Source organism: Dasypus novemcinctus, chromosome 21 (assembly GCF_030445035.2).
Source record: "Dasypus novemcinctus isolate mDasNov1 chromosome 21, mDasNov1.1.hap2, whole genome shotgun sequence".
Classification (NCBI taxonomy): domain Eukaryota; kingdom Metazoa; phylum Chordata; class Mammalia; order Cingulata; family Dasypodidae; genus Dasypus; species Dasypus novemcinctus.
Window position 1 is genome coordinate 58,462,565 of NC_080693.1, and position 563,362 is coordinate 59,025,926.

At 48.5% G+C, this 563,362-nt stretch overlaps 18 protein-coding genes, 2 long non-coding RNA genes, 2 other non-coding genes and 1 pseudogene across 57 annotated transcripts; 10 read left to right on the forward strand and 13 right to left on the reverse strand.

Annotated features, from left to right (window-relative positions):
* Positions 1–16,959: 16,959 nt before the first annotated feature.
* On the reverse strand, positions 16,960–17,869 carry LOC105745809 (low molecular weight phosphotyrosine protein phosphatase-like; annotated as a pseudogene).
* Positions 17,870–34,476: 16,607 nt separating this feature from the next.
* PLXDC1 (plexin domain containing 1) lies at positions 34,477–120,873 on the reverse strand. Of its 4 annotated transcripts, none has more exons than XM_012523867.3 (15): positions 120,604–120,862; positions 111,837–112,015; positions 81,004–81,147; positions 80,651–80,720; positions 79,914–80,036; positions 79,189–79,307; positions 77,272–77,371; positions 59,163–59,258; positions 55,529–55,610; positions 52,082–52,142; positions 50,828–50,963; positions 43,881–43,949; positions 43,127–43,162; positions 40,955–41,115; positions 34,477–35,806 (listed from the first exon to the last, which is right to left on the reverse strand). In XM_012523867.3, exons 1-15 carry the CDS (start codon positions 120,677–120,679, stop codon positions 35,687–35,689), a joined length of 1,572 nt encoding a protein of 523 aa, XP_012379321.1. In that variant the 5' UTR covers positions 120,680–120,862; the 3' UTR covers positions 34,477–35,686. The 4 variants fall into 4 exon arrangements, with proteins under 4 accessions (XP_012379321.1, XP_058140130.1, XP_004454998.1 ...); XM_058284147.2 differs by having other exon boundaries at positions 43,866–43,949; XM_004454941.2 differs by lacking the exon at positions 43,881–43,949 and having other exon boundaries at positions 120,604–120,873.
* Positions 42,908–53,157, forward strand: LOC131275043 (uncharacterized). The gene is made up of 2 exons (XR_009182452.1): positions 42,908–43,188; positions 52,834–53,157. It is a non-coding gene; the product is annotated as an uncharacterized lncRNA (long non-coding RNA).
* A 2,043-nt stretch (positions 120,874–122,916) lies between the features above and the next one.
* Positions 122,917–122,988, reverse strand: TRNAC-GCA (transfer RNA cysteine (anticodon GCA)). Its single transcript has one exon. It is a non-coding gene; the product is annotated as a tRNA-Cys (tRNA).
* A 630-nt stretch (positions 122,989–123,618) lies between these two features.
* Positions 123,619–123,690, reverse strand: TRNAC-GCA (transfer RNA cysteine (anticodon GCA)). The gene has a single exon. It is a non-coding gene; the product is annotated as a tRNA-Cys (tRNA).
* A 677-nt stretch (positions 123,691–124,367) lies between these two features.
* Positions 124,368–130,216, reverse strand: ARL5C (ARF like GTPase 5C). 2 transcript variants are annotated; one of them, XR_188060.3, is made up of 6 exons: positions 130,121–130,216; positions 129,464–129,524; positions 128,183–128,330; positions 127,388–127,471; positions 125,269–126,853; positions 124,368–125,133 (listed from the first exon to the last, which is right to left on the reverse strand). XR_188060.3 is itself a non-coding variant. In XM_004454943.3 (6 exons), exons 1-6 carry the CDS (start codon positions 130,164–130,166, stop codon positions 125,085–125,087), a joined length of 540 nt encoding a protein of 179 aa, XP_004455000.1. In that variant the 5' UTR covers positions 130,167–130,216; the 3' UTR covers positions 124,368–125,084. The 2 variants fall into 2 exon arrangements, 1 of the variants encoding a protein (XP_004455000.1); XM_004454943.3 differs by having other exon boundaries at positions 126,702–126,853.
* Positions 130,217–134,949: 4,733 nt separating this feature from the next.
* CACNB1 (calcium voltage-gated channel auxiliary subunit beta 1) lies at positions 134,950–155,216 on the reverse strand. 6 transcript variants are annotated; one of them, XM_058284149.2, is made up of 14 exons: positions 153,376–155,216; positions 150,299–150,385; positions 147,295–147,414; positions 146,400–146,522; positions 145,805–145,941; positions 145,534–145,610; positions 144,132–144,151; positions 143,793–143,873; positions 143,336–143,394; positions 143,031–143,140; positions 142,720–142,871; positions 139,174–139,269; positions 138,607–138,792; positions 134,950–136,858 (listed from the first exon to the last, which is right to left on the reverse strand). In XM_058284149.2, exons 1-14 carry the CDS (start codon positions 153,472–153,474, stop codon positions 136,394–136,396), a joined length of 1,812 nt encoding a protein of 603 aa, XP_058140132.1. In that variant the 5' UTR covers positions 153,475–155,216; the 3' UTR covers positions 134,950–136,393. The 6 variants fall into 6 exon arrangements, with proteins under 6 accessions (XP_058140132.1, XP_012379322.1, XP_058140133.1 ...); XM_012523868.4 differs by lacking the exon at positions 144,132–144,151 and adding an exon at positions 144,974–145,128 and having other exon boundaries at positions 153,376–153,494; XM_058284150.2 differs by lacking the exon at positions 153,376–155,216 and adding an exon at positions 152,795–153,130.
* A 253-nt stretch (positions 155,217–155,469) lies between these two features.
* On the forward strand, positions 155,470–159,322 carry RPL19 (ribosomal protein L19). Of its 2 annotated transcripts, none has more exons than XM_004454945.5 (6): positions 155,470–155,583; positions 156,523–156,629; positions 157,211–157,333; positions 158,065–158,185; positions 158,531–158,641; positions 159,101–159,322. In XM_004454945.5, exons 1-6 carry the CDS (start codon positions 155,579–155,581, stop codon positions 159,222–159,224), a joined length of 591 nt encoding a protein of 196 aa, XP_004455002.1. In that variant the 5' UTR covers positions 155,470–155,578; the 3' UTR covers positions 159,225–159,322. The 2 variants fall into 2 exon arrangements, with proteins under 2 accessions (XP_004455002.1, XP_071066736.1); XM_071210635.1 differs by lacking the exon at positions 155,470–155,583 and adding an exon at positions 155,624–155,708.
* Positions 159,323–163,491: 4,169 nt separating this feature from the next.
* STAC2 (SH3 and cysteine rich domain 2) lies at positions 163,492–176,073 on the reverse strand. Of its 2 annotated transcripts, none has more exons than XM_058284152.2 (11): positions 175,583–176,073; positions 169,131–169,434; positions 168,662–168,759; positions 168,395–168,485; positions 167,281–167,393; positions 167,120–167,192; positions 166,966–167,027; positions 166,424–166,521; positions 166,043–166,094; positions 165,564–165,701; positions 163,492–165,069 (listed from the first exon to the last, which is right to left on the reverse strand). In XM_058284152.2, exons 1-11 carry the CDS (start codon positions 175,670–175,672, stop codon positions 164,965–164,967), a joined length of 1,224 nt encoding a protein of 407 aa, XP_058140135.1. In that variant the 5' UTR covers positions 175,673–176,073; the 3' UTR covers positions 163,492–164,964. The 2 variants fall into 2 exon arrangements, with proteins under 2 accessions (XP_058140135.1, XP_058140134.1); XM_058284151.2 differs by having other exon boundaries at positions 164,861–165,069; positions 166,016–166,094; positions 175,583–175,760.
* A 393-nt stretch (positions 176,074–176,466) lies between these two features.
* LOC101433694 (transcription factor CP2-like protein 1) lies at positions 176,467–196,572 on the forward strand. Its single transcript, XM_012523866.2, is given in 15 exon segments — positions 176,467–176,571; positions 185,757–185,877; positions 185,880–185,906; positions 186,049–186,112; positions 187,208–187,329; positions 187,441–187,547; positions 192,145–192,184; positions 192,226–192,336; positions 192,562–192,710; positions 193,694–193,787; positions 194,177–194,247; positions 195,723–195,785; positions 195,942–195,993; positions 196,383–196,436; positions 196,535–196,572. Coding segments are annotated over 15 exon segments (1,218 nt in total).
* Positions 196,573–198,373: 1,801 nt separating this feature from the next.
* Positions 198,374–308,750, reverse strand: FBXL20 (F-box and leucine rich repeat protein 20). Of its 2 annotated transcripts, none has more exons than XM_004454956.5 (15): positions 308,314–308,750; positions 282,466–282,527; positions 254,652–254,706; positions 250,242–250,316; positions 248,880–248,974; positions 247,589–247,657; positions 221,818–221,913; positions 220,167–220,293; positions 218,858–218,932; positions 213,088–213,218; positions 210,489–210,549; positions 209,565–209,609; positions 207,762–207,818; positions 206,733–206,945; positions 198,374–205,131 (listed from the first exon to the last, which is right to left on the reverse strand). In XM_004454956.5, the coding sequence occupies exons 1-15, from the start codon at positions 308,359–308,361 to the stop codon at positions 205,024–205,026; spliced, it is 1,317 nt and encodes a 438-aa protein (XP_004455013.1). In that variant the 5' UTR covers positions 308,362–308,750; the 3' UTR covers positions 198,374–205,023. The 2 variants fall into 2 exon arrangements, with proteins under 2 accessions (XP_004455013.1, XP_004455014.1); XM_004454957.4 differs by lacking the exon at positions 308,314–308,750 and adding an exon at positions 307,487–307,824.
* A 938-nt stretch (positions 308,751–309,688) lies between these two features.
* On the reverse strand, positions 309,689–337,113 carry MED1 (mediator complex subunit 1). 3 transcript variants are annotated; one of them, XM_004454952.5, is made up of 17 exons: positions 336,795–337,113; positions 334,302–334,408; positions 331,613–331,691; positions 330,740–330,794; positions 330,503–330,635; positions 329,749–329,777; positions 327,670–327,741; positions 326,659–326,733; positions 326,223–326,296; positions 325,760–325,849; positions 324,449–324,560; positions 323,811–323,935; positions 323,432–323,550; positions 321,839–322,040; positions 319,710–319,805; positions 319,490–319,595; positions 309,689–316,042 (listed from the first exon to the last, which is right to left on the reverse strand). In XM_004454952.5, the coding sequence occupies exons 1-17, from the start codon at positions 336,817–336,819 to the stop codon at positions 312,808–312,810; spliced, it is 4,734 nt and encodes a 1,577-aa protein (XP_004455009.1). In that variant the 5' UTR covers positions 336,820–337,113; the 3' UTR covers positions 309,689–312,807. The 3 variants fall into 3 exon arrangements, with proteins under 3 accessions (XP_004455009.1, XP_058140136.1, XP_071066738.1); XM_058284153.2 differs by having other exon boundaries at positions 336,672–337,031; XM_071210637.1 differs by lacking the exon at positions 330,503–330,635 and having other exon boundaries at positions 336,795–337,031.
* A 43-nt stretch (positions 337,114–337,156) lies between these two features.
* CDK12 (cyclin dependent kinase 12) lies at positions 337,157–403,148 on the forward strand. Of its 12 annotated transcripts, XM_058284158.2 has the most exons (19): positions 343,771–345,451; positions 349,472–350,359; positions 356,169–356,345; positions 357,529–357,668; positions 358,197–358,367; positions 362,424–362,613; positions 366,474–366,530; positions 366,993–367,094; positions 371,944–372,021; positions 372,997–373,113; positions 373,542–373,673; positions 376,104–376,315; positions 377,293–377,745; positions 381,590–381,980; positions 393,548–393,675; positions 394,154–394,295; positions 397,850–397,954; positions 401,011–401,459; positions 402,581–403,148. In XM_058284158.2, exons 1-15 carry the CDS (start codon positions 344,403–344,405, stop codon positions 393,549–393,551), a joined length of 4,161 nt encoding a protein of 1,386 aa, XP_058140141.1. In that variant the 5' UTR covers positions 343,771–344,402; the 3' UTR covers positions 393,552–393,675; positions 394,154–394,295; positions 397,850–397,954; positions 401,011–401,459; positions 402,581–403,148. The 12 variants fall into 12 exon arrangements, with proteins under 12 accessions (XP_058140144.1, XP_071066740.1, XP_058140141.1 ...); XM_058284157.2 differs by having other exon boundaries at positions 401,011–403,148; XM_058284160.2 differs by lacking the exon at positions 381,590–381,980 and having other exon boundaries at positions 343,782–345,451; positions 349,475–350,359.
* A 39,946-nt stretch (positions 403,149–443,094) lies between these two features.
* On the reverse strand, positions 443,095–446,248 carry NEUROD2 (neuronal differentiation 2). The gene is made up of 2 exons (XM_004454965.4): positions 446,030–446,248; positions 443,095–444,937 (listed from the first exon to the last, which is right to left on the reverse strand). Exon 2 carries the CDS (start codon positions 444,930–444,932, stop codon positions 443,784–443,786), a length of 1,149 nt encoding a protein of 382 aa, XP_004455022.1. The 5' UTR covers positions 444,933–444,937; positions 446,030–446,248; the 3' UTR covers positions 443,095–443,783.
* A 12,178-nt stretch (positions 446,249–458,426) lies between these two features.
* Positions 458,427–461,328, reverse strand: LOC139437163 (uncharacterized). The gene is made up of 2 exons (XR_011646870.1): positions 461,139–461,328; positions 458,427–460,308 (listed from the first exon to the last, which is right to left on the reverse strand). It is a non-coding gene; the product is annotated as an uncharacterized lncRNA (long non-coding RNA).
* A 1,537-nt stretch (positions 461,329–462,865) lies between these two features.
* Positions 462,866–471,634, forward strand: PPP1R1B (protein phosphatase 1 regulatory inhibitor subunit 1B). Of its 5 annotated transcripts, none has more exons than XM_004454966.5 (7): positions 462,867–463,463; positions 465,021–465,081; positions 465,377–465,399; positions 465,814–465,889; positions 468,692–468,892; positions 470,605–470,724; positions 470,814–471,634. In XM_004454966.5, the coding sequence occupies exons 1-7, from the start codon at positions 463,383–463,385 to the stop codon at positions 470,861–470,863; spliced, it is 612 nt and encodes a 203-aa protein (XP_004455023.2). In that variant the 5' UTR covers positions 462,867–463,382; the 3' UTR covers positions 470,864–471,634. The 5 variants fall into 5 exon arrangements, with proteins under 5 accessions (XP_004455025.2, XP_004455023.2, XP_071066742.1 ...); XM_071210641.1 differs by lacking the exon at positions 462,867–463,463 and adding an exon at positions 463,971–463,989; XM_071210642.1 differs by lacking the exon at positions 462,867–463,463 and adding an exon at positions 464,100–464,118.
* Positions 471,635–472,149: 515 nt separating this feature from the next.
* On the forward strand, positions 472,150–491,576 carry STARD3 (StAR related lipid transfer domain containing 3). Of its 7 annotated transcripts, XM_071210643.1 has the most exons (16): positions 477,220–478,975; positions 480,170–480,247; positions 482,400–482,654; positions 485,497–485,574; positions 486,046–486,123; positions 486,235–486,288; positions 486,699–486,816; positions 487,025–487,123; positions 487,326–487,381; positions 487,710–487,802; positions 488,401–488,463; positions 488,564–488,725; positions 488,934–489,013; positions 489,107–489,211; positions 490,332–490,425; positions 490,875–491,576. In XM_071210643.1, the coding sequence occupies exons 3-16, from the start codon at positions 482,433–482,435 to the stop codon at positions 490,977–490,979; spliced, it is 1,407 nt and encodes a 468-aa protein (XP_071066744.1). In that variant the 5' UTR covers positions 477,220–478,975; positions 480,170–480,247; positions 482,400–482,432; the 3' UTR covers positions 490,980–491,576. The 7 variants fall into 7 exon arrangements, with proteins under 7 accessions (XP_058140145.1, XP_058140148.1, XP_071066744.1 ...); XM_058284162.1 differs by lacking the exons at positions 477,220–478,975; positions 480,170–480,247 and adding an exon at positions 472,150–472,275; XM_058284165.1 differs by lacking the exons at positions 477,220–478,975; positions 480,170–480,247 and adding an exon at positions 472,150–472,275 and having other exon boundaries at positions 488,630–488,725.
* A 1,715-nt stretch (positions 491,577–493,291) lies between these two features.
* TCAP (titin-cap) lies at positions 493,292–494,547 on the forward strand. The gene is made up of 2 exons (XM_004463030.4): positions 493,292–493,449; positions 493,694–494,547. The coding sequence occupies exons 1-2, from the start codon at positions 493,340–493,342 to the stop codon at positions 494,085–494,087; spliced, it is 504 nt and encodes a 167-aa protein (XP_004463087.1). The 5' UTR covers positions 493,292–493,339; the 3' UTR covers positions 494,088–494,547.
* Positions 494,548–495,060: 513 nt separating this feature from the next.
* On the forward strand, positions 495,061–497,845 carry PNMT (phenylethanolamine N-methyltransferase). Its single transcript, XM_004463028.5, has 3 exons — positions 495,061–496,534; positions 497,015–497,222; positions 497,339–497,845. Exons 1-3 carry the CDS (start codon positions 496,333–496,335, stop codon positions 497,778–497,780), a joined length of 852 nt encoding a protein of 283 aa, XP_004463085.1. The 5' UTR covers positions 495,061–496,332; the 3' UTR covers positions 497,781–497,845.
* Positions 497,846–498,509: 664 nt separating this feature from the next.
* PGAP3 (post-GPI attachment to proteins phospholipase 3) lies at positions 498,510–513,398 on the reverse strand. Its single transcript, XM_004463024.5, has 8 exons — positions 513,102–513,398; positions 511,329–511,426; positions 508,805–508,957; positions 501,977–502,039; positions 501,137–501,198; positions 500,634–500,770; positions 500,192–500,396; positions 498,510–500,014 (listed from the first exon to the last, which is right to left on the reverse strand). The coding sequence occupies exons 1-8, from the start codon at positions 513,280–513,282 to the stop codon at positions 499,957–499,959; spliced, it is 957 nt and encodes a 318-aa protein (XP_004463081.1). The 5' UTR covers positions 513,283–513,398; the 3' UTR covers positions 498,510–499,956.
* Positions 513,399–521,733: 8,335 nt separating this feature from the next.
* Positions 521,734–547,195, forward strand: ERBB2 (erb-b2 receptor tyrosine kinase 2). The gene is made up of 27 exons (XM_058284166.1): positions 521,734–522,156; positions 528,386–528,537; positions 529,406–529,619; positions 530,375–530,509; positions 530,761–530,829; positions 530,965–531,080; positions 531,209–531,350; positions 531,740–531,859; positions 532,147–532,273; positions 538,120–538,193; positions 538,298–538,388; positions 538,614–538,813; positions 539,148–539,280; positions 539,363–539,453; positions 540,203–540,363; positions 541,654–541,701; positions 542,676–542,814; positions 542,894–543,016; positions 543,260–543,358; positions 543,568–543,753; positions 543,898–544,053; positions 544,160–544,235; positions 544,561–544,707; positions 545,017–545,114; positions 545,304–545,492; positions 545,792–546,044; positions 546,205–547,195. Exons 1-27 carry the CDS (start codon positions 522,084–522,086, stop codon positions 546,573–546,575), a joined length of 3,783 nt encoding a protein of 1,260 aa, XP_058140149.1. The 5' UTR covers positions 521,734–522,083; the 3' UTR covers positions 546,576–547,195.
* Positions 547,196–547,640: 445 nt separating this feature from the next.
* On the reverse strand, positions 547,641–549,054 carry MIEN1 (migration and invasion enhancer 1). The gene is made up of 4 exons (XM_004450052.4): positions 548,906–549,054; positions 548,706–548,803; positions 548,180–548,256; positions 547,641–548,098 (listed from the first exon to the last, which is right to left on the reverse strand). The coding sequence occupies exons 1-4, from the start codon at positions 548,992–548,994 to the stop codon at positions 548,015–548,017; spliced, it is 348 nt and encodes a 115-aa protein (XP_004450109.1). The 5' UTR covers positions 548,995–549,054; the 3' UTR covers positions 547,641–548,014.
* A 4,777-nt stretch (positions 549,055–553,831) lies between these two features.
* GRB7 (growth factor receptor bound protein 7) lies at positions 553,832–561,964 on the forward strand. The gene is made up of 13 exons (XM_058284168.2): positions 553,832–554,028; positions 558,171–558,327; positions 558,417–558,567; positions 558,728–558,884; positions 558,982–559,103; positions 559,201–559,278; positions 559,581–559,718; positions 560,057–560,167; positions 560,358–560,456; positions 560,713–560,793; positions 560,899–561,015; positions 561,197–561,619; positions 561,826–561,964. The coding sequence occupies exons 2-12, from the start codon at positions 558,176–558,178 to the stop codon at positions 561,461–561,463; spliced, it is 1,473 nt and encodes a 490-aa protein (XP_058140151.1). The 5' UTR covers positions 553,832–554,028; positions 558,171–558,175; the 3' UTR covers positions 561,464–561,619; positions 561,826–561,964.
* Positions 561,965–563,362: the final 1,398 nt, after the last annotated feature.

The following is a 563,362-nucleotide window of genomic DNA, read 5'->3' on the forward strand; positions in this document are numbered from 1 at the left end:
GTGTCTACTCCAAACCACTTCCTTTCCCTTCACCTAGTTTTGAACCAATTTCTGATCCCCACCCCGCCTCAGCTCAGTCGGATAGGTTACGCGAGCTTTCATCGAACCTTCTGTTAGAAAAATCTCCAAACATTTTTAAAAAAACTGTCTGATTGCCTAGAATTAAAGGAGACTGAGCGCTTTTCCGCCTCTCAAGATGGAGTTAAAGGCGAAGCCCTCTAGTTCGCCCCTCTTCCCTCGAAAGTTTAAATTCTCATTCATTTATTCATTTATCCAGTAACTGTTTATTGAAGCTTGTTCTGGGCCAGGCACTGGAGTAGGCCTTAAGGATACAACAAAAGGACAAGGCACATATTTCCTGCCTTAATGGAGCTTATTAGTCTAATCGGGGAAGAGAAAATAAACAGTAAATAAAATAGCTACAAATAGTGAGCAGGGTTACGGAAGAAATAGGTGACAGAATAACGGAGTGCTAGTAGGGGACCTATTTAGGAATGTCTCTTTGAGGCAGTGACATTTAATCTGAGAATCAATGAGAAGGAACCTGACAGGAGAAGGACTGAGGGAAAAAGGCACGGCAAGGACAAAGGCCCTGAAGATGGGAGAGATTTTGGCAAGACTAGGCAGGGCTAGTTGATTGAGTTAGTGAGCCCGTGGGAGAGTGGCACAATAGCATGGAAAGGTAGGCACCAGTGGGTGTAACCTGTATTCTGATCCTTCCCAAGGACATTCACCTGCTACTATGGCAGGGGTGGGTTGGGAGGAGGTCTTTCCTAATTAGCATATTTACCCTCCACCTCTTGTGCTGAAAATTCCATGAAAAATGACTTCCCTTCTTTCATAGCTTCCTCCAGGACCCACTTTAAGATCCACACCCTACATAAAGCTTGTTTCTTTAATAAGTATATTTTCTCTCCTAAGTAGCACTGTAAACCTTAATTCTCTTTTGTATTCTCCAAAGACAGAGAAGCAACAGTTTCAGGTACAAAGAAAGATCTACCATAAGGCTGAGGTGGGTCAGAATAGGGAAAGAGGGAAAACAGCTGGGACAGGGCAGAGAACATGGCCATGAGACCCCACCTGGAAACCCCCTGAGGGAAGGCTGCTACTAAGAATAAAACCCTAGAACTGGAGGTGGCTCAAGTGATTAGACACCTCCCTCACACATGGAAGGCCCCAGGGTCAGTTCCCAGTGCCCTCTAAATAGAAGATGAGGATACAACAAGCAGACAATGAGTGCAAACGATGGAGGAGGGGGGGAGAAACAAATAAATGAATTTTTTTTTTTAAAGAACAAGAATGTAAAGACCCTGTGGTGACCCTGGCCACAAGGTCCCATTTGGAACTTTTTCTGGGGTCAAGGGAAAGCCCCGGATGATTCCAAGCAGACCTCCCCATTGGCCCCCGGAGAGCTAAAAAGTGGGGCAACCAGTCAAAACAGCTAACAGCTGGGGCCCCTCCCCAGCATTAGGAAAGGGGAGGAGGAAAGGCTTTAAAAAGGCCTAACCTGGAGCCTTATACACAAGTTTCACCCTGTAGCATACTGCACTCATGTCTTGGGTTGTGTACTTATCTCATTTCTAGTTTTCTTGTTTCTTAATAAAATCTTTACTCCTGTGCCTACCCTGTGGCGTGTCCTTAAATTCTTTTATGCAACACAGCCAAAAACCTAGAAACCCAGAGCGTTTTGCTAACAAGGCTACCAAAACTTAAACGACCAAGGCCCCTTACCTAATTTTGTATTAATAAATGACAGGTAAAAATTGAAGAAATACTTGCTGATGGTCTCAGAATTATCTAACTTCAAGTATTTATTGATTTGTTAGATTTGTTTTATTTATAAGGGTTTTTATATGGAAAATTTTAGTTGTTGATTATATCATTCCCTTGCCCAAAAGCCTTCATTGGCTCTCCATTGCCTGAAATTAAATACAAACTTCCCTACCTGGCCTTCAATGCCTGCTTTGTAGCCTGATTTTATGGCTCTAGCCTTATCTCCCCAAACTCTCCTTATTTCCCCAAAACTGTCCATGCTTTAGTCAAACTGAACCACTTCCTGTCATACCTAAAATCTGCCTTTTAATAAAATCTATTGTAAAGTTTGAGACATACGTACTGAGGGCATTTCATAGGCCACCTCCTCTGAATGTCTTAACACTTTTTGATCCCTATAATTATATGTGCTTTTCCTCTTCAACTTTCATTCTTTGCTGGTATTTTTCAGTGGCACTTCATTGTACAAATCTTAGCCTGTTTAGTTGTGGCTCCTTGAAGGCAGAAGCAGTGGTTTTCAGTTTAGAGAGGAATTAGTTGATTTGGAGTTTCTTCCAAAGCTCCTACAATGTCCCCATGCACACACATACACCCCCCCTCCCCAAATCTAGGTAGCACTAATATTGTTTTAGTTGATACTCAGGATTTTGCAAGGATTCAAATATAAATTGAATCTCAAATGTGCATGAGTGGGCAGGAAGACCTGCTGCCATTATTTTTACTTAATAAAGCAAGCATCTAACTATTATTTTGTACTGTGAAAGTCTTGAATAAAATTCTCTTTACCTTTGACACCTGTTGAGTGATAAAATTACATTTTTATCTCTGAATTCAGAGTTGGAAGAGAGCTGGAGATTTCTTACTGTAAATTATTAAAAAACAGCTGATATGTATAACATGTAACAATTTCAGGGAAGGAGATTTCACAAATTCCTTTAATTAAAACATATACAACTCTTTTTTTCTTAAAAATATTAATGAAAAATTCCTATAAGATCAACAAAGAAAAGCCTAGGACCAAATGGCTTCACGGAGAATTTTATCAAACATTCCAAGAAGAATTAACTCCAATCCTGCTCAAACTCTTCCAAAAAATTGAAGAGGATGGAACGCTTGCTAATTCATTCAATGAGGCCAGCATCACCCTAATACCAAAGCCTGAAAAAGATACCACAGGAAAAAAAATTACAGATCAATATCCCTTATATTGACACAGAACTCCTTGACAAAGGGCTAGCAGACTGAATCCAATAGCACGTTAAAAGATACAACATGATCATGAGCAAGTGAGACTTATCCGAGGTGTGCAAGGGTGCTTTAATCAATTAATATAATATACCACATTAATAGAAGGAAAAAACTACATGATCATCTCAAGTTATACAGAAAAGTCGTTTGAGAAAATCCAGCAGTGAGGACTTTGTATATGCATTTTTAAATTTTTAAAAGTTAAATTTCTGGTTTTAAAAGTATATCACTTTGAATTAGGATAGGCTGCAACCTTTATATGAGAAAAATAAACTTCTCTCTTTTTTAAGCTTGATAGTTTATTTTTTGGTGTAATGATGAATGCCCTACATTGTGATTATACTAAAAGTCATTGATTATACACTTTGGATAGGTTGTATGGTAAGTGAATATATCTCAATAAAACTGCTTAATAAAGAAATAAATAATTGTGCAAGAAGAGCCATAAATAGCAGCTATGTACAGCAGGGGAAACAGAGAGAGTAAGAGCTGAAGAATTTTCTTGTTTGTTTGTTTATTATTGTTATGAAATAATGAAATAATGAAAATGCCCTAATAATGATTGAAGTGATGAATGCACAACTATGTGATTATACCAAATATCATTTCGATTATTTTATTTATTCGAGGTACCCAGGGGCTGGGGATTGAACCTAGGACATCATATGTGGGAAGTTAGTGCTCAGCCACGAGACACATCGGCTTCCCTGAGTTGGTTTTATCATTTGTTTTGCTTGTTGTTTGTTTTTGTATTTTCAGGAGGTACCAGGAACTGAACCTCAGAAATCCCATGTGGGAGGCGGTCACTCAATTGTGCGAGCCATGTCCACTCCCTGTATGCTTTTTTTAAAGATTTATTTTTTATTTATTTCTCTCCCCTTCCCGCTCCCCAGTTGTCGGCTCTCCGCGTCCTTTCGCTGCATGTTCTTCTGTGTCCGCTTGTATTCTTTTCAGTGGCACGTGGAATCCGTGTTTCTTTTTGTTGTGTCATCTTGCTGCGTCAACTCTCCGTGTGTACAGTGCCATTCCTGGGCAGGCTGCACTTTTTTCGTGCTGGGTGGCTCTCCTTATGGGGTGCACTCCTTGAGCGTGGGGCTCCCCTACGCAGGAGACACCCCTGCGTGGCACGACACTCCTTGCGTGTGGGCCAGCTCCACAGGGGTCAAGGAAGCCCTGGGTTTGAACCACGGGCTTCTCATGTGATAGGCGGATGCCCTAAACACTGGGCCAAATCCGCTTCCCTCCCTGTATGCTTAATATGTATCAATAAAATAGATTTTTTTTAAAAATTGATATTTTTGAAAGCTCCTCCTTTGTCCTTGTTTTTATTGAAATGATGGTTATTTTCTTCTTACTTTTTTTTAAAGACCAGTCATCTGAATCACAAAAATTGCTTGAAATATAATAAGGCAGGTTCAAGTGAAAAAAATATACTAACAAAAAATAAAAATACATGTGAACTAAGGCTACATAGAACTAGGGACCTTGACAGAGTCCTTAGAATGTAACATGGTAATGAGATTTCATCCAAAGAGAGGCTTTGGCAGAAGAATATTGTCTTTTATGGTTGGAAAGAAATTCATTTTTCATACAAGGACATCAAGACCCAGGGAGGTTAAATGTCTTTCCCATGGCTCTCAACTCTATTATCCTGGCATGAACTCGGTTTGAGTAATTACATTTGAATCATATCAGGTTTTCCTGGAAAAGTGCTATGTTGAAAAGTCATCTATAACATAATATGCACAGTATCAAACTTTTTAAAATAAAAATGCATAGATAGGTATATAAAATACCAGAAGAACTGACAATGTGCTAGCTGTTGTTATTTTTTTTATAGCAAGATTAAGGTAGATTTAAGTTCTTTTTCCTTTGCGCGTTTCTGGGTTCTCTATGCTTTTTGTATTAAGCTCATATTATCTTGTATAATTAGGAAAAGCAATATTAAAATATTCATTGTTTATATTACTGTAATACAAATGGAAGAGATGGAAGAGGTTTGGAATGTGATTTGGGATGTTTTTTAATGGATATCATCATAAAGTGAAAGATGTCAATAAATAAATGTATTCAAATATCTAATATTAGCTCTGTCTGGGAAATCACGGGACTGAAAAAACAAGTAGCACAGTGATAAGTGGACATTACCTCCTTTTCCCGATTTTTTTTTCCTGATCTCCTTTCACAAGAAGTCTTCCCCTAATTTTTAGAAAAGTATAGGATTCTGATTTTCTTTATTACTCCTTAGATTGCATCAAGTTCCAGGCAATTATACAACAAAATCCTAAGATTAGATGTGTTCAGATATGAGGAACCGGCTATTGGCTCCTACCTTCTGAAGTAGGCTCAACCCCAACTGGCAATACATTCAATCTCATATCTCATATTTTGTGATGGCGTTATTTGAATTGCACTTCTCATGCTGTGATGTGAATTCTGGAAAGTGGTTTTTAGTTATTTTAAAAATGAAGTTCAAACTTTAGCCAAAATTTAGGAAACATTTTCCAATTAAAAAAAAATTAGACTTTCCAGGTTAAAGCAGCCAGATTTTTAATAAATATATACATGTATTCCAGGTTGTGTGTATATTTATGTGAAAGTAGACAAATATATCCTTGTCTTCTCAAAGCACAAAAAATTATGTTTCAGAAATCTTTTAAAAATAATTGAAGTAAAATATTTTTCTGTTATATTAAATACTTCTTACCATACTCATACATGTAGCGCTTAAGACAATTATTGAAACAAATTCTTTCTGAGTGGATTCATTCATTGCAAAACACTAGACATTTATTGCAAAACACTAGACAATTATGAAAAATTCTCTACTGCTAAAAATTAATTTTCAGATGGTCAAAAATGTACTAAAGTTCAGTCTTGATTCATTTGAAGTATTTTACAAATTGAAAATATCAAAACCTGGAAAACTCAGAAAGCAATAATTCTCTTTATTGAAACGAGAATTTCAATTCTACGTAAACAAGCCACAGTATTAAGAGGACTTATGTTACTGAATTTCAAGCAGAAATGTGTTGTAATTTTACCAGCAGGTGGCAGCAGAAAGCCATATTAGATATACTATTTCTCAGCAGGTAGAGAACTGAAAGGCACTGTAAACTACCACAGACAGTCTCAGTTTACAGAGCTCTATAAAGAGAATACCCGGCTTTCCTAAGGCAAAATTCTTCATTAAAATAAATTCTTTGAAATATGCTGGGACTATGCAAATTTCATTTATAATTACAAGTTCTCCTTTATAATTACATGCAAGCACATTTAATTAGATGAGAAAATACATAATATTTTACAAAATATATTAAACTAGGATAGAAAAGTCTTTGGAGAATTTCAATTTTTTTATTAAAATCTTTTTAGAAAGGCCAGCTCAAAACTTTCTTATGGGAAGCACACTGATGGAAAAGAGTACAGATTTGTGATGCAAACCTGGATTGGATTCCTCATCCATCTCATGCCTGCTGCCTTGCCTTGAATAAATGATTCAAGCTCTGTGTTCATTTGTAAATTGGAGTGCGGCGGCTTGCTCGGTCGGTAGAGGTGGGGTCTGGCTGCGGACGAGGGGTCGGTCCCACTTGGGACGAGGGGTTGGTCTCACAAGGGGTTGCGTGGTTTGGCTGACGGGGTCGCCCGGCGAAGCCGGCGACGAAGGGGTCGCCCGGCAAAGCCGGCGACGAACTGGGGACAAGGGAGGCCAGGCCCTTGTCGGGGGCTCTCAGGACTGGAGGGCGCACGGCAGAAGAACTACCGCGGAGACAAGGTAAACACACAAGTCCACTTTATTGAGGGAGAGGCAACAGTTTTATAGGGGCTGGGGAAGGCTGATTGGTCGAAGCCACGCCCTGTTCTGATTGGTTGCCAGCGAAAGGTCAGTGGGCGGTACTGGACGGGGGAGGGGTGGTGGTTAGGGATTGGCTGTCGCTGTTGCTGGGGGAAGGGGCAGGGTTTAGGGATTGGTGGCTGCTGTTGCTGGGGTGGAGGGCAGACTTGAGTTTCCCGCCCACGCCTGGCTGTTGCTGCTGTCGGGGGAGGGGAAAAGGGCAGACTGGAATTTTCCGCCCTGCGCCTGCGCAGGGAGAAAGAAGAAGGGTGCCGCCCCACAAGGCATCGTGTGGCGCCATCCGGGAGGAGGGGCGGCCACGGAAGCATGGCTGCCGAGAAGGGGAGACCCGAGGGCACTCTGCGCCCATGCCGAGCTCCCTTCGGGGGTGGCGGTGAGTCCGACCAGCCACCCTATTATGGGGGCAGCGGCTTGGCCTGCCGGGGCTGCTCCCCCGCCAGGCCAGCAAACCACACTTCAGCCCGAGGGGTGACCGCATTGGAGTAATGATATGAATCCCATAGGGTTGTTGTGAGGTTTAAATGAGGTCATATTTGTGATGTACTTGCTCATACATAACAGACACTCAATAAATTTTAGTTTCTCTCTCCATCTCCTCCAGGATGTGGAGAAGAGGGGAGACTGTGTTCTATTTTTTTTTCCTGGTTTCTTTCACTTAGCATAATGTTGTGTTTTTTTGGTCTGATATTAACATCTTGTAACATTAACATACATTTGGGCAGTTTCAAAGAAAAAACAGTCTCCTATATGCAATATTACACATTCATATTTCACATGAAATTTTATTATGCTATACAGTTTCATGTTCCATTTTTCAGCTTTTCTTTTAGTAATATGCATGACCTTAGACTTTCCCTTTCAACCACTGTCATACCCATATAATAGACTGCTAGTGACAAACATTGTCGTGCTTTCACCTTTTCTATTCATTTCCAAAGATCAACATACATCCTTTTTAAAAAGATTTATTTATTTATTATTTATTTCTCTCCCTATCCGCCCCCCCCCCTCGCCCTGCCCCAGTTATCTGTTCTCTGTGTCTATTTGCTGCGTGTTCTTCTTTGTCTGCTTCTGTTGTTGTCAGTGGCACGGGAATCTGTGTTTCTTTTTGTTGCATCATCTTGTTGTGTCAGCTCTCCGTGTGTGCGGCACCATTCTTGGGCAGGCTGCACTTTCTTTCCCGCTGGGTGGCTCTCTCCACAGGGTGCACTCCTTGCACGTAGGGCTCCCCTACACGGGGGACATCCCTGCATGGCACTGCACTCCCTGCACGCATAGCACTGTGCATGGGCCAGCTCCACACGGGTCAAGGAGGTCAAGGTTTGAACTGCGGACCTCCCATGTGGTAGGCAGATGCCCTATCCATTGGATCAAGTCCACTTCCTGTGTTGTCATCTTTTTTAGTGGGTCGCTTCACCGTGGCCCGCACCGCGCAGGTCTGGGATGCCTTTTTTCTTTCTTTTTTTTACCAGGAGGTCCCGAAGATCGAGCCTGGGTCCTCCGCTGTAAATGGGAGCTCAATTGCTTGAGCCACAGCTGCTTCTCTACTTATTTTAAAATAATACTCTTAAAGTTTCTCTGGAAAGTTCTCAGACCTTTATATGCATTTCATTCCCAACCTTTTTGCTCTGTGTAAGTTATCTTCTCAACACCCTGTTCTTTATATACGACACATAAGCACTGAATTTTAGTATCTGAAACTGATATCTTTGGCTGACCAAGAATTATGTTAGGCAGAGAAAAAGATTTAAAGAGCCACTGAAGTCTGCAATGTTCATGCAGTTTTGGATGTATATGTATATATATTGTTTCGTTTTCTTTTATGGTTTAAACTTCAATTTTGAAATACTGCTAAACAGCCCTGTTGTTTATTTTCCTTATTAACATTTATGGCAAACAGAACAGTTTGATGTTTATCGTAGGAACATTTTTAAGGACAGCATGAGGGAAACGGACTTTGGCTCGGTGGTTAGGGCGTCCGTCTACCATATGGGAGGTCCGCGGTTCAAACCCCGGGCCTCCTTGACCCGTGTGGAGCTGGCCATGCGCAGTGCTGATGCGCGCAAGGAGTGCCGTGCCACGCAAGGGTGTCCCCCGCGTGGGGGAGCCCCACACGCAAGGAGTGCGCCCGTGAGGAAAGCCGCCCAGCGTGAAAAGAAAGAGCAGCCTGCCGAGGAATGGCGCCGCCCACACTTCCCGTGCCTGACGACAACAGAAGCGGACAAAGAAACAAGACGCAGCAAATAGACACCAAGAACAGACAACCAGGGGAGGGGGGAAATTAAATAAATAAATAAATCTTTAAAAAAAAAAAAAAAAGGACAGCATGATCACATTGGATGATCTCCATTTTCAGCATGTCTGGTTTTGAAGCCCATTATGGAAACATTTGAACATCTGATTCTCCACGTTTCATCAAGTACCATGTTTTATTTATTTTTTCTGAATACACTATTATTGCAGCAAGAGTCAAGAAAACACAGGAGAGGTGAGGAACTCCACTTTCTCTCCTTTCATTTCTTAGCTTAAAAACGCCTTTCTTTTTACCACTTCCTCCTTCCAAAAGCCTTCTCTGAGCAGGCTGGAAAAAGCCGTCTCCCCTCCCCCTGAGAGCTACCGAAGACAATTCTCTTTTGTTCTTGCTCTCAGCAGCATCCTTGCAAGCGACCACCTCCACTGTCTTCTGGAAGGCATTGTCTCTTTTTTAGTTTTCACTGACCTCTCCTTTCACCTGTTTTACAGGTCTCCTGCTCCTCGAGACAGTATGCAAGACCCTTTGTCTTCTCCCACCAGCCACTCTCCCCTCCTGGCGGCTCCACGCACTTCCTTATGTTGGTCACTCCCACAGGTGTATCTCCAGCTCAGCCTCCCTCCGAGGGCCTGACCCTCCGATCCAAGTACCTGGTGGGCATCTCCACCTGGACACTGCCCAGACTCCTCTACCCAGCACGTCCTGAGCTCATTTTTCTAACCAGCTCCCCACGCTCACCAGTATTTGCTTCTCTTTCTGCTTCTGTTCGAACCAGAAACCTGGGAATCATCTTGGGCCCTTCCTTCCATCTCCTTATTTCCTTTTTCCTCCAAGACTGGCTAATTCTTTCTACTTTTATGCATGTGTGTGTATTCATTCTCTATTCCATTACAGATGCCACTGCCCTGGTCCCAGCTCTCATCCTTTCTTGCCTGGGCTATTACATTTGGATCTCAGTGACCTCCCTGCTTCCCATAACATACTACCTAATCCATCCTCCACATTGCCTCCAGGAGGTCTCCAAGTGAATGTTCTAGAATGCAAATCTGATTTCTTTCCCTTGCTTAAAACTCTTCATTGGTACTTTCCAATTATGCTTCCGCTTAATTAGAATTCCTCAGGGTAGCATACCAGGCTCCCCCACTCCTTGCCTTCCTTAGAGCCTTCGTATACCCTGCCATACCGACTTCTCCAGCGGTGAACTGCCTACAGTTCCCAAAGGCCCCAGGCTCTTGCACACCAATCTTCTTTGCTGGGAATTCCTTTCCTTTTGCCACCTACTTCTCAGCCAGTTCATTCCTGTTTGTCTTTCCAGACTCAGCTCAAACGCCACCTCCTTTTCAAAGCCTTCCTTGAATCCTACTCCTCTCTCTTCCTGGGTCTGAATTAGGTGCCCTCCTCTGAGCACACTGATGTCTTGGAGCATATTTGTCAATGGATTGGCACTCCATCCACTGGATAGGGAGCTCCTTGATGGTAGGGGCCATCTCCGATTCTCTTTGGGATCCTTGGAACCTAATACAGAGCTGGCATAGCAGGCACTTAATAAATGTCTGTTGATTGACTCTTTGATCCCAACTTCCTCTGTTTACTGGCCATATGATCTTGGATAGGTCATTTAATTTTCTGAGAAATAATAATCATCTCATCACAAGTTTGGTATAGGATTAAATGAAATAAGGCATATAAAAATGCTTTGTAGGGAAGTGGGTGTACCTCAGTGGTTTCAGTACCTAATTCCTGTGCTCAAGGTCCCAGGTTCAATCCCTGGTAGATCCTTTGAAAAAAAAAAAAGGCTTTATAGATTGCTTTCCAATATAAGGATTTATTATTATCACCACATATATGCTGTGGTTTTTTTTAAGATTTATTTATTTATTTCTCGCCCCTCCACTCCCCTACCCCAGTTGTCTATTCTCTGGGTCTATTTGCTGCATCTTCTTCTTTGTCTGCTTCTGTTGTTGTCAGCGGCACGGGAATCTGTGTTTCTTTGTGTTGCGTCATCTTGTTGTGTCAGCTCTCTGTGTGTGCAGCACCATTCCTGGGCAGGCTGCACTTTCTTTTGCGCTGGGTGGCTTTCCTTACGGGGCGCACTCCTTGCACGTGGGGCTCCCCTACGCAGGGGACACCCCTGTGTGGCACAGCACTCCTTGTGCGCATCAGCACTGCGCATGGGCCAGCTCCACACGGGTCAAGGAGACCCCAGGGTTTGAACTGTGGACCTCCCATGTGGTAGACGGACGCCCTAACCACTGGGCCAAGTCGTTTCCCTATATGCTGTTTTTGATTTCTAGACTTTTTGCTTTTGAGGTACTCTCTTGATTTTTCCTCCTTCTCTAGAAACTTGCATTTCTCCACCAAATGCCCTGTCTCCTCCTTCTGTTTCCTTCTTCACTGCTCCCTTTCCTTCTGCCTACAGATCTGTTCCCATCCCACCCATTCAAAACCACTCTTCCTCTAACCCGCCTTCCCCTCAAGCCATGGTCACTCATTTCCTCTTCTGGTCACTGCCAAAGCCCTTCCCAGGGCTTCAGCTGGCTGCCCCCAGGCTCTCACCACACTCCTTGTGGATTCTAGAATCTAGAATCTCCTTGCGAATGCCTCCCCAGTTTGTAAGTCCAGCTTCCAGTTCTCTCCTGAGCTTTACTTGCACATGTCAAATTAGTGGCTGGACAACTACTTTTATTTGCCCTGCTGGTACCTTAAACTCAAAATGTCCAAAATGAAAATCATTCTCTTACTGCCTTTTCTCCCCAAGCTGCGTCTCCTCCTGTTAGTCTTATTTCTATTAATGGCCCCATCATTCTCTCAACCATTCTAGATTCCTCGCTTTTGCTTTCCTCCCACATCCAATCATTTGCCAAATCCTATAGATGCTGTTACTGAAATATCTGTGGCTCCCCCACCTCGCCGTTTCTACTGCCTCCACCACTTGGGAAGGCCTTCATCACCTCTCCCTTAACCATCTCCATAGCCCTCCGTGGGTTTGGCTGGCTTCCTTCCATCCATCTTCCCTTCTTCTTCCTCCCTCCCTCCCTCCCTCCCTCCCTCCCTCCCTCCCTTCCTTCCTTCCTTCCTTCCTTCCTTCCTTCCTTCCTTCCTTCCTTCCTTCCACCAAATATTTATTGAGCACCTACTATGTGCCAGGCACTGGGGAGTAAAAAAATTAATGCAGTGCAAACCCATTCCCCAAGAAGTTTAGAGCCAGAGGGGGCTTATTTCAAGAGTCCCACATTCTAGGGAAGGCCACAGATGAGTAAGCAGACAATTACAATAGAGCATGCACTTGGGACTTCTGGTTGGTCTCCTGGCCTCCATTTCCCTCCTCCATTCCAATCTGTTTATGGACTCTTGGGCTGTACGCTTTGGCTATGGTGACTAGTGCTGCTACAAACATTGGTATACAAGTGTCTGTTTGAGGTCCTTCTTTGGGGTATATACCTAGGAGTGAAATTGCTGGGTTTTTTGTTGTTGTTGTTTTTGTTTTGTTTTGTTTTGTTTTAGAAGGTACTGGGGATCCAACCTGTGACCTTGTACATGGGAAGCAGGCACTAGCCACATGAGCTGCGTCTGCACCCCTTGTTATTTTTGATGTTGAATGTGGCCGTAAGAGCTGGGAAGGGGCAGTGGTGGGGTTTGGTGATGCCGCTTCCCTTGCTCATGGCTCTGTTGTCACTGTGAGGGAGCAGTGAGGGGTGGGAGCAGACCAGGAAAGCAGACCCCTGAAATACAATGTGAAGGGGGGGTGTCCCCGTTTGAGGATGTCTCCTCTTCTTTTCTTCCCTGGAAATTCATCCATTAGCAGGCAGCCAGCATTTCACAGGCTGTCCTGGGACTCACATTCTGTCTACCTGGACACATTTTTAGATTCCAGCTGGCATGGAAGTCCCACCCATTTTTGCACAGGAACAGAATAAGAGAGAAGAAGAGACAGTGAGATCACAAGGAATTCATTAGCATACCAGATTCTTCCTCTTCTTTTTATGCCTCCTACCACTCCCCTCCCCTGCCCCAGCAATTTTTTTTTCCCCTTAGAGCGAATCTGTCAAAGCTGGGCCAGGAGCTTGCCTTTTCCGGTGTTTTTTCTAAAGACAGCGTGCAGCCCTTACCAGATGGGAACCTGTCAGTAGAGCAGGCAGATAATTATCTTCTCAGGCAGTGGGAGGCCTTACCATGAATGGAAATTCAGGCATTTGCTGCAGCTGTGGCCCCAAAGCTACCTGATGGAACCGGTGCGCAGGAAGTGCTGGGTGAGGGAGGTGGGAGGAGTGGGGTTTAGGGTGGATTGGGCCTGCCTTCCCCACAAAGCCGTGAGGAGCCCCTGCCAGGCTGGAGCCATACCTGCAACCTCTCCTTTGAGGCCAGTGCCAGCCAGCCCCTCCTTCTGGCAGGATCAAGTGGGCCCCCTCCTCTGTGAGGGCCCAGAACTCACAGTCAGAGCTGAGGGTGGGCAGATTCCCTCTCATCTGATGAAGGAACTTTCTAATAACCAGGCAGCCAACAATGGGGCATGCTGTCTGGTACGCTCACGATCTCCCCACTGCTGGAGTTGTTCAAGCAGATGCCTGCTGGTTGCCTGCCAAGGATATTGCAAAGGGAAGACCTGACATGGGCAGGGGTCTGGCTCAAACACCCTCCAAAACTTCTTCACTTCTGTGGGTTCTCATGGGGGTAAGAGCACATACTTGGAGTCATCACAGGCCTGAGTTCAAGTTCTAGCTCCACATCTAGCGAGGTGGCCTTGGGCAAGCCACTTAATGTCTTTGTTTAAAACAAATTACAGGGAAGTGGCTGTGGCTCAATCAACCCGGCTCCCGTCTACCATATGGGAGGCCCTGGGTTCGCGTCCCAGGGCCTCTTTGTGAAGGTAGGCTTGCCCGTGCCCGCGGAAAGCTGACAGCCTGCGCCTGCAGAGAGCTGGCGCAACAAAGGGAGACAAGCAGACAAGAAGAAGAACGTGCAGTGAATGGACACAGAGAGCAGAAAGCAAGCAAGCCACAAAGGGGGCGGGAGGTGAAAAATAAAATAAAAATAAATCTTAAAAAAAAACAAAGAGGGAAACGGACTTTGGCCCAGTGGTTAGGGCGTCCGTCTACCATATGGGAGGTCCGCGGTTCAAACCCCGGGCCTCCTTGACCCGTGTGGAGCTGGCCATGTGCACCGCTGATGCGCGCAAGGAGTGCCGTGCCACGCAAGGGTGTCCCCCGCGTGGGGGAGCCCCACGCGCAAGGAGTGCGCCCATGAGGAGAGCCGCCCAGCGCGAAAGAAAGTGCAGCCTGCCCAGGAATGGCGCCGCCCACACTTCCCATGCCGCTGACGACAACAGAAGCGGACAAAGAAACAAGACGCAGCAAATAGACACCAAGAACAGACAACCAGGGGAGGGGGGGAAATTAAATAAATAAATAAATCTTAAAAAAACCAACAACAACAACAAAGAAAAACAAATTCCAGGGGAGTGGATATAGCACAAGTGGTTGAGCACCTGCTTCCCATGTATAAAGTCCTGGGTTCAATCCCTGGTACCTCCTAAAAACAACAACAATAACAAAACAGAAAAAGACATTACAATAACTTAGATAGGCACATTTTATTTTTCTGATAATGCGTGATCATTGTAAAAACAATTGATTGTTGGGAAGTGGATGTGGCTCTGGCGACTGAGCTCCTGCCTACCACATGGAAGGTTTGTAGTTCGGTTCGCAATGCCTCCTAAAGAAGACAGCAAGCTGGTGTGATGGGCAGCTGTGGCAAGCTGACACAACAAGATGATGCAACAAGAGACACAAGAAGGAAAACATAATAAGAGTCACAACAAAACAGGGAACACAGATGGCTCAAGCAATTAGGCATCTCTCTCCCATACTGGAGTTCCCAGGTCCAGTTCCCAGGGCCTCCTAAAGACACAAGACACAGTCAGTGCAAACAATGAGGGAGAAATAATATAAATCTTTGGAAAAAAAACAAAACCAAAAACAATTGTTTGTGGACACTTTCCATGCCAATACATACAGATTTAACTTACCCTTTTTATTTTTTCTAAGTTGTATTTGTAAATATCCCCGTTTATTTTGATGTCTATCCAAATGAATGAGATTACCGTTATCTCAAAGTACACAGAAATTAGATTTTCCCATAAATGAAACACTGATAAAATATCTAACATCATTTAAGGACTTCAACATAATCTAAGGCAATATATATTTGATATTTGGGTTATATGTACATATAAAACCAAATCCATTTGTCAAGGTGAGCAAAAGATAAGACAGCATTCAGTATCATTTCTGGATATAATTAAATTTTCAGAGGCAAAGTGGTCCAGATGGGAGCAAAAGGTAACTTCCTTATGAAATAGACTAGATAAACACAAAAATTAAGAATAATCAAAGATACCAGCGAAGTGGTTGTGGCTCAACTGATAGAGCATCCCCTACCATATGGAAGGTCCAGGGCTCAAACCCAGGGCCTCCTTGACCTGTGTGGAGCTGGCCCATGCACAGTGCTGATGTGCGCAAGGAGTGCCGTGCCACGCAGGAATGTTCCCTATGTAGGGGAGCTCCACGCGCAAGGAGTGTGCCCCATAAGGAAAGCCGCTCCATGTGAGAAAAGCACAGCCCGCCCAGGAGTGGCACCGCACACATGGAGGAGAGCTCATGCAGCAAGATGATGTAACAAAAAAGTGACACAGTTTCCTGGTGCCGCTGACAAGAAAGAATGCAAGCAGACACAGAAGAACACACAGCAAATGGACACAGAGCAGACAACGGGGGGAGGGGGGAGGGAAGGGGAGAGAAATAAATAAAATAAATGATTTTAAAAAAAGATGCTAGAGATTAATTCCATAAATCATTCTTCCCCATCCTTTTAACATACAAATGTGCACTAAAGTTGTGTGTGAATTAGAATACTTCCAATCAAGACTGTGAACTCCTATGATCAGGGATATGTAATCCAATAAAATGCCCTGGGGTAAAAGGAGGTGGTATAGGTGAACAGAGGACATCTGTCTATCAGGTTATTCATATCAACTTATCAAAGAGGTAGATTATTAAAAATTTCAGTGGGCTCAGATACTGACTTGGGCCTTATACTGATGTTTTATTTCATTATTTATTAACATCATAACTAAGCATATTAGAATGCTAGCTGTCACTAGATGAGTATCTTAAGGTTAAACACTGGCAAGAAATTACTGTGTTACAAGACACACAAAACATTATATTTTGTGGTTCTATTTGTTTTTTCCATTATTTTTGTAATTGGGGTAAGAGGTCCAATTGATTTAAAAACATTTAATGTAGACAGCGGACTTGGCCCAGTGGTTAGGGCGTCCGTCTACCACATGGGAGGTCCGTGGTTCAAACCCTGGGCCTCCTTGACCCATGTGGAGCTGGCCCACGTGCAGCACTGATGCGCGCAAGGAGTGCCCTGCCACGCAGGGATGTCCCCTGCGTAGGGGAGCCCCAAGCGCAAGGAGTGCGCCCCGTAAGGAGAGCCGCCCAGTGCAAAAGAAAGTGCAGCCTGCCCAGGAATGGTGCCTCACACAGGGAGAGCTGACACAACAAGATGACACAACAACAACAACAACAACAAAAAACAAAAACATTTAATGTACCCATACTGTCTGAATCAAAGATTTTTATTAATTATTCTGCCAAACACAGCATTGATTTCCATCGCAATTATTTAAGATGAGAAATAGTAAGTCAATTAAAAAAAAACAGTTGTGGTCTTAAGGTATGAAACATTACCATGCTGATTGAAAAATCTAGAACATTGCTGTAAAGATGTTAATCATGCTGGCCTTCATCAATGGATGGATGCAGCTTTACTGTGACTTCTCCAAAAATGCTTTGCAGCACCTAAAACACTGCTGGTATGTAGCATCAAAGTATTCCCATATTAGGGATCTTCAGTAGTAAGTTGTTTTTGTGGATCATAGCTTCCAAGGAGTTCCATTTTAGCTTTACAGTTTTTAATTTGATTACCACTGCTACTCAAATCTCTCAGATTTTTTTTTCTTCTTATTTCTTTCCTCTCCCCTGCTCCATTGTCTGCTCTCTGTGTTCATTTGCTGTGAGTTCTTCTTTGTCTGTTGTGTTCTCATTAGGTGGCTCCAGGAACCTATCCTGGGACCTTCTGGAGTGGGAGAGAGGTGATTATTCTCTTGCTCCACTTCAGCTCCCTAGTTCTCAGCGTCTCATATTGTCTCTTCTCTGTGTCTCTTTTTTGTTGCATCGTCAGTTCTCTGTGTGGGCGGTACCACTCCTGGGCAGTCTGCTCTCCTGTGCTGGGCTGTACTCCTTACATGGGGTGACACTCCTGGCACGTGGCAGTGCTCCACATGGGCCAGCTCACCAAATGGGCCAGGAGGCCCTGGGTATTGAACCCTGGACCTCCTATGTAGTAGGCAGAAGTTCTATCTGTTGAGCCATATCTGCTTCCCTCAGATTGTTTTCATCCATACATAGTATATAATCAAATGTGGCAAAGTTTTCTGTGGTAACCTACCAGGCAACATGACTCATAGGAATACCAAGCTTCTTCATGCAATTTTGCCCTTGATAATCAGAAGGGTTTCCTTTCTCATATGTAGATGCTGCAGTACTGCCTATCCTCCAATTATCTGAAATATTTTGATCAGTTACAAGTGTTCTGAAAACTGCTTCTGTGATAGGTGATCGGCAAATGTTACCCAGACATACAAACAGCGTGGACTTGGACGCCTGCTCTGCCATCTTCTATGGTTCAAGGAATGGCACAGAGTGCTAATTTAACCTTCTTAAAAGCGATATGCTTAGCTTCTTCATGCTATGGTTTCCTCATCTATAAAATGAGATTATAATGGAATTATGGAAATGATGCAAAGATTAAGAGAATGCACATAAAGTGTTCAGCATTTAGTTAGGCATCTAAAACACACTGATGACTGATTGCTATTCTAAACCTGCACTGACAAATAGAACATGCAAGCCTCATGTGTAATTTTAAAAAAATTTACTGAAGTATATGACTCACACATAAACATACATAAACAATAAGTGTATAGTAATAGTTGTGAATTTATAAAACAAACATATGTAGCATCATACAGGACTCTCATAACTCACCCTACCACCAATAACTTTCATTGTTGTTAAACATTTTAAACTAATGATTAAAGAGCATTGTCAAAATATTACTACTAACCAAAGTATTTTTCCTCAACTCACCCTATTATTATTATTATCATCTTTATATCATTTATACATGAACATACATAAACAATAAGTGTATAGTAAAAGTTGTGAACTTACAAAGCAAACATGCAACATCATACAGGGGTCCCATACATCAATCCTCCACCAACACCTTGCATTGTCGTGAGACATTTGTTACAGATTATGAAAGAATATTGTCAAAATCTTATTACCAATTACATCTCCCATTTGGTATATTTTCCCCTCAACCCACCCTATTATTATTTTTTAAATATATTTTTTATTACAGAAGTTGTAAACTTATAAAACAATCATGCACATGTGCAGAACTCCCATACAACATCCATCTACCAACACACCACACTGTGGTGGAACATTTGTTACAGATAAAATAATATCATCTGATTGTTACCACATCCATAGTGTATATTTGGCACACATTCTCCATACTGCCCCATTATCAACATAGTACATCTTTGGCATAGATGCAAGCATATTACATTATTACTGTTAACCACAGTCCATAGGTCACCCCAGTTGTATTTTTCCCATGCTTTTCTACATTCCCGCCACCATGCAGTAGTGATGTACATTTGCTCTAGCTCACAAAGGACACTCTTGCATCCATACCATCAACCACAATTCTCATCCACCTCTTGGTTAACTGTGCTATTCAGTTCCTAGATTATTCTCTAGCATTCTGTCAATTGGCATTCACATCCCTAGACTACCATTTTCAGCCACATCCCCATTTATAAACTAGCTGTTGGGAAGCAGACGTGGCTCAACTGATAGAGCATCTGCCTACCATATAGGAGGTCCAGGGTTTGATACCTAGGGCCTCCTGACCCATGTGGTGAGCTGGCCCACACGCAGTGCTGCCACATGCAAGGAGTGCTGTGTCATGCAGGGGTGTCCCCTGCATAGGGGAGCCCCACATGCAAGTAGTGCGCCCCACAAGGAGAGCTGCCCAGTGTGAAAAAACTGCAGCCTGCCCAGGAGTGGCACCACACACAGGGAGAGCTGACGCAGCAAGATGACACAACAAAAAAGAGAGACAGTTTCTCAGTGTCTCCTGATAATACAAGCGGATGCAGAAGAACACACAGAGAATGGACAATGGGGGGAAGGGGAGAGAAATAAATAAAATAAATCTTTAAAAATAAATAATAAATAAACTAGCTGTTCCTCACCTTGTGTTACCATCCACTCTATACATTTCCACGCTTTTACAGTAAAGCTAATTAAGACTTCTACATACATTAAACATCAGTAGTAAGATCCATCTCAGTCCTCTTACCTTCTTTAAGAATCCACCACCTACCACCAAGGCTTGAAGATATTTTCCTACAATTTCTTCTAGGAGCATTATTGTTCTTGCTTTTATATTTAGGGTGTTTCTTTTTTGTTGTTTTTTAAGAATTTTTTAAAAATTTATTTCTCTCCCCACCCCCCCCCCCCAGTTGTCTGCTCTCTGTGTCTATTCGCTGTGTGTTTTTCTGTGTCCGCTTCTATTCTTGTCAGTGGCCTGGGAATCTGTGTCTCTTTTTTTGTTGTGTCATCTTGCTGCATCAGCTCTCTCTGTGTGCAGTGCCACACCTGGGCAGGCTGTCTTCCTTTCGCGCTGGGCGGCTCTTTTTACAGGGTGGACTCCTTGCACGTGGGGCTCCCCTAAGTGGGGACACCCCTGCGTGGCAGGGCACTCCTTGCGTGCATCAGCACTGCACGTGGGCCAGCTCCACATGGGTCAAGGAGGTCCTGGATTTGAACCGCGGACCTCCCATGTGGTAGGCTGAGTCAAATCTCTTTCCTATATTTAGGTTTTTGACCCATTTTGAGTTAATTTTTGGATAAGGTGTGAGATAGGGGTCCTCTTTCCTTCTTTTGGCCTTGGATATCCAGTTCTTTCAGCACCATTTGTTGAATGGACTGTTCTGCCTGAACTGTGGGTTTGACAGGCTAGTCAAAAATCACTTGACCATACACGTGAGGATCTGTTTCTGAAGCATCAATTTGGTTCTGTTGGTCTATGGGTCTGTCTTTATGCCAGTACCATGCTGTTTTTACCTCCATAGCTAGGTAATATAATTTAAAGCCTGGAGATGAGAGTTTACTTTCCCTTTTTAAGATGTTTCTGGCTATTCAGGACCTCTTACCCTTTCAAATAAATTTGATAATTGTGTTTTCAATTTTTTAAGAAAATGCTGGTGGAATTTTTATAGGTTTTTCATTGAATCTGTATATCAATTTGAGTAGAATTGACAATGATATTTAGTCTCCCAATCCATGGGCATGGAATGTTCTTCCAGTTATTTAGACTTTTTAAAATTTCTTTTAACATTGAGTTGCAGTTTTCTGAATACAAGTGCTTTACATCATTGGTTAAGCTTATTCCTATTTGAGTTTCATCTGTCATATTTTATTTTCTCTGCTCTTTTGACACTTTCGTTTACTTTTATTAATATATTCTTCATTTCTAGACTCTCTTCTAGGCCTTTCTCTACCATCTCTTCTTTTCAGGCTCTAGCACACCCTTTAGCATTTCCTGAAAACCTGGTCTCTTGGTTAGAAATTCTCAGTTTCAGGAAATGGACTTGGCCCAGTGGTTAGGGCATCCATCTACCATATGGGAGGTCTGTGGTTCAAACCCCAGGCCTCCTTGACCCATGTGGAGCTGGCCCATGAGCAGTGCTGATGCGCGCAAGGAGTGCTGTGTCATGCAGGGGTGTCCCCCATGTAGGGGAGCCCCACGCGCAAGGAGTGCACCCTGTAAGGAGAGCCACCCAGTGCGAAGGAAAGTGCAGCCTGCCTAAGAATGGCGCCACCCACACGGAGAGTTGACGCTAAGATGATGCAACAAAAAGAGACAGATTTCCCGTGCCGCTGACAACAGAAGTGGACAAAGATACAAGATGCAACAAATAGACACAGAGAACAGACAATTGGGGGAGGGAGGGGAGAGAAAAAAAATCTGCTAAAAATGAAAAAAGAAATTCTCAGTTTCTGTTTATCTGTGAGTATTCTAATCTTGCCCTCATTTTTTTTTAAGATTTCTTTTTTATTTATTTCTCTCTCCTCCACCCCCAGTTGTCTGTTCTCTGTGTCCATTCGCTGTGTGTTCTTCTGTGACTGCTTATATTCTTATTGTCAGCGGCACTGGGAATGTGTTTCTTTTTGTTGTGTCATCTTGCTGTGTCAGCTCTCTGTGTGTGCGGTGCCACTCCTGAGCAGGCTGCACTTTTTTCGCGCTGGATGGCTCTCCTTATGGGGCGCACTCCTTGCACGTGGGGCTCCCCTATGCGGGGGACACCCCTGCATGGCACGGTACTCCTTGCACACATCAGCACTGTGCATGGGCCAGCTCATCACATGGGTCAGGAGGCCCTGGGTTTGAACCCTGGACTTCCCATGTGGTAGGCAGATGCTCTATCCGTTGAGCCAAATCTGCTTCCCCCAGTCACATTTTAAGTGCTCAATAGTCACATGTACCTGGTGTCTACTAAATTTGCCAGCACTGCTCTTAATCTTCCATCTTAGCTGTCCTTTGAGTTACCATATCTCTTAGAGTTCAGTTTGCTTACCGAAGTAGGCCATAAATATGAATTAGATTGTATTGTTTTCTGTTTCATGCAATTTCATCTTCTTACTCTACCTTAAGCATTGTAAGAGCAAGTACCACTTATATTCTGTATTTCCAAAACTCCTACTTTGCTGGGTGGGTGGGTCAGTGGCCATGAAGTTTGCTCTGATTGACATCCTTGGGAATCCAACACTGGGTGGGGATAATCGGCTTGCTTTCTGCCCTCTGGTGTGAAACACAAATGGGATGCTTAGCACCTCCTGGGATGGACCATAAAAGGCCCCTGGTAAAAGTTAGCTCTCCTTGTTTATTATTCATGGTGGGTAGAGCTGAAGTTCTGATGGCATCTTGGGAGGAGCTACAGGTCAGAGGCAGAGGGAAAATCTTGCAGTGCTCTGAGCTTCCTTTATCCTTAATTCCTTCCCTGCCAAACTCAAAGGGATGATCAGGTGAGATACTATGTTGAGAAAGTGTTTTGAAAATTAAGAAGCTCTATCAATATAAAGTATGATTATACTTGTAATGAACTCAGCGTCAGGCTTGGGATTAGGTGGGGGGCGAGGGGTAGCAAGGGGGCATCTCAATGGCTCTACATCTGCTTAAGCTCTGTTTGCCCAGCGCTTAAGACTTGAGCACGTGAAAGAGTTTTGAAAGCTATGAGGCCTGCTACAAGGGATTCTTTTATTATTGGTGAGATGGAGGTGGGGTTGGGAGTGCTTCACATGCCAAATTGATGCAGAGCTTTTTTTCTGCTAGAGAATAGGAAATTTAACTGGTGCAGACCTGTGCTCATTTCCATTCTTGTAATTGCTAGTTGTCAAATCCACACAGTTGTGTGAAAAAAAGAAACTAAGATGGAAGCAACAGAAACCACCACGGCAGAGATGTTGACCATCAGCCTCAAGTGGAGGACCTGGGGAAGCCTTAGAGGGGCTCTCTGAGAGCTTTCCTACTTCTCCGAGGTCTCACTCAAAGCCTGAGGCTGTCTTCAAAGGGCCTTTTGGGTAAATCTTCACAAACGAAGGAATAGAGAAATTCCTCTGTAGCCTTTCTGTACTTGATTCTAACCCACCCAGGCCGTGATCCCCACCGCCCACTTTCCAGCTGGGTGGTTATGTCGCAGAAAGTGGTTTACCCCAGAAACTGAGAATCTAGACTATGAAGACTTGTTGGGGAAGGAATTCGTTCCAGAAATGCGCACAGCGCCTCTGGCAGTTTGCTCTGCATTTCCTCTTTGAGGCTCCTTTCTTTGTGCAGCTTGGCTGCCTGTGAGTCACACTTGGGTTGCTGAGGACTGAGGGCTTATTTGCGTTTTTTTGCCAAACAGCCAGAAGGGGGCAGACGCTGCCCTGGGCCGCTGTGAGTGGTCCCTCTTCTGTGAGCAGCAGGGGACAGCAGCCTTCTTCTCCACTGACGAAGGGGAGAAAGCAGAAACAGGGGTTCTAAATCTGAGATTTAGGCCGAGGGATTAGAGATTTCCTCTTGAGCCAGGCGCAGAGGCCTTATCCGCCCTCCTGGGGCCTGTTGGCCGGAAGCCGGCCGGATGCCCGCAGGAAAGCCGCATCGGGGCTTGTGGCGCCCTTACTTACACGCCTTTGAAAGAACACGAAGGCTTTTCACCTTTTCTCTTTCCATCAAAATATCATGAGAGGTTGTTCTCAAACTAGGAAAGGAAGTTCGTTTCTGGTTGGGTTAAGCTGCACACCTCCTGTTCTACGTTTATCTTTGTGGCAAATATGCTCCGAGGACCTATTAGGTGCCAGACCTCACAGTAGGTGCTCTCTTGGTTCAACCTGTTTTTAAAAAGGATTTGCAAGAGTTAATGTAATTTAGGCTTAAAAGGGAATAGAAAAGTAAACCCATTGCCTTATCTAGTCTATTTATAACACAGGCAGCCTTGAGTAGTGAAATCCTCCTTTAAAATTAATCACTTAAAAAAATAAATCACTTAGCAAAGTTCCAGGGTTTGATTTCTACAGGAAGGATTCTACACTATCCCTTTCTCATCTACTCCGCCCCCCCTGCCCGCCCCCAAGAACATAAGAATGAGTTAGTGTTTTGGGGATAAATACAGAAAGCTAAGAATGAATAGTGACTAGACATTTAAGTGCCTGCCTCCAGCAGAGTAGTGGAAGCTGCCCAGTCAGAGGGACATAGGTGGGTGTCTGTCCTTACCCTGTGGTTAGTGGGGGAGTTTCCAGAAAGGGAGATACCAACTGCCCGCTGAGCAGCCGAGCAGAGTGCCTTCTTCTGGCAGACACGACTGCCTGGGCATAGAGGCAGCAGAAAGTGCCAGAAAACCCATTCCCTGCCCTGGACTGGAGGTCATGCTACATTCAGTCATTAACAATAAAAAAGTAGCTTATGAGTGCTATGCTCTGTTTATGCTCACAAAAGCCCGATGAGGCAGATTCTCTTCTTTTCATTACCTCTATTTTACTGATGCTGAAGGTGAGACAGCTTATTAAGTAACGTGTGGGGAAACGGACTTTGGCCCAGTGGTTAGGGCGTCCGTCTACCACATGGGAGGTCCACGGTTCAAACCCCGGGCCTCCTTGACCCGTGTGGAGCTGGCCATGCGCAGTGCTGATGCGCGCAAGGAGTGCAGTGCCACACAGGGGTGTCCCCCACGTGGGGCAGCCCCACGCGCAAGGAGTGCGCCCGTGAGGAAAGCCGCCCAGCGTGAAAAGAAAGAGCAGCCTGCCCAGGAATGGCGCCGCCCACACTTCCCGTGCCGCTGACGACAACAGAAGCGGACAAAGAAACAAGACACAGCAAATAGACACCAAGAACAGACAACCAGGGGAGGGGGGGAAATTAAATAAATAAATAAATCTTAAAAAAAAAAAAATTAAGTAACGTGTGTAAGGTCACAGGGTAGTGTGTGTTATCGTAGGATTCAGCTCAGGCCTCTGGCATCACACAGACCAGCTGTGAGAACCAGCGGCCTGGCTCTCCTCCTTTCTGCATAGCCTCGAGCAAGTCATTCTTGGGCTTTGGGGGGCCTCAGTTCCCCCCTGTAAGAGTAAAGGGCAGGGCCGGGGGATGAACAAATTAGCCATCCTTCTAGACTGAAAAACAGCAGGTGAGGGACTTCTGGGATCTGTGGCTCAAAGGCAAGAGCGACGCCCTGAGAACCCTTGAGAGGGCTCCTTCCTAGTGGGGCTAAAGCCTAATGAACTGGGGGGCACCCCATCGGTGGGGCCTCCGAGATATGAAACGGCCCCTTGGAACTGAGGCAGTGGTGCCCCCTCCCACCAGATTCCTCCCCCTGACTGGGAAGCCGGTGGAAGAGGGGGTCCTCAGGGCCTTCAGTGGAGGGAAGTTCAAAGGTGTGGGGTGGAGAGTGGACGAGCCCCAGCCTCAGGAACCAAAGGAACCAAAACGGAGGACAAATTGCCTGGGTGACCTGGCTGTTGATCTTGAGCAAACGCTAATGCTCAGTGCCCCAGTGCCTCCTCTGTAAGGCAGAGTTAACAACAGCACCTAGCCCATGGGTGATGAGACAGAACTCTCACAGAACAGGGCCTGGAGCCCAGTAAACACTCAGTAAATGAGAGCCACCACCACCATCATCACCATTGTCATCATCCTTGCAGAGGGCAAAAGCAAATAGGCCAGGGCCCGTGGCTGTCAACTGCACACGAGAGGGATGGGTGCTCGTCTCTGGAGACCAAAGGAAGAGCCAATGGAGAAGATTTTGCCTCAATCTATAGTAGGCTGGGAGAAGAACCCCAAATAACAGAGAGGGGGTGTCAGCAGCTCAGGAGAGGGGAGGGGAAGAGAAGGGAGAAGGAGGGCCCTGGGGCAGATGCCCTTTTGGCCTGGAGGAGGGCTGTTAGAATTACCCAATGGAAAGCCCAAGGATGGCTGTTCCTTGGGATGAAGGAGTCAGGCAAAGGAACTACGCTTGGGAAGGTGACCCATTGCATCCAAGGTTTGTTGGCAGCAGTATATCTGTCCATAAATTCAATTTGGGGGCTACACAGAGGGAACTTTAGGGCAGGCCAATGGAGGAGAAACCATATCTGTTATTTTTTGAGAATTTTCCAACTTTTCTCACCTTAAAATGGACATAGTGAGTCATATATTATTCCTTTTGGATACTCCATCAGATTCCATTATGGTGACAGTCAATTTCTGAATAAAATACTTTGAAAAGGATAGACAGAAGCTGAAGGAAAGGTTCTAACCCAATACTCTGGGAATTTATGGTTAAATTTTATTAGCCTATATTCAGTTGTTTCTCAATATTGTGAATGTGATTAATTCCATCGAATGGCATGCTTGAGAGTGGTTAAGATGGGAAAATTTATGTTGTATGTTTGTTCCCACAGTTTAAAATTTTTTTTTCATTTTATTTTCCTATAATGTAAAAGAAAAAAAAGAAAGAAAGAGCAACTAAAGAGACAGTGACTATTAGATGCAATACATAATCCTTGATGGGATCTAGCAAGGATGGAGGAAAGGTTCAAAGTGACATTGGGAACCATGGGAAAATTGGAATATAGACTAAGCTTTACATCAATGTTAAATTTCTTAAACTTGATAACCATGCTTTCAGTGGTTACGCAAGTGAATATCCTTGTTCTTAGGAATGTACATGGCAGTACTAAGTGCTCAAGGAGCATGATGTACATAACCTACACTCAAGTGTTTAGAAAATCGATTAATAGACAGGCAAGCAGACAGATAGATGGATAGATAGAATCATATGGAAAATGTAGCAAATTATTAAAATTGGTGGATCGGGGTCCTATCAGCCCAACTCCCTGACCTGTGGGAGGGGAGGGGGGTTGCAGATTGTGCTCAACCATATTGTTGCCAGATTTTCTCTAGGTTCCTGGCTAAACTACAGAAAATGAATTTTAAGTGCAAGCCAGTGTAGTTGGGCCAGTAATTTATTAAGGAACTGAGAGAAAAGGAATGGGAGAAAATAACAGATTATGGGCCCCAGGTAGAGAGGAAAAGGGCTGAAAAGATTGAAAGGGCTGGTTTACAGACTTCAGGTCCCCATTACAGATGACAAATCCCCAGGTTTACCGGCATGCTGATCCAGGCAGGGGGAAAAGGCAAAACAGGGCTGATTTGGATTTCTCACTTGCTTTTTAAACTGTTAATTATTCTGCCCCTTTGCTAATGACAGGGAAGAGTCCTAGCTGTTTGCTGTTTTGATTGATTACCCCACCTCTCAGTCCCCTTAGGGGGCCCAATGCTAAAGCCCCTGGAGAACATCCGGGGCTTCTCCTTGGTCCTGGAGGAGCTCCTGTTCCGAATGGGGGTCCTCCAGGTTCTTCCAGCAGCCATCTTGTGGGGTATCCATGGCCACGTGGGCTTTCTCCCAGGTTCCAGATCCATCTATTGATTCCCTAATCTACTAGCCTGCCTCAGTATGACTGATTCTATCAGCCTTGCCTCTGTAATGAGACCCTGTACAAACTCGGGACCCTCGAAGCCCTGGATGAGCTTCCATGATGGAGAAAATATGTGGCTGCTGTGCCGGGAGGGGGACATGTTCTAACTCCACGAGGAGAGGGCACAGACCTCTCCCAGCCCTCGCCCTCAGAGTCACCTTCTTTGAATCCTTTTACTTTAAGAAAGCAACAATCACTCCCTCATCACCCACTGTGGCAGAGCTGTACAGTCTGGTGATCCGGAGCAGCCTGCTGCTGCCCATCATTCACGACTGGGCCTGGAGATGCTCCATGGCTCGGGCATATCTATCGTTGCGGGTCGAATGATCCCGGAGGCACGGATTGCCACCAGCTTCTTCCTGCAGTCCAAGATGGGCCCAGCTGACAAACAGCAGCCCCTGGCTTTGAACAGCAGGCAACAGAGAACCACATGATCAGATGGCAATTTGGGAAGTTCCCTCTGGAGGGCAGATGGAACAGTCCCAGCTGGAGGACAGTGTTCCACAACTTTAGCTCCTTTCTGTTCCTCTACATCGCGCTGCTGGGCCTGGGTGCTGCCTCTCTGGGGGCTCATCACTTGGCTGGTTGGCACTGCCACAGGGCCGTCCTGCAGCATGGCTCTTGGTGAGCAGAGATGGATGAGTGACTAGCCCCCGCCTGGCTCTGCCTCTGGGGAGGGCTGGACTTGCCCAATGTGTGGAAGCCACCTGAGAAGCCCTGTGTTCACTGCTTAGCTTACACTCGGAGCTCGCCGTAGAGAGAGGTGATAGAGCTGTATAAGGGAAGTACGTTCTGCCTGAAGGTCAGATGGGAGCTCTAGGTTATCAAAACCCTGCACATTTGACAAACCTTTGAAGTGTAAGAGAGGGGCAGCAAGAGGTAGCTGAATGCTATCTGAATTGCTAGGAATTTATTTAGGTTAATATTGATCCTCTTTCTCTAGTTTCCTAAAGCAGGAGATTAGATTATTGATTTTGGATCCTTCTCCTTTCCTAATGTATGCATTTAAAGCACTGCTTTCACTGTATCCCACAAATTTTGGTTATTTGTATGTTCATTTTCACTTAGTTCAAAATATTTTTTAAATTCTCTTGAGATCTCTGCTATGAGCCTTGTGTCTTTAATCCCCAAATGTTTTGGGATTTTCCAGCCATCTTTCTGTTATTGATTTCTGTTTTAATTCCATTTTGACCTGAGAGGATAGTTTTTAGGATTTCTGTTCTTTTGAATTTGTTAAGGGTGTTTTATGGCCCAGAATGTGGTCTATCTCAGGGAGTGCTTTATGTGAATTTGCAAAGAATGTGTTTGCTACTGTGGATGGATGTCAATTAAATGATTGATGGTACAAATTTAAAATTTGGTGGATCTGGGTATCTGGGGGTAGGGGTATGTTGGTGTTCTCTGTATGGAGTTTGTATTATTTTTGTAACTGTTCTGTAAGTTTGAAAGCATTTCAAAATAAAAGGTAAGAAAAAAAATCATTCCCTCCAGCCCCCTCCATCCCCTCCAAAACAAAATAAAACAAAACACACCAAAACAACAAAGAACAGGTGAGTCTGGTTATTAGGAGAGGCACATCTTCCCACCTTGGACCAATTAGTCTCCCTCCCTTATTTTACAGAAGCAGAAACAGGCCCAGAGAAGCAGTTATGGCGGCTTGCCTCACGTAGCGGCTCAGGAGCAGGGCTGGAGCCACCACTCTTGCCTTCCGACTCTGCAAAGCTCAGTGCTCTCTCTACCACTCCACGTTGCCTTTTCCAACCGTCTTCTTTATCTGCCAAACACAGCATATTTATTTAGAAATTGCCTTGTTTGGAGCTTGAAATTTGGCATAGCTGATTTTGGCTGTGAGGAGTTCATATTTTTCCTCTGTTTTGGTTTGCTTAACCAGGTTTTGTGAGCAAAACATACAAAGTAATAAAAACACAATGAGGCTGCTAAAGTTGTTGGAAGGCAAAGCACCCAGAAATGTGACAGCTTCAACCTAGATTTATTTTGTGTCTCTATGTAGTAGATTAAAAATCCATGAGGTTTACTTCCAAGGATTTACAAACCCAAATAAGCAAAGAGCTGCAGTCTCTTTCCAGGTGTTTCTCTTGGAGGTGGAGTAGGTGGCTGGGAAAAGCACTCCTGATGGGCGCAGGCTGGAGCTCTTTCTAGCCTCCTAAGGACAGGTACTTAGTGAACATATGCGAGACAAGCAGTCATCAGGACTGAGGTATGTGCATGATTGGCAGAAGGGCAACCCAAATCCTTTGCACTTTATTTGCACGCAGCACTAGTTGGGAAAAAAAGTTTCCTTTTATTATAAACACTGAGAATTCATAGTAAATTCCTGAATATATTGCATTTAGGACAGGTACGTTTCCTCTGTGTCCAGATCCTTTTTTTCCCTACCCGGTTGCGTCATCGTCTTCTTGGTGTGTTGCTTTGCCGTATGGAGGGCCTGCGCCTCATTGAGCAGGTCTGGAATGCCTTTTTTCTTTTTTTACCAGGAGGAACCAGGTCCTCCATATGGTCAACGGGAGAGCTATTTCTTGAGCCACAGCGGCTTCCCCCAGATCCTTCTAATTTTGTTGCCAGTTCAGGTAGTTTTTGTTTAGTGCTGGAGGAGAGGTTGGCTGCATTTTATCTGTGACTTTGACCTCTGGTGTTGGTTCTTGAGGCCATGGAGCTTGGTGTCTGGGCACAGCCCTGATCAATGCTCTGTGCATTGATCAGAAGAGAGAGTAGTAGCCCTGCCCACAACCAGATTATTGGTCAGATCAAGTAAGTGGCAAACACTCTGCTTCACCAGTAGTGTGGTTGGTTGGCTGGCAGCTTTCGCCACTTAGTTTAACAAACCAAGTTAAGTCTGAGCACAGTTACAGCCTCATCCAAAATTCTTAGCTATAAGATGCACAGGGATGTGTTATGCCTACACACACACACACACACACACAGGGAATTCCTGGTAAAACACACATATTTTAAACATTGTTTTAATAGGGAAGCAGATGTGGCTCAAGAGACTGAGCTCCCACCTACCACATGGGAGATCTTCGTTCAGTTCCCGGTGCCTCCTAAAGAAGATGAAGACGTTAGCAAGCTGATATGATGAGCCGGCACAGCGCACTGATGCAACAAGATGACACAACAAGAGAGACAAGAAAAACACAATGAGACACACAACAAAGCAGGGAGCAGAGGTGGCTCAAGGGATTAGGCACCTCCTTCCCACATGGGAGGTCCCAGTTTTGGTTGCTGGTGCCTCCAAAAAAAAAAAAAAGACCAGCACACAACAGATACAGCAAATGTAAATGAAGGTGTGGGGAGAAGTAAATATAGGCTAAAATATAAACCATAATATAAAACATAAGATAACAAAAATTAAGAAAATTGTACAGTCTAAAATATAAACCAGGGAAGTGGATTTGGCTCAATGGATAGAGCATCCGCCTACCACGTGGGAGGTCCAAGGTTCAAACCCAGGGCCTCCTGACCCGTGTGATGAGCTGGCCCACGCGCAGTGCTGATGAGTGCAAGGAGTGCCATACCACACAGGGGTGTCCCCTGCGTAGGGGAGCCCCATGCACAAGGAGTGTGCCCCATAAGGAGAGCCGCCCTGCGTGACAAAAGTGCAGCATGCCCAGGAGTGGGGCCGCACACACGAAGAGCTGATGCAGCAAGATGATGCAACAAAAAAAGAAACACAGACTCCCGGTGCTGCTGACAAGAATACAAGTGGACATAGAAGAACACACAGTGAATGGACACAGAGAGCAAACAACAGGGGGGTAGGGGAAGGGGAGAGAAATTTTTAAAAAATCTTTAAAAAATAAAATAAAATATAAACCATAATGTAAACCATAATGTAAACTATGGGTCAATGTCTGTACATCAACTGTAGCAAATATAACATGAACACGTAAAAAGATCATTGCTGGGGAAAAGGGAAAAGGGTTTGATGCTGGATATATGGGAGTCCCCTATATTGTATGTGACTTTACTGTGGTCTAAAACTTTTTTGAAAACAAAACTAAAAATTGGAAAAAAAAAAAAGGATGTAGATACCGAGGAAGAAATGAAAGAAATTGCCTTGCCACTGTACATACAGGACAATACCTGTTACCGTGATGAAAGGCAAAACGTTAAAAACAAAGTTTTATGATATTTTTCATTTTTTAATACCCCAATTTATTTTTACTTTAGTTTTTCTAAATTAGCATGTATTCTATTTCTAATCTTTAAACCTACCACTATGATTTCATTTTCTTATTAATTGAATTTGACAATATATTAGGCTTCATTTTTGAAAAAGTTTTAGACCACAGAGGGGTTCAACTATGGCAGGGGAGGAATGCTGGTGTGGGTGTTATTGATGGGGGACACATGGTTGGGAGGGAGTTCTCCAGGGCATGTATACGGGGTACGTAAAAATGTTCAGATATATGTTGGGTGTTTTCATAGTAGTTACAGTTACAAACGACAACAGAGGGAGTGCTGAGTTCCTAGCCAGGGGAGCTCTGTCACATTCTCCAATGGAACAGCAACAATCCCCCAAGGGCAAGGGCAAAGACCAGTGAAGAAGATGCTCCCATGATGAGCCCTTGATATTGATGACTATTCTTATGAGCCTGTGTGCCTGAAATTTGAACTAGGCCTAGAGCTGCAGGGTGCCTAAGAGTTACTTCCTGAGAGTCTCCAAGTTGATGAAATGTGGCCACTCTTTAAGCCAAACTCAGCATATAAATGCATTACCTTCCCCCCACCATGGGACATGACTCCTGGGGATAAGCCCCTCTGGCACCAAGGGATTACTACCAATAACTAACGGTGATGCAACTAGAAAAAGATCTTGAATAAAAGGGGAAAATGGTAAAGACAAATGAGTATACATGGCTAAGAGTCTTCAAAAAAAAGTCAGGAGGTCATCAGAGGGATTGCGCTTATGCATGCCTCGGAAGGATCCCAGAGACAGCCAAAGTAGATACAACCCCAAGTAACGGTTCTCCTGAGGGCTATAGAGACACACAAGCCTGATGAAGTGGCCTCTGCAGGGGCCTGCTGCAGTGAGCAGGAGAGGCTTGATGGCCAAAGGGAGGTGGCCAGTCAGTCCAGCTTGGAATGCCCTGCTCTGCCCAGAGTGTTCCTGAGGGCTGAGCTCATGTGCATGCATGTTCTAGAATCAGAAACCCCGGGGACCTTAATGAACAGGCCACAAAATGTAGGAGTGGCCAAATGAAGAATGGGTCAATGGCCTGGTCCAGGCAGGTCCCTCCTGAACTCAGCCTCTGCATGCCTCTTCCTTCCCATCTTTCTGTCAGTGCTCTTAAGAATTCTGCCACATTCCTGGGACCTTCTTTTTTTTCTTTTTTTTTAAAGATTTTATTTTTAATTTATTTCTCTCCCCCCGCCAGTTGTCTGTTCTCTGTGTCCATTTTGCTGTGTGTTCCTCTTTGTCCGCTTCTGTTGTTGTCAGCAGCACGGGAATCTGTTTCTTTTTGTTGCATCATCTTGCTGTGTCAGCTCTCCGTGTGTGCGGTGCCATTCTTGGGCAGGCTGCACTTTCTTTCATACTGGGCAGCTCTCCTTGCGGGGTGCACTCTTTGCGCATGGGGCTCCCCTACGTGGGAGACACCCCTGAGTGGCATGGCACTCCTTGCACGCATCAGCGCTGCACATGGGCCAGCTCCACATGGGTCAAGGAGGCCTGGGGTTTGAACTGCGGACCTTCCATGTGGTAGATGGACACCCTATCCACTGGGCCAAGTCTGCTTCCCCTTGGGACCTTCTGATCTCTGTGTACAACACGGGGAACTCCCCACAGCCCAATTTCACAGGTTGAAGCTTCTTGTCACAGTGATGAACCTTCATGGACTCCCCACCTCCCACCCAGTGGGATCACCATGAGGGTGCCATGGAAACGATGTGGGGAAGATACCTGCCATCACCTGCTTTCCTTGGGGATTGTATATACCTGTGGGATGGGGAGACCTGGAAGTCTGGAAATGCTCTGCAGCTGACCGTCCATGCTGTGTGAAGTGCCACCCTGCCTTTCTGAACTGTCAGCCAAACTCGGGGGCTTGACCATGAGTCCCCCACTCTCCCCACCCTGTGTCTCTCCGTCTTACTCTCAGGACAAGTCATTCTCCACAGCCACCCAGCTAACCTGCTTGAAACCTTGGAGTAAGATTCCTGGGTCTGTGTAAAAAAGAATTCTCTGCTTAGAGACCTTAAGGACAGGCAGGGACAACATTAACTCTGTGAGGCTCTCAACTCTATTTCCTGGGAACATTAAGTGTTTTGGCTGGAGAAATGCCTAGGCTCTCATGTCCAGAGGCCTTAGTGATCCCTCTTGAGTTCTTTTTGTTGTCAACAAAGCAGGTCTCCTGCTGCCAAACGGCTCCATGTCTCTAGCCACATGTACCCCAGGGCTCAGCCCTGCTCCTCTGACCGGGGCAGGGGCACCCAGCACTCTCTTTCTCCACCTGTCATGGTGACTGGCCTTTGGCAGAGCCTCTCCACATCATTGGCCCTTCCACACCTGTGGTGGTCTTTCCCTCCTGGAATCCAGAATGTTTGGCTGAGCTCCCGTTAGGAAGAGGTGTGTGGACTGTGGGAGTGGGGCAAAGGGTGCTGCACACTGCATTTGGCCCCAACAGGAACGGCCCCACTGGCCATTTGGGACACAGAAAGGTCACAGATGCTGTGCTCGTTGGGCAAGAGCAAAAACCACCCATCTGGCCAGGAGTACTGGAAGCCCAGGTCGCTAATAGCAACTGGCTGTGCTGCTCTCTTGAAGAGAGCTCCGTCACAGACCCTACTGACTTTCATAAGCTTGAAAAGAACCCTCTTCTCTTTGTTGCACATTATTTTTTCTTCCACAAATCCTGGCCCTCCCCTTTCTGTAGGTCCCCTCTCCAGCTCTTCCTGGCCTGGTTCATGAAGTCTATATATCAGAGGTCTGGCAGGTTTCCTTCTGACGGCCATTAGTATGCTCACTGAGGATAAACCCAGGAGTGATGGAAGATCATGGGTCACGTTTTGGGATGTGTTGGGTTATTTGTGGACCCCCTCCCCCTACCGCCGCAATGCCTCCTACTTAAATTAACTTTTTTTTTGCTGTGTCCCTTGTGATATGCATAAACAGGGCATGACTAAATGGAGGCTGTGATTTAACATTTATTTGCTGATATTTTTTACTTTGAGTGACAGTGAGCTATAGATTTTAATTTTAAATGTTCTTCAAAAGCAGCCTCTACTTCTCACTGGAGCAGAACTCCTTTAAAAGCAGGTTTAATTTGGGAGCCTAAGCTCCCTGCCCCCCAAACGTCTTGCCAAGAGGGGAGATGGAAGCAACTTTCCAGGTCAAAGTCTTGCGTAGGAAGTCCTTGCAGAAGAGGCAGAGAATTCCTGCGAAATGACACTCCTGCGCCAGCTTCCTCCGTCCCAGCCGTTCTGGCGGCTTTGCTGCTTCACAGGATCCAACTGAAGTTCCCTGGTGCGTGTGTTTCAAGGAGCCATCTAGCCACTCGATTTATCTTTAATGGTTACAAAAACCCAGCTCAGAGGAGAAAAATAACTGGCAAGTCCTGCCTTTGGAGGTCCTTACTGGCACTGGTGGCCGACCAGGCCAGGGAATGAATGGGTCACACCATGAAGACGCCGCCTCAGACCTCAGCGGCTGATCTCCAGGGCCGCGCACAGCACGGCTGGCCAGGCCCAGGTGGGGCCGCAGGACGGGGCTGTATCTGTGTGATGCAGACATACCAGTTCTCAGCAGAAAGGGCAGGGGACGGGGGAGCAAAGCCTGAAGACACCATTGTCCCCACAAGTCCCCTCTGAGGAGCTTGCCACCAGGGCTGACAGCAGCTTAGCCGTGCTGAGCAGGAGAGAAGCCCTTCTTCAGGCTTCCAGAGGCACAGAAGCTGGGGCTGATACACCGCGTCCATAGCTGTGAGGACCAGCTCAGGAGTCTATGGACCCTGGAGTGCCACACCTGATGCGGATAGTAATGATCTCGTATCATCTACAGCGACTTTAGGTGACCAGGAGCAGGGCAGCCCACCATCTCCAGGTGGGAAGGGGCCTCTGGGACAGCTGCAGAATAGATCACCGAGAGGTCCATAAAGGGAGACCTTCTGCACCAAAAAAGGACGAGACTGGGTTATTGTTCCTTAAAATAATCATTGTGGTTGCTTTTCACCCCCTTGCTTCATTATATGGGGTGTGATGACCAAACTGTCCTGTCCCATCTTCCCCACCCAGGGTAGTCCAAAGAGGCCAAGAAAAGTCACTTCTCTGCTTTGCTTTGGTTGGTCCTTGTTGGGGGTCCCTGGGTCTTCTTTCCTACCCTCCCAGGGGGAGGCCTGGCGGCTCTCAGCACTGCTCAGCCTCCACGAAGCCCTCCTTCTCGTGGCCCGAGGGCTCCACCTCAGTGTAGGTGGAGTGGTTGGGATGGTTGCGGAACTTCATGGCCGGCCAGTGGTGAGGTCTCCGCTGCAGAGAGCACAGACGCAAGGTCAGTGGGTGTGATTCCACCCACCCGGGGCCCCCCAACCCTGAAGCACAGCACAGAACTCCAAGACTCTCTCACAAGGGCTCCAGGTGGCTGGGGGCTACTGGTGCCCAGGTGAAGGTCAGGGCCCCTTCCCCCAGAAGACCCTCTGCTGTGATCCTTCCACCGCTGGGAAACCTACTGGAAGCTGAAGGACTTTGAGAGGAGGACAAATCTCTCGCTACGTGATTTGAAAAACACACAACTAAAAGCCTCAGCAACATGCCGAAAAGTGAGACTCAGAATCAGCGGGGCAGCTAATTAAACAGCAGATTCCTGGGCCTACCCCACACCTGCCCCATTAGAATCCCTGCAGCCTGGGGAGCTACAGCTCCCAGGTGATACCCGTGGACGCTAAGACTCAAGAATGACTGGTTAGGCTCACAAGAAACTGGGATCTAAACACAGGGAGGGGTAAAGAGGCGGTGGCCGGTGGCTCATATGAGGAGACTGGTCACAGAGACACGCCTGCTGTGCCAGGTAAGAGCTGTAAGAAGCTGAGCAAGCAGGCCTGGGAGGAGCTGCCGAGCTCTGTGGCCTGGAGGGAAGGGGGCTGGATCTTACTTCCCAAGTTGCACCTCAGGCTGGTTCTTCAGAATTTGGAGACATTTAAAGTGGTAGCATCCTCAACTCAAGTTCCAGAGAGAGCAAACCTTATTACTATTATAGCTTGTCAATTCTAGTCTAAAAAACCCACATAGGCCTGGAACAAGATGGCAGAGTGAGATGCTTCTGGGCTTTAGCCCCACCATAGACACTTTGAAAAAAAACAAGATGTGGCAGAAATATCTTTCTCAAAGCTCCAGAAAATAGTTAAGGGGCTGCAGTAGCAGGTGCATTGCCAAATCAAGAGAAAGGCTACTTAAAAGCAGTAGGATCTCCTGGTGCTCTGGCTGTCCCCTCCCCTCCTGCTCAGCACAGATCCTGCCTGCACTTACAGTGTGAGTTCCTGGCCCCAGTTCCACTGAGAGCAGAGTAACCCTTGTGCACATACAGGGAGTTCATATGTCTAGCCCAGTCTGTACAGTGGTAGCCTGAGGGACTTGCCATCCCAAGCCTGTCCTGCTTTTAGAAGGTGGCTCACAAAGCAGTGCCTGGGACTGCGAGCAAACTATTTCTTAGGGAGAGGGGACAATTGTACTATGTCAGCAGAGAAATTCTTAAAGCCACACACGTATGCCCAAGACAAGACATAGGTGCAGAAAGGATCAGAGAGGCCCCTATGCTTTGGCCTGGAGCTATTCTCTAAACTCATTGTATGGATAAACCCTGAAGGAAAGCACTTTCACAGGTCAATCTGCAAAGACTGGGAAAGGTATTTTCTTTTTTGGTCTTTTTTGTTCACTCCTGTCATACAAGTAAAACTATGTCCTAACACTAGCTGGATACAAGCTTAAGGAAAATACTTAAGAGTCTAAATTCCAGTGATAATACATTAAAATATCAAAATGTGCAGGTTTCAAAAAAAGGTTGCAATACATACAAATAAACAGGAAGTAATGGCCCAGGGAAAGGAAAAGATGAAAGCATTAGAAACCATCAACAAAGAGAACCAGATCTGGGACATACCAAGAAAACCTTTCTTTTAAAAAGGTCCTAAATATGCTCAAAGAGTTAAGGAAAACATGGATAAGGAACTAAAGGAGGGAAGCGGACTTGGTCCAGTGGTTAGGGTGTCCGTCTACCACATGGAAGACCTCCTTAACCCATGTGGAGCTGGCCCATGTGCAGTGCTGATGCATGCAAGGAGTGCCAGGCCACGCAGGGGTGTCCCCCGCATAGGGGAGCCCCACGTGCAAGGAGTGCACCCCATAAGGAGAGCTGCCCAGCGCAAAAGAAAGTGCAGCCTGCCCAAGAATGATGCTGCACACACGGAGCTGACACAACAAGATGACGCAACAAAAAGAAACACAGATTCCCATGCCACTGACAACAACAGAAGGGGACAAAGAAGATGCGGCAAATAGACACAGAGAACAGACAACCAGGGCAGGGGGAAGGGGAGAGAAATAAATAAATAACTCTTAAAAAAAAAAAAAAAAACTAAAGGAAAATGATAGATGAACACAAAGAGAATATCAATTGAGAGACAGAAATTAAAAATTTCCTGAAGGAGCAACAGCAAATTGGAGCTGACAGAAGAATGAATCAGTGAACTTGAAGATAAAATAATTGATTCAATTCAGTCCGAGGACCAGAAAGAAGAAAGAATGAAGGAAAATGGACAGAGCCTGAGGAACCTGTGGGACACCATCAAGTGTGCCAATATACATATTGTGGGAGTTCCAGGAAAAGAAAGAGAGAAAGGGACAGAGAGAACAGCCAAAGAAATAATGGCTCACAACCTCCCAAACTTAAAGAAAGACATGAATATATACACCCAAGACATTCAATAAGCTCTAAACAGGAAAATCCAAATAGATCAATGCTGTGGCAAATTAAAATCAAACTATTGAGTGCCAATGATAGAGAATTCTGAAAGCCAGAGGAGAGAAGCAATGTGTCACATACAAGGGAGTCTCAATAAGATGAAGTTCCAATTTCTCACTAGAAACCATGGAGGCAAGAAGGCAGTGGGATAACATATTTAAAGTGCTGGCAGCAAAAAACTGTCAACAGAGAATTCTATAACTGGAAAAACTGTCATTCAAAAATGAGGGTGAGATTAAGACATTCCCAGATAAACAAAAGATGAGGGAGTTTGCACCATTAGACTAGCCCTATGAGATATGTTAATGGGAGTTCTGCAAGTTGAAAGGAAATGACAATATACAATAGTTTGTAGCCCCATGAAGGAATAAAGATCTGCAGCAAGGATAACAACATGGGTAAATATAAATGCCAGTACTACTGTATTTTTGGTCTGTAACTCCACTTTTTAGTTCCTACAGGATCTAAAAGGCCAATGCATAAAATGTAATGACGGGAAGCAGACTTGGCCCAATGGATAGGGCGTCTGCCGACCACATGGGAGGTCTGTGGTTCAAACCCCAGGCCTCCTTGACCCGTGTGGAGCTGGCCCATGCGCAGTGCTGATGCGCGCAAGGAGTGAAGTGCCACAGAGTGGTATTCCCCACGTAGGGGAGCCCCACGTGCAAGTAGTGCGCCCCGTAAGGAGAGCCACCCAGCGCGAAAGAAAGTGCAGCCTACCCAGGATTGGTGCCGCACGCACCAGAGAACTGACACAAGATGACACAACAAAAAGAAACACAGATTCCCATGCTGCTGACAACAACAGAAGGGGACAAAGAAGACGCAGCAAATAGACACACAGAACAGACAACCAGGGTGAGGGGGGGGAAGGGAGAGAAATAAATAAATAAATAAATCTTTTAAAAAATTTCTTAAAAAAGGTACCTCAATATTGTGAATGTGATTGGTCCCATTGAATGGTGTGCTTGGGAGTGGTTGAGGTGGGAAAGTTTATGTTGTATGTTTGTTCCTATAATTTAAAAGAAAAAAAGAAAGAAAGAGCAACTAAGGAGACAATGAACATTAGATGCAATACATGGGAAGCGGATTTGGCTCAATGGATAGAGCATCCCCCTACCAACATGGGAGGCTCAAGGTTCAAACCCAGGGCCTCCTGGCCCATGTGGTAAGCTGGCCCATGCCAGTGCTGATGTGCGCAAGGAGTGCTGTGCCATACAGGGGTGTCCCCTGTGTAGGGGAGCCCCACGCACAAGGAGTGCACCCCATAAGGAGAGCCACCCTGCATGAAAAAGGTGCAGCCTGCCTAGGAGTAGGGCCGCAGACACGGAGACTGATGCAGCAAGATGATGCAACAAAAAGAGACATAGATTCCTGGTGCTGCTGACAAGAATCCAAATGAATACTGAAGAACACACAGCAAATGGACACAGAGAGTAGACAACTGGGGAGTGGGGGGAAGGGGAGAGAAATTTAAAAAAAAATAGGGTGGCGGACTTGGCCCAGTGGTTAGGGCATCTGTCTGCCACATGGGAGGTCCGCGGTTCAAACCCTGGGCCTCCTTGACCCATGTGGAGCTGGCCCATGCGCAGTGCTGATGTGTGCAAGGAGTGCCATGCCACACAGGCGAGCCCCACGCACAAGGAGTGCTCCCTGTAAGGAGAACCACCCAGCGCGAAACAAAGTGCAGCCTGCCCAGGAATGGCACCGCACACACGGAGAGCTGACACAACAAGATGGTGCAACAAAAAGAAACACAGATTCCCATGCCGTTGACAACAACAGAAGCGGACAAAGAAGAAGACGCAGCAAATAGACACAGAGAACAGACAACTGGGGTGGGGGGAGAAATAAATAAATAAATCTTAAAAAAAATAGATGCAATACATGATCCTGGACTGGATCTAGCAAGGGTGGATGAAAGGTTAAAAGGGACATTATTGGGACATATGAAAAAAATTAGAATATAGACTGTAAGGTTTGCATCAATTCTAAATTTCTTGAACTGGATAACTGCACTTAAGGTGGTTCTTAGGAAATGTACTTGGCAGTATTAAGTGTTCAAGGAGTATGATATTTACAACCTACACTCAAGTGTTCAGAAAATGAAAGGATGGATGGAAGGATGGATAGATAGATGATAGATAGGTAGATAGATATGGGAAATGTTACAAAATGTTAAAACTGATGGATCTTGGTATCTGGGGTGTATGGGGTATATTAGAGCTCTACGTGTGGGTTTATATGATTTTTGTAACTGTCTTTTAAATTTAAAAGTATTTCAAAATTTAAAGATATCCACACAACAGGCATAAAAAGACCAAGACCTTGCATTATAACTGAACAAGCACGGGTCCTGGTCTTGGGGCATCGTGAAGAATTGGCTGCACAGCCACGAACGGGCACTGGGTGGCACTTGTGGCCTTCTCTCTCTCTCGTCTGTGGACCTCTCAGGCTCCCCGGCCGGGGCGGCAAGGGCAGCGGGGCTGCCACCCGCAGGCGCGCGGAGGGAGCGCGGAGGGCCAGGCGGGCAGCCGCCAGCGCCAGGGGCCCCTGGCCCGGGTCGGTGCAGGTTTCTCGGGCGGGAGCCGGGAGCGGCGCGCGCTGGGAGGGAGGAGAAGGGGAGGAGCAGGGGTGGGCCGCGGGACGCACAGACTGACCTCGATGAAGAAGAGCGCGGCGTTGGAGGTGGGGTGGCCGTTGAGGTAAATGCCGGCCAGGATGACGGCCGCCACGAGCACGACGGCCAGCACGATGCCCACGATGGTGCCGAGGTGCAGCGGCGGGCCCGCCGCCGTGGGCGCCAGGTGGGTCTGGAGGCCTGCGGGGAGACGCGGGAGCAGGGCGGTGGGCGCAGGGCGGCTGCGGACCCGGGCTCCGGGAGGACCGCCGGCCGACCTCCGGAGCCCGTTTTCAAAGGCTTGCAAAAGGGAGGGGGAGCTGGGGGGACGCTGGCGAGTAGGACACGTGGTTTTCCAAACCTCCTTCAAAGCTGCCCAAGTGTCTGACAGGCTTGTGGTCGGGTGACCCCGGCCGCGTACGCACTTTTAAGGAATTGGCAGAGGGCGTGTGACGGCTGAGAGGTGGGCCCTGGAGCCCGCCTGCCTGGGTTCAGATCTGGGCTCTGCCGCTTAAATGCTGCGTGACCTGGGACAAACTCTGTAACCCCTGTGCGTCTCACGTGCCTCACTGTCATGAAGGAAAATAAGAGCAACCACTTCATGAGCTGTGCGGGTTAAAGTGGGATAATTCCTGTCAAGTGCTCAGAACTTAGCCTGGCGTTTTGGAAGACCTCAAGAGTGTGAGTTCTTATGATACCAAAATCTTCACTTGTCATTGTTCACCACCAGACTGTTACCCCTTGGAAGGCAGGGACAGTGTCTTATTTACCTCTATCTCCTTAGCACCTAGAAAAAGAACAGTGAACCCACTGCAGGAGCTCAGTAAAAGTCGCTGGAGTGAGTTAGGGCTTCCGGAAGCAAATGTATTAGCAGGCACCTTCTGAGAACACCCCAGTGTGTGAAAGACATCCCAAGAAAGAGGCTGAGTAGTTTCCACAGACTGTAGAGCTGGAAGCTCATCCAGTCCGACTCCTTCCTTGTATGGCTGAGGTAACAGAAACGCAGAGAGGTGAGTGACTTGCCCAAGGACACACACATTTAGTGCCAGCCACTAAGAAGCCTAGTTTCCTGCTATTATTTGGGGTGGCTATTTTCCTCTTTACCCTCTCCTAAAGGAATGTGGAGGTAACCAGGTAGAGAAGATGGGTGAGCATGAATGTAACAGAATATTGAATCCTTAAATAGGAGGGGTAGCTAATGGGTGGGATGGAGATTTATAAGAGGATATTGCATACATTCAAAATCATTGTCCTTCCCACCCCCTTTGCATGGCTTAGCACTCTGTAAGCAGCGGAAACCCAGAAGAGGACTATCCTGGGGCCTGGTTAGCACGTCTTTGGGCCAGCAGGTGGGAAGGATGAGATGCCATGCCCCAAGCTAGCCTTCCCTGACTCTGATGATCTGATGAGCGCATGGGGCAGAGCAAGGGACCATGGCCCAGAACCCCCACTCACGCCTGCCGCCTACAGAGGAGTAATGACCCCGCCTCTGGGGGGAGACTCCAGGTGGAATCTCACACTGGGCTGCCTTCACAGTCTCTCCTCTCCTGCTGGAACCCCAGCCTGCAACCTCCCAGCACCTGGAGCTGGAAGGCAATTCCACTTCCACTCACAGTGGTTGCAGTAAGAGCCTGAGCAGGCTCTGGGCGAAGGGCAAGGGAGGTGAGGCCACCCCAATCATCAGATGGGAGATTAACCTGCCATTCAGGGGAGGAGAGAATCCCACCCTGGCCCCCTGCAAACATCCTGGTGGTGGACGTCTGCGTGCTTTCTGCCAACCTGGGCGGGAATCTAAGGAAACTGTGTGAGAGAAGCTGCTCTCCACTCCTCACTGAGGAGGGGATCCGGCCGCCAGCTCACTGCCAAGCCGGCCCGGGCCAGTCCTGCCCTCCTCCTCCCACTCGCTGGAGGGTGGAGAATGTTCTAGGGCTGAGCTGGAGGGTGGAGAATGTTCTAGGGCTGAGAGGCCGGGAGAAGCTGCCTAGGAGGTTCCTGAGTGAGATGGGGAATGCCTGGCTGTAGACACAGCCCTTCAGTCTGGGGCCTGTGCCCAGAAAGCCCCTGCCTTCCCATCCAGCACCAGGGCTGGGGAGCCAGGCTGCTGCTGCCCCCTCCCTCCCCGCCTCATAATAAAGCGGAGAGGCCCAGGGACTGCCCCACCCTCCTCTAGAGTGGGCCCAGGAGGCAGCTGGTCTGGGGGTTCTGTACTCACCATCTCCTCCTGCACTGGGATTCAACTTGGTGTCATCTTCAAAGAGAGGGAGAAGGTGCAAGGTGAGTGCAAATCATCGTGGCTTTTGTCACTTTGATTTCGAATGGGACTTTGGGATGTTCTGTCTAATCTTTCATTTTAGAGTCAGGGACACTAAAGCAGGGGAGGTGACTACTCAAAGTCACACAGCAGGTAATGGGAGAAGACCACTAACAAGCCAACTTTCCCATTCTCCTGTTCATTCATTCAACACCAATTTATTGAGTGTTGACGAGGAAGTAAAGGTATTGGGGTTGCTACAGGTAATGGAGATTCCCTGCCCTTAGGGAATCAATAGGTGGTGGATAGAGAAGTAATTAAAACCCAGTGTATTGTGGTTCTAACTGGGGCGTCTCACCAAGACTGAGGGTTCAAGGAAGGCTTCTCGGGGGAAGCGACTCTCAAGCTGAGAAGTGGGGAGTGGGGGCTAAGAGAAAGCTTGCCAGTTAGAGGAAAGAACGGGGCCTGAGGCCCGTTGAGGAAATGTAAGAAGCAGTTAAGTGTAGCTGCAGGGCAGAGTGTGGTGGGGGCTGGGGAGAGCTGGCGCAGGGGTTGAAGGTCAAGCAGGACCGGGCATTTTCTCCTAAAGGGACACCGGATGGGGAAGCCCTAGAAGGGTCTGAGGAGGGGGGTGTGTGTCACGAGATCAGATTTGCTTGGCGGTCCCCTCACCCGCACCTCACCCGCATCCCCTGCCTACACGCTCTCTCCTCACCACGAGGTGTACTCCTGCGGCTTTCTAAATAAGTTCCAACCGTTGACCCTTCCTGTGGGATTTTCCTCCCTGCAGATTCATATAGAGAAAGGAAGACTTCCATGTCAGAGAATGCTCTAGATGACCTAAGATCACTTTGTGCTTTCAGCACCAACACTGTAAACAAATTTACCCATTCAGCAGTTTTATGCCCCGAAACATACGTTTTGTTCCTCTCCAGCATCTCCAAGCAACCCTGATACTTTACAGGCGTTTACTGGCTCCCTTTTGTTCATGAACTTCACACGTGTTCCAGGCCCTGCACGATTTGTTTCCAATCTTTTTGACCACAACAAGCTCCTCGAGGCTCTCCAGACCCCTGCACTTTCCTCTCTCTCACCTGCCGCTTATGCTGTTCCTCTGGCATGAGATGAGGTGAGGACGTGAGGCATGGTCATGCAAGTGAAGGGTCTGACATTTTGATATTTTAATAACTTTATATTTTGTTTGTTGTGGAATTTTGAGCATTAATTTTGATTTTTAAAAATACTGGATTAAAATACTTCTTGGGGAGCGGATGTAGCTCAATGGTTGAGTGCCTGCCTCCCATGTACGAGGTCCCAGGTTCAGTCTCTGGTACCTCCTAAAAAAAAATCTTGATTTTTTTTTTTTTGGGGTCCCTTTAAATTTTGCACCTGAGGCAAGTACCTCACCTGCCTCACCCTAGTCCTGGCCCTGGCCCTGTAACTTCTCAGAGGAGAGTTTGTGTCCTCTGGCACTGGCTTCCTGTGTTTCCGACAGCATTTTAGTTACCGTTGTTTCCCTAGAAACCACACAGGACAGCCTGCTCTGCTACACATTTCCAGTAAACCTGGCAATATGAAAAAAAATCATATTAGATAATGGGAGAATAAACTATAAATAATGTAAAACTGGTCCCCTATAGGGGAAGGAAGGAAGAGGGCAGAGGGATGTGGGGTCTAACTTTAGGAGTCAGCTCCGCTGGGGTTAAGATGTCCAGTTGTTTGTAACAACTGCCTACTTGTTGCTATGGAAGCATTTTGTAGATGTCACTAGCATCTGTCATCAGCTGACCTTACGGAAAGGAGATGGCCCCCATTAATGGGGGGGGGCCTCTTGTAATCGGATGGAGATTTTAAGTGGGGCAGCTGAGGAGTCCAGGGGTCAGAAAGAGTCCTGCCTCCACACCACATCCTCCACGCCTTCCTGAGTTTCCAGCCTAAGGCATTTGGACTCCAGACTTGAACTTCACTCTTACTGGAATGTCCAGCCTCTGGCCTGTCCTGTGAAATTTGGACTTGTCAGTCCCCCACAATCACTGAGCCAATTCCTTCTGCTAAGTTTCTTAATATATATATATCCTGTTGGCTCTGTTTCTCTGGAGAACCTTGATAAAAAGAGAGAAAACTAGTAACTAGACTCCTTTGAATATACCTGGTATTGTAGATTTGAATTTGGAACCATGTAAATCATTACTTAATAATTACATAATTATAAAATTAAATTAAATTTAAGAAGCAACCCCTAAAAATTGAAAGTGAAACAAAACAAAGTTAGGGGAGCAGATATAGGTTGGTGGTTGAGTGCCTGCTTCCCACACGCAATGTCCTGGGTTCAATCCCTGGCCCCAGTACCTTAAAAAAAAAAAAAAGAAAACAGAATTGTAGACTTACAATAGAAAGAGATAGATTCCCCTCAGGAATTTCAATAAACAAGATATTTAAACAAAGCTCTGAGTCTGTTTTCTTACCATAAATTGAGAATAATTGGTTAATCAAAACTGACCAAAGTAATCCTAAATATCATTGGGCAAATTAGCTTGATTTGAATCAACTTGTTTTGAATCTAGACCACTGAAAATCAGTCACAGCCCAGGCCACCCATGCTGTTGGTAAACAAAAGGACACAGTGCCACCAATAGCCAACCCCTCCACAAAGCCACTGACGGGGGCCACGCTGTGCCCACGGAAGCTTTTCTCCTCCTCACAAGTGCTGGTTCCCAGCCGCCACCTCATTGAGAGTCCGTGTAGGGCAAACTGGGTTCCCAAAGGAACAGCCTGTGGCACAGCCGCCTGAAAAGGCACGGCGGGAAGAAGCGCAGGCCGTGCTTACTGAGCGGGCGGTCGTTCTTCTAAGTCACTTGTCGCATCTAGCTGCTCTCCCGGTTCCGTCCAGCTGCTTGTAGATGAGCCCTTACATTGCACACAGGTGTTCTGGGTGCAGCCCGTCTCCCCCGGAGGTCAGTCTGGTTCTCTTGTGTGGGTAGCGTTTGATTGCAAGTGAACCCCTCCTAAAACCCAGCCCCTCTCCTCCTGCTGCCGCCCTGTCTGCTGCTCTGCCTGGCTGGGCCCGCAGGGTCTGTGCTCCCTCAGCCACCTGCTCCCAATGGCCCCTCTGCTCTCTGAATCTCTCCCGGCTGGAGTGCTGCACCCCTTCATTCACAGCGTACCCCAGGATAGACCGTACCCTGTGGCTGCCTCACGTAACCCCGTGTGAGCTGCATTGGCAAAAGGAGGATGACAAAATGTAGTTCTGCCAAGACACGTTGAAAGGGTGTGCATGGCAATATCATTATCTTTTCTCATAGATGTAGACTACTTGATAATTTTGCCACCTCCTCCTTTTCAGTAGGCGACTATTACATAGCAAAACAGAAGTAACACACATTCCTGGGTTAGCAGGATATGCAGACAGATGACAAAACTGGCAACGGAAGGCGGTGCCTGTGGAGGGACAGCCCGCCTTGGCACTAATGCCCAAGGAATGGACTCTCAGGAAGGTTGAGCAATTGGCCAAGGTCACATGCTTACAGGTGGCAAGCAGGATTTGAACCCCGTCCCCAGGTGCCTGCTGGGCACTCTGCCCATGACAGCAGCCCTTTCTGGCCTCTGAGGCTCAACCAGATGGCATCTCCCTGCAGGAAGGCCACTTGGCCTGGGGCAGACGTGCCCTCAATAGGGCTGCTCCTCCAGGGCTTTCTTCCTTCTAGGTGGGGTTTCCCTTATCAATCTCCTCCCGCTGCCCCCAGGGCAATGCCTCTTCCAGTTCCTTTTTCCCTTACCGCTCTCAGCACCCGCACAGGCTCTGCATCTCAACCAGCTCCTTCTTATTATTGGGAAACTTGTGAATAACCGGATCCACCCTAATCGGCCTGACGTGCTCACCCTTCTCTCTATTTTCCCACTGCCAATCTGCCACAGACCCCTGTCCATCTCTGTCAGCACTGAGAAAGGCAGTGGGCCGAGAGGAGAGACTATGGCTTTCAGAGCCTGTGTGTCTCCAGGCCAGTCATCCACCTCTCTGAGCCTGAGTGTCTCCTCTATAACATGGGATAAAAGAGGCTCAACATACAGGATTGTTAGGAGGGCCAAACGAGTGTTAACACATGCACAACTTTGGCAGCATGCCTGGCACATAAGTGCCCCCAAATGTTAGCTTTTTCTGTCGTTTGTTCACCCTCCTCCACCGGCTCCTGCTCTAGTTCTCCGGTTCCCTCAGCTGCTTAGAAAGGCCGGGGCTGGATGGAAAGAACATTCCACTACCTGCTCTTCATCCCTGCGAGCCTCCTTTGTCTCCAGGAGCCTGTTTCCTTATCTATAACAATAATGTTTTGAAATATTAACTTTGATATTAATATTATGACTTAATTAATATTATAAGTTAATTAATATTAACTTTTTAATACTACTCAAAATATTAACTTCCTTCTTCTTTCCTTTGCTGCTTTCCCCTTTCAAGCAGGTATTTGGCTCAGGGGTGGCCTAAGAGTCCACAAGTCTTTCAGGTCTTAGCCTAAGGAAAATGGGTTTCCACCCTACATGCGGGACACTGAAAGAGCATAAGGAGTTTCCCAGAGACAGCCAAAGAGTCCCCTGGAGGAGGGAAGAGGGCAGAGATTTGAGGGTCCTAGGGCTGCAGGGGCAGGTACCGGGCTTTGGTGCCTCCAGGTGGGGGGGCCTGAGCCTCAGCCATGACCCCCAGGCCGTAAGGTGACAGAGACGCCTCCAGGCCAACTCAAGATGGAGGACACAGTGGCCCCAGACTGACCTCTGACCTTATAAGGTCACAGGAGCAGGGAGCCAAGCTCCAAAACGGTTGGAACGGAATTCCCCACCACTCCAGCTGACTCAGAAATGAAGTTATAAAAAAAACAGGCAATCTTTCACGTCTGAGTGCATGGCCTGAGTTTACAGCTGCTGTAGGGATGGGAGGACCGCACATGGTTCTGTAAGGATTGCTATTACAAGTAAAGGAGGTACTTCCCGGAAGATGGTGGACTGGAAAGACATGGACTCTCTTCTCTCCCAGAAAAGTAGCTAGAGGACAGGCAGAAACGGCCTGGAAAAAAATCTTCTAGGGTTTAGGACACAAGGGGAAGGCTGGATTGCCCAGAAGAGAAAGGGACAAAGGGAAAGAATTATGAAGGCAAAACTGTGATTTAAAAAGCGCAGCTACCACTGCCGGCACCCTCATCCGCACTAAAGACACCTCTGGATACTTGGGCCTCTGGGCCCGCAGCTACAGACAAAGGGGGCCCCAGGGATCCACCTCCCCAGGAAAGGGGAGAGGGACACAGCCTAAGGCTGACTCAGCTTCAGACACACAAGTTTGGTCTGCTGTGTCCCAGGACACCTGACAGGTCAGGTGGGTGGTGCCATTGTTTGCCCTGGGAGAGGGCACTGGACCTTACACCCAAAGCATGAGCAACAAAAGAAAAAATAGATAAATGGGACCTCCTCAAAATTAAATATTTTTGCACCTCACAGGACTTTGTCAAAAGGGTGAAAAGGCAGCCAACTCGATGGGAGAAAATATTTGGAAACCACATGTCTGATAAGGGCTTAATATCCAGGATATATAAAGAGATGTTACAGCTCAACAATAAAACGACAACCCAATTAAAAAATGGACAAAAGACTTGAATAGACATTTGTCTAAAGAAGAAATTTGAATGGCAAAAAAACACATCACTAATGTTTAGGGAAATGCAAATCAAAACTACAATGAGGGAAATGGACTTGGCCCAGTGGTTAGGGCGTCCGTCTACCACATGCGAGGTCCGCGGTTCAAACCCCGGGCCTCCTTGACCCGTGTGGCGCTGGCCCATGAGCAGTGCTGATGCGCGCAAGGAGTGCCGTGCCACGCAGGGGTGTCCCCCGCGTAGGGGAGCCCCACGCGCAAGGAGTGTGCCCCATAAGGAGAGCCGCCCGGCGCGAAAGAAAGTGCAGCCTGCCCAGGAATGGCGCCGCCCACACTTCCCATGCCGCTGACGACAACAGAAGCGGACAAAGAAACAAGACGCAGCAAATAGACACACAGAACAGACAACCGGGGGAGAGGGGAGGAATTAAAAATAAATAAATAAATCTTTAAAAAAAAAAAAAACTACAATGAAATATCATTTCACACCTATCAGAATGGCCACTATTAAAAAGACAGAGAACTACAAGTGTTGGAGAGGATGTGGAGAGACAGGAACACTTTTTCACTGCGGGTGGGAATGCAGAATGGTACAGCCACCGTGGAGGACTGTTTGGCAGTTCCTAAAGAAGGTGATTATAGACTTGCCACATGACCCTGCAATACCACTCCTGGGTATATACCCATAAGAACTGAGAGCAGTGACACAAATAGACATCTGCATACCAAAGCTCAAAGCAGCATTATTTGCAATTGCTAAACGCTGGAAACAACCCAGGTGTCCGCCAACAGACGAATGGATAAACAAACTGTGGCGTATTTACCCAATGGAATAGTATGCATTTATAAGAAGAAATGAAGTCATAAAGCATATGATAACATGGATGAACCTGAAGGACATTATGTTGAGTGAAGCAAGCCAGACACAAAAGGACAAATATTGTATGATTGTGTTACTATGAACCAAATATATTGTGTAACATATTGTATGATTAAAAAAAATTTTTTTGGCGGCAGACTTGGCCCAGTGCTTAGGGAGTCTGTCTACCACATGGGAGGTCCGCAGTTCAAACCCTGGGCCTCCTTGACCCGTGTGCAGCTGGCCCATGCACAGTGCTGATGCGTGCAAGGAGTGCCCTGCCACGCAGGGGTGTCCCCCATGTAGGGGATCCCCACACTCAAGGAGTGCGCCCCATAAGGAGAGCCGCCCAGTGCAAAAGAAAGTGCAGTCTGCCCAGGAATGGCGCCGCACACATGGAGAGCTGACACAACAAAAAGAAACACAGATTCTTGGTGCCGCTGATAAGGATAGAAGCAGTCACAGAAGAGCACACAGCAAATGGACACAGAGAGCAGACAACTGGTGGGGAGGGAAGGGGAGAAAAATAAAAAATAAATCTTTGAAAAAAAAGCACAATAGGAAAAAAACACACATTAGAGACATACAACAGCAGACTCAAAGTGACAGAAGGAAGAATAAGTGATACTGAAGACAGAAAAACTGAAATTGAAGAGAGAGAGAAAAAAAAACAACAGAGAGAGAAAAGAATAGAAAAAAATGAGCAGGGACTCAGGGAGTTGAATGACAACATGAAATGCAACAACGTACGTGTCACAGGAGTTCCAGAGGAAAAAGAGAAGGGAAAAGCTACAGAAAGAGTATTTGAGGAAATAATAGCTGAAAATTTCCCAACTTTCATGAAAGAAATGAACTTACATGTCCAAGAAGCACAGCATACCCCAATCAGAATAAATCCAAATAGACCTACTCTAAGATACATGCTACTCAATGTCAAATGTCAAAGATAAAGAGAAAATTCCTTCCCATGGCCCTGAGGCAGGAAGTCCAGTGGCTGGAGCCTGGGTGGACGTCCTCTCACCTATAAAATAGGGGCCAGTTCCTATCCCCTGAAATAGTTCCGCGAGGTAGTTCTTACTCCATGAGATGGTCCCCGGCAGCGATGGTGAGCGCTCTCCCCGCAGGCTTCTCTCCCCTCCTTCTCCCCACCCAGCCGCTAAGGTCTTACCTTCCGTGGTGAGGCTGTCGATGAAAAGGGAGGAGGAGGTGGTGGCGAGGTCTCCTTCAGAAGGGCTGAGGGAGCTCTCGGGGGAAGACGAGTAGTGCTCCTCGTCCTGGAAGTCCTCACACGTCCGGCCCTCTGCCTGCGAGAGAGATCCTGCCTGTGCCGCACGCAGCGGAGACCCTCAAGCCAGGGGCAGCCGGGCACTTGCGTTCCTCAGCGGCCGAAGATTTAAGATTCCAGGGGCAAGCCAGCATAAGCCAAGCACTGAATGCATTGAAGCCTTCCACCCCGTCCTGCAAGTGTCTTATCTAACAGGCAATTTATCTGTCGCTGCGTCAAGTTCTTCCTCAAGGAGGGAGCTGAGAGGCTAATCTTAAACAAACAGAGTGAATCTGAACATTCGCCAGTGCCCAGCATCCAAAGTGGACAGAGACAGCTCACCCAGCCTGACATGTAAGACAGACTGTGGCGTGTGCACAGCAGAGGGTTCCAGGGGGTTAAGTTCAAATGTTGGCTCAGGCACCTTCTAGTGGGATGCAGGCCAAGTCACTAAGCCTCAGTTTCCTCCTCTGATTGGGGAGGGGGCCTGGCTCCCAGCTTTTGGGGCCATGTTAGGATTAAATAAGAGCAAGTGTAGCAGCGAAGTGCTTGGCACATGCAATGTGCCTGACAAATACATGTCAAAATAAGAACAGTAGGGATGGAGGGAGGAAGGGAAGAAGAAAGGACATGTGGATGAATAGGTCTGCTGTGTTGGTGTAAGGAGTGAGCCTAGGAAGGATGCTCCCTGCCTAGGATCAGTGCGTGTTCTGGAAAATTTCCAGCAGTGAAAAGGACCCTGTGTGGGATTCTAAATGGGACGTGCCTGGAACAACCCTCCTCACTCCCAGAGCAACTGTCTGTCTCTCAAGAGCCAGAGGGCTGGAGCCGTGGCAGGTGCTTCACTAACATCACCCAGTTGCCCAGCCTCCCCAGAGAATCCAGCTGTGGCAGAAGGCACGCCAATGCACCCTGTGCACAGACGGAAGTCACCAGGAGAAGTGTTTGTCTCATCCACCCACAGAGCCCTCCCGGCCCCCCAAGGCTGGTCCAGCTGGCTTCAGAGCAGTCTGGGAAACAAGTACCAAGTGGAGGGAGAATTCCACCAAAAGTCAAAGACACCTTAAAAAGAGCTACCTGCGGGGGAAAGGGGCTGCTGGCAGCCCTACCCCCCATAACCTGGCCCAGGGGTCACAGCAGGCCACTTCTGCCTCTCACCTCGTGGGCACAGCCATAGGACAGCCACTCCTGGCGATAGCGGTCAAAGCCACTGGAACATCTGCAGGGGGAACAAAAGGTCAGAGATGGGACGGCACATGGCACAGAAGCCCTCCCTGTTCGTTTCACCTGACTCAGACACATGCCGTCTGATGGGGGGGGGCGCGGGTAGGGCCTGTGTTGCTAACCTCCCAGGGCTGGGATGGTCAAGCTCCCCAAGACCACTGGCCACGTAGCCTCAGTGCCAGGTAGCTGTGGGACCGGGAGCCAGACCCTCCTGCTCCCTCTACTCCTTCCCCAGATATGGCACCCCTGCCCTCCTTCCGTCCTGCTCCCCAGGGCCAGGGCCACATCTGCCCAGATGTATGGAAGGGACAGGGGGTGGTGGATGGGCCGCAGAACCTGGAAGGACCTCTTGATTCTGCTGCGAATCCCAGGGCACCCGTGTACACGTTCTCACCTGGAGAAAGACTTGCTCATTCACAGAGCACCGCCCCCAGTGCTGAGAGGCTGGGCCTCGGGTGGGCATCAGCAGGGTTAGCCCCCACCTTGCTGGGTGATCGCCAAAGGGCAGAGGCTGGGACGGATTAAAAACTGGCTGACAAGGGTCCCCAGCGAGGAGCCTGCACAGCTCAGCTGGGCTGGAAGACACCAAGCACTATGCTGGGGAAAGGGTGGGGCCCGAGGAGGATCCCGAGAAGGTTCTCCACGGCATCATGTTCAAATTTCTGTTCTTTACTCTCCTGCACCAGGGGAATCCGCAAAGCCCTACTTGAGCCCAGTGACATCTGCAAGGGAAGAACATGCTGAGCCACCACTGCTGAGAAGAAATTGGCAGCATTAGCCCCGCGGCACCAGCGACCGCCCGCAAGGCTGAGGGCTGGGCTCTCCAAGGACTGTCCGTCTTTCCTTCTGAATATGCCCCCACGGGCTCCGAGCTGCTCCTGCTGTGGCAGAGTTGGCTGAACCGAGTTCCACCCTCTCCCTCTCTCCAAGGTCCCATGGCTTAGAAGGGTGGGGGCTGGGAGCTAAAGTTTCTGTTCCGCTAAGCACAGTCTTTCAAGGATTGAACCTTTGATCTGGGTCTAATAGCATCAAATTCTAAGCTCTGAACCAACCAACCCAGGTTAGAAGAGGGAGGCCTGAGCATCTATTGAGTGCCTCCTGCATACCAGGTGCTGCCCCATTACACAGGACCCTCACAATGACACTGTGAGGCAGGGATGATGACCCTCATTTCCTGAGGCCAAACCCCAGCATCAAGGACACCTTTACACCGTGGGCCATTGGGAGGGAAATTCAGGATGGAAGGAAGACACCTGCCACTTAAGTGAAGCTGTTGAAATGAGATCCTGCCCGAGCAGGGGAAGGGAAGTCCAGGGTGCGGTGGAGGGCAGGGCTGTGGAGGGAGCGGGGAGGGCAGAGAGCCCGCGAGGTGATTGAGAGCAGCTGGCGGTGGGAGAGACCACGTTGGCTGGCCCCACGGCACCAACCCTGCCCTCTGGCTTTGGAAGGGAACTGGGTTCCGTTCTCGACTGGAGCTGAGGCTCTGCAGAGCTGGCGAGGAGGGGCACAGGCTGGAGTGAGCCCAGGCCAATGGGGCGAGGGGGGCCGGGCTGGGTGCCAGCACATCAGCCGTCCATCCTCTCTGCGGCTGACATAACCACGGCCAAGGCAGAATCCACAGCCAGAGGCCCTGCCCTGCCTGCAGCCTGACCAACCCTCCCTCATTAAACTGTCGCAGTCTCTGGTTCCACTTTCCTCCTAGCTGTCCCCGGGGTTTGGGCGTGTGCATTGACTGGGGGTTGGATCAGTGCGAGGGTTCTGCTTCATCTGAGCCATTTCACGAGTCTCCTGGCTCAGCTCATGCTGGAAGCTGAGTCAGGCGATGGCAGGGAGCCCCGGGGACCCCAAGCTCGGGCAAGGTCTCTCCATCTTGAGACTCGAAAGTACAGAGATGGGTCAGTTTAACAATCCAATTTCTAGGATCCTGGTCCCAGAGGTTTATAGTCATTGGGTCTGGGGTGGGTCCCAGGAACCTGCATTTCTACCGCACTCCAGGTGGTTCTGGGATGCCCGCAGCCTGTGGACCGCTGTTTGAAAAGCTCCCCTCCAGGACCAACCAACATGGGCCTGACCTATGTGTTCCCTCCCAGGCTCTGTGCCTTCATCCAAAGGGTCCCGAATCCTTTAAAAGAGCCATGTGGCGTTTGAAGAGTTAAACTAGCAGTGTGCTCCTCACCCACGTCTCTCTGAGCCACATAATCCAGCCTATTTTATAGGGAAAACAAACGGAGGCCCCAAGAGAGTAAAGGAAAGCACAGCTGGTGGGAAGAACACCAGGGGTCTGTCGGGAGCCCTCCTCTCCCGCAGCCCAGAGCTCTGTCTGTGTGCTGGGCAGGCCGCCTGGAGGGCGACAGCTTCTATTTCTGCACCAGGATGTTGGAAAGGAGCAAAGGAAACACTGACAGATGGATGACAGCTGCATGGGAACTCGGAGACGCTGTAATTTTATCATTTTCAAGATGGCCCAAAAGGCTCTTGGAGTTCATAGGGCTTCCCACTCTCATGAGAGCCTAGTCCCCAAAGAAAAAAAATTTTTTTCCTTTTCCCTCCTGCCATTTATTTATCTTGGGCAGGAGAACAGAGCTGGAAGTCTCATCTGTAAGGAAATGATTTCATAACAAGGAGCGGAAGATGAGTTGAATTGAAGAACTTTATCGTTGAACCCGAATGCCACCCAGAATTCACTCTGCTTCCAAAACCAAGCGAACACAGCTTTGGAGCTTCCCTCGACTTTCCATGGATGCTTGCAGCATCCACACCCCGGGTTTTCAGGAAATCCTGCTGCAGCCTGAGGAAGATCTGGAGGTGCTGTTTTGGGTCATGGGGCTCCAAGGGGTCTCTGGACCATATCTTGTTGAGCCAGTGGTTCTCACACTTGTTTGCAGCCGCGGCACCAGGCTAGACTGCAGGTTCCCGGAGGCCTCCCCAGGGATGCCAGTGCAGAGGGCGTGGGTGGTCCCTGGGACTCTGCGTGTTTAACTGTGCCCAGGGCGGTCTGGGATGCCCACAGCTGTGGACCACTCCTTGCAAAGCCCTGCTCTAGGGAGAACCAACCCTTCCCGAGAAAGGACATCTGTCCCCTTTCCTGGGCTTGAGAAGGGAGCTGGAGTCCCTGAACGGTCTCCCAGGAGCCTGCTTCTCCACAGGCCTCTTCCTGCCACACAGACACCTCGCTCAGCTGCAAGCCTCAGGGAGAAACTCTCTGCCATGACACTCTTGTCCTAAGGGCCAGGGTGACACTGGCCAGAGACACTCTCATGTTTGTCATCGGCTGGCCATGAGCACCGACCTAAAGGCCTGAGGCAGGAGCTGGGCCGCGACATCCTCCTCCCTCCTCTACGGTCTGCCCACGGGAACCCGAGGGCAGGCCTGGGCACACACCTCTGGAGGACATGGCACCAGCTGCAGTTGAAGGTCAGGTCCGAGGACACGCAGGTGTCACAGCTCCGATGCTGCAGGCATGCTGCGGGAGAGAAGGCAGCAGGCTCAGCGCCAGGCCCTCCTCCATGGCTGACGGCGCAGCGGGAGTGGCGATCCTGAAGCTGGGACCCCCGGCACCCTCCAGGTCATTAGTGACACCCTTTCTTGAGACTAGCCTTGATTCCTGGTTTACTCACTCCTCCCTCCCTCTCTCCTTCTTTCCTCCCTTTCTCCATTCATTCCATCACCAGGGCCAGGCCCGAGCTGGTGCTGGGGATTCAGCAGTAAGACCTGGTCCCTACCCGCTTGGAGCTCTTCCAGTGGGGAGACAGATGCTAAATAGGTGAAAATGAATAAAAGCAACTACATAATTACAGTTGTGGCGCAGTCTCTAAAGCATGTACAAATGGATCTTACCCAGTCTGGGCAGTTCTACCTTCACCACAGGGTGGAGAGGGATTTTTAAAGGTGTTCCAGCTTGACCCCCACCCTGGACTTGATCCCTGCTGGCTGCAGCACTCGGTCCAAGTGGAGGGTCCACACGGGAGTCCTGCCCCCGGCCGCCCTCCTCCCCTGCACCCCCCTCCTGGGCGTCTGAGCTCTGCACTGGTGAGGGGAAGGAGGCCACGGTGTGGGCCCCGCGGCGGGCACCCACTGAGTGTTACCTGGTATAACCTCAGAGCTTTATTCAAGCTCAGTATGGCCTGTGAGGTATCACTTACCCTTCCACTCGACAAATGTTTGTTGAGGGCCTACTGTGGGCCAGGCACTGTGCCACGTGCAGGGGAAACAGCAGTGGCCAGGAGAGACAGAGGCGCTGCCCAGTGCGGCCCGCAGCCTAGGGGAGGAGGCAGCCAGCAAGCACAGAGGAATCCACAGCAGGTGAGAAGAGGAGAATAGAGGGGAGGCTGCTGTTTCACTCCAGGGGTTGGGGAAGGCCTCCCTGAGCGGTGACATCTGGGCGGAGGCAGGTGGAAGGGAGGCAGCGAGCCCAGCAGCTCTCCTGGGGAGAAGGGACCGTGTGTGCAGAGCGCAGGCAGAGCGTGTCTCAGGAGTGTGCGGGGACAGCAGGCAGCCAGTGGTAGAGTGGTAGGAGTGAGGAAGGCGCGGCAGGCGGGGCGTCGGGGCAGAGGGGCAGCGGGCGCAGGTGGCTGAGGGAGTGCGGACCCTGCGGGCCCAGCCAGGCAGAGCAGCAGACAGGGCGGCAGCAGGAGGAGAGGGGCTGGGTTTTAGGAGGGGTTCACCTGCAATCAAACGCTACCCACATAAGAGAACAGACTGACCTCCGGGGGAGACGGGCTGCACCCAGAACACCTGTGTGCAATGTAAGGGCTCATCTACAAGCAGCTCGACCGAACCCGGGAGAGCAGCTAGATGCGACAAGTGACTTAGAAGAACGACCGCCCGCTCAGTAAGCACGGCCTGCATTTCTTCCCCGCCGTGCCTTTTCAGGCGGCTGTGCCACAGGCCGTTCCTTTGGGAACCCAGTTTGCCCTACACGGACTCTCAATGAGGTGGCGGCTGGGAACCAGCACTTGTGAGGAGGAGAAAAGCTTCCGTGGGCACAGCGTGGCCACCGTCTGTGGCTTTGTGGGAGACACTGTGTCCTTTTGTTTACCAGGGCTTTGCAGGTCCTGGGAGGGCTGATGGAAAGCCAGCGGCAGGACTTACGCAGGGAGGGACCTAATCACGATGATAGCCCTCTGGCTGTTTTGTACCCTGAAGTTTCCTGAGGGTCTAGAAAGTGCCAAGCATAGACCGGCAGTTACGGAATGCTCGTGGAGTCGCTATGTCCATGCTCTTGGTAGTGCACAGGGGAGGCAACTGAGGCTCGGGGAGAGGCGTGGCGTTAAGCGCGGCTCTCTGGGTTTGGACCCAGGTCTGTCTGAGCCTAGAGCCTGAGCTCTCCCTACCCCTGCTGCCACCCTCATCCTGGGCCACCTTCTCTGGGGTCTCTTCCTTAGGAGAGGGACCAGGAAGGACCAGCCGAGGAGTGTGATGGCTTAGAGATAAACCATCCACACTGGAGAGGAAATAATTCTAAGCATCGTGGCTGAACACTGCCCTGCCCCACCCCCAGATGGGAAGGGGGAAAGCCCGACAGGTGGGTGCAGAGTTTTCTCAGGACAAATGTAACTGGCCCTCCAGGGCCTTAAGTCATAGCCTTGATAGCACCGATGCCCCTACCCAACCAGCTGCACCCAGACCCAAGGACCCACGGCCTGGTCACTCCCAGGGCCTCTGGAGGCCACTTAAAGGCTCTGGCCAAACTGGCCATGAGGAAAAATGGGAGCCTTGTAGGGTCGTTCACAAAACCCGATGGCCTTTATTTCTCCTCTGCATTTCAGACACCCTGAAACGCTACGCTACGCCCACTGTGAAATGCTCACAAAACCCGCTGGAGGGGTGGGAAGTAGCTCAAATGCAGAGTGTCCCAGAAATGCATTCCCAGGCTGTGTCGCTGCTTCTTTGGCATTTCTGCCCAGGCAGCAGCCCTGTCCTTGGACGTCCTTCCTCCTAAATACGGCTTCATCCAAGCCCTAGGACTTGAGGTTTGCTCCCACCCTGAGGTGTTCTCGAGGAACGCCTGGCTGTCAGGCCCCAGCTTTCTGCCCAGATGGAGGGTGACTGGCTGGCGGCCGTGACCTGGAGAGGAGCTCCAGCACGGTGACGCCATGGTGTCTGCGTCTTCTCCAGGGGATGGTACCAAGGGCTGGGTCCGCAGGCCTGCTGAGCCCTGGCTGGGACATGGCCTAGCATTCCAGAAGAACCTTTCTCCTCCTCTTCTTTCTCTACCCACCCCACTCCCAGCACCTCCAGGGAAGAGGAAGGGGGCAAAAGTGAGGCAAGCCATGCCAGAAAAGCGAGAGAAGGCCCGGCTTCCAAGGGAAGCCAGGAGGTGCCAGAGCCAGGAAAGGAAATGAAAACCTCCTTAAAAAAATACAAGAATGGGAGTGCTGTCCTCCTTTCCCGCTCTCGCCCCAGCTGCTCTGACCACATCCCAAAGAACATTCAAGCCTGTTCCTAGAGCTACACCATGGGGAGGTGCCTCACCCATGCGGGTGAGTCAGGCATGGAGGGAGGAGTGGACCAGAGTCCTTGGAGGGCTGCTAAAATCCTTCTAATGCCTGCTGCCCCAAAGACTCCTGCAGCCCCTTCCTTTAAGGAAAATGCAAGGACAAGCTTGTGGACCCCTTCAGTTCCCAACTACCTTTCCTGGGGGTTCTGTCCAAAGTTGACATTTGCTCAGGGGTACATCTTTCCTGAGTTCCAGTTATGTGTCAAGAGAAATAATCGCTCTCCTGAGTCAAGCACGAAGCACACCCAGGCCTGGGACGGGTCACTTAGCATCTGAGCTGCCGTTTTCATCCTCTGCTCTACTGCCCATGGTCCTAGCCCTTACCACAGCTCTGGGAGGGAGGTGTGGGTAGGGCCAGGTGGCTCGGGAGAAATGGAGGCCCAGAGAAGACTGGGCGGCCTTACCACCCAGGGGTCAGGGGTGGGCCTGGAAACTGAGCCCATTCTGCTTGACTCCAAAGCCGGACTCTCCTGGAGAGCAGAATGCTCCCTGTTGGTGGGAACGCCCTCTACTCACTTGGCAATGGGGTGAACTCCACGGCTGATGTGCTGGCGACCTTGCTCAGGTCCAGCTCCACACGGTGGTATTCGAAGATGGTCCTGCGCCCGGATTCTGAAACAGAGGCACGAGCTGGCATCAGAAGCAGCTTACCCCAGGGGCTCTCAGGCCTCTCTCTGAGGCTGGCAGGTGGGCCAAGGAAAGCGATGAGTGGAACCTGAGGTCAGTATGCAGCCACGGAGGGCAGGAAGTAACCCATTCACCTGGGATAATGGCGTCAAATGTGCAGGAAGAAGGGGACAGGCAAGTTGACCTTGAGAGGAGAGTGTTGTGTGATAAGCAGGGGAAACTCCTTTACACAGAGACCTGACAGCCCTTGGGGTCAGCACACAGGGGACCCCAGGCTTCTGCATGCCTCTGGGCCTTGACAGCTGCTCTTTCCTTGGCCCGTGATGTTCTTCCACACCTTTTCTCCTTGTCAAATTCATCCTTCCAAATTTGACTCAAGGGCCACTTCCTCTGAGCAGCCCTCCTTGACCAGCTCCCTCCTTGTCCCTGCTCAGGTTAGGCTCCCTCCTCCCACAGCACTCACCCCATTGTGGGGAGAGAAGGGTCTGTTGGAGGGTAGAGGCATTAGACTATGAGCATCAGATCATGAACTTGGCCCATAGTGCGCGCTCTGCAAATGTAGGTAGATGGGCAGGCTGACTTTGGGGCACCCTACCCTCCTGGACAGAGGCCCAAGCAAGGTTCAGGGTCTGGAGTGAGGTTTGAGATCTGCCTCTGTCTCTGCAAGAACTTTCTACAGGGTCTCAGAGTCAGGGGACCTGGGAGTTCTGATTCAATTTCTGTGCCTGACTTGCTGGGTAACCTCAGGCAAGCCATTTGGGCCTCAAGGTTCTTGTCTGTGACATGGAGAGACAGAAACTCCCACATTGGGAGGAAAAAAACTGGAATTGTAGATGAAAAGGCCTTTGCTCAAATAGCAATCTGAGATGCCCTGACATTTCCCACCAACCACTCAGGCCCACCCAAGAAACCACAGCTAGGGCTAGATTGCCTTCAGCTGTGAAAGGCAGGCAGCCAGCTGCTGAGCTTGGTGAATGGGTTTCCCCAAATGGCCACTTGGTATTTGGTCTGCCCAGCACCTCTTCCTCCTTCTGGAAACAGCATCCCTTTTGGGGGAACCAGCCCCAACCAATCCCACATGTGGTCTGCCTGGGAATTGCTATCTGTGATCCTGCCTTCCTGGCCACACAGTGATTGGTCCAGGGCTGGCCATCTCACACAAACTGGGCCAATCAGAGACCTTCCCTGGGACTTCTCGACTATAACCGAGGCCTTTTGCTCTCTGCTAGTGGAGCCTTTTGCTCTCTGCTAGTGAGCCTAGGGGTCATGCAAGGCCATGGTTCCATTCCAGAGAATGAAGCCATCTGGCGGGGAGAAGCAGAAATCCCAATGGCATTCCAGGTCCTGTGACCTTGGTTGCTGCCTTCCCAGTGGCTCAGTTCTTCCTTTGGTTCTGTGGGCTACTCCACTATCTCCCAATATGCTCCCATATCTGCTAGAACTAGTTCGAATTGGGTTTTTATCACTAGAAGCCTCTGCACTCAGAGGAAGGTGGTTTGGAGGAAGATTTCCCAAGGTGGCAGCAGAGCACAGTAGGGGCCCCCAGCAGAGGGTGGGCATCCTGTGAAATTGCTGAGAGCCCCTTCCCTGTTGAAAGAAGCTGGGGGAGGGTCCACTGCTTCAAGAACATCTCAAAGTACTGATACGTGCTACAATATGAATAAAACCTGAAAATATTACGCTACATGAAAGAAGCTAGACTAAAAAGGCCACACATCATATGATCCCATCTATATGAAATGTCTGGAATACGCAAATTCATAGAGACAGAAAGTAGACAAGGAATAGGGGAAGAGGGGAATGGGAAGTGACTGCTAACAGGTACAAGGTTTCTTTTGGGGGCAATGGAAATTATCTGAAATTAGATAATGGTGATGGTTACACAACAAAGTGAACATACTAAAATCCTATGAATTGTATACTTATAATGGTTAATTTTATCTAGAAAAATTTATTCCCACTCCCCAAAAAATATCTGAACACCAGATCAACCAATTTTCCTGCAGTGCCTAAGCTCCCTCCTCCTCCTGGAAGCCTCCCTGTATTAAGAGGCCAGAGGTGGCGACCCCTCCTTCTGCCCCATCTGCACAGAGAACTGAATATTCTCAGGAATGGTTCTCTATGATTATATCTTGTCTGCATTACAAGGAGCATTTGGGTATGTTTCTTGGGCAGGGAAGTTCTAGAAGATTCTAGAAGGTCCTAAACACTGTTCTATGGGGAAACTGCTACAGAATCCCCTGGAAACCCTATTTAAAAAAAAAAAAGTTCTCCCCTTAGAGATCTGGATTCAGTAGACTTGGAGTAGCACCCAGGAAACTTGTATTTTAAATTCCCCAAGTATTAATAATTCCATATATAGTCTTCTTTGAGAACCCCTGTTTACTCTCTGGAGCCTAAAGAGTTAGGGGTCTAGGACCAGAGAGATCTCTGAAACACAGTGGTCTTTAACTCTATGCAGCCTCTGGCCAGCGGATTGGCTTTGCTACTCCCAGGGTATACTCTCCGAGAGCGTCTCTCTGCCTGTTTTCAGGCCCATCCCACAAACTCAGGTGGCCAATAAGTCTTTGCCTACTTGTCAACTCCCAAAACACTGATCAATCACCTTGGAACAACTACGGCAATGCATCAGCGGTGCTCCCTCTTTCCAGCTGTAATTATGCATTTACCCCTAGAATGTTGCCACCTCAAGGGCAAGGACTTTTTTTTTTTTAATAACAGCTTTATTGAGATATAATTTGCATAGTATACAACTCAACTATTTAAAATGTACAATTCAATGATTTTTAGTTATATTCACGGAATTGTGCAACCATCACCACAGTAACTTTAGAACATTTTCATCATCCCCCAAAGAAACCCAGTACCCATTAGCCGTCACCACCACCCTCTCCCAGCCCTAGGCAGCCACTTTCCTACTTTATGTGTCTATAGATTGGGCAGGGACTTGCATATATGTCTTTATCACTTGGGAAAGCTCTTGGCACATGACAGATGCGCAATAAAAATCAGATGAACGAACATCTTCTGTTTCCTGCTCCATTACTCCTACATGTGAAATAAAATTCCTGAAACGATAAAAAAGGTGACAAATTCCCAGTCACTGATCTATTTGCTGGAATGATTCTCATTACGGCAAATTCTCTGCACAACGCAAGAAGAGATCTGGGACAGTCCCTGGAAATACACGGGAGCAGGAGTGACCTGTCCATCCTGTGTGGAGGCCCTGGAGTTCCCCGGCCGGTTACGGCACAGTGGTCTTTAACTCTGTGCAGCGGCCGTGGTCTCCTAACCAGCCTCCCTGCCTCCAGTCTCAACCGCTAAATCCTTCCATTCAACTCCTTCTCAGACACACATCTGACTGCTCCTGCTTAAAATCCTTCTCAGACACACATCTGACTGCCCAATGTCTCCTGATAATAGTCTCACCAAAACTTACCAGGCCCTCTTCTCAATCCCGACTTCCCCTCGCCTTGAAATGAGCTCTCCAGCAACACCAAAGGGTTCACGTCCCCACAAACAGGACACACTCCTCGCCCCTGCCCTCCGCTGGGAAGGCCCCAGTGCCTTCAGAGTGCGCGCAGGCGCTGCCCTGCCACCCTTCTGGTTTTCTCTCCCAGAGACTGGACGCCCCTGTGTTACGATGAAGGTGCCAAGAGCCGCAGAGCCTGTCCTGCTGGGGTTGGAGCCTGTCCTGCTGGGGTTGGCCCTTCCTGCACAGGCCTGGAACGGTGACATCCCAACAGGCAGGCTGCGTGTTGGCGTCAACATGGGCCTACCCTGAGGACCACGTCGGCGGTATTCCTAGTGTTTATTTATCTCCAGTCTTGGAAAGTTTCCCTCCTACCCAACCCAGGCCTGGTGTCCATGTCGGCTACATTTCTTCACTCATTTATCCTCCCTCTTGGACCTTAGCCCTGCCCTCCTACCTAAGCCAGGCTCGAGGCCCAGTGGGTCTGGCGCCAAAGCACACGCTCTTCCCGCAAACGCTGGGCTGGTGCGGCGTAAGGGCGGACACCCCGGCCCGAGACGCACTAGAGACCGCTGACTGTCCCGGAAGGGCATGCCAGGCAGTGGAAAGGGGCCTTGGCACCGAGGTTGGGGCTGGCAAAGCTCCCCTGAAGGCAACAGGAATCTGCACCCCCACCTGGGAGCCTGTTCCTGAAACGCGGCCCTGCCCACTGGCACATCACTAGGAAGGTCCTCCCACAGGTCCAGGCCCGCTCCAGGCCGAGGGGGAAGGAGAGGAAGGCGGCGAGCTGACAGGAACGTGGAGAAGCTCTGCGTCAGGCAGGAACCACGCGGGAACGGGGCTTAGTGTCCCTGCCCCCTTAGACAGGTTCTGCCCTTAGCACCTGTGTGGCCTTGAACCAGAGGCTCTGTGAGCGCCACCCAAATGGGACTTAGAGAAGACCACCATGGACACAAAGCACCTTGGCCACAGGAGCTGAGAGCCTGGGGGTCCCACTTTCCTCTACTCCCAACTCCTTACTGTTTTTGCTTTGCTTGCAGCTGCTCTAGGGCATTTTCAGCCTCCCGTCACCCTCAGCAGCCCCAGTCAAGGCCTATAAACTTGAACGTGAGGCAGGAGGCATCTTCCTTCCCACCTCCCTAGCCTCCTCCCTCCTTCCTGTCTTTCTCTCTTTACCTCTTTCTTTTAGGACGGCCTATTTCTTGCCAGTGACTCTCTAGTGGGTCTCTCAGCTCCCTCAGTAGCTCCCGAGGGTGCTGTGCATGGAGCAGAGACCCCCAGAGAGGCAACGGGACCACCTGGCTGGGTCAGCAGCCTGGCCATCCTGGTCCCCACTTTCATCTACCCATCCTCAAGCATCAGCCCCTCACCGCCCATTGCCCTGTGGGCCCCTCTTTCCCTCTGCTGGCCCCCCAAATCCAGGCTGCCTGCTTTTCTTCCTGCAGGTGCCACCCCCCACCCAGACGTCCCTTTTCAGACTGGTGCAGGCTGGATGCTGTTCTTGCTTTTGTCCCCGTTGGAGAATGAGCTAACAGGCGACGTAGAGAAGGGCAGTGCTCGGGTGGCAAGTGGGTCTGGGGGCCTAAGGCAGCAGGGACTCCTGCAGAGCTCCTCCCACCAACCTTGCGGCTCCTGTGAGGAGGGGCCGGTGGGAGGGCTTCGGCCTTGGCCTTCCTTCCCTGCCTGACAGGATGACTACCCCAGGCCCAGGGCACCCTCCCCCACCTCCACTCCCAAATTGGAGCTGGGCGGCTGGCAATGAGATCCAGGCCTCCTGGTTTTCTTTCCCTTCCTTCCATCCCATGCAGATCAGGGAACTTGCTGCCTCAAAAGAAAGCAGCAGGAAAGTGGGTGGGCTGAGCAGCCCAGATGGTCCCGGTGGGTACCCACCAGGTAAGCACATAGGTGTGTGTTTTATGAGATGTGAGATGGGCCACCACGTCAGAGATTCAGACTTGTCAGGGTGAGAGATGCAGGGAAGCGAAGAAGTCAAGGGATCTCACCATTCATTTCACAAGTGGGAAAACTGAGGCCCAGGCAGGTTAGCCCCATGGCCTGATAAAACTTTGTGTGACACTTTATCATTTACCAAGCCTAACCATACCTTAAAAGCTAAACATCTATTTAAATGAGAAAACTCATACAAAAACACAGCATTCCAGGAAGCAGACGTGGCTCAGCTGATAGAGCGTCCACCTACCATATGGGAGGCCCAGGGTTCGATCCCCAGGGCCTCCTGACCCATGTGGTGAGCTGGCCCACGCGCAGCGCTGATGCGCGCAAGGAGTGCCGTGCCACGCAGGGCGCCCCCGTGTGGGGGTGCCCCACACGCCAGGAGTGCGCCCCATAAGGAGAACCGCCCCGCGTGAAAAAAGCGCAGCCTGCCCAGGAGTGGTGCTGCACACAGAGAGCTGATGCAGCAAGGTGATGCGACAAAAAAGAGACGCAGTTTCCCAGTGCCACCGAGGGTGCAAGTGGACACAGAGAGCAGACAACGGGAGGGGGGAAGGGGAGAGAAATAAATAAAATAAATCTTTAAAACAAAACAAAACAAAAACTCACAGCATTTCCACACGCTCTTTTTGTTCGCTCATCCAATACCCAAGTGTCCAGCCCCTGCTGAGCTAAGTCTGGAGCACTCGGCGACATGCAGGACTCACACTGGGGTCGCCTGGATCTGAATCATCTCATTGTCCCTCGTAACTCTCTGAGGCACAGACATCACCGTTCTCCCCACTTTACGAATGAAGTAAGCAAGACCAAAGAGAGGCAGGTTATCTGCCCAAAGCCATGCAGCTCTTTCTCTGCAGAAGCCAGACTTGAGACTTGGGTCTTAGTCCAGGGGCAGCTCCTGGAAGTCACGGAAGACGTGGTCAGCAGCAGGCAGATACCTGTTCAAGGCTGCTCTCAGGGAGGCAGAGCCCTGAGTCGTAGCATTTGCAATTTCTCTGGTGGAAAAGCTCCCACCGGCTGATTTCAAGCGACCGCCAGGAGGTCACTGAGCAGGGAGCTGGGAAGAGACGCGCTCAGCTGGAGCTTGTGAATCCGCACAGGTGGGCTCCAGCCACCATGCCTGTGGTTTCCTTGTCTTCCTAAAGAGTCAAAGGGGAATATGTTCATCCTTTTCTTTAAAAATATGTGTTTAGGATGTTTAACAAACAGCCTGAAGATTAAAAAATTGTGCATCTTTTTTCTCCTAAACAACCCTAAGTCTGAGAGAGATGAAACCAATAATCCCATCCATGAGTCCCAGGCAGTAACGGCCAGATGTCTACAGGGTTGCCTTGGTCCTAAGGAGATAATCCTCCTTCAAAAGCTAGGACGGGGGGTGGAGGGGGGGCTGAGGGAAAGGTAGAAGCAAGCCAGGTGTCCATCAACAGAGGAATGCATAAACAAAATGTGGTACATACAGACAATGGACTATTATTCAGTGTAAAAAAGGAAAGGAGTTCTTATACATCCTACGACATAGATGAACCTTGAAATTATTATATTGAAGGAAATAAGCCAGACACAAAAGGACAATTCCTGTATGATTTCACTTACAGGAAAAAAACTAGAATGTGCAAATTCATAGAAATAAAATGCAGATTAGAGGCAGCAGACTTGGCCCAGTGGTTAGGGCGTCCGCCTACCACATGGGAGGTCCGTGGTTCAAACCCCGGGCCTCCTTGACCCGTGTGCAGCTGGCCACGCGCAGTGCTGATGCGCGCAAGGAGTGCCCTGCCACGCAGGGGTGTCCCCCACGTGGGAGAGCCCCACATGCAAGGAGTGCGCCCCATAAGGAGAGCCGCCCAATGCGAAAGAAAGTGCAGCCTGCCCAGGAATGGCGCCGCCCACACAGAGAGATGACACAAGATGACACAATAAAAAGAAACACAGATTCCCCATGCTGCGGACAAAGAAGAACACACAGCAAATAGACACAGAGAACAGGCAACTGGGGCGGGCGGTGGGGGGAATAAATAAATAAATAAATATTTTTTTAAAAAGCAGATTACAGGTTACTGGGGCTAGGGCGGGGGTGGGGAATGGGGAGTTATTGCTTAAGGGGTACAGACTTTCTGCTTGGGGTGATGAGAAAGTCTGGGTAATAGATGGTGGTGATAGCACAATACTGTGAATATAATTAATATCATTGAATTTACATACAAAAATGGTTAAAATGGGAAATTTTGTGTGGTGTATATTTCCAGAATAAAATAAAAAATAAAAAAAGGCTGAGGGCACAGGTTCACGTAGCCCTCCCCCCCCAGGCACACACAGAGATGCACATATCTACGTTTCTGATACTAGAGGCCCCCTGTCAAGAGGAGAGTGGAGTTGAAAAGAGATTGGGATGAGGGAGGGGGCTTTTGTATAATTCATCTGCTCCGCCCGGAGAGGGGGTCAGTTTCACCTCGCCCAGTGACCCACATGTGGCGGCCAGGACCTCCCAGTGTGCCGGCCACTCTGAGAGGCCAGCCTGGGCGGGACCGAGCTGGGCGCTCGCAGGAGGTGTAGGTGGAGGAAGGGGAAGGTCCAGACTGCCCCTCACCCTCCAGCCCCACCCTAGAACTAAAAAAAAAAAGTGAAACTCCAAGGCTCAGCTACAGGGACCTCTCCTTAAGCCTCCCCCCACCCTCCGCAGAGTTAGCGGCTCCGCCCCGCACTCCCCAGGCCCCTGCACAACATCCAGGGACACCATGTCACCCCACTACACAGCACAATCAGTATTTGCTTTCCTGGCCGCCCCCCCCTCACCTGACTGTGAGTTCGCCGCAGGGCGGGGTCCCCATGCTGTCTCCCCAGCACAGGGCCCCAAGAAATGACCATCAGTGAATGAATGGATTGATTACAGAATCATGAAAACCTCAGCAACTTATCATCACGTCAGCCCCGGCCCAAAGAAAGAGCACTCTTCCTCTCCTCTCACCCCAGACTGCAGCCTTCCTCAAAAGGGCAGCCCCCAAAAGGCCAGAGAACGCCAGACCCACCCCTTCCTAAGTTAGACAGAGCCAGCTTTCAGGATTTCTCCCCCTGCATTCAGGGGCGAGCTCGCCCTTGGCCCGAAGGGGGGAGCAATGGGAGGGACAAAGGGGACTTGAGGTTGAGGCATGAATGGTGACCCAGACTTGGCAAGAAAGCCGATTTCAGGGGCACAGGCAGGAGCTGGGAAAGGACGGATTCCAGAAAACCTCGCGCCAGGACCTAAGGATGATTGCCCACAATCTGGGCTGGGGAAGCAGAGTAGGGGATGTGACCCAAGTATGGGTGCGGCCAGAGGTCATGGGATGTTCTCCAAAGTCAAAAACAGCCTCACTGGCGGGGAGGTGGTTGGGGGAGTAAGTGGTGGCAGGGAGGGTGTGCGAATGGGTGTGCAGAAAAACATCTCTAATTTAAAATGTGTGCTCACTTCCTCCGCCAACTTATACTTGTTTCATTGTGTGGCTTTCACGATATTTTAATTTTTTGTAAACAGAATCCTTAATACCCCCGCCTGAGTTATTCGCTTTCGGATGACTTCACCAATGTCTGGGGTTCACCCAGGGACAATGACGTGCCCATCTGCGTGGCCAGCAGATCCTCCTGGAGCTGAGATGGGGCTGCCCACGGCCACTTTCCCGAAGCCAGACATGTTCTCTCTCTGCCTCCAGTCATCAATGATTCAGAAATACCGAGGTCCAGACAAGAACACCCTGCCACCCAGGCAAGAATGTCAGTGGTTCAGAAAGAGAGGTTCACATGCCAGGTTTTGTTTCAATACCAGGTACCAGTGGGAGAGAGTTGGACTGGCTAGAAAAAGAAATCAGGAGACTGACAGGCCCAGCCACAAACTTCCCCCAGCATGGGTTTACCGTATAAAAGATATGAGGGTGAGGGAGCAGAGGTGGCTCAGGTGATCCGACATCTCCCTCCCACATGGGAGGTCCCAGGTACCGTTTCTGGTACCTCCCAAAAAGAGAAGACAAGCACACAACAAACAGACAAAGCAAACGCAAACGAGGGGGTGGGGAGAAATAAATAAATAAAATACACCTTTAAAAAAAAGATATGAGGATGCATGATTCAGAAAAAAAGTTTTCATTCATTCATTCACTCATTCATTCATGTGCTCATTTCATTATTTAAACAATAATCATGATTCGAGCCCCTGCAGAGGACCCAGAGGTAAACACGTGAGAGTCCTGCTCCTCAAAGAGCTTTCAGCCTAGGAGGAGAGAAAGGGGGAGTCCTTCTCAGCAGTGAGGCAAAGTAGAAAGGGAGAGAAAGATGAAGAGGCAAGGAAAGATGAGATTCGGGGGGCAGAGAGGAGGGAAAACAGGAGAGAAAAGGAAAAGAAGGAAGGAAGGGCCCCAGATGAATAAAAACCTCCACTGAAGAACACGACCAAGGATATTTTATCAGGACAAGCAGCAAGACTGAATCAGCGGATCCGGTGACCACATCCCACCCTCTACCCCCTCAGGTGGCTGATCCTTCACGCCCTTCTGCAGCCTGTCCCTGTCACCTGCCCTGTGCATGTCATTCTGGCCTCAGATTCTTAGCCCACTCCCTATCTAATGTTGACTAATCTTGCTAATCTTTCCATAACGACTCAGCTTCGAAAGGGCCTGTGTCACAGCCCCTGACTATTACACGACATTTTTTAATACTCTTATGGGGGTTTGGAGGGTGAGAGTGGGGTATTTTTGTTGTTGTTGTTATTTGTTTTGTTTTGTTTTTTAGGAAGTACTGGGGATTAAACTCAGGACCTCATACATGCAAAGCAGCTGCTCAACCACGAGCTAACCCACCCTGCGGGGTGTTTGTTTTTTAAAGTCCTATACAGTAATAATTCCAGCTCCTGTGGAAGGGAGAGGACTGGAGAGTGGTGCTCCAGCAGAGACCAGCACCCTTCATCCAGGATCTGTCTCTTCTGCTGCCAGTTGGCTCCCTGGGAGTGTGACTGGGCAGTCTCATAGGGCCCCCACCTTTGGTTTAATGCTCTGCTGTTGCCATCTTGAAATTCTTAATACTTTTTTAACAGGGGGCTCCACATTTTCATTTTGCACTGGGCCCTGCAAACCATGGACCTGCTCCTGCTCCATCTGACTGTGACCTACCAGGAAAGCTCGGCGTTGATGCATTTCAGACTTCCCATCAAATCAACAGGCTTTCTCCAATCATGCAAAATGGTGGGGGAGGAGGGTGGGAGCCCTGCAGAGGACCAGAAATGTCAAATCCACCTACTGAGGCAGAGATATTACTTGTTCCCCAATATAAATATTCTCCTCTTCTTCCAAAGTAATAAAACTCCCACTTTTTAGCTGAGCACATGGCAACCCAGAAGACTACATTTCCCAGTCTCCCATGCAGCTAGTCACATGGTCTCGTGACCAAATCCTGGTCAATGGAATAAAAGCAAACATGTCATGTGAGTCTCCCAGAGTGTGTCACTAAAGGAAAGCGTTGGGGAAGCAGATGTGGCTCAATTGATAGATCGTCTGCCTAATACACAGGAGGTCCAAGGTTCAAACCCAGGGCCTCCTGACCCGTGTGGTGAGCTGGCCCATACGCAGCGCTGATGCACACAAGGAGTGCTGTGCCATGCAGGGGTATCCCCTGCCTAGGGGAGCCCCACGCACCAGGAGTGCATCCCGTAAGGAGAGTCATCTGCATGAAAAAAGCGCAGCCCACCCAGGAGTGGCGCCGCACACACAGAGAGCTGACGCAGCAAGATGACGCGACAAAAAAAAGAGACACAGATTCCCAGTGTCGCCAAGAATACAAGCGGACACTGAAGAACACACAGCGAATGGACACAGAGCAGACAATGGTGGTGGTGGTGAAGGGGAGAGAAATAAATAAAAATAAATCTTTAAAATAAATACAGGAAAGGAAAGGTTGAGTGTAGTTCAGTGGCTGAGTGCCTGCTCCCCATGTACGAGGTCCCAGGTTCAATCCCTGGTACCTCCTAGAAAGAAAAAATAATAATAATAATAAAGGAAAGGGTATACTGATCTTCATCCCTACTTACTTCCTGCTGAGTGGAATTTTGGACATGAAAGCCAAGGCTCTAGTAGCCGTCTTAGACTTCTAGATGGATGTCCAACTTGCTGAAACCCCGTGCTGAGGATGGAGAAGAAGCAAAATAGAAGAAACCTGGGTCTTTGATGATCATGTGGTCGCCCTGCCAGCCTAGACTACTGACCTCCTGACTTTTACACAAAGGAGAAAGAAACTTCTGTCTGGCTTCAGCCATGGTTATTTGGGGTCTAACGTTATTTGCAGCTCAACCTAATCCAAACTAAGTCCCTACTTCCTGGATTGACTATTGGACCCAGAGGAAACTGATGTTTAAGCCATAAAAAAGCTATCACCCTGAAAACAGAGGTCATGGCTCATTTTAGGACCATTGTTTGAGGACTCACTGATGGTTGCTCATGTTTAATTTTCTCTGTACGTGGCCCATTGCAAAACCCCACGAAGGTCATGGATCCTGTCCCAGCAGCGTGCACGAATGTGAACGTGCTCCGCTCCTACCACCGTGCCCTGCAGATGATCTTAGGGACTTACAGACCTTTAAAGTCCATGCCTGCGCCCTCAAGTTAAAAATCTCTGACAAACGGGGATGTGATTACCCGAGGACCGACCCCTAAGCTTACGTGGTGTCAGGCCTCTGTCCTCACTTAGGGTCATCAAAGAAAGGAGGGCAGGGTCTCTGCTGCACCCCTTCCTTCGGCGGTGCCCTCGCTCCAGCCACTGCATCCTCACCTCGTTCTTGCTGTTACCACTCCGTGAGTGCCTGCCCCGCCCATGTACAGGGCTCAGTGTCGGGGGCACAACGTGCCCCAAGGAGCTCATGGCCTAGCAGGGAGAAGGCGGACGAGCGGGGCAGGGTGAGGAGCTCTATATTAAAGGTATTAGCAAAATGCTAAGGGAACGGGAAGGAACCCATGAACTCTACTGCGTGGAGGAGGCAACCTCTGAGCTTCACCAGGGGATGGGTGGAACTGCCAAGCGGTCAAAGAGGCTGGGGTGGAGGACACGTTATGCAAGGGAACCGTGTCACAGGCACGCGGGCAGTGGGCGAGGGGGGTGGGGTTTGGAGATGAGCCTCTGAAGACAGGCCGTGCCCAGCTGCGCAGGGCCTTGAATGCCACACCAAGGATTTTCACTTGATCCTGTGGACGAAGAGGAGCCAGAGAATGACCCAATCAGATCTGGGTGTTAGAAAGATCACGGCCAGAGCAATGACAGAAGGTTTGGGGGCAGGGTACGGTGGAGGGAAGGGAGACCTAGCATGAAGCCCGGGGTCAGGTCCTGGCCCCCCGGGCAGTGACCCAGTACCACAGCAAACAGCACCCGGAGTGACAGGAGGCGGCAGCACGCGCCACGGAGCCCGTGCTCTCCTCCTGGCCTCGGGGCAGGTGCAGCCCCCTCGTGTTATTTCAGGTGGGCTGGGCTTCCTCCCCTGCCCCTTTACCCCACCTCCCCACGGCTTCCTGGCTTGCTCGAAAGTAGCCTTTCATTCCAGAATCACAGAGGAGCCTCAGATCCAGATACTCCCAGGGGATCTGACTTCCTGTAATTCACCCTCATTCAACAGCTTGAGCTGACACTCGTTTCCTGAGGCCGCCACACACAAAGCGTCTGTGTGCGGGAGACTCAGATGAAACGGACCAGGCTGGGCTCCGAGGTGATCTGCAACGTGTACCGTATACCGTGGGCAGGGACGTGAGCACCGTCCCACAGAACAGCCTGCAGGTAATCGAGGAGGACAGGATTCAGCCGTCTGGATGGAGTGGGGTGGGTCAGTTTAAGAAAAGCTTGATGGCAGACCCTGGGATTAAGCTGGGAAGATCTGGATTCAGCTTCTCTGTTTCATAGCTGTGTGATCACAGGAAAGTCATTCCACCTCTCTGAGCCTCTGTGAACTCATTCAGAAAGAAAACAAACATAGCCAACACTCACGACGTTGGAGGGGAGAATCCAGTCAAGATACCGTGTGGAGAAAAGCCCAGTGCCTCTTGAGGGCTGTGGGCAGCCTGCAGGGAGCCCCAGAGCTCCACTCCTGGTAGCCACGCCCCGGCATGACCCTGCCCCCAGAGGATGGTCTGGATCTAGGGACTTGATTCCAAATGTGATGGGACATCACTCTGAAGGTTGGGTTACCAAAAGCCTCTGGCTTCCACCTTGCTTGCCCTTTGCCGTCTCGCTTGCTAGCTCTGATGGAAGCTCCCAGCCCTGCTGTGAGCTGCTCTACTGAGACGTCCACGCGCCAAGGAACCGAGGAAGGGAATTCTGCCAACAACCCCGTGCACGCCTGGAAGTGTCCCCTCCCCACCTCCAGGCCTTGAGATGACGGTAGCCAGGGCCAGCTCCTTAGCGCAGCCTCGAGAGCGCGAGGCCTACAGAGGACCCAGCCAGATGGTGCCCGGCTCCCCCATGCACAGACACTCCACGATGTGCTGGTTTCAGCCACTGAGTTTGGGGAACTCTGCCATGCGGCGATAAGTAACCGCTAGTCGGGTGGCCTGAAGCTGTTCAACAACCCGCTTGGCCGCCTCAGCCCTGTGCAGGCTTTGCCTGGGGGAGGTGATGGAAGATGAAGTGCCGACGGGAAGCGCCTGCTTGTGCGCAGCCGGGGAGAAAGGGAGACTGCAGGGAGGTGGGGGCGCAAAGGGCTGGTGAATTTCCGAAAGAAATTCCTCGGGAAGGAACCAGGCCCCATGCCCCAGCCTCAACCCCTGGGTGCTGCTCCCAACCCCTCCTCCGGGGATCTGGCAGGATGAAGGTGTGGGATGGGGTGGGAGGGACTCGGTGGGAGGAAACCTGCCTTTTCTGGGCCTTCTGGTCGGGGCCAGGCGCTGGGCTCAGCGCTTTATGCCCTTTACGTCCCAGTTCATCCCCGCAGCTCCCCTTGAAGGGCTCTGGGGGACCCCCGTGAAGATGAGGGCGGCCCGCCTTGCCTTGGGATATGCAGCGAGTGAGGAGCGGGGAGAACGGCATGCTGGCCCAGGGGAACGGTGCTAGGATCTGCAAGGGGCTCACTTTGACCATAGCTCTCCAAATAGTAAACGTCTCTGTCCTTTGACTCAATAATGCCACCACAGGGAATTTTTCTGACAGAAATCCTCACACAGGGGCACAGAAGTGCCTACTTAGAAGAATATTTGCTGCAGCATTACTTATTTATTATGGCAAAAGATTGGGAACAACTGCAAAGTCCATCCACAGGGGACTGGCTAAGTAAATTAAGGTACTTTCATGCAATGGACTATTATGCAGCCATGAAAAAGAATGAGGCAGTTCTATGTTACAGAAGGATGGCCCTGATATACTTTGTTCAAGTGCAGAATGGCGGACTTTGTATGCCACCATTTGTGTTACATAAGTGCTAAATACACACACACACACACGAATGTGTTTGATATATACACCTACACTTAGACGAAGGCTTGTAGCCCTAGAAATAACCTGGCAGCACTGGGTGCCTATGGGAAGGGGAACTGGGGAGTGGCAGTTATAAGCAGTGTTGCATCATAACCTGAAATCTGCCCACTTCCCTAGCAACAGCTAACAGCACAAAACCACAAGTCCGCCCACAAGTTTCTGCCAATCCCCAGCCGCCCCGTAGCCCTCACTCCTCCTGCTCTACCCCGCCCTCCTCATTCTCTATATAACCCACTGCACTTCCTTAATAAACCGGACTTGCGTACCAGACCTGGTCTCCGCGGCATTCTTTCTCCCCTCGCCGTGCGTCCTCCACGCCTGAGAGCCCCTCTGAGGCTGTCTGCCGCAGCCTCAGACGCCTTTGCAGCCAGCTGACCCCTCCAAACCCCCCCCGTCAGCGTCGGGGTGCAAGCCGCCCCAGCCGCAAAGCAGGAGAGAAACCTAATTTTTTCTGTATATTCTTTTGAATCTTTTGAATTTTAGACCAGATACATTTATTCATAGAAATTCCAACCTTTTTTAAAGCTTTATTTATTTCTCCCCCCTCCTTCCTTGTCTGCTCTCTGTGTCCATTTGCTGTGTTCTTCTGTGTCTGCTTGTATTCTCTTTAGGCAGCTCTGGGAACTGATTCTGGGACCTTCCGAAGTGGGAGAGAGACAACTACTCTTGTGCCACCTCAGCAACCTGATCTGCTGTGTCTCTTATTATCTCTCCTCTGTGTCTCTTTTTGTTGCATCATCTTGCTGCGCCAGCTCTCCACGTGGACCAGCACTCCTGCGCGGGGCAGCACTCCTACACAGGCCAGCACTCCTTGTGGTCAGCTCGCCACACGGCCAGCTTGCCCTCACCAGGAAGCCCTGGGCATAGAACCCTGGACCTCCTATATGGAAGACGGGAGCCCAATTTCTTGAGCCACATCTGCTTCCCAGAAATTCTAATTTGAAAAATTAGTCTAAAGGAAAGCCTTAAACAACAAAACAGTGCTCACGGAGATGGCAAAAATCTCAAAGGCAATGCACAAATGACTAAAGTTCAGGAAACTCTGCCACTTAGTATGTGACTTGTCACTAGCCACAAAAGCCACGTGAAAATGGTGTGGTCAGCCTCCAACCTGGGCACACCAGCATCAGGATGTCACCCGCTCCTACCCCTACACCATTTGCTACAGTGCCGGGCATCTTGCTGGATTATAAAATCCTGAGTTATGTGCCAAAGGCTGGCATAATAAGATAGGCTAAAGCAGGGCTCACAGGTTTGCTGTGCCAGACAGTCAGCCACACACTCCATGTGCATTATTGCCTTCCCCTTCACAGAAGCTGTAGGAGGCAAAGCGCCACTGGCCCCTATTTTACAGATAAAGAAAGAATCCCAGAGAGGTTTGGCGACTTGCCCAAGCTTGGACAGCTTATGGAGAGTCAGACCCCAACCAGGCTTCTGCCTCCAGAGCTGAACTGCTAATGCTAGGCCCATTGCCCTGCACCTGAAGGCGCTGCATAAAGGTTTGTAATTCGAACCCTGGTCCTTTCCATCAGATGTCTATTTTTATGTTTTGTTTTGTTTTTATAAGCATTTTCTTTTTTTTTTTAATAAATCTTTATATTCACTTTTTTTTCACCCTAGCCATGCTGCTTTTACTGTCTATGTCCATTCACTGTGTGATCTTCTGTATCTATTTCTCTTTTTGTCTTCTCCTCTTGTCTTTCTCCTCTAGGATTCACTGGGATTCGATCCTGGGGACCTCTGATGTGCAGAGAGGTTCCCTGTCATTTGTTTCACCTCAGTTCCTGGTCTCTACTGTGCTTTACCTTGACTCTCCGCTTCGTCTCTCTTTCGTTGCATCATCATCTTGCTGTGTGACTCACTTGTACGGGCACTGGCTCACCACGCAGGCTCTTGGCTCGCCACATGGGCACTCGGCTCGCCATGCAGGCAATGGCTCACCGCACAGGCACATTTTCTCTTCTTTTTCACCAGGAGGCCCCAGGGATCAAACCCAGGTCCTCCCATATGGTAGGTGGAGGTCTTATCACTTGAGCCACATCCACTTCCCCAGATCTCTATTAAGGACAGGGGGTCTGCTCATGATGAATCCCTAAGGGCAGGATATATCTTGTTCTTCATTGTATCTCAACCAGCACAGAGGAGCTCAGGACAAGGGTATTGACTTCAACCCATAAATGTTAGCAGGGGCTTCCCTGAGGCCCCAGATTTCCCAGAATGGAGACCTCTCATCCCTACAGGAAGGCACCAGGGACAGTGGCTCTCAAGCAAGTCTCTAATCCAGCCTTACACAGCCAGCGTGGAGTTCAGAAAGTCCCCAGGTAGGGTTGGAGAAGAGCAGAGAGAGGTCTCCTTCCCCAGACCTGCCTGGCATCCTGCAGGACCTGCCCAGGTTACAAGGTGGAACTTCTGCACACACAGCTCAGGAGGAGAGGCCAGATTTTAAAATCTCTGAACCAGGGCTCGAGATGCAGCAGAGAATGTTCTTGATGCATGCCCTCCACCCAGGAGTGTGAATCCACAGCCCTCACAGGGGGTGGGCTGGGGGGTGGAAGTGGGACAGTGAAGCAGGTCCTGAGGAGAGAAAGAGTTTGTGGTCCCCCCAACATGTCACAGCTGGAGAGGGAGTAGGAGGCAGAAGCACCCCTTGAGCTACTTCACCATTTTATAGATGAGGCAACTGAGGCTAGAGAGATGGTGTAGTTTGCCAGAGAACAGGGAGTTAACGACACTGGATTCTTGCCTCCTAATACCTAATACCCTAATACCCCGGGACCCTAATACCCCTAATACTCCTAATACTCCTCACCTGCGGTGGGGAGGAGATTATGATCATGTTCTGGGAGGACTCAAGACCCGTCTTTGGAGATTTTCTAAGTAGAGAGAGTGCTGTTTGCTCACCTTTTCCCTAAAACCCATGGAAGACTTGATTGCAAAAATTGGTTTCTCTGCTTTAACAAAGAAATGTTGGAAACCCATTCCACCCCCTGGCCCCCCACCCCAACTTTGCTGCATCCATCCACTCACCTTCACCCCCCAACCCCAGCCTGGGTTCAGCCTGAGCTGAGTCCAGCCCAGCCGAGGGCCGCTCCGGATCCAGGGACTCACCTCGCGTGTCTGGGGACGGATTGAACATCATGAAGGCATCAGACAGGCCGGCTTTGACGGGGTGCTGCGAGGCACTGATTTCCAGGATGGACATAGGGATCTGCAGGCGGAGGAGAAGCAGCTCCATCTTCCCCCCAAACACTCTCAGGCCAGCCAGGCCTCCACTCTCAGCTCCAGCCCCTTCTGCTTGCTTGGTGTCAGCTCTTGGAAGACTCTAACGCATTTCAAACCCCATGGGTCCCAATCCAAATTCCAAGTCCACCCCCCACCATCTCTGAAGGCCCTTCCTTCCTCTCTCCCCCATCTCGGTGAACAGCACATGCAACGCAGGCCGGAAACGTGGGAGTTGCCCTCAGCCCCTAGCATTCCGTCACTGCCATCTCATCTAATACTTCTCTAAACCTGTTAATTAACCTGCTAAGAGGCTCGCAAAATGTGTCCAGTTCTCTCCACCTCCCTACGCCTTACTATAAGCTGCCATCACCTCTCTCCAGACCTTGACAAAGACCCCCTATATCCTCTCTGGGCATTCCCTCTAAGCCTTCTCCAATCTACTCTGCATAAGAAGCCAGAGTGACCTTTTTCAAAAGAAATCTGGTTCCACCCCATGCCCTACCCCTGTTTAAACGCATTCGTGGCTTCCTGCTGCTCTTAGAACAAGAGCCATGCACAGCCAGCCCCACAGACCTCCCTCTCCAGCCCCAGCCCACATCCTCCATCCCTCCCTCTCCCCCTTCCAGCCTTGCTGCCTTGTTTCAATGCTTTGCACCAGTCAGGATATATCCTGTCACAGGGCCTTTGCAAATGCTCTTCTCTCCTTCCTGGAATACACTTCTCTCTCCTCTTTGCTTCCTTAACTCCTACTTGTTCTACAGATCTCAACTCCTTTCCTCAGAGAAGCCCTCCCTGACCCTGCTAAGGCAAAAGGCCCTATGAAAGGCTCTCATGGTACCAGGCACCTCTACTTAGGTGTCTTGTTTCTCTGCATGTCTTCCTAAACCGGATTATAATCTCCACAAAGGCAGGGCCTATAGCCCTTTTTTTAACTACCATATCCCCCGCACCAAACCCTGTGCCGGGCACGTTGTAGGTCCTCTACTAATAGTTGCTGAATGGGAAACGGACTTGGCCCAGTGGTTAGGACGTCCGTCTACCACATGGGAGGTCCGTGGTTCAAACCCCGGGCCTCCTTGACCCGTGTGGAGCTGGCCCATGCGCAGTGCTGATACGCGCAAGGAGTGTGCCCTGTAAGGAGAGCCGCCCAGCACGAAAGAAAGTGCAGCCTGCCCAGGAATGGCACTGCACACACGGAGAGCTGACACAACAAGATGATGCAAAAAAAGAAACACAGGGGAAACGGACTTTGGCCCAGTGGTTAGGGCGTCCGTCTACCACATTGGAGGTCCGCGGTTCAAACCCCGGGCCTCCTTGACCCGTGTGGAGCTGGCCCACGTGCAGTGCTGATGCGCGCAAGGAGTGCCCTGCCACACAGGGGTGTCCCCTGTGAAGGGGAGCCCCACGTGCAAGGAGTGTACCCGTAAGGAGAGCCACCCAGCACGAAAGAAAGTGCAGCCTGCCGAGGAATGGTGCCGCCCACACTTCCTAAACAGAAGCGGACAAAGAAACAAGACGCAGCAAAAAGACACAGAAAACAGACAACCGGGGGAGGGCTGGGGAATTAAATAAATAAAATAAATAAATAAATCTTTAAAAAAAAGAAACACAGATTCCCATGCCGCGGACAAAGAAGAAAGACGCAGCAAATAGACACAGGAAAAAAAAAAACAGACAACCGGAGGGGGGAGGGTTGGGGGGGAAGAGAGAAATAAATAAAAATAAATCTTAAAAAAAAAAAATATTTGCTGAATGACAGAAAGGCTCCAAGACGCCACCGTCTCTGCAGTCGGGCCCGCTCACCTCTTTGTAGCCAAAGACAATGCGGCCGTCACGGTGTAGAGCTGCCTGGAAGGTGAAGCTGCCCCTGTCCTCCCGGCCTTGGAGGTAGACATGGTCCCACTGAACAACAAAGACTGTCCCTGGGAAGAAGGGCAGAGACCTGGCTAGACTGGAGGCAATGCAGGGAGCGGGGCCTGCAGATGGGGGCCAGCATGGATGGGCCACAGTTGGGTCCCTTAGAAGTGGTGGGAAAGTTTGCAAATTTGGCTGGAGGCCAGGGCAGGGCAGGCCACAAACAACAGCCTGGCTCCTAAGCTGGAAAGGGCCAAAAGATCTGCTTCAGCACCCCGGAACTGGGCTTGGTTATATCTTACCCCAGGCATGTCCCTTCCTTCTTGCCTATCCCTGCCCCTTGGCATGACAAGGGGGAGAAATGGGAGGAATGTCTCTTCTTGGAGATGGGGTGGGAGGAATGCTCATGGGACAGGGTGAGCGTGGAAGACAATAAAGAACCCTAACATTTATTTCATCTCTACTAAATTAGTTGTCTCATCAGATCCAGCTGGGTAGCAGATGTTTTTGTCCCCATCTCATTGATGAGGAAACTGAGAACAAAAAGGTGGGGTGGCTGTCTTGCTATGTGACTATGGGCAAGTCCCTTGCTCTCTCTGGGCTTGGGATCCTTCAAAGGGGCTGGGTCAAGGGAGTCCTGGAGCTGTGACTCCAACTCTGAGCTCTGTTCTCACCATTGTCAAAGTAAGCGACGGTGGAATTGTCGGAGTAGCCAGGGTTGAAGTTGGCCATCAGGGGGGCCACGTACTGTGTCGCTGTGAGCATCCGGTGGACCACGTCGCCCATGAAGATGAAGCCTGGTGTGGGGAGGAGAGTCACCAGACGGCCCGGGGGGGCTGCTGCCGGGGTCTCCCCCACACCGGTTACCAAGGAGCCCCGAGGAGGTAAGAACAGAGCAGCCAGGGCTGGACGTGAGCCTTGGACCTCTGTTCCCATTCCTGCCCTGGTCCTAGTGGGCACTGTGCCTGGTGTATATGGCGCAAAACGGTCCCCCTGCCCCTCCAGGTGAGCACAGATCAAAGGGTGAAGAGGGTAGGAAGAGGAGGTGACCCCCACCTTTCCCAGGATCTCAATCCCGGGGAAATGTGCAGGAATCAAAGACAGGCTCCAGGTATCAGCAGGGAGCTGCTGTGCAGGGCCCCTGCTCGCAGGGAGCAGGCTCTCGATGCTGTCTCCCTGTCCTCCCAGTCACTGACTCAGAAACCCAGGGACCACAGGGAACACCCATGCTGGCCCACGCTGGCCCAGAGGGAGCGAGTCAGCTGATGCGAGGGACCCATGAGAGCCAAGTGCGGGTCACTTCCCTGGGCCACCTACATAACCCCGTCTCCCCTGAACCTCCCCAGGGAACCTCCCAGGTTCTGGCTGAGATCTCCAGACCATCTCCCAGGCACCATTGACACAGCCTTACCTCCGGTTGCTATGGTGATCTGCCGCAGAGGATGCCCATAGAAAGGAAAATCAAAGGACAAGACCACTCTCTGCAGGGGACAGGAGAGAGTCAGCATGGGCCAAGCCGCAGGCCAAGGGACAGGCACCCACACTGCCCCCTGCTTGTCTAGACAGGGTGGGGGGCAGGCATCCCCAGGACAGGGTCCCAGGACGGCAGGTGGGCAACCCAACGCTGGCCAAGCGCCCTGGGATCCCCGGAAGGCACCTTCCAGAGCCCAGATCTCAGGCCGCAGCTGTGCCCCAGGGACAGGCAGGGCGGGCTGGGCCCAGGCTCCAGCGCAGGGCAGCACTGCCGGGGCCCGAGGCACTCACCGAAGCCTGCCGGTGGGTGCTGGAGAGGATCCTGTGGACCGTCACTTGGCTCCGGTTGGCCTCAGCCACATCCAGCCACAGCTCCCGACCGCGGGACTCGCTGGGGCCGTACAGGCGGGACACATAGTAGCTGTGGTTGTCCTCCTGCCACCACCCAAGATAGAGCCCAAGGAGGCGTGAGGAGGCCAGCAGGCCAGGGTCCCCCTTCTGCCCCCCTCGTTCAGACTCCTGGAAAAGAGAAGTCACTGCCCCCCTGGGGTGTGGGCCTAAGGCCCGAGGGCTGGTTTAGGCCTGGAAACTCCTGGGCTCCCCTTGGCCCCCCAAAAGCTCACCACTCAGCCATGGCCCAAGAGCTCTGGCCCCAGGCATGTCCACATGTGCTCTATCTGTGCTCAGCCCCACTGTTCCCAGAGGCCAGGAGGCCCAGCCTGCAGCCCCCAGGCCCTTCGGCTCAGAGACACACACAGGGCAGCCCGAAAGCCGGCCCTCGTCTTTGGGGTGCTTCCAGACTGAGGGGGAGACACGGTCCCTGCCCTTGGAGAGTGCCCTCCAAGGGAAAAGAAAAACCTGTGCCTGAGAAGTCGCAGGTCTAAAGGAAGAGACCGAACCTTAATTCTGGGGAGTTGCTAGTCTGATGGAGGAGGGGGCTAAGCAAACAGATTGCGCAGACCCAGACCCTCAAGCAAAGAGCTAATAAGGAGCCACACTGCGATCACCAGAGGTTGAGAGAGGGAGGCCTTCAAGACTAGTTTTGAGCCCCTACTGTGTGCCTGGCTCTCAGCCCCGGGAATAAAATAAAGAATAAGCCAGAACGCAGTGAGCTGGGAGTTAATTCCACAAAGCCCCTCCTGCCGAGGGAGGAGCATCTGGAGCGAGGATTTAGAGGACAGGGAAATGGTTGGCACAAGAGCGAGGAGCCAGGGGAGGTGCTGACCCCACCCACAGGGTGTCTGCTGCCAGAGCCAGAGGAGGCGGGTGGGCAGGTTCCCTCGGCCCCGGCTGCGGAGACGGGGCCGCCGACCCGTGAGGAGCCCTGGGCGCCGCGGGTCATTAATCAGCCTGTCGAGCGGCACAGGCAATGTTCTCCCTGCCAATCTGCCAGCTGCCCGGCCCGCCCTTGCCCGCAGCCCAGCAGGAGCGGAGACGAGGGACTCCTGTTCTCACTGCTGGCCGGGAGGCAGGCTCTGTTATTCTGACAAATGACCCAGACCGGGGACCTGGGGCTGGGGCAGGGCTGGCCAGAAGCGAAGATAAATATTCCCCCTGCCTCCTTCCTCATCTTCCTGCCTCCAGGCTGTCCCCACCCCCTCTAGCCCATCCTTGGCACGGCAGCCAGATGAATCTAAAACACGTGTGTGGCCACATCACCGTGTTTGCAAACCATCTGTGGCTCCCCGCTGCCCTGGAGACAAAACCCCAACTTCCTAGGCGGCCATGCAAGATCCCATTGGGAGCCAGCCCCCACTTTCTCTCCTCCCTTGTGCACCCACCCCCAGACCACACTTCCCTGCCAGTCTCAGGCCACCAGTGGTCATGCCTTGGCACCTGCCTGGAATGACCTTCCTTGCCTTCTCCTCCTGGCAGATTGCTACTCCTTCAAGGCTCAGCTTAAACATCACCTGCTTTTGGGCCTTCTGCCCCTACTTGCCCAAGGGGACCCCCATGCCCTGCAAATGGCCTGCACTACCCAAGCTTTGGGGGAATCCTCAGGGGATGACTCACGCGTGCTCAGGTGCAGACTGCTCATGAGAGTCACATGCCCCACCCCCCACCCCAACCCCGGCTGGCTTTGCTTCTGATCATGAAGCCACCTTAGGGGGCTGCCCCTGGGGTGAGGGCAAGTGCTCAAGCCAAGGGTGCTTCCTGCCATTGCTGCCACAGCCACCAACCTGGGGTGCCAGGTGGGGGGCCAGAGGACGACACACTGCTCCCCAGCTCTGCCCCGGGCACCAGAGCAGCAGTGCTTGTGCCCAGAGCTCACAGCCTTCCTCAAGAAAGCAGCTCCTGCAGCTCCTGCTCTCACCCCTTCCCCAGGAGTCCAGTTGCCACATCGTTTCCTCCTTGGTTTCAATCTCTCCCCTCTCTACCCACCTCTGCTGAGGACCCCCCACCAAAACAGACAGACAGAAAACACCTGCCAAGAGACAGCGGTCCACACACCCAATTCATGCAAATGTGCACACAAAGGGCCCCCGAAGACCCTGAGGTCCCCCAGCCCGCTTCATGGGAATCACATGGGGGTAAGATTTTTATTCGGCCTTGAAGGAAAAAAAAAAAATAGAGGGAGCTCTGAACAAACACTGTAGAGCTACTGTCTGCAGGACCCCAGCTCAGAAGCCACGGCAGGCTCAGCCGGGACTACCTGCCACAGCCACGGCTCCCCACCGCCTCTGCCAGTTCAAACCAAAAAAGTGGTTTCTTAAAGGGCATCAGTTGGCTTAAAATTGTTGTCTGAAGAAAGGAAACCAAGTTCAGTAGCTGTCAGACCATCGTGCAGATGTCTGCCTGCCCTGAGCCATGGGCCCCTGACACGCAGGGAGGGACCGAGGTCGCCTTTCCCTCCCAGGGTCAAGGGCATCGCACTCTCTGAGCTCAAGGTGCCTCGAGCCCAGAACCCCTCCTTCTGCCCCTTTATGAGAGGACGTGGGACAGGGGGTGAGAAGTGCCTTGCACAGGAACTAAATTTTGGACATCTGCCTCTGTAAAGCCAAGCGGCCCAACAGTTCAAAGCTGGTCTAGGGAGCCCTTTAGTTCTTCTGCACGTGGTAGGGTGCTGTGTCCCCCAAAAGATATGTGCAAGCACCTGTGAATGCGGCCTTATTTGGAAATAGAGTCTTCGCAGACATAATAAGATCAGCCTTGATTAGAGTGGACCTAAACCCAATGACAGGTCTTTATAAGAGAAAGAGGAGGGAGACTTAGATGCAGTCACAGAGGAGACACATGGGGAAGAAGGACATGTGAGGATGGATGCAAAGACCCCAAAAATGCAGAGAGGCAGCTTCAAGCCAAAGAATGCCAAAGATGCCCGGCAGCCACCAGAGGCAGGCACGGGACAGCTGCTCCCTCGGCGCCTCCGGAGGAGCCAACCCTGCTGACACACCGAGTTTACCCACGTGTGATGATTTTCTTGGCTTTTATCTTATCTTCATGCCTGTCTTTCCTGTAAGACCCTATGTTCCCCCAAGGGTAAGTCAGTCTTTATCCGTGGTCCTCACAGCAAAGAGGATGTGCTCACTTTGGCGAATGTGTTGAACACATGACCACAGCACATTGTTTGCTGAAGGCCTGCTCGGCCTCGGCCTGTCTTATTACTACCAACCCTCTTCTGTGCTCAGGATGGGATCGTGTTGCCTCACAAAGCAGGACAGCAGTGGACAGTGCACAGGTGCTCTCTGGCGTGAACACAGCTCCCAGCTGGGAAGCTGAGCAGGCCCATGTTTAAAATGGCTACTCCAGGAAGCGGACATGGCTCAAGTGACTGAGCTCCTGCCCACCACACGGGAGGTCTGTGGTTCGAGTACCGATGCCTCCTAAAGAAGAGAGCAAGCTGACACAAGATGACGCAACAAGAGACACTAGAAGAAAAACATAATGAGCGATACAACAAAGCAGGAAGCAGCAGTTCCCAGTGCCTCCTAAAGAATACAAGCAGGACAGCGAACTTATGTGATGGGCAGTTGTGGTAAGCTGACGCAACAAGATGATGCAACAAAGAGGCATGAGGAAAAACGTAACGAGACACGACAAAGCAGGGAATGGAGGTGGCTTAAGCAATTAGTCGCCTCCTTCCCACATCAGAGGTCCTGGGTTCGGTTCCCGGTGCCTCCTAAAGAAACAAAAGACAAACAGACACGGTCAATGTAAACAATGAGAATGGGGGGAGAAATAAATAAATAAAATAAATCTTAACAAAACACAGCAAAAAAAAAATCGGCTACTCTGAGGCTCAGGGAAGGATCTGGTTTCAAGCAGCCCGAGGCTTGGAACTCGCACAGGGAGAACTTTCACCAAGCCACCCAGCGTCTGAAAGGAGAGCCCCGAGCAGAAGCCACGCTACGCAGCTGTGGGGCTCAGGCAGTTGCCAACGTGCCTCTCGCCGCCCCACCTGAGACACAAGGGGCAGGGCCGAGGGAGCAGGGGGCGCCCCAGCCCAGCGCTCCGAGGCCCCTGCTTCGCTGGTGGCCGCAGCCCCAGCCAGCGCCGCTCTGTGCCCCAGCCCAGGCTTTTGGGAATCTCCTTGTTCTGGGAGTCCCTGAGGAGCCCTCCAATGGCGCCTTTAAACTGCGTCAAGGAGAAGTGAAAACAAAAGCGACTGGGGCTTCTAATGCCTGGGCAGAGAATCGCTCCAAGAGTCAGAAGGGCCCAGGGAGAGCAGTGTCTTGTCACCTGGGGACCTGCTGCTCCGCCTGAAGGTCTCAGAAGGGCGGAGTTCAGCCACCTGCCCAAAAGGGGAGTGCAGATGGGGCGGTGCTGGCAGAATCGGCTACCAGGCCCCGAGAGGCCCCCCTAGACCACTCCTCCTGGCATCAAGAGATGAGCCGGGAGCCGCAGCTGTCCAGGCACTGCGGCGTTGGTGCGCGTGGAGGGAGGAGGGGGCTGGCCCCCGCAGAGCTGACTGTGGGTGCTGGCTGTCACTCGTCACGGCAGCACGGGCCTGGACGCTGAGTCCTAGCATGAGTCCCATTTCATAAGTGGGGAAACTGAGGCCCAAGATCACATAACCATTGGGAGCCAGGTCAGTCCCACGTGAAGACAGTGACCTTTCCTTCCTGTCTCCAGGTCCCACTGGAAGGCGGCTCTGGCCCCTCGGCCGTCGGTGGTTAAAATCCCTTGCCCACATCCGCTCACAGCAGAAGGGCTGCCACACACTCTTCACGGATTACGGGGCTCAGGGGCTGTCAGGTTCATCTCCTTGCCCTTGGCACCTACCTAGCACTGGGGTGTGTATGTGTGTGTGTGTGGGGGGGGGGATCTGCTGGCTGAATGAGCTGAATTACAAGGATTCTGCAGCTTTTGGTGCAGGAAGCTGTGCTGAGAATGTGCGGAGAGTGGCTCCAACACAGAGAGCATCCTCCCCCATCGCTGAGGGCAGCTGACACAAAAGCCACTGTGAAGGAACCAGCTGCCTCCTCTGAGAATCCAAGTTCATGGAGAACATTCCAACAGCTGGGACAGCCTGGACGCAGGAAGGTGTCTCCAGATTTCCCTGCCCTTTTTGAAGAAGTGACGCTAACAAGGGAGATGCTTTCAGGGTTACAAACCCTGGCTCGATTTGGCTTACACGTGGAGAAAGCAGATTATATCAAGTAACAGAGTCCTAAGCTTACCTGCCCCATGGCCCTCACGGTTGCCCATAGCGACTGAGACGACACGCGTCCTTGTTTGAATTCAAAGACAGACACTTCTCACCCGGCATGGAACATGAGGCCATCCCTTCAGTCTGACTGGGCCATCCAAGGTTGCCCCTGAATGATCTCAGGGGCCAGGTCATGCCTGGTTGGCTTAACCCAGCCTGGTTCCCCAACTGAAACTGGCGGTGGTGGTTCAGTTTGGACGGGGGAATGGAACGTGGGTGGGCAAAAGTCAGTGTGAATGACATCAGGGTTGGTCAGGAATGTACTTCAATGGTCATTGCATCAGTCTGCCAAAGGGGTGCTGATGCAAAGTACCAGAGATCTGTTGGCTTTTATAAAGAGTATTTATTTGGGGTAAAAAGCTTCCAAGGCCGTGGAAAGTCCAACTCAAGGTACCATAATAGGTACCTTCTCACCACAGTCAGCCATCACGAGTTGAAGTAAGACAGCAGGCAATCTCTGCGTGGGTTCAGCCTTCCACTCTGGGCTTCCTCTCTCTCAGCTGCAGGGTGGCATAGGGCTTGTTTCTTTCCAGGGTTCTATATCAGTCTCAGCTGTTCTGTTCTGGTCTCCTCCCAAGGTCAGCTGCAAACTATCAGGTAAATGGCTCTTCTCTTCCTGGGGCCCCAGGATCAAAACCGACAGAGCTCTCTCTCTTCCCACGTGTCTTCTTGAGTGAGTGTCCGTTTTATATCAGACCCAGCAACAGGGAAGGGACTCAACCTTTTAGTGAAAGCTTAAAGCCTAATCTTAACAGGTAATCTAATTAAAGGCATCAGCTGCATCAAAGGGTATCACACAGAGGAATAGATTAGTTTACAAACATAATCTTTCTTTTTTGGGAATTCATAAAATAATCTCAAACTGTCACAGTCATCAAGATCAAGTTCTTTCAGGCTTTCTTTGCTGCTTTCCCAGCATGGGCTTCATTCCAAGCCTGGACCAGTTTGTGGTCACGAGATGGCTGGCAGTGGCAACTGGCCCTGTGCATCCCGCTTCACAGACAGCACAGCGCACACATCTCCCCACCCCTGGAGACAGTACTTCTCCAGGCACTGCACCAACCTGGTCACGTGCCCACCTACAACTAGTAGTTATTGCAGGGAAGCAACAGATGCTGACGAGCTTAAGCCTAAACCAAACACTGGTTGGGAGAGAGTATAGTCAACCTCCAAAATCCCATGCCTGTGGTCCACGGGCCCTGGGAATTACAGTTCTGCCAACTACTCAGGCTTTGTGAAAAGATGCTGAGGAGGAGCCCCCATCTGGGGTCGGGGGTCCTCTATTGTCTGTATCAACCTCTCCATCTCTAGCTCTCTGTGAAACTGAGACCTTACCCAAGTCTCTCAGAGCTGAGTATCAGTGATGCAATTAAAGCTGTCCCACCCACCCAGGCCTTTCTGGAACCAGTCCTCTCAGTCTAGAATTTTGGATGCTTCTGGAACATCAGCACTACATGGAGCCCTGCTGACTAAAATTCTAGACATGGCATCCTATGGGCATGGCATCCTTGTACTACAATGTTTTAGAGTGCCCCTCCCCAGGCCCTGCTGATCACACCCATCCACCTCCCTCATGGCCCTGTGCTTCCTCAGCCAGGCTGACTGGACATAAGCGGTCACCTGATTCAAAGGCAGCCCATGGCCTATGGCTGTGCAGCCCGAACAAATCAGGTCACTCTCCCAGGAAGGTAGACTTGGGAAACTGAGAACCTGGTAGCAGGAGATCTGTGAGGGGCTGAGCTGAAAAGTCATAGAGGCTCAGGGGCTCAAAACATCATCCTGAGCTGACTTCAGAGGATGCTGGTTCACTGGGAGAAGAAAGACCTTACATGCATCTAGAGTCAAGAACTAAGAGGGGAAGCAGTTGTGGCTCAACTGATAGAGCGTCCATCTACCACATGGGAGGTCCAGCATTCAATACACAGGACCTCCTGACTGGTGTGGTGAGCTGGCCCATGCTCAGTGCTGCCGCATGCAAGGAGAGCTGCGCCATGCAGGGGTGTCCCCTGCGTAGGGGTGCCCCACGCACAAGGAGTGCGCCCTGCAAGGAGAGCTGCCCCATGCAAAAAAAAATGCAGCCCACCAGAAGTGGTGCCGCACACAAAGAGAACTGACGCAGCAAGATGATGCAATAAAATAAAGTGACACAGTTTCCCTGTGTGGCATGACAAGAATGCAAGCAGACACAGAAGAACACACAGCAAATGCACACACACAGCAGACAATGGGGGAAAGGGGAGATAAATAAATAAAATAAATCTTAAAAAAAACTGAGGGGGGCTGGAGAGACAGAAAAAGCAGCGTGGGTTCCTGCTAGCTTTCCAGGTCCCCAAAGCCTGGCTGTCCTTCCTCTCCAGCCCTTGGGTCTCTGACAGCTCTCTATACTCTCACTATGAATCCTCTTGGTTCCTTGGAACCAAAGGGCCCTGGCTAGAACAGTCTTGTTCATGGGATGATCAGAGGAAGGACTTCCAGGGACACTCTGGACAGTCCTTCACCAGCACAGACTGCAAGGATCAGTGTAAGAAGAGAAAAGCGAGAAACCAAATTCCAAGGCAAACCCTTCCTTGGCAACATGCTGGCCACCGTGCTTTTCCCTCCACACAGTTAATCATTTCTGGTTTCGTGACTGACCACTGGAAACGATGACGTCGTATGGGATTTGCCAACCTTGGGGACCCTTCTGTTCTGCCACTGCAGGCCCCAGATCATGCTACCACCTGCACCAGCGGGTTTAATAAAGGAAGCCCACCTATGGCAGAGACCAATACTGGTCCCCAATAACCACTCTCCCCTTCTTTCTTAAGTATTAGAACCTCCCAGCTTTAGCGAGGCACACGGCCACCCAGCTGGATTCCATTTCCCAGCCTTCCTTACGGCTAGGTGTGGTCACATGACTCTGTTCTGACCAATAGGAGATGAACAGAAGTTATTGCCCTTAACAGGAATGGGGTGCTTCCCCTTGCCATGTTCCCACTGGCTGGGAGGCCGATGTGATGGTGGGCATGGAAACAGCCATTAGACCACAAAATGGAAGGCACGTGTTGCCGAGAGCGATAAGAAAGAGGGAGCATGGGTCCCCAGCACCGTGGAGACACTGTATCAGCCCCTGCTTACTTACACTCACACCGGGAATGTGTGAGAGAGCAGACTTCTCTTGTGCCTTGGAAGGAGGGCATTTGTTATAACTGCTGAACCTGTATCCTAATTAATAAGTGGCTCCAAGTGGCCTCTTCAGGCCAATCGATCCCAGGGCTTGTTTCACTGGAATCCATATTGGCATGTCTCTTAAAAAGGATTTAGAGGTAGTGCCTGGCAGTAAACCTGCCCAAGGAATTCACACAATCCACAACCCATCACCACACACGACCTGCCATCTGTGGAGGAGTCACATCTCCCCGGCCAGTGGCTAGGAGCCTTGGCTAGAAGCTACAGCTGGGGAGACCTGACATTACCAAGACTCTCTGGGAACACAGCATGAACCTGGCCACCTGGCAAGTCCACCAAAGGGAACCACCTTTCCCTGAGACGCTTGCGATAGCTTGGTCAATGACCTACATTCGTTTTGGGAGGCAGCATGATGTGGAGCAGTAGTTACCAAAAATTTTGGCCTTGAAATCCTTTCTTCCAACTAATCTTCCATGGAAGCTCAATACATAAACCACATCAAAGTCAAACTGCTCTGGGAGAAGGAGCCCTGACTGCTGGGCTGCTTCCTGTCCACCACCCTCTACCCACTTCAGCCCTCTGGGAAGCACCTCTGGGAAGCCTTAGGGTTCCCGGGAGCACAATGTGGAAATCACTGCTGTGGGATCAAAGGCATGGACTGTGGAATCAGACAGACCCAAGTTCAAAAACTGGCTCCATGACATAATAATAGCATAAACCATCTTCCTCCCTGAGCTTCACTTCCGTCATCGTTACCTTTCTCTCAGAGTCCTGAGGATTAAAGAAAATATATGAGTGTAAAGCTCTTAGCCCAGCACCAGGCCCACAGGAGGTGCTTGATCGGTGGGAGCTATTACGAGGAGCTTGTTGTACTTTGCCAGGAAAGGTCTTGATTGTGGAAACCACCTCCTCAAAAGGGTCTGCGCTCCACTCTAAACATCTGCTGCGACAAAGCCTCTCCCTCAATTATTCATGCCCGGAGGCCCACCAGGCTCTTCATTTACAGGAGGGTGGAATTTACCTTGGCTGAGCTCAAGATATTTCTGGACAGGAACTCTGGCTTTGCTGTCACCATCAGCCTGTCATCTGCCAGCCAACTGGCACGTGAGATTCTGGGGCAAGCAACCAAGGGTGCCCACAGGGCCTGCTGGAGGGGCCTGGCCGGTGAGGCTTGTCAGGAGGGCACTCCAGGCCAGCGCCGGGGGGCAGGGGCCACCCACCCTTACAAGACAACAGGGATTGTTCTAGTCCCTGCTGCTCCGAGTGTGCTCCAGGGACCAGCACCCTCAGCGTCACCCGGAAAGTTGCTACAAGGACAGAGTCCCGGGCCCAACCCCAAACCTGCTGAGTCAGTACTGCATCTGAACAAGCTTCTCAGGGGAGTCTGAGTGGCACTGGTCTGGAAGGACCCCGTGTCTGGACCAACACATGACTCATTTTCATCCCCAAGGAGATGGTGGCTCGGAGCTTCGGCTTTGAAGGCAGAAAGACCTGGAAGTCTCTAGCTCTGCCACTCACTTGCTCCGTGACTTTGGGTTAGTGACCTCACCTCTCTGTTCCCTCATAATTAAGGAGGGGATAAAACATTAGAAATACCTACCTCATGGGATAGGCAGTGTTTATTAAAACCATAAAGAATGTGAGAATGACTCCCTTACTGTCAGTTCTTGCTATTATTTGCCTCTACCTTGTGTGTCCACATAATAACCTCTGCTCTTTGGAAGTATTCAAGCCCTGGGTTGAAATAAGTCAACATGGAACACTTGTCATCACAGAAATCCAGGAAGAAGGACCCTGGAATCATCTGGAGAGGGTGGTCTCCAGAGTAGACCAAGGAGCTCTTGTATCAGGGCTGAGGGCCAGGGTGGGTGAAGCTGACCTAAGAAGGCCCTAGAAATGGGGTGGAGTGGGTTGGGGGTAGGCAGGCTTTCTTTTCTAGCCAGAGCATTTCTTAACACTCCTCCACCACTTCATGGAAACAGAAGAATCACCTTCTTCCAGCACTGATCGAACACATGGACTTTTTAAAGGATACCAGTCAACCAGAGATTTTGAGAGCATAAATATACATCATATACGTCACGTAACCACAGAGAATTAGGACAACAGGAAAGGGAAAAAAGAAAACGAAAACCGACAAAACCAGGGAGCATCCCTCATCTGGTCCCAGGTGGGCACATTTCCTTCCAGTGTTTCTTCACAGGTATACATTTCACATGGTTACAATCGTGCTGCTCAACAGCTTTGTGGACTGCCTTTGCCACTTTCCTGGTCTTTCTAACCATCACTGAATGGCTCCATGGCAGGTGCTGAGTTGGCCCAGCTGCTCTCTCAAGTGCTACAGACTGCTTGGCTTAAACAGGAACTTATTGCCTCACAATTCTGGAGGCTGAAGTTCAAAATCAAGGTGTCGTCGGCAGGATGTCTGCAGCCTTCTGGCGGTCGCTTGCCAGCAACCTGTAACGCAATCTCTGCTTCTATCACGGGGCCATCCGCCTCCTTCCGCCGTCTACCCTGCGTCCGCATTTGCTCTACTTGTTAGGACAACAGTCGTATTGATTAAGGCCCACCCTGACTCGTTCTTCAAAGATCCTATTTACAAATGGACTCACATCCATAGGACTGGGGCTTAGGACTTGAACTTGTCTCTGTTGGGGACATGATTCAATCCATAACAACAGTCCACTGAGAAGAACAGCGGCCACTTTCTTACCTACTTCTCTATCGCTGGGCAGTCAGGTAGCTACCCATGTTATGCTCTTATGCCTGTGATGATCTCCTTGTTGCCTTTTCCAGAGCCGGGCTGGTTTCCCTTGCTTTGAAGCCTTTAGCATAAAGCTGTGCTTCTCAAACGGGATCACCTGTGAACCGGAGTCTGCCGTTGCAGGTCTGAGGCCTCAGATTCTTGTAGCTAACAAGCCTCCCGGCACTGCCGGTGCTGCTGGTCCCCCACCACGCTTGAGGAGTGAATGGCGAAGGCACAAAGTGTAGCACCGAAGCATCAAGGCCAGGAAATCCTCTTGTTCCTGTGATCCTGTTTCTGTGCTTCCAAGTAAGGCCTGGGGGACAGTGTTCCCTTTTATTTTTTTTTAATTTATTTTTTATTTATTTCTCTCCCCTCCCCTCCATTGTCTGCTCTCTATGTCCATTCACTGCATGTTCTTCTGTGTCTGCTTGTATTCTTGTCAGTGCCACTGGGAATCTGTGTCTCTTTTTGCTGTGTCTCTTGCTGCACCAGCTCTCCGTGTGTGCAGCGTCACTCATGGGTAGGCGGCGCTTTTCTTGTGCTGGGCGGCTCTCCTTATGGGGCGCACTCCTTACATGTGGGGCTCCCCTACAGGGGGGACACTCCTGCATGGCAGGGCACTCCTTGCGCACATCAGCACTGCGCATCGGCCAGCTCACCCCACGGGTCAGGAGGCTCTGGGTTTGAACCCTGGACCTCCCATGTGGTAGGCGGACCCTCTATCCATTGAGCCAAATCCTCTTCCCCAGGATTCCCTTTTGTCTAGTCCTTTCTGGTTAACTTTCAACCAATTAGCTGACCCAATTTGCATAAGCCCGCCGTACAGATGTGGGAACTGAGACTTGGAGCAGGGACTTGGCAAGGACACACACTTCATCTTCACAGGGACAGAGTAGGGTCGCCCACTCTTCCATTTGCCTGGGACTGAGAGGTTTCCCAGGACCAGGGCTGTCCCAGGAAAACCAGGAGGGCTGGCCACCCTAGACCTGAGCCTGATTCCAAGTCAGCTCACGTTTGCCTGCCTGACCTGCCCCGGGCCCTTTATGTGCATTTCTGCACGACGCCTTCACAATCACACCTAGACAACAGCATCTCCGGTTGACAGTGATGAAATGGGCTCAGAGAGGTTAAGAGACTTGCCCAGGGGAAAGAGAAAAGGGTTGGCAAGAGACACCTGGGGTATAGAATACAAAGCTCCTGGTCTGAGCAGCCAGGAGAGGTACCCAGGCAGAAGGGGGAGTGGAGTGTGCCCTTGAGTCTCAGTCCCATGAGCTCAGAATTTACCACCCCACCTGGGAAGACAGGCTAGCAGGGCCTGGCAGTGTCAAGTGCAGTGAACTGAGGAGTTAAGTGTCCTGCCCAAGGCTGCACAGCTGGTATGTCAGGGCCTGGAGCGGGGAGGACCAGGATGGCCAGACACTTTCCACAACACTGGAAGCTGGACGTCTGGATCCTGCTTCTCCCTCCCTGGCCACCTTTTCCTCTCATAAAATCTCTTATCTTCCCTTTTCTCAAAACCCAGCTCCCAGTTCCCTTCCCTCAGAAGTCTCCCAGCATCAGGCTCCTCACCTCCATCCCTCCCGCCGGAATGGCAGGGTTCTTCACGGAGCGCTGCCTGCATGCCATGCGTCTGTGCTGAGGTTGTCTGTCCTTCCTGTCTCCTGTAGGTCCTCAGTTGGGGCTGGGGTGGGGCGTCGCAGTTTGATATTATTTATGAACTCACCACGTCATGAGGGCATGCAAGGCCCTAAAGAGTCCAACTCAAGGTACTATAGGAGATACCTTCTCACCCAGGGTCTGTTCCCATGTGCTGACACAAGACAGGAGGTGATGTCTGCGAGGGTTCAGCCTTCCTCTTTCGTCTTAAGGCTCCGTGGTCCCAGCTTCTTCCAATCTCAGCTGTAGGCTGGCAGAAGGCTCATCTCTCTTCCTGGGGCTTGTTTCTTTCCGGGCTCCATTGCTCTGGTCTCTCCACGAGGTCAGTTGTAGGCTATGAAGCTCATCTCTCTTCCCGGGGCTGCAGGATCCTCTGCGCATCTTCTCTGTGTATCTATTTCTGTGTCCTTGATTGAGCATGGGTTTACATTGTCTATGGGGGTGCGGGGGGGGGGGCTCAACTGCATGCCCTAATGACAACGTGGTAAAATCAAAGCCCTAATCTTAACATATTGAATCAAAGGCTGAACCTAACACAATCAAAGGGTATCACACCCAGAGGAACAGACCAGTTTACAAACACAGTCATACATCTTTTTTGGAGTCTGGAACGTCCCGTGTGGACTCGTAATGTGTAGCTGCCGAGGGTGTCATGGAGGTCCCTCATCCCTCCTGGGCCCGGCCATGGTTGTGGGTGGGTGAGCTGGGAGGAAAGAGGAATTCAGGGAAGCTGGGGCAGGGGGAAGATGGGGGTGGGAGGGAATCTTTTCTACAATGGATGGCAAGGAAGAGTCCTCCAAATTGGAATGTTCTTAAGCTTGATTCCTTCCAAACTCTGGCTCCAGACCTGAACCATGAAACCAAGAGGACTTTGGAGTAGGATTTGGAAATCCCCAGACTGGAAGAGAACCTTTGTCAAAGGCTTCTCCTTTGTAGCCTCTCAGAGAATAAGCCATGGCACATTTCAGGGTCTCTGCCTGAGCATTACAGCCCCCCTGCCCCAGTGCCACCCCCCACCCTCCAATATCCCAGTGTCTCTAGGACCTCAGGGTTAGCCTTGGTGGAAATCTCTGGGAAGCCTGAGTGCAGACAAGAATCCTATTTCTATCTGGATGTAGTGGTGGAGTGGGTGTGGGAATAAAATCTAAGAAGGGTGTTTCTGCCCAGGGCCTGAGGGCTGCCAGCTCACCCGGGGCCAGGAATGCAGGGCTGGAGGCCTCAGAGGCCTCCAAAGGAAGAGGCCTGGAGATAGAAACAAGCGCTGTGGTGAGGGAACTGGGTGGAGGGCCTGGGGAGGGCTCAGTCGGAAGGACAGGTATACGAGGAACAATGGAAGGAAGGAAGGGGGCCCAGGTGGGTGGGCTAGAGGCAAAGGGACTGGCAGCCCACCTGTTCAGGCCCTGAGCAGAGGCCTCCAGGGCCCACTGGCACAAACCAGGCTGTGATATGGGCAAAGGGTGGCAGTGTTTTCCTGTCGAGACCGGTCAAATCAAACCTGCTGAATTAGCCTCTTCCTGCCACTCTCTTCCCCTCTTGCCCAGCCCTTTGCCACCAAGCCATTGTCTAGATCAGGTTTCCATAACTCAAAGAAACGCCCAGCTCTCACAGACAACCAGAGCCGCTCCCAGAGACACAGCAGCAGGCGGCTCAGGGCCCCTTCCTGGGCGCCTGCCAAGGCCCTGGCTGCACTGGCTCCGGAGGGGTGGGAGGGGTGGGCAGGCAGCCGGGAGGAGGCCGCGGGGTGGAGGGCTGGCGAGGCTGATGGGCTGATCACCAGCCTTCCTGGGTTGAACACGAAAGGCCTAATGAGTTCAAGGTGGTAGGAAATGGAACGCAGGTCCCTCTGCGGACTCGGTCGGGACCACCCAGGCCGCGGGCGTGTGCACACACGTGTGTGGGAATCCGAGAGTCAGGAGAGCGGGCTCCTGAGAGCCCCCGTCCGTCAGCCCAGCCACAACCTCTTCTCTTCTCCACCCCTGGGTGTAGAAGGCGCCTTGGTGGCCCCTGGGGATGGGACCCCTACTTCCTTCATTCACTCCATGGAGGAGCACAGACCCTGTGGTGACAGTGAGAAACTCTTACATTCCAGGGGGGAGTAGAAGGAGAAACAAGGAGACTCCAATGCAGGAAGTGACAAGTGTTATGGAGAAAAAGTCTATTCCCTCTGCCCAGCCACAGCGCTGCAGCAATTAGAAAACAGCCAGGTCGAGAGTCTTCTCTAAGGCAAGCTAAACTGGTAACCCCCAAACTCCACCAGCCATTCCTCCTGGGACGAGGGTCCAGGTCTCTTCACCACCCAGCTGCCCTCCCCTGGACTCCTCTGGTTTCTAGTTAACACCTGAAAACCCCCAGCTGTGGTCAGGCCAGGAGATGCCCTCAGAATCCCGCAGCCCCAGCTCTGAGCTTCCATGGGTTTCCATGGACACCGGCAGCTCTCCCACCTCGACTCCTGGCAGCCGCTTCTACTCCTGATTCATCCCCAGCCCACAGGCAGTGAAGATCCCCAAATCTTTTCCTCCAGATCGGCTGCTAGACCACGTCTCTCCCAACTTATTTTAAACAGAGGCGATGGCGTTTGTGTTTATTTCACAGGGCGTGAACCCGACTCTCCTCCCGTCCCAATAATGAGGTCTGCTGGGGTCTTTCAGGTCCCGATGGGACGTCTGAACTCTCTCCCCGCTGCGGTACCTCTCAAAGTCTGATCCTTCTATCTTCTCAGGCTTCAGCCACATTTTACCAGTAAAAGTGGCGGAAGGGCAAAGCCGGTCCACCCTAAGGCAGTCAGCGGGCCTCCTTCCAGTTTGAGGTACTGGGGTCAGGAATTGAACCCGGGACCTGGTAAGTGTGAAGCCAGTGCTCAACCACTAAGCTACACTGGCTCCCCGAGTGGACTTTTAGATGTTTGCTTGTTTGTTTTTTTGTTTTTAGGAGGCACCAGGAACGAAACCCAGCACCTCCCATGTGGACTTTTGACGTGTGGCTGCCGAGGGGGTCACGGAGGCCCCCAACCACATTCTCCATCTTGTGAAAAGGGAAATGGTGGGAGCCTCAGGCTCAAGTACAGCCACACACTGCCTGAGCAACCCTCACACACTGGCCGTCAGGCTAGTAACCAACCTTTCAACTGGCTTGAAATGCTCCAGATCAGAAATTCTCCAACCTAGTTGGCCATCAGAATCATCCGGGGAACTTTCAAGGAAACAAATCCCCAGACTCCATCTCCAGTGTTTCTGAACCAGTTGCTCCGGGGTGGGACCCAAGATTTGGTGCCACTATCTTTTCAGCTCTGGCATTACTGAGTCCACCCTGGCTCTCGGCGAGCCCCGCTCCCCTTTCTGAACACCCATAGACAATTGTTTCCAGAACAGCACGTCTCTGTGGCTCTTCCGCATGCTGCGCTCTGTGCAGACCGGGCCATAGCCTTCAGACCGTGGACCACGGCCCAGAGTGAGGCTCAGTTAGGGATGGCGTCCACCAGGTGCCCCTTACCCAGGGACCCCGCCTGCCCTGGCCTTCCTCTCCATCGCCCACCACCGCCACCCTGCTCTCTGCTTCCGCAGGCCCAAGACAGGGCAAAATGGAAAGTGAGTGGCTCCACCTCAGGGCTGGGGTACTCAGACCTCCTTTCCTTCATCTTCCACCTCCTCCAGCTGGTCATGGCTCTCGGCATTTCTCAGCAGCCTCTGGGTCTGCTCAGGGTTACAGGGCTCCGCGGCCCTCTATCCTGTCCCCCCTTGCTTCTCTCACTTATACCTCCTGCTGAACTAGAGAACTCCCGGTGGAGCCATGAAAGCTTTCCACGCACCTCTAGTTCTTTTAGGCAGTATCTTATTTTTGAGAATCTCTTTCCTTCTCCTTGTGAGCCAGTTTTCCCTTTTTAAACTTTCTGGCTTTCTTCCCCTACCTGCCACCCTGAGATGGCTCCCTCATCTATTTGCTTGTTTTTTGCTCATTGTTTTGCTCACTGTCTGTTTTTTCTTTAGGAGTCACCGGGAACCGAAGCCCAGGATCTCTCATATGGGAGGAGGGTGCTCAACTGCTTGAGCCACAGCCGATTCCTGCTCATTTGTTTTTGCTCTCTGTCTGCTCATTTTTTGCTTGTCCTCTGCTTGTTGTTTTTGCTCAAAGTCTGCTCATTGTTTGTCTGTCTTCTTTAGAAGGCACTGGGAACCAAACCCAGACACTCCCATGTGGGAGGCGGGTGCTCAACTGCTTGAGCCACATCTGCTCCCAACTTTCTGGCTTTCTGACTTCCCTCTAAGTTTTTTGAAATTTGCTTTCCCAAGGTCCAGTGCTCACAGCTGTAGGCTGGCACCTGCAGGCTGCACGGTCATGGAGGCCCCCATCCCGCCATCACTCCTTCCAACAAATATTCCTTCTTTCTCATCACGATTACATTCCATTGCAACAACCAAAGACTGTAGCCAGCTTCCATCCACAGGAAAAAAGCTAAGGAAACTATAGTGTACCTGTGTTATAGAATACCACGCATTTTCTTTTTAATCCCCCCCAGCAGCTTTTTTTTGCTTGCTACCTGCTCTCTGTGTCCATTTGCTGTGCATTCTTCTGTGTCTGTATTTATTTTTTTACTTTATTCCCCCCTTTGTGGCTTGCTTGTTGCCTGCTCTCTGTGTCCATTTGCTGCACACTCTTCTGTGTTTTTTGCTGGTCTCCCTTTTTGTTGTTGCTGCATCACCTTGCTAAGTCAGCACTTCACAGCACATGTGGGCCAGTGGCTCTCCACAATGCGAGGGCAAGCCTGACCTTCACAAGGAGGCCCCGGGACGTGAACCCAGGGCCTCCCATATGGCAGACGGGAGCCCACCTGATTGAGCCAGCCACTTCCCAGAATACCACACATTTTACAAAATTTCATTTTGAAATAATTTCAAGTTTATAAGAAAGTTGCAAAAATAGTACAAGGAATTCTCATATACCCTTTACTCAGATTCACCAAATGTTAACATTTACATGACTGTGTAGTTTTTCAAAAGAATGGGAAGAGCCACCTGTACAGACCAGAAAGAACACTCCAAGATATTTTTAAGTTAAAAAAAGTACATTGTAAAAAAGGATATGTACAGCATGCTCTAATTTATATCAATACAAAACAAAACAAAACATACACAAAACAAAACTATGTATTTCCAGGCGGGCAAATATGCATATGTAAAGGCAAAGAAAAAGTATGGAAGCATCCACACTAAATTGGTAACAGTGATTATTTCTAAAGAGGGGAGTGGAATGGGGTCAAGAACAACTTTCATTTTATCTCTTTTATAGTATTAGTTTTTGTATTGATCACGGATACAAGTATTACTTGTAAAAAAAAAAAAAAAGCTAAAGAAGTCTCACAGACTTCTTGCTGGTTTTAAGACGTCAAAGTAAAGTCCTTTCTGCCCCCTTCTCCTCTGGCACAAAATAAAAAGGAGAATAAAAAGTGGAAATAGAAATTGCATCTAAATCTGAGCTGAAAGGAGAAGACATCTGTAGCCTTGACCTGCACGACGAGAAGGCAGAAAGCAGACGTGAAGCGGGAACCGCAGAGCACGAGGCAGAAGGGGTGCCAGGGGCTGCAGTGGAACCCCAGCAAGCAGGAAGCTGGCCCTCACCACTGAACCTCAGAAAGGCTCAGGGTTGGAGGCATCAGGTGCCAATAGGCTGAGCAAGGAAGAGGTGAAGTAGAGGAAGTGGCTACGTCTGTACCCGAAGCAGGTTGATCCCCGCTTCTAGCAGCAAAGAAAATGTCACCAGAGGGTCTGGTCACTGGGATACCTCACTGGGTGGAATGTGGGGGTGAGCTCCCACATGAGAAGAGGGATTAAGTGATAGCATACAAAGAGGGGCACCCCAGCCCCTTCCCTGCCCTGCTCCCAGAATGCCAGGAGCCAGGCTTCTAACCTCCCCACCTCAAGGTGGGAGCAGAGGGATTATCTGTCTGTAGAAAAATCTGTAGATGCTGACATCTTGGGGTCACCTGCTCTCCTTGCAATGAAGCACCTCCCCGCAACAGGCCCCCACCCCAGCTACTCCATGGGCATCCAATCACTGAGATGGATGGTCCTGCTGTTACATATGGAAAGACAACCCAGGATCACCAGAAAGCTAAGGAAAGCCTCTAGCAGGACAGGCAGAGACCAAAACAAATAGTGTGTGGGGGCGGGGACGCAGAAAAAACAGGAACGATACAGAGAAAAACCTTGAAAACTTTTTTTGGGTCTTCTCATTTTCTCCTCTAGGAGTCAATCCTGGGGACCTCTGATGTGGAGAGAGTTTCCCCGTCACTTGTACCACCTCAGTTCCTGGTTTCTGTTGCATCTCACCTTGACTCTCCCCTTCGTCTCTTTTTTGTTGCTGCATGGCTTGCCTGGCTCACAGGTAATGGCTCACTACGGAGGTACTGGCTCACCGCGTGGGCACAGGCTCGCTACGTGGGCACGGGCTCACCATGTGGGCACACCTTTAGCAGGAGGCCCCAGGGATCGAACCTGGGTCCTCCCATATGGTAGAAGAAAGCCCAGTCACTTAAGCCACATCCACTTCCATTAAAAACTTTTTAATATCCTCAGAGAGAGAAGGTATTACATCTATGGCACAAGAGCAAGAAACTTTTTAAAGAAAAAAATATAAAATAATAAAGAACTCTTGGAAATTAAAAATATAATGGCAGAAAAAATCAGTAACCTTAAGAAAATAAAGTTGAAAAAATCTCCCAGAAAGAATAATAGCAAGCAAATTAACAAAAACACAACAAAAAAACGCAAAAGAGACAGAGAGTAGAAAAGGAACATTTGAGAGTTAAACCTGGAAATGAATATCTGACCAAGACGAATTATAGAAAGTAGAAAGTAAGGTGGGGAGAAAATTATGAACGAAATAAAACAAGACTTATAGGAAGATGGCAGACAAGAAAGAAACAGGATTCTCTCCTATCCCAGAAAAATAGCTAGAGGACATGCAGAAACGACAAGGGGAAAAAAATGCTCCAGGGTTTAGGACACCAGGGAAAGAGAGAGGGGCAAAGGAAAAGAATTTGGATGGCTAAACTCTAAGTCACAGCTGCAGCTGCAGCTGCCAGAGCCCTCCCCCACTCTAAAGACAATTTTAAATTCTCAGGCCTTGGGGCAGCAGCTACAGACAAAGGGGGCCCCAGGGATCCACCTCCACAGGAAATGGGAGAGGGGGGACACAGCCTAAGACCGACTCTGCTTGTGGCCCACGCATTTGGTCTGCTGTGTCCCATGAGCCTTCCAGGCCAGGAAGGGCCGCACGCTTGTCTGCCCTGGGAGCTGGCAAGGGGCTAAAGAGATCCGACCCTCTCAATCCCCCTCCCTACTGACCAGGACTGATGTTGAGCATGCAGAGGGGAGTGGAAGTATTTCCATCCTGGGGAAAGAGAGGGAGCTGCTGACCAAAGCTGGAGAACAACCTCTGAGAAAGTTTGAATTACGACAGTAGCGTCCAGGCAGGATCCTCTATCCCATTGATCCAGCCCAAGTTGCAGCCAACACTCTCAGACCAGGCTTTGAACTGAGATGGCCATTGATGAGCGCCATCTGCTGGCTGGCCAAGAAAGTGCATGTGAGGAAATTAAAAGTAAATGAGTAAGGGAAGCAGATGCGGCTCCATTGATTGGGCTCCTTCTACCATATGGGAGGCCCAGGGTTCACATCCCAGGGCCTCCTTGTGAAGGCAGGCTCGCCTGCATGCTGTGAGAGCTGACAGCAAGCAAACAGCAAGGGGGGGAAATAGATAGGTAGGTAGGTAGGTAGGTAGGTAGATGATAGATTGATAGACAGATAGATAGATAGATGATAGATAGATAGATAGATAGATAGATAGATAGATAGATAGATAGATAGACAGACAAATAAATAGAACTAGACAGAAGATCAACAAGAAAACAGAGAACTTGAACAATATGATAAATGAGTTAGACCTAATAGACATACACAGAACACTGCATCCAAATTCAGTGGGTTATGCATTCTTCTCAAGTGCTCATGGATCTTTCTCCAGGATAGAGCACATGGCGTCACCAGGCAGGTCTCAATAAATATAAAAAGTCTGAAATTACACAAAGCATCTACTCAGATCATAATGGAATGAAACTGAAATCAATAATAGACAGGAAAGGGAGAAATTTGCAAACATGTGGAGGCTAATCAATACGCTCCTCCTAAACAATGAGTGGGTCAAGAAGAAATTGCAAGTGAAATCAGTAAATATACTAAGATGAAAGAAACAAGAGCACAACTTATCAAAACTTATGGTATACAACAAAGGCAGTACTGAGAGGGAAATTTATAGCCCTAAACTCCTATATTAAAAAGAAGAAAGTGCTAAAATCAAAGATCTAACTGAACACTGGAGAAACTTGAAAAATAAACCATTTCTAAAGCAAGCAGAAGGAAAGAAATAATAAATTCAAAGCAGAAGTAAATGAAATTGAGAACAAATAGCAATAAAGAAAATCAAAAAAACCAAAAGCTGGTTCTTTGAGAAGACCAATAAAATTGATAATCCTTAGCTAGACTAACAAAGGAAAAAAGAGGGGGAGTGGATGTGGCTCACGCAGTTGAGCACCTGCCTCTCACATGGGCAATCCCAGGTTTGGTTTCTGGTGCCTCCTAAAAGGAAAAAACAAACAGACAAAAACAAACAGACAATGAGCAGACAATAAGCAAAATCAAGGCGCTAACAGACAAGGGAACCATGGGACTGGGGGGTGGAGACGGAAATGAATAAAAACAGAAATGAAAGGGGGAAAGTTACAACCACTGACTCCATAGAAATAAAAAGGATCGTAAGAGGGTACTATAAGAGGAAGCGGGGAAACGGACTTTGGCCCAGTGGTTAGGGCGTCCGTCTACCATATGGGAGGTCCGCGGTTCAAGCCCCGGGCCTCCTTGACCCGTGTGGAGCTGGCCCAAGCGCAGTGCTGATGCGCGCAAGGAGTGCTGTGCTACACAGGGGTGTCCCCCGCGTAGGGGAGCCCCACGCTCAAGGAGTGCACCCATAAGGAGAGCCGCCCAGCGCGAAGGAGGGAGCAGCCTGCCCAGGAATGGCGCCACCCACACTTCCCGTGCCGCTGACGACAACAGAAGCGGACAAAGAAACAAGACGCACCAAAAAGACACAGAAAACAGACAACCGGGGGAGGGGAGGGGAATTAAATAAAATAAAAAATAAATCTTTAAAAAAAAAAAAAAAAGAGGAAGCGGACTTGGCCCAATGGATAGGGCGTTTGCCTACCAAATGGGATGTCCTCAGTTCAAAGCCCAGGCCTCCTTGACCCATGCGGAGCTGGCCCATGCGCAGTGCTGATGTGCACAAGGAGTGCCGTGCCACACAGGAGTGTTCCCCTCGTAGGGGAGCCCCACGTGCAAGGAGTGCGCCCCGTAAGGATAGCCACCCAGCGCGAAAGAAAATGCAGCCTGCCCAAGAATGGCGCTGCACACAGAGAGCTGACACAACAAGATGATGCAACAAAAAGAAACACAGATTCCCAGTGCTGCTGATAAGGATAGAAGTGGTCACAGCACACACAGCAAATGGGGGGTAAGAGGAGAGAAATAAATAAAAAATCTTAAAAAAAAAAAAGAGGGTATTATGAGAAACTGTATGCCAACAAACTAGACAACCTAGATGAAATGGACAAATTCCTAGAAACACACAATCAACCCAAACTAATGTTACAAGAACTTAACAAACCAATCATATCTGAAGAGACTGAATCCAATAATAAAAATTTCCCAACAAAGAAAAACCCAGGACAGGACCAGATGGCTGCACAGGTGAATTCCACAAAGCATTTCAAGAAGAATTAACACCAACCCTGTTCAAATTCTTCCAAGAGAAGAATTAATACCACTCCTGTCTAAACTCTTCCAAAAAAATGGAGAGGAGGGAAAATTACCCAACACATTTTATGAAGCCAACATCACCTTAATACCAAAGCCAGATAAAAATACTATAAGAAAATAAAATTACAGACCAATTTCTCTAATGAACATAGATGCAAAAATTCTCAACAAAATACTTGCAAACAGAATCCAACAGCATATCCAAAGAATTATATACCAATACCAAATTGGATTCATTCCTGGTATGCAAAGGCAGTTCAACATAAGAAAATCAATTAACATAATACAACAACACATTAACAAATTGAAGGGAAAAAGCCACAAGATCATCTCCATCAATGCAGAAAAGGCATTTGACAAAATCCAGCATCCTTTCTTGATAAAAACACTTCAAAAAAGAGGAATAGGGTAACAGACTTGGCCCAGTAGTTAGGGCGTCCGTCTACCACATGGGAGGTCCGCGGTTCAAACCCCGGGCCTCCTTGACCCGTGTGGAGCTGGCCCATGCGCAGTGCTGATGCGCGCAAGGAGTGCCGTGCCACGCAGGGGTGTCCCCCGCGTAGGGGAGCCCCACGTGCAAGGAGTACGACCGTAAGGAGAGCCGCCCAGCGCGAAAGAAAGTGCAGCCTGCCCAGGAATGGCGCCGCCCACACTTCCCGTGCCGCTGACGACAACAGAAGTGGACAAAGAAACAAGACGCAGCAAATAGACACAGAGAACAGACAACTGGGGGAGGAGGAGGGGATTAAAAATAAATAAATCTTAAAAAAAAAAGAAGAATAGAAGGAAAGATCCTCGAGAAACCGACATGGCTTAACTGGCAGAGCGTCCGCCTACCACAGGGGAGTGTCCAGCGTTTGAGACCCAGGGCCTCCTATCCCGTGTGATAAGCAAGACCATGCACAGAGCTGCTGCGTACGAGGAGTGCTGTGTCACACAGGGGCGCCGCCGCGTGGGGGTGTCCCACACGTAAGGAGTGTGCCCTGCAAGAGAGCTGACCTGTGTGAAAAAAAATGCAGCCCACCCAGGAATGGCGCCGCACACACAGAGAGCTGACGCAGTAAGATGATGCAACAAAAAAGAGATGCGGTTTCCCAGTGCCACTGAGGGTGCAAGCAGACACAGAACACACAGCGAAAGGACACAGAGAGCAGACAACAGGGGGAAGGGGAGAAAAATAAATAAAAATAAATCTTTAAAAAAAAAAAGGGAAGTTCCTCAAAATGATAAAAGGCATATATGAAAAACCCACAGCCACTATCGTACTCAATGGGGAAAGGTTGAAAGCTTTCCTGATCTCCAAGACCAGGAACAAGACGGATGCCCACTGTCACTATTGTTATTCAACATTCTGTAGAAGTTCTAGCTGGAGCAACTAGACAAGGAAAAAAAAGTCATCCAAATAGGAAAAAGAGGAAGTAAAACTCTCACTGTTTGCAGATGACATGATCCTATATTTAGAAAATTCTGAAATGTCTACAACAAAGCTTCTTTTGTTGTTGTTGTTGTTTTAAGATTTATTTATTTATTTATTTCCCCTTCTCTCCCCCCACCTCAGTTGTCTGTTTTCTGTGTCTATTTGCTGTGTGTTCTTTGTCCACTTCTGTTGTTGTCAGCAGCACGGGAATCTGTGTTTCTTTTTGTTGCATCATCTTGTTGTGTCAGTTCTCTGTGTGTGCGGCACCATTCCTGGGCAGGCTGCACTTTCTTTCGGGCTGGGTGGCTCTCCTTACGGGGCGCACTTCTTGTGCGTGGTGCTTCCCTGCGCTGCACGGCACTCCTTGCGCGCATCAGCACTGCGCATGGGCCAGCTCCACACGGGTCAAGGAGGCCCAGGGTTTGAACCGCGGACCTCCCATGTGGTAGACGGACGCCCTAACTACTGGGCCAAGTCTGCTTCCCAACAAAGCTTCCTGAACCAACAAAGTGGCAGGATATGAGATCAACATACAAAAATCAGTAATGTTTCCGCACACTATTGAACAATCAGAGGAGGAAATCAGGGGGATAAATTCCAATTACAATAGCAACAAAAAAGACTCAAATACCTAGGAATTAATTTAACCAAAGAAGCATAGGACATATAGACGAAAACTACAAAACAATGCCAAAATATGTCAGTGAATACCTGAACAAATGGAAAGAGAGTCCATGTTCCTGGACTGCAACAATGTCAATCCTACCCTGATTCACAGACTGAATGCAATACCAATCAAAATTCTAACAGCCTACTTAATAGAAATAGAAAAAGCAACACCAAATTTATTTGGAAGGAAAAGTGCACCCGAAAAGTCAAAAGTATTCTAAAAAAGAAGTTTGATGTATTAGTCAGCCAAAGGGATACTGATGCAAAATACCAGAAATCAGTTGGTTTTATAAAGGTTGTTTATTTAGGGTAGAAGCTTACAGTTATCAGGCCATAAAGCATGTTACTTCCATCACCAAAGTCTGTTGCCATGTGTTGGAGCAAGATGGCTGCCAACGTCTGTCAGGATTCAGGCTTCCTGGGTTCCTCTCTTCCTAGAGCTCATTTCTCTTTTGGGCTCAGCTGCTCTACTCACTCCACAATGACTCGTCTCTCTTCCAGGGGCCTCTGCCATGCCCAATGGAGACTTCTCTCCTTCCTCATGTATCTGCTTCTCTGTGTTTACTTTCTGGGCTCCAGGATGAAAACTCCAACCAACACCTCTGCCTTGTTATATTCTCGTTGAGCCCCCACCCACCAAGGGGGTCAGGACTCAATGTTCTACTGACATAGCCCAATCAAAACCTTAATCATAATTTAATCAAGTAAGAGTGAAACCTTTGAATCCAATAAAATCTAACGTACCCAGAGGAACAGACCAATTTATAAACAATCCAATATCTATTTTTAGAATTCATAAATAATACCAAACTGCTACAAATGACATAGGAGGAATTTCACTGCCTAACCTTGAAACATATTACAAAGCTACAATGGTCAAAACAGCATGGTATTGGCATAAAGATAGACACACTGATCAGTGGAACAGAGTTGAGAGTTCAGAAACAAACCCAGGGAAATGGACGTGGCTCAACTGATAGAGCATCTGCTTACCATATAGGAGGTCCAGGGTTCAAACCCAGGGCTTCCTGGCCCATGTGGTGAGCAGGGTGTCCCCTGCATAGGGGAGCCCCACATACAAGGAGTGCGCCCCACAAAGAGAGCCGCCCCGCATGAAAAAAAGCACAGCCCGTCCAGGACTGGCGCTGCACACACGGAGAGCTGACACAGCAAGATGACACAACAAAGAGACACAGATTCCCAGTGCTGCAGAGAATGCAAGTGGACACAAGAACACACAGCAAATGGACACAAGAGAGCAGACCACTGGCGGGCGGGGGGGAGGGGGGGTGAGGGGAAGAGAAATAAAATAAAATAATAAATCTTAAAAAAAAAAAGAAATAAACCCACACCTCTATGGACAACTCATTTTCAACAAACCCACATGTCCATGTGTAATTGTTTTTTTGTTTTTTTTAAAGATTTATTTATTTCTCCCCACCTCCTCATTTGTTTTGCACTTGCTGTATCTGTTTGTCTTCTTTGTTTCCTTAGGAGGCACCAGGAACTGAACCCAGGACTTCAGATGTGAGAGAGAGATGTCTAATCACTTAAGCTACCTCTGCTCCCTGCTTTGTTGTGTCTCTTATGTTTTTCTTCTTGTATCTCTTGTTGTGTCAGCTTGCTGGGCCTGCATGTTGTGCCAGCTCACTATCTTCTTTATGAGGCACTGGGAACCAAACCATGGACCTCCCATGTAGTAGGCAGGAGTTCAATTGCTTGAGACACATCTGCTTCCCCCAAATCCATGTTAACAAAATAAAACAGACTCTTTAACAAATGGTGCTGGGAGAACTGGATATTCATAATCAAAAGAATGAAAAATGATCCTTATCTCACTCCTTATAGAAGAATCAACTCAAAATGGATCAAAGATCTAAATATAAAAGCTACAACCATAAAACTACTAGAAGAAAATGTAGGAAAACATCATTAAGATCTTGTAGTAGGTGATGGTTTCTTGGACCTTACACCCAAAGCATGAGCAACAAAAGAAAAAAGATATAAATGGGGCCTTCTCAAAATTAAACACTTTTGCACCTCAAAGGACTTTGTCAAAAGGGTGAAAAGGCAGCCAACTCAATGGGTGAAGATATTTGGAAATTGCATATCCGATAAGAGCTTAATATCCATGATATATAAAGAAATGCTACAATTCAACAACAAAAAGACAAATGACCCAATTGAAAAATGGGCAAAAGACTTGAACAGACATTTGTCCAAAGAGAAATACAAATACACACACAAAAAAAAAACACGTGAAAAAATGTTCAACATCACTAGTAATTAGAGAAATGCCAAAGTTACAATGAGGTATCATTTCACAACCAGAATGGCCACCATTAAAAAGACAAAAAACTACAAGTGTTGGAGAAGATGTAGAGAGATAGGAACAGTTATTCACTATTGATGGGAAGGTGGAACGGTTTAACCACTGGGGAGGACTCTTTGGCAGTTCCTAAAGAAGTTGAATACAGACTTGCCACATGACCCTGCAATACCACTAGTGGGTATAAACCCAGAAGAACTGAGAGCAGTGACACAAACTGACATCTGCCCACCGATGTTCAAAGCAGTGTTATCCCATGATTGCCAAAAGATGGAAACAGTCCAGATATCCATCAACCATTGAATGGATAAACAAACTGTGGTGTATTCACATGATGGAATATTATGCAGGTGTAATAAGAAATGAAGTTGTAAAGCACATGACAACATGGATGAACCTGGAGGACATTATGTTGAATGAGGCAAGCCAGAGACAAGGGGACAAATACTGTATGATTATGCTATTATGAACTAAATATATTGTGTAATCTCATGGAGTTAATAACTTAAAAATCGGTCACCAGAAAATAGAATGAGTTTAGAGAACAGAAAGCTGAGGGTGGATGGCGGACTTGGCCCAGTGGTTAGGGCGTCCATCTACCACATGGGAGGTCCGCGGTTCAAACCCTGGGCCTCTTTGACCCGTGTGGAGCTGGCCCATGCGCAGCGCTGATGCGTGCAAGGAGTGCCGTACCAGCCCCACGCGCAAGGAGTGCGCCCCGTAAGGAGAGCCACCCAGCATGAAAGAAAGTGCAGCCTGCCCAGGAATGGCACCGCCCACACGGAGAGCAGAGAGCTCACGCAACAAGATGACACAACAAAAAGAGACACAGATTCCCAGTGCCACTGACAACAACAGAAGCGGACAAAGAAGACGCAGCAAATAGACACAGAGAACAGACAACTGGGGTGGGGGGGAGGGAGAGAAATAAATAAATCTTTAAAAAAAGAAAGCTGAGGGTTAACTTGTACAGAATTGGTAAAAAGGATGTGCATTAATTTTTGGAAATGAATAGAAAAGGTGAAAGTACAATATAGTATTTGTAACTAGCAGTGCTATTATATGGGTATAATACAACAAGAGTGGTTGAAAGGGAAAGTCTAAGGTCTTGTATATTACTAAAAGGAAAGCTAAAAAAATGTATTAATAACATGGGACTGTATAGCATAGTAAAACCTTGTGAAATATGAATGTGAGTAATATTGCATATATAATACTGGGTTTATTTTTAAACTAAACAAATGTATGTTAATGTTACAAGATGTTAGCATCAGGCTAAAAAACTCCACAGTATGCTAAATGAAAGAAATCTGATACAAAGTACTACATACTGTATGGTTCCATTTATATAAAATATAAATATAAATCAGGTTACAAAGATGGAATTAGATTAGTGGTTATGTCAGGCTGGGGAGGGATAGAGAGATTGAGAGGCGACTGCTAAAGGGAGTGGAGCTTTTCTTTCTGGAGTGATGAAATGGTTCTAAAGTTTTTTGTGGTGATGAATGCACACTATGATTATGCTAAAAGCCATTGATCATACACTTTGTATAGATCGTTTGATATGTGACTATATCTCAATTAAACTACTTTAAGAAAAATGAAAGAAAGAAAAAACTTTCCAGAACTGACAAATATGTCTCTAGAAGGAGTCCTCCCACTGTCCAGCATGGTGAAAGAAGAAAGGCCCCGAGCGGGCACGTCACTGCAATTTCAGAGCTCTGGGGTTTCAGGGCCCATCCTGAAAGCTTCCAGAGATGGGGAGGAAACAGGTAATATACAAAGATCAGAAGAGTGACAGCAGACCTCTCAGCCAGGAGGTGGGAGCCAGAAGACAACGGCGAGAGGCTTTCAAACTGCTGAAGGAAAATTATTTTTAATCTAGAATTCTACATTCAGCCAAGCCATCAAACCAGTGTAAGGAAATAACAAAGACGTTTTCAGACATGCAAGAGCTCAAACACAGTTTTCCCTCCTCTGAATCCTTTCTCAGGAAGCTAAACAAACAAGAGGTAAAGCACAACAGAGAAGATCCAGGATTCAGGCACAGGACACAACAGGAGAGAGACAAGGGGAGCCAAGGAGCTCCCAGGAAGAAGGCCGCGGGCAGGCCAGGCGAGCGGCGGTCCCGTTGGAGCAGCTAGAGGAGAGAGATGTCGGGGGAAAGAACTCACCGGTTTGACCAAACTGGAAATTATATTTGAGGCCAATTGATGTGTAAGAAAATTTAGCCATAGTAAGCTCAGGAAACTAAGAAAGTGTGTGTAGGGGTGTGGGGGTGGAGGTGTGGGGGGGTTCGTCCAGGAAATACAAAAAATGATACAAGAAAGGAAACATGGTATTAGCCTGCTTGGATTGCAGTGAGCAATATTTACACAACCGTACTGATATAAAACAAAGCACATGGATGCAACGAAAAATATGAGCGCGTGAAACAATGCTCAGAAGGAGTGTAGAAAAGCCAAATCTCCGTCTACCACGACAGGCAGCCAGCAGATGATGTAGAAATGTGATTAATCAAGAGAGAGCAGTGTAAGCAAACCCCTGAGAAACACGGAAGTGGACGCCGGAGTGACGCCTTCTGAGGAGGGGCAGTGGTCAGCAGGGGAGGGACTGCCATTTCTCTTTTACACTTTCAGCTCTATTTGACCTTTTTGACTATTTTTGTTAGCTTTTTTATTTAATAAGAGTTATTAAAACATAAAATTTTAAAAAGACATAAAATAAAGAACTCTTGCCTCTTCTCCTTTCATAGTTCTCCGGCATCTTGAGGAGCCACCTCTTCGCTCCCTGCCTGCACCCACGGCCGCCGGCAAACTCACACCCACATGGTCACACGCAGGCACATGCTCCCCACACTCAGACAGCCCATGGAGCCAGACGCACACAGGCCACTGTGCATCAACACAAAGACTCTCAGGCACACGTGCAAAAACTCCTAACACACACACACACGCATGACCGTGGGTTGGTCACCCACAGACACCCGGAGGCCCCCATCAGCCTCCCAGAAAGCTGCTGGAGAGCAGGGCCAGACACCGCCAGGAGGCCCCTTCCCAGGGTTACGTCCTCCCTGCACTGCTCCCCCCCTCCCAAGAACAGCCTGGAGGCAGAGGAGGTTCTTTCCTGGAGCTTCACCCCAAAGGCTTTTCCTCTCGGCCCCAGCCAGGGTGCCCTCCCCTTAGGCTGAGCAGCTCCTGCCTCAGCAGCCATTAACCTCTTTAGGCCTTGAAGTTTGTTGGGTGGGGCAGAAATGGGGTGGGGAGCTGCCAGAGCCAGCAGCTGCCAAAGTGACTAATAAAGCCACTTTCAGCTTTTAGCTGAAGCCCTAGGAAATAGAAGAGTCCAGTGTTGGGAGGCCGGGGCCAATTTTACTCTACCATGAACATGCTGTGCATCCTTGAGCAAGTCATTTCACCTCTCTGGGTCAGGAGGTAGGCGGCCTATGAAGCTCTAAGGTGCTATGATTTTATGGCCCAGGCTGGACACTGCTTCCATCCCGTCTCCACTCTGACCGCCTGGGCCAACCTCAAAGGATTTGCGCGTCTGACAAGCACACACATCCCACCCCGTGAGCCCCGCGAGTCCACCTCCCTCCCCCTCCACATTCCCCCGTCACTCACCACCACCCTCGTCCCATTGTCCGGCAGCCTGTCGATGGCCAGGGGGCTCCCTCCCAGGTCCTGGCTCAGCCGGGTCCTGTTCGCCTCCAACACCTGCCCGGGGCTCTCCCGGGCTCTCCGCCTCCAGCCCGGCTTGGTCCCCTTGGCGACCCATCCAAAGCCTTGGCCCGCATCCTGACCTGGAAGAAGGGGACAGAAAACTGAGTCCAGGCTGAAGGTCTGGGACGGGAAGCAGCCCAGCTGTTCTGCAGAAGCCCAAGAGCATCCTGTTTTTTTTGGACACCTGACACCAGGCCAGGAGATCCCCAACATGTACCGAGGACCAGGCACTTTGCAGGGCTGACCCTTTTCAGCCCCGCGCCGGCCTCCACAGTAGATACGCTTCTCTGCGTTGTGCAGGCGAGGAAAGGAGGCTCACGGGGTTAGAGAGGGTCACACAGCAGCTTAGGGATGGAGAGCAGTCCAAACCCACGTTGACCTGCCCCTAAAGGGGTGACTATTCTCAGCTTCAGCTGCACACTGGAATCACCTGGAGAGCACTCAAAGTTCCTGATGTCTGGTTTCCACCCAGAGATGCTGAAGTCATCGTCTGTAGTTTGGCCTGGGCATTAGGATTCTTAGAAGCACCCAGGGGAGCTTTTGAGAAGCCCTGACCTTAAAGAACTCTGCAGGCAAGAGTGAAAATTACTGCCCCGGAACCTTCCAAACCCATTCCTTATTACTCTACCAGAAATGGCAAATAATCCCATCTTCCAAGAGACTCGGGGTACCAGAAGCCAGACAGCAGAGACCTTCTGATATTTGGGGCTTGGTAATTCCTTGTTGTGGGAACTGTCGGGTGCACTGTGATGTGTTTAGCAGCATCTCTAGCCTCTACACACTAGCTGCCAATAACACTCACCTCCCAGACGGTGACAATGTAAGATGTCTCTAGACCCTGCCAGGCTGCCCCGGGGGGGGGGGGGCCGGACAGAGGCAAAATAGCCACTCCCCTGCCCCTTCTAGAACCTCTGTTTTAGTCCTATCACTACTTTCAAAACCTTGGGCAAATTACTTCTTCTTCAAAACAAAGAGCTTAGAAACCATGGAGGATAGCAGACAGGTTTCAGCTCAGATGCCGTCATCAATCAATTAGTGACAGCCAGGAACTCTTTAGTTGAGAAGACTTCAGAGGCTCCATTCGTGTTGAGTAGGAAAGATTGTCATGATTGATTAGCAATGTCTGCCAGGGCCACAGGATTGGAAAGTGGCTGCACAGACCACTGGGTAGCCTTTCCCAGACTCGATGCTCACTCCAGTTCCCTCCGGTTGTAAATTTATTCTGAATAATACAAAAACTATCCTTCTCCATTTCAGAAAGATTTCTGCTCCCAGAGATATGCCTTATATCATCGTTCCAATTGGTCCCAGCTACTAGGGAGATGTGTATGGGGCAGAGACCACCAGAGTTAGATCAGATATTCTCATCTGTGGCCTTTGTCAATTTCAGGTCCACTCCTCTGTCAGATGCCCTTCTCATCTTCTGCCTGCTCCCACCCCATGCCTCAGAGCTCCAGGCTATAGACATCTCTCCTAGGGCACCCACAGATATTTTGACTGTGTGCCTGTCTCCCTGGTAATCTTGAGTTTCCACAAGATTCTCCCCACCTCCTTCAAATGTCTATCCTCAGTCCCTAGTAAACAGAAGGCACTCAATCATTGCATGACCGAAGGCACAATACTGGAGTAACTCTCTTGGGAGCCAGCAATGACAAAGGTTGAGACAAGGCTTGGCCAGGCCCAGGCCTGGGGCTGAGGCCAGGACTCTGCTGTGGGGCCTGGTTTGTCACTAGACATTTTATCCAATTAAGTCATTCTTGGCTGCTGGTGCCTGCTGGACCCTTGCCGGCCCCCCTCACTTCTCTGCCCCTAATTACAACCAGATGCTCCTGGAGAATATAGGGATAGAGGCGGTCTCCAGACCCCCTCCCCAAAATGCCCACTGGCTGCCTACAGACGGGCCTGCGCCCGGTGCTAGGAAGGCAGCCTGCCCGCTGCCCAGACCCCCAGCCAGGGGCCACAGCCACCTCTGGAGGCAGAACTGTGCCGGTCTGCCCGGCTCCCCGTGTCCTCCTGCAAGCAGCCCTTGGGCCTGGGCAGGAGCCAGTGGGGAGGGAATGTGTGCAGAACAAGTGGAGGAACTCAGCCTGCCCAGAGGGGGCTGCCAGGGACCTGCAGGCACCAGCAAACCTGGAACTGAGGCAAGAGCGGGGTGGGATGGTGCAGGCCTAGGTCTGGGAAGAGAGCCAAGAGGGAGAGCCCAGCCAGAGGTGGGGTCAGGGGAGCCACCTGGGCTTACCTCTCATCCTGCCACCCACAAGCTGTGCAACCTCGGGCCCACCGGTTTACTTCTCTGAGCCTCAGTTTCCTCATCACTGAAATGGGGAGGACAGTCATGCTATGGCTCAGGCAGCCATGAGCATCAGTGCAACATGAATGAGAAGGTTCTAGAACTAGAAGGGGGTTCAGGGCCAGGAGCTGAGAGGCCATGAAGCGGGGAGGGCAAAGGGGGTGAGAAAAATGCTGGAAGAACTTTGCCCTGGCCTGGCCTGACCCTGAATCTTACCCTCCCACCCATACCACATCTGTCTCCCTGCTCCTTCCCCTTTCCAGTTGCTGGGACAGGACATCACCCCCACAAGATGTGAAAGGAGCCAACCCAGCTGGCTGCTCACGTGTGCATGTGTAAGGGCCCACATGCTTATGCACGCTCCCACAAAGACTTGTCTACAGGCCCCGGGCCTCCTCCCTCCGTGCTCACACACGAGCCACACACCTAGCCAACCCGCAGCCAGTCCTTGCTGTACCTTCTGCCTTCCATCTTCCCAGCACCTACATCTAAGCACATGAGAGCGTGTGATGGCAAGAAGCTTCCAGAACACAAGCTGTTCATTCATTCGTTCACTCATGGTCCCAAATCGCGTATAGTCTAGTAGAATATCATAATAACATTGAGAGCTAATTTTTAGAGACTGCTTACTCTGCGCCAGACACTCTTCCACATGCTTTAAAGGCATTAACTCATTTAGTCCCACAAAAACCCCAAGAGGTAAGCGCTAGTAGTAAATCCACCTTACAGATGGGGAAACTGAGGCACAAAGAAGTTAAGTAACCTCCCAAGGTCACACAAATAGTCAGCGGCAGAATCTGAAGTCAAGCAGACCAGCTCCAGAGTCTGCTCGTAACCACAGAAAGTGCCATTAGAAGTGACCAGCACCCCAGGCTGTGTCCTTGGGGGCAGGGCCAGCCCCAGGCAGGGCCAGGCGTGGCTGGGTTCCTGGAGGGCCCTGATCTGGGGGCATTGGGTCTGAACCTGGGAACTCCCCCAGGAGACTGTGCCCCCGACACGTGGTAGGGACCCCGGCAGCAGTGTCCCCATCGTGTGGCACTGCTCTGCTCCAGGGCAAGGGGCAGCGGGACTGATGTCCAGAAGGCCAGGCCAAGCCACCCTCACCCCACCCCTCACCAAGGCCATTCCAGCCTCCTGAATGTCCCCAGCCCCGTGGCCGCCACCCGGACCAGGCCACCATCCCCTCCCTCCTGGTAGCTACTTCAGCTCCCAGCTGGTCTCCCAGCTCCCACCCTCAGACAAACTTGACTCCATCTCATCTCTCTCAGGCTTCGGGCTCTCCCGCCCAAGTCTCAGCTCCTCATCCGGCATTCCAGGCCCTTCCCCACACCCCTGCCCCGCCCCCAGCCTCCCGTCTCCCTCGGCCTCTCCAGGACCCAGCCCTGCCTTCTCTGCCCGGGGGGCTTTCACATGCGCAGTTTTCTCAGCCAGACCTCTCCGCTCCAGAAATCTTCCTCCTGATGAGTTCTTGCTTATCTTTCAAGTGCACAAGATGTCACCTCTTCCCAGAGCCTCCCCAGCACCTCTCCTCACCTTGCCCCAAATGCCATCCCCGCTGTGTGCGTCCCAAAGTACCATCCCAGGCTCTGCGTCCAGGGCTCCCGGAGAGCAGCACTCCCAGGGCCTAACGGAGAGAAGGGCTCTGGGAGCACAGGAACAACCGATTGCAGGAGAGAGGGAAGGAAGGCGTGCTCACAAGCCCCGACACCTGAGATACGCAGGCCTGAGGAGACCCTTCTCTTTGGGGCACAGCCCCCTCCCCGGAAACCTGCCCTGTAATATCGAAGCAAGAAGAGAGCACACGTTCAGAATCAGTCAAGCTCAGGGTGAACCTGGGATCTACCACTTACGATGGGGTGGCATTGGTTAGACTGTTTTAACTCTTTAAACTTCAGTTTCTTTGTCTGTAAAAGGGGATGATAAAACCTATGCCTGGTGGGTCATGTTGAGTCTTTAGCAAAATAAGGTACACAAGGCACCCAGTACAGCCTTCCCGCCTTGCCTGGGATTCACACAGAGAGCAAGCTCTAGACTCCCAGCTACAAATCCCCTGGCTGCACCCTGTCCCCTCCCCTGGCAGGTAGGGACCCGCTGAGAAGCCTCGCATGGGGAGAGAGGCGGAGGCACACGGAGAGCCCAGGACACCCCCGGAGTATTGAAGGGAGTCGCTACGCATCGACAGGGACTCAGCTGTGGGCCAGGTTCTGGGCTGGGGGCTGGGACAAACCAGTGAAAGGGCAGGAACAGTCTCTGTGCCCAGGAGGATTCTAGCTGAGAAAGACCTGTCACGAGCTGTATATAACATGGCCAATAAGACAGTGAGCGTGGTAAGGGCTGTGAAGAAAATAAAAGGACAAACGGATGGCAGTTGTTGCTGCTCTGGACAGAGCTATCACGATGGCCCTCTCGGAGGAGGTGACCCTTGAGTTGAGACCCGCATGAAGAGAAGCCAGTTACTTGAAGATCCAAGGGAGGACAGCCTGGTGCCATGTTGAGGGTTGGGGAGGCTGGGGTGGGTGTGGAGTATACTGAATGAGCTGGGAGAGAACAGGAGATGGGGCGGAGGGGCTGTCCAGTAGCCACTGTAAGAAGTTTAGATTTTAGGGAAGCGGATTTGGTTCAACTGATAGAGCGCCTGCCTACCACATGGGAGGTCCAGGGTTCAAACCCCGGGCCTCCTGACCCATGTGGTGAGCGCAGTGCTGCTGCGCGCAAGGAATACCCTGCCATGCAGGGCTGTCCCCCACTTAGGGGAGTCCCACGTGCAAGGAGTGCACCCAGCAAGGAGAACTGCCCTGTGCGGAAGAAGCGCAGCCAGCCCAAGAGTGGCGCTGCACAGAGAGCTGATGCAGCAAGGTGACGCAACAAAAAGAGACACAGATTCCGGGTGTGGCTGACAAGAATGCAAGCAGACACAGAGGAGCACACAGCAAATGGACACAGAGAGCAGACAATGGGGGGGAGAGAAATTTTTTAAAATCTTAAAAAAAAAAGCAGTTTAGATTTTAGTCTCAGTTCCTTGGGAAGTTCCTGGTGGGCAAGGAGGAGACTAGAGGATCATGGCTGGAAGGCCCAAGAGACGATCTTGTCCAGCCCCCCCAAGCCCGCCCCATTTTACAGAAGGGGACCCCAAGGCTCAGAGAAAGGAAGGCACCGAGGCCACTAGGGCTTGGTGCGGCCCTGGCCTCTCCAGATGCCTCGGCGCCTGCTTCTGGCTCCCGCCCCTGCTGTGCACTCCAAGGCCTCCTTCCTGCTATCTGTCTGCCCGTCTGTCAGCCTCTCCTGGTCTGCCCCGCCGCCTGACTCTAGCTCTGAGTCACTCACCTCTCTCCTGTGCTCTAGTGATGGATGAAATTTCAAGCCTCTCCCAAACAAGCCCATCCATCCAGGGGGCGGGAGAGCTCAGCTTCCTACCTGGCCCAGAGGACGCGCAGCCTTGAGGCTGGACGCCAGCACCCCTTCAGGTCCCGCTCGCAGCTGCCCCCTCACGCCACTAACAGAGCGGCCTGTCCCTCCTTGGCGGACCTCTCCCAAAACGCCCCACCCCTGGTCTCCATACAGGCCCTCCTTCAGACCCAGCCTGGCCTCATGGAAAGAGCATGAGATCTTGACTTTTGCCTTAGTGCAGCCACAGACTCCCCACGACCTCAGTTTCCTCATCTGCAAGATGAGGGTCTTGAACTGAGTGCTGTGTAAGTCCTTTACAAACTCAACATTCTGAGACTGAGTCCTTTCTGTCCTTTCTGTTTATAAATAGCCTCCACTCCCCTACCCCAAGGAGGTTCTGGAGTTCCTCCAGCTTCCTGCAGCATCCTCACTTCTTTTTTTTTTTTTAAGATTTATTTTTCATTTATTTCTTTCCCCTTCTCCCTCCCAACCCCCCCTCCCCCCGTTGTCTGCTCTCTGTGTCCATTTGCTGAGTGTTCTTTTTTGTCCGCTTCTGTTGTTGTCAGCGGCATGGGAATCTGTGTTTCTTTTTGTTGCATCATCTTGTGTCATTTCTCCATGTGTGCGGTGCCATTCCTGGGCAGGCTGCACTTTTCTTTCGCACTGGGCGGCTCTCCTTACGGGGCGCAATCCTTGCGCGTGGGGCTCCCCTACGTGGGGGACACCCCTGTGGGGCAGGGCACTCCTTGAGCACATCAGCACTGCACATGGGCCAGATGCACACGGGTCAAGGAGGCCCGGGGTTTGAACCGCAGACCTCCCATGTGGTAGACAGACGCCCTAACCACTGGGCCAAGTCTGCTTCCCCATCCTCACTTCTAACGTCAGTCTTTCCTGCTTCTCCTGGCTGAACCTCTGTAAAGCCAAGAATAAGGGTCTCCTTTGTTTAGGAATGTGGCTCACATCCCCGCCAGTCCCTCTCTTCCCATCCCCACTGGACCCTGAAAGGGCAGCCCTCTGCCACCACCATCCCTCAGCCCATCCTTGTCACCTCCCAATTCCCCTCTCCCAACCCACCTATGCTTCATACAACCCAGTCAGCGTTCATCAACCCAGTCTTGCTCTGTATTCAAAGATCACACCAGATCAGGTCAGGGCTGCAAAGGATCTCAGAAATTAACATGTCAAACCCTTTCCTGTTTATGTTGATTTTTAAGAAACTATCAGTTACCTAGAAACATTACGAAAAATCTGAAAAATAAAGACTGTTATAATAGAGAAAAAAAGATCCCCCATAATCCCACACAAAGAGTCAAAGATTTTGTCAACGGCCTTCATTTTATAAGTGAGGTAATAGGCCCAGAGAGGGACGGTAACTTGTCCAAGGTCACACAGTGAGCAAGGTGGTAGGACTAGAACGGGCACCTCTGGCCACCCTCTGTGTGATCTCTCTGGAAACCAGTGATTCTGCACCCTCAATGGTCTCTCCACATCAGCTGCCACTGTACTCTGGCCACACCTCCACCATCAGCACCTCCCTCCACCCCCCACAAACCCATGCCCCTTCTCAACACCTTGGAGGCTGGGACCCAGGTCTGTCCAGGACTGGTAAAGACAAGACTGCTGTTATGGATTCTGTGCTTAAGGCCAGCACACCCCTGAGTCACAGCGACCCAAACACAGCACCCCCCTTGCCATCCCCCCACTCACTCTGTTCCCAGGGCACCTATGCTAGTGAGGCACAGACAGAACTCTACCTTCCCAATTCTCTCTGTTAAGAGGCTTGGCTACAAATACCCACCAACCCACTCCAAAAAAAAGTCTGGATGCATAAGGACAAGAGAGGAGCAGAACAGAAAATTACGTGTTGAAAAAATGACCCCCTTTTTTATAGCATGAGGTATACCAAGGTAGATTTCAGAAGGGATCTTCAAGTGGGAGATGGGATTTGGAAAACTGGTGTGGAGGGAAGGAGACTGTGCAGGATGGGAACTCCTCACCTCCCAGCCCAGAGTCAGAGCAACTCAAGGCAAAAAGACATGGGGGCTTCCACTGATTATACACTTTGAATAGACTGCTACGGTATGCGAATATAGCTCAATGAAACTGCTTTAAAAAAACAAAATAAAAGAATTAACCACATACATATGGCTGTAACTCCAAACAGTATGTTGTTTAGCTTTGCCTGTTTGGGGAATTTATATATTTAAGAATACATATTCCGTGTATTCTCCAACTTGTTTTTCAATGCTATTTATTCGGTAACATTCTTTGTGAGAGTCCCACATTTTGATGCATGTAGTTGGGGCTTTTTAAATTTTAAAAACAAAGCAACAACAGCAAAAAAGACAGGAGGGCTTTGGCAGCAGGAGTGACAAGAAGACCCTCCAGCCTGGGGGATGGGGAGGCAGCAAGTCGCCTCTTCCTGGGCCCCTGGGCCTCTCTTCTGGTAACCAAAAGAAGGCGAAGGTGAGTTAAGCCACCACTGCCTTTGCCCAGGGAGAAGTGCAGGGTCTCTACCTTCACCCCTGAACTCCCACCCGGCCCCCAAAGTCCACGCAGACTGAGCCTGGGTCAAGTTAGGGATGGGGGCAAGGAAAAGAAAAGGGATTTGTAGCTGAGCTCACAGCGGGGGCAGGAACCTTAGCCGGGCTCCCCAGCTCCCCATCAGAACCCAGCCTCACCGGGGGTGACCAGGGATCCCCATAACTCTCTCCCCCTCTCCTGGGCTTCCTCCAATCTCCTTCCAGGAGGTAAGGAGAAGCCAGGGTATCCGTGCCTCATGCCTCCACCCTCACCTGCACACTATGTGTTTGGGGAAGTGGGGTCCCTGCCCACCTGCTTAATTAAGCCCGCAGAGCTCCTGGCGCCCCGCGGACAATAATCCTCCCCACGCGGACATCGCCAGCCGCCCGCACGTGCCCATGCCCGCACCTGCCTCCCCTCCGCCCGCCCCCGTGGCCCACCCCGGCCAACTCCGGCCAGTCCTACCTGCTCCGGGCTGGGGGCTCAGCGCCCGGGCAGCCTCCCTGAGCACCAGCACAAGGAGCCAGAGCTGGCCCCGCATGGTGGGTGCCAGGACGGGTCTCGGACCCTGCACCCGCCCCCTGCCGGCTCGCTGCTCGGACCCTGGCGTTGGAGGGGGCCCGGCGCTGGCGGCGGCGCGGTCCCCCGGGCTGCAGGCGGAGGGGTGGGCGCGAGGAGGCGGCGGGGCGCGGGGCCGGGAGAGCCCGCGGGAGCAGCCAGGGCGCGAGCCCGCGAGGAGCCAGCTGAGCCGCGGCGGCGGCGGCCGGGAGCGGGAGGGGGCGGGGCGGGGGTGCGGCGCCTGGGAGCCCTCCCCGAGCCTCCCCGAGCCTCCCCGAGCCCTCCCCGAAGCCCTCCTGACCCTCGCCTTGGGGGTGTTCCCAAGGCGCGCGGCAAGGGTGGGGGCCGCAGGGGACGTGGCTGGGGGCTCTCGGGGTGGGTGGGGAGCCGTGGGGCACACCAGCCCTCCCCGCTGCCCCCGGCACCTTAGCTCCTGCCCGCCTTCGCCTTCTCCGCTCCCCCAGGGCAAGTTGCGGAGGGCAGGCCGCAGAGGCTGGGCTGCAGGAAGAGACAGGCGACCCCCGCGGGCTCTGGGTCCTGCCCCCCTCCCTGGCTCATCCAGGCTTCCCGACTTTCTGGGCTGTTCCTCAGAGTTCTGTGGGTTTCTAGTTCTTTGTCGCCCCCCAGGAATCTCCCCTTGCCGCAGAGACCCCCAGCTTCTCCTCCAGCAGAGGCCCGAATCCCACCCGCTCCCATGGTTCCTTCCACTGTGTCTCCCCCACCCCCACCACTTCCAGCTTTGCCTTGTGCTGCGTCCCCCAGCCCAGCAGAGTCAGGAGTGGAGGGGACCCACTGTTTTACCCGCTACCCGGAAATAACCTGGGACGCCCCTGAAGGGAACCGAGGCGACCATGCCCCCCACCCCGCGCCGGGCTCCAGGCCTTCTCAGGGCCCGGCCCAGGCAGTCAGCGAGAGCCAGCCCCAGAACTGGGAGACGCCTCACGCCACCTGCCACCACCTTATCAGGCTCTGGGGAGAGACAGACTTTTTTCTTTTCTTCTAGGGCAGAATAAAAATACCCGCAATTTAGGAGATTTAATAGACGGCAGGGAATCAGGTCAGGACAAGGAGGTGCGTCTTCCCTCCCCTGACCTACTTCCTGAGGTGGAGAAGAAGCCAGGGGAGCTGGAGGGTGGGAGAGTGAGGGGAGGGGGACATCCTGGCTTCTACGGGGCTGGGCCCCGGGGACTGGAAAAGCCAAGAGAGGAAGGGTGTGGATGCCGAGCGCCAGTGGCAGAACTCCCCAGGAGGGACATGGGTGGGGACAAAAGGGTACAGTGTGAGTTGGAACTGGAGGGGCGGGGGTCCCTAGCACTGAAGCCAAAGAGGAGTCTTAAAAAGGAAACAATAACTGAAGACTCTCTGTAATCTCTGGGAATCCCAATTCCGGCTCCTTCAGGCCCGGAGTCCCCGAGACGACCTTCTTCAGCCCTAAACCCTCTACCATCTCATTCTGGGACTAGGCAAGGCTTGCCTGTAAATCCTTGAAGTCTAATCTAAATCCGCGTTTGGCTGACCACAGACAGGATCTTCGGCGACGGCCGCTTCCAACCACGGCTGCTTGCTGCCTTCTAGCGGCCACAGGACGAGCCGCCGTGCCCGTGCCTGGCGGTTTCGCCACACTTTCAGGGATCATTTCTGTAGTTCGCTCACTTCTTAGAACCTGCGCAGCGCGCGGTTCCCGACAGTGCGCTCTGCCTGTGTCGGCCCGCGCCTGCCTTCCTGGAGGGCCTAAGAGCTTTGCAGGTCCCGCCCGGGTCTGCTTCGCACGCTCCCGCGCCGGGAGTGCCCCGCGGTCTACCTAGTAAGATGGGCGCAGGCTAAGACAGCGACTTAGAAACATTAGCGCAAACGTACCTTAAAACGTAATTTTTTAAATGTAAATTTTAAAAATCGGAGTCTTTAGAACTTGAAGGTACCTTACAATCACCTGGAGGGACTATTAAAGCACAGATATCTGGGCCCCCCGCCCAAGATTCTAATTCGGTCCTTTTGGGATGAGGCCCAAGAATCTGCGTTTCTCATAAGGTCTCAGGTAATGCTCTGGGAACCACATTTTGAAAACCCCTGATCTAGAATTGCCCAGTTTCTTGCACTCCCTAACACCTCAACCTCGTCCAAACAAAAAAGGTGGTGAAGGAGATGTCAACATAAAACAGTGGGAAAAAAGAAAACAGATTTAAAGAAAAGAACTTGCTTGTTGAACTTGAAAAGGTAGGAAGGGGGCACCCGGATTTGAACCGGGGACCTCTTGATCTGCAGTCAAATGCTCTACCACTGAGCTATACCCCCTCTGCCGGCGTTTGGTCGCGAAGGTGCCTTACTGTTACTACTGCGCAGGCGCTGTGGCAAGTTTATCTGGGGAAATGGGCACTGGAATAGGACGTTTCAAATAGTTGAAGCGTGTTAAAAGTTATTCAGTTGGAGCAAGGGTTGCTTCCGGGAAACTCTGAGCTAAAAATTCTTACTGCTGGTGTAAGAAAAATGAGACTCAGACATGTGAGAAGGACATCGAGACCCACCACTTCAGCGTCCTTCCTCTGGGCGGGGGTTCCCCTCGCCTGCCCTAGTGGAGCTCGCGGGCTGCTTCTCGGCTCCTCTCTCTTACGCCGGCACACTCACGCGAGCTTTTCCGGTATCTCCTTCCCCAGCCGAAACCGGTCCTTGAAAACTCGGCCTCCCTCCCATAGGAAGAGCCTGTATGATCCCTGGCCTGGGGTTGCACCGGCCTCCCCTAGGCCCCACCATCAGACACACGCACGAAGAGCGCGCACCGTGGCAGCCCTGGGTTCCAGCCTCAGTCTTCCGCAAAGAAAACTATCTTGCGCCGGAGGACACCCCCGTCTGTCCCCTCCCCCGGTCCGTCCATCTTTCCTAAGGGGTGGTTTGGAGGTACAAAAGGCGGAGAAACCAGAGCTAAAGAGGGGGCACCCGGATTTGAACCGGGGACCTCTTGATCTGCAGTCAAATGCTCTACCACTGAGCTATACCCCCCACGCCTAGAGGGTGTCTTGATAGAATAAATTTCATGGGAACACGAGAATGTTTTTAAAGTTTTTATCTGACAATTGGGTCACAATTACTCAATTGAAAAAATTCCAAACCTGGACGTAAACGGCTAGAATTCCTGACTTCTTTCTCCATAATCACACCTCAGGAAAACCACAGTTAAGTAATCCTGAGCCCTCTATATATGAGTGCTCAGACTGTCCCCCAGAAGTCCACTGCCTGGCCAGGGAAGGGAGAGACCCTCCGCGCCAGAAACATCCTGGGTCTTCTGGTAGGATCCCCCTGCTCCCTGTATACAGATGGGTAGCCGGGGTCTCTATGCTGCCCCCAGCTCTACCTACACCAGATTCCTGGGCTTTTCCAACATCCAGGACTCCTAACCTCCTCATGCAACAGTAAACTCAAACCGTTCCTTGCCCTAGGCCCAAGTAGGGCAGAGTGCTCCCAGTCCTGGCACACCAGATACCAGCACCCTCCAACCTGGCAGAGGGTGGTGGAGCCCAGAGCCAAAAAGCCAGTCCTTAGCCAGATGGACCCCTAAGATTGCTCCCTCCCATTTCCAAGGCAGATTTTTTCCTGCCAGAGTTCCTTGCACAGAAACAAAAGCCCATATGAAGAACGGGTAGAGGCGGCAGGCAAAGATAAGAGGTGACCAGTTTTCAATGGCATTTGTTACATTTTTATAAAAATCCTAATACAACTTAAAAAATAATAATTTTTTTAAAAAAGACAGACAAAATAGGTAGGCCTTGTGGGAATCTGGGGTATTTGGGAGGAGTGGGATTCACATTGGAAGGACATTGAGTTAAGGAGATACTAGGGGCTTAGAGCTCAAAAGCTGTGGCCAGAGCTAACATCTCAAAGGGAAGGGGAAACTCCCAGCTTTTGGCTCTGCGTTCTTCCCCCTGAGCCACCCCTTTCACCTTTCTGGAATCTTCTTTGCACAAAGTATGGGAAGAAGATAGCTGAAGGGACACAAAGCTTAAGGGAGGGGGGCTAGAAAATAGAAATTCCAGGGGTCTCTTACTCCACCCATTCCCACATGTCCTGCACACTTTTCTTATAGAGAGGTTGAGAGCAGAGGGTAGGGGGCTCCGTTTCATAATCCCTCAGCATATCCACCAGCTTTCCTGGTGCCTCCAAGAAGGACCTGCAGCCACGGAGCAAGGGGGCAACTTTTTCTGCTGTCCTGTCTACAGTGATTCAGCGTGTGCAGTCCAGCTCCTCAGTGGTGGGTTGGGAAGATGGTGGCAATCTTACTGTCCACAGCTGCCTTGGCTCCCACCAGACATCACAGGAAACTAATAGTCTCTTGGGTTTTCCACCCACACTGTGGATGCAACACCCCCTTAGTATCTGGTTTGCCTGGGGTTGGGGCATCAGCTGGCAGTGGCCCGAGTCTGCATCCACTGGAGGCCGGCAGGCAGCCTGCAGGGAGAAACAGGGCAGGGATCAGCATGCCCCATGATCTTCAGTCCCCCAGCCCCTGCTCAGAACAGTCTGAGGCAGACAGCATAAATTACATCCAATCATTCAATCAATCAATATAAACTGCCTGAGTACCTGCTGGTCATCAGGTACTGTAAAAGGGACCGGGATTCCTGGTGGAAAAACAGACATGCCCTCTGGGACTTACATTCTAGAAGAGATGGATATTAAAGAAATGGTCAAACAACTAATTCTGTAAGTACATACTGTGATAAAGGGTAGGAAGGAGGTATACAGAGGTCTGGGAATCAGAAAGATCAACTCTGAGGAAGGGGCCTTCCTGGGCCCCTTAGCAAAATCTCTGGGCAAGACTCCAATGCCTGCTCCCCACCCACGCCATCGCTGAAGGCAGTGCCAGGGTGACTTTAAAGTCCTGGGAAGAGGCTCCATAAGCAAGCTCCCCACTAGCCTGTGAGCGCCCAGAGATGGAGTCTTAGTCTTCTCTGCATCATCCCCATCCCTTGCCTGGCACATGGCATGGCTCATGGGAGTGCCTGAGAAATGTTGGTTGGATTTAACTGACTGTGGGTCAGGGGACTTTTTCTTGACCCCCGAATGGCAAGGCCCCTGCCTGAAATGTGTGGTTCCTTGCAGTGACTGTGCCTGAAGTCTCCCCTGCTTCATCCCAGGCATCCCCAGCCTCCTACAAGCCCCCAGCCTGTTACAATGCCACTTGAGAGGAAAGAGGAAGGAGAATGCAGCAGGCCCGACAGTGGCTCTTTCTATGTGGCCGAGCTCTTTCGTGTCTTTCCGGCACTTACTCAGTAGCTAACTTCTTGGTTGGCCCCTCCGTGGCCCCCAGAATGGCAAGATACCTCCCCCCTCACATACTTCCAATCTTCCTTTCTCTTTCTCCTTAGCACTTACTACTATTTAACTTACTATATCTTTTCCATATTTGTCTTGTTTATTGTCTGCCTGTCCCACTAGAAAGTATGCTCCATGAGGGCAGGGATTTTTATCTGTTCTCTGGAGCCTCAAACAGTGCCTGGCCCAGAGTAGGTGCTCAGTCCATGCTGAACAAATGGTTCTTTTTCTTTCTACAGAAACCCCGGGGGAAGTAGGGAAAGCCACCCTCCTCTTTACAGATGAGGAAACTAAAGGTCAGAAGGCTTGGGCCCCAGGTGTTCGCATGGCTGTCTCCTTCTCTTCATTCAGGTCTTGGCTCAAAAGCAGCCTCCTTGGAGAGGCCTTCGCCAAGCACCAGAGTTCAGCCAGATCTCTCCTGATGCCTGGGACCCTCCATGCCTGTTGTTGTCCTGTGTCACGTTCTTCAGAGCACTCGCCGGGCCCTGGAATCGGGTCTAGGTGGAATGCTGCCTCTCTCCCCAGTAGAAGAGCCCCCTAAGAGCCGGCACTCAGCGGAGCTCGGGTAGGTGCTCAACTGACTTGGCCCAGGGGCCAAGCATCCACCCAACTTGGAAGGAGAGAAACAGGAGAAGGGATCTGATGGCCAGCTGTCCAGAGGTGGGGCCAAGCCCTGATGATCCGGGGGGGCAGTCACTAACCCTTCCCCGGTGAGGGCACAGCAACCCTGTATGTGCCACGGGTGGTCTTTGATGGCGCTAAGGGTGAGGAATCCGGAGATCTCCATGGTGGTCATGGAGTCCTTCATGTCCTGCTTGTTGGCAAAGATGAGGACTGATGCATCTCTCAGAGCCTAGGGGAAGAGAAGCCCACCCGGTCAGCCTGTGGACACAGCCTCCCCTCCCACCGCCCCCACAAGCCCTCCCTGGCTCCCCAGCTGTCCTGGCTAGGACACGGCCCCATGAGAGTCCTCATCTCCACCCTCCACCAGGTGGGTGGGTGGAGCCCCAACTGTAACAACTACACTGAGTGGCACTGGCAATTAACAGGCCCCCTCCCAGCCATAAGGATATAATCCTTCTAACACCCCCGTAAGGTTGGAATCTGATGATCCTCTCCATTTTATAACTGAGGAACTGAGGATGAGAGAGTAGAGTGACCTGCCCAGGGTCCCACAGTGAGTGAGAGGTGGAGTCAAGACTTGAACCAGGACTCGGACTTCTCTGGTTCACTGCTGTGAGGAAGTTGTTGCCCCTCATCTGGAATAAACTAGCTCTACCTGAGCTGCTAAGATAGGGGCTGGGGCATCAAGAATGAAGTTCAGAGAGGCTGAGTGGGTAGTCTGGGGCTGAAACCACTGGGCCGTCTCCAACCCCGGGGGACTCACCTCATGGGCCAGCATCTTATACAGCTCCTCCCGCGTGGTCAGCAGCCGATCGCGGTCTGTGCTGTCAATCACAAGGATGATGAACTGGACGGCAGAGGGGAGCCGTGAATGGGGGGCTTTCCTTTGGTGGACTTGTTTGCCACCTGCCATGCTCCACCACTGGTCTCTGTGCTACCTTGATGCCAGCCCTACAGAAACTGTCCAGTCTCAAGACCTCACCAGCCTAGCCCCATTGTTACTCCTTTTCTATCCAGATGTGGGAAGGACCCCACACGTGTCTGACTGCACCAGAGGCTGTGCGAAGCACCGGATGTTCATTACTCCATGTAGGCCTCTCCGTGACCCAGTAGAATTGGCACTATTATTATCCTCCATTTTACAAAGGAGGAGACTGAAGCTCAGAGAGGTTAAGTCTCTTGCCCTCGGCCACAGTCCATGAGAGGCAGTGGTGGAATTCAAACCCAGGTCTCCCTTACTCCAGGAGTCAAACCACTGAGTTCTACTGCTGCCAGAGTAAGAAAGAAGGGTCCTCAGAGACAAGCTCTCCCTCCCCATCCAATGCATCTGCCAGCATGCAGACAAAGCTGCCATGAGTATTCAAAAAATTTAACAGGCCTTGACACAAATGCATTAGCTACCGTTTTATTATTACTTAATTCTCACCACAGCTCCAGGAAGTCATTATTGTGATGCCCATTTCACAGCTGGGGGAACTGAGGCTCTGAGACGTTAAGCGATTGGCCTCAAAACCACTCAGCTGCCTCAGAAGCATCTCCAGCCTCACGCCCTCCTCACCTCAGTGTTGGAGTAGTACGAGTTCCAGGTGGAGCGCAGGGCCTCCTGCCCCCCTATGTCCCACATGAGGAAGTGGGTCTTCCTCAGAACGATCTCCTCCACGTTGCTACCAACAGTGGGACACGTATGGACCACCTCATTCGTCAGGCTGGGGAGGGCGGAGAGGGTAACAAGAGCTCAGCACAGCCCCCACCAAGCCCCCTGCTCCTAGGGCAGGCTGGAACAGACCAAACACTGCCAGGGGCCAGGCCCTGCTGAGCACAAGAATGTGGACAGGAGGGGGACCAAGCCCTGCCCCGGCTTGGACTGCAGAGGCGAGACTTATTAAAGCAGTCGGCTCAAACTTGAACTTGCAGTCGAATGACCTGGGACTCTTGTTCTTAAAGTGCGGATTCTGTTTCCTGGGCCAGGGCCCAAGATTCTGATTTCTAACAAGCTTCCAGATGATGTGGATGCTGCTGACCTGTGGACCACACTTTGAGTAGCAAAGGCTTAGGAAAAATGACACAGACACAGGGGAGGGCCTTCAGAGAGGCACTTTGTCTGAAGTGACATAGAAACACACACACACGTTTTCATATGTAAGGAATGCCTCTAGAAAGTTACCCGGAAGTTACAACAGTGCTTGCCTCCAAGGGAGGTAAACTGGGATTAAGGGGTGAGAGGGAAGTTTGTGTTTCATTTTACCATTTACATATATTGCTTTTGCAGGGGAAATTTTGTTCCAAGTAAATAAAGTATTTTGGACGCTTCAAAACGAGAATGGTTCCAGCTACAGAGATGCCACCAACAGAAGGAATTGGGCAAAGATCTGATGGGCATTTACTCAGCACAAGCACGTGCGCTGGGCTTTGCTAGGCCCAGGAGCTTCAGAACCCAAGCAGACCCAAATCTGGCTTTCCCGATCAGACAGTGTGCCTTTGGGTTTGAAGAAGAGGAGCATTTTAAGGAGCACAGGTAGGGGGCGGGGGTTAGAGAGGAGGGGCGCGCAGCGAAGCGGGCGAGATCAGCAAGGCTGCAGAGAAGAAGAAACAGGTTGCGACTCCCTTCAGGCCCATCCGTGATGGCTTCTGGCAAGGGTCTGGGGTAGATAGGTGGGAGCAGTGGGGACTGAGGTTGCCCAGACCATGCAAGACCCCGAATTCCAGACCTAGGGACACTGAATGGAAGGCCCACTCTACCAAGAGGGTCACACCCCATCCCTCCTCCTGGCTACAGGGGGAGCCCGGGAACCCAGGAAAGGGCTCCCAGCCCCCACACACACCCCCCGGAGTCTCTTACAATTGGTAGAGAATGGTGGTCTTTCCTGCGTTGTCCAAGCCCACGATGATAACCTTGTGCTCTGGAAGCAGCCGGGAAAGGCAGGGTCAGGCCCAAACCCCATGACCAAGGGATCGTGTGCGCAGGAGCCTCCCGAGGAGACTCGTGTTCCCCGGCTGGGGAACGTCTGTCACACCACTTCTGCTCTCCATGCAAAACACAACGGGCAGGCGCCCTCCCCACCGGGTGGGCAGTGCCACTCCCGACAGTGGAAAGCAGAGCTGAGAGCCCCACCCCCAAATCCTCTCCACGTTTCCCGGAAAAGTGATGGTCGGAAAGGTCCGGGGCCCCCTGGGCTTGCCAAAGCACCCACCGCCAAGGCAAAATCGCGGGAAACCGGCAGCGGCCCCCTCCCGCCAGCGGTGGCGTGTAGCCCGGAGCGGGGGGCGGCTCTCTCAGCCCTGCGCCCTGGGGCGCGCCAAAACTCGGGACCCCGAAGGAGCGGGCGGGGAGAGGGGAGAGGGGAGCCAGCGGAGTGGGCGGAGAGCGCCCACACAGCACCCTCGGAACCCTCGGAACCCGAGGTCGCCCGCGCGTCCGCCCCGGCGACTCCAGATCAGGGAGCCCCAGGAGGAGCGGGATCAGAGCGGTCGCTCGGATGCCCTGTGCGCCCCTTACCCTGATTCCCGAAGATGCCCGTCAACTTGGAGATCAGCTGTCCCATGGCGGTCCCCGGCGACGCACCTGCAGGGCTAGGCTGCCTGTGGGCACGCGCGTCGGGCCCGGGCGCTCCGAGCCCAGCCTCCCGGGGAGCACGGGGCGGGGCTTCGCCTGTGAGGCCACGGAAGCCCCGCGGGTCACCGGCGGGACGCGGGAATCCCCTGGGACGCTGACCCCTTGCGGGCGGGCGGGTAAGGACGTCATGATGACCCCCAACCGCCTGTCCGCGGCCCTGGAGGGCAAGGAGAATGAGGTGCCAGACTCTGCACCCCGCCCTTCACCCTGAAAAGAGTTCTGTGGATGCACTGCTACACACACACACACACACACACACACACACACACACACACACACCATTCCAGGCTCCCCCCCCCCCCACTCCCCGTCTACGGAGACTCAGCGCAATCACCCCTCAATGGGACCCCAGCTTTCCCTCCATTGAGCACCAAGTCTGAGCCCTAGACTGAAGCAAAGCCCTAGGCGGTGCCTCTTTTGCACTTAGATGCGTGGGACATTTAGCTTACTGAGCCTCTCTGAGCTGGTAGACTATTCTTATCCTTGCCAGTTCTCCAGCTGTTTCATTACTGTGGGTCTTCTGGGCCCACTCAGAGTGAGTTCCCCAGGGGAGCGGCCCCACGGTGCTGGGGATAAACCAGTGCTGCTTCTAGGATTCATTGACAAACCTACTGCAAGAGCAGCTCCCTTGATCCCTGAGGCCAGACACCCTACAGAGGGGCCCCCAGATGCTAAGGCCCAACACAGAAGAACCTGGGTCAAAAGAAAACCAGGAAGCCAGACTGGAGGAAGGGAGAGGAAGGGGGAGCTTCTTTATTGTGAAATCCTTCTTTGCTTAAACTGGGAAAACCCAGAAAAAAAAAAAAAAAAGAGAGAGAGAGAAGTGGGGAAGGCAAACCAACCTCAGACCAGCAGTGTGGTTAGGAGACTCCCAGCATCACTGGGAGAGCTGGCTCCTTGCCACAGCCCCCCTACAGCCCCGTTATTGCTCGCCTCTACTTAGACAGCAACCATTTAACTGGTCTCCCTGCCTCCTATGCAGGGCAACCTCCTCGCAGCCCTATTAACCTTCCTGAAGCACAGCTCAGGGTCTGTAACTCACCAGCTCATAAACCTTCGATGGTTCCCCATTGCCTACTAGATTCTGATCAGTATCCTAACTTGACATTCAAAAGCTTCCATGAACAACCTCACCTGCCTTTGCAGGTTTATCTCCTATGTTACCCACCCAATGCTCTCCCTCCTGTGAAACACCTGCCTGGTTCTTGCCCACGCATGCTCAGCTCTTTCAATGCCCTTGCTTTTACATTCTCTCCTCCTGGCAGCCTTTCACCCCCTTCTTAGCTGGGAGGATTCCTGAGACCTGCCCGCTGCCTTTCCATGAGGCCACCCAGGTTCCAAGTCCTGGCTTGGCTCTCCAGTCAAATGGGGCTTCTCTCCACACGGGGATTGTGGGTTGGCATTTCTTGTTCTTGTTCATCTGTGGCTGTGGACACCCCCACCCCCATGCCTAGTCCAGTGTCTGGCACACAGTAGGGCTTTGTTGCTGTTGGGTTGAATTAAAATCAGTTCAGCTACAGTCTGAAAAATGGTGCTTGGAGTATTGAAAAAGGAGTGTGAACAGAAATTAAAGAGGACTGGGGAAGCTTGTGCAGAGAAAAGGGAAAATTATCTCACTAAACACAGAATTTTCATCCCACCTAGATCAGTGCCCAGAGCTAAAGCCTGGAGAATTGACTAGGAGAGCCATCTGGGCTGGTTCAGCTCAGCCCTAGGAAAGGAGGAGATAGAGTTGCAGCTGGGGTGGGATGGGGATACAGAAGTGTGCTGGGAGAAGCAGCAGGGCTTGAAGCATTTTTACCATCTGTTTCCTGGGGGAAGGAACCTCTTATGCATTCTGCCTGCTTGCCCACAAGCCCCACAACTGTAAAATTGAAAGTGACGCCCTGCTAGCTGGGAGCACATTCAGTAAACAAACAAGAGAAGGCACCTCCCAGCAAGTCCCAGAGTCTGGATTGATGGGGAGCATTCATCCACTCATTCACTAATTTGACAAATATGAGTCAGAAGTCAGGAAAAATGCCAAGTCGACAAGATGGACCCAGTTGGGGCCTTCACAGAGCTTACAGTCTATAGGGAAAGGCAAATAAATAAGTATGTTATTACAAAATTTGGTGTGCACTAAAAAGGAAAATCCCTGAGTTACAGTAAGTGGGTAGAACTAATTTAGGAGGGCACCAAGGTACACTTTTCTGAGGACTTTTCTCTCAGGGTCTCTGACTGGGACACTCCCTGTCCCATCCCCCTTCTCCCCTCCCCCAGAGCGAGCACCAGCTCAGCTCGCTTTTAGAAGGGTGGAAACCATCTGCCACACCTTGGGCCTAAGACCTCACATCCCTCATCTCTCTCTGGGGCAGAACCTACAGCAAAGCCTGTCAGAGGAGGAAACAGTTAGGCAGGGCCCGGGGGGAGGGGTCCCCAGCCACTGTGCCCACCCTGGCAGGTATCCCTGAGGCATCTGGGGTAACCTGGCTCCATCCGACTTCAAGAGTGTTGAAATTGTCCCTTGTTGACAACTACCAAAGTGCTGACTGCGCGATCAGTGTAGGTTGCGGGCCTGTGGTTACCAAGAGACAAGAACATTTCTCTCCCCAGCTTCCAACATCTCCAAGCCAGCTAGAAACGCCCTACCTGCAAGTTCTGGGTACATGCAATTTCAGGCCAAAGGCATATGGAGAGGAGAGAGAAACATGTTCGGATGCTTGCTTCTTTCCTCCAATCCCTCTCCCCTCCTTTCCCCCTACAGAAGCTGGGACATCCTGGGATTGGATTTGGGGGTCGTGGACACCAAAGAACTTGAAATCACAAGATCTGAGTTCAAGTCCTTGCTCTGCAGCTGGGTAATTGTGGTTAAATAGTTTAACCAGTGAGTTTTATCTGTAAACGGGCATTAATAATCCCTGGCCCTGATTAAAAATAGCAGGCTCCCATCCATGCACCTAGCTGTCTTCTGCTTATTGACTTTCCAATGTCCCAATGGCACATTAAACCTACCTTGTCCAAACCTGAACTCATCATTTCTGCCCCTAACCTGGTTTTTTCACCTGTTTACACTGTATCTGGAAAGACCACTAAACAGGCACCCCAGCTCCCCCCTCTCATTCACTGGCCACTCCGATCACTCCCCAAGACCTCTTGATTCCAACTGCTAGTTGTCTCTGGTAGCCATTGCCTCCTTTCCCATCCCACCTCTACAGCCTAAATGCAAGCCTGCTCACTTCTCACCTGTAGTATGTGCAACCATCTCCAGGTTTAGCCCATCCAACAGCAGGCAATCTTCCTATTGCTGTTTAAAATCCTTCAATGTCTGTACACCAGCTTCAGGACAAAGTCTAGACTCCTTAATGTGATTCAAGGTTGACTGCAACCTTCTACCAATCCCACTACCCACCTCTGGCCACTGCCTTGAGAGCACACTTTGCTATGAAGTGCCCAAAATACACACCTGCTCTTCTGCCTTGAACACTTCCCCAACTTATCCACCCAAGTAAATCCTAACCATCCCTCCATATTCCACTCAAGCTTTACTTCCTCCAGGAAGGCTCCCTTGACAACACCTAGGGGAGTGGTCCCTTGCTGGGTTCCTACAATACCCCTTGCTTCTCACATCTGAGAGCTCACTGTGGTGTAATGAAATGGTCTGTGGTTCTCATGTAACTTGTGCCTGGTATGTAGTAGAAGCTCAATAAATGTTTGCTCAACAAATACAGAAGGGAATGAATTATTCCACTGAATGGCAGTGAGAACACGGGGAGGCAGAGACCAGGGTCTAGCCCCAGCAGGGCTGACTTTGCCATCAACTCCCAGGGGACGTGGAGCCAGCCGCTCGGCCTCTGGGCAAGGCCAGTTCACCTCTTCTGATCTGCTGATCTATCATCTGGAGGATCTTGGGATGCTTGTTGCCCTACACACACACAGTCACACTCACTCTGGGCAGGAGCATTCAGATAAAAGACCAGCGGAGCTCTCGTTCCCCAGGGCCACCACCCCAGAAACGAGAACCAGGAGGAGGGAGAAGTGGTCTGCAGGTGCTGTGAAGCAGCAGGATGCAGGTGACTGCAGTAACAGCCATAGAAGCCACATCCTGCCAGGGGGGAAGGGCAAACACCTGCTGGATTTTTTCCTTGCTCTTTCTCTCAGGCTGGGACAGGGGGAGCCCCCCATTCTCTCTCCCTCCCCGACAAGCATCCTTCTTCCAAAGATGGCTGGCAAGAGTGTGACCTTGTGGGGGAGTTGTGGAGGCATCATTGCACGCAGTCATCGCGGGCATCAGTGGGGCAGGAAGCCCAGAGGAGCTTGCCCCCTCCCTCCCAGGGTGGGAGTCAGAGGCAGCTGAGGTCACAGGAGCAGAAATATAAATGTGTTTTTAAGACTCAGTGCCAGTGGGTCTGAATCATACCCCCTGATTGACCCCCACTCCACCCCGTTTCCTCGCCTCAGCTGCCCAGCTCCCCTGGCCACACTTGTCAGGAGATGGGGGGAGGCGCGGGGCTTGGGGCTGAGAGGGAAGCTGTGGCTGGCAGCACAGCTATCGTGTTTGAATGTAATGCATCAGAGGGCTGCAAGACAAAAGACCATATCTCCTTTTGAGTCCACACCTCGGGGCACCACTTCTTCCCACTCCCACCTCTTCACTCCCTGCCAGCATGTCCGTGGCTCCTAAATGTCCAGCAGTGTGGTGGCCACAAAGAAGCAGGCTTGGGAGGCGGCCGCGAAGGACAGGATGGCGGTTTTATATGTGGCAAAATATTTCTCCTAGGGGGGAGTACAGACGGACAGACAGACAGATGGGAGCACAGGACACAAGACAGGGAAGGGGAAAGGTTGGGCAGTGGTATCTTCTATCCAGTGAGTGGAAGCTGCAGCCCACCTCCCAGGCGGGGGCGGGGCAGCGTTGGCACAGGAGGTGGAGACAGGCGTGAGGTGCCCATCCCTGAGGCGGGCAGCCGGGCAGGGCCCAGTCCTCGTTGGCACAATCGGCTCTCTCTGGCCCAGCTGGAATGCTGGGGAGGGGCAGGGCTGCTGGGCTATAGAGATGGAGGCAGAGGGGTACCCCAGGGGATAGGGGGTACCAGGGCCTCTCCAGGGGCAAGTGAACATGGGTAAGGGACAGGGTCACAAGAGGCAAATACAGAGTAGCAGCAGCAGCAGCAGCAGCAGCCAAGCCTCCCAGGGGGGCTCTGAGGTCCTGAGGCAACCGCGGGGGTGGTGGTCACCCCTTGGGCACCAGCCCACAGGACCTCTCCCCCGGGGCCTCGGGGTGAGGGTGGAGGAGCAGTTTTTTTGGTTTCGAAAAGGGGTGGGCCCAAGTGCTCCTGGGCTCCACACCCAGGCGGCATGGGGATGGGGAGCTTGAATGCAGACGGTCCCCTTCTTTTGATGACAGCAGGCAGGGGGTGTTGTAGGCAAAGCTCATTCCTGGGAGGAGGTGAAGGCAGCGGAGGCAGGGAGGTGGTGGGTGGGTAGCAACGTCTCAGGTTGCCCGCTCCTCAGGGCTCTCGGCACGGCCATGGCCATGGCCACGGCGGGGGGCGGGGGAGGACAGGCAGAGGGCCCTGCATCTGATGCCTGCCAGTTTCCACCCAGACCCTCCCCAAGCTAGGGCCTCTATGCTGTAGCTTTCACCTACCAGACAATGTCTTGGGATACGGGGGGGGGAGGAGGGGTGCGGGGGAGATGGGCAGTGAGGGGCCCTGGGTCCGGGGTACAGGAAAAGCCTCACAGAAAAGACGCTGTGGCCTCTGTCTCCAGAAAAGCCCCCAACCCTTCCCAAATGCTCTGGGTTGGGAAAAGAAAGGACAACCCCATCTAGGACCCTCACTTAGAGCCCCAAGGAGAAAGAATTAATGAAGTGCACCTTTTCTCTGGGTGGGTGAGGGAAGAAAGCCCCCCGGGGTAGGGGGAAGGGGACACTGCAGAAAGGTGGGTATCCCCCCATCGTTGACAGCAGATAGGCAAAAATCTAGAGCTGGGGCTAAAGGGCCTCCCAGGACCTGGGATAATTCCACCAAAGAAACCCCACTTAGAACAAAGGCAACTGAAAGAGGGGACACTGAGCTCTCTGGAGGCGAGAGAACATCCCAGGGGGTAAGTTGCTCTGTCCCTGCCCTCCCCTGGGCTCAGAGCCCTTCCTCCCACTGGTGTCACCCCTGCCTCTCAGCGGATATAGACCCCTCGCCCCCAGCCTTCCAGCTCATTCTGGTTGCGCCCCAGAACTGGCCCCCCGCCCTCAGCGCAGTAGCGGGCCTTATTCCGGCCCCGGTTCCGGTTGTCGGTCAGCTCCTCCTCATAGTCTTCCTCCTCATCTTCCCAGGAGCCCTGGCGGGCTGGCGGGGTGCTGCCCCCTGTGGGGTCTCCAAGCCCTGGCCCCTCTGAGGGGTCAGTCTCCATGTCCACACACGAGTCTCCCAGCTCCGTGTAGGCAGAGTTTCGGCTGCCAGGGGTGTCGGCATCAAATGTGTCCTGGTGGGACAGTGCCCGCAGGGTGCCTGCCCGGCCTGGTGGGTGGCTGCTGGGGTAAAGGCCTGGGGGCTGGCCCAGCTCCCCCGGGTACTCGTGCACGCTGGCGTGCTCCCCGGTGGCCCGTTCCAGTGGCTGGTCCCCGGAAGCAAGGTAGGGTCCCTGGTTAGCAGGCAGATGGCACACACCATGCAGATGAGGCAGGGATGAGAGAAACACAACAAAGCAAGGAAGGTTAGTGACGGCACCAAGACCCCCACCCTGGCTGAGGGTTACCCAGCTGGGCAAAAGGCTCTAGAGGCCAGCCAGAGGATGGACCTCAGGGCGTTTGCTCCTCTACTGAGACAGGGGCCACCCAACCTTGACACAAGCCATGAGGCAGCATGAACTCTCAAAGGAACCATGGTACAGAGCCCGTGAGCAGTTAGTCACGGGGGCTTCAATGCACGTCATCAGTGCTGTCTTGTGGTTCATCATCATTAACAGCGCATTAGTAGTGCCACTTGTTAGTGGTTGATTGGATTAGTCATTGCCCCCAGTTTACCAAATACGTTAAGGGGAGATTTCAGCCCAAACTCACTGGCCACAGCCCCTTCAGCCCACACCAGATCCCAGGCACAGGCTTGCAGAGAGAGCCCCACGCTTCTCCCCCTTTCCTTAGTTAGGTGGCAGAGTCTCCAGAGTTGATGGGCTCCTCCCTGCCCCCAACCAGCAGCAGGCTGGGGGAGGCTTTTGCGTCTCTATCCCCCACTGGAGACAGAGGGACAGGTGGCCTGATGTCATCATCACCAAACACCACGGGAAGGTGACCTGATGACCACTGCTACCACTTAGGCTGCTGAGAGGCCTGCAAAGGGTCCTGGGTGGGGAGCTGAGAGGCTGGAGTTCTTGTCCTGCCCCTGCCACTCACAAGCTGTGTGACCCTGAGGAATGGCTCCGTTTCTCTGGTGTGGTGTGATGGGGCATTAGACTAGAGCAGTAGTTTCCAGACTATTCCCTAGAGATCAAGGGATAGTGAGGCACAGAAGTGTTTCACGGGTGTTTCATGGAGATGTCAGGGAAGTCAAGCTGCTAGGTCCCTCTGAGCAGAGCAAGGATGCCTCATCTACATTCTGAACTTCCATACATGGTTCAGTGGACAGATGGGCTTTGTTGCTGAAAACAAATCTGAAAAGCATGGGCTTTTCCTGAGTCTCTCCTGGCTCTAACCTAGAACCACGCACGTCATAGTGTGGTCTCAGAGATGGGCTTGTGGATCCCGTGGGAGAAGGGCAAGGCAGGGCGGGGCACCCACACCAGGGCCTTTCCTGGAATCTGTTTGACTGGGAGAAGGGTGGAAGGTACAGCAACAACTCACAGAAGAGGCTACATTCAAGATCCTCTCTCAGGGACCTCTGGGGCTAGGGTTCTGGAGGAGGAGGCCCTCTTCCTGGATTTAAGGGGCCCTGCTCTGTGGGGTCCCCGGGGCCTGTGGGCCCCTGGTTGGGGGTCCGTTAGTGATAGGCCTCCTCTGACGGGCCTAAGGGGTGTGGATCCCAGCAACTGAGTATGTCAAGTCTCCCTTACTCTTCCTCCCTAGGCACCTGTCTTACTAAAGTCTCCAGGGCCGTGGACACTCATGGCCTCTGGAATCACCAGGCAGCCCCAGTCCCATCAAACACCAGACATCAGAAGCTGCCGCTCACCAGGTGTGTTTTTTTTCTTTTTGTTTTTTACAAAATAAAGCTTTTGCCTTCCTTCCCCATGTCCCCTGCACCGGGTTCAGAGCCCTGGGCGGGAGGGAAGACGCAGCCAGGCACCTGCTACATGGCGTGTTCCTGCTGCTGGGGCGCCGCGCTGCCGCCCCGCTGCGAGGCCTCCAGCCCGCCCCAGAAGCTGAGGTTTCTCCTCAGCGAGGTGAGGACTTGTACCTGGAGGTTGGAGACAGGGGCAGGGCTGGCAGCCAGGGCGGCCGTGGCCACCGTGCGGTTCAGCAGCGGGTTGGGTGGGGTGCTGCTGGGCGGGTGTGTGGCCTTCCAATAGGCTTCCAAGTACTCGGCCAGGTGCTCGCAGGCGTCCTCCAATTGGTTCTCGTCCAGGATGATGTCAAACATTTCCTGTGGAGGCGGGGTTGGGATGAGCCAGGCAGGGCCAGGGTTGGGGGTGTGGCCCGAGGTAGCGGGTAGAGCCAAGGGATTGACAGACAAAATTAAAGAGAAGTCCCGAGATGTGCAGGAGGGCTCTCAGATCTATAGATTGGCAGACGTGCAAGAGATCTTGGCCCCTGGTCCGACTCTTTCATTCTAAAGACAAAGCAACCGAGGCTTGGAGAGGCAGCTTGACTCACCACAGAGAACCCAACCCAGTCTCTGACTCCCTGTCACGGCTCTTTCCCACAGGTTCCTGGTCACTCTGTCTCACATGCAGGCCAGAGGGAACCAGGAGACTCCAAATGCCCCTTCCCCCTCCCCCTTCTCCCCCGGGGTCTCAGCACTCACAGGCGGACACTGTGCGAGCTTCTCTGAGGCTGCTATTTGGACATTGAGATGTTTGGACTGCGATTTCCCTCGGGATTTGATGAGCCTCTGGAGTACCTGGTGTGGGGAGGAGAAGAAGAGCCAGATGGACCCAGGCAATGTGCCAAGTCAGAGAGGCAGGTCCTGGCTGGGGTCAGCACAGAGAGCCAGCGACAGGGCTGAGGGATGCTCGGTGACTCTCAGCACTGGCCACCTCTGCAGACTGACCTCAGCCTGTGTCCTCCCTACATAATGCTCAGGCTCTCTCCTGGGAAGTTCTCCTTGAGGTCCAGCAGTAAATTTCATGCTGTGGCTCTATGAATGGCAGTGATTCTCCTTCCCAACCCTCTAACCTTGTCCATAGGCTTCATTCCCATCCCATCCCACCCCACCCCACCCCCATGTTAACGAGAACGGCAAGGGGCCATTTGCCATCTATGCTTTTTATATGATCAATTTATTTAATCCTGACCATGACCCTATTAGGTAGGTGCTTTTATTATCCTTATTTCAATAATAATAATAATAATAATAACTGCTAAAACATGAAGTTACAACCTTAACTAAGAGACCAAAGTCAACATCCCCAATGATTCAACAAACAGATACCATGTACCTCCTGATATGATACACTAAAAAGGACACAACATCACTTTGGTGATACTGCTACTAAAAATGCCAAACCATTTTGTATGAGAAAACATACAAAGTGAGGTCGAGTCTACAAAATAAATGGCTCACACTCTTCAAAAATGTCAGTGTCATGAAAACCCAAGACAGGCTGAGGAACTGTTACGTATTAAAAGACTTAGAGCTAATACAGGGAAGCGGATGTGGCTCAAATGATAGAGTGTCCGTCTACCATATGGAGGGTCCAGAGTTTGATCCCCAGGGCCTCCTGACCCATGTGGTAAGCTGGCCCACGTGCCATGCTGCCACGTGCAAGGAGTGCCCTGCCATGCAAGGGTGCCCCCGTGTAGGGGTGCCCCACGCACAAGAAGTGCACCCCATAAGGAGAGCTGCCCTGTGTGAAAAAAGTGCAGCCTGCCCAGGAATGGCACCGTACACACGAAGAGCTGGCACAGCAAGATGATGCAATAAAAAGAGATGCAGTTTCCCAGTACTGCCAGATAATGCAAGTGGACACAGAAGAACACACAGCAAATGCACGCAGAGAGCAGACAATGCGGGGCGGGGGGAATGGGAGAGAAATAAATAAAATAAATCTTAAAAAAAAAAAAGAGAGAGAGAGACAATACAACTAAATGCAACATGAGATCTTGGATTAGTTCCTAGCCTGGGGTGGGGTATAGGGGAACTGCCATGAAGGCACTAATGGACAACTGGTGAAAACTGAATATGGACTCTATTTTAGATAACATTTCTTGAATTTGATAACTGTACAATGGTTTTGTAAGATAATGTCCTGGTTCTTAGGAGCTACATGCTTAAGGATTTAGGTATAAAGGACAAAATATCTACAACTTACTCTCAAATGGTTTAAAAAATATATATGGGGAAGTGGATTTGGCTCAATTGATAGAACATCCGCCTACCATACGGGAGGTTCCTGGGTGCAAGTCCAGGGCCTCCTGACCCATGTAGTGCTGGCCCACGTGCAGTGTTGATGCATGCAAGGAGTGCCGTGCCACGCAGAGGTGTCCCCTGCATAGGGGAGCTCCACGTGCAAGGAGCCCTGCAAGGAGAGCCACCTTGTGCGAAAAAAAAAAGCACAGCCTGCCCAGGAGTGGTGCCGCAGCAAGATGACGCAACAAAAAGAAACACAGATTCCTGGTGCCGCTGACAAGATGCAAGCGGACACAGAAGAACATACAGCAAATGGACACAGAGAGCAGACAATGGGGGGTGTGGGGAAGGGGAGAGAAATAAATAAAACAAATCTTAAATATATATATATATATATGACTACACATACACTAAGAAAGATAAAGTGGCAAAATGTTCAAAATTAGTGAATCCAAAAATATTGACTTGTACAATTTAAAGGACTGAATCATGCACTGTATGAATTATATCTCAATAAAGCTGTTAAAAAACTTAGTGAATCTGAGTGAAGGTTAGTCAAAGAATGGGGATTCTTTGTACTATTCTTGCAACTCTTCTATAAATTTGAAATGATTTCAAAATAAAAAATAAACAAGTAGAGCAGAGACAGTGCTTACTAGGTACCAGGCAGTTTGCATGGTTAATTCATTTAACCTTCACAACAACCTTTTAAGGATTTTTATCCCTATTTTGCAGAAAAGGAAACTGAGGTATATAGAGACGAGGTGACTTGCCAAGGAACACAGAGCTACTAAGTGGCAGGACTAGGACATAAACACAGGCAGTCCAAGTTCCCACTCTTAACCTCGGTGCTCTATGCATGGGGGAAATGGAAGCATCTGCTACTTTCTAGTTCACAAAGTGTTTTTCCATCCATTATTTCATTAGATCATTTCAATCATGATCTTCCATTAGAACTGGGACTCAGAAAGGCTAAGTAACTTTCCCAGGGAGCTCAGTTCAGGGTGGCGCTGGGCTGGTAACAGTGACCACCACTGGTTGCCATCAAGAATCAAACAAAGAGTGACCCCTAATGTAAACTATGGCCTTTGTTAATAATATGATTATATTGGTTCATCAATTGCTACAAATGGACCACACTAATTGAAAATGTTAATAATAGGGAAAACTGTGGGGGGAAGGTAGGTGGGAACTCTGTATTTTCTGCATGATTTTTCTATAAACCTGCAACTGCTCTAAAAAAGTTAATAAAATTGAAATATAAAAAAATCTGTAATAAATTTTTTTAAAAAATCAGATGGTATACTAGGGCCTTTGCATCAATTACCTCCACCCAATATCCTCCACAATAACATGGGAAGGATTATAATGCCCATTTTATAGGTGAGGAAACTGTGAGGCTCATGGAGCCTAAATAATTCCCCTCAAGATTCCAAGCTCATTAAGAAACAGCGAAACAACAAGGACAATGACAACAACAAAACAGAACTAGGATTTGAACCCCATTCTGTCTTCTGACTTCAAATCCTTCATTTAAACTCTCCCTCCATGTTTCCCTATCCTCTAGTAGGGAAAATTAACAGAGCTGCAATATGACAGAGAAGTAAGTCAGCCTTCCTCCTGACTTCCTCTCTCTCTCAAGGTCCAAATGAGGACAGTGCAGCAAAAAGGCTGAAATCAGAAGACAGGAAAGACCTCCTAACTGCCAAGTAGCTGGGTGACACAGGGATGAAAAGTACAAAATTCTGTTTTCTGGATGAAGGATGGAAGGTCAACCAGAGAGGAGCAAGGGGACTGAACTGCACGACCCAAATAATAATAGCAACAGTAGCTAATATGTGATGAGGTACATTGGGTTGTACCTTCACACTAACCCTAGGATGGAGTTTTACAGAACCACTATAGTCAGCAGTGGAGCTGAGACTTAACCCCAGGCAGCCTGACTCCTGAGCACGCCTTTGAAACCATGCTGTCCCTGGTGGGTTAGGCGCCTGCACCCACCTTGGGAGAGGTGATCTTGATGTAAACAATGATGGGGGCCAGTGAGGTCTTGGAGAGCTGGGCTGGGTGGTTGATGGTGTCAGCGTCCAGAGCAACCAGCTGAAGGGTCCGCGCCAGCTCGAAGATCCGCTCGATCTCACTCTGCACCTCAGCTGGGGGGCATGGAGTCATGGGGAGGGGGGAAGATAAGGGGGCCTCCCCCAAGGGGCTGTACTGGACAAGGCCCCGCCTGCCACCTCCCACCGCTCCCAAATCCAACCCTGAAAAAGGGGGCAGTGGGGGGGTGTGGGGGATGTGGGGGGCCTCCTCACCCAGGCTGGAGCGCGTGTTGGAGCGCTCGATGATGATGTGCTTGCTGGGGTTGTTGAGGACGGAGCGCTTGGCCAGAGAAATGTCTGCTGTCACGCGAGTGATGGAGATCCTGGAGGACGACCCCAGAGGAGTCAGGGGTCAGGGGTCAGGGTGGGCAGGGATACCCAGTCCACCCCCCGAGGCTCCAGGCTTGCCTCCTATCCTTCAGTCCAAAAGTTCCTGATTGTCATTCGAGCCACCCTGCCAGCCCCTGCAGCAGAGAGCCGCAGTCGGGTGGGGAGCCAGCTCCCAGGGAGGGTCTTACCTGCCATCAAACCGATGCTTCAAGAAGTCAAATAAAGCTTTCTGCATCATGTCTGTCACCTGGGGGTGGGAGTGGGCAGGGAGAGGGAGAAGTTAGGCATTTAAAGCCACTCAAGAAGGGTGGCTGCTGGCTGTGTGCACCCTCACGTTCTATGTTCTCCTTAGAGTCTTGGGTTGAATGGGTCTTTAGGGAGGGTGGTTCCTTTGGGTCTGAGAAGCCTCTACGGGATCTCTGATTCCCGAGGTCCTTCTAGGTGGTATCTCTGGGAGTCTGGGCTCTTCGGAAGGATTTCTTTGGTGGAATGGGCCCCTCTGAGTGGGCCTCTGAAAGTCAGTAGCCCTCTGGGAAGGACAGCCTGGGGATCTGGGCCCTTCTGGGGGATCCCTTGGGATCTGACAGTCTTCCTGTGGAGACTCTGGAGGCCCTGCTGAGCCCACTCCCCTCGCAGAGCTCCTACCTCATAGCCCTTGAGCGACGGTCCCACCAAGATGATGGGCCTCATGGATGGCACCACGTCATAGGGGGGCACATGTTCTGTCTGGGGGGGAAAGCAGGTAGGGAAACCCCAGAGTGGAGACAACATTAGCCCCTCCCCCCGGCCTCCAGGCGCCCCCATGCATCCTTTCCTCCCCTCATCCCAAAGCCCAGAGGTGAGGATGGCTGTGAGGGTGGGGAGGGGCAGCCAGGAAGAACCAGGAAGGTGGGGGAAGTGGGGTAGAGATGGGAATGGGTTAGAAGCTCCCCCCCACTCATCCCGGGAGGTGGAGAGCGGAACATGGAAAGCTGTGATACTCACCGACTTCTGTTTCTGTTTGGCTGGGTCCAGAGATTGCCAAGAGGGGGAGGGAGAAGGGAGAGGGGAGGGTCCCAGGCAGGGGCAGAGGGCAAGGAAGGAGCCAGGGCAAGAGAGGGCGGGAGAGCGGGCAGACCGAGAGAGATAACAAGGCATGCGTGTTAGTGACAGACAGAGCCAGAGAGAGGGGACAGGACCCCATGCCAAGGGGAGCCAGAGATGGCCCTGGGCCAGGGCTGGGAGTGGGACTGACAGTCCAGTGGACTTGGGAAGATTCACACATACCCTCCTAACCCCCTCCCTTCTGGGTCTTGCAAAATTGCTGAGGAGGGTGACAACCCTAATCTGGTGCCCATTTTCTGCCCCCAGGGTGTGCCAACCTGCCCATTTTAAGGGTTCCTTTGACTGTCTGGCCTTAGAACCAGTAGACCCCCAAGTGCCCACCCCAGCCCCACGGAGTCCAAAAAGGGCAAAGAAGGAGCACCGTTTCCCGCTCCCCTTCACATGAGGATGAGCGGGGGTCGGGGGTAACCCTGGAAAATGTTCTTGGTAGTGAGGGAGAATGATCAGACCCGCCTCCGCAGGGTAACACAACCCTCCCAGGGCATGGATTCTGGGATTGCAAGAAGCAGCCTGTCCTGGGGAGTGGCCCGGGGGGCCCGGGGCGTGTGTGGAGAGGGATGTGTCCTTTCTCCATGCCATTCGACCCCTGCCTCCTCCTTGGCAGGAAGCTCTGACCCCCCAGAATCAGGCTGGTTCCACATCTGAAGCCATTCCAGCCCCTCAACCCCCACTCCCACCCCAGACCCAAGTCCTCCCCTTTGCCAGAACCCAGCAGGAATTACCTTCTTAAAGAAGGGGATGCGTTTGCCGTGGGGTGGTGGGGTGGTGACACTGCTAACACTAGTCTTGGCAGAGCTGCTCTGCTCCCCGAGCTCTGCCTCCTCATCCTCTAACTCTAGGGGGTCTAGTTCAAATGCTAAGTTAGTCATTTCATTACCTGGACCGGAGAGAGATCAGGAGAGAGGGAGGAGGAAGGCAAGGTGGGAAGGAGGGGTGAGATGACATGGAGACACAGGTACAGAACGTAGGGATGGGGTGGGGAAAAAAGAAAGAAGAGATGAATGGAGCAGGGCTGGGGGAAATGAATGGGGGGTGGGCAGGGAGTCAGGCAGAGAGATGGCGCTACCAAAGAAACGGGAGAGGAGACACATGAGGGGATGGGCACGGATGGGCCCAGCTTGTGGCAGTTCTTCCTAACGTTCATGGAAGGGGTACCACTGAATGTGTTTGGGGGACTCAGGATTGGGGTACCCCTGACTGTGGGGAAAGGAGGGGACAGGCAGCGGGGTGATAGTCCCACCCAGGAGCTCCCCCCACTCCCTGGGGTGGCGGCAGCTCTTACCACTGGCAGGGGGTGTGGGGCGGCGGGTGCCAGTCACCACATCTCCCAGACTGGAGCTGGAGTTGTCGCCTGACTTGCTGTGTGGGCAGAGAGGCAAAGGGAGCTCGTGAGCAAAGGGGTGGCAGGGGGAGGGGGAGCTCGTTCTCTCACATGGTGATGCCACAGGCCGCTCTGGGCCCTTGGGGCCATGGTCCCCTTGGGGCACAGTCCTGGCTTGGTGGCCTCCCCTCGGGGTGGGTTGGCTTCCCCCTGCCCCGGCCCCGCCAGGCACCTGGAGCTGAGGCGGTTCTGGCGCAGCTTCTGTTCCTGCAGCAGGCGCAGGCTGTCCAGTTTGACGGGGCTGGGGATGAAGCCAACCTCACAGCCCTCCTTCACCAGCCGCCCGATCCACCAGTCGTTGTTGTATTTCTGCAAACGACACGGAGGGTGGCGTGGGGGAGAACAGGCCTCCCCCAGGCTTACCCACCCAGGGGTGGCACCCTCGGAGAACACCCCTGTGGCCCCGGGCTTCAGAGTCTGAGTATACCCCCTACTCTCAGGACAACTCCAGGACCAGCATCCTCCCTGGCCATGGACCCGTCCTGCACCTCTATCCCTGCCCCTGGAAAGGCAGGAGAGGAGCAAATGCTGGCAGCCCCCTGTGCCCGGCTGCTACAGGCCTCGTCACCAATCCTCCCAGCAACCTTGTGACCTCGGTGTTACCACCCCATTTCACCAAGGAGAACCCAGAGGCCCAGGGGTGGAGAGATTTGCCCAAGGTCACACAGCAGATTCAGCCCGGCTCTGCCTTCTCCCCACCAGCTCTCTGGTGGCCCCTCTCCTGACACCCACTCCACACACCCCCAGATGCCAAGCACTCTGCCCACCTCCTTGATGTGCAGGAAGTCCTTGGGCTCGAAGGTGATGGCCACCCCCTGCACAGGCACCTCATCCCCCGGAGACGGGTTGTAGCCGACGTTCGTACGCACAGCAAATGCCACCGGCTTGGTCTGGAGGAGGTGCACGGGGGAGGATGACAGCCAGAGGGTTAAGCCAGCAAGAAATGCACAAGTTCCCAACTGGGGTGGGGATCACGCAGGCCTTTACAGATTGTTCATTAATAAAATGGACATGAATGGCTTATGTAGCTTACTGTATGTACATTAAATTTCCCAGTAAAAATGGAACATGACCAACAGAGATCAGCCCCTTCCGGGTAGAAGGGAGCATTGGGGAATGGCAAGTATGGGGTCAGGGACCTAGACTGACACCAAGAAGGAATAATAATAATAATAACAACAACAACAATAGCAGGTACTTTTTTAGAGTGCCAAATAGTAAATTTAAAAAAAAGAAAACCAATACTGTTACATGTTTTATATGTAGTATCTCATTTCTTCATCACAAAACCCTTGAAGCTAAGTACTATTGTTGTCTTCATTTTAATGAATGAGGAGGCTAAAGTTCAGAAAGGTTAAGTTATTTGCTTAGGATCACACAGCTAGTAAGAGTCAGGGCTGGGATTCTAGCCCAGGAAGTTTGACTCTAGGAGGAAATGGAAATGAGCATTTATTGAGTTCCTACTGTGTGCTGGTATCAGTATTAGGCACTTAGCACACTGCATAAAGAGGCAGGTAGTAGGACCCACGTTTCACAGCAGTGAAGACACAGCGGTGCTGAGCTAGGAAGTGACGGGGTCAAGGCTTGGCCCTAGCCGTTAGGGCTCTCTGAGGCCGGGGGTGAAGGAAATGGTGCAGCACAGCCCCCCCACCTCTTTCTCACCTTGGCTTTCTCAAGCTGCGCTAGCGCCTGGCGTTCTGCCTCTTTCCTTAAGGCCTCCCTGTCCTCCTCCAGTGAGACATCAGAGTCCGACGGACGGCTGGTGTAGGACTCGGCTGAGCCCTGAAGAAAGAGTGGGCCAGCTCAGGGCCAGCACTGCCTCCCCCAGCTCCCGGGCCTCGAAGGCAGGCAGGGGCCACCCGGCCTGGGTGCCTCAAGTCCCAGCCAGACAGCATGATGCCCCAGGGTGGCATCAGAGGCATGGGGCCAGGGACGGAGACCCACGGGTCCTGGAGAAGAGTGTGGCCCTGGGAAGGGTGACGGGCAGCAAGCAGAGGGTTAAGGCAGGTCCAAGGACAGCTGCTTGGGGCCCAGGGCGGGGTGGCAACCTGATAGGGGCACAGTGCAGGGGAGGAATGCCAGGGACAAGTCTCCACTCCCTGTTCCTCCTTCCCTCTCCTGACCCCAGCGCCAGCTGAGATAGACTCAGCACAGGCCCAGTGGCGTCCCCTTCAAGGGCCGCTGCCACCAGCTTAGGCCTGAGTTCCCCGCACTGTTGGCAGTGGGGAGCCCGCTCGGCATGCAGTGGGCACCCAAATTTTTGCTATCTTCTGCTTGAAGGTGGGGGGAGACAGAATCCTACTTCCCCAACCCCTCTAATGGGTGCTGCCAGAATCAGGCCACCCTACTTGAAGCCCCAACTCTCAGGCCCCTCATAAGACACAAAAGAAAACCCAAGATTCCCATGGTGGTACACACAGAAAAGGCCAGTAAAGAGCAGAAGATGGAGCAGGCCTTTCCCCAACACTGGGGCTGCCATGAACCAGCAGTCTGGGAGTGCCAGAGAGCTGGCTTTGAGCACACTGGCCAATCCGAAGCACAAGGAGCTGTGTTAGGGATGCGGGCATGTGTGTAAGACATGTGAGCACGGCCAGACCTGGGAGTGCTGACTCAGGTGTGTGCTTGGAACGGGCCGCTGCAGGTATATTCAGGAGGGTGTTTGCTCTGGAATGTACACAGGCGCACGAGAGGGGACCCCAGGCATCTGTGTCCCCGAGGCGTGAGGAGGGGAGGATCAGTGCAGGGGTGGTGCTGCAATGAGGGGCAGGAGGCAAGGGGGGGAGAAAGCAGGACGTGGGGGTTCCCTCCTGGGGGCAGGAAATGAAGGGACCACTTGCCCAGGAAAGTCCATTGGCTTGGCATGCTGGGGCCCTAGGAAGAGAGAAGACAAGGTCCCACCTCCCCCAAGCTGCCTGTCATTAGCTAGTGCAGTTGCCCATCCCTTTCCCAGACAAGTCACGAAAATGGGAGACCCGTGGGGGCAGGGCTGGGCGGAGGGTCACTAACAGAGGTGGGAAAAGAGAATGAAGGAAGGAGAGCGAAACCCGGCTCATCTTCCGCCCCCTGCCCCTCCTAAAGGAGCACTCAGCGTCAAGGAAACAAGGAGACGGGTGCCCAGAGAGCCAGAGGATCAGACCCAGAGAGCCGCTTCCTGACCCTAAGACACAGACACACACCCCAGGACACCTCAGAAAAGGCAGGCGCAGGGAAAAGGTGAGGAGGCAGGCAGGGAGACAGGCTGTGTCGAAGGCTCCCCCACCCCAGCTGTCCTGACGGGCCGCCCCCCCAGCTCACCACCACGAGGGTCCGGCTGGGTGTCTCCATCGTGGCACCCTCGGTGCCTGGCCCTGCCGGCTAGGGGGTGGCCCTAACTGCCCGTTCCCCCAGGGGCTCAGGTTACAGGCAGAGTTGCTACATGTGCAGACTGCTGGGGTATATTTAGCTCAGAGATGTGGCAAGGGCTGCCCCCCCCCCAACTCCCGGCCAGCTTCTGGGGGTCAGAGCTGAGGAGCTGAGAGAAGGCAGGGTTGGGGGCTGAGGTAAGGGGACAGGTCTGACCCTCTGGGTTGGCAAACCCTGAAGGAACCAAGGCCCTGTTCTGCCAAGAGGGGCAACATTGAGCACAGTGTCAATCGTCCGTGCCGTGGCCCTGGCCCAGCTCTGCAACAGGAGAGATGAAGGATGGACTTCCTGTCTGTCTGTGTCCTGAGGAGATGCTGGGAGGAAGATCCCCTCCTGACTCTCTCGAGCCAGGCCTGGGCTCCCACGTGACACGTGTTGTGGAGGCAGAAGAATCACACAGGGCCCCCTGCCATCTGTGGTGGATGTGCCCAGCTCCGCTCTCTCCCTCCTGACCAAGGGAGCGCCTCCTCCTCTCCCGTCCTCTGCCCTCATATGCCCTGCCCATTTCCTCTTCACCTTACAACTTTTCCTCATCTGGTCCCAAGCCCCGCTCTCCTTTTTTGGGTACCAGGCTTTGTTGAGATGCTCAGTAGTCATAGCAACCACATGCCTCTCACACTGCTCTCCCTGAGCCTAAGATGGCCCGGGTTGACAGTTAGAAGAGAGACGAGGGTGGCAGCTTCCTGGCTGAGCAGATCCTAGAAAGCTATTCTCAGTTATCCCTCTTTTGTCCGGGGTGCAGGACTAAAGTCTTCTCTACAATCAGCTCCCTCCTGCCGCTCCCCCTTCCTCTCTACATGTTAAAGAGCGGCTGTAACTGGGTGGGAGGCCATTTCTCTGACCCCTACCTACCCAGGGCTCCAGTCGCTCCCAAGTCCTAGCTCTTCTTTCCCTAGGACCTACCTCTACCCCACCCTGTCACAGATTCTGGGGGAGGACATGGAAGCAGACAGCCGGCAGGGGGAGTGGGTGACAGCCCGAAGCAAGCTAGGAGGCAGGCCAGGCTGTCCCTGAATGAGATGACGCAGGCAGGCAGCAGGGGCTGGCGCTTGGTGCGGGGGGGAGGGGCGGGGCGGGGGCTGAGGGAGTGGGAGCAGCTGACAGCACATCCAGGAGAGGTCAGGGGGTGTCAGGGTGATGGGGTAGTGCCAGCAGGTGACAAATGACACGGGGGAGGGTGCGTGCAGAAAGCCTCCACCCAGCTCACCGGTGCTGGTCTCCAGCCTCCAGCCACCTCCCTCCTCCCAGCCCAGCCCCCCTTTACCTGGCGGACAAAGCTGTTGGATGTTGTATCCGAGGAAGTACTCCCATCCGACCGTTTGAACCTCCCTTTCCTCTTGCTGTATTTGCCCTGGAGAAGCCAGGAAGGGAAGACAGTGGAATCAGGGGGCACCTTTCCCAACCCTCACCCCAACAGGCCCATCGCTGTGGCCAAGTCCTGGGAACAGCATTCCCTGACCAGGAGAGCACCCTTCCTCCACCCACCACCCTGCACCCTCATCCTGAAGTGGTACAGCCTGAGGGAAGGGAGAGGCTCCCATTTTCCAGAGAGGACAGGACCCCAGCCTGGGGTGGGGGCAGTGCACAGGCAGAAACCCCCAAACCAAGCCGGAGAGGCTAGGAAGGGGGAGGCGCTGAGACGCTGGAGGATCATTAGGCAGCAAAAGCTAATTAAGATTCTGGGCAGGCTGCGGAGGCCTTGGGGGGTGGGGGCGGGAGCAGAGGCTGCCTGCAGTGCTGGGGGGCGGGTGGGGAGAGCCAGGGAAGGTCCCCTCCTCCTCAGCGGGAGCCAGAGTAGGACTGAGGGTGCCAGTGGCGCCCAGAGGGAGGAGGAATCACCAAACCAGGGCCCAGCTTGGCCTCCCCCTGCAACCCAGCCCTTCCCTTTGCTGTTCCGCAGAGTGGGGAGGGGAGTGGCAGCTCTGGACCTTGGAAACCCAAAACTAGATTTCAGGGGAGGGGAAGGGGTGTGTAAAACTCCAGCCCAGTGCCGTGGGGGCAGATCCCCCCAGCCCGCCCCCTCCTTAGGCCTTTCTCAGCCCCAGGCCCTCCACGCAATCACAGTAGCCACACCTCTCCCCAAGAAGGTCCAGAGGATTCAAACCTCCACCCCAGGGGCCACTGTTCATCCGTCCTGTTGGTTCCCACCAGGCGACGTCAATCTAGATGGCCCTCCGCCCTGCCCCACAGGCCTCCCGGGGCAACTGGCTCAGTCTCACTGGCCAGGGCTCCAGGCTAGGCAGACACCTCTCTGGCAGCCCACATTCAGGTTAAGGGCTTTAGGTATTTCCAGGCGTCCTATACAAGGGGCTTCTTTGTTTCCCCCAAATCAATGTACACACTTGGCCCCAGGCCAGTCCAAAAGCAGAGGGGGGAAGAGGGGATGATTGAGGGTTCGGGCCCTCCCCACCAGTGCCCACCCTAGAGTTTCTTTTGGCCAAAGGATCTAGATGAGCCACGACCAGACTGGGAGCCTCTGGCTCCTGGCACCTGAGAACAGGATGCGAGGAGAGATAGATGGGAGAAGCAGTGAGCACCTGGGGACCTTTCGAGGATCCTCCCTCCCCGCCCCTTACCTCACACATACACCCATACTCTTTTTGAGGATCCCTACAAACCTATGAGGATCCCCAGTGAGCCCCAGACTCACTCACACCACCATCACCACCACCCAGGAGCAGAAAAGGGAGTGGCACCCAGAGGGACAGGGGACAGCTGAAAGGAAGGCCCCAGTCAGCTGCCTACCAGACTCCCAGGGGCCTGGGGGGGAGGAGGGAGGTATTTTTAGGTCTGACCTGACCCCCCTACATACCCACCAACCACATTATCATGGTGGTTACAGTTGCTCCCAGCTGGCCATAGCAAGGGAAGGGTTAATGCCACCCTAGTCTTGGGGTGTTGCTGGATAGGAGAAGGACCAGTCCCAGAGAAATCCCCTGGCACGACCACTTCAGGCCCTACTGTTCACCCCATGGGCACTCACCACACCCAGGAATGCCCCTTCCAGGGGATAACCCAGGGACACAGGACAATTTTGTGAGTGGGGGTGCAGTGGCAGACCCTTCCCCCCAGGGCTTCTGCCCCTCCAGAATAGTGAGTTGGCACCCATCCAACTTTCCAAACTTTGGAGGTGTTTTCTGCAGCTCGAGGAAAGCCAGCGTGGGTGTAGGGGGCAGGGGAGCTTGTCCAAGCTAGGGGTGGGCAGAGATGCCTGGGATGGGGGCCTGGTCCAGGGTTGGCCCCTTCCCCCAGCCTCAAGGGCCACAGCTTGCAGCTCGGAAGCCTGCTGGCACACCCTGACCATCGCCTTGGCCATCTCCCAGGGCCACCCCCGCCCCACCCACCCCTGCCCCGCGCCCCGGAGCGTTCTCTGCGTCGCTCCCCACTCCCTCCCTTTGCATGAGCTCGCTCTCCAGCCACCCTCGACCTCTCTTTCTCAAGGCCCGGGTCCCCCTGCCGGCATGCCCACTGCCAACCCAATAGAAACGGTACCCGAAGCAGCAGGGACCCTGACGCGGGGGAGGAGTGGAGGCGAGCGTGACAGGCGGCCCGACCGCCCCCTCCCCGCTCCTCAGCACCGCAGCCCAACTCCGGGCCAACCGCCCATCAATCATTAACCCGCGGAGATGGGGGGCGCACGAGCGCCCCTCTCCCCTCTTGCCCGGCATACAGCCCCTTCCTCTCCGGCGCCCCTCGAATCGGCCCCACAAAGGTCCCCGGGAATGGCTCCCGTCCCTTGGGATGGGCCACTGCGTCTCACCTGTGGGCTGGGGTCGAAGACCTCCATGGGGATCTCCTGGGAGGGTGGGTAAGGGCCCCGGGACATGCTGGTCTTCTGGACCATGGAGAGTAGCCTCCCCTCCGGCCGCCCGCCCGGCCCAGCCCGGCGCCCTCAGCGCATGGGAGAGGCCGTCGGAGCCGAGAGCAGCGCAGCGCAGCCAGCACCCAGTCCAGCCACCCAGTCGGGCCTCCGGCTACCCCCTTCCAGCCTTCCCTCCTCCTCCCTCGCTCTGCTCAGCCGCCGCCGCCGCCTCCTCCTCCGCCCCTGAAAGCTCAGCATCTCCCCCCGCCCGCTCCGCTCCCACCCGCCCCTCCCTCGCTCCCTCCCTCTGCCCGCCCCGTCCCCGCCCCTCGCAGCCCCTCCGCGGGCTCCGCACAGACAATGGGAGGGCGGGGGGGAGGCAGGCACGCCCCTCCCGGCCGCCGGCCCTGCAGACCACCGGTTCGGAATGGGCCTGGGATGAGGGTCGCCCGCCCTGGGTGGTAGGGGGGAAGATGAAGAAACCCGCTTTGGGGTCGAAGGGTAGGGAGCGGGGGCAGAGTGGGGGGCGGGGCGTTTACCAGTGGATGTCGAGCGTCGATGGGGGGAAGGCGCGGATTGGCGTGGATGGCACCCGCCACCCCCACCCCGTCCCAAACCGCTCTTCCAGCGGGTCTCATCCAACTCCTGCATCCGGAACTTCCCGGTCCCGATGATCCTGGGACTCGGCTTTAACTCCTTTCTCCCCAGCGTGAGGCCGAAGCCGCTTTGAACCTAAGAGAAAGGTCCCTCCTCCTCCAACTTGGCCCTGGGGCTGCCCTAGAAGGGCTGAAGCGGGAGTGGGCTGGGGTGATGGAGAGTGTCCAAAGGGAGATTGCAGCAAGAGGCAAGCTCCCAGAGATTCGGGAGTCCGACTGCTTTAATCAATCACTAGGATCCCCCAGGCCCTTCCAAAAGGCCAGGAGTGCCACTGGTTCCTGTTCCACGGAAGAGGGAGGAAAGAGAAGGAAGATAGGTGGAGCTAAGGGAGAAGAGATTGGCTAAAATCAGATTTTATGACCTTTGACCTGGAATTGTTCCTCCTTTATCCTTGATTTAGGGACAAACGTCCAAGGTCTTGACCTTATCCATGAGGAGATACATGCAGAGAAGAAGAATGGATTCTGGCAAGAGATCTTGGTGTTAATCCAGCTCAGGCTCTTTATGGTTATGTGGCCCTGTTACTATACCTCTCTTGTTTTCCTCTCCTGTAAAATGGGATTGCTGGTATTGTGGTGCCTCTGTCAACTGGGTTTATTGAAAGGATGAGGAACAATTAAATTAAATAATGAATTGCTGAGGTGTTTGGAGATGCTGTAATGTGCTATTCAGGGATCAGTCATGACATCTGGACCCATTCATTCCCTATTCTATCCCTTACCTTTCCCCACTCAGGCTGAGAGATGAGAAGCTGAGTGGAGACTAGTGACCCCGAAATGAGCCCAGCCAACTATGTTCTGGAGGGGAGATTGTAGGATACATTGACACACCTCAAACAGGATTCTGATAACACAGTGAATGGCTAGCCTAGATCACATCTTTTAGGGGAAAAGTGAATGAGGATGAAGGAATAAATAAAACCCCAAATTCAAGAATGCACCCATTAGCATTGTTCCAGGGTTTGTTCATTAACTACTTCAACACTGAGCAGGGTTCCTGCCTGTCCCTTGGGCACAACGGAGCCTTACATGACAGGGAAGGCATGGGTGTTACAGTAAGGTAAGACCTGGGTTCTGAATCTGTTGCATCATTCAGGTGTAAAATGAAGATAACACTAATTACACTGTAAGGAAGTGGTGTTAAATACTGCCTCCCTTCCTTTTCTAACCTTCTCAGCTCCATTTAGCAGTCGGGAAAGTTCAAATAAGAGACAGGGCGACTAACTAGCACTAAGCAAGTTATCTGGAGCCAGAACTCGGATCCAGGATGCTCTCCCTAAACTCTTACATTGAGTGCTCCAGAGCAGGAAGAAAGAACTATAGGTGAGCCTCCATTCGAATAGCTTTTGTGTTTAACTTTTGCCAAAAGGTGGTTCCCACCCTCGTAGAGCTTGCCGTCTCAATGCCCTCCTTTGCAAAGTGCAAACCCAAGTTCACGTGGTCTTTACAACTGGAACACAGAAATATTAGGATTAGGTCCATTTACAGAGGAGAAATGGAGACATCAAGAAATTAAGAAACCGCAGTGGCGCAAAGATCTTTTGGTGATCTACCCTGTGCTCCGAGGGCTGTAATCTACATGAGAATAAATCAGATTGTCTTGAAAGATATTGCCTTCATTCGTTTACGCGCCAGTCACGAATTCGCCCCCCGCCCCCCCCCCCCCCCCAGGCTAATACAGCACTCCTCCAGCTACTCCAGTACGCCAAGCAAGAAAAAGAAAGGACGCTCTCGCCAAATCCCTCTCACCCCGCCAGCACATTCCACCTGACTTCCGGCCATCCAATACCCACGTGATCAGAGACCCTTGATGCGCATGCCTAGGAGGAAATTGGACTATACCACTTTGCTCTGCAGGAGGTTATAGTTTCTATATTTTTAAGTTAAAAACCAATTCCCAATATTGGGCATTTATTATTTCGGGGTCTGAACAGAGACTACAAGTGAGTTTAGGGTGGCGGAAGAAGAAAGAGATGGAAGGAAATACGGTCGAAAAGCCGAGCAGGGGATGGGCTCTACCCTTCGCAGATAATGGGAGGGGCCTGGCCTTACCGAGTTCTTTCCTTTCGGCGCTGCTGCCGCAGCCATGAGGTGAGGGCTTGCCGGTCTCCTGTCTGGCCTGGCCCGGTTGGGGGACGGTGGGCTCGATGCCGTGATCCCGGGGGAAGGGAGATGGGATGGAGGCAACTTTGAAGAGGCGGGTCTCAGAGCTCGGGGTAGGCCGCAGTGCGCTGGATCCCGGGCTCGAGAGAACGGAGACGAGGGAGTGTCCTGGGAACTCGGGACTGGCTAAAGGGTTGCGGCGGTCAGGCCCGGCGCCCGAGGCGTGTCGGGGGCAACCCACGTGGGCTGAGGAAGGGCAGCTGGGGGGACTAGGCTGCGGTCCTCTTAACCGCCTGGAGCCGAGCTGATCTCTGCTTTCGTGTGACGTGGGACCAGCCTTGGCGCAGGCCCAAGGCTTCCGACTATGGGGCCTATGGGAGGCTGTTTGACGCCTTCCACCCGATTCACTGAGATAAGGCCGTCCATTTTTGTTCTTCGTTTATTCTTACTGTGATAAGACGAGAAAAAGACAACCAGAAATCAAACTTGCCTGTATCCCCAGATTAGAAAGAAGGTCCACAGGCCTCGGATATTTTACTCTGAACACTGTTTTTAGCGCTGGGCACCAGAAAGGGCATAAGCCCCCCTCTCCATCCCAATTTTATCGTTTGCCTCAGTTTCTAGAGGAGGAAGCTGAGGCATAGAGCGTTTAAAGCATAGCTGGGACTGGACTAAAACTTCATCCCAGGGTGACCAGCTCAAAGGTGGTGATTTTGTAAAGGTCCTTGCTCTGGGTCTGCTGTGGTGTGGGTGGCAAAAGAAGGGAGGTGTGTTTGCCCTATAATGCAAGTACTTATACATAATTTATCTACTTCCATGTGTATGTGATACAACATTAAAAGACTTTGGAGAGTGGGTCTTGCTGGGGGTGCACATTATTGCCAGAAGTGGCTTCCAGGACCTGATAGAGTTTTCTGTATGCCACAGTATGCTCAGGCTTCAGAAGAGGCTTGCCTCCAGTGTCCTCCGCTGTGGAAAGAAGAAGGTTTGGTTGGACCCCAATGAGACCAATGAAATCGCCAATGCCAACTCCCGTGAGTAGTTGTAATCAGTGTTCATTCTACACTCTTCCTCCCCACGCATAACCTGTGTTAGGGAAATAACAGGATTCTGTTGACTCTTTTCAGACCTGGAAAAGTACTTGGTCTGTGGATCCTATAAAATGGAGGATTTGCAAAAGTAGGGTGATGCCAGAGGTTCCTTTTTCTTGACATTTTCCAGAGGAACAGGATAGAAATGTTACATTAGTGGCTGTTTCCAGAGGGGTGTTATGTTTTATATCTACGTGCAAGATTTGTACATGTGTTAAACTAGGATTGGGAGGGGAAGAGATTCCAAGGAAGTGATGAATTGGGAAGACTCGGGCTCAGATCTTTAAGAGAGGTCTGTTGGCATATTAATATTCAAGGCAGATAGCCCAAATATATTTTTTGCATATGCTCTGAAATAACTTAAAAGGAAGAAATGTAAAAAGAGAGAAAGCAAGAAATATCCAGAAGTAGTTCTTCCATTGTAGACTGCTGTGCCAGGGATCTGAAAACTTGGATTGTGGGTTGTAGCTGGTGCTCTAGGGGCTGAGCCCAGTTCAGTGACTAGGTGCATTGTGTTTTTCCAGGTCAGCAGATACGGAAGCTGATCAAAGATGGGCTGATCATCCGCAAGCCTGTGACTGTTCATTCCCGGGCTCGATGCCGAAAAAACACCTTGGCCCGCCGGAAGGGTAGGCATATGGGCATAGGTAAGTGTGGTTTTCTGTTTTTATCATTGACTTAAGAAATACTGGGTGCTTGAGTCTGCAGTGAGGATACGTCAGATATTTGTACTTGGGATCTTCCTGTTCCTTTTCTCATTCCATGATGTTTGGTGTTTTCTGCCTGTGTGCAAATCAGAACGTTGGTACTCGTGTTAGAGTTGAAGACGGTCTTGGTAGAAAGAATTCACATTTATTGAGCCCCTGCTCTATGCCAAGGATTAAGTATTGTCCTATTTGATTTTAAAACCACTTTTTGGGATAAGAGTGATTTAAGGAGCTCAAGGTCATGCCACATTCAAAGCCCCTCCCAGCATACCACATACAGGCATGGTGTGTGCCCTACCATGTCCATATTCTGCATGGAGTAAAGGGGGGGATACCTGCCTTGTTTCCACTTCACCAAAAATTGAGTGAATGAAAGAAGAGGTTTTAAATATTAGCAGTTCTCTCTGTGGGTATGCCAAGACCATTGAATGAACACTTAGGTGGATTGTATGTTGGGTGACTGTTTGAAATTTTAAAATACTTGCAATCCTCATCGGTAAAATGGCAACAATGTTGTGAGATTTAAATGAAATGTTTGGCACGGGACACAGTGAATTATAAAACATTTCAGAAGTTGGTAGCTGTCCTTTTTTGGCTCTAGTAACTGACTTGAGATGGACACACTCCATGAGCCTGGGCAATGATTGATTCCTAACCCATCTTCTCGGCAGGTAAGCGAAAGGGTACTGCCAATGCTCGCATGCCTGAGAAGGTAACCTGGATGAGGAGGATGAGAATTCTGCGCCGTCTGCTCAGAAGATACCGTGAGTCTAAGAAGATTGACCGCCACATGTAAGCATATCCTTCTAGGTCCACCAAGACCCGTTTGCTGCTCTGAAGGCTTATCCTTTGCACAGACATGAGCTTTGTCTCATTGGCCTTGGGGAAGGAGCCATGTACCTTAGGCTTTTCCAGAGAAGTTACTCCATTCTGGTCAGTTTTTCTTTTTTTCCCCCCAAATACACCAGGATAGCCCAAGAATTGACTCTAGAAACTGTACAAATCTAGGTTTGGGGAAAAAGTGGTCCTTACAGCAATAGAAAGGGAAGGAATCCAAGGTGCTTAGTGTCCTTGAGGTAAAGAAGCAACTCAAAGGGGCTTGATCTCTAACCAGACTCTCTGCTCCTTTACCTGCAGGTACCACAGCCTGTACCTGAAGGTGAAAGGGAATGTATTCAAGAACAAGCGGATTCTCATGGAACACATCCACAAGCTGAAGGCAGACAAGGCCCGCAAGAAGCTCCTGGCGTAAGTTTTTTTAGGAATTGGTCTCAGCCTTGTGGGGGACAGATTCTTTACAGTTGTAAGGGTCAGGGGGCTCTTAGAAGGTGGCCCTGGGTTCAGTCTTAGGCACAGAACCTGCCTTGATTTAAATCAAAAGTCCCAAAGGACCTATGGGTGTTGGTTTTAGAAGGCTTTAAGGAGTTCTCCTGAGACAGTTAAAATGTGCTCAAGCCTAAATCTTGACTGGTATGTAGTCAGAAGTACAGATGTTGTGTTAGGGACATATGCCCAAACTTCCACTTAGTTAGGGACATATGCCCAAACTTCCACTTAGTTAGGGACATATGCCCAAACTTCCACTTTGTTGAAGCAGGAACTTTTCAACTCCCATTCCTCCTGCTGACTAGGATCGAAGGGAGAAGTCTGGGAACATGGCTCCCATCTTCCCAGCCCACTGACCCTCATTTCTCTTACCTTACCCAGTGACCAGGCTGAAGCCCGCAGGTCCAAAACCAAGGAGGCACGCAAGCGCCGTGAGGAGCGACTACAGGCCAAGAAGGAGGAGATTATCAAGACTCTGTCGAAGGAGGAAGAGACCAAGAAATAAAGCTCCCCTTCTCTTGTCTGTATATAGTTGCCTCAGCAGTTATATTGATCAGTCATTCAATAATAAATCAAGCCCTTATCTGCTTATCTCTCTGCTTCTCCCTGAAGTTTCTGGTATTTTGTGGGTATTTGCTATTTAGAGGGCCAGAGCTGGCCTCACCTTGGGAGAGAAAGATGCATTTTGCCTTGTTTTGGTGGGATATGGGGCGGAATATGAAGTGTGGGGAGGAGTGGTGCTTTCCACCTAAGCCTCCAGAATGCTCTGCTTCAAAACTGCCCTTCACAGCAGAGCATGAGTGGCAACCTCAGAAGTGGTTTTTCAGAATATTGGTTGGTTACAAATAGGAAATATGTTAAGTTAAATAAATTCAAGATGTTTAGGAAGTAAATTAGGACTTGGTAAACACTGATTGTGGAGCCTAAGAAAGAAGTCCCACTTGATCCCCAGGTCTCAAGCTTTGGAGGAATGGGGTGGAAAGGCCTTTGGTGATAATAAGGAACTGATGAGAGTAGTGGGGACAGGCTAAATGAGTTGGATATGTTGAGTGGTGTTTTGGGGGACAGATGCCCCAGGTGGGAGGGATTAGCAGCCAGATTATGGCAGCTCAGGTGAGGGCTCTGGGTTGGGGAGGGAAATTGGGTAAAGAGGGTTCCTCCCCTCAGTACTGGACACATCTGGAACTGGGGTATCCTTTCTTGGTGTCCTCCCTGCTCTCTACCCCTCTCCTGAGGAACTTGAGTTGACCAATGAGAAGGCTAGTCAGGAGCCCTTCAGGGATATACTGGGCAGATGGGAAAAGGCTGCACCCTAGTGGGAAAGGAAGGGCTCGGGCAGTGCATTCCCCCTCCAGGTCTGGTGTCCTTGTCCTCATCCACTCCTGAGTCTGAGAGGTGGGGAAAGAGCAGCAGAAGGGAGCAAATCCTAGGCTTGGTGAGAACTGTCCAGAGGAGCTCCACCATTGTCCATGCATTGGTGCCTGCGTTGAGAAGACACCACTTTCTGGCGTCCCCTATTGCCATTGCAGCAGCAGCCTGTGGAGGCTTTGTCCTTAGCTCTTGTTCCAAGCCTTTGCCTTTTAAAGTGGGGAAGTTGGAGCCAAGAAGAAAAAGAGCCTCGATCAAGTACCAAGTTTGATGCCTAGGGCATCTCCTTGACCAGATCTGGCCTGAAAAGGTGGAAGTGTTGGCGGTCTCCTGGACATCAGAGGGAAGGCAGGAAAGGGGAATGAGGCAATCCTATGGGTGGGGCTCCTGAGCCTGCAGCACAGATTCAGGTTCCACCCTGGACCAGGAGATGGTGCTGTTCTCACAGGTCACTGCAAGTCTAGAAAGCTAGTCCAGGAATGTTTGTGCTGGGTGGTGGGCGTGGGCAAGATTTATGGACCTGTGGGAAACCTTGGGTTCAGTAACTTCTTTCCAAACCTCACCCCAGGCCTGAAGGCAGTCTCGGGGTGGGGGTGGAGGGCTCCATTCCCACCTGACTCACACAGGAAGAACCCCTAAAATGATCACTGGATCTCTTCCAGGTCCTGGAGCATATGAAAATCTGATTAAAAGATGCGTCCTCTCTGTATGTTGTACATGATCTTTCTGTAAATCTACAACTTCTCTAATTTAAGAAAACAAGCCGTGTCTATTCTGTTAAGAGCATACAACTGTCCACATCAAATAATTTTACTTACCCTTTAAAGGGGTTTTTGACCCTCAGGTAGACTCCCTGAGCAAGCCCAACTCTTCTCTGGATGAGGAAACGGGCCCAGAGGGGCACTGACTCACCCAGGACGTCACCATTACATAGCCACCAGCACCTGCCTCTGATTCTGAGACTGCAGAGGGTGTGATTCAGAGTGGAGCGGAGTGCTGCAGAGGTACTGAGCATGCTGCTGCTGTAGCAGGGGTTACAGGGTTCTCTGGCCTCCCCGGTAGCCTCTCTGAGTAGGAGAGGGACCACCTAGGCTGGCTGCCCTCAAAGCCCTGGCAGGTCTGAGGCTGAAAGTATACTATCACCTTCCTTGCCTGCCTTGGCAGGTACCCCCAGCCTGTTCCAAGAACTGGGGAAGGAGAAGGGCTGAAGGAGGTTGCAGATGGTGGTGTTGCACAGAGGGGCTCATTCTGTCCTTGTTTCCTCCCCCCCGCTCCCCCCCGGGAATCCATCTCTCTGCCTTTTTAGGCCTCCCTATCCCCAGCTCCTTTTGTGTCTTCCCTAAGCCCAGGATACCTGTATACTCTGCAATACATGCCTGGTGAAGCTAGGGCTGAGCTAGGGGATGGAGGGCATGTGTGGGTCAGAGACAATAGTCAAATGCACGGGTGGCACCACCAGCAGGCCCCTGGGCATCCTCTGCCCCAGCCAATAGTGTTGCTGGTCCATCTACTCCCAGAATGGGCACAGAGGAAGATGGAGGCTACAATGGGGGCACCAGCTGTTCCCAGCCCCCAGGCTGTAAACATGTTGTCAGTGGGTTCAGCCACCCGAAAAAGCTGCTGTGTTCAGCAGAGCAGCAAACAGGCTGGAGAGGAGGCGGGGGTCCAGGCCATCTGCTGACTGGTGGCAGACCCCCAAGTGGGGGGGGGCATGCAGGAGGCCTGCTTGCTGGCTCTTGCCCTCTCCTATGGGGTAGGAATTTAATCCCTGGAGCCACTGGCCCAACATCACAGAGTGTCTCTGTCTCCATCTTGTTGGTGTAAGGCACTGAGGGACCCAAGATGGGGTAGAGAAAGACCTGAACTGAGAGGCAAGAGACACCATTTCTGGGACTGGCTTGACCAGTAATTTCCCCAGGGGACTTAGTCAAGCTATGAACCCTCTCTGGGCCTTGGACACCCCACCTACAAAAGGACAGGGTTATGCAAAATCATAGAGACAAAGAAAATTACAGGTGACCAGGTGGGAGGTGGCGGTGGGGAATGGGGAGTTAATGCTTGATAGGCACAGCGGTTCTGTTTGGGGTGATGGAAAGCTCTTGGTAATGGATGGTGGCGGTGGTAGCACAGCACTGTGAGTGTAATTGATACCTTTGAATTGAATACTTGTAAGTGGTTAAATGGGAAATGTTAAAAGCTTTAACCGGGTCAGGGCTGGATTGGATAATCTGTATGAGGGTGGATAAACCATCTTCCATTGGTATCTCGGTTTGCTCATCTGTGTAAGTGGGATACTGCCACCTTCACCAGGTCATTGAGAGGATTAAAGGAAATTAAATACCTGGTATGGTCCCCAGGGCACAGTAGTCGGGGATTTATGTGAGTTTTCTCTTTAAGCTGCAACCTGGTTTTGTGACCCCCTTTCCATCCCCACTGTCAGGGATCCTAGGAAGGGGGTGGGACCCCCTTGTTCTCCTGCTTCACCTCAACCTCTGCAGCCTTCCCTGGGTGAAGGGGCCCAGTGAAGGCTCAGGCAGAAGGAGCCAGGGTCTGGGCCCCCCCGACCTACCTTGTTGGCCTGGGAAGGCCGGAAGCCAGACCCGGGCCCCCACCCCCTCTTCATTCCGGCAGCTCCGGCTTTGCCCTGACACCCCCGCAGCCTGCCTCTCGCTCCCTCCCCTCTCCCCTCTGCCTATAAATAGCCGGGACGTGGCGATGACGTGCCCGGGAAGGCGGAGGGGAAGGAGGCAGCTCTGCCGGAGCAGGTGGGCGGCAGCATGGCCGCGGGAGGGGCGCACTGCCGCCGCCCCCTCCGTGCCGGGCTCCCGATGACGGGAGCGACTGAGTCATCTCAGGGCGCCGGGTCCGCGACTGTCCCCGCCGCCAGCGTTTCGGTCTCGGGCTTGGAGGGCTGCGGGACGAGGTTGAGCGCGGTTGACCTCGCGTGGACATTGAGGTCCCCCAGGCCCCTGGCACGGCGGGGCTCGGAGGGCACAGCTGGGCGGACGGGAACGGTCCCGACGCGCAGAGGTGTGCGCGCCCCGTGCCGCGCAGGTGCTCGTCCAACCCGAACGTGCCCGGCAGCGCCCACGCTGACCTCCAGCGTCCCCTAAACCTCCTCCTCCGTCCTTCCTGGGGTTCTTTCAGCCTCACGCTCCCCTTTTGTCTTTCCCAGCCCTTTCTCTCAGAAACGCTGCCAGATCCCGCCTTTCTCAGGCTGCTGAGTGGAAGGAGGTGAGAAGGCACGGCGACCCTGGCCCCGCCAGCGGGGGCCCCCAAACCCCGCCTCTCGGCGATCAGCAAATCTTCCACCTTCAGTCTTGTCCCCTCCCAGTTTCCCCAGCCTCGCTCGCTAACTCCCCGCCCCCTTCCTCCCTCTTCCCTGAGCAGATTCACAGAGCACATTGTCTGGGACAAGAAACATTTAATTAGGGTTCTGGGGGCTCAGCAGTGCCCCAGCAGACCCATCATGCAGCCTCATGTACAGAGGGCATTGGGCCCGCCCCTGGGATATTGCTAGGCGGTGGCCTCATGGCAGCAAACAGGGCAGTGTGGCTTGAGCCCCCCTCTGTAGGTTAGAAGGGGGCTGGGCTGAGGGGTTGTTGGGTAGGAGAGCCTGTGTCCCTCCCACTGCATGGGTGTGTGTGTGTGCGTGCATGTGTGTGACTGTGCCCAGGATGGGGGTGGCATTGGCTGGCATGATCAAGGGCATGAGAGGAGGCTCTGAGTTTGGGGTGGGTGGCATCAAAGTAAAGCAGCCTGCAAGGGAGGGTCCTCTTTGTGAATGCCCACGCCCCCCCTGCCCCCCGGGGTGCCTTGTGGCCATACAGAACAGTCCACCTTCCTCCCTGTCTCCTTGCTCTGTGTCCAGGATGTGGAAGCAGATTCAGCCAGAAAAGGGGCTCCTGAAACAGCAGCCCTTCCCCTGCAGCGCCCAGGGAGAGGGTGAGGAAGGGCCACGGGTGGTCAGCCCTGAGCCCCGGGGACAGGCCTGGTGTGGCAGGCAGGGAGCTGTCCTTCACCTGCTCCTCTGAGGGCTGCGTTCCTGCAGGACCACGGGCCTCTGGAGTCCTGACAGGGAAGCAGAGCTGTTCCTGACCAAGCACGTTTTTGTTCTTAGTTTGGTTTCTGCGTGCAGGCTCTTCACGGGGTCCTTTTCCGGTGGACAAGAGTAGGTGAGCTGCTCTGGGGCAGTCGTTTTACTTGAGGGACAGTCAGTGATTTGCCACATGCTCCCTGAACCCCAGCCCTCCCCTCCTCTGCTGGCCCAGGTTTCAAGTAATGGGAGAGATTCCTGCAGAACTTTCCTGAGAACTGAGGGAATGACAAAGGTGGAGAGAGCAGGGGCTGGACTCAGGAGACTCCCACGGCCCTGGATCCCCTCCCGACCCAGGGTGGAGGGCTGAGGGGCCCCAGGAAGGCCCCCTCTGCAGGCCCCATTTCAGAGGGGCAGACACAGAGCCACACACACACAGACCCAAGCAGAAGCTCCAGGGGCAGAAGGGCGGTGTCGGGCATGCAAGGTGGTGGGAGGCCAGGAAGACGTTCTGCAAGAAGCAGCAGGGGAGCTGCCCAGAAACGCCCCCCAGGGCTGCGCTCTGTGCTGCACCAGACTGGAGCCTGGGAGTACCGGGTGGACCTATCTGGAGCTTCCCCATTACCTCCTACTTTCTCCTCCCCGTTTTCCCAGTTCCAGATGAGGAACTCACTCAGGGCACCCCCACCCAGGAAATAAAAACTTCCTCGTGTAGGTGGCTCCTAAACCATGTCGAGTGGCACCTAGGAAGGGTGTGGACAAGGACTCCTGCTCCCCTCCCAGGGCCAGAAGCAAGGGCCAGGCATGGGCAGGGGTGGCATCTGGGTTTTCTTGGCTCCTCTCAGATCTCGGTCAGGGCGTCGGCTGGCACCAAGCCCCGCTTCTTGCCACTGCTGACGCGGATGAAGCCGTCAGCATCCTTGCTTCTGCCCACGCCCACACAGATCTGAGCAGGAGAGACCCGGAGCTGAGGCCAGGCACTGAGGCCCGCTGCTGGGCCTGCAGCTGGGGTGAGGGGCGCAGCACCCAGGAGGCGCTGGGCGCAGCAGGAAGGCCAGGACTTCAGAGCTGACCCTGGAGATTAGCTGGTCTAATGCCCACCTCCACTCCCATTTCACAGAGGAGGTCACAGAGCCAAAAGGACTTGCCCCAGGTTACTCAGTGAGTAGAGGCCGAGTCAAGATTCAACCCAAGCCTCTGGATTCCTAACCCAGTGTGCGCCCCTCTCCCAAGCTGCCTCGAATATAATTCAGCCTCTGTCAACCACCAGTGCCAACTCGCCAACAGTGGGCGACAGGAAGGCTCTGCAGTTCCATCACTTCTAACCCTCCTGCCCTCCTCCTGCAGGGGCAAGCAATCTCCGGGGCAAGGGCCTATGTCCGCTCTTGCCTCTTTCACTGCCCCCACCCTTCAGCCACTGGGGGGCCCCCAGGCACGCACCTGGTTCTCCTTGAGGCTCATGTAGCCCTGTTCCTTGTTCCCGGAGAAGGGCTGGCAGCAGCGCCAAACATTCTCACCTGGCCTCACCCGCTGCACGAAATTGGCTGGGAAGAAGCCAACGCGGTCACCGATCTTGCCCTGGGGGTGAGGCTGGCATTGAGCACCCATGCCACACCCCCTGCTCCAAATCCTACTCCATTCCAGCGCAACCATCTTCCGGATGCCTGGGCGCTCTATATCCCAGCCCCCAGCTGGATACCTTCTGGGCTGGGGAAGGCACGAGGCGGGCAGACAGGCAAGGCTGAGGCCGTTGAGGGGCAAAATGGAAAGCAAGGGCCCAGGGTTGCCCCTAAGCTTGACTAGGGCCGGTGGTTGGAGAAGGGGAGGTGTTTGGGTCCTAGAGAGAAGGTAGGGGCAGTGCCCATTGAAGAAGGGGGTCCCTTGGCAACCACCCTGCGAGGCCACGCCTGCCCAGGCACCTTCCACCAGTCCTCATTTGAGTCGTCCACCAGCATGATCCGATCTCCAGGCCTGAGGGAGGAGAGAGCTGGGGTAGCCTGGGGGGCAGGGGGACCCTGCTCCCCTTCCCCTCCCCAGGGTCCCTGGGCACCCAGATGTCCTGTGTGCCCCTCTTGGCCCAAGGGTATGTCAGATACCCCCCAGGAGAGGGCCCTGGGCAGCCAGCAGGAGCTGTGACATCAACACAAATCGCTCCCAGACCTGGGCAGCTCCGGCTCCTGTCTGGGCTCAGCAGCCTCAAGCGTGTAAGGAGATGTTTCCTGAAGGCCCCTCCACACTCACTTTCCACGGGCTGGGAGGGCAGAGCCCGGGCTGGGAGCCAGGCCACAAAGAGGACTTACTGCAGGGCCAGGTCATTGTGCTCCTGGGGCAGAAACTTGTAGAGTGCGACGTAGGAGTACATGGGCCCTACCTCCTTCCGCAGGGGAGGTTTGGGCGGCTGTGGGGAGAACTCTGCATCAGCTCCGGGGAGGCCGACACCCTCACTCCACCCTCCACTTGACCAGGTCTTCCCTAGGGGCTAGGAGTGGGACACTGCCGGTCCTGGGTTGGTGACAGGGACAGGTAAGATTATCCTACCTCTATACTTGAGCACCCAAGGGGACTAGGCCAGGCCTGGAGAGGGGAGAGGTTCTCTGCCTGCTGTACCCTGGAAGGGCCCACCCATAGGCCCCGGGCCAGTGGTGGGGGAGGGGTAGCACCGCCTGGCTCCCCACCCTGGCACTGCCCATCCCTGCGCACTGAGGCTAAAGGATAGAGCAGGGATGGCCCCCTCACTGTGCCCGCTCACCATGTTGCCTGCCTCTGGACCAACGGCCAGGAGAAGCGCCAGCCCCTTCCCCTCCATCTGGCCTGACCCCCTGGAGGCTGCTAGTAAACTCACCTGCTGTCCAGGGCTCTTCTGCTCCGGTCCTGACCCTTCGTTCTCGCCTGGGGCTGTGAATACTGGAGATGCCAGGGTGGGGCTAGGGTGTGAGGCAGCAGGGAGTGGCCCCCCACTGCACCCCATTCCTGCTCGAGCCCCACCTCCCACTCACCACTGTCACCCGGAGCCTCCTCCGAGCTGCGGATGCTGCCTTCCCCATCCTCGGTCAGCTCATCCCGCTCGCTCTGGGAGCAGAGAAGGGAAGGCTCAGCCACGTGGGCTCCGTGCCCAGAGGCCCGCCCCCCAGAGGCCACCCTGTGGTGCCCACCATACCAGGCTCCGCGTGGGGGACTCAGAGGTGCTGCTGAAGCTGGAGCGGTTCATCAGTGCCAAGGAAGTGCCATAGCGCAGCGTCTCGTAGACAGGATCCACCTTCCCGCCGGCCCCTGCCGAGGAGCCCCCTCAAGGCTGGCACCCCAGCAGCTAGCTGTGCTTGGCCCCAAAGCCCTGGACACCCGTGGGGCCCCCTGGCTCAGACCCTGCCTGCACCACAGGATGGCCCAGATCAGCAGCCCAAGGCTGACCTCGCCGCCTTCCCGTCCCTCGCCCTCCCAGGCCTGCCCCGTCCCAAGGACAGCACCGCCATCCTCCCATGGTACCCTGCATCTAACCATCGCCTAACCTTACCGCCCAAACAGCTCCTGAATCTGCCCACTTCTCTCCATCCCCACTGCTGCCAGCCTTGTCCAAGCTACCAAACTCTCTCTCCTGGCAACTGCCACAGCCTCCCAGCTGCTCTCCCTGCTCCCCCTCCAGCCCCTCCCATTCACGCAGCAGCCAGAATGCTCTTGTAAAAACACAAACACTGTCCTCAGAATAAAGTCCAAAGAATAATCCTAAAATGGACTCCAAGACCTTGCACCAATGGTCCCTTTACACCCTCTCCCTCTCACTGCCTTGGCTCCAGTCACCTTGTCCTTCTTTCTTTAACTCCCTGCCCCTGCTTGCCTTGAGCCTTCCTCTGCAGCCACCAATGTCCCCCCGATCTGACTCTGCAGACAAGGCCAGTGCCCTTTTATATTCTCTCTTCATTCCCTATCCTTCTAGTTCAAGGCACTTATCTTAATGGTATGTAGCTGGCTGTGGGATTATCCACTTAATGCCTATCTCTCTTTGGAGACTACAGTCTCCACCTTCTTCAGAGCTGTGTCCCAGGGTCTGCTATGGGGCCTGGCCCTTAGTAGGTGCTTGATAAAGTGTTTGTTAGGTGACAAGTATGAATGAAGCCCTACATTTGGGACAGGGGCATCCAAAGGAGGGAAATGGAGCCCGTGGCAAGTTCTGAGGCTCCAGCATGACCCAAGTGCCCGCCTGAGAAATACATGGGTTTCTTGTTGCCCTCCAGTGGCAGTGGAAGCAGGGACAACGGGGGCTAGGCAGCACTCACCAGTGGGTGGAGACTCTTTGCTGATGGCAGAGGCTGGTGGCGGCTCATGCACCAGGAGGGGGGAGCTGAAGTTGCGGCGGAAGGAGGTGGACTGTGGCAAGAGGGGGCAGAGAGAGGGCATGGGGAAGTCTAGGCCCAGTGAGAGTTTGGCTGCGCCCAAACCCAGAGACCACCCCACTGGAAGAGCCAGCCTTGAGGGGCACTCCTTCCACAGTGCCGGTCCCAGGGGCTCCTCACACCTAGCCGTCTCTGCAGGGCCCCACTCACCGTCTTGCCTGGGCATTGCTGGTGGGAGATCTCCTCAGAGCACCAGAGATGGACGCTGACTTTGCATGTCTTACATCGCAGGCCTTGCTTGGAGTTTCCTGGAAGGAATTTGGTTTTGGCAAATGGGGTTGGTCAGGAGAGGGTACTCGTTGCAAGGAGCAAAGGAGGCGGGTTAGGGCATGGGGGGAGAGCAGGAGCTTGTGCATCTTCACACCAGCCCCGGGGCCTAGCACCCACCCCTCATACGGTCAGGGTGTGGACTGGCACTGAAGCCAGAGTCCATAGAAAGCACAGACAGCAGCCCCCGGTACCCCCCAACCAAGGTGCTCCTTTGACTGCCCAGGGTGAGAGGCACAGTGAAGATCGGGGATCCAAATAGCAAGAGCCCAATATCAGATAGTTCCATGGACCCCCTCTTCAGGACCCGCCTGAGCCCCTCCCCTCGCAGGTCCCAGCACCCAGCACCTACCCACAATGAGCTGGTGGCACAGCTCACAGGGGCTGGCTCTCTTGAAGATGTGTTCCTGGAAGCTGTGCAGCCTCACTTGTTTGAGTGGTGCCAGGGGGCGTGGGATTGGGCAGGGGGAGGGGGCTGGGGTGGGCAAACCCCTGTCTATGGATGCCGGTGGGGGGGAGGGAGGAGGCAGCGGGGTTGGGGGCGTCAGCAGCACCTCGGTCGGGCACTTGAGCTCAGAGCCCGAGCGAAGGAAGTTCTCCACACTCTTACTTCGGAGGATGGTCTTGAGGGAGAGTGAGCGCTTGAACCGCTGCAGCTGACAGAGGAAGAAGGGGCTGTGTGAGCCCAGAGGGGCTGACCCATGGCGGGTTCCCCTCCTTCAGGAGGGGCAACATGGGGCCTGAGGACCAGAGCTGAGATGAAGTACTAAGAGAGAGGCTCCCAAGTCCCAGACAGTGGGTCACAATCCCAGATGCCTGCCGGAGTAGGCAGGTAATCTCCATGAGGAAAGGCAGTCTGGTTGGGCAGGCATACATTTAGGAATGGCGGGGACTGTGGCAAACTGGACAACTATGACCTCTTTGAAGGGAGCAGCTGCTCCTCTAGCCATTTGAGGCTAGTTCATTGGCCCAATGTTGCTAGGTTTCCAATTTTTCAAAAGTTATTTAGACAGGGGAGCAGGTGTGGCTCAGGCTATTGGGCATATACCTCCCATGTGGGAAGTCTCAGGTTCAGTTCCTGGTGCCTTAGGGGGGGATAAATTTAAAATAAAATAAATAAAGTAAAAAATAATAAAACTTTTTTTAAGAAGCTATCTAGACATTCATGTGAAATTGGAGAGAAATAAATTCAAGAGGAGTTATTTCTTTTTTTTTCTTTGCACATATGTTAGTATACCATTTCTTATGCCTTGCTTTTTTCACTTAGTGGTAAATCTTGGTAATCATTCCATATCAAAACATAAAGAGTTTCATCATTCTTTTTTATGGCTGCATAGTATTTTATTGTATGGGTGTACCATGTTCTCAAGTTAAATAAAAATAACACTTTGGAAACCAAACAAAATATACGTACTGCCCAGTTTACCACCTGTGTTTGTGGATACCTGTGGGTGGGGCTGTGGTCCTGCTGGACCCTCACCCTCTGGGAGTTTGGCTGATTCTCCCTCCAAAGCATTTCTCCAGCCCATCCCTCATCACCTCCCTAGCCCCACCTTCGTCAGGCCCTAAAACCCCTAGGCTGGTTCGGGGCTCTAGCCCCCTGCCTCTGTCTTGACTATCGCTACTTTCCCTTCATATAGTCAAGGCCTTGCTAAAACCCTTCAGTGGCTCTGGGAGGTTCAGTCCAAGCCCCTCTTCCCCCGCCATGAGACTCTTCACTCAGCTTGGCCAAAGCTGCCTTCCCAAGCCCACTCTGACGATTAGCAAACCTGTGCTTTGAGGCCTCTGAGCTTTGGCACACATTTGTCCTTTTTTCCACTTTGTCTAATTTATCCTCCAAGGTTGTTTCAATGGGTCCTCCACTGGGAAGCCATCTCTCCTGCAGGAATTCTGTTTCCTGGAACCACTCTCAGCCCCCCCAGCCCCCAGCACAGATGTCCATCACAGGTTTATGTGGTTATTTGCTTCTCATCTCCTAGGAGACTGTGAGCCCCTTGAGGTTAGGGGCAGATTCAAATCCCCATGCAGGATCTCAACACATCTAGGCACTCAGTCATTGTTTGTTGAATAAACGATGAGCAAGTAGTGGGAATCCTAGAGGGAAGCCAAGTTCTGCAGTGCCAGGTTTATTCCGCAGTGAGGCCAGAGTTGATTTCCATCGCTCACTGGAACACACCCTACTGAGCCTGTCCAGAGCAATGGCCAGAAACCTCCCTAGCTCAGAGCTTTGCTCCCTTTTCCTTCTTGAGAGGCCCTTCTCCTCCGCCCACTCCTTTCCAGAGTAGAGAAAGAGGGCAGAGGCCTGGCTCCCGGCAGGGAGTCAGGCCCAGGGCTCCCAGCTGGCACGCCAGGTAGCCTATGTGTCAAGGCTGCCAGTGCGGCCACCGTGCCAAGGGCATGGAAGTGGTGGCCTCTCGGGAAGGCCAGCAGGCATGGAGACAGAGTGGAAGCAGAGAGGGTTGTCCATGTGGGCACAAGGCAGGCCCTGGGGAGCCAGCTGAGAGGCCAGAGCCCCAGGGAATGCTGCGTTGCCCAGCTCCTTCCAAAACCAGCTTCCTGGACAGTACTGTGGGCTTCTTTGTGCATCTGTGAGAAGTAGGTCCCCAGATGCCTGGGCGTTGGGACAGAGCTGGATGGCTGGAGAGAAAGACACCAGCCTGAGTCAGGCCAGCGGCCATCCAGGGCTAAATATGCCAATGGAGATTCTAATGGGCCCCAAGACGTAGGTGAACAGTCGGCTCTTCAGCCCGTGGGGTGGGAAGAGAGCACATGTACTCTCTAGGAGCACGTGCTGGAAGTGGGGGCAAAACCAAAGCAGCTGACTGAGGGCAAGTCACTTTATTTCCTCTCTCTGAGCCTCAGTTTCCCCAAATCCAAGTGGGAGAAAGTGGGACTAGATGCTCTCTAATCTATACAAGGCTTGGGCTCAAAAACCAGAAACTTAAATTCATGAAAGGTTGGCATCATCAGAGTGGTGGAACTGAGCTAGCACCCTGCACACAGCATCTCACTTAGTTCTGGCACTACCCTCTGAGGGGTAACTATCATTGTCCTACTTTTCAGATGAGGATGAAGGCTCTGAAGGGCTAAAGCACTTGCCCATGAACCCTTGGCCAGAATTTGAACCAGTGGCTTTGGCTCCTGAGCCAATGACCAGGAGTGGCCTGAGGCTCTGGGCTCCACCTTGGTCCCCACCTTTGCCTCTCAGCTGTTGCCAAGGGCCTTTCCACCAGATCAACCATGGAATTCGGGGTCAGAAGGGACCTAAAGAACAGCCACCTAGCGCAGTCCCTAACCTCATCCCTCTGCTGTGTCCTGGGCCACGTCCCCTCTGAATGGTTGTCTGGCTCTGTTGGTTGCCTCTTGTGATGGGAATCACACTCTCTCATTATTCCATCTTTGGGCAGCTGCAGTTGCTGGAAAGCGCTTCCCTATATAGAGCTGAAACCTGCCTCCCTGTGGTTTTTGTCTGTCGGCCCTTGTTCCTCCCTTGGCTCCAGAAAGGGCTACTCCCTTTGTACACATCAGCCCTTCACACATTTGAAGACATCAATCATGTTGCCTACTCCCAAGGCTGTGATTTCAACAGTCATCCCCATGGGATGAGATCTGCAGCCTCCCCACTCTCCAGCCTGTGCCCTTTCCTGGCACCCCCTGGCTTCAGTGCCAACAGCCACCTATGCAGGATACCATGGGCCCCTGGAACAGAATGTTCTCCAGACCAGCATGAAGGGCAGCTCCGATTCTGCCCGCCGACTCCATGGCTCAGGAGTGGGTCTCAGATCCTAGGATGGAGAGAAGCCCCCTGAAGCAGCACGCCACTCCAGTGGGCCAGCAGATGCCAAGGGCTGTGGCTGGAGAGGAGGATGGGGCACTTCTGCCAAATGGCTCGATGCCTACCCACTCCAGGACATCCGGTGTGACTACTCGGACCTCATCTTGGCTCATCCTGGCCAGGTACTCCTAGTTTCTGGAGTTTCTGGGACTCCTAGTTTCTGGAGAGGACCTTTCTGCGCGCGCACACACACACACACACACACACACACACACACTGCTCCCAGCTATCTTCTTGGCACCCCCACTGCCCCAGGACCCATTCTCAAAACAGGAAGTTGTCATGTGTCCTCGCCCATGAACCCTTTTCCTTCCACAAGTTCCTTCCACCAGGAACTTGTCTGGCTTGGAGCGTGGGCCACCCAGCGTGTTCTTCGGAATTCCTCCCCACCTCCCTACCCCCAGCCTGGCCCCTTCTTTCCTCAATTCCCAACATCGTCTCCTCACTTCCCGCCAGCTCCTGAAAGGGCACTAGGCAGCTGGTGGTGGGTGGTGGCGGACGTGGTGTGAGCTGACTCAGATGGCAGAGCTGGCATGGTGGGGTCTTCCCAGGGATGGCATCAAAAGGGGTGATGGGCAGGCCCCATGTGGCAGACTCTGGGATGGGGACCCAGAGAGGACTATGCCAACACTAGGAGGGTCACCGAGTAGTCTGGGTGCAGGGGTGAGACCCAACCTTAGGGTGGGCAGAAACCTGGACTCCTGAGCGGGTCAGAAATGCCCAGGGGGCATTTAAGCACTGAAGTATAAACGCTATGGGCACCATCTCCTTCTGCTGTACCTGCCTCACAATGAGCTGAGTGCGCAGCAACCAACTCTCACCCCTCCCCTGTAGTGTGGAAACAGAAGCTTCTTTGGGCCAGGTTTCGGTGGAGGGATGGAAGGAAGCTGGCAAGGGCCCTGAGTTCTCTCTCTGCCCTGCTGAGCACACACACCTACACACACACACAGCCTCACGTCCTAGCCTGTGTTGGCATTACTGAGTCCTTCCCAAGGGGAGGCATATAGGGAAGGGGTCAGAGGGACAGAGCCACTATTAGCCTGGTACAGAGGGACCAGGTCAGTGGGCAATCCCCCTCTTTCCCTGTTGTTTGGATCTTCATGATGGCATTGGAAGCTCCTTGAGCTGGGAGGAGGGTTCGCGGAGATCTCCAGGCCCTGACGTCCCCCTCCCCACACAGCTGAGCTTGCAGCCTGCGGGTTTGCTGAGGCAGCACTGCCCAGCTCTCCTGCCTGACTGGGGAGAGCTCCTAAGGAGGGGGAACTGGCAGACTGACCTTGGTGTAGGAAGCAGGGCAGGACCTGGGAGACCCAAGCCTCTGGGAAGCAAGCGGGGGACTGTGTAGGTTTGCCCAGGGCCAGTCGAGGGCAACAGATAAAGAGAGGGGCATTGGAACCCAGGGTGGGGCTCAGGGCCTGGGACCCTCTGCCTGAAAGAAGCTGTCACAAATATTCCAAACACTATCCCCGCCACCCTGAGACCTCATTCCTTTCCCAGGAGAGAGGTGGTTTTCTAAGAAGGAATGAATGCTGTGATCTGACATGCCAGAGCCTCATTCTCAGAAGGGGGCGCAGAAGACTGAGGAGTGAGGATCTGAAGGCTAGGGCATGGAGAACAGCTGGGTACTCCTGGTTTAGGAATGGGGAGCTACCTGGGAGGTCTTGGCCCTGCTCTTTACTCCCTGGACATCCTTTTGATGACCTTGACCTTGAGTTAACCTCATATCCTGAGGGGTGGTCTGGACAGATTGAGTCAGAGGAGGGACACTGGGAAGAGCTATAGATGAACTAATGATACCAGGCAGTAAGGGGGAGCCAAAGACCCCACCCATATCTGGTCTTCACTGCCCTGCTTCTCCTCTGGATGACAAGGAGCAGGGTGGGAACAGAGCACCAGGGTGAGTCAAGGGGAGGAAGTCCTGGCCTGAGGTCTGGAGAGCTGGCAAGAAGACCCTCGGCACAGCGCCTTCTCTCTCCAGATCCGCTCAGGATGCTTCCGCAGAACTTCTTGCGGGAGCGTTGCGAGCACCCAGAACTTGGAGAAGGAGTGGACGGATGGGGGGGTGGGGAGTGGAACGCCAGCGCGGCCTCCCCCCAGCCCTCTCCGCGCCCGGAGTCTGGGCTCCACCAGCCTGCACTGAGAAATAATTTATTCATTGTGACTCCCGCAGGAACCACAATCACACATAATTAGGGTTAATTATGACATTCATTAATTACGATGGCTTCTCTTTTTGCTTCTCCCGGCTCCCGGCGCCGTCCCGCTCCCGGGCTAGGGGTGGGGCTCCCGTTTTTCTGCTCTGGAGCCGCAACATCAGTCCCCCCCATCCCCGACCGCGACGGCCCGCGCTGCCGCAGCCCCCGGAGCGGACTTGGGCGCTGCGCACCCCCGGCCGCGGCCGCAGGTCCCCGGGCCTAAACGGGTGGGGGGGGGGACGCAGGATGCGGCGGGCCAGAGAGAGGGGCTCGGAGACCCTCAGAGATAAACAGAGACGCCAAGAGAAATGGAGAGAGACGCACATAGACAGACACCAAGGCAGAGACAAACAGGTTGTGGAGACCAATTCAGAGACACACGCAAAGAGGGGCAGAGTAGGAGCCAGCGACCTGGCGGCCGCGGAAGGGGGTGCGCCTCGCACGCACACGCGCGCGCACACCGGCCCACACCCGTACACACGCATCCACGCTCCCTCGGCCTTCGCCGCGCCCCTTCCCTCCCGCACAGCCGAGGTGCACCCGCCGTGGCAGGTGGCGACGGCGGGGGGCTCCGCACGCGCGCCCCGGCGTCTTGCTCGCGGGGGGCGCTCCTCTTGCCCCCTCCTCGCCGACCCACTCCCCTCCCCGGGGTCGAGCGCGGAGCCTCAGGGGTCACGCGGGACCTGCTCCCCTGAGCCCGAGCCCACAGTGGCGACCACGCTTGGGACCCCGGACGCCCCGGGCAGGGGCCGGGCTTCGCGTCCCCCGAGTTACCTTGGTTTCCTGGGGGGCGGAGACGGTCCCCGGGGGGGTGTGGGCGGCCGCGTCATCCGGCTCGTTCTCCTTCTCGCTCATTTCGGTCATGGTGGCGGGACAGCGACGGGCAGGGGGTCGAGACCCGACGGCGGGCCCGCTGGGGACAGGCCGAGTGAGTGGCGGCCGTCTCTCTGGGACTCCGAGGCCCTTCGGAGACGGCCCCCCCGTGAACCCCAGCAGGAGCCCTCTCAGGCAAGGCAGCCCCCCACTCCCAGGCGCGGGCGGAGAAAGTTCCGGGGCTGGTCGGGGAAGGGGAGGAAATGACACTGCGCGGCGGGAGCCTGCCGACCCCGGGCGCGAGGGCCGAGGGGCTGCAGAGGATGCTGCTCGGAGCGAGCGGAGGAGGGAAGTGGGGCCTCGGGGCTGAGCCGCGGGCGGGAGCGACGGCGCTGTCAGTGTCCGGCCGGCTCCGCCGTCCTCTGCGCCCGCCCCCCATTCCCTCCCACCCGCCCCCCGCGGTCCCCAGCCCGGCGCCCGGCGGCCCCTCCGCCCAGTCCTCGCCTTCCAACTTTGATTTAGGAGGTCGCCTGGTCCCTCCCCCTGCCCTCCCCGGCTCCGCGGCGCCCTATGCAAATCAGGCTCTCAGCCATTGGCAGCCGCGCCGGCCGGAGGGCGTGCTGGGCGGGGCCTGGGGGGGCTCGACACGACGGGGAGGGGCTTGGAGGGTAGAGGCAGCGAGAGGGCAGTTTTACCCTAAAAAACCCGGGCGCGGAACGTGACAAGGTTGAGGGAAAGCTCGGGAGATCATATCAGAATCCGAAGGGGGCTGGGGAAGAGAGGTGATTGGGACTACAGCAGGAGAGCGGACAGGAGATTCAAGCTAGGACTTCCAGATAGAGGAGATGACGTTAGAGCAGGAAGAGTTGGTGTCCTTCTGTCCCGTTAAACAGATGTCCGACTGTGCTGGAGAGGCCATCCTCACAAATATACACACCATGGACTACGGGGTAGGGCTTTCCTGAAGCAGGGAAGGGACGACTTGGTATCCAGGTCAAAGGCCAGGTCAGATAAGTCCTCCTTTGTGGTTGGAAAGCAGGACAATTTTATTCTTTCCAGGCTTGGTGCCTGGACCTAAGCGGAGAAGAGGCCTCAGTCCCACACCTAAAGTCCCCACAACTTTCTGAGACACCACCCCCCTTCCCAAGATCCTACCCCAACTGGAGTTAGACGAGAAGGTAGGGGGAGGTGGGTGATGTCTTGCCCTCCAAGGTGGCCCCTCTCCACCTGGCCTGAAGGTGACTCTTCTAATGCAATTCCCCAAGGCCCCTCCCTCACCTCCAGCCCCGTTTCCTACTGTTCTTTCTAGCCCTAAGATGTCCAGTGTCATCTCTTGACCTTTCCAAGGAAAGAGAAGTAGGTTGGGGGCTGAGAGAACACTTCACTGGATCTAAGTTTCCCCCCTCCAGGGTCTCCTCCACTCTGGGTAAAGAAGTAGCAGGGGCAGCCAGGGAGGGAAAAGGTGGTGACGGGGGTCCTGCCTTATGCCAGCCCTAGAAGAGAGGGGCTGCCACCTCCTCTCCCATGACATACTTACCCATTCATGCTATCTCGGTCCTCCCAAGGATGAGCTCACCATTGGGGGGCTGCTCAGGTTACTGTGTCCAGGAGTAGAGATTTATCTACCAGTGACAGAAGGAGGGCAAGGGCAGGCATGAGGGCTGGGGGGAGGGGCTTGGTCCCCTGGGTTTGATCAAGAAGGGGCTTCTGTGTTTAGACACCTCTTGGAGATGTGGTACCCCAGTTCCCTGACTCCCCCCACACACATAGCAGGAGCTCTGGGTTCCTTAGGGTTCGATACCTAATACAGTCACCAAGTCACTGTGTGACCTTGGGCAGATCATGAATCTTTTTAGAGCCTTGATTCCTTGTCTGCAAAATGGAGAATGTACCTACCTCACTGAGGTGTTAGGAGAAAAAAGGAGATAATGCAGTGTGGCTCTTAGCCCAGGGGAGATAGGCAGGGAAAGTTATTATTTTTTCTTTCCCTTTTTCCTTCTGGGAGATTTGTTGTTTCCCAGTGCTTTCGCTAAAGTAGAGAGAAGAAAACATCTTCCTTCCTCACTTTCCTTAGCAATTTGGAGCCTGGTATTCCATAGGGAATCCAACCCAGAAGAAGTGGCTACGCATGGACAAAGATTCTCTCTAGACACGGAAAGGACTTCCCATAGGAGCAGCAGTGCCGCCCACCCAGGAAAGCCAGGGAGTCGGAGGACTGGCCCTGGGGCCCCCCGGTCTGAGCATCAGAAGCCTGAGGAGGGAGGCACACAGCGGGAAGGGGGCTGAATCCCATGACCTCTGGGTGTCCTTTCTGGCCTGCAGCCTTTGTGTTTCCCAGTGGTTCTTCACGAACTAGCTAGGTCTGAGTCATTTCTCTCAGTGCTGACAACCCCCACTGCAGTGGCTCGGGGACACGGCAGGGGCAGCTGGTCTAGCTTCTCCCAGGGAAGAAGGGACATGGTCCCATCTCAGACTCAGAGGCCAGAAGGGAGGGGTGGGCAGAGTAAGGTGCTGAAAACCCGAGTGGCTGGCTTTTCCCAGAGCCCAGCTCTAGCGAGGGGGCTCCTGGGGTGGGGCGGGCCATCGTGGCTGGGAGCCGAGTCTCAGAAGAGGACCAGGGTCATGAGGGCTGGGGACACAGAGGTCTCACCTACCTCCCCCCACCAGTCCACCGTGGAGCCCCACAGGCAGATATCTCTCTAATGAGCTAAGGCCCATGACAGGCAACGGTAATTATGATTTCATGGAAATATAGAAGACACTTATGCAAGTGCCTGACATACTTCCTGGCTGTGGCATCTGGGACAGCCAGGTCCCCAGGGGAAGGGGGAGGGCCCCCAGCCCCTGCTGCCACCAGCCCCTGGACTGCGGGACCCTGGCATAGAGCCACCCTCCCTCAGCGGGTGGCACTGTCCCTAATGCTCCCTGCAGGAGCTCCTCCCTCCCTCCATGCCCCAGGCTCCCTAGAAGGGAAAACACAGGCTCCCGTGTATGCCCCCCCAAGCCGAGGCCCCCTGGGAGACCTGTTCCTACGTGAGGCGGTGCTAGAGTGGGACGTTTCCCTCTCCTCAGTTCAGAACACCCATCTCTCCAGGAAGACGCGCATTCCTTCTGTTTCTTTTTCACTTGAGTCTGGGGACGCAGGGCTGACAGCAGCCATGGGGTGGGGGGTTGTCATAGCCTCTGGCTGCTCCTCCTGCTCCATGCCTCCAATAGTGCCCTGAAGCCACTGCTTTCTTTCTCTTGTCCATTCCCTCTACCCACCCACTGGAGCATCCGTTACCAAGGTAACAGCCATGTCATCACTTTGGGGTGGGCAAGGGGGTGGAGCCTCGTCGTTTGGTGGGGGAGCGTTAAGGGCTAGAATTTTGGAGAGAGAAGCACTGGGGGCCCCAAATTCCCAAAGGAAGATCTTTTGCCTGAGAGGAGCCAAGTGCAGATTGGGGTGGGGGTGGGGTTGCTGCTGAGAGTTGGGAACGAGGGAGACCGACATCTGGAATGCAACCGGGTCCTGGTGTTGGAGGTGAAGATGCCCCTGGCCTGCTGGGTCCATTGTGAAGTGCTGATGTCCAAGGGACTTGGAGGGAGAGGACGGAACCAGCTCCCTGGGGTCGTTTGTTTGCCCCTCCTAGGTAGAGGTTTTCTGGTGGGGAGAGCCTAGACTCAGCAGAAGCAGCCCCCCCTCTGCTCCCTGCAGACTGCACAGAAAGCAGCGCTGGACGTCCGGTGCCCAGGCCTGCCCAGGGGGAGTCTTGGTGGGGCTACATTTGTTTTTTCCATTTTTATTGTGGTAACAAATATCCAGGCTACGATTTCCCATTTTAACCACGTTCAAGTATGCAATTCAGTGGTGTTAATGACAGACACAGTGTGCTCCCGTCACAGCCGCCTTGTGCCTGCACTTGAGACATCGAAACCATGAGCTCTTGCTAAGTGCCTGGCTCTGGCACCAGGGGTGCCTGCGCTCTGGGTCCTCCTACAAGTCCTAACCCAGAGAGTGCGGTCGAGCAGAGGGCCTGTCAGAGCTGCCTGAGGGCGGGGAGCGGTGGGGAGCAGAGGGGACAGTGCAGTTGCACCTGGAGCTGAGTTTTGGCAGAGGTCATCAAGGGGACTGGAGGGGAGAGGGGCCAGAGTGTCCAGGCAGAGGAGGGGGCCGGACAGAGGCTCAGAGATGGGAGACAGAGAAGCCTGTTCTGGAAGCTGTTGGTAAGTTGGGTGACTGTAGCAGGTGTGTGCGGGGAGGGGTAGTAGTAGTGAAAGAGGAAAAAGTGGACTGACGGCCTTAAAGGCTGCGCTGGGGAACTGGGTTTTTCCTGCCCACCGGAGCTCAGCTGAGTAGACCCCGGTACCCTGAGGGGCGGCGTGGAGGAGGCCAAGGGGTTCACCCTGGAAAGGAAGTTAAAGGCATGACTCTAGATTAAATGTTTCTGCAAACCTTGCTTTCGACTCCAAGATGATCTGTGTTAGTTTTTCGAATGAAAGAATGATTTTGACCATTAACTGTTGTGTGCCACTGATGCCCTGGAAGGCGGGCCGGGGTTCCCTAGGGGCTCCCGCAGCCCGCTTGAGAATGGCGCTTGGGCTGATGGAAGGCCACGGAGGGTTCTCTGCCAAGGAGTGCTTCCTGTGTCTCGAAAGGCCCTTGGCTCGCTGCACTGGAGGGTTCTTCAGTCCTTCTGCCCAAACGCTGTGCTGTGTCTTGGCCTGGGTGACGGCCTGCATGGCAGATGTGCAGAGCAGAGAGGTGACTCAGAGGCTGGTCCACTCCTTACCAGCTTGTGACCTTTGACAAGCTGTACACTTCGGTTTCCTAGTCTGTAAAATGGGGACGGTCCTAAGGGGTGTTGTGAATGTGCCCTGGGTCTGGGGCTCCACCCTTACCTCCCTCCTCCCTCTTCTGAGGTCCAGCTGCTGCCCATGCCTGCAATGCCTTTCCCGGCCCTGCTGCATATCCTGAGGGCATTCCCAAGCCACGGAGGACCCCTAGCCCTATGCGGGAGGAGGCCACCAATCCCCGGCCCCTCCCCGCCCGGTCATCAAAGCCCCCATCTCCCCAACCCCAGCCGTCCAGCCACCCTAAGTGGTATATCCCCGTTTTGCAGCAGGGAAGGCTGAGGCTCAGGTTCCTGGCTCTGACACTTCTTTGGGTGCCGTGGAATGAGTGTCTGAATGAGGATGGCTGCCCCTCTCGGTCCCTCTTTCTTTGGGGCAGGAGTAGGCATCTCTGTTCAACTCTTCAGATGGAGTGTTGCCTGGGGTTTCATTTTAAAATTCCACACGTGTTCAGGCAGGGTGCTTTTCAGTGCAGTGATTAAGAGTGGGATGGCCACCCAGACGGCCTGGGTTCCAATCTTGACTTCTCCTAGTTATGTGACCTTGGGCTAGCTACTTAACTTCTCTGAGCTTGGGAAGGGTAGCAGGGGAAAGGCAACTACCTCATAAGGTATAGAGTTTGAAAGGCAGCCTGAAGTCATACTGAGCACCAAAGAGCCACTTATTAATTAAATAGACCTTCTACACACTGACACTTAAAAGTGTAAATAAACTTAGGGAAGGGGTTGTGGCTCAACTGATAGAGCATCTGCCTACCATATAGAGGGTCCAGGGTTCGATACCCAGGGCCTCCTGACCCATGTGGTGAGCTGGCCCGCATCAGTGCTGCCTGCGTACAAGGAGTGCACCCCGCAAGGAGAGCCACCCTGTGCGAAAAAAGCCCAGCCCAGGCAGGAGTGGTGATGCACACATGGAGAGCTGTCGCAGCAAGATGACGCAACAAAAAAAAAGTGACACAATTTCCCTGTGCCACATGACAAGAATGCAAGCAGACATAGAAGAACACATAGGGAATGGACACAGAGAGCAGACAGTGGGGGGAAGAGGAGAGAAATAAATAAAATAAACCTTTAAAAAAATAAATAAAATAAACCTATAACGTCCCAGGCACTGGGGATACAATGGAGAAAAAGACACCCGCTTTCACTGAAGGCTCGATTATCAGCCCATTCAGTTTTCACAAGAACCCTATGAAGTGGAGGCTTTCATCACTCCCTTTTCTGAGTCGAGGCACAGAGGCAGGAGGCGCAGGAGGGTTAAGTCACTTGCTCTAGCCCTAACCGTCGTGGAGCTTCCACTCTGCTGGGAAACAGACATTAGACAAAATACACAGTGACAAATTGCACACGGGGGCGGCTGCTGTGCAGGGATTTGAGGACGCTGTGCAGCGCAGAGGCAGGCAGGGGCAACAAAAGTGCCCTGGTCCAAAGGCCCCGACCCGCTGCAGGAAGGGTTAAGGAGCAGGCAGCAAGTTGGAAAGTGAACGAGCCTTTCCAGCAGAAACTCCCCTGCCCGCCGGAGAGCCTTCGCGTGGGCATGCACACTCGCAGGCGCAGGCGCACACCCTCCTGCAAGAGGGGTGGTGGCGAGACTACAGGAAACGTTTCCTGGGATGCAGAGCGAGACGCCAAAATCAAGGAGAGAGCCTCGGAGGGCGCCGAAGGCCCACCCATGGTCTAGCTCATCTCCTTGCCGGGAGATGGCACCACCTGTCTGGGGCGGGGGCCTTTGTGCACACAGACACGCAGAACACACAGGCATTGCCTCCCGTGTGTGTATGTGTCTGTGGACATGAGCTCTCATCCACTCCTTTCCTCTTCATTTTACCTGGAACTCCGTTCCCAGGCCCTTTGGCCATCAGTGTGAGGGGGAACCCGGGAGGCCTGAGCCCCCAGTAGGGCGGATTGGACCGCTGGAGTCTCACACACTAGCGTGAAGGAGACGGCCCAGGCCCCCCCCCACAGCGTTCTGTTGAACGAATGAATCAATGAGTGAATGCAGAATGCTTCACCTCTCAGCCCCTCTCTCTCCCACTCTCAAGATTGGGATGTTGCCTGGGGATATAAAACAAAACAGTTTGGACAAAGGTGAAGAACGACACTGAACTGTTGTTTCTCAGCAGTTTTTGCAGCTCGTAAGTTATTTTGTTGGCTTAGGGAACCCCAAAGCACGTTATTAAGATCAGGTTAGGCAATGCCCTAGAAAATGTTAAGAGCATTTTGGGTGGGGAAAAGTGCATTAAAAAAAAAAAAATCACCACAGTGAAGCAGATGTGGCTCAAGCAATTGGCTTCCTGCCTGCCACAGGGGAGGTCTCCGGTTCGGTTCCCAGAGAAGACAAGCTGGAGGGGTGAGCTGACGCAACAAGAGAGACACAAAGAGGAAAGACAATGAGAGACACAATAAACCAGGGAGCTGAGGTGGCTCAGGTGATTGAGCGCCTCTCTTCCACATGGGAGGTCCTGGTTTTGGTTCCTGGTGCCTTCTAAAGAGAAGAGAGCAGACAGTGAGCACAAGCAATGATGGGGGTGGGGGTAAATAAATAAAATAAATCTTTGAAAAAAAATCACCACAGACTGGTAGTTGTCAAGGGCTGGGCAGGGAGGGGAAAGGGAAGCAACTGCTTAGTGGGTCCTGGGATTCTTTTGGGGCAATGAACATGTTTTGGAACTTGATAGAGGTAGCAATTGCACAAGACTGTAAATGTGCTAAATGTCACTGAATTGTTCACTTTAAAATGGTTACTTTTATGCTCACCTCAAAAAAAAGATGGCACCCTAAAAATCGTCCCTGAAATGTCCCACGTTGGAGGAAGTTTCTGAGATGGTGATGACTGGCTGCTGTGGGGGAGGGCCCAGGAAAACCAGGAGTGCGTTCAGCCGCACATGGACGGGTGAGGCGCCCAGAGACCGAGATGGGCAGGTGGAGGGAGGGCAGAGAGCGAGAGGCCAGAGGTGGTCCTCAGAGTGAGAAGGGGGACACCCAGAGATGGGGGGGCGGGTCTGGAATTGGCGTTTGTATTAGGGAAGCAGAACTGACAAGAGGTATAGATTTATATAATGTGTATTATATATTACATTCTATACATACGTAAAAACGAGATTTTTAATAGGAATTTTCTCACATGACTGTGGGGATGGGCAGGTCCAAATTCTGTAGGGGAGGCTACAAGCCAGGAACCCTGATGAAGATTTTCAATGAATTCCCCAGGAGATGTTGGCTGGCTGAAGAAGATACAGAAATTCTCCCTTCTGACTGCTGAAATCATCCCTTTTCTTAAGACCTTCAGCCTCCTGGATGAGAATTCTTTCTGTGTTGAAGGCAGTCTTCTCAGTTGATGGTAGACATAATCGGCCATAGATGCAATCAACTTACTGATGACTTAAGTTCACGAAATATCCTCACAGTAACAATAAAGCTAGTGCTTGCTTGACCAAACAGCTGAAAACTGTAACATGGCCAAGGTGACACACGAAAACCATCACAGTGCCCCGTGCCAACTTCAACCGTCTGCCTCCACACCTCCCACAAGCTTCCATCCCACCTGCTCATCTCCCTGCCCCACAGCCAGGAGCCTTGCCCCACCCCCACTCCAGATCACCTACTCTCCCCAGGCCAGGACCAGCCCTCCTCCATCCCTCCCTTTCCCCCTTCCCTTCTGTTGCTGGGATCCGGCTCTGACCTCTCTTGGAGGCTTTGATGAGCGCCCAGTGACTTCAACTCCAACTTTGGGCAATGGATCATTCTTGTAGTGGAGATAGCTCATGACGGGGCATCTCGGGTTTGTTCGGCCCCTGGTGGGAATATTCCCATTCCCTCCCTTTTCTCCCTGCTCCCATTTTACCTGGCCACATGGGAGGAAGACGCATGCACAGGACCAAGGGCACAAGTACCTAGAGATGAGGTACCCCTTTGGCTTTCCCCTTTCCCCAGACAGGCCACTCTGTGTCACCAAGCTGGAACAGCCAGGGTCACACCAGGTCAGGCCACACGTTCAGAGTCCCCTCTCTGATTTTTGCAAGCTCCTAGGGCTGTTTTTGCCAAACCCACTAGTTTTGGGGTGGGCGCAGGGGGCCCCACAGTGACAACGGTTGCTGGGAGTGGGCCAGGAAGCACCATAAACACCGTCCACTCATGCCCAGGGGCGGGGAGTGGGGTAGAGGGACCAGCCCCTCTGCTGCTCCCCCCACCTCCACTGCCTGGGGGGGGGGAAGCACCACCCCTGGGTGTTTCCACAACAAGCCTGCTGTGTTCTGTAAACTCAGTCCCGCTAGCCAGGCGGCCTCCGGTGAAAGGACAGGTGTTCTGCCGTCACTGCACCTGCATGTGGTGGTGCGAGGGGAGAGGCCAAGAGGAGCGAAGGCCCTTTGTGGATCCACGTGATGCTGAGCGTCTGCTTGTCCTGTCCCCTGGAGTGGACAGACTCCTTCCGGTGGTTTCATGTGTCTTCAGGACTCAGTGTGGCCCATGGCTCTGGGGTCAGTCTTGAAGCTGAGGTTGCCCCTCAGTGTCCCTGGGCCCCTTGGGGACAGAGGCAGAGTGGATGTTCATCTCTGTCCCCCCATCTCCCTTTCGAGTTAATGACTGTTGGAGAGCCCTGGGGCCGCCAGTTCTTGACGTCCCCCATTTTGGTCTGCTCCCACAAGTCGCTAGCTTCCTAGAGCCCCTGCGTGCTCAGCGGGCCAGAGGCCGGGCGCCACCCTCCCGCGGAAGGCGGCTGCGCGTAAAGGCCGAGGCCGGCCCGCAGCAAGGGGTCCCGCCCTGCCCAGCCTGAGCCTCTGGCGCGCTCCGGGCCCTGCCTCCTCTCCAAGATGCTGTTTTGGCACAACCAGCAGGAGCACCTGTGGCCCAGTCCTGGGGACCTGTACCCCGGGTCCCCTGTCAGCCTGCTCAGGTAAGGCCTGGGTCCCTTCCCACCCCCCAGGAAGGGACCTGTCTGAAGGTGGGGTGGCCTGGGTTTCAAATCCGGGGAGTGGGCTTCCTGTGCCTGGGCTCCTTTGGGGGTGGGGAAGTGGTCAGATGACTCTGGAGTTGGGTGGGTCCTGGGACATCTCAAAAGACCCTGAGCACCCACCCACTCAAGACATTTTGGGAGGGGCCTTTTCTGGGTATCAGGCAAACTGAGGTTGAAACGGCAGGCACGAATCTGAGACTGACCCCTGGAGGGTCTCCTGGAGCCCTCAGGCCCTGGCTGCCACCGGGCGCCTGGCACAGGACCCTGCAGGCTCCCCGGAGGGAAGGTCTGGCATAGAGAATCCAGGCTCCCAAGGGCCGCAGCAGCAGTGCCCCCCTCTCCCTGGCAGGGAGCCCCTGCCCTTACCCTACCTGAAGCAGGAGGAGCTGCCGAACGTCCCCGGCACGGAGCCCCCTGCCCCGTGTTCCAGCACGTGCTCTGTGCGGCCACCTCGCCAGCCACGAAGGAGCAGGAGAGACCCTCAGCTTCCTGAACCAGGGTACACCAGCCCTGGGGCTGGGAAGGGTTTGGGGGGCAGCCAGTGCTGGCGGCTGGGCCCAGGGTGGGCTGAGCTGGATGTACCACCTCTGACCTCGGAGTGGTGTTCATACCCCGCCGTCCCCCGCCCCGATTGTTCCCAGGCCAGTCCTGTGAGCTGCAGGTGCTCTGCAACCACAAGGTGGATGATGTCGCCCAGGGCCCCCGGCTGCTGAAGGGAGGTAAACCCCTTCCCCAGAACTGTCATTGCTGTGATGCCATTGTCAGGTAGGACCCCCTCAAGCCTATCATTTAATTTGACCTTCACAACAGCTCAGAGGGGAGCAGGAATTGTGGGAACTGAGACACAGAGAGGTTAAGTATTTTCTCAAGGACACACAGCTGCTAAGTAACAGAATGGAGATTTAGAAATATATTTGGTTTTATTCACATACAAGATTCCTTCTCTCAAAAAATATTTATTTAGTCTCCATTCTTTGCCAGAATTTGTTCTGTGACCTAGGGATTCAGCAGCAAAGAGACAGGTGTAGTCCCCTGTGCCCCCCACCAAGGGCTTGCATTCTCCTGGGTTAGTGGAACATAAAGTTACACAAGTCGGAAAGTGGACTTGGCCCAACAGATAGGGCGTCCGTCTACCACATGGGAGGTCCAGGGTTCAAACCCAGGGCCTCCTGACCCGTGTGGTGAGCTGGCCCACGTGCAGTGCTGATGCACGCAAGGAGTGCCCTGCCACGCAGGGGTGTCCCCCGTGTAAGGAAGTCCCATGCGCAAAGAGTGCGCCCCGCAAGGAGAGCCGTGTGGCGCAAAAAAAAAGTGTTGCCTGCCCAGGAGTGGCACTGCACACACACAGAGCTGATTCAGCAAGATGGCACAACAAAAAGAGACACAGATTCCTGGTGCCACTGACAAGAATGCAAGTGGACACAGAAGAACACACAGCAAATGGTGGGGGAGGAGGGGAGAGAAATAAATAAAAAATAAATCTTAAAAAAAAAACCCACCATGTATTCATTAAAAAAAAAGTTACGCAGTCATTCTCTTACAAATGACTCTAAGTGCTGCGAGGAAAGGAAAAGAAAAGAAACAGGTAGAGTGCCTACAGGTGGCCTACAGGTGGGACATGATGAACAGCTCAGGAAGCTGGCACTGGGGCCTCTAGGTTACTTTCCCCTGTTTCTCAGCTTGTGAGTGGCAGGTGGGCATCTGAGCAGCCTGGGGGTGGGAAGCAAAGTGGGGGTGCAGGTGGGATGGTTGGTCCAACCCAGATGTGGGGACTGGAACCCTCTGACCTGCGAGGCACAGCCTCCTGGGCTTGCGGAGCGTGGCACGCGTGGAGTTTCGTGAGCGGCGCCTGCAGCACGCGGAGCAGCAGCAGCTGGAGGGGTGGAGGTGGAGCCGGCCTGGGGACCGCATCCTGGACATCGGTGGGTGAGCCGAGAGGGCCCGGGACCTTTCCAGGGCTGCTTTCTGGCTCAGAAGCCCTTGGGGTGGAGAGGGCTGAGCCTTACTCCCAGCTTGCCACCCCACGCCTGCAGATGTGCCACTGTCCGTGGAGGTGATAGAACCCCAAGTGCCGCCCTCACAACTCAACACCGTGGAGTTTCACTGGGACCCGGCCAAGAGGACCTCCCTCTTCCTGCAGGCGGGCCTGAGGCGGGGAAGAAGGCGAATGTGGGGGGGAGCGAGGGGACAATAAGAATGAATCATGAAGAACAGACAACCGGGGGGTGGGGGAGAAGGGGAGAGAAATAAATAAATACATAAATCTTAAAAAAAAAAAAAGAATCATGAATGTACAGCTCTGTGATTACACCAAATGCCATTGATTGTACACTTTAGATAAACTGCCTGGTTTGTGAACAACAACAAAAATAATAAGGTGGGTTGGGGAAAAAATACACCAAAAGCAAGATATGGACTATCATTAGCAATAATACCTTAACAATGCTTTTTCATAATTTGTTACAAATGTTTGACAATGGAAGCTATTGGTGGCGGGGTGATGTACGGGAGGCCTGCATGATGTTATGCATGCTTGTTTTATAAGTTCACAACTTTTACTATACATTTACTGTTTATATATGGTCAATAACTAAAAAAAAAAAACCACCAGAAAGCAACTAGAAGAAAAAAATGTGATAAATGTTTATCAAGTCTCAGTGTAAGGAAGGATTTGTTAAACATTAAAGCAATGGAAGAAATAAAGAGTAGTATTTAGCTTTATGGAAAGTAATGATCTGCAATACATAGGCAAAATTTAAAGGGGTCATCAGATAGGAAAAAATTCCCATAAATGACATACAATGTGTTATATCATTTTATATATAAAGAGTTCTTATACATCAATAAGAAAAAAATAGATGAAAGCTCAATAGAAAAATGGGCAAATGAGCAATTTATATAAGGATACAAATAGCCAGTAGATATAGATAGTTCAACCTCATAAAATCCAGCCTGAGAAATGCTAATTAAAATTATATATATATTACAAAATAGTGCAGGAGAGAGTATAATCTACAATGTAAACAATAATCTATGCTCAGTGGCAGTGCTCCAAAATGTCTGTATCAATTGCAACAAATGTACCACACACACAAAAATTATATATTTAAACTGCCAAAGACTTTTAAGAAAACTATTATTGGTAAGTGTATTAGTCAGCCAAAAGCGGTGCTGATGCAAAATACCAGAAACTGGTTGGTTTTTATAAAGGGTATTTATTTGGGGGAGGAGCTTACAGATACCAGGCCATAAAGCATAAGTTACTTCTCTCACCAAAGTCTATTTTCACAGTTTGGAGCCAGATGGCTGCCGACGTCTGCCAGGGTTCAGACTTCCTGGGTTCCTCCCTTCCAGGGTCTTGCTTCTCTCTGGGTTCAAGGTTCCTTTCTTCCCAGGGCTTGCTTCTTCCTGGGCTCAGGGTCCTCTCTTTCTGGGGCTGGCTTCTCTTTCCCTTGTGAGCTTACTTTCCAGGGCTCCAGCTTAAGGCTTCAGCATCAAACTCCAACATCAAAAACCCTCAACTCTGTCTTTTGCCATGCCTTTCATCTGCAAGTCCCCACCCACCAATGCCCTACTGACACAAGAGGTTTATTTGATTACTTAATCAAGTAATTACTTAATCAAGGAATTACTTAATCAAGTAAACCTCTGAAGCCAAAATAATCTAATATGCCCAGAGGAAAAGATCAGTTTATAAACATCCAATATTTCTTTTTGGAATTCATCAATAGTGTCAAACTGCTACAGTAAGGTTTGAGGAAAAAGGGATCCTCAGGTCCTAGGAGTACAAATTGAGGTACCCATTTTGTAGGGTGACACTCAGGCAAAATTGTTTAAATGTAATGTGTTGTATTCTTTTACCTAGTAGTTTCCCCTTCAAGAATTTATCCTGTAGTAGCGTTCAAGTAAAACACAAAGATATGTTTACCAGCTGTTCATGGCAGTGTTACTCTTCATTTTAAAAGATGTGAAACAATTAAAAGGCCCATTGGAAAAGGATTAGCTTTTTAAATAAGTTAGAGTACAGTCATACAATGGAAATTATGTATCCACCAAAAATTATGTCTCTGAGGCCGGGGCAGCCCAGGGGTCCTTTAGAGGGCAGGAGCGACGCTATGACGTTAGAGCGTGGAGGAACCTTGGGAGCGTTACCCTTGGCAGAGGGGCAGGCCACCTAGGGACAAGGATGGTGTGATATCGTTCCAGACAGAATCCTGCTGGATTCCCGGGGATAGTGGGCAGATTGGAACTTGCTCAGGGAATGAGAGGAGGGGGAAAGGGGAAGTGTTTGGGTGTTAAAACCTAGCAGTGTTATTAAAAAGCAAGGCAGTGTTATTTAAAAAATATGTATCTCTGAAAAAATAAAGGGAAACTGCTTCCCTGTAAGTGAAAAAGGGCAGAACAGAAACTTGTATTTAAAATTTGATTCTTGTTTTGTAAAAGAAAATGTGTGTAGATATATATGTGTGTGTATGTGTAGAGAAAAGATGGGAAGAAACAAACATGGTTATCTCAGATGGGATAGTAGGACATGCCCATATTTTTCTTTTTTTTTAAGATTTTATTTTATTTATTTCTCTCCCCTCCCCCCCCCACCCCCCCCCCCCCACCCCAGGTTGTCTGCTTGCTGTGTCCATTCACTGCGTGCTCTTCTGCATCTGCTTGCATTATCTGGCAGCACTGGGAAATTGTGTCTCTTTTTTGTTGCATCATCTTGCTGCGTCAACTCTCCGTGTGTGGGGCACCACTTGGCTGTGCTTTTTTCATGTGGGGTGGCTCTCCTTACGGGGAGCACTCCTTGTGCACATCGAACCCTGGACCCTCCACATGGTAGATGGACACTCCATCAGTTGAGCCATGTCGGCTTGCCTGTATTTTTCTTTATATCTTTTCAGTGTTCTCCACACTTTCTACATTGTATGCATTTCCCTTTATAACCACACAATATTTTTTAAAGCCATTTTTTCTGGGTGTCCACCATAGGCTAAGTATTTTCACGAAGAATCAGGTGAGCCTCCTCTGTGAGCCTTCATTTCTTCACCTGCAAAGTTAGACTCTGTTCATCATAGGATGGAAGGAGGGCAGCAGCGGGCCCTGGAATCCTAGTGTTAAGCAGGACGCAGAGGCTTTCGGCCATGTGAGATGGCAGGCCAGGAAGGCTTCCCTGGAGAAGATTGCTAGATTTAGCAAATAAAATACAGGATGCCCACTTAAAGTTGAAGTTCAGATAAATACTTTTTTAGTATAAGTATGTCCCATGCAATATTTGGGGCATATTTGTGCTAAATTTTTTTTGTTTTTTATCTGAACTTCAACTTTAACTGGACATGATATATTTTGCCTGACTTCCCTACCCCAGAAGGGTATGTCTTGGTTGGATTTGAGTGGGGAGACAACGCGTAGGGAGAGCTATGCAGGTGTGTGGGGTTATGATTAGACTGGCCAGGTGGGTCAGTGGGTCAATAGGTTTATTGGTGGGTGAGGGACAGCAGTGTGCCAGAGGCTTGCCTTGACTCTTTAGGGTTCTGGAATGGCAGTGTCAGGGACTGTCTTAGTTTCCAGTTGCTCTGAGAAAGACCACACAATGGGTTGACTTAAACAATGGGAATTTTTTGCCTTAGGATTTGAGAGGCTGGAAGGCTTGCTTCCTGCCAGGGTCAGTCAGTGTTTGGTGTTCCGGCAGGCTGGCAATCTTCGAGTTCCCTGGTTTTCCTGCCACAGAGCGATGTATTCTCCTTTGTCTTCTGAGGTTTTTGCTGGCTTCTGGCTTCTGGCTCCTCTCTGTGGCTTTCTCCCTATCAGGCCTCCAGTAATCTAAGCCCCATCCTGATTCAGTTTGGCCACACCTTTACTAAAAATAACATCTTCAAAGGGTCCTATTTACAATGCATTCACACCCACAGGGACTAAGAACAGGTCTAAATTGGGGTACCTAATTCAACCCATAACCATGGGGAGCCATTGAAGGTTTTGAACAAGAGAAAAGAACCTAATAAAGAGATGTTTTAAGAATAGACACTGGTTGGGCTTGGAGGACTGTGGGGCAACTGACTGACAGATGTCAGGCAGGTAACTAACAAGTGTTGGCTGGAATCCCTTGCATATGGGTGGGGCCTGGAGCCACCTGTGGGTTAAAAAATTTTTTTTTAATTGCCTTTAAAAAAAAAGATACATAGATCACAAAAAATATTACGTTAAAAAATATAAGAGGTGCCCATATACCCCACACCCCACCCCACCCCACTCCTCCCACATCAGCAACCTCTTTCATCACCGTGGGACATTCACTGCATTTGGTGAATACATTTTGGAGCACTGCCACACGGCATGCATTATAGTTTACATTGTAGTTTACACTCTCCCCCAGTCCATTCAGTGGGTTATAGCAGGATATATAGTGTCCAGCATCTGTCCCTGCAACGTCGTTTAGGACAACCTCAGGTCCCCAAAATGCCCCCACATCATATCGCTTCTTCCCTCTCCCTGCCCTCAGCCACTACCGTGGCCACTGTCTCCACATCAATGATACAATTTCTTCCATTGCTAGAGTCACAGCACTTCTATAGTAGAATACCAGTAAGTCCTCTCTAATCCATATTTTATTCCTCCATCCTGTGGCCCCTGGGATGGTGATATCCACTCCACCTCTAAATCGAGAGGGGGCTTAGATCCCACATGGCTGATGGATGCGATTCTCTTGCTCTGTTGGTCAGTTCGTTGCGTCATCTCCGCCTCAGGTTCACTGCATCAGCACTGAGTTCACACCTCGAAAGAAAGGTGGAGGGGTGGGTGGGTGGAAAAAAAAAAAAAAAAGAAAGGTGGAGAGAAAGGCGTCCCCTCCCGCCTCCGGATCAATGCCTTCGAGCCCAGTGACAAGGGGCTCCCGCTGGAACACCTGCACTCGGCTGGCTGCCTCACCAAGGTGCTCAAGGTGCAGGCAGCGCCGGGCTTGCCCTCCCCTCCCCACCACGCTGCCCCTGCCTCGCTGGCTGCGCGGGCCCTGGCCCTGCTGCCTGGCGGGCCCCTCTCTGGGACTGTCTCCTCAGTACAGAGTGAAGGGCTCAATCTTTTTCAGCGCCTGTCTGGTGGAGCCTCTTAAAGAGCAGTAGGCAGGTAAACAGGGGGCCTCTGATGCCTCCTTGTCACCCTCTTGTAACCCAGAGGAGCTGACCGGAAACTGAAGACTGACCGGGAGAAGACTGAGAAACAGCCCCTGCACCAGAGAGGCAAATACCAGACTGCTCGTGAGAGCCCAGTCTTCATGGAGGTGTGTGGAGGGGGCAGCGGAGGAAAGGTCCTGGTGGTACAGAGGGGGAAACTGAGGCCTCGAGGGCTGCGGCTGCTCCAGGGGAACCCCCTCCCCCCACCCCACCCCGCACCTCAGGGGTGCCACCCATTTCCTACTGTTCAAGGCCTCCAGGGGCCTTGCAGACCACGCCTCCAGGCTGCTGCTCCTGCACCGAGGCCTCCACTTACCTCTACACTCTGCTCCCTCTACCCGGAGCACCCCTCCCTCCCAGCACACACCAGCTAGCTCCTCCAGCTGGTTTACTCTCTTCCTTTGTGTTGGAACTTCCCTGGGTCTCCCTTTGGGGGCAGATACCCTTGTCAGTGCCTGACAGGTGAGTGAACAGCCTGCTGTTTTTTTGTCCACAGTGCTCTCCGTGGCCAGAGCCCAGGGCAGCACTCCCCCCGCCACTCAGCCCTCTGGCTCTGACCTCCCCTCCCACCTGCAAGCTCCTGACCCCCCCGAGAGGTGAGGCAGGATGGGCGCTCTCCTGCCAGCCCTTTGGCCTTGGGATGGCTGCGGTGAAGCGTCTCAGCCCTGCACCTCCGGGGGAATGTGTCAGGGGAGACATGGGCAGGCCCTGCATCCCCTGGCAGCCCTCGGGGTAGGGGGGTAGGGAAGGAGAGTGGCTGCTCTGCTCCGTGAAGCCCGAGTCTCTGCTTATCTTTGCAGCCTCTGCTCACTGCCACTCGCTTTGGACACCGCGAGCAGCCCAGTTGAGGTAAAGTCTTCCCTTCCCAACCTAAAGCCTCTGGGGCTTCCTCTCACTTTCCATAACTGCTTGGCCCTGCCCCCTGGTGGGCAGATGTGGTATGGCCGCAGGCTGCAAGTCAGTTCCCTGTTAGGGATAGCGGCTCCTCCAAAACAGGTTAAGCCTCCCCTCTCAGTCTTGGGGCTCCCAAAGGCAGGGACTGTGTTTCTCCTCCCCCTTCCCCATCTGTGGGCTTCCTAATGGATGAGTCTATGGTGTTACTTGGACTGTCCTCTTTATACCGCAGGATCTGAACCCTGGAGCATCCATCCCAGAGACACAGCAGTGGTTGCTTTGGCACCGGTTCTCCAGCTACTGCCGGATGCTGGCCAACTTCACTGGTGAGGTTGAGGTCTGGTGGGTGCACCAGACCTGTAGGGGACAAGGCAGGACACTGAGGCAGGAAGCCTGTCCGTCCTGCCTTGCTGTGTGCCCTTCACCTAACCTTTACCGAGGACCTGGAGTTGCCCTGCACTTGCTAGGCGTTCTTCTCATGGATGAGCTCATATGATTTGTATACTACCCCTTGAGGACAGGGCCCACAGAAGTTAAATAACTTGCCCAATGACACACAGCTGGCCAGCCGCAATGCTAAGGTGGGAATCCAAGTTTGACTCCTTGTGTCCAAGCATACTTTGACTTTTTGTGGACTAATACTGAACCGTGTCTCTTGCCTTTCACCCTTGGTCCCAGGCCTCTTCCCCCAGTCTGGCCCTGTCTGACTCTGCAGGCGCTGATCTGCTGAAGCTTACCCGCCAGGACCTTATCCAGATCTGCGGCGCTGCTGACAGGATCCGTCTTGTCTTTTCTTTTTTTTTTTTTTAAAGATTTATTTATTTATTTAATTTCCCCCCCTCCCCTGGTTGTCTGTTCTTGGTGTCTTTTTGCTGCGTCTTGTTTCTTTGTCCGCTTCTGTTGTCGTCAGCGGCACGGGAAGTGTGGGCGGCGCCATTCCTGGGCAGGCTGCTCTTTCTTTTCACGCTGGGTGGCTCTCCTCACGGGCGCACTCCTTGCGCGTGGGGCTCCCCTACGCGGGGGACACCCTTGCGTGGCACGGCACTCCTTGCGCGCATCAGCACTGCGCATGGCCAGCTCCACACGGGTCAAGGAGGCCCGGGGTTTGAACCGCGGACCTCCCATATGGTAGATGGACGCCCTAACCACTGGGCCAAAGTCCGTTTCCCCAGGAAACGTCTTTTCAACACCCTTAGAGCCAGGTGCTGAGCACCGGCAGCCGGGGCCCCTCCGCACCGCAGTGGCTCTCACCAACCCAGTCAGCAGGGATAGTCTGAGTGTTAGAGCCAGAAGGCACCTGAAGGACCACTTTAATCCCACTGTTTTTTAGTGGAAGAAATTTAGGCCCAAGGATAGTAATCTGCCTAGGAGTAAGGCTGGCAGGGCTGGGCTGAAAGGTCAGTCAGCCTCCTGCGACTTCCTTCGTCACTCAGTTTCTGGGGGCACAGAATGGATTTTTCTCACCCACCCCAAGAGTCCAGCATGTTAAATGCCTAAGAAATATTTGTTGCCTGCCCCCACCCCGAGACTGGGGAGGCAGCTGGGGTCTCTCACAGGGATGGAGGCCAGAAATGGGAGCCAAGTTCAGATACGAAGGCCTGATACGTGAACTGTTTTCCTGGCCTAGGTCCATCCGTCATCAGCTGAATTTACATGTGGCTCAGGAGCTCTCAAGGCAAGAGAATGAGGCTCCTAAGGACCCCAGCTCAGGTGAAGTTCAGAACTCTTCCCCAGAAGACAAGAAACTCAGGTGTGCCTGCCTGAAACCTCTTCTGACCTGGGAAGAAGGCAATCCCACCATACCTGGGACCTAGGATGCCCTTCTTGGCATTCTCTCCTTGCCGTGACAGATTCTCTCCTTCCACAATGTCTACTTGGGTAGACATGATCTACTCCCCCACCTCCCATTTGTATGTGGGGTTAATCCATCATAACCATGTTATTGTACTTGGGTTTCAGTTGCTCATAGGTAGGTGTCTTTTAGTCTCTTCAGCCTGAGGGCTTCCTGTGGGCAGGGAATCTCTCTCCCCTCAGCCTGAGGCCCCTTCAAAGGTGAGAAATAGGGGAAGACTCAGTGGATCCACAAGACTTTTTCTTTTTTTAATCCTCCCCCCCCTCCTTCATCTGGACCCCCTTTCCCCACCTACCCCTGCCTCGGTGCTGTCAACCCTCCCCTTCAGGCTTTTACCAAGAGATCTCTTTGGATGAGCTCAGTGCTGTAAAGCTGATGGGGAAACTGGCGCAGCTCCTGGCTTTCCCAGCTGCTCAGATCCACCATCTTTCACCAGGGCCCCGGGGGCATCCTCATCCTCCTCAGTGACCAGGTAAAAGGGTGTTTCCTGCCATGTGACTCTGCAGAGGCCTTGCTCACAACTCCACCCCAGAATTACAGCAGGCCTCCTCAGGCCCGGCTTCCTTTCCCCAGCCCTAGTGTATTTTGCTTGGCTCAGGATTGTCCTAAAGGTCCCTTCTCCTTGCAGGTGGTCAAGAATCTTAAGGATGAATCATATTTTGTGGCCATGGTGAAGAAAGGTAGGGGTTTTAGGAGTGGGATGTATCTGGTGGCCGTAGAAGGGTAAAAAGGCTGCTCAGAGTGTTTCGTTCCCTAAAAGACATCAGGTTCCTTGAAGGTGTAAAGGTGGGGCTGTGTCCCAATCAACTGGCAAATGTCTGCTGAATGTCAACTGTGGGTCAGATAGACAAGACTGTTAAAAGGTAGTTACAGTTTAGGAAAAATGTGACTGAATACATGCACTCTGCTGAGGGTGAATTGCCCCCCACTGCTCTTGTCAGGGAGTTTATTATCTACAGGGGAAGGTGAGCTCCCCCCGCCAACATCATAGAGTACAGAGCACCTCTGGCCAGTCTGCTGGGGTTCTGGTTAGTCAGATTGCTTGGCTGACCACCCCCTGCTGTGCCAGGGCCTGGCATCCAGGCACAGGAAGGCTACACGAACAAGGTTTTGAAGAACCCTGGTGTGGCAGCATTCCAGGCTGCTGGAGCCCTGGGAGTAGAGTGGTAGTGGCCGCCGGGGGGCCGGTCTCATCCCAATTGTCCCTTTTACTGATTCCAGTGCAGAATCCAGATGGCTACTACTTGGTTCTGACCTAGGCCCAATGCCATGAAGGCTTGTTAAAAATCCTCAGCTGATTCAACAGGCTCCAGGTGAAGAACGAAACCATCTTGTGTCCTATCCCCTTTAGGCTCACTTTTCTTAAAACCCTGGTCACAGACTACCCTGCTCAGCCTTCTGAGCTGGCCAAATCTATGAGGCAAAAAAAAACCCAAAACACCCTGGCAATAGATAAGGAGCTTTTGCCATGAGCAATATTAGCTGCTAAACACTGTGTGTTAATTCATGTTTACTTAAACTTTATTCACCCTCCCTTTTTTAAAGTTAAAGGTTAATTTTTAAAAGGTATGTATTTTCAATGTGTTGCACTGATCAAACTATGTTCAGCTTTCTTTACTTTATGGCCCCCAAAGAGAGGTGTCCTCTGCTTACCTATAAGCTCAGCAAGGGATCGAATCTGGGACAAGAGAACAATTCTAGGTAGATTTTTCTTTTAATTAGTTTGGGCAAAAACTATTACTAAAGTCTCTGAAAGACTATTCAACATTCAAATCACTGTGCCTATTTACAACTTCAGTTACGGATATTTGGGAAATACTGTAGCTGTAGTATTTGAGGTTATAGGGCTGTCTTTTATTTTAAATTTTAAAAATTTAGGTGAATTTATTAATGCTTTACTTTTAAGTCTAAAGAAATCCTTCCCTGCACCAAGGTCATGAACATAATTTCCTATGGATACTTTAAGTTTAAATGTTAGTTTTGCCTTTCTCCTTTAGGTCTGTAATCCATATCTTATTTACTCTTTTTCTTCCCCTCCCCTAAAATTTTATTATGAAAATTTTCAGACATACAGAAGAGCTGAAAGAACTATATGTATAGTGAAAACTCATATGGAATGGAAGTAGGACCAAGGTATCCTGAATGATTATTTGACCATCATTTACCTCTGTTATTACTGAGCATCTTTTGTTATTACTGAGCCAGATGACCTTCGGCTATGGGAAGATAGGAATAAGGAAGTCTGCTAATCTTTTAAAGTTCAAACACCTAGGAGATGCCTTCCACTACAATCCAAAGCTGACTCAGTTAACATGAACAAAACAGATTAACTGTTTGCATCCCGGAAGGGACTGTATTGGCCCCAGATGGCTAATCCAGACTAAACATTTACTCTTATGCAGAATAATGAGTGGATGTCATGTGCAGTCTAGGATTCCACAGGGCTCCCCTAAGGGTGTTCAGCACAGTGTAGATACACTGAGACTTAAGTTCAGGTTGTTGCCTGGCTCTCGTGCTCACAAACTGCACATTGAAGTATCTGTTCAAATGAAGGGACTACAAGCATCTAACACAAGTGTTTACTTTATGCAATATTAGCTCTTTGAATCCTCACAGTTCGACAGAGTAGGTACCATTATCCCCATTTTACCAGTGAAGATCTAAGACAAAGGGGCTAAACAGCCAAGGTCATCTAGGCATACTGAGGTTTGAATCCAGGCAATCTAATTTGGGAGCTTTTGTGTTTAACCATCACACTAACCCATCTTTACTGTTCATAGTCAAGGCAAGGACAATCAAAGTCTCAGATTGGACTTTTACCATCAAATTAATTAAGGCAACCAAAGGTTTTTAGGAACTGTGGTTTATAATATAATTATGTCTTTTCTTATTTTTAGGGACAAATAAGAGTTCAGGGTAACAAATAAAGGCTAGGATGTGATGATGCTAAAAAGAAGCCCCTTCATTCAGCCTTAGGAGCTTGCTTTGCAATGCTAGGGTTCAAGGAAGTTAAGAATCACAGCTCCAAGTCAGGCTATTTTCGCAGCAAAATGAAAAGTCTTCACAGCTTATTTCCTTTAATTACATCATAAAACAAAATTAGAACATACAGGAAACGATAGTTACATAACAATTTACTTTATATATACTTATATATAAATTTTTTTTTTTTTTTTTTTTTTAGTCCAAAGATTTTAAAGCAAAAGTAATCCTCTACTGCCACCTTGGATTTATTTTTTAAATACCCCCCTCCCCCATCCTCAAGTGCCAAATAATTGGGTGGAAACATAGTTACTTGGACAGCTAATGAAACTGGTGGTAAATCACCATGTAGGGACTGCATCAACCCCAGGGACTGGCTGAGCTCTGGAGCAGGCCTGGAGGAGAAACAAGCAAGCAGCAGCTCCTACCACTGAAGTACTTCGGGTTGACTGGGACGGCTGGAGCAGGCTTAGACCACAGTCAGGGATGTTAACCACCTCTGCATTTACCCCCTTGGGGTGTGGTGGAGTCTAAGGAGGTAAAGGGATGAAAAAGAGCCTGGTTTGAAGATAGAAAATTTCTTCAATGGCACCATTCCCCATCCATCTCTGTCCATGAGTAGAGTCTGACAGGGAGGGGTAGTCCTCACAGTTCTCTGAGCTCTGCACAGGCTGTGTTTCTCAGGTCTGGGCTCTCAAAAAGTCACTGGTAGTGTGGGCAAAGGTGAGCAGAGCAGCTGGGAAATGCACTTGGCAGGTAAATTGGAAATAATTCCTGGGAGGAAAAGGGAAGAGGCAAGAATGGGAAGCATCTGAAGACTGAATAATAAAACAGGAATGGAGAAAGGCAAAATTAAGAAGGCCTCTTTCCTGCTATAATAACCCTTTAGAGTGGGTAGTCACAGATCCTCAGGGGTCAACTCAAAGAGCTTTAGCACGATGAGAAAGTAGACAGTAGTGTCTGATCAGCCATGACCCATGGATCTTGCACATGTGCCAATGGGTTTTAGAAGCTAGAGATTAGTGTGTAATTTGGGGTTGCACTGAAGAGGAGAGTAAGAGATCTCAGGCTCACCTCTTGGTGCACATATTAGAAATTAACAGTCACCAGAGAAGCACAGATATGAAATTACTCTTAAGGGAAAGAAAAAGCTGATGTAAACCCAGAAAAGTAGCAGCAAAGGTTCTGCTTATTACAGATCTATTATATAGCACTAGGGAAAAAAAAATCATTCGAGTCATTAGGAAGAAAAAGGTAAAGTAATTAATCATTCCATGCCAGTTAGAGACACTTTTCAAGTTAGAGTTTTCTAAGACTTTAGGTTCTCATTCTCTAGTGCCCTTAAAAAAAGAAAAAAAAAAAAAGAGTAGAACAATGACTTCCAGGTCTGAGGAAAGGTTAGGCTAGGGTAAAAACCACATACACATGTGTGAGCAGCAGTGTAATACAGTTTCGAATAGGAGTAAGTTAAGTAAGACACAATAACAAGAGAAATTTAGTGGGACAAAGTTTTCTTCCACTTAACAAAACAAAACAAAACACCTCTAGGGGCAGCTGGGAAGCAATTGTGTGGTTCTTTCAGTGGTGCCAATCCCCATAGGGTTGACTCTGGTGTGCTGAAAAGTAAGATTCCTCTCTGGAACCTATATTATAAATCCTTGCCAGTAAGAAGGGCATGGAGTTCATCAGATGGGGAGGGAAGTAAATCTATCCGTATGTGAGGAGCTGCCTCAAATAGATGTTTGTGCTTGAGGCAAAGCGTCTTAGTTCCATACCCAATTCTCTCCTTTACTTTGAACCTCATCTGCCATTTCTCTACCCTAATTCTTCAAAACAAGACCCTGGAAAACATACAAAATAGAAAGGGCAAGATGATAAGAGTTCTAGGGGCTCATGGTTCTTCTTCATCAAAGGGCACTAAACCACCTTGGCCAAAGAAATACTGAGACTCAGCACCTATGACCTGAATTCTACCAAGGGCTCACCCAAAACACACAAGGCAGAGATGGAAGGAAGCGCACATGGAATGTCTCTTATCAACATCCCATATGGGAGACTGTCCAACACATTTTTTGTGTGTGTCCTGAAAATTAAGTATAACTCTCTTGGGCTCCAAAGATTCACTCAAACACAGCTGAGATGTTATTTAAGTGACTTTCCAAAGGATTAAAGGCTTCAGAGTAGAATGATGTCCAATAGAATAAAAACAGACAAAATTGATAGGCTTGTCTTGAGAGGAGAGCTGCAGAAGCTCTTCATGCTGAACACTCACTTGCCTCATATGATAGTTTCTGGTAGGTAGAAAGTCTGGCCTAAGTGAGAGGGCAAGGTTAGAGCAGCTGGTGTTTAAATTGCCCATGTTCTTTGTTGGAGAATCAAGATGTTAAGCTAGGGCAATTACAAGTCACACTTTCTTCCCAAAGTTATCTGGGTTAATTATACCTTGTCAACATGGACTTGACCAGTTTTCTATACCTTCCACTCTTAAAATTGAAATTTATAATAGAAATAAAGAGAATAAAGATGAGAAAAGGTGGGGACTCCATATTTCCCCTCATCCTCCTACTGTTTTGGAGTTCTATAGTCCAAGATCATTGTAAAGGGGTGGCTCATTGTAAGATCTCCAGCCAAACACTATACACCTCAAACAAAGATCTCTTCTCTGGGTTTGAGGTGGTTAAAGATCCTAGAACTGGCAAGGCAGTTCTTTTGATATAAAGTTCTAGAAACTGAGAGCATACCACTGAAAGAGACTGTCAGCCCAGATGCACAACAGGGAAAGATAATTGGCCTTTATATCATACACACAAGGAGGGAAAAGGCATAACAGATCAATTTTCTTAAAATCTCTCCTCTTACTGGTAGCAACTGGATGAGCAGCTGGTCACTTTCAGCAAAACAAACACTAAATGGCTAAGGGTCAACTGTGATCAGTACTTAAGTGTTCCTATTCTCCAAATGGCAGTCACCTAAGGACCCACAACCCACACAGGTAGTAACACACATCTCCTAACAACTTCAAAGCAAAAAAGTTTCCATTACATATTTTGTTTAACCACCCATGGCATAAATAGGTTATGAAACAAGTAAATAATGCATTTTTCAAGACAATTAGAAGAAATAAAAGAACTTGGCTGCTGTAGCATATTATAGCTATAATGAACTATTCAAACAGGAAAAGACCAAAAGAAAACATCACAAAAATATTTACTAGGCTTCTCTCTAAAATGTGTGAATCAAGAAATATGTAAAGTTTCTAACTTGTATATCTACTAAATCAACTTAATGGGTATGGAAATTAGACTGGAAATTCATAAGAATCACTTAAGGAATCGTTTACATACACTGAAGAGCATAACAGGAGAAAACATTTTTCTTTTAATTCAAAGGGGGGAGGGAAGTATGATGTGCTTTCACATTCCATATTGGAAAAAAGGCTGAAAGCAGATCCCCTTACTCCTCATATCCAACAATTTGATTCTAACTCAATTCAAATTCAATAATCAAACACCAAAGACCTCAGTGAAAAATGGCACAAGCCACTTGACAGTTAACTGAATTCAGGCCTGCCTAGAATGATTTGCCCGGATCAGGACAAAGAGCCAAAAATAGAGTATACTGGAGACATTTAAGAAGGTGGCTTTAAATGGAGGGCAAGAATGAGTGTGAGGAGGAAATGGGGGGGGAAGTCAGTGAAAAGAAAAAAAAACAAAACTGGAATCACCTCAATTGGGATGATGTAAAAAGAGATCAATGCAGCAAACAATGCTTCATCCAGATGTAACGAACAAAATCAGGGGGAAAGGCTGCTTAGAAGAGAGATGATCTAGATGTTCCAAGAACTTTCTCCACAGACACTGCAATAATTCCTTCTGATCATTTGCAGGTTTATGGTGATAACTTTGGGGGTACCTTCTTATTTATCTCAAAATCTCTTCTTTCTGTTCACTCTGTACTTTTTCATTACAGAAGGCATATTCCAGAGGAGGTATGGAGTCAGAAAAATACACCAAAATACTGTTCCTGAGGAGAACTTTTCCTATACCTGTTAAGCTTTAGTGAATTTTCAGAGGTGCTCCAGAAGTTCAGATAGGAAACATTATGCTCAGGACCCTTTCCATCTGACCTAAACTTACCATTTTCTGTCTCCTCAAATTCAACACATTCATCAGCTGGTGAAAGTTGCAGTTTGGCACAAAAATCATTATTTCTTTCCAAGTTTGATGGGCCTGAAGTTCTCTCGAGAAAGGAATGAGTTTCCTGCCTGAGCACACAAGAGCCACTGTTGCACACCCCAGGACCTTTGTTTTCTCTCTTGCTTGGCTCTGACAAGATGGACTATGCCTTAACAGCTGGGATCACCTGGACAAGGCCACATGGAACTGCATGTGGGTAAACCCTTCAGAAAGATGCAGAACAGGTTTTTTTTTAAAGCTTTTTTCCCTTCTTTTAAATAATGAAGTACCTTAATAGTTTCAACTATTGGACAACTCAAGTCCACTCAGGGTTTTAAGGCCAATTTGTTCAGGTACACATACACAATTATAGAGCAGATGGCCCCTATGTATTTCTCTCTTTTAGTTTTGTTTGGATGAGTAACTTGGGGATCTGAATATTATCAACCACACCTGGAAATGCCTGTGTGTGTGTAAGAATCTGTATGTACAGTCAGAAGGAGAGTAAGTCTCATTTTAAAAACCATAGTTCTTATAAGACAATTTGAGAAGAGAATAAGGAAAGGGGGATGAAAAAAAGAAAACAAGTAATTTGAACTTTGAAACAGGCATAATAAAATAGAATTTAAAATAAAATTAACATACTAAATAATGGTGGGTAGTACAGACTATAGCACCACCCTTTCATCTGTTTTTAAAATCAATGGAGAAATAAATCAGACTTTATTCTTACACATGCTGGCAGAACCAGAACCTGCAGCATTAAAACAAGCCCTTTAATGGCCTGGATCATGCAGATAATGATCCAAGACCACGGTGGATTGCACATTAATGTCCCAAAAGACAAAAAAAAAAAAAAAAAAATCACTTTAAAAATCACACAAGGTTTCTGACCTTGGGGTTTAGAAATCTGCTTCTTGTGCTTTAGAAAACCATTTCATTTCACTCATTGTCTGCTTTTTTGTGGGTGGCTTCTTATTGGACTCTGAGTCATAGGCCCTGAGTACCCTGCCCACAGCTGTGGTGCCATATAACTGGGATGGTGCCATATAACCTACTTCCTCTCAACACTCCCTCACCGGGCTACTCTTGTGTTTCATTAAGGAGAATTATGGAGCAGAAGGCTTTGGTTGACAGATTCTGAAAAGGTTCTGGTCTTTTGTGGTTCCAACATTAGATATGATGCCATCAACACTGAAATACAGTGGACCAGCTATTATAAGGGCTATTCTTGTATCCCTGATGGGTTAAAATTGGGGTGGTGGTGGTTGAAATCAACAGGTTGGGATGCACAGCTCCTCCAGCAGCACTCTTGCTAAAGCAAAATTACCTCACAGACACAGAACTGATATGCCACTGATCACATGAGATTGCAGTGTGATATGATAAGGCATGAGCTTGGAGGTTTTTAGGCTGAATTTTGGGATTAACCATTCTACTCTTTACTGATAATACATTTCTCTCTTTCCTTATTAAATCAGTGGAGTCTAATAGAAGGAAAGTGTGCAAGGGAAGAATACTGGGCATATCATGCATATATTATATATCACAAGATATTAAAAGAAATCAAAAGGCATTTTCATCAAAATAGTATTAGCTCAATTTCTTCTCATAACCTTTCTAGCTTTTGTTATAGTCTCCCTTCAGACTGGCAAAGATTCAGGCAGGTCCCCTAATAATAAAATTTAGAATTAAAAAAATATTTATTGATAACGTCTCTTTTAAAAATGTCTGGTAAACCCAAATAATCATCCAAAATGCAAACTGTAAACACAACAAAGCAGAAGAGTAACAAGTGAGTGTGAATTAGGAGACTATGAACGGGTGACAGACTGTGTAAGAGTGCAGAAGAGGGCAGCAAAATAGAAGACAGGTGCACAATGTGCTACAGAGAGTGACAATTTGAGTGAGTAAGTAATCACATTTGGACCACAGTGACTTCAATGCAACTATTTAAGGAACCTCTGGGCCAAATACTAAAACAGGAGGAATGGACAAGCCTTCTTTGTGAGCATGCTCAGTTACGTTGGCATGGAAACAAGAAAGCACAGAAGCTCTGTAGTCATCTCACAATGGATGGCTGCCACTTCTAGGATGCAAAGAAATTTTCCTTCTGGTCCCTGGACACATTATGTATTGTTTATCCATGCTTTTCCTAACCATGAAGGATTGCAGTTGCTGATCCAAAATCCCCAAAGAAACCCCTTAACAAAATAAACTGCCATAGCAGTAACACTGGGTTTGCTGGAATGCTCCCTACCCTCTACCTTGGCCTATGATTTTATTCTGGGCATGTCTAAAAGGAATGGTTAAGTTTTACCAATCCACTTGATTAACAGGCCAGCACAGACTTCAGTCCCCTGGTCACAGGGCTAGAGTGGATGGGGGTGAGGGTACATATGCATATGTATATGTGGCTCTGGGGATCTGGATACCGCCCTCACTTTGTGACCCTTTCCCAGAACACTGGGGTTGCTTCCACTGGAGAGACTCCATGGTAACTCTAGAAGTGTCATTAAATACTCAGTTCACCAAGGTTGACCACCTCCATTGTCATAGGATGATGCAGCATCTGCAGAAGCGCTGTCTGCTGCCCCCTACTGATGGGGGTGGAGTGACAGGTGCGAAGTAGGCGTGGACTTTAATATTGGGTAAATGGGTCTGAAACAAGACAGAAACATTACTAAGAGAGAGGACTTCAACAGAAATAACAATGCTGCTTTTCAGAAAAACCACTAAAGAGGCTGAATAGACATGAAAGCAGGGTAGACTGAGCACCAGTCAGAGAGGTGAGAGGCCTGGGTTCTACTTTGTATGATGCCAGGTTGTTTTAAATGACCAAATCAAGCTCATTTAACTTTGGTACCTGCTTTCATCATTATAAAACTGGAGAAAAACATCATACTAACCTCTAAACCTGTCCCACAGGGCTTCTTAGAAGTTAGAGAAACTATGTAAGCTTAAAATAAAATTTTTCCATTGTGGATGTTTTACTCAGATACTAAACACACATACACACGTACACACACACACAAAACTCTTCTTTTAACAACATGTATCTTCTAGTCTTTACTATATAAATAGTATCTGAATATCTACCATGTTCAAGGCACTGTGCTAGCTGTTAAGTTAGGGGGGTAAAAAGATGGTCAAAATAGGGATCCTGCTCTTGTGAGCTTGTAGGGTAGACATTCACATAAACAGCTAAATCAAAGTGGAAAAGTACAAAGTGACTTGAACAGTTAAAGATTCCTTGGAATTTTTGGATAGGCAGGTCCAGGAACCATGGCGTAAGCTGGTTGTATAAGAGGCTCTGGTTGACCTGACCCTCTCCTCTCTTGGTGTGGAAGAAATATGGCCGCAAAGCCTCTCCCAATTCACTTATGCTCTCTTTCCTCTACATCTAAAGGGAGAGGAGGGACTGAGGAACTTTAGATGAGGCTTGATGCTCTTTTATGCACTCAGAGGCCATAGGGTCAACATGGACTTTTCAGAGGTTGGTGGTAAAGGCCTAACTAAGCGCAGTGCCACAGCAGGTGTGAAACAAATGCTTCAGTACATGGTAAACTGAATAATCTAGCATATAGATTCATCTAGCCTTTTACGACCCCTTTGCTGGTAACTAGTCTTCCAGTCTTTTGGTTGTACATGGGGATCCTATTATGGAGGATGGGGCAAAAAGAAAAGGTAAAAATCTAATTAATTCAGGTGATGGCTTAAAAAATAAGAACCTCAGGAAAATAGAATATACAAGTTAAATTCTTAAATCCCATTCAACTAAATATTTTATGTTATTTCTTGCTTTCTGGCATGTGCTTTTGTTTTCTTTTCTGGCTCTGGGGTTGTTATTAAACCCTGGACAATACTGAGAGAGTCTGTTGGGAGGAGACCTACTTTTCTTCTCTTGAGTATTTATTTTCCTACTAAATTTCCATCAGGAACCACAGCTAAAGAACAATCGACCCTTAAGTTTGCTCTCCATTTTTTTTTTTCTCCTTCCTATATGCCCCAATAAGATGAAAATCCCAAGAATCTAAATCTGAAAAAGAAAAGAGAAAAAGAAAAGAAAAGAAAGAAAAGAAAGGAAAGGAAAGGGAAAGGGAAAAGGAAAGGGAAAGGGAAAGGGAAAGGGAAGGGGAGAGGGAGAGAGAGAGGGGAAGGGGAAGGGGAAGGGGAAGGGGAAGGAGAAGGGGAAGAGGAAGGGAAGGAGAGAAGAGTGTGCTGGGAACACCAGAGCTGTAGAGTCATGCAATCGTCTTTACCCTGAGTCTCTTGATTCCAGCCCGCGAGATTTGCTGGCAGTCATAGAGTTCTATCCGCTCAAGGCTATGACAGCTCTTCAAGTGCTCCAAGGATGCATCTGTGATTAGTGGGCAGTTGTCCAGCTCAATCACCTCCAGCTGGTCATGGGCACAGGCCCCATTCCCCAGGTGACGAATTCCATCGTCTGTGATCAGCTCACAATGAGATAGACTCTGAAGCCAAACAGAACATGGAAGGACGCTGAAATATGTATGGCATTCCTCTAGAAAAAGGCCTAACCTTTTCGGTTTGATTGTGATGATTATGCAGCCATCACTAGATCCACGTAGTAGAAAGAAGAAAGCAAATCAGAGTTGCTGGGTTTCTGCTTTTGGCAATCAGTGAATGACTCCTTGTGTATGATTCTGAATATATATTGTGAATTTATATAATGATTGCAGGATTGTTCATACACAAAATAAGACAGGCTTAAAAATTACCAAATAATAATAATAATAATACTTCTCTACAGGGAAGAAAGATTGGCTCAATCTTTTCCTGCACAAAATAATTAATTAACTGGAGATGATTCTTACAGCTATCAGGTACGGTTATCTCTGCACATAACCCTTTATCAATTTTCCTTAAATCCCTGGTTTCTCAACATGAAACTCAGAAACCTCAACCCCATTTTGGATAGTACTATGCCACCAAACACACCAAAAATGAGCCTGGGTACAGAACAGCCAACCAAAATGCCTTCCTATAGTGTCACTGGAAACAGTAGCAAGAATTCCCCACCATACCTGAGAGGGAACTCATATACTCCATGTCAGTTTTCAGCTTCTAAGCATTAATAGAGAAAACACTTAACTTTTTCAGTTCCTATCTCAGTTCTTCCTTTACTCAGTCTACTCTAAGTTGGTAATTTGGAGAAATACCCTTTCCTAGAATGGTAGCCAGATCCTAAGAGAAAAGTAAGAGCTAACTATAGCAGTGGATTTTGATTAAATCCAATAAACACATAAAACATTGAAAATCAAACTCACCAATACTTGAAGACGAGGACAATGTATAGAAAGCTGGATTAATGTGCTGTCTGTTATCTGAAAGAAACACAAAAGTTTATTTTAGGTACATTCGTAAACCAAATAAAACCATGGGTCCTACCCTCATTTTTTTTTACTACATTTCTATTCTGTCACTGCCAAATAACAAATAACAGAATTTTAAGGTTGAAAATCCACTGGCTACTTGAACCTGTTCTGTAAGAGCATACCCAGGCTAGACACACATCTAACCATATCTAGTATCATCTTTGGACAGACCCATGCAAAGTTCTGCCTGGTTTTTGAAATGAGTGAAAATCAGTCCCCTTGTAACTTCTACCCTCTGGACTTTGTTCTACCTCCTTTGAACCACAATCAGAAGATACTGCTCCATGAAAAAAATTAATGTAGGAACCTTCTTAAGTTTTTATATTTTGGCCTTCTATTCTATAAGGCATGCCACAACTCAGAATTGAGAACTTGGGCAGTTATTTTACCAAGGAAGGGGCTGCTGGAATCTTGGTTAACTAGGAAAATTAGGCAATGTGGACAGTCTTTCATAGGAGTGAAAGCAAATCAGTGCTTCTTTTAAAAAACTTTTCCAACTCTAAGATTATTATATTTCCCTACTCCATAGTTTCATAGGCACTAAGAAATGGGGGCGAACATGTGCACATCACTCAGAAGAATTGACACTGGAAAGGACAGAGGATGCTCAGGTACATACAAGAGATACATGGATGTGAAAGAGTTTTAATTTTAATTTAGTAAGAACTAAAAGCTGGTAAGTAGTGTGTAGCTAGCAAATAATTAAAAAACAAAAAGTGGCCTCTACAGTGACAGAAATATCTTCCTTTTTTCATTTCTACTATGAAAAAATTCTGTTGCTCTATCTTCTTTTTTGGAGACCATCCCTCTAAAAGTTTCTCTCCAATCAATTAATAATCTCAAAGGCTTTAATGGTAATAAAAGAAAATGTTAATGAGAAGGTTTCCAGTCTGTCCTAGGGGCAGAGTTCCATACAGAATCAGGTCTATAGGGCTGATGATCTAAGGGGTCAAGTAAAGCTTAAAAAAGGGCAGTGCTATATATCAATGTGATGGGGACTTTAAAAGTTACTAGTATCATACATCTCCAGTTCTAAGGAAACATTTTAAATATTTATGGCCTGAACAATTGGGCCTCCTTTCTTTAAGCAACCTCACTGATGGTATGTATCTGGACACATGCCCATGGTTCTTTAACCCACAGACCACGAGCACGTCAGCCTGGTGCCTCAATGAGTGGAGTCAGCAGTACTGCCAGGCACTACAGTGTCCTACGCTAGGGCAGAAACTTGGACATTCCAATGTGTAGGCATTATGTGGGTTTCTTTTTTTTTTTTTTTTTTTAAAGATTTATTTATTTATTTAATTTCCCCCCCTTCCCTGGTTGTCTGTTCTTGGTGTCTATTTGCTGCGTCTTGTTTCTTTGTCCGCTTCTGTTGTCGTCAGCGGCATGGGAAGTGTGGGCGGCGCCATTCCTGGGCAGGCTGCTCTTTCTTTTCACGCTGGGCGGCTCTCCTCACGGGCGCACTCCTTGCGCGTGGGGCTCCCCCACGCGGGGGACACCCTTGCGTGGCACGGCACTCCTTGCGCGCATCAGCGCTGCACATGGCCAGCTCCACACGGGTCAAGGAGGCCCGGGGTTTGAACCGCGGACCTCCCATATGGTAGACGGACGCCCTAACCACTGGGCCAAAGTCCGTTTCCCATATGTGGGTTTCTTTCCCACTAAATTTCTGGTAAAAATCCACAATCTTACCTGAACACATTCTTCCAGGTCCATCTTTTCAAGCTCATGGCAATTCTACAAAGCACAAAAACCAAACATTGCAATGCAAACATTTAAAATGTGGGAAAAACTAAAAGAGAATTTTCAAAACTGATGACATCTTAGAGAGTTTTAGGGGTGGTGTCATTCTAATGTCATTTTCTGTCTTATTCCATTAATTACACACTTTTAAAGGCCTTGATCACAATACAAATTTTACATTATTCCACATTTAAAGTACCTAACATATCCAGTGGAATAAATTTGCTGAATGTTAATGCTGGGTTATACAGAGATCCTTTCACCCATAAATAATTTAATGAAAATGATTTCTTTAGGAAGGTGGAAGACAAACTTTATGCTCATTTAGTTATCCCATATACTGGCCCCCATCCAACTGATATTCCATTAATGTGCCTTCCCCATTTTCCATTACACTAGTAAAAGATAGCATAATTTTAATACAGTGACTCCTAGCATTAAAATCTTCTAGAGAATACAGAAAATCCCTTTAAAACTCTTCCTTCAAAACCAGGCTTTTATGTTTCTTTTAACATCACTCTCATCCATCAGTCACATACCAAATAAATAAGTTGTTTGACCATTTCTTTCACAAAACATCAGGAAGTCCCTGCTTAGTTTAATTTATCATCTTGTGATATTATGGAGAATCAACTCTCATGAAGGAATGTCATGTTCTCCAATGCAGGTCTGCATTTCCAGAGCAGTATGTATTCTTACTGGCATCAAGAGACCTGCAGCTATGGCACAACAATACTCAGGAACGCTAGCCACAGAGCAGTTCTCCCACATCCCTCACCCCCAATTCTGCGACCATTTCACATCTTCCTCACTGCTCATTTTTCTGGAATAAAATCCCCAAATGAACCTAAGAAACCTAGAGAAAATACATACCCTGGCTAGAGTTGTAAAGCCCACATCTGTTAATTGAGAACACCTTGCCACTTCTAATATTCTGTTAAAAAAACAAAGTGAAAGTCAAGCCTTTGGACAATGAAAACTGGGTTTATTAAAACAGCAAGAATTTAAAAAAACAATCTATTCTCTAACGACTACATAATATAGAATGACATTAACAACTAAGTGAGTCTGTACACAGATCTCTCCAATCATTTTCATAGAGTCATTATAAAGTGGTCCTGTAAATATCACCATATTTCAGGGTGATGCAATCAAAGAACACAGAAGAAATAATGGAAACTTGGAGTTAATGTCAAAATGCATGAGAAATGCATCTAAAAGCCTTCTTGATGGCATACTGCTCACCCCCAGAGGGCAGCCTGTTCCTAGAAAACAAAGGAAATGGAGATATTTCAGTTAATATGTTGCTGAAGGAAGTTATTCTCTTTCCCTATTTTACATGCAGGTTCACTCAGATTTATAAAGCTTTTAAAAATGCTATGAAGGGATTACTTAATTACAGATCTGTCCTAAATGTGAAATTCCATACATAATAAAAAATACCCTCAAGCTTCCTGTTTTCTCCCACAGACTCCGGGGAGGCCCAGTAGAGGGAAGCTGAGGGAGCAGCCATTCTCCTGTTCAGCAACTGCTACACATCAACCTAAATACCAACCAAGAGAAGACTGAGGAATAAAAAGCAGCTCTTTTCAATGAAAAGTTAGGTAACTTCTAACACCTCAGTACCAGAGAAGATTTACATATGGCTTGCTTACTTACTATAGAAGTTGGAAATATTAAAGCTAACATGTAAGAAAGCATCATCAACTGAAAATCAATTAGAAATGAATGTTTTTTTCCTAATGGGAAAGCACAGTATGAGTGGAACACATTTGGGTATCAAATTTGCGAGCCTGCAATTTAACAATACAATTAACTATATATAAAGATTGGACCTGAAGACCCCTGCCTTTAAAATGAAAAAATGTGGTGTGTAATACTTTGAGAGAGGAGTGAGTTTGGTTACCTCCCTAGCTCCTATTACTAATTTTGATATACAAGTCTATGATCTATATTAAGGGACTTTAATACCGTAGGCAAATCTTTTTTTTTTTTTTTTTAAGATTTATTTTATTTATTTTCTCTCCCACACCCCTGGGGTTTTGCATTCATTCTCTGCTTTGTGTGTCTGTGTGTTGTGTGCTCCTTTTCTTTTCTTTTTTCTAAGGAGACACCAGGAACTGAACCCAGGACCTCCCATGTGGGAGGGAGGCGCCAAATGGCTTGAGCCACCTCCACTCCCCAAATCTTCTTTTAACCATTAGGTTTAGGCCTATGAACAGGGTGATCACAACAATCCTTTTCTTCCCTTTAGTTATTATATTTATTAATAAATGCTTAAGATACATGAGGGTTGCTAACATATATGTGATAATAAAATAACACAAAACTTAAAATTAAATTACATTTTACATTTTTTTTTCTTTCTTTCTTACATTTTAACTTTTATAGTGGACAAATTGTCTTAAACTTGAACAGAGCCACAGAATGTGCTAAATGATACAGGGACAAATGATTGCTGTTTATTCACCAAACATGACAATTTTTTTTTTTTAAACCACTGATTCTCTTTATTTTTTTTATTAGCACATTTTTTGTCTTTTTTTTAAAGATACATAGATCACAGAAAATGTAACTTTAAAAAATATGAGGTTTCCATATACTCCACTTCCCATTCCCCAAAAAAATTTTTTTAGAAGAAAGTTGTATTGGTTTAAAATGCTTATTGTATGTAAGACAAGTGGTTTCATAGTCTCTGGAGCCAGACTGTTTGGGATCAAATCCTTACTCTCTTCAATTACTAGCTGTGAGACCTTGAACAGGTTAATTGACCTCTCTGTACTGCAGTTTCCAATCTCTAAGATGGACATGTTAATAGTGATTATACCATGTTATAAAGACTTAATGAATTAATATTTGTAAAGTACTCAAAACAATATCTGACACATAATAAGTATTGCATAAGTCTTGTTTTAAAAAACAAAAAGGGCACATGAGGATCATCCCAACTCACTACAAATAGTGCATTGTGTGCTTTTACAGAACCAATATGGTATCAATACCAACCCATATTCAAACAGAGACAAGGAGCAGTAGAGAAATAAGGCTTGTTCTAAGAAAGACCAGCAGCACAAAAGAGGTCCTCCTGTAGGATATTTTCTTTTTAAACACTCCCTGCTATGTACCTAGCATGATTACTACAATATAAGTGACTACAAAGTGGGCCTTTCAAACCTTCCTCAGAAAAGAATTATATGAAAGCATTAACTTATTACTTTTTTAAGTAATGAAACGAAATGTTGATTTTTCTCTAGTATGGATAGCAAGGAGTAGAATGTAGGGGCTGCTACCCCGTGGTACATTCCAATTATTTATAATCAAATGAGGTACATAGCAAGGAGGTGGACATTTAAAAAGGTAATGGTCATTTTGTAGCATCTATCTTAAAATGTCAAGGTTCCAAGAAATAGATATGGGTGAAAGAGGCTTCTGTTCCTTTCCCGACTGTTGGAGCTAAATAAGGAATATTTACCTAAGCCGTGGGCAGTTCTGACCTAGAGCATTCAGGATGGCATCTGTGATGTTGGAGCAGCCGGAGGCACAGAGGGACTGTAACTTATGACAACCTCTGCATATAGTAATGAGACCTTCATCTGTGATTTGCTAAAAATAAGAGCAAAAAAACTCAGTAGAAGAAAAAGAAGGAAAAAAACCCAAAATGTTATACCTGTGAAAATAAACACCAAAAAGACATCAGGGCAACTTTAATATTAACCAGGTAACAGACCTCAAAGAACATGAATATACTTTGTTTCTTCCTTCCAGGTTTTACATTTAATTTTGCAAGAGAATCTGTGCTTATTTGTGGTGTAAAGGGAAGAAGCTATAATGGGATTCTTTTAACTTAATAGGTTTGGGGATGGCATGGAACACATCATCGTATAGGCTCATTTAACTGATTTTCAACTGTTTTTTTTTCCCCCCTTTTAAATAGAACCCTTATCTAGAAAGTAGATGAGAACATCAGTATCTTAATAGTATAAACAGTTATAACTTCAAACTGAACTGATAAGTTAGTGGGAAAAAAGAAATTGTGGATGACAGTTGCAATCTTGTATCAGCCATAGCATCCACTTTATTTCTGTATTTCAGTTTTATAATATACAGAACGTCCTTATTATGGGATAAACAGCTGTGTCCAACTCAAATATAATTATTTTAAACTTTTTATTTTGAAAAAAATTCAAACTAACAGGAAAGTTGCAAAAACATACAAATTCATATAGAGAACCCCAATATATCCCTAAGAAAACCCGATCCACCATTTTCTTTTTTTTTTTAACAGCGAAAACAGCCTTTAATCAGGATGGGAGAAGTTGCAGAGAAGCATTTTAACTTGGATTTTTTTTTTCCCCCAGACAGAAAAGAAGGTAAGAAGTTTTAAACCAAGAAAAAATTAGCCAGGATTCATGAATTGACCTGTTCCTTTACCAAATATGCTCATGATTATTTGGTAACTGTGGTTTACAGCTAGAACATCTCTTTGAAATGCTGAGACAGAGCCCAACATTCCCATAATCCAAAAGGAATGATAGGGCTGACAGTTTTTCTTGGCTCTTTAAGTAATCTTTTTGCCTTTTATGCTGGTCCCATTACAAATGAGAATAGTACTGGCCCAATATAGAATCAAAGGAAGGATTTGCATGTATGAAATTCTTGGGTATGGATCAGAATAAAGGCAAATTGGAAGCAATAGGGCAGTGATGTGGTTACAACTCTTGATATGGGTTCAAAGTAATCCAGATAAATTCACTTATCAGAGAGCTATAACCTTGAACACCCCAGACTTACATTTTCTATAGCCAAGAGATCTTTATCTTTGCATAATTTCTTTCCGTCTGTAGCAGATACTATAAATTGGCTTCCTCAACATCTTTTCTAAATATCTTTTTTTTCTGCCTTTTTCTAATACAATGTTGGAAGATAAAATACTGAGATGCCCAGACTCCCTTGCAATCCACCAACTTTTAACATTTTGCCACACTTGCTATATCATTATATCTATCCATCTATTTATCCATCCATCCATCTGTCCATCAGTCTAGCTATTTCTTTTCTAAACATTTGAAAGGTTGTATACATCATACTCCTTGAACACTTAATACTTCAATATACAATTCCCCAGATTGAGGATATTCCTTATGTAGTCGGTTTAAGTACAGTTATCAAGTTAAAGAAATTTAAAAATTGATATAAAAAGCTTACAGTCTGTAGCAGTTTGATATGGTTATGAATTCCAAAAATAGATACTGGATTATGTTTGTAATCTGACCTGTACCTGGGCATGATTGAGTTATGATTAGGGCGTTGAGTCCCACCCCTTGGTGGGTGAGGACTCACAGATAAAAGTCATGGCAAAAAACAGAGTTGAGGGTTTCTGATGTTGGAGTTCTGATGTTGGAGTTTGATGGCTGAAGACTTAAGCTGGAGCCCCAGGAAGTCAGCATGCAGAGAAAAGAGAAGCCAGCCCCAGGAAGAAAGGAAACTTGAATCCAGAGAAAAGCAAGCCCAAGGAATGCAGGAATCCAGGAAGCCTGAACCCTCACAGATGTCGGGAGCCATCTTGCTCCAAACAGACTTTGGTGAGGGAAGTAACTTATGCTTTATGACCTGGTACCTGTAAACTCCTACCCCAAATAAATGCCTTTTATAAAAACCAACCAATTTCTGGTATTTTGCATCAGCACCCCTTTGGCTGACTAATACACAGCCTATATTCCAATTTTCTTATATGTTCCAATAATGTCCATTTGGGCCTTTTCTCCTCCATTATTAGATCTAGTCCAATATCATCTCTTTAGTAGCTCTTAAAAAAAAAAAAGAGTCATAGAAGCATATACAACATGAACTCTCCCATTTCAAGCACTCCCAAGCATACAGTGTGGTGGGATTAACCACACCTACAATGTGCTACTGTCCGCACCATCTGTTACCAGAACTTCCTTATCACCCCAAAGAGAAATCCTGTACCCATTATGCATTAACTCCCTCTACTATTCCTTCCTCCCCAATCCTGGTAATCTATACTTTCTGTTTCTATGAATTTGCATAGTTAACTGTTGCATATAAGTGTAATCATGTAATATCTATTCTTTTACGTCTGATTTATTTCATTCCACATGTTGCCTTCAAGTTTCATCTATGCAATGGCAAGTTATCTGGCAGCTACTGGAATTCTGGTTGGAATTGTATTAGATCAGTAAATCACTTTGGGTTGTACTGACATCCTAATGATATTAAATGTTCCAATCCACAAACATGGACTATCTTTCCATTTACTTAGGTTGTCTTTAATTTTTTTTCAGTAATGATTCATATTTTTCCATTTATAAGTCATTTACATCCTTGGTTAAATTTATTATTCCTAGATATTTTATTCTTTTAGTTGCTATTGTAAATGGAATTGTTTTCTTGTTTTCCTTTTCAGATTATTCATTGCTGGTGTATAGAAACACAACTGATGTTTCTGTGTTGATCTTGTACTCTATCACTTTGCTGAATTCACTTATTAGCTTTAATACTTTCTTACAAATTCTTCTGGATTCCCTATAGATACAGGATCATGTCAACTACAAATAGGGATAGTTTTACCTCTTCCTTTCCAATTTGGATGCCTTTTATTTCTATTTCTTGCCTAATTGCTCTAGCTAGCACTTCTAGGACCATGTTGAATAGCAATGGTGATAGGCGGCATCCCTGCATTGTTCCTGATCTTTAGCGGGGAAGCTTTCAGTTTTCATTATTGAGTATAATGTTAGCTGTACAATTCAAATATAATTTTGTATGTGTTTTTAGTTATTTTATAATGAAAAAAGAACCCACATCATTATGTTGCATAAAATCATCTTAACATGTTGAATACATTTGGCACTTTAATTTGTCCTGCCAGATTCACTAATTTTGCAATAACAAATGAAAAACAAACAAAAAACTCCCAACAAAACACCACAAACTTTTAACACTCACTGCTTATATCAGCATGTTTTCAATACTGCAAAATTGAAACTGAAACAAAATACAGATAAAAAAATGGATGCTAAGGCAGATACATTTGTTTTGAAGATAAAATAACGAGATGTACACATATAAAGTATCTGAAAAACTAACATGATAAATGCAACATATTATGATTAGTAGGTAAGATAGCTGAGATGTTAGAAAAATATAGGGCTGTGCTGCCTTTTCCTTCTTGTATTTTAAAGTCTAAAGGGATTAATGAGAATGAAAGATGAGGAAAGACATAGTGGCAATATTTTAATCTAAATGATAAAAATATTAAAATTTACTAAAATTTTACTTTTAAAAATTAGTCAAGGAAATGAGACTGAATCAAGAATGTGCTTAATTCACTTCAATAGTTTGGGTAAGAACATTAAGTCTCATGAATACTGAAAATTTTTTCATCATTTGTAGAGAAAGAATGATATATACTAAGACTTGGGGAAGGCAAACAATAAAATACCAACTATGATTTCTATCTGCTAGAAAGGTAAAGGAAACCAAATGAAACCTGCAAGTAGTATGCATGTATTTATATGTATGTACATGTGTAACATACACACACATATACACACATTTGATTCTCATTATTTGTGGTAGTTATGTTCTATAAAGTTCCTGCTAACACTAAATAAGTGAATACTGAACCATTGCTCCTAGGGAAAATACAGGGTTAGGTTCATATGAGCTTTTGTCATAATATGTTTGCTAAGTGATCAATACATAGTTTGTTTTAAGTATGTTTCTGTTTAAAGACACCTTATTTAATAAATATTGCTGATTCATTAACATCAAACTTATACCCAACAGCACTATAAGTCATGTCTGAATGAAGCTTGTTTAACAAATGTGTTTTTTTCTGTAAAGCAAATCACTGTCTTCTTGTACTTAGAACATGAGACAGTACTTCAACTCTACACCTAGGAGCCATTTTAAAGAGCGAAATCACCAAAAAAAAAAAAAAAAGGTACAAATGTGAAAAATGGGGCATGAAATATATTGTGAAAAGGACACTTATTTTGGTGCTGAAACAAGAAGGTAAAACATTCCCTTGTTTTATCTCAGCTGGGAATGTGTACTTTTCCCCACTCTGCATGTGTCTGCAAATGACCACAAAAGTGCAAAAGTACTGATTATGGGATTACAAATAAATTTTAACAAGTAGGCAAAATAGGAAACAGGAATCTTGTATAATGATGATCAACTGCATATGGTGTGTTTATGTATAAAACAAAGACTATTCATATCATCTGCAGATGCCCCAAAAACAATTTTTTTAAAGCACTATAAAATGGTGGTTTTATGCTTATATACAAGTTGTGCTTGCTCTCTAGGAGCAAACATTTCCCATATTTGCCTATAAATGAAACAAGACAAATTCTGGTAGTCAGAAACTATGGTGATAATAAGAATTAAAAGGAAGGAATGTCATCACTTTAACTCAATCTCCAGGTGCCTATTAAGGAGATCACTATCAGCACCACTCCTCAAAAGCAGGAACTGCATAAGATGTGGCCCTTTCCATATCACCCTTAAACTAAACAAACTTTGTGTTCTCAAGTTCCAAGTAGTCAAACAAGAAGCGGAAGGTAAAATAAGCAAGCTTAGCACAAAGAAGGAAAACTCTAATCAACCTTTGTCATTGCTATGAGGGACTTTTCCTCACCGGCAATACCCATATGTAATTTTTAAGGCAACAGAGAAAAGTTAAGGGAATATATTGTCAATGTTCTAGGCCCGAGGAGTTTAGGCAGTTATCTGAGTGAAATTTGGGTATTTGGGAGTAGATGAGTTTATAGCTTAAACAAGCCAAATGCTAACTGGAAACACTACTTGAAAATAACTTAAAGGGTACATTTTACTTCTCATCTATGTAGATCAGTTGTTTCTAATAGAGTTGTGACACACTGGCACATCTTAATTGGTTATGTGATTGTGAATTGTTACCACAAATATCTTATGTACTTAAGTGTGTGATTTTCTTTTAAAAATTGGCAGTTTTCTTAAGTAGAAAAGAAAGAGGTGGAGTTACAGTCAGCCCATCTAGAATTCTGCATAATCTATGCTTTATCTTATCTATGTCCAAGCCCCTGGGAGTAAGTATACCCTAGCAAACTGTATGTTCACTATATTTCCAGGGTTTTGGTAGCAGAAAAACCACTGGTCTTGATGATGGAAATTCTTGCAATAATACTACTGAAATTAACTCCTAACACACAAGAGTCATGGGAAGGGCTGCTTACTGAGCAAGTCTGCAAGTTCAAAGTCACCAGTTCAGGACAGTGTGCACCTATGTACTTGAGAGCTTCATCTTCTAGCTAGAAAGATTAAAAAAGAGAGAAAAAATAATCACTGATGTGGTTTTAGAGGAGAAATGTTTACGAATTAACACATTCACCAATACATTCTAAATACAGCCAGTAAAGCTCCAACAGAACAGTGAACCAGCAACAATGACCTGTGATCACATAATAGTATAAGTTATAGTATTAGTATAGTTGTTATGATTTTCTAAATCAGTTTTGACCACACTGTGTTAGTATTATTATCACCAAATCAAGGAAAAGATAAAATAAACATTGCCTAGTGTTTATAGATCTTGCTTTTGACAAATTAAATATGCCTCACAGCATTTTGCTGAGAAATTATAAGGTTAAAATAATTTATTTCTATACTCCCTATAAAATTAAAAAAAAAAAGTTTTGGGAGAAGGCACTGAGAAAGGAATCCACTGTGTTTATCTGGTGCTAGAAAATCATTGCCATGCTTACAGTGCTGAGAACAGATGGCAAGCAATTGATGATAATGATTCATTTCAATCAATATTTTTCAGGATTCCATAAATAACCAGAAGCTCAAGCTGTTGCTTTAAGGCAATCATGCTTGTAAAGCTTTGCTTCAAACAGTGGAACCCCTTCTTCAAGAGTGAAAGAATGAGGGCATTTTTAAATGCAATCCATGGTATGGTTTTAGTAACCATTAATAAATAAATAATAAAAACCTAGCCCTACTTTGTCAGTCACTTCTAAATCCACTCTTGATTATTTCCTTCCAGACGCTCTTTTTCACTGCAAAACACTGAGATGGTAAACTTATAAATGACAAAATATGTTGGATTTCTAACATGACTGGCAGGAAATAAACATCAACACTGTAAAATGTAGGTAGCTCTGTACTTGGCACATGTAAGAAAAATTCCTGGTGGTTAAACAGCTAGTGAAAATCGCCAACACTACCTCCTTTGCCTATAAATACCCGTTCTGAGTCTCAGGCAGTGACGTGATTAACTAACTGCATGAAACCCTTCTTGCCTATGGTGCATCCTCAGTACCATCTTATCTCCCCTTCTTGCCTCCCCCATAAAAATCAATTCAGCAAGGAGATAGTTATCTCTAGTCAGGTACTTTTATTCTAAGGAAAACAATTCAATTTTCAGGAAGCATGTGTTTGTGGTCAATAACATACAACAACTAACATTTATTAATACCTTGTGGCTGCCTACCATGAGGACACAGTCCCTCTGAATTTCAGAGTCACTACATGGAGTATTACCTGCGTGCAGCCTTTTAAAAATAAGGCTTTGAGAGCCCCACAGCCTTTCACTAGTGCTTGGATACCATCCTTGGTTACTTGGTCACACCAGGAAATGTTCAGTTGCTCCAAGAGTGGACATCCCTCACTTAAGATAAAACAAAATTATACAAACATATGACTATATCCACATCCAAAGGCACCAAAGTCTCATTTTATTGGCTATTTAGTCAGGGAATGGATACAATCTCATTCTCTCACACAAGAATATATATAGGTAATCCCATAGCAACAGTTTGTGGTGTCCATATGGGATTATCACTAGCGCAGCCATCTCAAATCCAGTTTAATCCACAAGCACACTGCACAATACTGTTTTCAGATATACCTGACTTACATGGAGTTTTATACATATCAAAGTCTTTTTATATATATTTTTTGCACTTATCATATACCTCAAAAGGTCTCTAGATAGAAAATAGAAATTAAGTGACTTGTTCAAGTTCAGAGTAAATAATAAGAGTTCAGAATCAAACCCACATTCCCAATCACTTAATTTTATTACTTATAAAATTATGTTATTAAAAGGAGTTTTCAATTTTTGCTAAAAAAAATTACAAAGGATTTTATATTTCCTTATCTGTTTCTGTGGGAGTGAATTAGGATATCTTGTGTTCAATTTCTGCCTTCTATCAAATACCAGCTTCATTTTCTTCCCTTCTACTCTTATCAGTTTAGATTCACACATGGACTATGGAAGAATCCCAAGCTTTCTATGACATCCTTTGGAAAACACTGCAGCAATTGTTGTTTTTTTTTAAGCAATTGTTTTAAATATTCCTGCCTTCTGAAAAAATCTAGAAAAATAAAGCAAGGAGATCTAGGTTCAGGTTCATTCCTCAGCATTAATGGTGTGATGTCAGGTAAGTCACTTTAGGAAGCCTGTGTAGACAGACCTTCCTTAGTCTAAGTTTAGCCAAAGTACATGTTCTTTCTGTATTCTTTGAAAATCACTTACTCAACTCCTATTATAGCACTCATCACACACTGTAATATAATATTAATGTTCAGGGATTTTTTTCTCCCACTAGGGCAGCAACAGTATCTTATTCAGTTACTGCCCATGGTTGCACAGCATCTGGCACTGGAAAACTTAAATCTAGATTTTCTTATCTGTAAAAAGTCTGTCCTAGCTACCCAAGACTTTCACATAATGAGATAATTTATGTGAAAATATTTATAAACTATATAACGTTATTATATGATTGTATGTTTAATCCTAATGACAACTAGGAGATAATGAGGAAATGCTTAGAAGGACTATATTTACACAAGGTACCCGGTTAATAATAATAACCTGCCTCCAGAATCCTGTTTTTAAGCACTGTGCGACAATGATATGTGCCATTTTCTTAGAGGGGGGAAAACAAGACTTCAGAAAAATCTAGTCAGTCGTGTGTAACTGGACTACTCCGCTCAGAAATCCAGATTATCTCTAATCATTTCACCTTGAGTCTTATAACTGGGGCAAGTGGTAAGACAAAATATCTATTCTGAACTATAGTATATATCCAAAAAACATAGATACTTTCGATTCCAATGTCATTTCTGTTATTTAAAAAATAATAAAATATTTTCTGATGATTGAACATGCTAATTATAAGAAATTTACCTCAGAGCTTTTAGAGACATGTTTGTAATTGACGTGCAGGAAGCCAAGTCAAGGTGCCTGAGTTTGGAACAGAACTTGCTAAGGCTAGTACATGTACTAAAAAATGGAAAAAGGAGAAAAATAATGAATAAAATAAGAATACAAACTCAGTATGCTATATAACATTCTCATTAAACATGTGTATATATATATAAGAATTCTAAAAATTTTTTAACCCCAATAAAAGCAGTTATAAATCCTGGGACTTTCACATTTAGGAAGAGGCAAGTTCCAGTCACAAATAAGATAGGCTGGGCTGTGTATGAGAATCTACATAAGGGGAAGGTTGTACTTGACTCACATTTGGAATGTTAATAGCTATTAAGAGCATACTACATATGTTTGCTTTAAGAGATCTACATTTTACAAATCCAGAACAACAGAAAGCTAGCTACTATCTGCTACCACGTGGAAACAGCCGAACTTTTCCAAAACCATAAAGTTTGAAAGTTCTGCCTGCTCTGTTCAAAATAACCTTTTGTGTGGTAGAAATGAAAGGATTGGATTTTTTTTTGCAAGGTATACAAACTGGTGGTGGACTGGTATTAGACTGAAACAACCAAAGTTATAAAATACTGCTACTCACTTTCCTTAATTAATTTCTTAAAGGTTCTCTTTCCACAGTGGTCAAGTTCTAACTTTCTGTTTTAACTTACTATGGAAAATTTCAAATATACACAAAAGAAGGGTTGCTAGAACCCACATGTACAATTAAATATCATGTAAGTTATGATTAATGTACCATGTAAATATCTCAGTACATATTTCTAATAGATAAGGACTTAAAGAAAAACACAATTCACTATACCATAATCACAGCCAACAAAATTAACAATTTTCAATATCCCCTGAAACACAGTCTGTGTTCAATTTTCCACAACTTTCTCATAAATGCCTTTGCCCAAGCGGTTTGTTCAAATTAGGATCCCAAAAGGATCTGTATTATTTCATTTGTCAGGTATAACTCTTAGGTCTTTATGTGAACATATGTTTTCATTTTTTTTGGGGTAGATTCCTAAGCAGGGGAATTGCTAGATCCTATAGCAAGTTTAACTTTTTAAGAAACAGCCAAACTTTTCCAAAATGGCTGTAACGTTTTATATTCCCACCAGCAACATGAGGGTTTGTTTCTCCACACCTCTACCAATTCTTTTTTACTTTTTTAATATTTTAAAATTTATATTTATTTTTTAACCCCTCCCCTAATGGCTCCCTTGTCTGTCTGCTCGTCTTCTCTAGGAGGCACCGGGGACTGAACCCCCAGGACCTCCCACATGGGAGGCAAGTGCCCAACCGCCTGAGCCATATCTACTCCTTACTGGCTGTAGCATCTGCTGGTTGTGGCGGCAGTTGGTTAAGGCATCTGCTGGTTGTAGCCTCTGCTGGTTGTGGCGTCTGTCTGTCTTCTTTAGGAAGCACCAGAAACCAAACCTGGAACCTCCCATGTGGGAGGTAAGCACCCAACTGCTTGAGCCACATCCGTTCCATCTACCAACTCATTTTTTTTTAAGATGTATTTATTTATCCCCACCCCTTGTTGTGTTGCATTCGCTGTCTGCTCTCTGTGTCCATTCGCTGTGTGTTCTTCTGTGTTTGCTTTTCTTCTCTTTGGGCGGCACCAGGAACCAATTCTGGGGACTTTCAGAGTGGGAGAGAGCCACTCAATCTCTTGCACCACATCAGCTCCCTGATCTGCTGTGTCTCTCTTTTTTTTTTAAAGATTTATTTATTTATTCATTTCTCTCTTCTTCCTCCCCGACCCCAGTTGTCTGTTCTCTGTGTCTATTTGCTGTGTCTTCTTTGTCCGCTTCTGTTGTTGTCAGCAGTAGCGGCACAGGAAACTGTGTTTCTTTTTGTTGTGTCATCTTGTTGTGTCAGCTCTCCGTGTGTGCGGCACCATTCCTGGGCAGGCTGCAGTTTCTTTCGCGCTGGGCAGCTCTCCTTACGGGGCACAAAGAACAGGGCGCATTCCTTGCACGTGGGGCTCCCCTACGCGGGGGACACCCCTGCGTGGCAGGGCACTCCTTGCGCGCATCAGCACTGCACCTGGGCCAGCTCCACATGGGTCAAGGAGGCCCGGGGTTTGAACCGCGGACCTCCCATGTGGTAGACAGATGCTCTAACCACTGGGCCAAGTCTGCCTCCCCCTGCGTCTCTTATTGTCTCTCCTCTGTGTTTCTTTTTGTTGCATTATCTTGCTGTACCAGCTCTCTGCGTGGGCTAGCACTCTTGTGCAGGGCAGTACTTCTGCGCGGGCCAGCATGCCATGTGGGTCCGCACTCTGTGTGGGCCAGCTCTCCATTCGGGCCAGTTTGCCTTCACCAGGAAGCCCTGGAAATTGAACCCTGGCCCTCCCATATGGTAGATGGGTCCAATCCCTTGAGCCACATCAGCTTCCCTCTTCTAAACATTTTTAGTACGTTGTATATATTGCACTCCCTGAACACTTGATATTTCCATGTATATTCCCTAATAAGAAGGAAATGAGTTGTACTTATGTAACTGGCTTAAGTATATTTACCAAATTCAAGAAATTTAATATCGATATAAAGCACAGAGTCTATATTTCAAGTTCTTCAACTGTCCCAGTCATGACTTTTCAGGCATTTTCTCCTCCATAATTAGATCCAATCTAGGACCATTATTATCATTATCTCTTTAGTAGCTCTTTTTCACCCCCTACATCTAAAGTGTGTTCATCCATTTGTTTCCATCCTTGCTATGTACATGTTACAACATGAATAAATAGTTAAGAAACTTAATTTTGTGTTCTAAATATTTCAGTTTATATTCAAAGTTATTTTTTTATTAATTGAACTTTGTTTTTAGAACTACATAATAAATTGGAACTTTTTTTTTTTGTTTCATCAGTTTTATTGGTCATGTATCCTGAATTCAGTATACAAATCCTTCAAAATAACTAAATATTACAAGAATAGTTTACAATTCAGCTCTGATTGCACAAATACTTGACACAGGAAACCATTTTTACAAATACATAGGTTTTCTTATAAGAATACTTTAATAAAGAAATTAAGTCTCTATATATCTTACAGCAAATTTTATGTACTTTCTTTATCCCAACCATTATCACGTTTTCTATTACAGTGTGTCCATTACAGCCAATATAAATCAAATTACAATCTGCTGTTTCTAATTTTCAACTACTGAGATTTACAATGACAAGAGTTTTTAAGCTTCCTTTTTTAATTTTACTGGTCTGGAAGAATTTACGTATCAGGCTAGGAAAGATCATTTCAACAACATTCCTTCGGAAATATAACTTGGATTAATCCTTACGTTTGGTGAATGATTTTTTCTTTACTTCTCACCTGAGCTAGACCAGCTAGTAGTTTTACCCCTACTGTATCAAGCAAAAAGAGTAAAGTCTTTACATTCTTCTTCTTCCTTTTTTTTTTTTTTTTTTTTTAAGATTTATTTATTTATTTAATTTCCCCCCCTCTCCTGGTTGTCTGTTCTTGGTGTCTATTTGTTGTGTCTTGTTTCTTTGTCCGCTTCTGTTGTCGTCAGCGGCACGGGAAGTGTGGGTGGCGCCATTCCTGGGCAGGCTGCTCTTTCTTTTCACGCTGGGCTGCTCTCCTTACGGGGCGCACTCCTTGTGCGTGGGGCTCCCCCACGCGGGGGACACCCTTGCGTAGCACGGCACTCCTTGCGCGCATCAGCACTGCGCGTGGGCCAGCTCCACACGGGTCAAGGAGGCCCGGGGTTTGAACCGCGGACCTCCCATATGGTAGACGGACGCCCTAACCACTGGGCCAAAGTCCGTTTCCCTTCCTTTTTTTTAAAGATTTATTCCCCCCCCCCCATTGTCTGTTCTCTGTGTCTATTTGCTGTGTCTTCTTTGTCTGCTTCTGTTGTTGTCAGTGGCACGGGAATCTGTGTTTCTTTTTGTTGCATCATCTTGTTGTGTGAGCGCCATTCCTGGGCAGGCTGCACTTTCTTTCACACTGGGCGGCTCTCCTTATGGGGCACACTCCTTGCGCGTGGGGCTCCTCCACGTGGGGGACACCCCTGTGTGGCATGGCACTCCTTGCGCACATCAGTACTGCGCATGGCCAGCTCCACACGAGTCAAGGAGGCCTGGGGTTTGAACCGCAGACCTCCCATGTGGTAGACGGATTCCCGAACCACTGGGCCAAGTCCGCCACCAGTCTTTACATTCTTAATATCTAAACTGCAAAACTGAAATGCTAGAAACAAGAGGTAAATAGGAATATTAAGAAAACCAGAACATTTCTATTGATTACAGAACACTTTTATTCCAAGTCTCTCCCAGGCAGAAGAGACATAAAAGAAATAAAGTATAAGGATGTGGCAGTAGTTTTATAAAATACTGAAAAACTGAAAAATGTTAATCACTTAGGTCAGTGGTCTATCAAATTTTCAAAATGCCAGAGGATCCAGAATCTTGGGACTCTGAGGGCAACTACACTCAACATTTGACATTCTTATGCTGTGGCTTTGAAACAGCCTTATAAATATTCCCTTACCCAGAGCAAATAATCCTTTAGGTCAGGGACCTTAGAGAATACTGACCACATCTACCAAAGAAAGGTAACAATGGGAGATTTGGCTTCATTACATTCCTTCTCTGTTAGTGAAAAGTAGGTCCACTTGGTAAAGCTTGTTGTCTTACTTTTCAGGTAGCATGAATTAAAAACAAGAGATTAACAGTATTCTGCAGTCAAATTCAAATTCCTGAGTACTCAGCTCCAATTCTCCAATATTCTTAAAAGGTTTCTTTAATCAGACTCTTGTCCAATATGAGGTTTAACAGAACCTAGGGATTATAATGTGTCCCGTTCCTCTTCTCTTTTATTTCTCTTGATTTGTTTCTCACCCCAGTGTAACAAGTTGCTACAGGTTTTTACCAAAATATTGTAGCAATAGTTGGAAATAAATTATTTTGTATTTCCAAAGGTGTTCACATTATAATGTATCGCATTTGCATATAACTACAAAAAAGCCAAATAAACTCTACTGCAGTGATTTTGCAAATTCAGCATAGTCAATATATCCATCATTGTTCTTGTCATCATCTCTCAAAATGCCATCTATTAAATTAATCAGTTCATCTTCATTCACTGGTGGTGCCTGTTCACTCCCTTCCTCCTTATGGACGTGAGTGATGGCTGTGGAGAGTTCTAAGCTGTCAAGCAAATTATTGCCATCATAATCATGCATTTTGAAATAATGCAGCTGCAGGTCTTGAGGGGACATCTCCGCCTCTGGTTTGTTGATGACACCTTCTAGATGCTCCATGATATGCTCTTGGTCGTGAACGGTGTTCTTATCCAGGCTCACACTGCCAGGATGTGAGAAGCTGGCCCTGGGCTCCTCAGCCCTGGCACCTGGGGCACAAAAAGCCCAGAGCAGGCCACACAGGAAAGGGGTTCTCAACAATCGCAGGGATCTCATGGCAATCAGCATGCACCTTGCCGTCCTCACCGCCAAACCACTTTTCCAGACGCGAAGCCCTCCAAGATGAGCCTCACGAGCTCCCGTCCTCAAACGCTCGCTCTCCCCGCACGACCCCCAGGCCTCCCACCCCCTACACCTCCCTGGCCAGCCCTCAATAAACTAGAACTTGGTTAACATATTACCTTTTTTCAGCAACAAATTTTGTTGCTTACATATATGCAAGTACTACTCTATTGAGGTACCAGGGGTTGAAGCCAGGACCTTGTACATGGTAAGCAGATGCTCAACCACTGAGGTAGCTCCTAAAAGTAATTCTTTGCTTGTTTTTTTTTTGTTTTGTTTTTAGGAGGCACCAGAAACCAAACCCAGGACCTCCCGTGTGGGAAACAGGTGCTCAGCCGTTTGAGCCACATCTGCTCCCAGTTTCGTTTTTTTTGTTTGTTTGTTTTTAGGAGGCACCAGAAACCAAACCCACTAAAAGTAATTCTTATAAAATTTTTCATTCAGTATTCTCATGTCACTTCACAATCCTATACTGTTACCTTACATATTTTCAATAGTAAATCTTATTCAAAATTCTGGATTCTTTGCTGAATTGTGTACTCAAATGTCCTTGTGAAATCCAGCTGAAGGTTTTCCCACTTCAACTTTAGGATTGTTGTCTCCTCAGTGCAAGAACCTTTTGTAACTATGAGGCTCACTGGCCTTGGCTCCTCCTGCTTTTTTTTTTTTTTTTTTTGTCTTTATTTTTTAAATGTTACATTAAAAATATGAGGTCCCCATATACTCCCCACCTCCCTCACCCCACTCCTCCCCCCATAACAACGACCTCCTCCATCATCATGAGATATTCATTGCATTTGGTGAATACATCTCTGAGCACCACTGCACCTCATGGTCAATGGTCCACATCATAGTCCACACTCGCCCACAGTCCACCCAGTGGGCCATGGGAGGACATACAATGTCTGGTAACTGTCCCTGCAGCACCACCCAGGACAACTCCAAGTCCCGAAAATGCCCCCACATCACATCTCTTCCTCACACTCCCTACCCCGAGCAGCCACCATGGCCATTTTCTCCACATCAATGCCACATTTTCCTCAGTTACTAATCACAATAGTTGATGAATAGAATATCAGTAAGTCCACTCTAATCCATATTCTATTCCTCCATCCCGTGGACCTTAGAATGGTTGTGTCCACTCCACATCTATATCAAGAGGGGGCTTAGATTCCACATGGATGCTGGATGCAATTCTCCTGCTTTCAGTTGTAGGCACTCTTGGCTCCCTGGTGTGGTGGTTGACCTTCTTCCCCTCCATGTTAGATGAGTGGGGTAAGTCCAATAAACCAGAGTATAGGAGATGCAAGTCTGTTGAGGCTCAGGGCCTGGCTATCACATGGTCAGTCCAGAGATTCAGGTCCCCTGGGTATACATTAAACCCCAGCACCAACTACAGATCCGGTAAAAGTAACAGGAGAGACTTGTGGACAAAGATCACATCTGAGTCCAGCTCCATCACACAGAAACACAAACTCCAAAGTAGGGCCAAGTGACATAGCACTGAACTCCATCTGCCATGACCACAGAACCTGTGGGTCTCTGTAGCCCTCAGAAGAACCAGTACCTGGGGTTGTATCTACTTTATCTGTCTCTGGGACTCTGCTGAGGTGTGCATAAGAGTGACCCCTCTGATAACCTCCCAGCTCTTTTTGGAGACTCATAGCCATATAAACTCATTTGTCCTTTCCATTTCCCCCTTTTATTCAGGTCAAAAAGCATTTTTAACTCCTGGTATTATATGTAGACTGAGATATTCTGCTGGTGGTCAGTGCAAGAATCTTAATGCTGACTAAGGAATGAGTGGTCACTGAAGACTTTTCTTCATTCATGAGAGAATGAATGCAAATACATGCCCTATAGGAGTTGCTGTTATGAATAAATGACTCATAATTTGTTATTAACTTCTATAGCATGAATTATCTGGCACTTTCCCAAGGGATTTGTCCACCTTGTAAAGACTTTTCTTATTTTCGGCTTTAGTGGTTATTCCTACATTGAGTTTTCTTTCGCACACCAAGGCTGGTGCCTGCCTAAATGACAGTGTGCACTGAATATACATCTAGGATTCCTCTCCTGTGGAAGACACTCATTTTATTTAAAGAATAATTTATATCCTTCCCACACTGAATACAGGTAATTTTTCTCTCACAGATTTCTCTGATTTGTCAGAGTGGTAGATAAAGACTTTTACACTTTCATTAAATTTACATTGTGAATTCTCTCATGCTGGATGTTATCAGAACATTTTACCGAAGGTTTTCTCATGTAGATGGCATTCATACAGTTTACCTCTAGAATGAGTTCCAATGTACTGTCAGAGGCCAGAGCTTTGAATAAAAGCATTACCACTTAGATGATAGTCATATGATTTACTTCTAGTGTGAATTTAGTTATGTTGACTAAAAGATGACTGGTCACCAAGGACTCTTCCAAATAGTTTGCTGAAAAAATTTTTTTTCTATGACTTAACACATATTGAGTCACTGTGGATCTGTGGATGAAATCTTGCAAATCATTACATTTAAATAAATTCTTTTGAGTGTGCAATGTCTGCTTTCGGGAAGGAGATGAGAGACAAGACCTGATGGTAGTTTGTCTTTCCTGCAGGAATGTTGCATGGATATAATTTTCCTGTTTTTAAAGGTGCACTTTCCTGTCTGGATTATCCTATTCCTTCTCTCCTCTTGCTCAAACTGGGAGAGCGCACCTGATTTACAGACCTGATGTCCCACTTAGACTAGATGACCGATATTCTGCAGTATCACATCTCTGAGTGTCTTTCTCTGCAATGTGTCCAACAGGGCTCACTCTTCCAGGGGGAAATATTGAGCTATATCTGTGAGGATCACTGACTCTAATGACTACATTGTCAATATGACACTTCTCCGATGACAAGGGTTGCCCTCTGAGTTTGTACACACAACAAGGCAAGCACTAGATAAGCAAAGCAGACCCCAAATAAATGGAAAAGTAAGGAAGCCATGTCTTATTAAGGATGCTTTTACCACACTCCAGTGATCATAACTTCTATCTGTCTCTAGAAAAAGCACCATTTGAATGGTGGTGCTCACTTGTTTTTTAGGTTGTGGAAACTTGTATATAACATGAACTTTTCCATTTCAACTACTACCAAGCATATCATTCAGTGGGATTAATTACATTTGCAATGTTGTGCTACCCTCACCACCATTCATTACCAAAATTTTTCTATCACCTCAAACAGAAACCCTGGACACATTATGCATTAACTCCCCATTTTACCTCTCCAGCTGCCAGACCTGACAACCATGTTCTACTTTCTGTTTCTATGAATTTGCATACTCTAGTTATTTCATGTAAGTGGAATTGTATCACATCTATACCTTTGTGTCTGACATATTTCACTCAACACGGAACAACGTCTTAAAGGTTCAAGAATATAGCATGCCATATATTAGAACTTTATTCCTTTTTATGGCTGAATAATATCGCATTACACACACACTCATACCACATTGTGTTTATGCATTCATCTACTGATGGACACTTTGGTTGTCTCCACCTTTTTGCTTTTGTGAATAATGCTGTTATCAACATTGATATACAGTATCTGTTTTGAGTCCCTGCTTTCAATTTTTTTCAGTATATATACCCAGAAGTGGGATTGCTAGGTCACACAGTAGTTCTATAATTTAGTCTTTGAGGAACCGCCAAACAGTTCTCCACGGTGGCTGTATCATTTTACATTCCCATCAAAAATGTCCTAGGGTTCCTATTTTTGCAAATCCCTTCCCAGAACTTGTTTTCTCCTTTTTTTTTTTTTTTAAGAAATAGCTATTTTAGTGGACATGAAGTGATAGCTCATTGGCCATTTGTATCTCTTAGGAGAAACGTCTATTTAAGTCCTTTGCCCCTTATTTAAATTGGGGTGTCTTTTTGTAGTTGAGTTGTAGGGTTTTTAAAATATATTCTTGATATATATATGTATACAATTTCCAAATACTTTCTCCCATTCCGTTGGTTATCTTTTCACTTTCTTGAAAATGTCCTTTGACTCATAAGCTTAAAATTTTGACAAAGTCCAATTTATCTATTTTTTTTCTTTTGTTGTTCATTGTTTCAATGTAGTCTAAGAGTCCACTGCCTAATACAAAGTCCGAAAGACATTTAATTGTTTTCTTCTAAGGAATTTACAGTTTTAACTCTTATATTTAGGGCACTGATCCATTTTGAGTTAATTTTGAATAGGGTGTGGGGTAGGGTTCTACTTTCATTTTTTGCATGTGGATATCCAGTTTTTCTCACACCATTTGTTGAAAAGACTCTTCTTTCCCCGTTCAGGGTACTTGGCCATAGATGTGAGGTTTATTTCTGAACTCACAACTATTGTATTGTGTAGGAGGAATAAAAGCGCCCAAGAGCACCCTGTGCACAGCCGACAAGGCATAGCTCATCAGTTGCTGACACGCTGTCTCTAAGGCAACCACACAGCTAAACAAAATGGCCGCTGACCACGAAGTCAGACAGAATGGCAACCAAGCCCTGTCCAGCTACACCAGGTCTTCTTCCTCCTCTCTGAGCCCCTCTCCCTTTGTTTGATCCCCACCAATCAGGCAGTATGGCGCGAAAAAGCTCAGCCTACGTGATCAACCTAACCGTCCCCCATAGCCTACCCCTCTCCTTGTTTGGGCATATATTCGCCCCCCGCCAATCTAATGCCGCCTAGCCCCACTTCCCTATTGCCCTGAACTATAAATTGCTGTTCCTACGTAATAAAGTTAGACTTGGTCCAGAACCCTGTCTCCGGAGTGTGCATAGTCTCCGTATCCATCCTCACTTCCCCGGGGCCAACTAATTTGAGCCCACCAGCCTGGGGGATGCCTCAGTTGGGTGGAAAACGGTAGCAGTCGACTTGCGACAGTATTGGTCTGTATATCTGTTGTTGTGCCAGTACCACACTAATTTGATTACTGTAGCTTTGTAGTAAGTTGTGAAATCAGGAAGTGTGAACCCTCTGACTTGATTCATTTTCAAGAGAGTTTTGGTTATTAGGGGTCCCTCGCCCTTCCATCTTTTTTTTTTTAATTTTTCTGAGGTACCAGGGCCAGGGATTAAACCTGCAACTTTGTACATGGGAAGTGAGCACTCAACAACTGGGCCACATTGGTTCCCCTGAGTTGTTTTTTTTGTTTGTTTGCTTGTCTTTTTTGTTTTTTTAGAAGGCACTGGGAACCAAACCCAGGACCTCCCATGTGGGAAGCCGGCACTCACCACTTGAGCCACATCCATTTCCCCCTTCCATATGACTTTGATGATTATCTTTGCCATTTCTGCAAAGAAGCCTCTTGGAATTTTGATTGGGATTGCAATGAATCTGTAAATCACTTTGGGTAATATTGATATCTGAATAATAAGTGTTCCAACCATGAGCACAGAATATCTTTCCATTTATTTAGGTTGTCTTTAATTTCTTTCAGTGATGATTTGTAGTTTTTTGTTTACAAGATCATTACATCCTTGGTTGTACTTATTTCTAGATATTTTATTCTTTTAGTTGCTACTGTAAATGGAATTGCTTCTCTATGTGTTATTTTTTTTAAAAAGATTTATTTATTTATTTCTCCCCACCCCCTTGTTGTTTACACTTGCTGTGTCTGTTCGTCTTCCTTGTTTCTTCAGGAGTACTGGGAACCAAACCCAGGATCTCTGATATGGGAGGAAGGTGCCTAACCGCTTGAGCCACCTCTGTTCCCTGCTTTCTTGAGTCTCTCATTATGTTTTTCTTCTTGTGTCTCTTGTTGTGTTAGCTTGCCACACCTGCCCATTGCACCAGCTTGCTGTCTTTTTAGGAGATACCAGGAACTGAACCAGGAACCTCCCATGTGGTAGGTAGAAGCTCAATAGTTTGAGCCACTTCCTCTTCCCTCTCTATATATTCTTGATACAAACTTCTAAAAAAAAAAGATTTATTTATTTACCCCTCTTTCTCTCCTCCTGCCCTGCTGTTTTTGCTGTCTGTGTTATTTTCTCTTCTCATTTTTTCCCTCTAGGATTCACCAGAATTTGATCCTGGAGACCTCTGATGGGGAGGGAGGTTCCCTGTCAACTGCGCCACCTCAGTTCCTGGTCTCTGCTGTGCTTCACCTTGACTCTCCCCTTGTCTCTCTTTTGATGTGTCATCAACTTGCTGCATGACTCACTAGTCAACTTATTTTTTCTTTTATAGTTTGACCTCTTGGTATATCAAAGAATTCTTAGATTAACTCAAAATCACAAAAGATTTTTTCCAGTGTTCTTCTAAGGTTTTTTTTTCCCGAGGTACCGGAGCTGGGGATTGAACCTGAGACCTTGTATGTGCGCCAGCACTACTCAACCACAGAGCCACACTGGTTCTGCTGAGTTGGTTTTTTCATTTGTTTGCTTGTTTTTGTTTTTAGGAGGCACTGGGGACTGAACTCAGGACATCCTATACGGGAACTAGGTGCTCAACTGCTTGAGCCACATCTGCTCCCTCTAAGGCAGGGGTTCTTCTTTTTATTTTTTTAAAGATTTATTATTTATTTCTCTCCCCCCCCCCCCCAGTTGTCTGTCCTCTGTGTCCATTCACTGCGTGTTCTTCTGTGTCGGCCTGTATTCTTGTCAGCAGCACCCGGAATCTGTGTCTCTTTTTGTTTTGTCATCTTGCCATGTCAGCTCTTCGTGTGTGCAGCGCCACTTCTGGGTGGGCTGCACTTTTTTCGCGCTGGATGGCTCTCCTTACGGGGTGCACTTCTTGCGCATGGGGCTCCCTTACATGGGGGACACCCTGCGTGGCACGGCACTCCTTGAACATCAGCACTGCACGTGGCCAGCTCATCACATGAGTCAGGAGGCCCTGGGTTTGAACCTTGGACCTCCCATGTGTCAGGTGGATGCCCTATCCTTTGGGCCATATCTGCTTCCCAAGGCAGGGGTTCTTAACCTTCTTTGTTCTATGACCCTTTGCCAGTCAGGTGAAAACCAGAGACCCCTTACTAAGTCCACACTATATTGTGTATTATTTAATACATGTATCACCCAGCACCAACACGTCCCTGCAAGAGTATTTTTTTGAATTTCAATTCAAGGTATGGGCCCCTTGTTAAGAACCCCTGCTCTAAGGGTTTTACAGCTTTAATTCTTTTATAATTAGGTCCATAACTTTTTTTTTTAAGATATATTTCTCTCCCCTTCCCTCCACCCCAGTTGTCTGCTCTCTGTGTTCATTTGTTGTGTGTTCTTCTGCATCTGCTTGTATTCTTGTCAGCAGCACCGGGAATCTGTGTCTCTTTTTGTTGCATCATCTTGCTGCATCAGCTCTCTGTGTGGGCGACCCCATTCCTGGGCAGGCTGTGCTTTTTTCACACGGGGCAGTTCTTACGGGCTGCACTCCTCGTGTGTGGGGCTCCCCTATGTGGGGGACACTCTGTATGACACGGGATTCCTTGTGTGCATCAGCACTGCAATGTGGGCCAGCTTCACTACACAGGTTAGGAGGCCCTGGGTTTGAACCTTGGACCTCCCATGTGGTAGGCAGATGCTCAATCCATTGAGTCAAAACCGCTTCCCCCATGACTCATTTTGAGCTAAGTTTTTTGTATGGTATAGCAGTTTGATATGGTTATGAATTCCAAAAATAGATATTGGATTATGTTTGTAATCTGGTCTGTACCTGGAGATGATTAAGTTATAATTAGAGCTTTGATTGGGCCATGTCATTAGGGCATTGAGTCCCCACCCACCAAGGGTGGGGCATGGCAAGGGACAGAGTAGAAGGCTTTTTGATGTTGGTGTTTGATGCTGAAGCCTTAAGCTGGGGCCCGGGAAGTAAGCTCACAGAGGAAAGAGAAGCCAGTCCCAGGAGGAGAGGAACCCTTAGCCCAGGAAGAAGCAAGCCCTGGGAAGGAAGGAACCTTGAACCCAGAAAGAGGCAAGATCCTGGAAGGGAGGAACCCAGGAAGCCTGAACCCTTGCAGCCATCGGCAGCCATCTTGCTCCAACACATGAAAATAGACTGTGGTGAGGGAAGTAACTTATGCCTTATGGCCTGGTAACTGTAAGCTCCTACCCCAAACAAATACCCTTTATAAAACACTAACCAAGTTCTGGTATTTTACATCAGCACCCCTTTGGCTGACTAATATATATGGTATGAATTAACGTTTTTGTTTTTGCATTTGGACATCTGATTGTGCCAATATAATTTGTTGAAAAGACTACCCTGTCTCTATTGAATTATGTTGGCTATTTGTCAAAAACGAATTGACTGGGAAGTGGACTTGGCCCAGTCGTTAGGGTGTCCATCTACCACATGGGAGGTCCGCAGTTCAAACTCCAGACCTCCTTGACCCGTGTGGAGCTGGCCCATGCGCAGTGCTGATGTGCGTAAGGAGTGCCCTGCCATGCAGGGGTGTCCTCCGTGTAGGGGAGACCCATGCGCAAGGAGTGCATCCATAAGGAGAGCCACCCAGTGTAAAAGAAAGTGCAGCCTGCCCAGGAATGGTGCCGACCACACGGAGAGCTGACACAAGATGATGCAACAAAAAGAAACACAGATTCCCGTGCCACTGACAACAACAGAAGTGGACAAAGACGAACACGCAACAAAAGAGACAGAGAGAACAGAAAACTGGGGCGGGGGGGGGAGGGGAGAGAGATTAAAAATAAAAATAGTTAAAAAAAAATGAATTGACCATGAGTGTAAGAGTTTATTATGGGACTCTCAATTCTATTAAAACCCATTCTTTACATGAGTATCACACTATCTTGATTACTGAAATTTTATGGTAAATTTTGAAACTGGACAGTTTTTTAAAAAGATTTAATTAATTAATTAATTTATTTATTTCTCTCCCCTCTCCCCACCGCCCCAGTTGTCTGTTCGCTGTGTCTTCTTCTTTGTTTGCTTCTGTTGTCGTCAGTGGAACAGGAATCTGTGTTTCTTTTTGTTGCATCATCTTGTTGTCTCAGCTCTCCGTGTGGGTGGCACCATTCCTGGGCAGGCTGCACTTTCTTTTGCACTGGGCGGCTCTCCTTACAGGGAACACTCCTTGCGCGTGGGTCTCCCCTATACAGGGGACACTCTAGCGTGGCACGGCACTCCTTGCACACATCAGCACTGTGCATGGGCCAGCTCCACACGGGTCAAGGAGGCCCGGGGTTTGAACCACGGACCTCCCATGTGGTAGAAGGATGCCCTAACCACTGGGCCAAGTCCACTTCCCCTGGACAGTTTTTAACTCCAACATTTTTCAAAATTTTTTCATTTTTCAAACTTGCTATGGCTATTCCATTTCCATATAAGTTTTAGGATCAGCTTATCAATTTCTAAAACAAAAACAAAAGCAAGCCTGCTAAGATTTTGTAAGGGCAACATTGTGTCTATAAATTAATTTGGAGAACTGCCACTTTAACATCAAGTGTTCCAATCCATGAATAATGTCTCCATTTTTAGATCTTCTAATTTCTTTCAGTAATATTTTGTGGGTTTGTTTATAAATATTGCACTTCTTTTATTAGTTTATTCCTATTTTATTCTTTCTGATGCTGTGAATGGAATTGCTTTTTTTTCTTAAAAATTTTATTCATTTTTCCCTACCCCCTCATTGTTTGCACTTGTTGTGTCTGTTCACTTTCCTTGTTTCTTTAGGAGGTACTGGAAACTGAACCCAGGACCTCTGATAAGGGAGGGAGGCATCTAATTGTTTGAGTCACCTCTATTACCTGCTTTGCTGTGTCTCTCATTGTGTTTTTCCTCTGTGTCTCCTGTTGCATCATTCTGTTGTGTCAGTTCGCTGTCCTGTTTGTCCCCTTTAGACTGGGAACCTCTGCTCCCTGCTTTGTTGTCTCTCTCATTATGTTTTTCTTCTTGAGTCTCTTATTGTGTCAGCTTGCCACGCCTGCCCATTGAGACAGCTTGCTGTCTTCTTTAGCAGGCACTGGAAATGGAACCAGGAACCTCCTGTGTGGTAGGCAGGAGCTCAATCGCTTGAGTAACATCTGCTTCCCTGGAATTGCTTTTTAATTTTATGTTTGGATTGTTTGTTGCTAATATACAATTCATTTTTGTATATGTGCTGCTGAAGCGAGCACTACAATTCATTTTTGTATACTGGTCTTGTGTCCAGTGAGCTTGTGAAAGTTGTTTATGAGTTCTAGTATTTTTTCCTGTGAGTTCTTTAGGATTTGCTACATAAAGAATTATGTTATCTCCAACTATCTCCAAACAAAGACTATTTCTTCCTTTCCAATCTGTATGCCTTGTTTGCTTTTTTTTTCCTTTTTAGCTTATTGCACTGGCTAGAACCTCCAACACAATGTGAAGAGATGTGGCGAGAGTAAACATCCTTCCCTTGTTCCTAATCTTAAGAGGAAAGTATTCAGTTTTTCACAATTAAGTATGATGTTGCAGTAGGTTTTTCATAGATGCCTTTGACCCAGTTGAGGAAATTCCATTCTATTCCTAGTTTAATTTTTATTACTAATAATTATAGAATGTTGTCAAGTGCTTTTTCAGCATCTAACATATTAGTTTACTACAGCCTAACAAATTACCTGCAAATTGAATAAATATTATCTCACAGTTTTTGTGGGTCAAAAGTACAGGTACAGCTTAGCAAGGTGGCTCTGACTCAAGGACCAGCACAAGACTGCAACCAAAGTATAAGCCACGGCTGCAATCATCTCAAGGCTTAACTAGTTGTGGAGCTGCTTCCAAGGTCACTCATGTGGCTGTTGGCAGGGTTTAGGTCTCTACTTGCTGCTGGCCAGAGATAACAGTTATTGCATCCTGGGCCTCGCCCCCCCCCCCCCCCCCAAGAAACAACTTCTGCATTTACAGATTTTATCTACTGTTTTTCTTTCTTATTTCATTGATTTCCACTCCAATCTTTATTTTTCTAAACTAGTTTGCCATGGGCTTTGTTTACTCTTCTTTCTCTAATTTTTTTTGAAGCTTAATTGATTTGAGACATTTCTTCTATCTTTTCTAATATAGGCATTAGAGCTATACATTTTCCTCTACTCACTGTCTTAGTTGCATCCATAAATCTTGACATCATTTCATTTTTATTTAGTTCAAAATATTTTAAAAATTTCCCTTGTGTTTTTCTTCTTCTTTAACCCATAGACTATGTAGAAGTGGGATGCTTAATTACCCAATACTTTGGGTTTTCACAGGTTTAGTTCTATTGTGGATATCTAATCTAATTCATTTATATCCACTAAAAATACTTGTATGATGACAATCTTCTTAAATTTACGAAGGCTTGTTTTTTCGGCCCAACCTATTATCTATCCTGGAAAATGTCCCAAATCTATGCTATATCCTGGAGAATGCTCCAAGTGTGCTTGAAAAATATGGGTATTCTGTAATCATCAGGTGAGTATTTTGTTTGTATAGTGTGATGGTTAGGCTATTGCATCAACTCAGCCAGGTAATTGTGACCAGTTGTTTGGTCAAGCAAGCACTGGACTAAATGTAATACAAGGGTAGGGACTTAAATAAATGCAAGCTTATTACCTGCACTTAATGGGGAATAATTTTAATCCTCAATCCCCATCACAAATGGGGCTTAATGGGTTACCTGCACCTGCTGGCATAGGGTAGGCACATGCTGAGCCAGTCAGTGTAATGCGCGTGCAGCCCCGGACATCTAAGGGCATCACAGACCTGTTATTGCTCAATGCCAGAGTCTTGTTCATTATTGGCATTAAACAGACAAATCACTCCACCAACTAAGAACGGCCATGTACCACCATTCACTATTACCCCTAGTGACCCACTAGGAAAATTTTTGCTTCCTGTCCCTGCAACCTCAAACTCTGCTGGTCTATAGGTTTTAGTCCCAAAAGGAGGAGTGCTGTCACCAGGGAACACAACAATGATTCAATTGAACTGGAAGTTAAAATTACTACCTGGCCACTTTGGGCTTCTCTTACCTCTCAATCAACAGTCAAAGAAGGGAATTACTGTACTGGCTGGGGTGATTGATCCTGACTACAAAGGGGAAATAGGACTACATCTACATAATGAGGGTAAAGAAGAGTTTGCCTGGAATACAGGAGATCCTTTAGGGCATCTCCTATTACTGCCATGTCCTATGATTGAAGTCGATGGAAAATTGCAACAACCCAATTCAAGCAGGACTAACAACGGCCCAGAATCTTCAGGAATGAAAGTTTGGGTTACCCTACAAGGCAAAGAAACACAACCAACTGAAGTGCTTGCTAAGGGTAATGGAAACATGGAACGGGGTAGTGGAAGAAGATAATGATGAACAGGAACTTTGAACACATGACCAGTTACAGAAATGAAGACTATAATGGTCATGAATCTTTCTTCCTTGTTTCATTATGATGATGACTGTATATGTACACAAAACGAATTTGTCTTCTTCCCCAAACTTTACCCTTATCATATATAACAAGGTGCATCAGTTTCACGTCATAATATTTGAGGATGTCAAGTTTGAGAGTGAATATTACCCAAGAATTTGTACCCTATTCTGTGTGGATTAATGCGTTTCTGGTTGTACACAGGAGAGTTGAACATTGTTAGGTGGAAATATATATAAATATATATATATATATATATGCATGTCTGTTATTGTTTTTACTTACAGACTAAGTATGGTTTAAGGTAATGTGTATGGTTGCCGAGTTGACAAGGGGGGGACTGTGATGGTTAGGCTATTGTGTCAATTTGGCCAGGTAATTGTTCCCAGGTGTTTGGTCAAGTAAGCACTGGGCTAACTGTAATACACAGTATGTTTTTTCCCATCCTTTTACTTTCAATCTTTGAATTTAAGGTTTGTTTTTTGTAGGAAGACAACATAGAGTTGGGTCTTGCTCTGTCTTCTGGCTGAAATGTTTATTACGTCTATGTTTATTGCAATTGTTGATATGGGATGGATTTCTGTCTTTCATTTTGCCAATTTTGACTTGTTTCATGTCTTGCTTTTTTCCTCCTATTTCTCCTTTACTGCTTTCTTGTGTTAGATGAACCCTTTCTATACCATTTACTATATATACTTTTTAGTTATTTTCTTACAAATTGCTCTAAGGATTACAATATGCATCTTTTTTTTCCTTTTGATATACTGGGCCAGGGATTGAACTTGAAACCTCATATGTGGGAAGTCAGAGCTCAACCACTGAGCCACATTGGCTCCCTTGAGTTGGTTTTTTTGTTTTGCTTGTTGTTTGATTTTTTTGTTTTTTAGGAGGCACTGGGAACTGAACCTAGAACCTCCCATGTGGGAAGTGGATGCTCAACTGCTTTAGCCACATCCACTCCCAATATGCATTTTATTTTATCACAAACTATTACAGAATAACAACTCCATTACTGTAAAAATAGGACATTTGCTCCAGTATATCTTTCCTATTCCTTCTTTTGCACTATTTTCATATATATTACTTTCTATATGTTATAAACTTTACAGTACAGTGTTATAATTACTTTATATAATTTTATTTCTTTAACAGAAAATATGAGAAAATTGTATATACAGTCTTTCAGATATACTCACATTTACCATTTCTGGTGCTTTTCATTTACAAATTCTTGTGGCTTATAGTTACAATTTGGGTTAAATTTCCTTTCAGCCTGAAGGACTTCCCATATTTCTTTTAAGAAATATATGCTAGCAACAAATTTCTCACAGCTTTTGCTCATCTGAGAATTTTATTTATTTTTTAAAAAGATTTACTCACACTCCCCCGCTCCCTCCAGTTGTCTGCTGTGTCCATTCGCTGTGCCTTCTTGTCTTCTCTTTAGATGGCACTAGGAGCTGATCCTGGGACTTCCTAGAGTGGGAGAGAGGTACTCTCTTGTGCCACCTCAGTTCCCTGATCCACGTGTTTACTGTCTGTCCTCTGTGTCTCTTCTTGTTGTGTCATCTTGCTGCACCAGCTCTCCGCTCAGGCCAGCACTCCTGTGTACACCAGCTTGCCTTCACCAGGAGGCCCCGGTAATCAAACCCTGGACATTCCATATGGTAGACGGGAGTCCAACCACTTGAGCCACATCTGCTTCCCAGAATGTCTTTATTTTGCCTTCATTTTTTAAGGATATTTTTTGCTAGACATAGAATTCTAGTTTTTTCTTCAATACATTGAAAATGTCATACCACTGCCTCTGGTCTCTATTGTTTCTGACGAAAAGTTTACCCATTATTTCTAAGTGCCTCTCTTGTACATAATGAGTGGTTTTTCTCATGGGGCATTCAAAATTTTCTTTTTGTTTGGGACTTTCAACAGTTTGGCTCTGATATGTCCACGTATGGATTTCTTTGTATTTATCCTACTTGGGGTTCAGTAACCTTCTATCTGTAGATTAATGTTTTTCAACAAATTTGGGAAATTTTCAACTATTATTATTATTTAAAGATTTATTCTCCCCCTCGCAGCTCTGTGTCTGCTCATCTTCTCTTCAAGAGGCACCAGGAACTGAACCCAGGACCTCCCATGTGAGAGACACTCAATAACTTGAGCCATCTTAGCTCCCTGCTTTGTTGCTCTCTCTCACTGTCTTTCCTCATGTCACCTTCCTGTGTCAGCTTGCTGTCTTCCTCATCTTCTCCAGGAGGCACTAGGAACTGAATCTGGGACCTCCCCTCTGGTAGGCAGGAGCTCATTCCTTTGAGCCACATCTGTTTCCCTCAGCTATTATTTTCTTAAATATTTTTTCTACCCCTTCTTCGCTCTTCTCTGGGATTACTATTGCAAGTATGTTGGTACTCTTGATGTTGTACACTGGTCTCGAGACTCTGTGCATTTGTCTTTAACCTTTTATCTCTCTGTTTTTCAGACTGGAATAATTTCTCTTGCTCTAGTTTTGAATTCATTGATGATCTGTTATTTCTAATTTGTTATTGTGATGTTCTAGCAAAATTTTCAGTTACTATATATTCAACTCCAGAATTTTTTTTTTTTTTTACAATTGTTATTTCTTCTATTGGCATTATTTTGTCTCTCAGTAATTTTTTTCTGTTGTTATTTCAAAGCATGGCTTCCTAGGAGTCAACCCTGAATCTTTATAGTTTCATATTTAGGGAAAGTAAGGCTTCCACTCTATCATCATAGATAGATGTCTGTGTGGGCTGGGGAAGACAGGCAAAGCTCAGGCTTTCTCAGTCTGGCCCACGTTTTACTTTTTGCTGGGATCTTTTGTGTCTCCTCTGTGCATACACTCAAGTCCTTCTGGTGAGGGAAATGCTATTGTCCCGGGCCCACTCTGGTCTCTGTTGTGTATGGGCACAGCCACTGATCATCCTGGGTTACATGATAAGCATATAAGCCTGCTATGGCTGTCTCTCCTCGTGGTACCCGCTGTTAAATCCTGGGTTCCACTGGTCTACAACTTTAGGCTAGCAGAGGCACTGGTCTTTCTTACTCTCACTTTAACTGACAATGCTCCAAATCAAGCAAGCATGTGCTGAGAGCAGCACATGAGCTGAGGCTAACCCTCTAAGTTTTGGGGTGGCCAAACTAACTGAAATACAATGTGTGTTCTTTTAAAAATCCTCCAGATCCCTCTGGAGACGATCCCTTTTCCCCTTGCCCCAGGCCACCACTGACCTGATTTCTATTACTATAGATTAGTTTTACTGTCTTAGAATTTCAAATAAATAGAATTACGCAGAATGTACTCTTGTAACCCGATTTTTTTCACACACCATGTTTTTTAGACTTAGCCATGTAATAACATGTTCTATTGTTCTTTTTTTTTTTTTTAAATCTGAGTAGCATTATATAGTATGAATATACCACGATTAGTTTAGTTCTTCCCTTGCTATTGGTTATCTGGCTATTTCCAGGTTGAGATTTTATTCATTACAAATTATGTGATTCTTTTCTCTCGGTCTGTAGTTTGTCTTTTCATTTCTTTAATAATGTCTACCAAGGAAAAGAATATTAGAATTTCAATTAAGTCCAATTTATCAAAGTAAAATTTTGACCTAGAAAGAAAATGATAAAACAAAGAAGAAAAACAAAAACCAACAAAAATTTACGGCCAATGCTTACTTTTTTGTCCTAAGAAAATCTTTGTACACTCAAAGTAAAAGAGATTTTATCCAATGTTTTCTTCTGGAAGTTTTATAGTTTTAACTTTTATGTTTAGGTTTATGATCCATTTAAAAAAATATTTTATTTAATAAATTCTAACAATTTATTTCCTTCCCCGATTCATAATTATTGGTATATAGAAACCCAACTCACTTCTGATTGTTTATCTTGTGTCTGGCAACTTTACTGAATTTCTTTATCAGTTCTGGTAGCTTTCTTGCAGATTCTATGGGATTTTCTATGTATAGGATCATGTCATTGACAAATAGGGATAATTGGACTTCTTTTCCAAATCATACACTATTTGTCCTTTTTTTTTTTAAAGAGGTACTGGGGATTAAACCCGGAACCTTGTACATGGGCAGCTCAAGTGCTCAACCACTGAGCTATACCCACTTTCAATATTTGTCCTTTTGTATCTGGCATTATTTTACTCGATGTGGTATCTTCGAGAGTCATCCATTTTTAGCATGTACGAGCACTTCACTTCTTCTTATGGTCAAATGATGTCCATTGTATGTATGTGCCACATTTTGTTTATCCACTCACCTGTTAATGGATATTTGGGTTGCTTCTTCCTTTTGACTATTGTGAATAAGGTCACAGTGAACACTGGTGTACAAATATCTGAATCCCTGCTTTCTTTTGGGTATTTGCTAGAAGTGGAATTGGTAATTGTATGTTTAGCTTTCTGAGGAACTGATAAACTTTTCCATGGTGGTGGCACCATTTTATATTTCCACCAACAATGCATAAGAATTAATATTTCGCCATATCCTAGCCAATACTTGTTATTTTCAATTATAATAGCCATCCTACTGGGTGTGAAGCAGTATTCCATAGCAGGTTTTTTTTGTCTATGTGTGCTTTCAAGGTTTATTTTTTTCCTTTCTAGTTTTCCTTATTTCATTGTAGTTTTAAATTGCATTTCTCTAATGGCTAAGTGGAAAGATTTTTATTTATCAATTCAAATTTTTCCCAAGATATAGGCTAATTAGATTTTCTATCTCTTTTTGTCAGTTTCAATAATGTGTGCCTTTCAAGGAATTTATCCATTTCACCTAAGTTGTCAAATTTATTGGCATAAAGTTGTTCACAGTATTTGCTGATTATCCTTTTTTTATTACAGAAATTATAGGTTTACAGAAAAATCATGCATAAAATACAGAGTTCCTATATACCACCATACTGCAACACCTTGCATTAGTGTGGTACATTTGTTGTGATTTGTGAAAGAACATTTTCTCTTTATTATTCTCTTAATGTTTGTAGTATCTGCAGTGATATTTCTCTTTTTTAAGATTTGTTTTTATTTATTTATTTTTCTCCCCTTCCTGCTCACTGTCTGCTCTCCGTGCCCATTTGCTGTGTGTTCTTCTGCATCCGCTTGTATTATTGGGCAGCACTGGGAAACTGCACCTCTTTTTTGTTGCATCATCCTACCGCGTCAGCTCTCCATGTGCGCAGTGCCACTCCCTGGTGGGCTGTGCTTTCTTCACGCAGGGCAGCTCTCCTTGCAGGGCGCACTCCTTGTGCGTGGGGCTCCCCTACGTGGGGGCACCCCTGCATGGTATTGCACTCCTTGTGCACAGCAGCACTGCACATGGGCCAGCTCACCCACATGGGTCAGGAGGCCCTGGGTATAGAGCCCTGGACCCTCCATATGGTAGACGGACGCTCTACCAGTTGAGCCATGTCCACTTCCCTGATATTTCTTTCTCATTCCTGATATTGGCAAGGAGGTGGGGGTATAAATGAAACAATACTGGTCACAAGTTGACTATATTAAAGCTGAATAATAGGTTCATTATACTCTTCTGTCTAGTTATAAATATGTTTAAAATTTTCCATAGAGAACAAAAGTAAATAGAAAAAAATTCTCTTTTGTGTTGTGATAGCTTCATTTTGATGTGTTTGGGTTTACATGTTTTGTTTTCGATTTTAAGGGATTTTTTCCTTTTTGACCTAATTTGTGTTTTAATTATGTAAAACATTTATATGTCTATTAAAGTAAAACTATAAAACACAATAAATATTTCAGAGCTCATGCTTTGCTACCTGTCAATTCATGTTTTCTAATTCCCTGAAAAGTAATAATTTATATCAGTTTTTGATTAATCTTTCCATTGTTGCTTTTTGAAAATACGAATATATGCACAAACACATATATATGTATTTTTTATTAAGTCCCTGCCCGTACAAAAAGTATCATTATACAAACTTCTCTGCAGTTTGCTTTTTTCACTTAATAATACTTTCTGGAGATCACTTAAGAGTACTATTTACAGAGAGATATTCCTTACTCCTTTTATTTAATCAGTCCTCTACTGGACTAACTAGTCCAGTCATTTCCAGTCTTTTGCTATTACAAATAATGTAGTATTTGTTATTACAAACAGTACAAATCAATAGCCTTACATATGTATTTTATTTTTGCCAGCATATCTTTGGGATAGGATAGATTCCTTTAAAAAGTGTTTATTACTTGCTACTTTTCTAGAGACCAAGTGGTCAAATCCTTGACTCTACAAATACTAAATATATTCAAAGGAAACAAAAAAATGAAAAAGTAATTTCTCTAAAGTAAATGTAGGGTGTACTGGTATGAAGTAACAGAGAGAAGGGGACTTAATATACCTGTCTCTCATATTAAACATTTCCAAATCGATCCATATATACATAGTACTTTTTAGCAGAATTAATGGCCATAGTCCCTGTCTTTCAGATGCTTTTTCACATTAAAAACAGGGTATCTTAACCAGGGTCCGTGGAAAGATTTCAGGAGTTCTATGAACTAGAATTGAAAAAAAAACCCAACTTATTATCTTTATTTTTCTGACCTCTGAAATCGAGCATGTCCTTCACTTACGAATGTATGCAATAAATTACAGTAGTATTCATTTCATATCACATTACAGTTGCTGCATATATTGAAAAATCGCTTACACTCATACATACTTCGAGGTTACGATAGTTGTTAGATCCAACGCTAGTTGATTGTCATAAAACTATCTGCCGCTATATTCTGAGAAAGGGTCTGTGGTTTTTTTGTTTTTTTTTTAAAAAGATTTATTTATTTAATTTTTTAATTCCCCCCCTCCCCCGGTTGTCTGTTCTCTGTGTCTGTTTGCTGCGTCTTGTTTCTTTGTCCGCTTCTGTTGTCATCAGCGGCACGGGAAGTGTGGGCGGCACCATTCCTGGGCAGGCTGCACTTTCTTTCGCGCTAGGCGGCTCTCCTTACAGATGCACTCCTTGCGCGTGGGGCTCCCCCACGCGGGGGACACCCCTGCGTGGCAGGGCACTCCTTGCGCGCATCAGCACTGCGCATGGGCCAGCTGCACACGGGTCAAGGAGGCCTGGGGGTCGAACCGTGGACCTCCCATGTGGTAGACGGACGCCCTAACCACTGGGCCAAGTCTGTTTCCCTGTCTGTGGTTTTCATCTGACTGTCAAAGGGGTCCGTGGAACAAAAAAGGTTAAGAACCCCTGCATTAAAAGTTGACATTGTGTGTGACCTCAAAGAAAGGAGACTAAACATTGTATACTAGACGCTTGGAGTGTCTTCTACTTTACTTCATTCAAGCAATTCCAAAGATTCCATCTCTTTCATAAGAAAGGTAGGTTGAACAACCTTGGCCCTACCTGTGTAATATACATAATATTACTAATGTATATTCTTGGGCAGACTTTTTGGCTACATTTTATCAACTGTGCAGTATAAGCTTCTCATGGATGGAAGATTATATCTAATAACTTTTATATTGTGTCTTACCAGACAGGCACATTTAAAAAATTCATTTAATAAATGCTTTCTAGTATGAGTATCATAAGCTGTTTAGTCCTGTGTTTAAGATTTTACATCTTTTTATAAAATTGTTACTACTATCTTCTAATAAGCTATAATTTCTACTGCACATACATTGACTACAATTGTTTTAAAGTTTCACTTTAAGTATCAAGATAAGATTTGGGCTAGATTCCAAAAAAAGTTTCTTATTCCATTTCTACTTTCATCTCACTTTCTCCTTTTATTTAAAATAACTTTCCACTGTAAATCCAAAATGAAATTTGCTAATATAATTAGTTGTTTGCATTTAAAAAGCTACTGCAGGCACACACAAGGGACATGACTTACCCTTCTACATGCAATACTTACGCGTCTGTTGTCTTTGTACACCCATTTAGATTCAGTACTTCAATGTTCCTACAGTTTTGTGCAAAGGTCCTTTATAAGAAAGAAACAAAATAAAAGCTTTCAGGGAAGCAGATGTGGCTCAAGGAGTTGAGCACCCACTTCCCACATGGGAGGTCCCGGGACTGGTTCCCGGTGCTGCATGAAGAAGATAATGAGCAAAAACAATGAGCAGACGTCAAGCAAAAACAACAAGCAGACAAGTGCAAACAAGTACAAACAACAAGCAAAAACAATGAGCAAACAGATGAAAGAGCCATCTCAGGGAGGGAAAAACATTATAAAATAAATAAATAAATAAAAGCTTTCAAATGAATGCGTATGATCCAGGCATAAAAAAATAATAAGAGCTCCTATATAACCCGTATTATTAACACTTGATATTAATGAGGTACCTCTATAATTGAAGAAACAACACTATTATAAATATGCTATTAACTATACATTAGGGTTCACTATTTGTGTCAAACAATCCTATGGTTTTGTTTTTAAAATTTTTATCCTACTAACATATAAATACAACCTAAAATTTCCCCTTTTAACCACATTCAAATATGTAATTTGGCTGTGTTAATTACATTTATAATGTTGCGCTACCATCACCACCACCATTCATTACTAAAACTTTTCTATCATCCCAAACAGAAGCTCTATACCAGTTAAGCATTAATTTCCTATTCTGTACCCCACCCCAGCCCCTGCTAACTTGTATTCTAGATTCCGACTCTATGAATTTGATTATTCTAATTATTTTGTATTAGAGAGATCATAAAATATTTGTCCTTTTGTGTCTGGCTTATTTCACTCAACATGACATCTACAAAGTTTAACCATGTTGTTGCATGTATCAGAACTCCACTGCTTTTTATGGCCAAATAACATTCCACTGTATGTATATATATATACCACATTTTATTTATCCATTCATCTGTTGTTAGCTACTTGGGTTGCTTCCATCTTTTAGAACTGTGAATAAAGCCACTGTGAACATTGGAGTGCAAATATCTGCTGAAGTCCCTGCTTTTAATTCTTCTGGGTATATACATAGTAGTGGGATTGCCAGATAGTATGGTAATTCTGTATTTAACTTTCTGAAGAATCACCAAATTGCTACATATTGGATATTTTTATGTTATAAGTAATGTATGTATGTTTGGGTTCTAAATAGCTTAGGAATTCAAAAAGCATTTTTTGGGTGGGATGGTGCGATTCTTTACTTCAATAACGACTAAGTAATCAACAGTTAGGTTCTAACCTTAAAGCATTGTCTCCTACTCCAAGACACCCACGAAGGCTTAACTTTCGTAAAAAGCCCCCACATCTTTTTGAAATATTCTCCACTACCCGGCCCTGTAAAAAAAAAAGACAGGGAAACAAAAATATAAGCCTCTTCATGGCTTTTGAAAATAACACATCCCAATTTTAAACAATTTATAAACAAAGAGAAAAGGTTTCCACTCATTTTAAAGACCTAATTAATTAGTAAAGTTTCAACTCAGTTATTCTAAGAAAGCTTTCCTGACTAACTCATCTCCTTGAAGCATGCCTAAACTATCTTTATTTGTTTTGTTCAATTTGTAAGATATTCCGTATTTGAGGAAATGGTGCTATGTACTACTCTTATACTCCTATATGCATATATCCTACCTTCTTGGTTAAACCACAGGTACTAAAAAACAACAACTGTCTTTATTATTTTTATATCCTTTCCAAAGTATGTAACTATAATACTCTGCATGTTACAGGGACTCAATGGACACCTAATGAAGGCTTGCTGAATAGTTCTGCAGGTAGTTTTGGTTTAAACATTTATATCCATGCAGATTAGAGAATAGTGAAAAACAAAGATCCGGTAAATGTCAGTGGGTATTATTTTAAAAGCACTCTTTGAAGATAATGGAAAGTTCATGTGAGGTTTTTCTTAAACTTCTTAAATGGATCCTTAAGAGAATTACTTCAACTTAATTCTTAAAACAAAACAAAAGACTTCTTTAACCCTTGTAACACTATGAGGAAGCTATAATTTCCACTCTCATGATGAAAAAGTAAAGGCCAGAGAACTCATACTCAGATTAAGAAATTTAAGCTTAAGCCTGACCTTAAACTTAAATTTATTTGACTCCGAAATATAGGAGAAAAATGGGAGGAGAAGAAATCCAATTTCTTCTCAGCAAAATAAATTCAATAAGTGACTTTGGGTTTTGTTTTATTTTTTCACTCCCAAAAAGCCATGTGCAGCCTTCCCTAGAACTAAAATTTCATTTCAAGAAGAATATATGAAAATATCATCCTCTAACAAGTTTTAACTTTATTTGTTCTTTAATAAGCAAATATGAAATGATTTCTTAAAATGAACAGGTTCATACTTTTGTTGCAAAAGGAAATCCAAAAAAATTTTGGTCCTATTTCAGTAAAATAATTCTGCTCATTTTCAAAAACTGAATGAGCTTTTGAGGAGTTTCGAAGGCTCCTTTGAGGCTCCTGTGAAGCTCAGATGCACTAAAATTAATAGTTTCTCTCTTCAGGGAAAAAAAGGTTTATATGGCTGGAGTTAATCTGTTTCATGCTGTAATTATATTCTAACAAGAGAAAAGGGCCACACACCACATAATTATACCTCAATATCCCTCTGGAAATCAAACAGGTCAATTCGTTGCCAGTTACTGCCATCCAGAGCCAGAACATTCCAGGCCTATTTTGAAGAAAAAGGGACAGAATGAGCAGGAGCTGAAATGAAGGAGAAAAGCCAGTGATATTTAAGTTGACAATTCAACTTAATAACAAACAACTAATGACTGAAATGGGCCAAAATATTTCTAAATTCCCACCATTAACTCCCAAAAGACCTGCCTTACTTCTGACCCATACTTTATTCTCCAATTAGATCATCTCTTAAATGAGAGGGTACAGAAACTAGCACCTACAAAAGATTTCAGATTAAGGAATTTGGGGAAAAGGCAAGGTTTTGATAAGTATCATAGCCAGAAGCTCTTCTTTCACTGCAATATCTTAGTTCTTAATCCCAAAATGAGATAGAAGTTCAGGTGATGGAAAACAAGTCTCTTGCTCTTTCTTAAACTGGGAATAGGACAAGGGAGAAAGCAAAGAAAGGAGACAATACTCTAAATTTGGCTTGTTCAATATATATTTGATATCCATAACTTCACTTGGCTGACTTAAAATTGTGATATGGCGATTTGGGACTAAGACAAGACACTGTCAGCTCTCTGTATACATGAAAAGGCCTTAACGCTTTTCTTCCTCATCAACTTGCCCACTCAGGTCTGTTTCTCAATCGATATCTTTCTCTTTAACTTGATTGAACGGTAATTTGAAAACAGTGGAAGTTTAACACTTTTTATACATTTCTTCAAATAAGCTAAAGGAGCAAGAAAGTTTCTAAGTTTTTCTCTTTCAGGATTAGGTAAGAAATGACTCCAGCAGATCATTTGTTAAGGATCATTCTATAGTTTAATCAGAAAGCCTTTAAAAGTTTGCCCAATTAAATTTAAAATGTAAAAGAAGTCTTAATACTATTTAGAGTTATAAATGTAGAGTCTTATCTCTTACTACAACAAATTAAAAAAACCAGATTCAATATTAGTTATACTTGTAGCCGTTTCTTTGAAATTCTACAATTTCTACAAAAGAAATTCTGGCTACACTTTCAAATCCAGGATAATTATCATACAATCAGCAAGAAAGATAGGTATCAGAGGTACAAGGGTAAGTAAGCAGTTATTCTAGAAATGCCTGGATTTTGTCAGGAGTTCAGTGTTATTTTTCTTTTTGTGGCTTCATATTTTTTCAATATTTTAAAAAATGCCTAGCCATGGGAGGCAACAGATAAAACTTGCTAAGATCATGTCTTTAATAGATTCTTTGGCTAAATATACCCATGATTTGGTATGATATTTCTTATTTCCTTACACTGTTTTCTAACTGCAAACATGTATGTAACTCAGGCTAAAAATAAGAATGACAGGTTCATCTCTAAAGTCTGCTAACAACAACAAAAAAAAAAACAACAAAACATTTCAAGTACACAGAATACTAGGATAACTACTGATTGTACCAAATATCCAGCTTTAATGAAAACTAGCATTGTGCGTTCCTTTCTTTTAAGTCAACACATATTAAGTGGGAAGGTGATCCTGCAATAAAAACAATTAAAACTCACTAAAAAAATAAACATTCCTGGGGTGATACTCTGCAACTAAACAGGTTTACACAGTGGTCTGGGGGGTGGGTGTAGCTCAGTGGTTGAGCACCTACTTTGCATATCTGAGGTCCCAGGTTCAATTCCCAGTACCTCCTAAAAAAACAAACAAAAAACACTGGTCTGGATGTTGTTGTTTCTCAGTGATGATCTCAGCGTCATATGATGACAGAAAGGAAAACCAACTTATCTGTAAGAGCAATAAAATGGCCATGTTTAGAGAGACCAGATGAGCATTAGGGACAGAAGTGTCTTTTGAAAAAAATCATCAACAAAAAACTACCAGGTGTTTTCAAAATAGCTGATACAGAGATTTAGCTTTTTTTTTTTTTTAAAGATTTATTTATTTATTTATTCAATTCCCCTCCCCTCCCCTGGTTGTCTATTTTCTGTGTCTTTTTGCTGCGTCTTGTTTCTTTGTCCGCTTCTGTTGTCGTCAGATGCATGGGAAGTGTGGTTCTTTGTCCACTTCTGTTGTCGTCAGCGGCACGGGAAGTGTGGGCGGCGCCATTCCTCGGCAGAGGCTGCTCCCTCCTTCGCGCTTGGCGGCTCTCCTTATGGGTGCACTCCTTGCACGTGGGGTTCCCCTACGCGGGGGACACCCCTGTGTGGCAGGGCACTCCTTGCGCGCATCAGCACTGTGCATGGGCCAGCTCCACACGGGTCAAGGAGGCCCCGGGCTTGAACCGCAGGCCTCCCATGTGGTAGACGGACGCCCTAACCACTGGGCCAAAGTCTGTTTTCCCCAGAGATTTAGCTTTTGAGATGCAGAAATCAAGGTGAATTTTCTACAATGAGATTTTTATTCTGTTTTGTTTTGTTTTTTTTTGGAGGGGGATGGTGGTGGTGATGACAGTGATTTGAAAGGAAACCTGGGTCCAGTTAACATTGCGATAACACAATATGATCTAACCATATCACACATCTAGCACCTATGATTAACTCCTGCATGTGGCACATAATAGGTTTTTTCCTTATTTGAGAAATTGTGGATTTACAGAAAAATCATGCATACAACACAGGATATTCATATATATCATCCTATTATTAACATCTTGCATTAGTGTGGAACATTTGTTACAAACAATGATAGCATATTTTAAAAATCATACTGTTAACTATAGACCACCGTTTAACTTAAGAGTTCAATGTTTGTGTAGCATAGTTCCATAGATTTAAAAAAAAATTGTATTGTTACCGTATATAGAATCTAACATTTCTTCTTTTAATCACATTCAGATATATATTTCTTTCAATGTTTTTAATTATGTTTACAATATTGTGCTTCCATACCCACCAACCACCACACTGTAGGTTTTCAATAAATATTTGTTAAAATGAAAGAGCAAACAAAAAGCCATTGTTTATTTTTTAAAAAGGCAATTATAAGTCTTAATTTCACTTTGCTAATTACTATATATCTGTATTACAAGAGAGTCTAGAAATTGTTCATAAAGTAATTTTTCCATAACAATGATTCTATACTTTGTATCAGTGGCAGTCAAAAAGATGATTGATATTTCACTGTTTTGCCACAGCAGTTTCAACTGACCAAGATAGATAAATGTAATGCAGAAACTGACTTTAGGAATGAAATTTGGTTTGTTCTATAACTCTTTTCTTTTTTTAAATTCTAGCTATTATCATTATTTTTTAAAATATTTACTGTGGTAACACAGATATAGTATAAAATTTGCCATTTTAACCAGTTTTGAGTAGACAGTTCAGTGGCATTAATTACATGTAAAATGTTGTGCTACAATCATCGCATTACCAAAACTTTTTCATCTCAAATGGTCTAGCTCTTATTTTTTGAGGAAAGAATAAGAGGAGATAACATGAGAGTTAGACCCTGTTACACAGCCACCAACAAGAGCCTTCATTAATGGCACACAGCCGTTTATTAAAGAAATGATTACTGATAGTCAAAAATCAAAATATTAATAAAAGTTAATTGGATTTTAGACCATCTAAAATCTCACTTAGGTTGGTTTGAAGTCAGAGACTACTTTAACTAGTCTTGTGCTATTTCTCATGGAAAATAGTAAAACAACAGATATAACAGGAAAAAAGGGAAGGATAATGCCTCTTCATTCTAGGCACTCTTTCAATTAAATCCTGCATCTGTTATGATTAAGGTAAAAATGAGTTTCTACTTAGGGAAACATCAGTTGGTAGCATATTTCATGTTTCAAATGTATAAAGAGAAATATAACATTGGACATTTAACTTGTACCCTGTATTTTCAAACAGAAATGAGTTTTAATGATACTTTTTAACTATTTGATAATGACCATGAAAGCATTCAAATAAAAACAAAGCTTCTTATGTCTCCCTACTTCTCTCCTATCCTACCCTCAAAATGTTCTGATTATACCAGAAGAAAATAATAGTTGATTAGGGGGATTGAATTTCTCTTATATACCAAGAAATCCTTGTAGCTCCTAGGATTGTGTCATATGCACAAAAGGTTCTTATCCAGGAAAATGTAATGAAACACTATTTTATAATAATTCCGAGTTGAGCCTAGACATCTTTTAATTTGCATGTTTAATGCTTTTGTTCATTGAAAATGTTTCCTCTGTTTATATTATACAAACCGTCAAGAGTTAAAAAAATTAAAATTAGAGACAGTCAATATAGTAGAATGTCATTGTAGAAGTACAGGGGTTTGGGTATACCATGAGTTAAATAATATCCTTTGAAACATCACATCATACAACTACACTGACTGGTTAGCCTACTACCCAGGCTTTCATCATCAGTATCAGGAAAGGGTCCCCCTGTGATCAGATCCTCCATTCTTACCCTGGAGACCTGAGCACAGCGACATAAGGTAACCACGTCCAGGAAAGAGAATATTCTGAAAAGAAAAGAGAGGGACACAAGCTTTATTATATGAGAAAGTAGTTTCTCTTGATTTTTGCCTATAAATAATTGATTACACTAACACAACTCCCCCCTACCCCCACAAAAGCAGAAGTTCTTTCAAACACACACAAAACTTTAGCAATTTACAAAGATAATATGGCCATAAAAACATAAGGGGAATAAGTAATCTTTTACTTAATAATGTAAATATAAATACTACACAAGTTCAATTACTTACATCAAGGGATGATAAAAGATTTCTGATACAATACTTTAAAAGGAAAAAAAATTCCCCCCCCCCCATTCTGTGGTTATCAAAAGGAATAGGTTAGATGAGGGATACCTTACCAAAAGAAAATACAGGATAAAATAATACTGTAATAAGTATAAAACAGCACCTATATAATGTTGTCATTATATAAATTAAATTTAGGAAATTACAAAACTGATTTAACTTAAAACATTAATGTTAGGAAACATTACTGCCTAGAACTTTTCTCTTTTATAAAATAAATAACTGTTTTGAAGGAGACCAAGAATTTATTTGCTTAAAGCCAATAAACATTCCCTGTAAGTGACCTGTATAAATAGGTCAGGGCATCCCAGGAAAAAAGGGAATGAGTAACTTCTGCTTGAAGCCTACTTGGCTCATGAACACACCCTTAAAGGTCATCTTGATATGAATAACAAGCTAGGCTCTTCTGCAAGTGGCAAAAAGTACAATACAGCATATGCTTTAAAGATTAGGGAATAAAAGTTAATTTTTGCTATAAGAAATTTTTTTTTAAAGATTTATTTTATTTATTTCTGCCCCCCATTGTCTGTTCTCTTGTGTCCATTCACTGTGTGTTCTTCTGTGTCCACTTGCATTCTTGGCAGCACTGGGAATCTGTGTCTCTTTTTCTGTTGTGTCATCTTGCTGCATCAGTTCTCCGTGTGGGGTGCCACTCCTGGGTGGGTTGCACTTTTTTCATGAGGGGCAGCTCTCCTTGCAGGGCACACTCCTTGTGTGTGGAGCTACCCTATGCGGGGGACACCCCTGTGTGGCATGGTACTCCATGCGTGCTGCAGCACTGTGCATAGGCCAGCTCACCACATGGGCCAGGAGGCCCTGGGTTCAAACTCTGGACCTCCTATATGGTAGGTGGATGCTCTATCAGTTGAGCCACATCTGTTTCCCTGCTTTAAGAATTTTAAGATATCCTTTGAGACAACTGAGATAACTGGAGATAATGGTAGTGTTACAAAATGTACATCAGGAAGTATTAGTTTGGAGAACTTACTATCTCATAGCTACTTTAAGTGTAAGAAGCTTGTGAGTCTGCTTAAAAGAACAAGATTTTGTTGCTTCGTGATTAGAGTTTATCAGTCACATTTTGGAACTTGGAATAAGCTGTGTTAATAATTACATCAGAAGAGAAAGTCATGTGCATTGGGTAAGTTTCGAAGCAGAAAGGTCCTTTTGTGATTGAAGCAGCTGCATAAAATCTGAAAACTAGTAATAGCAGCTATTACAAAAAACATCCCTAATGCTCTTTTACACATTTACTTCTTGATTTGCTCCAACTCTAGAGAGGCTGATGTAAGGGACTGATCAAAACTGATGGTAAATTAAATGAGTTAGAACAAATAAGCTAGGGGCAACACGGTGAGTAAATGTAACTGATTTATATCCCGCAATCTCAGCAAGACATCAGCAAGGAGCACAGAAGTCTCTGAACAAAAGCTCAGAGAACAATTATGGTGCAAATAATAAAATTAAAATAGGTGGTTGTAGGCAATCTATGTGTAGAGTTTGCATCCTCTACGGAGGATCAGATCGGGAAGCGGACTTGGCCCAGTGGTTAGGGCGTCCGTCTACCACATGGGAGGTCCGTGGTTCAAACCCCGGGCCTCCTTGACCCGTGTGGAGCTGGCCCATGCGCAGCGCTGATGCGTGCAAGGAGTGCCATGCCACGCAGCGGGGAGCCCCACGTGCAAGGAGTACGCCACACGCACAAGGAGTGCGCCCCATAAGGAGAGCCGCCCAGCGTGAAAAAAAGTGCAGCCTGCCCAGGAATGGCACCACACGGAGAGCTGAGACAACAAGATGATGCAACAAAAAGAAACACAGATTCCCATGCCGCTGACAATAACAGAAGCAGAAAAAGAAACAAGATGCAGCAAATAGACACAGAGAACAGAAAACGGGGCGGGGGGGTGGAGGGTAGGGGGAAGGGAAGAGAAATAAATAAATAAATCTTAAAAAAAAAAAAAAAGTAAGGAGGATCAGATGGGTGAACAGGAAGGGGGCAAGTCTAGTTACAATGATGAGCAAGCTCTCTGAAACCTATAGTCATAAGTTTTCTTCAGCTTTCCAGAAAGGAAAGAAAAGCATTCCTATTCAGAGGGAATGAGTTTCATGTATTAATTTTTTTTTAAATTTATTTATTTTCCTTCTTCCCCTCCCGTTCCCACACCCTGTTTTTGCTGTCTGTGTCTATTTGCTGCGCTATTTTCTGTATCTATTTCTCTTTTTTTTGGTCTTCTCATTTTTTTTTCCTCCTCTAGGATTCATCGGGATTTGATCTTGGGGATCTCTGATATGGACAGAGGTTCCCTGTCAGTTGCTCCACCTGTTTCTGGTTTCTGCTGTGCTTCACCTTGACTCATTCCTTCATCTTTTTTGTTGCATCATTATTGTGCTGCGTGACTCACTTGCATGGGCACTGGCTCACCGTGTGGGCACTCGCATGGGCACTTGGCTCATCATGTGACTTGCCACACAGGCACGCTTTCTCTTCTTTTTCACCAGGAGGCCCCAGGGTTTGAACCTGGGTCCTCCCATATGGTAGGCGGACGCCCTATCACTTGAGTCACATCTGCTTCCCTCATGTATTAATTTAAAATATATTTTTACCACCTTCTATTTACAGGCATTGTTAGGTTCCTACTGTTGTTCAGCTTATGGTCTTGAGGCAGGAGGGAGACACAAAATAGGTAAAATGGGGAAAATTTCAGGTAGTGATGAATGCTATAAAGAACACAAAGCAGAGTAATGCTATGGAAGAGTGGTCAAGGAAAGCCTCCCCTAGGAGTAGACATTTGCTCTGGGACCTGAATGATCAAACGAACCAGGGTGGCCAAAAGAGGAGCAAGGGGGAGGGTAGACATTCCAGGTAGCCAAAACAGTGGGCACAGGACAAAGGCTTATTTGAGGTACAGAAAGCTCACCAAAGCTTATTTGGTGAGGTTGGAGTATAGCAGCAGTAGCACAACCCTGTATTGAGTTCTTATGTCAGGCATTGTTTTAAGTGTTCCACGTGTATTAATCCAATGACTCCTCACAACATTCCTTTGAGCTAAGTAATATTATCATTCCCATTTTACAGTTAAAGATATTGAGTGAGGTTTGGAGAGTTTAGAAGCCAGATAACGGAAGGTTTTATGGCCACAGTAAATGTCTGGAGGGGAATGAATATAGCTCAGTGTTTGGGTACCAGCTTCCCATGTACAAGGTCATGGGTTCAATCCTCAGTACCTAAAAAAAAAAAAAAAAAAAAAAAAAAAGATTGTATTCTAAGTCTAGGGGATACCAAAGGAAGATTTTAGGCCAATGAGTGATATGATCTAATATATTCTAGAAGAAAAATAGCTGCTGTGTGGAGAAAAGACTGTCTAGAGACAAGAGTGGCAGCAAGCAGACCAGTTAGGAGAGCATTGCAATGGTCTAGGGGAGAGAGGCTTTGACCAGGACAGTTGCACAGGAGATGTAGAGAAGTGGCTAGATCTCATAGGACTTGCTGATGGACTGGATGAGAGGGCAAGGGAAAGAGGAAAAAGATTCCTGGTATGAACAATAGAGTGGTTAATGGTACCATTAACTAAAATGGGAACACTGAAGTTGATAAATAGGTTGGCAGCTTTATCCTGAGTTTTGTTTTAGGTATGTTATATTTGAGTGGAGATATCAGGAAGACAGTTTGATACAGAAGACAGTACTCAAGATGTAAAATCTTTACTGTTTTATATAGCTACTGTATTATATTATTTTATCTTTTCCTTGCCAGTCTTTTTTTTACACTTTTTAAATTAAAGTTAATAGATCACAAAGAATGTTACCTTAAAAAAGGTAAGGGGTTCCCATATAAAACCCACTCCCCAGCTCCCACCCCCATCATTTTTGTAAATTATATATTTTTGAGGATATATACATCTCAAAAAATATTACACTAAAAAATGTAAGAGGTTCCTGTATACCCCCCCACCTCCCCACCCTACCCCTCCCACACCAACAACCTCCCCCATCATTGTGGCATACTCACTGCACTAGGTGAATACATTTTGGAACACCGCTGCACCACATGGATAACAGTTTACCCTGTGTTATTAGTCAGCCAAAGGGGTGCTGATGCAAAATACCAGAAATTGGTTGGTTTTTATAAAGGGTATTTATTTGGGATACAGATATCAGGGGATAAAGCATAAATTACTTCCCTCAGCAAAGTCTATTTGGAGCAAGATGGCTGCCAATGTCTGTGAGGGTGCAGGCTTCCTGGGTTCCTACATTCCTGGGGCTTGCTTTACTCTGGCTTTAAAGTTCCTTTCTTCCCAAGGCTTGCTTCTTCCTGGGCTCACAGTTCCTCTCTTCCCGGCCCTGACTTCTCTTTCCTCTGTAGGCTTACTTTGCCGGGCTCCAGCTTAAGGCTTCAGCATCAAACTCCAACATCAGAAACCCTCGCATCAAAAGCTCCAACTCTGTCCTTTGCCACACCTTTATTTGTGAGTCTCCACCCACCAAGGGGTGGGGACTGGGTGGAGACTCTACACCCTAATGATAACTCAATCATGCCCAAGTACAGATCAGATTACAAACATAATCCAATATTTCGTTTTAGAATTCATCAATTATATCAAACTGCTACACCTGTAGTTCACACTCTCCCCCAGTACATTCAGTGGGTTATGGCAGGATATATAAAGTCCAGCATCTGACCGTGCAATATCATTTAGGAAATTCAAAGTCCCAAAAATGCCCCCATATCACATCTCTTCTTCCTCTCTCTGCCTTCAGCAACTACTGTGGCCCCTTTCTCCACCTCAATGCTACAATTTCTTCTATTACTAGTCACAATAGTTTTATAGTAGGATATCAGTAAGTCCTCTCTAATCCATATTTTATTCCTCCATTCTGTGGACCCTGGGATGGTGATGTCCACTCCACGTCTAGATCAAGAGGGCCCTGCCAGTCTTATATTGTTTATTTTCCCTTCTTTTATTACACTTTACTACCCTTTTAACTGTTCAACTCATTTGTTTTTTATCTGTCCACTTTCAAGTATTAGCTGGCTTATGTGTTATCTCTTTTTCGCCTTTTCAGTTTTTAAATACAAGCAAGGGAGAGAATATAAACCTAAACAGGATAGGTTAGATATCTTTCTTGTTCCCTTGAGGCAGCTTTTCCACCATCCTAATGGCTCCTCTTAATAGAATATATTTCCCATCTTCAATATTGATTACCACCTCCAACCCCAATCAAGATATTCCAATTCCTAAAACAATAAATGTATCTAATGCAACAAATATTCTTGCATTGCTAAAACACTGCTTTTCCCTGTCATCCACTCTGCAGTACTTCTTTGTAGAATTTCATATATATCTGCCAAATCATCATTAGCCCCTGAGCAACTTACATGTTACATATGGTTGGGGGGGCACAGGTGAGGGGTTTCACGGGTAATGATCCTGCCTAGACTTTAGTAATCTTTCAATAGAAAGATTCTTCACAAAAGAATCTGTGAAATATGAAATATGGGGCTGGAGGGCAAATGTTTGCAGACTGAGGAGACACTCTGAAACACCCTAACAGTGATAATTCCTTCCTTAGAATATAGCTGCATGGGGATCTAAATGTCAATATCCTAGTGAGTTCGTTTTTCACCTGGATGTTGAAATTATGTTACATAAAAAAAAGAGAGAAGGAAAATACAGTCGCTGAGCTTCTCTATTTAAGTAATAAGAGCTTGGTCTTTCCAGTACTGATTTAGCTTCCTAATAAGATGGATGTGATAAATTTCAAGGCTTAAATCCCTTCTACTACTCCACAAGTAATCTGTCTAAATATCTGGCTATTAATCAGTAACCTCTGTCTATGTATTTTACAAATCAAACAATGGAGATAAGTATCTTTAGAAACCCAAATATAAGAATTACTGGTAGGGGACTTCCAGGAAGATGGCAGACTAAAAAGACATGGGACTTTCTTCACTCCCAGGAAAACACCTAGAGGACAGGCAGAAATGTCATGGAATAAAATGTTGTAGGGTTTAGGACACTAGGAGAAAGGTGGACACCACCCAGAGGAGAGAGAGGCAAAGGAAAAGAAATGCGAGCACAAAACTGTGAGTTAAAAGCTGCAGCTGCAAATGCCGCACTCTCTCCTACACTATAGATACTTCTGAATTCTCAGGCCTTGGGGCCTGTGGCTACAGAAGAAGGGGGCCCCAGGACTCCACCCCCAAGGAAAGGGGAGAGAGAGGGACACAGTCTAAGGCTGACTCCTTTTGGACCCACACATTGGGTCTGCTGTGTCCCAAGAACCCTTCCAGGCTAGGAGGGGCCAGGCCATTGTTTGCCTTGGGAGCCAGCAAGGGACTAAAGAGATCCAACCCTTTCAAACACCCTCCCTACTGACCAGGACTGGTTTTTAAGGACGCAGAGGGGAGTGGAAGTATTTCCAAGCTGGAAAAAGAGAGGGGGCTCCCAGCAAAGATTGGAGAACTGCCTCTGAGAATCTGAATTATAAGGTTCAGACAGGGTCCTCTATCACACTGATCCCGCCATATTGCAGCAAACAGACATTGAACTGAGTGCTGCCAAACTGCGCCATCTGCTGGCAGACCAAAAGAGGTGCACATGAGGAACTTAAAAGTAAATAGAGGCTTTTTCATTTACAGCCTCCATCCCCAAGGTCCTACATAGGAAGGAAGCAGGTCTGTAATGCATTACTGGGCCCAGGGCCCAGATTTGAGCAACTGACAAGGACAATCCTAAAGACTCAGAACAGGTTGAACCAAGAATCAAAGAAGAGCAGTAACACACAGCTTTCCATCACTAAAACTCTATGAGAAAGAAAGGAATCAAACATTTGAGTAAACTCACCACCCTAATCAGATGCCTAGACATCAGCAAAAATTTACAAGCCATACTAATAAAATGGAAGAAATGGTTCAAGAAAAGGAATATAGCAAAGCCCAAGATGAGACAAAGAATTTGAGATAACTAATCAATGAGAAGCACACAAATTTCCAAAACCAAATTAATGAGTTGAAAGACAATATGGCTGAAGAGATAAAGGACATTAAGAAGGCACTGAGCAGTGGCGGACTTGGCCCAGTGGTTAGGGCGTCCATCTACCACATGGGAGGTCTGCAGTTCAAACCCTGGGCCTCCTTGACCCATGTGGAGCTGGCCCATGCACAGTGCTGATGTGCGCAAGGAGTGCGCCCCGTAAGGAGAGCTGCCCAGCAGGAAAGAAAGTGCAGCCTGCCCAGGAATGGTGCTGCATTCGGAGAGCTGACACAACAAGATGATGCAACAAAAAGAAACACAGATTCCCGTGCCGCTCACAACAACAGAAGCGGACAAAGAAGACGCAGCAAATAGACACTGAGAACAGACAACCAGGGTGGGGGTGGGAGGGGAGATAAATAATACGTAAATAAATCTTAAAAAAAAAAAAGAAGACACTGAGGGAACACAAAGAAGAATTTGAAAATCTGAATAAAAAGTAACAGAGCTCATGGGAATGAAAGACACAATAGATGAGATTAAAAAACACATTAGAGGCATACAACAGTGGGCTCAAAATGATAGAAGAATGAATAAGTGATACAGAAGACAGAACAGATGAAATTGAAGAAAGAAAAGAATGGAAAAAGTAAAGCAGGAGTTCAGGGGTTGAATGATAATATGAAATACAACAACAGGCATTTCATGGGTGTCCCAAAAGGAGAACAGAAGGGAAAAGGGGCAGAAAGAGTATTTGAGGAAATAATAGTTGAAAATTTCCTAACTCTCATGAAAGAAATGAACTTACATGTCCAAGAAGTGCAGTGTATCCCAAGTAGAATAAATGTGAATAGACCTATTCCAAGACACATACTACTCAGAATGTCAAATGTCAAAGATAAAGAGAAAACTCTGAGAGCAGAAAGGGGGAAGCAAACCATCACATACAAGGGAAGCCAAGTAAGATTTAGTGTGGATTTCTCATCAGAAACCACAGAGGCGAGAAGATAGTGGTATGATAAAATAAGGATACTAAAAGAGAAAAATATGCCAGCTGAGCATTCTTTATCTAGCAAAACTGTCCTACAAATATGAAGGTGAGTTTAAAACACTCACAAACATAAACAGAAATTAAGAGAGTTCGTAAAAAACAATCCACCTATATTAGTCAGCCAAAGCTGTGCTGATGCACGATATTAGAAATCAGTTGGCTTTTATAAAGAGTATTTAGAGTAAAAGCTTATAATTAGGGGGAAGCGGCTGTGGCTCAATTGATTGGGCTTCCATCTACCACATGGGAGGCCCTGGATTTGCATCCTGGGGCCTCCTTGTGAAGTCAAGCTGGGCTGAGTACCACGGAGAGTTGATGGCCTGTGCACCACAGAGAGCTAATGGCCTGCACACTGCAGTGAGCTGGTGCAGCAAGAGGACGCAATGAAAGGGAGACAAGCAAAACACAGAAGAACGCACAGCGAATGGACACAGAGGGCAGACAGCAAGCAAGCTGTGGGGGGCGGAGGGGGAGGGATAAAAAAATATATAACTGTGTTAATTCTTCTGGCTCAGCCCCCCTCTTCAGTATATACATGTTGTGGAAGGGAAGGGGACACTTATATGATTACAAAAGTCAAGATAAAAAAAAAAAAAAGCTTACAATTACAAGGCCCTAAGAAGTCCATCTCAAGGTACCATAACAGGTACTTCCTCATCCACAGTTTGTTGCCACACGGTGAAGCAAGGTGGCAGGCAATGTCTGTGAAGGTTCAGCCTTCCTCTTTCTCTCTTAAGGTTTCATGGGTCCAGCTTCTTCCAATCTCAGCTGTAGGCTGCCATAAGGTTCATTTCTCTTCCTAGGGCTCATGTCTTCCTGGGCTCAGCTGCTCTGTTCTCTTCACAAGGTCTATCAGGTGAATGGCTCATCACTCTTCCCAGGGCCATTGCTGTGTCTATGGAGCTGTCTCTCTCCTTCTGTGTATGTTCTCTGTGTATTTACTTCTTCTTTTTGATTGAATGTCGGTTTAAATAGCCTACCAAGCAGGGTGGGACTCAACCCTGCATGCCCTAGTAACATGGTTAAATCAAAGCTCTAATCTTGATTTAATCAAGTAAAAGCAAAGCCTCTGAATTTAAACCAATCAAAAGGTATCATGCCCAGAGGAACAGACCAGATTACAATCAATTGATATCTCTTTTTGGAATTCATAAATAATATCAAACTGCCATACCACCTTTACAGGAAATATTAAAGGAAGCCTTAGAACTTTTTCTTAGAAAGAAAAAGAGAGAGAGAGGCTTGAGGAAAGAATAGTAGAACCAAAAGAGTAAAAAGATAAATTAAAATAAGATATGATATACGAAAATCAAAGAATAAAATGGTGGTAGTAAGTAATGCAACTATAGTAGTATCATTGAATGTGAATGGATTAACTCCCCAATCAAAAGATATACACTGACAGAATGGATAAAAAACCATGAGCTATCCATATGCTGCTTATGACAGACTAACCTTAGACCTAGGGATACAAATCAGCTGAAGGCTGGAAAAAGATATTCCAGAAAACAGTAATCAAAAAAGAGCAGGGGTAGCTATACTATCAGACAAACAGATTTCAAATGCAAAAAAAAGTTAAAAGAGATAGAGAAGGCCATTAGATATTAATAAAAGGGACAATCCACCAGGAAGATGTAACAGTCATAACTATCTATGCACCTAACCAGGGTACCCCAAAATACATGAGACAAACTCTGACAAAAGTAAAGGAAGAAATAGACATCTTCACAATAATAGTTGGAGGCTTCAACACCCCACTCACATCATTAGATAGAACAAGTAGACAGAAGATCAACAAGGAAACAGAACCTGAACAATAAGATAAATGAGCTAAACCTAACACACAAAGACAGAATGTTGCACCCCAACTCAGTGGATTATACATTCTTCTCAAGTGCCCACAGCTCTTTCTCCAGGATAGACCATATATTAGGTCACAATGCAGCTTTCAATAAATACAGAAAGACTGAAATTATACAAAGTATCTTCTCAGATCATAATGGAATGAAACTGAAATCAATAATAGACAGGAAAGAAGTAAATTCATAAATGTATGAAGGCTAAACAACACACTCCCAAATAATCAGTAGGTCAAAGAAGAAACTGCAAGTGAAATCAGTAAATATATTGACGTGAATGAAAATGAGAACACAACTGATCAAAACTTATCCGATATAGTAAAGGCAGTCTTGAGAGAGGAAATTTATAGCCTAAAGAAGAAAGAGCTAAAATCAAAGATCTAATTGAACTGGAGAAACTAGAAAAAGAACAGCAAACCATTCCCAAAGCAAGCAGGAGGAAAGAAATAGTTAATATCAGAACAGAATTAAATGAAATTTGGAAGAAAAAAATAGAAAAAAAAAAAATCAACAAAATCAAAAGCTGGCTCTTTGAGATCAATAAAATGGACAACCCCCAGCTAGATTCACAAAGAAAAAGTGATAAGATGTAAATAAATAAATTCAGAAATGAAAGGGGTAAAGTTACAACTGACCCCACAGAAATAAAGAGTCATAAGAGAATATTATGAGAAACTGTATGCCAATAAAGTAGACAACCTAAATAAAATGGACAAATTCCTAGAAATGGACAACCTACATCGATGCTACAAGAAATACAAGAACCTAGCAAACCAATCACATTGAAAAAGACTGAATCAGTCATCAAAAATCTCCCAACAAAGAAAAATCCAGGACCAGATGGCTTCACGGGTGAATTCTACCAAGCATTTTGAGAAGAATTAACACCAATCCTGTTTAAACTCTTCCAAAATATTGAAGAGGAAGGAAAATTACCCAACATTTTATGAAGCCAACATCACCCTAATATCAAAGGCAGATAAAAACACAAGAAAACAAAATTATAGACCAATTTCTCTAACGAACATAGATGCAAAAATTCTCAACAAAATACTTGCAAATGGAATCCAACAGCTTATCAAAAGACTTATACATCATGACGACCAAGTGGGATTTATTCCTGATATGCAAGGGTGGTTCAACGTAAGAAAATCAATCCACAAAATATATCACATTAACAAATTAAAGGAAAAAAACACGATTATCTCAATTGATGCCGAAAAGGCATTTAACAAAATCCAGCATCCTTTCTTGATAAAAACACTTCAAAAGATAGGAATAGAAGGAAATTTCCTCAATATGATTAAAGATACATATGGAAAACCTACAACCAACACTGTACTCAATGGAGAAATGTTAAAAGCTTTCCCTCTAATAGTGGGAAAAAGACAAGGATGCCCATGTCACAACTGTTATTCGATATTGTACCAGAAGTTCTAGATATAGCAATTATACAAGGGAAAAAAATCATCCAAATAGGAAAAGAGAAAGTAAAATTCTCACTATTTGCAGATGACATGATCCTATATTTAGAAAATTCTGAAATGTCTATGACAAAGTTACTTGAGCTAATAAATGAGTTCAGCAAAGTGGCTGGATACAAGATCAACATGCAAAAATCAGTAATGTTTCTGTACACTAGTATTTAACAATCTGAGGAGAGAATCAGGGAAATATTCCATTTACAATAATAATGAAAAGACTCAAATACCCAGAAATCAATTTAACCAAAAAAGCATAGGACCTACAACCTACATGCAGAAAACTACAAAACAATGCTAAAAGAAATCAATGAAGACCTAAACAAATGGAAAAACATTCCATGTTCACGGATTGGAAGACTAAATATCGTGAAGATGTCAATCTTACCCAAACTGATATATAGATTCAATGCAATACCAATCAAAATTCCAACAGTCTACTTTACAGAAACAAAAAAGGCAATTAACAAATTCATTTGGAAGGGAAAGTGCACTCAAATAGCCAAAAGCATTCTAAAAAGAAGAGCAATATGGGAGGAATTTCACTGCCTGACCTTGAAACATATTACCAAGCTAAAGTGGTCAAAACAGCATGGTACTGGTGTAAAGATAGGCGCGTTGATCAGTGAAATAGAATGGAGAGTTCAGAAATAAATCCTCACACCTCTATGGCCAACTGGTTTTTGACAAACCTACCAAGTCCATTTTGAGGGACAAAACAGTCTCTTCAACAAACGGTGCTGGGAGAACTGGATATACATAAACAAAAGAATTAAAGTGGACCCCTATCTTACTCCCTAGACAAGAATCAACTCAAAATGGATCAAAGACCTACCTATGAAAGCCAGGACAATAGAAGTAGTAGAAGAAAATGAGGAAAACATCTTAAAGACCTTGTGGTAGGTGGTGGGTTTCCTGGACCTTACACCTAAAGCACATGCAACAAAAGAAAAAAACAGATAAATGGGACCTCCTCAAAATTAAACACTTTTCACCTCAAAGGACTTTGTCAAAGGGGTGAAAAAGCAGCTGACTCAATGGGAGAAAATATTTGGAAATCAAATGTCCAATAAGGATTTAATATCCACGATCTATAAAAAGATGCTACAACTCAACAGTAAAGATAAACGACCCAGTTTAAAAATAGGCAAAAGACTTGAATGGATATTTGTCCAAAGAAAAAATACAAATGGCAAAGAAAAAGCCAACAAACATGAAAAAATGTTCAACATCACTAGTGATTAGTGAAATGGAAATCAAAACTGCAATGAGATATAATTTCACACCTATGAGAATGGCCACATTAAAAAGACAGAGAACTACATGTGTTGGAGAGGATATGGAGCGATAGGAACACTTACTCACTGTTGGTGGGAAAGTAGAATGGTACAGCCACTGTGGAGGACTGTTTGGCAGTTCCTAAAGAAGGTGAACATAGATTTTCCACGCGAGCAGGCAGTACCACTACAGGGTATATATCCGGAAAATCTGAAAGCAGTGACATCAACAGACATCTGCACACCAACCAACGTTCATAGCAGCATTATTCATGATTGCCAAAAGTAGGAAACAACCCAGATGAATGGATAAAGAAATTGCTATGTTCATACAACGGAATTATGCAGCTATAAGAAGAAATTATGTTGTAAAGCATACGACAACATGGATGAACCTGGAGGACATTATGTTGAGTGAAGCAAGCCAGACATAAAAGGACAAATACGATATGATTGTGCTACTGTGAACTAAATATATTTTGTAATCTCACAGAGTTACTAACTTGAAATATGGGTCACCAGAAAATAAAATGAGTTTGGAGAATGGAAAACTGAGGGTTAACTTGTGCTGAACTGGTAAAAAGGATGTATATTAATCTTTGGAAATGAATGAAAAGGTAAAAGCCCAACATAATATTCATAGCTAGCACTACTATTATGTGAGTATGAAAGTGGTTTAAAGGGAAAGTCTAAGGTCATGTATATTACTAAAAGGAAAGCAAAAAAATGTAACATGCAACTGAATAGCATAGTGAAACTGCATATGAAATATGAATATGGGTAAAATTACATATATAAGACTTTTTCTTTGAAGCTGAACAAATATGTTTTTCCTTTTTTCAAGGTTTTATTTATTTATCTTGTCCCACCCTCTCATTCTTTGCACTTGCTGTATCTGTCTTCTTTGTTTCTTTAGGAGGTACTAGGAACTAAAACCAAGACCTCCAATGTGGGAGGGAGGTGCTTAATTGCTTGAGCCACCTCCATTCCTTGCTTTGCTGTGTCTCTCATTATGCTTTTCCTCCTGTGTCTCTTCTTGTGCCATCCTGATGTGCCATCTTGCTGTGCCTGCCCATGGCATCAGCTCACTGTCTTGCTTGTCTTCTTTATGAGGAACTGGGAAGCTCTGCTCCCTGCTTTGTTGTATCTCTCATTATGTTTTTCTTCTTCTCTTTCTTCTTGTATCATCCTGCTGGGTCAGCTTGTCACGCCTGCCCATTGCGCTAGCTCGCTGTCTCCTTTAGGAGGTACCGCGATCTGAACCATGGACCTCCCATGTGGTAGGTGGGAGCTCAATCACTTGAACCACATCTGCTTCCCCAAATATATGTTAATACTACAAAACATTAATATCAGACAAAAAAAAAATCATGCTAAGTGAAAGAAATCAGACACAAAGTACTACATATTGTATGATTCCATTTACATAAAAAGTAAATAAAAATCAATTTATACAGATGAAAAAAAGAAAAAAAGAATTAGTGGCAGGTTGCCAGGTCTTGGCTAGTGCCATTTTTTCTTCTTCATGAGTCATTCATCTTTGAAGGACAATCACATTAACTTAAATAGAAAATATCTTATAAATATACTTATAAATATATATTTATAAAATAAATTAGGGAGAAATACTATCGCTATCTCTACATGATGGAACAGAAAAACAAACCATGTCATACTTAGTACCTTCCTGCTTTTATCATCTTTAGGACAGGTATCTTGAACCATGTGTAAAGTGGTCCCTTTTTCAGCACCTTAACACTTTACATAATTATTTGTGAGGATATCCACATCCATAACTTTATTATTTTTTTAAACAAATCAATTTTATTGATACAATTAATAAAGCATACAATTTATCCAAAGTGTACAATCAATGGTATTTGGTATAATCACATAGTTGTGTGTTCATCACTTCAATCATTATTTTAAAATTTTCATTATTTCAATAATAATAAAAACTTTAATGTAATATTATTACAAAGTCAATAAAAATAATAATAATAATAATAATAAAAACAAAAAACAAACAAACAAGAAAATTCCTCACTTCTCAATCTCTCTGTTTTCCCTGCTGTGCATAGCTGCTATTTCTGGCTATTTTTGCACAATTATTTATTTGTTTATTAAGCAGTTTTATTGAGATATATTCACATACCATATGATCTATCCAAAGTGTATAATTAATGGCTCTTTTTTTTTTTTAGCTTTTAAAAGGTCCTTTATTGCAAAATTGTAAAATAAACAGAAAAATAGATTGAAAGAAATTACAAATTTTAAACAAGAGTGCAAGGTCAGGTTAGATTTAATATAATCAATTATAAAAAATAGATAGCATAGTAACATTTATAAATAATTCAAATATAACAGAAATTAATTATAATTCTAATTTTTATATTATGGCTCTAACTACTAGACATAATAATCTCTAAGAATGAAATAAATATTGGTCTAGTTATTTAATTTCCATTTAGGCCATCAAATTGCTATTTGGGAATCTTCACATCTTACTGGAATGAATTACAGGAGATAACAATTTGCCAACTCATTTTCATGAGGCAGAAAAACTCAAAATCTTGTTCAACAGTAGTTGCTACATAATATTGATTCAGATGGGTTATTTTAATTAAAGAAAGGATTAAAGAAAATTGAAAAATTTCCAGCTATCTTTGATAGCTATTGGCATAGAATACCTTTTTCCAGTCTTTCACTTTTAAACTGGTTGTGCCCTTCCATTTCAGGTGGGTCTCTTGTTGACAACATATAGACGGCTTATATTTTTTTATCCATTCTATCAGTCTATGTCTTTTGATTGGGGAGTTCAATAATTAACACTCAGTGTTATTACTGTAAAGGCATTACTTACTTCATTCATTTTGTCCTTCAGCTTTCTGTTGCCATATCATTCTATTGTCTTCTTATCCTTTAGTCTATCCTAATAATCTTCATTTCTAAACTCTTCTCCAAATCCTTCCCCTTGCTTTTTCCTTTCAGGCTACATCACCCCCTTTAGCATCTCTTGCAGAACTAGTCTTTTAGTAACATATTCTATCAGTTTTTGTTTGTCTGTGAAGACTGAATTCACCCTCATTTTTGTAGGCAGCTTTGCCGAATACAGAATTCTTGGCTGGCAGTTTTTCTCCTTCGGTACCTTAAATACATCATATCACTTTCTACTCTCCTCTATGGTTTATTTTTTCTCCAGTTTTTTTTTTTTTTTTTTTTATGTTTTCATTTTTGTATGTCTCCATGGGTCTGATGTGAGGTCTGCACTTAATCTTACCAAGTTTCCCTTGTATGTGATACTTTGCTTTTCTCTTGCTGCTTTCAGAATTCTCTATCTCTGATATTTGTCATTCTGAATAGTAGTTGTCAGAGGTAGGTCTATTTGGATTTATTTTTTGGGGTGCACTGTCTTTGGATATTGATATTTATGTCCTCCATAAGAGTTGGGAAGTTTTCAGTCATTATTTTCTCAAATATTCTTTCTGCCCCTTTTTCATTCTCTTCTCCTTCTGGGACACCAATATTGCAAATGTTTGTGCATTTCGCATTGTCATTCAGTTCCCTCAGACTGTTCCATTTTTTCCATTCTCTTCTCTTTCTGTTGTCTTTTCCAGTTCAGATATTCTGTCTTTGAAACCACTAATTCTGTCTTCAAGGAATTCAAACCTGCTGTTATGTGACTCTAATGTGTTATTTTTATTTTTTATTATTTTTAAAGATCTATTTTTTATTTCTCTCCCCTTCCCCTCTGTGGTCTGGTCTCTGTGTCCATTCGCTGTGTGTTCTTCTGCATCCGCCTGCATTATCAGGCAGCACTGGAAACTGCATCTCTTTTTGTTGCATCATCTTGCTGCATCAGCTCTTCGTATGTGCAGCGCCACTCCTGGGCAGGCCGCACTTTTTCTCGCAGGGCGGCTTTCCTTGCAGGGCATACTCCTTGCACGTGGGGCACCCTACACAGGGGCACAGCACTCCTTGTGCAGCAGCACTGTGCAGGGGCCAGCTTGCCACATGGGTCAGGAGGCCCTGGGTATCAAACCCTGGACCCTCCATATGGTAGGTGGATGCTCTATCAGGTGAGCCACCTCTGCTTCCCTCTAATGTATTTTTTTAAAAAGATTCATTTTATTTATTTCTTTCTCCCCACCCTGCTTGTTGTTTGCACTTGTTGTTTCTGTTTGTTTCTTCCTTGTCTCTTTTTAGGAGGCACTGGGAGCTGAACCCAGGACCTCTGATGTGGGAGGGAGGTGCCTAATTGCTTGAGCCACCTCCGCTCCCCGCTTTGTTGTGTCTCTCATTGTCTTTCCTCTCCATGTTTCTTGTTGTATCATCTTGTCACATCAGCTCGCCACACCTGCCCATTGTGCCAGCTCAGTCTTCTTTAGATAGCACCAGGATCCAAACCAGCGACCTCCCATATGGTAGGCAGGAGCCCAGTCACATGAGTCACATCTACCACCCTCTAATGTATTTTTTTTAAGATTTATTTGTTTTTATTTATTTATTCCCCCTCCCCTTGCAGCTTGCTTGCTGTCTGTTCTCTGTATCCATTCACTGCACATTCTTCTGTGTCTGCTTGTCTCCCTTTGTTGGGTCATCCTGCTGTGCCAGCCCTCCATGGGCACAGGCCATCAGCTCTCCGCAGGGAGCGGGCTGTCAGCTCTCCACGGGCACAGGCCAGCCTGCCTTCACAAGGAGGCCCTGAGATGCAAACCCAGGGCCTCCCATATGGAAGACGGGAGCTCAATTGATTGAGCCACAGCCACTTCCCCCTCTAATATATTTTTAATCTCATCCATCATGTCTTTCATTCACATAGGGTCTGTTACTTTTCTCTGCAGGCTTTTAATTTGTTCTTTATTTTTTTAAAGACTTATTTTTATTTATTTATCATTCTGCCCCCTCATTGTTTGAGGTTGCTGTCTGCTCTCTGTGTCCATCTGCTGTGTGCATTTGTCTTCTCTTTAGGAGGCACTGGGAACCAAACCCAGATCTCCCAAGTGGAAGAGAAGCACTCAACCACCTGAGCCACCCCAGCTTCCTGGTCTGCTGCGTCTCACTGTTCTTTCTCCCCATGTCTCTTTGCTGCTTCATAGAGCTGCGTCAGCTTGCCATGCCAGCTCACCCTCTCCAGGAGGCTCTGGGAACCGAACCCAGGACTTCCCATGTGGTAGATGGAAGCACAATCACTTGAGCTACATCTGCTTCCCTGAAATTGTTCTTTATGGTCTCCCAGTGTCTTCTTTAAAAAAAAAAAAAAGATTTTTTAATTTATTTCTTTCCCCTCCTATCCCCCCCACTGTTGTCTGCTCTCTGTGTCCATTTGCTAAGTCTTCTTCTGTGTCCGCTTGCATTCTTGTCAGTGGCACCTGGAATTTGTGTCTCTTTTTGTTGCGTCATCTTGCTGCGTCAGCTCTCCATGTGTGCGGTGCCACTCCTGGGCAGGCTGCACTTTTTTTCATGCTAGGCGGCTCTCCTTATGGGCACACTCCTTGCGTGTGGGGCTCCCCTGCATGGGGGACACCCCTGCATGGCAGGTCACTCCTTGCACACAGTAGCACTGTGCATGGGCCAGCTTACCACACAGGTCAGGAGGCCCTGGGTTTGAACCCTGGGTCTCCTATGTGGTAGGTGGACACTCTATCCATTGAGCCAAATCTGCTTCCAAGTAACTCAGTTTTTATGTTTAAGAACCATTTGTGGGAAACGGACTTGGCCCAGGGGTTAGGGCCGCCCAGCGCGAAAGAAAGTGCAGCCTGCCCAGGAATGGCACCGCCCACACTTCGTGTGCCGCTGATGACAACAGAAGCGGACAAAGAAACAAGACGCAGCAAAATAGACACACAGAACAGACAACCGAGGGGGGGGGGGGAATTAAATAAATAAATAAATCTTTAAAAAAAAAAAAAAGAACCATTTGTGTTTCCTCTTTGGGGAACTGTCCATACACACACACACACACACACACACATATACTATGTATATATAAATATATACAATGTGTGTGTATATATATGTACATTTTTTTTAACTAGGTTTAAAGTGGCTAAAAAGTGGTGAAGAAGGAAGTGGATGTGGCTCAAGTGATTGGGCTCCCATCTACCATATGGGAGGCCCAGGGTTCAATTTCCAGGGCCTCCTGGTGAAGGCAAGATGGCCTGCATGGAGAACTGGCGCAAGATGACGCAACAAAAAGAGACACAGAGGAGACACAATAAAAGACGCAGCAAACCAGGGAGCTGAGGTAGTGCCAAGAGATTGAGCAGCTCTCTCTCACTCTGGAAAGTCCCAGGATCAGTTCCCAGTGCCACCTGGAGAGAGGACAAGCAGACACAGAGATGCACATGGTAAATGGACACACAGCAGACAACAGGGGTGGGAGTGGGGGTATAATAAAATAAATCTTTTAAAAAAAAAAGTGGTGAAAAGATTTTAGGTCTGAAAGTTGAGAAGGCTAAAAAAAAAGTGGCAGAATGATAAACTATCTCATCCTATCTCACTTCAAACACTAAGCCTAAATAAAACCCTACAGCAATGTCAAAAACTATTCAAATGTTGTTAGTTTAGCCAATCCATTATTTCTTTGCTCATTTTATTTTTAACTGGTCTGTTAAAGCCTATTGCAAATAAAGCCACACAATCTGTTCCCAAATTCCAACCTCTGCTGCCCACTATGAAATATGCTCTTTCACCAGGAGTGAGGTGGGACTGGTGAAAATACCAAAAGACATTTTTCTCTCTATTACATGAGGGCAGATAGTTTCTAAAGGTACCCCCCCCCCAAAAAAAAAGTTTCCTCTTTGAAGCTATAAAGAAATCGATCAGTAGGGATTTTTTTCCTTTCTATTTTTAAAAAAATCTAATGTTATTTATTATAGATATCGATGCCTTTACTTTAGTCAAATAACTTAAAAACAATTTAAAAATAATTTTTCAAAAAATAAGTAATCTTATTTTTCAATATCTTAATGCCCATGCTTTTCTAGGGGCATTTTCTAAGTTAGAACTTAGAAAGCCATAAAGGAGGAGAATCAAAGAACAGAGATTGGAGCAACCGCAGTCACTGAAAAATGAGATGAGAATGGAAAGGACAAGCACAAATTTTGTCTAGATCTCTGGCTGACCCCCTGTATGTGTGGTGCAGACTCCAGCAGCTAAGAGTAAAAGAACTGAACTTGTATATGAGTTGATACGGACAACAGGGGAGACAAAGACTGCAGTTAGGGTTCAGCCAAGTTAACTGTCTGCTATAAACAAATATATAAATGTATCTGATAAAGACAGAAAAAAAAATCCCCAATAGAATACAAATAAATGAATACAATGAACTGTATTTTTAAATGAATAACATTTAAAACCAAAGATCTAACCTAAGGGACTTCTGAATTCAGTATTTACTGTCTATCAGCAAGCAAAAGTCAAAAAAACTACTAACGAGAATCAACTCTAATAAGTAGGTTTGTTTTTTCAGAGTGTTATGGGTTAACAAATCAGAATCATTTTATTCTAGGATTGAGCAAATAAGTAAACATACTGAGGACAGAGAGTCCAATTTCTCCCCTAGAGAAAGAAGTTATAAATATGTAAAAGGGGAGGGCCAGAATGAACCCTATGGAATTAGACTGGGATTGGAAGTATCAGCATGAACTGGTTATATACGGTTAGGTTTGACAATCTGAAATTCTTTTATGAATCTCAAAAAGAGAAAGATTATGGTTTTTAATTAATCCATTCCTGTGGGTGTGAGACCCTTTTGATTGAACTAAGTCAGTGAGGCATGACTCAGGTTGAGTCTCTGCCCTCTTGCTGGGTCTGATATAAACAGAGCAGAGAGAGAGAGACAGGGAAAGGCAGCTCCACCATTTCTGCTCCTGCCATGTGAGTGGACTCAAAGATCACTTAAGAACAAAGCCCCACGGTAGTTCAAGGCTGAGAAGATGAGACCTGCCATCTGCCTAATTGTTACATGGTGGAACACCAGGATTACCAGTTGCTGACTGGTGAGAAAGCATTTCTGAAGATTTGGACATTTCGTTGCCTTGGAACTGTAAGTTTTTACCCCAATTAAAATTCTCATTATAAAAGTCAATCCATTTTTGATACTTTGTTTTGGCAGCCTATGGCAAACTAAGAGATCAGGTAAGGGACATGTTATGGTTTTTAATCTCCTATACATCTATTATCTACATACAGAAATGGGCAAACAAAATTACACAGAGATGTATGTGTATGTATCCATATATACACAGAAATATACATTTATTTCTTAGTTTGTCTGCTGAGAGGATCTAGAAGGAAGGTCATCCTGTATTCTGCAAGTTAATTTCTACTTCTAAGCCTTGAGTAGTAATATAATTTCCAGGGAGAAACACACAAACTTTAGGAAACAACATGACTATTAAAGAATAATTTAACGTAGTTTTCACAAAATTGAGCCTGTTTCCTAAGATTATTTCTAAATAAAGCATGTTTTCTTCGAGGGAAAATGTTATGGCCCACACGTCCCCTTGTGTACAAAACAGCCCTAATCTAGACAGACATATAATTTTGGGGCTGTTAAATTAGTTTCACATTATCAAGTTGAGCCTGGTATGAGTTCATGGTTTTAGAATGTTTAATGCTAAAAAAACAAAAAGAAATGTAACCATGTAGAATTTTGGTATTGCTATATGGCTGTCTCAAAACACATGCAAATCTGCGTATACATGTGTGTACATGACTGACACACACATGTGCAGTTTGTATAATGTTTATCTTAGTAATAGCATATCACTACCATTATATCAGGTCAATACCGAAATTATGAATGGCTAATAAAATCTGGGGCCAAATGAGGGCTGAAGTCTCCTCCTAACAGAACCATAATAAAACACCCAATGTACTCAAGAGTATTTTTTTCTTTTTCCCAATGCAACAGAATAATAAGTTTGGCAATATTAAATTAGCTAATGGCAGTTATGAAGAAACAAGCATATCAGGAAGGAGATGAAGTTCTATAGGGAGTAAATCCAATTTACTAATGGATTGTGTACAAAATTTGTAAATTCTCCAACAGAAACAACATTTTAAATGATGTTTAGATTGCCAAGCAAGCCTTAAAGAAAAAAGAAAGGCTTAAGGACAATATTTTATATTACTGAAAGTAGCTTGTGCCTCAAAGTCTTACAGTATACCTGAATCAAAATCCTTTTAGAGAAGTCTGTCCACAAGAGGAGGGGGAGCATTTAAGGAATAAATCAACCACAAGCTATTTATTAGCTAGAGATTACCTATATGGCATAAATGCATTTTTTAAGGTAATTTGAGTATCACCATTCTGAACACCAAAATTTTTTAACCATTTGTGACTGACATATTTCTAATATGTGAACCATACTTTTGTATTTCCTTAAATACCTTCAACCAACACTTTTTTTTTCCTTCTTTATTCAACCAACACTTCTAAAACACAAATCTGAATGCTGACTTGCCATTGTTTTCTGGTTCAAACTCCTTAGCCCTACACAAAAGATTCTTCATAATTACATTTCCAGCCTATGTCCTTACAGGTACCTCTGTCTCCGACCATACCAAATGTCCTAGTTTGTTAGAGTTGTTATAACACAGTATGCCAAACTGGGTGGTTTAAAACAACAGAAATTTGTTTCATAGCCCTGGAGGACAGAGGTCTGAAATCTAAGTATTGGCATGCTTTCTTCAAAGGTCATAGGGAAGTATCTGTTCCAGGCCTCTTCTAGTTTCTGGGAGTAGCTTGCTGGCATTTCATGGCATTGTCACCTGGTTTGTTCTCCCCTATGGGTCTCTGTGTCCAAATTTCCTCTTCTTTAAGGGCATCAGTCATATTGGATTAAGGGCCCATCCTACTCCAGTATGACCTCATTTTAACTTGCTAATTCCCCCTGTAATGAAGTTACTTCCAAGTAAGATCACATTCTGACATAATGAACATTAGAACTTCAACTATATTTTGGGTGGACAATTCAATCCATAACTTAACACAACTGATTTGCAGTTTCTATCAATCAGTATCACAATCTCTCTCATCTAAAATGTTCATCCTGCTACCTCATCTCCCTTCCCTGTCTTGTTAATTACCAATTATCCTTTAAGTCGCAGCTCATATGTCACATTTTCTTGGAAGCATTTTCTGAACCCTCCAACCAAGGTAAAGCCCTACATGTGCGTTTCTATAATGCCAGAGGCAAACCTCCATTATAGTTCTAATACTAAGAGTATTTCTATATCTGTTTTCTCTACCACTCTGTGAACTTGTTAAGGACAGTGACTCGTTTATTTCTATAGCCAATGTAATTTCTGGTACTTTGCAGGCACTCAATAAACGTCTGCTCATGTATTATGAACTAAGAAGAATATAATTTATTTCTTGATGTCTCATGGCCTTTATAAAGAACATGAACTATTGTTCTATAGAGTGAAACCCTTATGGCTAACTAAAATCTGTTTGTCTCTTCATTAAACAAACAGCCCTGGACTGCTATGGTTTTGAATGTTTCTATTTATTCACTAATTATACACACACACACACACACACCCTCTCTGTTAAAATGTGACTTCTATAAAACTCAGTGGACCTTTGGCCAGCATTACTCTTCTGGTCCCTTCAATTTACTGGTTCTCATTATCAAATCCATAAGAATCGTGCCTTAACAAAAAGAAGTAAATAGGACCTGAGCAATGGTTGGCATGCATCCTCTGAATAAAGTGTACACTTGATCTTTCTCCTTACTTCCTGTTTCTCTGCTTTGTTCTGGATAATTGAGGAGGCCAGAAAACTAAATGCTGGATAAGAGTGATGTTGGTGTTTCATTCTTTGATATAGGAACATATGCCAACTGGCAACTTCAAGTTGAGAGATGGTCATTTTGATAGTCTTGGACTCTGATCACATGATTTTATTGTCTGCAGGTAAAAAGTAAAACCAATAATAATAATACACACCTAATATGTTTACAGCACTTGCTATGTGTCAGGCACTCTTCTAAGCACTTCACATGTATCAACACCCCATTTTATCATTACAATATCTATGAAATTTATGATACCTATACTTATTATACCTGTACCTATGAGGTAGGGACTAACATTATCCTTAATTTATAGCTAATAAATGACAGAACCCAGGTACTCCAATTCCAGAGTCCATGTTCTTAACCACTGTGTCTTTAAAAGGAAGAAATGCACATAGTTATACATATCTATCCACCCAGAACTCCTGGCAATTAAACTTAAAGAAAAGCTACTATATACTCAACACTATGAGCTTCTTTGAAAAGAATATGAGATAATAATTGTGCAGAAAAGAAATAATATAGCAGGCCTGAGATTGCTATCCTTAGAAAGTCTGCTTGTAATGTAAGGTTGGCCAATGCATGGTATCCAGGAACTTAGATTTGGGAAGGGTTCCTACCATTTCCTAATTAAAATGGCTCATTGTGCCTGAATTGTTTCTGCAAACAATACGATTTATGCTGACCACCTGCTTTCCTTCTGAGCACCTGGAACTTTTGTTAAGTGCTAGACAGAGGGTGCTTATGTGACCAGTCCAGTAAAAACCCTGGGTTATGAGTCTCTCTAATATGCTTCCCTGGCAGCCAACACTTCATACATGTCACAACTCACTGCCAGGAGAATCAAGAGCATTCTGTGACTCCACTGGGAGTGGACCCGTAGAAGCTTGCACCCTATTTCCTTTGGCTTTCGCCCTATGTGCCTTTTCCCTTTGCTAATTTTGCTTTGTATCCTTTCCCTGTAACAAATCATACCCATGAATATGATTGTACACTGAGTCCTGAGCGTCTTCCTAGTGAAACACCAAACCTGGAGGTGGTCCTGGGAGCCCTTCAACATAGCATGATTATACAATATTTTAGACAAAGGGAAGAAAATATCTCCAGCTAAATTCTTTCCATTTAAGTTTTTAAAAAGTTCACCTACTATATTTTAGAACATAATACATTTATGACCCAACCCCACAAACATTGAAAATTATTGAAAAATTTTCAGATTCTTACAAGTAATAATAATCCTCATTCTGAAACTGCATTCTTCATTATAACTAAAAGGGCGTGTGTGGGTTCAAGCAGTCTTATTGTTTAATATCATTTTTGTGGTTGTCAATGTCATTTTCAGAAGGAATCTCTGAGAATCAGGCCACTTCATGGCAGCTTGAAAAACAAATAAGAGCCTTTGTCTTATAAACACTGACATTCATTTTTTTCAAGAGTACCCCTAAATAAATGCGTATGGTCCCATTATGAAAAACAGTACCGTCAATCCTGCTAACTGAATTTCACATTATACTAACAGTGTATTCCAGCTTGCTAAATCATTAATAATAAACTTAGTTTCAAATGGGAAGGAGGAGAATCAGTAAGTATTTTAAAATTAAGAGAAAGTAAGAACACTTGCTTCATTCATTGTTAACTTGGATGTGGCCTTGCATACACAAAGGGATAGTATGGTCTTAACAACACAATATGTATCCTTGTAGGTTAATACATGTTGGATTAAATGATGCAATATGTAACTTAAAAACTAACCAAGGGAAGCTGATTTGGCTCAATGGATAAAGTATCCACCTTCCACATGGGAGGTGCAGGGTTCAAACCCAGGGCCTCCTGACCTGTGTGGCAAAGCTGGCCCACATGCAGTGCTGATGCGCACAAGGAGTGCTGTGCCATGAAGGAGTGTCCCCCACATAGGGGAGCCCCACGCGTGGGAAGTATGCCCAGTAAGGAGAACCGCCCCACACGAAAAACGTGCAGCTTGCCCAGGAGTGGGGCCTCACATGCGGAGAGCTGACGAAGCAAGATGATGCAACAAAAAGAGACACAGATTCCCAGTGCCACTGACAAGAATAGAAGCGGACACAGAAGAACACACAGTGAATGGACACAGAAAGCAGACAACTGTGGGGGATGTAAGCCATAGCAGGGTAGGGCGAGCTAGCAGAGAGTCAAGTAATTTCCCTAAATCCCAGTGACTCTTAAGGTAAAAAATAATACAAAATAATATTGAATGCCCAAAATAATGGCACTACCATCAAAAAATTGTTTCAGTGTACTCAGCTTATAGTAATAATGAAGAATATAACCTATTTTAAAAATATTTCTCAGGGAAGTGGACTTGGCCCAGTGGTTAGGGCGTCCCTACCACATACAAGGTCTGCGGTTCAAACCCTGGGTCTCCTTGACCTGTGTGCAGCTGGCCCATGCGCAGTGCTGATGTGCGCAAGGAGTGCCGTGCCACACAGGGGTGTCCCCCGCGTAAGGGAGCCCCACACGCAAGGAGTGTGCCCCGTAAGGAGAGCTGCCTAGTGCAAAAAAAAGTGCAGCCTGCCTAAGAATGGTGCCGCCCACACGGAGAGCTGACACAGCAAGATGACGCAACAAAAAGAAACAGATTCCCATGCCCCTGACAACAGACGCGGACAAAGAAGACACAACAAATAAACACAGAGAACAGACAACCGGGGTGGGGGGTGAGGGGAGAGAAATAAATAAATAAATCTTTAAAAAAAAATTCTCTTTAAGACGGCTAAAATTTTGCTGAAATTTTAGGAATATTTGCAAGATATAACTCAAGATATTCAGAAGGACACAGTCTCCAATGGCTCTGGGTAGTTCATGGTTTAATATTATTTCAACTATAGCCAATCAGCATTTACACATTCCTTCCATTAAAAAAATACACTCCAAGTTCAATTCAGTTATTTTTTTCTTATTGCCAATGTGTAAGGTACTATAGGTACCATAAAGGTCCCTGTTTGCAAGGATCTTGCAATCTAGTTGAGGACTCAGACATATAAATACTTAGGAATGCCAAGAATACTCCCTCTTCTTTACCAGCACTAGGGGTAGCGATTATTTTCTATGCTGAAGCAGGCATCAGCTGGTTATGGGCTAGAGACCAGTAGCTCCTAAAAGGAAAAAGTAGATGTCCCTGGGCACAGTAACTTTCAACATGTGCAAAAGAGAATGGATTTGTTTTTCTTAGTCATAATATTCTGCATATGTGAACAAAGAATGCTATGCTTAAGTTCCCAAATAACAGAGGGATTCTGAAAGTAACTTCCGTAATACCACTTTCTTCCTAGATGATTCCAAAAACAGACGTTTGTCAATTAAGGATTGTATGTAATATAGGAAAGAGAAGAGTTTCAAATAACTTTTGCCTTTTAAAATAAAGGACTGTAACTCTTCTACACAGCTCTTCATTATGTAATATTTTGTTTCAAATATAAGTCACACTGTATATACAATTTGATACTGGAAATGGAAAATAGGGGAAAGGGATGGTTAAGAATCACTCCTCCAAGGATACAATATTATAATAAAATAAACAAATACTACCTCTTTCATATTATATTCAAGAAGAGGGCAAAGGAAAAACAAACAAAATCATATATTGGTACAAGTAGAGAGGGAAAAAATGCTACTAAATTAAACTTTAAAATATCTTCATTCACATCTAGAAAACAGAGTAAGGCTATTTTAAAATTGATAAATTAAGAAACCCAGATAATCCAGATACTATAAAGCATGTATATATATATATATATATGAAAATTAGCAATGAGCCTAAAAGTTTACAAGGCTATATACAAAGCTATCAATAAATACTGCACCCATGATGAGTTTCCTAACAAAATAAAATTATCGTTAATGTAGTAGAATAAATTTATCTTTGACAAATGACATATACAGTAATGGAGAAATGATCCTAATTTAAAAATAGACAAATACAATACACACACACATATAAACATAAAATTAGCATTCACAGACTTACCGTAATAGGAGTTCTTTGGGAAGTTTTTTATTGATTACAGCTTCATCACTATTTGAGAACATCTGAAAAAACAAGATCATTGTATCAAATGTTACTTAATATTTTATTATGGTCCACTAAACCACTTAGAGGCAATCCTCTTAGCAGGGAGGTAAGTATAGTGGGTGTTACAAGACAGTCATATTTTCAGAGACCCTTTAGACTGAAAAACATCTTAGGGGAATTTAATTCATTCCCTGTCTTCACAGAAAAAGAAGAAATAGCAGTCAGAAGGATGACTATATAACAGATGCTGTTTTAAATGTTTTTCATTTTAATGCTTTTAATTCTCATACCATTCCTATTTTCTTCATTTTACAGATAAGGAAACTTGAGTTACAAAGGTTTACTTGCTCCAGTCACTGCAGAGTGACTCTTAAAACACCACTAAGACAAAGTAATTCCTCAAACCTCTCCCACATTTACTTGTTCAGGGGGTTTTGAGAAACCTGAGCGAGGGAACATACTCTTTCCTGTTCTATGCATCACACAGAAAACCTATAATGCTTCATAGCCACCACCATAAGCATTCTTCTTTTTTTTTTTTTAAAGATTTATTCCCCCCCCCGCCCCTCACCCCCCCCCCCCCGTTGTCTGTTCTGTGTGTCTGTTTGCTGCGTCTTCTTTGTCTGCTGTTGTTGTCAGCAGCATGGGAATCTGTGTTTCTTTGTGTTGTGTCAGCTCTCCATGTGTGTGGCACCATGCCTGGGCAGGCTGCACTTTCTTTCGCGCTGGGCGGCTCTCCTTATGGGGCGCACTCCTTGCACGTGGGGCTCCCGTACATGGGGGACACCCCTGCGTGGCACGGTACTCCTTGCGCACATCAGCACTGCGCATGGCCCGGGGTTTGAACCGCGGACCTCCCATGTGGTAGACGGACACCCTAATCACTGGGCCAAGTCAGCCGCCCTTTTTTTTTTTTTTTGGAAAGACTTATTTTTTATTTATTTCTCTCCCCTTCTCCGCCACGCCCCCCCCAGTTGTCTGCTCTCTGGGTCCATTTGCTGTGTACCATAAGCATTCTTGATACACCCAAGCAATCAATCATTTAACAGATGAACCAAGTTATATTGGGTAATTTTAGACAGAGCCAGAAAAAGATCATGACTGTAAGCTTGTTTAGTAAGTTATGTACAAAAACAAATATCTATATTGAATAAAAAGGGCAGCAAAACAGCAAATACACCTCACTGAAGCTTAGAAAAATATGTTCAGTCTCTGCTATCAAGTATTGCTCTTAGTTTCATACATGAACATTTATTGAACACTTTGTAAAGACCAGGCACTTTTCTAGACAATGGATACAAAGAAAACGACATTATCTCTGTTCTTAAGGAGCTCCTGCTTGACGATGAAAAAAAAAGATATAAGCAAATAATTTACTAATTATTAGAGATAAATGGTAAGCAGTATTTGAGAACAAAGGATGGAGATTATATTGAAACTGAGTTTAAAGGACAGAAATTTACTAGGAAAAGAAAATTCTCAAATATTTAAAGAAATAATTCTATTACTTCCCAGCTAAAAGGAAAGCTCTGTGAGAGTAGAGACAATGCCTGTTATGTCTGCCTGTTCCAGGGTTGAGTACAGAGTCTAATATATGGTAGGAACTCAATGACTATCTGCTGAATGAACTGTTAAGTGGATGGTGGGGCTAAGCCAATATAAAAATATAATAATCATTATGATTATAATAAATATAATCATTTTTATATTATACAAGTTTTGTGCACCAGGGTAAAGAATTTGAAACAATACTATAGGGAAGAGGAACCTAAAGAAATTAAACTTTGGGCTGGTAGCAAGGAGATTAATTAGGAATGTACTGAAATTATAGTCAAAGTATAAGACAGCTGCAGGGACAGCAGGAATGAAGAAAAGAAATTAGAGATGAGGGATTTTAAAAGTAGAAGCAACAGGACTTGGAGACCAAAAGTTAGATCATCTAGCAAATTTCAGAGCAGGGAACAGCCTGTCTTACAATGAAAGCAATGCTTTTGCCGGATAATTTACATTTTTTAAAGGAAATTATCTTATACCAAAGAATAATCAATTTCCCTATATATCTACTCATCAGTTGAATCTATGAAAAAAATTCTCTATATAGCAGCTTTTCAAAATGAAACCATCATGGGGAGTGGATCTATTTCAAGTAGGTGAGCACCTGCTTCCCATCCTGGGTTCAACCTCTGGTACCTCCTAAAAATAAAAAAAATTAAAACGAAACCACCACATTTTCTCTTTTTTTAAAAAGATTTATTTTATTTATTTCTCTCCCCTTTCCCCCCATTGTCTAATCTCTGTGTCCATTCGCTGTGTGTTCTTCTGCGTCCACTCGCATTATCAGGGGGCACTGGGAATCTGCATCTCTTTTTTGTTGTGTCATCTTGCTGCTTCAGCTCTCCGTGTGTTATGCCACTCCTGGGCAGGCTGCGCTTTTTACACGTGGGGCGGCTCTCTTTGTGGGCACACACCTTGCACGTGGGGCGCCCCTGCGTGACAGGGCACTCCTTGCATGCGGCAGCACTGCACATGGGCCAGCTTACTACACGGGTCAGGAGGCCCTGGGGATCAAACCCTGGACCCTCCATATGGTGGATGAACGCTCTACCAGTTGAGCTACATCTGCTTCCCACATTTCCTCTTAAACAAGCTTAGGTTCTTCCAGTTTCTCAAATTACATGGTTGTTAAGACTCTACTCCATCACTGTCATTCTTCTCTAGCTATATTGTAGGTAAGAATACATTTAGAGGTTATAGAATCATTATCAAGTATTTAAAAAGCTGAATAATTAAAGGTTGATGATATAAATAACAATGCCTTGCAAAGATAACTAAAGTATAAAACATGACCTGAGGAGACTATTCAGAGTTGAACAGCAAATAACATACTTAAGTTTGAGTTCTTAGGAAAAAACGAGGTCCATAAGTGTAAAATAATATCCTTAAAGACCCAATTCAAATCCACGAAAAAGTAAAAGATAATCATTTTTATATTAGAAATGCCAACCTCTTTATCCTCCTCACTCAAAAGTATTTTATTAAATGTTATATATTTCACCTAACATAGGCACTTCACCACTTGAATATATGATGATACAAATTAATTAAAAATAAACCTCCTATATGTTTACATGACTTCTACAACTTTAGATATAAAACTAAACAAAATATCACACTCTCCTCCTGCTTCAATCTACATAGACTGAATACTGTTATCTCTGTAGGAACATGAACATATATGAAGGGAAAGAGGAACAGCCTGGTAGAATTTGGGAAACACCATATGGAGATGGCACTTGTCCAGATTTATATTTCCTTCCCCCATCCTTCTGCAAAAGTATCATACTTCAGATTTGCAAAAAAGGATTAGATCAGTGGTTCTCAAAGTATGGTTCCTTGGACCAGCCGGATCAACATTAGCATTAACTGGTAACTTGTTAGAGATAAAAATTCTTGAGTGCTACCCAGATCTACACATTCAGAAACTGTGTTAGGGCTAGGGCGGGGTGGGAGGTACAGGGTAGCAAGCTGTTTTTAACTAGCCCTCCAGGTGATACTGATATACCCAAAAAGTATGAAAACCAATGAGCCAGATAAAGTAGACTGAGGATTTCAGTACTCAGGAAATTGTAGCTCTGCTTCAGTTCATGCTATTATCTGTAAAACAAATGTTTCACAGAAGCAATATATTTGTCTCAGATATTTTATTCTTTCTGCTGAATCCATGTTATTTTAGCTGCATTTCTCATGCAAGAATATAAAGGGTATCAGAGCTAATCACATCAAGGCTATGATAAATTACACCAAAATTTGCTCTCCTTAGATAATCCTGTTTTATATTAAATATTAATATGGGGATATATCACTATGTAATTGTACAATCTATCCACAAACAATTACAAGGAAGTGGTCAGCTGAAAAACATGAGAGCAAGTGCATTGTTCTCTCCCATTAGTTTCAAGGTTGGACATCATCACTGCAACAGTCGGGCCTTCAAGGGAGAATGTTCTTAAGTATTCAGGTTTTAAAAAATACAAGTCATACATTAGCACAGATTGTTACTTTATATAAACCTGTAATTGTTTTTTTATGAATTAAAGAGCTAAGGAATATGACTTTCAAACCACTTTTTCCAAAGTGAAATTACATCATCTAAGACGGTTCCTGAATATCAAGAAACATTTTTTTGCTATTATTTAAATCTTTCTAATCACTTTTTTTTTCTTGGTTTGGTACATGTTGGGGATTAGTTTACTCACATAATGAATTTAAATACTTAGCACACAAACAGACCCAGGAAACTTTTAGGAGATTTTAAAGCCAGGATCTGGGTAGAAACAGGCAGATTGGTTGAACAAAGCAAATAGGAAAAATAAATAAATACTTGTTCAACAGAGACCCCTGCTGCTTAAATGAGAGTAAAGTTACCAACTTCAAAACAGGAAACTAAAAAAAATCTAATCTATATTCATGTTTTACAGGGAATAGAGAGTTAATGCTATTTGGGATGATGGAAAAGTTTTGGGAATGAATGGTGGTGGTGGTAGCACAACATTGTGAATGCAATTAACACCACAGAACCATATATCTGAATGTAGTTAAAAGGTAAATTTCAGGTTGTATATATATTACTAGAATAAAAAATTAAATTTTAAAAATATGCTTTCACTCTGTGATTAGATTGAAACCCACTGATTGTACATTTCAGATGAAATGTCTGGTTTGTGAATATATCTCAATGAAAATGATTTTTAAAAAAAGTAAGGCGGGAAAAATGAGCTTTCATCACTTATCACAAATATATTACACCAATGCAAGGCAAGGTGTTAATAGGGTGCTAAATGGGAACACTGTATTTTATGCATGATTGTTCTGTAAATCCACAACTTCTCTAATAAAAAAATAGAAAAAAGACATTAGGGTCTCTTTGTCTAGAGGAGCCCACACCAAATCTTGGTGTATATTTGTTTTTCTCTCCCATTTCTCAGCAAGCTCTGTTCTTCCCTCCCCATTTATCAACCTCTTTTTACTGACCTAACTAAAAAAAAAAAATTAATGGGAAAATTGCTGGAAAAAGTCTAATTAATAGTTTTATCTAAGGTGATATTATTTTATCAGTGTTATTTTCTGGTGTTGATCATTGCATTATAGTGACATAAGCTGTTAATATTAGCAGAAGCTGGAAGAAGAGTATACATGAACTTTTTGTATAATTTCCGCAACCTTTCTGTATGTCTAAAATCACTTCAAAGTTATCTTTTTAAAAAATCAAAAAGTTATAATGGTTTGTTTCTTCTCATTGAATTTCATCTTGTATAGCAGTAATAACAGTTTTTTTTTAAATGGCATAATTCACATACCATAAAATTCAACTGTTCTAAGTATAGATTTTAATGATTTTTAATAAATTTATAATTGTACAACTAAAACCACAATTTAGTTTGAAAACGTTTCTATCACCACCAGAAAGATCCCTCATGTTTGTTTGCAATCAATTCCCATATCTAGGGAAGCGGACTTGGTCCAATGGATAGGGCATCCACCTACCACATGGGAGGGCCGCAGTTCAAACCCCGGGCCTCCTTGACCCGTGTGGAGCTGGCCCACCTGCAGTGCTGATGCCCACAAGGAGTGCTGTGCCATGCAGGGGTGTTCTCCGCGTGGGGGAGCCCCATGCACAACGAGTGCGCCCTGTAAGGAGAGCCACCCAGGGCTAAAGAAAGTGCAGCCTGCCCAGGAATGGTGCCGCACACACGGAGAGCTGACACAACAAGATGACGCAATAAAAAAACACACAGATTCCCGTACCGCTGACAACAGAAGCAGACAAAGAAGACTCAGCAAATAGACACAGAGAACAGACAACCGGGGTGAGGGAGAGGGGAGAGAAATAAATAAATAAATAAATCTTTTTTTTTTTAAATGGAATTTTAAGGCAGAAGTGAGTCAGTGGATTGTGGTGTAGTGGGTCAACTTGGTTGGGCTGGAAACAGTATTTCCCAGAAATCTCTCTCTATGGTTTGGTTTAAGAGTTGAACAAAAAATGGAATTTTAAGGCAGAAGTGAGTCACTGTTAAATACACTTTGTCGACCTTTTCACACTCAGAGAGAAGCAGAGATGCCTGCCAGGTTCCACTCTTTAGTCAATCTCCTAAACTCTGTTTTTAGCTTTTCTTCTGGATTGTTGGCTCTACTAACCAACAGTGGCTCCAGGTCATTGTTGGCTAAGGATCAAAGAGACAATAGCTACAAAGAGCAAAAGCCTCCTATAGACCTCTCCACAAGTTCCCCACTCATGTCACCTACCACCTTGACAAATGAATATGCTTGGCTTCTCAGACTGACTGGGTGATGATTCCTTCTCTGATCCTCTAACACCCTCTTCTATAGCTTCACGCCCCTAGCTCTTCCCACAATTGTATTAAGTCTAATTTCCATACAAAATCACTTTTTCCCTAATACTCAGGTGACTTTGCTCAATTGACTGAACCTTGACTGATACAGAAATTGGCACTTGGAAGTGGGGTACTATAATAAAAACCTAATGTGTGGTACTGGCTTTGGGATCATGCAACAGAGGCTGAAAGAGTGGCAAGTAAACTGTTGATGGAGGACTGAATAACAGTGGGAGCTGCTATACAAATTTAGAACTCCATGTTATGCAGTTGTGGAATGAATGACAAAATACCACCTGTGGTCACAATTGGTAGATCTGACTAAAGAGACTTCCAGGCATTTTGTGTGATCTATTTATCTTTAAAAAAAAAGACAATAAAAAATATACGAAAAAATAAAAAAATTTTAAAAAGAGACTTCCAGGCAAAATTTTGAAAGTGCTAATTGACTTATTTTAGCTACTTATGATAAAATACAGAAAGAGATAAGCTAAAGAGAAAACTGCACAGTGTGCAAGCAGAATTTAGAAGGAATTAGAGAATCCAGAATTTGCAGGATTTTGGAAAAGAAAACTGTTCCTCATCTGTCTCTCAAACCAATAAAAGATTCTCAAAATAAGAAATGTTCTTGAGGTAAATATCGAATCAAAGGCATGACGGTAAATCCCTTTTAAGACCTCAGAAGGAATGAAGGCAATAAATACCTCGTTGACTCTTTCAACTAGACAAAGGGGTTTCTAAGAAGCTTAAGAGTATTGTGCCACAGCAGCCTGATAAAACCAAAATAGAGAGATCTGTCCTGAAATGAGTTATGGATACAGCTTTTGAGACATGGAAAGAACCCAGTAAGATTAAAAGAAAACCCAAAACATTATTTTTCATTTGTTTAAATGTTTTTATCTTTAAAAAATTAAAGACCTTCATGGCACAACTTCTTCTCAGCAGTTATGTTTTAGTTATATCAACTACAATGCAATTAAGGAAGTTATACCAGGTTAGACTAAAAGGGACAGAGTTCAAAATGAAGAGGCCTCTAGACCCTCCTTTCTATAGACTGAGCACGCTGAGAAAGCTACTTCATAAGATAATTCTTCTGTAAAAGGAAGGACCTCTCAGAAGGAAAGATAAGGGCTCAGAAGGCAGACTCAAGAGCACAGAGTACAATAAATTGTGGAAGCATTGGCAAGGAGCAGAACTAGACCAAAATCAATGCACATTCCCTGCCCCTGGAGTAGGAGGCCCTAATGTGTGCGCATGATTTCAGAATTGCTACAAACTGCTATAAGCTGAGGGGTGGTCACTCCCTCTTTTTTTTTTTTGAGGTACCAGGGGTCAGAAATTGAACCCAGGACCTCAAATGTGGGAAGCTGGTGCTTAACCACTGAGCCACAATGGCTTCCTTGAGTTGGTTTATTTGTTTTGCTTGTTGTTCATTTTTTTGTTTTGTTTTTTTCAGGAAGCACTGGAACAGAATTCAGGCTTCCATGTGGGAGGTGTGAGATCAACCGCTTAAGCCACATCTGTTCCCCATTCCCACTATTTTTGAATGGAAATGTCTACTGTCACTATCTTATCCCTGTTACCATTGTATGTTGGAAATGTGCAGAAAATAACTTTGCTTTTTAGTTCTTAGGTCTCTGGATAAAGATAAACTGCACTTGAGGTCACTTACCCACAGCTGAACCTGATGCAGTTAAGATCTTCAAGCAAGGTCTTTAAGCAAATTTGTTTTGGGATAAGACTGGAGATCTTGGGAGGGAATGTTTTGCATGTGGTGAAAATATGGTTCATTGAAGCCAGAGGGTAAGCTGTAGTAGATTGTTATAACAATGGCCCCAAAGTATCCTACTTTTGTCTATGCTCCTCTGCAATGGGATTTTGCTGTTCCTCCCTTCTAAAGGTGGAGTCTGTGTCCTACCCCTTGAACATGAGCTGACATGGTGATGTGCTCTGACCAAGAATGTGAGGAAGTAACACTATTATTTCCTTAAAATCATCACCCTCTGGAAATACTCTTGCCACCCATATAAAGAAGCCCAGACTAAACTTTCGGATGATGAGAGACCAGGTGGGAGGAAGAGGGACAGTGTACAGACAATCCCAAGATCTGAGACTGTGAGTGAGGATATCTTAGACACTCAGCTCCTTGAGTGACTCCTAGAGAGACTGGTACAACTGAGCCCAGCCAACCAACAGAATTGTGAGAAATAATAACTTGTTTTAAAACTCTAAGTTATAGGGTGTTTGTTATACAACAAAGCCTTCTAAAATAAGTTCTAAGATGAAAAAGTCTAGGACTCGATCTTACTTAGTAACTACTTAAATTCATAGATTTGAACAAAACTTGTGACATACAAAGTTAGCCTGTAACAGGTTAAATCTTTCGGAGGAAGGAAAAATTTAGGGAGGAAGAATAATGAATTTTGATAAGGAAATCTAGAGTTGAAGCTGCAAATGATTTTTAAAGTATTTTTTTTCTATAAGTAATTTTTACTGATTACGCCATTCCCTCAGTCAACCAACACCAGATGTTTTTCCAATTGGCTAGTTTTCTTGCCAGAATCTAAGAGAAAAAACATTTTTATATGGCTTAATAAATCTAAAACAAAATAAGAGTATAATTCCTCCACCCAACATCTTGTCCCTAGTAGAAATAAATGCATGACCACCTCATGACTAAATTTCTCCTAAGAAAGAAATCCCTAGTTAAAAAACTCCAAGGAAAGGATATATTTAGATATCAGATACATCACTTAATAGGTCAAACTTTTAGCTTTGGACATTTTCTCACATCTGACATTAAATATTCCCAGCTTTCTTTTACATGGACTTATTTTCTAATCATTTAACTCAAATCTGTATCTACTATCAATTCTTTGCTCTCACTCCTAAATTAGTATCTATATACTATATTCTTTTGTCTTTAAAGTATTTCTTCTACTTACTTGGTTTACCCATCCTGACAACATTCTAGGGCCCTGAGGACTCCCATGAACTCTGAAGAACCCCTAGATATGACTGAATCTCATGTTGAACTGGTGCAGTACTATCCTGGAAAGCTTCCATGCCCTACTAAAAACTTCTTTTTAAGTTATGAAGTGAAAGAACTGAACATTGAAAATGGCAATATAATTCCATGTCCATCTCTCACCTCCTCACTTTTCTTGGCCCCCACCCTATCCACATACATATTTAAAAAACTCAGAGGTAGGTACTACAAGACAGTAATGAGAAATGACTCAGGTTTATTAAACATTTAACCCAATCCCAGATTCCAAAATGCTACAGGGGTCAGTAAATCAAGGGTTTATTCATGTACAAATTCTGGTTGATGTGCCAGAAATTGAAAACTGGCAAAATCTGTGGAATTTTCCAAGGCAAATGTCAGATAGTAATTTTACATTTCAGTCACAAACATATATTTTAAGTAATCTTATTGCTATGGAAATATTTCCAAAACAATAGTGCTTTTATATAATTACTTATAGAAAAAGCAATCTCCTATTTTAGGTGATACAAGAAACACACTAATGTTATCTGAGATTTCCTAAATACATGCCTGAAATTTATTATTTTAGATTTATTAAAGGAGCCAAAAGAAATAATATGTTAAATTAAAATAAAGGTACTTTGTTAGAAAGAAAGTCAGACAGAAAAAGCAATACTAAATTAATAGACCAAGAAAGGGAGCTGAGGTGGTGCAAGAGAGTAATTGCCTCTCTCCCACTCCAGAAGGTCCCAGGATCAGTTCCCAGAACCACCTAAGGAGTATAGAAGCAGACACAGAAAAACACACAGCAAATGGACACAGAGAGCAGACAATGGGGGGGAATGGGGAGTGGGGCGAAATCAAAATACAATAAATCTTTGGGACACGGTTGTGATTCAACTGGTAAGAGTGTCCGCCTACCATATGGAAGGTCCAGGGTTCGTAACCCAGAGTCTCCTGACCCATGCGGTGAGCTGGCCCACGTGCAGTGCTGCCGTGCTCAAGGAGTGCTGTGCCATGCAGGGGTGTCCCCTGCGTAGGGGTGCCCCACGTGCAAGGAGTGCCTACCCCAAGAAGAGCTGCCCTGAGCAAAAAAAGTGCAGCCTGCCTAGAAGTGGCACAGCACATGGAGAGCTGACACAGCAAAAAAAGCTACACAGTTTCCTGGTGCCAAGAATGCAAGCAGACACAGAAGAACACAAAGCAAATGGACAGAGAGAGCAGACAATGGGGGAGAAGGGGAAATTTTAAAAATCTTAAAAAAAAAAACCAATAGATTCTTAGGTCATGATATGAACAAGACAGTGTGCCACTGTGAACAAGACAGATAAACAAAGGATGCATAATGTAGCTAGGTATTTTGGCTAACTATTAATGAGCATTCCAGTTGCTATATAACTGGGAAGAGGTCTCTAGAATATGCCATATAATTTAAGTTAATTTTTATATAAGATGTCAAATACAGCAAAAAATGTGTCCACACTTTCAAATCTTTTAGGGAGTCTCTTCATATTTATTTTTACTTTTCTAAATATGCTTGTTTTATCAAGTTTAGATCTTACCTAACATCCTGCCAGGAAAGGTAAGCTTAACCTCCATCCCTACACCTCTAAATCGTTGCTTAAATAGAGTCCGTGTGAATGTTATGACTGGACAGGTACTACTCAACACTGAGTCAACAGAACAGCAGGACCATGCTTGCTTTCTTGCATACACTTCTCCTTCCCCCAAATTAATAACTACTTCAATTTTTTTTTCCTATTTTCTATGTACCAATTACTAATTTTTCCCCCAGTTTGCTTCCTTTCTCACTACAGTCCTCTGTGCAAAAACTCCAGGGGTTCTTCCTCTACTCGGCTAAAATCACTTACCATTCTTATCCATTTTCTATCTTACAAAAATTAGTTGAAATTTCTCATCTACTGTGGTTTCTTTTTAAGCTGGTATTGTCTCTGTGGTATTACACCTCTTTTTATCATTTTAGTGCTGTTTGAAGAAGAAAAGGAAATAGATGTATTGGGTCTAACCCTATATTTAACCAAAGGCCCCAAGCGACATTTTTAGATAAATATTAATATTTTTATATAAAATTGTAAAAAATATATTTATTAAACTTCTGGAGACCACAGAGTTCAGATAAATAATACTTTGATTAACAGAATCAGGATTCAACATGCTATCACAAGTATGATATCAAGGGGAGCGGATGCATCTCAAGTGATTGAGCACCTGCCTCCCATGTACAAGGTCCCAGGTACCATCCCTGGTACCTACTTAAAAAAAAAGTATGGTATCAAGAGAAAATTGAGGGAAACGGACTTTGGCCCAGTGGTTAGGGCGTCCGTCTACCATATGGGAGGTCCGCGGTTCAAACCCCGGGCCTCCTTGACCCGTGTGGAGCTGGCCATGCGCAGCGCTGATGCGCGCAAGGAGTGCCGTGCCACGCAAGGGTGTCCCCCGCGTGGGGGAGCCCCACGCGCAAGGAGTGCGCCCGTGAGGAAAGCCGCCCAGCGTGAAAAGAAAGAGCAGCCTGCCCAGGAATGGCGCCGCCCACACTTCCCGTGCCGCTGACGACAACAGAAGCGGACAAAGAAACAAGACGCAGCAAATAGACAACAAGAACAGACAACCAGGGGAGGGGGGGAAATTAAATAAATAAATCTTAAAAAAAAAAAAAAGAGAAAATTGAACAGGGATAATTTAGAATATCTTGCATTTAGTTTAAACAATTATCAGTTACATAAACACAAAACAGGAAACCTGTTTCGACAAAAAACTTGGGAAGTTTTAATTTATCATGAGTCAATTATACGACTTTGCTGTGGTATATTAAAAAAGAAAGAGAAAGAAAGACTATAATCTAGGATACAATAATGGGAAGCAGAGCACAAAATCAGGGGAGAAAAATGCTCTACTCTATATTTTGGGTGGTTAACAACAATTCTAATGCCACATTTGAGAAAGGAAACTGATTGAATATTGACAAGATAAATTCCTAGACAGTAAAAGGTTCTAAAACTAAGTCTTTTGAAAAATGATAGAGATATGAGGGACAGTCAAAGTCTCTAAATGGAAGAACATCAGACTTGTTAACAAATATCTGAAGAATTGTCTTTTAGAATAAAGTAATTCTGTACTATTCCAGATAGCCAACCTAGAAGAAATGGAGAGAATTTGTATTTAGACAGGCTTTGGCTTAAATAAATTTGTAGAACAGTGACTACTTCCCAATATCTGGGATATCATAGAGCAGATTCTTGTACTGAGGAGCTTGAACTAGATGACCTTAAAGTTCCTACCAATAAAGGTACAAACAGAAATAAAGAAATAACAATTTACATAAGGATATAAAAATGGGCATAGTGCATAGGATTATAAAATGTTCACATTTATAGTCACTTTTCATTGACAAAGAAAAACCAAAATTAAAATTAATATATACTGAGGAAAAAACAGGTCAGTGTAATTATTGGGTGTATGAAAAATTAGAAATTTAACTTAAAACACAGGCTTGACAACTCTGTTTTTGGCAATGACTGCTCAATTGTCCCCAAATCACTGGGGATCCAAGGCAAAATGAAAAAAAACTAGGGCAAATGAAAGTTTTCATAAGTCTATTCCATTTTTAAATGCTGGAATTATAACAATATTAGGCATACACTGACCTGTATTTTATTTTTAAAATATTAATATGTTTTTAAAATAATGTTTTTAAAAAGAATGTTATATTACTTAGCCTTCTCCCTATTTTTTTTCCATTTTACCAATGCCAGACTTTTGTGGATTTCCTAAATTAATTTTTGTGTAAAAATCCGATAAAGAGTTTAGCAATAAATGACTTTATGAGGTAGTCTGCCATCAGCCATAAATAATACATGTTTACATAAGTTAATAAATCAAGTTCATGTTGACAGGCATGAGCCTAAAGAATCATGAGAAAATTTTTTTAAAATTTCAGCTTTTTCCCTAGGGCCATTTTCTTAATGCAAGAGAATATCTTACAGTCTCTTACTTGGCAAATAAAACTATGGCCATGTGGCATCCTGGAGTTAAACTGAGGGAAGAAGACTGGGAGTCTCACTTTCACTTAAGCTGCCTCTGCCTCCCATGTTCAGGCTGGCATCTTAGATCCATCTTTCTCTGGACCTGGGGTCCTAAGTCCTGAACTTCTAAAATTCAGTTTCTCCAGAGAACAAATCTAACTTTTGTGAGGCTGATGGTTGTTGCCCAAATGGGTATGGAGGTATTGGAGGTTTGGCTCCCATTAGAGACTTTCAGACAGCCTCTATCTTATCTTTGCTTTCTATAGCACAGGGTACCTCCAGGTTCTGAGCTTTTCACAGTTATTGCAAATAAACCAGGAACCTATCTTTTGACAGTACTGTCCATAGGTACTTGGGTTTGGCCTTCCTCGACTCTACTAAGTCACTTTCTCTTTCTGCTTTTCCTCTTCCCATACAGAAATGATTACAAATGAAGAACCTGAAAACATTTTTATCTTTCAGTCTTAAAATCAGAAAGCAATGATTTTTAAAAATCTTTTATATTAAATAACCTTGAGATTGAGCCAACTAAGCTTCAAGGGCTAAATGTTTACATTGGCTAATTAACTACCAAAGGATAACACAATTGAAATCAAGAACTCAAATGCTTGGTTAAATTACACTACTGCTTTTTCAAACACAGACCATACTTTTCTCACCTCTGTGGCTTTGTACCTTCTACCTAGAATTCTACCCATTTTTTAATGCTTACTTCCAGTGTCTTATCATTCCAGGGAAATTCACATCAGAATCTCTTATGGAACTTCGAGGCAACATACATGCCCAAATCTACTCACATTCAGTAAAGCGCGTGGTTTCACAGAATTAGCACTATGCAAACTTCCCTGGTGATTCTGATGGCCATCCAGGTTGCTACCTATTTATCTCTAACAGAGGCTGCAGTTGAAATAAAGTTTAGTTTCATTCTTTCCTCATTAACTATTTCCCTTTAACTCAGGGAACACTATTAGAAAGTAAAGGTTTAAATTTAATCTTTAACACTATTCCAGTTTTTGTTCAGACAGGGAAACAGATATTGGAAATCTTATTTCAGAGCTGTAAAGACAAAGAGAGGTTAAGTAGCTTTTCCCAGGACTTTGTGAGTACACAGTAGTGCCAAGACTGGATCCCTTGAGATCTTGATTCCTATATTTAGGCCAAACCTTTCTATCTGGATCAAAGACCGATGAGCTCAGATAAAATTTATGTCAATTAGGGCCTATAATCCGCGTTGAGACATTAATCTAAATACAATTATTCCTCCTTAAATAATGTGAACTCAGTAAGGCTGCTTTTTGTTCTTGTGCTTAATAAAATTATACCTATATTTGAGAAGCTTCAGTCTCCTACCTTCCTGAAGTTACCACTCAGGATCTTAGTAAAGTTAAAGCATTAAATAATGTTTTAACCTATCCAAGGAGAATCCTAAAATACATTGGGTTTCTTTTCTACAAGAAGACTGTGGAAAGGAGTTGTGATGTGACTTTTCTCAACATGAGCTTTACACGAAGGACATGCAAACAATTAAAAAAAAAACAGCTGATAAGGATAGGGGTGGGGGAAGGGTGCTAACAATACGAGTACTTTTTCAAAAATAAATGTATCCCTATTTGCCCATAGCTTTATTTTCTACAAATCAGAAAAAGGAAGAATGACCAGTTTCTGGGGTAAATGCTGACTGATCCAGCATTTTAAATGTCAATTTACAATTTAGTGTCGGATTCTCAATTTAGGAGACATTTATTTACATTCCAATAGTGAGTGCAATAATAGTTACAGTATAAACTCCAGACTGAAATACTGCTAAACTATTACTGTTCAACTAGTTTAAAATTTGTAGGTGTCCCATGTTTAACAAACCCATTATATAAACTGAGGAAGATGAAGAGATTAGTTGTGTTCTTCCCTTTATGATTTTTCCTTTTAATAGTATGTTCATTTAAAGCATATAGAATATTGATTTATAAAGTCTACTTACAAACACTTCTACTCCACAAAGTAATAGGCATCATATATTGAGCCCTTACTGTATAGTAGACAGTTTGCTAACTGCTTTACAAACATTACAGAATTTAATCCTCACAAATAACCCAATGTAACTTGTATTACTCCCACTTCAGAGATTCAGAATTTGAGGCTTGGAGAGATTAAATAACTTATCCAAGGTCACACAGGTGGTTAAGTAGCAAAGCCAGGGTTTAAATCCAGACTCCAAAGTTAATACTTTTAGAAAGGTTCTATAAAGAGGGTTATATAAAACTCTAAGAAATAGGAATCATAGCACACCAAACATATTATAGATCAGATATGTTGCAGACATTTTTACTCTACTGCCCACTTCTTTTTTTTTTTTTTTTTTAAGTATCAGAAGTCACAGCAAAAACAAGCAGGAATCCAAAGCAGCTTGTAGGCTTTATTTTATATAAGCAGCTAAATGGCTTTGTCTTCAGTAGCATCTTTACAGCAAAGAAATGTAAGAACTTTGGCAATAAATTGAATATCTAAATTTTTTTTTAATTGAATATCTAATTTCTAACCTACAGCAATTTCAGGGGCTTATTTATATAGAGAATCACAGAATTTCCATGCTAGAAGGAATCTAACAGTTGAGACAACTAAGGCCCAGAAAGATGACTTACCTAAGGTCACAGAGACATCAGAAACATGAGAATGTGCCCAGAACATGCAGAATATACACATGCACAAATATATATAAAGGGAGAGTTTAAGAAGTGAATCCTCAGATAGGAACAGAGTTGTTTTTAAAATAATTTGCTATTTCTAAAATACTGTTTTAAAAGTTATAATTTCAAGATAGTGATAGTATGCTATCTAGAATTCTTCAGTGTACAACTGCAAGAGAACATTTGTCTCATAGATCAGAACTAAATTATTCCCCCTTGTAAAACCCTGATGACACTGCCATAACACTCTCATTCTCTGCTTACCCAAACTAATTTCAAAATTAAAATATTACAATATATAAATGATCTGGTTAAAAAAGCAAGATGACAAAAAAAAAAAAAAAAAAAGACATATTCTGTCAGAGAACTCTGGAAAACCCTGCAGCTAAAACTTATATTAACATTAAATTGTTCTTATGCCAGGTAATGCAATTCCTTTCCCTTTCTTTTTTCTTCTCCCCACCCACCTCTAAAAATGAAACAAACAACAAAACAAAACTGGCTCTTTGTTAGTAAACTGCAATCAATACAATGAATTAGCAAAGAACTTTCCTGGGCTTCAACTATCACCAGAGATTAATATATGCATAAGAACGTTTAAAAACATGCCCAATTCTTTTAAATTTTTGTTTTCTATTTACATTATTTTTATTTTTTTAGGAGGTACCAGAGATTGAAACCTGGACCTCATATATGGGAAGCAGGCACTCAACCACTTGAACTACATCTACTCCCTCTGTTTTCTATTTGCCTACCCATCCTGCCACATAAATTCCCTCAGTTGCAGATAATAAAGCAAACAGGAAGCACCCAGAATAATTATACCCATGGCATCTTATTATTTTAAATTATAGGTAAAACTGAGAATGCTTGCTAGTTTTTACTTTTAAAAAATGAAATTATATCCACCTTCATACTTCAGTTTATTGGAAAGTCATACTCACCAAGACCATAGTAGTTGGTATGTTTGACTATATAAATTTGGGCAGGCATTTGATATATCACCAACCTTCACCTCCATGTTTTTAAATATGGTTTCAGTCTTAAGATCACAAATGCATAAGATCCACTTACTACTCACTTTCATCATGGTCTATTTCCCTTTTTGCTTTTTATTAGAAATTCCCCAAATCAAAGACAAAAATGACAAAAGAATTGCCAATATGTTTTAAATTTTTATTAATTCTTTGCCTACCATGATCTAGTAGGTGATTTTAACCTCACATGAATTTAAGAGGCTGAGCAAAAATGGATTAATTCCATTTCTATCTGACTATAATTGTCAGATATGAGGTATATCAAAGTCAATGGAATATCACAAAATCAAATTTGAGGAAATGTGATCAGGGAATAAAGGTTTCTTACCTTGAAAACATCACCTTGCATGAAATAAGTCAGACACAAAAGGACAAATATTGTATAATTTCTCTTATATGAAATAGTCAGAATAAGCAAATTCATAGAGTCAGAATCTAGAATACAGATTTCCAGGGGCTGGGATATGGTAGGGAATGGAGAGTTAATCTTTAATTGGTACAGAGTTTCTTTCAGGGGTGATGGAAAAATTTTGGTAATGGATGGTGGTGATGGTAACACAACATTGTTTATGTAATTAACATGTCTGAATTATATATTTGAATGTGGTTAAAAGGGGAAATTTTAGGTTGTACATATGTTACTAGAAAAAAATTTAAAAAATGAAACGAAACACCGTATGATTATAAGATACAAACAGTAAGCCCTGATGCAAACTATGGACTGTAGTTAATAGTATAGTTAGAATAATATTGATTCAAAAGTAACAAAGGTACCACCTTAATGTAAAGTTAATGATAGGGAAAAAAAAATGATAGGGAAAACTGTCTGAGGGGGTGGGGAGGAGATATATGGGAACTTTGTATTTTCTACATGATCCTTCTGTAAACATATAATTTCTCTAATAAAAAAAATTCTAAATAGTTCTAAAAATATTCCCAAACCACAGTAACTAATTAGAATAATGAAATATTCAATTCAATTTCCAATCTGTCACTGGTTAGGAAACAGTAACCTATGGGTTAAGAATGGAATTCTGTATCAAAAGCTCCTGTTAATTTGCAAGAAAAATGAGATCACCATTTGAAAGAGACAACTCTGGGGGTGAAAATAGGGCTTTTTTATTAAAGTTAAAAAGCATCACTAGAGAGCAGATGTGGCTCAAGCAGTTGAGTGCCTGCTTCCCACATGAGAGGTCCCAGGTTCAGTCCCCTGTGCCTCCTAAAAACAAAAACAAACAAGGAAGCGGACGTGACTCAACTGACAGAGCGTCCATCTAACATATGGAGGGTTCAGGGTTTGATCCCCAGGGCCTCCTGACCTGTGTGGTGAGCTGGCCCACATGCAGTGGTGCCACGCACAAGAAGTGCCATGCTATGCAGGGGCGCCCCTGCACAGGGGTGCCCCCCACACAAGGACAGCGCCCGGTAAGGAGAGCCACCCTGTGTGAAAAAAAAAAAGCACTGCCTGCCCAGGAGTGGAGTCACACACATGGTGAGCGGACGCAGCAAGATGATGCAACAAAAAAGAGATGCAGTTTCCCCATGCTGCCAGATAACGCAAGCGGACGCAGAAGAACACACAGCAAATGGACACAGAGAGCAGACAACAGGGGGGAAGGGGAGAGAAATGAATAAAATAAATCTTAAAAAAAAAAAAAATAGGAAAGTGGATGTGGCTCAACCAGTTGGGCTTCTGCCTACCACATGGGAGGTCCCAGGTTTGAGTCCTGGTGCCTCCCAAAAGAAGAAGAGCAGTCATCACTTCCTGCGCAGATGCAGCCTGTGGGGAGCAGATGTGGCTCAGGCCACCGGGCACTTCCCTCTCATGTGGAAGGTCCCAGATTGGGTTCCCAGTGCCTCCCGGAGAAGGCAAGCAAACAATGAGCAGACAGATGACAGAACCTTCTGGGCAAGGGGGGACTAAATAAAGAAAAATAAAGTAACTAAATAAATCTTTAAAAACAACAACAAGCAAACAAACAAAAACCCCAACTCAGGAGAGCCAATGTGGCTCAGTGGTTGATTGCCTGCTTTTCGCATATAAGGTCCTAGGTTCAATCCACAGCCCCAGTACCTCAAAAAAAAAAAAAAAAAAAAGCCCCAGTGCCTCAACACAAACAGTTAAAACTGGCAAATGACCTAAAACATAAAAATACAGAATGCTAAAAAAAAAAGTCTGAGGGAAACGGACTTTGGCCCAGTGGTTAGGGTGTCCGTCTACCACATGGGAGGTCCGCGGTTCAAGCCCCAGGCCTCCTTGACCCGTGTGGAGCTGGCCCATGCGCAGTGCTGATGCGTGCAAGGAGTGCCCTGCCACGCAGGGGTGTCCCACGCGCAAGGAGTGCGCCCCATAAGGAGAGCCGCCCAGCGCAAGGAGGGAGCAGCCTGCCGAGGAATGGCGCCGCCCACACTTCCCGTGACGCTGACGACAACAGAAGCGGACAAAGAAACAAGACGCAGCAAAAAGACACAGAAAAAAACGGACAACAGGGGAGGGGAGGGGAATAAAATAAATAAAAATAAATCTTTAAAAAAAAAAGTCTGAATACCTCTAACAGAAATACTGAATTAATTTTAAAAATCTTCAATAGATTACACCTAAGAACACAGGGCTTAAAAAGCAAATGTAAAGTTATTTCCAAATTAAAGATTTTTAAAAGATTTAATGGAAAACATAAAATTTTCAATATGTAATTATTTATATAGATTATGAATGATACTATTTTTCATACACATGTTGAATGTTAATTTTTTAATAGTGGAAGACTACAATATAAGTACATGATGTTATGTACTATTTTCAAAAGGTAAAAACATCATTAACACTATACAAAAAGGACAGATTCCCCGAATGGGCCTAAAAACCTAGACCTCAATTTGGGTTTTCTATTAGCTAACAACTTTCAAACAAATCTCTAGAGAGTATTAAAATAAATAACATTTTCCATATGCACAGACTGGGAAATATGGTCATTTATTATGCAGAAAGTTCTTCGGATTAGAGGATAAAATCTTAAAGGGTAAAAAAAAAAGGTAATTATTGCACTTTTAACTGTAATGTGAGAATGAGCCTTTAGCAAAATATTGGCATGGTTGTTTCAGAAGAAAAGGCCAAGGAAGCAGGTCCTCCCATTTTATTCAAAAATAACTATATTTAAGGCCCTTATTTTGCAGAGGAGGGAAATGACCAAGCCTGAAGTGAAAAGAAATGACCAAAGTTAGTTAGTTGTTGGCAAAGATCAAAATTCACTAATATCCAAGTCTCAACTGCCAAAGCAGTATGCTCTTTCTGCCATAACATTTAACACTACTTTCTGGCTTTTGTTATTTTGGACAAATTGAATTGATAAAATAAGGCAGAAGGCAAAGAAATATTAAGCCTAATTTTACAGACTGTAATATTATAAATTAGAGAAGGAGTGAAGTATGATGAATATCAACAATTAACAAGGATTCAAAATACAACTTGGAGCTCATCACTTCCTAATGATGTGAGCCTTAAGATCTCTAGGCATTAATTTTTTAATAAACCCAAATAAAACAGAATTTTCCTCCAATAGTACTTCATACTTATTACGGAGTTAGGAAGAAAGTATGACAAAGTGGAGAGGTTTAACTGAAAAAAAAAATCTAAACTTGGATACAAGGGCTAGTCTAGATATTTACATGTCTCTCAATAATGTCACTTGAGTTTAAGATAATGCTGTTTACAGTACTTAAAATGAAGGATTATATGGTTAGCAAAGAAAAAATAAAATATACTGAGGAACTTTAGGAAAGTTCTTCCCAAACATTAGGGGGGTTTTATGCTAAGAAAAGAGCAGTATGATAAGAGTTTTAAAAAATGTAGAATAAAATCTTGTTCCCCCCACTTACTAGCTAAGCAACTTGAGCATCCTATTTAACTTCTCAGGCCCTTTCTTTCTTCAGGTATAGAAGAGTTATGAGAATTTAAGAATTGTGAGGCAAAACATCTAGCTCAGTGCCTGGAATGTAGTAAGCATTCAATAACCATTATTAATTTTGACAGGAAATTATCAAAATTTCCCACAAAGCAAAAGTTTACTATAATAATATAATAAAAAGTATTTAAATGACTTTCAATTGCAAGACTAGAGCAATTCAGTACATACTATGTGAATCTTTATAAGGGTTTTATTGCATAGATTAATGCCAAAGTGATACAGTAAGGAACAACAAGAATTGTCACATCTCTAAAGCTCTTTAACTTTTTATTCAAAAGTAATCTACTTTGGCTGTTCTACAGGATGCTACATATCTGACTAACTGGTATTTTCCCTTAATTTTAACTTAACAATAATTTTCTACAGCTCTATAGGGTATGAACTCTGAGAGACTTTTCCAGTTACAAAATCATTCTACACAGAATATTTCCTATAAAGGGATGTTAATGAATCGACTATAAAAAGATCATAAACTGGGAAGTGGATTTGGCTCAACTAATAAGAGTGTCCACCTATCATATGGGAGGTCCAGGGTTCAAACCCAGGGCCTCCTGACCCGTGTGATGAGCTGTACCACACGCACTGCTGATGCGCACAAGGAGTGCCATGCCACTCAGGGTGTCCCCCGTGTAGGGGAGTCCCATGCGCAAGGAGTGCACCCCATAAGGACAGCTCCCCGCGCAAAAAAAGTTCAGCCTGCCCAGAAGTGGCGCTACACACACAGAGAGCAGATGCAGCAAGATGAGGTAACAAAAAAGAGACAGATTCCTGGTGCTGCTGACAATACAAATGGACAAAGGAGAACACACAGTGAATGGACACAAGAGCAGACAATGGGGGGTAGGGAAGGGGAGAGAAATAAATTTAAAAAATAAAAAAAAAAGAGTCTTGAATTTAAAAAAAAGATCATAAACTTCAGAAAAATCATGGTCAAGAAAAAGAAATGTTTCTTTTTTTCTATTAACCATACCCACAATTTGAAATTAGCTATTATTTGCTAAATATTATATTTCTTGCACTCACAAAACTTCTCATTCAGAGATCAGCTACCTTCCTTCAATTATAAAATTCATCAGTCCTTTAAAAGGCACTGTAATTTTGAAGATTTTTTAAAAATCATTTGATGTACAAATTTGAGACATGAGAACCCTATTTTATTTTACCCATCTCTTTTATCAGTTGAAAACAAACATTTAAAATACTTCCAATTAATAAGCAATAAGTTTATTATTTCATAAGAGGCTACTCAGTTTACAATTATTTTATTACTTGTAAATTAGATCAATAAAGAGGTAAATGGTTTTAAGAAATACTCAGATAATGAATGAAACTCATTAACATCTATCATTTCCAGTCCTTATTTATATTATGGCATGAAACACTTTACGTTGTAATAGAAGACTAGCTTTTGGTTTATAAACAAACAATCATGAATATTGAACAAGGTTATTTTCCCCCTTATTCATTTCCCTCTTCTCAGATCATATATGGAAAGTGTTAGTTGCCAGTTTACATATCAATCATGGTAAACAGGCATAATAAAGCATTTTTTATTTTTATTTTAGTATACCACAGTAGAGGTAAATTATAAAATAAAGTATAAAACAATTTTTAAAATAGTAAATTGCAATGTAGTTTTAAAGCACATGCTACAAAAAAATTGTTTCCAACAATTACTCAGCTAACCAAAACTGAATGGCAAAACAATAAAGAGCTACTCAAGAGTAGCATTCTCCATTCAAATCTTCGATATTTGGGCTTCCCTTTTAAGATTTCTGTGAACTGCTAAATGATTATTCAGAAAACTTAATGACAGTCTGGACTTTTGCAGTAGTACTGAATTATGAAACCACCATAAATTAACCTCAGTGGATCTAGCTACATTAGGACAACAGTAAGCTCTATAAAAGTAAACACCCAAACTAAAGAGACAATAACAACTAAAGGCAGTACATAATCTTGGATGGGATCTAACAAGGGAAAAAGCTCAAAAGAACATGAGTGGGACATCTGAAAAACTGAAATAAACACTGTGTAAGCTTTATGTCAATGTTATATTTCTTAAACTTAATAACTGCACTTAAGGTAAATAATAAGTGAATATCTTTGTTCTTAGGAAATGTACATCGCAGTGTTGCTTCAATAAGCATGATGTATACAACGTACACTCAAGTGTTAAGAATATAGATTAATAGATTGTCTGATAGACGGATGGACAGATAGGCAAGATGATGAGAGCAAATGTGAAAAAAATGTTAAAATTGGTGGATTTGGGGGAGCCAGTATAGCTCACTGTTGAGCAAAGGCTTTTCACTTCCCACATATGAGTTCTGGATTCAATCTCCCAGCCGGTACCTCAAAAACAAACAAAAACAAACAAACAAAAAAACACTGGTGGATCTGGACATATGGGGAAATAGGAGTATATTGGACTTCTCTGCATTGGGTGTGTATTATTTTTGTAACTGTCCCACAAATTTGAAAGCATTTCAAAAAAAAAGTGTAAAACTATTTAAAAAAACAACAACCAACAGTAAACGTTAAATCAAATGTACCTAAATACTGTCTTACTATCATTAAGTTAATAAAACTCCAAGGAGAAAAAAAAAAAAACTCCAAGGAGACCAATTGCTTGATTTTCTCCACTCCACACGTGCTTACTATGGTATCTCTAAACTTTCTTAAAACACTTTCTACTATCTTAATCTCTAAGGATAAATTCAACCATAAGCATAAAAATAAATCAAGGAATAGGCTAAAGTGAGGACCCTTACATAAAATTTTCACCCCCTGCACCTAGATGGTGTGTTTCCTGAATTTTTTGTCTCACTGTCTTACAATTTCATCCTTCAAATGGAAATGAAGAAAAACACCGAGTAGGATGTACAACGAGCTGTGTGTGATACCAGGTCAACCTGATTCTCTGCCAAAAAAGGCCAAGTGACATTTACTATTCTTGTAGAAGTCTCTTTCTCTCTCTCATCCCCTCAATGAACCTTTCTGTATTATTAAACTACTGTAATTCATCGGTAATTACAGTACTTCACTTCCCTACTTGATGACTACTCTCTAAAGACGCTTTCAGTAATTTTCTAAATCATCCCTCAGTTCCATGACTATACTCCTCAGTTCCATGACTATAATCCAGAGGAGGAAAAATTCCTAACAGAAAGACAGACCTGGATGGATCTTCTTAAGTCTCTCAGACTTTCGTCCCAATCTCAAAGTATGTAGACATCTAAGGGTTCCCAGAAACAATGAGCTACAAAAGTACAGACTAAACGGGAAAGAAGAGGAAGTAGGAGAACAATACACTAACCAAACACAGCTCCCAAAACCCCGTGGTAGTCTCTTTCATCCCAGTCTACCACCCCCACTTCTCTAGTTTAATGAAGGTCTCTCCAACTCGGAGAAATGGGCCCCAGGCCCCTAATTTCTCCCTCCACAGACAACAAAAGCTTCACGAAAGTGGTAAAAAGGAAAGCAAGCTCTGGTCGATCCAAGCTGGGATGCTTTTTCTGCTGGTTGAAAGGAGGCGGCAAGCCAAGGGTTGTTGTAAAGAATGGAAAGCTGAGTGATACGGGGGGAGGGGGGAATTAGGGCGCCAGTGCTAATCCCCGGCCAGGGCCCGGCGGCCGCTGGTGGGAAGATGCAGGAGACGAACAGTCCGGGGGTCTGGGGAACTGGGGGAGGCGGGATGCGCTGGGCTTTGGGGTCCGGAGAAAGGGGACAGAAGTCTGGCAGCCCCACCAATGGGTGGGTGGTGGCGCCCGGCAAAGGCGGAGGTTCCGTGCGGAGTGAATTTTTCAGGGTAAGAGAGCGAGCATCGCCTGTTTCACGCCGCCCTAGCCCCCCTGAGCTCACACCTCAAACCTGCTCTTGGTCACTCCGTTCACGTCCCTCCTCATGGGGCCGGCGGGTGCGGCCGGGGCCGGGCACTGCGGCGTGCGGAGTGCAAAGACAGGGGGCCCAGGGCAGGCCCAGGAGTTCCGGGGAGGGGGAGGAAGCAGAGAAGGGGCAGGGCAGGGCCGTCGGACAGGGAGAGGGCGCCGCTCGGCTCCGGCGAGTCCTCCACCACCTCCCGCGGCGGCGGCGGCGGCGGCGGCGGCGGCGACTCCCTGTCGCTAGCTCCTCTCTCTCCTCAGCCTCAACTTCAACCCAAAACAAAAACACTCCCCACCTGCCAGCAACGCCGCTCCTCATTGGGCAGAGCCGCCCGGGCTTCGGAACGGCGGGGGGAGAGGGAGGAGGAGCAGCGCGCGGCGAAGGCAGCGCGAGCCCACCCCTCCCCCACTCCCAGGCGCAGCCCCTGACAGTCCGCCCCGGAGCAGTCCCAGCGCGGCGGCGGCGGCGGCAACAAGAGTACCCTCTCGCCTCCTACGCAGGCGAGCCCGCTGGAAGGAGAGGCAGGGAAGTGCCTAAGTGTCTGTGGGTATTGGCGTAAAGGGTGGGGTGGGGTGGGGGGTGTCGGGAGGATGCGAGTGCGCGCTTGGAGAGACAAGCTGGACAACTGCACCCAGCACGGGAAGCCCCTCTTCCCCCTCCACTAGCAAACAAGCATGCATCAACCCACACAGGACCTCAGCTTTCTGTCCAGTCCCCCAATCCCGAAAGGTCTTGTCGCTTACTGCTCAGTAGCCATGCTGGCACACACATCCTTCCCGACCACCCGCTCCCTTCCCCTATCACTCACTGTCGCCTTGAACCCAAAGTGTAGCAGGCGATCCCTGCTCGGAGCCATTTTCCTTCTCTTTCTGGATGTCTCTAGATTGGGGCAGGGCTGCTGCCGCCGCTGTTGCTGTCGCTGCTGCCACTTCCCCCGCCCCCGTTGATTGCATTACAGGGTGCTGCAGGAAGACTCGGGGGGCCGCTGCGGTGTGTGTGTCTCCCTGTATATGGCGCGGGACAGCAGGGGACCCTTTGAGCTGAGGGGCAGGCCAGGAGCCTCGCTCTGCTCCGGGGATATGCAGCAAGGCCGCACCTCGGGCCTGGGGATCAGGGGCTGCAGTGCTGGAGCCGGGCAACCATTCCTTTGGCTGGGGCAGGGGCGCGCGTGGTGGGGTGGGGGCGGGCGAAGCAGAAGCTGGCAGCCTTTGGCTTCCCCCGCCCTTCCGACGCTCGTTCGCGGCTGACGCCCAATGGGCTGCAGTGCCTGCCCGTCCTCCAATCAGGGCGGTGGTTGGTGAGAACCCGATCCTGACGTTACTTTGGCGGGAGAAACAAGCGTGTCCCAGCGAGTGGGCGGGGGCGTTTCCCGAGAGGAAACCGCGACTTTCATCAGGCTCCTTGACTCTTCCACTATAAGTTAGTCATCAAACTACTGCTCTTTTAAATAACAGCTCCAGCCCTTAAAAGCCCAGCGATCATGACCGAATTCCCACGAATTAAGGAACAATTCATAAAGTTTAAGCAAACTACGGAGTCATGTGCCAAAGAAAATATTAGAAACGATCATAAATTCCAGCATTCCTGGGCAGGTCCATTGCTCCTAATTGTTTCCAAAACAATTTTGTCTTCACACCCCTTTTAATTAGCAGTTTTAGTGACTGTCATGCTGACTCTTTCTGGTTAAGTAATGAACATTTAAGAACAACCAGCGCTGAAAATATTTAATAGGCATATTTTGGCCAGAAAACTTATCTACTCATAAAGCACTTAAAAAATAACAAAACTCTTTTTTAAAAAAATTCTTTGGACAGCTTCCTAAGAAAGGGAAAATTAGCCCACAAACCCAGGTCTATATTCTCGTATCCCAGATACTTTTGATGTTGAGTCACTTGAGCCAGTGGGATAAAAACAGCCTTTAGTCCAGTCCAATACAAGAGCTATTTCCTCCCAGTAAGCTGAATTTGCTGATGAAGACGGTGAGACTGGCAGAGACATAACTCAAATGTAATGAAGATGAAATGTTTTACAGGTCTGTATCTCTATTTCAACTATCCATTCCAAATACTGGGAATAATCCATTGCCAGTGGTCCTTAATCAGGAGACTTTACTTTTTGACTGGATTTTTAAAAAACTGAATAAGAAGTATTCAATGGTTAAAAATTTATCACACACAAGCATATTATTTTTATCAAATAAATTTATTTGCATGTAAATAAACATGTAATGTTTCCGGAAAAAAATCCCACAAAACAGATTTTGTCTACTTTCAAAAAAATGAAAAACCCCAAAGTATTTACATAATGGCCAAATGCACAGAAAATCAAAATTGAAAGATTTTTCTTGTAGAAAAGACCTTAACTGCTCATGATGTACATTTTTAAGCTCAAATTTTAAAGCTCAGCTCTTTGTACAGCTGAGTTTCCCAACCAAACTTCAGAGTACCTCCTCCCCCTCCCAAAACTAACTCAGGAGTAGAAATAAAAGGGGGAGGGGGCAGAGGGAAATAGAATTTTTTTAAAAGGGAAAAATGATAAACATTGCCCAGGGATTGTGAATTATTTGTTTCCTATACTGGCACCTGCTATGATTAAGTGACTCGACTGGATACTGCATGACTCATTGGCTCCCTGAAAGGGTATCTATCTAAGAATTTATGGTATTGCTGAACTATATTTCAGACCTAGGCCTTAAGAAGGAAAATCCTTTCAAGAGTCACCAACCTCAAGCCTGGTTTTGGCAAGTTATATCGTGCTTTTTTTTCCCTTCTTCTAAAATACTTGTTTTAAAACATTGATTTTGAACCTGAAATCTTCATGTACATCAGAGCAGGTTTTGACCAAGAACCCTAACATGAAGCCAAAAGACAGAGTGGAATCAGGTCAACTAAGAATACATAAGACACCAGCAGCAGAAGATAGGTAGAAGTTGACTTCATGTCCTTGCCGTCTTTTGAACAGGAGAATGAATACACCTAGACAGGAGGGAGGTGTCCCAGGCTTGGTTTATTCTGCCTCTTCTCCTCCACCCTGTGGAGAAATGCAGTGCTCCCTGGTTCTCTGGTAGGGTGAAGCAGTTTAGCCCCGGCTCCCTGTTAAGCAAGTTCAGATGCTGGGCCAGTGTGTGGGGTGTGCCCATCGACAATTCAGGGGCTTATCCTTCATCCAGATCCTAACTCGGGATTCTTTGATCTGGGATGAAGACAGAAAGAGAGAAAAAGCTTCCCAGTTTACTCATTTTGGTATTTGATGGCTCTGCTTGGGGGAGCTGAGCCCCTGATACTATGTAGTACATTCCCCATAAAATTTTTCCCACCCAGAACAAACTAAAAAACCACGTAACTTTTTTTTTCCTGCAGAAACCAATGGGATAAGATTCAAAACCAGGTGACAAACTTGTGAGAAATCCAACCTGGTTCTATGTCTGAGAGGCTGCTACTGTATCAGCATTACAAGATAAAGCACTCTGGTATCACCTTGCCCATGTCCTCCTCAGTGTCACCCAAGACATTTGACTCTGATACGGTAACTGATAACTTTCTTGCTCCACTTTGCAATGTTTCATCTCCTACTTATTATTATCTTGGGATACAAAGTGTCAGAGTTGTTGAGAGCTGATGACCAGAAAAGGGAGAACACTAGAGGAAATCATAAACAGTCCAGGAAAGAAAGCCAAAGCTGATTTTGAAATTCTATGCTAATTTCAACCTGCAGAAAGAGATGAATATTGAAATCTTCTTCCATATCTGATGAAGTCACTCCAATTATGACACACACAAAAATGAATCACCTGACTTTTTTAATCCAGAAGAGTTGTGCTAGGGACCACGCCCCATCCCGCTGAAACAGATTCTAAATGGAATCATCAGGAATGGCACAGTGCAGGTGTCAAAATCAAAATAAGGCCGCGAAACTTTGAGACCCTCCAAATACTGAGAAATTGTGTTGCACTCAAAATGGTCTCCTGGATTTCTATATTTATGTAAAGGGCTTCTTATTGATGTCCTCCAGAATCCAGACTCAGACCTATTTCTCCTTAAAGGTCCAATTGTATTGCTACATAGTAGCAAGGGTTTATCTTCGTGCCCACCTAGCATTCCAGGCTTCCACTTCTTCAAGTGAGCTTGAAATTGTTTTAAGTGAACTATGGCTGCAAATTTTTAAATGTTTTATCTTAGGGAGCATTCAGCAAAGTGATTAAAGCCTGAACTCCTTCTCCTTATGATGAAGAGAAACAGGGAGCCCAGCTCTCAGGAATGGCATCGTTCTCCTACAAACAAAATGCTGGGATGTGGACTTTTGGCACACTGTGGGAATAGGAGAACTATTAATTCTGTAATGGTTTTCATGCCATTGGGTTGGGAGGCTGTCCCACTTTCAACATTGTTGCATCTGAAAATATTTTTACATCCCAAAACGCCAGTCCAGCTTTTCTTTTTTAGGGAAAAAGGGAGTATATAAATCAGTACCTCCTTAGGGAGGTACCTGCTAATATTCCTATGCTGTCTGAACCATATGAAAAACCTAAGATAAAAATATCATTTTGGTTTTTCTACATAACTCCAAAAGTGGGCTCTGACTAAGCTGCTTAAGCTTAATGCTACTGTGTCAGCACAAGTTAGAAGCCCCCTACCTCAAAACAAGCCTTGCTCTTGTTTCCATTTTGAACCCTGAACCTCATAGAATTAAAAAGAAACAATGTATATAAAAACAAAGGGTTAAAATATTACAAATAAATAGCTAAAATAATCTTCCCTTCCCCAATCACTCCTAAAAAAGACACTAAACATTACTTAAGTGTCCAAAATGACCAAAGTCCTTCATTTGCCCATGCCTCAAATGGACAGCTACCCAAAGGTGAACAACCTTTATGCAAATGCATCAAGGAATGTATTGCTTTTTCATTTCCTGCCCAGCCCTTCAAATACATGCACTAAATTGAGTTTAAAACATGGCCTAAAAGTGGAAAAAGGGAGAAAAAATATATGAGTATTTCCCACAAAGCTGTTTCCCACCCTTCCCTCTCCCTATGCCCCTCCCACCCCTTACCCACTTTCCTAAGCAAGTATATTAACTTTTTTTTCCTTTCTTTCTGGCAAAGAAACAAGGAATTCTTGGTAACCAGAATTACACCTTGTGGTCTCTTTAGAGAGGTCTGGCTCTGTCTTTCTAAATTTACCCAGCTCACCATCAAAGCCATGCCATTTAAGATTCTTACATACAAATCAGACCTGTCTGGTAGTTTCCCCATAAGCTTACTAGTTTTTCTCTGGCCATGTTTTCCTTTTAGAAAATAAGGTTCCTAATTGCCAATCAGGGCCACATCCATAAGATCATCATCCTCTTCCCCAATCATAAAGTCAGGGCTCAGCCTTGAGGACCTGTCTGTAGATAAAATCGTGTTACTTGTCATAGACAAGGATTGGTCTGAAGAAATGGGTGATTTAGACCAACTCTCTGGCTTGATGCTATGAGATTTTTTCTTGTCTCGATCTTTGTCCCGGTCCCTATCTTTGTCTTTTACTTTCTTCTTTTCCTTTTTGTGCTTCTTATGCTTCTCTGTGCTGTATTCCGGAAGTGGTCGGATGCCATCATCTGAGCTGGGACTATTCTGGTAAGATTTTTCTGCTATGGAGGAGCCTGACTCACTTTCACTGTCCAGATTTTGGGGGGTATATGCTGGTGACTTACTATGGCTGGGAGAGCCACGCTCATGCTTTGGAGTAGAACCACTGATGAGTGGTGAGCCATAGTTTTTGGAAGAGGCCATCTGAGGCCTAAGCCCTTCACTACTTTCCCCAGGTTTTTGCAAGGTTACTTTGGCTTTAATGCTGGGGGATCCCCCATCATGCTTGCTGATGATAATCTTTGCCACACCCGTGCTTCCCACATTTTTTGATTCAGAAGTCTTCTTGGAAGAATCCACTGAGCCCCCAGAGGTGGAAACCTTTGATTTGTCTTTATCACTTTTCTCTCGCTTGCCCTGGAATTCTCCTCCTGAAATGTTATGTTTGGAGGACACTGGGTGGCTAGAAGAATTTGTGCTCACCCCCATCTGCCCATCCATTGGGTCTTCACCACCAGGGCCACTGGTAACAACCCCATGCTTCAGTTTATCTATGACAGCTGTTAAGGACGGCTTCTTGTTTCTGCTGGGAGATTTCCCTTTGGAACTCCCATGCTGGTTCTGAGAGGATGACATGGAAGAGCCACTTGAGGAAAAAGAGGAGGAAGATGTTGTACAAGAATTAGATGATGGGGGAGTTTTCTGAGACAAAGAGCCTGAGGTGCCTAACCCTGAAGATGACTTCATGCCAGAGCTTGAACTAGTGCCAGACATATGAGAACCACCAGAGCCTGAACTGATGGGGGACTTGGCTTTAGAGGATGGGGGAGTCCCAGGAACAGGCTTCATTGGAGAGGCAAGCTTATCAGAGCCTCCAGGTGGCCTTGAATGAGAAGGGGATATGTTTGGTTTACTTAGAGAAGGATTCATAAGTGATGATGGCTTCCCTTGAGGTTTCATCTTGGTACTGGTGGAGCCACTACTGAGTCCATGCTTAGTAATGGGAGAGGAACCTGGCTTCCCCCCAGACTGGGATGAATTTTTGGACTGACTAGATCCAGAAGACCCTTGGCTAGAATACATACTACTACTTAACTTGGAACTTGACGAACCTTCTGATTTACTGCTTTTCATTTTGCCTGAGGTGGAAGCAGAAGACGAGGAAGAGGAGGAAGAATGGCTATGGTGGCTTTTACTGCCTGAGGAAGACACGGAACCACTGCTGGTGTACTGACTGTGAGAGGAGGGTTTGCCCACCATCACTGTTCCCTTGGGAATCTGAATAGTGATTTTGGGAATGGGTGGTGTGGCAACACCTGGGGGAGTCTGAGATCTTCCTGAACTGCCTGGAGATTTGGATCCTCCTGTACTGGTAGGTGGGGTAAATGGTCGGTTAGAACTGTGAGATGGAGATTTCCCCTCGGTGTCTGCCTTCTTACGCTTTGGAGGCTTATCTTTGCTTTTGCCATCATTAGAAGGGGTTCGACTGCGTTTCCCTGGTTTGCTGTCTAACCCTGGCCCCAAGAGACTATTATTACTGGTGCCATTGCCTTCCTTTACCCTCTTTTGAGTCTTTTCTTTTCCTAAGTCCCCAGGGGTCAATAAAGGACTCTGACTGCCACTATGATGCTCCATAATGTCTGCAGGACCCAATGCCTTACCAGCCACTGCTATAATACTGAAATCAACTGTGTCACCTTGGCTGTTGCCTTTAAACTTAGTCTCCCCATTATCACCTCCAAGCATTGGCACCCCCAAAGTATTTAATGCCTGGGATGCAAATCCTTTGAAATCCTCATTATCCCCACTTTGGCTGCTTTCATCAAAGTATTCTTCTCCAAAACCACTTTGGCTCTGGCTGTTCAATAAATCAGGATTGAAATCTACTCCATCAGGAAAAAAATGGTTGGTAGGAGAGTCACTACTGGGGCTTCCAGCAGCATCTGCAATAAGGTCAGCTGGATCAGTATATGGATTTTCATTATTACTGGTTTGAAAGACATCAGGGTCAAAGAGGGCACTCTGAGAATGCCCAGAGCTTGAAGAATCCCGAACAGGGGTACCAATGGGTGGGCAATCATCACTAGTGCTGGGAAGCTTAGAGGCTTCTTCTGCAATGTCTGAAAGGATATCAGTTACATCTGGGCCAATGCTGTCTGAACTGGATAGTCGGACCATCCTTTGAATACTGGGTTGGGGGTGAGGTATTGACTGTGGGTAAGTTGTTGGGGGAGTGCTACACTGGCTTGGAGCAGGAGTGATATGTGGAGTATCCAGCGTATCAGCTGTCATATTGACATCAAAGATAGGGTTCTGTGAGTCAACATCCATTGAAAATAGCTCCCTCTGAAAGTCATCCTCCGTCTGGTGCTTGGGTTTGTCAGGTGGTAATCTTGACGATTTCTTCTTCTTTGTCTTGTTGCTCCCTGAGCACATTTCCATGCGGGGTGAGCTGGAAGAGTTCTGCCTTTCTAAAGGGCTGCTTCCATAAAGGGTTGAGAAATCCTGGGCAGGATTATCTTTAAGAAGGTTCATGAGCATCGGGTGGTTCTTGGTGTTGCCGGCCATCGAGGAGACAGGTGGCGGCGTGTGATGAGGAGGGGTCGGACTCGAGCCAATGGTAGACCCCCCGTTCCCTGTGATTTGCAACAAACTGGTAAGAATTGGGTTCTGAGACACCTTGCTGAAGTCCTCCCCATGGCCCACCGACTCATGCCGATCTTTGATGCTCATGCTCATATTAAACAAGGTGGTAATGGGACCCCCCGGAAAGGTGTTGGTTGGTGTAGTGGTACCACTCATTGGGTTGTTGCCTGTGGTCATGCCATACCCTGGGCTGCTAGCCGGGGGCAGGTTCTTTTTCACCATGTCTTCAACTGTCTCTGCAATGAGGGACAGGGCTGGGGTGTCGGCCTGAATGGTTTCAGCTTTCCTCCGAATAGCCCTCATCGTCACAGGGATGGACATACATCTGTGAAAAAAAAAAAAAATGTAAAAAGCAAAATTAATACTGCACTAATTTCAGAATGAAACCAATTTCTCATTTAGGAAAACAGGCTCTAATTTTGCCTAAGATTTAGATAAGTTATCAGAGATTTTTAGTAAGGCGTTTTCAGAGGAGGCAAGTAACTAGAAGGCAGGAGCAGCACTACTGAATGCCAGAGGTTTGACTAAGTTCATTCTAAAAAATCTGACACCTAGTCAACCTTCAAGTTATGATGAAGCACCCAAAACAACACAAACAAGAGCCCAAATAATTTGATTGCTTACTGAACTAAAAGAAAATTGGCTATCATGGAACACAGTAGAAAAATGTCCTCCTTTTGGGTGTTTACATAGGGATTAATGCGATATATGATTTATTTGAACTAATGAATGACTAGAAAAATCTCTTGACCCAAGTTGTAAATTTTAATGATTTAGTAATACCTCAAAGCTACACTGATTTGAAAAGCACTGCTGCTAGTGTGAAATCTTATTTATTTTAAAGCAGAATACATTTTATTTTACAGATAAGCATATTTATAAGCATGATGCATGAAACCGTTCAGTTCTAGAACATGGATCAGCAAACTTTTTCTTAAAGGTTAGATGGAAAATACTTTAAGCCTGCGTGGGTCATATGGTCTCTGTCACAACTACTAAACTCCACCACCTTAGCTCAAAAGCAGCCAGCCATAGGCAGTATGTAACTAAATGGGCCTGGTTGTGTTCCAATAAAATTTATTAACCAAAGAAGCAACAGGCTCTCACTCTAAAACAGGGGTTCTTAACAAGGGGTCCGTGAGCTTGATTTGAGATTCAAAAAAAACCAGTATTCTTGTGAGGACATGTTGGTATGGGTGTAATATATTTATTAAATGATAAACCACATACTGTGGACTTAGTAAGGCGTCTATAGTTTTCACCTGACTGGCAGGGGAGTCCATGGAACAAAAAAGATTAAGAACCCCTGCTCTAAAACACTCTCAAAATTACAAACTAGGGAAACGGACTTTGGCCCAGTGGCTAGGGCGTCCGTCTATCATATGGGAGGTCCGTGGTTCAAACCCCGGGCCTCCTTGACCCGTGTGGAGCTGGCCATGCGCAGTGCTGATGCGCGCAAGGAGTGCCGTGCCATGCAAAGGTGTCCCCCGCGTAGGGGAGCCCCACGCACAAGGGGTGCGCCCGTGAGGAGAGCCGCCCAGCGTGATAAGAAAGAGCAGCCTGCCCAAGAATGGCGCCGCCCACACTTCCCGTGCCGCTGACGACAACAGAAGCGGATAAAGAAACAAGACACAGCAAACAGACACCAAGAACAGACAACCAGGGGATGGGGGGGAATTAAATAAATAAATAAATCTTTTAAAAAAAAAAAAAAAAATTACAAACTATACTGTTTCTGGGAAGCTGGCTGGCTTAGGTATCTTCCCATACACTGCCATTTGACATGCTGCACCTGTTAGAAAATGGCAGAGAAAAGTGGAGGAAAAAGATCTACATCTTATTTCACCTCTCTGTCAGGCCTAAAGTTACTTACCTTATTTCCTATTACTCTCAAAATGGTATTAAAAAAAGAACTAAGACAAAAAGAAAGCAAACAAAATGACCTAAGCTTCATTCAACAAATGGTGCTGAAAAAATTGGATATCCATAGCTGAAAGGAAAGAGGACCCCTATCTCATACCTTTTCTAAAACTTAATTCAAAATGGATCAAAAAAACAAAAATAAAAGAACCATAAAACTTCTAGAAGAAATTATTGGATATCTTCAAGACCTGGTGGTAGGTGGTGGATTCTTAAAGGAGATAGGAGAAGGACTGAGGGGACTACTGATATTTGATGGATGTAGAAGTTTTAACTGGCTTTACTATAAAAGTGTGGAAATGCATAGAGTAGACGATAACACACAGTGAGTAATAGCTAGTTTATAAATGGGGATGTGACTGAAAATAGTCTAGTTACATAAATGCCAATTGACAGAATGCTAGAAAATAATCTAGAACTAGATAGCACAGTAAATCAAGACGTGGGTGAGAATTGTGGTTGGTGGTACAGATGCAAGTGTCCTTTGTTAGCGAGATCAAATGTATATCACTACTGCAGAGTGATGGGAATGTGGAGAAGCATGAGAAAAATACAGCTGGAGTGATCTATGGACTGTAGTTAGTAGTAATAATATAATATTCTTCATCTATGCAAAAGATGCACTGTGTTGATACTGAGGCAGTATGGAAAATGTGAGCCAAATGTACACTATGGACATGGTAACAATCAGATGATATTAATTTATCTGTAGCAAATGACACACCACATTGTGGTGTGTTGACAGAGGGGTGTTGTTTGGGAATTCTGCACAAGTGCATGATTGTTTTATAAGTTTACAACTTCTGTCATAAAAAAATAAATTTTAAAAATAATATTAGGGTGGGTTAGGGGAAAAACACACCAAATGTAAGATAAGGACTATGGTTATTAGTAAGATTTTGACAGTGTTCTTTCAGAGTTTGTAACAAACGTCTCATGACAATGCAAGGTGTTGGTGAGGTTTGCTATATGGGACCCCTGTGTGATGTTATGCATGTCTGCTTTGTAAGTTCAAAACTTTTACTATACACTTGTTTATGTATGTTCATATATAAATGATATAAAGATAATAACAATTGGATTGGTTAGAGGAAAACTACTTTGTTTAGTAGTAATATTTTGACAATGCTCTTTAATCATTAAAAAAGTTTAAAAACAATGCAAGCTATTGATGGCAGGGTGAGATGTTATATGTTTGTTTTGTAAGTTCACAACTATTATACACTTACTGTTTATGTATGTTTATGTATGAGTGATATATTTCAATTAAAAAAAAATGACCTAAACTCATATAACTTTTGAATGCAAAAAAAAAAAAAAAAAAGGGGGGAAGCGGAATGGCCCAGTGGTTAGGCATCCGTCTACCACATGGGAGGTTCGCAGTTCAAACCCCAGGCCTCCTTGACCCATGTGGAGCTGGCCCATGCGCAGTGCTAATGTGTGCAAGGAATGCCATGCCACGCAGGGGTGTCCCAGTGTAGGGGAGCCCCATGCACAAGGAGTGTGCCCTGTAAGGAGAGCCGCCCAGTGCGAAAGAAAGTGCAGCCTGCCCAGGAATGGTGCCACACACACGGAGAGCTGACGCAGCAGGATGACACAATAAAAAGAAACACAGATTCCCATGCCACTGACAACAACAGAAGCGGACAAAGAAGACACAGCAAATAGACACAGAGAACAGACAACCGGGGTGGGGGGGAATGGGAGAGAAATAAATAAATAAATCTTTAAAAAAAAAATAAAAGCAGGGATTGTATGTTTTCCTCTTTAATTTCTAATCCACCCTAATACTGAAAACAGCACTTCATATACATCTCTTAACGGGACTCTGATGGGAAACGGTTAATGCTACCTTTGAACAACTTTGGCAATGAAGTCATCTGTACATATGAGTGCATCTGACAGCCCCTTGTAGAGTTTACAGCTTACATGCGTTGAGTCCTGCACATCCATCACCACTGAAAGACAAGATATATAGGAGATATTTGGGATATATTCATCTTCTGGCTTTCCCAAAATGACACAGGAACCAAACTGCTCTCCTGGAGGTGCTAGCCACCCACACAACTCACCACACACCAGGGAGTCATTCACAGGGTGCTGAAAAGATACACTGAACCGGGACTCTGAGAGGGGACACACCTCAAATTGGAGGAGCCCAGGAGTATCTAAAAGGAAAAGAAAAAAGATTAAAAAATTGACTAAATATACAACTTGAGACAAGTAAATAATCCCTAAATATAAATAGCAAAATTCTTTCTCTTTGGAAACTAAATCCAACACTTTTTTCATATTCAAAACCCATTAAATCATCCATAGAGATGATAGGAAGAGAGAAGGAATCAGAGTTTAAGGTATCTGCCAGTTGATAGTATAAATTTCTCCAAAACAAAATCTAAATTTTCAGATTTCTAAAATGAACATAGACTGAATCCCTAAAACGTAAAAGACATTGGCAGGGAAGCAGATATGGCTCAAACAGTTGGGTGCCCACCTACCACATGGGAAGTCCCAGGTTTTGTTCCCTATGCCTCCTAAAGAAGCAAAGCAAGACAGCAAGCTGATATGACAGGCTGGCAAGGGGAGCTGATGCAACGAAGAGACACAACAAGGAAACACAATAAGAGACACAACAAATAGGGAGTAGAGGTGGCTAAAGCCAATGGGCATCTCCTTCCCACACAGGAGGTCCCAGGTTTGGTTCCTGGTGTCTCCTAAAAAGATGAGCACACAATGAGTGGCCACAGACAGCGAGTGGGGGGGAAAATAAAAAAAATAAACCATAAAAAAAAAAAAAAAAGATATTGGCAGACGTAAACACCCTGACTTGAAAGTGAGTTCTGAAAATAAAAGTGGCCAAGGGAAGGTTCTCATTTGTTTTGATGACTGCACCTCCAGATCAACTGCCATAACTCTGCATTTCTACCAGTATTTGTAGCTATTAGCTATGTAGGTCATAGCTTGGTAAGAAGGATGCAGAGGCTGTAATCTAAAATGATATATTTATTCCAAATATACATATATCTAACCATCACAATAGTTTCCTTAGCCAAATGTCCTGGCAGCCCAAGACAAGGATCCTACATTTTCTTGGGGGAAAAGCATGCATTTCTGTAGAATGGCCTTCAAAACTACCTCATGAAAACTTATCTTTAGATGCCCAGAAGCTATTTGGAGAATTTTTCTAGGACTCAAATACATGGAATAGAAGGGCCAAAGCACACTTGCAGGGGAGCAGATGTGGCTCAAGAGGTTGAGCGCCTGCTTCCCACATGGGAGGTCCCGGGTTCGGTTTCCGGTGCCTCCTAAAAACAAACAAAACAACAAGAAGCAAAACAAACAAAAAATCCAACTCAGGGTAGTCGATGTGCTCAGTGGTTGAGTGCTGGCTTTCCACATACAAGGTCCCAGGTTCAATCCCTGGCCCTGACACCTTTGGGAGAAAAAAAAAAAAGCATACTTGCGTATGCTCTCTGTCAATATTCCAAATGTCAAAAAAATTCTCATCTATAAAGCAATTCTTGTTCCCATGAAAGGTATCTTCTGATTTACATTCCTTTTTCTTCTTGCCTACCCAAATGCACTGATTGATAATCTATCACTGAAGTGCTTTAAGACTAAAGTAAAAAATTAATTGTGGCTAGCTCAAACAGCCAAAATTCACATCAAGATTTCTAATGCTCAAATGTGTTTGAAAAATATGAGCATTCTAGGATCGAGTGCAAAGGGATCAGGGGAAGGTAGGGTACAGCATTCACCTTTTTTAAGCTGTATGACTAATTTCTCCAAATATACTTGGAACTAAAGCTGGGAAGCACTGTCCTAACAACCAAAAATTTAGTTATCAAAAAATCCTCTCACTATGGCATGTGAAGTTCTACTTTATATATCTGCTGCAAGATATAGGCCCTAAGATTTCCAATTATAATACTGTGTGCAGAAAGAATAAATCCATTGCAATAAAACAGTAGCTCCCAAATGCCAAGTTATAGACTGATTCCATCAAAATCATTTGTGGAGCTTAAACTAGTTTCCTAGCCCCTCCCATGGATGTTCTAATTCAGCCCACCTGTGTGTGAGAGCCAAGCATCTGTAATTTTAAAAGCTCCATAGGTGAGTTTGAAGTGCCACCAAATTAAGAGAAACACTGGAGTAGCTGCTTTCCATTTGCCAGTAAATATATCAAAAGAAAAGGCAGTACCTTCTCTCAGAATAGTTCTTTTGACACAGCTTCCAATTAGGGTATTATAGGCCACCTGGTGTCTGATCAGATTTAGGATAAGAGGAACTCGGCCAGGGTGCTGAAAGGTGATTTTGCTAACAAGGGTTCCCTGTAGACTTCGACCATCCGGAAGAGGAGCATCCTTGTTGAGGAAATAGCAATGTTGCTGGCCTGGAAGAGCCTGCACAAAAAGAACAAAACAACCCAATGCTATTAACTCACCCATTGTACTCCAGTCACAAACTACTCTAAAAAGACTCCTACTCCTCAAAAATCAGCCACAATATCGTGAGAAATAATAAAACTCTTCAGTAAATTATTTTGTCAGCTAATGTTACTAATGCTGAAAAGACCCTTTAGTAAATGCTCCATGCTAATAGTTTCCTGCCAAAGCCAAATAAAAATTACCTCAGAAATCAGTGTAAAAGGTTCACAAACTGAAGTACAAAATCTGTATTTTTAATAAATATCTTAAATAATTACAGTGCAGTCAGAATTTGGCAACTACTACTTTAGTCTAGGCCATCCTCAAACACTGAAATCAATTCAAGCCCAGATGAGGTTTTAGAACAGGTGTTCTTAACCTTTTTTTGTTGCACAGGCCTCTCTGCCAGTCAGGTGAAAACCATGGACCCCTAAGTCCACGCTATACTGTGTATTATTTAATAAATGTATCACACCCACACCAACAAGTCCACACAAGAATGTTTTTTTGAATTTCAATTCAGCTCACAGACCCTTTGTTAAGAACTCCTGTTTTAGAACCATTCACAATTCATTCATTCTAGCACTTTCTTCTCTGTATGTACTTGAAGGACTTTTCAGACAATAAACTCATGGAACTTGAATGATTTAAAGCACAGAAATCCTTAACACTCACTTTTAAGTTTGTAAGGTTCAGAATAACTTTAAGAGGCTTTCATCTGATATTTAAGCAATGAAATGTATGTCACTATTTCCTGACTTGGACACTCACACCTTTTCTTCAGTATGTTTCGGAGATTTCTATAGTATTCCGCCTGAGGAAACGGGACATGATCCAGGCATTCTAAAAGTTACCTGACCTCAGTAATCTTACAGAGGAAGGGTCTTATCTTGGGTCTAAATATAACCTACAGGAAGTGGACGTGGGTAAATAATTAGAGTGTCCACCTACAACATAAGAGGTCCACGGTTCAAACCCAGGGCCTCTGTGACCCATATGGAGCTGGCCTATGCGCAGTGCTGATGCACGCAGGGAGTGCCGTGCCACGCAGGGGTGTCCCCCACGTAGGGGAGCCCCACACACAGGGAGTGCGCCCCGTGGGGACAGCCGCTGCACAAAACAAAGTCCAGGCTGTCCAGGAGTGGTGCCGCACACACGGAGACCTGACGCAGCAAGGTGATGCAACAACAACAAAAGAGACAGAGATTCCCAGTGCCACTGACAAGGATACAAGCGGACACAGATAACAGACAACTGGGGTGGGAGGGGGAAGGGAAGAGGAATAAACAAGAAATAAATTAAAAAAATATATATATATATATATAAATAAAACCTACAGTATTCTAGCTCCACAGAGCCTTACTTACCGCATAAAATCGCATGTTGTGATGCAAAGGTAAGGGATCAGGGTTCTTTGACAGCTCAAACTGAGTGATCAGTTCATAGAGGGGTACATAAGTTGGTTGAGCTTCAAATAATGGAATTCCTAAAAGAAAACAAGAATTGAGGTCACATTTAAGAGCAAAACGGTGACTGCTCAGTTTTTCCTTCATGATTTCTACATTCCTTTACTCATTTATTCAAAAAGTACATGCTAAGCATTTACTAATACAAAGCACCATGACATCTATTCAAATCAGTACTTGAGGCCTACAAAACTTAAAGAGGTCTAAGATAATATGAATTTCAAGTTTCCTTTTAACACTTATAGCAAGTGATTATCAGCTACTGATGCTCAAAACTCACCTGTGCAGTTCTGAAGTTTCTGAACAAATGCTCTAGATACTGGGATTGGCTGGGGAAATTTCAAGAAAAAACAGGCAGGAAGATCAACACTGTTGGCACTGGTGATTGAGGAGAAGGATGGGGTCCTTCAAAAAAAAAAGGGAGGAAGAAGAATTGGCTTTTGATTTGATATGAAAATGAAAAATCCAAACCTTAGACATGTATGTATGACATGGATACATATGTACAAAATTTGTCAAAAGCTCATTCTTTGAACTCCCTGCCCCCAATTCTATACATCCTATTTGTTAGTCCCAAAATATTTAGCCAAACATGGATCCTGAAGCACATTCTCCACGTATTATTCCAACATAACTCCAAAGCTCCATAAGTCCTCTAAGATAAGAGGAGCAATCACTAAACCAGAGGCATTAGCACGTATTTCTCTTCTTTCTCTCTCAGGGAAGGTAATACAATCAGACTTGAGAGAGAAACATTCAAATAGATATTGAACAAATGAGAAATTAGATGGATAAAACAAAAAGCCAAACTCTAGAAAGTCAAGTCAGAGGAGAGTCAAGTATAAGTAATACTTGTATTATGCTGGGTTTGAAATTGAAAAAATGGATTTTCCCACCCTAGAATTAACTTTAACTTACCATTTGTTGTCAACTGGATGTGATCCCATAATTAATGGTGCGATTGGAAGTTTGTACATAGCAGATGTTCCTTCAATTGTGACTGATGCATTCAGGCCCAAAGACCGAGGAACTGGAAATAGAAAAGAAAAACATTATTCTCCAAAGCAACACAAATTATGGGGCTTTCAACATTTTAAAAAATAGTAATAATAAATGTAGGATAGCCCCTGCATAATTTGCCAGCCATAATTTATCAGACACTACAATACGTATCTAATTTTAAAATGCCAGAAGTTACCTTTCTAACTAGCCAGTATTTCTTTATGTCATTGAGTAAAACAAAACAGTAAGGAATGCATTTTCAGAAAAAGAAAATTTAAAGGAGCTCATTACCAGTATTTCTTTCTTTTTTCCAACTTCAAAATGGAATTAAATAGGATTATGATTATGAGATAGGGTCAATGATCGAAATTACAAGATCAAATGAGTTAATAGGCCACATCATTATCTTTTGTCATACTTAAGTATAAATTGAAAACAAGATGCATCACTATACTTTATTAATAAGTAATAATTTCCCTTTAAAGTAATAAATGAAGATGACTATTTCAGGTCAGATCATTTTTATGTTTTCATTTGCTCATTTACTTACTCAAAAGAACTTATTAAGTTCCTATTACAGGGAAAGTGGACTTGGCCCAGTGGATAGGGCATCCGTCTATCACATGGGAGGTCCATGGTTCAAACTCCAGGCCTCCTTGACCCGTGTGGAGCTGGCCCACGCGCAGTGCTGATGCGCGCAAGGAGTGCCGTGCCACGCACGGGTGTCCCCCCCGTACGGGAGCCCCACCACAAGGAGTACGCCCAGTAAGGAGAGCCACCCAGTGCGAAAGAAAGTGCAGCCTGCCCAGGAATGGCACCGCACACACGGACGGAGAGCTGATGGCAGCAAGATGACGCAACAAAAAAAAAGAAAACACAGATTCCCGTGCCGCTGACACCAACAGAATCGGACAAAAAGAACACGCAGCAAATGAACACTGGGGCGCGGGGGGGGGGGGGGGGGTAATAAATAAAATAAATCTTAAAAAAAAAAGTTCCTATTATATGTATATCTGTATGTATGTTTATGTATGTGTGCATATAAATATATGTGCACACAAATATAAATCAGAAGACAAGGGCAAAGAGATTTTTTTTCTTGGTACAGATGACAACTCATTAGGAAGTAGCAAACCAGAGAACAGGCAGGCCCAGGTATTCATATTTTTTAAAAATATTTTTAAACACTAAACAAAACCTTCAGTTGCTTCACAGTTAAAATATTACCATTATTCTCATGCAAAATGATGGGAGATGTGGTCTTATCATCTAGCAGGTCAGAGGGAGAGGCATAGTACTTCAAGTTCATTAAATGACCTATGAAAAAATAAATCTCATCAGTGCATCTTTATCTGGTAAATTACAAATAAAGAAAAATATTTAATTTCTATAAACTTATACACAAGAAAATATATTTGCAAATATGAGGAGTCATGTTCCAAAGCAGCTTATGAGGTATGACAGAAGGATAAGTATTGATTCTGGAGACAATTTACTTCACATAATTAAAAAAAAAAAATGAAGGCAGGTGTTGACACTTTAGAAATCATTACAAAATATACAAATGCTGATGAAAACTGGTAGTTTTCTCCCATTGTTTATATCTCTGTAAACACAAGGTGATAGTAGTAGTAATACCCCTAAACTGAAACTAGTCCTTTTTATAAATAAGCAAAATATGATCACATACCCCCACTCCTTGGAGTAAGATAGCCAACACTTCCATGAAGGATCTTATCCAAGGGGCTAGCATTGGTTGCTTTCCTGCAAGACAAATAATCTAGGTTTGCTTGTATTTAAGCCTAGAAGGTCTTAGTTCACAGGTGATACTGAATCAGCTAATGACTCTGTGGTGCAGCTAGGCAGATAGCAAGGATACTTCAACTTCAAAGTAAAGAAATTATGTCAAAATACACAGCAGTATATAATACGGTGAGCAAAAAAACCTATGGAATACTAACCAACAGAATAGTGACAGAAGTGACAGAAGACGGAATGCAATCATCATTTGGGAAGAAAAAGGAGATGAACAAGACATATAGTAAAATAGGACTCTAGTAATCTCAAGGATAAAAAACAAGGTATCTAGAAGGGTTATATAGAACTTACGCTTTAGCCAGTCTTACCAGTACATAATTGCCATTTTGGATAGATCCTGTTCTAAAGATTGGAGAGCCAAGTACATTTTAGTCTTCAGTTTGCTGGAGAGTAGATAAGAAGAACAAGAGTAAGACTTGAAAAAATACATATACACACATGTACATATACATACACAAATACTAAAGGTCAAGACTAAATGAAATGCCGTAAAAAAAAAAGTTTGTTTAAAAAAATCAATAGCTATCTGTGAGAGCCAATTTTTATCTGTTTTAAAGACGTAAGCAGGTTAACAGAATCCCAGGTAGGTTAACAAAAAATAAAAAATAAAAAAAGACAAGTCAGCTATACAACTTTCTCTCAGCCTGAAAATCAACATGCTGAAGACATCTCACGGATTATATAATCTGACTTCTGGCATTATAATCCTCCTTAAAATACATTTAAGGGAAGTAGATTTGGCTAAACAGAGCGAGCGCCTACCACATGGGAGGTCCAAAATTCAAACCCAGGGCCTCCTGACCCATGTGATTAGATGGCCCATGCACAGTGTTGATGTGAGTGAGGAGTGCCATGCCACCCAGGGGTGTCCCCCGTGTAGGGGAGCCCCACATGCAAGGAGTGCGTCCCATAAGGAGAGCCGCCCAGCGTGAAGAAAGTGCAGACTGCTGAGGGTGGCGCCACACAAAGAGAGAGCTGACACAGCATGATGATGCAACAAAAAGAGACACAGATTCCCCATGCCACTGACAAGAATACAAGCAGACATAGAAGAACAGAACCAATGGACACAAAGAGTAGACAACTTGGGGCGGGGGGGACAGGGAATGGGAAAGGAGAAAAAATAAATCTTAAAAATAAAAAATAAAATACACTTAAAACACTTAAAGCAGAAACTGAACTACAGATTGTCAGTATGAGTAGAAATTGAATTAGGTAGGGCAGATGTGGCTAATTTCTAAGCACAACAAAATGGTTTATATAGATTTCTACTACTTTTTCCAACAAAAGTAAAAAAATATAGATATATATTCACTTACTTGTCCCCTGGAAGGTTATACAGATTAACAAGACCCTTAAGGTGCTTAGAGAATTCATCAAAATTTTTTTCCCTAAAGGGAGTTCAGGGAAAGAAAAGAGGGGAGGAATATATAATTAGAATTACTCAATCATATGGCAATGTACCAAAATTCATGGTTACATGAAGCTCTAATTTTAATAATTTGTTTTAATCTTTTTCCTCCAGCCAAAGAATTTCAGAGTTAATAAAAAATAACAAAAGAACTCAACATGTTTTCCTTTCTTTCCACTCCATTTTTCTGGAGAATGTTTTAATAAGCAGATAAAATCCAAAAGGAAGAGAGTCAAAAAGACCTGATAATTCATATAGCTCCTAAATAATCAGACCTGATTTTAGTGAATTTCTTTCCTTTTCTCTTTTTCTTTCTTTCTTTTAATATGTAATTGAGATTGGATGCCCTGTGGAAATAAAGCTTTTGGAGAGGTAATGGGAAATAAGTAAATCCAGAAGCTAGAACACTTGTAAGTATATATGGCAACATGACAGCAGAGAGCTGAGAGGTAAAATGAACACTAAGAGATAGGTACGAGATCTAAAGGAAGGAGTGGGCCCTATGGAGACAAAGCTCACATATTCCAAAGTAGTCCTATCACCAGGCCTGTCCCAGGAAAAAAGAAACTATAACCATGATCTCTGGCTTTATAAGACTCAATATTCAGGCACAGATTCTTAAGTCTTACATCAAATGGGCTTTTATGAACAGGCTTAAGGTTTCAACACAAATCAACAATTCCACCTATCTTGTTCTCTCAAATTCAAAAAATAAAAATAAAAAGTCTCTGGAGAGCTAAACTGCCATGACATCCTTGGTCAGACACTCCATCAGCATATATTGAACTCTTTCTACATATAGTGCCATGAAGACAGTTAAAAGAAACATGAGAAACAGCAAAATTGCAAAATATATTCCCTGCCTTAAAATTACCACCTATACTAAAATAAAATATCAGGTAAAAGTACAATTTAACATTTTTTCTGAAGTCAACAATTTCCAACAGACTTAAAAATTAACTTTAGAATATTACCAGTTCATAAATTGGTGAGGTCCCCTACTCCAGTTTAGAGTCAGAAATATCGGCTCTTTGTAAGTATTCTAGTAACATATTTGCTAGACTTATTAATTTAATAAAATCATAAAAGTTATTTTTTATGCGGCATTACAATTTTTTAAAAGTTGGTTCACATTTGGAGCATTTGGCTATAAGCACATTAAATTGATGTTTGGAAAGAATGAGTATAAAACTTACTTCCCCAATATTAACACCCTATTTAAGACATTCCCATGTAGTATCTGAGAACTTTGCTATGTTTAAAGCAAAAAAACTCATGTAATGACTTTGCCAAATTCCCAGAAAGTTAATTATGGATTTAAGTTTAAGCATGGAAATTTCCAGTCAACTCAACAGGAAGATACCAGTGGAAAAAGCCACCAACTACTAAAAGAGTCTGACTTCAAGCCTGGCACTTACAGGAATTTATCACACACGTACCTTAAATGTAAAATAATTTTCCTCAATATGTAAGTGAAAAAAAAGTTCCTTTCATGGTACAGACTCCATTTTCTCAAATTTTCTCTGACCCAATGATTAAGTTACATTTTGTTTTTGTTCCACCAGAATTCCTAGGGCTAGATCAGTGGTTCTCAACCACAACCAATTTAGTTCTCTAGTGGGCATGTGGCAATTATCAGTAGACATTTCTTATTGCCACAAACAGGGGCATACTACTGCCAGCTAAGGGAAAGAGGCCAGAGATACTGTTAAACATCCTACAACACACTAGCCTGCCTCCCCTCAGAGCAAATAAATTTTCCAATCCAAAATGTCAGCAATGCTAAAGCTGAGAAACCCAGGGATAGACTGAGCAGGCTAAGAAATCAAGCTAAGTCGACATGGAAAGTAAATAAGTATAGACTATGAAAAACCTTGGCCCAAGAAAATAAATTTGTTCCTGAGGAAAGTAATTTCTGACCAGTTTCAAATCTACCTATAAAGAACAGCACTACTTAAATCAAGAAATATAATTATCATTTGCTCACCTTAGCTGCTGTACAAGCTCTGGACAGCTCTGAAATTAAAGAAAGTACATTTAAACATTAAACTATTTTAATACCTTTCAAGATATGAAAAGTTGTTCTCTTTTATTAATAGCACATGCTTTATAAGAAAAACATTAAAACTATATAAGAAGGTCCTTATATTAAGATATCATAAAGCATCTTCTTCCTAATTGGTAAACCATGGGGTTTGGGCATGAAATTTAAAATTAAAATTAAAATAAAAAAAACAGCTTATAAAGGAATAAACTTTTAGTAGCTTCTTTAAAACATTAGGACCTTTCTTTAATGCAATCCTTGGAATCCCAATCCTACTGTGTGGTTACACAACATTTTACATTCACCTCTATTTACAGGATTTTTCGGAGAATTTAGCTACATACAAGACTATCTGTCCTACTTCTTTATGAACTTATTAAGGATAAGAACCATAATTATTTGTTTTTGTATCCTCAGCACCTATTATTTAATTGAGGCTCATGTTTGTTGATAATGAAATAAAAAGGGTTCCACTGGTGTTTTCACTTGTGAAAGCCCTTAAATGATGTCAGAGATAGACCTACATTATTCTAAATTTCATTCTATAGCTATTGATGTTATAAACCTATCACATCATCTCTACAGTGGCTCATGAAAAAACCTAAACCCAAGCTATTTAAAACCCCAACAGTTCAATTTTAAATTAATGTCCCTAAGTAAACCCCACAGATTCCAGTGAAATATCAACAACACATACCACAGGATTCTCCCCATGGTGAGCCACTTTTACATCACAAAGCTGTCCTGCAGGATCTAACTGCACTTCCACATAGAACATATCTGACGTGATGTAACATTCAGTGCCACTGGCACTGAGGTGAGAGCCCAGTCTAGCAGGAACAAATCAAAACAAAAATTAATAAAAGATACATAAATAAAGCCACCCAAAGTCAACACCAAATAAAGTATCTTTATCTTCAGGTAGCCTACTTACCCATTCTGTCTTGCTATAGATTCCAAACGGTCAGTCATTGCTGGTAAAGATGTTACTACCAAAGAGTGAAAAAAAAGAAATCACAAAGGATGCTCCACGTAAATTAAATTGTAGTCTTCAAACACAGAACACCCTAAGAAGCATATCTATCCTCCCAAAGCTATACATATATTCAACAATTCAAATGCTGATAATTTGCACAAGGTTCATTAGTAAGGCTTAGTTGTGACCTAGGCAGTTGTAAGAGTCAACGTTATTGAAAAATCACTGGACCTTTTTCCTCTCCTTTTTTCATTACTCTTCATAAAGGACAAGTTTTCTTTAACTTAAGATATATTTATCTGCTAGTACAAGAATAAGGAAGATTAATATCAAAACCAACATAAAAACAAATTCTAAATTGGGTTCATTTGTGGTAGATTATAAAATCTGTTTTTACTTTCATTTGCCCCCAAAATAAATAGAAATTGGTAATTATGAGCATGAATAATCAAGTTCATGACATAAATTTTATGTTTGCTTTCCTGAAAACATTGTCCATAGATAGTGTAAAATGTCCATCTTATTGAGTTAAAATGTCCACCTTATTGAGAGTTAATTACAAGTGAAGGGAAGAGAACTTTGCCCTGCTTTCTTATAGTTATCCTTCATCAATTATCTTTTACATCTGTACCACATCACCAAAATAGAATCAACAATAAATATTTCAAAAGCTCAGAAAAGGACTCATTTCGACTCCATAAATGAAAGCAAGAACAAGACCTAGGATAGGAACTTAACTAATTCAATTTATATTTCTAATTTAAGTATAAAACAGTACTTCTTAAACTGGAGAGTTTAAGAAACCAGTATATTTCAAAGGTGCTTACAAACCTTTGAGAGCCTTCTGCAATGTCTCCAAACAGCTGACCAAATATTGGTGCCCTCCAGAACTCATCACAACCCTCTTCTCCTGTATCAAGTGGGAAAATATTTGAGGCAAAAATTTACCAAACCAACACTGCTTCAGGTAAATATATACCTTGTCCTAGTAATACTATTTCAAGATAGTCTATAAACTCTTGTTACTCTGTCCATCCACATAAATGAGGCAGAAAAAGATATTTCTAGATTTAAAATAAGATAAACTTTGGAGAAAAATTAGAAGAATTAAATCTAGCAGAAAAGACCAACCTCTTATAGAAATGACTATATCTTTTAGTCAGTTAAATGGGATCGCTCTAGAGATTTGCACAATGTTCATTAGTAATGCTTAGCCTGGGCACTAATAAGAATAGATTCCTGGGAAACGGACTTGGCCCAGTGGTTAGGGCGTCCGTCTACCACATGGGAGGTCCGCGGTTCAAACCCCAGGCCACCTTGACCCGTGTGGAGCTGGCCCATGCGCAGTGCTGATGCGTGCAAGGAGTGCCTTGCCACGCAGGGGTGTTCCCCGCATAGGGGAGCCCCGGTCCTTGCGCCCGTAAGGAGCCGCCCAGCGCCAAAAAAAGTGCAGCCTGCCCAGGAATGGTGCCGCCCACACTTCCCTTGCCGCTGACGACAACAGAAGCGGACAAAGAGACAAGACGCAGCAAATAGACACAGAGAACAGACAACCGGGGGAGGGGGGAAATTAAATTTAAAAAATAAAAATAAATAATAAATCTTTAAAAAAAGAATAGATTCCTGAGGTGATTTGCCTGTAACCTGAGAGATACAACCTAACCTTAGTCAAATTAGACTGAAGCTGAATTTTTTTTTTTAAGCTGAATTTTAGTCAATGGTTTTAAACTCTAAGAAACAGAATATCTATATAGAAAAGGGGCACAAAGAACAAAAATTTCTATCCAAGAAAGAGCTTCTCCCTGTAAAATATTCCAGTCTCCAGAAAAGTGAACAGTTTTACCGTACAAAGATAGTTTATCAGATTTTTCCATGCCCTAAATAAATCCATCTCTCTGCTCTAATTCCACCCTCACAAACAAACATCTGATTAATTAATATTCTATCCTCCATTGTACCTTGAATAAAGAAGGGGGTACCCTGGACAGTGGATCCAGTACTCTGGTAACTACTGTAAATTAATAAATTAGCATTCTGACTTACATATTAAATTACTGTGATTTGGTTAGTATGTCAGTTGTTGAAAACTCTTTAAAAGTCTTGATAAACCAATAAAATTAAGCTTCTGAATCTATAAAACTGAGAAGTAGACAATGGAAGCTATGGTGACTAAACCAAGATATTGGTACCCAAAGAGAAGACTCAGAGACATTAAATAATTTTTCCAAGGTCACAAAGATAAATAAGTACTAGAGTCAAGACCTAAACAAAAGTGTTCCAACAGCAAATTCAGTTCTTCTGCTAGTGCTATACCACTGGCATGTTCATTTTAATGCTAATACATTTACTAAACGGAATTTATTCTGGACCCCAAGTAAGATTTGGTGGAGTGAAGGGGGCACTTTTACTGAAGTATAACATATACACACATCAATGAAAATGAAAAAGAAAAAATTAAAAAATTAAAAAATAAGTATACAAAAAAACACATGAGGGAATCGGACTTGGCCCAATGGGTAGGATGTCCGCCTACCACATGGGAGGTCCATGGTTCAAACCCCAGGCCTCCCTGACCCGTGTGGAGCTGGCCCATGTGCAGTGCTGATGCATGCAAGGAGTGCCATGCTACGCAGGGGTGTCCCCCGCATAGGGGAGCCCCACAGGCAAGGAGTGCACGCACCCTGTAAGGAGAGCTGCCCAGTGCGAAAGAAAGTGCAGCCTGCCCCAGAATGGCGCCGCACACACAGAGAGCTGACACAATAAGATGACACAACAAAAAGAAACACAGATTCCTGGTGCCGCTGATAAGGATAGAAGCCATCACAGAAGAACACACAGCGAAAGGACAGAGAGAGCAGACAATGGGCGGGGGGGGGGGGGGGGGGGGGGAAGGGGAGAGAAATAAATAAAAAATAAATCTTGGAAAAAAAAAAAAAGCACATGAATCATATATGAATATATCCATGAATTAGCACACAGTAAACAAACCCATACAACCACTGTCCAAGTCAAAAAACAGAAGTGAAGTCTTCCTATATCATTTCATACTTTGACTACTGGAAATCATATGGCTGCACTTCCAGCTCTGAGACTGGCCTTCTGTCTCTCACTCAACTGGTTAAGGGCTCCCTATACTGTTGAATGACTCAAGGGAAGAGAATGCAGTAGTGTAGACAAAGAAGTTGACAGACTGGACAGGTGAAAACCCAGGGTTCACCTGTATGAGTAACAACCTCAACTAGTAATATTGACACAATGAAAGTAATGGCATTTCAGTATCAAGGAGCTTGACGGGAAGTAAATAAAAGTACCCCAGTGTACTCACCATGAACACAATTTTATAACTATACCTCTTTCTCAGGTGAATTCTTAAAATTGATAGTCACCATGTACTCGTGTGTTTTATGAAAACAAAATTGAAGACACACCATAATAACTAATTTGAACAAATCCACATGAGGAGCTAAGCCTATTAAATAATTCTCTAAGCACCCTTTACCCATTTTACCACAGTCCTCACCATGACTTGACGCACGAGCTTAATGGTTTCACTCCAAGGTCTATTTTGGTTAAATTTTGCATGGAGTCGTTCCAAAATAGAACTCATCTTACTCAGCTTTTCCGAATCTACAATATAAATCAGAAAACATCATTAGAAACTCTTTCAGCAAGACCTTCCAGTTTTTCTTGCAAAGAAAACTCCATACTTCATCCTGGTAAGAATTCAGTTAAAATGTTTTTCAACATCATTTACTTCAAAACATACAAAGAAAACATTTTAATGGTAGGAAGATACACATTGGTCTGACCTAAGAAACACCATAGAATAGGATTGCTTTCTATTCAAACTTTACACGGGAACCAAAAGAAAAAACCATGTTTCAGGATCATTCCTACAATTTACTGACAGAATCATTTCACAATATGCAAGAAATCCCTGGCATGATAAATGTAGTGCATACTGTGATGGTTAGGCTAACGAGTCAACTTGGCAAGGTAATTGTGCCCAGTTGTTTGGTCAAGCACTGGGCTAATTATAATACAAAGACATTTATGGACTTTGGTCATCAGTGAATTTACTGCATAGATGGCTGACTACATCTACTACCAATCAGGGAGATTGCCATCACAATAAGTGACATTTTATCTAATCAGTTGAATGCCTTAAAAGGGGAAGTGATTTCAGAATTCAGAGAGAATTTCCAACCTTGTCTCTGGACAGTTAACGTCTCCCAGGAACTCATAAAGGACATTCATCAGCCTTCCATCACAGCCCCTGGTTTGCAAACTGCCTGCAGAATCTGGACTTGTGCATCCCCATGGTCACATTAGAGAATTTTATACAATTTCATACTATTTACAAATATCTCCTGTTGATTCTGTCTCCCTAGAGAACCCTGACTGATACACATACATTTCAACATGGCCTTGCTATGGCTGGTTGGTATTCAATGTGAAAATGCTGATTTAATTTTTCAGCATATAATTCTGAGAGATCAGTTTGTAAGCATTATCAAGAAAACAGGCTCTATTAGCCATTCAGATATTTATTTGAATTTAAACTAAAATTATATGATAGGGAAGAGATCAATGACCAGAGGATGAGTTTCCAGCAGAGGTAAAAGTAAAAGTAAATAGGACTGGATCCTGTACTAAGCATATACTCCTCTGCCCTCCAGCCATCCTTTAATTCTTGAGCTGCCTTTTCTGAGCAAGGAGCTGTGCTAAAGACCCCTAGAAGGGCAAAAACACACAATATCCCCAAGATGAAATAGAAGAGGTGGTATGGATAAATTTTGTGGAAGTAACCATTACACAAAGCAGTGAGATGCTCTTAAAAGCAGAGATACTTTATTACTGAAAATCAAAGGAAGAAAAGCTCAAAATCACTTGTGGGAATGTAACAGAAAAGGTGGCAGTTAATGATGGCATTAAAAGATGAGTAGAATTTCCTCAATTAAGACTCAAGGCAATGGGGAAAAGAGCTCCTAAATCAAGACTCAAACTCCCTCCTCCAACGCCCTCCTCTTCTGGAAAACTGGATCTTGGGCTGTTTCAGCCAATTTATAATTCTGGACACATTTTTGCCAATGCCTATTTTCAAGGCTGTTTTGTTCAACCGCTATTTTAGGTGCTGGGGATAAACTAGTGAGCAAACTAGGCAAAACTCCTGCCTCACCATTTCCAATTTACACTTGTCATTCCTATGCACCCAAGAAACACACTTTTCTTTCTTCAAAAGACATTCCTTCTTTGCCTTGAAAAGCCTAATGAACAGCTTTACTTGACTCCTCAAATCAACAAATAATTTTTGAGCAACTATTAAGTACCAGGGACTATACAAAGATGAGAAATGCAGGATCCCTGATCTACAAAGCACAGAATAAAATGAAGAAGGTAAGTAAATACAGAGAGCTGGCCAAAATGCCAAGGAAGCATATGAACTGGAGTGCACAAATTTAGAGGGTCTGAGTAAAGTATCACAGAAAAGTTGTTTCTCAGCAGTTCTGTGTTAGAGTTCGGCCCCATGGAAGGCTGAAATAGAAAGCACATGAAAAGCATATACTAGCATAAGGATCTGACATTCTAGAGAAATGCCGGCTTTTAATGTCATAAGGAATTAAATCATTTCACTTGCACCAAAACATCCTCCAGCACTTTTACACACCGCTTTGTATTGTTTTTAGGTCACTACTCAGGTATGTCTTCACCTATGTAAGACAGGTTTTAGATTGCCTGGTCTCTCACCAATTCAGGCTAAAAGTGCCCTGAGGCCCAACTGTTTGCTTCTAGATGAGTAGGAAACCTGCACAGAAGTTGGGAGCCCCCATCACGCCCAAACTCCTCCATTACCTAGAAGGGCAGAGTCTAAAACTCAAACACATCCCACCTCCGGGACTCTGAGCCTTCCAGTAAAGTGGCCCTCGCAGATCATCCGCGCCTTGCCCTACTCGCAGGCTGAGTCGCTCCAGCTGTGTTCCAGCCCCTCCTTTTCTCACCCACAGTCACTCACCCTCGGTTTCCCCCTGAGCCTTCATCCTGACGGCGGGGAGGGCCTGATTCTGCCGCACAAGAATATAAGCCCTTCCCCACCACTAAATGGGGAAACGAGTTAGCTCGGGCTCCCGGGACATAGGGCACCAGCAGTCCCCACTCTTCCCGGGAAGGCTCAGTCTGAACTCCCCGGCGGAAAGAAGATAAGGGAGCTCGCGGCCGCCGCCATCTTCCTCAACGGAACTTCCCAAAGATCGCGAGATTAACCAGGATCCTGAGAAAGAGAGGAAGGGGGCAGGGTATCACAATCTCGCGAAATCGTTTAATGCGTGTTTCTCGCGAGATATTTTTCAACCAAGCCTTTCCTTTTCTTCAGAGCGTGTCAGAGTTCACGTGGTCTGTCTGCTGTTAAGGTTGCGAACGGGCTGCAGTAGGGTACTTTGGAAAAAACGGCGTTTGTATTTTGGCAATTAAGCAGTTCGCAAATTTAAAAGTCCACCTTTCTTTACTGAAAGAAATGAAAGAGTAGTATCAAAGATAACATTTTACCCGAGATACTAAATGGAAAATTATGTAACTAAAAATATGCTTACGGTTTGTAAAACTGAGTTCGAAGCTAGCCTAACACACTTTATTCTCATTTTCTAACTTTTTTTTTAAATTTCAGAATTGTTTTTTTTAAGACCCAGGAGATTTCAGATTAAGGTAAATTTATGATGCTATTAATTATATGTAGGGACCCATCATGTTCACAGTTGATTTTGTCCTTGTAATCATCGTGAAGACATAAGCATTTAACACTGTAAATCACGAATAATGTGTAGACATACCTCTTGTATTAGTAAATCCTCACAAAGAGAAATTCGGAGTAATGCTGAGTTCATGACGACAAGAACTGAAGACACAAGGTAAACTATAACCGTGCTAGCATTTGGGGGAAAGTTTTTACTACAGTTAAGGTTATTTTTTAAAATGTTCTTTTTCCATATATACGTCTTTTGAAATAATTGATTACCGCTGAAAAGTTAGATTTTTACCTAGTTTGCCACAGAATATTAAGCAGTGAATTTCTACTGGCTCTGTAATCAGACTTTTCCCATGTTTCAAAAGTGCTACTCAGACATCTTCCAAAGCCATCCCAGCTGCGGATACTGCAGTTCAGATGAGAAGGCACAGCAGTGTAAACCAGTATTAACAAATCTTTGGAACTGTCTGGGAACATGTTTATTGCCACAAATATATGACTAATTATGCACCTTGAAAGAGTTCAAATGTTATTTTAAAGCAGGTTTATTGAGATACATTCACGTACCGTACAACCTATTCAAAGTGTACAATCAGTGGCCTTTAGTATAATCACAGTGTTGTGCAATTTTACTTCTTGTCTATTTCTTTTATCCTCATGCCTTTGACTCACCATAGAGTAAGTTTCTTGTGAGCAGAAATTGCTCCATTTTGAAACTCCCACTGCCTAGCTCTGTACCCGCGCCTAATAGGCAAATCTTTTACTGTACTTATAAGGCCTTGCTAGACTCAGCTCTTCTCCTGTATGCCACCTGCCAGCTACACTGACCTCCCACCCCCCCACCCCCGTTGTCTGCTTTCTGTATCCATTCGCTGTGTGATCCTCTGTGTCCGCTTGCATTCTTGTCGGCAGCACCGGAGATCTGTGTCTATTTTTATTGTGTCATCTTACTGCGGTCAGCTCTCTGTATGTGCGCCACCACTCTTGGGCAGGCTGTGCTATTTTCGGGCAGTGCAGTGTTCCTTGAGCGTGAGCTCCTTGTGTGTGGGGCTCCCCTATGCAGGGGACACCCCTGGGTGGCAGGGCACTCCTTGTGCGCATCAGCACTGCACGTGGGCCAGCATACCACACTGTCAGGAGGCCCTGGGTTTGAACCCTAGACCTCCCATCTGGTAGACAGACGCTCTTATCAGTTGAGCCATATCTGCTTCCCCACACTGACCTTTCATTTCCAGAAAATTCCTGCACTATTCCCTCAATGCTGTCTAACAAATCCTTACTAATTGCTTGGAGGACCTCTCCTCCCTCTCTCTTCACTTCATTGAGGCCTTATTAAGATCTTAATTTTAAATATCTTCAAGACTAGAAAAACAAGTCTTCTCTGACTGGATCAAGTACTCTGTTAGGTTATTTCAAACTTCTCTTTAATAGCATTTTCACCATCAAGATGAACTGTGTCAGGATTTTAATGCCTGTCTTCCCTGCTAGCCTGTTAGTTCCGGGGGGGGGGGCTACACTGGGCCTGTTTATTGGCTGCTGCTTTCTCAGTACCTAGCACAGCTCCTGACGTGTCACAGTGTCATTGATGTTTCTGGAATAAATTGATAGGGTTACCCAATAAAATGCAGGATGCAGGATGTCCAGTTAAATTTAAATTTAAGGTAAACAATGAAAACTTTTTTTATTTCAGAAGATACCAGAGGATTGAACCCAGAACTTCATACATGGGAAGCAGGCGCTGAACTACTGAGCTACATCTGCTACCCAATAAGAGTTGGTTTTTCTGTTTATTGTTTTTTGTTATTTTTGTTGTTGTTGTTACAACTTTGAGACATTTTATTATAAAAAGTTGGTAATCATATACATAAGTTAACATAAAATTAAAACTCATCATACATTTACTTCATTTCTTAGCTTGACCTTCTAGTAAATCTTTAACTTCATTGATTTTGGCTGCTGAATAAGGAGGCCCTCCCTTGTCTGGGTGATTTAAGAGCATAATTTGTCAATAAGCAGCTCTTATTTTTCCTTTATTGGCAGTAGGGCTTACCCCTAGTATTAAAGCTGCCTCCCATTTTTTCATTTGAGGTTCAAACCCGCCTCTGTAATAGCCACAACTGAAAGCAGATCTGGGGAGACTTTGAAAAACTTGTTTTTACTTGAGGCTCCATATGTTTCATGGCTTGCAAAACATAATGGCCTGCAAAACCTGCAGCAGCAATGGTCAGTCCAGCTGCTACCACTGTACTGGTCATAACTCAGGCTTGGCTCCCCTGCCTCCAGTGGGAGCGTGGTTCCGAAATGCTGCAGCCACCCACGCTTTTACCAAAAAGCAACGCTCACACCTCCAGCAGCTACCTCCGTTTGTTTATAGGAGGTACTGAGGATTGAACCCAGGACCTCATACATGGGATGCAAGCACTCAACCTCTTGAGCTACATCTGCTCCCCTACAATGAATACTTTTCAGTATAAAAAAGTCTCCCAAATATTACATCAAAAAAACATATGTCTGGCCTCCCTATAATTTTTTTTTTTTAAAGATTTATTTATTTATTTAATTTCCCCCCCTCCCCTGGTTGTCTGTTCTTGGTGTCTATTTGTTGCGTCTTGTTTCTTTGCTTTTGTTTCTTTGTCCGCTTCTGTTGTCGTCAGCGGCACAGGAAGTGTGGGCGGCGCCATTCCTGGGCAGGCTGCTCTTTCTTTTCACACTGGGCGGCTTTTCCTCACGGGCGCACTCCTTGCGCGTGGGGCTCCCCCACGCGGGGGACACCCTTGCGTGGCACGGCACTCCTTGCACGCATCAGCACTGCGCATGGCCAGCTCCACACCGGTCAAGGAGGCCCGGGGTTTGAACCGCGGACCTCCCATATGGTAGACGGACGCCCTAACCACTGGGCCAAAGTCCGTTTCCCCTGGCATCCCTATAATTGATGAAGTACAGAGAGTATTCATCCAAATGAGAATTTTGAAGATCATATTTAGAATGCTGTGTTTTTTCCTCTTGTCAAAGTGCTATTCATTTAACAAGTATCTACGGGAGTTCTGAAATACCTGTTTTAGCATCTGCTAATATAAACATGAAAACAGTGCCCCAGCCCTTGATTGGTTCTGATAATATGGTTGGTCACTATAATCATAGATGCTCAAAAAATCTTAATTAATTATCATACTCAAAATATCAATGTCAGATACATAGCCACACTTCATCCTGTAAACTCTATACAAGTAATAATATCTGTACTAAGTGTAGCTAGGAAATTTTAAACCTTAAAAAGTATGTAAATTTTGTTCATAGAATAGAGTAAGTTATACTTTCTCATCTGAAAGTGCAGATAGAGGACATCAATGAAATATTTGTACTCTATAGGAGAGTCATGTCATTGAACAAGAAAAGCATTTAAGGGTGCAATGTTCATAAATATGGCAATAAGCAAATTTTAATCAGAAATTACTAAGTTTTTAGGAAGACTCTAAAGGACACTTTAAGCCTAAAATCTAAACTAATAGATTGGCTTATGAAGAAAAAAATCTATTGTTAAATATTTCCTTTTATGTACAGCCTACAGGGAAGCTTTCTGACCTGCTTTGGGTGATTTAAAGGGCAAGTATCTGACTGATCACCTTGGAGTTCACAGAACTACCTTTACTCCCTGCCGTAGGAGGTTATACAAATAAAGCAGATCACACAGTCCTGGATTTCCTGAGTTCAAAGTTTTTCCTGTAAAGTGAAGTAACCCTTATTTTACAGAAGTGCCATTCTCACAAGTTATTAGGCAAACCCCTGAAGGTTACAGTAGATTTTGCATCTAAAATTTTGGACACAACCTGAGATTTCTTGGAATAAAATTTTATCCACCAAAAGGAAGAGTAGTACAGTAGAAAAAAACAAGACTATGGCCCAGGATTAAGGAGAATCCTGTCCCTGCTCCTGGCATTTCCTATATTTAGTGTAAACCTGGTCAAATCTGATTCTTTCTGAGTCTCAGTTCAGACATTTATTAGATGGATATGATAATACCTATCCTGGCCATCTCACCATGTTGTTTATTTATTCAATTGATAATTATTGACAAGCTTAAAAGAATTATGCGGACATGGAAGTATTATGTGCTCAAGAAGCATTATGTATACAACATACTCCATGTTTAGAAAATACATAGATGGAGGTAGGTGGATAGATAGATTAATATGACAAATGTGGCAAAATGTTAAAATTGGTGGATCTTTTAATGGGGATATGTTGTTGTTCTTTGGGTTTTGTTTATTTTTGCAACTGTCTCATAAGTTTGAAATTGTTTCAAAATTAAAAGCTTAAGGGAAAAAAGTTCTGTGGAATATTGAAAAGTACTATAGAAATGTAGCATATAAATATTCAAAGATTGGATTTCTTATTTCATTCATTTATAGGTCGTCTCTAGCTATCTTTAGGAGGTAACTGACTGATAATTAGGAATGTTTCTGTTGTTTAATCTTAGTGATTGTATTCGGCCAGATTTTAGATGGCATGTAAGCATAATGCCTTCTGCTATCTCCATTTTCCCCAGGTGCATCCTAGTCAAAAACTTGACATCTTTTAAATAAAATTTTAAAAATTTTAAAAAATGGGGTAAATTTTGCTGAACTCCTGCCAAGCGCCTTAGTAAGGTAGGCCAATCCTTCCTCAGCCCATTATACTTCATATGCTCTGCCACCCTGCCATACATACGGTAGGGACCTGTACATCCATGGCCTCCAGCAGCCTTAATAGCACTAATTTTACTTCTATTCAAGATTAAAATGTTGTGAAAAACTTTGGTCTCTTGAATTTATAGCTAAATTTATGGGCTTTTTTTAGTACCCATCTGATCAAAATCAAGAACATTTTCAAGGAGTGATTTTGAGAACAGATTCTTTTGCCTTTATGCAGAATTTTTTCTTGTCCTTAATTTACTGGCTGATCTTCCTATCTTTCCCTATAGAAATCCTATCTACTCCTCCTGGCCCAACTCAAACCCCTCTGTTATTATAAAGCTTTCTCAGCACTCCTAATCTCCTCCCAAGGCTCCCTCATGTTCTGTATCACTTAGGGCATTTATCACTTTATATTTTGTGGTAAGAATATATTATCTATATTCTATTCAAGGGTCCTATCGTTGTGGGCACTATATCCATAGAGGAGGGCCTTAAAGTCTCACAAATAATTTGTTGAAGAAAAAAAATAAGCCTGGGCAAGTCACTTAACTTCTCTGTGCCTTAGTCACCTTATTCATTTCAGAGAGTTGTAAAGATGGAATGAATTGTGTGTGAAGAAGTTTTGAAAAGTACAAAATGAAGGGCCAGTGTAAGATAAAATTTTTCTTTTTCATGAATACTATGCTTTTCTTGTTTGTAATTATAATCTGTGATGATGAGAAGCTAAATCATCCCAGAAGAGACATGGGACGATTCCAAGAGGGAATGAACTTTTAGGTTCTGGGGTTTAAAGCAGAGCGGTAGTAGCCACACTAGGAATGAACTTGTGATTTAGTGTTGGACAGACAGGAGTTTGAATTTCCCCTGCAACATTTCTGATCTCGGGTTTCCCTCTGTAAAATTGGGCCTAATATATCGTGTTTTGCAGAGAGGTTGTGAGAATTAGAGATAATGTATATAATATGCCTAGCTTATAGTATAATGCTATGTAAGTGGAAAGTATAGCTTTTCCACTGAGGGACTGGTGTTGAATGTCCCATTATCCCTTGGTGTGTTAATCTTCTCATTATGGAAGCTAAACTAGTTGATACAAAGTATGCTAAGAATATGCTAAAATTAGTTTGTGCCAGGGCTTCGGAGTATTTGCCCGATGAGTTATCGAAAAAGTTTGTTTTTTTTTTTTGAGGTACTGGGGGCGATTGAACCCGGGACCTCCTATGTGGGCAGCCTGTGCTCAACCACTGAGCCACATAGGCTTGCCTGAGTTGGTGGGGTATGTTTTGCTCGTTGTGTTTTTTCTAGGAGGCACGGGGAACTGAACCCGGACCTCCCATGTGGGAAGCAGGCGCTCAGCTGCTTGATCCACATCCACCCCTATCAATAAAGTTTTGATTTTTTAAAAAAATTCTGCTAGTTCCGCTTCTTTAGAGCTTTGCGCAAATGGCAAGTGTGGGGAAGGGGAAGCTTATCGCGAGAGTCTGACAGAACGAGTTTCCGGCTTGGATCTGCTCTCGCGTGGTTTTGAGAAAGCAGGGAAGAGAGGAGAAAGGAAAACGCGAAATATCGCGATGTTCTGCAAGACTCTCGCGCTATTTCGAGGGATTGCCCCCTCCCCCTCTTAGTGCCGTTTCGGTTTAACCTAGTGTGTGACTGAGTCTGTGTGAGGGAGCGAGTGAGTGTGTGAGGCTTTGAGGTGAGGCGGAGGCAAGGAAAGGGGCTCCCTTCAGGAGCAGGGACAAAGGGGGTGTAAGGCACCTAGGCCGCGGGGCCCCGGCGACAGGAAGCCGCCTCGAGCCGGGCTACCGGGTAGCGGAAGGGCCCGCGCAGTCTTCACAGGGCCCCAGAGCCGCAGTCGGCCCCACACCCCTGGGCCGTCGGCTTTCTACTACTTCGACCTCCCCGGCGCCCGGCCCTGAGGGTTGGCTCGGCGTGGGGAGGAGGAGAAACAGACTTGAGCAGCAGCCCCTGGTCTCGTAACTCCACTGCTAAGGAACTCTCATTTCTCCCTTCGCTCCTTCACCCCCCACTCCATGTAGGAGGGTGCTGAGGCCTCGGGAGGGAGGAGGAGCTAGGGCTACCGTCCCTTCCCTCCCCACCCCCCTTTTGCGGAGTTTTGGTGGGTGTGGGCTTGGGGTTGGGGGGGAGGGTGGGGGTTACTTTTTGGAGTGCTGGGGAACTTTCTCCCCTTCTTGAGGCCAGGGGAAAGGGAATGCCCAATTCAGAGAGACATGGGGGCAAGAAGGACGGGGGCGGAGGAGCTTCTGGAACTTTGCAGCCGTCATCGGGAGGTGGCAGCTCTAACAGCAGAGAGCGTCACCGCTTGGTGTCGAAGCACAAGCGGCACAAGTCCAAACACTCCAAAGACATGGGGTTGGTGACCCCCGAAGCAGCACCCTTGGGGACAATTATCAAACCTTTGGTGGAGTATGATGATATCAGCTCTGATTCAGACACCTTCTCAGATGACATGGCCTTCAAACTAGACAGAAGAGAGAATGATGAGCGCCGTGGAACTGACCGGAGTGACCGCCTCCACAAACATCGTCACCACCAGCACAGACGTTCCCGGGACTTACTAAAAACTAAACAGACAGAGAAAGAAAAAAACCAGGAAGTCTCCAGCAAGTCGGGATCGATGAAGGACCGGATATCAGGAAGTTCAAAGCGTTCAAATGAGGAGAATGATGACTATGGGAAGACACAGCTATCCAAAAGCAGCAGCAACAAGGAATCCAGGTCGTCCAAACTCCATAAAGAAAAGGCACGGAAAGAACGTGAGTTGAAGTCTGGACACAAAGACCGGAGTAAAAGTCATCGGAAAAGGGAAACACCCAAAAGTTATAAAACAGTGGACAGCCCAAAACGGAGATCCAGGAGTCCCCACCGGAAATGGTCTGACAGCCCCAAGCAAGATGATAGCCCCTCGGGAGCTTCCTATGGCCAAGATTACGACCTTAGTCCCCCAAGATCTCACACTTCCAGCAATTACGACTCCTACAAGAAGAGCCCTGGAAGTACCTCAAGAAGGCAGTCAGTCAGCCCTCCTTACAAGGAGCCTTCAGCCTACCAGTCCAGCACGCGCTCCCCCAGTCCCTACAGTAGACGGCAGAGGTCTGTCAGTCCCTATAGCCGGCGACGCTCGTCCAGCTATGAAAGGAGTGGCTCCTACAGTGGAAGGTCACCCAGTCCCTATGGTCGCAGGCGGTCCAGCAGCCCTTTCCTGAGCAAGCGGTCTCTGAGTCGCAGTCCACTCCCCAGGTGAGTTCTTTTTCTAATGGCCCTTTCTGACTTAGGGTGGGTAATGAGAAACTGGGAAACAGGCTAGCTCCGGTGTTCTAGCCATCATTGATCGCAGCACCTTGCTAGGCATTCAAGTGTGTGAATCCATTCTCGGCTTAACCCATAACTCAGGAAGTGAAGCTTAAAAGTGCCAAAGGTAGGTACTGCCAGTGAAGGGATCTTCAGTTGCAAGGCCTCTGCTTTTGGAGTGCACAGAGCTGACACTGGTTGCCAGAGTTTGGCCAACTATTTCTTTTGCTTTGTCTTACTATTATTTTTAAATGTTACCTGACTGGAGATTTAGGAAATTAGAAATTTTTGTTGGCATTTTCTCGATGCCATTTGCCATATCGTATATGCTGTCTTCTGAGTCCCTAAATCTCTTAAGTTCATTCATTTCCAAAATGACTGTGTTATTAAACTTACAGAAGCCTCCCTTCTTTTAACTGATTTTTCTGGTGGAAATTCAGCTGACTGGTTTTTTTCCTTTTGATGGTATAGCTTAGTGGAAATAGGTCCCAAGGACAATTTGGTTTTTACAGAATCACCCTTGACCTACCTTGTAACCACTGTCAATTTTCAACATCTTTCTCCTAAAGAAAGGTACTAATTCCTTCAAAGTGATAAGTCTTGTGAGAAAGGCATGTTAGTTTGAAATGTTGGAGTGAATTATCTGTGGAAGATTTTTCTTGTTCCTAAGTGGAACTCAGCTAGAGGACTCACCTCTGTTCATGAAAGCAAAACATGGGCTTTGGAGTTAGACCTGAGGGGAATCCTAATATTGCTTTATGACCTTTGGCAAATGATTGAATTTCTTTATGTCTGAGTTTCTTTGTGTGTAAAATAGGAATAAAAACTACTTACCTAGGATTGTTGTGAGGATTAAGTTCGTTAGTAAATATGAAGTGCTTGGCACGGTGCCTTGTATACATCTATGAGTTAAGATAACATTGTTGAACGTAGTAGGAAAAAAATCTTTCATGTATGTCAGTATGCATAATTTCTGCTGACATAAATTTATGATTACTCAAACTAGTTTGAATTTATCAAGCTGCAAGGTTTCTAGCTGTCTAGCTCTGAAGTTCCTTATTCTTTTCGTCCCCCTTTTATTACCCAAAGGAAAAAAAAAAATTCAAGCACAGAAAAAGTTGTGCAGTGAAAACCATATGTGTTCTACCTAGATTCTATAATATTTACTGTGTATTTTATCACGTCTCTCCATCTCTCCATTCATTGTCCATTGTATGCTTTGTGTTGTGGATTCATCTCAAAGTTAGTTGCAGACATCAGTATCTTCAAACAATTTAGCATATCTACTATTAGAGTTCATTTTTGTTTTTTCTTTTTGAGAGGTGAGGGATAAAATTTTTATACAGTGAAATGCTTAAATCTTAAGTTACCAATTGTAAAGTTGCTTAGTTTTTTAAAGCAGCCTGAGATTATTCTCTTTTTTTTTCCTTGAGAGAGTAGGTTCATTAAGGCTGTTCTGAGAATTCTTAACTGTTATGAAGTTTGGGAAGTACATTAAAGTACAGTGTACAGAAGTACCTTGACAAGTTTCAGGAAAAACTATTTCTTTGGAATGACTGCTTTTGGATTCTTAAAGAAAATTGCGCATCTCAAGTTCTTCCTCTACTCACTTAATTGTAACTACTGCAGTACTGGTAAAAATGAAGGAAGAGAAAATTAGAGATGCACCATGGTAGTGCAGGTACAGATACAAACCTGTAATATTCCTAGAACCATGGACACTTTTTAGTTGACTTAAATTGAGCACTGTATGATTGTATGTATACAGTACATATTTTTCCAGTTTGTTGGAATTCCAAACAGTAAGTACGAAAGAGTCCAGTTAAACTCATCAGAGGAACATACAGATCCCCCTTCAATGGTTTTTTCTGTGGGGGTTTTTTCCCTTGGGAGACACAGTCAAAATGAAATAAGCAACACCTTTTAAAAGAGTAGCCTTTGACAGAAACGAAATATGTTTCTGCTTCCATCAAAGAAGTAGAGATTAATAGTAAAATTTCATTTCATATAGTCAAACCTAACTTAATTCAGGGAAGGAAATGCATTTGTTTCTGAAGATAAATGTTTTATTTTTGCTTCGGCTTACCTATTTGTACGTCCCCCCCCCCCCCCCCCCCCGTTTGTCTTGAGGAATGGATCTAGAACTCAAATATAGCATTCGTATGACTAAAATGCCATAATTTTGTGACCATTCAAATGTCCTAATAATGGTAGACTTGTGTTCAAAAGTCGAAGGGTTTGTAGCAGTTTTCTAGGAAGGTTTTGTTTGGTTTTGCTGAAAAACTAAAGAAACAATGGTTTGTAGTGCATGATCTCTAGAATTCTTTCATGTTTGGGGCTTTAGAAGTTTTCCCTAGAATACGGATGTTGTTTTGTCTCAGCTATAATAATTCAAGCAGAGAAAATGTTTTATTTCAGCCAAATATTTACAAAAGGAATATTTATTTTCTTAACAGTATCTACTTTATTTGGTAAATCCATTTCTACATTTAATGCTTTATGTCCTCATGTTTGTATATGTTTTGGTTTTTGTTTGTTCCTTTGAGTGCTTTTAATTCCAATAATGAAATTGTATTTTAACTACCAATTTTTTGGCTCAAACTTCCAAAAAGCAGTATAGGAAAAAGAAAACCGTGGCTGCCGTCTTGTAAGTTGTTTCTCATACACATATGTGCTGTTTGTTTTGAAACATTTTGCTTCAAGTTAGTCTTACCAATGCCCAAAGATAAAGGTAGCTATTGATGATCCAGCATGGGAACAATTTGTTCTGACTACTGGGCAAATTATGTTTTGTCCAATCACACTTTTAGTGCCTTCCCCCCACCCCCCTCATATTGAGGCTTGTGCAGGTTAGGCTTTAGTATAAAGCAAAAAGCAGTGATGAGAGGTCATTTCAATTTAATCTGCCTCATAGGTTCCCAGATTGTATTTCCCAGTCCTCCTTTATGAAGAAAATAAATTGAAAATGCAGTACCTGGTTTTATGAATTCCTAAAAAGTTGTTTGGAAATAATTTTATATTTACATTAAAAGTACCAGAAGACATCATATTTTTTAGAACGTTTAGTAAATTATATTGTTAAAATAATTTCCCGTATATATCTATTTTGTAAATCCTAACTCTTAACATGTTGGGGATTTGTTTCTTGTAGGTACAGCTTTATTATAAACTGACAAAACAGGGAATAAAATCCTGGGATCTGCAAATTAAATAGCCCACTAATTAAAATGTTCAGGTTTTGGTGTAGCATATTAATTGCTTTTACTTTCCTGGTATATTCTTCTTTAATACGTGGTATTTTGCTTTATCATGTTTTTACTTTGTTGAAGATTAGAACCAAAATCTAAAAAGTAATCATTTATATACTTACTATGGCTATTTCTTTGCCAAAGTGAGAAAAAATACTAATCTTACTTTCTTGAGATGGCTAAGTAGTGAATGATTTTTTTATGTTAATAAGATTCAAATATGTTGTCATGCAGAATTTAGTTCCTGTTAAGCTAATCTACTTTTTAGTTGACTCTTTGTTTTAGAACAGTTTTAGATTTACAGAAAAATTACAATGATAGTACAGAACGTTCCCATATATCCTCGTACCCAGGATCCCTATTAACATCTTACATTAGCACAGTTGTTTGATAGAATTAATGGACCAGTATTAATACATTGTTTAATTAAAATCTATAATTTATTCAAATTTACCTTAGTTTGTACATAATGTCTATTTTCTATTCCAGGATCCTCTCCAAGGGATACCATAGTACATTTAGTCATCATTTCTCCTTAGGCTCCTCTTCTGAACTGTCTTAGACTTTCCTTGCTTTGATGGCATCTATCTATCTTTGAGATTGATAAATTACTCTGTTTATTATTATTATCATTACAGTTCTCCATACTGTGTTTTGCTGATTTATTTTCCTCTACAAATTTCTGTAGTCTTCATTTTAAACTGCATTTTTCATTTTCCAGTAGGAAATCCATGAAGTCCAGAAGTAGAAGTCCTGCATATTCAAGACACTCATCTTCTCATAGTAAAAAGAAAAGATCCGGGTCACGCAGTCGGCATTCCAGTATCTCACCTGTCAGGCTTCCATTGAACTCCAGCCTGGGAGCTGAACTCAGTAGGAAAAAGAAGGAAAGAGCAGCTGCTGCTGCTGCAGCAAAAGTGGATGGAAAGGAATCCAAGGGTTCACCTATATTTTTGCCTAGAAAAGAGAACAGTTCAGTAGATGCTAAGGATTCAGGCTTGGAGTCTAAAAAGTTATCCAGAGTTGTAAAATTGGAAAAATCTGCTACAGATACTGAACTGTTGAACGTGACACATCTAAACACAGAGGTCAAAAATTCTTTAGATACAGGGAAAGTAAAGTTGGATGAGAACTCTGAGAAGCATCCTGTTCTTAAAGATTTGAAAGCACAGGGAACAAAAGACTCCAGACCCCTAGCATTGAAAGAGGAGATTGTTACTCCAAAGGAGACAGAGACATCAGAAAAGAAAACCCCTCCACCTCTCCCCACAATTACTTCCCCACCACCCCCTTTACCAACTACTACCCCTCCACCTCAGGTACCCCCTTTGCCACCTTTGCCTCCACTACCAGCAATTCCACAGCAGCCACCTCTGCCTCCTCCCCAACCAGCATTTAGTCAGGTTCTTGCTTCCAGTACTTCAACTTTGCCCTCTTCTACTCATCCAAGGACATCTACTCTGTCCTCCCTAGCAAATTCTCAGCCCCCTGTACAGGTTTCTGTGAAGACTCAAGTATCTGTAACAACTGCTATTCCACACCTGAAAACTTCAACGTTGCCTCCTCTCCCCTTCCCACCTTTGTTACCGGGAGATGATGAAATGGATAGGTAAGTCCCATATTTAACATGAAAAAAATTCACCCTCTTGATCTAAAAACACTGTATTTTTTTAGCTCAAACTCTGTCAAAACTTTAATGCATGGCTAGTTGGAATACTTAGAGAGAATACCTTTGCTGTTAGGTGTTTCAGTGGAAAAGTCCACATTTATTATGGCTGTTATTAGGAAAGAATGAATTATGATTTGAGTCTAGTTACCTCATTTACTCCTAATTTTATTCATGGATAAGGCTAACAGTGATTCAGGCTTTAAAGAGGAATAATGTTTTTCCCCTAAATTTTTATTTTGGAAATTTTAATACCTACAGAAAAATTGAAAGAATAATACAGTTAAAACTCATATATTCTTTGCTTAGATTCACCACTTAATTTTTGCCACATTTGCTGTAGTTGCAGATATTGTGACACTTCCTCCTAAATACTTCAGCATGTCTCTAAGAATATAGAACATTTTCCTGTATAACCACAATACGCCTTCATCACCCTAAAAAAGTTAACTTTGATTTAATAATATCAGTAGTTGTATTAATATCTTAGTATCAATAGTAACTGTTGAATAAATACCCCTAGTGGTCCCCCAAATGTCTTTGATAGTTGGGGTTTTTCCCTCCATCCAGAGTCCAAACCAAGTTTATTATATATAAGACTGCTGTTTTTAAAAATTGAATTATCGTGTAGGAAGCAAGAGAACAATATGTAAAATCTTTGCTTATTAGAGTGTAAATCACAATGGGATGATGAGAAGAGCTCTAATTTTAATGAGTCCTCTGAGTATTAAGAGGTAAAAGGATTATGAAGCATGAATCTGATTCATTAGGAAATGTATTTATTTTAATATTTTGGCACAACTAGCTAGGCAGGTATCATGAAACTATGCATTAGAAATGGCATATGCCATGGCAGTGGCAGTCTTGTGTTACTGTTTCTTCTACTGAGGTCCTGTCCTCTTGTTCTCTAGATGAGTTGAATTTATTTGCAACAAACTAAGTATCCCTAGACTTGTATCCCAGACCAATTCCTAATTCTCCATTACTTTCCAGTAACTTGGTTGATGATAGAGTTCAGCCTTTTAGTCTACATAGTCTTCCAGACTCCCCTCTGCCCCTTTAAAGAAGATGCAACTGTAGTTAATAGAAGAAAAAAAAAGATGGATATATACATATTATAAAAAGGGAATGTCTGTATTCGTATTCTTAATGGTAAATCTGATTTTAAAGAAAAATTCCACATGCTTTTTCTAATTTTCATAGGTATTTATGAATTTTGCCACATCCTGATAACTGCAAAGGAGAATAGAACCTGTAATATATGTAGAAAAATGTATACTTTTCATAGATGAAAGCTGCGTATTTTATCATTTTTGTTAGAAAAGGAAACTGTCAGCTGAGCATTTATCCAAAGGGACCCTTGCCTGTTTTCTGTCCTTAAGAACCGTGTTTAAATATTAGTTTATGTAGTTGCTAGAACAATATCAATGTGGCTAAGAAGCTTGATTTTGAAATGTTGTTTATTTGGCAAGCCAAGCCTACAAATAGGTACCTACCTTGTGTCAGTGTAGATTGCAAATTCCTAGAGTTGTAATGTGTTAGAAGACACATATTTCAGATTGGGAGTGAAAGGTAAAGTAAGACCATTCAATGTTTATTTGAGTATGTATGGCTTTCTTTGAGTATGTGTGGCTATTTTTAAGAAAGTGTGTGAGAAAATGAAGTGAGCAGGATTGTTTTTGTTATATCAATTCTGATTCCAAAATTATAAGTAATTATTTCCTATTCCAGTGTACCTATTTTTAAATGTATGACCATTTAATATCAGTTGATTATTAACTGCTACCTTGTTTTCTGCATATATTTTAGGAAATATATTAAAGATAGAAAAATGGAAATGATTTTTTCCATTATCAATTTAATTTTTCAGTATGTATGAAATTTAAATTCAAGAAGTTTTTTGGTTTTGTCTTTAAAATTTGGAGGGGGGCGTAATTCTGTTCATGTACTAGATGCTCCTAACTTTTACATAATTTTAAATAGTTTTATGTAGGAAAACTTGGAAAAATCTGCTCCAAAAATCTGAAAGTTGCATAGGAACTTTTGTCTTCTCACTTGAATCTGCAGCAGCTTGAATGTTGAGAATGTCACTTACACATCTTTGTATTGTTTACAGTATCTTAAATGTACAAGACAATGTAATTAATAAATATTGGCTATTTGAATGAGTAGATAAAACTGCTGAAAGAGCCAAGGTCAGGGCTTATGTGAAACGGCACTAGGCATGTAGTTAAGAATCTGTTGGCCCTTGAAAGATGTAAAGCTGTATTAGAGGATTTGTCCTCTCTTACTTTAGTTTTGGGAAAAGAATGAAAATTTTCTTTCAAACCTTTATTTTGGGGCAGGAATTTATTAAATTAGATAGCACATGGAGTAGTGAATTTAACTCATGACACCACAAAAATCTTTCTGATTTATGATCTACACTTAGTAGTAGTACATTTTTCTTGAGCATAGCTATTCATGGGCATCTCCCTCTTAATCTACTTTCTTTAGAAATTTCAGTTAACCACATAGAGTTTTTCCTCTTCTCTTTTTTCTTCTCCCCCCTTTTTTTGAGTAGCTTGAAATATTTGGAGTTAACCTATGTTCGACCTTATCCTTTTTTTTTTTTTTTTTTTGAGCTACCGGGGCCAGGGATTGAACCCAAAAACTCTTATGTTGGAAGCCAGCACTCAACCAGTACTGAGTCACATCAGCTCTCCCAAGTTGGTTTTTTTGTTTGTTTATGTTTTTAGGAGACACCAGGAACCAAACCTGGGACCTCCCATATGGGAACCAGGTGCTCAACTGCTTGAGCCACACCTGTTCCCTCTACATTATTCTTGAAGACTGTATTTTTAAAATTGCTGAGTTCTGTATAGAAAAGAAAGGGATCTATGTGAGCATTCCAGTTTGATTTAGGATTTGGCTGGTAGAATTTTTGGTTCCCATTTTTTACATGCTTACCTCAAATTTTTAATACGAGTTGTAAATATAAATTAACTCACTTTTTAAACTACCTGCTTTAAGGTGAAAGGAATAGTTAAAGTAGTTTATGCTGTTAAAACTTGAAAATTATCTATTGGAAAATTAAATTACTTTTTAAATAGTTCAAATGTAAATTCCAGATTATTTTTTTATTAAAAATAAAGTCTTCTTATTAGAGATATTTATGTTGAACCTGCAGATTAAGCCTCATTATCATGAATTCCAGGAGATTTAAAATTTGGACAGTCCTAGAGCTTGCTGTTTTTTGTTTTAATTATCAGACACAAGTGTTATGCAGTCCACTCACCATATGTGAATCTGACATCAGGTATAAATAGGTGAGAAGCGGATGTGGCTCAACTGATAGAGCGTCCATCTACCATATGGAGGGTCCAGGGTTCGATCCCCAGGGCCTCCTGACCTGTGTAGTAAGCTGGCCCACTTGCAGTGCCGGGGTGACCCACACGCAAGGAATGTGCCCCGTAAGGAGAGCCACCCCACGTGAAAAAAGCACAGCTCACCCAGGAGTGGCACCGAACATACGGAGAGCTGGCACAACAATAAAGAGATGCAGTTCCCATTGCTGCCGGATAATGCAAGCGGACGCAGAAAAGAGCAGACAACGGGGGGTGCCGGGGAGGAAGGAAGGGGAGAGAAATAAATCTTTTAAAAAAAGTTATAAATAGGAAACCATGAAGTAACTGATACTGATATGGTACATCAGTACTTCCTGGTGCTGAATCCTTAAGTAAGGACTTTGACTACAGTATCTGTTTCTCTACATTAGACCCTCTGCATCCACCATATGCTCTTGGAATTTTATAGAGCTATATTTTACTGAGTATACTATAATAAAAGATAAAGACCATATTGTTAAGCATTGCGTCTTTATGGACCATCATTATTTCAAGGTTTTTGGTACAGTGAAATTTGTTAAAACAGGATTTGATCTTTATTCAAATTGTGTACCCTGAACTGTTAGTACATATCCTACCAATCATTCATATTTCTTGAAATAAATGTGCTGAAAATGTAATTTTTCAGACACAATGTACATTTTTTTCCCTGCAAACTTTTATAAGACGCCGTAACATAAATCTTGAAGAAAACAAAACTTAAATATAAAATATAGACTGAATTTACTTGAAATGGTGGCGAGATGGGGAGCCAGTATAGCTCAAGTGGTTGAGCACCGGCATACCACATACAAGGTCCCGGGTTCAATCCCCAGCCCCAGGACCTAAAACAATAAAAAAATTTAAAAAATGGTGGTGGGTCAATTCAAATATTTCACTTGTTCTTGTTTGTCTAAGTGAAATAGAACCAAGAGAAATCTCTTTCTGGATCATGAGGAAAAGAATTTTCTGACATTAGTAGTTGAGAAATTATGAATTTTTCTTCCCTGAAAGTCATGAAAATTGGGGAAACTTTTTTTTTTTTTCAAATCTGTATTGCATTCTGGCTCGAGTTTTCTGGTAATGGGCTTTGTTCAGGGCAGAAAAACCTTAGTGCAAATAATGTATTTTCATCTCTACCAATAACTCAACGAAAACTTTCGGATGTTCATTTTCACTGCATTGTCTTCTCCAGGCTGATGTACAAATTAGCATAGAATTCTCTTGTACTGTCTGGTTTAAACGAGGGGATCAAAATGATGAAAATTTGTAGGAAATAGTAGCTCTCTGAATAAACATTCTTTCTTTGGAGTAGAAATAGAATTTCACACACAAAGGCAGCAACACACTTTAAAAAGATGTGCTGCAAGGGTTTATACCTATGGAAGTATTCATACAAAAAATATCGTTTTTGTAATGACCTCTCAGGAAAGTGGAGGAGGAATTTAAAAAATGGTGAGGATTCTCAGATCTTTTTCAACCTATAATACTATGAAGCAATAGAAAAGAATTATTATCTAGCATAGTTTTATTTATAGGCACAAATAAGTATGTTGCCCTACGGATTTGTATCTTTTCTGCAGATGTACACAGCACAATCCTTCCTTTACTCCTAAATAAATTGAGATGGTTAAAAAGTTGAGTCTGAAAACTGGTATTTTTCAATCTATTCCAGGAAAGCTCTTTTTTTTCCCTCTCACGGACTATTATAATTTACTGATTATCTTGAGAGGCCTGCTACGTGCCTTCATGTTTCTGAGATTGTTGCTTGAACTCTTTACCCCTAGAATTTAGTTGAGCGTTATTTTGGCTGGTCAGAGATGTTTGCCTTCTGTTTCCAGACTAATAGGATGTCAGTATGTTTTTCATTATATTGATTTACAGCTTAACTGTGTTTCTTACAAAACACTAAAATACCATTTCATTTTTCCAAGTTCTCTTAGAAATTTTGGTAATAGTAGTACTGTTAAATTGTTGAGCCCTCATTCATTCTTTAAATCTTTGCTGGTTAAAATACAGAGTAGAGATGGTGAACTTCTTGAGATGCAGTGATATTTTGTGAATTTAATATGATTACTTCCTGCATTTATTTCATCTAAGTGAAAATCCAAGTAGACTTTAGAAGGACACTAAAGGAAGTTTGATACTAGACCTACAAGTAATATCTCAAATTTTTTGTTTTTCCTTTAATATGTTATAGATATTTTTGCAAAATCCAAGGATCTTTAGCTGTGATAAACTCCATTTCCTTATGTTATATTGCATGTTTTTTCCTTAAAAATCTTTATAATCTTTTAGTAGTCATACTTTATAATCTTCATTGAAAAGTTTTATTTGCATATCCTTTAAATAATTGTGATATTTTTCTTCTCCCTTCTATTGTTTAGTCCAAAAGAAATACTTCCTTCAAAACCTGTAAAGAGAGAGAAGGAACAGAAGACACGTCACTTACTTACAGACCTTCCTCTTCCTCCAGAGCTCCCTGGTGGGGATCCATCTCCCCCAGACTCTCCAGAACCAAAGGCAATCACACCACCTCAGCAACCACATAAAAAGAGACCAAAGTGAGTCTTTGGAGGGGCTTACCCTTAATTATAGCTTTTCTTCCTTACCTTTTGACCTGTGTTTCAGTTTTATTCCACAGCCCATGCTGGTAAAATCATAAACGTTTGGTCTTCATTTTTTTTTTTTTTTAAGATTTATTTTTTATTTATTTCCCCCCACCCCCCAGTTGTCTGCTCTCTGTGTCCATTTGCTGTATGTTCTGTGACCGCTTCTATCCTTATCAGCGGCACTGGGAATCTGTGTTTCGTTTTGTTGTGTCATCTTGTTGTGTCAGCTCTCCAGTGTGTGGCCCCATTCTTGGGCAGGCTGCACTTTCTTTGGCGCTGGGCAACTCTCCTTACAGGGCACACTCCTTGCGCGTGGGGCTCCCCTTTACAGGGGACACCCTTACATGCAGGGCACTCCTTGTGCACATCAGCACTGCTCATGGGCCAGCTCCACACGGATCAAGGAGGCCCTGGATTTGAACCGCAGATCTCCCATGTGGTAGGAGGATGCCCTATCCATTGGACCAAGTCCACTTCCCAACGTTTAGTCTTTAAATAATTTTTTTCTTTTATCTAGTAGTTAGAAGGCTTTCTAGGAGATTTGTTCATCTGTGTTTTTAGACGTGTAATTACTAAATTCACATATATATTGAACACCAATCCCATGGTATCTTTTGAATTGATAATAAGAGTTTTAAAGAAGGAAGAAGTCCTCTTATTGAGGGTATGTCAACCATGTACACATAAATGAAAAATTGATGTGTGGGATTTTTTTCATATAGCACATAACTTGCTGTTTCATAAATGTAGTAGAATCCAGGTTTGATTTGATTATCAGCAGTCTTCTCATAATAATAAAAATAGTGCTATTTATTAGGTGCAAATTTTTGTGTTTTATTTTCATAGTAAACCTATGATACAGAGATTATTTTCCCATTTTACAGTAGAGGAAGCCAGTCATTACTCGAGAAGTCAAGAAGTAAGCAGCAAATCTATTATTTGACCTTATGTTCCTGAAACCACAAATCTATGCCTTAGCCCCTGTGAGAAACTGTTCAAACTATTTCCTTTGTAATGAAGAAATTATAAAAGATACGGTGAAATCATCATAGAAGAATTATCTTTTATTTGAATTGGTGTGGGGTTTTTGTTTTTTTTACAGTTTTTTCTTCTATTTTTGTTTTGCCTTTTTAAGAATTTGTTGCCCTCGTTATGGAGAAAGAAGACAAACGGAAAGTGACTGGGGGAAACGCTGTGTGGACAAGTTTGACATTATTGGGATTATTGGAGAGGGAACTTATGGCCAAGTATATAAAGCCAAGGATAAAGACACAGGTAAATATTCCTAGAAAATTCTGTCAGAAGGTAAAGTTTAGCAATACTAATATCTTAAGGAAAATAATTTTTTGGTTCTAATGTAGTCTCCAAAAGTTACTAAACTGATGTTTTCCAAAAGAATAATATTACTCTTACTGTTTAAAAACCATCCTTTTGTTGTCTATTCTAAACATTTTATAACTTGTTGGAAATTCAAGTGAGGGTAAAAATAAAATTTCTGTCCTGCTATTTGTTTGGTAAGGGGGAAATCATTGAAGATGAAATAAGTATTTGAATTACTGGATTTTTTTTTTAGGTCTTACTGAATATTGAAATAAAAATTAACTCCAAGTTTTAAAAAAGTCACAGTCAAGAAAGGGAACATAGGCAATTTTTTTTTTTAATTTATAATATAGAATCTGGTATATAAATGTCAAAAAAGGTGTTAAGTCTGTCTTTCAGAGCAAGGATATATATTGGCTGGTTTATGATGGTGGCTAAAAAATACTAATTAATAATGATAATGGTTTTGATTTGTTTCGGCAGGGGAGCTAGTTGCCCTGAAGAAAGTGAGACTAGACAATGAGAAAGAGGGCTTCCCCATCACAGCCATTCGTGAAATCAAAATCCTTCGTCAGTTGATCCACCGAAGTGTTGTTAACATGAAGGAAATTGTCACAGATAAACAAGATGCCCTGGATTTCAAGAAAGACAAAGGTACTAGCAAAGAACTGTGTTTCTTCAGAGTAGATGAGTAAAATTTTAGTTCCTTTCTTAGCTTGTTTGCCTGTTTGAAGTTTGGACTAAGTAGTGCAAAGGTCCAGTTTTTTCCATACCAGAATTAAGATAATGGCAGATTTTGTAAAATGTCCATTCTTCATCGATATACTCTTTATACTTTTAGAAATCGTTATTAATCATTAAAATATGAATTAGGTAGGTTCTGCTGTAATACTCAATAAAGCCAGTAGTATATGACCATTTTCCAAACAACTTTTCCTAGGTTTTTTGTTTTATTTTTCCCCATCCCCTTGTTGTTCACATTTGTTGTGTCTGTTTATCGTGTGCTCTTCTTCTCAGGAGGCACAAGGAACTGAACCTGGGACCACTGATGTGGGAGGGAGGCACCTAATCTGCTCCCTCCTGCTTTGTTGTATCTCATTATGTTCTCCTCATGTCTCTTGTTGCATCAGCTCGCTGTCTTGTTCATCTTCTTTAGGAGCCACCAGGCACCGAATCTGTGACCTCCCAAGTGGTAGGCAGGAGCTAAATCGCTTGAGCCATATCCACTTCCCTCCTAGGTTTTTTAAGTCTTTGTTTTTTAAGTCTATTTATTACAAATTATATTGCAATAACAAGAGAAATTAAAACCCACCTATATCAGTTACTTTTATTTTCATCCCTTCTGCTTATTTATATGCATCCATAATTTTTATGTAGTTTTATACTGATATAATTTAGAATTCAGTGCACAGACTTCTGAACAGTCTTCTTCAGTAACATAGTGGTTTGGTTTCCTGAAGTTGTAGCATTTGTTCCTGTTTGGGGAATAACATTTTTCATGTTGTTTCCATTGAAGTAGTCTACACATTGACATCATCCAACTTACTTTTCTTATTAAGGCAAATTTGAAAAAGGTATAAAGAGCAACTGAAAATAGAGTTTTTGAATCAACTGAAGACATGGCTTCTGTGAATATAGTTTAGAATGTTAAGAAAGAATATGAGGGAAACGGACTTTGGCCCAGTGGTTAGGGCGTCCGTCTACCATATGGGAGGTCCGCGGTTCAAACCCCGGGCCTCCTTGACCCGCGTAGATCTGGCCATGCGCAGTGCTGATGCGCGCAAGGAGTGCCTTGCCACGCAAGGGTGTCCCCCGCGTGGGGGAGCCCCACGCGCAAGGAGTGCGCCCGTGAGGAAAGCCGCCCAGCGTGAAAAGAAAGTGCAGCCTGCCCAGGAATGGCGCCGCCCACACTTCCCGTGCCGCTGATGACAACAGAAGCGGACAAAGAAACAAGACGCAGCAAATAGACACCAAGAACAGACAACCAGGGGAGGGGGGGGGAATTAAATAAATAAATAAAATCTTTAAAAAAAAAAAAAAAAAAGAATATGATTGAGACACATAAAATTAGTAAGGTAATGAATAATGTTAAGCTTATTTTCAGAACCTCAAGGATATTAGCATTAGAAAGAGCTGCACCTCTTGAGTTATATAGATGAGGTTTTAAAGTAAACAAAAGGAACCTCTGCTTACACAATGGTATTTAGATAAGTTAATGAAAGTCGGACCTGAATGGAATTAAGAGTACTAAGTATATTTCTGGGTTGTCTCAGGACTTTTCTTTTCTGATTATAAAAATAATATGATATATAGATAGTTTCTGGAAGGATACCCAAAATGTTGGTTGCTTTTGGAGAAAGACTTTTCATCCATGCCATTCTGTACTACTAAAATTATTTATCATGTACTGTTTAAATTATTTTTTTTATCATAAATTAATAAATAGGTGGATGAAATCACCTCTCTACCACTCTATCCCAATTTACTCCCACCCGTAGAAAACCGCATTTTGGCTTATATCCTTAAGTAATTTTATATTATACATTGCATATTTATTTTCACATAGCTGAGATCAAAGTATATTTAGTGCTTATTTATAACATGTCATAGCATAAATACTGTTTTAATGGTTGTACAGAAAGATTTACTTTTTTTTTTTTTTTTGGATTTATTTTATTTACTTATTTTTCCCACCCCTTTGTTGTTTGCATTCACTGTCTCTCTTTGTTGTGTGCTGGTGGTCTTTTTTTTTTAGGAGGCACCGGGAACTGAACCTGGGACCTCTCATGTGGGAGCAAGGTGCCCAATTACTTGAGCCACCTCCACTCCCTACCAGCTTTATCATTCCTTTGTTGAGTGTTTAGTTTCCAATTTAAAAATTGTAACACTATATTTAGCACCTTTGTACATAAATCTTTATATTTTCATTTACATTTTTGTAGTGTACCTTCTTATAAATAAAATTATTTGGTCAAGGGGTTTTCATATTTAATGTTAGATTGCTTTTAAGAAAAAATAATTTGTAAACCTCCCCAACATTGAGTATATCTTTAAAAATAATTGTCATCTTGATAGGCAAAGTATATTATTTTAGATTACATTTCTTTTCTGTTTTTTTAAGAAGCTTTAGATTACATGCATGTTACATCAAAAATATAGGGGATTCCCTCACGCACCCCCCCCCCATTGCATTTCTTAATGTTACTTCTGAGGGTTTTTCCATGCATATATCAATTTTATTTATTTTCCCTTTTCTTTTTTTTTTTTTGAGTTGTCTTTGTCATTTGTCCACTTATTTTGGAATCTTTGTTTTTTCTTATTTGTGTAATGAGGTCTTAGGTAAACTTCTCCAGTGTAACTCCTTTAATGCAGTGGTTCCTAACTATTTTGGGGTAAACATCTTCTGAAAGTTGTGGACTCTGCTCTTCAAAAAAAAAATTTCACATGTTTAAAATGTTGCATAATATTTCAGAGCGTTCAGAGAGTACTTGAAGTCTACCTCCTAGATTAAGAATCCCTGACTTTATACTACTATGAAACAGAATTTTAGACTAGATGATTGTCTAACTAGATCTAGTATTTCTTACGTTACAAAATTTATCTCCATAGTGCATCCTGCCAAAAGTGGAGGGATAGCGTAGGTTTCAAATTTTTCACATCTGTTGTCTTGGAGTACTTCTCATTCCTCTAAACTTCTAAATTTAGGGGTGGGGAGGTGGATGTAGCTCACATAGTTGAGCTCCTGCTTCCCATGTATGAGGTCCTGGGTTCGATCTCTAGTACATCCTTTTAAAAAAAAAAACAAAACCCAATTCTCATTGGGAATGGAGATAGCTCAGAGGTTGAGCACCTGCTTCCCATGTTTGAGGTCCCAGGTTCAAGCTTTAGTACCTCCTTAAAAAAAGAAAAATACATAGGGGGGTTGAGTTACATGATCCTTCCTTCAGTTATTAAATACCATGAATTTCACTAATAATCTCTATCAAACATACTGTGTTATCCCTGGCATAGTGTGTGGGTCCTGTTGACTTAAAGATCTTCACAAAAGTAGTCATAGACAATATGTAATAATATATAGGCATGACTGTGTTAAAAATAAAACTTCTTATAACATCAGGCAGCAGGCTATATTTGCCCCAAAATTCATAATTTCCCAACACTGGTTTAGATCATAAATGTCAGTAGAGGGGAGCAGATGTAGCTCAGATAGTTGAACGCCTGCTTCCCATATATGAGGCCCGGGTTCAATCCCTGGTACCTTCTAAAAAACAAAACAAATGAAAAAAATCAACTCTTGTTGGGGAGTAGATGTAACTTAGTGGTTCAGCTCCTTCTTCCCATGTACAAGGTCCTGGGTTCAATCCTCGTACCTCCTAAAAAAGTTGATGTAAGGAGTGGATATGGCTCAAGCAATTGAGTGCCTGCTTCCCACATGGGAGGTCCCAGGTTCTGGCCCTGGTGCCTCCTAAATAAACAAACAAAAACCAATGCAGAGGTGATGTGACAGTATAACCTGATGAGGGTAGTTGTTCCCTCAAGACATAAGTAGCATTGGTCTAGGAGTCAGAAGATTAACTCAAACAGTATTTCTCTTTATTTATTTATTAAAAGGGGCAAGTTACTCAACTACTCAGTTTCTGTTTCTTCTATAAAAGGATTACTTCAGAGAGTCCTTTTTTTCTTGTTTCTAATTTTTTTCTTCTTATTTAGGTGCCTTTTACCTTGTATTTGAGTATATGGACCATGACTTAATGGGATTGCTAGAATCTGGTTTGGTGCATTTTTCAGAGGACCATATCAAGTCGTTCATGAAACAGCTAATGGAAGGATTGGATTACTGTCACAAAAAGAATTTTTTGCATCGGGATATTAAGTGTTCTAACATTTTGCTGAACAACAGGTAACATAGTAACTAAATGAGGTTAAGCACTTTCTTCCTCTCCTCTGATCCCATTAATTTCAGCTAATTAATTAGAATTGTAGGTAGACTCAATAATGCAGGTTTTTTTGCATTGGCACGCATCTAATATGTATAATTTCAGAACAGCATCCAGATTCAGTTTTTGTAAGAAATTAATAGAGGAAGGATTATAAAGGTTTTTACATGCAGGCATTTTAGAGAATCACTCAGATCCTGTAAGAGTGTTCAGAAGGTCTTTTGCCAGAGCTAGTAAATAATATTCTTGTGACCCCAACCAAACTGAAACAAAGGTTGAGTTCTTAATGATACTCCCTCTCATTTAGTGGGGATAAATAGATCTACTCCTTAAGCTGCTTGAGAGCTTTTCTTATTGACCACCTTTCAGAAAAAAACAGTTATAGTGGGTAATTGGCCTTTCTGTCTAGCACGTACTTCCAGGTTTTAATAGTGTAGACAGACAGGAATCTCGTGATGAACAGGTGTTTTTTGTTTTTATCATCTGCTTTCTTCCTCCCTGGTTACTTGCCTACTTTTCATCAGTGATATCAGATGTATTATGCACAGTAGTCTTTCATAATAGTTCCTACCTAATGATGGATAAAGAGCAAGTCTGATACATTAAAATCAGGCTAGAGTTTGGTTATTTAGGTAACTCATCCAGGTTTGATTTTAGCTCTGTCAATGTTTCAACACTAAAAATCCTGCATAGGATGATTAGTCACCTTCTGGAGCTCAGGGTTTTATAGGGGCATTAAATAAGTAAATGACTCAATTCAGTAAACATTAAGCCCATATTTTTTCCTTGAATTTGGGAACATCTGAGAAGATGCAGCCTAAGCTGAAGAATTTTGAGGAATGAGTAGGAATTTATCAGAAAGTCTGACAACAGGAGACTTCAAGTTTCTAGACAAAAGAAATAGCATGCACAAAAGCATATAGCATGAAACAATATATTATGTCTGGAAAAGTATAAATAGATCAATATTGCTCGATCAAGAAGGGTAAAGCATATAAAGGTAAGAGGTTAAGCTGGACAACGGCAGAGAGGCAATTTGAACATCTTTGTACCTTATTAAGTAGCTTAAGCTTTATCTGTACAGGTGATAGACATTCAATGATGCTAGTTTGGTTTATTTTTTGTTTTTCAGTTATACAAATAATCGTTATTTTAGGTTGTTTATTTATATAGTTACTAATGAGACCAAATTGTTTTAGATAAGACTTCCTAAGAATATCATAGGAAATGATCAGTGCTAAAGTAACCAAGGCATTGCTGGTAGGGAGGTCAGTGGTGACATTAGTGTGGAGTAAGTTAGGTGCACACAATTAGTGAGAAGGTGGAGATATTTGTGTCTTTTGTTCTGTTTTGTTTTGTTGTTGTTTGTTTTGAAGATGGCAGAGACTTGGGCATATTTAAATCCTAAGGGGAAAGAAAATGAATAAGGGAAAAGTTGAAGATTCAGGAAAGAACCAAAATAATTAAAGGAGCAAGGTTCTTCAGGAGATGGGATCAAGGCCACAGGGGGAGGAGTTATCCTTGAAAAAAGAAAAGGCACTGACACATCTTTTTCAGTAATTGAAGTAAAAGAGGAAAGGAAGGTTTATAGATGCAAGTAAGTTTACAGGTAAAAGGTAGGATGTTACAGAGCTAATAACTCCTGATAACCTGGTAACTTTTTTCTTTGCAATGAAGAAGAAGGTTATTTACTGAAAGCGAGAGGGTGGGGGATGGATTAGGACATTAAGGGAGAATACCAAAGGTTTGTAATCACAGCCAGGCAGAATAAGAGAGGTTACTGACCAAAGGCAAGTACAAGAACTAACAAACAACATTGAGAACCTAATTGAGGTAGGTTTTGCATGTTTTGCAGTGGCAACAATTAATTTGATGGTGTGATTCCCCCCCCCTTCATCTTATGTTCAATTCAGTAGGTAGAAGCAGAAAAGGCAAGTTCGGTATTTATGGATTAGATATATCAGGAGGTCACAAGTGAAGTATTAGTTTGGTTAATTTGACCAAGATTTCCAGAATATGTATAATGTGAGGGAGGGCTGATGAACTAGGAGAGAATGGGGCCATGAAATACTTGGAGATCCCTGTATTTAGTTTATTTCTGTGATGATGTGCCCTAATAAACAATGTGATGGCATTTTTGTCCTATTTTACATTACCAAATGTTTACAAATATTTCTCGTGTTGTATGACCATCATGGCTTAGTTGGAAGGGGAAAGTAGTAATTAATAAAAGTGCTGCAAGGATGGTGCATCACAGCCCGACTTCATTCAGCAAACATTTATTTAGCACTCACTATGTCAGGCAGGAAATATACTGGGTGCTAACGATATTTTGGTCTAGCCTAATTTTCTATAACTATATGACTGTCACCATTTTAACTTTTAGTCCGACTATATTCCTTCAGTCTGGGATCATCTTAGGCTCTCAGAATTAGGATATCAGAAAATTAGAGGAATTCTCTTTGTCCCACTATAAAGCTCAGGAAGTATTTTTTTATTTCTTTTTGAAATTAGCTTATAAATTAAGAAAACTTGATGTTTGAAGCAAGTGGGTGAGGTACCTATAATTGTTACCAGAAATGATAAGCATGCAGGATGTTGAGGCTATTAAAACTTGTTTTAATATTCTGTCTCATTTCTCATACATTGGGGAGCACCTTCTAGCATAGCCTCTTTTTTCTTCTATGTCACTTTTCTGTTTGATATGTGCTTATCAGGCAGCTGAGTTAACACGAGCCCCCTACAGCTGGCTCGTCATTCCCCAGGAGGTAACACAGCCTAGAAATACGAATAAATAAGATACACAAGAATTTAGATCACTATGATTAATCCAAAATTGTTGGTTTTCAAATAGTATCTCAATTTTTTAAAAAATGTTTCTTGACAGCACTATCAAAGAATACTGAGCAGATTTGAAACAAAGTTGTGATCTCTCTAAAATAATAATTCATGGACCAAACTCTCCAGATGATTCTTCTTCACATTAAAGCTTGAAAATCCCTCTAAGGTTATAGTCATATATCTTCATGGCATGGGAAAAGAGGGCAGCATGTTAGTGAAGAGGCCTTGTTATAAAAATTGTTAGCTCAGATCAAAGCTGTGCTTCCCCATCTGAAAACATTACAACCACAACATTTTTATGATTTACAGTTTATTATGAAAAAATGTCAAAATTAATCCAGACATGAATATATAACTTATTCATGGCAGCATTTAATAATTACTAACATTTTATCATATTTGCTTTCTATTTTTATGCTTGGGTATTTTGAAGTAATTTACACTGACAAGACATTTTATTCTAAATATCCTGACAAAACTAATTATTCCCTAATATCTTCTTATATCCAGCCCATATTTTATACTTTCTCAGGTGTCTCAAAAGTGTCTCTGCAGCTAGTTTGTTCAAGCCAGAAATTAATCAAGGATTTATGAATTGCATTTGGTTGTTAAGCCTTTTAATCCTCTCAATTTAGAATAGTTCATCCCTTTTCTTTCCTTCACAATGAATTATTTGATACAGCAGATTGTAGGTACTGTTCTTTACCAAGAAATATGTTTAAAAAAAGATAAATTTTTAAAAATATGTGGTTGTCAAATTTAAAATGCAGTGATAGTTCAAAAAAGGCATAAAATGTTGTAGATTGGAGTAGTTCAAAGAGGTTTAATAAGAGAAAGTGGCCATTGAGAATAGACCTAAGAGAATAGAGGTTAAAATTTATTATTCGAATTCCTATTAACTCCTAAATTGTGCTTGACTTTTCAGGTGTAGTTTGGAGGCCACTGCTGTCATTCATGAAAATATTTGTTTTTTGTTTTACAGTGGGCAGATCAAACTAGCAGATTTTGGACTTGCTCGACTCTATAACTCTGAAGAGAGGTGAGACATTCGTCAAAATTAAATGTGGAAAATGGGAAAAAGAGTATATTTATTCTTGTATATTCTAGTATTTTCTGCAAGGTGCAATAACTGTTAAGCATTCCCAAATTTTTTCTCTGAATGTTAGCATGTAGAATTTTAGTCCTTGATTGAAGCAAGTCATCCCAAATTGGAATGGAAATTCTTTCTTCATCTCTTACTTCTGTGCAATCTATCTATCTATCTATTTATTTATTTATTTATTTATTTATTTATTTATTTATTTATTGCTATTAAACTTCATTTAATACGTAATGATTTAATGTGCAGTTTACTTTTGAACTCTTATATTGCTCTGGAGCTGTTTTAACAATCCCATCCAATTGTCAGCTGTTTTATTTGTATTTAATTGTACAAGTATTTTTAATCAAAAGCCATTGTAAATTTATGGCATTCCTGTTTTTTTGTTTGTTTTCATTTCAGTCGCCCTTACACGAACAAAGTCATTACTCTGTGGTACCGACCTCCAGAACTGCTTCTGGGAGAGGAACGTTATACGCCAGCCATAGATGTTTGGAGCTGTGGGTAAGTCTCTTTAATTTTTTCTTTTGTCTGTGATTCACATATTATTTGTGTGTATCCTGTTTTTTTCTTCACATTGTTTTTTTTGTGTTTTTTTAGCTTTTGTTTAAGTTTGAAAGGGTATGGATAAACTTTTGGCCGTATTTTAGAGAAATCTGCCAAAAATTTCTTAATAACAGGGATACTTTAAAATAAACAAACAAAAATAACATTTCCCCAGTTGTCTTAAAACACACACACACAGTGAAAATGCTTTGAATTGGAATCCATATAAGAAATTCAGATGATGTCCAAGATTGCAATTGATTCATAAGACTCAAGTCTTTCAGTTTATAAATTTCCCCTCCCATCTATAGGTTCCTCCTCCATTGCTCTTGTTTACCTTTTCCTTACAATTTTTTGTTGAAGAAACTAAGTCATTTGTCCTATAGTTTCCCACAGTCTGGATTTTGCTGATTGCATCCCTGTGCTGCTGTTTTTTGTTTGTTTGGTTGGTTGGTTTTTGATTATTTGTTTTGTGTTTGCTTTTAGTCCTTCTCCTTCTTATTTTTTATAAATTATAGGTGGATTCAAGTTTGATTCTCAACCTATTAAGTTTTGGGTACTTCTAATTGAAGTTGTATAATCAGTTTACATCACGGTTGGGTTTGGGCAGCAGTGGGAGCCTCTGCCCAGAGTGCAGGCAATAAATAAGTACACTGTCTGTAGCAAATTTAAAAACAGTAACACAGCCAACTATAATTTGGTCTGTTTCTTATCACCAGGTGTGGCCAGTTCTAGACAATGTCAGTGATAAAATATTCAACCCCATCTGGGCAGATTTACACACTCACGTAACCCTGTAGTAATATATAATTGTCTCTTGTTGAGACATTATCAGCTATTGTTGATCCTTGCCAAGATCCATTAATACATCTGTAGTTGCTTTGTAATGGTCATATTCTAATTATATCATTCCTTTCTGAAATACTTTTGTAAAGAACAATAGTGTATCTATTCGACTAACCCCAGGTACAGATCACTTAGAAAAAATAGGGTAAAGGTTTGATTGTTTTTAAGGAAGTCCTTTTGACACGGCTATAGAAGTATTTGAAAAGATTCCTGATTTTCTGGTGCTAGATTCATCCTGTTCATTTCCTGCTCCAAACCTGGAATCAGCCATTTCCCTGGTTCCTTTTACTGAAAAACGGTAGAGAATACAATTTGAATGTTAGAAGCATAGAAGTTTTAAATGGGCCATGTTAGTTGTTTATGTTGTATAATTTATTTACATGCATTGTCCTCAACCTTCATACTTTATGATTCTGACATTTATACCTCCCAGGACAGCATGTCACTTTTTTTCATACTTTTCATCTATTAATGTTGGTCTTTTGAAGGAGTGCTGCAGGTTTTGTTTAGTTTTAGTTTTTCTAGGTTTTTTTGTTTGTTTTGCTTTGTTTTTCAAAATTCAAAAGAGTATTGGAGAGAAGACCATAAATTTCTTTGCTAACTTACCCAAATCAAATGAGGCTTTAGTTAAATTTTAGTGACTCAAGCTGTTGTTTGTGTTCTGGACTATTTGTTTTAACGATACTAGCATTTAGGTTGTCACAGTTAGGCTCTAAAGTTAATGCCCCCTTAAGATGCGTAGGGAAAGTTCATAGCTCTGTTGGTACTATTATTTCAGTCTGTACAACCAACAACTTGCTTGTAGGAAAAAAGTGTTGATTATGTAAAGAATAATGTCTTCTCCAACAAAGAGATGGAAACAAATTTTTAAAAAGACAACAACATGATTAGAAATTAAGACTTTAAAACTGGGCGAATCATTGAATTGAGATTTTGCTTGGCTTTTGACATGAGCCTCCTAGTTAAGTGATCTGTCATGTAGTGTCTGCGAAGATATTTTTATGATGTACTTTTTATAGAGAACTGGTAGAGCAGTTCAGTTTGCAAATCAGGAGAGAAACTAGAAAGACTAGTATAACAAATTATTCTTGGAGCCTGAAAACCCAACTTCTTTTTTTTTCTGCCTCTTGTATTACTGGTTGTGACATCCTATATTTGGAACTTGATTTAGCAGTTAATGTAGGAGACGGAATTAAATTTTACTTTTACTTTTCCACTCTGGAGAGGGTTTGAGAGGATACTGGATATTAGAATTTGTTTTTTGTCATATAAGGTTAAGGTCAGTGTATTCACTCTGGATAATAGAAAGGCTAGGTGTATTTTGCTTTCTTAAATTTAGGTAAGCTGAAGAATTTCAAAATGAAACTGTTTTACAGCTTTATTTTTTAATATTTATAACTAAGTCTCATTTTAAAGCACAAGAAAAACAGAGTCTTTGTCCATTTTTTTCTTTTCCCACTTTTTAAAAGAAATGAAATATTTCAGGCATACAAAAAAGTTTAGAATATTCATGTAATTTTTTTGTTTTTTAAAAGCTTTATTGAGATATAATTGATATACCATGCAATTCACTCTTTTAAAGTGTACAGTTCAGTGGTTTATAGAATATCAATATGTGCAGCCATCACCACAGTCAATTTTTGAACATTTTCCTTTATTTTTTTTTATTTAGGAGGTACCAGAGATCAAACCCAGGACCTTGGGTGCTCAACCAATTTGATCTACATTTGTTCCCCTATTTTTAGTTATTTTGAAATAATTTCAAACTTAAAGAAAAGTTGAAAGAATATTATAAAAAACTTTGGTATAGCCTTTATCCAGATTCACTGAGTCTTTTAACCTTTTTATTGAGGTGTACAATAAACTGCATATAATTAAAGTGTATAATTTGTTAAGTTTTGGCATATGTATACCAGTTAAGTCATCACCACAACAAAGATAATGATCACCCACAAAAGTTTCCTTGTGTCCCTTTGTGATCCCTTTCTTCCATCCACATCCCCTTCTCCTCAGGCAACCATTATTCTACTTTTTGTCACTAGCGATTAATTTCTAGAATTAATTTTCTAGAATTTTATATAAATGGAATTTTACAGTACTCTTTTCCTCTCTCTGGCATCTTTTTTTCAAAATAATTATTTTGAGATTCATTCATGTTCAATTCATTTTTAACATCTTGTCACCTTTCCTTCATCATTCTCTACATGTATAAATATAGACTATATATAAAAAACATATATAGAATAGAATGTATGTGCATATATAACATATTTTCCCAAAACTATTTGAAAGTAGTTGTATACATTATGCCTTTAATAGTTACTGTATATTTCCTAAGAACAAAGTTATTTTCTTACATATCCATGGTACAGTTATAAAATTCAGAAAATTTTACATTGATACAATGTTTTTGTCCAATACAGTTCTTTATAGTCCATATTCCATTTTATCAGTACTTAGTAATGTCCTGTAAACAACCTTTCCCCACCCCCACTCAATACAGGAGCCAATCCAGGATTATCATTCTCTTTAATATCATTCTCTTTAATCTTCATTTTTCTGAAACAGTTCGTTAGTCGTTCATCTTTCGTGACATTTACTTTTTTGAAGAATATAGTCCAGTTACTACATAGCATGTCATCCACGTTGGGTTTACCTGATATTTCCTCATAATTAGATTCAGGTTATGCACTTTTGGCTGGAATACCATGTAAGAGATGTTACATTCTTTTTGTGGTATCACTTGTATGCTTACATGGAGTCGCTTTTTGCCCCTTATTAATGATGTTCGTTTTGATCAAGATGTTGTATCCTCCCTGCCCCCACCCCAGATAGCTACTAGTTTTTCCTTTGTAATAAGTAATTTATGGGGAGAGACTTTGAGACTATGTAAATATGTCCATATAGGTTTGAAAGCACTTTTCAAAATGGTAAAGTTGTTTCCTCACAATTTATTTGAAAAGCCTATTGAAACTTTTTTGTTTTAAGATTTATTTTTTATTTATTTCCCCTCCCCCCCCTTCAGTTGTCTGCTGTCTGTGTTCATTCGCTGCGTGTTCTTCTGTGACCGCTTCTATCTTTATCAGCGGTACCGGAAATCTGTGTTTCTTTTTGTTGCATCATCTTGCTGCGTCAACTCTCCGTGTGTGCGGCGCCATAGTGGGCAGACTGCACCTTCTTTCGTGCTGGGTGGCTCTCCTTACGGGGCATACTCCCTATGCGTGGGGTTCCTCTACATGGGGACACCTGAGTGGCACGGCACTCCCTGCGCACATCAGCACTGTGCATGGGCCAGCTCCACACGGGTCAAGGAGGCCTGGGGTTTGAACCGTGGACCTCCCATGTGGTAGGCAGACGCCCTATCCATTGGGCCAAGTCTGCTTCCCCCTTTTGAAACTTAATCCAGCTGATGAAAATAAACTGTTTCCTTTGCAAATAAAGTGCCAAGAGGCCTATAGTATAATACACATTCAACAGAGCAGATGAATGAAAAAAGCTAATATTCATTCCCTTTGTAGAAACCGCCAAGCATTTTTGTAAAATTGAAGTGTGGATTTTTTAGTCTTTAGTTATTTCTGTAATTTACAGTGGAATTGATTTTTAAAAAAGACTTAGAACTTTGTTTATAGCAGAGGTTCTTAACCATTTTTTGTTCCCAGGACTCATTTGCCAGTCAGGTGAAAACCACCAACCCCTTACCACACTGTACTATGTATTATTTAATAAATATATCCCACCCATACTAATACAGCCCCACAAGAATAATGTTTTTTTTTTTTTTTATTTCAAATTCAGGTTCATCAACCCCTTGTTAAAAACGCCCTGATTTGTAAACTGTCCTTTGTAGATGGCAAGAGTTTGATCTACTGGCAGATTTAATCCTTTATATTAACCTGTTTTTACTGCAAGAATTATAATTTCATTTATGAAACTCCTGACCTCTCAATTATACTCTTTCTAGATGCATCCTTGGGGAACTATTCACAAAGAAGCCTATTTTTCAAGCCAATCTGGAACTGGCTCAGCTAGAACTGATCAGGTACAGCTATGCATGTGTTCTAGGTGCCTGGGTGTGATAGGAAATCTTTTCCTCTAATTTCTAACCCTTTTCAGTCATTCTACAAAATGATTTTACACTCTTTATGTCCAAATAAGTTTCTTTTGTCATGGGCTATATATGTAACGAAGTTGTAGTTCACTGAATTGTTATGTCTTACCTTGCATTTTAAAAAATTATTTCTTTATATAAAAGCTTGCCATTACGGCTGTTCCGACCTTAGGTTAGATTAAGTTTAAATTAATTCAGCAAATGTTTATTGAACCTGCTATGCAACAGATTTCCTTTTCTCTTTTAAACTTTAAAATTCAGAGGTAAATAAGATAGGTCTTTGCCCTCAGCTCAAAATTTAGTAAGAGTTATAGATTGTAAATAGGTGATTGTAAAATAGATTCTATCATAGAGGATTTCGGGGAAGGTCTGGGGTTGGGATACGTTTGGTTGTTTTGTTTTGTTTTGTTTTCCCAATAAGACTAAAGGAAAGAATACATCAGGCCATTGTAGACAGTTTTTAAAGGTAGTATATAACTCTTACTATTTGTTAAGCAGTATACTCTCAGTTATCCATCAAAATTTCCAGTCTTGGGGTATCTCCTCCCTGTTTTCCCTGTAGCGATGGTGTAGGACCAACTTTGCCCTTCAGTGATTCTTGTATAAATTAATACCGACTGAACAAAATGGTAATCAAAACCTATTTGGGATTAAAAACATGTTTTACAAAACCAAACGTGTGGATCATTTTGGATTATTTTACCAGTATTTTCTCTTGATTATCTTATAACCAATTCTTTTTATCCTTAAACAGTGAGATCAAATTCTGCCTTTCTGCATGCACTCTAATGTAATAAGCCAAGATTCCCCAGACCTCAGGATGCAATCATTTCTGCTTCTAAACCTCCAGAATTCATGGTGCTGACTCATTCACTTCCTTGCTCTTGCTTTTTGCTTTGTTTTCAGTCGACTCTGTGGTAGCCCTTGCCCGGCTGTGTGGCCTGATGTTATCAAGTTGCCCTACTTCAACACCATGAAACCGAAGAAGCAATACAGGAGGCGTCTACGAGAAGAATTCTCTTTGTGAGTTTGACAAAAATATGTCTGGCTGGTGTTAGGTCTTGACTTCTTCCTAGCCTAGAGACTTAGTGTTGTTATAATTTGTCATGGCAGCACACCACAGAAAACATTGTCTTTTTGAAATATATGAGTTTTATCATAGCCTTTTGTAATTTTTTCTTCTGGTCAATATGTATTTTTTTCTCATAGTCCTTTTGCTCTTCCCGAGACAAAAGAAGAATGGAGCTGCTAGCTTCATTTTTTCCTACCTGTAGATTTTAGCATTTCCTAAATCCTATGTGGGAGCAAATCTGCTTGTTTGCATTAGCCAACTCCCAGCTTTTTCCACAGTTTCACATGGAGCTGAAAATTCAGAGACCTTTTGACACAAGGTTACAGGTTTGAAAACTGGAATCATTGTGAACTTGTTCTTTTTCTGTTCCTTTCCACAGCATTCCTTCAGCAGCACTTGATTTACTAGACCACATGCTGACACTAGATCCTAGCAAGCGTTGCACAGCTGAACAGACCCTACAGAGTGACTTCCTTAAAGATGTCGAGCTCAGCAAAATGGCTCCTCCAGAGTAAGTGGTGGTGACCGTGAAGGGACCCTAAACCTCAGCCTAGGCCTCAGGAGATGAAAAACTCAAAAAATAATAGGTTTTTGAAAGGAACCATAAATGGCCAAGTAAGTCACAAATGGAGAGGGATCCTTAAGTGTTATGATTGATAAGGAGGTTTGTTTTATTATTTATTTTTTAACAAGGAGTTAGCTGTGATAATAGATTTAGCTATGATATATGTTCTAATTTGATTCAAGCTATTTTCTTTTGTCCCCAGCATATTTCTCTATACAACTTCTTTGAAAATGTTTCTTCTAGCTTTTGCTCTTAGCCATTTCATCTGCTTGAATACCCTTTGTCTTTGATGACCATGTATATCCCATACTTAAAAGGATAATTCTAGTTTTAAATAGTCTCTATCACTGTCATGTCATGTGTCCTGAATTCTTTAGATACCCAGGGATTCTAGACTCATCCCACATTCTGGCAGATTAAAAAAAAAAGTCTTGTTTTTTAATTTATCACTGACAGTGTTGTAACGTTCATGTCAGATTTTTTAGATATTTTCTTTCTTTAAGAAAGACTGTATCTTAAAGAAATGGATAGGATGTTAGAACCTAAGTAGATAGCAACTATAAATCTGATTATTCCAAATAAATGTCTAAATTCCTTTATTGTGTTAGAATTTTCATACATTGCCTGTGGCTTGAAATATATCAATTTTTCACTAAAGTTTGGTTCTTCCTGTTAATAGAGAATTTTGGCTGTGGTAATCTTTATTGTAGTAAGATTTAACTTACTTGGACTGTTTGCATTATTGAGTTTGGGGAAGTCTAGAAATATACTGAATGATGTATTTACTAAACCCTACAAATTAAAAAGTTGATATCTAGTCATGAAAATTTAGTGTGTGGAAGAAAGAACCAGTTTTTGGTCCTCATTGACCAAATAACACATGAATTGATGTTACATAGAAATGATTTAATCATGTGCTTACGTGGTTCCAAGATTTAAATCAGCACCATTCTGCTTTCCTAGACATTTTGTAGGTATTAACTGGCCGTTCATCTTTGTCCTCCTGTTTATTTTCAACTGGAACTTAACCAATAAATATCTCCTTTATTATTGTTATTTCAAGCAAGAACACTTATAAAATTTAAATATTTGACTTTAATATGGGAGTTTATATAACAGGTTGTGTGTATGGTGTTAGCAAGAACCTCATTTCTTACTGTAGAAATCTTTTGGACTTCTGAACTTTTATTTTCTCAGACTACCGTTTTCCTGATTTATTTTATATTACTACTGCCTATTTACTGACTTAACTAGGATTTTTTTGTTTTTTGGAAGTACTGGGGAATGAACCCAGGACCTCATACATAGGAAGCAGGCACTCAGCCACTATACTACATCTGCTCCCCAGTGAGAGTTGGTGTTTGTTTTGGTTTTGTGTTTCTTTTTTTGTTTTTGAGGTACCAGGGCTGGGGATTGAACCCAGGACCTCATGTATGGGAAGCCAGCACCCAGTCACCAAGCCACATCGGCTCCCCTGGGCTGGCTCTTCCATCTGTAAAATTGTTTGTTGTTTGTTTTTGTTTTTAGGAGCACCAGGAACCAAACCCAGGACCTCCCTCCCATGTAGGAGGCAGGTGCTTAACCACTTAAGCCATATCTGCTCCCAAGAATTGTTTTTTTCTGTTGTTGTTTTGAGGTACCAGGGCTGGGGATTGAACCCAGGACCTTGTATGCAAGACACTGACACTCAACCACTGAGCCACATTGGGTCCACATTGGTTTGTTTGCTTGTTTGTTTTTAGGAGGTACCAGGGATCAAACCCAGAACCTCATATTTGGGGAGCAGGCACTCAGCCACTTAAGCTACATCTGCTCTACACTGAGGTTTTTTGTGTGTTTGTTTTCATTTTAAAAGCAATTTATTGAAGTATATCATTAATACATGAACATTCATAAATGAAACATGTATAACATACAGGGCTCCTGTATATCACCCTACCACAAATACCTTGCTTTGTTGTGAAACATTTGTAACAAATTATTAAAGAGCATCATCAAAGTATTACTACTATAATCTGTATCTTACATTTTTCCCCCAACGCACCCTAGAATTTTTTTGTTTTTGTTCATAAATCATATAATTTATCTGAAGTGTGTAGTCAGTGGCATTTGGTATAATCACCCGTGTTGTGTATCCATTTCAGTCAATATTAGAGCATTTTCATTACTCAAACACTATCATACCCATGTATTAGCACTACTAATTACAAATCCTGTGATGTGTTTTCATTTCCAAACAGAAACGACTTCTGGTTATTTTTTTATGCTTTATGTTTTCCCACTCCTTTTTGCCTTTCCATTTTAATTCCATGTTTACTCCATTCACTCACTTCTGTATTCCCATATATATTTTCTCTCTACTTTGTCCTTTTCCAGTCTCCCACATTGGCAAGATTGCCATGAATTGTGGAGCAAGAAACGGCGACGACAACGACAGAGTGGTGTTGTAGTGGAAGAGCCACCTCCATCCAAAGCCTCTAGAAAAGAAACTACCTCAGGGACAAGTGCTGAGCCTGTGAAGAACAGCAGCCCAGCACCACCTCAGCCTGCACCTGGCAAGGTGGAGCCTGGGGCTGGGGATGCAATAGGTCAGTGCTGGGATGGGGCCTTTGTGCTTATATAAGCAATTTCAATAGGCTTTGAAGGTCAAGTACAGGGAATATGTTTGTATCTTACAGTTTTTATCCCTTAAAGCATTAGTAAAGTGATTGGTATGTCCTCATGATGGAAAGAAAGGAGATAGACCTAGTTTGTAGGTGTGGTCCAAGAAAGTCTACAATAGATCAATTTCTTTTCCTGAAATAAGACACACTGAATCTCAATTAGATGTGTGGCATAAATTAGTAAATTAGGTAAGTCAAATTTAAGGTTAGTTCACCCTTGGCTCTCAACACACATAATTTGGAACCTTGTTGATGTCAGTTGGATTTGATAGACCTGTAGAATATAATCATATGAACTCACAATTGCCAAGTGTAGTTAATTCCATAGACGGTTTGGACTAAATACATCCAAAATTTTGTAATAATGACCTATTATAATCTCCTATGTACCAACAGTTTTTCTGAACTACAGATATTCTTTTCCTGGTTAACTTTCCCTTTCCTGTCCAGTTACCGCATAGGTTCTCAATGCTGGCTACACATTAGACTCTATAGGAAGCTTTAAAAATAGATTCCCCAAAACAGTTGCCAGATCGTGGGGGATTCTGAATTTTTAAAATCTCTCTTAGTAATTCTGATACACAGTAAGGGTTGAAAATTACTGACCTAGAAGAATAAATGAAATCACTTTTACACACAATGCAAAGATGTTTCACTTTAAGAAGTCCATCTTTTTAAGTGAAAGTATAAAGAATATTAACATTAATATATTTTAAGCCCAAAAATACTATTAAAAATGAAACAGTGAATATTTTTATATGTCATGACAAATTGAGGCATGAAAATTGAGGTGTTCAAAATGACATTCATTCTTTGGATATTGTAAGTTGCTATTGCCATTTGAAGAAAGCAAAGGCCTATGTCCTGCCTGTCCTCTTATGTTGGCTTCACTGTCTCCACAGGCCTTGGTGATATCACACAGCAGCTGAATCAAAGTGAATTGGCAGTGTTATTGAACCTGCTGCAGAGCCAAACTGACCTGAGCATCCCTCAAATGGCACAGCTGCTTAACCTCCACTCTAACCCAGAGATACAGCAGCAGCTGGAGGCCCTGAACCAATCCATCAGTGCCCTGACAGAAGCCACTTCCCAGCAGCAGGACTCAGAGTCCATAGCCCCAGAGGAGTCTTTGAAGGAGGCACCTCCCGCCCCAGTGGTCCAGCCTTCAGCAGAACAGATGACCCCTGAAGCATCAAGCACACCAGCTGACATGCAGAATATGTTGGCAGTTCTCTTGAGCCAGCTGATGAAAGCCCAGGAGCCAGCAGGCAGCCTGGAGGAAAACAACAGTGACAAGAACAGTGGGACACAGGGGCCCCGAAGAACTCCCACAATGCCACAGGAGGAGGCAGCAGGTAAACAGACCGGTCATGAATCTCATTGAGCTCAGGTGCTGTTGATCCTCTTAAAAATCTCTTTAACATTTTCTTTTTCACATCAATGGCCTTGGTTTCAGTTTTTCTGTAACCTAGTATACAGGAGAACATAGCACCAGTAGTTTATTTCTTACCTGATTTCTTTTATCTAAGTCTCAAAGCTTATCAAAGCACCTCACATGCACTGATTGTTTTTCCACTTCCTACGAGGTAGGTAAGTTAAGCCCCCTGTGTTCCAACCAAGAAAACCACAACCATAATTGGTGGTGCATCTTGAACCACTGTGTGTATTGTGGCCAGTTAGTACTAGCACTTGAAAATCTGCCTTCCAAACAAACCATTATCAGATTGTACTTCTTTACCTATAGTTAGTAGATGCTGAATACCAAAGTTTTACCTGGAAGATACAATCAAGGAAACCCTAATAAAATATCATTGTTAACCTCCATGAGAATAATTGGAGAATATATCTAAATAAATAATACCATACATTTTCTTCCCAAAACATATTGGCATATGAAAATAATTCCTTTAAATCCATGTTTCTGAAAGGGACAATTGAATGGACCCAAATTAGGAAGTTAGTATTGTATAAAGAAGATAAAATCTGAGGGGAAAAAGAAAAGTAATATGTTATGCCCTATTTCACATGACACAGCATGCAATTAATTTGAGGGGAAAAAGAAGTTTAAATTCTCTAATCAGTTCTAATTTCCATTCTCTTTGCAAAATACTTACCTGAAATGTTTTCACCTCCTTGGAAATTTTCACTGTCTATGAAGACACTATGAATTGGGGAATGAGAAGAGGTTCAAGGGCTGATGGAGTACACTAACCTTCAACTTTAGGGTCCTGTGTCATCATTTCATATGGGATAGTGTAGAAAATATATGCCTACTTTTACTGGTTTAGGGTTAAATACATAAGGTATTTTTGAAATGTGAAAGTTTTTAAAACCGGAAGATGGCATAAATAAAATTAACCTAGTTTTTACAGACAGTGAAACTACAGTTCAGGGAGTTTAAACAATCCTGTTTATGTTCCTTCTGCTGGTTATTGGCAGAGGCAGAAATAGAAATTGTGTATCATATTTTTTAATTCACTTTGCTATTCTGTCATGCTGATTCCAGTTGATGTTTTTTTTAAAGAGATCCCAAGACGTGGAATAACAGAGAAAGCTAATCTGTAATTAATGCAGGAATACTCTGCTCCTCTCCCCCATCCCATCCTGAAAAAAAATTTAGCTCTAATCAAATTACCTTTAAGAAGTGGTTCACGTGATTTTGAAAGAAATTCACCCAGTACTGGAGCCAACAAATCATCAGCCAAATGGTAAAACTGAATTAAAATTAAGGCCTGACCTGTGGCCAAAAATTGATGAATTTGCTTTTCAGGGGGGAATGTAAAAATACCACTACTCTGATTATTTCCATCCCATAGAATAATCCAGTTGGTATCTCTACTATATTGCCCCTGTCCTGCTTTCCCCCTGCTGCCTCTTACTTGGCCATTTCACTGTTCATTAGCACGTCCACCAGAGGGCAGACTGGATAAGTCAGAGAAGGTCAAAGTATCAATTTGGCTACTGTTAAGCTACTCTGCACTTGTTGGGAAAGGGTGGTGGTTGAAATACAATGAGTTAAATGAAGTTTTAAAGTTATTTGTATATTTTATTAAATTTCCTTCCATTAGTACAGACTGTTAAGGATTGGCAATATTGTTAACACCTTTTTTATAATTCATAAAAATGTGATCTTTGTATTTCCTTCAAGAAGTTTTATTAATCTTAATTTAGTGGTTCTTTATCATTTATCTGCTTTGCTATTTTGGAATAGTTTCCCTCAGCTTATATGTGTGAAAGAATTTGAAGAGGTGATTTGAGCTCAAGAATTAGTTCTATTGAAACATAATTAAGCTATTTATGTAAAAGGCAAAATTTAAATTTGAAAAGTGATAATAACGGGAAGAATATAAGTTTAGATTTGCCCACTTTTGCAGTTAATGCCTTTTTTAAATTGTTTGCCCCTCCATCGTACAAAAACCCGGTGTTCCATTTCATGTATGGCCCAAAAACATATTTTTAAAAATAACTGATATGGTGATGTTCTTATATAGAAAGATTATGTAGTGTTGACAGAAAAAGGCTCTGAAATCTATAGGTGTTTGTAGTACACTTAGCCTTCCTTTTTCAAAATACCTGCTCTTCATGAATTATCCATGACAAATTTTGTCCTTAAACTCATTTTCCCCTGCCACCTAGTCAACCAGTAAATCAGTCAACAAGTACCTTGAGTGCTGTATATCAGGTGACAAACTCATCCCCCAAATATCGCAGCTTTAAAATGAAAGGTCCACAACCTGGGAAGCCCCTCAGTCCTGGGCAAGCAGGGATGGCTGGGCAACGTACCTATATATTTTACAGAGCACTTGACCTCATCTCTCCACTGCACAACTTTACAATTTTGTAGTGTTTTCAGAGTGCTTTCATCTGCATGCTGAGGAAATGTAAACTTTATTGATTTTCTTTGCAAAATATAATTAAGGTAAATCTACCAAAATACTAATTATAACTATAAAGACTTTTTTTTGGCTTGTCTTAGTAATGACTTTACTTCATGAGTTCATATAATGAAGAGTTGACATTTTAAAAGATGCTTTCATAGGGAACAGAAAAATTGGTCATTTGGAAGATATCTCAAAACAATGAACCTTTTCTTCAGCAGGGTGACTCCCAACTCTCTAAAGGCTCTGTTCTGATTGTACTTTTGTCACAGTGGTTCTGTGTGTCTTCAAACTCATGTCATTTTACATCTTTCCTCTCCTCCTTTGGCAGGAGTTCATTATTAGACAACAATTGCCATGCTTAGGCAAATTAACCAGCAGTGGGAAAAAAAGTCTGGAGAGTGGTTCAAGAAAGACAAAGATGTCTGAAAGACCAAGTGTAATGTTAGTTCAATACATTACTAAATATTCCATTCTTGTCAATATCTCCAAGATAGATGTTTGTTAATAGCCCATTCTACATGACACTAGGTACAATGGTAATTTTTCCATAGCATGGAAAAAAATGCCAGTAGGAAAATAAAATAGAAAATTATGATAAAAGATTACTTCAATCTTTATAATTACTTTAATATAGGAAGCTGACTGACAGTATGGTTTGGCTAATACCCATTTCTTCAGAATGTGATTATGGGGGGAGAATACTTAAGTTTCAAGAAGCACGTATATATTTATACATGATGGTAATGAAAGATTTTTACTTTATTTCATCTCTATTGTGTATTCTTTAAGTTCTATTTCAGGTTAACCTTATATCATCATTAAACTTTGTGTGAAATGTTTTAGCAAGGTCTCCTGTTGTACAGCAAGATGATGTCATAGAAATGTGACCACAGCATGTGTATTGTTCCCTTTCATCTTCCCTCTTTCTACTTTATTTTCATTAATGTTTTGATCCAACAGCAAAAAGATATGGGGAGGGGAGGCTGCCAACAGCCAACATAATAGAACATGTAGGAGATGGAGGAAATCTCCTCAGACAAAAATCAGGACAATAATTTGAAACCTAATCTTTTTACATCAGCTGTTAGATCCAGAACGCAACTGTTTTGCTTTTCAATCACTTGATTTTTATTTATAAATTGCAAATTCCTGGTCCCAAGATTTTATTCTTTATATATCTGATTGCTTGTATTGCTATATGTTTATGTTGGGCAGTGTGTGTGTGTGTGTTTGTGTTTATAATCACATGTGATTTTTAAGATGGTGTTTAAAAGAAGTAACCCTTCCACAGCATGTCCTCCTCACATTCTTCCACCAGAGAAGAGGCCCCCTGAGCCCCCCGGACCTCCACCGCCGCCACCTCCACCCCCTCTGGTTGAAGGCGATCTTTCCAGCGCCCCCCAGGAGTTGAACCCAGCCGTGACAGCCGCCTTGCTGCAACTTTTATCCCAGCCTGAAGCAGAGCCTCCTGGCCACCTGCCACATGAGCACCAGGCCTTGAGACCAATGGAGTACTCCACCCGACCCCATCCAAACAGGACTTACGGAAACACTGATGGGCCTGAAACAGGGTTCAGTGCCACTGACACTGATGAACGCAACTCTGGTCCAGCCTTGACAGAATCCCTGGCCCAGACCCTGGTGAAGAACAGGACCTTCTCAGGCTCTGTGAGCCACCTTGGGGAGTCCAGCAGTTACCAGGGCACAGGGTCAGTGCAGTTCCCAGGGGACCAGGACCTCCGCTTTACCAGGGTCCCCTTAGCATTACACCCAGTGATTGGGCAACCATTCCTGAAGGCTGAGGGAAGCAGCAACTCTGTGGTACATGCTGAGACCAAATTGCAAAACTATGGGGAGCTGGGGCCAGGAACCACTGGGGCCAGCAGCTCAGGAGCAGGCCTTAACTGGGGTTCCCCAGCTCAGGCCTCTGCTTATGGAAAACTCTATCGGGGACCTACAAGAGTCCCGCCAAGAGGGGGAAGAGGGAGAGGAGTTCCTTACTAACCCAGAGACTTCACTGTCCTGAAAGACTCCTTCCCTATCCATCCTTCCATCCTGTCCTCTGAACCTTTAATGAAATCATTTGCCAGAGCGAGGTAATCATCTGCATTTGGCTACTGCAAAGCTATCCGTTGTATTCCTTGCTCACTTTGCTACTAGCAGGCGACTTACAAAATAATGATATCTGCACCAGTTCCCCCGGATGGGCTATAGCCAGAAAATTTACTTCAACTCTACCTAGTAGATATAAGTAGAGAATATGGAGAGGGTCATTAAATTGAAAAGTAAATATTAGCTGACTGCCTGCATTTCTTCAGAAGAGAAAGAGAACAATTTATAGTTTTGAGATGAGATGATTAGGAGAGGCTCTCTAGGTTTTTAAAGTTTTGGGTTTTGGGGGATTTTTTTTTGTTTGGTTTTGTGTTTTTTTAATATAGTTTTGGGGGGGGTTTGATTTGGGGGGGGGGTTCTGTTTTTTTTGTTGTTTTTTTTTTTTAAGAGACTAGTGTTCACGAAATTTGAGCTGCTCTTAGGCTTTTGCTCTAAGGGAAACAGAATGACCTGGCTGGTTTAAATAAATGTTTCCTTCCTCTCCACCATCTCATGTTTTTGCTTAAGTGAACTCTTTTTTTTTCCCCCATTGAGCATCTTGAACATATTTTTTTCCAAATAAATAACTCGTTTTTAAAATTTGCTCCACCTTGACAAAAGGCATACTCCCTCTTCCTGCACATAAAGCAGGTTATAGAAAGTGCCATTCTTGGGCAAATAGGCAAACTTGACTCCATTTTCCATATCTTCCCTTTTGCCTGGTTGATAAATTTTTTGTTTTTTTTCTATCTCTACCCCCCCCCTCTTTTTTTGAGGCATTTGTTCGGAAAAAATTGTTGAGATGCCCAAGTACCTGAGAAAATTCTTAATTCTTTACCTTTTTGAAATAAAGGAAAGGAAATCAGACTCCTACATTGTTCTCTGTAACTCTTCAATTCTAAAATGTTTTTCGTTTTTTTTTAAAACCATGTTTTTATGGGGAAGTTGATTTATAAATGTGGACAGCCTAGGACATTGCTGCTGAGCTGGAGTTAGAAATGATTCCTCCATACCTAGAGGGCTAATAAGAGCAGTTAACATTGTTTACACATATATTTTTATGTCAAAAAAACAACTCAGAGCATTGTAATATTGTCAGAAAAAAAAAAACATCCTGAAAATACATGAAAATATAACTTAGTTTAGGGTGGGTATTTTTCTGAAGGTGTGTGAAGACCTAATACCTTTTTTAAAAATAACTTTAAAAGAGCAGACCCTGACAAAGAACAGTATTGACATATACACATCCCAGCATGTTTATCTTTCCATTCTTTTAGGGAATTTTCCTTCAGAGGATTTTCAGTGTTGGTAAAAGGAGTTAAATTTTGGCTTCCTGGCAAAAACTCTGCCTTATCACAAACAGGATATGGGAAGGGAAAGGCTCTCATCGTGGGATAATTTGGGAGGCTTCTCATTCTGTCTTCCAATTCTATGAGTACCAGCATGTAGAGTGTTTTGAAAACAAGATACATGTTCATATAAATTATCTGCACAGACTTAAAACCTTTGTGAAACATAGGTTAGACCCCTTTTACAAAGAAAAGGCAAACATGCTTCAGCACTTGGAAAATAGTTTTCAGAATTCAAGTGAAGTTTTGTGTTTCAATGCCAAGTTCATATATAAAAAATAAATTACTTAAAAGAGAAAGGTACACTAATAAAGTGAAAACAATCTTTAAAGAAGTGAAAGAAGAACCCTCTTCAGATACTTACATGCTACTAAAATAGGTAGATAACGGTGTGTGTATTTCTTTATTATTCTCTGGTTTTTGGTCTGGCCTTGCCCTAAGGGCCAAATACGGATTAGAAAGATAACTTTCTAGCCATTTTGGCATTGATGGCCTTTTATACACCAGTGTGTCTGATTAGATTTGCTAGGCTCACTGAGATGATATTGGTAAATTGCATTCAAGTTCACTTGAACCTTCTGTCTGTTGACTTCTTAGTCCTCAGACATGGGCCTTTGTATTTTAGAATATTTGAATTTGAGGCATTTGGCCCCATCTCTCCTGTTTTTGATTAAAGAACCTAAGCCTGGGATACTTCCATAAGTATCTGTTTAGTGAAAAATTGGTTTTTCCCATCAAATATGAATAAAATTCTGCTTTCATTGTATTTTGGTTATCAGCAATCATCAATAATGTTTTTCTCTCCCCCCTCCTGCCCCTTATAATTATGCTAGATATCCTAAATAATATACTTAAGCCTCCATTCCTCCATCCCCACTAAGGAAGGGGGTGAGTGTGTGTGTGCATGTGTGTTCGTGTGTGTATGATCCCCATCTCACCCCTACCCCCATTTTGGAAGTCTAAAAAATATTTTGATAATTTTGACTTTATAAAAGCAGAGAAAAAAAGAAACTCACTTAAAACCCTGGAATCTGTGTGAAGGAAGAAAAGGTATTTGTTAATTTTTCAGCTATGTTGTCTATACACATGATGAAAGTGAAGGTTTTTCAACTTGACTATTAGAAAATTACAAACCCAGTAAATTTAATTCCACTCAGAAGTGGTTTTGTTTTGTTTTAATTATTGCACCATGGGAGATATTAAGTCTGTTAAATACATTGTTTTGAACAGATGAGAAATCTGATTTTATTCATGAATGGGATGCAGAACTGGTTTGACCAGGATCGTTTCTGTCGTTTTGAAAAGAAATTTTCTTGGCCCAGTTTCCTTAAGATTTTCTTCAACTATCCATAGAAACAATAAGGATTTCAAAACAAGAACAGATCAGTATGTTTAAAGGAGAGCAGTTAGCACAAATTTGTAAGTAGGACTTCGGTTAGCTTATGTCATAGACATCACCAACCACTTGTATGTGTGTGTATAAATATAATATGCATATATAGTTACAGTGCTAAAATAGTTACCAGCAAGTTTTGAGAGAGAATGCTGCAATCAAAAAAAAGTGTCAGTTGACAGCTCATTTTCCCTGATTTAGGTTCCTGACACTGTATTCCTTTCTCTCTCTTGTTTTTGCCCCCCATTGGGTGTACCTTGTCTGTGTACAGATATTTTGTAATATATTAAATTTTCTTTCAGTTTATAAAAATGGAAAATGGAGATTGGAAAATTAAATATTTCCTGTTACTATACCACTTTTGCTCCATTGCATTTACTTCTTAATCTGTACCCTCTGAGCAGATCTAATCATGTATAAGGGGGATTTTTTCCCCCTCCACTTTGTATTAGGAGCTTTCTGTCTCAGAATCACTGTAAACTTGTGAACTATTTTTTTAAAAAAGTTACCAGGGTTTGAAGAGGTACTTTAAAAACACTAAACTAGAGAACAAAAAAAGTTGGGGAAACCATAAGATGTGATTTTTTTTTTTTTTTTTTTTTTTTTTAAGTAGAAAACAGTTAACACAAATGTGCCAGGCCATCAGAAGAGTTGAGCTTCATATACCCTGACTTCTCCTGACAGGAGAGGTAAGTGGGTTTGAGTTCAACTGCCATCAAGGGAAGTTGGTAAGAGGCTGTTTAAACCCAGAGGATAGTCTCAGAGGATAGTCTCTCAGACCAAACCACACACCTCTCCCACCCTTAGTTCTCAAGATCTTATAGGGGGGTAGGGCTAGCATAGAAATTAGTGTCCATCGCTCTGTTGAGATTTCTTGATGCATTGCCAATCCAGAAAGTGAGCCAAAGGTATTTAGTGAGTAAAATCCCTATTTAATCTCCAGAATCTTTCCCTTCTCCACCCAAGGAGAGAATTCTTTTCCTTCCCCTTTCATGGTTTAGAACATTGAGGATAAATTTTCACTTGTAATATGTGCTGTAGTCCTGCTACTTATGACATAAGTAGGCAGAGGGCAGATAAAATGCATCAGAAGACAGGAAGAAAGGAGATAGGTATCAGGAAGTTTGAGTGGCATGAATATTCCTACAAGTTTAAGGTGTACACCAGAACAAAGGAAATTAGGAAGAAGTTGAATTCAAAAACTGGTGATTGATGAGGGTTGAATCCCCAAGGTTTGAAAGTGGTATTTCTTTGTGGGCTAAGTCATCTCTTTGCTCAGAAGAATGGACAGCTCAAGATTGTTCCAGTTCCTGGAATCTTGTGTTTCTGATTATTGTCCAGAGACAAGGAATTAGTTTTAGGTCTTCTTTATATTGCAAGTTCATGTCTAGTGGTGTGAACTTAAGGTAGTAGAGTGTTGTTTCCACTTCATAGTACCGTCTTCTAAATTCTGGACGTAAAGGCTGAGGACCTAACCTGAACTTTTTTTTCTATCACGCTCAAGGTCATTCCTGACTAGAAACCTTAATCTTCAGTACCTAAAATTCTTAGGCACTCTCTCTTCTTGGACAAGTACCCTTAATTATATGGTAAGGTTAATGCCTCAAGGAAGTTGACAGTTAAGGCTCTTGCTGCTGAACTGGGATTTCCTTTGTGCTTAAAGATTACCCCATAGCTAGGTTTTTATAGACAAAAACTGAATTCTCTTCACAACTTAGTCATCCAGAAGGGCTAGGTGGAATGGGAGTGAGGAATTACTAAAGTGAGGAAATACTCATTTCAAGAGAGAGGCGGAACTACAGGTCTTCAGTTTGGGCTGTGAGGGAAGGTGAGCATTTTGGACACTGGTTTTACTGTCCAGTTGCGGCATTTTTCATCTACTGGTACACCTCTAAACCTTGGAAATACTTTCAAGATAAGTGGGAGTTTTTTCAAGCCAAGGTTGACAGACTTTGGGAGAAGTATGACACCTTGGAGAAATTTCCAGTGGTACTACTAGACCATGTGCAGCTGTCTCTCCATCTCTTCTCCACCCACCTCTTTTCATTTCTTTTTTTTTTTTTTTCTCTCTCTATTTTCTCCCCATTTACCACCTAACCCCCATGCTAACAAATGTTGATTGCTTAACCCTGCTGGGTGTTTAGTTACTACTGTTTCATGGTTTTGAGTGGTTATGAGAGGCAATTCAGAAGAAAATTGTCCATCCAGATCCTCAATTTATGGGATAGGAGGGGAAGGAGAAATCAAAATAACTATACTGTCTTTTTGCTAAGAGCAACGAAAGAGATTTATGTTCCATGGAGTAAATAAGAGGTTCTGTGGCTATGAAAGGCAAGGAGTTACCTTCCAGTCTTCTTGCCTCCCTTTTTCAACCTTCACTCTTCATCCCCTCCCCTATATCCTGAGACTGTTGTTTTTCTGATATTTCTAGGTTCAGTTGCAGATGGTGTCTGTAGGAAGAAAAGCTTAGTGAAAAGGGGACCCTGCTATCCATGAGAAAGCATGTGAGGGCTGCTTTGATCCCTGGTGATTAATGATTGGGTGCCAAACTAATTTTGGCCCCTAGGTTGCTCTCATTCAGTCTCAGAAATTAGTAGTCCAAGACTGAGAGAAAGTCTGATAGGGAGTTAGTCTTTCATACCCTTTATATGGGCAGATAGTTAGTGAAGCTTTCTCAATATTCAGTCCTCAGCTGCACCATACTTTTCTGAAATGAGAGCTAATGTCCATGGAGTCAGTTCCCTCAGATATAGGTTCCCTAGGACCTGGGGTTTTTTGATGTCTTACTCTAGCATAGGTGTAAACTAAAGATAGTGTTGATACCGCTAAAGGAATGAAGGACATGTTATCCAAGTCAAGCCTTCCCTAGGGAAGCAGGATGGAAAGACCTTAAAGAGGTCACAATGTAGCAGAGCCAATTTAAGACCAAAGCCTGGGTGCCTTTCCTCTACCTAAGGGGTCAATCTGATAAGCTGCCTATAGGAGAGAACACTTTTCCCTCCTGTGTCTCAACTACAGTAGGGCTTGATAAGGGACCCAGGGGTAACCTTCAACTTGTAGACAAACAACCGTCACCACAAAGGTTAATGCAATTTTGAATGCTTTTGGCCCTGGAGAAGAGGTTGAGTTGAACGACTTCGAGAAGTCATAGGAGTCTGTCCTTTTATAAATTAAGGAACTGCCCAGTTTGGCACTGTACTAGCATGCACAATTTCTGTTAGGAGACAAAAGGGCACACATAAACTGAAGAACTATAATAGGAAGGGAGAACTAGAGCAGGCTGCAGAAAAAAGTCTTAGAGTATACATGATTATAAAGAAGAGTTAGGGATGAATGGAAAATTAGTGGTACCCAAGAATTCCCCTTGATTACAATAGTGTTACCTTTAGGGTTAGAGAATGGGCCTAGAAATGTTAGGGTGGGGGAAGCTATAAGGACAGATTTCCCTAGGGAAGTTAGACTGTACTCACATAGGGACATTTGTTTAGCACTGTTGTCTGCATAGTGCAAGAGAGCAATTCAGGAATAAGGAGGGAATGACAATACATCATGTTAAAAGGTTTTTGTGTTTTTGGAGTTTTAAAACTCCTTCAAGTGGCTTTATGTATTTTAGGTCAACCTGGACACTTGTATATTCCTCTCCCCCTCACTTTAGATCCTTGCAAGGGCAATGCATAGGAGAGCAAGTAAACCAGAATATGTGAGTGAGAGTTACAGACAGTAGAGTTTGTCTAGTTGAGTGCTCCCTTTGACCAGTGGAAAAAAACAAAGATTGAGAAGCTTGTAGTATTGGGAGGAAGGAAGGGAGAGAGAAAGGGAACTAACATTTGCTGAGTACCTACTATGTATCAGGCACTGGGTTAAATGCTTTGCATATATTATCTTGATTCTTAAGCATATTTTAGGCTAAGGGATGGAAAGAATGCTCACCTTCCTCTAGGCAAATCCTTTTAATTATCCTGAGCAATAGGTAGGAGATAAAGGAGAGTGGTAGACCACTTTTCCTCCCTAACAACACAGGGCTAAACCAGAGGAAGTGAAGAGTCAGTATATGAGAGTGAGGGTTAATGTGAGGAAGTACCAAACTGTGAAAGTGGTTTTATGTATTTTAAGTCATAGCTTCTCTGTTCCTAGAGATCTTCTAAAATTTGATGATTAGAGGTAGATAGGCCAGAGGTCAGGTTGGTAGAGAACAAGACTACTATTGCTTCTAGAATTGATTTTCGTTCTAGAAAATCAGGTCATGACCTGAGAGTATAGGATTAATTTTAGAAATAGGGAACAAAATGAGGCTTCTCATTCTAGGATATCTTCAAAGGAAATGGTATTTATTTCCTATGAATAAACCTCTATCAAGGAGGTAAACAAAATCTTTTGGTGGCCATGCTTATTTTTGGTTTTATGTTTTGCTTTGTTTTGTAACATACACTGAAGTCATGAAACTAAATTTGTAATTTTGGAAAGACTCAGTGCCAAGTTTAGGGTTGGTTGGGGCATGTGGGTTGTGTGAAAACTGATGGTATGATTGTGTTCCTCACAGTTGTTTGATATGACATGTCAGAAGCTATATCATTCAGTGGAGAGCAGTTATACCATTAGGTGTGCCCCATCATAGCAGAGTTCTGCCCTGAGAACAGGGCAACTTCTGGAGGAAGAAGACCGGGGAGGGTCCTATCTTTAGGACACTTCTGGGTCTAATTAAGAGAGACAAGTACCTAGGTGAGGAGTGGGGAACTGGTATTATAAGTCAGCACAATAATGCAAGTTATAAAATAGTACCCTAATACAAAGGGAGCCAAAGGAAAGAAATGATCAGGAAAAGTCAGGTTAATTAGAAAAGATTCTTTGAAGGTAGTGAAGAAAGAAGACATGGAACAGAAGAGAGAAGGTAAAGAGGGAGAAAACTCTTGGAAGTGAGCTCATGTGTGTTCTGGAGCACAGCACACATTCACAGGAACAGAGGGCTGTGAGTGAACTAGCAAGCATGGTACCTGAAAGGAATATTAGAAAATGAAGTTGGAGGGGCAATCTCGTGGGCCTGAATGAGGAATTTGAATGTGATTTGATGAGCAATAACAGGGAACAGAACATGATGAGATGAAAATGATGTTGAGGACTTTTGCAACTGGACTGGGTCAAGGAAGCAGGAAAACTCGCTAGGATAATTTTGTACTTGTCTAGACGTGAGACAGAGAGGTACTGCCTAGAATAGGACAGTGGGAATCAGAAAGGAGAGATGTGTCCATAGGAATTAGGATGTTTTGGACATAGTTTGGATATAAGGGGAGGAATAAAAGATAGTCTCAAGATAATGATCCCCAGACATATTTGTGCTGTTGATAGTGAAAGAGTTTGGAAAGTGGAACTTGATTTGTTTTATGAACCAGTTGATGAGCTGTGTATGTCTGTGTTTAGTATTGCAGAGCCTGGGTGGGGGCAGTGCCCCTGGAAAATAGTGAAATGTGCTGTGTATCCAGAAGATGAACCTGCACCCTGCCCTTTTCAGGTTGGCAAGAGAGATTATTGCTGGGGTGTGCCAATAGACTTCAGGAATGCTATCCCATTCTGGATCTGGGAAAGAAAATACAGTTTTTTGCCAATTTCTTCCCCTTTAATGCTCTGAAATGGGATATGACTAGCCTGTGGCAGCATGTGCCTGTGGATGCACAATTCTCTGGCTTGATTCTTGGAAGGCCTTTTTCTGTCCCTCCCTGGGGGTCATTTGTATCTCTGGTTCCTGCTCCCAGAGCCATAAAATGGGAGCCCCCATTTATTAATTGGGTTGGGACCAGGGAGGGGGTCGGCGGGGGACTCTTTAGTGCAGCAGGCGGGGGTCTTCCCGAATGAGCCCATTAGCCAGCCCCAACGGCAGCTGAAACGGGGCTGCAGCCAAGTCCTCTCCGTTTCAAAAACCCTCCATCGCCTGCAGCAGATCAGAACAAGGCCTGCGGGAGCCCTTAGCTTCTGATTGCAGCTGTGAGGAAGGACAAAACAATTTATAGGAAGCCAAGTAGCTCCTGTCTTACTATCTCTTCCTTTCTGACTTTAGGGAGGCAAAGACTGGAATGTTGTGTCCTCTCCCACCATGGCTTCTTACAAGGCACATATAGACCTAAAATAGAGAAAAGGAGGGAATGTGTGTGCATTGATTGCACATTTATATCAATGCTCTGGATGTGTTTACATGTGTCCATGCTTTCTTCCCATCCCCACGCAGTTGTGTTGGATAAGCAGCTACTACTTACATTGGGCTCTCTAAAGCAAGAGCCAAGTGAATACTCAGACTCTTAAACTGTATGGGGGGGTGGGAGGGGGCTGTGATAACGACATATTTATACTCCTCCTTCCTGTCCCTGTACCTGCCTTCAGTCTCCTATCTGCTTTATCAAGATTCAGGTTAGAGTTAGATTACCTTCTTAACGTTTTTTCTCTTCATAGAAGAAGTTTGGTGCTTAAAGGAAGGCCTCCTACTGGGACTCACTAGTTTTATCCCTTTAGTTAAGCCAGCAGGAGAAAGACATCTTGGGGGGGGGGGTAGGGCGGGGGAGGGAGGAGTGTCTCTCTCTGCAGTTGACCCAGAGAGAAAGTGAGGAGAGCAGGAGTGGAGCTAGAAAGGCTCCATGGAAATTACCTAGTCCAATCTCTCAGTTTACAGGGTAGAATACTGAGGCTTAGAGAAAAAGTGCCTGACCTACCACCCCACAGCAAGTTTGTAGCAGTCAACCAGGACTAAGATCCCAGAAGCCAGAATCTTGGACCATGAGGTCCAAGAGTATACATAAGTATATAGCCCCTAACTTTAAAGATCACCAGCTCCTGAGACCCCTAAGCATCCTCAGGAAAAGCTGGGGGAAGGAAGGGCTGTGAGATTTTGAAGGGAGAGAGACAGATTGAGGAGGAAGGGTAGATTAAGAATCATGGGTAAAAAAAGAAACCAAAGCTTTGTGTTTTTACCTCAAAAGACCAATCTTTCAATGACATGTGAATTACACATATGTAATACTTAGATTCAAGAGCCCTGGTTCCTTGGGAAGCAAGAGGCAGCCATGTGCAAAAGTCCTGCAGCCCTCAGAGTTACCCCAGAGTTTAAGGAGCACTTTGCCACCATCTCTGGGTTTAGATTGCAGGAAATGATCCTTGGAGACAAATGTAAGGATTTGCTCTAAATTCATCCTACACTCAGCCTCCTTTGCATTACAATATAGCTATATTGAAAAATAAAGTCAAAAGTAAGGAAGAAGGAAAACACTTCTCATCTGCTGGGAAATAGGGCAAGGGTTGGGATGGAATGGGTAGTCTCTGTGTGAGAATAGAGATCGTAAAACTCTGAGGAAAATGAGATACTCCTTGAGATTACAGGAAAATTCTTGGGGAAAGCCTCTATCCCTCCCTTCTCCCTCATTGTTTTTGTTTTGAGCTGTTTGGTGTGCTCCTTGGGTGCAGCAGAAGGAAAGTGGTGGCCTGAGTGGCCTAAGCCCTGAATGGCATGCTCAGCAGGCTGGCGTGCACAGCAGGTTCCAAGTCCTCTCACTCTGGTGCGCTGACTCCCTCCCTCTTTGGACCTCTCCCAGATGTATCTGCAATCCCTTCCAGTGCTTCTGATGCTTATTTTCTCTGAGCATATGAATCTGGGGATTACTGATGAGCAGAGGCAGGGATGCTGAAATGGTCCCCCTGCTGGAAGCAGAATCTTAAAGGGTGAAATGCACTGTTAGGCAGTGTAGAGATAAGTCGTGGGTGTAGGTCAGGGGGTTAGGAGATCCACAATATGAACATTGTCTGCTTTTGACAAAGAAATAGAACCTAGTCCATAGCTTTCATATTTTCTCCATCACACCCTAATTGTCAGCATAGGGAGGAATGTAGAGTTGGTCCTCATGCAAATTCGTCTCCACCTAGGGAATATATAATAGACCTACTTTCCCCGAATTACATCAATCTGTCCTGCAAAACTTTCTGTCTTATGGTTAATACCCTTTTCTTCCCCAGAGTCTTTCTTGAAGAAGCTATTATGGACTAAGCCTCAAATGCAAGCTAATCATCTGATTCAGGACTCCTCTGAATCACCTTGCATTGACCTTGGTCAACACAATCTCTAACTTACATTCCTCATTGTCTTTTGTAACTCTCAATTTCACAGCTTCTGTTTCTGTTGGATTCCTATTATCTAAGTTTTTACTTTATCAAAGTAGGAGACAGTTCCCTGAAGGGAGAAATCTTAGAAGAAGAGTTATAATTCTCTCTGGAAGCCTTAATTAAAGACCCGATGATCTATATGAGCCCCTCTGGGCTTTTGAGTTCCAGTTTGAGGGAGTTGGAAGAAGATAAACATTACCATCACTGTTACGTCCAAGGCCATGCTCCTGAGTGAAAGACCAAAGACGCTCTTTGGGATCTAGTCCCTTAGCCCATGTTTAATGTAACCTGTCATTTTCCTTTACAGGTAACTGCAGCAACAGGAGGGATGGCCCCTGAGTAATGCCATGATTCTATCAGTAGCCTGGCATCAGGAGCCCTGGCACATTCTGTCTCCATGAACTTTTCTAGAGCTTTCATGTAATCTAAAGTCAGGTAGGTAGCTAAGGCCAATGAGAGGCCCCTAGCCAACTTTGGTATGGGATGGTCCCAACCCCACCCCACCTACCCCTGTTCTCAGGGAAATTTTTTACTCCCAGAGATCTAGAAAAGAGTTTTCTTGGCTTTTGATTTGATCCTATCTGGTGTCTTACTTTCTGATTAACAAGTTTTCCCTCCATGCTAGAGTGTGTTACCCCTTTCTTGGCACTGGCAGGCATTTCATTCTTGTTTTGTCCTTGTGGCCAGCTATGCTAATGGACATTGCTCTACTATACTGATGTCAAGTTACTATCTGCCCTCTCCTTTACAACACCACCACACTCATCCACCACCACCATCCACACGTGCGCACACAGATTTGCCTTCTTTTTCTTCCCCAAGAAGCTGTTCTCTTTCAATTCCTACTGAGTCAGGATACCTCAGTGCTGTCCCTTCTCACTACCTCTAATCAGCTTCTCCACCTCCATTCCAGGTTCCATGGGAGATCCCACCTGTCCAAACTCTGTGAGACACCAGAAGTAGAGGCTTACAAACCTGCTTCCTTCCTACTCCAATGCCTGGAACCAGGCAGGTCACCAGCCTCCAGTGCCCACCCCCACCCTTCTTATATCCAGGTAGGTGTGTTCCTTTCCCTACCCACCAGCCCAAACCCGGGTCCTAATGGGAACATTTGTTCATGTTGCTAGACATCTCCAATGAAGGGAAGGGTCTTACTTCTGTTCAACTTTCTGTGATTTCCAGCCCTCATGCCTGAAGTCAAATCTCCATCCCTTTTTCTGTAGTTCAGAACTATGTTTCCCATTTAATGGATGTGGAAGGAAGGAACCAGTAAACAGATTGTATTGACACTAGAGAGGATCTAATGACCAGGGGGCTAAAAGTTTGAAGCCCCAGATGTGCATTCTGGCCTAGCATCCTTGGAGAATGCCTGAATCTTTTAATGGAAAGGCATTTCATCTGGTGTCCACTCCCATTCCCTAGCAAGGGGCTCGGGCTCTGAGAGTCTATCATCTATCCCTTCTCCTCCCATATCCCCCCAAGGAGTAGAAAATTGATGACCATAGGTCAGAATAGACCACTAGGTGTCACTCTCTCAAGCTCAGGTGGCAGCTCTTGTCTGGGGCCTATAGAGAATTGGCAGAAAAGTCAGAGCTTTCCCATGCACCCTGGACATTGGAGGTGATATCAGTTTACCCTCTTGACCTTAGGCTTTCTCTCACAGCAATGTCCTCTCCCTCCTTCATCGCCCCACAATTGAAACAGCACAGTGGCAGATCTAAATGGTGCTCCCTCCCCACATGACAGGGAGTTGGAGTAGAGCAATTCGGATGAGGTAGATGGAGGGATAGGGCAGGTATCAGAAAGCAGGAAACGTCACTGGAAATTTTCAAGTATGCGTGGGGTTCCTTGATGGCACAGAGAGCACAGATAAAACCCTGCCTACCATCATCTCTAGCATCTGATCCCTTCAAGCTGCCAGGTACCTTAGGCAGCTGCAGTCTTGGTTTCTGCCACACGAGGGCGCTGCTGACCAATTAAAACTCCTGCCCCTTTGCAGAACAGTCTGAGTGAGGGGGGCAGGACAGGGTTCAGAAACACCTCCAGAGCGTTGGAGAGCCCAGGCCCAAGAAGCCAGAAGAATAATTGGTACTACTTGTTCTTCCCTAAAAAATGTTCTCAGACCCTAATTATTCTGCCCAAATGGCCTGGCATCTCTGTGTGCTCCCAGCCAAATTTAGGTAGCCCTCTAGTTCCAGGCACAGAACACCTTGCACAGGTGCTTTTCTCCCTCAGGGTGTAGCAGGCTCCAGCTGTCCACCCCCACTGTCCCCCTGCCTCCAAGCCAGTTTCTTTCCAGCCCAGATGATGAGGGTGTCTGTGAATTTCAGGAAACTGATCGCTTACAGTTGTTCTAGAAGTGTCTTTGTTAGTGAGAAAGTGTCAGGGGTAAGGGGGTTGAAAAGACTGGGAAAGTAGGAAAGTTCAGCCTTTCTTCTGTGTCCCATTGCCTCCCCCAGCACAAACTGCGGAACTCAAACAGTCTAGTGGATATTTGCAGGCTGGGTAGCTAGAGACTGACAGACACCCCAAGGCTCTGAGCCAAAAAGGTGTCAGGAAGCAGAATGGGTAGAGGTGGGGGGCTGCTTTAGCCTATGAGCCTCACACCCACCCCACACCATATAATGGCTGCCTTCCAAGGATGCCAAGTGGCCATAGGGAACCTGTGAGGGTGAGGACCCCACGGTTGACCCTCAGGCTCCATGAAACCCTGCCAGGCTGAACAGGCTAAGAGAGATGACAGAGGTTCTCCCCCGCCCACCCCCCATGCCTGAGGGCCCCTCCCCAGGAGGACAGCTTGATTAAACAGTCGGTGCTGCTGGAATTACTGCACAGCTGGCACTCCCCCCAGCACCCTGAGCAGAGCAGCAGTGCAGATTAAAATCTCCAATTAGCGTTAAAGTGAAGTGAGGAGGTGCTGAGGCTGCCAAGGAGGCCTAGCAGGGGCCCTGGGTCAGCAGGCCCCCCTCCCAATCCTACCTAGATCCTGAGTATCACCCCTAGTCACCCCTTCTTTCCTAATCTCCTCTCCAATAGCTTCAAGTGCCCATTAGCTTCGCATTGGTTAGGGCCAGAGGGCTTGGGCAGGGGTGCCTAACCTAGCAAAGTGCACACTGTGAGTGTGGAGGGGAATGAGAGTGGTCAGTGCTCATGAAGGGAGATGTCCTACCCAAAGCCTACGAGGAAGCCAGACCAGGGACTTTATACCACTGCTGCTACTTTTCATCCAGAGAAAGGACAAACAGGACAGGTCCCTCAAGGCCCTTACCTGTACAGTGCTAGGAGATGTGGTACCACCCAAATGTTCATTTCTATATATTTTATACTGTCTGACCTATCTGTTCCCACCCAAATTAAGGCTTTTTCCTTCTTCCCTCCCTCTTTTCTCAGTTTTCCTGTGTCAGGGGTAGGCACAGCCAGGCTTGGAAGCATCACCATGCCCTGCCACCTGGGTCCCGCCCTGCTCCTTGTTATCATTATCTTCTTCCTAAGAATAGAGGCCTCAGACTCTTCCAGCCCACCCCTGAATATCACACACCCTGTCCTAGAGCCCCTCTGCCATTTACACTTCTGCCCTTCACCCACCAAGCCCAGAAGGAAGGCAGACATAGCCAGCCACACCCTCAGACTTCCCTCTGCCCCTTTAAGGGAGATAGAGGTGGTACCCAGCTGACTAAACCTACTCACACCTCCAGAAATTAGACACCAGGGCACAGTGCCACCCTCCTAGGCTGGCACATGCTACCCTGGCAGAGATTCAAACAGACCCCCACACACACATACTCCCCTATGTCTTCTTCTTCTCTCTCCCTCTTTCTTCCTCTCTCTCTCTTTTTTTCTCAGCTCAAAGCACAGCTGAGCCTTAAAGCGGGGGGGGGGGGGGGGGGGGGGGGGGGGGGGGGGGGGGGGGGGCGGGGAGAGACCAAGCTGGGGCAGGGGATGGAGCGCTCCAATAGCACGTTTTCACCTGCCATTTAATTGGATGTATTTTTAATTAATGGGACCTCAGGGACCAACATGAGACAATCTGATCTCTGAATAGGGACAGGGGAGGGATTGGGTAAGGGAGGAGGATTGGGCCACTGGGTGCGGTTACCAGGAACCCAGGCCCATCAATCACTGGCCACTTTACGTTTTGGCATGGAGAATAGCAAGGTGGAGGAGGAGGAAGGGCAGTGCTGAGGAGAGGTGCCAGAATCTCACCCCAACTGCCAGGACCCCCAAAAAGAATGGAGTATTCTGACTGATTCAGGTCTGGAGCCCAAATACCTAGAACATTAGGTGAGGCTGTTTTCTTGCTCCTCGGGTTTCGTCAGGTTGGGCTTGTCCCAGTGAGCACTATAAAATTTTGGGATAGACACAGGGCTTCGAGGTCCTTGAAAGGACAAGAGCTAGGGACCATAGAGCAAGAGACTGTGGTGGGAGGGAAGAAAAGGGCAGGATTTGGAGATATTTCTGTACGTTTTGACATAAAATAAGTGCCATGGAGATTTACATGCAAAACAGCATTCAAATGAGGCTGGTGCTTTTTGGTGTGTGAATCATAGAACCTTACTGTTGCAAGGAAGGGAATTTGGAGCTTGACTTGCCCGATCCCTTCATTTTACAGATGTAGAAACAGAGACACGGAACAGGGAAACCCATTGAATCCTGTCCTTGAATTGCTTTGAGTTCCTGCATTTGGAGAGCTCCTGGGAACACAAGAAAAGAAACGGTATGTAGATGCAGGAGGAGGGAAGAGAGTGGAGAGGATGCTATTCCCCATGGCTTAGAGTCCCATGTCCCCATCCTGAGTCCTGGAAACAACTCAGGAGAAAGACAGGTCCAGCTTCTATGGAGCATAATTGGGGATGCATATCCTTCATACAGCCTGTCCAGAAGTCAGCTCATCCATTCCCCTGCTTCCAAACAGATCCCCTACAGTCTCCCACTCCCATGGGATTTTACCATATTCTGTAAGGTCCACAGGGAAGGAAATGCTCCACTGACTGCAACTCCAAGACTAAAGAAACCAATCTCCCAATCAAGACAAAATCTTGAGCTTTTTTTTTTATATCATATCACAAGTTTTCCTACTGCTATATAAGCCTCTGCAGAAAGTAATATCAGAAAAATGTATTGGGGAGTGGTCTTATATCTCTTGTGCTGCATCTAAGCTTAGAAAAGAGCCAGAATTCAAACTGAAGGTCCTGAAGACTGAGTAAGAAATGCCCCTGAATGCCTCAGAGCTCCTAGACCTCACCTAGTTCCATGTGGTATTATACCCACTGGAAACATAGGCAAGTTTTCAAATGTCCCCATCTCTATCTGACTGCTTCCTTCACTGTTCAGACCCTAGGGCTAAGAAGGAAAGGAATGAAGGAGAAAAGGGACTTTCCCATCAGATTGCCAAAGGTGGCATTTCCTGGCATCTTCCTCCTTCATAAAAAAGTCCAACATTCTTTGTTCTCTGCTTCATGAGGTTAAGCTGGGGTGGGGGAGAGGAGAGGCACAGAGTAGTACAGGCAGAAACTTTGTCACACTCCCTAGGCCCCCAACACTTTTCCTTCACCTGCAGAATTGTTTTTGCCTCCATCTTAGTACTCCATTTTATATCCCCAAAGCTTCTGGGGAAGAACAGGACCTGCCTCTCTGTGTCCGTAGGCTCACCCTACCCTGTCCCAGAGTCATCTGCTCCTTGGCTGCCTGATTCTCTGCCTTCTCTACTACTGACAGGATGGGAAGATCCCCTCATATCCTCCCCAAGACAGTCTGGAAAGAACCTAGCTATTACCCCTCCCTGCTTCCAAGGACCTATTGGGGCATTAGTGGGGGACGAAAACTAAGCCACAGGGTTGGAAAAGAAGATTCTTTGTCAAGGAAAATCAGGGGGAAGCCTAAAATCAGGGAGAAGATAGGTTAAATTTGGAGACTGAGGCCTGTTGTCTTATCTGTGGGTCTGGCTGCTCACGCAGGGCAGGCCATTCATATTGAGTGTTAATGGGGGTTTTATTAGGTGACTGATGTTTACAGAGCTCCTGTTTCTACTCTGAGAGGTAGAGCAGCAGCAAAAAGAGGGGAGAGGATGGCAGGCTTTGTATGAGCCCCCTTTTTCACCTGTTATCCATCCCTACCCCAATCCAGGCATATTGGAGGAGCTAAAAGGTGTTAAATCATGTAATCTGGATTCTGATCCCCCACCGTCTCTGCCTCATACATCTGAATTTGAGCCAAAGGTACCAGATCTACAAGCCTGGACTAAGAGCCTGGAATATGCTCTGAAGTCCAGAAGAAACCCTAAGCCTTTAGCAGGGTGAGAGTGAAATGAATAAAAGGCAAAGGTAGTGATATTCAGAATTCCTTGCACTCGAGAAAAGGATCTTGAGGGGAATAGTTAAGGAACTTAGTGTTGGTCTAGAATTTAGCTTTTACTCTGATAGGACCCCTTTCCTACTCCTGTCTCAGTTTGTTTGTACCACTGGCTGGTGGGAGATCTGGACATCTGAACACCCACCATGAAGGTTCTTTTGCATATCCCCACTTTCTGGCTCCCAAGACCATGGAGGAAGGGAAGAAAGAGAATGAGGATAGATGTCCCAGAGGTGACAGTGCCATGAAGTCCCTCAGCACCCAGGGAGAAAGGCCAAGGAGCAGAAACAGTGACAAGAGAGTGAGCCAGGAGGAGATAGCTGCTCCTGAAAGAGCCTCCTCACACCATCCTCTCCTGCTTCCACTCTCATGCCAACAAGGCCATGTGCCTGGGTGTGCCAGCTTTCCTGGCTGGTGATCCTATTCTGCCAGGTTCCCTTTGCACCAGCACAGAGCACATGCTGGGGTCTCTCGCACTCCTTTGCTCTTAAAGTTTCCTAGGAGGTGAAGGAGGAGCTGGGGCCCTGTGGGTGCATATATGGCTGGCTGGGGGAGGGGAGAAGAAGGCTGCTGGCAGCTCAGCTGAGCTCAGGGTTCTGGTGACTCATAGCAATGGGGGCGGCTCATGAAAAGAACAGAGGGGAAGGGGGTCCAGGCCCATTAGAGCTCCTTTTTGTCCAATTTCCCCCTACTCTGCCAGTAGAGAGACTTCCCAGTGAGGAAGAGACAGGAGAGACCATTTATTCTTGCCTGACTATGTCCATTGGCTGCAGAGGGTACTGGGCACCCATATGTACTGGGACAGCTCAGTGCCCCTGGGTACCTTCCAGAAAAGAGGCTTTCCGGAAAACCCAGCTCCTGTCCTCACTTGCCTCCCCAGAGATCTGGGTACCCGGCTCCCACCACATGACGTAGAGGTTTTTGTTTTTGTTTTTGTTTTGTTTGTTTGTTTAAGGACATAATAAGACCAGGCCCTGGAAGGATTACCACCTAGCCCTAGTCCTGTCTCCTTGGAAACAGACACCTGGGGTGAGAGAGGAGAGAGCTCCTAGACTGGCTAAACTAGGGTGTTGGGGATACAGGCTGGGAAGTGGGCACAGAACCACAGATCTTCAAAGCCAGGTGGGCAGTGTGCATCACCTCCATCCTTTCTGAATTGGGGATGATAGGATAGGATCTCTTTGAGATCATAACAGGAAAAAGAAGCCAAAAGGAGAGCCATCCCATACCTCTAACCACAGTTCCAGCAACCTCCTTGTCTCAGCAAAGGGAAAGAGAGATGTTGGATGCCAGTGTATCCAGACACATAACAAAAACACCCCTCTCTCTAACTTCAGAGAAGAATGGGCTATGAGGAGGGGAGCCTTTGTGATAGATCCCAAATTCTCACATGCCTATTTCTGTTCCTTTCATTGCCAACAGCTCTGTTCTCCAGCCCAGGCAAGGGACCCTCTGCCAGGCTGCTCCTGGAGATCCAGCGAGGGCTTCAGTTGGACAAAGGGACAGACCAGCTACTCTTCATGCAGGGAGATGGGATCAGCTTCACTAACGCAGCTCTCCCTGGCAGCATCAGGAGTCCAGGGTCCCCTCCTAGAACACTGCTAATAAAGCTCAGTCCTGAACCAACATCTCACTGGGCTCTGGGTATAAAAGTGGTGCTGTGAGGTGAAGCCTGGGTGTACCAGGGTGGGGTGGAAGGTGGGCAGGTGTGGGGAGTTCAGCGCCAGAAAAGATGTAAGAATCACTCCTCAATTCCACATGCTCCCTGATCCTCCTCTCTCAAATCAGCTCCTCTGTACCCCTTTTCTTCTACCTGCCTTCAGCCAGCTCCACTCCTGGATGCTTCATGCCCTCCATTTTGAGAGGACTTGGTAAGTAGTTGTCTGCTGCCTACATTTTACCCTCCCCCTCTACTCCCAACTCTAAGCTAAGAGTGACCCTATTGGAATTCATGCCTAGTAAATGCTACTAGGATCTGAACCCAAAACCCCCAGTCTCTACCAACCCCTGTCCCTGAGAATGCCACTGGTGTGGGGAGGATACGTTAGTCCTCTTTCTCCCCACAAGTATACCTGGGCCAAGACTGGTATGTCAGCTGGCACTAGGGGTCCTGTCCTGGAGCAGAGGGCAGCCCTAGGGACAGTGGGGCCCAGCCCCAAGTGCATGTATGCCTGTGCATTGGGTGCACTAGTTTATTAGTGTTATTTCAGCATTGTGATGCAGAGAGAGTAAGTGTAACAGCTGCTCCTTGCTTGCAGTGTTTATTGTTACCTAGAGACAACCTCCTGGCTTTTTCCCAGCAACCCCCTCCCCTCCCCCCCCCCCCCCGGCCCAACCCCCTCCCTGCCAACAGTCCTGCTCTCCCCACACTGATAGGAAATTTATAGCTTGCCCATACCATGCCTTTAACCCTCTCCTGCCTGTAAGGTAGGTGGGCCAAGGGAAGTTGAAGTGAGCAGCAGGCATGCTTGGCCCCAAAATATGGGGGAGGGACTTGAGTCTGGACACACACCCCCATTCTGTGTGTCCAGACTCAAGTCCCAGTTGCCTTCTTGAGCTGTCATTTTTAGAGTAAAGAGAGAAGAGCTTTGGGCTTAGCCTTAGGATCCCCGCAGAGACTCTTTGGACCTAGCCTTGGGATTCCAGCTTCCTCCCCACATGATTATTATCTTTCATGGGCATCTCTAAGACTCCCTGGTCCTGAGCAAATACAGCAAGATTGTATTGAAACAGGAGGGGTAAATACAAACTGGCAGAACCCACCTTTCTGACAGAGAGAGGTGGCTATAGAGATATATCACTACAAATGAGAGACTCTGGCTCTAGAGATGCTCGCCAGACCTCCACAGCTGGGTAGGTGTCAAACATGAATCTGGCTACTAAGTATGGTGGGCAAAACTGCCCACCTTAACTTCAACCTGAACCCAGAACTAATATCCCAAAAGACTCAGGCCATTCTTCAAGCCAGACTTCCTTTCTGCTTATCTTTCAGGTCTTTTTTCTCCTGCTTCTCTTTTGGGGCAGATCCCAGACCAGAGAGACTGAGGCATCCTAGTCATGACCTCAACAAAGCTGGGGAAAGAGAAGCCCCCTCCATCCTCTACCCTAGGACCTTTTCATAAAAGGGGAACCTGTCATCTATTCACCGTCCCTACTGGAAACCAAAGAAACAGGGGAAAAGGAATCATATTTGAGCAGGGAAGATGGAGGTTAGATGTATGGAAAAAATACTCAAGGTATTATAAGACTTCAGGATGGGCTGACTTCTCTTCAAAGATTTTTCTTCTGCCTGGGATGGATTTAAGTCTGAATCTACCAAAGAGGCAATGGAAGAACAGACTTAATTTTCCTGGGCTCCTTCAAATGAGTGACTCAGCTCAGTTTCCACACAGTGCACCCTTCTCAAGTCCTCCTAGATGCAGATAGTGTGGTGGTGAAGATCTCAAGCGCTCGGTCCCAGTGCCAGCTGGGCACGGCCTTGGGTAGGTTACTTAACCATTTAACTTCTTTGAACCTTCATTGTCTTATCTCTGAAATGCAAATAAACAACTACCCCTTAAGGTTGTTTGAGAATTTAGTCAAATAATGTGTATTAAAGCACCTAGGATAGTCTTGTTACTCAGCAGCTGCTCATTCAACAGTGGCTGATACACCAGAACACTATTACTTCTACAGAGTCAGCAGGGCTGACACTGCCAGGCCTCCATGATGGCTCCATGATTCCCTTGAAAATATAGTCCAAATGCTTGTACAGTACGTGCACATAGGCTAGGGAGAATGTCCTTACCTTTCTTCATGATGAGGAGCAGAGAGAGATCCCAAAGGTGATAGTTCCCTGGAAAGGAAGCAGCTCCAGTCTCTTAACTCAAATTCCCCTATTCCTATGCCTTTCCAACCAGAAACGCTGTAGGAAGTGCACTCAAGCTTCATCTAGGATGGATCAGGAGACAGCCATTAGAATAAAAGTGATGACTAGCATTTGCCAGGCACTTTACAGTTTGTCAAGTACATTTACGTATATTAGTTCCTGTTTTTGGAGTGCCTATGTGCCAGGCATCATGCTGGGGATATTTTTTAAGTATGTTTCAAGTGTATAGAGTATTTTACACCTAGATATGTAGGTTTATAAGACTCATTCTCTATTTTTAATCATTTAGATATTTTATTGTTATAAATAATACCACAATGAGCATCCTAACACAAAACTTCCTGTCTTTTTCACAGTAAATTCCAAATGGAAGTACTTAGTCAACAGATACAAATATTTTTTTCCCAGTGATAATGATCATTTTATCGATGTACCCCAATAAGAGTAATATTTATTAATCTTCCTCTTTGGAATTCTGTAAAGGAAACACAAGGGCAGCCCTTTCTTCCTTCTATACCCAGCAGAGACATGAATAATCTATCATAGCTTTTTTTTTATGAGATAATTGTAGATTCACATGCAATTGTTAAAAATAATACAGATTTTTTGTGGTCTATTAACTTTAATACATTTTTTAAAAATTTATCAAAAGCATTTAAAAAAATGCAGAGAGATCTCTTGTACATTTTGCCCACCTTCTGTCAATGGTAATATTTTGCAAAACTACAATATAACATCACAACTGGGACATTGACATTGATACAATCTAGATTTCCCTATTTGTATCTGTGTGTGTATGTGTAAGTCCTATACCATTTTATTACTCAAGTAGGTTCATATATCCACCACCACAGTCAAGATACTGAATAGTTCTGATACCACAAGGATCCCTCCTCCCACTCCCACCCTTACCCCCCTCTTTAAGCCCTGGAAAAACTAATTTGTCCTCCATTTCTAAACTTTTGTCATTTCAAAATGAAATCATATGGGATGTATCTTTGTAGGATTAGCTTTTCTCACTCAGCCTAATTACCTGAAGATCCTAATGTTGCAAGTATCAATAGTCAGTGCCTTTTATTTATTCCATGGTATGGATGTATCATGATTTATTTAACCATCCACTTGTTGAAGGACATCTGGGCTGATTCCAGTGTTTTGTTTTGTTTTTTTTTTTACTATTACAGATAAAAGCTACTATGAACATTTGTGTACAGGTTTTTGTGTGAATATAATATTTTTTAACATTATCAACTTGCTCATCAGCAGGGTTTTGTCCATTTGTACACTCACTAGCAATGAATGAAATGGCTCATTTCATTTGGTGTGCTCTTTTATATACACAGCTGTTAAACTTCTTAACCTTAAGGCTTAACACTATTATTGTCTCCATTTTACAGATGAGGAAATTTGAGGCTTAGACAGTAAATGATTTTTTCCAAGAAACTGGAATGCAAGATTCCTGCCTCTGAGAATAAGACCCCACCACACCACGCTTTTTCATACAGGCCTTTCTATGCTTGACTAGGGTTGCTGGGAAGAAAGTGTGTTCTAGAACAAAAGATAAAGGTTGGAGGTGGGGAGAGCATTGGAGCAGTGCAGTTTGATTCAGGTCTTCACAGCCAACTTTGGCTTGTGGGTTGGGAGGGCAGCAGTACCATGGGGCAGTGTCTTGGCATGTGCCCTTGAACTTGTTTCCCCTGTGCCAGTGAAGAACAAGGCCAAAATGGATGGAGCCCTTGAGCAATCTGCGCATAGACCTGGAACTTGGAATGGGGATATGGGGATCCAGACTTTGGATATCTGTCAGAATATGAATGATCAAGGTCTTTGGAAATAGGAATTCGCATGTACCTCTGATGATAGCTGAGGAAATTGAGGCCCATGGTAATGACTGAGCTCTTTCTTGTAGAGTGATTAGAAAGATAATAGCAAGTTTTTGTTTTATTTTGTCTTGGGGGTGTGTGAACCATGTGACATTTACACACAAACATACACACCTTGGGCAGGCTCAGAGTTTGGGACATGATGGAAAAGGGGCAAGCAGAGTCAAAACAAAAAAATACCAGCCCATTATTTAGTCCTGACTTCACCACTATTTTCCTCCAACTGAGGTCATGGACCGCTAAATCAGAAGGAGCTAGAGCAATCATTTGACCTGTCCCTCAGCCTCTGGGCACTGGTTGAAGCTGACAGGTGGAAACCTAGATTTGGCCCAGATATAATGGATAGTAGAGATGCCAACTTGCAGGAAAGAAAGTTTGACTCCTCTCCTGGGAACTGTCTGGCCAAAGGCTGCCACCTCCCACCTCCTGCTCGAGCTGGCTCTTTTATAGTTCATGTTACCCTTGCTTCTTTGACCTAGTCCAGTGGCTATGGTCTCAGAACACTTTCTCCCATCTACTTACGGCTCCAGACCCAGGCCAAGATCACATACCACTTTTCCATCACCCTTGGCCCGTCAGTAATGGCACATCTTCTCTCAGTGGCACCTGCCACCCTCACCCAGTAATTCCAGCTATGGGGAGATAAACACTGAAGCCTTTAGGATTCATAGGAACCATACTGCATCATTGAACCAGAGATATCCGTTTATGAGCCTCTGTCCTTTAGTTGGAAGGTCTTAGACAAAAGAAGTCCACTTTTTACTGGCTCTCCCCTCTTCCCCACTGAGATTTCCTGACTCAGATGCCCTGAATGTGGCTGGAAATGCTTGAAGCCAAGATGGTTCCTAACCTGGAAATCTGGGGATGCCACTTCTTATTTTCTATCCTTATCTGCTCCTCTACTCCAGGTGCCCTTCCCTCCAGCCACCACTCACTTCCTATTTCTCCTTTCTCTTCTCTCTCTCTCTGTCTCTCTCTCAGCAAGTTTTTTATGTGATTACAGGCACTGCATGGTAATTAGTGCTAAACTCATTTGCACAACTACAGTTAATTGGCTACAACAATTAATTAATGTGTTGGAAATTTGGCACTGGAAAAAAAAAGTTTGTGATCAAAAAAAAAAAAAAGACAAAAAATTGTAGAGTGAGGTACCCATAAAAATTGAGGGCAGGCTTCAAAAACCCAGCTGGGCCTCAAACTTAAGGACGGCCTCAGATGCCTTCCCACACCCAACTTCAACACATTTTTTCTCTTTCCGCTTTCATTTTTTTCCTCCTTTCTCTCTCTCTCTTTTTTTTTTTTTTTTACAACTTAAGCAAACTCATTTCCCTGATAAAATATAGCATGACTAATGGCTAGAGCATGTAAAAATCATTGGGAAAATGTCCTTGGAAGACGAATGCATTTTCAGCAGAATAATTAACTTAATTAACAAATTCACATGCATATTCATCAGGCTATTAATGTCTTCTCGGCTCAGCTTGATGAACATTGCGGTAATAACCATCTCATTTACATACTGCATTCTACTGCGATCCAAAACAGAGACAACATACAGGCGTATACACACACTCGCACGAATACACACAACATGCCTGGGTGCTCTGGACTTCCAGGTTGGCTGGTAGTGTGTGTGTGTGTGTGTGTGTGTGTGTGTGTGGTGTGTGTAGCGGGTGGGTGGGGACCCCGACTGCATGATGTTGATCTTTAGAGGGTCATGAGTGAGGTGGGCTAGGGTTGCCCACATGTGGATGTCTGAGAGAACTTTAATCATCTCTCTCTCCTGCTGTCTCGCTCTGCCTCTTTTTCCTTGTTTCCTTTTCTCTGTGTCATTTTCTCTCCTTCTCTCCTTCCCCCCCACCCCACCTCTCTCTAGGGAAAAACTTGGTATCCGTGCCAACTTTTTTCCCCCTCCCCTCCTCCCTCTCTCTCCTCCTTCCCCTCTCCCAACTGCTGCCAGCCGGCATCAGCGCCGAATTGCCATCTCCTTGAGCTCTCTGTGGAGCAATCTCGGAGAGCAGTAAGGTGTGACGCGGGGCTCTGCCGGCTTCGCAGCACCGCCTGCGGAAAGAGCGCAGGATGGCGGAGGAAGATTAAGAGAAATCGCGAGCAGGGCTCGGCTGCCATTGGTGTGTGCAAACGCCGAGGAGGAAGGGAGAGGGAGAGCGAGGAGGGGGGGCCGGGGAGGGGGGACCAGCAGCTGTCGGCCTAATTCTTCTAACACTCTGCTTGTGGTCATATTAGAAAAACAGATTATGCCCCTCGGTGCCACTCACTTATACTTGACATACGTTAATGTTCTATATCTCCATTTTCGGGTTTTGACGACGTTGGACTTCGGCTTGAGAAGAAGGTGGGGATCGGGTGGCGAAGGTCCCTGAAAAGACCCTACCCCCTCAGCCTTTCCTGACCTCCAGCCCCAGTCTCTACTCGCAAGCACGTTAGAAAGAAAGCCTGGGCCCACAATTCGCATCAGATTCCACCATCTGGAGGTGCTTTTTGCAGCCCCTTAGTGGGTGCAGAGGTCAGAGAACACCTGGAAGCCCTTTCCCTCAAGAGTCACACACCCACTTCAGTCTTAAACAGGTCACTTTAGAGCCAAGGGGGACCAGCTTTGTGGCGTCCATACCCTCAACCTTTCTGTGGGTCCTTCCCTTCAAATCAGAATCTGAGGGTTCCAGGAGAGAGTCCATGATGGTCCATGCTCCATGAGGGCACTACAGAGAAGCCATAAGCAAAACCAGGCCAGGACTGTTTCTGGGTTGCTATGGAAACCAGGTTCCCTCCTCCTGGAAGGGAGGGAGGAGTGCCTGAGGCCTTCCTCCTCCCTCCAATCCTGAATGTGGTACAGGCGGAGTTTGCTCAGGCCTGAGGAGAGGGCTGGTCTTGGAGGACAAACTCACCATTCCCTGCAACCCTGCCTGCCAGTCCAGAGCCCTTTAGCCCACCTTCCCCACCCTCCCACCTCAATATTCAGTCAAAGGAGGCTTTTTCCTCTAGGTGCCATGTCCTCTATGGAGACCTGTTGCTTAGCAACCACTAGTGCCTTCTTCCTAATAACTCACAGGGACTGAGAGATATAATGTCTGTCTCGATATTCAGTTCCCTTCTCGTCTATTTATATTTAATAACTGCAGCCCTGTCTTGGGTTCCCTTGACACCTGCTTTAGAGGGCTCTTACAGGGATTAAGCCACAGCCTGAAGAAATAAAGCTACTCCTAAGGAAGGACTTCCAAAGGGGGAAGAGTGAGAGAAAAGACTGCAGTTGACAGGGGATCAAGGCAAGCTGTGGAGTCCTCTTCCTTTAAGTGCAGAGAGAAAACACTCTCCAAATATTTAAAAGTTGGAATGTGGAAAGAGGGTGTCCCCAGGGACCCCCAAGGGTCAGCTCTGGAAACTGCAATGGGCTCTAACAGCTGTTTCCCAGTCGGGCATTTTTCCCTCCCCACACCCTTCCCTGCCCCTCCTTCCTGACCTCTCCCACTGGATGCCTCTCATAGTTCCATGTGTGGAGCTCCGACCCTCCAGGGATCTCCAGTTTCCTAGCGTCTGGATGTTGGTATCCAGGCATGGGGCTGTGCCAGCCACGGCCAACAAGGCCCAGGCACCTCCCAAAGTCTTCAGTCACAAGGGTGAAGTTCTGAACCCTCCGCTAGAAAGCCCAGGCCTGACCCGCACTGGGGGCTGCACAGTTGCCAAGAGCGAGGCATGAGGAAGGCCCAAGAGGAGACAGTGCAGAGCCAGAGACCTGGGTTTGGGGCCCTTCCCCTTCTCCTCTGATGGTGGGTTTCTCAATCTCAATCTTTTAAACCCTTTGTTGCCTCATCCGTAGACCAAGAATAATACTAATGTCACCTCACTGGACCTTAGTGGGATCAGGTAAAGTAATATGTGGAAAGAAAAACACTCTGAAAGCTGTCCGATTTAAATATAGTATTATTTTAAGGACTGAAAAAAGGTCTGAGTGCTGGGGAGAGGGAGGCAGCAGGAAGCCAGCCTGGCCCCTTCCCTCCGCCCTCCGCCTGCCCATCATTCATTAGACTGTTGGCAGGAGGGGCGTGACTCTTCGTCCTTTGGTCGGTGGGGCGGGGAGCTGTAAATCAAAACCAAACATGAAGGAAGCTGTCTGGGAAGAGTCGGGCCACAGTGTCCTCATCGTCCTCCCATCCCCAGCCTCAACCTCTGACCTCCAGTCCTCAGCAGCTGAGACAACGGATGGCCCTGCGGACACCCCAACCCTGACCCCCCACCTTCTCCCCGGTCAGCGCCTTCACTGCAGTCATGCTTGCTCACAGGCTGTACAGTTTCACCCGCCGTACCCCCGTTGTTGGCACCCCCTCCAACCCATGCCTTCTGTGGGAGACAGATGGGGTGTCTGCGATGGAAAAGGCTCTGGGCTTTCCGCCGCCTTGGGTGGGCAGCCCCCCTCCCCCTCTCCCTGCTACTCCCTCTCCCCCCCTAAGACACTCAGATTCACCCTGGGCAGCATTGGATGCTGCTGAGGATGCCAACCCTTTTCTCTCCTCAGGCACAGTCCCCCAGAAGCAGGGCCAGAAGAGCATCTTCCCCAGGGTGCAGACACCAGCCCTTCTTCACAGAAGACCAGCTCAGAGGAGGAAGAGATCCGGGAAGGGCAGGGCTCCGGGTGATGGACTAACATGGAGGCAGGGGCCCAGGGCCCTCGCATTGAGGACTGGATGCCTGGGGCTTGGGGCCTGAGTTGACAGAGGGGGCTGAGCCTGGGCAGCTCCTTTGTTCCAGAAATCTGGGGTCCCTGGAGGGAGGCTCAGCTTGGGGAAGGGGAGAGGGAGCTAACATTACAGAGCACCAACTGGGAGTCAGGCACGATGCCAGAGCCTTTCCATCCCTGTACTCCCAGCAACTGGGTGGGGAGTCGGGGCAAGTAGGTATCTCAGGAGCGCTCAGCATCTCTCAGCACAGGTGACCCCCTCCTCCTTTGATTCTGTGATGTCACTCTGCCAATTCTCCTCCTTCTGCTCTGACTGCTCTTTCCCTGTCTCCTTTGCATGCTCATCCTTGACTCCCTGGTCTCTGCGACTCCCCACTGGTCCATGTTCAGGGCGCTGTGCAACCTTCCTTCAGGGCACTCAGGGTGGTTAGTTCACACTTACTTGTGCAGTCATTTCAACAAAGAGAATATCTCCCCCACCAGATGGAAAGGTCCATGAGGGAGTGACCTGTCTGTGTCCACTAGTGTGCTCCCAGTGCCCAGGATAAAGCAGTTATTTGGTAAATATTTACTGAGTGAATAATGACAAAAGGACATCTCTCTGGTATAAATTGAGCTTCTTCGCCACTTTTTCACCCCAGAGCTGACCCACCCTAGTGTGTGGATCAGGGAATGGGTTCCCAGGATGAAGGCCACCTCATTTTCCCTGGAAAAGGTAATGAGGACAGACCAGTCCAAGTTCCAGGATATGGGGCTCCTGCCCTGCCAGAATCTGGCCCTGCCTGTCTGCTTTCTAGATTCTGCAGAGATTGAGCCAATTCAAAGGCCCAACAACTCCCCACATTGGGGCCTGAAATCACCTCATGTGAGCTGGAAGGGGAGAGTTCCATTAGAGAAGGATGTCTGCAGAAAACCCCTCTTTTCCACCTTAGCTGAGACTGCAGAGACCATCTGCTGCCACCCCTCTGGTTGCTTCTGTCCTCTTCCTTTGGGCTTCAGGGAAGGAGATGCCTTAACCAAGTAGGAGGGATAGGCAGTTGAGCTGGACGTGGGACAGACTGCTTGTTCCTTGAAATTTCTGGAGAGGTGGGTGATGAGCCTCAGCTAGGTGACGGGAACAGAGGAACACAGGATCAAGGAATGGCGAGGCCATGGGACTGCACTCGCTAGAACCTGGGATGCAGAAGGTAGACAAAATGACCTCTGGAGGGTGTCCGGCCTTCAGCCCAGGTCTTTGTCAGATCCCTTGGTTGTCCTTGGAAACAATATTCCCAAGTCTGAGGGGAAATGAAGTTAGGTCAGAGCCAGCAGCTTCTTACTCTCCCTGGCCACTCCCCATTCTTAACCTTGTAGAAGCACACAGGCAAGTTGCCAACTTCCCGGCCCATGGCGTCTCTCACACCCAACCCAATACCAATGCCCAGTCTCCCAGTGCCTTCTCTCCCAGTCCCCTTATCCTGACAGTGCTCCTGAGCACCCAGGTATCCAGGGTCATGGCTCTGCAAGCCATTCTGGGCAGTGTTGCTTTCTGTGACCCTACCTGTTCTCTGGGTCCCTAATGAAGTAGGATAACTCAGGCTATGGGCCAAGTCCTTCTGTCCTCATCAAAGGCAGCATCTGTCCCCTCCAAGAAGATAGCCCTGGGGGCAGAGGGAAAGGACAAGCACAGGGGAGAAACCCCGATCCTGCCTGGGCCCTCACCCCAGATTCCACTGCAGGCACAGGCTGGGGGTAGGGTGGGGAGGCCTACACAGACTTGTGCCCCTGCACAGGCCCTCAGGCCTCTGAGCCCCTGCATACGAGGGCTCCTCCCGGGCTCACCCAGCTACCTGCGCTGCTGCTGCTGCCAAGTCGGCCTTCTTTTATTCATGCGTTGTTTTATTGCTGGCAAATGCTGCTGCTTGCCGCTGTTGGAGGCGTTCCTGCCAAATCCATCCCAACATCTTGGCCTGGCATCAGGGCGGCATGCTAATGTGGAAATTTAAAGAGCCGCTCGGCTTTAAATCAGAATTTTAAATGAGCAGCAGTGCTCCAGGGGGACCCAGGCGAAATTGAACAGTATCTGATCCACCCTTCCGACCCCTATGCCCACAGTATCACCCCAAGTTCCTCTCACCTCTCCCTTTGATTTGGACACTAGATGGAGTACGGCATGGAACTTACTAGAGGAAGAGGGAGGCAACAGGGCAGAGGGGTTGGTGTAAGGTAGGGTTGTCTAGTAAGGAACAGGGGCCCCCTGCTCAGAAACAAGGAGCCCCAACTTTCTGCCATGGGCAGATGGAAGCAGGGACCCTCTACACAGGAGGGCAGGGCTGGGTTGTAAACTGAGGTTACTACCCCATTTCCCATTTTACCAGGAAACAAAAGAGAAGACCCAGGACAAAGAGGGAAGGTGGAATACCATGAAGACTCTCCGGTGCAGCAGACCCTCGAGCACTCAGGGCTACAGGCACACAGCTGAGCGTGCAGGTTGGAATGCTTACAGAGGCCCCTGTAGCCCGTGGACCTACAGCTCACACATCACCCATGTGTGGAGAGGCTGCAGGGCAGCCTCCCTGCCCAGATCCAGGCCACCATCCCCACTCAGAACAAGCTGGCTTCTGCAAGTTGCTATCTTGAGCTGTGCCCCGGTGTCTCTGTAGAGTTAAGTGCATCAGCGTTCCCCGGCTCCTGGCAGCCACCTTGAGTCAGCCGTAGTGCTGGAGCCCCACAGCTTCTCTACCAGGTGACAGGCTCAGACATCTCATCTGGAGAGGTGCTGGCCACAGCCTTGGTTTCAGAGGGGAGAGCTAATGGGAGGCAAGAGAGGCAGAATCAGTGTCCTTCTGTGATCCCCCTCCTTCCCCTGTCTCCAGGGGTCAGGTAACCCTCCATTATCCAGAAGCCTTTATTGAGTATCTACCCTCAAGAAGACACTGCCTACCTCAGCACAGTGGCTTACTCCATTTTCCGGGCTGGACTGATGGCAGCCTCCAGAATCTGGAAGTACTGTCCTCATTGGCAGACCCGCAGTAACACATGGTGACCTCAACCTTACCCACGTGAGTTTGCCAGGCCAAGGGGTGCTCCCTGACCTCCTCAGCATTGCCCCTCCCTTGAAGAAGGAGCCAGTTCCTTGGGGGTGGGATAGGGCTGGTGTGGCTGCCAGCCAAGAGGCTTGGGGCAGGCCTGGGGCAGGCAGCTGGCACCTGCCCACCAGATCCCCCAGGAGCACCCCCACCAACTCCCATAGACCCATTCAGATGGCCGCTGGGCTGCAGAGAGACAGAACTCACCATCCTCCCTTCCCAGAGAAAACCTCAGCTGGAACGCCCATCGCCTCCCTTTCCACTGCAACCTGCTCCAAGCTCTCTACCCAACCTAGATATACTAAAGACCCACCGGGCAATTTTTCCAGGCAGGACCAACCACCAAATCCAGTGGGGGTTGGCTGGAACTAGGTAGAGGGACCTGGAGGAGTGAGGCCTGGGCTGGAGTTCTGGAAGAAGTTGCTGAGGTCCAGGGAGGATATGTAAGGAAGGAGAGCTCTCGATGGGAGTGAAGTAGGACAGGGGGACAAGAAGAGAAGGGCTGAATGAATCTGCCTCTCTAATCTAATTAGCAACATGCAAATAATATGCAAATTTATCCTTCTTTGTTTAGAGACCACAGGGCCAGGTTGGTGCTTTTTGGAAGTGGGCAGCAGAAGGACCATCCAGCAGCATCTCTGAGACCCTCAGATATGGGGTGCCTGGTCAAGGGAGAAGCCAGAGTACAACCATCTGGTCCTAGCTTATTCCCTGGATGGGTTCACTCTCTGCACGCCTCAGTTCCCCCATGTGTGAAAGAGCAGGACTCGATTGGATGGTCTCCATGACCTCTTTCCAGTGCTAAAAAGTTCAGGGGTCTCTGAACTAGGGCCCAGTGCCAGCAGAGGGTGGAGGCGCAGATTTCACCCTTGGGGGACGCCAAGCTCCTTGGCTCTCTCACCCCTGCCCACCCAACTCAGCCATTTGGTCATACACCCAAATGCAGGCAGTTGCCCGAATGCAGAGCACTCTCTCACTCTGTTTCCTCTGCTTGGAATGCCCTTCCTGCTTTAGCCCCTCACCTGTTAACTCCTCCTCCAACTCCAAGAGGCCTTCCCTACCCTGCCCCTTCTCTTCCCCATTCTGGCAAGGTGCCTCCCTTCGGGGTGCCCCTCTACACTGTTCTCACTAACTGTGAACTCCTTGAGGGCAGGCATCTGGTTTTGTCCAAGACTGGATCTCCAATATAAGTGTACTAATTTTCCGAGGCCACTGTAACAAATGGCCACCACTTTGGTGCCTTAAAACACTAGAAACTTATCGTATCACAATTCCGGAGGCCAGAAGTTCAACATCAGTTTCAGGGGCCAAATTCAAGGTGTTGGCAGGGCTGTGCTCCTTCAGGAAGCTCCTGGGGAGTACCTGCTCCTTGCTTCTTCCAGCTTCTGATGGCTGTGAGCATTGCTTGGATTGTGGTCACGTCGCTCCAGCCTCTGCCTTGGTCTTTACTACTCCTTCTCCTCTATGTGGGTGTGTCTAATCTCTCTCTGCCTCCCCCTTAGGACACTCAGGATGGCACCTAGGGTCCACCCAGATAATTCAGGGTGATCTCCCCTTCTCAAGATCCTTAAGGTAATCACATCGGCAGATGCCCTTTTTCCAGATAAGGTGACAACCACAGGTTCTGGGGCTTAGGATGTGGACATTTCCTTAGCAGCCACTATCAGCCTACCACAATAAGACATTTTTTAACTCACCATTTGTGGAACATCTACCATGTGCCAGACCATGTACATAAATTTTTCTCATCTGAGTCTCACAAAAATCCTGAAAGATAGATATTAATACCTCTATGCTACAGCGAAGGAAACTGAGGCTCAGGGAGACTGAGTCGCCTGCCCAAAGTCACAGAGTTGGTAAATGTCAGTGCTGGGACTTGAAACCAGAGGAGCTTGGCTCTAAAGTCAGCAGGTTTTTTGCCTCACCATCAGCCTCTGAGCCTACTCCAGGCTCCGAGACAGATTTCTTGTGTGAACGGATGTGAAGAGAAAGTCTGGTGGAAAAGGGCAGGGACGAGGAGGCCCAGCCTTCCTAGTGACATTGATTGAGGCTTTCTCTTGCCAAAGCTCCCTTACCACCCCTCCTATCCTCCCCTACCACCCCTGACCCTCTGTCTCAAAAGCCTGGAATCCCCCCCAGTTTGCAACCCTCTGCCAACTACTGCTGCCCAGAAGGGTGGCACAGTGCCTGGGCTTCAGGCAGGAGCTATCAGATCACGGAACCAGAGGAACTTCTGGGGGTCACCTCTAGCCCTCTGACCACATCCAGGATACCCGCAGTGGCAAGGGCAGGCAGGGTCAGAAGAGCAGGCAGCAGAGGAGAGAAGAGGTCATCTCTTCCTCCAGCTACCCTTTCTTGCGTCTTACACAATTTGGATTGGGAAGTCCTCACTCAGGTCTAACCTTCCAGACATCATGCTGTAATGAAATCTGGCAGAGTCAGAAGACCTGTGACCCAGTCCTGGATCGTTCAAAAACTAGACTGAAATTTTGGCTAACTCCCTTCACCTCTCTGGGCCTCTAATTCTTCATCTTTAAAATGGGATCTATAATGATGATAATGATAATACCCATCTCCCAGGGCTATTGGTGGGATAATAACAGCCCTGGAAAGACGTGTCTAACCCAGAGCCTGAGCAAAGCAGGTACTGCAGGAATGTTTTATAGAAAGCTTCCGAGCCTTCCAGCCGAAGTCCCTTCTTCCTGGGTAACCCAGGGCTTCCTTCACCTTGGCCAGTCTCGTCTGCCTTGCACATGAGACCGTGAACTCCGCTTGGCAGAACCTTGTTCATTCTTTAATCACAGCCGGTCTCCCTGCCTGGAGTCTAGCCCGGCTTGGGCACTTTCGTTAGCTCATTTTACATTCGATAAAGAAGCGAGTGACGGGGCGACGGGGACCCCCAAGTCCCGAGAGGCGCGGGGCCTGGCCGCCACCACCTACCCTTCGCGGCACGACCCTTTCCTTCCCCCCGGGGCCAGGAGGCCACGGGGGCGGCGGGAAAGCGCGCGCTGCAGCTTTAAGAGTCCTGGTGCGTCCCGGAGCCCGGGCGCGGTTGCCAGGGGCCCGCGCGGAGCTGCGTGCGTCCGGCCTCCGCGCGCGGGCCCCGGGCTTCCGCCGCCGCCGGGCCGCGCCGGGCTGGGCTCCTCCGAACCGTCTGGCGGACTTGGCACCGGCCCCGGCTCCTCAGTGCCCCCGCGGTGCGTGGCAGGCTGCGGCTTCATTATCCTGATTGATTCCTCCCGCTCCCCGACACCGTGGGGGCCCGGGCCGAGGAGGGGGGCCGGAGGCGGCATCTGCGGGCCCCTTCCCCGGGCCTCGCCCCCAGCCGCGCCCCCAGGCACCAGGGCGCCTGCCCCGGGCCGCGAGCGCTGGCCCCGCGCGCCCGCCCTCAGCGAGAGCTTTGCGCCTTCTCTGGGGAGGAGACGGAGGGGCTGAGGCAGGGAAGGGGCACGGGAGGGCGCGAGCAAGCCCCGGCAAAATGGGGCGCCGGGCCGGGGCGAGCGATGCCTGCGTTCCCGCGTGCGTCCCGGATGCCTTATTCGTGTCTCAGGGGAGGCAGGGTCAGGGTCTGCCCAAACCAAACGGAACACTCGTGAAGATCTGCGCGCAAAGGAAGGTCAGGGGCCTCTGTGAGGGAGAGAACCAGCGCCCAGATCTAGGAGGGCCGCCAAATCGTGGTCCCCAGGAAACCAGGTACTGAGGCAGCTGTGGCAAAAGTACCTGCTGGGCCAGACCTGAGATTGGGGCTAGTTCCATCGCCTGATTTATACCTAGGCAAGTCAGTTCACCTTTTTTTTTTAGTATAATAAACTTTATTTTTAGAGACGTTTTAGATTGGTTTTCTCATCTGTAGAATGGGGTAAGACTTCCAGACAGTTGTCAAAACGTTAAATGGGATAATATGCTGCTAGTGGGACCCTCCCTGAGTTCTCCCGCAAGGAGAGAGGAAGGTGAATGAGGGCCGGGCCTGGGTCCCCGCTGCCTGGTGTTGGTGGATTCCTCCTGTAGCCTTGAGGGAGACAAGTATCCTCCGCATGCTTAAATCCTGCCTTCAACTGGAAGATGCCCTGAACCTTTCAACCAGAGCCACCCCCCTTGTCAGGGTGGAGGGACACCCTGCTCTCTGCTTCGTTGCTGTGGTCCAGTCTTGAGTTCTAAACCCACGGCAGGCTCTTCTTGGGCCTCTCTTGCTATAGGCCCTCTAGTGGCTCAGCCCACTCTGTCCAAGGGCTAGACTCAAGGAATTTCTTAGATGGACTTGGCCTTTTGGATAACGGCACCCTTTAGCCCTCTTCAGCCCTGGGAAAAAGGGAGCTGGTAGAGAATTGGGGGCTGTCTTCTCCAGACCGAAAGCCATCCTCGTGATTTGTGAACATGATCTGGGCCCCTCTGGCAACTCAGTGTCTGTCTCCAGGGCTGTTTCCTCATCTTTAGTCTTCCAGCCCATACTTACTGGGTGACCACACCAGGGCAGCCTGGTGCACCCAGAAGGTGAGGGTGTGGGGAGGAACACAGACGGGATGGAAAGAACCCCCACTCCCAAAATGTGGTCTTCTGGGGGAAAACAGGCAGACCCCCCCCCCCCAGCCTCGCCAATAGAAGAGTATTTGCTGCAGGAGTGGAATCTCCCAGATTCTAGAACATTCCTACAGCATCACAATGCTGCCCCTTCCTCCCTGGAATCAGCAGACTCTTGCCCTAGAGTCTTTAGCCAGAAGCTAATTGTTTTCCTATAGAAAAAGATCCTGACATTTTAATTGGAATTATCTATTTTTATAGCCATCATGCATGACTTTCATATTCAAGGGAAGAAAACACAGTAAAAATCATTCCCCAAAACACAGTAAAAAGCATTCCCCGTTTGGGAAAGAAAAGATGTCAGGGAGGATCCTTTTCCTCTGGTGACAGGGGCAGGTCAGCACATCAAGGCCTCCCAGGCTGCCGAGGACGCTGAGCAAAGAGCGCTGTGTGGCCGCCTCGGACCACCTGCTGCCCTAGCTGCCCACCGCCCCCGGCCGGCCTGCCCCCGCCGCAGTGCCTGCAGGCCTCAGCGCCGCTGCCTATTAATATGAACCACGTGGGACCCTTGCTGTGGCGTCTCCAGGCAGAAGAGGGAGCCATGGCCGCCTAGCGGCTGCCAGGGAGACTGGCAGGAAGGGGCATCTCTACCCAGCGTCTCCTGGGAAACAGCGAGCTCCCTGGAGAAGGGACATTTGGAAATAAAATTCCTGCCATTGTGTGTCTGTAAGTGTGTGGAGCAGGAGAGGGAGTTAGCAAGCCCCCTAGTCCGCTCTGCTCTTCTTTCTTCTCGGGGAAATCCTCGCTGGGCAGCTCTCCCCACTGCCTCCTGAAATTCCAGTCCCCTCCCCAGAAATAGTGTAGGCTCTGCTGGGACTGGACAGGCAGCCCAGAAGATGTCCCTTCTGATTCCTGATGCAGGTGATGACGAGCAGTGGCCGAGAGGCAGAGGCTCACATTCCAGGCTTCCTTGCCTTGCTCTGTGACCCTCGCCAATTACATCCCCTTTCTGAGTCCTGAGTTTCCCCTATGCGAAATGAGGGCCCTGCAGTGGGGCTCTGCAAGATTTGGGGAGACATCTAGGCCATTCCAACCGGACTTGGGGGCAGACATCTGATAGAATCTCAGGGTTCATTGTGTGACCTTGACTTGTCACTTAAACCAGCCTGGGCCCTTTCCCTGGACATTCATTCATTTAGGTATTTATGGGGTTCTTATTGAAAGCAAAGTCTACCCTGAGAGGGTCCACTGAGCTGCTGTCCAACTTTCTGTGCCAGGCACTTCAGCCCCCCATGCTGTCCAGAATCAGACACTGGTTGCACACTGCACGCCCTCGTCCATGGGGCCCCTTTCATCAGGAGCTGGAGGGCCCTGGAACCTTCTCTTCCCATAATGCCCAAGGTTAGCCTAAAGGAAACATGGTGCTTCCTGGCAAATAGGGGTGATGTCCCTGTGCCCTCCTTTCTCCCCCACCCTAACTGGCACCCTTTGCCCTCCTTTGCTCTTGATGAACCAAGCCCCTACTCCCAGTCCAACCCACCCCCCACCCTGGTGAAGTTATGGGGTGCCCAGTTGGGGACAGGGAATCTTTGGAATTCACAGGCAGAGGTCAGAGATGCCCAGGTAAAGGCAAGGAGTGCCCCTCCTTCAGGCCATCCCTCCTAGAGCTCCTCCTTCCAGGCAGGGAGGGGCTTGGGGGAAGCTGAGCATTCTCCATGGTGGAGACAATTCCCATAGCATTTGGAGGAGATGGAGCTCCAGGAGGGCAGAGAGCTGGGGACCCTGCAGAGGCCCTGGGGCCGAGGTCTCCTTCAAGGTACTCTTAGGAGACTTTGGCTGCCCCTCCTTGCCTGGCCTGACCTTGTGCCTGCCCTCAGCCCTCTGCCTGCCCTCAGATAAGGGCAAGGAGTTGGAGGTGGGGAAGGGAAAGGAGCTGCTGGCTGGGAAGCAGCAGCAGAATCAGGGAGAGGGAGTGTAGATCTGAATCCTAACTTGTGACCTCTATTGGGCACCTACTGTGGGCCAGGCCACAGGCTCTGTCCCAGTTTTACCTGGATGAGCTCATCTAGACCTCACCCCAGTCCAGGGCCAAGGTGTTATTATCCTGCTCTGAGACAGAGAAGGAAACTGAGACTCAGAGGCATTATGTAACTTGCCCAAGGTCACACAGCTTGTCAGGAGTGAAGCCGGGATCCCAGCCCAGGTCTGTCAGCCTCCAGTGGGTTCTCCTTGCTGCCAGAAAGGCTTCCTCCTGGAAAAGCAGGTCTGGGGTTGGGGTTTTCAGTCGGAGCTCATCAGGATCCCCAGAGGCAAATCTATTGTCATCCGCCCTCCTCCTCACCCATCTGCCAGGCAAGTAGCAGGTGAGGCCCCACCACGGCCCCAGCCCCAGGTGCCAGCTCTGCCCTGCCTGGCTCCCCGCCTTTCCCTGGTGCCCCCAAGGTGGCTCTGAGGTCACCCACACCCTGATGCCTTCCATTCTGAATTTCCAGGCTCAGAATGCACAGGGGGAAAAAAAAGCCAGAAGAGAGAAGGAGGTCACATAAAGGTTGGAGACGGGGCGCTGGGCTTGGGCAAGGGATTTGGGGGGCAGGGGGTCCAGGCCATCTCCTTCTGTTCAAATGAACCCTTTCCCCAACTCCCAACCCTCCCGCCCAAAGACAGCCAGAGCTGTGCTTAGTTAATGAAATACAAAAGAAGGAGTGGGGGGGTGACTAGGGCTAGAGAGCGCTGGAAAGCGAGGGAGAGAGAAAAAGTTGGGTCTCTTCCAAAGAGTTAATGTTCCACAGTATGATCGATTAGGTGTCAGATGTAATTTCAAACCAATACAAGATGAATGGCATAATTTTCCCTCTCTCATTTTAGACAGAATTAAGAATCCATTAGCTAACACAAATTTTTGGCAAGTTTAATAGGAGCTCAAATCTACATTCAGAGGAAATGCTCCCCAAAGCCTGTTTCAAGCTTTTCCTCCTCAGGCACCCCGGTCTCTATGCCCTCCCCAGCCCTCCCTCGTCTGTCCTCACATGCAGCCCCCACTCCTCTGCCCGCTCCCCCTTCAGCCCCCTCCCAGCCCAGGCTGAGATTAACTGGTCTGACCCCTCTCACAAAGGCCGGGTCTGCCCACCATTGTCTTCCAGTGGCAATGGGGCGGGGGGAGCAGAGGGGCTGGCGGTGGGCCCAGGAATGGGGGGGTGCTGACTTCGCCCCAGGCTCCACACAGACTCTAGAGAGAAGGGTGAATTGGGGCACTGGGACAGTTTAAGGGTCATCTACTCCCCAGTTTCACCCCCAGAAAGGTTCTTGTTTTTATCCTAGACAAAGCGTTATCCAGCTCATAAGGCGACCATGAAGACATTCTTCCTCATTAGCTCTTAAACTTGCATCTATTAACCCACACCATAAACCTGAGCGCTGGAAACAACAGCTATCGTCCATTTTACAGGTGAGGAAACTGAGGCTCAGAGAGGGTGAATGGAGTCAGCCGGGCCCAAGGGCGGACCTAGACTGGGCCCTAAGAAACTCACTTCTGGGCCTCGATTTCCTCATATGTAAAATGGGAACAAGGTTAGCACCCAGCTCATAGGATTATCCTAAGGGCAAAGTGCAATGACACCTACCGGGGCCTCAAGCAGAGCCTGGCACCTTAGGAAGCTTCCAGTAAAGGAGAGTCTCCCTGGCTGTCCATCGGGGGAGGTGCTGGGTGTCCCCGTGCTGGGCACGAGGCCTAGAACTGAAGCAGCTGCAGCCGCTGCCCTGGCGGGCAAGGGCAACTGGAATCCTAATTTGGCAGCTTGCCCTTCATACCGAGTGTGGGAGCAGATTCTTTACATGTAGTAACTACACATCCACTCCTCCCGACAACCTTGTCAGATTTCACCCCCATTTTACAGGTCAAGAAACTGAGGCATAGAGATGCAAAGTAACTTACCCAAGGGAACTCAGTGAGGAAGCGGCAGAGATGAGACTCCAACCCGGGAGTCTAAGGCCCATGGCTCTTAGCCTGATGCTAAGTAGAGGGAAGGGCTGGCCTGAAGGAGCACCAAGAACCCCATCGGGGGGCCTGGGCAGGCTTTGCAGAGGACGGGAGCCTTGAAGTGGGCCTTAACTGATGAGTAGGAGTTTGCCAGGTGGCCAAGGAGAGGAAGGGCATTCTACGCAGCAGGAGCAGTGTGTACAAAGGCTTGGAAAGAAGATGCAGCACGTGTGATGGTGAGTAATGCACTGCGCCCTCCAAAATGTGGGGTTTGTGTGGAGGATGGTGGGAAGCAAGGCTAGACGGGCAGGGGGCAGGCAGGTGCTTCATTGGACAGCCTTGCTTTAAAAGTTGGGAAGTCCTTCCTGTTGTCTATCTCCTCTGGACATGCTGTGCAAAGGAGCTGTGACTTTATCAGGTTGTCATAATAATAGGTGTAGCTAGCATCTTCCATGGGCCAGTGGCCTATTTCTTCATCACGATAATCATTGGAAGCAGGTCCTTGTTATCCCTTTTTTCTGATGTGTAAACTGAGGCTCAAGGATGTTGAGTAACTTGCCCAAGAGACACAACTAGAAAGTGACAGAGTTAGGCTTCAAACCCAGGTCTGACTCAAAGCCTGGCTGAGTTATAGAAACAGCACTCTGACCTCGTATAGAGATCGAACGGCCTCGTGGTGGAGGTGGGGAGCCACTAAGGCGACCTCTGTGTGGGTCCCCATGCAAGTTCCATTTGGAGAACCCTGGAGAGAGGGCCTCGTGGAGCCTAAGGAACAGTAACCGGCGAGTGCTAACTGGGAAGTTGCCACCCTGTGCCGGGAACCTGGTGAGTCATCTCCAACTTGTACAGTGCTGTGGGGCAGCTGTCATTAGCCCCACTTTACAGATGAGGAAGCTGAGGCTCAGAGAGGCTGGCTGGCTTCTCCAGGCCACACCGCTGTGATGCAGCAAAGCCTAGACCAGCCCGAAGCGCCCACCTTTCCCTCCCTCCCTACGTCCAGAAAGCGTCGGGCTGCACCTCTCAGCTCAGCTCTTCCCTCTCACCGTGACACCCCTGTGAGCTGGCCTGGTTTTGGCCTCAATGAGTGTGGCCTTAAGTGGGGGACGGTGGAAAAAGGGAGGGGGAGGAACCAAGAAGCAGCGATGGTGGAGAGGGATGTGGTCGGGAGCGCAGAGAGGAGAGCCGGCGGTCATTCCTACCTGCTGCTGCCCACTCGGGAAGGTGTCCAGGAAGGCAGCAGTTAATTCTCTTCACGTTAAGAGGAGCCCCCTCGGGAAGCGGACTTGGCCCAGTGGTTAGGGCGTCCGTCTACCACATGGGAGGTCCACGGTTCAAACCCCGGGCCTCCTTGACCCGTGTGGAGCTGGCCATGTGCAGTGCTGATGCGCGCAGGGAGTGCCCTACCATGCAGGGGTGTCCCCCGTGTGCGCGCAAGGAGTGCCCTGCCACGCAGGGGTGTCCCCCGCATAGGGGAGCCCCACGTGCAAGGAGTGCACCCCATAAGGAGAGCCGCCCAGCGCGAAAGAAGTGCAGCCTGCCCAGGAATGGCGCCACCCACACAGAGAGCTGACACAACAAGATGACGCAACAAAAAGAAACACAGATTCCTGGTGCCGCTGATATGGATAGAAGCGGTCATGGAAGAACACACAGCGAATAGACACAGAGAGCAGACAACTGGGGGAGGGGAGAAAGAAATAAATAAAAAATATACCTTAAAAAAAAAAAGAGGAGACGCCTTATTCCTTTCCTTCATTTTCTACCTTCTGGGAAGTCCCTCCTGCTGTCTAACTAGCATCCGTCCTAATGGAGTCACAAACAACCCCTCTTGCCAGTGTCAAGGCAGAGTCGCTGCTGTGCTCCCATCCATGAGGACATCTGTCTTCATCCTTCCTCGCGGGGCAGGCGGAAAGAAGAGAGTGTGGCCTTCCCGAGTCCAGCCCACTTATCTTTGTGGAGGTGGGGGGAGGGCTCGGTGACTACAGAGAGGAGGAAGCGACCCAGGCCTTCGCCCCAGCCGCCTCAGTAAGTAGGGACAGCAGTACCCAGTGGGGAGGAAGAGGAAGCAGAAGGCGCTCTGCTCAGGCCACAGCCTGCAGACAGACCCCGGGCTGCTGCCTGGAAGGGAGCGGGCCCTCTGGACTTCAGTTGAACTCCTCAGTGTCTCAGCTGAGGGCACAGGAGGGAGCGCGGATCCCAGGCGGAAGGAGAGGGTGGAGCCGGGACCTCCTGCCAGCTCCAGGACGCCCTAACAGGAGGCCGTGGGCCGGCAGCTGGGGAGAGGGCCAGAGAGACGAGGGGCTTCCGGGGAGGGACCGCGCTTCAGAGGCCAGGCCTGGAGGCGGCTTTGGAGGCTCTCGGGCTGCAGAGGTCGAGCCACCGAGGCAGCCCTGAGCCTCTATCCCGCACGTGTTCATTGATCTCCTGCTCTGCGCCCGATGCTGCTTGAGGCGCTGGGACAGTGGGGACCAAGTTCCCTGCCCTCCAGGAACTTCTCTTCTAGCTGAGGAGACAGACAATGAACAAGAAACACGATAACTCAGGAAATTATATTTCTTCTAGGAGGTAGGAAGGGCTACGGGGGGAAAGTTCTTGAAAAGGCGTTCCAGGTGGTGTGTGTATGGGGCAGGGGCAGGTTGCCCTTTTGAGCATTTGAGCTAAGACCTTGTGGAGGTGAAGAGGTTGGCAGCGCCAAGAGCAGGGCGCCCAGCGCCGACTGAGCGGGACGTGCCTAAAGCCCGAGGAGGCGGGCAGGCAGGGGCGGGGGCGGCGTCGCCGGAGCTGAGTGCGAGCAGAGCGGGGCACAGGCTGTCCGCGCTCTCGTAGGCTTTGTAAGGACTCTGGTTCTCTCGGTGAGTGAAGGGGGAGCCCAGGCCAAATTTCAAGCAGAGGAAATACACCACCAGACAAATGTTTTCAAAGGATAGCCATAGCTCCTGTTTTGAGAATAGTCTAGGGCTGGGGTAGAGGGGGGAGGGAGGGGCCAGGGAGGAAGCAGGGAGCAGGAGAGTCTCAATTTTCTCATCTGACAAATGGGGATAAAAATGCACTGCACCCGGCAAGCGGATGTGGCTCAGCTGATAGAGCGTCCACCTACCATATAGGAGGTCCAGGGTTTGAACCCAGGGCCTCCTGATCTGTGTGGTGAGCCGGCCCACGTACAGTGCTACTGCACACGGGAGGAGTGACCTGCCACACAGGGGTGTCCCCCGCATAGGGGAGCCCCACGCACAAGGAGTGCACCTCAGAAGGAGAGCCGCCCCCATGTGAAGAAAGTGCAGCCCACCCAGTAGTGGCACCGCACACACAGAGAGCTGATGCTGCAAGATGACACAACAAAAAGAGACAGATTCCCGGTGCTGCCGAGAATGCAGGCGGACGCAGAAGAACACACAGTGAATGGACACAAGAGAGCAGACAAGGGGCAGGGGGAGAAATAGATAAAACAAGTCTACGAATAAAAATGCACTGCACCCAGGAGAGATTCAGTTCAGACAAGGATTGGGGGTAAATCCCTGGCCTTTTGCAGTCCAATAGGTCTTGTTGAATGAATGAATGTTATTTCATGACTCCTCACATACATAACCCTTACCCCTGAAACATCTCCTCAGAAGGCTCTAGAAACCAAACAGGCCTGGATCCTCATCCTGATTGGCCACTCTTCTTCATCTGTAAGATGGGAATAATAACACCGACTCCCCAGGATAACTGTAAAGATTAAATACAATAATGTGTCTAAAGCGGCACTGGCCCAATATGGAAGCCACTAGCCACAAGGGGCTCTTTAAGTTAAAAATCATTAAAATGAAATGAAATTTAAAATTCATGCCCTCAGTTGTATTAGCCCTGTTTCAAATGCTCAACAGCTTCATGTTGGCTGGTGGCTACTATACTGGAAGAGAATAAAGCACTTCCATCTTTGCAGAAGGTCGACAGTGCCGTTGAACAGCAGTGATCTAAAGCACGCAGCACACAGTGTCTGGCACAAGTGAGCACCATCATTCCCGGAGGGGTCGGGCAGGGAGGCTGTCGTTCCAGGAGACAGCCAAAAACCATCCGCTTGATGTTCTCCAGGGTTAAGCCAGAAAATTGAGAGTGGGGAAGAGTTAGGGACTTATCAGGGGAGAAGGAAGAAGGACAAGTCTAAATTTAGGGAGCTGATATTAAGGACTGCCCAGGGGAAGAGGGTGGAACATATGCTTAGGACAGGAAGGAAAAGAGAGACAACCAAGAGGGAAAAGGGAGAAGAGAGACCCCAGGATGGATGGCTATTGCCTGCCCCTGGAGAACGGATGCCACTTTTGAGATCCTCGATTCTAGTGTTTTTATTATGAGGTCCATTAATTCATTTATTCACTCAATATTTATTTATTGAGCCCCCACTCTGTCCTGCTCCAGTCCTGGATGCTGGGCTGCTACTAAAAGCAAAACCCCCATCCAAAGGAGCTTGTGTTTGAACATGTGGTGAGGGAGAGAGACAATGAACATAAATGAATGTGTGAAATATATAGTATGTTCAATGGTGAGAAGCACTAGACAGAAAATTAAAGCAAGGATGGGGGAGAGGGAAAGGAGGTGCAGTTTTGGATGGGGTGGCCAGGAAAGGTCTCTTAGGGAATGTGATATTTTAGCACAGATGAAGGAGGTCAGATATCTAAGGGAAGAGCTTTCTAAGCAGAGAACAGCAAATGCAAAGGCCCTGAGGCAAGAGCTTTCCCGGAGTGTTCAGGGAACAACGTGAGCAAGGTGAGCGTTGTCAGATATGAGGTCAGAAGAGGATCCTGGGGTCACATTGTGCAGGCCTTTGCAGGCTTTTACTCTGTGTGAAAAGGTGCACCTGAAGTTTCTGAAGAGAATGATGTGATCTGACTTAACATTTTAAAAATCACTCTGAGGGAAGCGGACTTGGCCCAGTGGTTAGGGCGTCCGTCTACCACATGGGAGGTTCACGGCTCAAACCCCGGGCCTCCTTGACCCGTGTGGAGCTGGCCCATGCGCAGTGCTGATGCGCGCAAGGAGTGCCGTACTACACAGGGGTGTCCCCCGCGTAGGGGAGCCCCACGCGCAAGGAGTGCACCCCGTAAGGAGAGCCACCGAGCGCGAAGGAGGGAGCAGCCTGCCCAGGAATGGTGCTGCCCACACGGAGAGCTGACACAGCAAGATGACACAACAAAAAAGAGACACAGATTCCCGTGCCGCTGACAACAACAGAAGCGGACAAAGAAGACAACGCAGCAAATAGACACAGAGAACAGACAACTGGGGGCGGGTGGGGGGGAAGGGTAGCGAAATTTTTTAAAAATTAAAAAAAATAAAAAAATAAAAATAAAAATCGCTCTGGTTGCCTAGGGCTGGAGAGGCTTTGTGGCGGGGGAGGGGGATAGGGCGTGACTGCTAATGGATATGGGCTTTCTTTTTGGTGTAAAGAAAATCCTCTAAAAGTGGTGAAGGTACACATCCCTGAGAATATACTAAAAACCACTGAATTGTACACTGTAATGGATGAATTGTGTGGTGCATGAAGTATATTTCAATAAAGCAATTTTTTTTTTAATCACTCTGCCCGCTACATTGAGACTAGACTGAGGGAGCAGAGGGTAGAAGCTGTGGTCATCCTGGAGGGAGGGTAGGTGGCTTGGACCAGGGTGGTAGCAGTGGAGATGGGGAGAAGTGCTCAGATTCTGGAGTTATTTTGAAGGGTAGAGCAGAGAGATTTGGTGGTGAATCCGATGTGGGGTGAAAAAAGAGTTGTCTTTTTTCAACAATGACTCCAGCATTTTTGTTTTTGACTCAGGAAGTCAAAAGAAGAAACAGAGGTCTGGGAAGGGGTAGGGGCTGGCTAGTGGGCACTTGGCCATCAAGGGTAGCACTGAGACTCTAAAAGGAGGCAAACCTATTAGATGGGGGATTCTAAGACCCTGTTTTTTTTTTTTTTAGGTACTGGGCTGGGGATTGAACCTGGGACTTTGTATGTGGGAAGCTGGCACTCAACTACTGAGCCACATCGGCTCCCCTGAGTTTTTTTTTTCTTTATTTGTTTGCTTGTTGTTTGTTTTTGTTTTTGTTTTTGTTTTAGGAAGCACCAAGACCAAACCCAGGACCTCCCATGTTGGAAGAAGGCGCTCAGTGGCTTGAGCCACATCCAGTCCTCAACCCTGGCCTTTCGATTTGAGTTCTAAGCCTCGGTTTCCTCCGCATACATTCAGTGGGTTGCAAAGACTGATTGAGATGGACTTGATTCATAGAAGGTGCTTGGAGAGCTTTACATAGTCAGTGATCAGAAAGGCACGTTCTTCCACTATACTTGTTTTGAACCAGTTGTTCCTTCCCTTTCCCTTTTGTTCTTGACTTTCCAACTGAGACAGCTCTGAGCCAGGGGAGAGAAAGAGGGGGATGTCACAGACCTTAGATCCCACAGGGCAGAGGAGTGCTGGGCTCTGGATGTGGCCACTGCTCCCAGCTGGCCTGCTTCCTGGAGGGGAGCTGGAGGAGAGAACACTGCCCATACCCCCGAGCCTGACCCGTGGGCAGCGTGGGTCCTGTGTCTCCCATCTTTACTGGTTGCAGGAGAGCTGGTGCCTACATATTTGTGGTCGGCAGATGATTATCTCAGAGCCATTTCTCCCAAATGGTGGGAGATTCTAGGAAGACTTTAATTACCACCGAAGAGCGGAAGCTGGGTTAATGCAATGATTCGAAAGGTGTATTTTTCAATTACATTTAACGAAAAGATTTATAGTTAAGCAAAATATAATTAGGTGGCTGCCAGCAGACAGCCCTCCTGAGAGGGAGAAAGAGAGATGGGGTGGGTTGGAACCCAGGCTGTAGGACCTGCCCACCCACTCCCACCCCTATTCAAAGATGTCAAAGCAGTCGTCAGTTCTGCCATTCAACACATTTACTAAGTACCTACTCCCTGCTGGGCCCCAGGGGTCCGTCGGAACAGAACAAATAATGGGGTCCCTGCCCTCAGAGAACTTTCAAACCCTCAGGGGAGACAGACACAAACCAAGTTGTGTAAAGTGCTGCAAAGGAAAGAATAGAAAGCTGAACTAGAGAATAACTGGGGGACCTGCTTTGGCTAAAGGGGTCAGAAAGGTTTCTCATGGATGGGAGGTGGCATTTAAACTGACACGTGAAGGATCAGAAGGAGTCAGGCAAGCAAACAGTGGGAGGGAGTGAAGTGAGGGCCAGACCAAGAAAGCAGCCCAGGCCCTAGGGTGGGAAGGCTGTCTTAGTGTCTGCTGAGTGGAAAGAAAAGCCAGTGGGGCTGGCACCTGGAGAGAGAGGGAAAGGGGTGGAAAATGGGGCTAGGGTAGGAGGCAGGGCCCTGGTCTGGCTGGTAAGGCTGGATTTTATTCTAGGTACTAAAGCAGCTACTGGAGAGTTTTAAATTGGAGAGTAAAATTTCACTCTTGTATTTTTTTTTTAAAGATTTGTTTTATTTTATTTATTTCTCTCCCCCCCCCGCCCTCCCCCAGTTGTCTGTTCTCTGTGTCCATTTGCTGTGTGTTCTTCTGTGTCCACTTCTATTCTTGTCAGTGGCACGGAAATCTGTGTGTCTTTTTGTTGCGTCATCTTGCTGCATCAGCTCTTCGTGTGTGCGGAGCCACTCCTGGGCAAGCTGCACTTTCTTTCGCGCTGGGTGACTCTCATTACGGGGCGCACTCCTTGCACACGGGGCTCCCCTACGCGGGGGACACCCCTGTGTGGCAGGGCACTCCTTGTGTGCATCAGCACTGCACATGGGCCAGCTGCACATGGGTCAGGGGGCCTGGGGTTTGAACCGCGGACCTCCCATATGGTAGGCGGATGCTCTACCCATTGAGCCAAGTTCGCTTCCCTCACTCTTGTATTTTTAAATGATTACTCTGGATGCTGTGGAAGAATGGATTAGAGGGGAGGCGAGTTGGGAAGTTAGAGCAGAGACTCAGGTGAAAGATAATGTGACCTGGGTTGTGGAGGTGAGCATTGAGGAAGGGGAGAAAAAAACCTGGATTTGGGCTACAGTTTGGAGTGAGATCAGTGGGTCTTGGTGGAACTCTATATAGAGGGTGAGAGACAGATGGACTCAAGGATGATTCCCAGGCTTGAGCGACTAACTGGGTTCTTCCACTTGTTGAAATGGGCAAGCCAAGAGGAAAAATAAACAGTTGCAGACATCTGTGGATAAAGAGTTTAGAGTTGGAATGGAGACCCCCCTTGGGCTCCTTGATGGATGGAGGTCTGGATACCCCATCTCCTCTCACCACAGCACTCTTGCTTCCCAGCTTGTCCTTCAGCTTTTTTGCATGTCTAATTCCTGTTCCTCCTGCTGCCCCTGGGAATGCATGCCTCTAGTTTGGAGCAGGAGTTTCTGTTACTCTCAGCTCCCTTTATCTGCCTAAGTTCCTGAAAGTCTACTACTAAATTCATACTATACTTGTCTCCATTGAGCACCCAGTATGTATCAGGCACTGTGCTGGAAGCTTTGGTTACAATATTTCATCCAATCTGGCCAATCATGCTTTCCATAATGTTAATATAGCAACGATAATAGTGACCACTTAATAACTACTCACTTGAGCTAAGCCTTTTATATAAATTGTCACATTTGCATCTCACTGACAAGTAACCTGCCCAGGTCAGACAGCCACTTAGTATTGGACCAGGCTGAGAAATATAGGATTGTCTCCAGTATAGTCTGCCTGGGGTGCTGAGGATTTAGGCTGCATGCACTGTGGGACGGAGGAGCCGTGTTGATGCTTTCCCCTCACCCTCACTCATTCTTTCCCAGATGAAGCAGAGGGAAGCTTTATCCTCCCAGACTGCAGCGGGTGTCCAAGGAAGGCCTCGCTGATGGCAATCCCAAGACCTGCAATGTGCTGGAGAAATCTGTCCATTTCTTGAAGAGGGAATAACTGCCACGGGAGCTACTGGACCTTAGAGGTGTTGTTTGGTATCATAGGAGGGAGGCGCCCATCCATGCAATGTGGGATCCTGCTCTGAGTTACAAAGGGGGCGGTCCTTGCATTTCCCATCATTTAAAAATGCTTAGCTGTGTGTGTGTGTGCATTTGTGCAGGAATCTGTGTACAAAAGACCATGTGGTTTGCACACATGTGTGCGAGCCAGAACAGGCCTACCTCCTGTGCATGGACATCCAGATGTGTGTGAGAGATGATAGTTATCTGGTTGTTTGGACCCCCACAAAAGCAGGTAACTTGTAATGTTCCTCATGTGTGCACCTGTGGGTGGAGTCCATGCAGGTTGGAAAAGACTGGCCCCAGAGTTGAGTTAGGAGCTCAGTTCCCCACCTCTTCTTGCCTTTCTCCAGCTCCCTGCATCCCCCCATCCACCCCACCCCCAAGCCGGGCAGAATGCCCTCAGCCTGTGCTGGCTGGCACACATGCCACATGGTGCCTGGCGTGCGTCTGGGCAAGGATGACGCCCCCAGGCCCGGCTGGGATACAAAGCCACCCGTTACCTCCCCCACCTCCAGAACGGAGTGTCCCCATCCCGTCCCCTTTCCCAGCCAGGGACGCGGGGAGCAGGCGGGGACACAAGCACAGACAGATACAAACACACAGATGTACCCGGAGACGCCCACAGGCGTGTGCCCCAGAGAGGCACAGTCGCAGGCGTTCACACAGGCTCGGGCGCGCACGCACACCATTAACACACGCCCAGAGAAACTCATGGGCTGTCACGCACTTGCACAGATCTCCGCAGACTTTGAACCGCCAGCCTCCCGCCTCTACTGTTTGAGCAAACCCTCCCGTCTCTGTCCATGGTCCTGAAAGCAGACCGTTGGCAGGTCAGGAAGAAAGGAATGGGGAAGAGATGGGAGAAGGGAACCTGGGAGTGGGTGGTGGTCAAGAAAGACAGAAGGAATGGAGGAGACAGAAAAGAAGGGAGAGAGAAACCCAGAGATAAAGTAGAGAGAATTGAAAGCCAGGGGAACCAAGGGATGCCCAGACACAATTAACTGAGGGGAAAGGTGAGGATTGAAGGTGAGTCTCAGCTCCCCACTCTTGCCCTAGCTGCAGACTCAGAATGGAGGGTTTATTCCATTTTGTTTCTCTGAGCCAAGAAGGGGGAAAGTTTGCTAAGGGTTTCATGGCAGCTGTCGGTCTCTTGTTGTGTAGTTTCTGTGGCCCCTAGCCATTCCTTTCTAGATGCCACCTGAAAACAGTAGAGGAAGGAAACAGACACCAGGAAAGCCTTATGATGACCCTGTAAATAGCTCCCCACCTGATTTCTTATCCCAATTTGTGTTGGGCAAGTGGACAACAATGTTGATCTGGATTTGTTCGGGGATTTCAGGGACTTAGTGACTGCTTAATGCTTATCCACAAGATTGGATTATGGGTCCCTCTCTCCCTCCCCTGAGATAAAAACTCCCCCTCCAGTGAGGTTTTCTGGTAGGGATGGCTCGCTCACCAACAGCCTTTTAGTTGTGAAATTTAGAGAACATGAGGAATGCCCGCTCTCTCAATGGGGGGATATTTTAACCCTTCAGGGACTAAGGGGCTTATCATAAAACTGGGTGAGAGGGGAGGAAGAGAAGGCAAGGGGGAAAAAAAGAGGAAAGAGAACAAGGGGAAAGAATGTGTGAGGATGGATGAAAGAAGGCAGGGAAGAGGAAACAATGAATAAAGAGGAAGGAGGTGGATGGAGATGCAGATGGAAGGAGAGAGAGGTGAGGGGCATTGTCCCCAGCGTAACCTAGGGTGAGGCTCAGGGCACTTCCTGGGCCCTAGCAGGGCATGAGTGACCCAAACAGCCCCAGTGTCCAGAGAAAGAGCAGGGGAAGTGGGAAGTATGCCAGGCAGAGCAAATTGCCTTCGGTTTCCCAGGGACCCAGATTAGGCTGGAATTCCAACCCGGTCCTGTAGCTGTTCACAACACCATCCTCCACCTGGAGTTTTGGGCAGTAAGATCTCATGCACTGGGACTGTGGATGTGAGAAGCAGCTGCCCTGGCAAAGAAAGTGGGGTCACATGCAATCAAGTTCCCGTGTCAATCAAGTTTCCATGGCTGGGATGGGAAGAGTGGGTGGCTTCTCAGGGTGTGTTTCCACCTATTCACATGTGGGCAGAGGCAAGAGGAGAAAGCCATATGTTTGGGTGTGTACTGGAGAGTAGATATTAGGTTGACTGAAGGTGAGAAGTAGGCAGAGGAAGGAGAACAGAGGGAGGAGAAAATTAACTGGAAAAGAAAGGACACTGGATCCCCTTCTAAAAAGTTTGGATTTCCTTTTATTCTCCTTTTTCCTACCAAGAGAAAAGAAACCCTGCCTGGGATACAAGCTGGACTTATGTCCCTGTTCCTCAGTATCCTTGTCTGTAGAATAGTGAGAGTCCCAACCGACAAGGTGTTTGTGATGGTTATATTACATGAGTATCAGCTAATGTATAGCTCACTCTTAGGTCAGTTACTGACACATAAAAAGCTACAAATAAATGTTAACCTTCATGATAATGATGATGATGATGATGATGATGATGATGATGATGATGTCTTGGTGGTGCACTGGGGTCAGCTGGGAAATCCTTCTTCATATTTAATCAAACTTTCTTGCTACAGCCTCAGGCCCGACACTTAGTTCTCTCCTTTGGGCACATTGGAGAACTGTGATTTCCCAGTTATTCAAATTCATGCAGAAAGGAAGCCAGGGTGTTTTCTGGGGTTCACATGGGGAACCTCATAGTCAGGAAGGTGTCAGTCTGGGGACCAGGGCACTGAGTTTCCCACCAGGGACTGTCAAAGATGTTTACCTGGATTTCTGAAGAATCTGGACCCTGGACCTACCCTTATCCAGCCTGGAGCCTCAGCCCTTCCCACTACTCAATCCCGGTGCCCAAGACCCCACACAAGCCTGAGTGAGTGTGGAGAAGTGGCTCATTCCTCCAGGCTGCTCTTCCTACCCTAATCCTTCTCCCCTTTCCCCCTCCTTCCACTTGGCCCTTTGCTCCGTTCTTGCCCCTTTCTTCTCAGGAATCTAGTTGTGAGGAAAGGAATTCCCTTACTATTTAGAGGGGTGGGATTCCCCCGCAGTGCACAGACAAGCCAATGGTCCCGTTCTGGAGGTCAAGGAAGCATGTGGCTGCTGGCACAGGGAAGGGTGAGGGGTGGCGGGGCAGCCTCCAGGTCCCCCCATTCCCCCCAGCTCCTGTCTCATCACTGTCACCATTCAATCATAGCAGATGGGCTGCAGCTGTGAGCGCCAGCCCGGCACACAGGCTGGTCCGTGCCACTTGGGAGAAAAGGAAGAGAAAGGGAGGGAGGGAAGGAGGAGGGATGAAGGGAGGAGGGAGAGAGGAACGGGAAGAAGAGGAGGAAAGGGAAACAAGTGACGTGAGGAAGGAAAGAGATGGCTTGGAGAGAAAGGAGACTTGGTGCCATTTTTGCCCATCTATTCCCAGCAGGAGAGCAGAGGCCAGGGCCAGGCTCACAAGCTGGGCAGTGCCAGGCAAGATGGGCATATGCCCTTGATTACTACCAGGACTGCAGGCCAAGCCTCCGCAGCCGCCACGGCCTCATAAATCAGTTTTTAAGTAGCAACCACATGGACATTTCCCAGCTGAGAGGCCTGGCCTCTGTCGGCGCAGCTAGGACAATCCTCGTGGAGGGGGCAGGTGCCAGGCCGGGGCACAGAAGAGAGAGGGGTGGTCATCGAGGCCTGGCAGGAAGGGTGTTGAGAGCTTGTTCTGGCAGAGCCTGGGGACAGGGGCTCCTGGCAATGGGGAATAGGCTAAAAAAGGGGGAGGGAGCTGGCAGTGGGTTCAGGAACCCCAGCAGGTTCCTGTCCTGGATGCCCCTGTCCTGGATGCCCCTGGGAAGGCTGCTTACAGACAAGGAAGGGTTCATTTAGCTACTGGCACCCCCTCTCTCCACTGCCCTCCCCCCAGTTAGGAACGGAGGGTCTGCATAGGTTCCAGGGACAGCCTGTGGGCCTGCGCACCAGCACATCTGACTGTGCCCGCCAGGCTGACAGGCCCTGGCACCAGGACTGTGTCTCCAGTACCCGGCAAGGGCCAGCCCAGCCCAGGCCCCTAGAAGGGTGCTTGCTTGAGTAAATGACTGCGCGTGAAGGGGGTCCCTTATGCAGGATGTGGGGCGTCCTTTCACAGGAATGGGCAGACTTCTACCTGAGTGTGCCTATTGGCCCCAGGCTGTTTGCGTGTGGGCGTGGGTGTTTGTCACGCGTGTCCCTCCACACCTTCAGTTTCAGGATCTCAGGATCTCTGCCCTCCCCAGCCCTCCAGGGCCCTGATGCTCCCTTCTGAGAAGCTGCGGGTAGGGCTGCGGCTCCCGCGCCCCGCAGGCCCCCTCCCCCCACCGCCCCATCGCGGTCCCACACTTGGCGGCCCCCTCCTGCCAGCCCGCGGCGGGGGTCAGGGGTGCCGGGTCTGCCCTGGCGGGAAGCGCGAGCAGAGCCGGGGCGGGGGCTCCCAGCCTGCCTGCGCGCGCGGGGTCTCCTCCCTGGCTGAACAGATGTCTCGGAATTTTAGATGCGCTCGCTCTCCGCCCCTCCTCGCAGTCACTCCCCCACCCCCCCAGCTGGCACCGGCTGGGGCTCGGCGCCCCTCCCCGCGCTCCCGCCCTCCGCTCCCGGCAGCGGAGCCGGCTGACGGATCGCGGCCGGAGCCCGGGGCCGGGAGGCCGGGAGGGCCCGCGGGGTGGCGGCGGCCGGCTGGGCCCGAGCCGGGGGGCTCCCGGGCGGAGAGAAGCGGGCGGGCGTCGCCGGGCCCCTGGCCGCCGCCGCGTCCTGCCCTTCTCCTGCCTTTCCTCGACCCCTTCTCTTCCTCTGCCGCGGCCCCCGCTCTGCGGTCTCTGTCCCTCCGGGTGCGCGTCCCACCTCGCGGCCCAGGCCGCCTACCGCGTCTGTGCAGACCCTCTCCACACTCGGCTACAGAAACTCCGACTCGCAACTTTGCCGGAATCTTCCCTCCAGAGACCCCTTTCCCTGCCTTCCGCGAGCAGCCCCCGCCCCCAACTGGCCGCCTGCCTGCCCTCAGCAGAAAACCGAGTCAATCCGGAAAAACAGGCGCGGGTGCGGCGGGAGAGGAGCGGGGAGCCGGATTAGGGAGGCCGAGGGGACGGGGGCGGCCGGGACTGAGAGACGCCCACGTTCCCTAACCACTGCTGATGGGTGAATAATCCAATTCCGTGGACCCCCAGCTCGGGCAAGGGGGCGGGGCCCGCTGCGGGCAGGGGGGTCTCGGCGGGGCCCGGCGGCCCGGGCGGTGCCAGGCGCCCGCCCCCACCCGCCCCCACCCGCCAGCATTCCGAGGTAACAGGCATTTGTTCCCCAGCTCGTGCCAGGCGCGATTGGCAGGTTCGAGCAGGCACAGTCATTCCGCACACAGATGTCCCTGCGTTCCCTCTTCTGATATGAATCCTGTCAGCTCGGAATCTGAGGGAGATGAGCAGACAGCGGCACAGACAGAATCACAGACAGACGCAGGCACAGACAGCAATTGTCTGGAGGACACAGAACACGGGTATTTTTTTTTTTCTTCCGTGGGGAGAAAAAAAAAAGGCTTCTAAAAAAGAAAAAGAAAAAGATCTCATTAATTTGGAGGGACATTTCCCATCCCCTGCACGTGCCCTCCTCCTCTTCCCCCTTCCTGGCATTTGCCCGCCTGACCTTTTCCAGTAGCTCTGAGGGCCGCACAACATCACCCCTGAACTTCAGAGTGGAGTCTTCAGAGCCAGAGGCACCAAAACCTGAGAGGTCTATTCCCTCACCACGCCGGACCCTCCCGAATTCTGGAATTGCCGCATCGCCGCCGAGTTCTGATTTCTAGAACACAGACAAGGTGCAGGTTCCCACGTTCTAGAATCCCTGAAATTCTAAACCCCAGAACTCCTGCCCTGAGCCAGGACAACAGTGCTCTGAGCGCCCAATTACTCTACTGCCCTTTGCAGCCGAGGAGTAAGTGGGTGCTGTCCTGTGCCCCTGGGCCGAGGGTCCCTGCCAGCCTGGCCCTCACCCGAAGCCCCTGACCCCCTGCTCCCTGCCCTTACCCCCTGGCAACCAGCCAAGAGACACAGCCCCTTTGAATTAGAGACTCCGAAGGCCAAGCCCCCTGGCTCCTGTCCCCCTCTGATCCTCCCCACCGGCCCTGGCCACCACCGCCTTGCCCGTCCCAGCGCTGCGGGAGCGCAAGCAGCCCGGGCAGGAGCCATGGGGGTTTGGGTGGCTCTGGGTAGCGGGAGCTGGTGGGAGAAGAGGAAACCGGCAAAAGGGGCGAAGAAACTCCCAGCGGCGCAGATGGAGAAGAGGGGCGCAAAGGCTTTGGGGCTGTGGTTTGTTGGGTTGTGTTTTTTAATCTTCTCCCTTTTTCTTTTCTTTTCTTTTTTTAAAGAAAAAAAGCCCCCATCCTGTGTCATCATTTTTATGGGATCTGCAATTCTGGCAAAAATCTGTCTTTAATTTAGCTGTCCATATAAAAATCCTCACTGTATAATAATGAACAGATGCCATGGAATTTAGGCTGGAGCCTCGGCTCCTCCCCGCCTCCCCCCGCGCCTGGCACCGGGCACCGGCTGAGTGGCACAGACTGGCACCAACGCGAGAGCGAAGGGTGGGCAGGGGGCGACCTGGGCTCGGCGCCAGGGCGCTGGGGTGGCGAAGGGGCGTCGGGCGCCGGACTTGGCCAGACTAGAGCTTTTTCGTGGCGGCACCAGGGAAGGATTTTTGTGTCTTTTTCTACAAAATGATCAAGAGCTAAGGATTTGGGTTTGGTTTTACTTAGGAGCTTTGTGGTTATTCTGAGATTATTTTTTTTCAAAGCCCCGCCCTCCCTCCCTATATAAACCCAAACGTTTTCTTTATTTTAACTGAGTTGTTTTTTAACACTCCCCCTGCACGGCACCCGGGCATCGGCCCCGGCACCCAGCCGAGCGCGAGTTCGCCGCAAGCGGGACGGTTCTGCGCGCCACGTCCGGCCCGCAGCCTCCGCGGTATCCCCAGCGCAGGCGCCTCCGGGGGCTCGCGGGCAGTTTCGGCGGGGCAAGAGTACCCTGCCGCGCTCAAGAAGTGAGGCAGGATGTGGCATCTGATGGGGGAGCGGGTGAGTTGAAGGAAAGAGAGAAAGCCCGCTTGCCCCCACCCAAATTCTCGCGCTTTTCCCAGGGGGGGAAGAAAAAGCTCTGTGAGGCCCCGTGCCCCCTGCCTCCCCCTCTCGCGGTGGAGAAAACCGGCCTGGGCTCGAGCTGGAGGGTTTGGTTCTGAGACCCCCACCCCCACCCCTTGCCTTTAATGCGACTCTGGCAAGAACAGATGTCCCAAGCCGGGCGGACTGCCCAGACCCCGCCCAGCTGTGCCCTTGGCGAGGACTTGGCTGAGGTAGGAACTGGCACTAAGGTCCCCAAAGGAGCTTGGGGGCTCCTGCGGCCCCGCGGGACCTGACCTTTCAGCCTTGGCCTTCTGGCCAGCGCAGCCTCTGGCGGGAGGCTGGGGAGCCCCAGAAAGACCCATTCTTAATTCAATTAATTCTGAAAAGGGGAGCGAGATGGAGACAGAGCAGAAAGGCCAAGAGAGGTTCGAATCATTAAACACCGGGCACACACTATGGACACAGAAGCCGGCAGCCCCGGTCTGCCCGGGAGACCACGCTGCGCTCCGGCGTTGGAGCCCGCGAGTTGGCAGCGCCAGAGTCATACCCGGGCTCACGGCAGCTCCTTTGGCGCACTGCACCTATCGGTTCCCTTTCATCCCATAGTTTCCCAGTCCCCACTTCCCGCACCAGGGGGGTGGAGTGCCCTCGTCCGTGGCATAGCCCCCTTTGGCTTAGGAGCCGAACCCTGGTCTCTGGCCTTTTTCTCAGCCTGGCCCTGCCAGGTGCTTGTTCCTGCGGATCCTCACGCTCCAGGATGGAGAAATTTCAGGCAGCAAAACAGCCTTCCGGAGGCAGCTGCGCCCTTCCTTACCACGCTCACCTAGGGAAACTTTGTGGAGAATGTTTAAAGATGCGGCACAGGAAGGCAGAGGCCGTTTCAGGATTTGGAGCAAGACAGGGTCCGTACCTTGGCTGGGGGCTTGGGGCAGGTGCCTGGGTGCCCCAACCCCGAAAGAAGGGAAAGGAATAGTATCTTAATCTGTGAGCTGGGGAGCCTGTCCCCACAGCGCACTGTCCATCTCCTTCCAAGTCTGGGGGGCAGGGGGAGTAGGAAACACCACCACCACAAAACCACTTTCTCCTCTGAGCACACTGGAACAGGACAGGTGCCGGGTCCTAAGCTGCCCCTCTGTCACACGGGGTGGGAGGTGGGGTGGGGCAGAGAGCGGAGATGGAGCCCAAGGCTGTCAGGCCTGGCCTGGCTGGGCTGGCTTTCTTCTCACATTCCTTGAACACTAAACTGTGGAAATTAGAACCATCTCTTGGTGTCAGTGCCCCCCTCAAATCAACAGCTTCCCCTTGGGACAGGCAACTTTGGGTTAAAACTTCTGGTAAGAAGAGAGCAAAGGCTTCCCACAAGGGAACGAAATCTCTCACTTCTGCCTGGAAATGCTTGCATCCACAGGCTTTGTGGACTTCCCCGCGAAAGAGGAAAAGAGAGAAGCAAACAACCCCACGAAGTCTGGTGGAGGAGTGTCAGGGCTTCCCTGTGGCTGATCCACATGGGGCTCAGATTCCCAGATTGTGCTCAGCGGTTTGTTGGACTGCGCCCCGAGATGAGGAAATCAGAGCTGAAGGCTCACTGGGGGTCAGGGGCTCGCTCTTAAGGTCAGAGCTGGAATGGAGTTGAACAGAGAGAGGAGGAAGCTGGGGACTTTCCCTCCCCTTCCCCATCCGGTGGATGGACAAATGGCCTGAATTCAGAGACCTCTGTTTTCCCGTCATTTCCAAACACTGTACTTGGTCGGGATGGAGGACAGAAAATCAAGCGGAAGACGCCCTCCTGTTTGAACCCGGCTCCAGCCATTGGGCTCCGCAGCCCAGGGGTTGAGCTGAGGCGGCTGGTGCGCGCTTGGAGATCCCGCTGCTCAGGCTAAGACAAGCAGGGCATCCTCTCTGCACCTTCCCCTCTTCGGCCTGCGGCACCACGCTGGCCGCTTTCCCCTTCTCTGCCCCTGCCCCACCTTGTCCTGTTCCTGGAGCTCCTCTGGGAGGGGGGCGGTGCGCGAGCAGGAGCGAGAGAAAGAGACCTGTGAGGGGGCGTTTGGGGCCGCGTGTCCATGTCCGAGCACACCTTCTCCTTCTCATCCTGCCATATCGCCAGGGAAGTTGAGGGTCGAGTAGGGGGCGAGGGGAGGATAGAGAGCAAAGTCAGAGTGCAGGGAGGGTGGGGGAAGTGTTAAGTATCTAAGTATCAGGGAAGGGGCGGCCTGTGTGGACCCCGGCATTCGGCATTCGAAAGAAGCGGAGGCCTCCGGCTTCTGGCTTCTGCCTCTTACACACACATGAACAGCCCGGGCACCCCCGCCCCTGGCGACCACAAAGGGCCCAAGAGTCATCAACATCTTGGGAAAGGGGCTGGAATTCAGCTTCAAAAGCAGAATCAAATCGCGCCGGGTAGCCGGAAGAGCAGGCAGAGGCATCTGGGTTTGGGCCAGGAGAGCCACGTGGAGGAGTCCTTTGCTTAGGCCCCAAACCGCCTGGGTCCGCCCAGACTCTGACTTCAGAGCGGGATCTGGGAAAGCGGCTGCGCGGGAGAGAAGCCCATTGAACCTTGTTCCAAGGGCAGGATCAAGCTTTGGGAAGGGGCCGAGCTCCTTTTCTCTACCTTTGCCTCTGCCAGGCCCTGCCCCATGCCATGCTCGGACCAGACTCCTTCAGGTTTGGGTCTGGGTGCGGGCCTTGCTACACACCCCATGCAAGCAGTGGGGGAGAAGATGGGTCACACCGTTCTCCCAAGAACAGGTGTAATTCAGTGGTCTGTGATACCCTATTAGATCACCGACAGGGGAGAATCCTGGGGACCAAGGGTCCGGTCGGAATCTCACTCTAGAGAGGCTACCCCTAGAGAATTTCAGAGAAGGGGATGAAATTTTTTAAAAAATGACGGTGGAAATCTTCGGAAACTGCTGGAGAGTTTCGGCAGGCCTGAGGGAAGGGCCTCACACGGTGCCGCGCGCCCCGAGCCCGGCCCTGGAAGTCCCGCGCGGCGGCCGGAAGGCGCGAGGCTGGACAGGGATCAGCACCGGGACATGGACAGCTCCCGCCCCGGACCGCTCGGCTCACAGCCGCCACCCGGGAGGGGCGGGGGTGGCGCCGGGGAGGGCACCGTCTCTCCTGCCTAGACAGAGAAGGTTGGGGAGTGGACATTTAGGGGAGCCGTCGAACTCAAGGCCAGGCAATCCAATCCAATCCATCCTTCCCGTCAAGGGCTTCCTTCTTCAATTACTTTGCCCTTTCTCACTTTCACTGAGGCCACTCTCATTTTAGGGTCTTGGATCCAACCTTTAAAATCCTTGACACACCTGACCTCAAGTCCCCACCCTTACACTACAATCCCCAGTTCACTCCTAAAACAAGCGACAGTCTTTTTGGAAAAATTGTGTAAGTAAGCAGAGTCACAAACAGCCAGGTCAGGGACTCCTAAGTATGTTCAGCCTCAGGGATGGGGGTCTTAGGGACTGAAACCCCTCTCCCAATATTCCTGGGCTGGGGTGGGAGCTGGGGGCTCAGGAAAGAGAAGAGAAGGGGTCCTTTCAGGAAGTCAGTTTAGAGCTGCCTCTGAGCCTGAGGCGCAGAGAAAAATGATCGTGAGCCTGCCTGCGATGGGAAGGATTTGGAGAGAGTTAGAGTCTCTCCACACTGCCCTTCCCCTGCCTCCCCAGGTTGAGGGGACTCCTCAGTCCAGAGCTGTGCCAGGCAGGGGGTCACACGGGTGGACCAGGGGCTCCCTGCTGCCCTGGAAGCTCATCACTGGGGCAGGCGCTGCTCTGTCAGATAGGCACCCAGATTCAGCCTCACTCACCCAGCTCTGGGCTGTTGCTCCAACCTCATCAACACTCCCCAAAATTCCCACATTCCTGAGACTAAACATGGTTGGTTCCCATGAGTCCACAAATTTGAAATAGAAAAGGGTTTCTACCCGTTAATTTGTCATCCTTGCTAACCTTACCATTGTTTTTATTTTAAAAATATCCCTCTCTGGCTCTAATGATTGTCTCTTTATCTTTGCACTTTTTTTTTTGGCAACAGGGAGCAGAGGTTTATAAAATGACCGATTCCACCTGACTTGATCGTTTTTCAGTGATGAAAAGATATTTTGTTCTCAAAGGAGGTGGGTGTGCATGTTTGGGGTTGGAAGGGGTGTAAGGGGAGCAGTACGTGGCTTTGTGCTGGGGATGGGTGAGTTGTGAGTGAGTCTGTGTCTAGGCTGGGAGGGCCAGTGAGTGTCCTTTACCTGCGCCCAGCGGGTGGATGTGAGGAGGTTTGTGGGATGGGAATGTCATCCAGGGCTGTTCAGGGTCCCTCTGCCCCGCCTCAGATCCCCTCCACACCATCACTTGACGCTGCCTCCATCACCTGAGACCCTGCTCAATGCCCCTGCTCCCAATGAAATGAGGCCATCGTGAGAAACCGGTCGGGCTTTGCATCTCATTTACATAAATATTTATTAATCGTCATTAAACTGAACAGAAACACGCAATGCACTTCGGGTGTCCGACGGGAGTTTCAGCTTCGCTACAAGAGAAGGTAAAATTGCAAGTGTGTGTGTGAGTGTGTAGGTGTGTGGGTGTGTCGACTGTGGGTTTGTATTTTTGCATCCTGTGTTTGGGTGCCTGGTACCCTGCCTCCGGTGGGGAGAGGTTCTCCTTTTGCCCCTTTTTGGGGAAACCTCCAGAAGGAGCCCTCAGCCCTCTCCCCACCCCTCCCCACTAGCCGGTCAGAGCCGGGAGGACTCCTCAGACAATAGGCCCGTCTCCAGCCTCTGGAAGTAGCCCGGCGCCTGGAGCCCACCGAGGCACGGTCCCGGCAGGGGCAGAGGCCGGACCCCAGCTCTCTGCTCCAACCCCTTCAGCCTGGGAAGGGGCGAAGGCGCCCGCTGGGGAGGGGAGGTGGGCCAGCTGGCTTCCCCGTGCTCCGGGAGGCCCGCGCTGGGCCTGCGTGTGCGTGCAGTGTGGTGTGCGTGTGTCTCTCATGCAAACCCTCCCTCCCCAAACCGACCCCCCAACAGTTTGCCATTCCATACAAATTTGGAAACAGGTTTTTAAAAAACAGCATGACGCACAACGGGGACGGGGCGGGGGAGGGCAGTGGCACTGGGGCCCCAAATCTCCGAGTCACTGATTGTAAGAACCTGGGGAGGGGAAGGGGGCGGCGCCGGCCCCCACTTCACCAAAGTGCACAGATCCGCGCTGGGGCGGCGCGGCCCGCGGCCAGGAGGGCATCCCGGGGCCGGGCCGGGCCGCTAGGCTCAGTCAGAACCTCCTTGCATAGATATTTGTGTCTTTTTATTATTGGTAGTAGTATTTTTTGCCTTTTATTGCTTCTAAAAGTTCTTACTGCGTTTTCTCTCCGATCCGGACAATGCGTTCGGCCTCCGTCGCCTCTAAGCTTTTTTTTTTTTTTTTTTGTATGTTTGTTTGTTTATAAAAAGGAAAGGGGAAAACGGATTCTAGTTACAAATTGTCTTGGCCTCTCTCTTTCCTCTCAATCCACATCCCCTCCCGCCGAAATTAATATCGCAAAGCGCTGAGACTCGGGATTGAGGGTGGGGACGTTCCAGGCCCGGGCTCGGGCGCCCTGTCCTCTACCCTCTTCAAGAAAGAGGGGGGCCCGGCTCCTTTCTGCCTCGGCAGCTCGGTGTCTGATTTAAACATAACAATGGGGGGAAACGGCGTCCCACAGCTCAGCTGCCCCTTTACCAAGGTCTTTGGGCCTGCAGGGGGCGGGATGGGGGCGAGGGTGGGGGGTGGGAAGGAAACCTAAGCGAAGGGATTGTGAATGGGGGGGTGGGTCTCCAGGGAGCGCCCGGGAAGGGGTCCCTGGAGAAGCACTCCCTGGGAGATAGAAGGAGAGAGCCCCTTGGGGAGAATGAAGGCGAGTCCCCTGGGGGATGCAAGGCCCCTGGGACGTGCCACCCACAGGTAAGAGGACCGCGCTGCCCAGGAGAGCGGCAGGACCGGCGGCCCGCGCCCCATGCCCGACGCCGCCGGGGGAGGTGGGGGTGCCCCTAAGCTCAGGGAGCTGGGGGCAGGGGGGCGGGCAAAGGCAAAAGAAAAAAAGGGGGGCCGGCGCGAGGACTCAGTTATGGAAAAACGCATTGAGCTCCTCGTACATGGGGCCCCGGTCGTGGTGAAGGTGCATATCGTAAGACAAGAGATTCTCCGAGTGGACGCCCCCGCGCACAGCCGACGAGCCGAAGACCAGCCCGTGGCCCGTGGGCCGCGAACCGGGCAGCGCCGAGTAGTGCATAGAGTAGTGGTAGCTCTTCTCGTGGTCGGGCGACGAGTCCTGCTTGAGCGAGAAGTTGCCATTGAGACAGAGCGGGGGACTGAGCGGGCCCTCGTACTCCGAGCTGTTGTAGTCCGGGCTCGCGCCGCCGCCGCCCGCTGCCGCGTACAGCGTCTCGTAGGCGGCGCAGTAGCCGTGGGTCCGCAGGGCGTGCGCCGCGCCGCCGCCCAGGCCGCCGGCCGCCTGGCACTGGGCGCCCGCCAGGCGCGAGCACGGGTACGGGTAGGGGTGCATGGCGAACGGGCCGCCCGAGCCGTGGAAGCGGCCCGCGCCGTCAGCGCCCTGCTCCGTGAGGAAGTTGCGCGAGTTGAGCTGCAGGCAGCCGGCCACCAGGTTGGTGGTGGGCTGCGACAGACCCTTGCACAGCGTCTGCACGTAGGAGACCAGGTCGGGCCGCTTGCCGGAGCGCAGGATCTCCGAGAGCGCCCAGATGTAGTTCTTGGCCAGGCGCAGCGTCTCGATCTTGGACAGCTTCTGCGTCTTGGAGTAGCAGGGCACCACCTTGCGCAGGTTGTCCAGCGCCGCGTTCAGGTCGTGCATGCGGTTGCGCTCCCGGGCGTTCGCCTTCTGCCTCCGCAGCTTGGAGCGCTCCAGGCGCGCCTTGGTCATCTTGCGCTTCTTGGGCCCGCGCTTCTTGGGCCGCTCGCCCTCCGCCTCGTCCAGCCCTTCCTCCTCCTCCTCTTCCTCCTCCTCCTCGCCCCCCAGCTCGCCTTCCTCCTTGACCTCGGCCAGCGCGGCCTCCGCCACCTCGTCTCCACGAAGGGGGCCCGGCTTGGCGGCCCGGGCGGGCCCCGGAGCACCCGGTCCCGGCGCAGGCGGAGGCGGCGGTGGCGCCTCACCCTTGTCGCTCCTCGGCTCGTCTTCGTCGCCGTCGCCCCAGCTGGCGAACTTGGGAACGTCCGAGAGGAGGCCGGGCTCGCTGAACAGGCGGGTCAGCATGGTGCCTGCGGGCGCCCCGCGGGCGGGAAGGGGAGACAGACAGCACAGAGTGAGGGGCCCGCCGGGGTCACCACGGTCCCCCCCCCAAGCCTCCTCCACCCCCACGTCCGGTGTTCTCCACCTGCCCCGCCCAGAGCCCGCCGGCCCCGCCGCGCGCGGATGCCGGCGGGGGAGCTCGGCCCAGGCCCTCGGCACAGCGCCGGGCCCCGGCTCCGCCCCTCGCTTCACTGGGGGTCGCTCCCCGCGCCAGGTTCGGTTCAGGGTCAGGGCGGGGACAGGTGGGGGGGTTAGGGACCGGATGCCTTGGCCGGGGAGGCGGCGCGCTCGCCCTGCAAGCCTGTTCTCTCCCCGCGGAGAAGGGCGGCCGGGCGGCCGCCGTGGGGGACCGCTGCTGGCGGCGCGGCTCCCGGGCCCGGGCCCCTCGACCCGGCTGCCCCAGCCCTCCGGGGCCGCTCACCCCCACTCTCCCTAATCCAATTTGCAACTTGGCCGCGCGCCGCCCCCGGCCCGGCCCCCACCCCCGCAGCCCCAATTCCAGAGGCGGGGGGATCGCCTCCTGCAGCCGCGGCGTCCCCAGCTCCCGGAGCCGGCTCTGGGCGGCGAGGACCGAGGAACCCGGGCGTGGGAAGGAGACGGAGAGAAGGAACCCCATCCGTCTCCCCTGCGGTCAGGGAGCCCCTTCCCCCTTCCGGACTGCCCCCTCCCACACAGCTCTTCAGATCTCGTTGTGTTTCGGGTGGACAGGAAAAAAAATCCAATCGTGTTTGTTCGCTTCTCTTTTTCTGGTGGTGGGGAAAGGTCGCCGCTTCCTCCGGGAGGGCCATGGAGGGGGGTCCCCACCTCAGCCTCTTCGCCGCCCACCCCACGAACCTGCCTTTTCCCAAAGCCCTTCGCAGGCAGAAACGCCTCCCTCCGTAGCCCCCCGAGCTACAACCCCCGGGGAGAGGGAACCCGGGGTGCCTCTGATGCCACCCCCGTGAGGGGGGCATCTCCCCAGGAAGGGGGGTTTGGGGACCCTGGTGTCGGCCGAAGCAGCCGCTTCTCCCCATCCCCCCTCAACTGGCGGGTCAGATCTAGCTCCCTTTCGGACAACTTACCTCGGAGAGGAGTCAAGGGGAGAGGGGAGGGGAGGGGGGAGGGGGCAAGAGAGAGAGGGGGGAGAAGAGGAATCTTCTCGCTTATTTCATTGTTCCCCCATCTTCAGGGAGCGGGGGCAGCGGCTCCTCAAGGCGGCGGGCGCCGGCGTCTTCAGAGCGCCATGCGAACCGCGGAGCGAGTGTGGCATCTCTACCAGGCGGGGTACCAGCCTCTATGCCAGGCCATATGGCTTGGCACGTCACGGGCAGCAGCTATCACATGAGAGACGGTGATTGGCATGCGTCTGCATTGGGGGAGAGCCGGCTCCCCCGGGACCCGCCGCCATCTGTCACTCTCTACTCCAAAAAAAAAAAAAAAAAAAAAATTAAATAAATAAAGGAAATAAATAAATATCTCTGCCGCCCTCCCCTCCCCGCCCATCGCAGGGAAAGCAGGGATTGCGAGGGAGGTAGGGAGGAGTTGCCCCCCTCGGATATAGAGCTCCCACATGGGAACAATGGGGTGGCAAGGCTGGAGATTGCGTTTGTAGTGGCCCCCAATTCTATGCTCCCTCTAGGGCCCTTCTCTGTCCATTTTTTTTTCTCCCTTACAGGCCCCCAAGGTGGGTCAGGGACCAGACCCTGTGGTGTGAAGAAGGGAACTATGTGCTTGCCTGCACCCCCCCCCCAGGAGGGGCCCCTCAGCCACAAAGGGACAGCTGAGGCCCCCTCCCAGGGTGGGCGTGGGGGAGTCCCTGGCCCAGGCCCCATAGGTAGATGCTGGCACCATGCCATCCCTCCTCCCTGTCTGCCCCTCCCCCACCCACCCTCGCACACACACAACATATGTGTCTGCACGAAATTCAAACCAAGGGAAAGACAGAGAAAGGAAAAGGTTTGCCTGGATGGCTGTGCCTCTGCATGGGCGTGTGTGCGTCTGCAGGGACATGTGTGTATATCCGTGGAGTCTGCCTGATGAGAGGTTTCCTTGGTGTTTGGGGGCATATGTGTGTTGGGGCGGGAGAAGAACCCCCAGGGTGAGCCTACACACCCACCATCTGGGGGTGGGGGAGAGGGTCTCAGTCTGGATTCCTAACCTAGAAACCTCTCACCTGCCCCTTGACCATACCCTCTCCCCGACACATCAGTGACCATTCCACCAGGCGCTTTCCCTCCTGGCTCTCTCTCGGTTATCTGAGGGAGGGAAGAGAGTGTTGGACTGAGAACGGCCTAAAGTCCCTGGTGAGACTTAAGCATTTTCCTCTCCTCCCTCCTCCCCCTGCAAATACTGAAAACACTGGAGCCAACCCCAAGGAGAGGCAGGTCAGACAGGTGTCTTCATAAAGCAGGTCAGACAGGTGTCTTCATAAAGAAGGTAGGAAACTGCTGTTTCATCTCACAACTCACCTTCCCAACCTCTCACTGGGCCAGACACAGATGCAAATGGGACAAGGCTGAGGGAGGGAGACACACACGTGCACACACACACCTGTTCCTCACCCTGGGGTGTAGAAAATGGATGCAGCCCCTACTCAGACAGAGATGTGTTGCGAGCAGGTAATTCACAGCCAGGTGTGGGGACCCTTGCCCACACCCTGATTCAGGCGTTTGTGTTTCGGACCCACGTTTCCTGCCCCTCCCCACCCTCTGGCTTACATAGGGACGGTCTTGCACATACAATTTCAATGACACTTGAGGCGCACGTATTTTGAATGTCACCCATGTGCCAAGTACTCTGGTGGTACAAAGATGGGAAAGACGAGGGCTTCAGCCTCACCATGGAGAGATGCAGTTCTCTTCCTCTAGGAGTCTCCCGAGGGAGCCTTGGGCAGGAGAGACACGGATTTGATGCCGGGCAGGACTGAATAGGTACACGTAGTGTACTAATGGAGTGCGTGCAGTAGTTGGGGAGGCCTTGCAGAAGGTGGGGAGGGTCCTGCCAGGGAATCTCAGAGGCACTGGGCCAGGGGTTGAAAGGAACCTCAGAACGTACAGTCTGAGCCCCTCCTGGCACAGAGGCCCATGATAGAGGGTCCAACTTGCTCAGGAACACAGAATTGGAGAGCAGAGCAGAGGCCGGAACCCAGGCCCTTGACTCCAGCCATGTGCTCCTGCTACAACACCACGCTCTGCTTTAGTGGTCTCCAAAGATGAGAGGCTGACGTGAGTTTTCCTCCATTCACGGGTCTTCCTGGGTCTGGGGAAGCTAGAATCCCATTCATGGCAGATGTTCTGGGGAATTCTGGGCATGGCAGAGAGAGAGGGCCTCGGGAGGGCTGGCTAGGTCCCCCTCCAAGTTCTAGGGACAGCTTTGGAGGCTCGACTGTCCTTTCTGGTCCCAGGGTAGGTCCCTTCATCCTGACCCGTGGCTCATGTCCTCGAGTCTCTCAGCTCGCTGGCATTTTGGTTACCTGCACAGGCTGTACCCCTGACTCCCAGGCAACCCCACTTACCAGCTTAAAAAAACTTGGAATGCCTTGAGCAACTTCTATAACCTCTCTCAGTCTTGGTTTCCCCGTCTGTAAAATGGGGGAAATTATGCTATGCCATCGGAGGGCTGTGGGTTAGCACTAAATGAGATAATCATGTTAATGAGCTTAGCAAAGGGCCAGGAATACAGTGAGCATTCAAAAGACGCCAGCTTTTTAAATAAAAGCACTGTGCAAACTGTAACGTGCTTTACAGTATTACTTGCTTGCCCCCCTCCCATACTCAGAACGATTTGTCTATATAGAAACTGAGTTTTTGTTGAATCAATGGGTGAGTGAGTGGATGAATAAATGAATGAATGCTTCCTTGGAGGAGAAAGGGCGTCAGACAGTCCCTGCCCTTCCCGCTGTGGATACTGAGGGCTGGATTAAGCCGACCAGGGGTCTCCCAGGCTCCCATCTGCTCTGCTGCCCGCTTTAGGCAGGAGGCAGGACCTCCTCAGGATGGGGGAGGCCCTGGGAGCTCCTTCTATTCCTCCCGGGTCACCTGTCAGGAGTGACCTCAGCCCTCTGGCCCGGGAACCCCCCTTGCCCCCCCAGAGAAGGAATCCCAGGACGACGGGCATCCTGGGGAGGAGGGCGGGTTTCATCCCTCTGCATCTGTTTCCTGCCCCTGTCTTTTCTTCCTTCAGAAAAATGGAACAAGTTTTTCGCACTCGACACATTTCAACTTTTTTTTATAGAAGATACAATAAAAACCAGGGGAAAATTGGAACAGAGGGAGGAGTGGTGTGGGCCTGCCTCAGACACGGGCTGAAAGGGGTACAGCACACACGTGTCCACGTACACACGAGCAAGTGTGAACACACAGGGACACACTCGCACCTCTCTGTACCCCCCGAGATGCAGAGATGCAGTGACAGAGAGACAGAAAGAGCCAGAAATGCAAGGAAGGAGACGGAAGAAGGACACCCAGAGATGCCATCTGTTCCTCCCCCTGGCATTGGGGGAAGGGAGCTGGTGAGGGCCTGGTCCCCTCTGGGTCTCTGAGAGAGAAAGGGGAATGGGGGGCACCTCCGCCCGGCCTGGAAGACCTCCCTGTCGGGGCCCGCGCCCCCCGAAGGCGCCGGGGCCCGAGGCTCCCATGGATACACGCCCATCCCGAGGGAGGCCGCGGTCCGGGCACCTAAAATGGCTGCCTCGGAGGGGCGGCGGCCATTTTGTGCAGCCTCAGGTCCTGGGGTGAGGGGCTGTAGAGAGGGCGGGACAGGACGGGTCATTCCTGAACAGTCTAGGGGAATTTTGCTCAGACGACAGGGTGGATGTTCCATAAAACCTCTCTGCGCCGCCAAAATAAATGTGTGCGTACACAAATCTGTAAAGGCGCCACTCTGACACCCAGAAGGACTTAGCGCCAGCCACACCCCGCCCCAAATGAGAGTGGTGGGGACAAGGATGCTGGAGAAGGGCACCTAACTGTGGGGAGCAGGTGGGTTAGAAGCCAGGTATCCCTCCCCTGGTGACAGTCCCGTAAGTCCGTCTCCTGGACCCCCGGGGCTGAGGGGAGCAGGGAGGTGGGGAATGGGCGCAGGCGCTGGGGAGGGGGCCGCCTGTTCTTCCCATGCCCCAGCTCGGATTTGAGGGGAAGGGCAGGAATTTGAAGATTCTCTGGGGGCCTGGGCTCCTGGCATTGGCTGTGCTTTGAGGGGCGGAAGGGGAGGGGGCAAGCTGGCACTGCCCAGACGGCGCCTCTTCCGTCAGCTCAGGACACGCGTAGCTCCGTCCGAAAGCCCCGCGCACCTGCCACCTCCTCCCCTAGCCCCCTGCCCCACCTCCGGCCCGAAAGCACGCTGGGGGAGGGAGGCCAGCCTCTTCTCCCCGGCTCTGGGGTGGGCACCTGTCCCACTGCCCCTTCCCCCCGCCCACCGCAGTGTGCTGGGGAGCGGCGGGCGCGCCAGATGGCGTGGCTGAGAATGCGGCGACGTTGCCGGGAGGTGAGGGCTGGCACGGGTGATAGGCGGCTGCGTGCCCTGTGGTGCCATGGGGGAGGGGGAGGGCCAGCGAGGTGTAGCCCCCTCCTCCCCTCCTCCATGCTGACCTCCTGTCCTGACCTCCAGCTCACTTCCACTGCCCTTCCCGGGGCTCTCCCTCTGGGCCGAGACCCCTCCCAAAGGTGGCTGGACACATGGCCACAGGGCGGGCTGTGACGCTGACAGCCTGGGTCACACTGCTGCTGTGTCCTTGTCCCCCCACCCTCACCCCTGCCTGGTGACAAAGGGTGGATGGAGGAGACCAGCTAGTCCTCTAGCAAAGCCAGGCCTCTCAGAATTGTTCCCTTGATCCAATAGTCAGTGACCTTTGCCCTGTGACCTTTGACTTCTGGCCTTCTGGCCTTTTTCTGATGAGAGCGCCTTTCCTGATGGGCACTGGTCCCCAGTGTCCCTTTGGTCAAACCCAGCCTCATTCCTCACCAAGGTGCTCCCAGGACACCTCCTCCTGGGAGCCTTCCTTGACCTGCCCAGCGTCAGCATTTACCCTCCTCTGTGAGGGGGGATCCGCTTATCCATCTGTCTCCCTGACTTGACTGTGGTGGCTACTCCTGTGTCTTTTTATTTTTTTTTATTTATTTATTTTAAAGATTTATTTATTTATTTCTCTCCCCTTCTCCCCCCACCCTGGTTGTCTGTTCTCTGTGTCTATTTGCTGCGTCTTCTTTGTCCGCTTCTGTTGTTGTCAGTGGCACGGGAATCTGTGTTTCTTTTTGTTGCCTCATCTTGCTGTGTCAGTTCTCCGTGTGTGCGGTGCCATTCCTGGGCAGGCTGCACTTTCTTTCGTGCTGGGCAGCTCTCCTTAGGGGGCGCACTCCTTGCGCGTGGGGCTCCCCTACGTGGGGGACACCCCTACGTGGCAGGGCACTCCTTGCGCGCATCAGCACTGCTCACAGGCGAGCTGCACATGGGTCAAGGAGGCCCGGGGTTTGAACCTTGGACCTCCCATGTGGTCGATGGACGCCCTAACCACTGGGCCAAGTCTGCCGCCTTCTGTGTCTTTTTAGGAGAATGCTTTATGCAGGTTTTATTGAGTTGGTGCTCAATAAATGCTTATTGCACTGATGCCCAGCAGGCTGGAGGGTGTTGGGCACTGGCGCCCTTCTCTGGAGAGTGCCCTGAGGAGGTAAGGCCCAGGGTCTCCTGTCAAGCCCAGATTCCCCAGAGCCCCTGACTTCTGCACAAAATCCGTGTCTTGGGGCCTGGGGAGGTGTTCACAGCTTTCCCCCTAAGTGGGCCCTCAGAGACGGGGCCTGGGGCGAGGAGGCTGAGCCCAGTCTCTGGGCACCAGGCCCCGGTTCTGAGGCCACACGAGGGCCCAGAGGCAGCCCCCAACCCGTGTGGGTCCTGCCCAGCCAAGGACCCCCCTGTCCAGCCCCATTCCTCTCCTTCCTGCCCCTCCTCCAGCTCCTACCCTGTATGAGGCAAATGCCTCTTCCTGAGGCGAGGAGAGATGAGGTCTGAGGTCCAGGTATCTGAGCCCGCTCCCCTTGCCTTTTCTTCTGTGCTGATGCTACACCTCAGAGTCACCCCCCAATCTCTCAGAACCCGCCTGTCTAATGGACCCAGCCCAGACCCTCCCCCTTTGGGAAGTCCTGTCTGAAAGACAAATCTGAACATAGTACTGTAGAAATCCCCTCCTCAGGCACCATCAGTGGCTCCCTATCACCCCTAAGATCAGCTCATGTCCTTTGGGACCCGGGATCTGGCACTTGCCCAACTCCCTGGGCACACATCCTTGCCTTTACCTCTCTCTGTCTCTGAGCAGCTCCAAAAGGCTTCCGCTCTCACAGGCCTCAGGCCGCCAAGACTTTGCTTGGCCTGGAGAGCCCTCTCTCCTTCCTCATCCTTTAGGCCTAAGCACCGCCTCCTCCAGCAAGCCTCTCTGGGTCAGATACCCCTCCCCAGGATCCCATAATGCCACTGCACACCTCTACCAAGGCACAAGCCATGGCCTTTGTCTTTCCCACAGAATATCCTCAGTAAGTGTTCCTGGCACCATAGGCCTGTCCCTCCACCTTTGGAGGAGGGGCCAGTCTACCCCAGAAGCAGAAGGCTGCCAACAGGGCTGGACACCCATCCACAGAAGTCTCTCCTCAAAACCCTTCCTCTTTTCTCCTCAGCTCCCCGCCCCCATCCCAGCACTAACAGAGCGTCGGCCTTCCTCCCTGTAAAATGGGCATGATCTCTAAAATAAGGCACTGGCCAGAGCTGGAATAAGCTTCAAATGAGCTATCAGGTTTGGAAGTACTGCCTCAGTCCCAAGTCCTGTCGAGATATGCTGATCATCATCCTCAAGATCCTGATCAACTTTATTAAAAAACATAACATTTTGTTCTGCCTTCTCTTGTCAGTTTTCAAAGCAGGCAGTTGGTACTTCCAGCCCCTGCCTCTGCCGTACTCCCCTCCCCGCACCCCCAGGAGCTGCACTGCAGTCAGAGCATTTCCAGACAAAAAGGGAACTCCAGGTGGCCAAAAGAGCATCTGGCTTAGCAGCATCTCAACCTTGATCAAATGGTCTTGACCTTGATCAAGAACCCTTTGTTTCCTCATCTGTAAAATGGGAATAGTGCCATCTGTCGCTTGACGAGATGACCACAAGGACAGACAGCTATGAAGATCACTCTGGGGTGGTGAAGGGATTGGTGGAGGATGGGTGGGTGCCTGGCAGGGCCCTGGGTGGGGGGATGGGGGTCCTGGGCTCTCTCTCATTCTGGCTCTGCTGCTAACTTCCCTGCAACCTGGACATCTGGACATTTCCTAGTTTCCTCCCCTGGAAATCAGAGCCAGGGGTTTGGCTGGGGATTTCTGGGGACCTGACCACTCGACAGTTCCTGGATGCCTTCCTTGAGCCTGTTGGTGCAGGGGGCACTTGGGGCCGCGAGTGGGCACAGCTGCCTCAAATCCCCAGTGGTTCCAGTGTTCACAGGAGGATAGGCCCAAAGGGCCACAGGAGGTGAGGGCAGGGCCAGGGCAGGTCACAGTTTGATCAGAAGGCTCTCTTGGCTTAGCTCTTGGGAGACTGTGGAGACCAGTGTGAATCAGATTTAGCCCACTGCTTCCCCATCAAGGGGCCATGTTGAGCATGGAAAGAACTATCTGAAAGGAAGGGTGAAGACTTCTGTGTTGGGGACCATGGGGAGGGAAGGGAACAATCTGAGGGTAGGAGCCTCATGGGTCCATCTTCCAGATGGGAAAACTGGAGTTCAAACAGAGGAAATGACTTGCCCGGTGTCAAACAGTAAGTGAGTGGCAGAGCTGAGACTAGAAACCAGGCCCTGCTGAATCCTGTCTTGGCCACCTCCTGCAGACCTCAGAACTCTGCAATGATGATCCTGGTGAGCATTATCTATGGCAGGCACTAGGCTTTGCATGCATCATCTTATTTAAATCTTGCCATGACCCTGAAGGCAAGGATTACTATTACCTCCATTTAATAATGCTGATGCTGAAGCACAGAGAGGTTGAGCCACTAAGGTCACACAGCTTGTAAATGGCAGAGCCTTGATTTGACTGAGCTTTGACTCCCCAGTCCCTGCTCATATTCAATACAAACTGTGTCCTTCTCTCCTAAGCCCCCACGATCTCCACCCCAGGCCTGGTATCACAGTGGGACCAGTACACCCCATGACGGAGAGGAAGAGGAGGGTGCCCTGGGAAGGACTGGTGCCCAGGGTTTGCCCTGTGTCCAGACAAGTCATGGGTCCCTGCCCCTGCAGTGCTCCTCATGGGTGGGGGTGGCGACTCCCTCTCTCTACGGGGAGGACTGTCACAGTGAACGGATTTCTCTACTCGGCATGGCCCTTCTCTCTAGCTCCTTCAGGAGGCATCCCCTGGCCTTTGCCATCTCAGTGAAGCGTTTTCTCCACCAGGAATTCCGACCTGGCGTCCCCTGAGGAAATGCCAACTCCCTCCTCTGGCCCCTGGCACCACGGTAAGCTCTGGGGGATGGACGGCCCCGCTTGAGCCCCAGCTTTCCTCGCTCCCCGGCGGGCGCGCCACGCCTCTCTGCTTTCTGTCTGTAAAATGGGAATAAAGAGACGGCGGCACAGAATCTTTGCGAGAACTAGAAGCCGAGTCCTCGGAGGAGGCACCTGGCCCTGCGCGGACCCTTGCCCCTCTCTCCTTCGCCTCCTTGTTCTTCTCCTCGCTTTCTCCGAGGGCTCGCCTCCCCGCCCCCGCCCTCGCCTGGCACCGCGCCCGGCGAACCCGGCCGCCCGATCCCGCTCGCGGCAGCGCTGACTTCCCGCCCGCCCGGCTCCCCGGCACGTGCTCCATGCCCCCCGGGGCCGCGCCCCCTCCTGGGCGGCCTCCGAGCGCGCCCTCCCGCCCCGAGCTGGGCTTGGGCGCCCGGGGCGCCTCCTGGAAAGGAGTCAGGCGGGCGGCCGGCGGGGGCGACGGGCGGCGGGGAAAGGGGCGGGCGAGCGGCGGCGGCAAGAGGACGCTGCGCCTTTAAGGTGCCACCGCCGCGTGGCAGGGAAACAGCTTGTGCCAGCCCCATTCCGCCCAGCTCCGCTCGCGACGAGAAACACAATGCATAACAATCAGGCGCGCGCTTGGAGCCGTGCCACGCGGCGGGGGCGGGGCGGGGCCGCGGGCCAGGCTGGGCGGGGGGCGCCCGGGTCGCGACCCCCGACCTGCGCCCGGTGGGCGGGCGAGCCGGGGCCCGGGCCTCCCCGACGCGGCCGCCGCACGGCCCAGCGAGGCGCCCCCGGGCCCGCGCCCCCGCGCGCCTCCCCCTGCCTCCCGCCCTCGCGCTCCCTCACAAAGTTCATTCCCACTAACTCTTTTCCAGGCCACTTCCCCCTCACATCTGACAATCCGGGGCCCCTCGTTCTCCCAGTAATCACTCCACTGCACTAATTGCACATGCAAATATGCAAATGCGTATTAATTAATTACTATACTAATTAGTTCTGTGGTATTTGCGAGTAATAAATCATTGGATGGGAGCGAGGAAGCTGGAGACCTGGCCCATTTTCATTCTGCATAAAATTTTAATGGTCTCTCTGGCTGATCCGGGACGGCAGCGCGCGGAGAGGCTCTTAAAGGGCCAGTGGCGGCGGGAGGGGGCAGGGGCGGGTAGCACCGGGTGACCGCCACTCGGGGCCGGTGCCCTGGGCGGGCTTGGAGATGCTGCCCTGGCCCCCACAGGGGCCGTCTCCAGCGTGGGGTTAGCCTTTTCCCTCCTCCTCTGGGGCTGAGCGTCCTCCTGGGTAGCTTCGAAGGAGGGAATCTGGGAGGGGAGGCGGGCGACTGAGTTCAGTTTCTTTGAGAAAGGAAAGAGGCGAGGAGGGCCCAGGCCAGTGCCAAGGCCCCTAGGGTGCCAGGGAGCAAGAGAGACAGGCAATGGAGACTCCCTCTACGGTGCTTCTGAGTAAACTGAGGCATGGGGCAGGCCAAGCCTAGCTCTCACCCTCACGCTTGCCTGTCCTCAGGGGAGGAAGCTACTAGGAGGCCCTCTGCGCCCCACGGCCCTTTCTTGTCTCTGAGGCGGGCCACCAAGGCTGGGGGTGTCTCCTGCTCTCCCTTCCGCACAACCAAACAGCTGCCCCACCCCCGTGGGCACCAGCTGGCACCCTGGCAGCACAGTGCTGGGCTTGAGTGGGCCCTGGGGAGCCTGCTTTATTTCCAGGAGGTGCTCAGGACCCAGGCACGGGGAGGGGGGCTGGCAGCTTTGCAGGGCCTTTGACAGGGGAGGCAGAGGGAGCGAGTCGTGCCTAAGCCAGGGTCTAGGCGGAGGACAGACGGGGGGGGGGCACTGATGTGGTGGGACTGCGTCCTGAGCTGGGGCTCCCCATGCCAGGGTCTCCACCCTTCCGCCATCAGCAAGCCCCCACCTCAGGTACAAGTAGACCTGATCTGCAAAACACTTTGTAAGGAGTCTAGGGGCGATGGTCAAAAGAGGGTCAGTGATCTCGCGGGTGCCAATAATACCAGAACTAACGAGACTCTGAATTAGGGCAGGGGCTTTTCTAACTGGGGAACTGTTCTGAGAGCTCGAGTTGCCTCCTGACCTCGCAGTGACATCGGTTTGGTGACACTTTCCATTTTATCATCAGATGGAGAAACGGCCACAGGAAGGTTAAGTGGCCCATCTGAGGTCACCCAGCTGTAAGTAGCGGAGTGGGATGTGAACCCAAATGTCCAACTCTGGCATCTGGGCTCTTTCCACCACACCGCCCGCCTCTTCTTCACCACCGTGTCCTCAGCACCTGCTCTGAGCCAGCCGCGGTACTAAGGACCTTCACGTGCAGTGTTGCACTCAACCCTCACCACAACCCAGGAGGGAGGTTCTGGGAGGATCCCCACTTTAGAGATGGGGAACCCAAGGCTTAGAGAGGTGGCCTAAGTTGCTCTGGGGGCCTAGGGCAGAGCCAGCACTGAGCCTGTGTGACAGCAGAGTCCCCCAGGCTTTCCCATCCCACTGTGGGAGCACAGGGGCGGTGGTGGGTTGTGGCAGCCAGGAGAAGAAATGGAAGGGATTTCAGTTAGACTGTGGGAGAATTTGCTTCTTGAAAGGTGCAGGCCCCAGGAGCTGGGGCCATGTGAAAGCTTTTCCTTCCTTCTGCAAAAGGAGGCTGGGAAGGGCTGCTGGGGTGGGGGAAGCAGACAGGAGCAGCCCAGAGTAGGAAAGCCCGGTCAGAGCCACATAACCTAAAGGTCTTGGCTGAATGTTTTTCTTTATTTATTTCTTTACTTTGTCCCCAGAATTCCTGACCACTCTCTCCACGCCTTTTTCCTTGGAAATTTCCTGGACACCCCCACTCCAAAATTTCCTACTTGGGCAGACCCAGGAGATCCAGTCTCTTCTCTTTCTCACAGGGGATGAGAAAGTAATTCTATCACTTTGTGAGCACTTACTATGTGCCGTGCATGTTATGTGCATCAACTTATTTCATTTTTACAAGAATCCTAATATTGTTAGACCCATTTTATAAATGGAGATACGGAGGAAGGAGAGGTCAAGTGGCCTGCACAGGGTCAGACAGCTAGTACGTGGTGGCCTTGAACTCAGGCAGCCTAACTCTTGAGCTAGCATGCTTTACCATCCTGCTCCCCTGCTCCCTTTTTCCTACAGAGCTTCTTGTGGCTACAGGGGCATGACTGAATTGACCCCTTGCCCAGCGGAGTCAGGGAGGACAGTGGAAGCAGGCCTTTCACTCCAAGTGCCTTAGAAACTCGCAGATGCAAGGAGAAAGGACCTGCCTCGCCCCTGCCATTCCCAATGCCCCCACCCCCGTGCAATGTCCATGTTGCCTCTCATTTGCTAGCACAAGTTGAGCAAAGTGAATATTCAGGAGACCCAAATCCCTCCTCTCAGTATCTTGAGGATTGGGTGTGTGTGGGCATCTCCCGGGAGCAGAACGCTATCCCGGCATCCCTTGCCCCCTCCCAGCCCACCCTTGAGAGAACAGCAGGGCCTGGAAGTCGGTTAGCATCTGTCAAGGGGACCACCTGACATGGGGAGTTGAGATTCCAGGGCTGTCAGGGAGGAGCCCTGGCTCTGACCAGGCCCCCCTCACTTCCTCGTGGCTCAGGGGACCTTCTCTAGGAAATCTGGACACCCTCAGCTCCCCTGAACTAGGGAAGCCTTTCGGACCCAGCTTCCAGGCCTGGGAGACTTGGGGTGGTCTTGAAGGCTCCTGGGAGGGATGGCCATTGGGCCACAGCCCAGGAGAAAAGAAAACCTACCCTCTTGCCAGCACGCAGGAGGTTCACTGAAGATCAGACAAGCTGAGATCTTCAGGGTCCCCTCCACACACACCCAATTACTGGGAAAAGGGGGCAAAGTGTGTGTGTGGGGGGTGATGGGGGAAGGAGGCAGGAGGGCCAGACTGGTGGCTCTGAGCTTTTCCATGCAGCCCCCGGGGCCGGGTGCCTGGGCGGTAGGAGGGGGCAGAGCAGCTGCTGGCGATTTATTAAGCAGTCACGGAAAAATTGGTTTATAAATTAACAGCTGTTTTAACTTTAGGGCCTCTTCTTCAGGGAATGGAAGCAGCCGACTGGACCGGGATTGGAGTGTGTGAGGCTGGTGGAGGGGGTGGGAGGCAGCGAGCTCCGGCAGCTGGCATTCTTCGGGGGCAGTCTCAGCTGGCACCTTGGGGGGCACCAGGCAGTGGTCAGAGCAGGGGGTCTCCAGGTGCTCTGGGCTGAGGCTGCCCTCGCTGTGGGCTGCCTGCTTACTCTCTCTTCTCAACAGCTTCCACGTGGGGGCGCCAGAGGGCAAAGATACTGCCGTACTCTTATCTGCCACCAGAGGGCAGCTTCGGCACATTGATTTCTGCTTCCCCGAGATCGGTCCCTGCTGGCCTGGGCAAGAGAGAAGCCCGGCCCATTGCATGCCGTCGATCTTCCATTCGACCATTCTGAACGTATCAAAGGAAGCGGTAGAGAATGAGGGCTCTGGGTAAAAGATGCTTAACCTCTCTGAGCCTCAGTTGCCTCATCTGTAGAATGGAATGACACTCATAAGGATTAAATGAGATAGAGCCGATAAAGTGCCTAGCTCAGTGTGCAGCACAGAGTAAGTGTTCCAGGTTTGTCGCCTTTTTCAGTTTGTATGACTTACATATTCATCTGTTCATTCATCCCTCATTCCATGCACTGCGCGTAGCACCTACTATCTCCTGGGCACTGTGGCAGGCACTGGACAATGACGCAGATAGATGGTGGGAAGTACACATGTCGGAATAGTGTGCTAATAGTTATAATGCACTAATAGAACGAATGAGGGGTGGGGGGGGATTGGCATGGATGGGGGAAAACGGAAATTTTGGGGGGTGATGGTAATACTCGTTCTATATCGAGATTGTGGTGGTGGTTACACATTGTATAAAATTTGTCAATACCTTTGAAATGTACATCTAAAATAGGTGCATTTTACTCTATGTAAATTCTAACTCAATAAAACTGATTAAAAAAAAAAAAGGACCCAGTGTGAAATTATTGAATGGACAACGGGATGGGTGATGGATGAATGAAGTATGTGAATGTGTGTCTCAGACGACTGCCCTGTCTGCCCTGGTGCCACCATTGTTCCAGCTGATTGTGCCTTTGCCGCTCCCCTCAGGGCCACCCGGTTTCCCCAGGGGCAGACCTTGGAGCTGCACCCCCGCAGCGGCAGGGAAAGGTGCCCCGGTGTGCCCAGCCAGCCCTCTCCGGCTCCTCTAAGGCTGCTTCCCGGAGCTTCCTGGGGCCTCCCTTCCAGCTGCCACGTGCCAGCTCGGCCCGTTCCGGCTCGGCTCCGTGGTGCCAAGGTCACGAGTGTGATGCCCAACTCCAGGCCCGCAGTGCCAGACGCGCAGCGGTCCAAACCCTGGCCTACTGCGCCACCTGTTGACCATTTTTGGAACTACAGCCAGCTCTCCACAGAAGCCGAAACCTTGGCTGGAGCTCAGTAGTTGGGTGTTTTATCTTTTTGAACCCTCACAGCTACCATGTGAGGTATGCTTTGAAACATGAGGAAACTGAGGCACGGAAAAGCTAAGACATTTCTACAAGGTCACACAGTAAGTTACAGACCTAAGTTTCCCACCCAGGTCTGTTGAACTCCCAGTCTCTGTTCTGTCCACATAATGTGATTATATTTTGCTGTGGGGGCAGGGAGGAAATGTTTGGGATTGTCCCCTCGTCCCACTTCCCAGAAAGGGAAATTCATCTCCCAGAGAAGGTAAATGTGGTGCCTCCGGAATGCTCAGCGCTGTGACAGATAACTGGCCCATGATGGGAAGATAGCAAGACGGACAGGTCCCGAAACAGTGTGCTCAGAGCTCTGGCCCATTAAGAGACGCCCTCCGTGGAACTTTCCTTTTTGTCGGTCCTACAACAAAACAAGCGGAAAGACCCGTAGTTCAATCACAGTTAAGTCAAACGAGGTCTTGAATTTGTTCTTTGGACCCAACCGCCTGTGCTTTTAACTCAAGAATAATAACTGAGTGGCATATTATTTTTACAGCTCATTTGCATATGATTAATTCTAAGTCAAAGCGAATGGAGGTCGCCCCGGCCCCTTGCTTCTCAGCCCCAGGGCTGCACTGGCCCTGCCGGCCTCCCCCGGCCCGGGTCGGCGCCCCCACCCCCGCCAGCCCCTCCCCCTCCCGGCCCCCGCGCACCCTCCCCCGGCTCCCAGAAGTCTCCTTTCCTTCCTCCTCCGGCGCCCACACAGCCCCCGCCACCTGAAAAACTTTTCCCCAAGTTCTTGAGAAGTCGCGTAGGATCCAGGAGAGAAAAATCAAAGTAATAAAACCTCATTTAATTCCTAACGGAGGGCAGAGCTGTGAGCCGCAATTATCTTAATGCCGAGCTATTTTTACCGTCGCTCCATCTCCGTCTCCTGCCTCTTTCTGTCGTGAGGCTTGCGCTTTCTCCCTCCGCCGCTCCCGGTCTCTCCGTCTCTCTCACGTGTTTTCCCTGTCTCTCTCTTGTCGCTCTTTCCTAGCCCTCCCCCGTTTTCTCGCTGCCTCCTCCCGAGCCCGGGCCCTGGGGCAGGCCTGGCTAGCGGAAGGGGGCGGAGACCCCCTCTCCACTGCCGCGGGTCCCGCCTGCAGGACGGGCTGAGCGGAGGGCTCTCTGCTCTCCTCTCCCTGCCAGTGGCCCCCGCCTAGGATCAGGCGGGTTTTTTCTGACACAGGGTCTCCCAGAGCGCCATACCTTTGGCAGATGCCACAGGTCCTGCCTGGTGGGATGAGGTCCCAGGGCCTTCTCAGCTCTGAGGGGCTTTGAGGGGCGACTGGTGGTGAGGCCTCCCCCTCCCTGTCCTTCCCATGCCCCAGCCCCGGAGGCCCCAGGCTCCTCGCCCTCACCCTGGCCCAGCAGCTGCTGGGACCTCTTCTGTGCCCCCTCTCACCTTTGGGGCCTTCTTATTTACCCTTCCAAGGCCCTGCCAAACTGGTCTTTGCCACTTCCCACCACACCCCACCTAGAAGAAGGATTCTGGGCCAAGCCAGAGATGCCCACACCCCAGGGCCAGCAACCTGGCATCCGGCTGTTTCCCAATAAGCACATAAGTCAACAAACGCAGCGGGACCGGGCGAGGATCAGATGGGCGTGTGTGGGTCTGAGTGGCCAGGACTGCCCGCTCCCATGAGCAAAGCTCTCCCCTCCTGCCACCCTCTCCACCCCCAAAGTGGACTGAACTTTGTGCCCCTGACCTCATTTCCAGAAGACTCCTCTGGCCCCTTGCTCCCTCCTCACTCTGCCAAGGACCCAGCTGGGGTTGGGAGTGGAAGTTGCTGAAGGAGTTGGGGAGCGGGGGGAGGGAGGGCTCCCGGCTGTTCCAGTCCTCGGCTGACCAGGAGAGAAGACAGCCAACACAAACGGCCCCGGGGGACACGTATGGCCCACAGCGACACACGCGCCCTCTCAGGGCCGGGCCTCAGGGAGGCATGCAGACCCTCACACCGCAGCGCAGACCCAAACACCTGGTCCCGCAAAGACACCCAGGGTCCATCCGGGCACTCCAGCCAACTCCTCTGCAGAGAGAGAGGCTCCCACCTCGGAAACGAGCACACCCCCTCTCTCCCAGCTCCATTTCTGAACACACCGAGCTCACACACGTGACGGCACGTGCACTGGAGCAGGCAGCCCCCAGCACACCCCGCTCTGTCCCTCTGGCTGGCTCTCTACCCTCTCCCGTAGGGCTGGGGAGAAAAGGCAGGAGAGACGTGAATCCAGGGCACCTCACTCCCCCCCCACACACACAGGTGCGCACGTGCACTCACAACTTCATACCCCCACTGCTGCACAATCTTGCACTGCGGGTACAGTACCCCCACCCCCTGCAAGCTGGCACACGCCTGCCCATCACCTTGACAGCCTCTGACATCCTCCCCCACACCCACACCCTCCCCCGCACACGTGTAGTCTTCCTACACCCTGCCACTCACTCCCGCATCCTTGACACTCTGACACACTTACTCACATAGACTTGCACACACACGCCACACCGCTCCCCTCCCCCCCATTCCTTAGCTATAGGCAGCACAGACCCCCCGTATGGGCTCACGCACACTCCCTGGCATGGTGACTGACGCGTGTGCTCCCACACGCACCCGCTCCGTCACACTCAGGCTTTCTAGGACCCCCCCATTCACAGGGTGACATGCTGGTACTCTCCATCACCTCAGGCCCCCTGCGAAAGGGCCTAGGCCATGAAGGGGTTAAGGCTAGAGTCCATCTCCCCATTATCCTCTCTGCTGGACTCCATCAATAATGCAACTTCAGGTTCTGGGGAGACGGCAGGGGGCCCCCAGCCTGCTCCCCCCGCCCTGGCTCAGCTCCCCACCCTCCTCCCGGCCCCAGGGAGAACACAGTTCTTGGCGCTCATTGGCTCTTTCCCCTGAGCCCTCCCACCAAGCGCCCAGGGCCAGTCCCAGGCCGAGGGGATGGGCTAGGGACCCCAAGGCTGGGCCGAGAGGGGTGAGCCCAGGAGAGACACAGGGAGCGAAAGAGAGGCAGAGAGAGGGAGATAGAGTCAGAGGGGAGACACACAGAGACACCCTGAGAAAGTAGGGAAGGAGGGGAGACAGAGGGACCCGGAGAAAGAGACAGACAGCAAGTGAGAGACCGGGAAAGACGAAGCAGAGGTCCGAGCGGACCCAGGCCCAGACCAGGGGCGGGGAGCGCGAAGGGAGCGGCGGCGGCCGAGCCCCGATAGCCGGGGGGCGCGCCGAGCCCGGCCCAGCAGGCGAGCCCGAGCGAGCCGACCCGCCTCTCAGCCCTCCCGCCCTCCCCTCGCCGAGCGCGGTATTTTTATCTGTGCGTGAACAGCCCTCCTCCTCCTCGCCGCACGCAGCCCGCTGTCAGCGCGGGACCCGGAGCAGCCGGGCGAGCCGAGCCGGGAACGCAGCGCGGGACCCCGAGTGGCGCGCCCGGCCCCACCGACCACCCCGCGCCATGGACCCCAAGGACCGCAAGAAGATCCAGTTCTCCGTGCCCGCGCCCCCCAGCCAGCTCGACCCCCGCCAGGTGGAGATGGTAAGGGGGCCGCGCCCCAGCCGCGGCAGCGCCCCCCACCCGGCCTTCCTCTGCGCTCCCGGGGCGCTGCCGGGACCACGCCGGCCGGGCGGGGGTGCGAGGCAGCGCGGGAAGTTCGCCGGAGACTCGCGCAACTTTTTCCCGCGGCCTCGGTCCCGAGCCCCGGGCGGGAGAATTCCGCGCCGCGAGCGTCGGGGTCAGGGCGGTGTCGAGCCGCCCAGGGGGCCGGGCACTGTCCGCGCAGACGCCCCCTTCCCTCGGCTCCCTCCCGCCGCGGCCACTGCACCCTGGTCCTAGCCCCAGCGCCCGGTCAGGCGTGAGAAACTGGTCCCTGAAGCCATCAGACACCTTGGTTCCCGCCGCCCCGCGCCTCTAGTCCCACGCCGAGCGCCGGGGCTGGGGGCCCCCGAGCCTCGTCCTGCCTCTTCCGCTGTCAGGCCTTCGAGCCCCGATCCCAGGGCGGGGGAAGGGGTGACCAGCCCTCACAAGAGCCTCTTCCCGGAGGGTAGGGGTTTCCACGGCCAGGGTCAGTAGTGGGGGAGGGGGAAGAGAGCTCGGCCCCGCGCCCCCACCCTGGCGGAGGGTCACTTGTTGCTGAGATGCAGCTGGCTCCCGGCAGAGCAGAGAGCGCGGGGCCAAGTCATCCTGCGGGGAGGTGGGGGCTGCGGAGGGAGGGCTCCCGCTTAGGCAGCCTCTAGTCTCCAGGGCAGCCCTGGGAGCTTAGCAGGGGGAGGTGGCGGTTTCAGCTTAACTCACCTGGCTCGGGCTGTCTTTGTGAATTTCCCTGGAGCTCAGAGGGGACCTAATTAACTGACGCTGGTCTGATTGCTAAGCTGGGGCCGGGTGGGGGTGGGGTTGCTTGAGTGCTCAGTGCCCCCCCCCCCCCCATTTGGCCTGGCTTATGACCCAAGGAGGGCAACTTTTCATCTTTTGGAGGCATAGGCAGGGTTCTGTAGCCTGCCTGGGAGAGACCGCCTAGAGGGACCCAGACCCAGGCCCCTTAGAGACACCCCCCATCAGGCCCCTATGGGTCCAGGGCTCAGGACCACCTCTGGCTCCCTCTGCAGCTGGATCTGGTTTCTCTGGAGCCCTTGAGCTGGCCTTAGGTGGGCAGGGTCTTACGGCACCAGGGAGCACCATCCCTGCCAGCTGGAGCCAGAACTAGCCTTGGCCCCCAGGTCCTATGTCTTCAGAAACTGGGGAGAGGAAGGGCCTCAGTGGGAGATGTCAAGGAGAGGCCTGTGTGGAGTAGCCATGGAGTGGGTGGGCATGAGCTACGAGTCACTGGCTAGGGTTTTTTCCACCTTTCTCTGGAGATGTGTGCCTTGGTGTGCTGTGTGGCCTTGAGCACATTGCTGAACCTCTCTGAGTCTCAGTTTCCACCTCTGTAAAATGAGGGGGCTCAATGAGCTTGATAGTTCCTTTCAGCTCTGACAATCTTTGATCCGAAGGTTTCCTGGGGACTCCAAAGCGCCGGTAGCCTCCTGTTGGGGTGGGGGGAGGCAGCAGGCATCTGTGCTGCCCACCCTCCCACGCCCTCTTCCTCCATTTCCTTAGATCAGGCGCCGGAGACCGACCCCTGCCATGCTGTTCCGACTCTCAGAGCACTCCTCACCAGGTGGGCCCCATCCCTGCCCCCCAGCCCGGGGCTCCCCAGCCCTGGCCCCACCCTAAGGGATGCCTCCCTGGGGGCCCTGCCGAAGTCTCACAAGCAGGAGACTGGGGAGGGGGACGGTCTGGGAGCCCTACTCCATGGGTTCCTTTGTGGACCAGGCCCCTCCCAACACCAGGAAGGAAAGGGCCCCCTCTCCCTCTCCAGAGCTTGAGCCGCGTGGGAAGGTAACTGGGCTTCTCTCTCTCTGCCCCTCTCTCTTCTTGCTCCCTGGCTTCCGGTTCCCCGTGGCCTCCCTCAGAGGAGGAGGCCTCCCCCCACCAGGTGAGTTTCCAGGACGGCTGGGCTGGAGGGAGGGAGGCCGGGAGGGAGGGAAGCTGGGGCACTTTGGGGTGAAGTAGCCTGGATTACCTCCCACCCAAAACCAAGGCCCAGAGGGGTGCCACCCCGAGGACACATTAGCATATCAATCAGCACCTCTTCTGAGAGTGCCTGGTGCCGGGATGCCACCCGCAGATTCTCTTCTGCCCTTCCTCTGCTCAGGCTGGGGCAGTGCCCCCAGGACTTCGGGCCCTGCCCTGAGCCAGGCTGCCCCTCAAGAAAGCCCTTCCAAAGCAGCGTGAGGACCCAAAGGCTGGTGGCAGTCTGTGGGAGGCGCTGTGGGTGGGATGGAATGGAGGGAGGGTGACGGGAAGGGGGCTCCGGGGAGCCCACTTAACCTGGCACTTCCCCTGGCAGAGAGCCTCCGGAGAGGGGCACCATCTCAAGTCGAAGAGACCCAACCCCTGTGCCTACACGCCCCCCTCGCTGAAAGGTACTACCCCACCGCCAGGCTGATGGTCCTTTTGACGCTGGGAATTTTGGGGTTGACACTGGGGGAGGGAGGTGAAGTGATGGCCTTTTGTCAGTGGGGCCAGGGATTGTCCCGTGCTCCCCTGCCCCCCTCCCAAGAGGTCGATTCTTTCTTAATTTGGCCTAGCAAAAAAGAGAGCCTAGAGGCCCAAAAGGGCAGCTGTGGGCCTTAAAATCAGACTGAAGTCTTCAGGGTTGAAAGAAAAGAGGTGGCCCCTGGTCTAAAAGGACAGGCAGGCATCCTGCGCGTGTGCCGGGCCCACACCCGGCTCACAGAGGGGCCCTCTGGGGGCTGCCCGCTGCCCTCCGCTCCTGTCTGCAGGATGCCTGCACAGGCCTGCGCGCGAACGCGCGTCTTCCCTGCGTTTCCTTTCCACCGTGAAAGGCAAGTCATTCCTTTAGCACGTTTCCTGACCACCTTGGGTGTGCCAGGTCTCATTGGTGGGCATTCCTGCCCTCCTGGAGTCCCTTTGCCCTGAAGGGGTCAGTGAGAATCCAGAGAGGAGGGTGCATCAGCCTGGACTTGGAGACCAGGCAGGGCAGAGGGTCGCGAAGGGGAGGAGGTCTTCAGGGCGGGCGGCACGCTTGGATTCTAGAGGCGAGCTGCTGGCGAAGCACCTGGAGGAGAAGGTAGGGCAGGTTAGGGTGTGTGCGTGGGGGGCTCTCTTCCTAGATAAGCCCTAGGATGACTTCCCATCCCCACCTCAACTCTTGCCCGAGGCACCTCCTGTCCTGCCAGCCTCCTGTCCTGCCAGCCGCCTCCTCCCCGGGAGGGCAGGAGGCCAGAGGGTGTGCTGACAGCTCCCCCCACCCCTGGGTGGGCTTACCGAGTTCCCAGCACTGGCCAAGGTCAACAGGCATGCCAGCCCGCCCACCTGCCAGGACTGGGAACAGAGAGAAGCGAGGCTGGGAAAAGAGAAGGCTGGGCGCTTCCTTCTCCTGCAGGACAGGAAAGTGAGAGGACAGAGCTGAGCGAGGGCACGCTGCTGCCCATCCCCCACTGCCCCTTGGACCCTTAGGAGGGTCTAAGTGGAGGCGGGGGGAGAAGGGAAGTGGAAATGGGCCGGGAGAGGGGTCGACAGCCTGGGGGCTGTGCTGGGGATTCCTGGAGCTTAATAAGGGAGACTTGGGGTGGGAGGTTCAGGGTCCCAGAGGTGGAGGCAGAGCTGACAGAGTCTGGGAAGGAGACCCCGAGAGCCTGGGAGCACGAGGCTCGCAGGAGGCTCACGGGGCACTGCAAAGCGCTGCACACACCTATTGTCACTGCAGCTCACGAACTCTCCTCCCCCGGCTGCGGGAGGGGGAGGGGGCCGGGCTGCCACCTCCTCCCCTCCCTTCCTCCCTCCCTGACCCCAGGCCCCTCAGGGGACTCTTCCTCTTGGGGCTTCCTCTGTACTCCTCTTGAGTCCCGGGAGGGCACTGTCTTGTGGGCTCGACTTCCTTTCTGGGCAAGGGAAAGGACCTGGCAGTGTTGGGGGTTTGCAGGGGGAGGTGTCAAGCGCCCACAGGGGAGAGGGGCCAACACTGAGCCTCGGTGGAGGGGGGGTCTCCAAGGCTGGAGTTCTCACACTTGGCTCAAGGTGAAGCTTTGCGGGGCGTCCCCAAGGCCAGGGCAGGGCAATTTACTGCGCTTTTATTGCCTGGGTAACTTGCCCAGAGCCAGCGGGAGGCACAGGGCTGGGAGCTCGGGGTAGGGTGGGGCAACGGGCACACACAATGCACTCTCTGTGCCTTGTGCCTGTCCCCCGAGCTGGCAGGAGGTTCCGGCCTGAATCTACCCCTCAGGGCCTTCTGAGAGGAGGGGCCAGTGGTGGGAGCCTCAGCAACTCCATCCCCTAGCTCCTCGGTGTCTTGTCTGTGGGCTGTGAATGTAGTGTCCCAAACGCTCCTGGCCCCCTGCTGCCCCTGCCCCAGGCCCTCCTTACAGTGTCCCCTGAGGAGCCCCGCATCCTGGCCCCTTTCCCCCAGCTCCCTACTCCTTTTCACCTTTTGAAAACCTCCCCAGCTGCCCACACTGTTCCCTTCCTAGGCCCCATCTGAGCAGGCCTTGAGGGGTGGGGATTGCTGCTTTCTAGGTCACTGCAGAGGGAGCTGGGAGCTTGGGGATGTGGGTCAAGATTGTGGGGGCTGCATCTGAGCACGCCGCATCCCCAGGCACAGGCTCTGCTGGCTGCAGTCTATGTCCTCCAGCCTCAGAATCGCTCCTACACTTTGGCGCCTGGGACAGGGATGTATACAATGGCATCTACGATAGGGCAGGGCTGGGAGGGGGCACCAAGCTTCATGTGGAGGGGAGGCAGGATCAGGGTGAGGCATAAGCAGACTGGACACTCCCCCAGAAACTGAGTGGGGCCACCCCTCAGGTCCTAGCCCACAGACCCTGTCTCCAGCTCTGGTACTTGGCAAAGCCAGGAGCTCCCTGCCCAGGGAATGTTAAGCTGCTGCCATGCCCGCCTGGTCTTGCCCTTTTTGGTGCCCTGTGGTGTGCGGTTGCTGCCTGGTGCCAGCCTCCAGGAGGCCAGCATCTTGGGGCAGCTTAAGAGCCAACCATGAGCAAGAGTCTACCCCCTGCGGCTTCTGCCTTGGTCAGCTCCCCCAGCGGAATGACCTACAGCATTTGGCTGGACCCCTCAGGGGTTTAACTTTGTTCCAGGCCCATGGGAAGTAGGCTGGGGGCTGGGCCACACCGCTCCTCGGCTCTGTGCGCTGCCTCTTGGGCCCAGCTGACCTCTGTCTTCCTGCCCCTGCCCCTGCCTCGTGCCAGCCGTGCAGCGCATTGCCGAGTCTCACCTGCAGTCCATCAGCAACCTGAGCGAGAACCAGGCCTCGGAGGAGGAGGATGAGCTGGGGGAGCTGCGGGAGCTGGGCTATCCAAGAGAGGAAGAGGAGGAGGAGGAGGAAGAGGAAGATGATGAGGAGGAGGAGGACAGCCAGGCTGAAGTCCTGAAGGGCGGCAGGGAGTCTGGTGAGCCGAAGGGGCTGTGACACCTGGGTCCCCCCATATTGGTTGTGTGGCTCCTCCTTGAGTGTTCTGGGACATCTCAATCCAGCTCAGTTTCCCACACACGTACAACAGTGCCACTCCATCTCTCACCCCACAGGATGCCTCATGCACAGCCCTATCTGAGACCTGGGCAGCTCCCATCCTTGGCTCAGCCTCTCCCCAAATCAGGTTTTTCCTAATAATTCCTCTCTTTCCTGAGAATTAAGGTAAGGCCACATGGGACTTGAGGCTAGAGTCAAGAAAGGACTTCCCATCCTTGGAGCTGAGGGGCGCAAGGAATGTAGGGAGAGAGGACTGAGAGAGTCCTGTGCCCTTTCACCTGCACTTCCGGCCTAGGATGTGGTCTCTGCTGGGAGGCAGAGGGCTGCCTGGCATGAAATCTGAACTCTAGCTGTTTGTCCCTTTTTCCTTCCTCAAGCTGGGGGGTGGCAGTGGGAGTGAGAGGGTGCCCTCTAGTGCCTAGAGGAAGAATCTAGGATTAAAGAACCAATCTGGTCCTCCGTCCCTCCAACTCCAGCTGCCTGAGAAGAGAGGGGCCTGGGAGGGACCTAAAACCCACACAGAAGGCCTGAGAGCCAGAGGCCCCATATCCAAAGTCCTCGACAGAGGGTTCCAAGGACCAGAGAATTTCTAGGGAGAAAGATCTCACCCCCTTCCGTGGTTAGCTCTTCCATGCCTGGCCAAGGAAGTCTGTGTCACATTTGTCCTTCCTAGTGCATGTTAAACTTTTTGGTTCCATTATTAATTGGGATGAAAAACAGCAGACCATGCCTGCTTGACATGGCCAGTCCCTGCACCCAGAAGAAAGGGCCTGGGCATCCTGTCTGCATCCCTGGGGTTGGAGGCCTCAACCATGGGAGCAAAACTCCCTGCTTTTGCTGCCAGCAGTGATGGAGAGTGCTTCTCCTGCTGAGAACGCCAGAACAGGTAGAAAGGAGGTGAATGTTCCCTCTGGGAAAGCAAGAGGGGGAATGGGCCAAATGGTAAGATGACTAAGGAGCAATCTCAACCACCCCCTCTCACAAGGCAGCTCCTGGGCTGGGCAATATATTAACTATTGACTTGCTGAAGGAAATCTACACAATTTCCCCTTCAGAGAGGTAAAAGACCTATCTAGGTCATATACTAGACACTGGGAGTGCTCTCCTAGGCCAGTGCTTGCTCCACTCTACCATGATACCCTCCAAAAACTCATCCTCAACTGTTAGAGAGACTCAGCTCATGCTCCAGAACAGCCAGATAGATCCTCAGAACCTGTGTTTCTTTTTTTTTTTTTTAAAGATTTATTTATTTATTTAATTCCCCCCCTCCCCTGGTTGTCTGTTCTCTGTGTCTATTTGCTGCATCTTGTTTCTTTGTCCACTTCTGTTGTTGTCAGTGGCACGGGAAGTGTGGGCGGCGCCATTCCTGGGCAGGCTGTACTTTCTTTCGCGCTGGGCAGCTCTCCTTACGGGGTGCACTCCTTGAGCGTGGGGCTACCCTACGCGGGGGACACCCCTGCGTGGCAGGGCACTCCTTTCGCGCATCAGCACTGCGCATGGGCCAGCTCCACACGGGTCAAGGAGGCCTGGGGTTTGAACCGCGGACCTCCCATGTGGTAGACAGACGCCCTAACCACTGGGCCAAGTCCGTTTCCCCGAACCTGTGTTTCTATCCCTCTTTCCTGTCCCCAGCTGGGCAGAAGGCAACCCGTGGCCAGGGTCTGGAGGGGCCCTGGGAGCGCCCACCCCCTCTGGATGAACCCCAAAGAGATGGAAGCTCTGAGGATCATGTGAAAGACCCACCGCAAGGCGGTGAGGCCTCGAGGGTGGGGTGGGGGAGGTGGGGCTGGGCTCTTGGTGCACAGGGTCAGCTCCTGAGTGCCTCCCTGCTTGCCTTGCAGAGCCTGGGGAGGAGCCACAGCGCCCGGTCCCCCTTGAGCCTGGCACATAGGCACGAAGCCCTGCATCTCCCAGAATGGAGGAAGTGGAGGGGGCATCGCTGCTCCCCATAACCCCACTCTGTCCCCACCATATTTTGTACCTTTCCCTCACCCGCTAGGGCTGCGGCTTCTGATTTCTAGGAGATTAAGGCTGGTCTGTGTTTGCTTGTTTGCCCAACTTTGGCTGATGCCTAGAGTCCCTGGGTACTTGCTGCCTGATGCCTACCCCTGCCAGTCGTTCCTCCTTTCACCCAGTGGGAGGTGGGAAGTGAGAGAGCCCGCACTGGATAATCCAGAAAACCAGGGCCAAAGGTTCACCTTTCACAATTCTACCCTCCAGACCCCTTCCCCTGGGCACAGGAAACCACAGGGCAGGACCCTAAGATCTGGGGAAAGGGGGTACTGAGAACCTTTAGGTGTCATAGATCCTCCTCCTCCATCCCCTCTCATATGATGGATTCCAAGTCACCGCCCATCTCACCAGCTTCAACTAGGGCCCAGGACTCAGGCATCCTTTTCTACAGCCTCAACATTTTGGAAATCTTCTCCTTACCACCCCTGCTCCCCAGCCTGGGTGCCTGGAAGATGGACTGGTGGAGGCTGCTTTGTTGCGTTTTGTTTGTGCTTTGTTGCCAGGAATGCCGCCTAGTATATGTCCTTGTAGGGGTACACGGCGTGGGGAGCCAGGTTCTCCTTGTCCTCCAGCTGCTCCGCCCCCTTCCCTTTCTTCCCTGACTCAGGCCTGAATCCTTCCCGTGCTGGAATAAATCTTTGTAAATAACTGTTCTGAGACTCCTCTTTCAGGGGAAAGGAGTAGGGAGGGGAATGTAAGGGAGGGGGCTACTGATGTTAAAGAGGTTGGGAGTCATTCAATGGATTAGGGTTGCCACCCAAGTGCCCAGTCCTCCTGGCTTGGGGTCTTTCCTGCAGACAACAGGTTCGTGGCACTCTTGCAAGGGCCACGGAAGTTCTAGATCCTGCTAAGTATGGCTAAAAGAAGAGAGCGGAAAAGAGAAAGTTCTGCAAGAGCTACTGCGGCTTCTTCCAGGGGACCTTCCCCCTCTCCCACCCCCACAGGCCTCCCTGCAGAAAGTGCCTCCTTTTTTCGTAGTGCCAGGCCTGTGTAGCCCAATAACGATGGCGCCCCTGGGTTTCTTTCCAATTCCTCCTACTCCTCAGGAAGACCTTCTTAAAGTCTAACAAGCATATTCCCCACTTACGGCCCTTTAAAGGGCTGGAAGGCTTCGGGACAGGGCCTGATGCGAAGGGGCGGGGCCTCAGTCTTACGCAAGCCCGGTTCTCTCTCTGGGGCGGACTCAGCGGCGGAAGTGGCGACGCTTCCGCTTTGAGGCGCTGCCGGGGCCGCGGAGCCGGGCTGCTGCTAGGGACAGGAGGAGCTGGGGCTGTGGCTGACATGGAGCAGGTGGGTCCTGGAGAGGTCGCTGAGGCCAGGGTGGTGGCACGAGGACTACTCCTTGCTGGCGGATCCCGCCTCTCTGCCCGGTGTCCGTTCTTGGCTCCGTCCGACCCTTCCCACTACCCCCGCGTCCCAGGTTCCGCCCCCTTCCTCTGCTCAGCCTCGCTCCGCCCCGCGCGGGGTTTGGGGGCTCCCAAGTTGATCCTCCGACCCCCGCCCACCTCTGGCGCCGCTCGGTGAGGACCCGGGGCTGGAGTAGGGGATGTCATCCTAGAGACTCCCACTTAACAGTGATGGGATAGGTGAGGGGACGGGCAGGGGTTGGGTATGGGGAGGGTTCAGAATCTGAGCATGAGGAGAAAAATGTACACATTCTGGTTAAGTCTGTGTGTGTCAATTTCATCCAAAGTCTCCCCCAACTTCCTTTGGAAACGGTCGTAAATGACTTACTAGTTGATATCAAAAAGGCCCTTTAAAATACTTTTCTTGAGTTCTTAGATGTGCATACCAGTGCCTAATACCACTCATTCCTAATTGACACGTTTTCCCCCTCCTTTTTTTTTTCTTCTTCTTTGCACATCAGTATCTCCTTTTTTCTTCCTCCTGCTCTGACAGTACCTTTACATTCTCCTCTTCTGCCCAACACTTCATTATCTATATGGTGACTCTGCATCGTCTCATCTACTCCCATGGCTTCAGATTTACACTGTCTAAACACCCCAAATAACCATATTTGCATCTTCAGTGCAGCCCCTCCTTGGAGCCCCGACTTGGCTGTCCAGATGCTTGTTGAACAGCTCCACTTCCTTTCAGATGAGGGCATCTCAAACTTACTGTGTCTAAACCTGAACTCTCCTCTCCCACACTCTACCCCCACAGGCCGGTGCTGCTGCCATCCTGTCCCAGCCAGAAACCTGGGAATTATCTTACAGTCCCTCTTCTCCCTCAATTCCCATATGCCATATAGAGGATGACCTCGTCTCGCTGAATCTCCTGAACAGCTCTCAAATCTGGTCCTGCTCCTCTATCTCTTTTGTTACCACCCTTGTCTGTGCGGCCCTGACCAGGTGACTGCAGTAGCTTCTCCCAATTTCCAATCTTGGCTGCCTCCCCAACCCAGTCTCCGAATTGCAACTCCTTGATCCTTTAAAAACATAGTATCTGATAGTGTCACTTGTCTGGTTAAAACCCTTTGATGGCTTCCCGTCATTGTCTGTGGAAAAAGACTGAAACCCTAGCACAATTTACAAAACACTCTTGATCTCACTCCTTTCCAACCAATCTCCTACTTGTGCCCTAAGGTCCAGTAATTTGGAGCTGCAGATTTGCCTTGCCCAGCCCTTGCTATTTTGTGATTTCATGCTTTTGCGAAACCAGTCCCTTTGCCTGGAAACCCTCTTCTCCTCTTATCTGCTGGGCTATCTTCAACTTGTCCTTCTGTACTCTGCTCAAGCATCATCTCCTCTAGCTCATCCCCATCGCCATCCCCAAGACTTAATATTACCCCTGCTCTTCCCTTAGCACCCTGTCCATGATAACGTAGTGGTTTGGAGTACAGGCTTCTGGATCAGACTGCTGGGTTCTGATACCATTTTGTGACCTTGATGAAGTGAGTGCCTCAATATCCTCATTTTTGAAATGGGATATTAATGTGGCTACCTTGTAGGGTTGTTGGGAAGACTAAAAGAAATAATGTCTGTAGGACTTAAAACAGGGCCAGGCACATGAGTACTTGTTATATAAATGTTACTCTTATTTTTTATAGAAGAAAAATAGCTTACTGGTTATTCTTTTATTTTATTTTATTTATTTTATAGTTTTATAAGCTGCTCGAGGACAGTTGATGTGGCTTATGTCTCATTGTATCCCAGAGTCCTAAAGTCTGGATCTGTCAATAAATAAAATGCTGGGGTGAAGGGCACTGAGGGCAGGGTTTGAATTTATTAAGTTAGGATTCAAAGATGAAAAAGACCCAGCCCTGATGTCTGGGAAGGCCTGGAGGCCTGGCGTGCGTGTGTGGGAAGGGGGGAGGGTCAGCATACATGCCTTGGGCCTGGGCCTGTGCTTTGGACCTTTGTGAGTGCTGTTTGCCTGCCAGAATGCCTGTCCCCCCTGCCTCCAGCTGATAGGTGCAGGCTGCTCCCCTTCCCTATGGCTTTCCTGATGCACCCACTCCAGCCTGGGGTGGATGCTGCCTTCTCTGGGAGCCCCATTCCTTTGTTCATTCCTCCCCAAAAGTACTGATGACAGCATGGCACCGTGTATTATTTATCTCTCAGCCTCCCCACCAGACTGCGAGCCTCTGGTGGAGTAGAATAGGGTCTCGTGTCCCCAGGGACCAGCACAGTGTCCGGGGCACCTTGGGCTCTCGGTTAATGGGTGTTGCATTAAATTGAGCTCTCATCCACCTAGACTTGCTTGGGGAGGGCAGTGTGGGTAAGACCAAATGTCCTGCACATTTTTCTGCGCTTACTTGCTCCAAGGAGTGATAGAGATTTTGGCTCCATTTTACAGATGGGGCCATCTGACCACCATGTGGCCTTTGGAACTTCCTCTGTCTGAGAAAAGGGTTGACTGATCCTGGCTTTTGTCTAGTCTGGGCTGGTGCTGGGAGGAGTGTGTGCTGAGCCACCCCCCTCTTGTGGGAGCCTTCCCTCGATTTGACTGATGGGACTGAGATCTCTCTGGAAGATGACTGACTTTGGGAACGTGACCTCATCAGCCCCAAGTTTTATCCAATAGCATTAATGGTCGGGGCCTGACTCATCGGCTTCTAAGTAGGCCAGGGGTAGGGGGGTCACAGAGCTGGGGGTTGTCCATGACATTTAAAGGGAGAGGAAGGAGGGCTGAGTAGATCTTCATTTGAGAGTTTTCCAGTAAACTATGCCTCAGAACCTCCCTGGTTGCGGAGGGGGAGGGGACAGTGATGAATCTGTTTCTGTTTTGCCTTGGTCCTGCCCCTTCCACTTCCCCAGAAGGAAAGGAGAAATGGGACTGGGTTCGGGCCCTGAGGGCCTCCATGTCACTGCTGCTGTGCCCTCCTCTCCTTAAACTCTCACTTCTAGGGGGAACTTCCCAGACTCTCTGTGGTGGGTGGGGTGGGGCAGGGGCCACCAAGCCCTGAATTACAGGAGGACCTATGGTATGCCGCCTTGGCTGGGCTCCCTGAGGCCAGAGCCCATCACTCCCTCCAGCACTACCGATGGGACCCTTGGTCTGGGCAAAGCAAGGTGCTGCACATGGCAGGTCTAGCCCGGGGCCTTGCCACCAGCACTGTACCCAGGGAGAGGAGCAGCACAGGTAGCTGCCGGTCATCAGGCAGAGGCATTTTGCACGCGTTATTGCTGATCTTTTAACCGCTCTGTGAGGGGCACTAAACCACCCTACTCTTCAGATGAGGAGGCGAGGCTCAGCGGGAGCCAGTGATTTGGTCAAGGACGCACAACTTGATGAAGAACGGCCTTGGGCTTTTGACTCTAGGCTTGACATCTGAACCCCAGACCCACACCCTCTCCCCTGTTCCAGGGTGGGCATCACGGATCCACAGACCTGCTCACCTCCTGGATAGGCACTGTGGGCCCAGCGCTCTCCCCTGAGGGCTTGTGGAGAGGTGGCCTTGAGGCCCAAGTTGAGCTGGGTGAAAGGGAAGTGCTGGCCCAGGGTCCCAAGACCCGGGCTGCGGAGCCCTAGGGGTGGGGAAAGGCTTGGCCCGGGATGGTGACATTTGAAGAAAGAGTAGGCAGTCATTTTAGAAGGAGGAAACAGGGAGTGGAGGCACAGAAGGGAGATCAGTCATGGCGTGTCCTGGGAGCACCCAGAGGCCCCCTGAACTGCAGTGGAAAGTGGGGGTGGGTCGGTGGGCACCCACGCCCACAGCCAGGGAGGAGTGCCGGGATCTTGCTGAGGGAGAGTCCTTTCTCCTCCAGGACCCTCCCTGTGGAAGAATCCTGACTCACCTGGCACCTTCTCCCTGCAAGGCAGCACTCAGGGGGCGAGAGGAGAGCGGCTCCCTGCTTGGGAAGTCAGTTCCCTTGTCTGCTCCGAGGGTGCCTGGGCTCTGGGCAGGGCAAGACCCCCGGGAGGAGCTGCTCCTTCAGCTGGTCGTGAGCGTGGGTGTCTCCTCGTGGCTGTGCACTGATATGCTGTGCACTCACCGCTGTAGGGGCCAGCACGTCTCCTGAAGGTTTCCCAGGAGCCTGGGACTGTTCTGGGTTCTGGGCACGCGGCAGTGAGCACAGCAGGAGAGTCCCTGCGTGCTTGGCGTCCCACTGGGAGGAGATGGGCAGTAAACTCACAGAGCAGTATGTCTATAATACGTGCAGATACTAAGTGCTGTGGAGAAGGATAAAGCAGAGAAAGGGGCTGGAGGGGAGGAGGGGAGATAAGAGTACAGGGAAGACCTCTCCAAAGGGACAGTTGCATAGAGGCCTGAATGGAGTGAGGGAACAAGCAATTGAGAGACTTGGCAGAGAGCTCCAGACAGAGAGAACAGCAGGTGCAAGAGCCCTGGGGCAGGGGCAGGCTTGATGTGTCCAAGAAACGGCCAAGGGGATGTGTGGCTGGAGCAGAGGGCTCCAGGGGAGAGGCAAGGGGCAGAAGGGGCTTGTGGGATAGGGTGGAGACTTCGCCCTTTATTCTGGGATAGGTGGAAGGCATTGGAAGCTTTGGGGCACTCGGAGATGTGATCTGACTTTTCACAGGATCACTCAGTGGGAGGAGGCAGGCATCAGGAAGCTGTTGCAGGTGAGTGATGCTGATGGCTCGGAGAGGGTGATGTGGTGGTGAGGGCAGGCAGATACTGGCTGCAGTTTGAAGGAGGGGCCCCAGAACTTGCTGAAGGTTTGGATGTGGAAGAGAGGACATTGGGCTCCCACTGGCCCTGGCAGGATGGCTTTTTGGGGTCCCTCGACACTCTGCCAGAGCCTGTGTCTGCTTTTTTCCCCAGCCTCAGAAGAGGATAAGAAGAATCCACACTGTCCAGACACGTGGATCATTTTTAGATCTAGATGAGGCTTGTTCCCCATCCATGGATCAGAGCCCAGTGTTGCTAACTGAACACAGGCAGGGTTCAGCCCGGCTCTCTGCATGAGGCTGGGGGTGGAAAAGAATGAGCAAAGGTGAGGCGGCCCCGAGTGATAGTTAGCGTCTGCTGAGGGCTTGTTCCACTCCAGGCCCCGTTCTAGGCACTCGACGTGTATCGTCATCGCCTTTGATGCTCCAGACAGGCCAGGTCCAGGAGGGTACAATCCCCCACTTACAGATACAGCAGCTGTGCCTTGCACAGGGGGCAAGTGGCACTGTTCACATCACAGACTGCCTTGGCCAAGAGACGCCAGCCGGCAGCTGCAGTCAGTCTGGGTGTTGAGCTGCAGAGAGGCCGCTGGAGCTTCTGGTCCATCTGTGCCCCTGCCACCTAGGAGCTGTGGAAATCGGGAAGGAGGCAGAGGGGGCAGGGGACGCTCAGCCATCACGCTGCACCCCGCCTCCGTCTGCATGGAGGGGTGGTGGGTGCTGTGCTCTGGGCAGCTTGGAACTGCAATGTGCCTGGGCGCTTGTGGGAATGGGGGATAGCAGAGATCAATTCTAGCCTTCCTCCTGAGAGCCCCCACTTCCTGCCCCCACTCCCACCCTGGGCATTCCCCCTGGTCTGGAGCTGAAATAACTTGACCCTTTTTATAGGCGAGAGAACTGAGACTACAGGGTTAGGTAGCTGGTGTCCACAGCAGGTGAGTTATAGAGTTCACATTTGAACCCAGGTCTTTCTGGATGGTTCTAACTCTATTCTAACTACCCCCCCCCACACACACACACACTTAATTTCCCTCTCACCTGAAAGGTCTTGCCAGCTACTTGTTCCATCTCAACGACCACTGGTAAGCACCTGCTGTTCTCCTTCCTGGACACTTACGTAAACACCAGGCCTGTGAGGTAGGACTTATTATTGTTTTAAAACGCAGCTGAGGAAATGGAGTCTCAGAATGGTTATGCTTTGCCCAAGATCACAGTGCTGTTAAAGGGAGGGGGTGTCCAAGATCTGGCTCTTTCCATGATATCGGCTGTCTCCTGTTATTTGGCCTGAGTTCCCACTTTTCAGGCTCCAGCTGAAAGCCCCTGTTGCAAGCAGGACTGCAGCTAGCATTTTCCAGGGGTAACAGAAGGGGGTAAGAGCTGTGCCCACCCCTTCCCCTTGCCTCAGGAGAGGACGTGAATAGCCCACTGTGCCAGAGATCCGATTTGCACCCCTCCCTCTCCTCTCTGCACCCCTCCCTCCAACTTAGGAAGGTGAAGCCTCCCATTCCCTCCCTCCCTTCCACTTTCCCAAAGCCTTAGCAGCTTGGCTTCCGCAAGCACACATCAGGTGTCAAGTCTGCAGCCATCCCAGGCGGACTCCTTCACGCTACACGCGCCGCTCCTCTCCCAACACCTCTGAAGGCGCTTGGGAGGAGCCGGTGACAGCAGGCGGTGGGCTTGGCAGGGGGTGCTGCTCTCAGGGGGCTGGGTGGCAGCACTGCTGTCTCCAGCCTCCCAGCACATTCCAGGAGGGTGGGCACGGCGGGAAGGAGGCCGTTGCTGACTCTTCCACTGGCAGCTGTAGACCCACACCCTACCAGTCAGCCTGGCATTAGCCGGAGAACAGGCGCTTTGAGGACGGCCGGGGCAGTTCAGGCCAAGAGAGTTTTCACCTCCTAGACCCACGGGAAGTCCTGTGAGTGGTTTTCACGTCGCACCTCAGGGGTAACCCGTGGGCTCTCTGTGGCCACCTTCACCCACAGCAGCTCTGTTTTTATATGTTTTACTACCAAGTGAGGTTTTGTTACTATTATTTTTTAAGTTTCCTTTGCTTAAAAAAGGTTGGGAAACCACTGACCTTTCCCCAGATAAAGAAGCAGAGGCCTTGTGAGAAGTGACTCCCCCAAATTAGTGGGAATTAGATGCCCCCTGGCTGAGGTGCGGGAGCCGAGTCTCCACGGCCAGTGCCCTTTCCACCACACTCCGGTTTGTTGGACTCAGCCCTTTCAGTTTGGGGGTGTAGAGCCCCCATCCTCTGACTGCTCGCCAGCCACCCCAGCCCTCCTCGGGGCCCCCCACATACCCCACCCCGGAGTCTGCAGCTCTGCAGGCTCCCCTGACACCTCTGCTCACAGCCCCATCTGCATCTCTCGCTTCCCAGGGATGTCTGGGTGTGCGAGAGTCAGCGTTCTTGCCACGCTGAGTGTGTCTCACACCCAAGCTGCTGCCCCCAAGTCCCGTCCCCTGAGAGGGAGGAAGGAGGCGGAAAGACCCGCACCGGGGCCGAGCGAAAGTTGGGAAGGCAGGGCGCCCAGCAGAGAGATGGGGAAGAGGAGGCAAGAGACAGGGCAAAGGCAGCTGGAGAAGAGAAGGGGGGAGAGAGATGGAGGGCCTGGGTAGGAGTCGGGAGAAAGACTCATGGAGGGGAGAGACATAGAGGGGAAGAGAGGCCCCTAGAGAGACGTGGGAGAGGGTGGGGAAGAGACAGGAAGAGGTAGGCAGAAAGTTAGGGAGAGAGACAGGGGGAGGAGCTGGACAGGGAGGAGGGAGACGGGTTTGAGAGGAGACAAAAGGGCTTTTAGAGACAAGGAAATGTCACCCACCCTGGAGCCGGCCCCGTCACAGTGAAGGATGCGCGGAGCGTGCTGTCTGGCACAGGTCCGGCTGACGGATGTCAGAGAGTCCCACTGCCAGGGGCCTATCACCTCGCTCTCCTGACTGCCTCCTTCCAGAGCTGGGCCAGCTTCCCCTTAGAGCCCCCAGACAAGCTTGTCCTGGGGACCCAGAGAGTGTGGTATTGGGGGATTGCCTTGGACTGCTGCCTCCGTCCCCCCAAAGTCAACTCCTTCACTGCTTCACTCCTTCAACTGCTTCACTGGGGCTTGCACAGAAGTGGCGCCATGGACGAGCGGCTTCCTCAGGACCTCCTGCCGTGCACACGCTGGGGACTCGTTTTGGACCTAGTACGGTGAGGGGCCCAGGACGGTCGTGTGCGTAGCAGGGGACAGCGAATCCGGGAGGACCGCGGAGGGGAGAGTAGATACGTCCTGCCTTCCCAGGACCAGTGACAAGCACCTAGGCCTTGCCTTCACCAGCCCTCAAAGCTGCCCAGATGCTGCGGCGTGAGCAAGCTCAGGGGGACCCTTTTTAAATTCATGACATGCACTTGAGTTTATTTATTTTTATTGTGGCAACATACATATAACACAGTTTCCCATTTTAACCATTTTGAAGTGTAGCTTAGTGGTGTCAGTTACGTTCACGAGGCTGTGCTGCCATCCCCGCCATTAGGAAACCCCTCACCAGCCTCAGGGAGACTCCTGCGCGGCAGGCCCGAGCCTCGGCGCCAGGCGCTGGCGGGTGATCCCGCAGCCTCCTGCGCAGCTCCCCTGGCTCTGCACGGAGCCTCCCGTCCTAGCGCCTGGTTCTTACGGTGACCTGGCCTAGGGGAGCAGGGACAGGATCTTCTAGGGCCTCTTGCCTAGCGATTGGTGGCGCAGAGGCCTCTGGACCCCTTGGGTCTTGGGTGTTGATGGGAATTTCAGCGCGGTGGTTGTGCTGGAAGTTAAGGGATCAGGCGAGTCCGCTCACTTCTCTGAGGCTGGTTGTCCTACATGTAAAAGGTGGGCCTGCCCCTGCCCTGCGTGGGCATGAAACGTGGCCGTGGCCTAGCGCCTTGCTGGCAGTGAAGCCCGGGCTGGCTTCAGGTGGGGGCTGGTTCTCATCTCTCTGGGGTCTGCTCTATACCTCTCTGCTACATAGAGGGGGGGCTGGATCATTCGTTTTTTCATCCATCGATTATTAAGCATCATCTGTGTGCCAGGGATTGTGCTTGGGCTCTAAGGAGACGGCAGTGACCAAGTCAGATCAAGGCCCTACCCCCGCAGAGTGTGCGGACTAGCGAGAGAGTAAACAGTCAAATAAAACAGTAAGATCGTTTCAGTTAGCCACTAGTACACTGAAGAAAATGAGGCAGCATGACAGAATAGCACGCTGTGTCTGCGGGGTGGAGGGTGGGAGGCTCTCTGAGGAGAGGGCTTTGGAACTGCCAATTCAGAGACCTGGGGAGAGCATTCCAGGCAGGTGGAGGGCCAAGTCCAAGGCCTTGAGGCAGAACGGGCCAGGAGAGCGAGACGGGCAAGCTGTGTAGGAAAAGCTAGGCAGGAGCCACCCTCTGCAGGGCCTGGACTCCCAGAGCTTGGGGACAGGGGCCTGTTGTCCCAAGAGTGGTGGGGGGCCTTTGGACGGTTGTAGATGGGGAACGGCAGCATCTGATTTATGGGGTTTTGTTTGTTTTACATTTCTATTGTGGTAACATGTATACAACGCAACATTTCTTGTTTTAACTACTTTCCTCTGTACAATTCCATGGTGTTAATGACATATACAATGTTGTGCTGCCACCACCACAGTGTATTTTTCAAAGCTCTCTCTGCTTTTGAGGGGGAAAATGGTTATTGGAGGGGGAGAGAGGAGGCCCAACCATTGGGAAGGAATTGGAGTCCAGGCGAGCGATTTTGGTGGCTGAGCCTGGGGCGGGGGGGGGGGGGGGTGGCGATATAGAGAAGAGGGGCCAAGATGCCCTTCCTCCAGAGCCCCCCATCCCCTGTCCCAGCTGGGAACACAGACACTGCTCTAGGAAGTCCCTCCCAGTTGCCATGGATTAGAGGGTGGGAGGGTAGGGCTGGCTGCTGGGAGGGAATGTGTCTTTGTGCTTGGAAAACAAAGAACAGAGCTTGGGGCCTTCTTCTTCAGGGGGCGGGGGCAGGCCAGAGGCTGTTGACAGGACCCAGAAGCTGAACCCCAGGGCCGGGCTTGGCAGGAGCTGGCTGTGCCCCAGGCGTCAGGGAAGCGGATGGGTGGGTAGGTGTCCAGCAGAGGGACCCCAGAGCCCTCGAGGGCTGCTGGGCTTTGGAGAAGGGGGAGGGTGGGGAAGGAGGACAGAGAGTGAGAGGGATGCTCAAACCCGCGCAGCCTGGGAAGTCAGGAAGACAGAGTGCCCAGTTGGGTGGTGTTGGGGCAGGGCGGGGGCTGAGTGTGAAGAGATAGAAGGAGGGTAACGAGACCCCTGGACCCCCGTCTCGCATGGCCTCACCCAGCCACTCTCTGCCTTCCCCCAGCCGTGCTGCTGAGCCTGCCCTCCGCCCACCAGGATGAGCAAACTGCCCGCGGAGCTGGCCCGCGACTTGGAGCGCAGCCTGCCAGCGGTGGCTTCCCTGGGCTCATCGCTGTCCCACAGCCAGAGTTTCTCGCCACGCTTTGTCCTGCCACCTCCAGAGAAGCGCCGGGCCATCTCGGATGTCCGCCGCACCTTCTGTCTCTTTGTCACCTTCGACCTGCTCTTCATCTCCCTGCTCTGGCTCATTGAGCTCAACGTGAGCGTGGGGGGGCGGGGCGAGGCTGGGGGCACAAGTTGTGTTGGGGGAGGTCACCTGGGCCTGTTAGTCCAGCGGTCACGTGGTAGTGCAGCCTCTCCCGTGGGGCTGATTACCTGGGTAAGAAGAATGGAGAGGTAAGAACAGCTGTTTTCTCATCTCCCAGTGAAGAAAGTGAGGCTCAGAGGGGTTGACTCACCCTCACGCTCTTGACCACCGCGCCATACTGCCCCCTAGTGGAGACTCCTGGGAGAGGACGAGAGGGAACTGGTGGAGCTGCGGCCATCTTTTGTCTTTTTCCTGCCCCACAATGCTCTCTGGCTCCAGTTGATTCGTTTGTTCATCCATTCATTCTGTAAACATTTTTGATCCCCTGCTGTGTGCCAGGCATTGTTCTAAAAGCAGAGGGTACAGACGGGAGCAAAACAGTAAAATTTCCCAATTCCCAGGGCTCCCTCCCTATTTTGGAGCCTCCTCTAGTGCCCCCAGTCTGGCCACCTGTGCCACCTGGCGGCCTGGAGTCAGAGCTGCCTCACAGGGCAGGGTCTGCAGTCCCCTGCCCCTGCGCAGTGCTTGGCCCCCCTCAGGGAGCAGCGTCGAGCTGGGTGCCAACAGGGCAGAGCAGGACCTGACCACAGAGCAGGAGCCTGTGAGCGGAGCATCCCAGGCGGGTCCAGCCTCAGCTCCTCATCTTAACCTCAGCAAGGGCTCCAGCCTCTGGTTTTCCTCCTGCAAAGGGGGCTCACTGTCAGAGGGCTAGGTGGCAAGTGCCCTTCCTCCAGGAAGGTCTCAAGCTTGGATGATAGGACAGCAGTGACTTTGTCGATGGAGGATGGAGGAAATGAGGAGTTTGGGGAGGGGGCTGGTTCCAGAGCAGAGGAACAGAGGATGAGTTTGACCAAGGGCATGTCGGGCTGGAAGGCAAGACTGGCTCAAGGGTGACTGTCCCCTGTGCACTGGAGACGAGGCCGGCAGCTTCAGTGAGCCACAGCCATTGTGGGGCTTAGGGACCATCTTACCGTGAGAAAACCAAGGCCAGTAGAGAGCGTCAGAGGTCTTAGGCTTTCTTCCTTTTGAAGGACCCATCTAATGTCAAGCAGACATTGGCACATTGGCATTCATCCAGGTCCTATGTTCAAAATATATTTTCTTACCAGAAAAGAGCCAAAAAGGTGTTTTTTGTTTTTGTTTTTTGAGGTACCGGGGCCAGGGATTGAACCCGGGACCTCACATGTGGGAAGCAGGTGCTCAACCACTGAGCCACATTGGCTCCCGAAGAAAAGATTTTGATAAGTTTACTTGTGAAGTCATTTGGCTCTATTGGTTGTGGTGGCTCAGCAGTCGTCACACATCCTGGGGAGTTCTTGCAAAGCGAGAAACTCTAACCTACAAATTTTCAAATGTATTGAAAACTTTCAGAATGCTGAATTCAACAATCAGCGCTAGCATAATGTTTCACTTGTTAGACTTCCCATTACATTTTAATAACTTACAGTTTTGTAGTTTGCTTTCTGTATTCTGGAGCATTTCTATTTTTAGGCCCGTGGCTGGGACCCCAGCAGGGTTTGGTGACCAGCGCATGAGTGGCAAAGCAAGGAGGAACTAAAACGCAGCTCTCCAGAGTCCTGAGCCAGTCAGCCCTGCAGTAGCCAGGCCCGGGGAGAGTTCTCCGTAGAGAGGAGAGAGCCGAGCTCCTTTTGGAGCCCAGGAGCGAGCAGTCTGAGGAAGCAGAGAGCCAGGCTGGGGTGGCAGTGGGGCGGGGTGTCAGACCCGGGAGGCCTGTCAGCAGGCAGGGGCTGGGAGGTGTCGGACTTCATGGGGCGCAGGGTGTCTCGAGGCAGAGGCACGTGGTAGGGCGTGCAGGGGTATACGTTGTTGGGGGACTGTCTAATTCCCTCTCTGAGCTTCAGTCTCCTCGGAGCTTCATAAAGGTCTCAGGTGCTCAGCCCTCCCCGAGGTTCAGACTCAGTGGGCCCGGGGAGCCCGGGCATTTGTATCTTTAACCAGCACCACCCCCCTCCCCATTCAGATGATTGGAAGCCCCGTCTAGGTAGTTGTGACAAACATTCTGGGGCTTCATTTCCTAGGGTCCCCTTCTGCCCCCCCCAACGGGCTGGCTCCCCACCTGCAGAAGCCTAGGCCTGCCACCCCCCTTCCTCCTGGTTCTCAGTATCCACCCAGGCCCCCCTCACTCCTCAGATCCTGGACCTTGGAGTCCAGGCCACAATCTCAGGGATCCTCATGAAAATGTGTGGGCAGCGGGGGCAGGGACAGGGCAGGGACTGTCCATGCCAGCCCCCCTGGCAGCGTGATGGATTTTGCCCATTAAGGACAAACCTAATCAATGGCTTTGCCACCTGGGGCTCCGTCTGACACCGCTGCCCACCCCTGGCTCCCATTGCCCCAGATGGATTGTCGCCTGGGAAGACGGAGCACTGCAGTGGTGGCAGAGAGATGAAATTATGCGAGGCGCCGCCTCTCGGCACCCTGTCTTCCAGCCCTGCCTGTAGGCACAGGGGAGGTAGGGGCTGGGCCTGTCGCCCCCCACCCCCTGGAGCCCCCGAGGCCCTTCTAGCCTCATTCCCTGACAGGTACCCACGGGAGTTGGTGCTTGAGCCCAGGTCTGCCTGTCTGGAATATTAGTTCCTGGGGTCTCGGGCTCCCCACTGAGTCCCCTTGGTGCTTCAGGGGCTCAGGGCCCTTTGGGTGGTGGGTGAGCATCTGTAGCTTCCCCTCCAGGTTCAGCCCTTCCCCAGCCTGCCTGTCCATCCCTGACCGGGGAGCGCAGGGCAGCCCTGGGCCTGGTTCCATCTGCAGAGCTCTTCCTGCCTTCCTCTCCCAGACTAACACAGGCATCCGGAAGAACCTGGAGCAGGAGATCGTCCACTACAGCTTTAAAACCTCCTTCTTTGACATCTTTGTGAGTGGCCTGGGGGAGTCCTGGGGGTAGGGAGGGAGCAAGGCCGTGACTCTCTCTCTTGCTGGGTTTCTTCCTTGGCTCCCATCCTTGGGGAGACCTCAGTCGTCAAAGGTTCCTAAATGAGGCCCTAACTTTAGACAGCCCCAAATGGGAGAGGGAAAATAAGACCCCTTGTCGTGAAGGTCACATCCACCTTGTCCTCAAAGAAGCCCTGACTCAGCCCTTCTTTCCTGAGATGTGCACCAGGGCGGAGGGAAACTTGGAAGCAGGACTGGAGCTGTTAATTTGGGAGGAAGGTGGGTTGGGAGTGGGTCCACAGAAGGTCCTGTGTGCGATCGGGGAGGCCTCCGTCCTGCCCCGGGTGTACTCCAGCCCGCAGGGGCTGGTGCCAGGTGGTGGCGGGAGGCCAGCCTTCAGCAGGGGGCAGGGGCACTGGCTTGCCTGTGACGGCCGCGCACCTCCGCCCACCAGGTCCTGGCCTTCTGCCGCTTCTCTGGACTGCTTCTGGGCTACGCCGTGCTGCGGCTCCGGCACTGGTGGGTGATTGCGGTAAGATGCCACCCTCCTGGATCCCTCAGCCCTGGACGGGCTGGCGCAGGGATGGGACTGAGGAGGACTCACTCTCCAGCCTCCGCTTTCCCTCCCTCCTCCCCTGGGCAGGTCACCACCCTGGTATCCAGTGCCTTCCTCATTGTCAAGGTCATCCTCTCTCAGGTCAGTAGCTCTGGGTCTGGCTGGTCTGGTGGGCATCTGGCCTGAGGGGTGGGCTTCTCCCAAGAAGGGACCCTTTTTCGGGATTTGGGTGCCTAGCCCTGTTGTGAGGATTGGGTTGAGGGGAAGTCCTGTCCTTCGATATTTTCAAGAAATCATCTTCATTGGCTTCCCACACTTGCTCACCCCCGCAACCCTAAGAATCAGAAAGTTCCTCCTCCAGCCTAACCTCAGTTTATCCTGCTGCGGCATTAATTGATCATCTCAGAGGCAGGTGCCACAGACGGTCCCTCAGCAGCTTGTACCAGGACTGGGGTGTATATCAATTTGGCTGGCCAGAATCGGTGGCTCCAGGAGAGGGCTCTGAGCTTGGGGTGCCCCCTGCCATGGAGCTCAGCCCCTTCCCTCCACAGCTGCTCAACAAAGGGGCATTCGGCTACCTGCTTCCCATCGTCTCCTTTGTCCTTGCCTGGTTGGAGACGTGGTTCCTTGACTTCAAAGTCCTACCCCAGGAGGCTGAGGAGGAACGATGTGAGTGCTGGGGGATCGGGAGGGTGCAGAGAGGGTCGGCCCACCCCATGAGAGGAGCGTTTTAGGCAGGAGAGCCAGTTCTGCGCCATCTCGCCAGCTCTGAGCGGCTTCCAAAGGCCTCAGGGTGAGCTGGGGGGGGGGTGCCCCAGGCTGCTAGGACATGGCTGGCCTCGTCTGGGACAATGGCTGCCCATCTCTGCTCCCCCAGGGTATCTTGCTGCTCAGGCTGCTGTCGCCCGTGGACCCCTGCTCTTCTCTGGCCCTCTGTCTGAGGGCCAGTTCTATTCGCCTCCAGAATCCTTTGCAGGTGAGGGCTGGTGGCTGGGGAACTGCCTTCGGGGAGGAGCTTCACGAGGAGCAGGGCAGGCTGGGTCTGTTCTTTCTCCTCCTCCTTTCAGGCTTCTGGGGAAAACTAGCAGTCCTCTCCCACACACACTTTTTTCCCCCTACATCCTTGTGCTCATACACCTGAACTCCTTCCCATTGTCCTCTGTGCTTGTTTTCTGCAGGGTCTGACAACGAATCAGATGAAGAAGTTACCGGGAAGAAAAGCTTCTCTGCCCAGGTACTTGGCTGCCCACTTCCATCCTACCCTTGGGGTGGCGACCCCAGAGAAGGGCCAGAGCTAGGCAGCGAATTCCCAGCAGAGGCCCGCCCTCGGGCAGCCCGAATGGCACTCAGTGCCATTCAGCTGAGTGTCTGCTCTGTGCCTTGGCCATGGATGGGGAGCAGCCACGGCCCCAGCTCTCAGCCTCCGGAGCCTGCAGGGCCCAGGGAAGCCAGCCCAGCCCTGGGCCAGGCCCCGCTAGGTAGTGTGCGGGTCATTTGGAGAAAGAGCAGAGCATGAACGAGGGGGCTGCTAACCCAGGCGGACCCCTCTCTGCCCTGACCAGGAGCGGGAGTACATCTGCCAGGGGAAGGAGGCCATGGCGGTGGTGGACCAGATCTTGGCCCAGGAGGAGAACTGGAAGTTCGAGAAGAATAACGTAAGAAGCCGTTTTCCTTCTCCACCCTCCCGTGTGTGTTTCGAGTTTTCTTTCCCTTTTCTGAAGCTTGAGAAAGAATCCCAGGGGTTGCATGGGTTGGGACCAGATTCTTGGCCCAAAACAGGGCCGGGGCCCTGGAGTCAGCCACTGGGGAGGCAGCTGGATCGGACTGGACGTTTCCACCGTCCCTCCCCTCTCCCCTGGGGAGTTCTCACCTCTATCCTGTATCTGGTGTTCTGTTTCATGTTCAGAAACAAAGGGACTGCAGAGCGCTTAGGAAAGAGGGGGGCAGCGCCCAGTCCTCTCTCCATCCCACCGTCCTTTTCACCGCCCCTTCCCCTGGCAGCCCTTGCCGGCTTGGAGACAGAGGTCTTCGTGGTTGGAGCGCAGCTGTGTCTGTCTTAACTCGATATCAAAAGCCTTTCTCTCCTTGTTGACGTACATTTGTCAGAACCACCGTTTTTTAACAGCTGCTCTAATATCCCCCAATTCCTGGAGATCCCCATGCTGAGCTTTTGCAAAACTGCCCTGCCTGTCATTCTCTCCTGCACCACCAGCCTTCTCCCACCTCCCTGCCACCCTTCTGTCCCTGCCCCAGGAATTCGGGGACACCGTGTACACCATTGAGGTTCCCTTTCATGGCAAGACATTCATCCTGAAGGTGAGTGACGGAAGCGGGTGTCCTCTGCAGTGGCCGGGGCCTCTTGCCCGGGACTCCAGGGAGGGGCCCAGAGGCCCTCAGCAGGTTTCTTCCCCCCAAGAGGGAAGGGCTGGTGTGCCAAGGGGGGCAGCTGGTACCACCCAGCCCTCCGCCTGCCCTGCTCCAGACCTTCCTGCCCTGCCCGGCGGAGCTGGTATACCAGGAGGTGATTCTGCAGCCCGAGAGGATGGTGCTGTGGAACAAGACGGTGACCGCCTGCCAGGTGACCGAGCCCTGGGGCCCATCTGTAAAATGGGGGCGACAGCCAGAGTGCCTCCTGGGGAGGGCTGGAAGGGTGGAGGGGGAGCTCCAAGCTGAGGTACCTGGGAGAGAGGTGGCTGGCCTCGGGGGGCTTCCTGCGGTGCTGGGACCCTGCCCCTGGGGTTTTCCCGGGGTGGGCTCTGCCTCATGGCTCCCCTGATGGCCCTCAGATCCTGCAGCGAGTGGAAGACAACACCCTCGTCTCTTACGATGTGTCTGCAGGAGCTGCGGGCGGGGTGGTCTCCCCCAGGTGAGTGCCCCTGGTCAGGCCTCGCCCGGGTCCTGCCCTGCCTTTGTCTCCTGCGCCTAGATCTTGGTGGCCCCTGATCTAACCCTCCCCCAGGGACTTCGTAAACGCCCGACGCATCGAGCGGCGCAGAGACCGATACCTGTCTTCGGGCATTGCCACCACCCACTGCGCCAAGCCTCCAACACACAAATACGTCAGGTGAGCCGGCCTCGGTCAGGGCCGTGCCAGCCAGACCCTCCCCTGCACAGTGAGGACAGCGCAGGGCACGGTGTGTCCAGCTGGGCACAGTCTCCCACTGGCCTGTGTTCCTGTGCCCTGTCCCCCCAGGCTCTGCCTGTCCCGGCCCCTAATCCTGCTAATCTTGATGCTCTGTCTGCAGGGACTGAGGGAGTAATGGCTGGAACCAAGCCCAAGGCCTGGAGGGGAGGTGTGCAGTGGGCAGCTGGCCAGAGAGACTCTGGGGAGGGACCATCCAGGGAAGGGGGCTGGGAGCCATGAGGTTGAGCTGGGCTGGTCGAACCGAGCAGGAGGCTCTGGGTTCTGGAGCTTCGTTTTCTTGCCTGGAGAGATTTGGGGCACCCTTTCAGCCTGTCCCCACTGCCTTGCCTCGCCTGGAGTGGCTCAGAAGTCCCCACAGAAGAAAGGGAGTTACTGTCTTCTTGCCGCCTGCTTGTGGGCTCCTAGTCCTTCCTGTTGTCTAATGTTAGACTATCCTGCTGCATATATTCCGTTCGTCCCCGTCCCCTTCCTGGGGTCCCAGCAGAGAGCACTGAAACTAGGACTCTGGTCTTGGCACCACCACAGACTTCGGGTGTCAACTTCCTTATCCGTAAAGAGGCCTTCAGCGTGCTCAGTGGAGCTGTAGGAGAATTAAATTAGGAGATGAACCGTGCAGCCCAGGTTGGGCCTGCCTGTCCAGAAGCGCCCCCTCCTGGAGCCTGCTGGCACTGCACTGCTCCCTGACGTGGGCAGGGGGAGGGTGTGAGGCCTGTCCAAACGCTACAGCCAGAGCCCACCTGGAATCCCTGGACAGGGTGGGCGAGGGCTGGGAAGGTGGTGGGCTCCCTGTCAGTGGAGGCATGCAAGCATTGGCAGGCTGCCATAGGATCTGAGCATTGCACGATGGGGTGGGGTTGAAGGGGGTTTTCCTGGGGCCTCTGGGATACCTGTTCTGAGCCCTGCTCAGGCGAGAGAGTGGCCTCTACTCAGGAGCTCCCTTCCTGCTTCCACCCCAGCCCACGCTGGGCCACGAATGAGATCGGGGGGTCAGGGGCTATGCCTGGCCCCAAGGTCCCCCCAGTGGTGTCTCTCTCCTCAGGGGAGAGAATGGTCCTGGGGGCTTCATCGTGCTCAAGTCGGCCAGTAACCCCCGAGTCTGCACCTTCATCTGGATCCTTAATACGGATCTCAAGGTGGGGAGGACAGAGTGGGGGTTGCTGGGGGGCTGCTGGGCACTTTTGGTGGGGTGGAGGGCACTTGGGTAATGACTTGGTTGCCATGTGACCTTGGGAGGGCCCCTGTCCCTCTCAGGGCCTCCCCTGCCCTCAGCCTCCTTTCTTACTCTAAAACTTGGGGCTGGGTCTGGAGGGTCTTCTAGCCCCTTTCTCACCTCGGACCCCCAAGATTCCAAGGTGGGGCCACTGGCTGCCAAGCCAGTCCGGCTCAGGGCTGTTTGTGTGGCTCCTGCCAAGACGCAGGCACAGCGTGTTCTTCCTGCCAGGGAGGAGGGGGAGAGGGTGGCCCAAGCTGCATTCCAGAGCTGCACCTGCACTCTGGCCCGAGCACTCCCTGCTGGTGCCGGTATGCGGGGGAGACCCTGCTGAGAGCAAGCCATCGTGTCACCTCCTCCATATCCCCCCAGGGCCGCCTGCCCCGGTACCTCATCCACCAGAGCCTGGCGGCCACCATGTTTGAGTTTGCCTTCCACCTGCGGCAGCGCGTCAGTGAGCTGGGGGCCCGCGCGTAGCCGCGCCCCTTCGTCAGCCCTGCGGGCCGGGGTCCTGCAGCCACAGCCTCCAGAGCCAGAAGAGGGGCCAGCTGGGCTTCCCACAGCCCACCGGGGCCTGGCCTCCAGGAGCCAGGAGGGGGCCTCCCAGGGCGGGGCTGGGCCCCAGGCCACCCCCACCGGGCCACCCTGTGCAGGAGCACATTGTGGGGTCGTCGGATTCGGGCGCTCTGCTGACTGAGGGGGCCGGAGCCCGCCCTGCTGCTTTTTACGAGGCGCCCCTGCCTCCTGGAGACCTGTCCCTGCTTTGCCAGGGGCTTGGTGGGACAGCGCCAGGGCCCTGGGCAGGACTGTGAGGTCCAAGGAGCCACCAGTGTTACGGCGGAGGAGCCCTTCATCTGCCTGCTCTCATCACGATCTCTAAGGATTATTTAAAGTATCTGGGACCTTCTCTGTACACACCGTGGGGGAGTGGGTGGAGGTGGGGGACGATGGGTGCTGGTGGTGAATCTCTGCCAGGTTCTCCCCCAACCCCGCAGGGCCCCCTCGCGGAACTTTGTAATTTGAGCCAATTAAAAACCTGAACTCAAAAAAAAAAAAAAAAAAAAAAACAGAAAACCAGGCCCTCCTGTCTTAATTTGGGAATTGGAGGGCGGTGCTTTGGGGGTGGGGAAGGAGGGAGTGAGCTGCAGCCCACAGCCACCCACCTGCGCTCACTCCTGCCCTGGATACCGGCAGGAAGGTGGAGCCGGTTGGGAGCCAGTTCCGGGAATCCCACCACACTTCCGGGAATCCCACCACACTTGCAGAACGGTTCAGCTGGGCGGGTGACTGTCAGGGAACTAGTACCCTCCCTGCCACCAGGCAAGTCTCGGCCTCGTGTGAGGGCGGGTCAAGGTGAGGTCTCGCCCAGGAGGTGGGGGGACCCAGTGGGAGAGGCCCCAGAGGGCCTGCAGCAGATTTGGCTGCTCCCCAGGTCCTGAGACCAGGGGACCCGAGGTGGGGCCCAGGACCTTGGGCCTCTCAGGCTCCACGCACCCACCGCCCCTATCCCTACCGCACTCACGGCAGGAGCAGGGTAGCAGGATACCAGCCCTGCCCTCCCTGGCTGCCTGAGGCTTCCACAGGGCCAGCCTGCTTCCAGCCCGGGGATCCCAGCTTGTCCTCCTCCGGTTCCTAATTCATAAAATGGAGCTCACTATGTCATAGGGTGGCTGTGAGATTAAAAGCTCTCAAGAAGCTTCTGTGCGTCAGTAAACAGTCGTGTGCAGTCCTGCCCTCTGGCTGCTGGGCACCTCAGCCCCTGTTGCTGCCTTCTCTTGGCTCGCTCAGCTGTGCCCTTCCCATGCCCACTACCCTGTACACCCCCTTGTGCTGTGAGCTGCAATGCTTGGGTGCCGGGCTGTCCCTGTCACGGGAGCCACTCTGCCCCCCACCCCCTGCAAGTGGGAGCCCGCCCACTCCTGGCTGCACAGGGAGCTGGCAGGCCGGATTTCTCTGCCCTTTGTGACCAGAAAGATGGGAAAGGGAGGCCCGGGAGGGGCAGGGGCTGAGCCTGTTTGTGGCCGGTTTGGGACTAGAGCCAGGTCTCTTGATCCCGCCACTCACTGAAGCCCCTGGCTTCCCATCTCCCCCCACTGGGGTATTGGCATAGAGCTGGGGGGCCACCTCCCACAGCTTCCCCCCACTCTGACTGGCCCAGCTGAGGCGACAGCTGCTCTGACCACTGGCTGTGGGGAAGGAAAATTGGCAGAGTTTTGTGTCCCAGGGTCCCAGGTCAGGAATTAGCTTCCTGTCCCCTTGCCGGTGTGGCAGTGGGGAAAGAAGGGCAGCTAGCGCTTTGGACGCAGGTGCCAGAGGACATGTCTGCACTGTCCCTTCCTGTCAAGGGGCTCTATTAGGGTGTGCCCTTGAGCCTGGGCAGAGGACAGCGGTGGGGACAGGACCTGACAGCCCTGGCATAGAGCCTGGAGGGGGACATCAGTCCCTGCTGTTTCCCTGTTTACAGACAGACTGCCTTGCTCTCTGGGCGAGCGGGAAGCGGGGACAGAGGTCAAGTGCCAAGGCGGCACGGGGCTGGGCACGTGCCTGGCCTGAGACAGTGTCCAAGGAGTGTGAGCACACCTGGGCCGTCCCTCTGAGGACCCCACCCGTGCGGGGGTGTCTCAGGCCCTTCAGAAACTCACCTCGGACCGACCTGGGGGCAGCCAGAGGCCAGGTACCCCCACCCCCACCCTGGGCCCAGAGTCCCCCCAGGGTGAGTCTTGGCTCTGTTTATAGCATCTGACACCAGAGGGGCTGAAAATAGCCCCTAGAGGAGGGGGAGGGGGACTATTTAAAGGGCTTGGGAGGAGCAGTGTCACCGAGAGTGGGTGACAAGCATGGCCACTTCAGAGCTGAGCTGCCAGGTGTCCGAGGAGGACTGCGAGCGGCGAGAGGCCTTCTGGGCTGCATGGAAGGATCTGACCCTGTCCACACGGCCTGAGGAGGGGTGAGTGCGGCCACTTTGGTGTCCCTTCTCCGCTCCCAGAGCACCCTCCCCCAGCCTTGCGAGGCCAGGTCACAAAGCCCTGGAGAAGTTCCTGGGAGTGGGAGTGGGGACAGCATGCACTGGCAAGAGTGAAGTGGTGTCAACCCTCCTGCCCACTCCGCAGGCCCAGGGGGCCCCCAACCAGCCTGTGCCTAGGGGCGAGAACTCCCAGGCGCTCACTGTCCCTCCCCCCCCCGCCCCCCAGTTGCTCGCTGCACGAGGAGGATGCCCAGCGGCACGAGACCTACCACCAGCAGGGGCAGTGCCAGGCGCTGGTGCAGCGTGCCCCCTGGCTGGTGATGCGAATGGGCATCCTGGGCCGCGGGCTGCAGGAGTACCAGCTGCCCTACCAGCGGGTGTTGCCGCTGCCCATCTTCACCCCCACCAAGCTGGGTGCTGCCAAGGAGGAGCGCGAGGACACCCCAATCCAGCTGCAGGAGCTGCTGGCACTGGAGACGGCCCTCGGTGGCCAGTGCGCGGACCGCCAGGATGTGGCCGAGATCACCAAGCAGCTGCCCCCCATGGTGCCCGTCAGCAAGCCCGGTGCCCTTCGTCGCTCCCTGTCCCGCTCCATGTCCCAGGAAGCACAGAGAGGCTGAGCAGGACTGTGCCTCAGGCTCCGCCCTGCCCCCCCGGGCTGGGCCCTTCCTGGCTAGGACCGTGGAGGGGAGCTGCTGGCCGTGGATGCTTTGTAGTTTGCCCAGAGGTGGGGGCTGGGGGAGGAGGGAGCCAGAGGCCAGGACACTTGGGTTCCGTGAGCTCCCAGAGGGAGGGGAGCAGAGAGTGGAGAGCTGGGGGCTAGCACTGCTGAGTCAGTCGTACCCCCAGCCCCAGGAGAAGGGACAGAAGATGCTGGCGAGGGCAAGAGGTCCCTGGGAGGAGTGACCCTGGTCCAGATTTCAGTTTCAGAGAAAGAAGAGGAAGTGCACGAGGGGGATCTGGAATCCTTTGGGAAGGTGGGGGAAGACGAGCGGGAGGGGGACGTGAAGCCGGCAGAGGCAGGGCGGGGCCCCAGCACCCTCTCTTAGTGCCGCAATAAATGCTCAGTCATGTTCCAGAGTTTCGTCTCTTTCCTTCTCGCTGGTGTCCCCCCATGCCCACTTCTGGAAACAGGCCCTGCATCTGAACCAAACACGGCAGCGCCTGTGGGTACTCCCCGGTCTTGGGCGGGGGGGCGGGGGGGCAGAGCTGTAAACAGGGCGTCTGTCCAGTCCCCTTCCCGTATCCTGACTGCTGCCTAGTGCTGGCCTGTGACCAGCCCCCTGGCACTGAGCAGTGCCCAGCAGGCCAGCTGGCACCCAGGGCTTGTTTAAATGGTGTCTCATGGAGAATCCGGGTGGGGGGGGGTGGCTCCAGGACTGTCCTTGGCTGTACCTCAGGGCATGGATGGGGTCAGCGACCCCAAGGCTGACCTACCTCTGGGTTCTGAATCCAGACAGAATCCTTGGCTGGGCTCTGGCGCTCCACCTCCCTGCCAGGGTGGGTGGCTGGGGGCGGGGCGGGGGTCAGGTTCCTGCCCCTGACCCTGACCCTTGCAGCTGTTGTTTTGACTCCTGTCCCAACCTGGCTGTCTGACTGATGCACAAGGAGTCACTTTCCCCTCGAGCCGGAGAGGGAAGCGCCGCCGAGGAGGTCTGAACCAAGGGGTCCAGTGGCCTCTCCTGGCAGGAGCTGGTAGCCTGCCCAGGGCAGAGCGGGGAGGTGGCCCGACAATCTGCTCCCCACTTTGAGACTAGGAGGGAAAGCCGCGGCATCTCGGCGACTTGGTACCTGGAGCACCAAATGCCCAGGTCTGGCCCTCTCCGGCAGAGGGGGCTGGAGTGTGGGCTGGACAAGGAGGGGGCCCGGAGCCGGGACCCCAATCCGACGGCACTCAGAGGGCCTGACCGCGCCCCTGCTGGTCCCTGCGGCCGGGAGAGGGCGCCCGGACCCCTCCCGCCTGCACCTGGGCCCCGCGCCCCCGCCCCCGACGCGGCGGGAACGTCCCGAACCTTCGACTCCCCCACCTCCACCCCACCCCGCCCCCGAATCCCGGGAGAAGCGGCGAAGAGACCGCGGGGCCGGCGAGGGGGCCCGGCTGTTCCGCCCGCTAAGTGCATTAGCCCCGCTCTCCGGCCCCGGCCCCCCCTATCGCCGCTGCCATCGGCCAGGCGGGGCCAGAGACGACTGCGGGGCCGCGGGGGACCGCGGGGGACCGCGGCGGAGCCCGGAACGGACTGTCCTTTCTGGAGGTGTGCTGGGTGGGGCGGGGCGCTGGCGCCGGGGATGGGGTGGGAAAGGACCAGAGAGAGGGGTGGAGAAGGGGAGTTGGGGTGACGTTCCTGAGGAAAGGGGAGGGGGGTAGGAAAGGGTGTCCCGGAGGAGGGGAGCCTCACAGGGGTCTGGGGTCTCGGGAGAGGGGCCCGAGGAAAGGGGACAATTTTAAACATGGGGAAAGGGAAAGGGCAGAGATGAGACAGGCGGGAGGGGAGGTTGGGGAGCTGGGGAAGAGCGACGGGGCGAGCTGGGGCCTGGCGGGGCGGGGGCAAGCTAAAGGTTTTGCGGGGGGAGCTGGGGTCGGGGCGCGGGAACGGGCCCTGGAGCCAGAGCAAGGAGGCAAAGGGAGGGGGCTGCAGGGAGCAACTTCAGAGCGGGGACCCGGCGGGGACAGATGTTCCGGCGGCCGCCCCCCCCCCCCCCCCCGCGTGTCTGCTGCTCGACCGCTACCGTGATGGATGGGGCGCGGGGAGACGCGCGTGGCCCCCGGCGGCTCGTCGCTCAGCCTCCGCCCCCGCAGCGGCGGGGTCCGGGCGGGGGTCGGGACGCAGATAAAGGGCCGGCGACGGGGTGGGCCGCGGCAGCAGCATGAGCCGCGCCGAGCAGAGCCACGCAGCGGGCGCGGCCCCCGACTTCCACCCAGGCCGGGCTGCCGTCGCCTCGGCCTACCAGCGCTTCGAGCCCCGCGCCTACCTCCGCAACAACTACGCGCCCCCTCGCGGGGACCTGAGCAGCCCCGACGGCGTCGGGCCTTGGAAGCTGCGCTGCCTGGCGCAGACCTTTGCCACCGGTGAGCATGGGGAAACTGAGTCATGGGGGGCAGGAAGCAAACAGGAGAAAAGAGGGGGCACTGTCAGTTGGGAGAGAGGCAGAGGGGGGAGACTGGTGAAAAGGAGGTGGGGAGGAGAGAATGTTCAGAATTGAGAGAGGTGGGGGCAGGTGATGCAGGAGAGAGACTGGAATAAAGAAATGCAGAGAAAGAGATGGAGGCAAAGATTGGGGAGGGGCCAGAGACCCTGCGAGGGAGAAACTCCAGGCCTGCAGGTGTTTTCCCACTTCATCCCCACTGGTGGGTTTAGTTTGTGGAACCTGCGCCTCTGAAGGGATCAGTACCCTTCCCGAGGTCAGTCAGTTGATGTTGGGGCCAAGACTCAGACACACGGGTTCCATCTAACTCCAAGGTCAGTGCTCTTCCCCGTTAGAGAGAAGGGGGCGAAGCAGGTAAGGGAGAAAGGCCTGGCACCAGGACCTCCCTCCTCTGCCCACACAGGTGAGGTGTCTGGACACACCCTCATCGACATCGGCTCGGGCCCCACCATATACCAGCTGCTCAGTGCCTGCGCCCACTTTGAGGACATCACCATGACAGATTTCCTGGAGGTGAACCGTCAGGAGCTGGGGCTCTGGCTGCAGGAGGAGCCTGGGGCCTTTGACTGGAGCGTGTACAGCCAGCACGTCTGCCTGGTCGAGGGCAAGGGGTACGGGCTAGGGGCTCTGAGGGTGCAGCCAGGGGGCTTTCCGTGGACTGGCTGGGTGGGGGGCACCGGAGAACTGAGCAGGGAACAGTCCTGACCCTTCCTTGTGCCCCTGACAGTGAGTCCTGGCAGGAGAAGGAGCGCCAGGTGCGAGCCAGGGTGAAGCGGGTCCTGCCCATCGACGTGCACCAGCCCCAGCCCCTGGGTGCGGGGGCCCTGGCACCCCTGCCTGCTGACGCCCTGGTCTCTGCCTTCTGCTTGGAGGCTGTGAGCCCGGACCTCGCCAGCTTCCAGCGGGCCCTGGACCACATCACCACGCTGCTGAAGCCTGGGGGGCACCTCCTCCTGCTCGGGGCCCTGGAGGAGTCGTGGTACCTGGCCGGGGAGGCCAGGCTGGCGGTGGTGCCCGTGTGTGAGGCGGAGGTGAGGGAGGCCCTGATGTGCAGCGGCTACCAGGTGCGGGACCTGCGCACCTACGCCATGCCCCCCCGCCTGCAGACGGGTGTGGACGATGTCAAGGGCATCTTCTTTGCCTGGGCCCAGAAGAAGGTGGGGGGATGAGAGGCCAGTGCACCCGGATCCCCTATCATCTGGAATGGCCCCCAATAAAGAAAACATTCTCTGCTGCCGAGTGTCACTGCTGTCTGTCAGGCTCTCCTGGGAAGCCACAAGGGCTTGGGGATCTCTCCTGTGACTCTGGGGGTGTGGGGGCACCAACAACCCTAGCCTTTCTTTTTTTTCCAGAGGTTCCCATGAGGTTAGGTTTCTGTACCCCCATTCTTCCCAAGCTAAAGATGACTGAGGTTGGGGGTGGGGTGGTGCCCATATATACTGAGCACCTACTGTGTGCCAGACACCGGGTATGTCCATTATGCACATTACATCATTCAGCCCCACACTCGGTGGCAGGTCCTGTTAGCTGTTAAAGCTGAGAGGTCTGGAGCCTGCCACCATCTTTCTGTGATGCCTTTTGCTTTGAGGCAGGAGAAGAGTGGGGAGACAAGTGGAATGTGCAAGGGAGGGTGGGGGCTATACACACCAGGCACAGACAAGGGTCCAGGGAAGCGAGAGGGCCAGAAGTGGCTCTGGCTTCCTCCCCAGCCCCCTCCAGAAGCCGGACTTAAGCTCTGCCCAGCTCCGCTGTTGCCCTACATGCTGGTCTCTACCATTTCCACCTCCACACGCCCAGGGAGAGATCTCCCCTCTGCCCATTGCCCCTCAGCCAGCTCTGGGTCCTCCCTCCTCCCCTCCAGCCCACCCTATTCGCACGAATGAGTGGACAAGGGTACGTGAGGCTCAGAACTGGTTTATTAAGAACTCCCCTTGCTACCCTCCTGCCTTAAATAGTTCTTGGGAGCACCAGAACCTAATGCAGGCACCCAAGTCCCTGAGGTTGGAGTCCTGGCAGAGCTCCCCTCTCCCCAAGGAGCAGGGGCCATGGAAAGGGCCAGGATCCTATCACAGAGACTGCCGTACACACGGAAAGCTTCTGGAGCACCACAGATTGCCATTCTGTCCTTCTGTGGCAGAAAAGTGCAGGAGTCACTTCACCTTTATTGGGGTACAGGTGCACTGTGGCCCCTGCCTGTCGTGGGGCCACCCTGGAACAGAGGGCCTCTCTGGAGAGGGCAGAAACCTGACCCAGACACAAGGTTTCTCCCCTCCCCCCACCCCCCAAGCTCCAGGATGTGGCAGAGGGAACAGCAGGGAGTGGACTGGACTCGAGGAGACAGGGCCACAGGAGAGGGCCGCCCTGGAGGAGCCCCATGTCCTTCCTTCCTCTGCGTCCTGATAGGATAGTTCTGGGGGGGTGACCTTGAGTTGAGGGGGGCCCTGTGAGGTTGGGAGGACTGCAAAGGGAGGCCATGGGCAGGCACGCACGCACACAGGCAGGCAGGCCAGACACCTGTACCCCAGGCAGATCTTGGGGCTAGCCTTGCTCTCTGACAGGCTTGGGCCTTGGCACGCCTGGTGCTCACCTCTGGTGACTTGATCCCCTATCCTACTCCAACTGCCCCTACTGTGAGGCACATGCACCTGCACTCACCCACAATTTCAGTCCATTCATTCCCCCAACCCACATTAACCCACCTGCCTCCTCAGCCCCCCCCCGCCCGCCGCACACACTTTAAAACCGCTCTCACCTTCCCCTACGCTCTCTGCCTGCACCCCGAGGCTATACTCACTCACACTCCTCGTGCCCGCCGCACGCCACGCAGCCCCCGCCCCTCCTTCCCGCTGGTCTCCCAACCCAGAGCCGCAGCACAGGGTCAGGAGGAACTCCTCTGGGGTCCTGGCCCTGAAGGGGAGTGTGGTGAGACCTCCTGGGAGTCTGGCTGGGGCAAGGACAGGATGGGACCCTTCCCCAGTCCCAGCAGTTGGGTCCCTTAGGCCCCCTGGGGAGAAGGAGACCTGCTACACTTCTCAGGCAGCCAAAGAGCGAGCATCCGGTGCCACCTAGTGGTGCCCCGGAGGAGGGCGCAGGGGAATCAGAAGGGGACCCCACTGTATCCCCAAAGGCCTGTTGGCACTTGGTCTCGCAGCTAGACGGAGGCCTTGCCCACCCACGTGGGGACCGGCAATGGGGCGGGCAGGGTACTTGATTCCTGGCCACTCCCCTCATGTCCAAGCTCAAGAAGCTAAGAAGAAAAAAAGTTATCTCAAGGGTCGGGTGGAGACAGGGAGCCAGCAGGGATGGGGCAGGACCCCCAGTGGGGCAGACCCACTGCCAGGGTCCTCAGTCCAGCTTGAACTTGGCCTCCTTCAGCAGGTACAGGCTGTCATCCTCCAGGAAGCTGCGGGCCAAGGGAGGAGCCCACTGAGACACAGCCCTGAGAGCGCCTCATGGGGGCGGGGTGGGGTGAGCGCGGACAAGCTGGGAGGGGTGAATGGGCAGATCAGAGACCCCAGTCTCCCCTAGGAGTGGGCAAGGGAGGCACAAAGGCAAGTCCTGGGCAGGGAGCAGCACCCACCTGAAGAAGAGGACGTGGACAGGGATGGTGCTGATATGCCATATGGCATGGGCGTCCAGGACCCAGAAGAGCGGCGGGAAGTCGAGCAGCTCGAGCAGGGACAGCCCCTGCAGCAGCACGACCACCACCATGCACTTGCGCACATGAGGCAGCTGCCGCTGGTTCCGCAGGCACCAGGCCAGCCACCACACCACGTTCACCAGGCCTGGGTGCCAGGGGGGCAAGGAGGAGGCTCACTCGCTGGACCTCCTTCTCCCTCCCCAAGGCCACCCCTTCCCCATACTCTCTGACCCCAGGATCATCCTCAGATGCTCCTCCTGGTGTCCCCTCTCTCCCACCTCAAATTCCTTCCCCTTCCCCATCCCTAAATGTCTTTTGCAGGATGGGCACCAGCCCCCGCCCTCCACTCCGAGCCAGCAGTTCTGCCAGGGTCTGGCCTCACCGATGGCCACGCTGACAGCCAGGTTGTAGCCATAGTCGAAGCGGACGAGGCTCAGGTAGGAGACGTGCGCGGTCAACAGCAGCAGCAGCAGGGCCCGGAAGGTACTGGCCACGGCTGGGTGCTGCAGCCCCACCGTCCTGCCCGTTGCCCACAGCTGCTCAGATGACGGGTGCCCATCTCCTGAGCAGCACTCCCTGAAGCACCTCCCCCCCCCCACTTTAGTACGTGGTCCCGGAAGCCACTGCCCTCTTCCCCACCACATCAGGCCCACTGGGCAGACCTAAGCCCCCGCCCCAGGGACCTGGTACCAAAAGCGGCAGCTCCTGGGAGCCAGAGCCCCAATCCTACCCGAAAGCCCCCTTCAGGACAGCCTGGGGGGAGTGTGTGTGTGTGTGGGGCCTTTGAAGAAGCCCCTGGAGACAGTACCCCCATGGGAGGGCTGGGTGACCCCTCTCTGCCCCCAGGGATTTACCCTGTCCCTGCTGCCACCAAGGCGGGCTCACCTGACACAGCACAGATAGATTGAGTGTAGGATGACAGTGGAGGCACAGAAGTAGTCCATTTTCTGAGGACAGAGAGAGCCAGAGGCGAGGGCCAGTGTGAGGCGAGCAGGAGGTGGAGGTGGGCGGGCTTCTGGGGGCTGGGGCTCAACAGGGAGGGAGCAGGGAAGCGCTGGCAGGTACATCAGAATGGGGGGGCCGGGCCTGTCCAGTGGGGACTGCGTCTCCTGCCCCTCTATCCATCACTGTTGCACGTCTGCATTTCAGACTCACCCGTGTTCACATACAATTTCTTCAAAAGCATTGCTTAGCAAATGGCCCCTATTCCCGCTTCCCTCGGGCTGGCCGCCGCCGTTAGGATGGAGCTGCGCTCCTGGCGTTTCGCGCAGGCGCTCCTGGGGAACTTGCTGAAATGAGCCTGACCTGGCAGGGCTGGGTGGGCCTGGAGACGTGCCTTCTAGACAAGCTCCCTGCAGGGGCTGGTGCTCAGGCCTGTGGCCCACCCTTGAGCACTGAGGCTTCAGCACGCGTGGCGGAGGGCGCCTGCTGAGGCTCCAGAAAAGTGCACAGCCTGGGGTCAGACGCCGAGGGCAGCACCCCCTTTACTAGCAGGATGACCCTGAGCTAGTTCCTTCTCCCCAAGGCTCGCTGGTTAAAAAGAGCTAATAATCATACGTGGGTCACAAGGTTCAAGTGCGGCTTAAGTGCACGAATGGGTTTTAAACGCCTAGCACATAGTAAGTGCTCCGTAATGGCAGTTAGCATTAGATGTAAGAGCTCCTCTGCCCCCTCCTGGGGCTCCCCTGGGACGGCGCCAAGTTGGGGGGGCAGGAGGGCTCTCACCTCTGTGAGGTCGGTGTCCCTGGTGTGAAAGACTGTGGACCAGAACCAAGCATTGAGGGAGACCTGAGGAGGGAGGCGGCTGGTGAACGGGCGCCCCGAGGTGGGGAGCCCCCCGGAGGGCACGCGTCCACCTCACCTTCGGGAAGGGCCACTGCCAAGGTGTCTCACTGGTTGGGTGGAATCCATTGAGGCAGAGAAAGGCGCTTTTCAGTGTCCTGGGAGCCCCTGGACAAGCCCGTGCCCCTCCACCCTCACCTGTCCCAGCTTCTTCAGGCTTGGCTTCGCAGGGCTGCAGCCTCCAGGGTTCCGGCCTGGCCGGGGAACCAGTTCCGGCAGAGCCCAGTTCCGGGGTTACTCAATCACTGAGCCGATAGCCCCTGGGGGCCTCGCCTCCTCCCCCAATGGCAGGTGATGACAGCCCCACCCAGGGCTCAAGGGAGCCAGTGACCTCAGCCTCTGGGGGCGGGAATGAGGTGGGTGGGGTGGAGAGGCTTGGGGTGTGTCCTGAGAGTGCAAGCTAGGGAGTGTGACAGCCTCCCATCCAGCAGATTCCTCGGGGCCAAGTCTCAGAGGAGGAGGGCTGCCCGCCCGGGAGCCCGGGAGCCAGGAGCCCTCCTCCTGGCCGGCCGGCCAGACCTGCCGGACCAGCGGCTGCTCCCGGCCCTGGGAGGAGCAGAGGGCAGGGCAGGCAGGCTGCGGTGAGCTGGGCCCTGGGGAAGGTTTGAGGCCTTCTGCCTAGAAATTAACTGCCTGGAAAGAGAGGACAAATCCTCTTGCAAATGAGCCTCTCGTGGGAGTTGATCTGGCACTTTTTTCAAGCACTGCTGTGTCCACAGCAGAGGCCCAATTACTGAAAGAAGGGTGCACAGGGGAGATACATTCACTGGGCTGGGAAACCAGTGACGACCAGTCAGAGGAAGAAATCGGAGCTGGAGGCCAGACCTAGGAGATGGAGGGATGCCTAAGGTGGCACGAGGGGCCAGAGCGGGTACCCGGGTGCCCTGGTTACGCTGGTCCCCTGCCTCTGTCCACTCTCCATCTGGAACTGCAGCAGGCTGTGGAGGTGGAAAGGGCCTTCTCTCCCTTCCATAAAATGGGAATAATCGCAGGGTTGATACGGAGTCAGTGGTAGGCTGGGCTCCCTGATGCAGACCCACCAAGCTCATGAGAGAAGGGGTGGGTGGCAGCCCACAGAGCCAGCCGGCCATTGTCTTGGTGCCAGGCCCCAGGAGTCCCCAGAGGCTCAAGGAGGCCCTGTGCAGCCAGGCTGGCCCCGGACCTAGGCCGAGCCTTGCAACTAACGCTCACCATGCCCCGGACAGAGGCACTGCCCTTCTGGGCCCCGGCTTCCCCTGGACGAGGCTGGGGCTGGCCTCGGTGGTCCCTCAGTTCCTTTACAGCCCTGGTGTCAAGTTATTTACCCCAGGTCCTGAGGTACACACAGGACGGCCCTCCTGCCCCACGTGACTGCAGGCTCCTCCCCGCACACCCACACACAGGGCATGGAGGCTGGCAACAGGACTGACCCTGGTGGCCTTCTGGACACTGCTCCCCACAGTCTGTGATGCTCAGGGTCAGCGTGGGCAGAGAAGCAGGCTCGGGGCTGGGGAGCGGGCGATCGGGTCGGGCAGCGCCCCCAGGCAGGCAAGGAAAAGGGACATCTTCCAGGAGGACGGTGGCCCTGGGGCCAGTGTGGGAGGAAGGGGAAGGCGGCCCGGGCGGCAGCCAGCCAGGCCGCTTTGTCACCCACAGCAGGAAGGGGAAGGTGATAAGAGGCCTGAGCTAAGTGGCAGCTGGAACTCTGAAAGCGGGAAGGGGCAGTGCGTGGCCAGTGCTCAGGGCTGTGGGATGGGGGTGGGGGCTGCTAGGTCTCCTGCCCACCTCCTCCCAGCATGCTTTGCACTTACAGAGGTCCACTGAAGCCTGGGCTCTGCACCCCTGAAAAGCCCCCTCTCCTCTGGGGAGTATCCCATTGTTGGGGGCGCCACTTCTGATTCTGTCCCTGGACTTGGGAGGTAGTGTCATTAAGAACGCAGACCCTAGGTCCAGACTGCCAGGGCTCAAATCCCAGCTCTGCCATTTCCTGTGTGTCCTTGGGCAAGTGTTTTAGCCTCGCTGTGCCTCGGTTGCCTCGTCTGTAAAATGGGAATAATCACAGGATTGATAAGGACTCAACGAGCAAAACAAGTATAGTACATAGCAAGTGCCCAGGCCAGGGTACAGCAGCAGGTGCTACTGCTTCCCGACCCTCACACCTGTCCACAGACCTGAAGCTCAAGAAGTCAAGCCTGCCTCCTGCTGTCCCTGCAGCCTGAGGAAGTCTAGGCAGAGAAGGGTGGTCTCCCCACAGCTGCCTAGGCCCACCCCCAGAACTCCAGAATGTCCAGACCCTCCACAACGAGACAGGCTCCATTCCCAGACCCTGGGTTCAAATCCTGCCTCGGCCGCTGTGTGATCTTGGGCAAATAACTTAACTTCTCTGAGCCTCAGTTGCCTCACCGACAAAACAGGGATGAACAGTAGAATCCACTGCATAGGAAGGTCGTGAGAATGATGTCTGTGAGATGCCTGGCAAAAAGGAATCACTCGATAAATGCTTGCTGTAATTGCTGCCAGGTACACAGTAGGTGCCCTATAAATGTCGGTTTCTTTCCTCCAGTAGGCGGTCCACACCCCACTTCCCTTCACCTGACTCCCATTGTCCCCCTACTCATCAAGCCACGGGGCCCCAGGGTCTCCTGCTCCCAGCATGCAGACCCCTGTGCTCTAGGAAAAGCCCCTCCTCCTCGAGCCTCAGCCACTACCCAAGAATGCACCGAACAGCTACTACTTCTCTTCACTCAGTTTGTCAACGAGACACCAGCAAAGGAGACAGACAGACGGACGGACAGGGAGGGAAGGGAAAGCCCCCAGATGCGAAGGGACGCTGCTGGGGGGGGGGGGGACGCAGCCAAGCTCCAGGGGCATGGGGGCGCAGGGGCGCGGGGAGACTGGCCAATCAGACAGGCAGGAAGGCAAGGGGCGGCCCAGCAGGCGCCAAGAGCTGCGCGTAAACACGAGGGAAGGGGGAGGCTGGGGGCAGGGTGCCAAGGGGGTGGGGCTGCAGGGCGTTGGGAAGGCTGGGGCTGGGGGAAGCAGGAGGCTGTTTCAGTCTGCTGGAAAATAAGAAATTGAGACAAAAATATCGCAGCCGTGAAACTGGTTGGAGGCCAAGTGAGCCAGATCTGTCAGGAATTCCACCCCAGTGCTAAGCCCCAGTGCCGGGGCTGTCACTGACACCGTGGCGGTGGGGACAAGTGGGTCTTTAAATAGCTCCCTGTCTCAGAAGTGGGGGAGGCAGAATGTTAAATATGATGCCTGCTGCCATCCTGGGCACACCCCCCAGAGGCCACTGTCTCTCACCCCCCGCCTCAGGCAGAGCAAGCCTTCCCCAGCGCACTCCTGAGAAAGAGGGGGACGAGGCCGACAGAGATGAGAGCAGGGCTTTCCCGCCATCAAAAGGGATTCCGTGGTTTCCTGTCGTTCTATTCCACTGGCTCCTGTCTGGCCACCAGGAAGTCCTTCCTGAAGTCTAACCATCATTCTGCTGCAGTCTCAACCTTTCTCTTCTGGTAGCTTCCTCAGCACAGCTGGAGCACAGTCAGTCCCCCCCTCTCTCATCATCCTACAGAGACAGTCCAGGCTTCCCTGCCTCTCGAGCTCTCTCACCTCTATGCTCAGGGACCTTTCCTCACTAGACGACGGGGGCTGGGAATTGCTCTGGCCCCCCTGGCTTTGGCACAGAGTGGGGCCCCCAGTTCTGTGAAGGCAAAGGGCCACAGCGTGAGCTCTGGTGGGCTCTCCAGCCCTGCCTGCCCGCTGCCCAGCCCAACCCAGGTCCAAATGGTAAAGCAGGGGCTGCCTCCTTGTGCCAAAGTTCATCAGCCCTGCTGGGGGCAGGGGGTAGGGTCTCCTCATCTCCCAGAGAGAAAGTCTGAGACCGACACCAAGACTTAGCCTGGAGCAGGTGAGGTGCCTTCCTGCCCCCACCCTAACAGAAATCAGGATACCCGCTCGCTCCCCAAGACCCAGCCCAGGACAAGGTCCACTGCCGCACCCTGCGTGCAGGTCAAGATTGCTTCTTCCTGAAGACCAAATGTAAAATCTAAACCAGGTCATCAAAGGTCCTGTGTTCCTCAAGGACCTGGTGGTGGCAGGAGGGGCTGCCATGTCCCACAGGTGCCAATGCTTCCTAAGACACTCTGCACAGATGTCTGCCTTCTCCTGCTCAATCGCTGCTTTCTTTCCAGGGGAGCCTGCAGGCATGACCCCTTGCCACCAAGGAAGCTGCGTGGCAGGTACCAGCGAGAAGAAAGCCCCAGGAATCAGAGAGAACTAGATGACAGTTGTGAAGTGGCCTCTGGCCTGTGTCGGGAGGACAAAGCCTGGGCCCCCACTGGGCCTTCCCCAGGCAGGGCTGTCCAGGGCTAAGAGAGGCAGGGGTGAGGGGGTGGTGCAGGCCCCGGGCTCAGATAAGCAGTGTCCCTGGAAGGAAGAGTCCCAAGCGAAAGAGAACAGGTGTTCTCTCTCAGTTTCTCTCTAAGTCCTGCCTGCTTGCTTGGCCAGGACCAAATTTCCTTCTCCGAGAGGCCTAAACAGGAAGTGGTGGCTCGGTCTCGCCGCAGCCTGTGACAGTGTGTGAGGATGCCAGGGCCCTGCCTGGCGCTCAGGGCCTGCTCTCCCTCTAACCGTCCTCCTTCACTTTCCAAGGTTGCCGGCCCAGCCCCACACCCGCCGGCCTCCGTACCTTGGCTTCTGTTGGGCCCCCAGTCTGGAGTGCCTGAATCCAACTCCTCTCCTCCAGAAGAGTACGTCCACATCTTACCTGAAGTCCCAGATGAATCTTCTCCTCCTGCCTGGGCTTCCCTGACAGACTTCCCCGCTCGGAAGATGCTGTCTCCCTGCCTGGGAACTCCCGGCCTCTCCACCTGTACCCCTGGGCTCGGCCTGCATTCCGCCTTCCAGGCAAGCTGGGCCTGCACCTGCCTGAACGCCCCTCCCAAGCGCCAAGCCCTGTCTCTACCCACAGCGAATGCTCAACCAACATTCATCACAGTCCACGGAGCCTCAGACGTCCCCGGATGCCAACCCTGTCTTGACGACTTACTAACTTGTCAGCTATCAACTGTGGGCAAATTCCCCCCCTAGCCTTACTTGGAGCTCACAGGGGTATTGTGAGGATTGAATGAGGAAATGCATGTCAAGTGCATAGGTCACTGCAGGTTCACGGCTATTTGCCAACTAGAAAGCATGAGTGAAGCTCAGCCTTGCCAGAGGTTAACAGCCCCCTTTCCTGCCCTCCCTCTGACCCCATCCCCTAAGTCGTAGGCTTCGCCTGGACTTCTTGGCATCCCCTCGCCATCAGTTTTCCTGAGGTCCTCAGAGACCTCCAGGTGCCAGATCCAGGGACATCCTTCAGTTTTCATCTCACTTGACTGGCCAGCAGAATTCTGGAGAATTCCAACAGGAGCGCCGTCTAGTCTCTCCTTCCTGTCCTTCCCCGGGCTTCCCTAACCACACTGGCTCCTAGTTTTCCACCCCACCCTCTGGCCTCTCCGTCTCCACTGCTGGCTCGTCCTCCTCTAAGCAGTCATTGAGTTTCAGGGTTGCACAGGGCTCTGACCCACAGCCCCTTCTCGTCTCGCTGTCTAAGAGCTCCCTTGGTCATCTTATCCACACTCACAGCTGCTATCACAGACTCACAGGGGGAAGCAAGGGGCCTCCTTGGTCCCTGCCCCCATCTGGTCCACTGTGAGGCTCGTCAGTATAACCAAGAGGACACGAGTGTGGGCTCTGGAGCCAGAGGGCTGCAGTCAAACCCCGGCTCCATGACCTTAACCTTTTTGGTCCTTGGTTTTTTCATCTGTAAACTGGGGATAATAATAGTATCAATCTTGCGGGCTTTTTATAGGATTAGCAAGGTTGGTATTTATAAAATGCTTAGAACAGTGCCTGCTATTCAGGAAGAGCTATGCATATGTGTGTTAAATAAGTAAAATAAACTCCCCCCAAGTATTTTTTTAAATGTCACCTCCAAAGCAGAGCACAAACACCCTCACTTCTCATTACCCATCCCCCCAGCTGTGAGTGGGGAAGGTTTCCTTAAGGCTTAAAGTGGTAGCTCTGCTCTGGAGCCACCCATTGCAACCTCTCACTCACACACCCTCCCCCAGGTACTAACAGTTTACACCTTATCCCCACCCACAGTTCTCATACAGTTCCAGGCCTGGACATTGGCTCTCTGAGCAGCCACACTATGAAGCTGAGAGAACTCTCTGGACACTCAGATGGAACATATCTTGGCTTCTCCAGGGATGATCTAAGATCAGGCTGAGCTCTAGCCAGAGAGTGCTATGGCTGTCACTGCCTACCAGGCCTGGGCTGGAAATGAGATGGTGCCAACTCCTCCACAGGGCTCTGCATTCTAATATTAGGGACTGTAGTGTCTCAGAGGGGTCCTAGAAAGACCCAAGGTCTCAGCACCCTACCACCCACCTCCCCACTGTGTTTATAAACTGCCCTTTGGGGTCTGTTAGTAGCTTCCTCCTCCAGGACAAGAACAATATTTCTTTCTGTTCTCTCTCCCAGAAAACCTGGCCTAGGGCTCTGCTAGAAGGGTAAGGTCTGTTTCAGCATCTTTCTGTTTTCTCCCCAGGCATGGCTGCAACTTTCCCTGGGAAAAAGAGGGGAAGCTGGGTGGGTAGAAGCCCTGATGAGTGAGAATGGGGACCTAAGAGTTCCTTCTTCCCAGATGAGGGTATAGAGCAGGAATCCCACCAGATTACCTACCCAGGCAAAGGCCACGCAGGTGTGGTACATGGGGGAGGAGGCTGGCACGGAGGTGCGGTAGCGGCAGAGCATCAGTAAGCTGGCCAGGCCATTGAGGAAGGAGGCCACAGCAGACGCCGGCTCTTGGAAGATCAGGAACCGGGAGAAGGGCCACTGAAAAAGGAGCAAATGGAACGGCCTGAGGAGCAGGCAGCCCCAAGCGACCCAACTTATCTTTTCTTAACATGCTGTATCAACAAGCCCCCAACAAGCCCAGCTGGCTCCTCAACTCTGGACCTTGGCCAAAGCCTCAGGTCAGTCCCTCTGCAGGCCGAGGGGCTCCCCATCAGTCTTTGGCTGAGGATCACATCCCCCATCTTGGCCGGCACTCACAGCACCATAAGCCCCATTCTCTGGGGCACGTAGATGGTCCAGCATAGCTCAGTGGAAACAGCACAGGCCTTCCAGCCAGAAGATGCGAGTCCTAGGCCTTCTTCTCCCACTGACCACGAGCGCTCTGAGCCTCTGCCGACTCTGTGGCAGACTGGGGACAATAATTCCTGCCAACCTCACTAGGCTAGAACGAGATAATACTACACCAAAAGGCACCAGCAGAAATGGAAAAGCTGATCCTTAAATTCATATGGAATTCCAAGAGCCTTGGATAGCCAAAATAGTCTTGAAAAAGAAAAACAAAGTTGGAGGACCCGTACTTCTCGATTTCAAAACTTACTACAAAGCTTCAGTAATCAGAACAGTGTGGTACTGAAAAGCGGATTTGGCTCAACTGATAGAGCGTCTGCCTACCACATGGGAAGTCTGGATTTCAAACCCAGGGCCTCCTCACCCATGTGGTGAGCTGGCCCACGCGCAGCGCACGCAAGGAGTGCCATGCCACTCAAGGGTGTCCCCTGCGTAGGGGTGCCCCACGTAGGGGTGCCCCATACACATAGTGTGCCCTGTAAGGAGAGCCACCCCATGCGAAAAAAGTGCAGCCTGTCCAGGAGTGGTGCCGCACACACAGAGAGCTGATGTGGTTTCCCAGTGCCGCTGACAAGAATACAAGCGGGCACAGGAGAATACACAGCGAGTGAACACAGAGAGCAGACAACAGGGGGGAGGGGGGAATAAATAAATAAATCTTTGGAAAAAAAACAAAAACAGCGTGGTACTGGCATAAGGATAGGCCAGTAGAGATCACAGAAATGAGAGTCCAGAAATAAAACCATATATCAGTGGTCAACTGATTTTCGACCAAGGGCCAAATACATTTAGTGGGGTGGAATAGTCTCCTCAACAAATGGTGAAGGGAAAACGGGGTATCAGAATGAAGTTGAACCCAGTTAGGGAAATGCAGTCATTAGAGAAATGCAAATCAAAACCATAACGAGATACCACTTTACACCCTCGAGAACTGCTACTATTTGAAAAACAGAAAATGACAAGCGTCGGCCAGGATGTGGAGAAAATGGAACTGTTTTGCATTGTTTTTGGGAATATAAAATGGTGCAGCGTCTGTGGTAAACATTTTGGAGGTTGCTCAAAAAGTTAAACATATAATTGCCATATGACCCAGCAATTCCCCTCATAGGTATATACCCCAAAGAATTAGAAACAGGGACTCAACAGATACTTGTGCACCAACCTTCATCACAGCATTATTCACAATGGCCAAAGGTGGAAACAACCCAAGCATCCACTCACAGAGGAGTGAATAAACAAAACGTGATCTAGCCGTACAGTGGCATAAAAGGAATTCATAAAAAGGAATGAAGTGCTGATACATGCAAACTTTGAAAACATTAGGCTAAGTGACATAGGCCAGGCACAAAGGGACAAATATTTTATGCTTCTGCTTCCATGAAATATCTAGAATAGGCTAATTCATAAGGACAGAAAGTTGGTTAGCAGTTACCAGGGGCTGGAGGAGGGCTGAGGAGCTATTTCTTAGTGGGTACAGATTTTCTGTTTGGGGGGATGAAAAAGTCTTGGTAATGGATGATGGTGATGGTTGCACAACTTGTGAAAATAATTAAATGTCAGTGAATTATATACTTAAAATGATTGAAACGGCAAATTTTATGTTTGATATCTGTTAATCATAATAAAATAAAAAAATAAAGAAGGCACAAGCAAACTGCACCTCACTGGGTGATCTGACAGGCTATTACCATCAATCCAAGCTCCTGTGGGAGAAGCATTAGAAAGTGCGCCATAGTGAGTCAGGAAACTCGTCCCTGCAGCAAGGTGGGCATTCCAGCCACCCTAAGAAGCCCAGAGCACCACCATCTGAGGAGCCCCCAAAGCCCCCTGCCCTGATCTTATTTCACCGTATCCAGAGGCAGGATACAAACCCAGAGGCAGAACACATTGGTCCCATCTGAAAGCCAGCAGATTTTGAGAAGGACAGATACCTGCCCCAAACACATACACTGCCCCATGGTCTAAGTCCCTGCTCGATGACTTGGACAGGGTGGCCCAACTGGGTGGTATCTTAACCTCCCCACACCACCACCCTACACTCACCCTGACTCCTCTAACTCACCTTGCCATGGAACTGAGGCACTTTGTGACCTTCCTGGAGGTAGAGGCCAACGGTGACCCACATACACTCATACTTACAGTCGTCCTGACAGGTCCAGCCTGAAACAGACAAATATGGCCTGGTGAACTCCCCAGCATGGGGAGGCACAGAGAAAGCTTGGGGCGCCCAAGAGAGAAGGCCTGCATGTTGGAGAGAACCAGAAGAAATCTCAAAATTCTAGCTTAGACAGATGAGAGATATGATGTGGTTTACACATAAGGGGAGAGGGAGAGGCAGAGAGAGCAAGAGAATGTGTGTACTTGTATGCAAGTGTGTTTTGGAGGTAGGGGGAGGTATAGTAAACAAATGAGGGTATTTCTTTCTTCTCTCCTCTTTTGTCCAAGATGGGGAGCTTGGCTTCTACCTAACTCATCTACAGATAGCTGGGTTGATGTCTGCCCTACATGAACACGCGGTTTTATTCTCACTTTTCACCCTGAGAGGAAGGAGCCTTGGCTGTCTTCTCCCCTCCTAAGAAAATGAAGCCCAAATTCTTCAGCCTGACTTTTGAGATCCCAAATTGTCTTTCCAGCCTTATCTCCCCCTACTCCTTTTCATGCACCCTGCTCCCTGAACAAACCAAGCTGCCACAAGTGTCCACACCTGCCCAGGGATCCACTCTCTCCTTTCTCTCTGGAATACAAAGGGATAGAGAACAGACGACAAGCTTGTGGTCAGACAGACTAGAGTCAGGAACTCTGCTTTACACTTTCTGGCTTTGTGACCTTGGGCATGGCACTTAACATCTCTGAGCTCCCCATTTGTAAAACTGGGATAATATGAGAAAATACCTCAAAGAATTGTGGTGAAAACTAGCAGACCTATTGTAAAACCTGTCACTCAGAAGGTGCTCAGTATGCTGGTTCCTTGCCCACTACGGCCACAAGTCCAAACTTAATGTACCCATCAGGCAAAACTCAGGTGGAACAACAGTGTCCCAAGATGATCCTTATCCCCACTCCCTCAAAGCCAGAAGAGATTCCTTCCTCCCTCAAATGCTTCCAGTGCTTAATCTACGGATCCTTTAGGGCTCAAGCCACTTCCTCGTCCTTGAGATAGTTAACATCCCTGTGGGGACTGTGAATCCCTGAGGACACCATCCCAGTGTCACCAAGGCCTTGTACCCAGGAGGTATTTAATACTTATTTGGCCAAATAAATAAAGAGTAAATGAAAAGGGATGAAGTTCTAACATATGCTACAACATGGGTGAAGCTTAAAGTGAAATATGCCAGACACAACAGGACAGATATTGTACGACTTTACATATACAAAATAACTAGAATATTCAAAATTCCTAAGAGACAGAAGGTGGATTACAGGTTATCAAGCAGGAGGGAGAGCGAATGGGGAGTCAATGCTTAATGGGTATAGAGTTTCTGTTTGGGGTGATGGATAAGTTTTGGTAATGGATGGTGGTAATGGTATCATTGTGAGTGTAATTAATGCCACTGAACCGTATGCTTTAAAGTGATTAAAATGGTAAATTTTATGCTGTATGTTACCACAGTTAAAAAATAATAAAGCTCTTCGGGGGAGCAAGACTGGTTGTTGAGACTAATCACCCTGGGGCACCTCACTTTCACTCTGAACGGACTCAGGGAAGAAAGGTGAGGATTGGGATGGAGGTAGCAAGCAGAAGGTAGCTAGGGTTCAGAGATTGCAAATGAGTTTGGAGGAAAGCAAGGGGCGGAGCCGAGATAAATGGGCGGGGCTTATTGGGGGCGGGGCTTACCGGCCAGACTCATGTAGATTGGCTGCCGGGAGCGGAAGTGCTTCAGTGCGACCCCCGAGCAGTTCCGCTCCTCGCACCGGAGAACGCAGTCGCGGTACATCGGCTCGCGGTCACCTTGGGAACCGCTAGCCAGCGTTGCTGCCCCGGCCAGCAGCACTAGCCGCGCCGCTCGCCAGGCCATCCTTTCACCCTGGCCCGCCGCCGGCGGAGTAGCTCAGGAACGTCACAAGCCTCCGCTTCCGGAATAAGCGGAAGTACCTTGTGTTCGTTGCTCCTCCCTCCGCTCGCGTCCACCCAGTTTAAATAAAAGTTTCCGGAGTTTTGTGGACGTATGCCCCGCCCCTCGTCCCTTTTTTATATTCAGATATTGAGGCGACAGGGTTATTGGAAGGGGGATGCCTGGTGGGTTAAAGAGCCAAATAAAGTCATTTATCAGCATTCCTAGAGATCAGCAAAATAGTCTCTGAATTTGTTTCTTTAACAAAGGTCTCTTTTAGTTAGGGCTGTTTTCCTAACTAAATCCACCAGCCCTGATGGATTTCACCTCCTAAATGTACCTAGAACGAGCCACTTCTCCAGTTGCCTCTACCATTATCATCTGTCGCCGACACAGCTTCAGTTGCTTCGTAACGGGTCTCCCTGCTTCTACTTTTACCTCTTCTAGACTACGCTCCATTTACCAAAATTCAAATTTGGCCGTGTCACTTCCCTTCTTAAAATTCTTTACTGGGTCCCAATAACCCTCAGGATAAAATCCGAGCTCCACAAGTATTTCTGGCCATTGCCCACTGGTCTCCCTCACTCCCCTGGCTAAGACCTCCTTCAAGGGGCCACCTCTCTCAAGCCTTCCGGTTTTGCTCTGCCTGTGTCCCCCTTAGGCTCACTCCTGCTTATTCTACTGGTCTCAGCTTCAACACCACGTCCTGAAAGTGACTGTTTGCACCCATACAGTGGTCTTTCTTCCCTGCTTGAGGTGGGCACCTCTGCTGTCCTTCCACCACTCTCCCACCAGCACTAACACAGGACATGGCCGGTATGCGTTAAAAAACCCCACATCATTTAACATAACGACGTGCTGGGTGCCAAATCCAGGGCTGTCAAATCACCAGTGTGGTTCAGACCACACTGAGATAGGAAAGATGTAAGCTGAGGACCCTTGGGAAGAGGATCCTTGCTTTCCAATCCTGCCTCCTCCCCTCAGACCCACTCTGCTCATTGAAGCCTCCTAGCTAGATGCAAAATAGTGACTACCTTTCCTCCCCACCCCCTCTTCACTCAGGATCCACTTTTCCTTTTTATCCTGGGGGGTGGCATAAACAAGAAGTAAAATCGGATTCCATTCATTCATTCAGTCAGCAAATATTTCCTGACCCTTTCACTCTAGCACCCTGCTAGGCAAAATGCAACTCCTGGAAGCACCATTCACACTGTATTTTCTGTGAATGGCGCTTAGGAGAGCATTATTCACATTACATTTTCTGTAAAAGCTGCCTCTTGAAGTTGAATATAACATGAATAGTGTCCCCTGGGGTGCAGCACCCAGTTGATAGGGATTGGGAAGCTGCAATGAATAAAACAACCACTCAGCCCTACAGGATCTTACCAGGAACAATTGAGTGCTAATACTACTTTGCATCTAACAGATCAGTTCTTTTATAATACATTATTTTATTTCATCCTTACTGTAACTCTGAGATGAATCTTTTTATGACCATTCCCCATTTAAAGATGAGGAAATTTTGGATTAGAGAGGATGAAATCCTGACAAAGCAAGGACCCTTTCTTTGACAGAACTCCAAGGTAGAGCTCTGTTAAAAACACTTCACAGGGAGCGGATGTGGCTCAAGCGGTTGAGTGCCTGCTTCCCACATAGGAGGTCCCGGTAGCTTTGGTTCCCGGTGCCTCCCCCCAAAAAACAAGAGAAAAAAAACAACTTAAGGGAGCTGATGTGGCTCAGTGGTTGAGTGCTGGCTTCCCACATACAGGGTCCCAGGTTCAATCCCAGGACCTCAAAAAGGAAACATTTTATGGTTCCAATTGTGAAAACTTCATCATATTATATCAAACATATTAAAATGTGGCAACATTTCACATTCAATAAAATTTACAAGTAACTATATGTGGTTGAATTGAGCTGCTGTAAACACTTTGTATTCATTTAATAAAATATTAATTTTTGTCGTTATACTTTGGAGCAAACAAAACATTTTTCTTAGGTCTCAAACAGTTTCATAGGTCCTTGAAAAACCATACCTACATGTTAAAACAATTCTAGGTGGGAGCAGTGGAGACTTCTGCCCTTCCGTCCCTCTGGACATCTCATGAGGATTTTCCCTGTCATCACAGTCCCACGTTTCTGGACAGCAATTTCCCTGCCTCTCCTTCTCCCAACATTTCAGTCTAGAGCTTCCACTTCTCCAGTGAGCTGCCTTAGCTTAATCTGCATCCTAATTTGCATTTGGCTTCATATGTGATGGCACAGCCTGCAGTGTCATCATTGAGCCATTCATTCCTTCAACACAGGCTTGTTGAACTATATTGGGTGTCAGCCATTGCACTGGACACTAGGAAAAAACAAAACAACAACAACAAAACAAGGGATGAATTAGAAATGGTTCCCAGTCCAGGGAGGAGAAAGACAAAACGATTAAATAGTATAGTGTTCTAAGGGCCCAATGCCAAGCTGACCATATTCTTAGAATAAAAATCAGGAGATAGTCTACAGGTATATGGGTTCCTTTCACCAAATCTTTGTTGAGTTTTTTTTTTTTATCATGTGATAGGTTTGGGGACAGAGTGATGAACAAGGCACTGTCTTCATTCTCAGAGGAGGGAGAGAGACAATAAACAAGTACCAAACAAAAGACCAAGATAATTTCAGTGGCACAGGAAGAGTAAATTGGTAGAACCACTATGTACAATAATTTGGCATGATAGATAGTTACATGTACATACCCCTTGGCCCAGCAATTTGCATAAATGCTTTAATCCAGAAATTTCACTCTCCATAATAGCTCCAATATACCCACACAAGTGCAAAATGGTGTGAGTACAAAGCTATTCATGGCAGCATTTTCAATAGCAAAAAAAAAAAAAAAAAAAGGAACTATTTCAATGTTGATCAATAGGGAATTAAGGAATAGATAATCCATGTAACCATACAATGGAATTCCAAGCAGAAATTAAAGGAATAGGGCAGATTTGTAATATACTGGCATGGAAAAGTCTTCATAATATTTTTAAGTGTAAAAAGCAAGGTGTAGAACAGTGCATTACATAATATATTACCATGAGTGCAGAAAAAATGAGCATATATCAAGTTTGTTGTTTTAGAGAATAGATCTGGGAAGATGTATAAGAAATTGGAAATACTTATTGCCTCTGGGGAGAAGAAGAGGGCTGGAGGACTGGGTGACAGGGGAGAGAAGGACACACTTTCTTTGTACCTCTTGAATTTTGTACCATCTGTATCATCTATTAAAAACAGAAAAAACGTAAAAAGAACAATTTCAGGTAGTGACAAGAGTTATGACTTAAATATAATGGAATAGCGTAACAGTGAGTAGGAGAAGGCGGAGGAGAGGGGAAGCTACTTTGAACTGGGTGGCCAGAGAAGACCTTTTTGAGAAAGTGACATTTGAACTGAAACCTGAGTGATTGGAAGGACCCAGCCCTGCTAACACCTGGGTCCAGGCTGCGGGACCAGCCAGTGCAAAGGCCCTAAGACAGGAACACACTTAGCATCATTGAACGATAGAGAAGCCCGTGTGGCTGGAATGCCGTGAGCGAGGGGTCAGCAGCATTGAGTGACATTGAAGCAGCAGCCAGACCACGTCCTACTGGGTCTTGTAGGCCATAGTGAAGAGGGTAGGCAATGGGAAGCCACTAGGGTTGTTTTAGAACTAGAGTGAATGACATGATCTGATTTTTTGTTTAAAACATTTACTTTGGCTGTAAGAAAAAATTAAAAAAAAAAAAAAAAGAATTATAGGGGGTAAAAGTGACATTTGAGAGACCAAAGGTTGGTGGCTGTAGCCCTGAGGAGAAATGATAGAGCTTAGACTAGCTGGTGGTGGTGGAAGTGGAAAAAGCAGCATAGATATGTATTGAATGTATTGGAAGAGAAATTGGTAGATCTTAATGATGGGCAAGGAAAGAGGAATCAACAATGTGTGTTCAGTGAGTAAATCATCTGAAATTGTAATTGTCCCCCCAAACATGGACCTCGTGATTGTCAGAGTTTTATGCTTCTGGAAGCTTCCTAGTCCCCTCCTTCTCAAACCAAAAGGCAAAGGCAACAGCATCTTCATTCACATCCCGGTGGTCAGTAGCTCCAGGCACAAGGAAGATGTGCTTGGGTCCTGCAGTATGGAGGGGAGTGGGAAGACAGTGCTTGTGAGACAAGGAATCCAGGAGAAGGAGGGTTCAATGGGTGTTCAAGAGACAAGCGTAGGGATTAGAGGGGTCACAGCTCCCATACCAAATCCCAAAACATTGTCATGGCCGGCAACTACCCAGGTCAACTTTCTCATATTTCAGATGGGAAAGTGAGGCCTTATCCAAGGCCATACAGCAAAGCTACTGTCCAAGGAGAGACCCATGCATATTAAATACCCAACACAAACTCACTGTCAGCACAGAAACGCGCACTGTGACAGTCCTGTGTGCACAGACCACGGTCGAAGTCATTCTACCTTCCTGCACACACATTAAAGCCAGGTGAGGACAGAAGAGGCATTTTGTTTCTATGAAGCAGGGAGAGAGAAAGGCAAACTCTTTCAGGGCCTGCATTCCTGAGATGGGGGTGAGAGGGGCTGAAGGGGCCACCAGCGTGACCGGGGCTGGCGTGTCTGGCGAGCTTGGCCTCTGCCCCTTCGCTAACCCGGGGCCCGGGAAGCGGCCTCCCACGTGGTTGGGCTACAAATGTTTGTAAAAGGCCACCTTTAGGAAGGACTGGTAGAACTTTTCAGAAGCTTCCAAGTTACTTTCCGATGGCCCCAGGGAGGCCTTGTGCCTGCTCATCTCAGTCTGAGGAACTCCTTTCAGTGAACTAATTCATATAAATACTTCCCCTGTGACCCATGCTCCAGACTAGAGGCCCTGTGGGCCAGGCCCGGGCTCCAGACCTGGACCTCGGACTCTGGACCTTCCCCTCCCTTCTTCTGTTTGTTTTCAGTCCTTTGACCCCTGACTGGCTGGTGAGGGAGGTGAAGGGGAGGAGACTCTGGTGCCAGCACAGGTGCACACCTGCGCGCACACAGCCTTAAGTGCCCCCCAGGTCTCAGTGGCGGGTCAATGATTGACTGGCACTTCACGGGCTGCTGGCCCCAGACCCTTGCCGGTCACCTCTGTAAGCCAGAGTCCCGGCCCTGCCTCTTCAGCACCACAGCCCTCAGGCCCGGTACCTGTCATCCAAAGATCTTCTGGGACAACTCTCACGCTCCTGCCCCTCTGACCCTTGGCTTGCTCCCCACTGGCCTGCGGTCACGCCCTTCCTCTGGACCCCAGCCTCCCTCACTCTAGACCCCTCTCAGACTCTCGGGCTCCTCCAACAAATGGCCCGCCCCTCAAAGCTCCCCTCTCAGTCTTTGTCCCTCAGACATCCTCTTTCCTTGGCTCTCCTGCCAGGCCCTGCTGGAGGGACAGCAGAGGGGAGAGTCGAATCAGCAGCGCCCACCCCTGCCCCCCTTCCTCTTCTCTTGTCAAACACCAGACAAGGTTTTTTCCCCTTCCTTTCCGGCTCTGAATGGGCTCTTTCTCTTCGGTAGATTCGGCCCCTCGCAAGCCTCCTCCCCAGGGCGTGAGTTCTGACCCCAGCTCCTCCCCCCTCCCTGCCCCCACGCTGGCTGCCCCGCCTCTCTGGGCAGCCCACTAGCGCCGAGCATTGTCTGCCAGCCCCGGGTTTCTTCCTGAGCTCTCCAACGTGGAGAGGGGGGCTTGTCTGGCGGGGTCGGGGTGGAGGCAGGATCTCCATGGAGGGGGAGACCCTGAGCAGTCTCCTCTGGCAAGCCCGCAGAGGTCTGGGGAGAGGGTGGGTTCACGATACCCTCGATTCGGAGCTCTTGAACCTAAGGGAAGAAGGCAAAGCCTCACTGGGCTTCAGGTCCCCACTCTCCTCTGTGACCCTGGACAAGTTCCTTTACCTTGTAGAACCTCCAGGTTCCACCTCTGAAAATTGGGGAACGATAACAGTCACTTCTGGTGCCTTGAGGACCCAGTGGGATAAGGAGGGTGGATGTAGGACAGAAAATGGCACAGAGAAGGGCCCAATAAAGGATGGCATGACAGCGTTCCTCGCTGCACAAGCCCTTCCTAACACAAGGGCTGGGGAGGGGCAGGCTCTAGGGGAGACCCTGACCCTGACCTTAACTTCCTGATGGTCTCCTGCAGGCTGCATGTGCACTGGTCCAGGTGCAAGCCTTCCGCCGAGTATGTGACCGGCAAGTGACTCTTGGAGCCAGGTCAGCACCTCTTTTCCGGAAGGGCCGAGGCGGTGGATTTATGGAATGTGGGTTGAGGTCCAGGGCTGTGTGCCGGGATGGGGATGAGGGCCTGGTTTTGCTGGATGTTCGACTTTTCCCTAGTTAACCCTGAAACAGTCCCGGGCAAATTGCTTAACTCTTTTGAGCCTCCGTTTCCTTAGGCCTAATTCTAACACCTAGAGAAAAGAGGAATATTGATACCCATCCTGAAGGGCTACTGTGTCCCCAAGAACAATGGTGTTTCTCAAACATTTCTGACTATGATCCAAGGAATAAGTCCTTTTTAAAAATTCACCAATTGGGGCACACATCCCAAACCACTCTTACCCTTACTATATTCTTACTCCATGTGATGCTGTCAGATATTTTCTATTCCATTCTTTCTTAAAAAAGAAAAAAAGAGCTAGCCTAGATCATCTAAATTTGTTTCAGGACCCCCTAAGGATGATCCTGACCTGCAGTTTGAACATTACTACTTAGAGACAAAGGGGGACTTGTCATCATTTTAAAAAATAAAGGTTAAAGTTCAGCCCACTCATTTGCATGTGTATGCCTAATTCTGTAACTAATTTTTTTCTTTTTTAAAAATTTGGTTTTTTAATGAGATAAGTTGTAAATTTATAGAAAAATCATGCTGAAAATACTCACCTCTCCTTAAATACACGGTTTTCCCTATTATTAACATTTTGCATTAGTATGGTACCTTTGTTAAATTGATGAAGCAATATTATCATAATTATTCTGTTAACTGAAGTCCATAATCCATTAGGATTCTCTGGGTTGCCCAGTCCTATGGGTTGTTTTTTAAATTCTAGTGACATGTATACAACTTAAAATTTCCCCTTTTAACCACATTCGAATATGTAATTTAAATTACATTCACGATGTTTTGCTGCCATCATTGTATTTAATTTTGTATTCATAACTTTGTATTTCTGTTCTTAAAAGAGCATCTTCTAAATTATATAAGCTCCAGGACCCACAAAACCTGAATCTACCCCAGTGTAACAAATCTGGACTATTTATTGATCAGCTATGTGTCAAGTACTGTGCTAAATGCTTCAGGAGTATTATTTCTTTTAACCCCTAGCACAGTTTGCCACATGCCCTTATGGACCCTATTTTACAGATGGGCAAACTGAGACCCAGAAGGCTCCATCACTTGCCCAAGGTCACACAGCTAATACACGGCAGAGCTGAGAGATTTGACTCAGGTCATTCTGATCCCAGAGACCCTGCTGCTCTCAAGCATCCCTCAGTGTTTGACATGTGGATGCTCTTTAGGAAATTCTAGTGTCCTTCATTCTCCACTTCCCAAGAGGTGCCTGTGACCCCCGCCTTCACCAGCACAGACATTGCTGTTGGCTAGGGTATATTCCAATAAGACTTGTGAGATTTAGCAAATAAAATTAAGGAAGCCCAGTTAAATTGAATTTCAGGTAAACAATGAATAGTTTGTTATTATAAGTATGTCCCATGCAATACTTCATTGGAATTTCCAACAAAAACAGACCTCCTTCCCATCCCTACCCCCTCTCCAACCCAGTCACACTGGGCCTTAGGGCAGGGTCAGGGGCTGCAGGTGGAATGCAGGGTGGGGAGCCCGACTGCAACACGGTAATAAAAGGGAAGGGACCGGAAGGGACCAGGAAGAAACCTTGAATGAATTGGCAGCTGGGTGCCCTCATTAAAAAACAAAACAAAACAAAAACAAGAGGCCCCTCTAATTTGAACTCCTCTCCCCAGATCTGTAGAGCCCCTTAAGACTGGAGAAGATAACTAGAGGATTCCAGAAGCTATGCCAGGGAGTCCTGGAAGCCAGAAGTTAAGCACAACACATCCCCTTCCTTGATTTTACTTCAGCATGCGGTGGGAAAACCATTATTTGATATTAAGACAAATAGGCATGTGACGGAGTAGGATGCAAACTCGCCAAGAATGTTTAAGATAAAACCTGCGACTTAGAAGGAAGTGAGTGAAGGATGGCAGGCGGCCCCTAAAGAATTCCCCCAGAATCCCAGAAGAGGCGGGCCGTTCACTCTCCTCTGCTTTTAGGGGTTCTTCATGGAATGTTTGGGAACTGCTGCGGGAAACCCAGGCGTCCGGGCGCTGGGAGCGGCACGCGGCGGGCAGGCCTGCGCCGACAGAGGGAGAAAGTGAAGCTGGGAGTTGCCACTCCCAGAGACTTGCTGGAATGCAGTCGGAGGGGGTGAGGGGGGGCGAGCTGGGAGCGCGCTCGCTCCCAATCACAGGAGGAGGAGGAGGTGGAGGAGGAGGGCTGCCTTGAGGAAGTACAAGAATGAAGTTGTGGAGCTGAGATTCCCCTCCACCGTGGCCAGAGAGACGAGAAGAAGCCTCCGAGGCCGCCGCACGCCCCTTCCCAGGGTGCCCGGCCCCGCGCGGAGCGCCCGGCCTCCTTCGCTCGCCCCCCACCCGGCTCCCCCCCCCCTCCCCAGCGTGGTCCAGCCGGAGCCATGGGGCCGGAGCCGCTGTGAGCACCATGGAGTTGGCGGCCTGGTGCCACTGGGGGATCCTGCTCGCCCTCCTGCCCCCCAGAGCCGCGGGCACCCAAGGTGGGTCTGGCGTGGGGAGGGGATGGAGCAGCGACCGAAGCCCCTGCAGGCTGCATCCCCCCCGCAGAGATCCCGGGACGCGGGCGGGCAGAGGGGGCACACGAGCTCTTCCCACCCCGAGTTGTGGAGTGTCCAGGCGCAGGGGATAGCTGGGCCCTCGGGCGGTGGGAGGGGGCAAAAGAAGTGGGGCAGGGGGCAGTTACACCGAATCAGCCCTAGATGTGCCATTCAAGGGACTGGTGCTTCCCAGACTCCGGGAACTTGTCAGAAAAGTTCTTAGGAATTGTTCGGAAAGCTTTTCGCCCAAAGGAGTATTGGTGGTGTGTGTGTGTGTCTGTGTGCGTGCGTGCGTGCGTGTGCGTGCGCTCGTGTTCCCCTTAAACCCCTTCAGGCTTTCCAAAGCTTTTCCAGTTGGCAGCCTCCGCCTCCAGACTGGACTGGGCCGGATTCCTTTGGGGGTCCCCTCCGCCCTGTCCCTCCCCACCCCCCTTTAACCGCTAGAGTTGGGTGACTCCAGCGCCAAGCAGGGTGCAGGTGTAGAAAGGGGAGGCGGGGAGAGCAACCTGTCCTGCCCGCTGGGGGAGGAGAAGGGGCAGGAGGCTGCAGAATTGCCCTATGCTGGGGTCTTGGAGTAAGGGGAGGGGTTGACGGGTTGTTTTGAACAAGTTGCTTTAGGGCCAGCTGGGTGCTTCGTGACTTTGGGGTGTACGTGTGCGGTGGTGGTGGGGTCTCATGGTCTGAGGCACAAAGTGGAAGAGTTCCAAGGGAGTTTTTCCCGGGCGCTTGAAGGAGGGTAACAACAGGGGGTGTGCAGAGGGCCGGCCTGTTGGCCTGCCTTTTCCTTCATGCTGTGTGTGGGGAAGGGGGCGAGGGGGGCTGGTGTGATCTGAAAGGGGTCTCTATCCGCCTGTAGGCAATACGGATACACGCAGACGTGTCCTGGAGGTAAACCCTGTGTGGGGCCCTGGGCATCCTCTCCTTTAACCCTCAACAACCCTGAGAGAGGGGTCCTGTTTCCATTGTCCAGGTGAAGAGCTGGGCCTCAAGGAGGTTCAGGAACAGCCAATCGGTGGTGGGGCCCCGATCCACCCCAGCCGCTCACTCGAAATCACTCTATTAATCTGCCCGGAACAATAGGAACGCTTGGCGCGTCACTGGGCTGTGGGGAAGACAAAATGAGAGTGTTCCGAGAGTAGTGGGTGGTCTCCATAGGCCAGGGAGTCCGGGGTGTGTGTGTGTGTGGCATCGTGTCCCGTGTGTTGCCTGAGGGCCCCCCTGTCTGGACATCGCCGCACTATCTGGAGAGTCAACGTGGGTGTCCGAAAGAAGCTGCGGGTGTCTGAAAGAAGCTGCGTGCCTTTGCCAGGGTGCTCCTGAGTTGTGTGGTCTGTGTGTTTGTGTGTCTGGGCTCAGTGTTGCCAAATAGCAGTCTCCCTGCCGACTGAACTCTGCCCTCTCAAGGAATTCCCTCAAGGTGCTGTAAACAGCCTGAGGTGGCCCCTGGCCTCCTCTGTGAGGACGGAGGCTCTGCCTTTCCCGGTGAGCCCACCCTTTCTCTCCCTGTCTTCACCCCTGGTCTCCTGAGGAGTAGGGTGAGGCCAGGCTGGGTGGCCAGGCCGAGCTGCTGTCCTCGCAGGCCGGTGGCAGCGGGCTGGCTGCAGAGCTAGGATCTGAGGGGCATCCTGCTCGCCGTCTCCTGGGGCCTCCTCATGTCTTCCTCACCCCCCAGCCTGCACTGCTGGGCGTGGTGTGTCGGGAATGATTAAAACGGAGCACACTGCCCAGCTGCCTCGAGCGCCCCCATTATTATATATCCCATGGGAGCACCCCTATTATTATATATCCCATGGCTGGTTGAGGGGCAGGAATGCGGGGGTGGGGCGGGGGGGGAGACCTGGGGCAGGCTCAGAAGGTCAGAATTTCGCTGAGATCCTTTCTGAGCAAAAAATTGCAGCAAACACATCCTTTTTCTTTTTTTTTAAATCTTGCAGAGCTCATTTTATTTCTAGTATGGTTCTCCCAGCAGCCTCCTTCCCTCTTTTTACTATACTTGGGGAAAAGTAATCTTATTTCAAGAGAAAACAATCTGAAAGATGGGATCAAATGTAAAAAGAAAACATGTTGCACTCCGTTGTTAAACACAGAGCACTTCTTACTTTCTTTTGGTTTGGGATCATCCATGCTCCTGCTGTACTGACCTCTCAGAGGCCTCAACTTTCAAAAAATGTACTGAGTGTTTCCTGGGTACCAGGCTCTTACCCGCAGGCAGCTTCATTTCATCTCTACATAGGTCCTGTAAGTCGGTGTGCAGATAAGAAAACCGAAGTTCAGAGAAACGAAGCGTTTTATTCAAGGCTCCACAGTTGAGAGTAACACCCAGGCAGGTTTGGACTCTAGAGAGGAGGCCTCAGGGATTGATCAGAGTCTTGATCCATTCAACAGGAGGGGCCGAGCAAAGCCCTGGCTTAGGGGCAGCCACGTGGCCAGGGATGGATGACCTTCCCATCCACTTACCTAGGCTATAGAAAGTGGGGCTGGCTCCCCCCACCTGTCACTATCCCCCAGCTGGGGCCCCGAGGTCTCCTCCTGGCCGCGGAGTCCTCTCCCTCCCCATCCAACCCATGCCTGCCTTCTTCTTGGGTCCGCCCTTCATGGCAGGGGCCTGAGGGCAGGAGCGGGCAGAGACCACTGGGGCATGCAGGACTGTGGGCGGAGGGAAGACAGCTGAGGCGGAAGTAAGAGGGACCAGAGCAGAGCTGGGCCTGGGGGGTGCTTGGGGCCCGGAGTAGTTTTGCCTGCCTCCAGGGGGTTAGAATGATCCAGAAAGAGATCCCCTTCCCCGCCCTGAGCCGGTGGGAAGTCCCTCTGGCCTGATACCTCCATCTCTTGCTGGCCACCTGTCCTCACCACCCCTGGGAACAGAGGCGAGGTAGAGCAAGGGGAGGTGTGTTCCCAGGGGAGTGGGAGAATTATTTAGCTAATGTGTGTGTTGCCACGGTTCTGTTGACAAAGCCTTGTTGTGTTTACCGACTGCTTTTTTGTTCCTTATCTCACGTAACTCTCTGAGTTAACTCTCACTTAAAAGTTAACTCTCACTTAACCTCTCTGAGGGGAAAAAGAGCTGTTTTTATTATCCCCCCTACTGCCAAGTTCAGGTCAGTGAATATTCATCACTTGAAGGCCTCCTAGGTAGCAGGTGCTGCAGGGCTTAGCCCTGGAGGGGCTGAGATGGGGAATCCCAGGCTCCAGAGGTCTAGGGACCTATCCAAGGTCACCCGTTGAGTGGCCCAGCCAGGGCTCTGCTCCCAAGAGCCTGAGACGGGGCCCCATACGCTGGGTGTGAGTGGCTGGGCGAGACCCAGAGGGACTGCAGTGTGGGGAGGTGAGTCTTGGGGTGGTCATGGGGAGGGGGTGCAGGTAGTTTTCCTGGTCATGTTCATAGAAACCAGAGGAAGTTTTGCCTTCTGTGCTGGCAAGCAGGAGAAGCAGCTGGGCCTGAAGGTTGGTGGGGAGGAGGGAAGCTGCCTGAGAACCCCCGGCTGGGGCCAAACCCTGACCACCAAGGCCCCAGAAGGACGTGTGGGTGCATGCTCTGCCCTCACCCGTCCCTTCTGACTCGGGCACTGCTGGCTGGACTTCATTCATTCACTCAGCAAACGCGTAGCAGCTCCCTGTGTGCCCTGGCCTGAGCGGCCTCACCCTGTCTTGGCCGTGGAGGTTTGGAGGTTGGGGCTCCGGAGGGGCAGGTGGCCTGGAGACACAGAGCTTCCCTGTGTGAAATCAGGACCCTTAGCACCCAAGAAAATAAATGGGGGAAGGTGGAATAGGGATCTGTGGTGAGGACTGCGTGGGGGAGCTGGGTGTGGAGATGGGGGTACTGGTGGGGGATTGTCGGGAAGGCCTTCTTGCTGCATGTCAGGTTGGCGGGGGTATTAGCTGGCAAGCTTCTAGCTCCCTGGGAGTAGGCCTTAGTGTACCCTTTGGCCACCTGTCTGCAAAAGAGTCTTAGTCCAACTTAAATTGGTCACAAATCAGGTCAACAAACCGGTGGGGCGGGGCTCCCTGCCCTTCTGATCCTCCTGCCCAGCCCGGCCCAGCCCGGCCACCCCGCCCTGCCCAGCGTCCTGCAGTGTTTATCCCTGGCATCAGGAGAGCGAGTGTGTATTTATGTTTGTGTGGCAAGCGGGGTGTTTGTCTGTGTGCAGTTAGGCCTAGGGGAAGAAATGTGGGCTCTAAGGCCAGAGACAGACCCGCGTTGACATCTTGTCTCTTTTGCTCGCGAGCTTTGTGTTCTTGGGAGAATCTTAACCCGTCAGCCTCAGTTTCCTTCTTTGCAAGATAAAAGTGGCAGTCCCAGTCCCTGGAGGGTGTTATAGAATCCCCCAAGTGCCAGCTGGGTACACAGTAGGCGCCCAGCTAATGCAGCTGCTCCTAGTTTCCATGGTTTTTGTTTTTCTATTGCCTGGCTGCCACAGCTGGTGTCCCTTGGAGGTGGCAGAGGGCCACAGGGGGTGGAGACAGTCCCTGCCCCAGACCTGCTGGTCCCTGTCCCCCAAGCTTGGGCCGGGGCCTGGGGTCTGGGTCTGGAGACAGCTGCGCCTGTAAAGCAGCTGAGGCCCCGCGGCCGGGGGAGGTCCTGGCAGCAGGGCGTTATTTTGGGCCTGGCCTGCCACCCCAGGCTCCCGTTTCTCTTGGGACTTCGGGGGGAGGGGCTGGGGAAGGAGGGGTGCTGGTGGGTGAGGCGTGGAGAGGGGAGGCCTGAGGGTCTCTCTCGCCTCAGTCCAGGAGATGAAGCCTTGAGTTCTGTTTCTGGGCCCTTCCCTCCCCCCCTTTGCTTCTTGCCCTCACTGCGCAGAGGCGTGGGAATAGAGGCCACTCTGGATGTTACAGAAAGACCACCAGCCCGGGGGGGAACCCAGGGGCTTGCCCTCCCCGCTTTTCCTGGCTCTCTGGAGGCAGGGTGCTATCCCATAATACCTCCTAGGCTTTGTTGTTAGACTCCAGGTTGCTGGGAGAGCAGGGGTTGGACCTCAAAGCCAGCCACTGTGTTGTCCCCCAAATAGGCATTCAGTCCATGTGAGGCGGAGCGGTGACCAGAAGGAATTCCGGGCAGCTCGGGCACCTGTGGGCCTGTGTGTCTGAGGGTGCCCTCCACCCCCTGTACCCGCCATTAGCACACCCTTCTGGGCAAGATGCGCCAGGTGATTCATCTTCTCACCAGAGCAGAAAAACGGGTTCAGCTGGGCATGGGCTCATCTCCCGCCTGCTGGCAGGCCTGGTGCCAGCTGCTTCCCCGAGTGCACCCTGTACCAGGGGAGGTTTACCCACTCTGGACTCCCTGGGCTCCATGGGTTCTTCTGCTCCCAGGGACACCAGGCTGGGGATAGGTGGGCCAGCGAGGGCAGTTCATCCTGATGCCCTGTGGCGGATGGCTGGCACTGGGGCAGGTACCCAGGACTGACGTAGTGCCCTTGTGGCAGGAGTTCCGGGCATAGGCTTTGCCAGCTGGCACCAGAGTCTTGGTCTGAGGAGGTGGCACGGGTGAGGGTGCCAGCATAGACGCCTTGGCATCGCCCTGGCCCAGGACCTGCAGCCTGGGTCTGGATGCCCATAGCTGGGGTATGGTGCTTCCTTGTGCTGCCTTGGGATATCCCAGAAGTCCCTGCAGGGACCAGCTCCTTGGTTGCCCCCCTTTCACCAGCTATGACTCTAGCTGACCCTCCTTCCCCACTTTCTGGGTGGCATTGGGGGAGTGGGTATCTCTTGCCAGGAGATTGGCACGTGGGTGGTGTTGGAATGAAGTGGGGAGAATGCCCTGAGTTTGTTTGCCTGAGAGATGGTCAGAGGGTATCCAGAGGATTCATGATTCATCTCCTCTCATGGGGGATTTTTACCCCTCGGCCCTGGGCTGTGGCCTATGGGACAAAGGAAGGCTTTCTTTGCCAGCCAACACCCTGTATTGGGCGGATACGCCAGCGCCATGGGGCTGGCACAGAAGGCCTGCTCTGGATGCTCTATGGGCCCAACCTGGAGACTATCCCTGATTTTCCTTCCTAAACACCCAAGTTTTCTTCTGTTAATGCCACAGGCACAGGGGACATGGAAGAAGGGTTCCTGGAGTCGTGCTTTCTCGCCGTCTGAAAAGGCCTAACTTGGGGGTGGGGTGATGAGTGTGGGTTCTGTGCAGCCAGATTGGAGAAGCTCTGACCCATCTCCTGCCCGCTTGCAGTGTGCACTGGCACAGACATGAAGCTGCGGCTCCCGGCCAGTCCCGAGACCCACCTGGACATGCTCCGCCACCTCTATCAGGGTTGTCAGGTGGTGCAGGGTAACCTGGAGCTCACTTACCTGCCTGCCAATGCCAGCCTCTCCTTCCTGCAGGTGAGTCCCATGGGCAACCCAGCCAAGCCCCTGCCTCCAGTTGGGCTGAGCCCTCAGCTTATAGGTGGGTGGAGGAAGACGATGCTCGTGCCCCTTCCCTATGTTTCTTCTCTTATAAGTTCCTCAACCAGGAAGTTCTTCCTAATATCCAGCCCCCATCTGTTCTGCTGCAAGACAAGTTCATTCCCTTTTTTAATATGGCTGGCTGTGGACATCTCTGGGTGGAATGCACCAGTTCCTCTGCTACTGTTTTGCTCTTTTGCTAGCATGATCACCACCCCCATCCAACTCTCCCACCACCATGCCATGCTTGGAGTAGTGGAAAGAGCTGATGGGAGACATGGCATCCAGACTTGGTTCTGTCACGACAAGCTGTGGGAGTGTGGCCCAGGCCCTTAGCCTCAGCGGGTCTCTGTTTCCCTATCGATGCAGTGGGAGCAGTCTGCTTCCTTTGCTTCCTCCCTGGGTCCACCAACTGGGAAATGTATGTGAAAGGGCTCCGAGGAGGTGAGAGAGTGGAAACCAACCTGTTGGGTTGTGTCCAAGGCATCCTGGAGTGGGGCCACGTGGGCGTTGCTTGGTCCGTCAAACCCCAGATGTTACCTCAGCCAGGCCTTCCCTTTTACAGATGAGGAAACCGAGATACAGAGAAGGCAAGGCCCTTGCTAACAGTTTAAAAGGGCTCCCCACGCCATTGTCTTTCCTGATTATACAGGAACCTGGTCAGGCAGGGCAGAGGTGGCTTTTGATCTCCACTTTACACCTGAGGGAGAAAGACTGCTTAGGCGGCTGGGGCCTTGCACCAGATCCCCAAGTGCCAGGCAGCCCTAAAGAGACCTGCCTCAGCCCCTGCCCTGTCCCCTTTCAGGACATCCAGGAGGTGCAAGGCTACGTGCTCATTGCCCACAACCAGGTGAGGCAGGTTCCCCTGCAGAGGCTGCGCATCGTGAGAGGCACCCAGCTCTTCGAGGACCGCTATGCCCTGGCTGTGCTTGACAATGGAGACCTGCCAGACCATGCCACCCCCGCCACCAGGGCCACCCCAGAAGGACTGGGGGAGCTGCAGCTTCGAAGCCTCACAGGTAGTCATCATTGTCATTGAAACCCTCTCAGCCTTATCGAGAGCTGACCAGGGCCTCTACTAACCATGGGGTGCCTTTGTATGAATCAGAAACAGCACGTCCTCTGGGTGGATGCAGGTGGAGCTGGGGAAGGAGCACTTCTAGAAAGTCCTAGCTTAAACCAGCACATGCAGCTTGATAATTAGAATACAAGTTAGGTTTCTGCCCCCACTTGCCTGACTACCCGTGTGCAGTGAACAGCCTGAGTAACTGTACCCAGTGGCCCTGGAGCTGCCAGTGTCCCGAAGCTCTGGGTGCCAAGCACTTTGCATGAACAATCCCCTTTTAGTCTTGCTACAATCCTGCAAGGGAACCATCAGTGTTATTCCCATTTTAGAGATAAGAAAACAGGCCTAGAGAGAGGATCAAGGTCACATCGCTAGTTAGTGGTGCAGCTGGGTTTTTGACCCCAAAGTCTCTATGTTTTTAACGCTAAGCAGTGTGCACAAAGTGAAGGCTAGAGGAAAGGAGAATGCCCTGGACATCTGACCTGGCGTGGGCAACTCCCTCCTCCCTCGGGCCGAGTTTGTTCATCTGTGAAAACATGGATGTGCGTTTGGGGTGCGCTGAGGGTGACTTCAAGGAGTACCTCTGGACGTGCTTGCCGGGGAGCCTGGGGTTAAGAGTTCTGCTCCTCCTGGGAGGAAGGAGGACCCCACAGGAGGCAGAAAGGAGACGGTGGAGAGAGGGTGCCCTGACCACTGCCCACCCCACAGAGATACTGAAGGGAGGGGTCCTGATCCAGCGGAACCCCCAGCTCTGCCACCAGGACACGGTCTTGTGGGAGGACATCTTCCACAAGAACAACCAGCTGTCCTTCACGCGGGTGGACACCAACCGCTCCCGGACCTGTAAGCCCGGCCCCCGCCGCCCACCCGACCCCACACGCCTGGCCCCCACCTCGCAGCCACCCCCCCACCTGCCCCCTCGTCCTGAGTCCCTCCTGCTGCCTCTGCTTCTAGACGGTGTCTGTCTTTGGAGTCCGTGCTTGCTGTCTGGTCGTGCCCTCACTGCAGCCCGCCTCGTTGTCTCTCTCCGCAGAAGCGGGCCTGGCTCGCTGTGCCGCGCCTCTCTCACCCTCTCTCTCTGTTTCTCTCTCCAGGCAGGCCCTGCTCTTCGGCTTGTAATGCCCCCCACTGCTGGGGGGAGGGTTCCAAGGACTGTCAGAGTTGTGAGTCTTAGAGGGGGTAGGGACAGGGTGGGTAAGGATGGCGTGGGTGGGGCTGGATACCAGGCGCGGGGCGGGATGCCAGCACAGAGGGTGCCGCTGGTGAGGGTCTGGTGCTCATCTACCTTTACCCAACAGTGACCCGCACCATCTGTGCCAGTGGCTGTGCCCGCTGCAAGGGCCTGCTGCCCACGGACTGCTGCCACGAGCAGTGTGCTGCCGGCTGCACGGGCCCCAAGCACTCCGATTGCCTGGTACGCCTCTGCCTTGTGCTCACCAGCCCCCTGAGGTGTCTGGGGAGGGACCTTGCTTTGTCCTTCCCTGTGGCCCCTGGCATACCAGGAAGAGGCAGCCTGGTGACCCCCGGCTGCCCACCCCCCAGGCCTGCCTCCACTTCAACCACAGCGGCATCTGCGAGCTGCACTGCCCAGCACTGGTCACCTACAACACGGACACCTTCGAGTCCATGCCCAACCCCGAGGGCCGCTATACCTTCGGCGCCAGCTGTGTGACCGCCTGTCCCAGTGAGTGCCAGGGCTCCCTGGGACTGGGCTGGGACCTGGCATCTCATGGGAGAGAGGGGTGGGCCTTGAGGGCCTGGCTGTGCCCTCCCCATGGTGATCGGGAACATGAACGTAGAGCCAGCCTGTCTGGGTTCGAATCCTGGCTCCTCCACTCACTACCACTGGGACCTTGCAAGTTAGTAAGGTCAGTAAGTTATAACTCTGCAAACTGGGCATGCAGCAGAGGGTTGTGTGGTGAGTAACTGAGTGCCAAGCACCTAGAACGGTGCCTGCTGTGTAGCAAGGGTCTCTCGGGATTGGCTGCTATCCTTCCTGTTATCCCGGGGCCTGGCGACTGCCCACGGCAGGGCGTGGAGGCCCAGGCACAAGCCTGTTCCTGGTCTCCTCAGACAACTACCTGTCCACGGACGTGGGCTCCTGCACCCTGGTCTGCCCCCTGAACAACCAAGAGGTGACAGCTGAGGATGGGAAACAGCGGTGTGAGAAATGCAGCAAGCCCTGTGCCCGAGGTACCCACTTGGCACCCCTAGGGCCAGACCCCAGTCCCTGTCCCTCTGCACGCCTGGCCCAGCCCAGCCCACTCTGTCCCTCCCTTCCTCGGGTGTCCTTTTTTCCAACTGCCTCTGCCCCTGGCCTGGCCCAGGTCAGTCTACATGTTCCCACATATCTCCAGCCCTGACGGGGAGGCGCCCCCGGGGCCCCAGGAGGGGACTGCAGAGAGGGCCCGGGAGGCTGCTAGTCAATCTCGCTGTGGGGCTGAGAAGGCGCCGTCACCACCTGCGCCCGCTCCCCACAGTGTGCTACGGCCTGGGCATGGAGCACCTGCGCGAGGCGAGGGCGGTCACCAGCGCCAACATCCAGGAGTTTGCCGGCTGCAGGAAGATCTTCGGGAGCCTGGTGTTTCTGCAGGAGAGCTTCCAGGGGTAAGGACACAGAGGGTCAAGGGCAGGCACGACAGCCTGACAGCACCGGGGCAGACAGCAGTCCTGAGGAGGAGGCCAGGCAGGTGACGGAGGCAGGTGGGGGACCAGGGGAAGAGGGACTTCTGGGATATGTTCATAAATATCCAGGAACATGCACTTTAAAGAGGTCAAGCCATCCAGAGAAAGTAAAAATTCCCCTTGATTTCATAGCAGGCTTTATCTCGATAGCCCCAAATTGGAAACAACCCAAATGTCCATCAAAAGTGAATGAATAAACACACATGGTGGTGTAGTGAGCCAATGAAATTCTACTCAGCAATAAAGGATATGAGCTGCTGATTCACACGTTAACATGGGTGAATCTCAGAAATGCCATGTAGAGCAAAACAAGCTGGACAGGAGAACGTCCTTACAGTGTGGCCCCAGCTGTGCGGGGAAGTAGAATGGCGAAGCCACTTTCTGGTGATAGAAATCAGAACAGTGGTTGCCCAGGGGTGGGGGGTGGGGGTGGGGGACTGGGAAGAGACGCAAGGGAGATTTCCAGGTGATGGAAATGGTCCGTATATGGGGGTGGTGGACATATGGGTGAGTGTGTTTGTCAAAACTCATCACGCTGTACACTAAAAATCTGTGCATTTTATTGTATGTCAATTATACTTCAATAAAAATATATTCATACAAGCAGAAGATTCCCCTTCAACACTTCCTCCACCTCTACCCCCTTTCCAGAGGGGACCACCATTAACAGTTTGTGTGTGTCGTTCCAGACCGTTCACTTGTTCATAGACCCTGGGAGAGAGAACCTTTCAGTAGTTTGGTTGGGGAGGTTCGCTTATGGAGACTGGATGGTAGTGAGCGTTGGCACTGCTAGCTTTTGAGAGCTTGTCATGACGTGGAGCTGCTTAGTTCTTTCCACAGGTGTGGAGCAGGTGGCAGCAAAGACTAGCAGCTAAGAGCCCAGGCTTGGGAGCAAGACTGTTTTTACTTTTTATAAACAAAACAAAATGAAATGAAACAAAGGCATCTTTTTATTTGGAAACGATTTCAAACGTATAGGAAAGTTGCAAAAACAATACAGAGAACTCCAATATACCCCCTACCAGGTACCCAGACTTAACCAACTTTTCACATTTTGCCACATTTGTTCTATCATTCAACCTACCTGCCTATCAGTTTTTAAACATTTTGAGAGTAGGTTGTATATGTCATGCTCCTTTACCACTCAATGCTTCCATGTGTATTTCCTGAGAACAAAGATACTCATTTATATAACCACATCAAGTACAATTACCAAGTTCAAGAAAAGTAATTGATAAAAAGTACACAAGGACCACCTGGTTACGAAACCTGCCTCTACCCCTTATTAATCGTGTGCCCTCCTCTCAGTCTCTCTGTTCCCTCATCTGTAAAATGAGGGCAGTAAGAGTCCCTATTGCATAATGTAGTTTTAAAGTTCGAATGAATTAATACTTATAAAGCTCTTAGAACAGTGCCTGACATATACTAAAACTTCCTAAATATTGGTAGTTGTTTTTCTAACTTTTTATACTGAAGTACTTTCAAACTTACAGGATAATTACAAAGATAATACAAATCCTACAGAAAACCCCAACATACCCCTACTCCCCAGATACTCATATCCATCAGTTTTAACGTTTTGCCACATTTACCATATCATTCCCTCTATCTATGTATCCATATATATTTATTGGTCCATTTTCTGAACACTTGGGTGTAGATTATCAACATCATGCTTCTTGAACACTTACTACTGCCCTGTATGTTTCCTCAGAACAAGGGTATTCACTTATGTAACCACCTTAAGTGCATTTATCAAGTCCAAGAAATTGAACATTGCTATAAAGCTACAGCCAATATTCCATTTTTTCATACATCCCAATAATGTCCATTTGAGCTTTTCTCCTCCTTTGCCAGATATATCCAGGATTATGTATTGTATTTGTCATTGTCTTTTTTTTTTTAATTTTTTTAAAGACTTTATTTCTCCTCACCCCCCTGTTGCCTCTTCTCTGTGTCTGCTCACTGCATGTTCTTCTGTGTCTGCTTGTCTTCTCTTTAAGGCAGCACTGGGAACTGATCCTGGCACCTTCCAGGGTGGGAGAGAGGTGCTCAATCTCTTGCACCACCTCAGCTCCCTGGCCTGCTGCATCTCTTACTGTCTCTCTTCTGTTTCTCTTTTTGTTGTGTCATCTTGCTGCACCAGCTCTCCATGCAGACCAGCTTGCCATGCGAGCCAGCTTGCCTTTACCAGGAGGCCTCAGGAATTGAACCCTGGACCTCCCATATGGTAGATGGGAGCCCAATTCCTTGAGCCATATCTGCTTCCCTCATTGTCTCTAGTTGCCCCCCTTTTCTTTTTTGAATGTTGCAGAAACACATATACAACATCGACTTTCCCATTTCAGCCACTCCCAAGCATACCATTCTGTGGGATTAACTGCATTTACAGTATTGCGATATCCTCACCAACTTCCATTATTAGACAGTTTTGCCAGCTATGGAATTCTTGGTTGGCAATTTTTTGCTTTCAGCACTTTAAATATATCATCCCACTGCTGCCTTGCTTCTATAGTTTCTAATGAGAAATCTGCATTTAATCTTATTGAGGATCCCGTGTATGTGACACATTGCTTCTCTTTTGACGCTTTCAGAATTTTCTTCATTTTTGGCATTCAGCAGTTTGATTACAATATGCCATAGTGTGGATCTATTTAGGGTTATCCTATTTGTAGTTCATTAAGTGTCATATCTTGGGTTGTATATTCATGTTTTTTATTAAATTTGGGAAATTGTCAGCCATTATTTATTTGAATATTCTTTGTCTCTTTCCCACTTCTCCTTCTAGGATTTCCACAGTGCATATATTGATAGAACTGATAGTGTGCTACAGGTTCTTTAGGTTCTGTTCACTTTTCTTCATTCTTTCTTCTATCTGCTCCTCACACCAAATGGTTTCAATTGTCTTATCTTCAGATTCACTGATTCCATCTTCTGCCAGCTCCAATCTGCTACTGAACACCTCTAGGGAATTTTTTTTTCTTTTTTTTAAGATTTTTTATTTATTTCTCTCACCATTCTCCCTCCCCCGCCCCAGATGTCTGCTCTCTCTGTTCATTCACTGTGTTCTTCTGTAACTGCTTCTGTCCTTATCAGTGGCACTGGGAATCTGTGTTTCTTTTTGTTCTGTCATCTTGTTGTGTCAGCTCTCCATGTGTGTGGTGCCATTCCTGGGCAGGCTGCATTTTCTTTCGTGGGTGACTCTTTTTATGGGGCGCACTTCTTGCGCGTGGAGCTCCACCTACTCAGGGGATACCCCTGCGTGGCAGGGCACTCCTTGCGTGCATCAGCACTGCACATGGGCCAGCTCCACATGGGTCAAGGAGGCCTGGGGCTTGAACCATGGACCTCCCATGTGGTAGGTGGATGCCCTATCCATTGGGCCAAGTCTGCTTCCCTAGGGAATTTTAAATTACTGCTACTGTGATCTTCAGCTTTGTTTGGTTTCTTATTAAAATTTCTCTTTCTCTGTTGATATTCCCTTTATGTTCATATATCATTTTCCTAATTGCCTTTAATTCTTTGCCCATGTTTCCCTTTAGCTCTTTGAGCATATTTAGGACCTTTTTTTTTTTTTTTTAAGTACTGGGGATTGAACCCAGGACCTCGTAAGGCATTCAACCACTGAGCTATATGTGCTTCCCATCCCCAATGAAAGTTGTTTTTTTCGTTTGTTTGTGTGTTTGTGTTTTTTTTTGTTTTTAGGAGGTACCAGGGATCGAACCCAGGACCTCTTATTACACATGGGAAACAGGTGCTCAACCACTTGAGCTACATCTGCTCCCCAGGATCATTTTTTAAAAGGCCTTGTCTGGTATGTCCCAGAACTGATCCTCCTTGTTGATGGTTTCTAATGCTTTAATATTCTTCTTTGCCTGGGCCATTTCTTCCTGTTTCTGTGTATGTTTTTGTTTTTGTTTTAAGATTTATTTATTTATTTATTTCTCTCCCCTCCCCCCCCAGTTGTCTGCTCTCTGTGTCCATTCACTATGTGTTCTTCTGTGACCGCTTCTATCCTTATCAGTGGCACAGGGAATCTGTGTTTCTTTTTGTTGTGTCATCTTGTTGTGTCAGCTCTCCGTGTGTGCGGTGCTATTCTTGGGCAGGCTGCACTTTCCTTCGCGCTGGGTGGCTCTCCTTACACGGGGCGCACTCCTTGCGCATGGGGCTCCCCTACACGGGGGACACCCCTGCGTGGCAGGGCACTCCTTGCGCGCATCAGCACTGTGCATGGGCCAGCTGCACACTGGTTAAGGAGGCCCGGGGTTTGAACCACGGACCTCCCATGTGGTAGACGGACGCCCTAACCACTGGGCCAAGTCCACTGCCCCTCTTTGTATGTTTTGTAACCTTTTGAAACCTGGACATTTTGATATTTTGTTGTATTATTGCTGGAATTTAGAATCTGAGGCATCTGTTCCTTAAGCTGTATCTAGTTAGTATTATTTCAGAGATTTCCTTGGATTTGAGGAACTAACAAAAAAATAGAAGGAAAAAAGATCGAACTGTGCACAAGATCGAACTGTGTAAGTGCATTTCTTGAGGGCTTAGTCAGACAATGAGTTTAGAAAATAGCCCCAGGCCAAAACACAGGCCGCCCTGAGCCTTTCAGTGCACACATCTTGTCAGGGATGGGTGGGTGACCCTAGGAATTCCCCTGTGTACATGGTTCTGAATTTCCCCTCTTCCCTGGGAAACCATTTCCTCATGGTCCTGGGCACTGCACTGAGTCCCACAGCCACAGTCCCTTGCCTCAGACAGCATTTGACTGCTCTTATGGTGTCCTGTAGAAGAGCTCTGTGAACTGCCTGCTACGCTCAGGGCAGGTTGCTGGTCCCTCAGGCCACCAGCAGACAGACTAGGGCAGACATACATGCTCCCAGTCTGTGCACAAGGGTTACTCTGCATCCTTCAGAACTGGGACCAGGGACCTGCACTGGGAGCACTGGCTGGCTCCGTGGGGAGCTGGCGAGGGCATGGGGAAAGCCAGGGCTCCACAGGTCCTACCGCTTTTAAGTAGTCTATTTCTTGATTCGGTGCTTGCCCTGTTAATGCAATCCTTTAACTGGTTTCTGAGATTTGAGAAAGATGTTGCTGCCTGTTCTTTCTGGTTTTTCAAAGCTTCTGTGGCTGGACAGAAGCTTCTCAGTCCACCATCTTGATTGGGGTGGGGGCCCAATATTAGTTTTTTGTTTTGTTTTTTGAGGTATCAGTGTCAGGAAATGAGCCTGGGACCTTTGTAGGAAGCCGGTGCTCAACCACTGAGCCACATCAGCTCCCCTGAGTCAGTTTTTTCGTTTGTTTGCTTGATTGTTTTTCTGTTTTTAGGAGGCACTGGGAATTAAACCTGGGACCTCCCATGTGGGAAGTAGGTGCTCAACCACTTGAGCCACATCTGCTCCCAATATTAGTATTTATTCTGTAGTCTGGATAGGCCCCCTCTTTGCTCATGGACATTTAGATTATTTTCAGATTTCATTCTTACAAACAGTTTTGTCTTGAATGGCCTCTGGGAACAGGGACCAGTGTCTCTGGGCCACACTCCTAGAAGTGGGATTTCTGGATCAAAGGATATAAATATGTTTTGATAGATCCTGCCAAAGTAGGGCATGGGCTTTGAAGCTCAGGACAGGAGCAGCCGGGTTCAGTGTAAGACAGAGGGCTTAAGGGAAGGCATTAGTGGCGGCAGCGGTGGCAGAGCCAGCTGTGGGGGGGCGTGCCCACTCCCTTCCTGGCCCTGCTGACTCCTCACTTGATCTTCCTTCTAGGGACCCCGCCTCCAACCCAGCCCCCCTACAGCCCGAGCAGCTCCGAGTGTTTGAAACCCTGGAGGAGATCACAGGTGGGCTCTGGCTCCGTGTCCCGCCTCCAGCAGCCTGACCCCGCCGTCAGGCTGGGGCTCCTCGCCCTGGTCCCCACTCCCCCAGCCTCACTCTGTGTCTGCAGGTTACCTGTACATCTCAGCCTGGCCAGACAGCCTGCCTGACCTCAGTGTCTTCCAGAACCTGCGAGTAATCCGGGGACGAGTTCTGCATGAGTGAGCGCCAAGGGAGAGGGGGCCTCGGAGGGGGAGGGCTTCCCAGGGAGGCCTTGAGAAACTCTGGGCATGGGTGGGTACTCCTGCTCCCCAGGGGTGCCATCGGTCCCCTTGTGTTGGCCAAGTGTGCTGGAGACAGGAGGAAGCGGGGCGCCGCCCCTGTCAGTCAGGAAGGGGTGCGCGGTGTGGGGACCCCCTGAGCTGAGCACTCCCCTCCTCGCACAGCGGCGCCTACTCGCTGACCCTGCAAGGGCTGGGCATCGGCTGGCTGGGGCTGCGCTCGCTGCGGGAAGTGAGCAGCGGGCTGGTCCTCGTCCACCACAACGCCCGCCTCTGCTTCGTACACACGGTGCCCTGGCACCAGCTCTTCCGGAACCCACACCAGGCCCTGCTTCACAGTGCCAACCGGCCAGAGGACGAGTGCGGTAAGACAGCGAGCCCCGTGCGGCCCACTCCCCACCTGCCCGCAGCCCCCGGCAGCAGCCTGCTGGGACTTGTGCAGGCTCTGCCCGCCCCATGCACTGTTCTTGATAGCCTTTGGCTTGGCCTTGTGGCACGGCTTCTGGTTGGGCCCTGCCACCATGCCTTGGCGTCTGTCCTTTCCCTTCCCTCTCTGTTTCTGGAACCTCAACATGCTTCCTCTCCCTGCATTGCCCAGCACCTGTCCCCACCTCCCAGCCACACCCACAGCCCCCACCCCCGGTTCGCTGAGCCCCGGGGCCTCCCTTAAGTACCCCCTCTGGCCCCTTCTCACTGCAGTGGGTAAGGGCCTGGCCTGCCACTCACTGTGTGCCCAGGGGCACTGCTGGGGTCCAGGGCCCACCCAGTGCGTCAACTGCAGCCAGTTCCTGCGGGGCCAGGAGTGCGTGGAAGAATGCCGACTACTGCAGGGGTATGCGGGGCGGAGGGGGGTGGGTGGAGGGGCAGCATGGCGGCTCCTCCCAGGGCCACTCACCACCTGGTCCCTCTCCCAGACACTCCCGGGAATACGTGAAGGACAGGCACTGTCTGCCTTGCCACCCTGAGTGTCAGCCCCAGAATGGCTCAGTGACCTGCTCTGGATCGGTGAGGCGCTGGTGGGGCCCAGGGCAAAGACGATGGAAGGTGGGCATGGGGGCTATGGGATTGGCAGAGACCTGGCAGGTTGGCGAGAAGCTGCAGGGTGTGCTAGGTCTGGTCAGACAGCTTTGGAGGGGGCTCCACGCTCAGAGACCAAATAGGGTGGTGGAAGGGGAAGGGTGCTGGGGTGCTGGACCCTGGGGCCCTTCGGACTTGAAGGAGACCTCAGGAGGCCTGTGCTTCTGACCCTGGCTGTGCTAAGGTAGGAGCTGGGAGGCCTGTGGGCTCGCACAGCAAGGTACCTGCACTCGAGCCCAGGCCCTGCTTCCAGCCTCGGTTTTCTCAGGGTTAAATGGATATTGTAGTAGTGCCTAATTCACTGGGATGTGGTATGAGTGGAATGAAATGAAAGAGGGTTTGGCACAAGGCCTGAGCGCTGGAAAGGCTTGCTAAATTCGTTGTCATTTCTTGCTATCTTAGGTGACGTGCCACCCCTTAGGTCCCTGTCCGCCTCACCCCCACCCCCGGGCCCCCAGTTCTTCCGCTGAAGCCTGTCTGGCCCACGATCCAGGCTTTGAAGGAGGGCGGTGGAGGGAGTGGAAAGCAGGGTGGTAGGCGCAGCGGTCCGGGTCTGTCGCAGGGCAGATGGAAAAGTGCTGCTGAGTGGCCGTGGTGAGCATGATGGGACCAGAGGCCGGCTCCTGCTGGCCCAGGGGTGTGGGTGCAGCCCCTCCAAACCCTTCCTCCCCTCCCAGGACGCTGACCAGTGTGTAGCCTGTGCTCACTACAAGGACCCTCCGTTCTGCGTGGCTCGCTGTCCCAGTGGCGTGAAACCAGACCTCTCCTTCATGCCCATCTGGAAGTTCCCAGATGAGGAGGGCACATGCCAGCCGTGCCCCATCAACTGCACCCACTCGTGAGTCTGCAGGCCTTTCCCCAGAAAGGAGGGCATTTCTGGGGCTCTTTTCTACAAGGGGACAGCTTGCTTACCATTATCTTTTGCTTTTTCTGTTCAGGAAAGTAACCCAGGTTAAGAAAGTTAAATTACCCAGCTGTATAACATAGTAAATGTACATAAATGTTGCCAGCAGTTCTATCCCCACTGTTAATAATTTGGAATATTTTTCCTCCAGTTTTATCTGTGCACAATAGAACATACTAATTTTCACCAAAATGGGATCATAGAGCATACATATTGTTTGCAAGTTGCTTTTTTCTGCCCCACTAAACAGCATCCTGCAATGATTTTCCATGTCCTAACATGGTGAGCTCCCTTATTCTTATTTTTTTCATTTAACTTCACAAAATACATGAAGACATCATTATAAAATGTTGCAAAGGAAACACCTCCTCTCACTGCACTCCGCTGCCTGCCCCCTCCCGCCTCCTCCCTGGGGAGACCATCGACTTCACTGTGGCGTGTGCAGCCTTCCAGGCCTCACATGTGTGTGCGTTTACATAGGCAGACTGCACATATATTAGCTTGAGCCACGTAAAATTGCTCTCTTCACAGGTCAAAAATGGGCAAAAGACAGCAATTAGACATTGTTTACCCTCATAATCAGTTTTGTTTTTGAGTTTGTGTATTTTTTAATGTAAATGGGATCAAACTCTACAACTCGTTCTGTACTTGCCCTTTTTCTCATTTAAATATCTCAGAGTCCTTTTCTTGTGAGTGAATAGAGATGTATCTCCGTTTTTAAACTGTTCCATCTGCAGCATGGACATAGCATAACGTATTTAACTGTGCCACTCCCTCCCCTTTTTTTCTGGTATAGCTGATTGCAGTTCTGCTTTGCGTACCAGGAGCATCCTTGTGCCTGGCCCCTAGTGTACAGGTGCTGCCATGTTTAGGATGTACCTTGGGAGGTGGAATTGCTGGGTCATAGACATTATTTAATAAGTATTGCCAAACTGTCCTCTGGAGAGGTTGTGTCGGTTTACCCAGGGATTCTTTGATGGAGGGAATAGCTGAGCGGTTTCATCTCCACCACAGGCAGTGCCGGGGAGTGGGGATGCAGGCTGCCCTGGAGAAGGAACCCCTTTGTGGGGTGGTGGAAAGAGCCCTGGTGATCTTCTGCCCAGTCTCTGCCTGTGTCAAATGGGGATGATAACCAGCCACGCCCACCCTCTGGGGTTTGTCGTGAGCCTGGAGCGAGCCCAGGAGGCTGGTTCCCAGGGTCACTGACCAGACTCTCTCCTGCAGCTGTGTGGAGCTGGATGACAAGGGCTGCCCCGCTGAGCAGAGAGCCAGGTCAGTCGGGTCAGATCGCCCCCCTGCTGCCCCTCCCCCACTGGCTTCTGGGTGGTCACCGGAACTGCACCACGGACCTGCTCAGGATGCTTGGGGAGGGGGGAGGCAGGAAACGCTGGCTACGATGCCCAGTACCTCCCTGCCCTCAGGTCATCTCATGAGACCTCGTCTAGGCTGTGTTTGCTCAAAGGTTCTGGTGTGGTGGCCCGTTGAGGAAACCTAGAGAAGGAATAGGGGTGAGGTCTGAGTCAGGTCGGGGCCAGATCTGGAGGGCACGGGCCCCGGCCACCAGAGCACAGAGTTGGGCTTGGTTTTCTGGCCAGTGGGGAGCTTTGGGAAGGGCTCTGGGGAAAAAGCGATTGGCACCTGTCCAGGGCAAGCATTTGTTCATGAAATGAGCAGTCACTAGGTGTTTTGTGCCAAGCCTGTGCCAAGTAGTAGGGAGCGGGGAGGCGAGAATGACAAGGACCAGGGTCAACACTGGTATGGGCCAGGACAACCCCATGGAGGGGTGGTGTTCCAGGCAGAAGGAACGGCATGTGCAAAGTCTTGGCCCATGGGGGCATATGGCTAGAAAATCAGAATCACAGGGTGCACATTCCTGGGCCTTACCCCATACCCCAGTCACAATTTTGGGGGATGGGGCTCCAGAATCCTGCATATTAATAAGTGCCCTGGTGATCTTTATGCCATGATGTTTGAGAAGCCTGGACTAGAGCCACAGGTCAGAGCATGGAGAGTTTGGACATGTGGATGGAGAGGACTTTGAATGCCCAGTGAGTTTGGACTTTATTCTGGAGGCAGTGGGGAGCCAAGGCAGGTTTTAGAGTAGGGCAAGAGAGGACCAGAGCCCACGTGTTACCTATCTGACATCCCTTTCTGAAAGCCAGTGACCTTCATTCCCTCCACGGTGCCCCTTGCTCCTCCTGCCCCCGCCTGGCTCCCCGGTCCCTGACCCTGGTCCCTGCCCCCAGCCCGGTGACCACCATCATCGCCGCCGTGGTGGGCATTCTGCTGGCCGTGGTCGTGGGGCTGGTCTTCGGTATTCTGGTCAAGCGGCGGCGGCAGAAGATCCGGAAGTACACGATGCGGAGGCTGCTGCAGGAAACCGAGGTGGGCGGCCTGAGGGCGCGGCAGCCGCCCTGGGGTCTGTGGCGCAGCCCCCGGCCCAGACGCCACCCTCTCTCCCCAGCTGGTGGAGCCGCTGACGCCAAGCGGAGCGTTGCCCAACCAGGCGCAGATGCGGATCCTGAAAGAGACGGAGCTGAGGAAGGTGAAGGTGCTGGGATCCGGAGCTTTCGGCACCGTCTACAAGGTCAGGGGCCGGGCCAGGGCCAGGGGGCGTGGCCAGCGATTGGGGCGGGGCCGGGAGTTGGGTTGAGGGGGCGGCAGCGCAGAGCTGTGGGCGGAGCGGGCGGAGCTGCTTGGAGGGTCAGTTACAGAGAACCTAGGGTTGGTCCGAGGAGCGGGAGGGTGCGGGGAGGGTGCTCCCAGCACCGGCGATGACCCCTGGACTTCGGATGGCCACTTTTCCCGCTCATAACCTCTTTCTGCCCAGGGCATCTGGATCCCAGATGGGGAGAACGTGAAAATCCCAGTGGCCATCAAAGTGTTGAGGGAAAACACATCCCCCAAAGCCAACAAAGAAATCCTGGATGTAAGCCCCCTTGCCCTCTCCAGCCGGGAGTCAGGAGGACTCCCCCGCTGCAGCTGTAGGCTCTGTTCGCCCTTCTCTGGCATTTGGGGAGATACTTTACGATTCCCCTAAAACTTACACTATTAACCTGCCTAGTTGCTGCCGTGGCTCTGGTCTATGTTTAGGGTGAAGGTGTCCTCCCGCCTCTCAGTGTGTACCCTCGTCCCCAGGAGGCATACGTCATGGCTGGTGTGGGCTCCCCATATGTGTCCCGCCTACTGGGCATCTGCCTGACATCCACTGTGCAGCTGGTGACGCAGCTTATGCCCTATGGCTGCCTCCTAGACCACGTCCGCGAACACCGCGGGCGCCTGGGCTCCCAAGACCTGCTGAACTGGTGTGTGCAGATTGCCAAGGTATGCAGTTTGAGGGCCTGGGCTGTGCAGGTGCCCCTGGGAACAAGCTTCCATCTCCGTGCCAGGCTGGGATGGGGAGATCCCCTGCAAGAGGGACCAAGGGGTGGCCTAGCAGAAGGTCCACAGGGATCCCTCTGATCGCAGGGGATGAGCTACCTGGAGGATGTGCGGCTAGTTCACAGGGACCTGGCTGCCCGGAACGTGCTGGTCAAGAGCCCCAACCACGTCAAGATTACAGACTTCGGGCTGGCTCGGCTGCTGGACATCGACGAGACTGAGTACCACGCAGATGGGGGCAAGGTGAGGGGCGGGAGCACAGTGAGGCAGGGCCCAGTGGGGTTTGGCTCCTGGACATTCCTGGAAATGGCTATACCCATCTCAAGGGTTTCTTGCTCTCTTCTTCCAGGTGCCCATCAAGTGGATGGCGCTAGAGTCCATTCTCCGCCGGCGGTTCACCCACCAGAGTGATGTGTGGAGCTACGGTACGTGGAGGGGAAAGGGCGTTGGGGGCAAGGAGTGGATGAGGAACCATGGCGCTGGGGGAGGCTGGTGTGGGGAGTAATTGATGGGGACACCTTAGCATGTATGTGGGAAGGAAAGAAGGTGCTGCCTGTGCCCCGCCCTCCTGGGTCTGTGCATCCCCCAGGAACTGGGTGGAGACTGAGTAGATCCTGCCCCTTGGCATCACACCCCTGTCTTCCACACCCCGACCCCCCCCATGATGCCAACTCCTGAGCAGAGCCTTTGGGGTTCAGTACACTAGAGGCTCCTCCAGTACCCACATCCCTCGCTCTGTCTCTGCCCCAGGTGTGACTGTGTGGGAGCTGATGACTTTTGGGGCCAAACCTTATGATGGGATCCCAGCCCGGGAGATCCCTGACCTGCTGGAGAAGGGGGAGCGGCTGCCCCAGCCCCCCATCTGCACCATTGATGTCTACATGATCATGGTCAAATGTGCGTGGCTGGGCTGCGTGGAGGAGGGGTGGGTGGAGAGGCCCATGAGGGACGTGGGTGGGAGGGGGCCAAGACAGGATGTATGCAGCCCCAGGTTCCCAGCGTGTTTAAAGGAGCCTTACAAGAGTCTAGTCTCCCTTTCACAGTGAAGTCTAGAGGAGCCCAAGACCCAGCTAGAAAGATTTACATGCAAAATAAAAGAGAAAACAAGGGCAGCTGGCCAGCGTCCAGAGCGTGGCCCCCCTCCCTGGGCTTGTCTAGGTCAGTGGGAGCAGGGAGTTTGGGATGCTGAGCTCCTCCCACCCGCAGGTTGGATGATTGACTCGGAATGTCGGCCGAGGTTCCGGGAGCTGGTGGCTGAATTCTCCCGCATGGCCAGGGACCCCCAGCGCTTTGTGGTCATCCAGGTACTGGGCCGCTCTATCCCCTCCCAGCCCGTGACTACAAGAGCCCTCCCCTGGAGTGGGGGGCAGGAAAAGGAGAGGACTCCTGGGTCCAAGGTCTCCAAGTCCCGCTCAGGCCTGCCTCTTGTCCTCCCTGAGCTTTGTGCGCTGGGTTGGGGAGGGGCTGCCACCTTCTGTCTCCCTGCTCCCCAGAATGAGGACTTGGGCCCGGCCAGCCCCTTGGACAGCACCTTCTACCGCTCGCTGCTGGAGGATGATGACATGGGAGACCTGGTGGATGCCGAGGAGTACCTGGTGCCCCAGCAGGGCTTCTTCTGCCCAGACCCTGCCCTGGGCGCTGGGGGCACAGCCCACCGCAGGCACCGCAGCTCATCCACCAGGGTTGGTGCCCTCGGTCACCCGGAGTGGGTGTTTGGTTTCCTCCCCCCCACTCTGTGGACTTGGGTCCCTTTCTCCCATGTCCTCGCAACTCCATCATCGCTCACTGGAGACCCCCTTGCCCTTAAGGAGGATTCCTTCCGCCTTCCGACCCGTGGCCACCTGTGAACCCATTCTCTCCACACTGTCATACCGCAAGGGTGGCCCGTTTACTTCCTGTGACCCTGTCATTCATCTCCCATGGTGCCAAGCCACCCAGATCCACGAATGGCCCCCATCATGACCTTCTCTCTTGTCCTCAGAGTGGCGGTGGTGAGCTGGCCCTGGGGCTGGAGCCCTCTGAGGAAGAGCCCCCCAGGTCTCCGCTGGCACCCTCAGAGGGGGCTGGCTCTGATGTGTTTGATGGTGACTTGGGAATGGGAGCAGCCAAGGGGCTGCAGAGCCCCCCCGCACATGACCCCAGCCCTCTGCAGCGATACAGCGAGGATCCCACAGGAGCCCTCCCCGCTGAGAACGATGGCTACGTTGCCCCCCTGACCTGCGGCCCCCAGCCGGGTATGGAGCCCACGCCGGAGCTGAGCGATTGATTGGGAGGCAGGGAGAGGGGGGTTGGGTCTTCCACAGTCTCCGCTCACTGTCCACCGTGAGGGGCAGTGGTGGCGGCAGGGACACCCGAGTTCCTTTCCCTGATGGTCCCCTCCTCTTGCCCTTTCAGAATACGTGAACCAGCCAGAGGTTCGGCCGCAGGTCCCCTCACCCCTGGACGGTCCGCTGCCTCCTTCCCACCCTGCCAGTGCCACCCTGGAAAGGCCCAAGACTCTCTCCCCCAAGACTCTATCCCCTGGGAAGAATGGAGTTGTTAAAGACGTTTTTGCCTTTGGGGGTGCTGTGGAGAACCCCGAGTACCTGGCACCCCAGGGTGGGGCTCCTCCTCCACCCCATCCTCCCCCTGCCTTCAGTCCAGCCTTTGACAACCTCTATTACTGGGACCAGGACCCATCTGAGCGGGGCCCACCGCCCAGTACCTTTGAAGGGACCCCTACGGCCGAGAACCCTGAGTACCTGGGCCTGGACATGCCAGTGTGAACCAGAAGGCCAAGCCTGCCAACCCTGCCAGGCCCTCAGGCAGCAGGGAAGGCTCGACTTCGGGCCGGTGCCGGGACGAGGAGAGGAGAGGGCCCTCTGATCATCCAGGGGAGCCTCCATGCCAAGAGCCTGTCCTGAGGGACCTTGCTTCCACCAGCATTCCCAGATGGCTGAGAGCCTGGCTGGAAGAGGGGGGAGCACTGGGAGTCTTGAGTGATTCTTCTGGAGCCCTGCCCCCCCAGACCTTAGGGTCCCATGGATGCCACAGCCACAGTCTCACCTGAGCCTGCCTTCTTCCAGATCCCTGGTCCCAAAGGACTTGGGGAAGCTGAGCCCAGGAGTGGAAGAGGCCCGTAGGGAGTTTCTAAAAACAAGAGCAATCTATTCAGAAACGGTGGCCCTGAGATGCAGCTCTGCCCCCAGAAGCGGGGAGTGGCAGCCCCCAGATCCCAGTCCTTGTACAGAGTGCTTTTCTGTTTTGTTTTTACTCATGTTTTTTAAAGATGAAATAAGGACCCAGGGGGAGAGATGGTGTGTGGAAGGGTCCGTGGGGTTGGGAGAAGGGGTGTCCCCCTTCTCCACACCTACCACCTCCATTTGCAAATATATTTTGGAAAACACCTGGGCACTGGCCTGTGTGTGGGAGTGCCATCCAGTACTGCCCCCCTCACCTACACTCAGCTCATCTTCTGGGAATCTCTAGAAAGCTTGACTGAGGAGCCTGATTTCCAGTTTTCTGGGTTGGAGGGAAGGGACACAGTACTGGGGAACTGAGGATTTGTGAGCCCTTGGACAACCAAATGATTCTTGCTTAGAACAAACTAATTCCTAAAGCCACTCACCAGAATGGGGTAACTTCCTCCCTCTAAGTAAAGGGGCTTGGGTTGGGGAAAGAAGAGACAGTGTCCACTCTGACTCATTCTCCTTGCCTCAGCTATCAGAGGAGCCCATTGAACTAAGAAGGAATTAGCCAGAAGCAGCACAACCACTCTGGTGGTACAAAGGCTAGGCTGGCTTTTGTGCCCCACATACCTCCAGACTGGATATAAAATGCACACCAGTTGGCACGGTGTCTGTAGTGCCACTTTATTGCCAATAGCCAACACTACCCACAGCCAGAGGAGAATAAATTAGAACTATGGTGGCATCTGATAGGTACTGCCAAACTGCAGAGGGGCCTGGGCTTCTGTGGGCACTGATTCTGGGAAGGGAGCAGAAGGTGGTGTGGAAATGTCCATGGGAGGAGCTCTCTCCTGTTCCCAAGACCACAGAAGCTTCTACTCCCCCCTTGCACCCCAAGGGGCAAAGCGGAAGCCAGGGTCTCTCGCTTCCAGGAGCTCAGTGAGGGAAAAGAGGCCAAGGAGGAGCCCCCAGCAAGATCAAATGGGAGACCAAGGCTTGGTCCCCAGGACAGAGCAGCAATCCAGGGTCACGTGCAGTCACAGGATGACGCAGGGGGGACGGCTGTTGGTGATCTTTTCTAGGGGTTCGCCGTTACTGGCTCTTCGGATGGCCTCAATGAGCTAGACAGCAGAGATGGGAATGGGGTGAGGCATTGCAGGGGCAGGGTGACCCGGCGTCCTCCAAACACTGCACATACTCACATCTTTCTCATAAGGAAAGCCCCCATTCTCTAGCTTGGAGAACACCAGCTGTCCATTGATCTCGATCTCAAAGGCTCCTGGTATTAAATGAATCATGCTGTGAGCAGAGGCAAAAGTCAGAGAAAGCCTTCCAAATGGGATTGGGGGCGGGGCCTCCATGCCCCTTAGGCTTCACACAGACTCCTTCAAGTTCCCCCACTGGTCCCATTAGAGGCTCATTCGTAGCTCCTTAAACCAATAGTGGGCCAACCTTAAAGGGACCTAAGGGAGGCCTCACCTGTGTCCCCCTGAACTGCTTCATCACCCTATGGGCTCTCTCCCCTCCAGAACTACATTTCTGCAGTCTCACCGGTTTTTCCCTACAGGCCTCCCTCACCTATGGATGGGGACTCACACTGGCTGGACATTTTGCCATGTGCCAGGCACTGCTGGACACTGTCATAAAACAGCCAATGTCAGAGCTAGGAAGTGGTAGCGCTGGGATTTAGAACACAGACTGACTCAGCAGGTGTTCTGCGGGCCTCACCTGTGCCCCCCAGGCGCGACTCGATCTCGATGCCAGGATACTGCTCCTTCACGGCGCTCGCCAGCTCCAGGTAGGTCGCCTCGAAGCCGCAGGGTTCACTGGGGAGAAGGAATCTGGGGTCGGCTCTGGTTTCGGGGCTGGGGCCTCCCGTGAACCCATCCCTGTCGAGCCCGAGTTCCCCACCGGCCGGGGCCGCTCACCAGTACTCCACCACGATGCGGACCCCACTGCCTGGTTCCCCCTCCCCGGGAGGAGACGCCACGGACGTCGGCCCCGGCTCCCCACTCATAGCTGCCGGCTCTGCTCGGGCCGCGGCTTCCGGGTGTGACGTGACGCCGTGGGCACGTGACGGGGCGGGGCCTCCGGGCCGCGGCCGAGCGGTGCGCTGCGTCCGGGCGTCCCCTGCAGGCTGGGGCCGCTCTTACGTCGTCACCCTGGTCAGCAGCCGGTGGCCTCAGGGTCCCTGGCTACCAGCTGGGGCGGCACGTAGACCGTCTTCGCTGACCCCGGTTCTCAGAGTGTCTCCTGGTGTCTCCCGGACCCCAGGGCCTTAGTTAATCTAATGAACTATCTTAGACTGCAAAGCCCTTTCCAGTGTACAGAAGGAAGGGAAAGCGGTGGGACGAGCGACCCTGAGGTCTGATGGTGTCTGATGCCATTTCTCGCTCACATTCTGATGGCATTTTTCAACCACCCCATCATTATAGTCAGGTGCTCTGACTCCGAAACTCAGCCGTGCCTCTTCCTTGCACATGGGAACCTTCATCTTTGGGGCACCCTATTCCTCAGGCTCTGCTCCCACACGTGCACCCAGTTCTGGCACACCCCCGTCTCATCCCAGCCTCCCACTACAGGCTGGTATTGTTCCCATTTTGCAGCTGTGGAAAACAAGCTAAGTACTCGCTGTTCGTGGAGTACTACCCTAGTATCCTAACAAGGCTCTCATTCCAGCATTCCTTCAAGCCATTTCATTTTTAGCAATTCAGTGATCTATAGAGTTGTGTATCCATCATACGACTCAGTTTTAGAACATTTCCCTCAGCTGGAAAAGATCCCTCCTGTTTGCCGTCAGCCTTTTCTGGACATTTCATATAAATAAGATCACACAATATGTGGTCTTTTGTTTCTGGCCTCTTTCATTCAGCATGAGTTTTTTGTTTTGTGTTGTTTTTTTTCTTTTTTTTTTTGAGGTACAGGGGATTGAACCTGGGACCCCATATGTGGGAAGCCAGTGCTGAACCACTGAGCCACATCGGCTCCCCTGAGTTTGTTTGTTTGTTTGTTGTCTTTTTGTTGCTTTTTTAGGAGGCACTGCGAACTAAACCTGGAATCTCCCATGTAGCAGCAGGTGCTCAACCGCTTGAGCCACATCCTCTCCCCTCAGCATGGTTTATGAGGTGCATCCATGCCGTAGCATGTATTAGTACTTTGTTCCTCTTTATTGCTGAGATGTATTCCATTTGTTTATCCATTCGCCACTTGATGGACGTGCAGGTTTCCTGTTTTTGGCTAATTTTGAATAATGCTGCTCTGAACATTTGTTATGTGTCTTTGTATGGACATATGTTTCCATTTATCTTACGAGTGGAATTGTTGGGTTGTATGGTAAATTTATGTTCAATTTTTTAAGAAACTGCCAAACTATTTTTCATAGTGGCTATACCATTTTACATTCCAACCAGCAGTGAATAAGGATTCCAGTTTCTCCACATCCTTGCCAACACTTGTTATGACCTGTCTTTTTTTTTTCTTTTTTTTTTCTGAAGTATCAGGACTGGAGATTGAACCTGGGACCTCATATGTGGGAAGCAGACATTCAACCACTTGAGCTACATCTCCTCCCTTGCCTATTTTTTCCTAATTCCCCATGCTCCCAGATGCTCCCTCATCTGTTTGTTTGTTATTTTTGCTCATTGTTTTTGCTTGGTGTCTGCTTGTTGTTTGTTTTTGTCTTCTTTAGGAGGCACCTGGAACCGAACCCAGGTAATTGCAGGAGGCAGGCACTCAACTGCTTGAACCACATCCTCTCCCACCTGTCTTTTTTATTAGCCATCCTAGTTATTGTGGTTATTTTGCATTTCCCTAATGACTAATGATGCTGAGCACATTTTTATGCTTATTAGTTATTTGTATATCTTCTTTGGGGAAATGTCTATTTAAGTCTTTTGCCCATTTTTAATTAGCTTATTTGTCTTTTTATTATTGAGTTGTAAGAGCTCTGTATATATTTTAGATGCAAGTCCCTTATCAGATATATATGATTTGTAAATAGTTTCTTCCATTCCATGGTTGCCTTTTCACTTTCTTGTTGGTATTGTTTGTAGCACAGAAGATTTTTATTTTGATGGGATGCAATTTATCTTTTTCTTTCTTTCTTTTTTTCTTTTGTGGCTTAGCTTATGCTTTGGTGTATCTAAAAGCCCTGTCTAACCCAAGGTCGTGAAGATTTTTCTCCCATGTTTTTTTCTAGGTTTTTACCTAGTTTTAGTTTTTACATTCTTACATTTGGGGCTGTGACTGTTTTTTTTAATGGAGCTTGTGTTTTATTCATTGTCCTGTCAGCCTCCCTCCTGCCTTTATGGGTGAGGTAGGTAGAGGGGAAAGGGAGAGTGGCCAGGAACAGGCAGACTGCAGCTGCCCTTTGTAGACATAATCCAGGGTGGCGACAAGAAGGGACAAGGTGTGTGTGACCAGCACGATGCTCAGAGCCCAGTTCTCCATATCCCCGATTTCTCTGAGTGCCTGGATGAAGTTCTGCACCATTACCACCCAGTAGCCTGTCTGCTTGGCAGACGGAGGGGCCTGCAGAGTCTTCTGTTTTCATCTCGTGATCTAGCTTCCTCTGATTCCTGAAGGTCTGGGCCACTCCCACCCCTGCTGTCAGGCAAGTCGCTGCAAGGCTGGCCTCTGACCTCTTCTCCTGCAGCTCCTCACCTTCATTCTGCGGGACTACTGCTCTTTCTGCAGGCAGAGCCATATGGTCATGTCAGGCTGGGTGCTGGGCTCGCTGGGACCACTCGGTATCTAGGAACTGAAACTAGCACCTCTACTCTGGCCACCCGGCTCACGTGAGAGCCGTTTCTGTGACCTATTTTGAGATATTTTTGGTGCATGGTGTGAGGTGAGGATCTAAATTTGTCTGTCAGCATATGGATATTTAATTGTCTCAGCACCATTTCTTGCAAGGACTATCCTTTCCCCCATTCAATTATTTTGGCACCTGTATGGAAAATTGACCAGAAATGTAAGGGTGTATATTTGGATGGTTGATTCTGTCCCATGGATGTATAAATCCATTCTTCTTGTAGTTGTTTCTTTTTTTTTTTTCAATTTAAAAAATTCAGATATGATTTATACACAGTAAAATCCACCCTCTTGAGCAAACATATACACACAGTTGTGCGTCCACCACTGGGACCAAGGCCCTGAGCAGCTCCTTCCCTCCCACAGTTCCCTGCGCCCTGCTACTGTCCACCCTCCCCATTCCCCATCCCACCCCTGCTTTGTCCTTACAGTTCTGCCCCTGCTGGAAGTCATCCAAATGGCCTCCTCCAGCCCTCAGCCCCTGAGCCTGGCTGGCCTCTCCAACCCATCCAGAGGGATCTTTCCGAGATGCCAATCTGCTGCCCTTTGCCTCCACTTCAGCCCAGACAAACGCTGCAGGGTCTGGCCTCTGCTCACGGCTCCCGCCTGTCTGGATAGACAGGATGGGTGGCTCTTCAACCCAGTTTGCAATAGGACACATTCCTGGGTCCCAGCCCCAGAGAGGCTGAGATTCAGGAGGTGGGGGAGGCCGGGATCTGTTTGTGCACAAGCCTGGGGGGGGTTGGAAGCAGGTGGTCACAGACCATGCTCTGTGAAACACAGCTGAGATCAGTGTAAGGCGCTTGCTTTGCTCCACCCCTGCCAGGTCTTACCTGGGGGGCCTCATCCCCTTCCCTGTTCCTCCACCCCCACTCTCTGCCTCTGAAGGCAGTGTCCCCTCCTGCCACCCCGGTCAGCTTCCCTCAGCTCAATTGTCACTGCCACGGAGAAGTCTTCGCCGGCTCTGTGTTAATCATTCTTTCAGCACAGTTGTCACATGTCGTTTCTTATTTACTCATGTGAGCTGCCTGAGCATAAGGGCGGGGTCTGGTTTTGGTGCTGTCTGTATCCCAGTGCCTAGCGCGGGGCTGGCATGTAGCAGGCACTTAAATATTAGTTGAATGAAGGAATGAATCACTGAATTGCCCGTTCAGCCTTTTGCAACAGGTGGTGACCTTGTCTCTCTCCCCCACCTCTTTGCCTGGCCCACACATACTCTTTTTTCCAGGAAAGCCAAGTTTGGAGAAAATTGAGCCTGGAGCCACCCATCTGCCCCCTAACCCCCCGGGGCACACCCCTCATCACCCAGTGAATTGTTTGTTTACTCAACTGTCAGCCCAGCAGGTTGGGAAGGCAGCGTCTGCCTTTGATCTTGCCTTGGCCCCTCTCCCCTCTCACTTGTGTTTGCCTAGGTCTGAAGGTGGTTTGAGTTGAAGTGGTCACCCTGCAGGGAGGCCCTGGCACCTGGGTCAGAGCCTTTCCCCATATCACCAGTTCCTCCCGCGTCCCTCCATGGGACTCCACCTAACCCCTACAAGGGGAAGCTGAGACCAAGGCCTGCTCAGAAGGGCGGACATCCTCTGGGTGCCCCTGAGAGGCCAGGGAGCAGCCTGGGTGGTCAGACTGTGGCTGGAGGCCGAGGGACAGGTCGTGTTGCTGGACACCCCGCTGGCTGGCTCCCCTAGTTCTCAGAGTGCCCTTTGCCCCAGGAGGTGGGACCCGGAGTCCCAGACAGGCCCCCTAGCTTGGCCAATGAACAAGCCAGATTTGGGGAAGGGCATGGGGAAGAGGGGGCAGGACGTTTCCCCTTCCCTTCTAGCCCCCAGCCACCCCCTCCCAGGCCGCCAGGGCCCAATGCTCTTCTGTTCAGCTGTCTTCCCCGCCTCTCCCCAGGCACCTGCACCCTCCCCTGGCACCTGCTGCCAGGCCAGGAAGGGCAAAAACAATCCCAGCCGGTGTAGAGTGTCAGGGAGTCTCCGCCCCCTCCTCCTTAGCTTCCTCCTCCCAGGCCCCTCCCCCAGCCCCGCCCCCACCTGCCCAAGATAATTTTAGCTTCCTTGGGCCTGGAGTCTGGACACACACGGCTCCCCACCGACTTCTACGTCCAAAGTCTGGACACCCTCCCACCACCTGTAGAGAAGCCGGAGCGGATTTGAAATCCAACCCAGGTGTCCTGGGTTCCTAGACAGAGCCCGGCTCTGGATCCGGTGTCCTGCTACGCCTGCTGGGGCTCTTCTAGGTAAGGGGACCGAGATCGGTCCCAGAGCCCTCAGCCCCACCCCTAGCCACCCTAGGGCCCCAGGCCGTGCCTGACTTGGGGCCAGGGGCGGGCTGGCTGCCCCGGTGGGCAGACAGGGGTCATCTTGCTCCCGCTTCCCCCTCAGTGAAGGCAGGCCAGGGGCGGGAGTGGGGGCTGGGGTCGGGGAGAAGGGGAGCAGGCAGTTGGGGCCCGGCACCTCTCCCCCTAAACCGGTGGCCCCAGCCAGGTACGCCATCATCCAGGGTCCAGGTGAAGACCAAAGCAGCCACCCCACCCTGGGAGTGGGGAGCCCTGGCAGGTTTGGGGGACCAGTGAGTATGGAAAGATTGTGCCTCCCGTGTTACTCTGGCGGCCTCACTTTCTTTTTCCTCCAGGCTCCCATCCCGCCCCTTCCTCAAGGCTCTCCTAGTCTCATTTCCTGTCCTCCCCGTCCTGGGTTCCCTCCCTGCTCCCCCTCCCACCCTCTGGACAAACAGCTGATGGAGATGGGGAAGAAAGAGCTTCTTGCCTTCTGGAGACAGGCTTTTCCCGCTGAAACTACCCCCTCCCCCCACACACCCAGAAAGAGCCAGCAGGGGTTCTGAACCTGGAGGCAGCTGCCCCCACCTCACTCCCTCGCTCAGCCTGGTTTTTCCTCAGTTTGGGCTACCCCAAGTCTCTCCCCAAGGCAGATATCACCACGGGAGCCCCCAGGCTGCCATTCGGAGGGCGTAAAGGAAAGGTATTCTCTACATTGCGGGAGCCCCATTTCTTCTAATTGTGGCACCTGGGGACCCAGGCCTGAGGGCCAGCTCGGGAATACGGGGTCCTGCCCTTCGTTGGAAAGTGAGGGTGGGGCAGGGTGGGCCGGGGCCCCTCCTGGCTTCAGCATGAAGTGGTCTAGGAAGGCTGGAGGGCTCTCCTGGGAGGCACTGCAGTAGAGTGGGATTTAGGGAGCGGAGCGGGGTGGGGTGGGGTGGGAAACAGATCGTCCTGTCGGGTGAGATGGCGGGGGAGACCTGGGGTTCGGGGCCCAAGTCTCCCTAGCACACTGGGGACAGTGCACCTTCCGGTTTGTTGGAAGCCTCCCCCACTGCCCCAGGAACTCCCCCCTTTGGCCTGCCTGGCCTGGACTCTGGCATCCCTCTCCCCGATATCCTGCTGTGGGGTGGGGGTGGGGGGTACCTCCATAAAAGCCAGCCGCCTGTAATGATTAACTTCACAGACTCAGCCACCCTAGCATTCTTCCAAAATTAAACTTTAAGAGAGGGGAGCAGATGAGGCTTAAGAATTTGGGTGCCTGCTTGCCACATGGGAGGTCCCGGGTTTGGTTCCTGGTGCCTCCTAAAAACAAAACAAAACAATTCAGGGGAGCCGAAGTGGTTCAGTGCTTGGGTTCTGGCTTCCCACACAGGAGGTCCCCGGTACCTCAAAAAACAACAACAACAAAAAGCTGTTTGCCCTCCCCCCACCCCCCCTTCTCCCATTGGGTGTTTTCTTTCCTAAGTGAGGGTGTGGGCCGGGCCTTAGGGTCTTGGGCCCTCCCACAAATTCCAGGTTGCCTGCCTCCTCACTGGGCCCTTGCTGGGCCAGCTTCCCCAAAGATAAAGGCTCCCCCCACTGTAAATCCTGATGGGGCCCCCCCCCCCCCCCCCCGCATGCCCCCAGCGTTGGCCACTGCCTCCAACCTGGGAAGTACCGAAGGTGGCCTTGTTTTCTGTTGGCCCTAACCGCTGGGTCCTGCCACCCGCCCCTTGGGGCACGCCAGGTGGGTCAAGATTCCGGAAGTAAACTGGGAGGCAGTGGGGGCAGGAGGGAGGTGGGACTGGAGCTGCAGGGGCCGGAGAGGCTGCTGGGGGAGCTGTGGCCTGGAGTTGTAGCACCGGAGACACATTGCTTTGGGAGGTTGATTTCTCCAAAGGAAGCTTTCCTGGGGCCCCATTTTGAAAGCAGTCTCTTGGGAGGGAGACTTCCCAGACCCCGCAGAGGGGACCCCTCTCCCTCACCCCCATCTCCCTTTGGTCCTGCCAGCCTCACTCCTCTCTGGTCTTGGGGGGTCTGAAGAGCAGGGTGGAAGGATCTGAAGGTCAAGCCGGAGTCTTGAGTGCCCTCCTGCCCGCTGACTTGGGGTTCCCTGCCGCCCGGCCGGCCAAGCACTACCCTCCGCAGTTCCTCGGAGTTGGGGGAATGGGGAAGGGCTGGGTCCTGGGGCGGCGCTAGCCCCTGAGCCCCTCCCCACTTCCCTCGATGGAATGAGGTCATCCCGGCTCCTTCGCCAGAGGCTAGACGGGGCGGGGGTGGGGGCATTGGGGTTTGGCCGGTGCTGGACCTGAGTCTTGTTTACGTTCCAGGGAGGCGTGTCCTGCCCTGCCCAGGAGCCCCTCCCTGGCTGGCTCTCTCCAGGGCCTTTTGCCCTGTCTGCCTTCCACATCTGTCCTCTCGGGCGTTTTGACTTTCTGTTCCAGCACCTGTGGGACCCCTGTGGCCAGGTCGCCCAGGAGAGGCATGTGTGTTAGGAGGAGCCTGGTCCTCTGGGCTGGCCGCGTCCTGGGTGCTCAGGGTGGGCTGCGGCAGCAGAATGAGCCGGAGTGGGGAGTGCTGAGTGCCGCTTTGGGGAGGGATGGGGACACCACCGCGAGGCCGGCTCCGCTCCATGTGGGCCTGTAAATCCAGGCCGGGCCTTCTCTCCTTCCTGGGCCAGGGGCTTCTGGGCTGGGTGGTGGCAGCAGGATGAGGGGGCACGCTGCTTTTAGAACCCACCTGCCCTGGAGGGGTCTAGAGGTAGGTAGGCCAAGGGTGGGCGGAGGAGATGATGTCAAGGAGCCTCGGTGCGCATCCTCCTCCTCCGCCCCCGCCCCATTCCCTGCCTGTGCCTCCCCCACTGCTCCCAGGGGTAGGTTTGGGGGTGAGGGGTGGGGTGTAGAGGCAGGGTTGTTTGTGTTTCTCCTAAGCCAGGAAGTTGTGCAGATGAGTCAAGGTTGAATGGCGAGCGCAGGCGGTGCTTCCCCACCCTGCGCTGACTCACCTGTCCCCCAAAGCCCCTCGTGCCCTCACTTTAGGATCAGGTGCTGCCCTGTCCCGGGGGTCAGTCCCACATGCTGCAGGCAGCTGTAGACGACTGACCTGGCCAGGGTCCTGCGTCGGGGCAGGACCTGGGAACTGGCTGGGATGGGCACGCGCTCCCAGGTCCTCCCAGGACCCAGCCGGGCCAGGCTCCCTCCAGTAGGGCCTCTTTTACTCCTCTTTCCCATCCTGACCTGTCCTGGGTTCCTGGGCAGCATCTCGGGTGATAAGACATGGCTAAGACTCTGGCCTGGCCTGTGGGTGACAGTGTCCTCAGAGCAGTGGGTGGACAAGACAGGTACACAGTAATTGGCACAAAGAGCGAGTGTTCAGGCTGAGGGTGGAAAATCCAGGAAGGCTGCTCAGAAGAGGTGGCACTGGCACTGAGGTTGAAGAAAGACTTGGGCAGGAGGAAGTGCCTGCTTAGGGGTACCAGGTTTGGGGGCTGCTGGGGCAAAGGCCTGAGGCTAGCCCCTCCCCTGCTGGCACAGCCGAGCCTGCCCTCTGGGTTTCTGTCCTGCCCTTCCCCACCCCCGCCCCCCATTCTGTGCATCACTCATCACTTGGGCAGGCGTTGCCACAACAGGCTCTGGCAACCAGGTCTGGCAACAAAGTGCTGGCAAAACCCGGGACAGAGCCCAGCGGAGCGAGTGCCCCACACTTGGAGGCAGAAAGGTGGCCCTTTGCAGTGACACGGAGAGCCTGACAGTCTGGGTTGTGCAGGCTTCGTTGCTGCTGCTGCTGAGCTTGGAGTGGGGGCCCTCTTAGCTCTTCCTTCCCGGGCAACTTGGGGCTAAAGGAGGAGCACTGCACTTGGAATCCAAAACCAGGTTCTGCCCCCCTGACTCACCCATGATCTGGGGCAAGCTCGCATTCTGCTCCGGAACTCAGTGCCCCCTTCTGTAAACTGGGGCTCCTTCTGTCCTTCCCCAAGGGCTCCTGGGAAAATCCATTTAGAGAGGGAGCAATGAAGCGCTGTGTGAACTCCCAAGAGCTGGGTGAGGGCAGGGCTGGGTGCTCTTGGCCCCCCTCCCCAGGACAAGGCGCGAGTGTTGCATTCTGCTCCTCCTCTTTCTCAGATGTCATGGAGCACGATCTGTCTCTACCTCATCTCAGCAGCTCCCCAGAAGACCTGGGTCCAGCCCCTGGGACCCCTCCTGGCACTCCGCCCCCGCCTGATTCCCCTCTGCCTGGGGAGGTGAAGAGGTCCCAGCCCCTGCCCATCGTGCCCAGCAGGTACAATGGAGCAGTGAGGCTGGGGAGGTAGGTCAGCGCCAGGGAGACAAAGGCTTGACATAAGAACTCCCCGCCCCTCCTCTCCATAGGAAACTTCGTGAGGAGGAGCTACGGGCAACCTCTCTGCCCTCCATCCCCAACCCCTTCCCGGAGCTCTGCAGTCCTCCTTCACAGAGTCCCATTCTTGGGGGGCCCTCTAATGCTAGGGGTCTGCTCCCCCGAGATGCCAGTTGCCCCCATGTGAGTTTTCCTGGGAAAGAAGAGAAGGCAAGGTTGGGGGAGGGAAGCTGTGGGGTGGGCACAGCACCACCTGGTGGGAGGAGGGGGTGTCAGCAGGTGGGGGAAGGGCAAGGACCAGCCTTTGCCCTCCCCCAAATCATTTGCAATCCCTGGGGTATAGGTGGTCAAGGTGTATAGCGAAGATGGCGCCTGCCGGTCTGTGGAGGTGGCAGCAAGCGCCACAGCCCGCCACGTGTGTGAAATGCTGGTACAACGTGCCCATGCCCTGAGCGATGAGAACTGGGGGCTGGTGGAGTGCCACCCGCATCTAGCACTGGGTGAGTTGGGGTGCAGGGGAGCTGAATGCCTCACATCCCAGCCTAGGCACGTGGTTCATCCAGGCCACTGACCCCTGCCTTTTGCCCTTGACCTCAGAGCGGGGCTTGGAGGACCATGAGTCCGTGGTGGAAGTGCAGGCTGCCTGGCCCGTCGGCGGAGACAGCCGCTTTGTCTTCCGGAAAAACTTCGCCAAGTATGAGCTGTTCAAGAGCTCCCCAGTAAGTGTGTGTGAGGGGCATTCTGGGTGCTGGGACACCTCTGTTCCACCTTGGGCCCTCGATCCCTGACCTCTGGTGCCTTCCCCCTTTCCCCCAGCACTCCTTGTTCCCAGAAAAGATGGTTTCCAGTTGTCTCGATGCACACACAGGCATATCCCATGAAGAGCTCATTCAGGTGAGCAGATACCCCCGTCTCACCTCGTATTCCTGTCCCGCCCCCGCCCCAGGATCCCCCAGGGCTTCCAACCCTTAGGCCTTGTGCCTCCCCTCTGCGTGGTGGAGAGCCCAGCTGTCCCACGTAGCTGTGGACAAGTCCCTTCCCCTGCCTGAGCATCCGTTTCATTATCTGCAAAATGGGGGCAATAAATGCACACAGAGCACCTCCTCTCAAAAAGGAGGGTCCTGTGAAGACCTCGAGGTGGGTTCAGCCAGCCCTTCCGGGCCTCTCACCTTCCACCTGCTCTCCCCCGGCCGCAGAACTTCCTGAACGCAGGCAGCTTCCCTGAGATACAGGGCTTCCTGCAGCTGCGGGGATCGGGACGCAAGCTTTGGAAACGCTTCTTCTGCTTCCTGCGACGGTCTGGCCTCTATTACTCCTCAAAGGGCACCTCCAAGGTGAGGTCGCAGGGTCAGCCCCAGCCAGGGCGCCCCACATCTGGTCCCTCTAGAGCTCACCCACTCCCTCTTGGAACCCCTAGACCTCTCCCCCTGGGCCCTGAGATGCTCAGCTGCTCTTCCCTCTTCCCAGGCTGGCTCCCTCCAATTTCCTGCCCCCACTCTCCCGCCCAGCTTAGCTCCTTCAGGAAGCAGCGTGGGAAAGGCAGGTGTGCTGTGTGACCTCAGACACTTCCATTCCCTTCTCTGGGCCTGAATCTCCCCATCTGGCTTAAGGGGGCAATCACGGGGACAGAGGGGTCTACCAGCACCAAGTCCTGCTCGCTTGTGCTGCCCAGGATCCAAGGCACCTGCAGTACGTGGCGGACGTGAATGAGTCCAACGTGTACGTGGTGACCCAGGGCCGCAAGCTCTACGGGATGCCCACGGACTTTGGCTTCTGCGTCAAGGTGAAGACCGTGGCTCGGGAGGGAGTGGTGGCTGCTGGGGCTTACTTGGGGCTTCTGAGCTCCATTCTGGGACATCCAAACTCTTCCCCCTGCGCCTGCCTTGTTCTTGCTGAAAACTCCTTAAGATCTGCCTTGCCCCATGGAGTTGGGGGACAGATGTCTGGGATCAGCCAGTGTCCTCTCCCTGTAGCCCCACAAGCTTCGAAACAGCCACAAGGGGCTCCGCGTCTTCTGCAGTGAGGATGAGCAGAGCCGCACCTGCTGGCTGGCTGCTTTCCGCCTCTTCAAGGTGAGGCCCTGGGGGATGCCCAGGGGCTGGCCCTGCCCTTGGGGTCCCCAGCAGGAGGGGAGTCTCTAGAATGAGGGGCTTCACAGCCCTGCTCTCTAAGGACCTCTGGTCCAAGGAATGGAGTCACAGTGCTGGTCGCAGGAAGCTCCCAGTTGGAGGACAGAGACCCTGCCCTGTTCCCGGAGAGTCTTGGTCTGAGGGGGTCAGCTTCAGGGGCTGCCTGACCGCGGGCCCTCTTCCTCTCCCCACCCCACAGTATGGGGCGCAGCTGTATAAGAATTACCAGCAGGCACAGTCTCGTCACCTCCGCCCGTCCTGTTGGGGTTCGCCGCCCCTGGTGAGTGTGGAGGGGGCCGGGCTGGGGGTGGGCCCCTGGGTCCTGTCCTGGGGGCACCTCGGCCCTGAACCCACCCCTTTCCTCTTCACGCTTTCCCATCTCCAGAGGAGTGTCTCGGATAACACCCTGGTGGCCATGGACTTCTCCGGCCACGCTGGGCGTGTCATCGAGAACCCCCGGGAAGCTCTGAGCGCAGCCCTGGAGGAGGCCCAGGCCTGGAGGGTGAGGGGCCTGCCCCCGTCTGCCCGTCTGTGCCGGGACCCCCTCTCCGTTTGGGTTTCCCTGGAGTGGAAGAGCGAGGCAAGGGGAGGCGGCCGGGCTGGGGAAAGGGGCGCTGCCTTCCTCAGATGCCAGGTGACCCCCCCGCCGTGCTGACTTCCCACTGTCTTCCACGCCTCTGCAGAAGAAGACGAACCACCGCCTGAGCCTTCCCACCCCGGCTCAGGCACGAGCCTCAGTGCAGGTGAGTCAGCCTTCCTGGAGGGGCAGCGTGGGGGTGCCCTCCCCGGGAATGACCTCCCGTCTGCCTCGCCCACCCCAGCCATCCACCGCACCCAGCCCTGGTTCCACGGACGCATTTCCCGCGAGGAGAGCCAGCGGCTCATCGGCAGCAGGGCCTGGTAGAACGGGTAAGGGGCAGGGCTGGGCAGGGCAGCAGGCCCACGCGTGAGCAGGCCCCGGGTCACGGTGGCGGCGGTACGTCCTTGGATGATGTCGCCTTGTTTCCTGCAGCCTGTTCCTTGTCCGGGAGAGTCAGCGGAACCCCACAGGGCTTTGTCCTCTCTCTGTGCACCTGCAGAAAGTCAAGCATTACCTCGTCCTGCCGGTGGGTAATCCCCTCCTTCCCCGAGAACTCTCAGATTCCTGCCCTGGAGGCTCGGGGCTCCTCGCTCCGTGTCCTCCTCATCGAGTTCCCTCCGAAGGCTCCCCCAGCCTGAACGAGAAAGGGGGACCTCTGCCTCAGCCCAGAAGGGAGCCCCCCGAGCCTGGGGCCCCTTCCTGACCTTGCATCTCTTTCTGGACACACCCCAGAGCGAGGAGGCGGGCCGCCTCTACTTCAGCATGGACGACGGCCAGACCCGCTTCACTGACCTGCTGCAGCTCGTGGAGTTCCACCAGCTGAACCGCGGCATCCTGCCCTGCCTGCTGCGCCACTGTTGTACCCGCGTGGCCCTCTGAACCCCGCATAGACGGGTCACGCATCTCAGGCCACATCTCACGGAGTGGGCTCTGGGTTTCGGAGGGTGGGGACAGGATCGTGAGTAATTGGAGGGCTCCCCTCGCCCCCACTCCAGCTTTTTCTCCTGCCCCTTCCCGGCCCTCAGGCGGAAAGGACCTCCCATCCGCCCACCCTTAACCCCCTCTCCTCAAGGGAAGGCACTTGGGGTGGCCCTCTTCCCTTTGTGGGGCTCTGGGGCACTGCTCTGGGGCAGGGGCATTACGGGAGAAATGGGGCAGCCTGGTGGTCCTATGCCCCACACTTTGTACAGACTGAGAGGCCAGTTGATCTGCTGTTTTATACCAGTGACAATAAAGGTCATTTTTTTGATACACCTATGAGTTTTGTCGGGCCAAACCCTACGAGCTGAAGAGGGCCAGGAGAGAAGAGGTCCAGCAGAGGCCCTGGAGAATGCCGGGAGGCTCGCGGCCTCAATCCCAGCCGGCCTGGGTGCTTCTTGAGGGTCACCTGAGCATCTCCAGGGCCCAGTGTGGAGCCTGGTGCAGAGTGGGTGCCCAATCACTGCTTGTTAAATGAACGAAAGGACAAGGGACTGTGGTTGGGTGAAGTTCCCTGACAGGGTCTGGGGTTTGAAGATGAGCAAGTCCTGGACTAGCTGGTGGGATAAGTCAGATTAGCACAGCAGCTTCCCCTTCATGTCCTGTTCACATTCATTTTCTCATTTAAAAAAAAGAAAAAAAAAAGGAACCCAGATTTTCAGTGTAAGAGAAAAGAGATAAACATATAAAACAAAGATGCAAAAACTCTATAATCCTAAATTAGAATCGGAAATTGTAGTATGAATTCAAGGTTATTTTCTCTTAACTTTTTTTCTAGCTCTGTTCACTGAAAAGGCCTTGAAAAATTGCTATCCCTGGTGCCATTTCCATTGAAAGGACCTAGGCTGATTCCAAGTCTAGGGCAAGAAGTGGACAAGATGAGCCTGGAACTTTTTGTTATTCTTGAAAGCCAGGAAACTAACCAAGGTTACTAGGGTGAGGCCAGGGGTCAGGAGACAAGCTGAATGGGCTTCCATTGACTAAAATGGGACAACATAAACAAAAAGAATAGCCGCTCCAATGGAGCAAAAACATACTGCGTACATGGAAATCCATGAGTTCACTCATAGTGACACACAAATAGGAAACCACACTGGTCACCTTTGGAAGATGCTAGAGAAACAATTTGATTCTGAAAGTTGCTAACTAAGGAAATCAAGCATTTCATCTTGCCTGTTATGTACAAACTTCCTCATAGTAACAAACAGTTGAGGAAGGAAAGTTTTTCATTATAGAAGAATCCACGCTAATGTAGTGCAAATGATAAAATTAGAATACATCATTTTGCAAC

Bases quoted from the DNA above. Each gene is read 5' to 3' on its own strand.
- PLXDC1 (XM_058284147.2), bottom strand. From the start codon at position 120,679: ATGCGGGGCCAGCTCTGGCTCCTTGTGCTGGTGCTCAGGGAGGCTGCC. The intron at 112,016-120,603 runs GTAGGACTGGCC...CCCTTCTTCCAG, and splicing joins GAGCCCCCAGCCCGGAGCAG to GTCAGGATGCGGGCCAAGGC. The intron at 79,308-79,913 runs GTGAGAACAGAG...CCTTCTTCCCAG, and splicing joins CGTCGCTTACTTTGACAATG to GGACAGTCTTTGTTGTTCAG.
- ARL5C (XM_004454943.3), bottom strand. From the start codon at position 130,166: ATGGGACAGCTGATCTCCAAGTTGACGGGCATCTTCGGGAATCAGG. The intron at 129,525-130,120 runs GTAAGGGGCGCA...GGCTGCTTCCAG, and splicing joins GGGCATCTTCGGGAATCAGG to AGCACAAGGTTATCATCGTG. The intron at 128,331-129,463 runs GTAAGAGACTCC...CGCCCTCCCCAG, and splicing joins ACCACCATTCTCTACCAATT to CCTGACGAATGAGGTGGTCC.
- CACNB1 (XM_012523868.4), bottom strand. From the start codon at position 153,474: ATGAGACCCGCTGGAAGAGCGGTTTGGGACGGGGTGGGGGTGGCGGGT. The intron at 146,523-147,294 runs GTGAGAAAGAGG...CACCTCCTCCAG, and splicing joins CGCAGCTTGAGAAAGCCAAG to ACCAAGCCGGTGGCATTTGC. The intron at 138,793-139,173 runs GTGAGTGCTGAG...CCGCCTCCACAG, and splicing joins AGCTCGCACAGTGTCCGCCT to GAAATGTTTGACATCATCCT.
- RPL19 (XM_004454945.5), top strand. The intron at 157,334-158,064 runs GTAAGTGTGGTT...TCTTCTCGGCAG, and splicing joins GGGTAGGCATATGGGCATAG to GTAAGCGAAAGGGTACTGCC. The intron at 158,186-158,530 runs GTAAGCATATCC...CTTTACCTGCAG, and splicing joins AAGAAGATTGACCGCCACAT to GTACCACAGCCTGTACCTGA.
- STAC2 (XM_058284151.2), bottom strand. From the start codon at position 175,672: ATGACCGAAATGAGCGAGAAGGAGAACGAGCCGGATGACGCGGCCGCC. The intron at 166,522-166,965 runs GTGAGTTTACTA...TTCTCCCCACAG, and splicing joins AGAAGAGCCCTGGACAGCAG to CCGCCCAAACCTCCCCTGCG. The intron at 165,070-165,563 runs GTGCGTGCCTGG...TCTCCTGCTCAG, and splicing joins TGAGCCTCAAGGAGAACCAG to ATCTGTGTGGGCGTGGGCAG.
- FBXL20 (XM_004454956.5), bottom strand. From the start codon at position 308,361: ATGGCTCCGAGCAGGGATCGCCTGCTACACTTTGGGTTCAAGGCGACA. The intron at 218,933-220,166 runs GTAATACTCCAT...TAATCTTTCTAG, and splicing joins TTTTAAAAGGCTGCACGCAG to CTAGAAGATGAAGCTCTCAA. The intron at 206,946-207,761 runs GTGAGTTTGATT...GTTTGGCTTCAG, and splicing joins GTCCTCGTCTTCAAGTATTG to AGTCTATCTCATTGTGAGCT.
- MED1 (XM_004454952.5), bottom strand. From the start codon at position 336,819: ATGAAGGCTCAGGGGGAAACCGAGG. The intron at 323,936-324,448 runs GTAAGTTAAAGT...TTTTTTTTGAAG, and splicing joins CATCCAGTTGACAACAAATG to GACCCCATCCTTCTCCTCAA. The intron at 319,596-319,709 runs GTGAGTTGTGTG...CTTGTCTTTCAG, and splicing joins GAATGACTCCCTGGTGTGTG to TGGTGATGGATGTGCAGGAC.
- CDK12 (XM_058284155.2), top strand. From the start codon at position 344,403: ATGCCCAATTCAGAGAGACATGGGGGCAAGAAGGACGGGGGCGGAGGA. The intron at 345,452-349,471 runs GTGAGTTCTTTT...TTCATTTTCCAG, and splicing joins AGTCGCAGTCCACTCCCCAG to TAGGAAATCCATGAAGTCCA. The intron at 367,095-371,943 runs GTAAGTCTCTTT...TACTCTTTCTAG, and splicing joins ATAGATGTTTGGAGCTGTGG to ATGCATCCTTGGGGAACTAT.
- NEUROD2 (XM_004454965.4), bottom strand. From the start codon at position 444,932: ATGCTGACCCGCCTGTTCAGCGAGCCCGGCCTCCTCTCGGACGTTCCC.
- PPP1R1B (XM_004454966.5), top strand. From the start codon at position 463,383: ATGGACCCCAAGGACCGCAAGAAGATCCAGTTCTCCGTGCCCGCGCCC. The intron at 465,082-465,376 runs GTGGGCCCCATC...GGCCTCCCTCAG, and splicing joins CTCAGAGCACTCCTCACCAG to AGGAGGAGGCCTCCCCCCAC. The intron at 470,725-470,813 runs GTGAGGCCTCGA...CTTGCCTTGCAG, and splicing joins GAAAGACCCACCGCAAGGCG to AGCCTGGGGAGGAGCCACAG.
- STARD3 (XM_058284162.1), top strand. From the start codon at position 482,433: ATGAGCAAACTGCCCGCGGAGCTGGCCCGCGACTTGGAGCGCAGCCTG. The intron at 486,124-486,234 runs GTAAGATGCCAC...TCCCCTGGGCAG, and splicing joins GGCACTGGTGGGTGATTGCG to GTCACCACCCTGGTATCCAG. The intron at 489,212-490,331 runs GTGAGCCGGCCT...CTCTCTCCTCAG, and splicing joins CCAACACACAAATACGTCAG to GGGAGAGAATGGTCCTGGGG.
- TCAP (XM_004463030.4), top strand. From the start codon at position 493,340: ATGGCCACTTCAGAGCTGAGCTGCCAGGTGTCCGAGGAGGACTGCGAG. The intron at 493,450-493,693 runs GTGAGTGCGGCC...CCCGCCCCCCAG, and splicing joins TCCACACGGCCTGAGGAGGG to TTGCTCGCTGCACGAGGAGG.
- PNMT (XM_004463028.5), top strand. From the start codon at position 496,333: ATGAGCCGCGCCGAGCAGAGCCACGCAGCGGGCGCGGCCCCCGACTTC. The intron at 496,535-497,014 runs GTGAGCATGGGG...CTGCCCACACAG, and splicing joins GGCGCAGACCTTTGCCACCG to GTGAGGTGTCTGGACACACC. The intron at 497,223-497,338 runs GTACGGGCTAGG...TGCCCCTGACAG, and splicing joins TGCCTGGTCGAGGGCAAGGG to TGAGTCCTGGCAGGAGAAGG.
- PGAP3 (XM_004463024.5), bottom strand. From the start codon at position 513,282: ATGGCCTGGCGAGCGGCGCGGCTAGTGCTGCTGGCCGGGGCAGCAACG. The intron at 511,427-513,101 runs GTAAGCCCCGCC...TGTCTGTTTCAG, and splicing joins AATCTACATGAGTCTGGCCG to GCTGGACCTGTCAGGACGAC. The intron at 500,771-501,136 runs GTGAGCCCGCCT...GGCAACGGGCAG, and splicing joins ATCTATCTGTGCTGTGTCAG to GACGGTGGGGCTGCAGCACC.
- ERBB2 (XM_058284166.1), top strand. From the start codon at position 522,084: ATGGAGTTGGCGGCCTGGTGCCACTGGGGGATCCTGCTCGCCCTCCTG. The intron at 543,359-543,567 runs GTAAGCCCCCTT...CCTCGTCCCCAG, and splicing joins CCAACAAAGAAATCCTGGAT to GAGGCATACGTCATGGCTGG. The intron at 543,754-543,897 runs GTATGCAGTTTG...CTCTGATCGCAG, and splicing joins GGTGTGTGCAGATTGCCAAG to GGGATGAGCTACCTGGAGGA.
- MIEN1 (XM_004450052.4), bottom strand. From the start codon at position 548,994: ATGAGTGGGGAGCCGGGGCCGACGTCCGTGGCGTCTCCTCCCGGGGAG. The intron at 548,804-548,905 runs GTGAGCGGCCCC...CCTTCTCCCCAG, and splicing joins CGCATCGTGGTGGAGTACTG to TGAACCCTGCGGCTTCGAGG. The intron at 548,257-548,705 runs GTGAGGCCCGCA...ATTTAATACCAG, and splicing joins GTCGCGCCTGGGGGGCACAG to GAGCCTTTGAGATCGAGATC.
- GRB7 (XM_058284168.2), top strand. From the start codon at position 558,176: ATGGAGCACGATCTGTCTCTACCTCATCTCAGCAGCTCCCCAGAAGAC. The intron at 559,719-560,056 runs GTGAGGTCGCAG...TGTGCTGCCCAG, and splicing joins CCTCAAAGGGCACCTCCAAG to GATCCAAGGCACCTGCAGTA. The intron at 560,457-560,712 runs GTGAGGCCCTGG...CCCACCCCACAG, and splicing joins CTGCTTTCCGCCTCTTCAAG to TATGGGGCGCAGCTGTATAA.